This window comes from Microcaecilia unicolor, chromosome 3, assembly GCF_901765095.1.
Source record: "Microcaecilia unicolor chromosome 3, aMicUni1.1, whole genome shotgun sequence".
Classification (NCBI taxonomy): Eukaryota; Metazoa; Chordata; class Amphibia; order Gymnophiona; family Siphonopidae; genus Microcaecilia; species Microcaecilia unicolor.
In genome coordinates, this window is record NC_044033.1 from 274,034,022 (window position 1) to 274,610,737 (window position 576,716).

The window sequence follows — 576,716 nt, forward strand, 5'->3', positions numbered from 1 at the left end:
CCTTTTTAACTTGAATACCCATTTGCATCCTATAGCTTTCTTGCCAGGAGGTAATTTTGTAAGAATCCAAGTATTATTTTTATCCAATGCATCAATTTCTTCTTGTGCAGCTTTATGCCATTCAGCAGCTTCTTCTGCTGGCATTTTCTCAATCTCATCCCATGTTAAGGGCTCTTGAGCTTCTGCTGACTTTGTTAGGTAAGACAGTCTTGGGGGTGGAACACCTTTGTTTTCCCTGGATGAGCGTCTGACTACAGGTTGGTCTGACCTTTCCGCATCCTCTAAATCTGAGAGTTCTTCTCCAATTGATTCCCCTTCTCCAACTGTACTGTCTTCTTCAATGATCCTTTCTGTGTCTGTTTCCTCTGCCTGTTCCTCGTTAGATACAGATGAGTTGCTTTCAGACATCTGCCTTGGTATGGCATTTATATACACTGGCATGTCTATTATGGTTCTAGTTTCATATTCTGGATGATAAGGCTCATCTGGGATAATCCAGCCTTTATCAACCCTTTTGTTTTCATCAAAATATGTAACATGTCTTATGCCAACAATGCCAGTTTTCAGATTCAAAATTCTATATCCTTTGTGTCCTGGAGCATAGCCAACTAAAATGCCCCTTTCTGTTGTGGAATCCAGCTTATGCCTTCTTTGCTTTGGTATATGAGCATATGCTGTACTTCCAAATGTTCTTATGTGTGACAGGTTTGGCTTCCTACCATGCCATGTCTCATGTGGTGTGCGCTCAGCGCCTTTAGTTGGCATTCTGTTTTGTAGGTACACTGCTGTGAGAATTGCTTCCCCCCATAGTCTTTTAGGGAGATTGCTATCTGACAGCATACATCTGGTCATTTCCACAAGTGACCTAAATTTTCTCTCTGCAACAGAATTTTGCTCTGGTGTATAAGCTACTGTTGTGATATGTTGAATACCTTCTTGTTCTAGAAATGTGCGCATGCTTTGTGAAGTGAACTCACCACCATTGTCGGTCTGAAGAACCTTTGGTTTTCTTTCAAATTTATTGCTCACCATGGCTACGTATTTCTTCAGCATGTCTGTGACTTGACTTTTCTCTTTCAGCAAATAGGCCACACAATATCTAGAGAAATCATCCAAGAATATTAGCACAAATCTGTTATTTCCCAATGATGGGATATTAAACGGTCCACATAAGTCACTGTGTATTAAGTCCAGTACTTTATTACTCCTATTTCCTGTGTATGCAGGAAATGAGGGTCTCACACCTTTTTGAGTAACACAGTCTATGCATTTCTCCATTTTACCAGCATTCTTCCTTACTTGCGCCATATGTGAGGCTTCACCTGAAATGTTCAGCTTATAAACATCATTATGCATAAAAGCTTCAGCATACACTTCATCATTTTTAGAGATTGTGCACTTACTGTTTTCAAAATGAATCACAAATCCCTTCTTATCTAATGTAGATACACTAAGCATATTACAAACTGCTTGGGGAATATACAAGACATCACTTACAGGAATTTCTTTAACTTCATTAGACACTTTGCATTTTAAGAATCCAATACCTTTTGCTTGGATCTTAGCAGTCCCTGCGTTTGCAGTTTTAAGAATACCTTCCTCTGGACACATTTCCTGAAAGAAATTCTTACAATTGGTTTAAATGGCATGTGCTCCCCGAATCCAAAATCCAAGTACTTTCATTTGAATTATTATTTACCATAGTCAAAGATTTTTCTGCCATTAGAAAGCCCTTGTGTTTATCTTTGTCCTTCATACATTTCCTGGTTTGAAAATTCTTTAGTTCCATTGGCTTAGGTGAGCTAGAGGGAGTGTTTTGTGTTTCCTTACACCATTTAGATACATGTCCCTCCTTTCCACATGAGTAGCAAATCAGCTTGCCCTTGGGTGGAGTTTTCCCATAGCTCCGCCTTCCTCTGTTCTTTGCCCAGAAATTTGTTTCATTTCTCTCTGACTTGCTTTGAGAACACATCTCCTCAGAATCATTTATTATGCATTCCTGCCTTAGTTTTGATGTTGCCTGTTCAAAAGATTGCCCTTCAATGGCCTCATTTACAGACCTAAAAACATCAAACTTCTTTGATAGTGAGGTAAAAAGAAATGCTCTTTTCAATGCATCACACATGGGAATTCCAGAAAGTTCTAGCTTTTGAAATGAAGACATAAGATGCATAATGTGATCATTACATTTACTTTTATCCCTTAATTTGGTTTCATTCAACTCTGCTAACCAAATTGGTTGCTGCTTTGCATATGTAGTTGCATACATAGTTCTCAGTTTATATAAAATGTCCTTTGGTGTATCTTTTCCCTCCACTAATATGGCTTGTTTTTCTGAGAGAGCTTCCAAAAGCATGCACTTCACATAATAGTTTGCATTGTCCCATTCAGCCATATTTTCATCTGTTCTGTCTTGGTCTAAGCATATATTTAATCCTTTTGCTCGAAGGAGACATATGAATCTTAGTTCCCACTGCCGATAATTAAACTCAGTTAATCTAGGCACCTTGAGAGAGTAGAACAATGGTGAATTTCTTCCCTCAGCCATTTTCTTAGCCTTCTGTCTGCTGTGTGGGGGGAGAGAGAGACAGACTGAATCTTTCCTTTAGAACTTAAGAGAAAAATGTGGCCTTTTTTTCTGCCTGGTAATATTTCTCTTTTTTTTCAATTCCTGGCCCCTGGGCCCATAACCCTTTTGTTGGATTATTTGTAGTAAATAATTAGCAGATTTTAGTACACACAGCTTCAGCTTTAGAAATGTTAATTTCTTTCTTCATCTCTCTCTCATTCACCCCAGAATAATTCACTGCTGAGTCACTTTAAAGTTGAAGTAACAAAACATCTGTTTACTCACAGTTTGTAGTTAGATTATAATCAGACAGGCTTATATATACATATTACTATACATTTGTCTTATCAGCTCCTTCCATGTGCTTAGATGGTAATGGATGCTCACACCACCATAGATCCTCTCAGGTTAGGAGAGATCATGAGCTCCATGTGCTCCATGTGCTGCATGTGCTGCATCTATCCCCCACAGGAAGTTGCATAGCTGTGTGACCTCTCTAAGTAATTCACATCAGAGGTCACAGAGTAATCACAGAGAAATAATAGGTGACAGGCAATGCATGTAAAATACAATACATTCCAACAGGTGTGACCAGCAGAAGAAAGGGGGTGTTGATGCCCCTGTATAAGTCATTGGTGAGGCCCCACCTGTAGTACTGTGTTCAGTTTTGGAGGCCGTATCTTGCTAAGGATGTAAAAAGAGTTGAAGCAGTGCAAAGAAAAGCTACGAGAATGGTATGGGATTTGCGTTACAAGACGTATGAGGAGAGACTTGCTGAACTAAACATGTATACTCTGGAGGAAAGGAGAAACAAGGGCGATATGATACAGACGTTCAAATATTTGAAAGGTATTAATCCGCAAACGAACTTTTTCAGGAGATGCGAAGGCGGTAGAACGAGAGGACATGAAATGAGATTGAAGGAGGGCACACTCAAGAAAAATGTCAGGAAGTATTTTTTCACAGAGAGAGTAGTGGATGCTTGGAATGCCCTCCCACAGGAGGTGGTGAAAATGAAAACGGTAACGGAATTCAAACATGCGTGGGCTAAGCATAAAGGAATCCTGTGCAGAAGGAATGGATCCTCAGGAGCTTAGTCGAGATCGGGAGGCGGGGCTGGTGGTTGGGAAGCGGGGATAGTGCTGGGCAGACTTATACGGTCTGTGCCCTGAAGAGCACAGGTACAAATCAAAGTAGGGTATACACAAAAAAGTAGCACATATGAGTTGTCTTGTTGGGCAGACTGGATGGACCGTACAGGTCTTTTTCTGCCGTCATCTACTATGTTACTATGATAGTGGAGACCTTACACTATGCGATTGGAGATGCATGCAAATATTTACACCTATTTTTTCTTGGCGTACATCTCTGTGTCTTGCATTATGCCGCTTGTCTACCACTTAGACATATTCTACTTATAACTTTTTACAGTTACAGAATCTTTTAGCAAATAGAACCCACCTCTTTTGTGTACCTCTTTCCTTCAGCAGTTTTTACCGGCCATACTGACCTTTTGACCAAACAACCTTTTCCATGCCTCACAACTATCCCTGCAGAACAGAGTGTATACTCATCTTCACTATGCTTGATCATTCCAAACTGTCCCACCCTACTGGGAGGGAGGACTCATCATAGCTAACACAGTGACAAACTATCTCTGCAGTGTGATCTAATACCTAGTGCACTGCCCTCTGCTGCTTGTATGTGGGGTTCAACTCCCACTGTAGTGGCTGGGTAGCCATCACAAGTTAATTGTCTCAGCTGCCATGAGTTCTAGAGGCAGATATTTTGTTTGTGAAAACAGCCCCAACCAGAGGTAGACTGACATTGAGCTGGAGCCCTGTTCACATACCAAAAAAAGAGAATCTAGTTGATGGCAAATAGGGGAAAGTATGTCCCCCTACTGCTGTGGATTGTCAGCCACTGCCTGATAATCTTGACAGTAAGTCTTCTCATGGAGTAAGGTATGTTTGGAAATACCAGATTACTGTGTCTCCCCAGTGAGGGAGTCAGGGGCGTAGCTACGGGCGGGCCTGGACGGGCCCAGGCCCATCCAATTTCGGCCCAGGCCCACCCACCCAAGCGCATGCAAATTTTGCACACTGCAGTTGTGCAGCACCCGCTCACGCTCTGGCTCAGCTGCTCAGCTGATCTATCTCTCCAGCGGACCAGGTTTCTTCCCAATTTCGCCTCAGGCCCGCCCACCACGACCACAGCACCACCCAAGCGCACGCCACACGCACAATATACTTACTGAGTGACTGCAGCTGCGCAGCGGAGCAGCCTTAGCTCAGGCTCATCTGATGATCTCTCCAGGGCAGCGAGTTGTTTACCCATCCATAAGGCCTACGCGGGACGTGGCTGTGCGCAGCGGCGGGCGTGCTGCTCTCAGCCTCGCTCTCGTTCCGCATGCTTGTGGCATGATGGCATCTGAGGGAGGGAGGGCATAGCTAGCTGCAGTGCTGCACGTGCACGCACGGCATGCAGGGGGGGGATTAGTGCGATTGTGCTGCGAGCCTCAGCCTGAGTCTGGCCCTGCCCTGAAGAAACGTGGGAATAAATAAAGGTTCTTCTTCGATAATCGAGTCGAGATCATTCCAATGACAGTCTAATAATCCAGTCCAGTCCAGCCCAGCAGCAGGTAATAAAATTGTATTTTTGTAAATGCTTTTTTTACATCATGGGAGGTGCTGGGGGAGAGGTGGAGAACAGGGGGAGTAAGGGGGTGGGGCAGAGAGAAAATTTTGTGCCCACCCACTTCGGGCTCAGGCCCACCCAAAATTGGCTGTGTGTCTACACCACTGGAGGGAGTGCTCCTGTGAGTGGCTTCAAGAGAGCTATCTGTGGTCAGGTGTCCCATATGCAAGTCACAGTGTGAGGGTGAATGGGAGAGGGGTTTGCTGTTCTTTGCATGTGATAGATGACTCACAGTATTGTCTTGCCTATAAAACCCTGAGAGCTGAACATACAGGCTTCCCAAAACATCTTTTAAATACAGAGACAGTATATGAGGGAGTGGACAGGTAAGAATAGGTGGCATGTGATGCTTAAACAAAGAAAGATTATGTCCCTGGACTGCTGCCCTGTGTACCCTGTATCATGTGGTTACTATAACGGTAGTGCTGGGAGGCTCTGGGCCCCTGAGATACCACATTACCCAGTGGCAGGCTGACGAATTAGGTTTGGAACCTACATTCCAAGGCCTTGTGGGATTTGCAGTATCTGATCTTGCCAATTTAAAGCAGTGCTGCAAGTTCCATTAAATAAAAGTTCTGTATATCACACTAGTACAGGGTGTTCATTGTGGGACTTGAACGTGCAACCATTCCACCATCAGTCCAGAGCTAACCTTCACACTATCTCATCTGTTAGGATGGGTTGTATGTGTCACTTCATTTGTTCTTCACGGAAGCCAGAAGGGGGCAAAGTAAGGATCTTTGTGACTTTATGTCGCTCTCTGTTTTGGCTGTTCAGGATACCTATGCTGTAACCCTGTTCTGCATTTGTCATACCTTTTCACTGAGATGGCAAGTTTCCCAGTTACAGGATGGAGATTTGTGGTCAGTCCTGGAATTCTAAGCTCAAATCTCCATCCTGAAGTTAAAGTCCAACTCCAACTCCTCAGCTCTGATATACAGGATGCTGAATTACAGGTAAAAAGGAAAAAACAAGTTTATTACAGAAAAAGATCAACAGCAGCTATATATATATATATATATAACCAAAAGTTAATGTATTGCATTTCAGCCAACATAACCATGTTTCTGCTAATGCTTGCCTCAGTGGCAACTACACATATTAAATGACACACAATACTTATAGATGGCACTCAACACTTTCACAAAAGTACAGCCATGCTTTGAGATGTGATTTTATAACAAGAATCAAAATCACTGTTCCCTCCAAGCTGAGTGGGACCTTCAGCCCTGCCAGTGGGAGGTGCTGTTTCACTATCACATTTTCAATAGTAGGGACAGGCAAATGCTGCAGGACTCCAGGGAACCTGCCTGTCCCTAGTGATTGAAAATATAAGGGAACTTTTACCAAGCTGCGGTATAAGGGGACCTGCACTGGCATCAGCGCATGTGTCTGATGCACACTGAGGGCCTCTTTTACCGCAGCGGGTAAAAAGCTGTCTTTTTTTTTTTTTTTAAAGAAATGGTCATGTGGCAAGTGAACCACTTACTGCGTGGCCATTTTTGGGAGAGATCACTTACCACCATCCATTAAGGTGGTAGTAAGGGATCCCATGCTACTACTAATACTACTGCTACTTATCATTTCTAAAGCACTACTAGACGTACGCAGCGCTGTACACTTGAACATGAAGAGACAGTCCCTGCTCGACAGAGCTTACAATCTAATTAGGACAGACAAACAGGACAAACAAGAGATAAGGTAATATTAAGGTGAGGATGATAAAATAAGGGTTCTGAACAAGTGAATAAGGGTTAGGAGTTAAAAGCAGCATAAAAAAGATGTGCTTTTAGCTTAGATTTGAAGACGGTCAGAGATGGAGCTTGACGTACCGGCTCAGGAAGTCTAGTCCAGGCATATGGTGCAGCAAGATAAAAGGAATGGAGTCTGGAGTTAGCAGTGGAGGAGAAGGGTGCAGAAAAGAGAGATTTACCCAGTGAACGGAGTTCCTGGGGAGGAATGTAGGGAGAGATGAGAGTGGAGAGGTACTGAGGAGCTGCAGAGTGAATGCACTTATAGGTCAATAAGAGAAGTTTGAACTGTATGTGGAAATGGATAGGAAGTGACTTGAGGAGAGGGCTAATATGAGCATAACGACACTGGCAGAATATAAGTTGTGCAGCAGAATTTTGAACAGATTGAAGAGGAGAGAGATGGCTCAGTGGGAGACCTGTGAGAAGCAAGTCGCAGTAGTCTAAGCGGGAGGTGATAAGAATGTGGATGAGGGTTCTGGTAGTGTGCTCAGAAAGGAAAGGGCGAATTTTGCTGATATTATAGAGAAAGAAACGACAGGTTTTAGCAGTCTGCTGAATATGTGTAGCGAAGGAGAGGGAGGAGTCGAAGATGACCCCAACCAGGCAGTGATTACCGCTAGGTAAACACCAGCGCTACAAAAAAAAAATTGTATCACCGGATGTGGCACGCGCTGGGGGTGGGAACTACTGCTGGGCTGCTGCGGTAGACCGACGGTAGTTCCAAATTAGCGAGCGGTAAGCCCGCATTGAGCTTACTGCTGCTTAAAACAAGAAACATAATATTGAAACATCATCCCCCACTGGCAGCAATGTAGTTGGAGGACTCCCACTTAGTGGGAACAGTGTATCAAATCTTCATATTTGTCGGGCTGAAAGAGCACAGAGTAACAAAGGGGAGAGTTAACAGGGAAGGGGAAAAGGTAAAAAAAAAAAAGAATTACTATAGAAGATCAATCATTATTGAAAAGTTGTTTAATATTATTCATATTCCTAACCATTAACTGGTGCACCTTCACCCAAAAATTGAGATTTAAGCTCAAGTTCCTTTTACATTTGGGATGAGTCATAGGATCTGGGAATGTGCATTTAACTCACGTCAACTTACACTTAAAATGTTTTAATGTACATTATAGTTTTTTATTAAAAGTAATATGTGACTCAAATTAAAAAAAAAAATAGTAATTGAAAATTGGGGGGGAAAAAAGGTCAAACAAACCAAAAAACAAACTGAAAATGCTTGCCTTCTGCATACCCTTGACAGGAACAAATAAAAACTTGTAACTATATAAAATAAATTAAATAATATAAATAGGACTGAATCAAAAACAGTTTCTTTAAAATTGATGCATTAATGAAAGATTACAAGTACTTTTATTGCACAGCTTAAAAGATTTTCCACACTTTGCAGCAGCAGGAAAGTAGAAAATCTCTTGTTAGATTTACAACTGAAAAATAAACTGTAGGAAAACTGTTTTTAAAAATAAACAGGCTTTTTTTATTTCTTAAAAAAAGCTGATTTAAATCCTTTAAAATGGCAACAAACAATGCTGTCAACCTAAGGAGTACAACTCTTACAGACTTAATGTACTGTACCAGCAATAATCCAAAAAGCACCTTCTTCAATAGGCACAGTGCTGATGCTACAACGGGAGCTTTTAATTGTGGGAATCCCTCCATTTCCATGCTGATTGACAGCGAGTGAGCTATTCTCTAAAAAGTCCAATTATTTCAAAAGCCCACATTGAAATAAAACTTCTGTAACTGTGCTTTTACAAAAGGGTGAAGTGCTAATGATTTTACTAATACTACTTATCATGTAATAGTGTTACTATATGTAAGCGCTATTGTATAAAACACATAAGAGAGACAGTCCCTGCTCAATAGAGCTTAAAATCTATTCAAGCAAGACAAAAAGTACAAATAAGAGATTAGGGAGTTTCATTTATTGTGAGAATAAGTAAAGCACAGCAAACCCACCGCAGGCTTGCCGCATACAATCCAGAATTACTGCTGGGCTACCGCAGGAACTCGGTGTTAGTTCTCACCCTCAGCATGCACTATTTCTGGCACTACAGGAATTTTCCCGATTTTTGTAGTGCCTGAACTTAACCGGCGGTAATCTGGAAGCACTGTGCCAGTAACTGCCAGGTTAACGCAGAAGCCCTTACCGCCATCTCAATGAGTGGTGGTATGGGCTCCCCACCGAAATGTCAGGATAGGCTTTCCACCTAAGTGGATGAACACAAAATCCCACGAAGTTAAAACACAGGTAAAAGAAGTGGGAAGTGGACCAATGACTCCAGGAAGCTGAGACTAAGATGGTAAATAAAGGAACAAACTTTATTGTAGACTCGACACAGTACTATGTTTCGGCCACAGGCCTGCCTCAGGAGTCTTGAGTGATGTGAAAAAATGGTCTCAATACAGGTTGGTCTTGACAAAGACCTTCACAATTTAAAAGCTGAAGTATAGCGGAGCGTATCTACTTGTAACTTCAGAAGGAAAAAAAAGTTACGAGTTGATATGCTCCGCTATACTTCAGCTTTTAAATTGTGAAGGTCCACTTCCCACTTATTTTACCTCTCCCCACCGAAATGGCCATGCGGTAAGTGGTTCACTTAACACTTGGCCATTTCTTTTTGCCAAAAATGGGCAGTCTTTTGCTCACTGTGGTAAAAGAGGGTCTCCTTTTACGCAGCTTAGTAGAAGGGCCCCTAAAACAACATGGGCACTGAACAGATGAATAAGGGGCTAAGAGTCAGAAGCAGCCTTGAAAGGTGGGCTTTTAGTTTGAATTTGAATAGGGCCAGAGATGGAGCAAGACATACTAACTCAGGAAGCGTATTCCAGGTATAGGTGTAGCAGGAAGTAAGGAATAGAGGGCCCCTTTTACCAAGCTGCGGCAAAAGGGGGCCAGTGCTGGTGTCAACATGTATTTTACATGCATTCTGAGGCCCCCTTTTACTTCAGCTGATAAAAGGGTAGTCTTGACTTCCTGCAGAAAATAGCTTTGCAGCAAGTAAAGCACTTGCTGCGCAGCCAATTTGTGGAGAGGGGAGCCCTTACCGCTACCCATTGAGGTGGCGGTAAGGGCTCCCAAGTTAACCCGGCAGTAACTGGGCAGCGCGGCACTGCCCAATTACCACCGGGTACACTCCAGTGCTACAAAAATACATTTTTGTAGTGCCAGAAATGATGATGCACTAGGGGTGGGAAGTATTGCGGTGCTTCCTGTATAGCGAGCGATAAACCCACGTTGGGCTTACCTCCGCTTAGTAAAAGGAGCCCAGAGTCTGGAGTTGGTGGTGATTGAGAAGGGTGCAATTCCTGATGAATGGACTTTCTGGGGAGAGGTGTATGGAGAGATAAGAGTGGAGAGATACTGAGTACTTTACTCTGAGTGATATTCCATTTGTAGCTTGTCTAACAAATTGTGGGGTCCTTTTACAAAGTGGCAGTAGAGCTATCACACAGGTAGCATACGCAGAATCAGCACTACCACGGGGAATCCTGAGACGTCCCATGACATTTCTGAGCTCAGCGCATGCCTTTTCCCACCCTAGAAAATAATTTTTATTTTTTAGTGTAGGGGTGGGGAGTTGGTGTTCCCAGCGGTAATCGGGCAGCACAGGCACATTGCCGCGCACTGCCTGATTACTGCATGAGTAGCACACGAGCTCTTACCATCTCCTAAATAGGAGGCTGTAAGGACTCAGGCAGTAATGGTTGTGTGCTAATTTGGAAATTAGTGCATGGCCATTAATGGCAGAAATAAAAAATCGTACACTTCAGAGCCTCACTAAAAAGTGGCCAGCGCACACGGAAAACCCACGGACTAAAACTACCGCTAGCCACTTCTTAGTGTGGCATAGTAAAAGGACACTTCAATATATCTACAGTGAGAATCCTATATACTGAATATATTTGAAAGAGTTCCATCTTTCCACTGTTATTCTGGATCTTTCTCTTGGCAGCATGTGGCCTTTTTTTAGATGTCCACCTGCTGGGAAGCACAGGGAAGGGATATGTTTTCCACTAGAAAGCATTTAGAATGTTCTTAGTGAAACCAAGAGGAAAGGACATGTCCATGTAAGGCTGACTTTCTCAAACCTAAATGTGATTTCTGATCTCTGTTAAACAAATGCCAACCAAAGAATTAATGTTAGGCTTTTGTAAACAAAAATGCTACGAATTTAAAAATAAATTGATGAGTAAAGTTTGTACGTTCTTAAAATGTATTAATGATGGAGATCAATAAACAGTTTTTCTAGTTATTATGGGTCCCTTTTAGTAAGCTGGATAGGTGCCTACGCATGCCCAAAGCATGTCAATTTAGAATTACCGCCCAGCTACAGTGTGGCCCAGGCGGTAATTTCATTTTTTACATGCGTGCACTACACGCTTGTAGTCTAGAAAGCTTCAATAAATTGCCTCAAATTTCAAGACCCTTCTCTGCCGCTGTTGGACCTTTTCTCATACCAACCAGGATGTCACTTCTGTGGGGCAGCACTTTACAAAACCAGAATACTGTTTCAATGATTTTATGTTGAGAATACTAAAAGGAAACTTTAAGAAAATCCAGGAACGTAAGACCTTTGAAGTCAGAATGATTAAATATTTTGACACCTACCAGACAGGACTTAACAAAGATCTGGGTTTTCTAGCACATTATAAACCATACAATTCTACTGCTTTCTCACCCTCTTATCACCATGGGTATCTCCCTGCCTCTCATCCACCTATCTCTCTCTCTGTTTCTCACTTAACCTACCCCATTCTCTTCCTGTGAGGCTGTCATTAGAATACTTTGATGTTTCACTTATATATACTTATATTTATCAACATTTGCTTATTTCTGATCTGATGAAGAAGGGTTACCTTTGAAAGCTAATAAAAAAATGTATTGTTAGTCCAATAAAAAGGTATCATCTTATTTTCTTTTCTGTGTTTTCTGGTACCAATGACTCATAGTGGTAGCATCTTTGTACTATTGAGGCCATTGACTGGGGGGGGGGGGGGGATAGTTTGTATCAGAAGGTGTTTGGTTTGAACAAGGGGGATCCGAGGATGCAGGTTTTTGTGTGTGTGGCAGGGGCGTAGCCAGACTTCGGTGGGAGGGGGGTCCAGAGCTCGAGGTGAGGGGGCACATTTTAGCCCCCCGCCCCGGTGTCGCCGCTGCCCCCCACAACTTTTGACACCCCCAGCTCCGCCGCCCCTCCCCCATCCCTTTTGACCCCCCTGCCACCGCCACCAACCCTCCCCTGCCACCACCAGGTACCTTTGCTGGTGGGGGTCCTCAACCCCTGCCAGTCGAAGTCCCCAAGACTCACAGAAACAGAATCCAGATCAGCAATGCGCCGGACTCGGAGACCGGCGCTGAAGAGGACTTCGGCTGGCGGGGGTTGGGGACAACTGCCAGCAAAGATACCTGACGGCGGCGGCGGGAGGGGGGGGTCGAATGTGGCAGGGGAGAGTCGGCGGCGGGGGGGGGATGAAAGCAGGGGGCAGGGCTAAATCTGCGGGGGCCCATGCCCCCGTGGCCCCACCTAGCTACGCCCCTGGTGTGGGGGGATCATAGGGTGTGAAGTTTGTGTAGGAGGCATCAGAGGGTACAGGGTTTGTGCATGGGAGATCGCAAACCAACTGCACTGACCCAGCCAACTGTCAGGGCTGCATCACATGCCTGATCCAATAGCATGGAGGGCTTGCGGTGCCCCTGTGCGGTCTGCCCTGTGTGATAAATGCAGGGCACAATTTACTGCACAGCCTTTGCATTTACTGGATGGAAAGTTTAGTGTTAACTGTGTGCCAGGTGCCTAATGCCCCTTAGTACCTGAGGCATGTAGAGTTAAGTGACTTGTCCAAGGAGAAAAGCATCTGCACAGCTGTGCAGCTTGAAGAAGGCAAAAAGCAGACAGAAACTGCAAATGACATACTGATTTTCTGATGAAACAAACAAAAAAAGTGGCTGCATACACTTTTATAGAAAGCTGAAACAAACACCATAACTTAACCTATCAAAACAAAATATTTCTTTGCTGCTTTTATGAAATAATATACTGTATATAGTTATATACAAATAGTGTTTTCTCTAAAGGTCACGATCTAGAATTCAAATTACAAACAGAAATGAGGTATCATATCTTTTTGTGAACCTACAATACTGCTGAACAAAAAACTACCAATATCCAATATAAGAACAAAAACTAAGCAGTTCTTTTGATTATTCAAAAGAACTGCTCAAAATCAAAAATCAAATATCAAAACAGTTGAAATTGCTTTCATATCCACAATGCATCCATAAGTACTGTGCAAAAACTTGACACATCCCAAGGTAAAAACTGAAGCTCCCCAAAACACTCTTTTGCAACATTTCTACAGAAAATAACATACTAACCTGGGACAGGAGAAAGAGCCAGGAATCCTTGAAATCCTTCAGCTGTTGAGAAGTTAAACCAGCGGAACAGTGGAGACTCAAAATATTGCAATGCTGGATTTTTGGCAGCTCTCCTGCCTGTGTCAAGGGATACATTGAATAAGTTAGTTTATATTTCTTGGTTCCCTATTTTTTATTCAGGTTTTTCTGGCACGCATAATAAAATTCATTATATGAACTTGCTGGCCAATATTTAAAAGTATTTAACCCGCCAGGAATGGCTCCTACATAAGTACATAATAAGTAGTGCCATACTGGGAAAGACCAAAGGTCCATCTAGCCCAGCATCCTGTCACCGACAGTGGCCAATCCAGGTCAAGGGCACCTGGCACGCTCCCCAAACGTAAAAACATTCCAGACAAGTTATACCTAAAAATACGGAATTTTTCCAAGTCCATTTAATAGCGGTCTATGGACTTGTCCTTTAGGAATCTATCTAACCCCTTTTTAAACTCCGTCAAGCTAACCGCCCGTACCACGTTCTCCGGCAACGAATTCCAGAGTCTAATTACACGTTGGGTGAAGAAAAATTTTCTCCGATTCGTTTTAAATTTACCACACTGTAGCTTCAACTCATGCCCTCTAGTCCTAGTATTTTGGATAGCGTGAACAGTCGCTTCACATCCACCCGATCCATTCCACTCATTATTTTATACACTTCTATCATATCTCCCCTCAGCCGTCTCTTCTCCAAGCTGAAAAGCCCTAGCCTTCTCAGCCTCTCTTCATAGGAAAGTCGTCCCATCCCCACTATCATTTTCGTCGCCCTTCGCTGTACCTTTTCCAATTCTACTATATCTTTTTTGAGATACGGAGACCAGTACTGAACACAATACTCCAGGTGCGGTCGCACCATGGAGCGATACAACGGCATTATAACATCCGCACACCTGGACTCCATACCCTTCCTAATAACACCCAACATTCTATTCGCTTTCCTAGCCGCAGCAGCACACTGAGCAGAAGGTTTCAGCGTATCATCGACGACGACACCCAGATCCCTTTCTTGATCCGTAACTCCTAACGCGGAACCTTGCAAGACGTAGCTATAATTCGGGTTCCTCTTACCCACATGCATCACTTTGCACTTGTCAACATTGAACTTCATCTGCCACTTGCACGCCCATTCTCCCAGTCTCGCAAGGTCCTCCTGTAATTGTTCACATTCCTCCTGCGACTTGACGACCCTGAATAATTTTGTGTCATCGGCGAATTTAATTACCTCACTAGTTATTCCCATCTCTAGGTCATTTATAAATACATTAAAAAGCAACGGACCCAGCACAGACCCCTGCGGGACCCCACTAACTACCCTCCTCCACTGAGAATACTGGCCACGCAATCCTACTCTCTGCTTCCTATCTTTCAACCAGTTCTTAATCCATAATAATACCCTACCTCCGATTCCATGGCTCTGCAATTTCTTCAGGAGTCTTTCGTGCGGCACTTTGTCAAACGCCTTCTGAAAATCCAGATATACAATATCAACCGGCTCCCCATTGTCCACATGTTTGCTTACCCCCTCAAAAAAATGCATTAGATTGGTGAGGCAAGACTTCCCTTCACTAAATCCGTGCTGACTTTGTCTCATCAGTCCATGTTTTTGTATAAGCTCTGCAATTTTATTCTTAATAATAGCCTCCACCATCTTGCCCGGCACCGACGTCAGACTCACTGGTCTATAATTTCCCGGATCTCCTCTGGAACCCTTCTTAAAAATCGGAGTAACATTGGCTACCCTCCAGTCTTCCGGTACTACACTCGATTTTAGGGACAGATTGCATATTTCTAACAGTAGCTCCGCAAGTTCATTTTTTAGTTCTATTAATACTCTGGGATGAATACCATCAGGTCCCGGTGATTTACTACTCTTCAGCTTGCTGAACTGACCCATTACATCCTCCAAGGTTACAGAGAATTTGTTTAGTTTCTCCGACTCCCCCGCTTCAAATATTCTTTCCGGCACCGGTGTCCCCCCCAAATCCTCCTCGGTGAAGACCGAAGCAAAGAATTCATTTAATTTCTCCGCTACGGCTTTGTCCTCCTTGATCGCCCCTTTAACACCATTTTCGTCCAGCGGCCCAACCGACTCTTTGGCCGGTTTCCTGCTTTTAATGTATCTAAAAAAAATTTTATTATGTATTTTTGCTTCCAACGCTAATTTCTTCTCAAAGTCCTTTTTTGCCCTCCTTATCTCCGCTTTGCATTTGGCTTGGCATTCCTTATGATCTATCCTGTTACTTTCAGTTGGTTCTCTTCTCCACTTTCTGAAGGATTGTTTTTTGGCTCTAATGATTTCCTTTATCTTACTGTTTAGCAGTTAAATTGCATTTTAGTGCCTAACTGCAGATACTCAGTGGAAGATCAAGTTTCAAGTTTATTCAAAATTTACTATCCCACCCATCAAAAGCATATCTAGGTGGCTAACAATCTAAAAAGTTACGAAACAGAGAGATAAATAATGAAGCATAGAAGAGAGAGAGTAGGAAGGAAATGCAATTTTGATAGAATAGAAGAGAAAGGAGATAGTAAGGGGAGAGGTGTTCTCTAGTCTGACAGGTCTGATATATTCACCTCCAAGGACTGCAAAAGAAAGGTTAAGAATATGCATCAGAAAAGAGAAACATTTTAAGATGCGTTTTGAAGTTTTGCAGAGATGATTGATGTCAAAGGGATTGAGGTAGTTTGTTCCAGTGATGGATTATTTCTCAAAATGATGGCACTACTAAAAGGTTTTGGGATGATGATCGCATTGTTCTTGAATTGGCAAAGGGGATTAGCATACAAAAGAGGTATGGTGGTTCACCAGACAGGTTAACTTTAATGACTAAGAGTAGTAGTTTGTAGATGATATGATGGGATATGGGACGCCAATGGGCTGCTTTCAGAAGTGGATAAGATTGATAGTGGTGTTTTGTACTGTTTGTAGACATCAGATGTTGGTCGTTTTGAGTCCTAGGTTCAATGAGTTACAATAATCAACTTTTTTAATGACAAAGGAGTGAATGAGTGTATTTACTGCTGGTGGATAAATGAAAAAATGGATGCAGCATATTTGTTGAAGTCTATAGAAGCAAAGTTTGATTACATTACTGATTTGCAGTTGGAAGGAAAGAGATTCGTCTAAGATGACACCTAAGGTTTTTGAATTTGGTAACTGAGGAACAATGGATGCACCAAGGTGGATGGGCTGTGATAAATAAGCATTAAGACAATTTGAGAAGAGAACATAAGTACGTAAGTATTGCCATACTGGGACAGACAGAAGTACATCAAGCCCAGCATCCTCTTTACAACAGTTGCCAATTCAGGTCACAAGTACCTGGCAAGATCCCGAAAAGTACAATACATTTTATGCTGCTTGTCCTAGAAATAAGTAGTGGATTTTCCCCAAGTCCATTTTAATAATGGTCTATGGACTTTTCCTTTAGGAAGTAATCCAAATCTTTTTTAAACCATGCTAAGCTAACTGCTTTTACTACATTCTCTGACAACAAATTCCAGAGTTTAATTACATGTTGAGTGAAGAAATAAAATTTACTACTTTGTAGCTTCATTGCGTGACCCCTAGTCCTAGTATTTTTGGAAAGAGTAATAAGCGATTCACGTCTACCCGCTCCACTCCACTCATTATTTTATAGACCTCTATCATATCTCCACTGAGCCATCTTTTCTCTAAGCTGAAGATCCCTAGCCACATTAACCTTTCCTCATTGGGAAGTCATCCCATCATCATTTTCATCGTCCTTCTCTGTACCTTTTCTAATTCCACTATATCTTTTTTGAGGTGCGGTGACCAGAATTGAACACAATATTCAAGGTGTGGTTGCACCATGGAGCGATACAAAGGCATTTTAAAGTCCCCATTTCTGTTTCTCATTCCTTTCCTAATAATTCTTAACATTCTGTTTGCTTTCTTAGTCGGTGCTGCACATTGAGCAGAGGGTTTCAACATATCATCAACAATGATGCCTAGATCCCTTTCCTGGTTGGTGACTCCTAATGTGAAACCTTGCATTATGTAGCTATAATTCGGATGCATATTTCCCACATGCATCACTTTGCACTTGCGCGCTGTGGATGGGACCCACCAATGAACTGCTGCGGTAGCTCGGCGGTACTTCCTTTTTAGCGAGCAGTGAGCCCACGCTTTGTAAAAGGGGCCTTTAATGACATATGCATGTGCATATTTGTCTCAGCTCATTTGATTTGTCAAGAATGATGAGATTTCCATTTGAAACTGAAAGTTTGATACAGCTTGACACTGCATTCCAATAATGTACAAAAGTGAGGAAGTACAATTCAGGGGAAAAAATATTTTGTAAGTGAACTTTAGGTTTCTGTGACCTGTTAACTTTTGGTTGAAACCAATGTTTATAGTTTGAAGGCTGTGCAATTTCGTTTGGCTCTTAGATATACTTGATACAGTTCTTTCTACTGATGATTGATTACTGTTTACCTGTCATACGTGAAAGCTTCTAAAATGGGGGTCAACCACGTCACATAAGAATAGCAACTTAGAGGTTATTTTTTCACAAACTTCCATGAACTGTTTCAAAATGTGAAGGTGTTGAAATGTAAGACAGTAAACAAGTTGGAGGGAGTACTATTTTATTGAACTCCTTACCACATGTATGACTAGCATTTGAGATATATGCCCCTATGCAACATCAACATTAGATCAGTCAAAGAAGAGATTGCTTGAATATGCAAATTATTGAATGGATTATTACACCAATATTTATTTTAGAAATCATACTGAGGTAAATTGTCATTTGGGCACAGGAATCTAGATGACAATCAAAAAACACAAGGTACTTTTATACACCTTTTTATATATATATATATATATATATATATATATATATATATATATATATATATATAATTTTATGATATAGAACAGTGGTTTCCAAACCTGGTGCCGGAGGCACCGCAGACAGTCAGATTTTCAGTATACCTGCAATGAATATTCATGAGATAGATTTGCATGCAGTGGAGGCAGTCATAGGCGCCCCGTATAAGAGGCTTGGGGACAATCGTGGACTTCCGCTTGTGATGCAGCCCGCCCCCCCGCCCCGCGCATTTTGACCTTTTATTTCCGTGGCAGCGACGTCAATGAAGAAAAAGACTACAGGCTCGCCGCCAGTTTCTCCCTTCTCTCTACACACAGTGTCCCGCCTTCTGCGGTGATGCATTTCCTGTTTCCGTGAGGGCGGGACACTGTGTGCAGAGAGAAGGGAGAAGCTGGCGGCGAGCCTGTAGTGTCTTTTTCTTCATTGACGTCGCTGCCACGGAGCGTATGGAGGTAAGCTCCGCCCCCTTTAGCCTCCCCAAACAGTTGGGCTACCGACCGTCTATGGAGGCAGTGCATGCAAATCTCTCTCGTGAATATTCATTTGTGGGTATCCTGAAAACCTGACTGGCTGGGGTGCCTCCAGGACCAGCTTTGGGAACCACCGATATAGAACAAGGTAATCACGTACTCTCTTTGAAAATCATACTTTGCTGCATAAAGTGGGTATTTCTATAACGAAGGCACTAACATTTAGGCACCAAGAATGCATAAAAATGACCAGAATAATGGTATATATGTGCATACCTATACATATACATATGTAAATGGACAATATTTCAGTTATTCTGAATACTGGCACCTAAATGTAATGGTGCATAGTTTGAAGGGAAAATAAATAGGTGCAGAGTATGGGCAAAGCTATAATTTACCTGCATTGTTTAGTAATCTAGGTGCAGGCATTTGCACCACGCTGGTATATGCACCTACCTAAGAGGCCCTTTTACTAAAGGGTTTGCGTGCAGCAGCAGGCTTGCCGCATGCCAATCCGGAACTACTGCCGAGCTACTGTAGGAGCCCGGCAGTAATTCCCACCCCCAGTGCATGCAGTTTCTGGTTCTACAAAAATGTTTCTATTTTTGTAGTGCCAGTACTTACCCAGCGCTAATCGCTGCCCGATTACTGCCAGGTTTGCGCGGGACCCCTTACCACAACCTCAGTGGATGGCGTTAAGTGCTTCCCCCCCAAATGGCCACTCAGCAAATGGTTCACTGCCGCATGGCCATTTCTTTTCCAGAACAACAGACAGCCTTTTACCTGTTGTAGTATAAGGGGGCCTCAGCATGTGTCAAAAACATGCGCTGAAGCTAGCGCAGGCCCCCTTTTACCACAGCTTAGAAAAAGGACCCCTAAATTATACACATGCATTTTACCAGTTACTCTAGTATTCTATAATGTAAAGTTGTCTCTTATATTCTTTTATAGAATAGGCTTCAGGTAGGCACTGTCTAAATTCCACTTCATAGAATTGCCCTGAAATTGTACAAATAGGTTTACATCATCTAAAATGATAGGGCAAAATTATATACCTCTTCTCAGCTTTTTTTGTCATTGTTTAGATTTAGCTCACACATTTTCAGTCCTAGTTCATGGTACCTCACATTCAGGTACAGTAGATATTTCCCTATCCCCAGAAGACCTTTTAGTCTAAATTTGTTCTTGAGGCAATGGAGAATGAAGTAATTTGCCAGAGAAATAAGAAGCATCAGCAGGATTGAATCCCAGCCATATGTACCTCCCTAGGAACATCTCTTTTGTTATTAAAAGTACATGGATAGTAAAAAAAAAAACCCAAAATGTATTTTCAATAGGAGTGGGAGGTTGAATGAGTGTGGGGTGGGTGATAAGAGGAGAGGGAGGGATTATAGGTACTGTATATGGCACTATGAGGAGATTGAGAGGTTGGTGGTGTGCGGAAGGGAGGAAGCAGGGGTGAAGAAAATGATATGTGGTAAAGAATATGGGGGTATAAGGGAGGACATAGGGTGAGGTGCTGATTTCTACAGTACTACACAACCCTTCTTTTCCATTCCTGTTTAGTTAAACACTTTGACACGTTAATCCCTTTCCTACAGGCAATGATTACTAAAAGTCTTGAACATGGTATTTTCCCCTCGCTATGGAAATTGGCTTACATATATCCCAAACTCAAAAATCTTAAATTAGGCACCATCACTGCATCTAGTACCCGACTGACCAATTCCCCATCATATCTAAATTCATTAAATGCATAGTTCTTAATCAATGGAACGACTGTCTCGATAAAACAAAAACCCTCTATCCTAATCAAACAAGCCTCAGGAAATCTCAGAGCACAGAAACTGTCCTTCTTTAAATTGCTACTTTCATTCTTTAACACCTGGAACAAAATAAATCCATCATAGTTCTGTCCCTGGATCTTTCTTCAGCTTTCAATCTAGTTAATCATGACTCCTCACCAGACTATGCAATATATATATATATATATATATATATATATATATATATATATATATATAATTGGTAAAGCTTATGACTGAGTGCCTCTGTTCTGCAATGATCCTTTGAGTGTGGAACCTCAACAATGCCTGTGCAGAGATTATGTAGGGCATAGGCAGTCAGTTGCCCAACTGTGTGGGGAGGCTAAAGGGGGCAGGGTCAGGGTTGGGGCCAGGGGTGGGGCTTACATCCATAATTATCTGACAACAAAGAAAAAAAATAAGTAGACGTAAAATAGCCACAAGTAATACCTTTTTTTAAATTTAGATATGTCAAAGAATAAAGTGGTTGTTCAAACTGTCTGAGAGCTTGATGGCTGAACAGTATAGTTGGAAGGAAAGTACATTTGTACAGAATAGGCAGCCGGAATTTTTGGATGACACAAAAGCACCAGTGCCAAGGTCTAATTTCCAGAGTGCAGAGATACCAAGGGTGTCCCATCCCAAATGTGAAAAGTACCACTCTAATTTGTGAGATTCAAGGTTAGCAAGTGAAAGTTGAGCTACTACTGAGAATGCTATGAGCTAAATTAAGTCCAAATTCTAATATTAGGCATATTGAAATGATAAGTAGCAGTAGTAGTATATTGAAAAGTAATTCAAAACCTTAAAGTGACTCAGGACCTATAAAGCAAATTGACTGTACCATAAGAACATAAGAATAGCCATATTGAGTCAGACCAATGGTCAATCTAGCCCAGTACCCTGTTTCCAGTAGTAGCCAATCCAAGTCACAAGTACCTGGCAGAAACCCAAATAGCAGCAACAGTCCATGCTACCAAATCCCAGGGCAAGCAGTGGCTTCCCCCATGTCTATCTCAATAACAGACTATGTACTTTCCTCTATGAAGTTGTCTATAATCGCACTAACTTCCACAAGTCACACAGCAAGGGCATACCTATTAAAAGGGAGCACCATACACGTTGCAATAGAACATCAATACACCTATTGGGAAAACTGAACAAGTGAGATTAGTACGAATCCATCTTATTCAGACCTTCAGTGCTAACACTATACCTGGTTTTATTCACATACAAACATAAACAGACCCTCAACACGTAAAGAATAAGTAACTCCAAATTAAAATAGAAATATGTAGACAAAAATTTAACTAAAACACCAATATACCAGATTCTGCATACAGTGCAACAGAGAAATAAAAACTGTGATGCATGTCCTTCTGTACCTGAAAAATATAAAGATAACAGATTTAAATTTGAAAACCTGACACACTCCACTCATTAAATTAAAAATGAATATTTGAAACAAAAATGTATAATAAGGGGATACCTTTTTATTGAACTAATTTAATACATTTGTTTACTAGCTTTTTGGAGTTTACTAACCTGAGGATGGAGGTTTAGACCTCTGAAAGCAAGTCAAAAATGTATTTAGTTCAATAAAGGGTTGTCATCTTATTTTACATTTTTTGTTTTATTTTTATTTATTAACCTTTAAAGTGGACTAACATGGCTACTTCATTCTACATTAAAAATAACTTTATCTTTGCTATCTGGCATCTAATTTTTCTAATTGTGCAGGTCACAGTCTCTGGTTACTGCCTTTCTGTCTTCTTGTAACTCTTTCCGTTCTCCTGTCCATTTATCATGTTTCTCTCTTTCCTGTCTTCTTCACATCCACTACATCCATCTCTGACACTGATATTTTCTTTCCTGCTTTCCTCCATTTTTCCGCCTCTCTGACCACTCAGACGAATCCATGCTTCATTTTCCCCTGCATTCCATCTTTTTCCCTCACCCAGGGTGTGTGTATGTGTCTCAACTCCTCCTCAGCCATATCGGATCTGTTTCTCTCTCTCTCTCTCTCTCTCTCTCTCTCTCTTTCTTTCTCTCCTCCCCCCAACATCCACAATCTCCTCTTTTTTTCTCTCCCCCATCCCACCATCCAGGATTTTATGTGTGTGTGTCTCTCCTCCCGCCTGCTATAATCTCCTGTTTCTCTACCCCATCCAACTTTCTCCCCCCCTCCCTGCCATGCAGCATCTCTTCTCTCTGTTCCCTTGCCCCAGGCAACCAGGATCTCCTCTCTCTCTCCCACCTCATCCCACCTCACATACCATCCATGATCTCTTCTCTCTCCCCCCCTCCACCATCCAGCATTGCTCCTCCCTCTCTCTCTTCTTCACTCAACCGCTCTTCACCTTATCCTCTCTTCTTCCACCATGCAATATTACCTGTTTTTCTTTCCACTATCCAACTATGCTCTTCTATCTTCCCCCCCCCCCAATATCCATCTTTGCTCCTCTCTCTTCTCTGCCCCCCAATATCCAACTTTTCCCATCTGCCTCTTCTCCCCCAAAATATCTGGCCTGCTCCTCTGTCTGAGCCCCCCAAATATCCAGCATTGTGCCTTTGTCTCTTCCCTCCCCCATCATCCTTTCTCTTTCCTTCCATTTCCTACCTCCAGCATTACCATCTCTTTTTTTTTTCCCCCAACCACAAAAAGAAAAAGAAGCTGAAACTTCCCCTCCATGCTGCCTTTCTTCTGGACCCGCTGCCTCTCCAATTCAGTGGCCGTCAGTGGACAGACACTGTGTGTGGGGCCATGGAGCTGTGCACGTCACTGACAGCTGTTCTGGTCCCACCCCCTATGATGCAGCATCCTGTTCTGGCATGAAGCGGCAGAGCTGTCAGCGATGTGCGGAGCTTTAAAGCCAAGGAGATTGTTTATGGCCCCTCGCAGACTCTGTTGACAGCTGCTGAATCGGGCAACAGAAAGTCGGGCGGGGAGAGGAAGCTCCAGTTTATATATCATGCTGCTGCTAGATTGGGAAGCAGCGTCCCAAAAGAGGAGTGGAAGGTTGCATTTGGGCTGGGGAGGCTTAGCCTCCCCAAGCCTCTTATATGGGGCGCCTATGATGTAGGGTCCCGTGACACCATTTCCATGTTGGCATGGCTTTGGACACACTACTGGTGGTGCTGACTACTGCAGATCTCTCTACTGTACTGCCTCTGTCTAGCTTTACTCAACTTCTTCAAGCCAAGTATCTTCCTAAATTTTAACCTCTGAGCTGCATACTATTAAACAGTTAACAACTTTTAAACAGTTAATTAACTTGAGGCCCTTTTACTAAAGAGTTGTTGCTTGGCAACGGGCTTGCCGTGTGGCAACCCAGAACTGCCACTGGCATAATGTGGCCGCCGGTGGTAGTTCCGCGTTCAGTGCACGTCATTTCTGGCACTGATGGATTAGAAAAAATATATACCTTGCAGTAATCAGGCAGCGCGGGGTTACCGCCAGGGTAGCAAGGGAGCTCTTACTGTCACCTGAATGGGTGGCGGTAAGTGTTCTCCCTCCCCCCCCCCCCCCCCCCCCCCCCCACATGGCCACATGGTAAGTGCAAGCTTACTGCATGGACATGTGTTTTTTCAGGCTTTTCACTACACGGTAAAAAGGGCCCTGGCATGCGGCAAAAGCAGCCACTGCCGCTACCTCAGGGCCTTTTTTACTGCAGCTTGGTAAATGGACCCCTTGGCAACACAAATAACAAAAACAAGGCATTGCAACTGGTGTACAGGACAAAACAGGTGATATATAGTTCTTGGAAACTGAGTAAAAATGAACAATTAGATTTACGGATGGGGCCTATTTATAAAAACTGAAGAACAAATTCCCCAAAAGGTAGAAAACTTGTCCAATCAGATTTCTTGTTTTATTTTCCTAAATAATTTAAGATAAAACTTGATTGTTCACTATAGGCAACTCTCTACTTGACAAAACTAAGTTTTCTAACTTTTGTGTTTTTAGATAATTTACTTAGGTCTTTTTGACCATTGACCATTTTAGTAGCTACCCTCTGAACCGACTCCATCCTGTTTATATCTTTCAAAGATGTGGTCTCCAGAATTATACCCAGTACTCTAAATAAGATTTCAACAGAGATTTACACAGAGGCATCTTTACCTCCTTTTTTTCTGCTGGCTACTCCTCTCCCTATGCACCCAAGCAACCTTCTGGCTTTTGCATCATCTTTTCTTCCTGTTTAGCCAACTTAATATCAGATACAATCACACTGAGGCAGTGGCGTAGCCAGACAGCCAGTTTTGGGTGTGCCTGAGCCTAAAGTGGGTGGACACAAAATTTTCTCTGCCTTGCCCTACTCCAACCTCAAAATATAGATTAGCTAATGAGGATCCCCAAGCTCTGTCAGCTGAACACTTTCTCTGAAGGTGGCCAGAACTCTCTTTTGCCAAACTCGGCAGGCAGCAGCAATTACCCTAAGCCGCTGATACCGACACCCCACACAAGGATGCTGTTGCCAACTGCAGAGCTTGATAGAAGGGAGTTCTGGCCACCTTTGGAGGAGGTCCTTAGCTGGAGATCCTAGGGGATCCTCACCAGCTATACAGTAAGGGTCAGGACTGGTGTTAGACCTGCTTGGGCCCAGGACAGAAAATAAAGGAGGGCTTCCATCCCCGATTCCCTCTGCTCTCTGCCTCCCCTCCAATTTCCCACCTGTCATTACTATCACACCAACATACCCTCACCAAATACAGAACAAGGGATCACAAATCAGAAATAAAAATATTTAGACAAAAATTGAAAGTGAACCTCAAGAAGTTAAACATAACATTACTGCAACACTGGAGACATAAAACAGAGATGCATTTCCTTTTCTACAGAACACAATACAAAGACATTTGCTATGCACATTTCAGAAAGCTAACATATTCCATCTAAAGCATTCAAAATAAAATGCTTTGTTTCTACCTTTGTGGTCTGGACATTTTATTTTTCCATCTTGCCTGGTTCCAGTTTCTCTTTTCTGCTTTCCTCTCTGTCATCTGCTAATTCTTCCATTTGTCTTTTCTCCTCTCTCCTCTCTGTTCCCTCACTATTCCTGCCTCTGACATATTGATCATTCCTTTTTAGCTCTTTTCTGCCTCTCTTTCACCCTTCTTCTACTCCTTTTTTTCAACTACATATCAAATTCCCATCTTCTTCTTTCACCCACTAGCTCTCCCATTCCCCATCTTACTCCTCCCCAGCCCTACTTTCTCTTTCATCTTTAATCTACTCCCCATTACCATATTTCTACCCTCTGTAATCACTATCTCTTAATCATTTCCTTGCCACCCCCTCCTCCCCCTCTTGGCCTATTCTATAGGGTTCCACCATTCCCATCGTCTTTCTCCCTCCACCTTATTAACCAGCATCTGATCCCTCTTCTTCTCCTCCCCACCCCACCTCACCCTGGTAGTCTGACATTTTCCTTTTCCTTTCTTTCTTCCTTCCTTCCTGCCCTCTCTCCCATGGTCCAGCATTTTCCCTCTTTCTCCCCTCACTACCTACTGTTTACCTTTCCCTCCCATGTCCATTTCCCCCTCTCATTCCCACTATCCACCATCTCTCTCTCCCCCTCCCTTGTGTTCTGGGTCCAAAATCTCTCTCCTCTTCCCATGTAGCATCTCTCCCTTCCTCCCCTCTACCATAATGCCCAACATTTCTCCCTTCCCTCCACACCTATGTCCAACATTTCTCCCTCCTCTCCATCCCTATTTTCAACATTTCTCCCCCTCTTGCCACCTATCCCTTCTCTATGCAGCATGTCTACCTACCCTCCACCTCATATGCAGCCAAGACTTCTCCCTTCCTCACTCCTCCACCCCTTTGCTGCATCTCTCCCTTCTTCCCCGTGCAGCTTCTCCCCCCCACATGCAGCATATTTCCATCATCCCTCCTTCACTCCCCTGTGCAGCATCTTTCCCCATCTTCCCTCCCCCCATGCAGCATCTTTCCTTCCATCTTCCCTCCCCCCTGTGCAGCATCTGTCCCCCGTCTTCCCTCCCCCGTGCAACATCTTTTCCCCATCATCTCTCCCTCCGTGCAGCATCTTTCCCCCCCATCTTCCCTCACCCCTGTGTAGGATCTTTTGTCCCCTTCTCTTCTCTTCTCCTGGTCGCCAGCAGCGCCAGCAATTTCTACACACTGTCTGCCACTCAACAACCTCCTTGCAGCTGCTAAGTGCTAAGTCGGAAGCCTCTCCTCTGCTGCATCTTGACTGGGCAGAAACCGGAAGTTGTGGCAGAGGAGAGGCTTCAGGGTTAGCGCTTAGCAGCTGCAAGGAGATTGTTGAGTGGCAGGCAGTGTGTGGAAATCGCTCTGAGCCTCCGACCATCACCAGTGGAAGAAAGCTACTTGTGGGAACACTGCTGCTGGGCAGACCTGACCCCAAACTGTGCTAAAAAGTAGCCTTAGCATGTCCATATATGGGTCATTCCTGCGTGCTATTTTTATCACAGAGATAAAATGGCAGGTTTTTCTATTTTCTGTATCAATGGCCATGCACTGATTTTTCCCATTAGTGCATGAGCTCTTTCTGCCATCTATTTGTAGGCGATAAGGGCTCACGTGCTAACCATGCACTAATCGTTTAGTGCAGAGCATGCCCACTCTCTGCCCCAGACTTGCTCCCAGCGTGTGGGTAGTGCGCACTGATCCCAAAATTACCACTCAACACCTGAGCAGGCCCTTCAGTAATGTATTTTTAGCTGTGGCATTTTTAGCCCTTTTCATGGGTTGTCTGGTTCGGCGGTAAGTAGAAGTTTAAGGATTCTAATAAACGGAAAAGGTCTTTGACCGCAGGGTCGTTTAACATGTTCAGGTATAAGTTTATATCATCTAGCAGCAGGGTGCATGTTGCAATATTCACATTTTTTGATAGAAAATCAAAGAAGTCTATGTTGGCTTGGGTCCAGTAGAACAGAATACAAGTCAGTGGGTTATCTAAGGTGGTGTCCTCAATTTGACATACTATTATTTCTAGATCTGGGGAGTTTATTTATTTATTTATTTATTTTATTTATTTATTGCATTTGTATCCCACATTTTCTCACCTCTTTGCAGGCTCAATGTGGCTTACAATATATCATGAATGGTGGAAATAGGTTAGAAAATAGACATTTAGTGTTACAGAAGGATCTTGGTAGCATTATAGTGATAAAACATGATAGTTACAGTGGTGGAAATAAGTATTTGATCCCTTGCTGATTTTGTAAGTTTGCCCACTGACAAAGACATGAGCAGCCCATAATTGAAGGGTAGGTTATTAGTAACAGTGAGAGATAGCACATCACAAATTAAATCCGGAAAATCACATTGTGGAAAGTATATGAATTTATTTGCATTCTGCAGAGGGAAATAAGTATTTAATCCCTCTGGCAAACAAGACCTAATACTTGGTGGCAAAACCCTTGTTGGCAAGCACAGCGGTCAGACGTCTTCTGTAGTTGATGATGAGGTTTGCACACATGTCAGGAGGAATTTTGGTCCACTCCTCTTTGCAGATCATCTCTAAATCATTAAGAGTTCTGGGCTGTCGCTTGGCAACTCGCAGCTTCAGCTCCCTCCATAAGTTTTCAATGGGATTAAGGTCTGGTGACTGGCTAGGCCACTCCATGACCCTAATGTGCTTCTTCCTGAGCCACTCCTTTGTTGCCTTGGCTGTATGTTTTGGGTCATTGTCGTGCTGGAAGACCCAGCCACGACCCATTTTTAAGGCCCTGGCGGAGGGAAGGAGGTTGTCACTCAGAATTGTACGGTACATGGCCCCATCCATTCTCCCATTGATGCGGTGAAGTAGTCCTGTGCCCTTAGCAGAGAAACACCCCCAAAACATAACATTTCCACCTCCATGCTTGACAGTGGGGACGGTGTTCTTTGGGTCATAGGCAGCATTTCTCTTCCTCCAAACACGGCGAGTTGAGTTCATGCCAAAGAGCTCAATTTTTGTCTCATCTGACCACAGCACCTTCTCCCAATCACTCTCGGCATCATCCAGGTGTTCACTGGCAAACTTCAGACGGGCCGTCACATGTGCCTTCCGGAGCAGGGGGACCTTGCGGGCACTGCAGGATTGCAATCCGTTATGTCGTAATGTGTTACCAATGGTTTTCGTGGTGACAGTGGTCCCAGCTGCCTTGAGATCATTGACAAGTTCCCCCCTTGTAGTTGTAGGCTGATTTCTAACCTTCCTCATGATCAAGGATACCCCACGAGGTGAGATTTTGCGTGGAGCCCCAGATCTTTGTCGATTGACAGTCATTTTGTACTTCTTCCATTTTCTTACTGTGGCACCAACAGTTGTCTCCTTCTCGCCCAGCGTCTTACTGATGGTTTTGTAGCCCATTCCAGCCTTGTGCAGGTGTATGATCTTGTCCCTGACATCCTTAGACAGCTCCTTGCTCTTGGCCATTTTGTAGAGGTTAGAGTCTGACTGATTCACTGAGTCTGTGGACAGGTGTCTTTCATACAGGTGACCATTGCCGACAGCTGTCTGTCATGCAGGTAACGAGTTGATTTGGAGCATCTACCTGGTCTGTAGGGGCCAGATCTCTTACTGGTTGGTGGGGGATCAAATACTTATTTCCCTCTGCAGAATGCAAATAAATTCATATACTTTCCACAATGTGATTTTCCGGATTTAATTTGTGATGTGCTATCTCTCACTGTTACCAATAACCTACCCTTCAATTATGGGCTGCTCATGTCTTTGTCAGTGGGCAAACTTACAAAATCAGCGAGGGATCAAATACTTATTTCCACCACTGTATATAACGAGGATTCTGTTAGAGTAACTATGAATATCTCATTATACATGAGACCTAAGCCACTGTTTGAAACCTGTAGGGCAGATTTTAAACAGAAGTTGGTCACTGTCATTGCATTACCAGGTTTCGTGGCATAACCAGGTTTCTGTGATAAACACTAAACCCGGATTTGAGAGTACCGCCCATACCCTGAACATAGTGATTCAATATGAGCACTGCTGTGGTCCAGGAGCATTGGGCCACAAGGAAAGATCCCCCCCCCCCAGTTCTGCCTGCACCCCCTGACTAACTCCCCCCCCCCTCACACAAATCCCACCTACCCCCTAGGAACTACCTGTTAGAGCATGGGGGGTCCACAGAGGTAATCTGGGTGATTGGGAGGGAGAGTCAATGGGGTTCTTGAGGTTTCTTGGACAGGAGTGAGGCCCAGTTGCTCCTACCCAGCCTGGCACCTTCCTGAAAATGGTGCCTCTAGTGGTAGTCTTGCTTGACTACCGCGAGGGGTCATGTTTCCTTATAAGGATACTCCTTATAAGGAAACATGACCCCTAGCTGTAGTGATTTTATTTTCAGGAAGGTGGTAGACTAGATGGAAACAACTGGGAATCCCAGATCCCCCACAAGTAGCTCTTGGGAAAAGGTGGGTGGGATTTGTGCTCGGGAGGGGTTTTGTTGGGGCAGTGCAGGCAGGACTGGGGGAGCCCTCTTCTTGCAGCCCAGAAGCATTGGACCATGACTTTGTGGCTTGATGTCCTAGGCTGCAGGAATAACGTTGCTTGCAAGGTGGGTCGCAAACAGCATTATTATTGTAAGCCAGGATTCAGCAACATGTTTATATTTATTATGCTTATTAAAATTTATTATAACGCAGGTTGCTGAATCCCACAGAACATCAAGGTGCAGTAAAGGGCAATCTTTTACTGTACCTTGATGACCCCCCCCCCCCCCCTTAAGTGTTTAAGTGTACAGTTACCCTCAAAATTGCCAGCAGGGTACCTAAGCACTAATCTGTAAGTGCACATTACTTAGGAGTATGTCTACTAAAAGGTGTTAATACGTGCTAACAGAGGTACAACATGACAGCATTAAGGCGTTTTGCGTTAATATACATGTTAGTGTGCATGTTAGGGAATTTTTATGGGAGAAGGTGTGGCAAGGGAATAACATGGGTGTGGAAATGTTATCTTGCTACCATGTTCTAGGTAAGGTGTGCTAACTGGATAACAGCTAACGTTAAATCACTTTTCACCTCTTATATGGGAGTCAATAAGTGGTCCACCATTAAATCCTAGCAGTTACTGCTTACTAATGACTATATTAGCGCATAAAACATACCCTCAAAAAGAAAAGCATAGGATTTTCAGTTAACACATGCTAAAATCCATTTTAACTCTAAATCCTAATCCCCTTTAATAAACATACCTCTTAGCGCATAAATTAGAGGGGAAGTACGCATGAGCAGAGCATGGGCAGTGCTCCCAGTTATCCATAATTTTGAGTGCATCAATATAAGGCATGCTGACACCAGGTTAATTATATCAACATAGTTACTGGATCACTGAAAATGTACTCCTACAATTTTTATAAAATCTAAACAACCACTAATACTAATTCTAATTATAATGCAATAAGCAGAGCATGACCTAGACTTCATCTCACACTAAGGGCTAAACTTATAAAAATAAGCTGCAGCATTAGCAAACACTAATTGCTATTTATTACAAATCCTATTTTATGTAATAGGAGGAGCAGCCTGACTTTTCATTTGCCTCAGGCACAAACTTAGCGGTCCTTTTACTAAGTCGCATAAGCGTCTATGCACACCCAATGCATGCCAAAATGGAATTACCGCCCGACTACCGCGTGACTCTTGCAGTAATTTCATTTTTGGCGCGTCTGGAAAGTATTTTTTATTTTTGGGAGCACGTAACAGACGCGCACCGTGGCATTTGGCAAATGTAGGTCATTACCGCCCGGTTACCACGTGAGTCTTTACCGTTAGGTCAATGGCTGGCAGTAAGGTCTCAGACCCAAAATGGACGCGTGGCAATTTTCATTTTGCCGCATGTCCATTCTCAACAAAAATTTTTAAAAGGCCTTTTTCACAGGCGCGCTGAAAGATGGATCGGCACGCACCCAAAACCAATGCCTACACTACCGCAAGCCATTTTTCAGCACACCTTTGTAAAAGGACTGCTAGATTGCGAGCCCTCCAGGGAAAGGGAAATATCTAAAGGAAACTCATCTTGAGTTACTACTGAAAAAGGTGTCAGCTAAATCCAAGTCTGTTAGGAATAATTCAAGTTAATGGCATTAGCAATTACTAATACTTAGAGCATTTTAGTAACTCTAGCCCTGCATCAGTTTGGGAGCATTAAGAGAAAGTTCTAAAAATGTGCTGTGGAACAAAGAACCTGCTTGCATATTACCTGGTAAAGATGCTATTAAAATAATTGAAATTAATGGAGCTTATTGACCAACAATGTGAATTAATGCAAGATAATGAACATTGATGACTGTTAGCGTGATTTAATGACTATACTGTTGATTTATATTGCTTCCTGGATCTGAGGATATCTGCAGTAATTGGGGACAACCTTGCAGCAGATGGTAAGATAAAGAGGGTAGAACTGAGGTTGCATTCTTGTCTTACTCCATGCTTCTGCCCAGAACTGACTAAATGTTGTTTATTTTTAACTTTCAGCTTACAGTTTTGATGAAGGGAATATCAAACTAACTGCTTGTCTTGGGCTCCAAAATCCCATGTTACCATCTTGACCACATAACAAAAAATGATATTCAAAAAAGCAGGGACTATACATAGAAAGTAGGTATGAGGTATGAAAAATGTAACTTTAACTTGCCCACCTTCATTACCTAATTTGCCCCCCTTGTACCTCTAAATACTTCTGTCCAGATTTGCCACTGCTAGACAGAAGGAAGCATAGAAATTTATACAGATAGGGCCAGATTCTATATAAGGAGCCTAAAAAATCTATATGGTAAACATTTCCGCCTAAGCATATTCTATAAGACGTGTCTAGATTTAGGTGCGGAATATAGAATATGCTTAGTTGATATCCCACTGCCTAACATTATGTGCCTCCATTTACACCAATGAAAACATGGCGTACACTACATTTATGCAGCTTTTAAACTACAAGGAACAACGATGGATTTTTTTCACTCCGTACTTTGTATCCTGACGGTCTCAATTCGGAGATCGATTGGTGGTCTCTGGTTTAATTCTGATTGGTTGTTTAAGAAGTTTGAACACCAATCACAGCCATGTATTTTGTAGTCAGCTGTAGCTTATTTAAAGTTGGAGTCCGCGCTAAGACGCAGCAGCCATTTTTCTTCTCTTTAGACAGGAGGAACTATGCGATGCAATGGTATGTAACTTTATATTTTCGATAGTTAGTGGACCTGATAAGGGTTTATGGGTTTGAGAAATACTGAATATGATTCTTGCATTTTTTCAGAGAGCCTCTTCCCTGAGGAAGTTTTGCGAAACCTGGCCATGTCGTCGGAGGTTCTCCTGTGAATTGAAATTGCTGCCACTTTTGAAGATAAGCGCTGGGCTAATGTGCACATTAGTGATATTTACTAAATTATATCAGAGAACTATTTTTTGCTAAGGCTAAGACTAAAGTATTATGAGATATATGTTTCTAAAAAAAAAAGACTTTGAAGGGTGATCCAGTGAAGATCTGCACCACAACCATTTTCCTTGGTAAAACTGAGAAAGGAACTGAGAGTTCCCTATGGTGTGAGTTGCTACCATATCTGATGGTCCCCATAAAAAGTTTTAAAAAAATGTTTTTTTGCTGTTGCAATGAGTATGATAGCTGGATGAGGAATGATTGTTTGGGTCACTTAACATTATGTGCCTCCATTTACACCAATGAAAACATGGCGTACACTACATTTACGCAAACTGGGCCATATTCTATAACCATGTGTTAAATTTTGGAACACCAACGAAACACCCATTTCCCCGCCCATAACCATGCCCCTTTTCAACTGTGCGCATGAGAATTTAGGTACATTTCATTACAGAGTACGTTTAGAGTGTTGTGCATGTAAATTCAAATTATTGCCAATTAGCGCTCATTATTGCTTGTTAAGTGCTGTTGTCAACACTGATTGCCTTGTTAAGCCAATAAAGTTACGCGCATTGTTATAGAATATACCTGGATTTCCACACAGATCTGTAGGTGCGATTTATAAAATTCAGCAGTAAAAGGGTAATTTTTTTAAGGGCTGGCTATTTTTAGGTACAAAAAGGGCATCTATGTGGAGTCTATTCTATAGATGATATAGTAAATGCTACTACTACTATTACTTAACATTTCTAAAGCGCTACTAGGGTTACGCAGCGCTGTATAGTTTTTGCTGTACTTATTGAACACTCACATATCGTGGTAAATATGCACAAAGGACCCAATATTTATCCAGTACCAGTCAGCGTTTTGCTGATCACCACCAGCTTTATTCCTAGATATTCAATGCTAGGTCATGTCTGGGTACCAGCATTAAATATCCAGGCATATGCAGCCCGATAAAATCTAGCTGGTTAAGTGTGATATTCATCACTGACCTGGCTAAGATGAACAGCTTAAACAGGGCTTTATTTCAGCAGGTACGCGCCACCAGCACTTTTTTCCCCTGTCTTCCAAAAATGCCCTATCCAACCCATTACATTTCTCACTTAAAAGATAGAAAACAGAGAGTAGGGTTACATGGTCAGTATTCTCAATGAAGAAGGGTAAATAGTGGGGTTCCCTGGGGGTCTGTGCTGGAACCACTGCTTTTTAACATATGTATAAATGATCTAGAGATGGGAGTAACTAGTGAGGTAATTACATTTGCTGATGACACAAAGTTATTCAAAGCTGTTAAATCACAAGAGAATTGTGAAAAATGTTAAGAGGACCTTATGAGACTGGGAAACTGCATCCAAATGTCAGAAGATGTTTAATGTGAGCCAGTGCAAAGTGATGCATGTGGGAAATTGGAACCCAAACAATAGCTACGTGATGCAAGGTTGCACATTAAGAGTCCAGGAAAAGGATCTAGCAACAATCACTTTGTTTACATTAGCCGGCTACACAGGTTTTCGCTTATTTAGCGTATTCGCAAGACAGAGGACAACCAAGGATTTTACAACCAGGCCCTTGCTTTGGGATTCTCCTGTTGTTAAGTGATACATAACAACATCAGAGATCCATCAAGACCCCTGAGACAGGCCTTCGGGCCGAAACACAGCCGTCTCGGGTCGCATTTTAGGACAATCCCAATAAAGACTTTATTGTTATCCTCCCTGGATCCCATCTCACTGTTTTCCTTGTATTTCTCAAGGTTTCATGAGGTTTGTTCCTCCTTTTTTGTTTTGTTATCACTTTAGAGCTGTGAATTGATTGGATCCGAACTTCCTGGTGTCACCCTACAGAAGTGAGTGGGCGGGACATCCCAGGCTGACGCTGTCCAATTGGTTGAGCCCCTCTCTGTGGAGGGGGACACCAGGAAGTTCGGATCCAATCAGTTCACAGCTCTAAAGTGATATCATCAGGGAAGCCCTGCAGGGAGGAGGAGTTGGGACAGCAGCCAGCCAATGAGAGTCCATCTTCAGGGAGATGGGCGTTCTAGGATGTCAGCCGGCCAATAGAAGGAAGCAGCAGGAACAGCTGGTGGTGGAACCAAGCCCTGATGCTAATTCCTCACAGAAGAGCCTAGAGCAGCAGAGAGGTTTTTCTCACTTTTTCCCAGCAGTGGGAGGCAGGGAGCCCCAACACAGGTATGCCCATCCCCCCAAAAAAGCGCTTTTGTGACTGCAAAAAAAAAAAGAGGTAAATCTACTGCTTTCATACACGCAGCTTGTCTGCGTGTATGAGAGCCGTCTGTAGCATGCGCAGAGCAGCCACGCATAGCGATTGACTGTTCTGCGTATTCTCAGCTCACCGACTGGCTTCCCCCATATCGCATGCAAATAAGCTGGGTCGCAAAACGAATGAGCAGCTCATTTGCATGCGATTCTCTTTGTGAATCCCTCTGTGTTTCTAAATCAGTAAATTTTTACCGATTTGGAAATGCAGACGGATTCTTAATGGGTCCTTTGTGCATCTGGCTCTGGGTTAGTAAGAGGGGTCATCCCTTAATTCTTCCAGTGGTCATCTGGTCATTTAGGGCACTTTTTTGGGGCTTAGTCACTATTAAAACAGGTGTAGCTCAAAACAACTTAGTTTTAGGATGAGAATTTTAGACATTTTCAACAACAAGTCTATAGGTGGACTTGGACGTCATATCAAAAATGTCCCTGTGAGACATTTTTGAGAGCTCTTGTCTTTTTTTTTATTACTATTTTTTTTTTCAGTGCAGGAGCAATACCATTAGTTGTGCACAATTTTTGTGCACTCTTTCAGAATGAGTGCACACTTAGAGAACTTCCTGTTTCTGAATGAGGACACACTATTTTTTAACAGTTAAAAAAAACAGTTCTCACCATTGTAGGTGCATGAATTTTGTATGCATGCATGCAGGCAGGCACTATCAGGAAAGAGTGTGCTGTCTTCTGAAAGATGGTGCATTCTTTGTGAAAAGTGTTCACTCTTCCAAAAGAAGGTGCACTTTTTTGGAAGAATGCACATTATAAACTACACACACACACACACATACATATACACACAGAAAATGATGCTAACGCCTATGTTTACTAAGGTGCACTATGGGCACTTTAGTGTTTTCAACGCATATAAATGGTTTACACACATTAAACACTAATGCACCCATAGAAATGTATACTTATTAACAACTCCTGGGAAAATTCACAATAATTAGTCACACACATATATTATCTCTATTGCTTGACTAATGCACTATCTTTAAATATTTAAATATACTACAACCACATCAATGTGTGCAATAAATTTTGTTACAATTTTATTGTTAGATAAGTGGTGTTTTCATAATAAAATTGTAAAAACTTTATTGCACACATTGATGTGGTTGTAGTATATTTAAATATTTAAAGATAGTGCATTAGTCAAGTAATAGAGATCATAGAAATGTATAGGCGCATTTGTGTTTAACGCGCCTTAAATTTAAGGTCACGTTAGAAACGCTAACGCATCTTAGTAAACATACCCCTAAATGATATGAGAAAAATTGTTTTATCCTTTGCTCTTATAACTTGACAAAAGGTTCAACCAACATTCATCCATTGAGGCCACACCTTACATAGATCATGATGGCAGATTAAGACCATAAAAATGACATAGTTTGCCTATCTATTCTGGTCTACAATTTTCTTCTCCAGAAATGTGTGCTTGTCCAATGATTTCTTGAATTCAGATATTGTCTTTGACTTTAACACATCCATAAAGAGCCATTTCTATAATTACCCACCCTTTCTGTAACAAAATATTTCATTGGTAACCAGGCTAGGAAAGCGAATAGAGTGTTGGGTATTATTAGGAAAGGTATGGAAAACAGGTGTGAGGATGTTATAATGCCGTTGTATCGCTCCATGGTGCGACCGCACCTTGAGTATTGTGTTCAATTCTGGTCGCCGCATCTCAAGAAAGATATAGTAGAATTGGAAAAGGTGCAGAGAAGGGTGACTAAAATGATAGCGGGGATGGGACGACTTCCCTATGAAGAAAGATTAAGGAGGCTAGGGCTATTCAGCTTGGAGAAGAGACGGCTGAGGGGAGACATGATAGAGGTATATAAAATAATGAGTGGAGTGGAACAGGTGGATGTGAAGCGTCTGTTCACGCTTTCCAAAAATACTAGGACTAGGGGGCATGCGATGAAACTACAGTGTAGTAAATTTAAAACAAATCAGAAAAAATTTTTCTTCACCCAATGTATAATTAAACTCTGGAATTCGTTGCCGGAGAAAGTGGTGAAGGCGGTTAGCTTAGCAGAGTTTAAAAAGGGGTTGGACGGTTTCCTAAAGGACAAGTCCATAAACTGCTACTAAATGGACTTGGAAAAATCCACAATTCCAGGAATAACATGTATAGAATGTTTGTACGTTTGAGAAGCTTGCCAGGTGCCCTTGGCCTGGATTGGCCGCTGTCGTGGACAGGATGCTGGGCTCGATGGACCCTTGGTCTTTTCCCAGTGTGGCATTACTTATGTACTTATGTAATCTACCTCCTCTAGCCCGTTTTAACTTTTTTCATCCCAATGCCTCCTTTCTGTTGAAAGAAGTCTGCCTCTTGTGCAATTATACAGTGGAGATATTTAAATGACTTTCTCATATCTTCATTTTTCAAACTTTCTTCTACTGTATACATATTTAGATTTTGGAGACTGTCCCTATATTCTTTATGATCAATGCTTCTAATTCTAGGGTTTTATACATTCTAAATTTAGATGCTTTATTTCAAGAAAATTGGGGGCTTTGGGAAGGATTCCTAAATGTTTTGGATAACAGTATTTTCACATCACAAAATTACATTTCAGGAACATTTTAAGTGGATTCTATCTTTTATATGGTTTTATTATTAAAAATATAAAACTTCACTAAAGTTTATTGAACTAAAAAATAAATTAAATTGGTATCCTCACTGTCAATCATCTCTCCACTTCCAGCAGTCATGCTTTCCTCTCAGTCCCAGGAGTCACACTACCCACCTAGTCTCTCTTTCTCTCTCCCTCTCTCTTTCTCTCTCCCTCTCTCTTTCTCTCTCTCTCTCATGCCTCCTGCTTTGTCCTTTCCCAGTCCTCCTGTACCTGCCACCCCCCACCTATAACTATTTTACATTATACACATGGCATCTCTGTTCCTTTAGAGGCTCATTTTCAAAGCACATACACTTACAAAGTTACGTGGAGGGGCATAATCGAACACAAACGTCCATGTGTAAGAACGTCCATCTTCGAGAATGGGTCCGTGAAGGGATGGGCCGAATCGTATTTTCGAAAAAGATGGATGTTTATCTTTAGTTTCACAAATACGGTTTGTGCCAGGCAAATACATTGGATGTGGGCTTTTGTTTGAGCTGGGCGTTTTCGTTTTTTAGTGCTAATCGAAACCGAAGCGTCCCAGCTCAAAAACGACCAAATCTAAGGCTTTGGGTCGTGGGAGGGGCCAGAATTCATAGTGCACTGGTCCCCCTCACATGCCAGGACACCAACCGGGCACCCTAGGGGGCACTTTTAAAAAATAGGAAAAAAACATTAAATTACCTCCCAGGTGCATAGCTCCTTTACCTTGGGTGCTGAGATCCCCAAATCCCCCCCCCCAAACCCACTCCCCACATCTCTACACCATTACCATAGCACTTAATGGTGAAGGGGGGCACCTACATGTGGGTACAGTGGGTTTTGTGGGGGGGTTAGAGGGCTCCCATTTACCACCACAAGTGATAAAGGTAGGGGGGATGGGCCTGGGTCCGCCTGCCTGAAGTACACTGCATTACCCACTAAAAGTGCTCCAGGGACAGGACTTGTTGCTGCTGTATAACCTTGGCACAGCAGTTCACACCGTAAGACTAATCTCGCTGAAAACGTCCTTTATTTCAATAACCGCGTTTACTCACAGTTAACTGCAGATCAGAGGTTGTGCCCCACTGGGAACGAGTCTCCCTGGTACTAAGATTAGCAGTAGCTCAGAGCTGGCAGAATGGTGTACAATGCCCTCTTTCAGCAACATTCAAGTTCTGTAACATGGCTAACACACGAAAGGGATCTAAAACGGACTTACAAAAATGGCCACTACCTTGTGGACTACCGGAAACAAAACAGGGCACACTGTGACCCAGTAAGCAGAGGGAAAAGCACCATGGGAGAAGAGCCTACCAACTACCAACATCGTGAGACTGTAACACAAGCTAGTGAAATCACGGAGCCCAATACCCTATACCCACCACAATGCAATGCTGATGTGACCCTGCAGTGCACCCGAGAGCCACATCTGACCCAGGGAAAGGCTGTGAGAGGATCGAACACATTCTGCTGTCATGGAGGTGGGTACGGAATTTGAGGGTGGCATAGAGGCTGGGAAATAAGGTTTTTGCAAGTGGGGTTTTTTTTGGTGGGAGGGGGTTAGTGACCACTGGAGGAGTCAGGGGAGGTGATTCCCGATTCCCTCTGGTGGTCATCTGGTCATTTAGGGTACCTTTTTGGGACCTGTTCGTGAGAAAAAAGGGTCCAAAAAAGTGTCCTAAATTCTCGCTAACAACGCCTTTCTTTTTTCCATTATCGGCCGAGCGCGCCCATCTCTGCTCGGCCGATAACCACGCCCCAGTCCCGCCTTCACCACACCTCCGACAAGCCCCCATCAACTTTATTCGTTCCCGCGACAGAGTGCAGTTGAAGACGATTAAAATCGGCTTTCGATTATACCGATTTGGTGGCCCACGGGAAATGGACGCCCATCTCCCGAACATGGGCGTTTTTCTCCTTTCGAAAATAAGCAGGATAGGTTACTGATAAGTTTCAGAAGAGTGCACATTTTTGCAAAGAATACACACTCTTCTCAAAGAGTGTGCACTGTGCACTATTTGCAAATAGGGTACACTATTTAGGAAGGCATGCACACAGGGGTCCTTTTACCAAGCTGCGGTAAAAAGGGCCCTGCGGTAGAGGCGGGGACAATTTTTGCCACACGCCAGGGCCCTTTTTACTGAAGGGTAAAAAGCCCCTAATAAAGACATGGCTATGCGGTAAGATTATTCTTACAGTGTGGCCATGCGGAGCGAGAACTTACCGCCAACCATTGAGGTGGCAGTAAGGGCTCCCACAGTAACCCAGCGGTAACCAGGCAGCGATTACTGCCTTGTTAGTGCCACGTTAGAAATTACAGAATTATTATCTATAGTGCTGGATATGGCTCTCACTTGAGGTGGAACTACCGCCAGTGGCCGCATTGGGATGGCAGTAGTTGTGGGTTGCCCTGCGGCAAGTCCTTTGCTAAAAGAGCCTCACACTTTTTTGATAGTGCACACATGAATGAACCATCACACATGTGCAAATAATGTACCCTTATGAGCACTATCAAGAAAGAGTATGCATTCCTTCCTGAATAGTGCCCCCCTACCGTATGCAAATAGTGCCTGCTCTTTGTGAAGTCTGCACACTCTTTGCAAAAATATGCATGGTTTTCTCAAAGAGCATGCATTCTTAATGACATCACTCTTTTAATGAAAAAATGTTCCAATGGATGACAGAAAACAAAAATGCTTTGGCTACACACTCCTAATTTTTATACCTTCCTATTGATACCACTTCTTGTTAGCATGCAGTAAAATCAAATATCTTTGATATACTCATAACTTCAAGACAAGCCTAAATATTAATTGTGGATATCTAACTCATCCTAATACTAGCTTTTAATCTTTTGCACATGTAAATATTAGTCCCACAGTGGCTGGGTTTGCTGTTAGGAAAAAAAAGAGAGAGAGAGAGAGAGAGGAGGAAAAGACCCATATGGGGCTTCTCACTATCTTAATTACAGATTATTGAGACATTAAAGTTTATCATGCAGTCTCTCTTCTCTGTGTCTAAGCATATGGTTAACAATTTAGTAAAGTGGTGCTAAAAAAGAGAAGAAAAGGCAATTAGAGTTAGATTAATTGTATTAGCTTGGGGGCCAACTTTCAAATAGCCCACATAAGTACAAAGTACTTTTAAAATGCATACTCACAGTTAATTTTCAGTGAGAAAGTACCTGGGCAGCAGAGAGTATGTGCACTTAAGCATCCACAAACTTTGCACTTGCTAGCTGCGCAGGCAACTGGGGAGGGAGATTAAACAGCACTCATAGGGCTCCTTTTACAAACCAGTATGCACTGAATGTGAAGAAGCCCATGAGAATTGAATGGGTTTTCTCCCATTCAGCGCATGCTAATTAGTAGCTGTCCTTTGTAAAAGGAGTCCTTGTTTTACAAAAATGCACAAGTACTAATGCTGTTTATCATCCCCAAAAGTAAAAACGTCCATGAAAATACCTAGCTAAAAATATGCACTATGAAGCTCACAAGTTATGTTTGCTGGACAGAGGAAGTCACATGTTTGTAGGTATACTGGAGACAAAATAATTTTTTTCTTCTTTTTTTTCTTTTTACCTTTTTCTTTGTCAACAATTTGGTTGATTTAGTTTCTTACATGCATAAAATCACTTTTACAGTATAGTGTAAAAAAAATTGTACACACAATGAAATGAAAAAAATGTGATCAAACTCTCTCTTCCCCCCTACTCCATATATAAGGAGTCAACATGAAAGCCTCAGTCCCCTAACATTGGTATCACAGTAATAATCCTAGTGGTCAGCTTAGGTTGCCAAACGGGAAGGGGGGGATTTTCTTTGTGAATAGCACATACTATTTTTTTGAAAGATGAATTGTGGGAAGATACAGAGAGTTGTGTTGATGCAACTGCAGGCACTATGGAGGTCAGCTATCCCACTGGTGATTTCATAGCAAGGACTTTATTTTTCCTTTAAGTGTTTGACAAGTCCTTAGAAGAACTAGAGTCACAGAGTTGTGTCAGTGGAACTGCAGGCGCTATGGAGGTCAGCTACCCTGCTGGTGATATCTGATGAGGGCTTCATTTTTCCTTTAAATGACTGACCTGACTGTGGATCCCAAACTTTGGAGCCCATTCGGAACCAGGGCAGAAAACTCTGCCCTTGTAAATGGGGAAATGAAAAGCTGTCGAATCAAAAACTTTGAAGTCATCTAAAATACAGGACTGATTGATCAACATATATGCCACACTGGGATTTCCCCTATATCAGGAACTGTGAGTACAACGTTCTCTCAGGAGGCCTCATTATCACTGAGTGAACAAACCCTATCCCCAATCTCTTGTTATAAGGGAGCCATTGGGGCTCCCATAGGAACAAAAGGCCCCTACCCCACCCGTATTACAAATAATGGAAATAGAGTCTCCCATTTCTTCTATACTTATTTTGTTCCTCTACTGACCCCAGTGAAATTAACTTTACCAGATTTTTCAATACCCACAATCTCTTCCATTTCTACTAAAGATATTTCCCTCAAAGATGTGTAGTTTTGCTATCATTAAGGTGGGAAAGACTTTGCAAAGTAACTTGAATCAGTTTCCTAAGTTCAACTGAGCAAGTGGTAACTAAAATGAAAGATCATTAAAAGAGGATTAATTAGTTGGAACAACGGATGGAAAAATTTGAGTCTCAAATTACAACATTGCAATCAATAGCTACTTCTGCAACTAAGGATAGCTTATCTCTTCATCTACATCTGGAAGCTCTTGAAAATAATAATAGGGCTAAGAACATAAGATTGTTAAATTTTCCTGTTACTTACTATTTGCCTCCCTTGAACTATTTAAAATGTATCTTAGAGCAGTATTACAATTTCCATTAGATACATTGAATTTAGCTAAACTGTATTATCTGCTATGAGGTTCAAAGGAGGTGAAGCAAGAAGATGAAATGGATGTAATCAGCTCTACAGACACTTTAGATGTTTCTTATTTTCTTGAATCTTCTCAGGATGTTGTTATAAAAAGACACTCTTTGTTAGCTGTATTTCAAATTGAGGAGCAGAAGCTCTCTGTTTTAAAGGTGTATTTTCCATTTTGTGGGCAGGCAATAATGATGTTTCCTGTTGTGATTAAATTAACTTTGATGAGACAGAGGGCTTTCCTGCAGCTGAAACCTAAATCTTTAGCCTTAGGTGTGACCTTCTTTCTCAAATTTCCTTGTAAATATTTAGTCATGTAGGACTCAGTTTTATATATCATGCCTAAAAACACACACAAAACCAAGCCATTGGGCTGTAGGAGGAGCTAGCATTTTTAGTAGACTGATCCCCCAGGAAAGCAAAAGGACACCCTAGGGGGCACTACAGTGTACTTTATAAAATGCTTCCAGGTACACATTTCACCATTTCTCCCTTATCTTGTCTGATGAGCCCCCCCAAACATACTATCCCCAACTGTACACCAATACCATAGCCCTTACGGGTGTAGGGGGCACCTATATGTGGGTACAGTAGGTTTCTGGTGAGTTTTGATGGGCTCACAGTAGAGGGAGGTATGGGCTTGGGTCCATCTGTGTGCAGTGCACTGCAACCACAACTAGACTATTCCAGAGATCTGCATGTTGTTCTAATGGACCTGAGTATAACATCTGAGGCTGCCACAGAAACTGGCAAGCAATGTTTTTAATCACATTTCTTGGAGGGTGGGAGGGGGTTAGTGACCAATGGGAGAGTAAGGGGAGGTCATCCCTGATTCCCTCCAGTGGTCATTTGGTCATTTAGGGCACGTTTTGTGCCTTATTCATTATAAAAATAGCTCTAGCTCAAAACATTTTAGCTTTAGTCCTGGATGGTTTTGTTTTGTTCCATTATGGCTGAAAAATGTCCAAGTGTTAGGAACACCCAGATCCCACCATTAATATGCCCCTGACACTCTCCCTTGTGATTTGAACGCACTTCTGATGGACTTCATAGAAAAATATCTAAAAATTGGTTTTGAAAATACCAATTTGGATGTTTTTGTGAGAAAAAATGTTCAAGTACAGATTTATGCCACTTTTTGGATGTTTTTCTCTTTTGAAAATGAGCTCCATAGTAATATAGTAAGTGATGGCAGATAAAGACCTGAATGGTCCATCCAGTCTTCCTAACAATCATATTCATTATCAATTCAAGATTAAGTCAACCATGAACATGATAATATATACTTGATCAATGTCTTTCTTTGGTGTTTGGCTCTGTCCTTATGTTCCAACTACTGGAGTTGCCGTCAAAGCCCACTCCGGCCTATCCAAATCTGTCTTGTCATTTGCGGGACACAGACCGTAAAATTATGCCCGGCACTGACCTCATATTCCAAATTACTGGAGTTTCTATCAAAGCTCTCTCCAGCTCATCCTACAACCAGATTGTCTCTCTTATGAAAGACCCCTTGTGATGGTCTTGTGTGTGAAAACTTGATTTAGCATGTGTTAAACTATAAATTGATACTCAATATCTTTGGCACCCAGGTCATTTCTTAAAGGGGGGGGGGGGGGTAACATATATATCAATAGAAACACTCAGCATTTGGTTTGCTGACTAAGCCTGACCCGCGAACATGATTGGTGCTTCCTTGAACAGCTGATATTATTGAAGTATAAATAAAGAAAAACGCTGCAGCCATTTTAAAACTGCAATAAAGAGAACTTGTTTGGTGTGGATTGCTGCTATTAGATTGAAAGTATTAGTTATAAACAACAACATTTCTCTTGTTTAAGATTTCTAATAAATTTATTTGTTTCAGGAGACAGACCTTGACACAGCCTAAAGCGAAACATGGATTCATGTTGGCGTGAAATGTCTCCTTGATTATGGATTGTACCATTGGAAAACTGTTCTTGAAAATGAAAATTACATTAAGAACTTTTTTATACATTTATCTAGGGAACTGAGCATAATAATATAATGAATTGAAACAATTATACAAAAAAATATAATATGCAATATCGGATCGATGATGATTACATGCCCACCCTGATCAATGTTTTGGCTTAAGTGAATTGTCAATGTGGTGGTAGCATCTGCTTCTGACAGATCTGATAATAATTTTCTAATAGAGGTTTGTGAAAAGAAGAAATTTGTTAGGACTGGGTGTTTCTATTGATATAAACTATAAATTAAAACACATATTTGCATGTGTTAATACATTCTAAGGTGCATTACTTTTTTTGGGAACAAATATAAATTATATATATATATATATATATATAGCATACATTCCTTTCATGCTGTGTTTTCTTTCATTAATTCTCTTTTCCATTGTTAAGAGCACTTATTCATTTAAGAGGTAGTTTTCATATTTTTCAAATGTTTGCAATACACCTTGTCCAGTAGATGATATGGCCATTGTATTTATCACGTCTGCCAGAAAGCTGCATATAGAATTTTGCAAGACTGGGGGGGAGGGGTGAGAGAATAAGATACACATTAGCCATATACGGTATCAACATGAAGTAAAACAAAAAAAATAACAATACATAAAAAAAGGATATAGGCTAAATGTTCTCCCTGAAGTGCCTGCAGTACCTAACTGGTACAGTGTAATAATTACTTTCACCTGTAATTTTCTGGAATGGAAAATGGACTTCAGTTTGAATTTATTGTGTGGTTATTAACAAGAAAAGCAGGTTTGTTGTCCAATTATACTGTAGCAAGGTCTTTTATTGTTAAGACTTTTTTTCATGCCAAGCTGCAGCCCAAAACGGTAGAATGACTCACATTCATTAAAATGAAGTCTGATGAATTTGGCTGTTCCTATGAAAATATAAGCACATAATGAGAGACAATTAGAGGACTGGGAGTGCATTAATTCACTAAACTGGGAGGAGGTGACAGCAGCAGACGGAAACAAGCAAAAGCAGCAATGATGAAAAAGGTCATTGTTAGTGGGAGGTCTTCTATTTAGCAATGTGTGACTGTACAATTTTAGGCTTATGAGGAATAAATGTCAGCACTTAACTTACTAAATTGTAAGAGAGTTTTGTTGGAAATGCCCTGGAGTAAAAGACCAACAAGTTTAACCTTTGCAGCAAAAATGACTACTTTGACTCCCTAGTATGCCATAAAACAAAATGTTCTTTACTAATACATTTAGTATTAATGTTAAAAGATGTTTGGTTCAGGTTTTATTTCCCTCTTTACAGCAGATTGATATATATATATATATATATATATATATATATATATATATATATATATATATATATAATGTTTTCAAGACATACTCTTGTTATTCAGAAACTCAGCAGAAGAAACCAAAGACAGATAGAATGAACTATAATAAAGTCACATAAAATCAGCTTTCTTAGACCACAATCTCAGGAAGCGTGACAAAATTATAGGAGATTATTACATATATCAATTATATATGTATATATATAGTAATAGGTACAAGCATAAAGGCTACACGTGATTGCCTATCTTATTATTCCATTTCCAACATTATTATTATTATTATTTTATCTTTTTTAAATCAAGAAAAACTTTCAATTGCTCAGGAGAGTAAAAGGTATATTTCGTCTCTCCATAGTGGACCAAACAAGAAAAAATGTTCCTCCTAAATTCAATGTTTCCTGTCTCATTGCCAAAAACAATTTTCTCCGTTCTTGAGTTCACTTGAATTCATAACATCTGGATAAATCCAAATTTATTTCCCTCCAAAAAACACATTCAAATAACTAAAATAAAGTCTTAGAACGGCATTCAGATCTTGTTCAAACACAAAGGAAACAAGAAGTGTAGTTCTCTCAGTAGCATTTTCTGTTGATTGTTCCAAAATGGCAGAAATATTATTCATATCAATGTTTATATCTTCTCCACCTTCTCCTTCCTTATTTCTCCAGGAATTCTTAGGCAAATAGTAAATCTTATTAAGAGGAGGAATGGCATCCTGTGGTATTTTCAAATTTTCAACCAAATATCTTTTAAAAAGGTCCAAAGGCAAAATACCGGGAACTTTAGGAAAATTCAATAGACAAAGATTTAATTGCCTATTAAAATTCTCAATCTTTTTATGGAGAGCTAATTTATCTTTGACTGAAGCAAATTTAAAGTCTTGAAGCTGTTTCACATCATCTTGAATTTGTTTGACCTCAGTGGAGAGATCTTCTTTTCAGTGGCGTAGCCAGAAGTCAATTTTTGGGTGGGCCAACAGGTTAGATGGGTGGGCACTAGACAGTGGTGTGCTGGTAAATGTTTAACAACAGGCACTCTCCCCGGTCCACCTCTGCGCCCCCCCCCCCCCCCCCCCGTCCACCTCCCCTCAAAATTGCAGAGCTGGCTATAGCCGGGGAGAGAGCCTGGGGGAGGGGAGGCAATGCATTACTCTCTCCAGGAAACAAAAGCATAAAATGATCCCAGGTTCCAATCTAATTCATGTTTATTATGGGATAAAATGCCATAAATAAGTAAATAAATACAAACTTTTAATGTTGAGCACCTGATTCTCAAAGTGGACATATTCCAAACACTATAATGAAAATAAAATGATTTTTTTTCTACCTTTGTTGTCTGGTGACTTTGTTTTTCTGATCATGCTGGCCCAGTATCCGATTCTACAGCTATCTGTCCTCTTAACTCCATTTCCAGGGCTTCCTTTCCATTTATTTCATTACTTTCCGCCTTTCTTCTTCATTTCTTGCTCTATATCCGTAAATAAAAGCTGGGTCCTCCGCAGACTTGACTGTCCAGTGGATCCAGCTTCTGCCTATTTTCTTCATCCATGTGCAGTTTTTCTCCTCGCTTCCTTTTCCCTCATCTAATCTCCTTCCTCACTCTTCCATCCCCTCCATCCATGTCCAGCATTTCTTCTCTCTCCCTTCCCTCTCCTCCATCCATGTCCAGCAACCTTCCTCTCTCCTGCCCTTCCCTCCATCCGTGTCCAGCAACCCTCCTCTCTCCTGCCCTTCCCTCCATCCATGTCCAGCAACCCTCCTCTCTCCCGCCCTTCCCTCCATCCATGTCCAGCAACCCTCCTCTCCCCTGCCCTCCCCTCCATCCACCCATGTCCAGCAACCTTCCTCTCTCCTCTTCCCTCCGCTCCATCCACCCATGTCCAGCAACTCTCCTCTCCTCTCCATCCATACTCAGCAATTCTCTTCTCTCCCGTCCACTCCATCCATCCATACCCAGCAATTCTCTTCTCTCCCCTGTCCCCTTCATCCATCCATACCCAGCAATTCTCTTCTCTCCCCTGCCCCCCTCCATCCATCCATACCCAGCAATTCTCTTCTCTCCCCTGCCCCCCTCCATCCATCCATACCCAGCAATTCTCCTCTCTCCCCTGCCCTTCCCTCCATTCATCCATACTCAGCAATTCTCTTTCCCCTACCCTTCCCTCCATGTCCAGCAGTTTCTCCTCTCTCCCTGGGCCCTGCCCTCCCATCCATCTCCTGCTCCTTCCCTCTGCTGTGCCCCATTTCTCCCAGTCCTATCCACCCTCTACTCATCACCCCTCCCAGTCCCATCCTTCCCTCTGCTCACCACCCCACCCAGTCCCATCCATCGCCTGCTCCTTCCCTCCCTCTGCTGTGCCCCACTTCTCCCAGGTCAAGTTACGCCCCGCCCGCCCGCGAGGTCCAGGATCGCCGATTCCATGACCGTCTACCCCTCTCTTCCTCCCTCCGGCGCTTCTACCTGGGATCCCGGGCCGGCAGCATTAGCTATGTATCCACGCTGCCTTCGCACTGCCTCGGAAGCCATCTCTTTAAGAGAAGGCTTCCGGGGCAGTGCGAAGGCGCCCACCCGCGAGGTCCAGAATCACGCGATTCCGACTCTACCCCTCTCTTTCTCCCTCCCTCGGTGCTGCAGTAATGTACCTGGGATCCCGGCAGCACTAGCGATGTATCCACGCTGCCTTCACACTGCCCCAGAAGCTTTAAGGCTTCCGGGGCAGTGCGAAGGCAGCGTGGATACAACGCTAATGCTGCCGGGATCCCAGGTACATTACTGCAGCGCCGAGGGAGGGAGGAAGAGAGGGGTGGAGTCCGAATCGCGATTGGCGGTGGCAAACTGTTTGGGATCCGGGAGCTGACGGACTCTGCTTCTAGGTGGGGCGGGCCTGAGGCAAAACTGGGTGGGCCTGGGTGCTACGCCCCTGCTTCTTTTACTGACTCAACAGTCTTAACTAGGTCTTCAAACTTATGATTCAAAGCTATTACCTCACCTGAGGATTTCTGAAGTGTTGAGTTCATCTTCTGAAGCATTATCCAAATCCTTTCCAGATTTACCTCCAATGATATTCCAGGGACTCCAGATACTCCCCGAGTCCCACTTTCCAGGCTGTATCGCTGCAACACTGGGCCTCGCTATGGCATCCTCCCAGTGAGGCAGTCGAAGCCAGACATAGAGGAATGTTGGAATCAGAGGGAGGGGAAAGAGATGTCTCATGTCCCAGCAGAGGCTTCACTCCTCTGATTTCCTCCGCAGCAGGATTCACCTCCCTCATCTCTAATGGAGAGGCTCCGGTGAAGAAACAGTCCAATCTTTGCTGAATTGGAGACAATGTTGAGGTAGACAAGGGAACAAACCTCACAGTCCCTTTTCTCTTTGTATGAGGCATTATTTCAGGAAAAAATATCATGAAGAAAGCCAGCAAAAGATCAGTATCTCTCACAACGGTGGATTCACGCCACCATCTTGCCACCCTGAACTCTTACTCTTCCCCCACAGCGGATTGATATTTAAAGACATGTATCTGGCTAATAGGGGCTGCTAATTGAACAACTGTCAGTGAGAGGTATATCCTGTAGCATTAACTGGCTAGTGCAGCTGAATATTTCCTCCAACTACTTTGACACTATCCGTTTCAGGCGGTCTGTGGACAGAGCTTGGGCAAAGCCGGAGGTTATACGTTAGTAGCAATATCTATACCGCTAACCAGATATCTAACTTTATCTGGCTAGCTATCTGATTAGCGGTCTGAATATGGTGGTTAACTAGGTAGCACTTCCTGATCATCACCGAAACCAGATATTCAGCACTGGCCAGTATTCGGTACTGACACTGAATATCTGGTTTCAATTTAATGCAGCAGCTTGCATTTTGATTAAATACCAACTGCTGCATTTCAATATTGGCCTCGGTATTGAAAAAACTTTTGTAGATGAACTACTCTAAAGGAAATGAGAGGATTATTATTCAGTTCCGAAAGGATGGGCTCCACCTTAACCAGGGTGGGACCCAGGGCTTTTTTTGAGGGGGTACTTGGGGGTCCTGAGTACTGGCACCTTTTCCATTATCTGCTAAAATTGACCCATGGTCCCCAAGTTTTAATGAACAAGCTCAGGCTCTACACACCAATTCTGCCTTGTCATAGATTCTGTGACTGATTGCAAGGGGCCTGGCTATTGTGGGTTAGGTCCCTTGGTGATCATCCCACCCCTGAAGGGTGGCATGGCATTTGAGTACCGGCACTTTTTTCGCTAGAAAAAATGCACTAGTGGGACCACACTGCTGGCATTGGCATTTAAAAAGGAGATAGAGCAGCTTTTAAACTAGAAACTGGGGAAAGGCTGACAGTCACTCAAAAGTGCATGGTTTGGAATAAGAAATCTTTCAAAGATATCACCAAAACAGGAAAGATAGGGTATCCCGATAGTGAGGTTGCAAAAGAGACCATAGTCAATCAGGTGTCCTTAAATAAAATAAAAATCAGACAAAAGATTGCAAATTAATACTGTCAAGTACTGAGCATGATGATGTAATTAGGAACAACATAGTTTGAAATGTCTATATGCGAATGCCAGAAGCCTAAGAAATAAGATGGCAGAGTTAGAATATATTTCACTAAATGAAAAATTAGATATAATAGGCATCTCTGAGACCTGGTGGAAGGAGGATAACCAGTGGGACACTATCACACCGGGGTACAAATTATATCATACTGATAGGGTGAATCGAATTGGAGGAGGGGTAGCACTGTATTTTAAGGAGGGCCTTGAATCAAATAGACTGAAAATTCTACAGGAAACAAAACACATCTTAGAATCCCTATGGATTGAAATTCCATGTGTAACGGGGAAAAGGATAGTGATTGGAGTGTACTACCGTCTGCCTGGCCAGGATGAACAGACGGATGCAGAAATGTTAAAGGAAATTAGGGACTATAACAAACTGGGCAACGCGATAATAATGGGTGATTTCAATTACCTCGATATTGACTGGGTAAATGTAACATCAGGGCATGCTAGGGAGGTAAAATTCCTTGACGAAATCAAGGGCTGCTTTATGGAGCAGCTGGTACAGAAGCTGAGAAGAGAAAGAAAAATTCTAGACTTAGTTCTTAGTGGAGCACATGATCTGGTGCAGGAGGTAATGGTGCTGGGGCCACTTGATAACAGTGATCATAATATGATCAGATTTGATATTAGATTTGAGGTAAGTATACATAGGAAATCAAATATGTTAGTGTTTAACTTTAAAAAGGAGACTGATAAAATGAGAAAAACAATGAAAAAAAACTTAGAGGACCAGTTGCAAGGGTGAAAAATTTACATCAGGCATGGATGCTGTTCAAAAATACCATCCCGAAAGCCCAGGCCAAATATATTCCATGTATTAAAAAAGGAGGAAGGAAGACCAAACAACAGCCGGCGTGGTTAAAAAATGAGGTGAAGGAAGCTCTTAGAGCTAAAACAAAATCCTTCAGAAAATGGAAGAAGGAACCAACTGAAAATAATAAGAAACAGCATAAGGAATGTCAAGTCAAATGCACAGCACTGATGAGGAAGGCAAAGAGGGACTTTGAAAAAAAGATTGCGTTGGAGGCAAAAACACATAGTAAAATTTGTTTTAGGTATATTAAAAGCAGGAAGCCGGCAAAAGAGTCAGTTGGACTGCAAGATGACCGAGGGATAAAAGGGGCGATCATGGAAGACAAAGCCATAGCTGAGAGATTAAATAAATTCTTTGCTTCGGTCTTCACCGAGGAAGATTTAGGAGAGATACTGGTGCCAGAAATGGTATTGAAAGCTGACGAATCTGAAAAACTGAATGAAATCTCTATAAACTCGGAGGATGTAATGGGACAATTTAACAAATTGCGGAGTAGCAAATCTCCTGGACCGGATGGTATCCATCCCAGAGTACTGATAGAATTGAAAAATGAACTTGCGGAACTATTGTTAGTAATATGTAATTTATCTTTAAAATCGAGCATGGTACCGGAAGACTGGAGGGTGGCCAATATAACGCCGATTTTTAAAAAAGGTTCCAGAGGAGATCCGGGAAATTATAGACTGGTGAGCCGGACGTCGGTGCCGGGTAAAACGATAGAGACTATTATAAAGAGCAAAATTACAGAGCATATTACGAGACTGGTAGACTGGGTGTCTAAATGGCAGATGATGTTTAATGTGAGCAAGTGCAAAGTGATGCATGTGGGAAAGAGGAACCCGAATTATAGCTATATAATGCAATGTTCCACGTTAGGAGTCACCGACTAAGAAAGGGATCTAGGTGTAGTCATTGATGATATGTTGAAATCTTCTGACAGCGTGCTGCAGCAGCTAAGAAATCAAATAGAATGTTAGGTATTGTAAGGAAAGGAATAGAATTGAACACAACAATGAGGACATTATAATGCCTTTGCATTGCTCCATGGTGCTACCGCACCTCAAATATTGTGTTCAATTCTGGTCACCACATCTCAAAAAAGATGTGGAGGGGCATAATCGAAAGGGACACTCAAGTTTTGCTGAGGACATCCTTGCAAAACGTCCTGGTGGAGGGGTAGGGAAACCCGTATTATCGAAACAAGATGGACGTCCATCTTTTGTTTTGATAATACAGTCGGGGACGCCCAAATCTTGAAATTTAGGTCGTCCTTAGAGATGGTCATCCCTAGACTTGGTCATTTCTGATTTTCAGCGATAATGCAAACCAAAGACGCCCATCTCAGAAACGACCAAATACAAGCCCTTTGGTCATGGGAGGAGCCAGCATTCGTAGTGCACTGGTCCCCCTGACATGCCAGGACACCAACAGGGCACCCTAGGGGGCACTACAGTGGACTTCACAAATTGCTCCCAGGTACATAGCTCCCTTACGTTGTGTGCTGAGCCCCCCAACTCCCCCAACCCCACTACCCACCACTGTACACCACTACCACAGCCCTTACGGGTGAAGGGGGCACTTAGATGTGGGTACAGTGGGTTTCTGGTGGGTTTTGGAGGGCTCACATTTACTACCACAAGTGTAACAGGTAGGGGGGATGGGCCTGGGTCCGCCAGCCTGATGTGCACTGTACCCACTAAAACTGCTCCAGGGACCTGCATACTGCTATAATGGACCTGAGTATGACATTTGAGGCTGGCTTAGAGGCTGGCACAAAATATTTTTAAAGATGTTTTTTGAGGGTGGGAGATGGTTAGTGTCCATTGGGGGAGTAAGGGGAGGTGATCCCCATTTCTCTCCGGTGGTCATCTGGTCAGTTCGGGCACCTTTTTGTGGCTTGGTCGTAAGAAAAAAAGGACCAGGTAAAGTCATCTAAGTGTTCGTCAGGGTCGCCCTTTTTAATCCGTTATGGATTGAGGATGCCCATGTGTTAGGCACACCCAAGTTCCGCCTTTGCTACGCCTCTGACATGCCCCCATAAACTTGGTCGTCCCCATGAACTTTGGTTGTCCCCAAGATGGAAAGCAGATGGGGACGCCCAAAATCGGCTTTCGATTATGCTGATTTCTGCGATCCTGGGAGAAGGACGCCCATCTTCCAATTTGTGTCGAAAGATGGGCGTCCTTCTACTACTACTACTATTTAGCATTTCTATAGCGCTACAAGGCGTACGCAGCGCTGCACAAACATAGAAGAAAGACAGTCCCTGCTCAAAGAGCTTACAATCTAATAGACAAAAAATAAATAAAGTAAGCAAATCAAATCAATTAATGTGTACAGGAAGGAGGAGAGGAGGGTAGGTGGAGGCGAGTGGTTACAAGTGGTTACGAGTAAAAAGCAATGTCAAAGAGGTGGGCTTTCAGTCTAGATTTAAAGGTGGCCAAGGATGGGGCAAGACGTAGGGGCTCAGGAAGTTTATTCCAGGCGTAGGGTGCAGCGAGACAGAAGGCGCGAAGTCTGGAGTTGGCAGTAGTGGAGAAGGGAACAGATAAGAAGGATTTATCCATGGAGCGGAGTGCACGGGAAGGGGTGTAGGGAAGGACGAGTGTGGAGAGATACTGGGGAGCAGCAGAGTGAGTACATTTATAGGTTAGTAGAAGAAGTTTGAACAGGATGCGAAAACGGATAGGGAGCCAGTAAAGGGTCTTGAGGAGGGGGGTAGTATGAGTAAAGCGACCCTGGCGGAAGATGAGACGGGCAGCAGAGTTTTGAACCGACTGGAGAGGGGAGAGGTGACTAAGTGGGAACCCAGCAAGAAGCAGATTGCAGTAGTCTAAACGAGAGGTGACAAGGGTGTGGATGAGGGTTTTGGTAGAGTGCTCGGAAAGAAAGGGGCGGATTTTACGGATGTTGTAAAGAAAGAAACGACAGGTCTTGGCAATCTGCTGGATATGAGCAGAGAAGGAGAGAGAAGAGTCAAGGATGACCCCAAGGTTTCGAGCTGAGGAGACAGGGAGAATGAGAGAGCCATCAACAGAAATAGAAAATGGGGGGAGCGGGGAGGTGGGTTTGGGGGGAAAATGAGAAGCTCGGTTTTGGTCATGAGCCTGATAGTGGAATTAGAAAAGGTGCAGAGAAAGGTGACGAAAATGATAAAGGGGATGAGACGACTTCCCTATGAGGAAAGGCTAAAGCGGCTAGAGCTCTTCATCTTGGAGAAAAGACAGCTGAGGTGAGATATGATAGAGGTCTATAAAATAATGAGTGGAGTGAAAAGGGTAGACATGAAGCATCTGTTTACTCTTTCCAAAAATACTAGGACTAGGGGCATTTGATGAAGCTACAAAGTAGTAAATTTAAAATGAATCAAAGAAAATGTTTCTTCACTCAACATGTAATTAAACTTTGGAAGTCTTTTCCAGAGAATGTGGTAAAGGCGGTTAGTTTAGTGGGGTTTAAAAAATGTTTGGATGGCTTCCTGAAGGGAAAGTGCATAGACCTTTATTAAAATGGACTTGGGGAAACTGCACTGCTTATTTCTGGGATAAGTAGTATAAAATGTTTTGTACTTTTTGGGATCTTACCAGGTATTTGTGACCTGGATTGGCCACTGTTGGAAAACAGGATGCTGGGCTTGATTGACCTTTGGTCTGTCCCAGTATGGCAATACTTATGTAATTATGTAATTATGACCTGCTTTCTCGCAGTCTAGCACAGTGTTTCTCAATATCTTCATGTAATGTACCCCCTAAGTCAAGCATATTTCAATTGTGTATCCCTGAGCTCCAATCAGCAGAGATTTGAAAAGAACATTTCAAAAACAAATATATTCTAATCACAAAATAGAAAATAAAAAAATTACTTTTTCTATCTTTGTTGTCTGGTTATTTTTCTAATTATTTTGGTCTGGTTCCTGCTTTCCTCCATCTTTTTTCTAGTGTCATTTTTCTATCTCCATCTTTTCCTTTCAGCTTTTCTCAATTTATTTTTCTGCTGCTCTATCCAGATTTAATTTAGTTTTGCTATCCAGTCTTCAATTTCCCTCTTTTTACTACATCTACCTATAGCTTTCCATCTCTTTTCCTCACCCTGGCTCTCCCGTTCCCCTTCTTATTCCCCAGTCTTTCATTAACTCTATCCTCTTCTCCTTCATCCAACATTTCTGCTCTTTCTCAGCTTCCTTCCATCCAGTGTCTCCCGTTCTTCCCATTTTTCCATTCAGCATCTCTCCTCTTTCTCTTCTTTTTTCTATTCAGCATCTCCCCTCTTTCTCTCCTTTTTTCACCTAATATGTCCCCTTTCTCTTCCCTTTCCATTCAGTATTTCCCTTCTTTCTCTCTCCATCCTTCCGTAACCCTGGTCTCACCATACACATTCCAGGCACCAGCTAGCTCTTTGCGGGTCAGCACCTGAGACCAGGGCCACAAAACTAAAAGAGTGAGAGTTTCTCTTGGGGCCGGATACACAAAGTATGGATGGTGAAAGGGGACATCCTAGCGGTGAAATAATGGAACTGAATACTGCATGAATAAATAGCTGTTGAAGATAAGGTAGGGTTTAGCAGAATTTTGTTTTTCATTTCCTGGTGCTTTTGAATGAACTGTGTCCCTATGAGAAGAAACTGGGCAAGTGCAGTGGTGATCTTCTTATGGGAGTGGGTGCAGGAGTGGGAAAGAGCAACCGGAGTATTGAACTGGGACTCTCAAAGTTTATATTACAGATACCCCATTACAGTCACATTGAGATCCTCGGACACTATTACCCCAAGGTCCCTCTCCTGATCTGAGCTTACCAATCTCTCCCCTCCTATCTCGTACATCTTATTTGGATTTCTGTGCCCCAAGTGCATCACTCTGCACACAGTTTCTTTCACAGCGTGACTCCAATCTTCTCAGAACTACTGCTGAATCTTTAATCAGTAATTCTTTCCTTCAACTTCATGCTGCATCTCAGGAGCTATCATCTCATTTGCTCACTGAGGTAGTATAGTACAGACCCTACACGATCGTGTTTCGCAAAATGCGTCTTCAGGGGTCAGCAATCCAAATAAGCAACAATAATAACATCCACTTATTTTTCACAAACATTAACTCATCCATTTAAAAACCAATACTATAAACTCTTACCGGCTCTACAGGTGGCCAAACACTCAACAGTCATCGATGTGCCGGTGGCAGCAAGACGCCCACACATGCGCATATCGAGGTTTCAAAGAGACTGAGTTTAAATACCCTCTCACAAGTTTAACCACTCCACCTCCTTGTTTAACCTATTAGGGCTCACAGTATTCCAAAGGTAAATTAACCTTTGCTCTTTTTTTAATAGCATGCGAGGCAAGTTCCCACCCCTGTCAGGACTGATTTGACTTACAACTACAAAACGAAGATCCTGAACTTCATGTTTAGCATCTACCCAATGTGAAACAAGTGGGGGGTGATTGTGGGAGGACGGCGGTAGTGTGGGGGCAGCAGTAGTGTGTGGGGCGGCGGTGGGGGGGAGAGTGCAGTATTTCTCAAATGTTCTATTGGACTCAACATGCTTTGTAATAATGTTGCATTAAACAAACTCTTCAGTTTATGAACCAATAGCATATTGATAATACATACATTTACCACAACTAGCATGTCCTTGTATTGCAGATATATGAGCATTGGGATTGGACAGTATCTCCCCCAAATTTCTCCCCCTCCAACAGGAAAATCTTTCATTTCTTTTAAAGAGTGATGCACCCTCAACACATGCCAATATTTCTTAATCAAAGACTGAACAACATTCCCCCCTGAAGAGAAAGCCAATACACAAAGCAGTACATTATTTTTATTACTGTGTGGTGTCTGCATCAACCACTGTCTATCAGCATAAAGGGCCCTTTTATATGCTTTTTTAAGGATGGATAAAGGATAACCCCACTGTAAAAATCTATGGAACATACTAGCTGCTTGAAACTTAAATTGAGCAATAATGGAACACAATTGTTTCAACCGGAGAAATTGTCCAACTAGGATATTATCATGAAGATGTTTAGGATGAAAACTGGAGTAATGAAGCAGCATATTTCTATCTGTGTCCTTACAATGTACTGCAGTATTGACCCCCCCCCCCCCCCCCCCCCCCCAGATACTGACACCAATATGTCTAAAAAATGTATCTGCATGTCATTCCATTGCACAGTAAACTGAATATTCTCATCCCTCATATTGATATAATCTATAAATTCCATAAGAATCCCTTCTGTACCCTGCCAAACCATAATAACATCATCTGTATATTATTGCCAAGACATTATATAGGATTCAAATTTATAACCATAAACAAATCAGTTTTCAAAAACAGTCATGTACAAACAAGCAATGGACTGAGCTACAGTGGCTCCTATCGCTATTCCTTTAATTTGAAGAAAGAATCTTTCTTCAAACACAAAATAATAATGTTTAACTACCAACTCACTCATCTGAGTTAACAGGGATAATTTGTCCCCCAAAATCAATGCTTGAGACAGGTAAAACTCTATGACTTGTAAAGCCGCATCATGTGGGATGTTAGTGTATAATCCAGCATGAGGTAATGTAAACTCTTATACTAAGGGCATGGGTGGACTGAGAGTACTCTGGGCCCCTAGGCAGTGAGAGTACTCTGGGTCCCCCACACATATTGCCTGCATCACCTCCGCCCCACACGCTGCCCCCACACTACCGCCATCCTCCCACAATCACCCCCCTACCTTGAAGAGCCCTGGTGGTCTAGTGGCTTCTTAGGGGGCAGGAAAGAACCTGACTCTTTCCTGCCTGCCTGCTGCCATTACTCTGCCCAGCGTCATCTTTTCAAAATGGCTGCTGAGACTTCCTGCTGTAGTCTCGTAAGACTGCTGCAGGGTGTCTTGGCAGCCATTTTTAAAACACAGTGGCACTGGGGAGAAGAGCGGTAGTGGCCAGTAGACCAGGGCCCGGGGGGGGGGGGGGGGGGGGTTGTAGTGTACGGTGGTGGTGGGAAATGGAGCAGAACCTCTGGGCCCCATAGAGCCTCTGGGCTCTCAGGCACTGCCCGGTTGCCAGAATGGTCAGTCCACCCCTGACTAAGAGTCCCTTTTACTGAGGCGCAGTAGGCCTAATGCAGGCTTACCATGTGGTAAAAACGCACTACCCCAGGATACGCTGAGGCATCCCACATTAGTTTGGCTGACAGTGCGCACTACTCCCATGGTAAAAAATATTTGTATTTTTTACCATGGAAGGAGTGTCTGGGGGTGGAGCGTAAGGGAATCTTTTACTAAGGTATGCTAGCATTTGTAGCTCATGCTAAAAATCAGCTGATGCTAAATGCTGAGATGCCCATAGGAATGTAATAGGTTTCTCAGCGATTAGCGCCAGATGATGTTTAGCGCAAGCTAAAAACACTCCCTAAGTGTGCCTATGATAATCGGGTAGTGTGGGCACATTACCACAAGCTACCCAATTAGCACAGGTATAGATGGGAGTAGCACAGGTGATGGAAACGGTTCCTGGTAGTAATGGCTAGGCGCTAACGGGGAAATTTGTTGGAATGTAATTGTATTTTACATGCATTGCCTGTCACCTATTATTTCTCTGTGATTACTCTGTGACCTCTGATGTGAATTACTTAGAGAGGTCACACAGCTATGCAACTTCCTGTGGGGGTTAGATACAGCAGACACAGCACATGCAGCACATGGAGCACATGGAGCTCATGATCTCTCCTAACCTGAGAGGATCTATGGTGGTGTGAGCATCCATTACCATCTAAGCACATGGAAGGAGCTGATAATACAAATGTATAGTAATATGTATATATAAGCCTGTCTGATTATAATCTAACTACAAACTGTGAGTAAACAGATGTTTTGTTACTTCAACTTTAAAGTGACTCAGCAGTGAATTATTCAGGGGTGAATGAGAGAGAGATGAAGAAAGAAATTAACATTTCTAAAGCTGAAGCTGTGTGTACTCAAATCTGCTAATTATTTACTACAAATAATCCAACAAAAGGGTTATGGGCCCAGGGTCCAGGAATTGAAAAAGAAGAGAAATATTACCAGGCAGAAAAAAAGGCCACATTTTTCTCTTAAGTTTTAAAGGAAAGATTCAGTCTGTCTCTCTCTCCCCCCACACAGCAGACAGAAGGCTAAGAAAATGGCTGAGGGAAGAAATTCACCATTGTTCTATTCTCTCAAGGTGCCTAAATTAACTGAGTTTAATTATCGGCAGTGGGAATTAAGATTCATATGTCTCCTTCGAGCAAAAAGATTAGATATATGCTTAGACCAAGACAGAACAGCTGAAAATATGGCTGAATGGGACAATGCAAACTATTATGTGAAGTGCATGCTTTTGGAAGCTCTCTCAGAGAAACAAGCCATATTAGTGGAGGGAAAAGATACACCAAAGGACATTTTATATAAACTGAGAACTATGTATGCAACTACATATGCAAAGCAGCAACCAATTTGGCTGGCAGAGTTGAATGAAACCAAATTAAGGGATAAAAGTAAATGTAATGATCACATTATGCATCTTATGTCTTCATTTCAAAAGCTAGAACTTTCTGGAATTCCCATGTGTGATGCATTGAAAAGAGCATTTCTTTTTACCTCACTATCAAAGAAGTTTGATGTTTTTAGGTCTGTAAATGAGGCCATTGAAGGGCAATCTTTTGAACAGGCAACATCAAAACTAAGGCAGGAATGCATAATAAATGATTCTGAGGAGATGTGTTCTCAAAGCAAGTCAGAGAGAAATGAAACAAATTTCTTGGCAAAGAACAGAGGAAGGCGGAGCTATGGGAAAACTCCACCCAAGGGCAAGCTGATTTGCTACTCATGTGGAAAGGAGGGACATGTATCTAAATGGTGTAAGGAAACACAAAACACTCCCTCTAGCTCACCTAAGCCAATGGAACTAAAGAATTTTCAAACCAGGAAATGTATGAAGGACAAAGATAAACACAAGGGCTTTCTAATGGCAGAAAAATCTTTGACTATGGTAAATAATAATTCAAATGAAAGTACTTGGATTTTGGATTCAGGGAGCACATGCCATTTAACCAATTCTAAAGATTTCTTTCAGGAAATGTGTCCAGAGGAAGGTATTCTTAAAACTGCAAACGCAGGGACTGCTAAGATCCAAGCAAAAGGGATTGGATTCTTAAAATGCAAAGTGTCTAATGAAGTTAAAGAAATTCCTGTAAGTGATGTCTTGTATATTCCCCAAGCAGTTTGTAATATGCTTAGTGTATCTACATTAGATAAGAAGGGATTTGCGATTCATTTTGAAAACAGTAAGTGCACAATCTCTAAAAATGATGAAGTGTATGCTGAAGCTTTTATGCATAATGATGTTTATAAACTGAGCATTTCAGGTGAAGCCTCACATATGGCGCAAGTAAGGAAGAATGATGGTAAATGTAGTCTGGAAATCTGGCACCGCCGCCTGGGACATCGTGATTCTAAGGTGATCCAGGATCTTTACAGTAAGCAACTGGCCACCGGCATTCAGATAAGTGCAGATGCTGGTAATATGGAGAAATGCATAGACTGTGTTACTCAAAAAGGTGTGAGACCCTCATTTCCTGCATACACAGGAAATAGGAGTAATAAAGTGCTGGACTTAATACACAGTGACTTATGTGGACCGTTTAATATCCCATCATTGGGAAATAACAGATTTGTGCTAATATTCTTGGATGATTTCTCTAGATATTGTGTGGCCTATTTGCTGAAAGAGAAAAGTCAAGTCACAGACATGCTGAAGAAATACGTAGCCATGGTGAGCAATAAATTTGAAAGAAAACCAAAGGTTCTTCAGACCGACAATGGTGGTGAGTTCACTTCACAAAGCATGCGCACATTTCTAGAACAAGAAGGCATTCAACATATCACAACAGTAGCTTATACACCAGAGCAAAATTCTGTTGCAGAGAGAAAATTTAGGTCACTTGTGGAAATGACCAGATGTATGCTGTCAGATAGCAATCTCCCTAAAAGACTATGGGGGGAAGCCATTCTCACAGCAGTGTACCTACAAAACAGAATGCCAACTAAAGGCGCTGAGCGCACACCACATGAGACATGGCATGGTAGGAAGCCAAACCTGTCACACATAAGAACATTTGGAAGTACAGCATATGCTCATGTACCAAAGCAAAGAAGGCATAAGCTGGATTCCACAACAGAAAGGGGCATTTTAGTTGGCTATACTCCAGGACACAAAGGATATAGAATTTTGAATCTGAAAACTGGCATTGTTGGCATAAGACATGTTACATATTTTGATGAAAACAAGAGGGTTGATAAAGGCTGGACTATCCCAGATGAGCCTTATCATCCAGAATATGAAACTAGAACCATAATAGACATGCCAGTGTATATAAATGCCATACCAAGGCAGATGTCTGAAAGCAACTCACCTGTATCTAACGAGGAACAGGCAGAGGAAGCAGACACAGAAAGGATCATTGAAGAAGACAGTACAGTTGGAGAAGGGGAATCAATTGGAGAAGGACTCTCAGATTTAGAGGATGCGGAAAGGTCAGACCAACCTGTTGTCAGACGCTCATCCAGGGAAAACAAAGGTGTTCCACCCCCAAGACTGTCTTACCTAACAAAGTCAGCAGAAGCTCAAGAGCCCTTAACATGGGATGAGATTGAGAAAATGCCAGCAGAAGAAGCTGCTGAATGGCATAAAGCTGCACAAGAAGAAATTGATGCATTGGATAAAAATAATACTTGGATTCTTACAAAATTACCTCCTGGCAAGAAAGCTATAGGATGCAAATGGGTATTCAAGTTAAAAAGGAATGCACAAGGAAAAGTGGAAAGGTATAAAGCCAGATTAGTGGCAAAGGGATATCTTCAAAAATATGGAGAAGATTTTGATGAAGTGTTTGCACCTGTAGTGAAACACACGACAATCAGAACACTTCTGAGCATTGCAGTCTCAAAAGGCATGCAAGTCAACCACATTGATGTGAAAACAGCGTTTCTTCACGGAGATATAACTGAAGACTTGTACATGGAACAACCAACAGGTTTCATAAATACAAAACAAAGACAGCTAGTGTGTAAATTAAACAAAGGTCTTTATGGATTAAAGCAAAGTGCAAAATGTTGGAATGACAAATTGCATGAAATATTGACAAATTTAGGTTTTAAGCAAGGTGAAGCAGATAAATGTTTGTACACTAGGTGCACAAATGGACAATATGCATACATTTTAGCTTTTGTTGATGATCTGCTCATTGCAAGCAAAAGTGAGCAAGAGTACAAGGACATTGTAAAGTGTTTAAACCACAATGTTGAGATAAAAGAACTGGGTAATGTGTCATACTATCTTGGTATAGAAATTGAGAAACAAAATGATGGTTCTTATCTTCTAAGCCAGAAGCAGAAAATAAATGAGCTTATTGAAAGTTTAGGTATGCAAGATGCCCAAGTTGTAAGCACTCCCATGATCACTGATTTTCTGAAGGATGAAACAGTAAGAGAACCTTTACCAGATAACATCCAATATAGATCAGCCATAGGTAAGCTTTTATATCTAGCTACCACATACAGGGCTGATAATCCAAAACTAATATGTTACTGTGATTCAGATTGGGCAGGGGATCATTCTGATTATAAATCCACAAGTGGATATGTGTTTATGTATGGAAATGTACAAATTTCATGGGCCAGTCATAAACAAAGTATTGTGAGTTTGTCTTCTACAGAAGCTGAATACGTGGCCGTATCGGAAGCGTGCAGAGAACTGATGTGGATTGAAAAACTTTTGCTGGATTTCAGAATAGCTGAAAAGAGACCAATCCAGATAATGGAAGATAATCAGAGCTGCATCCGACTGTCACAGAATGACAAGGTTCAGTCACGCACCAAGCACATCGCAACGAAATACCACAACGTGCGAGAGTTGGCGAAAGAAGGGGTCATCAGTCTACACTATTGTCACACCAGTGAGATGACAGCTGACATCATGACCAAACCGTTACCCAGAGAACATTTTGTGAATCTGCGTATAAAGCTTGGACTTTGTATGAATAAATAATTGCATGACAGTTATGCATGAGAAGGGGTTTGTTGGAATGTAATTGTATTTTACATGCATTGCCTGTCACCTATTATTTCTCTGTGATTACTCTGTGACCTCTGATGTGAATTACTTAGAGAGGTCACACAGCTATGCAACTTCCTGTGGGGGTTAGATACAGCAGACACAGCACATGCAGCACATGGAGCACATGGAGCTCATGATCTCTCCTAACCTGAGAGGATCTATGGTGGTGTGAGCATCCATTACCATCTAAGCACATGGAAGGAGCTGATAATACAAATGTATAGTAATATGTATATATAAGCCTGTCTGATTATAATCTAACTACAAACTGTGAGTAAACAGATGTTTTGTTACTTCAACTTTAAAGTGACTCAGCAGTGAATTATTCAGGGGTGAATGAGAGAGAGATGAAGAAAGAAATTAACATTTCTAAAGCTGAAGCTGTGTGTACTCAAATCTGCTAATTATTTACTACAAATAATCCAACAAAATTAACGTGAGGCAATTAAAAAAAGTTGACCGTAGCCATTTTTCAGCTGCACTAGAAAGTGGCTGGAGTGAGCGGCAAACCCTCGAGCTAATCGCAGCGCTGGACACTTTCTAGCGTGCCTTATTAAACGGACTCCTTAATTTCTTCCATCCTTACAAATCAACATAAATTGAGGTTCTGTCATGCTGGTCCTTCCTCAGAACTCTACACAAGCATCAGACTAGTATATTTAGAGCAGGAAACAGCACATACAAAAGACAAGCAAACTCAGGAAGCACAGCTTTCAAGGTGTGAGGGTATAAATGATCCATACATATATTCCTCAAAGAACAAAATACAGTAAGATCAACAGCAGGGGCACCAAAATGGTAATCAATAGAGGCAACGAGCAAATCAATGTTATGTTTAATTATGTCGTGTGAAATTCTATTTTGTGGGCAATTATTGTGTTCTAAAGGCTTCTAACCCTGAAATTAGATGGTCTATAGATGTTTTTAGAAGATGTGCAAATAATTTGTCCTGCTTCCCTGTAACTAACCCAAAATTGTTACTGAATGTTATCAAAGGCAGTTTCTTGACCCTCAGTGCCCTGGTTGAACATTCACAACATACATTTCCAGTAAATCACTGGGTCATATCAGACATTATTATCTTCTTCTTTTAATACTGGATGTGCTAATATAATCCCATTTCCAGCTGTCAAGGCAGACTTAGCTGAAAGCGGTAGCCATTGCGATAGGCACTGATATAGAAAGCTAGAATAAATGTCAGTGGAAAGCTGTTTTCAGTGAAGTGACAGAGATGGGTGTGGATGATAGTAGGTTATGTGGAACTGACATGAGCAAACAAAAGCATTTGCTGAAACAACAGAGAGGCAGCATCCTCATTAATCATAGAGGCATTAATGATAGCTCCCTGTAGTGACTCCAGAAAAGGTGAGTGGCCTATAATGAAAGCTGGCCTGGAGAATGACAGATGGTGAATGAATTAAGGTGTCTGTGTTTAATATAATTGGATGAGAGTTTCAGGAGGGGGGGGGGGGGGAGGGAGAGTGCAGTATTTCTCAAATGTTCTATTGGACTCAACATGCTTTGTAATAATGTTGCATTAAACAAACTCTTCAGTTTATGAACCAATAGTTTCCTCTGTGTTCCTTAACAAAAGCCCTGCAAAATAAGCAAGTACTTTGGACATCAAGGGAAGGGGAGCACCACAGTTTTTTTTCCCCCTAGCTATCATGTCCTTAACTCTTTCACTGCCATCTGCCACAGCCATTAACCAACATGAATTTCAGTTTTTTCTAATCATTATAAATATGATATTTTGTTTGTACAATGATGATATTTGTCAGCACTTATTGAATCTTAACGTCAGTTAAGCAATGGAAGGGCTGTGCTTAGAGTGTCAGTTGGCCTTAATCCATCTCTGCTTAACTATGCATCTAGGGGTAAATTTTTAAAGTGATCTGGTCAGAAACAGATTCTGTATGAAATACACTGAATACATTCCAGGGAATTATGTGCCAAAAACATCCATATACTGTACCACAATAATACTAATTATTAAACAGAATAGTATTTATAGTATTCTGTAAATATATGCAGGTACTTTTAAAACTTGGCTCCCAGTCAGTCCTAGCTCTCTAGTCCAGCATCTTCCTGCTGGCCATGTGAACAGTGATGTTCAGCAGCACTGTAACAGAAATCCTGTGGTTACTGGCAACCATAAGATGATTTGGCTATCACATTTTTGATAAGTTGCCAAATGGCCACCAGGTTTACTGCAGAGTTACAAAACATGTTTGGAAAAGGCATTATCTATATTAGATGAATCTAATAGTTAGAGAAGTGAGTTGAGAACCAGAGAAGTCAGGGTTCAAATTCCACTCCTGCTCCATTACCTCCTGTACAAACTTAGAGTGAAAGCCTCCAGAGGCAAGAAATACCTGTTGTAGATAAATGTAACTCACCTACAGCTCTATACTACCCTGCCTAATACCTTCCTTCTCTCTTCCCTTACCTAATCTGTGTACATTATCTGATATCCCGGAATGACTATGTCATAACTAAACTCTGTAAGCCACTTTGAGCCTGCAAATAGGTGGGAAAATGTGGGATACAAATGCAATAAATAAATAAATAAACATACATGTAGAAAATCTACCATAGAACAGTAGCACTGATTCCTATGATTAAAACAACAAGAACCCTATGTAAGAACAGGCAGCACAACAAACAATACACAGGGCGCTAGAATACCAATACACCTACCAATGGTACAACAGAACAAGTGGGACTGCTACAGAATTCTACAAACTATTTGCCAACAGAATACTACACCTCGGTCACACACCAAATATAGAAGAAGGGATCACAAATTAGAAATATAAAGACAAAAACTGAACTGGGAAACAGAAGAAGTCAAACTCGGTATTTACCACAACACAGGAAAAATAAAAACAGAAATGCATTTCCTCTTGTACTGAAAAAAAAATACAAAGACATCCATACTACTACTACTACTACTACTATTAAACATTTCTATAGCGCTACTAGACTTACGCAGCGCTGTACAAATTAACATGAAAAGACAGTCCCTGCTCACCAGAGCTTACAATCTAAATTGGACAGACGAACAGACAGCTAGTGATGCACACTTCCCAAAGTTAACGTATTACATCAAATAAATGCGGATAAAACACTTTTTTCTACCTTTGTTGCCTGGGTACTTTATTTTTCCAAGCATATTGTTTCCAGTTTCTTCTTTTCTGTTTTCCTGTATGTCTTCTGCTCTATTTCCAGTAAGTGCAGTCCATTTGTCCTTTCTCCACGTTACTTTTATCGTTTCCTATTCCCTCACTATATCTCTCTGATATATTTCCCCTCTCTCTCTCTGTTTTCTGTCTCTCCCCTCAAATTTCACCTTCTTGCTCTTCATTCCTCCACCTATGTTTCACTTGCCAGTACCTATCAACTTTCCATGTCCTCCTCTCCACCCTACATCTCCTGTGACACTCCATCCCTGGCCTCATTCCCTTCGCTTTCACCTACTCCTCATTAGTACAATTCTTCCCTCTGTATTTACTATCCTCCTCTCACACTCCTCTCCTTGAGATCCCCCATGGTCTCTCCCACATGGTTCTACCATGCCAAGTATCTCCCCCTCCCTCTCCATTCTTACACCCTTGTAGCCCAGCATCTCTCTGTCCCTCCCCTGTCCTCAACCAATATGGTCCAGCATTTCCCTGTCCCCTCTCCCTTCTCTTCCATCCCTATGGTCGAGCAATTCCCTTTCTCCTCTCCCCTTCCTCCCTAAGGTCCAGCAACTCCCTATCCCTTCTTCCTTTCCCTCCACCCCTATGGTCCAGTAACTCCCTATCCCCTCTATACCTATGGTCAAGCAACTTTCTGTCCCCTCTGTGCCCCTCCACCTTTATGGTCCAGCAATTCTCTGTCCTCTCTTCCTTTCCCTCCACCCCTATGCTGCAGCAACTCCATGTCCTCTCTCTCTCTCTCTTTCTTCCCCCCCTTAAGGTCCAGCAGCTCCCTGTCCCCCCCCTCTCTCTTTCTCCCTTTCCCACACCTCAAAGCGAAGCTTCAGTGTTAAGCAGGGCAGCAGCTCGGAGAGGAGAGCCTACTCAGGAAATCCAGCCTGCTGCCAAGAGAAGTGGCTACAGATATTCCAGTGCCATGCACCTTCCCAGGTTGTGTAAGTGGAAAACTGCACAGTAAAAATAAAAGCCTGGAAAGTATGGTTTAGCCCCTACACAACCCAGGAAGGAGCACCACATCAAGGTCTGTGTACCTGCATCTCCTGTGAGTCCGCATCTCTTCCCTTCTCCCACTTACTCTCTCCATCCGCCTATGGCTTTCCATCTTCTTCTTCTCTCCCTGGTCCCCCTCACCTGTAGTCTGGCATCTCTCCTATCCCCCTACCCCTGCAGATCTAGCACCTGTCCCCTTCCCTCCCTCTTTCTTCCCCCACCCCCCACAGGTTCAGCACATCTCCCTTCTCCCCAATGAGTCCAGGACCTTTCCCTCTTCTTCCCTAAGTCCCCCTGGAGTCCAGAACCTCTCCTGCCTTCAGCCCCCCCCCCCATTTGTCCAGCAACTCTTTCTCTTGTTCTCTCAGCCCCCCATGAGTCCAGTAACTCTTCCTCTCATTCCCTCAGCCTCTCCTGAATCCAGCAACTTTCTCTTTATCCCTCAGCCCCCCCCCCCCCATGAGTCCAGCACCACACTTTTTTCCTAGCCCTCTCTTGAGACCAGCACTGCTCCCTTTTTCCCGCAATCCCTATCCTGAATCCAGCACCTTCTTCTTCCCTCAACCCATCCCCCCCACACACACACACTTCTCACCTTCCCAAGTCCAGCACCTCTTTGTGTACCTCAAATGTAACCTTCTACAAAGATGTGATTCCATGAGCCCCAATGTAAGGAGAGTTTAATTTTACTTCCATTTAATTTCAATATATTCCATCAATTTTATAACACCTGGCTTCCCAAGGCAGATTACAACAGTTAAGATGAACCTGTCAAGAAACAGGATATCCTCACTGAAATTTCATCTGTATTGTATAGAACAGTGTAAAAAAAATGAGCAAAAAAATACAGAGTTTTTAACTGCTGTTTCTACCAGCCACACTCATTTTTTAAAGCTGTTGTAATGATACTCAATTTTTATTTCATATAATGAGCTAGACAGGCTCACTCACCCTGGCTGTCTTCTATTTTTATCCAACTTCCTTGGCTGATGCAGTCTTCTGTTCTCAATCTAACCTTCTCCTCCCCTTCCATCCCTCAAACCTGCTTTCTGTAGCAGCCCCTCCCTGCTGCTGTTTTGCTGCAGCGATAACAGGCTGCCTGAGCCGGTGCCCAATGCTTCCCTCTGCCACGTCCCGCCGTCCCACCCTCGCGTACACAGTTGTGTCAGAGGGGCAGGGGCGGAGCAGAAGGAAGCATCAGACTTCGGCTCACTCAGGCAGCCTGTGATCGCTGCAGGGGAAACAGCAGCAGGGAGGGGCTGCTAGAGAAAGCAGGCCCGAGGAACCGAGGGGGAGGTGGAAGAGAAAAAAAAGCACTGGTGTTAGTCTGCTAGGCTCGGTCGGGGTTGGGGAGTGTTTGAGAAGAGGAAAGAAGAGGGACGGTCATTTTGGTACGATGAGAGAAAGGAGAGAAGAAGTGCAGCAAGGTTTAAAATAAAATCCATGTTGCTGTGTGGTGGCTCAGCAGCAGGCGAGGTAGGCGCCGTTTTCATTTGAAATCTGATTGGGAGAGTGGCTGCTCCCCATGCGCCCCACCTAGCTACGCCACTGCAGCAGGCCTAAATTCCACATTGGGCTCCTCACAAAGCTCTTCATCTGCTGCCACCTCAGTCACAGATGTTTTCCTGTGCCAGAGAAGAGGTTCTGGCTGGTAGGGGAAGCACCCAAACTACTCTTTCATGCTTTTTAAGTGGCATTGGGACCAGGAAACAAAACAAAATGGCACCACACAGAGCAACACTCACACAGTCCGCTCACACCACCATCTTGCTCCACCCCACAACTGTGCCAGGTAGCAGATAATATTCAATACACCTTGGATATTGTCCGGAGAGCCCGATGGACCCCCCCCCTCAAAATTGATGTTTCTAGCTATTGATACAGAGAAGCATTTGATAGGGTTCACTGGGATTTTCTTTGGCTGGTTTTGTGTAAAGTAGGCTTTCTTTTGGGCGCCCTCTTCTAGTGGTATGCATGGTGGTAAAGAACCTTAGTTCCATTACGGCCTTCGACGTCTTCATCACTATGTACAGAGTGCCGAGCGCCTTTGGCGCAAGGGTCACTCGTCTGGCCTCCTTTATTGCTTCTGGTCTATTAATAGATTACTGTATATCATGTTCAGCTCTCCAAAGCTAAGGCTGATCATATTTCTCACCTTATCTCTCAGTCTCACTTCCTCTCTAGGAACTCTTTCAACTTGTTTCACACCTTGCATCTCATCCTCTGTCAGCCTCATCTTTTTTCTGGCCTCCGGTTGAGGTGTTAGCTACTTATTTTTCAGACAAAGTGATCAATCTCCAGAACTCTCTACCCCTAACTCCTTCCTCACAGCCCCATTCAAACCTGTCCTCTTCTTTTCAGTCAGTTTCAAGAGCCTCTAGTTTGGATACTCATCAGCATTGCCCATTATCTCCACTCTTGTTTGCATTATCTATAAAGCCATTAGCACAAAAATGAGACCTAGTATAAACATTAAAGATTTTTGATCAGACACTCATCATCACAAAATAGCATTTTCTGTTGATGACATTTTACTTTATGTGGAGAATATCAGACTGTCCCTTCTGGTAGTACTTCAAGAGCTTAGAGAGTTTGGTGCTGTAACTGGCTTCAAAGTAAATTTTGATAAAACTGAATTAATGGGAGTCACTACTGATCCAGATGATACGGAATTATTACAATGCTTTCTCTTTAAACAGGCAAAAACTGGATTTCTGTATCTTGGGGTACAGATTATTAGGGAATTTAAAAATGTATAATCTCATGATTATGAAAAGCTCTTTCAGCAGATCCATGCAGACTTACCTAGGTGGAAAGGGGAATTGGTGCTCTTGGTGGGGGCAGATAGCCACTATTAAAATGAATATACTTTCGTATCTCTTGTTCCTCTTCCAAAAGTTACCTGTAAAGGTCCCTGGTTGAGTAATACTTAATATGCAATGGAATATTAATAGATTTATATGGGGTAGCAAGCTTCATCAATTACCAAAGTCCCTGATGTGGCAAAGTGCAAATCTGGGGAGAGAGGGGGCAAGCATTTCTGAATTTGTTTATGGTACTATTGGGCAGCTCAATTATGGCAATTAATGGAATGGTAAATTAGCCCAGAAAAAGCAGGAGTGTCTATACAGCAGGACCAGTTTTCTTTATTTGACCTATGACACTTATTATGGCTGGTCAAAGGCAATATTTACAGCAACTCTAAACTCTTTATGTCACATTTGTTATGGCTTTGGAGAGTAAGTGCAAAGTGATGCATGTGGGAAAGGGAACCCGAACTATAGTTACGTGATGCAAGGTTTCAAATTAGGAGTCACTGACCAGGAAAGGGATCTAGGTGTCATCATTGATGATACGTTGAAACCCTCTGCTCAGTGTGTGGCAGAGGCTAAGAAAGTAAATATAATATTAGGTATTATTAGGAAAGGAATGGAAAACAAAAATGAAGATGTTACAATGCCTTTGTTTCACTCCATGGTGCGACCGCATCTCGAATACTGTATGCAATTCTGGTCACAGCATCTCAAAAAAGATATAGTGGAATTAGAAAAGGTACAGAGAAGGGCAATGATAAAGGGAATGGGATGTCTTCCCTATGAGGAAAGGCTAAAGCAGCTTGGAGAAAAGATGGCTGAGGGGATATATGATAGAGGTCTATAAAATAATGAGTGGATGGAACAGGTAGACGTGAATCACTTGTTTACTCATTCCAAAAATACTAGGACTATGGGGGCACACAATGAAGCTACAAAGTAGTAAATTTAAAACAAATCAGATAAAATATTTCTTCATGCAACATGTAATTAAACTCTGGAATTCGTTGCCAGATAATATGGTAAAAGCAGTTAGCCTAGCTGGGTTTAAAAAAGGTTTGGATAACTTCCTAAAAGAAAACTCCATAAGCCATTATTAAAATGGCTTTGGGGAACATCCACTGTTTATTTCTAGAATAAGCAGCATAAAATGTATTGTACTATTTTGGGATCTTGCCAGTACTTGTAACCTGGATTGGCCACTGTTGGAAACAGGATGCTGGGCTCAATGGACCTTCAGTCTGTCCCAGTATGGCAACACTTATGTACTTATGGAAGATCTGAGTAAAGCTCAAGGCAAAAAAACATGTCTCCTTCCTAATCTCAGTCAGGTATGTGCGCACCTTTGTGGCAGGGCAGGAGAGTGGAGTCTTTGCAAGGTGGGAGAGCCAGTTTTTAGATGTGGGGGAATCTTTATGTTTGAAGAGCTCAGAAATAATTATTATATTCCAAGTGTTTTTGTTTTTGTTACATTTGTACCCCGCATTTTTCCCACTCATGGCAGGCTCAATGCGGCTTATATGGGGCAATGGAGGGTTAAGTGACTTGCCCAGAGTCACAAGGAGCTGCCTGTACCTGAAGTGGGAATCGAACTCAGTTCGACTTATTCCCTTATTTACAGGCTAAATATTTAATTAGTACCCAATGATGGTTGGGGGATGACCCAGAGGACAGAGAGCATCTTGAGAATTTATGGGTGGCCCCAGGAAATTGAAAGGCCCCATTTCAATTTTGTATACTTAAGTGGGCAGTAGAGAGTGATGCAGGGACAAAGAATCATCCCCATTCCCTCCCCAAATCAAAGATGTTTTTCCTATCCCCACCCCATCCCTGCAGTCAAACAGACTTTATAACTCCATACCCTCACGATTCCCACATTCTCCATCCCCGTCTCCTCACCATCTCCACAGTCTTAATTTTCTTCCCTCATTTTCCCGCTCAAAACAGAATGGAAGATTTTATGCAATTTTATGGGCCTAACAGGCACTGTAAATACAAAACTTAGACCTTTAGTTTAAAATACAAATAGCAATGTTTAATATTGAAAGTGAAACAATACTGACAATGAAATAACAACAACAACAACAATAATAATAAAATAGATCATTTTTTCAATCCATGAAGAAACAGTAAATCATCCACAGCCTCTGTGTTTAACTGAGTCTGCCGATCCTCAATTTTATGACCAGCTAATGAGAACACACATTCAGAAGATGTTTCTGTGGCTGCAATTGCCAAGATAATTTTGGCAACATGAAAGCTTTGGCAAAACATCAGATTTCAAATGCCAAAAGCTTAACAAGTCATCTGACAAATTTTTTGGAAGCCAAATACAAATCCAACTCATCAGATTCTGGCTTCACAGAAGAAACAAACAAGTCGTCAAGAAAATTATCAGTATTTAGCTTTGATTTTTTGGAAGGAGGTAGTTTGACTTCTTTATCAACAGTTGAGGAGTTGTCCATCAAATCAGTAAAAGGATGATCAGGAATGTCTGAGACCATCTTGCAGATGCCCTTAATGGCAGCCTATTGTTTCTGAAATACATTGAGTTTAGTATTACACTTTATGTGAGGATCTGTAAGGACAGCCATATAGTGGAGTTCATGCAAAGGAAAATGGCAGTCAAGAAAATGATGCAGTTTCAGTTTGATGTCAAATTTGTTCAACTTCACCACCAAAATTATTTCCCATTAACCAATTATTGCCACGATAGCTGTTACCATGTCACTCTCTAGTGGGCAGGAATTTAAGAAATATAAATTAATGGTTCAATGGGAAGAGGATTTAGGGACAGAATTGACAATAGAGGAATGGAAAAGAGTGTTTCAAGAAGTCAAAAAGGCCTCTATTTATACATTGATTAAGAAGAATTCCTATAAGATTGTTACGCGTTGATATTATACTCCAGTAAAGTTAAAACTTATGGGGATTATTTTCAAGAGAAAAACATATCAAAAATAGCATAAAGTAGCATTTGGACTTTTTTCCCAGGAAAATGTCCAAATAGCAATTTTTGAAATTTGGATTTGAGATGTTTTTCTCTGCAGTGCGTTCAAATCACAAGGTGGCATAACGAGGACCTGTTGGGGACGAGATTTGGGTGTTCCCAAAACTTGGATGTTTTTCTGCCATAATGGAACAAAGTGAAAATGCCCAGGGCTAAACATCAGATGTTTTGGTCTAGACCTGTTTCAATCATGCTTAAGTCAAATAAAGGTGCTATAAACGACAAGATGACCACTGGAGGGATTAAGGCAAGACCCCCTTACTCCTTCAGTGGTCACTGACCCCCTACCACCCCCAAATGTACAAAAGAAACAGTACATACCAGCCTATATGACAGCTTCAGATGTCACAACCAGTTCTATTAGACCAGCAAGCAGGTCCCTGAAGTAGCACAGTGGTTGGTGCAGTGGACTGTAGAGAAGGGGAAAAGGACCATATCCCACTCTAACTGGTACACTTGTGGTGGAATGTGTGAGCCCTCCAAAACCCACTAAAAATATAGTGTATCCACATATAGGTGACACCTGTAGGTATAAGGACTATTGTAGTGGTTTACAGTTGGGTATACCAGGTATTGGGGGGATTTTGGAGGGCTCACCATATAATATAAGGGATAACAGTGAGATGTGTACCTGGGATCTTTTATGTGAAGTCCACTGCAATGCCCCCTAGGATGCCTCACTGCTCAGCTGGGATATTTGTGTGGCTAGTCCACTAAGAATGCTGCCCTCCCCTCCACCCCATACATCCCAATGGCTTGTTTTTATGCATTTTTTCCTTGGACATTTTTTTCCAAAAATGATCCTAAAAGATAGATGCACTGAACACAAAATAGTCTAGCAAATGGCCATTTTTAAAACAAAATGTTGGACATTCTTCTGGTTTGAAAATAGCCATGTTTGCTACTGTATTTTTGCATGTTTTTTTGTAAAACATCCAAAATTACATTTAGAAGTCACATCGAAAATTCCCTTCCACATTTCCTTACAGTACCACTAATGTTTGCTGTTGGATGCTTGAAAGAAAAGGGACATTTTTTTCATATTTGGTGGTTCTGCAGAAAAATTCAATTTTGTCAGCAGTTGTTAAACTTAAGGAGGAGGTCTGGAAACTTGGTTTCCCCTTGCTCCTAAAACATGCTTATTGGGCTTGAATAATAAGAGAGGACTTAAATGGTATTCAAGATTTACACTATATGCTTGGCAATAGCCTAGAATGCAGCCATCGCTCGGTGGAAGCAGTCTATTGGGCCAACATTGGAATACTGGATATTGCATCTAAAAATAGTGCATGATTTGGATCAACTGACTGAGCATTGGATCTACCTAAAGAATTTGATTTGATTTGATTACTTGATATGCTTCTTAAGACTATAAAGAGGGGCATAATCGAAAGGGGCGCCCAAGTTTTCCTGAGGACGTCCTCGCAGGATGTCCCGGCGAAGGGGCGAGGAAACCCATATTATCAAAAAAAGATGGGCATCCATCTTTCATTTCGATAATACAGTCAGGGACGCCCAAATCATGAAACTTAGGCCGACCTTAGAGAAGGTCGTCCTTAGAGATGGTTGTTCCCGATTTTCGGCGATAATGGAAACCGAGGACGCCCATCTCAGAAACAACCAAATGCAAGCCCTTTGGTCATGGGAGGAGCCAGCATTCATAGTGCACTGGTCCCCCTGACATGCTAAGACACCAACTGGGCACCCTAGGGGGCACTGCAGTGGATTTCAGAAATTGCTCCCAGGTGCATAGCTCCCTTACCTTGTGTGCTGAGCCCCCCAAAACCCACTACCCACAACTGTACACCACTACCATAGCCCTTATGGGTGAAGGGGGGCACCTACATGTGGGTACAGTGGGTTTCTGGTGGGTTTTGAAGGGCTCACATTTACCACCACAAGTGTAACAGGTGTGGGGGTGGGACTGGGTCCGCCTGCCTGAAGTGCACTGCACCCACTAAAACTGCTCCAGGGACCTGCATACTGCTCTCATGGAGCTGGGTATGATATTTGAGGCTGCATAGAGGCTGGAAAAAATATTTTTAACATTTTTCTTTGAGGGTGGGAGGGGATTAGTGACCACTGGGGGAGTAAGGGGAGGTCATCCCCGATTCCCTCCAATGGTCATCTGGTCATTTAGGGCACCCTTTTGTGCCTTGGTCGTAAGAAAAAAAGGATCTGTTAAAGTCATCTAAGTGTTCGTCAGGGACGCCTTTCTTTTTTCCATTATCGTTTGAGGACGCCCATGTGTTAGGCTCGCCCAAGTCCAGCCTTCACTACGCCTCCGACTCGCCCCCGTGAACTTTGGTCGTCCCCACAATGGAAAGCAGTTGAGGATGTCCAAAATTGGCTTTCAATTATGCCGATTTGGGCGACCTTGTGAGAAGGACGCCCATCTTGCGATTTGTGTCGAAAGATGGGCGTCCTTCTCTTTCGAAAATAAGCCTGAATGTGTTATAGTGGTTTGCAATTCTATTAAACAAAACATAAACAATTTCAGAAAATCAATTAAAAGTCGATGAAAAGAGTGGAGTCAATCAGTGAAAATGGGAATCAGTTGATTCTTTAATATACTCAGTGACTGAATACAAAGGAAAACCCGACACAGTTATGTTTCAGCACAACATGTGCCTACTTCAGGGGTGTAAATACTTGTATGGAACCGCCATATGTTAAGAAATAAAATCAGTAACTGGTTCTGTATTCAATGATTCTCAATGTGCACCTTAAGTAAAGTTCAGTGAGTGAAAACGCAAGAATTACCACAATGCTATACTTGATAGCTTTCACTTTAGCTTTTGATATGAGCCCTCGATAGAATTTGCCATCAGTGCAATTGGAAACAATGACAGCATGCACTTTACTTTTCATCCATATGGTTCATATCACAATGAAATAAATTGCACTTCTCAGGCTTGCAGATCTTCTGTCCAGGAGCTCCGCACTAGACCAGAGTATGGAGCTCAAGGCCAGAAGACCTGCAAGCCTGGGAAGTGTAATTTACTTCATTGTTAGAGTGGGATATGCATGAATATGCATGAAAGAGTTTTGAATATAATGGAGGCAGTGTATGCAAATCAAGTTCATGAATATGCATGGCTTGTGCTTGAATTTCTTCAAGAGGGAATTTAACCTCTGTTGTTTTTTTAATAAAAATTAATTGAAACAACAAAATAAAAAATGTTATCTGTTCTCTGGAGAAAACTCTAGTTGAATAGGGTCAAAGAAAATGTATTTATTCCTCATAAGAACCTGAATGGTCAATATTCAAAGCAATCTAACTGGGCAGTAGCAATTTAACTGGGCAGGAGAGACTCTTGTCTAGTTAAATTGCTTGTGTGGGACTCTCCACTGATACTCAGTGGCACTTAACCACTAAAGCCATCGCTGTTGATTTTGTGTGTCGTTAAGGGGTGGAGTCAGCACTTATGCAGTTAAATGCCGATATTCAGCAGTTAACCACCTAATTAAGCAGAAAAATCAGACCACATAAAACTCAGTCCTATCTTTATCTGGTTTAAGTTAGATGGTTACGTGCTGAATAACTCAATTTAACCGTATAAGGTAGTAGTTCCCCAATTCCTGGAGGCACCCCAGTTAGGTTTTTAGGATATCCACAATGAATATTCATGAGAGAGATTTGCATGCAGTGGAGGCAGCACATGCAGATCTCTCTCATGAATATTTATTGTGTGAAAACCTGACTGACTGGGGTGCCTCCAAGACCAGGTTTGGGACCCACTGGTATAAGGTATAGACAACTGCACAAATCCAAATATTCAATGCCAGTGCCCAGACATGGCCCAGCACTGAACTTTTGGGCATAATGCCGACAGCAGCCATAAGAACGGTGACCACCACCGGCTGAATATTTACCCATAAATATTTACAATAGAACCTCAGAAAAAAATCTAGCAGCTGAAGACAAAAACTGAGGTTTCAAATAAAGGAAGCTCTTCCTTTATTTGCTCTGTTGTTCTTGATATATCTGGGAAAAATTACTCTCTGACCACAAGATATCCATTTTTCTTACCAAGATAAGATTTCAAAAATGAAAACTTATCTGCTTCCAAGGCAAAAAGGATTAAAAGTGGGTAACTGATGATTCAAGAAAAGCTGCTAAATCTAAACTTACAGCAGAAATAACCATAACTAGGCCATCTTCAGCATCATTCCTTAGCAATTTACTTCAGGAAATGTAATATAATCTGGAAAATGCTAATAGAATTAAACTTATAAATATTTTAAACTTCCTGGAAATGCTTTCTAAAAGAAACTCCCTAGGTGAGAATCATTTATTCACAGGAAAATTAGAAAAATGCAAATTATTGGTCCTTGAACTGTCTAGAATTTATAATCAGATGAATATTTAACTGGTCCATAAAATTGACTGTGCCAGTTATTTGTATAACTCCCAGCTGAGATTCAAATTTAGCAAGCCCAATTCAACATTGTCCACCCTTTTCTCATGTTCAAATTAGCCATAGTCTCTAGTGAAAACGCAGTCATTGAGACCCCATATCCTGAAGCCAAATACCTATTTAACAAATATCTAGCAAAGGTGTCTTCCTGGATGGAGAAACATCTCCAACCACTTGAGAGCTGTATTGGCATAGGAAGGGCAACTCTCTACAGGGCAACTTCTTCTCTCAGCACCTGATTCGAAGTCCCAGGAAGAGTTTTTAAAAAACCTCCCTACCGCATACCCCGGGTGGTAATTCAAATTTTGACGTGCGTCTAAAATGCACGGCAGAGAACAATTTCTATTTTCTACCACATGATGCTAACCAGGCGGTAATCTGCAGTGTACATGCAGTGACGATTACTGCCCAGTTAACGCATGAGACCTTACAGCTTAGTCAATGTATGGCGGTAAGGTCTCAGGCCCAAAGAGGATGCACACTGATTTTTATTTTGCCGCATGTCCAATTTTGGAAAAAAAGAAAAAAAGGCCTTTTTTCAGGCGCGCTGAAAAATGGATCTACGTGCATCCAATACACATGCCTACACCAGCGCAGACCATTTTTCGGCATGCCCTAGTAAAAGGGCCCCACAATTTGAGTTTTGGTTTAATGTGGCTTACATATAGCAATTATAAGAGATTGTGCCTTTGATTTGGGAGATAATGACTTCTTGTTACATATATTAAGTGAGATTGGAAAAGTAGGCACTATATTGAATTAGTTTAGGGGATTTCTTACCAATTGATCTTATAGGGTCAAAATAAAGAAATGTTTTCAGAAGTCTGGCAGTCTATGTGCTTTGAAAATAAGCATCATAGTATAACAGTTGGTCATTTATTCCATGAGCACCAATGTCAACCTAATTAGGAGGTCTTTAGAAAATCTATGAAAAACATTTTGTCTTATAGATATGTTTTGTATAGTTAACACTATATTTAATGATTGTAATTCCTAGGTAATGTCATAGCCTTCTTTTTCAGATCCACGGACTACAAGAAATATGATGTATTTTAAGGTTTTAATCTATTTATCGTATATGTTAAATTAGTTAGATTAAAAGATAACTATAAGCAGCCTTTTACTACTACTACTACTTGACATTTCTAAAGTGCTGCTAGGGTTACGCAGCGCTGTACATTTTAACATAGAAAGACAATCCCTGCTCAAAGAGCTTACAATCTAAAGGACAAATGAACAGTCATTCCGATAGGGGCCGTCAAATTGGGCAGTCTGGATTTCCTGAAAGGTAAGAGTTAGGTGCCGAAAGCAGCACTGAAGAGGTGGGCTTTCAGCAAAGACTTGAATATGGGTAGGGAGGGCTCAGGAAGGTTGTTCCAAGCATAGGGTGAGGCGAGGCAGAATGAGCAGAGCCTGGAGTTGGCGGTGGTGGAGAAGGGCACTGAGAGGAGGGATTTGTCTTGTGAGTGGAGGTTTCGGGTGGGAACATAAGGGGAGATGAGGGTAGAGAGGTAGCGAGGGGCAGCAGACTGAGTGCATTTGTAGGTAAGAAGGAGGAGCTTGAACTGAATGCGGTATCTGATTGGAAGCCAGTGAAGTGACCTGAGGAGGGGGGTGATATGAGTATAACGGTTCTGGCAGAATATAAGACGTGCGGCAGAGTTCTGAACAGATTGAAGGGGGGTAGATGGCTAAGTGGGAGGCCAGAGAGGAGTAAGTTGCAGTAGTCAAGGTGAGAGGTAATGAGATCGTGGACGAGAGTTGTGTTCAGAGAGGAGAAGGCGAATTTTGCTGATGTTAAAGAGGAAGAAGCGACAGGTCTTGGCTATCTGCTGGATATGCGCAGAGAAGGAGAGGGAGGAGTCGAAGATGACTCCGAGGTTGCAAGCAGATGAGACGGGGAGGATGAGGGTGTTATCATTGGTCTACTAGTATGTCTACTCTGTTAAAGATTTTGGTGTCATATGCAGTTATATTTTTCAAGTCCCTAGAGAGCATCACTACTAAATATATTTTGACTTACTTGCATGAATACATTTATTTAGGGCTCCTTTTACAAAGCGACACTACTGATTAGCAGTGCGCTGAATGTGGCAAAGCCCATTCAGTTTCCATGGTCTTCTTCACATACAGCACACACTAATTGTTAGTGCTGTAAAAGGAGCCCTTAAGTATTATATAAAACCGATTTGTAGAAAATGTGTGGAACAAAGGTTAGAACAAATTAATGTAATATACTGGTTTATGCTTTGCTACGGAGACTGGAAAATAAAAACATACATCAATCTGGGTTGAAGTTGAAGTTCAATTTATTTGATATACCACAAATGTTCAAAATGAAATCTAAGTGGTTTACAAAATGTAAACTAATTGGAGGAGAAAAAGGGGAGCAACATATTATAACGTGACACCACACAGATCACAAAAAGGCAGAAGGAAGAGGACAGATTATATAGCGAAAAGAGGAAAAAATAGGGGAAGGAAAGCACAGAAGAAGGCTTGGAGCTGTCTTATTTAGAAGCCAGAGATCAATTCTCAGGGAGAGAAGAGAGTCAAATATCAGGTGGGCAGAAAAGTCAAGGAGAAGTAGTAGGTCTTCAACTATGACTTAAATGTGTTGAAGGACCCCTCAAGACAGAGATATTGTGGAAGGACAATCCACAGAGTGGGGAAAACCACACTGAAACAGGAATGTCTAGAGACATCTGATAGACCTGATGAAAAGAAGGGATCATGAGTAGGCCCTGGTTAGCTGACCGAGAGGATCGAACGGGGCTATAAGGAACCGGAAGACAAGCCAAAAAGGAAAGCAAACCGGAGAATTGAATTCTTATGTGATAAAGTGTTAAGAATCCTATAAGGAACAGGAAGAATATGCTCAGTGATGAGAAGAGGAGTAACATGATCATATTTCTTTCGATTATAAAGGAGCTTTATTTTATTTATCTATTTATCTATTTTTACATTTGTATCCCGTCTAAACCCAAAGCGGGTAACAATACAACATACATAATCAATAAACAACTAGTCACAATGTATCTGATATGCAGGTAAACCTATGAGGATAGAATTACAATAGTCAAGGTTTGTCAATATAAGCAAGTGAAGGAAAATACAGGGAGAACTAGATTCTAAGAATGAGAGAATGGAGCGGAGGCATATGAGTGTGAGGAAAGAAGAGGAAATCATTCTCAAGATATGAGAATGAAAGGAGAGAGTGTTGTCCAAGGTAACTCCAAGGATTCTAGTTGATGAAGCATAAGCAAGAATACCTTGGATAGTAAAGCAGGGAGGACACATGACAAAAGAGTGAGAAGAAAAGTTCATGGCCACTGATTTGACTGAGTTAAGCTTCAAGAAGTTGTTGGTTAACCAATCTGCAAAAGAGTCTAATTTGCTAGAGACAGAGGTATAATTGGAAGTAGAGCTGGAGTTAAAAGGGAAAAGAAGTTACAGTATATGTTGAGCTAATGCCAGCCAGGAAAGATGTAATATTTTGCTGAATTGATCACAAGAAAAGCATCAGTACAATTATGTTGAATTTTCCTAGCAGTTTCAATTGCCCTAAACACAGTGCTTTGTAACAATCTCAACCTTTTACTTGTTAAAAAAAATAGACTAAAATGGTAGAAACATTCACCATCCTCTCAGTCATTATATAAAATATTCCTTTGTCAGAGAAAGTTTCCAAAGCAATCATATTAACCCCAAAAGTTGCAAAATCCTAAATAAAGCACCAGTCTTCATGATCTTTCTAATGAAAAAGGAGAAGGTAATTACTGAAACTTGTGAAGATTCACTTCAAGAAGAAACTCAAACTAAAACTTGAAATCTCAACACAGTGCTTCATAAAAGTCTTCACACTCTTGTACATTTTTCACATTCTGCTGTAAAAATGTAATTCAAAATGCATTCGAGCAGGAGTTTGTTTTACTGATCTACATAACATACACAACACATTCAATGTGAAAGAATTATACAGATATTCAAGAACTAATTAAGGGCCTCTTTTAGCAAACTGTGCTAGCAGTCCCTGATGTGGTAATACTGATAAAGCCCATGCACTTTGAATGGGTTTTGTCGGCATTGGAGTGTGGGAACCACTAGCGTCGCTTGATAAAAGAGGCCCTAAGAGTAAGAACCTAGAAATCTTGATTGCATAAGCTTTCACATTCTTGGTCATAGTAAACCCACATTTTCTCTTATCCCAGAAACCATGACATAATAAGTTAAATAGTTCCAACCAGTGTCTAGTTACAGTAGTTGGGTACTTGAGGTTTCAGGATTCTTCTGAAGGAAGAATAAAACTGTTTCTATTATGAATTAAATTAGAAGCAAGGTTCTAAACTTGCCATACATGGAGCTGCTGAAAGAACTTCAGGATAAAGCTATTCAAAAGTACCAATTAGAGAAAGATTATACGACAATTTCAAAATGATTGAATATTCCTTGGGGAACTTTCAGGTACTTGATTGTAGACAGCTTGGCACCACCAGGATATTGCCTCAGTCAGGACATACCTCCAGAATCAGTAGCCATAGGCTGAGGAAACTGCTCAGGAAGGTTACTGTGAGTCTTAAAAGAAAGAGAAAGGTCTCTACCTGAGACTGGGAGAAATGTTGACCAACAATTTTAAGATTACTCCACAAACATGACCTGTATGGGAGTGTAAATGTAGACTACAAGTAATCACGGAAGATGGGGGTAGGATGGGGGAATAGATAAATGGCATTCAGGCAGATCAGAGGGCTCTTGATGGGGTATGTGGCATAATCAGAGAGTACAGGTATAATGGATTGCCGACATGGCATTCTTTGTTTATTAAGGTCAAAATCTTGAATTAGATCCTGAGGAGGATCGGGAGCCAATGATAATGGATTAAAGAAGAGTGATATGATCAACCTCTGAGTATGAGACAGGATCCTGACCAATGTATTTTGGATTGACTGAAGCTATTTAATCAAGAAGGCAAATAGAATGTTAGGTATTATTAGGAAAGGAATGGAAAACAAAAATGAGGATGTTATAATGCCTTTGTATCGCTCCATGGTGCGACCGCACCTTGAATATTGTGTTCAATTCTGGTCGCCGTATCTCAAAAAAGATATAGTGGAATTAGAAAAGGTGCAGAGAAGGGAGACGAAAATGATAAAGGGGATGGGACAACTTTCCTATGAGGAAAGGCTAAAACAGCTAGGGCTCTACAGCTTGGAGAAAAGGCGGCTGAGGGAAGATATGATAGAGGTCTATAAAATAATGAGTGGAGTTGAATGGGTAGATGTGAAGTGTCTGTTCATGCTTTACAAAAATACTAGGACTAGGGGGCATGCGATGAAGCTACAATGTAGTAAATTTAAAATGAATCGGAGAAAATGTTTCTTTACTCAACATGTAATTAAACTCTGGAATTCCTTGCCAAAGAATGTGGTAAAGGCGGTTAGCTTAGTGGAGTTTAAAAAAGGTTTGGACAGCTCCCTAAAGGAAAAGTCCATAGACGGTTATTAAATGGACTTGGGGAAAATCGACTATTTCTGGGATAAGCAGTATAAAATGTTTTGTACATTTTTGGGATCTTGCTGGGTATTTGTGACCTGGATTGGCCACTGTTGGAAACAGGATGCTGGGCTCGATGGACCTTTGGTCTTTCCCAGTATGGCAATACGTATGTACTTAGGTAAGACGGAAGTGGGACTGGCATAGACCATGTGCAAAAAGGAAGGAGAGTCAGGCGGATTTGTCAAGGTAGTAACAAACCTGTTATGATTGGGGTCTGAACCCCTCTCAAACTTACCTCTTTCCTGGGAGTCAGCTTCTTAGCTGGCTTCTGTTTCTTTCTCTGTCCTTTCTGAGCTGGCTCTGTCTCTCAGTGCTGGCAGCTTCCATCAGCATGGGGTTAATTGTCACTTTACTGCAGCTGTGGGTGTGGTCTGAGTTGCTCTACCTCTCCCTGGGTGTACTGGCTTCAAGAGTTTCTCGGTGCTGCATTGATGTGGGTTGGGCCTCTCGGGGTTTGAAGGTGTTCTGCCTGGCTCTAGGGAGAGTGACATCATCTGGGAGGGCCTTGATAAGGAAGTGGGTTCTTTCCTTCAGGGCCTTCGCAACGTTTGCTTCTGGCTACTTGCTTTAGGTCCAGGTTAGTTTAGTGCAGTGTGCACTTGTGACTTGTGTGTTTGTCTTCCCTGTTTTTCCCTTTTGTTACGGTGGGTAGCACTGCTGTTAGTGCAGTGCTGGAGTTTGGTGCTGGGAGCTCCCTTGTGAGTAAGTGTTTAGGAAGCACCTTTTGTTGTTGGGGTATTTGGCTTTCCTGTTTGTTTCCTTGTGCTTGCCCCGCTTTTCCTCATGACCTGTGGTTAGCTGCTGTAGCTGGGTGCTTTGGAAGCACCAGGATGAGAATCCATGTTTAGCTGCTGCTGCTGCAGCTTGGTGCTTAGGAAGTACCAGTGTTAGGTCTGGCATTTGTCTTCCCTTCCTTTTCCCTTGTGGTTTCCCTGCACTTCTGTTAGTGTAGGGCGTAGGGGCATCCCTGTTAGTTTCTGTTAGGAGCACTGCTGTTAGTGGAGGGCTTAGGAGCTTTTCTGTTGGTGCTGGGTTTAGGAACACTTTTGGTCAATTTAGGAGTTAGGTGCACTTCAGTTACAGCTTGTTCTAGTCCTGGTCCCTGTGTTGTCCAGTAAGTCCTTCCGGCTACTCGAACCCATGAGCTCAACTCCTGGGGGGCTTAGTAGCTAAGTGCAGGTGAAGCTGTGTGGACCAGTCCAGTGTGCTCCAGTCCCGTATTCCGGTCCTGTGTCCTCCAGTCCGGGGGACCAGTCCAGTGTGCTCCAGTCCAGTGTGTTCCGGTCCGGTGTGTGTTCCAGTCTGGTGTGCTCCAGTCCAGTGTGTTCCGGTCCGGTGTGTGTTCCAGTCTGGTGTGCTCCAGTCCAGTGTGTTCCGGTCCGGTGTGTGTTCCAGTCCTGGGGATTGCAGTCCAGTGTTCCAGTCCTGTGTCCTCCAGTCCGGGGGATTCCAGTCCATGTGTTCCGGTTCGCTGGGCAGTGCCTGCAGTCCCTGCCGGTGTGCTTACCCAGTGTTGGTTGGTGGTTTTTGCCTGCTGCTGTCGCTCCTCGTCAGCAGCCCAAGGGCTCATGTTTGCTCCAGAGCCCAGCCCCGCGGGCTCTGAACCTGAGAACCTGACAAAACCACCCAGAAGTACCAAAAATCAGAACAATTGGATTTCACAATAGTGATGACAGTTGATAGTTAATGTGCTCACCCAGAAACTTCAACTAATGAAGTCACCAGAGGAACTGGCAAGCCGCAAAGTGTAGGGGTGAGTGAGACATGAGGGATGACCAGTGTTTCAGGAAGCAATGGTTTTGGCTGGGTTGAGAACAGGGCAGATTTAAAGATTACTCTGTGACAGAATCTAGACAGTGCTAGAATAGGGTTAGGTCAGGATTCCTGGGGTTGAGATAGGAGACTAAGGGGTCCTTTTACAAAGGTGTGTTAACAGATTTACCACATGCTAAAAGCTAAAAAGTCCATTTTATACCTATGGGCTTCTTAGCATTTAGCACGCACTAATCATTTGCACACCATCGTAAAAGGACCCCTAAGAGAATATCTTTAATGCAATAGTAGGCAGTGACAGCAAGATCTTCAATAAGAGTTGCCAAGGGGCTATGAAAAGTATTTAAGAGGAAGGATGCCAGGATTGAGACTTGTGGCACCCCACAATGAAAGGAAGGAGAAGAACAACTGGAAATGGGCAACACAACAATATAGGTCCATCATGTTAAAACAAAGCAAAAACAAAGGTGTGAATCATTGATGAATGGTCCATGTTATTCCTATGCTAGAGAGACTGGTCAGTAGTGTCATGACGATAGGTCATACTGCCAGGTCCAGTTTACCACTATCAGAGGCACTATGACGTTCACTTATGAAGGCCACTAGTATGATTTCTTTGTTGTGGCCTGGTCTAAAGACTGATTGACATGGGTATAATATATGAGAGTGCTGTAATTACCTTGATTATGTTTCATTGTTAGGAAAAGTGACTATTTCATAATGATGCAATTGTGGAGAATGGTTATGGAATTTCAATGGCTATGTTTGAAGTTAATAAAACAGCCGGTTATTTTATCACTTGCAAGTTGTTTGAGTTTTATTGATGGTATTGTTTATTAGGGGAATGAAGTGTGAATGCCTATGCTAAGTTTCACCACTGCACTCACACAAGGACCATTACATTTCACATTTTATTATTATTTGATATACCAGAAATAATTTAAAAAATATTTTGCTTTGTGACACCCCGAGCAGTTAGTGAATCCACTCCTCCTGGATTACTTTCTCCTGAGGTGGTATCTGTACTCTTAAGGTGACCCAGGCTAATTAAAGAGGGACTTTAGGGTGAGTGGCAATGTCCTATAAACCCCATCACAAGCTTATAAAGTCAATTGAGGGGAAAAAGTAGTTTATGGATGATGCATAAGGTTAACTAGGTTACAGCGAATTATGGCAAAATAGGCATAAAATTAATAGAGACAATTTTAGAAATTAAAATATAAGGGTACAATAGGAAGCAGGGGAGTAAAAAGGATACAAGCTTCAATTAATAAATCTGTGGCTTTCTCTGTTTGAAAATCTTATACCCTTCAGAAAGACACTTTGGCTGAAAATCTGTCATGTTTTCGATTGATAGGCGAACCACACAGTTCATATTACAATCCAAATACATTTGCATAAATGCATAAAACTCATTGCATTTGTTTCTTTTGACCAAACTAGCATTTTTACTTTGATCAAAGATTCAGTGCAAGGCAGATCAATGTAAATTTCAGCCTTACGTTTTGAGTCTTTTCTTATTCACTCCAGTGTATGTCCACTTTTGCCACGATCAGGCAATTAAAATTATTTTTTCTTTCACTATGGAACATGCCAATTATTTTATTCTGCTGCCTTTTGTACCTGATAATCATAGCTTTGCAGTGAAAAAAAGGGTTGTAAAAAAGAAGTGTCTTTCATTTTCTCTTCACTACTGGACTGGCTATTTATAGTGCCTCTCTGTCTCAACAATGGGTAAATTCACAATAAGTTTCACTAGTTAAAAAGACAAGTATTCTCATATAACAAGCAAGATAAGTATTTGAAATCGTTATTCGGGCTTTCTGCCTTGCAGGCTCTTACTTCTAGAAATCTTGCCTTAGGCAGTTTAAAGAGTGCCTGATATCAATTTTCAAGGTAAAGGTCAAGAAATCCATTCTTTTCTCAACCATTTGATATAATAGGGACAACTTTCAAAGTGTGTGTGTCTAAAGTCAATGGGTACCTGCAGTCATTATATCAATGTTCAAATGGAAAATTGACTCAGGAAAAATATATACACAATTCCACATCTACCATTTGTACATTTGTACAGCTGATACATACATGAAAACTGCTATATGTATGTGTACATGCATATTTAACTGATTCAATTGCGATGAAAGAGCAAGTACTTTTGCTAAATGATTTCAGTTTCCTGGATTTTGATTGGGACATCCCGGTTACCATCTTGTATTCTCTATAGGGAACTGTTCCAGCCACTTGAAGCCCTGCAGGAGGACGCAATAATGAATCTGGTGCTTAAGAATGGAGAGTGTTTCTGATGTCATAGTTAAGGCTGCCAGATGGATCCAGATTCACAGAGTTGATCCAGTTCTGGATTTACCCCAGTGCATGCTGAGACATGTAGTCTTGCTTACTTGCTTGGCAAATAGAGATGGTATATGAAAACCGATAAACAATAAATGAATGCAATTGGGAAATCAGAACTATAAATCCTTGCATACAGCAACCCCCCTCCCTACCCATCTTCAAATCCTTGCTCAAAGCCTACCTCTTCAATGTCGCTTTCGCCACCTAACCATTCTACCTCTATCCATGAAATCTAGACTGTCTCAATCTTGATTGACTGCACTTTTTGTCCTTTAGATTGTAAGCTCCTTTGAGCAGGGACTGTCCTTCTTTGTTAATTGTACAGCGCTGCACAACCCTGGTAGTGCTTTAGAAATGTTAAATAGTAGTAGTAGTAGCATGCAAACCAGAAGCTGGATCAACTTTGTCCTGTGAATCTGGATCTAGTTGGCAGCCTTAGTCATAGAGTATGATCATTTAGAATTACAAGGATAGAATGTACTTGCACTTCCATCACTGTAGGCAGCCAAATGTGACAGTAATCAATGTGCTTGTTTAGTCATTGGACAATGGGTATGGAATCAACTGCCAGAAGGATTCTCACTTTGATGGACTCGATATACTTCCATAAATGGATTAAAACACAATTATAAGACCTTATAATTACTGCTTGATGATGGGTATACTGGTACTGATTTTTATTAACTGAGGTTTCAAATTTAACTTTAAGTTTCTTGTATTGCGATCCAAGATGGCTGCCTAACTGACATGCTGTGAGGGAACTCTGTGTGTAGCTGAGGTAATTACCTCATTTCTTGATTGCTTCACTCATGGGATTATACTAAAGAGAAAGTGTAGAATGTGGAAGCCCCCTACGACATTGACCACAATGTCGGCTTTTCTACAATCATCAATATGGAGCTTGCTTAGCGCTAAATAGGTTCAGGGCACACCTGCTGGGAGAGTTGTTCTAGAGACTAGCTCCTGCTTGAATGGTGAGGTTTTACTGCATCCCAATATTCCCATGTCCCCATCAGCTATCCGTCTTTCTGGCTATTCAGATGTAAATTGTCCAGGAAGGGCCTGTTGTTACTACTGGGGGTAAGCAACCTCAAGACTTTGTGGGCAAAATTGGGGCATTGTTGATGTTTATGTGGCTCCCATAAATGGTGCCACCATTAATTCTGACAAGTGAAATAACTATGAAGGAAATATGGATGGAGGTGGGCATGATTCATAAGGTCTGTTCTTTGTTTGTTCAATTTTCAGCACAGTTGGTGGTTAAATTTCAAGCAGAGAAATGTTTTTGGCCTGAGCTGCAGTATCTAAGGTAAAGAGCATGGATCAGGAGCTGAATAATCTGAAAAAGGTTCAAGCTACATTAATTGTAGATAAAACTTCTATACATAGGAAAATGGAAAATATGGAATGTGATGTAAGGCATTTAAATATCCACTATGCTATCTCACACAAAGACCTATTTTATAGGTATTTGAAAGAGGTGATAGATTTTCCTGAATCTACCATGCCTTTCTATTTAATTACCTTTTGTTTACTAAATATAGTGGTGATTATTTAGGTATGACTGGGCTTCAGTAATCATCAGGAGAACTAGTCTCTAAGGGGCCCTCTTACTAAGCTGTGTTAGGCACTAATGCACATCTAGCACAGCTTAAAATGGTGTACCACGGGATGTGCTCAGGCTTCCTGTGATAACTGCCAATTATGCGCATGCTAACCGCGTGCTAACAAATATATAGTTTTTGAGGGATGTCTCAGGAGGTGACGCGAGGGTGTTCCTATGCTAATCAGTTACCACAGCTACCTTAGTGCATGCTAACTGGTTAGCACACAGATAACACGCGAGCCATTACTGCCTATAAAATGGGTGGTAGTAAATGCTCATGTGATACATTTTTTAATGGCCATGCTCTAATAGCTTTAAGCAAAAATATATGAGACTAGTTATAGTGTAAGCCTGAAAAACAGGAAGAAATTCTTCTGGGAGGAAAAAAGCCTCAAGAAGCACCTTTTCCACTATTTAGGTGGAATAAGGGGCTAGGACTGCTTCATTATCAGCTAAAAAACCTCCTAGTGTGAGTTACCAGTCTCTTGAAAGTAGTACGTCTCTTAATCGTAACAAATACAGCCGAGGAACAGTAATTACAAGCTCAGTAATGCTGCTCTTGGTACTTAGCTTTAAGAAATAGGTCTTCCTTCAATGCTGCTCCGTGTTTGACCGTGGTCAACGGTGGCCTCTAATAGCAACATTAGTGCATGGCTATAGTACCAAAAATGCAACAAGTCCATTTTTAGGGCTGCAGTACAAATGGCCTTAGCATGTGGGAAAGACCTGTGTATGGGCTCCCTAATGACACTTTTTACGGAAGGTTAGTAAAAGTGCCCATAAAGCACTAAGGGGCCCTTTTACTAAGTTGCAGTAAGCCCTAATGCATGTGTACCACAGCAAAAAGTGGCTTACTGTGAGGTGCATTGAGGCTTCCGCGGTAATTTTTGGATGTGTGCACGCTACCCATGAGCTAAAACATAACATTTATTTTTTGGCACTGGGGCCGGTCTTGGGGCAGAGAATGGGTATGCATGCTATGCAAAGTACACAGGTATTTACAGAATAGCACTAAGGTGGATATTTGCCACGTATGTACTGTATTTATGTGCACACATCTGTGTGTACATGCTAGTATTCTAAACATAAACACTTGTATGTGTAATGCAGGTGGAAACAGCATATCTGTGGGATAAGCAAATTATATTGTTTTAGACTTAGGGGCCTAGTTCACTAAAATGCATAACATTTGCAGTTTCTGTGGCTTACTGTAGGACTTTTCTGCGCAATAGCTGCAAAGTTTACTTGGCAACCAGTGTGGGCGGAGCCAACATTTTAACATGCATGTCAGTCAAAGTGCCAATTCATGTGCAGGACCTGGCCACAGTTAACACAAGAACACCTATTGCCTCCTATTTAGGAGGTGGTAAATGGTCCCATGTTAACTGTGCATTAGTCAGTTAGCACACAGTGAGTGCAGTGTATTATCTGGCTAATGCTTCCATGCCCATTCCTCACCCACACCACGCTCCCTAACACAAACAGCACTTAATGTACAGGTTACCACGCGATAACTCCTAAAGGTCCCTCATGAAAAACTACAGAGGAAATTAGAGGGACATGGGACCGGAGGTAGTGTTTTACTGTGGATTAAAAACTGGTTGAAAGATAGGAAACAGAGAATAGGACTAAAAGGTCAATATTCGCAATGGAGAAGGGTAGTTAGCGGGGTCCTTCAGGGATCGGTGCTGGGACCTCTGCTTTTTAACATATTCATAAATGACCTAGAGAGGGGGTAACTAGTGAGGTAATCAAATTTGCCGATGACACAAAGTTATTCAAAGTAGTCAAATCGCGGAAAGATTGTGAAAAATTACAAGAGTACCTTACGAGACTGGGAGACTGGGCGTCTAAATGGCAGATGACGTTTAATGTGAACAAGTGCAAAGTTATGCATGTGGGAATGAGGAATCCAAACTATAACTACGTCATGCAAGGTTCAGCGTTGGGAATCACGGACCGAGAAAGGGATCTAGGTGTTGTTGTTGATGATACGTTGAAAACTTCTGCTCAATGTGCTGCTGCGGCTAGGAAAGCAAATAGAATGTTGGGTATCATTAGGAAAGGGATGGAAAACAAATATAAGGATATTATTCTGCCATTGTATCGCTCCATGGTGTGACTGCACCTTGAGTATTGTGTTCAATTCTGGTCGCCGCACCTCAAAAAAGACATAGTGGAATTGGAAAAGGTGCAAAGGTGCAGAGAAGGGCAACAAAGATGATACAGGGGATGGGACGGCTTCCCTATCAGGATAGGCTGAAGAGGCTGGGGCTCTTCAGCTTGGAGAAAAGGCGGCTGAGGGAAGATATGATAGAGATCTATAAGATAATGAGTGGAATGGAACGGGTCGATGTGGAGCGTCTGCTTACGCTTTCAAAAAATATTAGGACAAGGGGGCATATGATGAAGCTGCAGTGTGGTAAATTTAAAATGAATCAGAGGAAATTTTTCTTCACTCAGCGCGTAGTTAAACTCTGGAATTCGCTACCGGAAAAGGTGGTTAAGGCGGTTAACTTAGCGGACTTCAAAAAAGGGTTGGACGGCTTCCTGGAGGAAAAAGCCATAGAATGTTATTGAATGGACGAGGGAATAATGCAGTATTTCTAGAATGGGAGGGACAAATTGCTTGTTCTTTTGGCTGCTGTTGGTGACAGGGTGCTGGGCTCGATGGACCCTTGGTCTGTCCCAGCATGGCGATGCTTATGTACTTATGTACCACAAAATCCTTCAATGTGTTTGTATGCTAGCAGTTACCACAAGGTAACCCATTCATGGGCTGGGGAATTCTAGAAATTGTGCTTAAAATCATGCACCCAAATTTGGGCATGCACCCAATTGGTGCATGCGTATTTTGAATAATGAGCAATCAAAGCTGGAAACTCTTTTCAGATGTTGTTCAAGATCTTTTCTCCCTTGACAAACTTGGAGCAGGCAATAGAAATTCCAAAAGTGTTTCAACCTTCAGCAGAGAAATTAGCTATATTTTTTCAAACTAAAGTTAATATTATAAGGGGACACTTTAAGGGTAGTTCCAGTCCCAGCGCACACCATTTCCCATGCCGGGAAAAATAGGGCTAACCCAGCAGTAATCGGGCAGTGCCATGCGCTACCCAGTTACTACCTCAGTCGGTGGCAATAAGTGCTCCCCTTGCATGGCCATGCAGTAAGAGCGATCTTACCACATGGTCATGGCTATTGTCAGCCTTTTTTAACTGCTGCGGCAAATAGGACCACAGCACATGGCAAAAATGGCTCCCACTTTTAGCGCAGGGGCCTTTTTACCACAGATTGGTAAAAGGACCGCTAGATGAATGTCCAGCATTAGTTGACAGACTTTGTTAATAAAAGACTGTTAGAAGGAAATTATTCAAAACAGATTGCTGGCATTGCTTTGACACCAATTCCTGAGAAAATAGGGGGAGATATGACCACAGTAGACCAGTTGTGAGTATACTGTGGATGACAAAACTCCTTGAATTTGTTGTAAATGTCCAGCTTTCTAAATTTTGTCAACATTTTCGTGTTTACATTACTCACAACGTGGGTTTTATCCATCGCAGAGTACTGAAATATTGTTGGTCACAGTTACTGAAATAAGAAAATACCTGGTTTCAGGAAAGAATATAGTATTGTTACAGTTTGATGTATCAGCAGAGTTTGACACTGTAGACCATGATTTACTGTACTACTGTTAAGACTGAGTGAGATGGGTATTACAGGAATGGTTCTAAATTGGTTTTCTAGATTTTTAAAATATAGATAAGACACAGGTCTTAAGAATGGGCAACAGTCTTCAGGTTGGCTGCCAAGTTTGGTGTTCCACATGGGTCACCTCTTTCACCACAATTATTCAATCTTTTCTTAAGCCCTTTAGGAAACTTTTTTGATTCACGAATCAAAGTATCTTTGCTCCAATTGAAGTGAGTGATTCAGCAGGTTTGATTCACAAATTAAAATATGAAGGGACTGTCTTTGCTCCAGTTATACTGAGAAATGTGGCATATTTAAGTCTGTACTGTGTGGGATAATTATTCAACTTGTCATCTTTTTTTTTTTTGTTACATTTGTACCCTGTGCTTTCCTACTCATGGCAGGCTCAATGCAGCTTACATATTGTATACAGGTACTTATTTGTACCTGGGGCAATGGAGGGTTAAGTGACTTGCCCAAAGTCAGAAGGAGCTGCATGTGCCTGAAGTGAGAATTGAACTCAGTTCCTCAGGACCAAAGTCCACCACCCTAACCACTAGGCCACTCCTCCACTCCAGCTTTAAAGGAGAAAGTCCCATTGCTGCACATTGAGCTTCTTAGATGTTACAACTCAGTTGACCCTGACTCAGGCGCTGTGCGCTGAAACATGGCGTGTGTCGGATCACTAAGGAGAGATTGATATTCAAGTTATAAGATTAAAGGAATTGAGTCCCGATTTTGAAGGCCCCTGGTGCTTCTTTTCATTATTTGGACTTTGTTCTGTACTTTGGACCCTCTCTGTGCTGTTTTGTGTACTCTGAAGGCCTCCTGCTCAGCTCAGTTCATACAATCACAAGTCCAGTATCCTGTTTCCAAGAGTGGTCAATCCAGGTCACAAGTACCTGGCAGAAACCCGGTACTTTTCAATAAATGACATCTAACTCAAAGTGTCGTTTAACAGCACTCAGTGCACATTTTTTCAGTGCCCAACTTTGGGTGTCATTTACTGCATTTAGGGGCACTTTTATGAAGTGGCGATAAGTCCAACACATGCTTGCTGCTCGCTAAAAGGGAAGTACTGCCAGGCTACTGCAGCAGCCAGGCAGTATTTCCCTCCCCCAGCATGTGCCGTTTCTGGGACTACAAAAATATTTCAATTTTTGTAGCGCCAGTGTGTACCAGGTGATAATCGGGTAGTGCCACGCATTGCCAGGCTATTGCTGGGTTAGCGCAGGAGCCCTTGCTGCCACCTCAGTGGTTGGTGGTAAGTGCTGCCCCCTGATATGGCCATGCAGCAAGTGGTTCACTTGCCGTATGGCCATTTTTTAAGAAAAGGGAAACCTGCCTTTTTTTCCCGCTGTGGTAAAAAGGGGGCCTCAACGTGTGTCAAAAGCACGCTCTAATGCCAGCGCAGGCCCCCTTTTGCCGCAGCTTTGTAAAGGACCCCTTAGTCCTTAGTGCTTAATTCACTTTAGTAAAAAGGCCTCAGAAATAATTAAATATTCTTTGCTCTCTAAAGGATATTTGCCTAAAAGTATCAAGTGAAAATTTACAGATATATTAGTAACATTCTCATATTTATAAAACCAAAACTGTGCTGGAACATCTAACTTACAACTTTCTATTGAATAATATTCTTGCAGCGAGAGAGGGGTGGGAGGTGGGAGAGGGAGAGTTACAGTGGCAACAGTTAAATTCAGGATCATACAAGCCCTTTACTAAGGTGTTGTGAAATCTGGGCTTCGCGTGTTCAAATGCAGAACTTTCCTGCACACTAAGCCCAGATTTACCACGGCACTAGAGTCAGGCTTTGGGTTTTTTTTGGCAGGTCATGTGCTAATGTACCCATTAATGCACAACACCTGCAGAAAAATAACATGAGAGCACTTACTACCTTCTATTTAGGAGGTGCTAAATTGGTGATTTTCAACCATTTTCAACTCTCATCACACTTACAAGGTGCAAAAATTGTCAAGGCACATCAGTGGAATCTAACCCCTACCCACCCATCCTCTCTAAGATCCATTCCATCCCCACCCCTACCTGTAACCTTCAGAAGTAGTTATTTCAATTAATTATGCTACTGAAATGCATTAGAGCACCAATATACCTGCTACTAGGAAACGAACAAGATGGACTGTTACAGATTCCTACACAGACACCACATGCCAGCAGAATCTTTCACCTCAGTTGCAGATGCTGAACACAACTCTCACCTGATCCAAAACAGGAAACCACAAAAAACATGCAGACAAAAACTGAAAGCAGAGATACCAGACTCTGCATGTCACGTAATACCAGAGAAATAGAAAGAAATGCATTTCCTCCTGTACAGTGCAAAATAAAGCCAACAGTCTTTGGTTTTGATTTGCTTTGTTTGTGTTCTTAATTCTGTTTCCAGAGTCATCTTCCATTTGCTATTTCTTTTCTCACCACCTGCTCTATGACTATTTGCTACTGATCTTTCATGTTCTGCTTTCTTCAATTTCTCTGCCTCATTCTCAAATTTATCATGTTTTCCCTCTCTCTTCCCTTCATGTGCAGCCTATCTTCCCTCTCCTCATTCCCTTCCCTTCATGTGCAGCCTGTCTCCCCTCTTTCCTTCCCTATACGTGCAACATTTCACTAATTTTCCTCTGTGATATTGTCTCTCCTCCTCAGCCCCATTCCTTCCCACAGATCCAATATGTTTTCCTATCTTCCTCCCCTCTCAGTTCTCTCTCCCCTCCCCAGTGCGATTCTACAAACTTTGCGGTTGCTGGCAGTTATTAGAACAGGCCTTCCTTTGGCCATCTGGACGCTTTACCTCTGCCACCTCCCTCATTCTCGGCAAAAGGAAACTGCATCAGAAGGAAGGACCTCCTATGCCACGTCCCTTTTGGGGGTTGCACACTATGGGATTTGGGTGCCACCTAATGGTTAGTGTTGTTGGAATGTAATTGTATTTTACATGCATTGCCTGTCACCTATTATTTCTCTGCTATTACTCTGTGACCTCTGATGTGAATTACTTAGAGAGGTCACACAGCTATGCAACTTCCTGTGGGGGTTAGATGCAGCACATGGAGCACATGGAGCTCATGATCTCTCCTAACCTGAGAGGATCTATGGTGGTGTGAGCATCCATTACCATCTAAGCACATGGAAGGAGCTGATAATACAAATGTATAGTAATATGTATATATAAGCCTGTCTGATTATAATCTAACTGCAAACTGTGAGTAAACAGATGTTTTGTTACTTCAACTTTAAAGTGACTCAGCAGTGAATTATTCAGGGGTGAATGAGAGAGAGATGAAGAAAGAAATTAACATTTCTAAAGCTGAAGCTGTGTGTACTAAAATCTGCTAATTATTTACTACAAATAATCCAACAAAAGGGTTATGGGCCCAGGGTCCAGGAATTGAAAAAGAAGAGAAATATTACCAGGCAGAAAAAAAGGCCACATTTTTCTCTTAAGTTTTAAAGGAAAGATTCAGTCTGTCTCTCTCTCCCCCCCACACAGCAGACAGAAGGCTAAGAAAATGGCTGAGGGAAGAAATTCACCATTGTTCTATTCTCTCAAGGTGCCTAGATTAACTGAGTTTAATTATCAGCAGTGGGAATTAAGATTCATATGTCTCCTTCGAGCAAAAAGATTAGATATGTGCTTAGACCAAGACAGAACAGCTGAAAATATGGCTGAATGGGACAATGCAAACTATTATGTGAAGTGCATGCTTTTGGAAGCTCTCTCAGAGAAACAAGCCATATTAGTGGAGGGAAAAGATACACCAAAGGACATTTTATATAAACTGAGAACTATGTATGCAACTACATATGCAAAGCAGCAACCAATTTGGTTGGCAGAGTTGAATGAAACCAAATTAAGGGATAAAAGTAAATGTAATGATCACATTATGCATCTTATGTCTTCATTTCAAAAGCTAGAACTTTCTGGAATTCCCATGTGTGATGCATTGAAAAGAGCATTTCTTTTACCTCACTATCAAAGAAGTTTGATGTTTTTAGGTCTGTAAATGAGGCCATTGAAGGGCAATCTTTTGAACAGGCAACATCAAAACTAAGGCAGGAATGCATAATAAATGATTCTGAGGAGATGTGTTCTCAAAACAAGTCAGAGAGAAATGAAACAAATTTCTTGGCAAAGAACAGAGGAAGGCGGAGCTATGGGAAAACTCCACCCAAGGGCAAGCTGATTTGCTACTCATGTGGAAAGGAGGGACATGTATCTAAATGGTGTAAGGAAACACAAAACACTCCCTCTAGCTCACCTAAGCCAATGGAACTAAAGAATTTTCAAACCAGGAAATGTATGAAGGACAAAGATAAACACAAGGGCTTTCTAATGGCAGAAAAATCTTTGACTATGGTAAATAATAATTCAAATGAAAGTACTTGGATTTTGGATTCGGGGAGCACATGCCATTTAACCAATTGTAAGGATTTCTTTCAGGAAATGTGTCCAGAGGAAGGTATTCTTAAAACTGCAAACGCAGGGACTGCTAAGATCCAAGCAAAAGGTATTGGATTCTTAAAATGCAAAGTGTCTAATGAAGTTAAAGAAATTCCTGTAAGTGATGTCTTGTATATTCCCCAAGCAGTTTGCAATATGCTTAGTGTATCTACATTAGATAAGAAGGGTTTTGTGATTCATTTTGAAAACAGTAAGTGCACAATCTCTAAAAATGATGAAGTGTATGCTGAAGCTTTTATGCATAATGATGTTTATAAGCTGAACATTTCAGGTGAAGCCTCACATATGGCGCAAGTAAGGAAGAATGATGGTAAATGTAGTCTGGAAATCTGGCATCGCCGCCTGGGACATCGTGATTCTAAGGTGATCCAGGATCTTTACAGTAAGCAACTGGCCACCGGCATTCAGATAAGTGCAGATGCTGGTAAAATGGAGAAATGCATAGACTGTGTTACTCAAAAAGGTGTGAGACCCTCATTTCCTGCATACACAGGAAATAGGAGTAATAAAGTACTGGACTTAATACACAGTGACTTATGTGGACCGTTTAATATCCCATCATTGGGAAATAACAGATTTGTGCTAATATTCTTGGATGATTTCTCTAGATATTGTGTGGCCTATTTGCTGAAAGAAAAAAGTCAAGTCACAGACATGCTGAAGAAATACGTAGCCATGGTGAGCAATAAATTTGAAAGAAAACCAAAGGTTCTTCAGACCGACAATGGTGGTGAGTTCACTTCACAAAGCATGCGCACATTTCTAGAACAAGAAGGCATTCAACATATCACAACAGTAGCTTATACACCAGAGCAAAATTCTGTTGCAGAGAGAAAATTTAGGTCAATTGTGGAAATGACCAGATGTATGCTGTCAGATAGCAATCTCCCTAAAAGACTATGGGGGGAAGCCATTCTCACAGCAGTGTACCTACAAAACAGAATGCCAACTAAAGGCGCTGAGCGCACACCACATGAGACATGGCATGGTAGGAAGCCAAACCTGTCACACATAAGAACATTTGGAAGTACAGCATATGCTCATATACCAAAGCAAAGAAGGCATAAGCTGGATTCCACAACAGAAAGGGGCATTTTAGTTGGCTATGCTCCAGGACACAAAGGATATAGAATTTTGAATCTGAAAACTGGCATTGTTGGCATAAGACATGTTACATATTTTGATGAAAACAAAAGGGTTGATAAAGGCTGGATTATCCCAGATGAGCCTTATCATCCAGAATATGAAACTAGAACCATAATAGACATGCCAGTGTATATAAATGCCATACCAAGGCAGATGTCTGAAAGCAACTCATCTGTTTCTAACGAGGAACAGGCAGAGGAAACAGACACAGAAAGGATCATTGAAGAAGACAGTACAGTTGGAGAAGGGGAATCAATTGGAGAAGAACTCTCAGATTTAGAGGATGCAGAAAGGTCGGACCAACCTGTTGTCAGACGCTCATCCAGGGAAAACAAAGGTGTTCCACCCCTAAGACTGTCTTACCTAACAAAGTCAGCAGAAGCTCAAGAGCCCTTAACATGGGATGAGATTGAGAAAATGTCAGCAGAAGAAGCTGCTGAATGGCATAAAGCTGCACAGGAAGAAATTGATGCATTGGATAAAAATAATACTTGGATTCTTACAAAATTACCTCCTGGCAAGAAAGCTATAGGATGCAAATGGGTATTCAAGTTAAAAAGGAATGCACAAGGAAAAGTGGAAAGGTATAAAGCCAGATTAGTGGCAAAGGGATATCTTCAAAAATATGGAGAAGATTTTGATGAAGTGTTTGCACCTGTAGTGAAACACACGACAATAAGAACACTTCTGAGCATTGCAGTCTCAAAAGGCATGCAAGTCAACCACATTGATGTGAAAACAGCATTTCTTCACGGAGATATAACTGAAGACTTGTACATGGAACAACCAACAGGTTTCATAAATACAAAACAAAGACAGCTAGTGTGTAAATTAAACAAAGGTCTTTATGGATTAAAGCAAAGTGCAAAATGTTGGAATGAAAAATTGCATGAAATATTGACAAATTTAGGATTTAAGCAAGGTGAAGCAGATAAATGCTTGTACACTAGGTGCAGAAATGGACAATATGCATACATTTTAGCTTTTGTTGATGATCTGCTCATTGCAAGCAAAAGTGAGCAAGAGTACAAGGACATTGTAAAGTGTTTAAACCTCAATGTTGAGATAAAAGAACTTGGTAATGTGTCATACTATCTTGGTATAGAAATTGAGAAACAAAATGATGGTTCTTATCTTCTAAGCCAGAAGCAGAAAATAAATGAGCTTATTGAAAGTTTAGGTATGCAAGATGCCCAAGTTGTAAGCACTCCCATGATCACTGATTTTCTGAAGGATGAAACAGTAAGAGAACCTTTACCAGATAACATCCAATATAGATCAGCCATAGGTAAGCTTTTATATCTAGCTACCACATACAGGGCTGATATAGCAAATGCAGTAGGAATTTTGAGCAGAAGGGTCAGCTCACCTACCAAATCAGATTGGACTGCAGTTAAAAGGATGGTAAGGTATTTAAAGGGTACCATTGATTGTAAATTAAAGATTTCAGCCAATAGTAATCCAAAACTAATATGTTACTGTGATTCAGATTGGGCAGGGGATCATTCTGATTATAAGTCCACAAGTGGATATGTGTTTATGTATGGAAATGTACAAATTTCATGGGCCAGTCATAAACAAAGTATTGTGAGTTTGTCTTCTACAGAAGCTGAATATGTGGCCGCATCGGAAGCGTGCAGAGAACTGATGTGGATTGAAAAACTTTTGCTGGATTTCGGAATAGCTGAAAAGAGACCAATCCAGATAATGGAAGATAATCAGAGCTGCATCCGACTGTCACAGAATGACAAGGTTCAGTCACGCACCAAGCACATCGCAACGAAATACCACAACGTGCGAGAGTTGGCAAAAGAAGGGGTCATCAGTCTACACTATTGTCACACCAGTGAGATGACAGCTGACATCATGACCAAACCGTTACCCAGAGAACATTTTGTGAATCTGCGTATAAAGCTTGGACTTTGTATGAATAAATAATTGCATGACAGTTATGCATGAGAAGGGGTTTGTTGGAATGTAATTGTATTTTACATGCATTGCCTGTCACCTATTATTTCTCTGCTATTACTCTGTGACCTCTGATGTGAATTACTTAGAGAGGTCACACAGCTATGCAACTTCCTGTGGGGGTTAGATGCAGCACATGGAGCACATGGAGCTCATGATCTCTCCTAACCTGAGAGGATCTATGGTGGTGTGAGCATCCATTACCATCTAAGCACATGAAAGGAGCTGATAATACAAATGTATAGTAATATGTATATATAAGCCTGTCTGATTATAATCTAACTGCAAACTGTGAGTAAACAGATGTTTTGTTACTTCAACTTTAAAGTGACTCAGCAGTGAATTATTCAGGGGTGAATGAGAGAGAGATGAAGAAAGAAATTAACATTTCTAAAGCTGAAGCTGTGTGTACTAAAATCTGCTAATTATTTACTACAAATAATCCAACAAGTGTAACAGGCTTTGATCCCAGAGTCATGGGTTTGATTCTCACTGCAGCTGCTTGTGACCTTGGGCAAGTCACTTAATCCTCCATTGCCCCAGGTACAAAAACTCAGGGGCCCTTTTACTAAGTGGCGGTAAGCCCAACGTAGGCTTTTCGCTCGCTGAAAGGGAGGTACCGCCAGGCTACCACAGCAGCCCAGTGATAGTTCCCTCCCTCAGTGCGTGCCGTTTCTGGCACTGCAAAAATATTTCAATTTTTGTAGCACCAGTGTGTAGCTGGCTGTAATCGGACAGTGCCGCATGTTGCCCGGTTATCACCAGGATAGCGCGGTAGCCCTTACTGCCACCCCAATGGGTGATGGTAAGTGCTCCCCTCGAAATGGCCACTCGGCAAGTGCTTCACTTTCAGCACAGCCATTTCCTGAAAAAAAAAATTGACCCGCATTTTACCTGCTGTGGTAAAACGGCGTCTCGGCGCACATCAAAAACACATGCTGATACCAGTGCAGGCCCCATTTTGCTGCAGCTTTATAAAAGAATCCCTTAGATTGTGAGGCCTCTAGAAAGTACCTGCATATAATGCTAGATTCTATATAGCGTGCCTAGAAATCTGCACCAAAATTCACTCATATTCTATAACAACACACATAACTTAATTAGCATAACAAGCCAATCAGCATATTTAACAGCGCTTAACAAGCAATAACGGGCAATAATTAGAATTAACACACATAACTTACTAATGTGTATTCTGTAATGAACTGCGCCTAAATTCTAAAGCACGCATTTCAAAAGGGGCGTGGCTATGGGTGTGGGAATGGGCGTTTCATGGACATTCTAAAATGTATGCACGTTGTTATAGAATATGGTCCAGTGTGCGTAAATCTTCATGCAGGGATTTACACCATGTTTTCAGTGGTGTAAATGGATGCACATAGTTTTAAGAGCTAAATCTAGGCATCGCTTATAGAATACGCTTAGGCAGAAATGTTCACTGCACTGGCTATTTTCATCTGCTGTGGTAAAAGGGCCCCGGTGCGTAGAAAAACACCTCTTACCACAGCTTAGTAAAAGGGCCCCTTAAACAATTATCTTCTATAGTATCTAATGTCATACATTCTTCCTTCATGCCTTCAATTAATTCTTTCACTTTATCACCAAACAGATCATCTCCAGTACAGGATGAGTTGGCCACTCTTTCAAATACAGCCTCTTTCGACACGAAAACTCTGTTTTCTTCTTTTAGAGGGCATTGGAGAAGGAGTTTGTCAGTTAGATGGTGGATGAGATGGAGATGAGGGTACTAATGAATGATCATCTCCATGTTGGCTATGAGAAGATACAGACCATGAACACTTGAGATCTGGAAGGCAGAGATTTGTCAGGAGCTGAATGCTGAGTCTGAAATGGAGCTGCTTGTATTTATATATGGTGCTGCCTTCAGTGTTTTAGTATACTTAAATTTGGGTAGCATTTTTTGCACAATGTTCGTATACTCTCCTTGTTATTGACACATTCAACATAAAATATTCAATCCATTATTTTACAGCTATATTGGGTGCTAAAATAGAATTTAATATCTTGTCCACAACATCTAAATGTTTTTCAGTTAGGGCCCTTTATATCTAAAAAAAAAAAAAAAAGCAGATAGTCTGCGGCTCTACAACAAAATATCCACATTCTTGAGTGATAATCTGCTCCCACCTTTTTCTGTGAAAGAGATTACACTAGTAAGAACAAGTCATGGAACCTCTGACATGCTAGAATGTTTATGAATTATGTCCTCCTCTCTTCCCCAAAAGCTAAACTAAACTGATGGGATTTCTTCATACTTTGATTCTCAGATAAGCTTCCTCAGTTAGTGGACAATGTGAATTGTCCAGTTGCTGAATTAGCCTGTGACTTATATTGATAATCATCTGCATGAGATGGACAAAATAACACTACTTTTTTCTGTACAACTTTTCAGAGGATCCCTTTGGGAAGGTTGAGGGTTATTTAGCCAGTTTTAAAAGTGAGTTTGTGTCACCTTTTTCTTGAGTGGAAATGCCATGGTATAAGCAAACCCATGATGAAACTTCCAGTGGTGTTGCTAGGTGGGGCGTAAGGGGAGTGGTCGCTTCCCCAAATGGATTTCTCAATAAACAGCGCCTATGCACATGCGCTGCAGTTGCTGCCTTCCCGTGTGGAGTCGCAGTGCTTTAACAAACATGCTCTGCCGCTGGATCGTTGTCGTCACCTGCCAGACCTAGAATGCCTGCTGCTGCTCTGCACCGGGAAGGGAACAGATTGCTGAGCTGCTGCTAAGCTGGACAACCCACTCGCTCAAGACATTCCTCTGACCTACTACTACTACTACTACAAATCATTTCTATAGCGCTACCTCCTGTCCTTCTCTTTTCTTTGACGCAACTCTCCAACTTAACCAGTGCAGCACTGTGGGGAAGGCAGAGGCAGAGCCAGAGCCAGGCCCACCCCAGGGGTCCTCCAGTGCCACGGTCGGTGCGTTAGGCACCAGTGCAGCCCAGCCCCATGAGTCCACCCAGCTGTGTGGTGCTCAGACTTGGAGCCTCTCAGCGTTGGTTTCAGCTTCAGCTGTGTGACTGTGAGGTGAGCTCTTCACTGACAGCTGGGGACCACGTGTGCTGTGCTGGCTGGCTGTGTGTGTGTGGTCTGGGGGGGGGGGGGGGGGATGGAACTTAGAAGGGTTCCTCCTCTGTGGCACTAGTTGTTCCAGCTAAAAATAAAACATTGTTTTCAGGGCCGGGGGGGGGGGGGGGGGGGGGGGGGGGGGGGGGTTGGGTTACAGAAGGCAATCAATGGACAACTTTTTAATTTATTTGAAAGCTTCCCATATCTAGATATAAACATCATGAAATAAAAATTGAACATCACTAAAACAGCTTAAAAATTATTATAGCTGGTAGAAATCACAGTTATAACCTCTGTATTTTGTGCTCATTTTTCTACACTGTTCTATGCTATACAGAGATGGCAAGATTTCGGTGAGAATATCCTGTTTCTTGATCTTAACTGTTGCTGTAATCTGCCTTTGGGAAGCCTGGTGTTATAATGATGGAATATGCTGAAATTAAACGAAAGTAAATTAAATTCTTGTTTCATTAGGACACATGGAATCACATCTGCATCTGATGTCTGTTTTGGTGACCCTTTACTAGGTTAAAACATCTCTGCAGGAATACAAGGGGGTGAGGGGGAGTCCCTATAGCCAGAGTATTTTGTAAGGGGGGGGGGTCACCATTTCAGTTTTTATGAATGTTTTTTATGGTCTCCCTATTTTGTACCAGGTGAGGATCTATCCTCTTTTCCTTATGAGCAACTAAGATGAAGGATTGTGCAAGCATGTTTGTGTAGGAATCTGTAACGGTACAGCCTGTTCTAGTTTCCCAGTAGTAGGTATATTGGTGAATATTTTTCTATGATGAGTTGTAAATGGGATACAAAGAACTGGAGGTGCAAGGTTTATATTGAGTTACTATCCCAGGGTGGGCAACCTGTGATCTACCATTGAATTTTGTGCAGCGTGTGAGACTATGGGAAGTATATACAGAAAAGGGCCCACACGAAAGTCATTAACCAGAGTTTTGGTGATTTTAGCCACTCGAGAAGTTTGTTTCCATCATTTTGGGTGTGTGTGTGTTTCTGCATGTGCCTAGACCAATGGTTCTTAACCAAGGAAGTGTGTTGTGGACCAGCAGCATGCACTGCTCTCAGCCTATTGTAAGAAATTCTACTTCCACAATACTGGTGAACAGCAAAAAATAAACCCAAAGGGTAAAATAATTTACAGTTCTTAGTCTATGGGTATAGCCCTCAGAGACCGAGGATTAACCAAGGTCTGACCTGCAAGACTCCAGTATCTAAACGAGATTATAGTGTCTGCGGTCCTATCTCTTTCATAGGGCTTAACTTATACCCATATTAATTTGCTTATATACAAAAAAACATTTCTATAGTTTGTATCAAAACACTCATTCTTTATGCTGAATATTGCAGACTGAGTAAACAACAGTGAAAACTTCAAGGCAACACTTAGCTTTCACTGAAGTGACGCAACAACCCCTCTGGTTAGATAAACAACAGGGCCCATATTGTTTCGCCTTCTTACAGGCTTCCTCAGGTTTTGCCCAATACAAATGTCAGACCGGGGTATCACTTAACCATGCAGCGGCGCAAATGCAGGGACCGATTCTTAACGGAAAGTTTAGGACATTTGTATTGTTTTCACTGTTGTTTACTCAGTCTGCAATATTCAGCATAAAGAATGAGTGTTTTGATACAAACTATAGAAATGATTTTTTGTATATAAGCAAATTAATATGGGTATAAGTTAAGCCCTATGAAAGAGATAGGACCGCAGACACTATAATCTCGTGTAGATACTGGAGTCTTGCAGGTCAGACCTTGGTTAATCCTCGGTTTCTGAGGGCTATACCCATAGACTAAGAACAGTAAATTATTTTACCCTTTGGGTTTATTTTTTGCTGTTCAACAGTATTGTGGTATTAGATTACGAAAGTAAAGGGGAACAGCTCATACTGTTCTGTCACACCTATTTTAAGAAATTCTACTTCACAGTACACAAATGCCAACATCTTGCCATGTTAATATAGGCTGCAAGTATAAAAAATATTTCTTCGGTCTCTGTTTGTATTTGTGTTTGCAGTTGGCTGCCACTTGGCAGTACATTGTAAAAAGGTCAGATAAGTTCCTATTTGGTTGTTACCTTTATAGGAGAGTCAGAGCCTAGGTACATTCCCTTGGAAAATGTGCTAATCCCAATGAGACTCTAAAGCAGCCACCAGTGTCCCCTAGGCTTGGGGCGCACTAGCAGTGCCTTGACGTTTCTAGGAATGTCTAGTTGCACCTTCTCTGCTGTGGGATGCTATGGCCGGCCTACCCTTCTGGCACCTATTTTACAAAAATCTGCTCCCCCAGACGTCAAAACCTAGCTACACCTCTGAAAACTTCCTATTTAAGGAGAGCTGTAAAACAATGAACAGATTTTACATTTATTTTTCCAGTTGCCATGATTGTTTTGTTTCACTTTACTATCCAGAGTACTGCTGAAGCCAAGCACAATTCATGCTGCCAAGACATATGCTATGAAATGAAGTTGAATATAGCAGACATTGAAAGAGTTATATGTTTGCAAATGATTACCTGTCAAACCACTTTTTTTCAGTACTCTTTTTTAGTATAGCAAACATGAGGATAGAAAGTGAAGCCAAGTGGCTTCCTGTCTTTCAAATCTTGATTGATAGCCTGGGCTTTGGAAGCGTTTCTTCATAGGACCAGGTCACAGAGGCCCTTTTACTAAAGGGGGTTAAACCCTAACACACACATACGACTGGATATATAGCACGCCTAGAGATCTGCACCAAAATCCAAGCATATTATATAACAACGCATGTAACTTAATTGACTTAACAAGCTAATCAGAATTGATAACAGCACTTACTGTAACAAGCAATAATGAGCACTACTTGGCAATTATTAGAACTTACACGGGCACTCGCTAAGCATATTCTGTAATGAACTGCACCTAAATTCTAATGTATGCAGTTCAAAAGGGCCATGGTTATGGGCACGGAAATGGGCATTCCAAAATTTATATGTGTAGTTATAGAATATGGACCAGTGCGTGTAAATCAACGCAAAGGGATTTATGCCACATTTTTGTTGGTGTAAATAGATGAGCGTAGTTTTAGGTGCAGGGATATCAACTAAGCATATTCCATATACTGCACCTAAATCTAGGTGCCACTTATAGATACGCTTAGGCGGAAATGTTTCTGCATAGATTTTTTAGGTGCCTTATATAGAATCTGACCCATAGCGTGTGGTAAATGCAGAATTACCACTAAGGAGGTGTTTTACTAAGATACGCTATTGTGTTTAGCTCAAGCTAAAAATCAGCTGGAGCTAAATGCTGAGATGGGCATCTTAGCGTTTAGCGCCAGCTGATTTTTAGTATGAGCTAAAAATGCTAGCTCACCTTAGTAAAGATCCCCTAACTGTGTTACAGCATTTTGCAGTAATTTAACATTTTTAATAATTTTAAACTTTCTTTTATTAGAATTTTAACAAATACACAAGCAATAACTTGCAACTATTTTTATCGTATTTGATATATAATCTCTGAAACACATCAAGCAAAACAGGTTACAATAATTGGTTCATCAAAAAGCAAAAACTATCCTACTGAAGTTAAATAAATCTAAAAGATGAGAAGTTAGTGTTCTATAGAGATGAGGAGGTTTAAAGGGGCATTTTTCATAGGATTTCTAAATCCAATTCTGGGAATTTTGCTTAAAACGTCCAAAACTCAAGTGGCGAACATGGCCATTTTCAAACCTGAAAAATGTCTCTTTTTGTTTTGAAAATGGCCATTTTCTAGACATTTTATGCTCAGTGCATTTTTCTTTTGCGACCATTTTCGAAAATAAAGCCCAAGGGAAAAATGTACAAAAGCAAACCATTGAGACATTTGGGGGGGGGGGGGGGGCAACATTCTTAGAAGATAGGCCACACAGACATTGCAGCAAAGCAGTGGGACACCCTAGGGGGCACTGCAGTGGACGTCACATAAAAGGTCCTTGGTGCACCTCTCACCATTACCTTCTTATATTGTACAGGGAGCCCTCCAAAACCCAACAAAACCTACTGTGCATCACTACAACATCATTTATGCCGGCAGGTGTTACCTATATGTGGGTACAGTAGGATTTTGGTAGGTTTTGGAGGGCTGACACTTTTCACCATCAGTGTACCAGTTAGAGTGTGATATGGGCCTGGGTCCTCTTCTCTATAGTGCACTGCACCGACAAGTAGGCTACTCTAGGTACCCACTTGCTTCTCTAATAGGACTGACCATAACATCTGAAGCTGTCATACAGGCTGGTATGTACTGTTTTTTTTCACATCTTCAAGGTTTAGGAGGAGGTCAGTGACCACTGGGGGAGTGAGGGGGTCATGTCTTAATCCTTCCAGTGGTCATCAATTTATTTAGGTCTCCTTTTTATGACTTAGGGGCCGATGCTCAAAATGTACCAGACCAGCAACGTGCTTTTTTGACTGGTTCCAGCTGGTTTAGCACACATTATTCAGCAGGAGATGCATAGGGGGGTTCTGTTGGATCTTTTACGTCCACAGTGGCAGCCAATGGGAATTGCATGCAAATCTATTCAAATGAGCTGATTAGTATTTAAATGTGCAGTCTGAGGGATGCACAGCCATTTATGAGTGATGCACAGAAAGGCCCACCTACCTTTACCAGGGGGAATTTTACATGAGGTCTGGAGCAGCCATAGCAGTCCTTTGCAGACTTAGTGGAATCAAAAGAGGTGATGCAGCTCTCCCTCCTCATCTCTCCTTGGTCTTTTCCCATCCTGGCAGAGCCCCAGCCTCATGTTCATGTCTCCTGCAGCTCTGGTGGTCGGCAAGGGAAGGAAAGCAACTCCCTCCCACTACTACTGCTTCTCGGACCATTACCAACATGTTGTTGCAGATGGAGCAGGAATTGTGGCTTGCCTGACAGTTGCAGGAGCAATATGACCAGGAACTTGCAATGGCGGAGGAGGAAGGGGGAGCTGGGGCTCAGGGAAGTGGTGGTTGCCTTCTCTTCCTGCTGGCACTGGGTTCTGGTGGACCCTGCTAGAACTGAGCCCTGATGTGCATGATCTCTTTTTGCAGTTGAACAATCACTTCTTCTGAGGAAGACTCGACAGCATGGAGGTGAAGTGGAGCCCCAGGAATGAGTGCTCTTCTCACACTGGTGCCTTATTCTCTAATTCTGTATGCAATATTTTGTAATGTCCCTGACACTCCCATGGTCATGTCCCCTTTTGAGTTACACACTAGTTGAGTTAGGCACCATGCCTTATAGAATAACGTTCAGTCAAAAGTGCATGCAAATTTTAATGACTTCCAATTAACATCAATAATTGGTTGTTAACACTCAATTATTGATTTTAACTAGCTCATTACTCAATTAAAACATAGAAAAATGTAGGCAGATAAAGACCATATGACCTACGTATCTAGTCTGCCCATCCATGGCATCTACTCTCCCTATTAGTCCCTTATAGATCCTATATACTTGTCCAAAGCTCTCTTGAATTCAGATACTGTTTTTGTCTCCAACACTTCCACTGGGTGTCCATTCCATGAATTCACAAATTTCTCCATCTCATGCCCAATTTTTCAAAAACTTAATGTCCTGCACTCTACATGGGTCCATGGGCATCTGGGAGTGTAGATTCAGGCATGCCATTTTGATTTATGCCAGGAGAAAATTCTCTTTGCAAGTGGCTCAGCAAAGTTTGAGAAATTCAGTTTTGTCCTGAGGACACTGGAGGGTGAAACACAGACCCATGTAGAGTGCATGCAGGACATTAATCCCCCCCCCCCCCCCCATTTACTAACCCATTCTAGCGACTGCCCTGTGGCAATGCCAACACAGTCCATTCAAAGTGAATGGGCTGTGTCAGCATTAGCACACAGCAGCTGCTAGCACAACTTAGTAAACAGGGTTGGTATGTTTTTGAAAAACCAGGCATGAGATGGATAAATTGGGCCAGTTTCTGTATACAAGGCATTTGATCTAGATAATGAGGTTCAGTTTTGGCACACAAGACTTTGGATTTTGAACTTGAGAAATAATTTAAAGAATTTAAGAAATCTGGGGATTATTTTTATTACACCAAGACAGAAGTTTGTTGTGGACCCTGCTGAAAAGTAGTGGAATTCTATAAAGAACTGTAGATTTAGAAAGAACCATCGGAGAACATCTTTCACCAGATAAGTACTTAACTTTGAGTTATTTTGTATCATTTTGAAGACAGTTATGGACACTATTGTAATTATGTCTGGTGCAATGATTGTAGTATATGAGTGGGTTCTAGTCACATACACTGAGCAACGTTTATTTAATAATAAAAACATTTTTTTTTAATTTGGGGAAATTTATTAGGCATAGTCTTTATGAGTATTAGTATTTCAAAGAATACATATTGAGATCTTTAAGTCTGTCCCCATACGCTTTATGATGAAGACCACTGACCGTTTTAGTAGCCAGCCTCTGGACCAACTCCATCCTGTTTATATCTTTTTAAAGGTGCATTCTCCAGAATTGTACACAATATTCTAAATGAGGTCACTAGAGTCTTATCCTTTGTCCTACTGGCCATTCTTCTCTCTATGCATCCAAATATCCTTCTAGCTTTTGCTGTCACCTTTTCTACCTGTTTGGCCACCTTAAAATCATCACATACAATCACACTCAAGTCCCGCTCCTCTTTTGTGCACCAGTGTTCTTCACTCCCTAAACTGTACTGGTCTCTCAGGTTTCTGCATTTTTTAGCATTAAATCTAAGCTTCCGAATGGATACAAGATGGTGCTATGAGAAGTGACATACCTATAGGCACTCTGTGCTTCTGTGAGAAGCAGGTTCTCTCGGGCTCCTCGAGGGCTGAAATGGGAAAGAGGAGAGTGACGGTTCGTGGGCTGCTTCCACAATGCATTCCTGGGTGGCTTACACCTCTAAAGGAAATGTGAAAGTTTTCCCACCAAAGTCTTATAAAAAGCATCTGTAATTGGTACCATGTTCAATATATAATTAATGTTTGGCACCAATACCATTTTAATCGCCTCCAACCTCCTCAACCAAGTCAAATACAGTGGAGACCATTTAACAAAAAGAGAATCCACTAGCACTAGCAACACTTTCCTGTTCAATTCTAATGAACTTTATGAGACTCTCAAATACTTTAACTGCTCAAGAGTCCACCACTCCAGTGGATAATAAATGCTGCTTATGAACATGCATCGTGAGGGGCATGACCACCGACTTCCCCAAATTCACCTTATAACCTGAAATCCCTGAACATTTTTCTATTAAAGCAAATAAGTCTAGCAAAGAGTGCACACACAAATAAAACAACAAATCATCAGCATAAGCCGACAATTTACAAATACCTGCACCACAGTGCACACCTGAAATGCCCCTATCCCATGAATGGGATGCAAACATACCAGGCTATAATCTATTTAGGAAGGATAGAGATGGTCGTAAAGGTGGAGGAGTAGCTCTGTATGTGAGAAATGATATCGCAGCGATTGAAATGACGGGGACCTGGGGAAATGAAGAAGCGATATGGGCTCCCCACCCCAGGAGAGACGCATCCGTTGTCAGCACTTTTTGTGACTGACGAATTTGAAAGGGATGTCCCAAGGTCAAATTGGATTGAATTGTCCACCAATGTAGGGATTGGAGAAACCCCGTGGACAGCTGGATTGCATCCTCTAGATCCCCGGTAGCTTGGAACCACTGGGAAGCTAGGGTCCATTGAGCCAATCTCATGTGAAGACGGGCCATGGGAGTCACATGAACTGTAGAGGCCATGTGGCCGAGCAATCTCAACATCTGCCGAGCTGTGATCTGCTGAGACGCTCGTACCCAGGAAACAAGAGACAGAAGATTGTTGCCTCGGGGAGGCAGCCTGGGAGTCCAGCAGAGCTCCTATGAATTCTAGTCTTTGAACTGGAAGAAGGTGGGACTTTGGATAATTTATCACAAACCCTAGTAGCTCCAGGAGTTGAATAGTCATCTGCATGGACTGTAGAGCTCCTGCCTCTGAGGTGTTCTTCACCAGTCAATCGTCGAGATAGAGGAACACATGCACTCCCAATCTGCACAGCAACAGCCAGGCATTTTGTAAACACTCTGGGCACAGAGGTGAGACCAAAGGGTAGCACACAATACTGAAAATGCCGTGTCCCCAGACAGAGTCGAAGATACTGCCTGTGAGCTGGCAGTATCGGGATGTGAGTATAAGCATCCTTTAAGTCCAGAGAGCAAAGACAATCATTTTCTGAATCATGGGAAGAAGGGTGCCCAGGGAAAGCATACTGAACTTTTCTCAGACCAGATATTTGTTCAGGGCCCTTAGATCTAGAATGAGACGCATCCCCCCTGTTTTCTTTTCCACAAGAAAGTATCTGGAATAGAATCCCAGCCCTTCCTGCCCTGGTGGCACGGGCTCGACTGCATTGGCGCTGAGAAGGGCGGAGGGTTCCTCTGCAAGTACCTGCCTGTGTTGGAAGCTGAAGGACTGAGCTCCCGGTGGGCAATTTGGAGGTGTTGAAATCAAATTGAGGGAGTATCCTAGCCGGACTATTTGAAGAACCCACCGATCAGAGGTTAAAAGAGGCCACCTTTGGTGAAAAACTTTAGGCTCCCCCCTACCGGTAGATCGTCCGGCATGGACACTGTTTTAGCGGCTATGCTCGCCTGGAGCCAGTCAAAAGCCCATCCCTTGCTTTTGCTGGGGAGCTGCAGGGGCCTGTTGAGGCGCACGCTGTTGACGTGAATGAGCGCGCTGGGGCTTAGCCTGAGCAGGCTGTTGGGAAGATGGATTGTACCTACGCCTATTAGAAGCATAGGGAGCATTCCTCCTTCCCCCATAAAAACGTCTACCTGATGAGGTAGATGCTGAAGGCGTCCGGTGGGAGAGTTTGTCGAAGGCAGTGTCCCACTGGTGGAGTTGCTGTACCACCTATTCGACCTTCTCACCAAAAATATTATCCCCCCCCCGGCAAGGAGCATCCGCAATCCGCTGCTGGACTCTATTCTCCAGGTCAGAAGCACGCAGCCATGAGAGTCTGCGCATCACTATACCCTGAGCAGCGGACCTGGACGCAACATCAAAAGTGTCGTAAGCACCCCTGGACAGGAATTTGCGACATGCCTTCAGCTGCCTGACCAGCTCCTGAAAAGGCTTGGCCTGCTCCGACAGGAGCTTATTGACCAAGTCCGTCAGCTGCCGCACATTGTTCCATAAGTGGATGCTCGTGTAAAGCTGGTATGACTGAATCTTGGACACGAGCATAGCGGAATGGTAGGCCTTCCTCCCAAAAGAGTCCAGAGTTCTGGACTCCTGTCCCGGGGGCGCCGAGGCGTAATCCTGAGAACTCTTGGCTCTCTTGAGAGCGGAATCCACAACGCCAGAGTCATGAGGCAACTCTCATCAACTCTGGGTCCCCGTGAATCCGATACTGAGACTCAATCTTTTTGGGGATGGAGGGATTAGTTAATGGCTTCGCCCAGTTCGCCAGCAATGTCTGTTTCAGGACATTATGCAGAGGAACAGTGGACGATTCCTTAGGTGGTGAAGGATAGTCAAGGACCTCGAACATCTCGGCCCTGGACTCATCCTCAGTAACCACAGGGAAGGGAATGGCCATAGACATTTCCCGGACAAAGGAAGAGAAAGACAGACTCTCAGGGGGGGGGAAACTTTCTCTCTGGCAAAGGAGTAGGGTCAGAAGGAAGACCACAAGACTCCTCATCAGAGAAATATCTTGGCTCTTCCTCTGTCTCCCACGAGGCCTCCCCCTCGGTATCGGACACAAGTTCTTTGACAGTCCGAAGCCGGGCCCGTCTCAACATCGAGGAACCATGTCCTCGATGGTGATGCTGAGAAGAAGACTCCCGCATCGCCGGCGATGAAGCTCCCTCCAGCGACGTCGGCAGGGAGTCAACTTGGGTGGCAGCCGAAGCCGATGCCGCAAGTGGTACCGGCGTCGCAGTCTGCACCACGGTGGGGAACCAACTGCCGCATCTCTCGACAGTGCCCACGGCGCAAGCACCACTGGTACCGGAACAGATGGTCACAGCAGCCCTTCCAGAATCCCTGGAAGTATGGCTCGGAGACGCTCGTCTAAAGTGTCTGTCGAGCAAGGCTGAGGGGTCGGTACAGGCGACAAAGTCAGAATCTGCCTGGGGCTTGGAGGCGGTACCAGGCTGTCTGGAGAAGAGCGCATCAACTCCTCCTGTATGGAGGGTAAGCGTTCCTCCTGGCGTCGACGCTTCATGGGTGCCGAATCCTTCGGCGTCCTGGAGCTCTCTGTACCGTGACCGGAAGGTGACCGATGACGATGCTTCTTTGCCTTCGCTCGAAGCACGTCACCGGTACCTCCCAGTACCAACGAGGAGGACGTGGAATCCACACACCTCCTCGGGACCGGGTCCGAAAGAGGTCCTGTACCACAGGAGTCCTCGAGGCAGGTGGAGACCCACTTGATGGCTCACTGCTGCCAGCATGAGAAGGTCTCTGGACAGCCATTACCTGTACTCCGGATGTCTATGCACTCTCCGGTGCCGACATCGATACCACCTCCCTTTTGATTATGCCCCTTCAGGTCTCTCTCAGCCAATCACAGACAGGGGTCTCTCTCAGCCAATCACAGCACATTTAGCTGTCTATGATTGGCTGAGAGAGACCCCTGTCTGTGATTGGCTGAGAGAGACCTGAAGGGGCATAATCAAAAAGGAGAGCCACCCAAGGAGCTGTAGCCAAGTGATTAGAGTACCACTCTGATAATCCAGAGGTGGCTGGTTCAAATCCCACTGATACTACTGAAAAAGCCATCCAAGCACTTGGACTTTGTTCCACTTTTTTTGAAGCCGGCCATCTGTAAACCCGGTGACCTCAACATTTGACCTGAATGTTGAGATTTAGCCAGCCCCAACCGTATTATCGAAAGAAAAGATGGCCGGCCAACATTTTCGATAATATGGTTGGCTCCGCCCCTTTTGCGGGGCTGGCCCCGAAGATGGCCGGCACCGTTCAATTATGCCCCTCTATGTAACTATATCTGCTCTAACCACAATGGCCAGAGGTTCCAGAACCAAATTAAACAACTATATAGATAGCGGCAGCGGACATTCCTGCTTTGTGCCACTGAAAAGAAGGAAGGCACCCAACAGAACCCCATTCACTAATACCTGAGCACACGGTGAGTTATACAACAGGCCAACCATTTTAATGAACTGTATACCCAATCCAGACCACTTCAATACCTTAAACATATAAGCCCACTCTATCCGATCAAAAGCCTTTTCTGCATCTAGTGAAAATTCAACCAGCTAGTCATGCAAACAAGAGTTAAGGAAATGAATATTCCGAAAGGTACACAAATTATCCATTGGATACCTCCCCCTAATAAAATCACTCTGATCCCCATGCACCAACAACAGCACATACCTGGAAACCTTCATAGAAAGAATCTTTGCACAAATTTTACAATCCACATTAATCAAAACAGTGGGTAGCAATATCAGCTCAAATTTGGAATAGGATGACTGCCTAAAGAACATTTTACTTATACCTACATGTCTATCTCTATATCCTGACATAATAGTCATGTTCTGCATCTTCACAAGGAAAGAAAATCAATTTACATCTTATTAAAATGAGAGGAGGCAGAGGAGAGGTGAAGAACACAACTAGTCTTTTAAGGATGCAGGATCTGGGATGGGGGATGAGATGACATAAGGATAGTAGGAGTGAAATATGTTTCTTTATTAATATGTGAAGTAAAACATGATCAAAAGAAAACAAACAGTAACAGAAATCCACATTAAAAAATCAAATTACCAAACTGTAGAATAGTAATGTGGTATGAAACATATAGAAATCATGGTGCTTACAGTGAGAGAAATGCTATTTGACTTCTGTAGTTTAACTCAGCTTGTCAATTCAATTGAGTTCTCAGGGATAATGAGATTTTTGATGCAGTTCAATTTGGGTTTAAGAAACATGACAGCATAGAAAGCTCGTTAGTGGTATTGCTTGAATTGCTCCACAGAAATTTTGGAAAAGGGGTCAGCTCTGCAGCTGTCTTAATCTTACCACAAAATTCAAAGCAGTTAGGGGCCCTTTTACAAAGCGGTGGGAGAGATACCGCCGCTTTGCCACATGGCGGATCCGGCACTACCACTGGCTCACCGCAGGAGCTGGCAGTAGTGCCGCCCCACCATATGCTATTTCTGGCACGCCAGAAATTATTTTTACCATTGGGTTAGCACAGGAGCCCCTACAGCATCCTAATTACAAAGGGTAAGGGCTCCTGCAGGAAATGATTGTGTGGCAAGTATATACTTACAATACAGCCATTTCCTTTATTCACAAAAACCCCGCTGCTATAAATGTGTCCTCAGCACGCGGCAAATCCATGCACAAAGGACACCGCAGGTCACCTTTTACTGCAGCATGATAAAAGGGCCCCTTAATCATCAGATCTTCGAAAACTAGTTGTTTGTTTGTTACATTTGTACCCCGTGCTTTCCCACTCATGGCAGGCTCAATGCAGCAGGCAATGGAGGGTTAAATGACTTGCCCAGAGTCACAAGGAGCTGTCTGTACTGGGAATTGAACTCAGTTCCTCAAGACCAAAGTCCACCACCCTAACCACTAGGCCACCCTAACCACTAGGCATCTCAGTATAGCTGATATGTATCTGAATTGGTTTCTCTCTCTCTCTCTCTCTCTCTCTCTCTCTCTCTCTCTCTCTCTCTCTCTCTCTCTCTCTCTCCCTTCCTTCCTTTTTCAATTTGTATTTATGGGTATAAATCAATGTATAATTAAGCAAACATTATATAAACATGAAAAAGTGTCTCTGTGTACACAGAATGATCATAACAGTAAGTGGAAGACAGATCTTGATAAATGATCATTTATATTATTTGTTGAGAAAGTTATAAATTCTACAGAATTTTATAGTGGATCCAGTACATTAAGCAGTGACCGCTTTATATTTATATATGTACAAACCATGTTTTACCACATATACATATTCAATTGTATATCATTGTTTCCAATAATTGTTTAAAATCAATTATGCTATTGAGAGAAGTAAATCAAACAGACAAGATTATTTAATTTCTATTGTTTTTTCTAATGCTAGATTTCCATAATACAATTTTGCATTACTCTCCAAGATGGTTAGTAAGCGTACGTGACAAAGAAAGACCTAAAATCAGTTAGTTTTTCTTCCACTAACTGGTAATAACGATTTTTTTGTCAGGATGGGAGAAAGGGATGTTTCTAGACCGGACAAGACAACAGATCAGGGGATAGGGTTGGGATGTCTATAGTATTTTACAATGGTGCAAATTAAGGGTCCCTTTTACAAATCTGCGCTAGTGTTTTAGTATATGCTAAAAATTAATATGCGCTAAATGCTAAGATGCCCTTTATCCCTGGATGCTATATATCACACCTAGAGTTCTACGCTGAAATCCAAGAATATCCTATATAATAATTTGCACCTCCAAAGTTCCATCACTGACTGGCTGCCTGGGTTCATAACATCTGATGACGTCAGCCAGCCTCCAGCATTCCATTCCCCCTCACTGCCCTGCCCTTGTGTCAAAACGTAATAATATCAGAGGCCGGAACAGTGAGAGGGAAGGGAACGCTGGAGGCGAGCTGACGTCAGGATGTTACCAATGGAAGGGAAGCCAGCCAGGCCAGCCAGAAAATGATGAGGTAGAAAGGAAGAGAGAATCAAGGCACAATGAGGGGAAGGCATGGCAGAGCAGAGCAGAATCGATGGACATGGATGGGATGGGATGGGAGGAGAGGACATGAGAGAAGAGAACTGCGGGACACGGATGGGAGGGCAGGGAAGAGGAGAATCACTGGACATGGAGGGGAGGGGATGGGATCGGATGGGGGGAGGGGAGGGAAGAATCGCTGGACATGGAGGGGAGGGCAGGGCAGGAGAGAAACAAAAAATCACTTACAAGATAGCCTTTCTAGGGCCCGTTTCATTGTTGAGGAAACGGACTGGGTTCCACTAGTTCTACAATAATGTGGGTAACTTAGGGCCCCTTTTACCAAGCTGTGGCAAAAGGGGGCCGGTGTTTACACACGTGCCAAGGCCCTCTTTTACTGCATCTGGTAGAAGGGAAGTCTCGCCTTCCTGCAGGAAATGACCATGTGACAAGTACAGCACATGCCATGCGGCCACTTCAGGAGGAGCCCTTACCGCCACTCATCGAGGAGGCGATAAGGGCTCCCATGTTAACCCGGCATTGCCCGATTACCACTGGGTACACTCCGGCACTACAAAAATAAATACATTTTTGTAGCGCAGGAAATGACAGCATGCTAGGGGTGGGAAGTTCCAACATTTATTTTACTACTGAATAAGCAAATTCTTAATTAAATCCACTAATATCCATGTTTGAGAGGAAGATCATACTCCTGCCATAATTCTACAAATAATTTCAGACAAAATCGACAGTTTTTTTTAAAGGAAGATAAGGCGATCAGAAATAATGATTCTAGTTTCATACACATTGAGGGGCATTTTCGAAAGGACGCTCAAGTCAGAATAGTGATGCCCAGGTCAGAACATCACAAATGGATGTCCATTTCACATGTATTTTTCATCAGGAAATATGTCAAGATTTCCTGTTAAAAATATGTGAGATGGACGTCCACACGCTGGAAACATGAACATCCATTTTAAAAACTGGAATGTCCAAAATTATGAACGGAGGAAAACAAGTGACGTAGAGGGGCATAATCGAAAGGCGCCGGCCAAATAGCTGGCTGGCCATCTCCGGGACCGGCGCTGCAAGCAGGCGGAGCCAACCGTATTTTCTAAAAAGATAGCCGGCCATCTTTTTCTTCGCTAATACGGTTGGGCCCGGCCAAATGTCAGAGTTCGCCGGGGTTGAGATGGCCGGGGTTTTCGGCCATAATGGAAAATAATGCCGGTGATCTCCAACCCGGCGAAATCCAAGGCATTTAGTCGTGGGAGGAGCCAGCATTTGTAGTGCACTGGCCCCCCTCATATGCCAGGACACCAACCGGGCACCCTAGGGGGCACTTCTAAAAATTAAAAAAATAAAAATAGCTCCCAGGTGCATAGCTCCCTCCCCTTGGTTGTTTAGCCCCCCCCCCCCCCAAAACCCACTCCCCACAACTCTACACCATTACCATAGCCCTAAGGGGTGAAGGGGGGCACCTAGATGTGGGTACAGTCGGATTCGGGTGGGTTTTGGAGGGCTCCCATTTACCGCCATAAGTGGAACGGGGGAGGGGGGGGGGAGGGCCTGGGTCCACCTGCCTGAAGTGCACTGCACCACTGAAAACTGCTCCAGGGACCTGCATACTGCTGTCATGGAGCTGGGTATGACATTTCAGGCTGGCATAGAGGCTAGAAAAAATGTTTTTCAATTTTTTATTTTTGATGGGAGGGGGTTGGTGACCACTGGGGGAGTAAGGGGAGGTCATCCCCGATTCCCTCTGGTGGTCATTTGGTCAGTTCGGGCCCCTTTTGAAGCTTGGTCGTGAAAAAAAAGGGTCCAAGTAAAGCCGGCGAAATGCTTGTCAAGCCTGGCTTTTTTTTTTCCATTATCAGGCGAAGCCGGCCATCTCATGAGCACACCCCCGTCCCGCCCTGCCCTGCCTTCACTATCCTACCGACATGTCCCCTTGATGTTTCGCCGGCTCCGCGATGGAAAGCAGTTGAACCCGGCCAAAATCGGCTTTCGATTATACCGATTTCACCAGGTTCAGGAGATTGCCGGCCATCTCCCGATTTGTGTCGGAAGATGGCTGGCGATCACTTTCGAAAATGAGCTGGATAAACACCTGCATGGAAGCATTCTTTGACAATGGCTACACTGATGTCCATGCAGAACCTAGTGTTAGTGCAATGGACTGTAAACTGAGGAACTCAGGTTCAAATCCCACTTTACTTTTTTGTTTTTTATTTTGTAATTGTGAGCCCTCCAGGAACAGCAACATACTTACTGTCCCTGAATGTACACTACTTCTGTAGCTTTTAGGCTTGCAGGTGGCATATATATTTAAGTACAATAGATATTTTTTCTGTTTCTAGAGGGCTCACAATCACAAAAAATAAAGAAATAAAACAGTTGATGGGGGATTTGAGTCTGGGTCCTTTGGTTTACAGTTCCATGTACTAACGAGTAAACCACTCAGACTTGCTTCTTGCTTTGTTAAGAATGCCCATAATACTGTAAGCTGTCATAAAACTTGGTGTCCCCTTTTGGTTTCATTTTAGGGGAGAGGGAAGGTGACAGCAACCACTGAGAAATTAAGGAGGTGTCATGTCTTAATCCCTCCAGTGTTCAGCTGCTCAATCAGGTCTAAATAAGGACACTCTTCTTTTTAGACTTGGGCATTTCTTTCCCTTCGGTAATTGCTTTTGGACATCCAGATTTCAGGCCCTCCCTAATTCCACCCAAAACATCCCGCTTACTATTTGGATATATTGCAGTGTTGGATGCCCCTTTGCAAAATCAGTACTTGGATGTTTCAAGCACATAGACATCCATTACAGCCTTTTGAGATGTCCATAAGCTTCGAAAATAAGTGCCATTGTTTATAAACATATATAATACAAAACAAACAGGAAGATAAGATGATACCTTTTTATTGTACTAACAACACATTTTAGCCCAATAAAAAAGGGTATTATCTTATCTACTTTGGTTTTTTTTTCTGTTTATTACCTTTAAAGTTGACTAACATGTCAACCAAACTATTTATCCATAAATACTGTTAAAACCTCGTATAAAACACTCATAGTTCTTTTCAGACTTAGTATTATATATACCTGGAAACACAGAAGTTTGTATAGAAGTTACTAGGGCTTTTTCTAACAGGATCCACCTCAGAATGAGGTTGGGCTCTTCAGCTTGGAAAAAAGATGGCTTAGAGGAGATATGATAGAGGTATATAAAATACTGAGTGTTGTGGAATGGGTAGACGTGAATCACTTGTTTACTCTTTCCAAAAATACTAGGACCAGGGGGCACGTAATGAAGCTACAAGGTAGTAAATTTAAAATGAACCAGAAAAAATATTTCATCACTCAATGTGTAATTAAACTCTGGAATTCATTGCCAGAGAATGTGGTAAAAGAATTTAGCTTAGCAGGTTTTAAAAAAGGTTTGGGTGGCTTCCTAAAAGAAAAGTCCACAAGCCATTATTAAAATGGATTTGGGAAAATCCACTGCTTATTTCTGGGATAAGTAGCATAAAATGTATTGTTTTGGAATCTTGCCAGGTACTGGATTGGCCACTGTTAGAAACAGGATACTGGGCTTGATGGACCTTTGGTCTGACCCACTATTGCAACACGTATATACTTCTTCAACCAACAACCAGTGACCTCACTTTTGTAATATAAATGCACAATGGTAATGATTAGGGGGATTTGAATTTTTTGCTCCCTCCATTTCACAAGTAGCTGAAGGTGAGTTGCATTCAGGTATAGTAGGATGGCATCAAACAAAACTTAGCAGTGTTTATATGGGAATTTCAGTAGTTGGGAAGTAAGGGTAGTGTTGGGCAGAGTTCTACTACAGCTACTACTACTTATCATTTCTATAGTACAGCATAGAGGGAACATTGTTAAAATGTAATAATGACAGTGTTACCAGCTATCTAGAATTTATATTTTACCACCATCCTATGGATGGGATCAGAAAAGCAAATTAACAGATTGTCTGTTTAAGCTAATTGATTGCTCAGCTACTAAGCTGAAGTAGACATGAATAGCTATGTTTTTTTGTTTTGTTTTCTAACAACTAATTAAAATTACTCAGTATTTTATTTTTTTTGTGCATGCTACATTTTGCTATGTGCTCAGGGTTCATGATCTGTGTGCACGAACACAGGCACTCTGCTTAGAGGGACCACTGATTCTAATTGTGCCCCCTCCCCAAGGACCTCGGGTATTAAAGTATGAAGTGACTTCATATAAGTAGTTTCACTCAAAAACATTAGCCCAAAGATTACTGGAAACTAACAAAACCACCAAATTTGAGATGTTTTTCACTATGCTCATGCAAAATGCATGCTTTGCAAGGTCATTTCACAGAAGAGCACTTCACAATACTAAACTTTCAAACAAAGTTTGCTTCACATGAAAGTTTATTTTAATTTCCCATTAATTATTTTGTGCTTACTGTTTTATCTGTTTTCTATCATTGCACATCTCTCTGGAGTTAATATTTAGCTCATGGCAATAAGTGGCTTGTAAGCCACTCACAGTTGCAGGCTGAGTTAAATCTGGATATGCCAATGCTATTGCTAATGGTTTCCTAGAAAGAAAATGCTAATATATAAGCCTCTTTTCCTAATGTGCCCACCCCTACTATAGCACCTCCAGTTTCAACTTCCTTTTCTCTCTCAAATTCTATTGTTCCACTTACTGTTTTCTCCCAATTTAGGTTCCCTACAGGTCTTGAGGTAAAAATAATAATTGTGGCTATGAGCTTTTTTCCCCTCTGCTCTCGATCCTTTTCTGAACTTTTTAAGTAGGTTCTCTCTTAGCTACTTTCCAACCTGCATCATATAGCTTCTACTAGTCTCAGAGAAGGCAATTTTCCTATGGCTAATTCGTTCTCTATTAGATTATAAATAGTTACGTCTTCTGCTACATTCTCTCATCCTACCTCATTTAGATTATTGCAATTTCTTATTACAAGGAATAAACCTTATTCAACTAGCTTAATAGTTTAAAATATTTGACATACTACTCTTCTAATACAAACCAGAGTGGTTTATAAAAGAAAATAATAATCACACAAAGAAAAACAACACAAATCATGATAGAAAAGTAAAATACACAAACACTCAATTGCATAAGCAATTCACACTTACTCACTCCTACAGGTTTCCAAATCATGCCCCCACTAGTCAGCTGTCAACACCAAATGCTTCTTGAAAAACATAGGTTTTTAGTTTTACTTTTAAGAGTCCTCCCCTCGCAACTCTTCCGCCAGGGTCGCTTTACTCATACTACCCCTCTCCTCAAGACCCTTCACTGGCTTTTCCTACCATCTCTATGCTGATGACTCCCAAATCTACCTTTCTACCCCTGATATCTCACCTTGCATCCAAACCAAAGTTTCAGCGTGCTTGTCTGACATTGCTGTCTGGATGTCTCAACGCCACCTGAAATTAAACATGACCAAAACCGAGCTTCTTATTTTTCCCCCCAAACCCACCTCCCCACTCCCCCCGTTTTCTATGTCTGTTGATGGCTCTCTCATTCTCCCTGTCTCCACAGCTCGAAACCTTGGGGTCATCTTTGACTCTTCTCTCTCCTTCTCTGCTCATATCCAGCAGATCGCCAAGACCTGTCATTTCTTTCTGTACAACATCCGTAAAATCCGCCCCTTTCTTTCCGAGCACTCTACCAAAACCCTCATCCATACCCTTGTCACCTCTCGTTTAGACTACTGCAATCTGCTTCTTGCTGGCCTCCCACTTAGTCACCTCTCCCCTCTCCAATCGGTTCAAAACTCTGCTGCCCATCTCGTCTTCTGCCAGGGTCGCTTTACTCATACTACCCCTCTCCTCAAGTCGCTTCACTGGCTCTCTATCCGTTTTCGCATCCTGTTCAAACTTCTTCTACTAACCTATAAATGTACTCACTCTGCTGCTCCCCAGTATCTCTCCACACTCGTCCTTCCCTACACCCCTTCCCGTGCACTCCGCTCCATGGATAAATCCTTCTTATCTGTTCCATTCTCCACTACTGCCAACTCCAGACTTCGCGCCTTCTGTCTCGCTGCACCATACGCCTGGAATAAACTTCCTGAGCCCCTACGTCTTACCCCATCCTTGGCCACCTTTAAATCTAGACTGAAAGCCCACCTCTTTAACATTGCTTTTGACTCGTAACCACTTGTAACCACTCGCCTCCACCTACCCTCCTCTCTTCCTTCCCATTAATTGATTTGATTTGCTTACTTTATTTATTTTTTTGTCTATTAGATTGTAAGCTTTTTGAGCAGGGACTGTCTTTCTTCTATGTTTGTGCAGCGCTGCGTATGCCTTGTAGTGCTATAGAAATGCTAAATAGTAGTAGTAGTAGTAACTCCAGGAGGAGTTGATTCCACAAAACTGGAGCACACCAAAAACAAATGCACTCTCCATAGTTATGGTCAACCTTTGAGCACAGCCAATAGTGAAGCAGCTGCTGATCTCAGAGCTCTTGCTGGCACATTTAGCCTGGTGTATCATAGAAGCCAACTATTAAGGGATCCCCCTATTTAATACTTTGTGTACCAAAGTCAAAATCTTATAAATTGCCCTTTATTCCATAGGCAACCAATGATTGTGTTTATTCAATGGTGTCACATGATCTCTCCAACCTACTTCCCCACCCATCAATTGAATCCCTGCATTCTGTAAAGTCCTCAACCTCTTCCACAAATAATGCACCATCCCCAAATAAACTACGTTACCATAATCCTATTTTGAAATAACCAAAGAATGCAAAAAAAAAATGTAATGTAGAATTATCAAAGTGAGATCTAACTCAATGCACAAAACCCTAAAAAGACCACTCAAGAAACCTGATATTTGAATTGTAATCGTGAGTCCAACACAATTATGTCCTCCTTTCACTTGGCTTCTTTGTTTTACAAACTACTTCATTTTGGAAGTTGAAAATATTGTTTAGATATGCAGAAGATCTGGGTTCAGAAGCTGGGAGTTACTCTCTCTGAACAACAGTGGTATCTTTTTGGCTATATGGAGCTCATCCATCCTTTTCAGCCTCATTAACTCAGTCATTATACTTTCTATTATCATTGCTCTTTATGGAGACATGTTAAATCCTGGATTTGCGGTATTGGGTATTGCAACAGATAATCTGTATTGGTCTTGTAAATCTACCAGTGTTTCCCTCTCTCATATGTTTCATAAATGTGCAAACTTACATGCTTTTTGATCAGAGGTCTGGAAGAAAATTGTGAAGCAGGGATACAAGCATTATTTCTTTCCATATCCAGGTCTGACACCAGATTAGCATGGTTCTAGCAAGTTTCTTTTTTGTTGCCAATCATTGAGTTGAATACTGATTGTCTGTTTTATAAGCTTTCCCAAAAAAGTTATATTTGAATTATTGAGTTGTTTTTTTTTTTGTTACATTTGTACCCCGCGCTTTCCCACTCATGGCAGGCTCAATGCGGCTTACATGGGGCAATGGAGGAATCATTGTGTTGAATACAGATTGTTCTATACGTTTTCCCAGAAAAGAAATATTTGATACTGCCAAGTAGTTTTCCAGCTTGGTCAAGGGAGCTCTTTTTTTTTAGTAGAGAACTTACCACTGTCCATTTCAGTTCTGTTGGCAGCTGCCCTTCCATAAGAGATGCATCAACAATTTTAGTGTAGTTGTCCTTTTAGTGAGGTCTCTACTTGCCAGCTGTACTATCCTTGCTGAACAAAGATCAAGGGGGGCAGGATGCCAGTCATAAACCTTCAAGATTTCTTGTGAGAGCCTTATCTTTCATTTGTTTCTGGAAGGATTTACATGGGGGGGGGGGGGGGGGGGAGGGATGAGAAAGTGTTCTCCTTTCTAGTTGGTGGAAGGCTCAGTGGAACTATATCTAATTCTCATGGAGACCTTTAATTGTGCTGGCAAAGCATGTGGCAAAATCATTTGTGCCTGGTTGTGATTGGAAAGATTGGTTCTGATGGGGAAGGGGATTTGCCATAGATCATTTGCTACTTTGAATAGCCTTTTATTTGAATTTACAGCTAAATTAGACCTAGATATTCAGTTCTGACCCTATCCAGGTACCTTGATTTGTATCTGCCATTTTCAGGGCACAGACCATAGAAGTCTGCCCAGCACTAGCCTCGCCTCCCATCACTGGCTCTGCCACCCAATCTCTGCTAAGTTTCTGAGGATCCATTCCTTCTGAACAGGATTCCTTTATGTTTATCCAGGTACCATCACTGAATATTGGCGGTGACTGGATAACTCCTGGCTCTGCCCTACTATACATTTGTCATGTGTTCCCTATGCTTGAGTCTGTTTTCATCTCAACAAGGTTTGCACTATTTCCTTTCCAATTTGCATCCTTGATGCTTGAGGGAGAGCCAAGGGCAGTAATTGTGCATAGTGCATAGAACTTTCTTTGCTGCGGCCAGTTTTTCTAAGGCCATAGCTACATGTACCTTCCAGATGCCAACCTGCTCAGACACTGTATTCATTCACATTGGGTGGCACAAGGTCTTCAGAAAACTCTCAGCAATCAGATTTGCCATGTCTCACGCCTTTCTATTTTAAATAGTCCTTTATAGAAACTTTTATGAGAAAATGATCTGCCTATGATAAGGGTTTTTTTCTCAACACCACCAGTCTTGTATTCAAACCTGTCTACTCCTTCACAGAACACAGAGTCTAGAATGTGTCCCTTTTCATGGGTTGGAGGTTTGATCACCAGTGTGAATCCTAGTGCTGCTATCATATCCAGGAAAACTATGATGGTGGTCACCCCTGGTGACATTGAACAGGAACGAAAGGATAAATCGCTTTGCATTGTGTAATCATTTAAAACTAACACTTTATATTTAGACCACTTTATCTTAGAACTGAAAATTGCTGCAAAATAATTAATGATATAAAATAACCCAGGGACAGATTAGAATAATGTATATGCCATGATATCATCTCCTTATATGGATCATTTACATTCAGTTCTATTATGACCTGTCCCCTGTAGGTCTGGCTCTTGATAAATTGCTAAAGATAATGGTTTAATAGCATTATGAAATAGATGTGGAGAGAGAACATCTTGGCCTTGTTCTTCTCTGCAAGTGAAAGGAATTAGTAAGTGGTAGATATTCAGAATGATTTAAAAGGGAGGAGAGGATCCGGCCTGATTACATTGCGGTGAGCAGGCCATCCCCAGATTTTTAATGACACTTAACTGCATACTGCAGTTACTAGGAGTGGCCTAGTGGTTAGAGTGGTGAACTTTGGTCCTGAGGAACTGAGTTCGATTCCCACTTCAGGCACAGGCAGCTCCTTATGACTCTGGGCAAGTCACTTAACCCTCCATTGCCCCATGTAAGCCGCATTGAGCCTGCCATGAGTGGGAAAGTGCGGGGTACAAATGTAACAAACAAAAAATCAGGTGCAACTTCTACAGCAGGAGTGAAGTCATGGAAGAGCTGGGCACTATACGGGCATATAGGACTGCACAAAAAAATTGGCCATGGCTGCATAATTTCTGGGCATCATCAAAGACCCGTTAGTCAGAGGAAATATTCAGCAGCACTATGTGGATAGCAGAACTTCTTAATACTGGGCTCACCAAGCCTTATCCACTTAGGAGCACCTCAAACCTCTGAATCCCTCAATCAGAAAAGCTACAACCCCAAAATGATATTCATGGAGATTGCCTCTTCACTTAAAACACCCAAGGAAACCTTACTGCAGTACAAAGAAAAGGAAACCTTAGAGAAAATACCTCTTGCCAGAGCTGGAAAAACAGAAAGATCATAAAAGACCTGCAACCACTACTCCAGGAGGATGAATTACTGAGATATTCCTAACTCCACTAATGCTGGCCTATCATATATGAAACAAAAATTGGTGAAAGCAAACTCCCAACAGAAGTTCAAAAAGAAAAATGTTGCACAAGTCCCTGCAATATATCAAGCTGCAAACTGTGCCAGCACATATTACAGAACCCCACACTTACCCATATGGGAAAAAACAGTCAACATAAAGAAATCCTACTCAAGCTGTTCCTCAAATGTATATATTATTCAATATTTAAAAAATTAACTTGCATAGGTATCATATCAGATACCATAAATCAAACCTAGATGATACCTCTATATGGGGCCCTTTTTCTAAGCTGCAGTAAAAAGTGGCCTGCCATAGTGTGGACGCGTGAAATTGGCACACGCTTGGCCATTTTTTAACGCAGCTGGGAAAAAAGGCTTTTTTCTAAGGGGTAGTAAATAGCTGTGGGGTAAAATTATAAGTAACCAAAAACAAAAGATCCCACGGAGACACCAACAACAAGTCCAGAAGTGGGAAATGAAGGAAGGTTGGGCAGACAAACTGGTTCAACCAATCCAATTTATTTCTTAAAACCAATATAAAGACTCAAAGTCTTGGTTAAACCAGTGGTCTGTCCAGCCTTCCTTCATTTCCCACTCCTGGACTTGTTGTAAAATAAAAAGTATCACATGGCTATTTACTGCCTGAGCCCTTACTGCCATCCATTGACCTAGCAGTAAGGCCTCATGTGCTACTCGCATGGTAATCATGCAGCATGCACCAAAGTGGCTGCGCTGCGAATTACTGTCGGGAACACCCCCGTAGTAGAAAATAGAAAATTATTTTCTACCACAGGAAACAGCGCACACCAACTTGGAATTACCGCTAGGTACTCGTGCTACCCCGGCGGTAGTACCGATTTGGCACATGCCACCCACATATTAGCCCTATCGCTGCTTAGTAAAAGGGCTCTAGGTGAGCATTTTTCAGGTCTGAATACTACAAGTACATTTATAAATAATCCAGGAATTTAAGACTTTTGAAGTTAAAATTATAAGATATTCTTTGCTTTCAATATTTATTAAATTTTACATAATGTCAATCACAATGTTCATGACAAAGAGAGAGATATCATAAAATGCAGTAGGAAATATCACATAAAAAGGAATTAAAGAATACATTTCTCACCACAATAACAAGGTAAATATGGGATCAAATAACAGGAAAACAAAACTTTTTTATTATTAGAAGGTAGAAGAAAAATACAGAAACAACTTGAGTCCAATAACACCCACCAAGCTAGCCCAGTGAAGATGTAATACATCATCATGTCAGGACCCTCAATTCCTCCTTGAAAATAATAAAGTCCATTAATTGTTTTGAATCAAAAAACCACCTAAAGTTTGCCCTCAAAATTTACCACACAAGTACAAGGAAATCGCAAAACAAACCCAAAACCCAGCTTCTGAGCTCTTACACGCAAAGCAAGAAACTCTTGCCGCCATTTTTGTGTTGCTCGTTACAAATAAGGAAAATTTTAATTTTTGATCCCAGAAACAATTGATCCATTAATCGAAAATAAAATCTTAAAACTGCATTCTGGTCATTCTCCAGGGCAAATGCCGCAACAAGGGTAATTCTGGATGTAATAAACATCTAATGATGACTCAAAAAATTCAGTTAAATTCATACTGGATACATCAGGCGGTTCAGATGGAGAGATATAGTCAAATACTGGGCATGAACCATAGGAGGAATAGCCTCTGGTGGCAACTTCAAAATTTCCCTCATATATTTCTGAACCATGTCCAGAGGTGCCACTAAATGTATGCTCCGAAGTTCTAACAATATCAAACAGCTACGCACCAAAAGTAGAAGACAAACGCTGAACAGATTTATTGAGAGTCTGCATTGTGTCCCATAAGATATCCATAGTTACCACCTTAGGCCTCTGCAGCATAGAAACCAAGGCACCCGGACTTTGTTCCACCTTCTTTTCTTCAAGGCCAGCTTCATCCCACAGACGCTGCTGTTCCAGACCTGGATTTACTCACTATTCCCCAGGATGAAACACCCCATCCTGGATTTCCTCCAGTAAAGGCTTTGGCAAACTCTCCTCATACTTGCAACCCCTACAACAAGGAACCACCTCCTAGCTGCCTAGGTCTCACAGCCTGATCGGGACTGAGCGAGGCACCGCTTGCATTGCTGAGAAGAAATCCGCCAAAACACGGAGAACTCAAACGCCCCACGGTAGATACAAGTGTGTAAAAAAAGTGGGAGAGCGACCAAGGATACCAGAAACGAACATCTTCCAGTTTCTGGTATCCTTGGTTGCTCTCCCACTTTTTTTACACACCGCTTGCATTGCTGCCAGAGAGTCTTTCTGGCATGGCTGAAGGTGGGAGAGGACTCAAACCAGCCAGCACGCAAAACCCTTGGATTAGGGTCTGCTTCATTACTGGGACCAGAGTGGATGCCAGAGGCTGCTGCCATACTCTACCTCTCCTCTTCCCCATGTGAAACTGGAGAAGGGTTTTACAAAGCGTCCAACAAAGCCAAAGGTGAGGAGCAAAGCAGCCAAGCATCTGTTCACATTTGTCCCTCTGAACATCTGTCTACAGCATCCCAGAGGTGCACCAAAGGACAACCATCAGATAAAAAGTGGAAAAGAAAACCCATATCTATGTTATATTTCAATACCTTATGGTTCAGATGCTGAAAAAACAAACAAAATATAGGTTTCAGGGATAAAAGATTTTCCTTTATGATGTATGCTACCAATAACAACTCTTGAACTAGAACATTATGAATAAGTAATAATGTAGTTTCACATTTTTCCTCCACTTACAGAGGTATAATAGTTAACACACAGTTTACATAACACAGGTAAACCCTTCTTATGCTAGGCTGCCCAGTCATATGGGAAGGAAGAATACATTGAGGCTGATGCACTAAAGGATTATTCTCACTGTAGGTTTTAGTTTTTCAGGGACTTGTATTCAAAAGATTTACAGGGTAATTTTAAAAGTCATTCCTGTACATAAAACACAGTTTTGTGAGCAGAATAGGCACTTTTAAAATTATGCTTTCAATATGTACATGTGGAGGGTAATTTTATATAGATCGTCCATATGTGTATATGCACCAAAAGAAGGGCTGGATAAGATGCATGCTGGTAGTTTATAAAGTGGTCTATATAGACTTGCGCTTTTTAAAAATGAGCATGGATGTACCCCTGCAAGTACTCACCAACATGTGAAAAGTATGCATGAACATCTACACTTACTTCTGCATCTGCCTGTACATGTAATGTGCATACAGATATGGTAGATGCAAGGACATTCACAAAATGGCCACCAAAGCCTGCAATCTGAATGTTGGACTACAGGACAATCTGATCCTTACCATGCTTTTTCTGGGGCAGGAGAACCACCTGTTTCCAGTACCTAAGAAGAGGAGGGACAGAACCAGAATGTGCAAGGCTTGAGAAAAGCTGGCCAGGGTGCTTTAATCATTAATACATAAGCATCGCCATGCTGGGACAGACCAAGGGTCCATCAAGCCCAGCACCCTGTCACCGACAGCGGTCAAAAGAACAAGCAATTTGTCCCGCCCATCCTAGAAATACTGCATTATTCTCTCGTCCATTCACTAATATTCTATGGCTTTATCCTCAAGTCTGCTAAGTTAACCGCCTTAACCACCTTTTCCAGCAGCGAATTCCAGAGTTTAACTACGCGTTGAGTGAAGAAACATTTCCTCCAATTCGTTTTAAATTTACCACACTGCAGCTTCATCACATGCCCCCTTGTCCTAGTATTTTTGGAAAGCGTAAACAGACACTCCACATCGACCCATTCCATTCCACTCATTATCTTATAGACCTCTATCATATCTCCCCTCAGCCACCTTTTGTCCAAGCTGAAGAGCCCCAGCCTCTTCAGCCTATCCTGATAGGGAAGTCGTCCCATCCCCTGTAGCATCTTTGTCGCCCTTCTCTGCACCTTTTCCAATTCCATTATGTCTTTTTTGAGGTGCGGCGACCAGAATTGAACACAATACTCGAGGTGCAGTCGCACCATGGAGAGATACAATGCCAGAATAATATCCTTATTTTTGTTTTCAATCCCTTTCCTAATGATACCCAACATTCTATTTGCTTTCCTAGCCGCAGCAGCACATTGAGCAGAAGTTTTCAACGTATCATCAACGATGACACCTAGATCCCTTTCTCGGTCCGTGACTCCCAACGCCGAACCTTGCATGACATAGTTATAGTTTGGGCTCCTCTTTCCCACATGCATCACTTTGCACTTGTTCACCAGGCATCCTACTCCAGCACTAATAGAGAGGTGAGTAGGGAAAGGTGAACTATCCCTATGAGTGAGAATTTGCATGCTAATTGTAAAGCGCTGCATTCGACTGGTAGCGCTACAGAAATGATTTATAGTGGTAGTAGTAGTAGTAAATTGTGAGATGTTTCAGACAGTGTCCCATGGTATAAAAATTACAGAATGAAAGTGATATTTAGCATCCTCATGGAAAAAAAATAGAACAGCATTAATTGTGAATAGGTCCTCTTTGGAGTTGATGGAGCAGAGACAATATGAGGAATAATATTAAAGGACTATGGTGCAACAGCTAAGGGGTTAGCAATGTCAAATCATCAGCATAGAAAACACCCTCCACACAGTAGCAACAAATATGTGCATAGGGATGACAGCATATGAACCTATCAGAGAAAGGAAAGACAAAGCACACAGGAAGGCATCTCTGACTTCATGCTTTGATTTTCTTAAGCTTTCATCTCTAGAAAAGAGTGATCGGAATCAGTGCACTGGTCCTGAGGATCTGAAGAGTAGAGGAAGAAACAAACTTAGTGGAAGTGTGAGATAAACCTCGAATGTGTAGGGCACACACCTAATGAGTGACACTTAGGATCTATGAGTGGAGCTGCAGGAGAGGTTACCTGAAGGGGAGAGCACATGGGCACCCTGAAAGACCACATGTGAAAGGGGTAATATAGATGATCTATGGGGCACAGCATCCAACCTATATCTTGAATTCCTAACACTCTGCCCTTCTCACCTTGTGGGAGCCTTAGCCAAGGCCCACATGACATAGCATCACACAGAAAGAGATGGAAAATGAAGTGCCAGTGTTAGCATGTAGTAGATCATGTTGATACTACACAAGGAAATCTCTGAGAGGGCAGGTTGAGGCTTCTAGAGCCAGCTTGTGTGCATTGCACACCCAGGAAGGCATCACTGTGGAACCCTTTTACTAAGCCGCAGTAGACTGTACACACATGCAGCACCTACTCAAATGAGACTACCGCCAGGCCATTGCACCTCCCCTGGTGGTAAGTTCAGATTTGGCGTGTGTCTAACGCCTGGACGAATTTATTTATTTCCACCCATGCGTGCCATTTCTGGCTGTAATCATCAGTTGACGCGTGCCAACCAATCACCGTGTGTGAGCCCTTACTGCTAGATCAATGGGTGGCATTAAAGGCTCAGGCCGGTTTTAGACGCTCGCTGGTATCAGTTTTACTACATGCCCTTTTCCCATCACTTAAAAAAAAAAGAACCCTTTTTTGCAGACGCGTAAAAACTGGCCCAGCACACGCCTAATACACGTGGCCTACACTGCTGCAGGTCACTTTTTACTGCAGCTTAGTAAAAGGGCCCCTATTGTATTCAACACCCACACATTCACTCAAGAGAAACCAAGCTATACATAAGTACATAAGTAATGACACACTGGGAAAAGACCAAGGGTCCATCGAGCCCAGCATCCTGTCCACGACAGCGGCCAATCCAGGCCAAGGGCACCTGGCAAGCTTCCCAAACGTACAAACATTCTATACATGTTATTCCTGGAATTGTGGATTTTTCCCAAGTCCATTTAGTAGTGATTTATGGACTTGTCCTTTAGGAAACCGTCTAACCCCTTTTTAAACTCTGCCATAAGTCAACGGTGGGCCCTACAAGATGGGAGAAAGGGTCTCTTAAATTTACCCATGTCTCTCATACTTTATCTTTTTCTCCCTCTGTATAGATTTTTAGGGTTTTTTTGCTACTTTATTTAGGTTTATTATATATATATCCTGCCTTTAGCCAAGGCGGGGCACAATAAAACATATGTAATTAAAAAATACAAAACAAAAGAATATATAGGAATTACAAATACACAACAACACAAACAGTGCAAATAAAACTCAAATGGTCCTAGTTACTCAAAATTAGTCCTATGCAAGTACAGTCCCATATGCTGCTCTAAATAAGTAACATTTCAAAACCCTCTAAGCATAGGCGCCCCGTATAAGAGGCTTGGGGAGGCTAAGCCTCCCTAGCCGAATCGTCGACTTCCGCTTGTGGTGCAGCCCACCCTCCCGCCCCGCGCATTTTCATCTTTTATTTCCGTGGCAGCGACGTCAATGAAGAAAAAGACTACAGGCTCGCCGCCAGCTTCTCCCTTCTCTCTGCTCTCGCGGAAACAGGAAATGCATCACGGGACACTGTGTGCAGAGAGAAGGGAGAAGCTGGCGGCGAGCCTGTAGTCTTTTTCTTCATTGACGTTGCTGCCACGGAGCGTATGGAGGTAAGCTCCGCCCCCTTTAGCCTCCCCAAACAGTTGGCTACCGACCGTCTATGCCTCTAAGGATCTAAAGAAGGGGGCCAGATATTTGTGCCTGCACTGAGCGGACTGACTGGAGGAGATCTAGGCTGACATGGAGCAGAAAGCAGTCACATTGTCACATAAATTAACCCTCTCATTCTATATAGCATGTCAAAAGTTAGACGCTAATATAATTCCCATGCTACAATGGCAGTTACGTGCCAAAAGAAGGGTGAAATAGCAGTTAAGTGCTCTTAGGTGATATTCTGATTCTGTAACTTGGCACCTAAGCTATGCATGGGGGCTTTCATCTGGGAGGGGCATAGGGTGTGCTGCCAAGAATTGCATAACTTATGGAATGTGTATTTATGCTTGCTATTGATATGGAATAAGTGGGTACGCCTAAATGTTGGCGGGTAACTGCCAATTTACACTAGTATTCTATAACGGATTTGGCACATCAATTTGATGTTTCATAGTATTAGCTTAGTGCTTGATTTTTGGTTCCTTTTAGCACCCTTTATAGCATTGTGCTCTCAGGGTTCAATTCCATAACCGGATGTCACAATTTAGATGCTTAAATACAGTGTCTGAATGCTAATTCTATAATTCTATAATGGCATCAGGTTACCGAGATTCCATTATGGATTACTAGCATAAGTTGGCATCAATGCGTCTACATTTAGGCACACACACTTATGCCATGTCAACTGCAGGCATACATGTGTATGCCTAAATGCAGAACTTTAGGGTGTAACTTACAGTATTCTATAAGTTAAACGTGCAAATGTTGGTCCACCCATGCCTTACCCATACTCCTCTCTTCTGAACTCCGCCCCCCCTTGCATTTATGCACTAAAAAGGGCCCGATTCTGTAAATGGCTTCTGAAATATAGATGTGGTTTATAGAATAGAGCATAGGGCTGGGGAACACGCCTACATTTAGGCGTGGCCATTTATGCCACTGATAACCTGGTATAAATACCCACACCTAAATGTAGGCGCGTTCCTCCAAATTCTATAACCATGCACGTAAATTTGATGAATGCCTCTGAATCGCCCACAATCCTCCCATGGCCACTCCCCCTTTTCAGCTACAGTGTCAGAATTTACACACTCCTCTTTTTAGAATATGCCTAAAAAGATGCATACATAAACTCAAATTATTGCCAATTAGTGCTGATAGTTGGTTGTTATCAGCCAATTATCAATGCTGATTGGTTCGTTACACAATTTAGTTGTGTATGAAAATTGGGCATGCGCCCAATTTAATGCCCACAACTCACTGTGTTATACAGAATTTGGGGGTGAGTTAAACGTATCACTTATAGAATAACACTGATTGCTGACCTAGCACTTACACACACACAAGAGTGGACTGAGAGTACTCTGGGCCCCCGGGCACTGACTCTGGGCCCACCCCACCATCGCTGCCCCTGTCACCCCACACACTACTGCCACCCCCTCCACACACACGCTACCACCGTCCCCACAGCCCTTACCTTCCTCTATGTCCAGCAGCATGTCCTCCGAGCTCCCCTTTCCCACCTTCTTCCTTCCCTGCTGCTGCTGAGTGCGTCACTGCTGAGCCTGCAGTGGCTCCACAGTTTAAAATGGCATCTGTGACCTCTCATAGTAGTCTCACCATTTTAAACCGTAGAGTCAGTACAGGACACAGGCAGTGGTAGTGTGTGGAAGCAACAGCAACAGCAGGCCAGGGCACCTGGAAAGAGCCTCTGCCCCCCCCCCCCCAGAGCCTCTGGGCCCTCAGGCACTGCCCAGTTGCTTGAGTGGTCAGTCTGCCCCTGCAGACACAATTGAAAATTTAACTGAATTCTATAAATTTAAGAGAGCAAATGGCACTTAAATTTTGACAGTAAGTTACAAAATGATGGAGAAACCACCGTAGTCCTTACCTAAGTCTCTGCATCTAGCAGCATGTCTAGCATCAAACAGTCTGAGTATAAGCACGATTCCTTCATAGGCTGGCCTATAGCCTATAGGATAATACTCATACCAGCCACAGCTGCTACAGGTTCCAGTCACCAAATTCAAAATGTTTTACACTCAGTATTCATTGCACTAGTTGGTCTCCCCTCTTTTTCCACACACTACAACTTCTTCCACACTTACCTTTCAAGAAACCTAACCAAATCACCCTATGTAACAACACCCCTTGTCTGTAAGGCAAGCCTCACAGCATCTAAATCCATGGCCTAGTGACTATCCCTTATACCTATGCAATCCTCACAGTGTCTGACCCGCCTCCCCTCCAAGCACCCTCTGCAACCTTGGGAAATCTCTCCTCTTAGAAATGGTAAATTGCGGATCTTATGTCTTAGAGCAGGTCCAGCAGCTTCCTGCTAGGCTTTGGGAAAAGAATAAGCAGTTGATTCCATGATTATGCTATCTAATGATAGGAAGAAGGCCTGTGCTGCTTTAAGCATAATCACAATCAATCATGTGATTAAACATTTTGATTGCACGGTTGTTCTTAATAACTGCAAGCATTTGGGGCACCAAAACTCTTTTTTAAATGTTGACCTAAACATCCTTTTAAACAAATGCTCAGTGTGGCTAATTATCTTGCACATGTTTTTCAATTTTTTATTAATGTTTAACATTGATCTGGATCATCATAGGGTCTCCGGTAGCGATTCCCACATGCTACTTACAGCTGACGCCGATGCCTTCCATCTGCTATGTTATGCCAAGGTGAAATAGGATAGGCAGGGGAGAGAAAGCAATGCTGGACAACAGAAGGAAGTTAAAATTTTTGATCAGGATTAAAAACTTTAATCATAGTTAAAAGTTTGAAAACAAAATTCAATTTAGTAGTGCACTAAATGTCCACTCCTACCTTTAATTGCTTTAAATACTCTTTCCAATTTACAAAATGTATTACATCATCATCCATTTAGCCAGCTGAGCTTTTAAAAGGTCACCTGGGGGATTTTTACTTGGCATAAGCCTTTGGGAGTAATGAAGTCTGTCTTTTTCTTTGGATGACTTCTTTAGCAGAATATGCCAATATCCAAAATCTAGGGTGGAAATATGATTAGCTCCAACCAGCTGTTCAAATATCTTTTCTATGTGAGGCCAGAGGCAGACAACACATTGTGAGACTACATTAACCTGTGTAAAGATGATGCACAATAGCATAGAAATTTCTGATTTTGGAATTAAGACTGTAGAACTCGACATTCATATTCCTCTATTATCCCTCCCCCCCTCAACTATTTATTTCTTCTTTCTTTTTTACTTTAGGCAGCCTATAATTTTCTCTGTAACCACTTTACCTGACGTGGACAGAATTCTATGTTGGCCAACAGAGAAGAAAATATATTTTTAATCAAATAAGTTTATGAAATATTGCAATATCTTTCTGTTCTGCTGTCAAGTCTTCACCAATAACAACTGGCTCCTCTCACTGCTTTTACACTATTTCTAGCCCAAAGTTTATATTTATCTCCTTGGGTATATAAGAATATAAGATAAGAATTGTCAGGCTATGTTAGGCCAAAGGGCCATCTATCCTAGCATTTTATTTCCAACAGTGGTCAATCTAGGTCATCAGTATCTGTCAGATTCCCCCAAATGTAGTAAGATTCTATACAACTATTCAGTCACAGTTTTACTTATAGACAATCGCATATACCACACCTTAACTTGCATACAATAATATGTTCTTTGTTATCTTTTTTATCGTTCACCCTTATACAGTCACGTGAGTCCCTTGCCAGTGTGCAACTTATCAATATTCATTTCCAATGTCATTTCTGGTTCTTTTGTTTCAATATCACTCAACCTAACTTTTCTTACATATTTTTATGTTCAACACTTTCCCACGATTGTTTTTAAATACATGATCCATTGAGTTTTATAAAACTCAATTTCTAAACAGACATGACATCATCAAGCACCGTTAAAATTGGTGCCCTTTAAATAAGAGTGACAAACGATTGTTCTGTTTACAATTTTCGATCTGGGTCTACACTCGAGATTAGAAAGCCGACAACAGGTAAGGTTTACGTTCCCTCTTTATGCTGTTCAAGATAAGATCCAATGTAACTTGTGCAGAGTTCGCTTCTCTCTCAACAGAAAGCTGAGAGATATTTCTGCTGAAGCACTAACCTTGACAAGTGCAAGGCAACCCAGATAGATAGCGTCTTTCATTAAAATAATTCCGATGTGGATTCTGAATACTTTAAACATCATATAAAAGTAGAAAGCAACTTGTGTACAATGTAGCCATTTTATCTGAAGCGTTATTTCTGTTTACTTAGGCGCCATCCAAAATAATTCATGCATTTATACACATTTCATCTCACAGTACTTTTCATTCTGACGCAAGAGACGTTTCAGCTCCATTACAAGATCAACAATTGTATGAGGAGTAAGTTCATCTCCATCTTCTCTTCTATCCCACGATCATTAACCGCTTCCTGTCTAGATTTTGGGTACTATCCAGGTTTAAACACCACACAATTTAAGATTGGTTAATAGGATAGACGTAAACTCACAGAACCCCTCTTTTTTCTCATATCTTTTTTTGTCGTTACACCACATTTTGAAGTATTAATTGTTTTTGTATCACTCATTTGCTTGGATGTCAAGTTATTCTCATATTAACTAATACAAGCACATATGTTTTTGATTAGATACAAGGATTGATTGTTCTGATCGCAAAAGGTAATAGTGCATTTAATTATATTTTCCATATCAAGTAAGTTTTGATGATAGCAGTGCACACATATACATTTATATCCAGTCTATAGCTCCTGATAACAGTAGTATTTACATATAGAAGCGATTTGCATAAATCTAAAAGATGCGATTTGTGTAAATACATCGAAGTATTTTGTACCAACATTTAAAAACTGTCATATATGTCCTTTCTTTGAAAGCATTTCAATCTATTCAAGCATTTCATTAATTATGACTTTTTATTGTAGTATTATTTAATTTAAAATTTTATATTTATAATGTTTTGATCTCTTATATTTGTATTTTTATGTCACTTATTATCTTTATATGTTGTTTTGAGAATAGACTCCTGATGCTGGCACTCTAGACCGAAACACAGCTGTGTCGAGTCTTGTTCATCGATCAATAAATAGTGGATTTTTATCTGAAATGTCATCTATTTACTTTGAGTCATCTTTGCTATTTTGTTTGTTATTTATATTTTTGCAAAGACTATTTCTTCTGTTTTTGCATCGCAAGATTCTATGCTAAATACTCCAGGGATGAGCATTGGCTTTCTCCAGGTCTACCTTCATAGTTTATGGACTTACCAGTAGGAATTTATCCAAAGCTTTTATAAACACAGCTACATTAACTGTTTTTTTACAACATCCTCTGGCAAGGAGTTCTAGAGCTTAACTCTATGTTGAGTGATTTAAAAAAAAATTCTCCTATGTATTTTAATCATTTTGGTCATCTCTCTCAGTACCTTTTCTGATTCTGAGATGTCTTTTTTGAGATGCTGTGACCAGAGTTGCTCACAATATTGAAAGTGTAATTGCACCATGGCACTATAAAGGAAGATTATGAATTTTTCTGTTTTATTCTCTATTCCTTTCCTAATAATTCCTAGCATTCTGTTTTCATTTTGGCTACAGCTGTACACTGAGCAGAAGATTTCAGCTGTCATACCAGTGCTGATATATACACCGCAGAAGCAGGGCACTGCAAAGATCTGGCTTTATTCCTGTGTTCTGTACTTCAATGGTCCCTAACCCACTTCAGCTGAAGAGTTTGGCTTGGCCTAGTTCCCGGGTTTGCCTATCAAAATTCAAAGTTCTGGAGCCAGCACAAATCTCTTGAAAACTCAAAGGATTATTAATTTCATTTCATTTCATTTGCGATTTTATATTCTGCCTTAACTTCCAAGCTCAAAGTAGATTACAATATTAGTCATAACTGTCATATCGTGTATTTCAAAAATTTAAAAACAGAAATATATTGATCCACATTAACAATTTTCTCTCCTATGCAACATTAAACCATCTTTCCTATTCTATCTTAAAAGTCACTTGTTTACATCCCCATTAAGTACAACTATTTGATTAAACAGAATGAAATATTTAGTTATCTGCTTCTTCCTTATAACAGGTGCTTTTGTCCCACTTTTATCCACCTTCAAGCACTCTTTAACCAGGGGTTCTGTTTCCTCGTAGGGACAGCCCAGAGTATGAGTTCTTGCCCCCAAGGGGGGCTCTAGCCTTCCAACAAGTGTATATCAGTTCAGAGTTATGTCCACAATGTAGTTGATAAAAGTCTGAACAAACTATAGAATCTGATTTATTTTCTTGCTTAGCAAACCTTATATCAAACCTAAAAGTATTACCCTGTGTTTCAATTCTGGCTGCCTTCTTCAGTATAAGGACAGATGGTTTAGGCAATGGCCCTTCCACTTGTAGCTGAAGTTGCTTTCTTGGCTATCCCTTCTCCGTTACTGTTGTCAAGCACAGTTTAAGGGCTGTCTTCCCATTGTTTGAGGAACTCCATAATGCCGGCCTCTTCTTTTTTAAAATTAGGGCAATCCTCTTGCAGATCTAAGGGCTCTGTTTCTGTTTCTACTCCTCACGGCTGTTCTGGCATCTCTGCCAGTAAAAGTCAAACCCTCTCCTCTTTCTTGGGCTCTAAAAAATAGGCTTTATCCTGCCATCAGAATTAGGTTTCCTTCTCCTAGGTGGGAGGTAGCAGCATTTGATTAGCCCAACATCACAAGTGTAGTTCAGGCCTTCCTGTCTGTCTGACATATATCTGAGCTGCCTTCCCCCCCGTCTTTAAAACAGCATTTTCAAACAGGTATGTCTTGGCACATTGGTGTGCCATGGCTGCTCTGCAGGTATACCGCAGGAGTTTGGGGTCATTTTAGTAGCAGGGCTTAATAATTTGTGCCGGAACGCCATGGACTTCTCTCCCTCCTGTCCCCTCCCCAGTCAGTGACCTGGCATCTCTCTTTATCTCCCTTCCCTTCCCCCCCGTACCTTTTAATTTTTTTCTGTAGTGGGCAGTGGCAGTGGGCAGAGATTCAGACAGCTTGCTAGTAAGAACCCCATGGGTCCTTTTACTAAGCTGCGGCAAAAAGTGGCTTGCGGTAGGGTAAGCGCAGTATTGGGAGCACGCCGGGCCAGTTTTTACTGCATCTACAAAAAATGTTTATTTTTTTAATGGGACAGGAAAAGGGCCTGCGGTAAAAATGAAACAAGTGTGCACCCAAAACCAGCCTGAGCCCTTAATACCAGGCGAGGGGCAATCAGGAGGGGGGGAAGGAACTTTGGCCTTGGCACCTGATTATTACTGCCTGCACTTTATAAAAGCATCTTTAAACGTTTTTATAGCACATCAGGCAGTGTTACAGTACTTAATACACTAGCCAGGATCCTCTTGTCACACATTTTCACATGCAGACTATGGGAAGAGGAAAAGAATGGGAGAGAGAGGGAGAGATGTTGATGGGGGGAGGATATGCTTACTATGAAGGGAAGAAGAAGAAAATGATAGGAGTAGGGAGGAAAGGGGACGGGAAGATGCTAGGCTACAATTGTGGTGCGGGAGAGAAGATATTTGACTACAAGAGTGGGGGTGGAGAGAAAGAGAGAGAAGAAGAGAGATGTGGGAGCAAAACAAGCACTATGAAGCATTATATGTGTTCCTATATAGCAAAGATATATGGGATTATAATACATGACACTATCCAGCATTAGCAGCCTGATCTTATGATGCAGACTCAAAGTTATTCCAACTTTTGTTGCTAAAGCCTGTTATTTGCTGAAGCTGTGACCTTCCATACAGACAAAGACTGTTGATAAGGGTCACAATGTGCTAGAATAACCAAGTTGTTATCAGTCCTGACATCATGGCCAGAACAGCCATAGACTTTTGTAGTCTCCCATGCAGCTGAAGAGACATTGTGGCTAGCAAATTGTACATTATTTATGAAACCATGGCTTCTTGTCAAGGCGATCCCATCAGTTTGGAGCCAGTGTGAAAATATTGGAAACCCTGAAGTCATAATGAAGATAACAGTGTTATGTGTGCATCACCCCCAAGGCCAGAACGTACATCATTAGCACAGCAACAGCCCATGATTTCTGTATAAAAATGGGCTCCTATCTGAGGCCAAAGGCTGCTGTGTTGACATTGCATCCAAGGAATAGACCTGCACTGAAGCTGATTGAACATCTGAGGAACACACTGCCATCGGCAAGAAGTCTGCATCAGGTTGTATGTGTGCCATTTACTTTTGCATAAGTGCTGTGGGTTCAGTGTTCTTCTTTTACTTAGGAGTCTAGTTAGGGATTTATGTGTATTTACTCTGAGCTGCTTCTATGATAAGACTTCCTATGTCTTTATTCTTGCCTTCTTTGCACATTATCTTTGCTGCTATTGTAAATAAATGCACACTCTATTTTGTTTATAATACTTGGTTGTGGAGTTAGCTCTTTCTATTATTTAGGGTGTAGTGAGCTTCAATCTAAGGATAAGAGGGAACACATTTGCTTCTGACACTTCACTCAGGCTGATATTACTTCACTCAGGCTGATATAACCCCTTGTCAGTGTGCCATGAGATGAAAAGTTGAAAATCACTGTCATAAAGGTGTATTGCTTCTGAACTAATTTTTGTCTTCTTAAAGGTGCAGGGAACATCCTCTGGATTCCTTACTATGGCTTTCTTAGCTTGCCCTTTAGGGATTGAGGGAGTTATATCCTACTCCTTTGCACATAACATATTGTCTATAATGACACCTAGCTCATTTTTCTTGGATAGTGACTCCTGGATAATGACATTGAATGTGACTGAGATGAGCATGTCATGTGAAACAGCTGAATGTTAAATCTGTTAAGTACTTGCCACTCAATCTCCCTCTCCCTTATCACCCCACCCCACCCCTTGCCTCCATACAGATGGAGGACTTCTGCAAGAGGGGGGCATTACCTGTAGCAGAATGAGTGGCAGTTCCTCCAGGAGATGCAAGATTAGGTGACTGCTGAGGCAGGTGAGTTACCTTGTAGTTTTCAGTGGCCCTCATTACCTCCTGCTCATCTCAATGGCAGCCACTCAGTGCCAATGTGTCATCAATAGGCAAAGCATGTCTTTAACCCCCATGCTGAACTCCCAAACTTCAATGGCTACTAACTCTGCAAGGGATGGAGAGCATGATTATAACAAGTCTCTGTTTCCCCACCTCTGTAGCTCAAATACCAGCTGTCCCATCTCCTGGTCCTGCTACTGCTTCAGGGCCCCCTCACCAGTTTTGATGGAGGAGGAGGAAGAACCAGAGGAATTGGAGGAAGAGGAAGTGAAGGATGCTGCTGCTGGTGCTGAAGAAGATGAGGAAGATGGTGAAGGAAGCCCTCCTTTCCCCACCTCCTCCACCACCCCAGGCCATTGCTGTCCCCTAGTGAGTCTGTTTCCACCCCCTCAACTTCACCACCTCAGGCAGTAGCTTCTCCTCTGCCCTACATCCCACTGCCCCCACAACTCCACCACCCCAGGCAATAGCTTCCCCTCTGCCCTACATAACTCCCCCCAGACTCCATCCCCCCCCAAAACAACCTGACCTCCTTCAGGAGTGGAACATCTTCCCAAGAGGGGGCAATAGCCTCCTACATGTGTCCCCACCTTTCCCCAGTTAGCATGCTGAGGCTCAGCCTGATCCAGGGGCAGGTGATGGTGCTAGTGCAGCCCCAGGAAAAACCTCTACAATGAATCCAAACAGCACAACAGGAGTAAAGGCTGACTACAGACAAAACCAACTTGGGAGATGGTCCTGAGAAACACTATATAGATTGCACAAAGGACCCGACACTGTCCATGTTTCGGCGCAACGAAGCGCCTGCATCAGGGGTCACAAATATTATTCGCAGAGTACACTGGCTAGATAAGATTGCAACCAAGTATGCACTCTATGAATTTGAAAACAAAGTTTCCACCAAGTATAAACTCGAAGAACATGAACAAAACAGCGTGAAGGCAAGAATTCACTGGCTGTAAGAAGCTTTTCCTAGCACCATCTCCAAAGTTGGTTTGGTCTGTGGTCAGCCTTTACTCCTGTTATGTTGGTGCAGCCCCACCTCCATCCACACCTGCCTCTGGATCACTATCAGGGAGGAGATGATATCCAGGTGGGATGATATTGACCGGTGGCTAAGGGCCCTGGAAGCTGGTCAAGTCAGGCTGGAGGATGCCCTAGACCAGATAATGACCAAGCCCTCCTTATGTCTGCTGAAGGGCATCCTGCTATTTTTATTTATTTATTTATTTGTTGCATTTGTATCCCACATTTTCCCACCTATTTGCAGGCTCAATGTGGCTTACAATTTTCCGTCATGCCTTACGCCATTCCAGAGTACAGATACAATTGGCATGGATGACATAATAAGCAATCAGGTAAAAAGAGAAAACATTCAATTGGTATTACATATAAAACATGGATGGCATAATAAGATTAAACAATCCGGTATAGGGAGAAAATATTCCGAATATTAAGTAAGTGATAATGCATTCCAATTCCTATTATGAGTTATTATGGTATGTCATGCTATCCCTGGACCCTCTAACTCTCAGCACCCTTAGTCTGCCCCACCTCCTGAGGCAGCTTCTGCTGCTTTTGGGGTCTCCCCTCCCTCCCTTCCTCCCCTTTTCCCCTCTCCCCTAAGTGACCCTTTCCCCTACCTACTCCCCTTTTATTTGGATTGCTTATTAGCCCTGACTTTTTAGTTGTCTTTCATTTTTTTCACTCCCTTTCTCCCTTGTTGTAAATACTTTTTTGTATAATAAGGAAAAAAATGTATATTATATTTTTGTTATTTTTATTATGACTCTTCAAAATAATTTGTTACAAAATATATCACATTTTATGTTTATATGGGTGTCCTGTCTTTTCATCTCAATGCCTATGGCTGCACTATCTGATATGAAGGTTTGAGGCCTACTACAGATTTCATAAGCACTTTGAAGAGCAGAGGGAGAGAGGGATAACAAGTGCTGGCATGATGTCCTTTCATATGCATATGTCATCTGCAAGACTAGCAATGGGAGTTGTCATGTGGAAGGCATATATATGTACTCTACTGCTGAAGGCTATGTTCTTGTTGGGGGTGGGGGGGGGGTTCTAATCTTTTTCTGGAAGACAGCAGAAAACAAGCAGAAAGGCTGCAATATGAAAGCAGACATTCTCATATTGAAACACCCCAACAATGAGTATATCAGGAAAAGGTGAACCAGAGACAAAGAGATACAAATCCCAGAACTTCCTGTTAACCAGGGAGAGAAGTGTAATCTCAATGTATAAAGTTCCCAAGTGTTTGAGCCATTTATATTTAGCATATAGGGAAAGGGTGTGAATAATAAATGCAATGCTATGGTTTTAACTCAGTAGGCAATTGTGTTCTAAGAACAAATCACTTACAAATAATTTGAGACTGTATTTTGCCCATCACATTGAAGTGAATTACAATGCAATAGTTAATGGTGTGCAGTAGCTCACAGAAATCAGACACAAAGAGTAAGAGAGAACAAACAAAGCAATTTGAATACATTTGCCAAGTCTTGGTATTCCTATTTTGAACTGAATTTGCATTTCCTAACAGCAAGAAAATACACTCAGAGAACCAAAGTCCCTGGCCTTTATTAACTTTTCTAGAATCTCATTTGTATTGAACAGTACTGATTCATGGTTTTAGTGCTTGAACCGGACACATTGGGCAAGTAAACCATATGTTACAACCACTAGGCTACCTCCTCCAAAGTATAGAGATGATTCTTCAAATGGTGAAGTTTACCTCCCTGGACAGAGGAAGGGAAGTACAAAATGCTGCATTATACTGACTAGTGTCTGGCTGGTGACAAGCCATCCTTGAATGATAAGTAATATGTTTTAACCCCTAGCCAGGACTATAGTGGGAGAAGGAGGAAGGGGAAAATGAAGAGGATAACACCTTTCCTATCCTGATGTCCTCAATTTGGCCCACCCCCACCAACCCATTCTTAACCCAGCTCCTTCCTCAGAAGTTGCCAGTCTAGCCTCAAAAGGGGTTTGGAGGCCCTACTGGGGGGGATGGTCTCCTGCATCCTCCTTCCCCCTCTCTAATACAGAGAGCTGAGGCTCTGGTACTTCCAGGGGCAGGCACAGATGCACCTTGCCCTGTACCTGCCCCTGGAAGTCAGACTGCAGAATTAGAGAGGTTGGAGGATGAGGTCCTTCACCGGCAACTAGGTGTCCTGGAAACTGGTATGGCCAGGATGGAGCATGCTCAAGGGTGCATCTTATACGCTCTTAAGCATGGTGGCCTCCTGAGCCCAGACTCCTCACTGGATCTTTAGTCTGCCCCACCTCCTGATACAGTCCCAGAGGCTCTTGGGTGGGGTCTTCCCTGCCCACAATAACCCTATCCCCATCCCTCACCCTTTGGGTTTTTGTTCTTATTTACTGTTTTGCTTTCCCTTTTGTTGCTCTTGCAGGGATTGCATTTGGGCCTCTTTCTTCATCCTAGGTTTATAGTGATATGCTGTGTTGTGTAATCTCAAACTCCTTTATGGTTATGATGTTTTAGAGCTGAAGTGTGCATGAACATCCTGTATTTTCATTCTGATGTCTCCGGCTGCCCAATCTGATATCAAGGTTTAGTGGCCAATATGCAGTTTCTAGAGCACTGTGCATAACAGAACAAGGAATGCTGATACAATGTCTGGTCAGGGATGGTATATAACCATGTGCCATCTCTGAGCATCCAAATCTTATCTCCATGGGCCCAGGCCCTCCTGTAGTATATCATAGAATGAGGCAAAGGTTATGAGGCCTTTATTGGCCTCACACAATCACAGCAAACAAAACAGGCATTCAAAGCAGACTACAGAGTCAGTGCAGCTCAGCAACTGGTAGGAGACAGAGAACATTAACACAGAATCCTGCATCAGAACAGAGACATGATGCAACCAGGCCACTTCTGTGTGTACTCTCTATCGCTCATTTAATGTCACAGCACTCTTGGGTGGGTGAGGGCCCATACCTACACACACTCTCCCTCACAATTATAAGCCTGTTTCCAACCTAGGAACCTCTGTGCCACCAATTATGGGGACACATGGTAGAGTAAAGCAAATCTAGTACTCACCCCCCTGCTGAAGATGAGACACAGCAGAAAACCACTGAATGAAGACAACAGTAGGAAGGGTAACAGTCTCTGTTTAGGGTCTCCCCATTGTAGAGGTTTGGGAGGCTCCAACCTATACTGTAACCCGAGGGGTTAATAAAATAAATAAAATTACCCAAGTTGTCCCAGAGTTCCATTGTGGCCAGCAGCGCAGCGCAGGTCTTTAGAATTAGCTGAGAGCTGAGCTTCTGTTGGCTTAGCAACAGCTTTGCTGACTGTTGCAGAGAGGCTCTCTGGCTGGCAGTTGGAAGAGGAAGCTGGAGCACTGGAAGAGAGAGGTTGTGTGTCTGAGAGCTCTGTGAATGAGAGAGTGTAAATAAGAGTAAAGTCTTTTAGAAAGAGTTTGGGGTGAAAGGGAATAACTGGGCTTAAATTTAGAGTGGTTTGGGAGAGCGAGTGCTGGCTGACTGTGGAAGAGAGAGGAAGCGTGAAACTGTGTGGCAGAGACTGGGAAGTGAGAAACTGATTTTAGTGAGTGGTGAGTGATTGGAATAGCTGGAAAGGGATGTGCAGTGTTAAGGGAGTGTGATAGGATAGAAAGAAAGTGTGAGTTGGGAATATTTGGAAGGAATACTGGATATTTGGAATCAGATCTGGGTGGCTTGAAGAGAGGTGGTTTGGAACAGTGTGAATAGCTGTGCTATGAGTGGAAAGGTGGTAATGTGGGATTAATTGGGGAATTAGAGGAAGAGAGTTACATGGGTGTGTATGTGACCATAGGAGCCAACTTTTCAAAATGATTGGGGGTGCTGAATGAACGCAACCAAATATTCTCTTTCTCCCTCCACTTGCCACCACCAAAAATAGTCTTAGACTACATTCACCTTTTGTTTTGTTTTTTTTTTAAATATATTTTATTGCAACATTCAGATAAAACAATTAACAATGGAGCAATACCAAATTGAAAATGAATGGTGTGCAAAATTAGTCTACTGTCTAAGTAGTTGCATGGTACAAGTGTAAACATTTGTGCCATAGCATTTCTTATCATCAGCTGTGGGAGACAGTGAGACTGCCAGCTGTGCTGGTAGGTCCTAAGTTCAAAACAGGTCATTTCCCTCATATTGACTAACCATAGCTGCAGATAGTGGTGGTGGTGAATCTTCTGCCACCCAATAGAACAGAATTAATTTCTTTATGAGCAAAAGAGCATTATTAAGGAAGTGGCACGGCGAGGCCAAGAGGCCCTGCTCCACCAAGTGTTACCTGAATGCAGTGAGCAGTAGAACATCAAACATCTATTGTAAAACTAAACCAGCCAGAATAGTACAGATCGTCGATCCTGCATAGTCAATGCCAACAGAAAACCACGTTTTCACAGACACAGATACACCCTAATCCACTATAGAATAAGTAACCACAAACTGGTTTTAATCATTGTGAACACTGAGACCTGCTAGTGAGCATTAGCAGTATAGCAAACTTTAAATAAAATATAAACAATAGAAATATTCAGATAAAATTAAACTGAACCCCCAAGAAGCCAGAGTCTGAATACAATGCAACACCACAGAAACAGTGATAGTGATGTATGTCCCCTACTACTGTGCAAAATATAAAGATAGCAGATGTAAATGTGAAAAAACTAGCAAATACCAATCCCCACTTTACAAATTAACAAATAGAAACAAAACAAATAAGGAAAACAAGACAATACCATTTTATTGGACTAATACATTTAGCTTTCAGAGGCCAAAACATCCTTCCTCAGGTCAATACAGTATACTGCTATTACAGTATGCTGTCTAGACCTGAGGAAGGGGGTTTTGGTCTCTGAACATTAGTCAAAATGTATTAAAATTAGTCCAATAAAAATGACCTTATTTCCATTTGCTATTTATAAGCACGTATTAACACAGCTACAATAGTACTTTAACCTAAAAATAAAAAAATATATTTTATCTACCTTTGCTGTCACTGGTTTCTGCTTTCCTCATCTTCTATTCACTCTCTGCCTTATATCCACCATCTGCCCCTTCCATCCAGTGTCTGCCTTCTCTCTCTCCCTGCCCCTGCAATCCAGTGTCTGCCCTTTCTCTTTCTGCCCCCTCCACCCAGCGTCTGCACCTCTTTCCCTTCCAACTACTATCTGCCACCTCTTTCCCTTCCAACCACTATCTGCCGCCTCTTTCCCTTCCATCCAGTGTCTGCTCTCTCTGCCCATTCCATCCACCGTATGCCCCTGTCTGTCCTCTATCTCCCCCTTCCAACCACTGTATGCCCTCTCTCGCTTCCATCCTGGATCTGCCCTCTTTGTCTCTGCCCTTCCATCCTCTGCCATTTCTCTCCCTTCCATCCAGGGTCTGCCCTTTCTCTCTCTGCCGCAATCCATCCACTATCTGCCCTTTCTCTCTCTGCCCCAATCCATCCACTGTCTGCCCTTTCTCTCTCGGCCCCAATCCATCCACTATCTGCCCTTTCTCTCTCTGATCCATCCATGGTCTGCCATCCCGCCCTCTCCCTTCCATCCAGGATCTGTCCTGTCTCTGCCCCTTCCATCCACCATCTGCCCTTCCTCTCCCTTCCATCCAGGATGTGCCCTTTCTATCTCTTCCCCTTCCATCTACCATGTGCCCTTTCTCTCCCATCCATCCAGGGTTTGCTCTCCCTCTTCTTCCTTCCATCCAGGATATGTCCTCTCTCTCTTCCCCTTCCATTCATCGACCATCTGTCCTTTCTCTCCCTTCCATCCAGGGTCTTCCCTCTCTACCTCTCTTTCTCTGCTCCTGGGCCCCCTTCCATCCACCATCTTCCCTCCCTCTCTCTGCCCTGTCTTCAATCCACTGTCTGCCCTCTCTATCCTTTCCAGATCCATTCACCCCCCCCCCCCCCCCCACCAAATGCTGCTGCTGCTGCTTCTACTCCCGCTTCAAAATATCAGAAGAAAAAACAATAACCAAATCGCGGGGCCTTACCTACTCATGGCTGCCGACTCTGCTCCAGAACTGGAAGTGACATCAAAGGGGCGGGATCGGCAGCCACGGGTAGTTTAGAGACCGTGCAATCTTCCAGCGCTTGCTTACCGCTGTCCGCTGCTAGTCTGCTGGATGAGAAGCAGTAGCGGTGGTGGTGACAGCTTGACTGGGCTGGAGGCTGCTGGAGGAAGACGCGGGACCGTCTGGCCAGAGAGGCAATAGCATCTCCGGAAGCTCCTCTGGCTCTGACTGTTGCAGGCAGCATGATCATCATCCCGCCTATGCGGGACAGGAAACTGTCTGTAACAGAGCGAGCCAGTCAGAGGGAAAGCTTCCGACCATCGAGGAAGGCAGTGCGCTGTGCTTACTGGCTGCTGCACTGACATGGAGAGTCACTGACGGCATCGGCGGTCCCGGTCCGGAACTTGATTGAAGGAGCGGAAGTAGGAGCGGACGGACGTCGGACAGCACAGCGACAGTCAGACAGCGGTGCAGGGCAGGGAGTCGGGAGTCTCGGCTCGGGACGGTGCAGGGAGCAGGACCGAGAGGGACTTTATGCCCACGTGCCACTGCCAAATTATTGGGGGTGCTTGAGCACCCACAGCACCCACGGAGTCGGCGCCTATGTATGTGACTGAATTGATGGTAACAGTGTATACAGTTGAGTGGGTTCATTAGAATAGGGAAACAAAGTACAGAATAGGTTTTAGAAGTAAAGGATTATTTGGTTACTTTTATTTCCTACAAAGTTAATGTGGCCCAGTATTTTTTGCAAATAATTAAAGACACCTAGTGCGGTGATTATTAAGGCTAAGGAGTTAGGGTATTGCTTCCATTTTATTTGGTTGAAGTTGAGGGTAAGGAAGAAGAAGTGGAACGGGAGCACAAAAAAACTGGCACACAGGGCCCCCCACGCAAGAAAGACGACCGAAGAAACAACTACAAAATCAATTACAGCTAAGTGGCAACAGGGTTAAAGGACAAAGAAAAGACAGATACTTACCTGAGTTGGGACGCTGGGGTTTTCACTGTAGTCTTGTGAGAAAACAAAAAGAGAGCACAAAGTATCAATTTCTTACAACCAAATTAAACTTAAAAGTTGAAAGGGAAGTTGAGCATTTGTAATGTTTGAGAAAGAATACTTATCTGACGGTAATCCGGGTAGTGGGTACTGAGAGAAGATCCTGTACAGGAAAGAAAATCACATAGAGACTATAGTGTTAACTTTAGAACTGAAACAAAGTAGAAATGTTGTGTTTATATTGAAACAGTGAGGGACTGGAAAATTGGAAAAACAGAAACATTGAGGATATAAATGTTATATTTGAATTAAAAATTGATTCTAAATGTTGGACGAAAATATACTAATCTCACTTTGAATTGAATAAAAATATTGTTATTTATTAACCATTATTCAGTTTGGTTCTTCCAAAAGCAGGACAAATCCTGATATTAGTTTCTTTTCCTCTTCCATTTTCAGAAAGTGGGAGACATGGTTAGTGTATTTGTTCCCTCAGCACTCCTGGGTACTGGGCTTCTGGAAGCCACGACTACTAACAACAGGCGAACCAGGGCCCAGTGCTTACCATACACCATACCCCGGAGCGGGGGAGGGGTAACAATATCTCTAAGGAAGCTCCTCTCAACCTAGAACCTTCCATCTGCTGTTCTGATATGGTGTACCACTGCTGAAGAAGCTTCGAGGCCACATATCCTATCCAACAAATACAGAAATCCCAAGGACTACACCTGCCAGTTTCTGAACCATGCCCATTGAGATATGCATTGATTGATCGCCTTGATTGGTACTCGGTGCCAATTGCTTAGAGCCAACTGTCATGTAGGAGTGGTTAATATAGTGCTTTTCTATAAAAAGCATCTTACCCTCAAGTAGATGAGGTGCGGTCAGCATGGCTGAGCAGCTCAGGCTACTACTACTAATACTACTATTTAATATTTCTAAAGTGCTACTAGGGTTATGCAGCGCTGGAAGGCTAACTTTGTAACTGCTGAGGAAGGTTAACTGTAACTGCTGAATGCGCTTCCTTGTTAGGGAGGTCATCACAAACTTCATTGTCTTATATGGGGCTGCAGCCACTACTTCAAGTGCCAATGCCAACTGGAAATCTGGTGCTGCATCTCAACTCCATTTATCACAACAATCAGGAAGCAGAAGATAAGTGGCCGAGACATCGTCCGTAGGTGCAGAGGTAATACTGTGTACCCCCTTACATCCCAGCTTGCAGAGCTTGTACAGAGGTCTGCCAACATCATGGATAATCTTCAGCCAGTAACCACCAGTGAGCCCCCCACCACCTTATCTCTAGTCTCTAAAACATCTCTTTGGCTAATCTTGTATGGGTCTGTAAGCAAAGATACAATAATAAACTATTTGCTAGCAATGTGCTTTTGTCTTTGTGGGCTAGCAAGACTTGAACAAGGATTTTTCAGACATAAGGGCAGCCACTTTCCAAGTGCAGCTAAGCTAGGTCAGATGGTACTTTTGGCTCCACTTGAGTCTCAGCATGTAAAGGTTTACAAATAAACTGTGCCCCACACCCTTATGCCACTCTTGCACTGTACCATCAAACTTTGTTGTGATTTGAAACCATGTTCCTCTCTATTTGGTGACAGCTGTTTTGTATTGCTCTTCAAGTATTGCCCTTTCCCAACTCTGATGTGTACTCGCTCTCTTCTCAAGCATTACAGTCATCTCTGACCTCTATCAGCAAAAGGAAGCAAGTGACATCTAAGGAAATGTGGGGCTGTCCCACATCTGACTATGGGGAATCTATGAGACACATCTGTGAGTGCTTGGCCACCTCCAGTTTTGCAAGAAGTCATGGACTATGAACAAGGAGAGGGGATATGGGGTAGGTCTGCCCTCCACCAATCTTCTTGAACAATTGGCTATTAGGATGGCAAACCATGTCCTAGACAAGTGATTACCACTCAAGAAATTACGTCCTGGAGCTGGTTCTGTTTTGTGCTGCATAACTGTCAACCCAACTCAAGTACTGTACTTGCTAATTTATGTGTCCAGGTGTTTTCCAAAGGTGTCTTTGGTCACCTGCTTCCTTTACCCTTCAGAGGCTACAGTGCTCATGTTTTGTCCCTGTTTGCTGTACCACTATTTTTGATTGTTTCAAGTCTGGTCAAGCTGTATCCTTTGCTCCTTCCTAGTAGAGGCAGAGGCTGCAGCTACCCCAGGCGAGGTAAGGAGGCTGCCCAGAGTTGGGTGATGCTGCTGCTGCTTGCCCTGCTGAACAGCAGGGTCCAGAAGATAAGGCTGCAGCAGAATGATGACATGCTACCTCTGGAGGGAAAGGAGGATATTGAGGACACAGGTGTCCAGGCAGGGGGGAGGAGGAGGAGGAGAAAGAGGGGGAGCCTGCAGAGATGTCCCAACAGCCAAATGCCCCTGCACATCAGCAGGAACACCTGGCCCACCTTGAGCAGGAGCCAGCCAATGATCCACTACAGGTAGTCTCTAAGCAATCGGCTCTGTCTTGGGACCTCTTCTGGGCTCTGTCTTGTGACCTCTTCCTTTCTCCATCTATACTTTTTCCCTTGGTGATCTGATCAAATGTCCAAGTGGCTGCACACCTGGGAAACAGTGACCATCAAACGGTTTGTTTTGATGTAACGGCTCATGTGGATAGCAGCCACTCTAAACTCAAAGTCCTGGATTTCAAGCGAGCTGACTTTAACAAAATGGGAGAATACCTGAGGAAGGAGCTGATGGGCTGGGAGGACATACGAAAAGTGGAAGGACAGTGGTCCAGGCTAAAAGAAGTAATAAACAGGGCCACAGACCTTTATGTAAGGAGAGTAAATAAAAGCAAGAGAAAAAGGAAACCGATATGGTTCTCAAAGCAAGTGGCTGAGAAAATAAAGATTAAAGAGTTAGCGTTCCAGAAATATAGAAAATCTCAAGAGGAGGAACACGGGGAGGAATACCGGATGAAACTGGCGAAGGCGCAAGCGGAAGAACAAATGGCTAGAAATGTAAGGAGGGGAGACAAAATCTTCTTCAGGTATATTAGTGAAAGGAGAAAGACTATAAAGGGAATTGTGAGACTAAAAGATACAACAAAACGCTATGTAGAAAATGATGAAGAAAAAGCCAATTTGCTAAATAGATACTTTTGTTCTGTTTTCACTGAAGAAAACCTTGGGGAAGGACCGAGAGGGACTGGCAAAAGTACACCTGAGAATGAGGTGGATAAAGCGCCGTTCACGGAAGAGAGTGTGTATCAACAACTTGGAAAGCTAAAGGTGGACAAAGCCATGGGGCCGGACGGGATCCACCCCAGAATACTGAGGGAGCTCAGAGAGGTTCTGGCGGGTCCTCTTAAAGACTTGTTTAATAAATCCTTGGAGACGGGAGAGGTTCTGAGGGATTGGAGAATGGCGGAGGTGGTCCCTCTTCACAAAAGTGGGGATAGGGAAGAAGCTGGAAACTACAGGCCGGTAAGCCTCACTTCGGTTATTGGAAAAGTAATGGAAGTGATGCTGAAGGAAAGGATAGTGAATTTCCTGGAAGCCAATAAGTTGCAAGATCCGAGACAACATGGTTTCACCAAAGGGAAATCGTGCCAAACGAATCTCATTGAATTCTTTGACTGGGTGACAGGAGAATTAAATCAAGGACATGCTATGGACGTCATCTACTTAGATTTCAGCAAGGCTTTTGACACGGTTCCCCACAGGAGGCTCTTGAATAAACTAGTCGGCCTGAAGATAGGACTCGAAGTGGTGAACTGGATTAGGAACTGGTTGACGGACAGACGCCAGAGGGTGGTGGTGAATGGAGTTCGCTCGGAGGAGGGAAAGGTGAGTAGCAGAGTGCCTCAGGGATCGGTGCTGGGGCCGATTCTGTTCAATATATTTGTGAGTGACATTGCCGAAGAATTAGAAGTTAAAGTTTGCCTTTTTGCAGATGATACTAATATTTGCAACAGAGTGGACACCCAGGAGGGAGTGGAAAACATGAAAAAGGATCTGCAGAAGCTAGAAGAATGGTCTAACGTTTGGCAATTAAAATTCAATGCGAAGAAATGCAAAGTGATGCACTTAGGGAGTAGAAATCCAAGGGAGACGTATGTGTTAGGCGGGGAGAGTCTGATAGGCACGGACGGGGAGAGGGATCTTGGGGTGATAGTATCTGAGGACCTGAAGGCGACGAAACAGTGTGGCCGTAGCTAGAAGATTGCTAGGCTGTATAGAGAGAGGAGTGACCAGCAGAAAAAAGGAGGTTTTAATGCCCCTGTATAAGACGTTGGTGAGGCCCCACCTGGAGTACTGTGTTCAGTTTTGGAAGCCGTACCTTGCGAAGGATGTTAAAAAAATGGAAGCGGTGCAAAGAAAAGCTACGAGGATGGTATGGGATTTACGTTCCAAGACGTATGAAGAGAGGCTTGCTGACCTGAACATGTACACCCTGGAGGAAAGGAGGAACAGGGGTGATATGATACAGACGTTCAAATATTTGAAAGGTATTAATCCGCAAACGAATCTTTTCCGGAGATGGGAAGGCAGTAGAACGAGAGGACATGAAATGAGATTGAAGGGGGGCAGACTCAGGAAAGATGTCAGGAAGTATTTTTTCACAGAGAGGGTGGTGGACGCTTTGAATGCCCTCCTGCGGGAGGTGGTGGAGATGAAAACGGTAACGGAGTTCAAACATGCGTGGGATATGCATAGAGGAATCCTGTGCAGAAGGAATGGATCCTCAGAAGGTTAGCTGAAATTGGGTGGTGGAGCAGGTGGGGGGAAGAGGGGGTGGTGATTGGGAGGAGAGGATAGGGGAGGGCAGACTTGTACGGTCTGTACCAGAGCCGGTGATGGGAGTCGGGACTGGTGGTTGGGAGGCGGGAAATACTGCTGGGCAGACTTATATGGTCTGTGCCCTGAAAAGGACAGGTACAAATTCAAGGTAAGGTATACACATATGAGTTTGTCTTGGGCAGACTGGATGGACCATGCAGGTCTTTTTCTGCCATCATCTACTATGTTACTATCTCATCCCATGATTTTCAGTATCATCTTTACACTGATGACCCCAAGATCTACCTCTCCATGCCAGAAATTTCAGCAGAAATCCAGAACCAAGTATCAGCCTGCCTGCCTGACACTGACGCCTGGATGTCTCACCGTCATCTGAAACTAAACATGACCAAGACTGAGCTTCTTATCTTTCCCCCTAAGCCAACCTCTCCTCTTCCCCTATTCTCTGTCTCTGTGGATAACATTTTCATCCTCCCTGTCTCATTAGCTTGTAACCTTGGGGTCATCTTTAACTCCTCTTTCTCTTTCTCTGCACATATTTGTCCTTTCCAATCTGAGCACACTACCGAAAACCTTATCCACACTCTTATCACGTCTCGCTTACACTATTGCAACTTTCTTCTCACAGGACTCCCACTAAGCCATCTCTCTCCCCTTCAATCCATTCAAAATTCTGCTGCATGACTTATATTCTGCCAGTGTTGCTATGCTCATATTAGCTCTCTCCTCAAGTCACTTCATTGGCTCCCTATCCATTTCTGCATTCAGTTCAAATGCCTCTTTTTGACTTACACATACATTCACTCTGCAGCGCCTCAGTACCTCTCCACTCTTATCTCTCCCTACACTCCTCCACAGGAACTCCGTTCATTGGGTAAATCTCTCTTATCTGTACCCTTATCCTCCACTGCTAACTCCAAACACGGTTCCTTTTATTTTGCTGCACCTTATGCCTGGAATAGACTTTCTGAGCCAGTACATCAAGCTCCATCTCTGGCCGTCTTCAAATCTAGGCTAAAAGCCCACCTTTTGATGCTGCTTTTAACATCTAACCCCTATTCAATGTCTGTTTTATCATTCCCATCTTAGTAAATCTCTTATCCCTTATTTGTCCTGTTTGTCCTGATTAGATTGTAAGTTCTGTTGAGCAGGGACTGTCTCTTCATGGTCAAGTTTACAGTGCTGTGTACCTCTAGTAGCACTATAAAATAATAAGCAATAGTAGTGGTAGATAGTGAGGAGGCAAGTAATAGATCAACAGGCCCTGCTCAGGGAAGAAGTTACTGGCGTGCAACAGGAGCTAGCTGCTGTGTGACAGGAGCTGGTAGGCATCCAGCAGGCACTGGCTGTTGTGCAGCAAGAACTGACAGCTGCGACAGAGGCCTAGGCAGCCAGGAGGCAATTTGAGCAAGAGCTGTTGCAGCTCCTGGCCTTCACCCTCCCCCAGCTGCTACCAAGCTGCCAATTGGCACACAGACCCTCCCAGATTTCTGGGCCCTTTGTCCAAAGCAATTTCATGTTTGAGTTCTTTCAGTATCCTGGGGTGTATACCATTCAGTCCTGGTGATTTATCATTCTTTAACTTGTCGATTTGGCTCAGTATGTCTTCTTTCATTTCCTCTGTATTGTCACCCTTGAAAACCATTTCCAGTACAGGACGATCTCTTACATATTCTTCTGTAATGACTGGAGCAAAGAATTAATTCAATCTCTCCATTATGGTCTTGTCCTCCCTGGTTGTTCCTTTTGCTTCTTCATGATCTAACAGTCCCACATATTTCCTCGCAGGCTTTCTGCTTCTGATGTACCTGAAAAAGGTGTTTTTCTTCATATTCTCTTTTAGCCTTCTTTATCAATGCATTACATCAAGCTTGACAGTGCTTATGTTGCTTCTTATTTTCTTTATTCAGATCATTTTCCATTCTTTGTAGGATGCTCTTTTGGCTCTAATAGCCTCTTTCACTTCACATTTCAACAATGCTGGCTGTCGTTTGCTCTTCTTTCCACCTTTGATAATATGTGGAATTAATCTGTTCTGGGCTTCTATTATTTTATTTTTAAACTATGTCCATGCCTGATTTGAAGTCCTAACTTTTGCAGATGACCCTTTTAGCTTCTTTTTAACCATTTTCATTTTTCATAGTCACCCTTTCGAAAATTAAATGCTGCTACAGTACATTTCCTTGGTGACTTCACTCTAGATATCAGTTCAAATTTGATCATGTTATGATCGCTGTTTCCCAGATGATCCAACACCTTTACCTCTCGTACTATGCCCTGTATTCCACTAAGAACTAGATCTAAAATATCTCCCCCTCTTGTTGTATTCTTTGTTTGCTTTTTATTGTTATTTTCTATTTTACATAATAGTTTCAAACATTTAGAAAAACAAGTCATCCTACATTATGTAATACTAACAAAACTGAAGATCTATACTGTAATCTGTAACATTTTTAATGTGTATTTTATTGTACTATTTTGAGTTGTTGTGACCCCTGAAACAAGCGGTACTCCAGTGAAACATGACCCCATGTTGGGTCTATTGACAACTGCGATGCTCAATAAAGACTGTCTTTTTACCCTACTAGCTGTAGAGTGCTTGTGGTTCACCCTTACTTCCTTATTTTGATACATTTGAAGTATCACATCATACCTTATTTCAGTAGTAACCTGTTCCGGGGCAGAGGGAGCATGGTTTAGAGCTAGTTGCTTTTAAAGCAGGTCTAATTCACGACATTTTTCTTTCTGGCATAAGGAAATTGTTCTGCCATCTGTTATCGCAAAAAAATGTATATCATGTAAGACCGCCCATCTTATGCTCCCAAAACTCCCACCCTCAAAACGTGTTTTTTTTTGGTGAACATTGGACTTAAACATTTTGTTTTGTTGTTGTTGTTGATTATATGGTTTAAATGTTTTCCTGTGAGAAACGTGTCCATCTGCCCCTTGTGCCACTTTTTGCACATTCTTTTCTTTTGAAAATGAGCCCCTTTGTATACCAGTAGTTAATCATAATGAAGTGGAACCTGTGCAGAGTGTCAGATTCAACTCTGGCCAACTTGTTAGGCAGACTGGATTACAGTTACAGCTTTTGAGGCCCACTATAGTCAGATAATAGTTCAAAGTGGGTAATACATTAAGAATTAAACTAGACCAAACATCTAGGAAATGAGCCATTCAAAGAATATGTGAGAAAGGTCAATTTAGCAGCTTATCTGAGACACATTTGTAAATAGGCTTGTTTTTAAAATCTTCTTAAAAACTCCAAGACTCTGTAAAACTTGTATTCATGACACCAGTTAAGAACAGGCACTCACTGCCTGATTAGCAAATAAAGATCTAAAAACATTTTTTATGTAATCCCTTTAGGTAATCCCTGTATATGACCGATTTATAAGGTGACTGATGTATTGAGGTACTAAGCCATTTAAGAGCTTAAAGACCAAGCAACACAATTTAAACAATATTCTTCATGGATAGACCATGCAGGTTTTTATCTGATGGCATTTACCATGTTACTATGTTAAATTCTTGCATGTCATAAGTTCATAAGTATTGCCGTAATGTATAGCCATTAATAAATAGAATGCTAACATTTGCTATTTTTATGTCATCTGTGAACATATCTATATTGGTGAACACAGATTCATTTTGAATTTTGAAAGCCTACCCAATGAAACCCAACACATGACCTGAAAGGGCTTCTGATTATTCTGATGTGATTTTTGCACATAGATAATTTTAGTGAAGTGCACTTTCTACATTTGGCAATTACCATCTGAAAGTGCAGAACTGCATCTCTATTTTCTTCCATGTAAACAGTATACTGTATTTACTGTTACTGTCAAATGGCCATCTACAATTTCATTTTGAACTGGTAATTAATAATCTGCCAAGTTGGAAATAGCATTTTTTGACACTACATCTGCGCTGTTGTAAATTAATTCTGTCAGCACATGGATAGGTCCGAATATGTAGAATTGGTTCATCAATGGATGCCCATTTGACATGTGCCTGTGGATAATGATCATTTTTCAGGAGAATCATCCGTGCCTTCTGGACCTTGGACTCATATTTGTAGCTGTATCATTTCTCATATACTCCATGCATTCAGAGTTGCTTATTATTATTTTCTGTGTAGACGTTTCTAAGGAAAGCTGGAATTACTGAAATGGGGAATTGGGATGAAACGTTCTGGTACTCGGGTTAAAAGATAATGGATTGCCTCTTGAGAAATGTATCATTTCTAATTATTAATCCCTTTTGGGGCTGCAAGTGAACATTTTCAATAAAGTATATGAATTTGAACTCGTTTAGCCATTTTGGAATAGTGAGTGATGTTTTGGGCTCTTCCTGGTTAATTGTATTTTAGTTAAAGCAAAGGCTAAAACAGTAAACTATGATTGATGCCATAACCCGTTGATGTTCCATAGGTTACAAAAGCTGCTCTGTCATTTTATGATGTACTGCATGCTTGTGTTCACATGAATGATTTAATATTGAACTTTCTGTGCTAGGATGTAATAAATCAATATTTTAATCTAAGACATTGGCTTGCCTCCTTGGCAGATTACTTTCTGTTTATTAAACTGAGCAGATGCATTTCTTACCATCCAGTGGTTTAATAAAAGTACAGTACTGATATGGGGAAATTTTCATCTTTTTATGAGATTACATTTTAGAAAAGTTGAGTTTTAATAATGTTGAAAATTGTTTTGTTCAGAGCTCATGTCACATGGGCACATTTGAACAAAGTATCTACTAATTTGAATTGTACAGAAAATGTTGAGACTGTACACCATTTATGCACGTGCACTGTTTCTTCCCTGGTAAATTGATGTATTTCAAAGTGGGATAGTTTTTCAAATTCATTCAAAGTACTTACTGTAAGTCAATGGTAAGAGTACAGGGGCCTGTGCAGTGAGCTAGGCTTATGGTTTACTTTAGGGACCTAATTACATGGGAAAATGCATAATTCAATTAATATACTTGCTTTACGCTTGATCTTTGGCAAACACAAATGATCTAACCTAATTTATGCAAATGCCAGTGTCTTTTATAAAGTATGCGCATAAATGCAAACTGTTGCCCATCCACCCAGTCCAGGCAGTATGCAAATAAAATGGAGCTCATTTTCAAAAGAAAAAAAAATGTTTAAAAGTGGCATAAAGCAGCATTTGGATGTTTTACTTGCCAAAACTTTCAAATCATTATTTTCAAAACCTATGTTGCAGATGTTTATCTATGCAGTTCATCTGCAATGCGTCCAGATCACAAGGTGGCATGTTGGGGGTGGGATTAGGGTGTTTCTAACATTTGGCCGTTTTTCTGCCATAATGGAACAAAACCAAAACGTCCAGGACGAAAACTGAGACACTTTTGAGCTAGACCTATTTTAATAATGACTAGGCCACAAAAAAGTGCCCTAAATGACCAGATGACCACTGGAGGAATAAAGGAATGACCCTCCTCCCCCCCTTTACTCCCCCAGTGGTCACTGACCCCCCTCCCCCCCCCCCAAAGATGTGAAAGAAACAGTACATACAAGCCTCTATGACAGCTTCAGACATTATGGCCAGTCCTATTAGAGTAGCAAGCAGGTCCCTGGAGTAGTCTAGTGGTCGGTGCAGTGCACTGTGAAGAAGGGGACCCAGGCCCATAATCCACTCTAACTTGCGGTAGAAACTGTCAGCCCCCCAAAACCCACAAAAAGCCTACTGTATCCACATATTGGTGACACCTGAAGACATAAGGGCTATTGTAGTGGTGTATAATTGGATACAGTAGGCTTTTCGTGGGTTTTGGAGGGCTCACCATACAATGTAAGGGGGTAACAGTGAGATGTGTACCTGGGGACTTTTATGTAAAGTCCACTGCAGTGACCCTAGGGTGCCCCACAGTTCTGCTAGGATGTCTGGGTAGCCAGTCTACTAAGAATGCTGGCTCCTCCTACTTCCCAATGACTTGATTATATGCATTTTTCACTTGGATTTTTTTTTTTCAAAAATGGACCAAAACGATAAATGCACAGAGCCCAAAAACGTCAAGCAAGTGGCCATTTTCAGAAAAAAAAGATAGACGCTTTGCTGTTTCAAAATCACTATATTCGGTGCTTGGATTCTGGATATTTTGAGAAAAACGTCCAAAGTCAGACTTAGATGTCATCTTGAAAATGCCCCTCCATATGACTATTTATATATTGGGAGGGCAATCTTTGAAAAATACTATTTTTGCATGCCAACACTTTTACCTGTGAAATGTCTTTAGAAATTGCTCTCTGCATGCCTTTAGATTAGTTCCTGTGATAAAAATAGCACACTGGCACTCATCGCCTAATTTTGAAAATTATAGCGATTTCCTTCCTTGTTCCACTAAACTATACTTTGCTTATTTCTCCAAATTTGGGGCCTATGCAATAAATGTTGTTACGCAAGTTAAGGCCCTCACGCAGGGCCGCCGAGAGACTGGGCCGGGCCTGGGGCAAGGCCACCCCTGGGGCCCCGCCCATGTCGCTCCCCCCCCCCCCCGAGGCTGCCACACCGCCACCCCCGTCTGTCCGCCACCGGGCCGGGCCCCCTACATTGAAATCACAGCGCCTCTCACCTCCGTGTGAAAGCGCTGCAGGCAGCAGGGCAGCAGTTCTCCTCCCTTTGGGTCTCCTTCCCTCCCTGTGTCCTGCCCTCTCGAAAGTTACGTCAGATGAGGGTGGGACACAGGGAGGGAAGGAGGAGGCCCGAAGGGAGGTGGTCTGCTGCTGCCTGCAGTGCTTTCACATGGAGGTGAGAGGCGCTGTGATTTCAATGCAGGGGGCCCGCTCGGTGACAGACGGTCAACAACAGAGAGCGGGTGGGACTGCGGTGCCGGGCCTCCCTTGGAGACCTGGGGAATTTTGTCCCCCCTGCCCCCTCCTCTCGGCGGCCCTGCCCTCATGTGCACACTTTTCAAGAGTAATTTTCCAAAATTGTGAAACCCTCTTGGCACATAGTGTGCTCTCTTTCAGCAGAATGCACACTCAACAAAAAAAAATGGCCAAATGAAAATGAGCATTCCCAGAAATGGCAAGGGAAATGATACAAAATGAAAATGGTTATTTTTGAAGCTATATTCATGTTTTAATGCATCTACATTGGCTACCGATAGAATATAGTTTAAATTCAAAATTGTAATATTAACACATAAGGCTTTTCATACTGTAAGCCTAGCTACCGGTGGAAAGCCCAACGCGGGCTTACTGCTTGCAAAACATAGTTCCCAAAAATATTTTTATTTTTGTAGCGCTGGTGTTTACCCAGGAGGAATTGGGCAGTGCCATCTGCATCCTGGTTACCGCTGGGTTAGCGCGGGAGCCCTTACCGCCACCTCAATGGGCCCCCCCCTCCAAATGGCCATGTGCACGCCCATTTCTTTAAAAAGAAACAGCCTTTTACCCACTGTGGTAAAAGGGGGCCTCAGCACAAGTCAAAAATATGCACTGACACTAGCGCAGGCCCCCTTTTGCTGCAGCTTAGTAAAAGGACCCCTCAGTATTTTAATTCTTGACCCCTGCTCTGTGGAACAATTTACCTCTCACTTTACAGTTTAAGATTTCACTGAGATGTTTTTGGACAGCTATCAAGACCCATTTCTTACAGATGACTTTTGGAAGAGATTCAGAGAACTATCCTGTTTGGTGCTAGGAGTAAATGAATGGGGGAGAGATATAGTTAAATGAAGCAGCCATTAGCAAATTAAAATATGTTGTGTGATTGCAATAAGAATGAATGTTTATATAATGTAGTTCTTATTTTAATCTATGTTATAATTCTATTACTGTTAACCACCTAGACATGCATTGCGAATAAGGCAGTATAGAAATTCTAATAATCATTCAAATCCCAATTTTATAAAGCCAGGATGTGGACATCTAAAACTGCAGTAAATTCATGGGCACAGTCTGGGCATGTTTTGGGCAGAACTAGGGAGGGGCCAAAATTCTAATCTCAGAAAAGGAAGGGACATCCATGCCCCAAAAGATGGGCATTATTCTTTAGACCTGGTACTTGGCACATCTAGGCTACATAAAGGTGCTCTGATTGAGTAGCTGTCCACTAAAGAGATAAAGACAAGTCACCTCCTTAATCCTCCAGTGGTTGCTATTCCCCTCCATCCTCCAAATTTGAAACTGGCAAGAAATACCAGACTCTATGACCACTTCATGAACTACAGATATTCTTAGTAGATTTCCATGCAGATCAATGGAGTAGCCTAATGGTAAGTGCAATAGATGGACAGCCAAGGCACAAGGTTCAGATCCCACTTCAGCTATTTCTCACCAACATTCAAAACTATCCTAGAATGGTTAATGGCTAGTTAAATAGTATTTAAGTGCCTAATCACGGTACTAGTTATCTCCCGCTGAATATCCCTGGTAATGGCTAGTTGCTAACTGGCTATATCATGTGACGTGGCTAGTTAAGCGTGGATATTCAGAACCAAACTGGTTATGCTGAGTGGTCAAAATAGACAGCTTAAATAGCAGGCCTATGTTTGACCACTAAAATGTTAACCAGTTAGCGCTGAATATTGACATAGACGGTTAACATTATAGTGGCCAGCATTCAATATTGGTCAATGGAAAGAGCCTGGCATTGAATATCTGGGTTTATTGCTGGGGGCGGACAGCAAATGCGATACCCATCACTGACTGAATATTATGCGCTTTGTGTTTTGTTTTATTTTTTAACTGTGAGTCCTTCCAGGGAAAGAAAAATACCTAGGGTACCTCAATGTATAAGAAACCTGCAAATCTAAAGGCTATTGAAGTGGTGTACAATACATTGAGATACAGTAGGTATTTTCTGTACCTGGAGGATTCACATTTGAAAAAAAACCCAGCTGAAGTGGGTACAGAGAAGGGCAACAAAAATGATAAAGGAGATGGGATGGCCTCCCTATGAGGAAAGGTTAAAGCAGCTAGGGCTCTACAGCTTGGAGAAAAGATGGCTGGGGGGAGATATGATAGAGGTCTATAAAATAATGAGTGGAGTGGAATGGGTAGACATGAGTCACTTGTTTACTCTTTCCAAAAATACTAGAACCAGGGGGCACACAATGAAGCTACTAAGTAGTAAATTTAAAACAAACCGTAGAAAATATTTCTTCACTCAACATATAATTAAACTCTGGAATTTGTTGCTAGAGAATGTGCTAAAAGCAGTTAACTTAGCAGGGTTTAGAAAAGCTTTGCATAACTTTCTAAAAGAAAAGTCCATAAGCCATTAAGATGGACTTGAGAAAAATCCACTGCTTATTTCTAGGACAGTCCAAACAAATATATAATAGCAGAGAATTTTAGACGAGTCAGCTTGGTGAATTGACTATGCGGGGTGGAGTCTCATATGACTAACGCGGCTGTTTTTATTTCACTCTCTGGTGAATCTTTGCTCATGTATGTGTTTTAATCATAGACTCGTCCCCCATCTACCTATATCTTTTTTCTTTTTTTATTCTTTTAAATAGTTTTTAAATGTATATCTAATTACAACTTCTTAGTTCCTTTCATAACAATTTACTAAGCACACAGCACTTATCTGTACTCATTGGTGAGCTCATGCACCCCGACAGGTGCCTGTTTCGCTATGCTTTGTCAAGGGGGAGTATCACCAAATCTGTTAAAGAAGAAAAGAAAGGAGTCAACTTCTGTGTCACAACTACGCTTCCTCATTCATCTTATTTCAAAAAATGCTCCTGGCTTACCAGCTTGCTAGCCACAGTGTCTGTGTGTGCCTTCTCTCTTACCTAGCAAAATGGCGATGACGTTCTTTCAAACTCCTACATAACCGGAAACAGCTGACCAGTATTTCCCCTCTAACCCGCCTGTCAGAAGAAACAGCCCCAATGAACGTACGTATTCAGCCCTTTGGGCTCAGTTGTATCCAATTGAAAGATCCAAAAGGTTTCACGTTGTAATATTCTTCTATTGAAATCGCCTCCTTTGGTGGAAGGTATTTCTATGATAAGCAGCATAAAATGTATTGTACTCTTTTGGGATCTTGCCTGGCACTTGCAACCTGGATTGGCCACTGTTAGAAACAGGATGCTTGGCTTGATGGACCTTCGGTCTGTCCCAGTTTGGCAACACTTATGTTCTTATGTTGCCTGTTGTCATCCCACTGCTCTAAATTAAGCTAGCCTCTACTCTGCATGGATGTCTATGTGGTCAGTTTATAACATGGATGCTCCTATTCTGCTACAAACCTGACTGTGTACCTTCTTTTTCCCTGTTCATAATTTTGATGTTTCATTTTGTAAAGTGGACTTCACCAGCACATGGACATCTATTTCTCATATTTTAAAACAGGCTGTATGTCAGCAGATCCTTTTCTACAATACATGAGAAAAGTATGTCCATATGTGATGTACTGACATGGTTGTCCATATTCTGAGTTGGACGTCCTTTCTAAAATGACACTCTTAGTAAAATACAATCCAATTTCAGATAGTAGATGCAGACTCATGCAGGGGCTAAATATAAATCCAATACAGCATGCCCAATGCTCAGCTAAGTTTTTAATGTCTTTATTAGCAAGCAATTCTCATAATGTCCAATAGACCAACCAATGTCTATTGGACATTATGAGAATTGCTTGTTAATAAAGACATTAAAATCTTAGCTGAGCATTGGGCATGTTGCATTGAACTCTTAGTAAAAGGGCACCAAATGGCTATTTAATGTGTACATTAGGAGGTTCATTTTTATTAGCTTTGAAGTAAGTATACATAGGAAATCAAATATGTTAGCGTTTATCTTTAAAAAAGGAGACTATGAAATTTTTTTATTTTTATTACATTTGTACCCTGTGCTTTCCCACTCATGGCAGGCTCAATGCGGCTTACATATTCTATACAGGTACTTATTTGTACCTGGGGCAATGGAGGGTTAGGTGACTTGCCCAGAGTCACAATGAGCTGCCTTTGCCTGAAGTGGGAATTGAACTCAGTTCCTTAGTTCCCCAGGACCAAAGTCCACCACCCTAACCACTAGGTGAAAAAAAGCTTAGAGGAGCGACTGCAAGGGTCAAAAATTTACATGAGGCGTGGATGCTGTTCAAAAAAAATTATCCTGGAAGACCAGGCCAAATATATTCCACATATTAAAAAAGGAGGATGGAAGACCAAATGACAGCCAGCATGGTTAAAAAGTGAAGTGAAGTTAAAAGAAAATCCTTCAGAAAATGGAAGAAGGAACCGACTGAAAATAATAAGAAACAGCATACGGAATGTCAAGTCAAATGCAATGCGCTGGTAAGGAAGGCTAAGAGGGACTTTGAAAAAAGATTGCGTTGGAGGGAAAAACACATAGTAAAAACTTTTTTAGGTATATTAAAAGCAGTAAGCCAGCCAAAGAATCGGCTAGACCGCTAGATGACCGAGGGGTAAAAGGGGCGATCAGGGAAGACAAAGCCATAGCGGAGAGATTAAATGAATTCTTTGCTTCGGTCTTCACTGAGGAATATTTGAGAGAGATCCCGGTGCCAGAAATGGTATTCGAAGTTGACAAGTCAGAGAAACTGAATGAATTCTCTATAAACCTGGAGGATGTAATGGGGCAGTTCTACAAACTGAAAAGTAGCAAATCTCCTGGACCGAATGGTATTCATCCCAGAGTACTGATAGAACTGAAAAATGAACTTGCGGAGCTATTGTTAGTGATATGTAAAATTATAGACCGGTGAGTCTGACATCGGTGCCGGGCAAAATGGTAGAGATTATTATAAAGAACAAAATTACAGAGCATATTCAAAAGCATGGATTAATGAGACAAAGTAGAGTGGAGGAGTGGCCTAGTGGTTAGGGTGGTGGACTTTGGTCCTGAGGAACTGAGTTCAATTCCCACTTCAGGCACAGGCAGCTCCTTGTGACTCTGGGCAAGTCACTTAACCCTCCATTGCCCCATGTAAGCCGCATTGAGCCTGCCATGAGTGGGAAAGCATGGGGTACAAATGTAACAAAAAAAAAAAGTCAAGATGGATTTAGTGAAGAGAAATCTTGCCTCACCAATCTATTACATTTCTTTGAAGGGGTGAACAAACATGTGGCTAAAGGTGAGCTGGTTGATAATGTGTATCTGGATTTTCAGAAGGCATTTGACAAAGTACCTCATGAAAGACTCCAGAGGAAATTGGAGAGTCATGGGATAGGAGGTACTGTCCTATTGTGGATTAAAAACAGAGAGTAGGGTTAAATGGTCAGTATTCTCAATAGAGAATGGTAGTTAGTGGGGTTCAACCACATACAATAATGAAGGAGATAGGTACAAACTCAACTGGCATTTAATCTGAGCATACATTAAATTTATAGAATAAAGAGGTGATGCCTCAAGAAGCCCCCGGCTAAATAAAAAAGCTCACAGGGGCTGGGCTGCTTCATCATCAGCAAACACCCCTAAACAATTCAATGGTCTTCTACAAAAAAAAATTTTCTTATTGCTTACTTTTTCTTTACTTAAAGATTTAAATATACAAATCACTTAGCTTTTGTTCCATCTAAGCTCTTGAGACGCTGAATACGACCATGACCAATGGTGGCCAACGTTTCGTCACCTGCCTCAGGGTCAAATGGTCTGCGTCAATCTGTAAAGAAAAAATAATATTTGAGAACATCGAACTAAATACTATAGCACTAGTCTCATCATAGACATTTTTCGGAGATCTTAGCTTAGAGAATACTCAGCTTCAACGGGCCAGCAAAGAAAAAATGGCCCCTCCGGTTTAAATACTGAGTTACGTCAGACGCCAGGATTCAACCTGACCAATCAGCTTGTAGACAATCTGGTTCAACATTTAAACAGAACCCCTGATCTCTTTTATTAAAATGTCTCAACCTCCCAAGCTAGAAAAAATGACCCCATTCGATTTTACCGTTCAAACCCACTGGAGCCAGTGAGTTCAAGCGGTGTATCCATTTCTGTTCACACTGAAACAAGATCCGCTTCCTGTTGTCTCCTATCTTTACTGGAGAGACCTCAATCTGCTGTAAAACAAAGCATTTTAATTCAGCAAAGGAGTGTTGTACTACATCACAGTGGTGAGCAAAAGGGGTGGCAACCTTCTTCGTGTTCAACACACTACGATGTTCAATCAAACGAACATTTAGCGTGTGTGAAGTCTGTCCCACATAAAGCATCTTACAGGGACAGACCAGACAGTACACTACATAGTCTGATTTACAGTTGGTATTCACTTTTAGAACAAACTTTTGTGAAGAAACCGGGTGTACAAACACCGTTATTTCTACTGTAATGTCACACATACAGCAACCCCCACAACGTTTATGTCCTTCAAAAGTGGGGGATATATCCCTGTGCACAGGTAGTAAAGAGGGACATAATAATTCCTTCAAATTTTTAGATCTGCTGTAGGCAAAACGTATCTTTCGATTTGCGAATACTGGTAAAGTCTGTAATATACTCCAATAGTCTCTAAGGATCTTGGCTACCCTATGTGCATCACTGTCGTAACGCAAAACACAGGTAATCGGTTCCTCCTCCTCACAGGGCATTTGATTCCTTCCATTAGACTGTAGCAATAGCTCACTATGATTATATTTCGCCCTGCATCATATTTTATAATTATATTTCACATCAGTTAGTGGGGTTCCCCAGGGCTCTGAGCTGGGACCGCTGCTTTTTAAGATATTTATAAATGACCTAGAGATGGATGCAACTAGTGAGGTAATTAAATTTGCTGATGACACAAAGTTATTCAAAGTCATTAAATCGCGGGAGGATTGTGAAAAATTACAAGAGGACCTTATGAGACTGGGAGACTGGGCATCTAAATGGCAGATGATGTTTAATGTGAGCGAGTGCAAAGTGATGCATGTGGGAAAGAGGAACCCGAATTATAGCTACGTCATGCAAGGTTCAATGTTAGGAGTCACCGACCAAGAAATTGATTTAGGTGTCGTCGTTGATGATACGTTGAAACCTTCTGTTCAGTGTGCTGCTGTGGCTAAGAATGCAAATAAAATGTTAGGTATTATTAGGAAAGGAATGGAAAACAAAAATGAGGACATTATAATGCATTTGTATCACTCCATGGTGCAACCGCACCTCAAATATTGTGTTCAGTTCTGGTCGCCGCTTCTCAAAAAAGATATAGTGGATTAGAAAAGGTGCAGAGAAGAGCGACGAAAATGATAAAGGGGATGGGATGACTTCCCTATGAGGAAAGGCTAAAGCGGCTAGGGCTCTTCAGCTTGGAGAAAAGGTGGCTGAGGGGAGATATGATAGAGGTCTATAAAATAATGAGTGGAGTTGAACGGGTAGATGTGAAGCGTCTGTTTACGCTTTCCAAAAATACTAGGTCTAGGAGGCATGCGATGAAGCTACAAAGTAGTAAATTTATAACGAATTGGAGAAAATATTTCTTCACTCAACGTGTAATTTAACTCTGGAATTCGTTGCCAGAGAATGTGGTAAAGGCGGTTAGCTTAGCAGAGTTTGAAAAAGGTTTGGACGGCTTCCTAAAGGAAAAGTCCATAGACCATTATTAAATTGGACTTGGGGAAAATCCACTATTCTGGGATAAGCAGTATAGAATGTTTTGTACTTTTTTGGGATCTTGCCAGGTATTTGTGACCTGGATTGGCCACTGTTGGACACAGGATGCTGGGCTTGATGGCAGCGGCGTACCAAGGGCGGAGGCAGAGCGGCAGAGGGAGCAGGGAGCCAGCGGAGCCGAGAGATGCATGGCTGCTCCCAGCAGCTAAGAATGCACCCGGAGGGGGGGGTTAGATGCGCCGGGGGGGGGGGGTTGTTGTGCTGCACCCGGAGGGGGGTGCGCACTGGCGATCCGCCCCGGGTGGCAGCCGACCTAGGATCGTCACTGCTTGATGGACTTTCGGTCTGTCCCATTATGGCAATACTTATGCACTTATGTAAAGGTAATGTATGAAATAGTCTATTATAAAAATTTCGACCTAATATGCAGATATTTATCTGCAAACACGTGTACAGCCTGTATGCACATTAGTTTATGACCTGTTTGAAGAGGTATTTCCAAGGATGGGGTTGTGGAGGGATTTATACTTGTGCATGTTTTAGAATTTTTAAAATTATGCTCATGACTTACCCCTTAAAATGTATAGGTCCAATATTCAAAAAGTCTTAATAGGCAGGAAAGGCTCCTGCCCAGTTAAACTCAGCTGATTTGGCCTTCTGGTAATATTCAGCAACAGTTAAGTGGTTACTTCCTTTGAATATTGCCTGTGACCTCCCAGAGACTATCCAGTTAGTACCAAGCCAGACTGGGGGGGAGGGGGGCAGAGCTTGGGTGAACCTGAACTTAAGTAAGCAGATAATGTTAGGACAGCAAAAAGGCTGTCCTAACTTTGAGGCTCTTTTACTAAGCCGTGTTAAGTGCTAACGCATGTTTAATATAGAAAAAATGGACTTACAGTCTGTGTTAAAGTGTTTTGAATTAGTTTTGTCATTTACTCACATGCATTAATTTTACCAGTCAGTTTATAGGATTGCCTTTTTTGGGGGAATTTTATATATGGTGACTAAAGTTGCGTGTGGAAATTTGGCAGTGCGTGACAAATTGTGCATGCAACTTAATTGATGAACACGCCAATTGGATCTGATAAGAGGGTGATAATGAGAAATTATACACACTAATTGGCACTAATTAGTATGTACATATGCACCGAAGTGTATTCTGTACAGTGGTGTGCATAAATTCTAAAGTGTACATAAGTACATAAGTAGTGCCATACTGGGAAAGACCAAAGGTCCATCTAGCCCAGCATCCTGTCACCGACAGTGGCCAATCCAGGTCAAGGGCACCTGGCACGCTCCCCAAACGTAAAAACATTCCAGACAAGTTATACCTAAAAATGCGGAATTTTTCCAAGTCCATTTAATAGCGGTCTATGGACTTGTCCTTTAGGAATCTATCTAACCCCTTTTTAAACTCCGTCAAGCTAACCGCCCGTACCACGTTCTCCGGCAACGAATTCCAGAGTCTAATTACACGTTGGGTGAAGAAAAATTTTCTCCGATTCGTTTTAAATTTACCACACTGTAGCTTCAACTCATGCCCTCTAGTCCTAGTATTTTTGGATAGCGTGAACAGTCGCTTCACATCCACCCGATCCATTCCACTCATTATTTTATACACTTCTATCATATCTCCCCTCAGCCGTCTCTTCTCCAAGCTGAAAAGCCCTAGCCTTCTCAGCCTCTCTTCATAGGAAAGTCGTCCCATCCCCACTATCATTTTCGTCGCCCTTCGCTGTACCTTTTCCAATTCTACTATATATTTTTTGAGATACGGAGACCAGTACTGAACACAATACTCCAGGTGCGGTCGCACCATGGAGCGATACAACGGCATTATAACATCCGCACACCTGGACTCCATACCCTTCCTAATAACACCCAACATTCTATTCGCTTTCCTAGCCGCAGCAGCACACTGAGCAGAAGGTTTCAGCGTATCATCGACGACGACACCCAGATCCCTTTCTTGATCCGTAACTCCTAACGCGGAACCTTGCAAGACGTAGCTATAATTCGGGTTCCTCTTACCCACATGCATCACTTTGCACTTGTCAACATTGAACTTCATCTGCCACTTGCACGCCCATTCTCCCAGTCTCGCAAGGTCCTCCTGTAATTGTTCACATTCCTCCTGCGACTTGACGACCCTGAATAATTTTGTGTCATCGGCGAATTTAATTACCTCACTAGTTATTCCCATCTCTAGGTCATTTATAAATACATTAAAAAGCAACGGACCCAGCACAGACCCCTGCGGGACCCCACTAACTACCCTCCTCCACTGAGAATACTGGCCACGCAATCCTACTCTCTGCTTCCTATCTCAAAAGGGGGTGTGGCCATGGGAGGGGCTTGGGTGGGCTGTAGGCATTCCTTAAAATTACACGCAGTGTTATGGAATATGCCCAATCTGCGCCTAAGCCAGGCATGGACATTTACACTAGATTTTAGTTGGTGTAAATAGCTGCACCTAAATTTTAGTTGTGGGGTTAAGTGTACGCGCATTCTATAAACAGCACCTAAATCTAGGAGAGGTTTATAGAATAGGTCTAAACATGTTTTTATATAGAATTCCCCCCTACATGTATAATACCAATAGATTTTTGTAAAGTTCTTAGATGTTAGCACAACACCAAACATCTAAATTCTTTTTTTAAATATTGACCTGTGCTCCTAAAAGCCTCCATCAGAATGGTGAAATATTATGAGATGTTATTTTTGTGACGCTGGTCCATTTGCAAAATATTCAAGTGGCTCAAATGCAAGCTTTCATTTGTAAAAGTTAGGAAAACTTGCTAATTTTTCTTAAAAGGATAAATTATTCCTTCTTGGGGTATAGCTAACTTTTGTAGGATTTGTTTTTTCAAAATTTAAGTACTTCTGGATTCTACTAAGCTGAGTTGTACGATTTCTCCACTCATTAGCAATTCTGATTTAGTTTTTCAAATGAATTCAGAAGCAAAATAGAAAGCACACATTTGCAAATATAGAAGCATGTACTATTTAGCATTTTTTCTTATTTATTCAGTTTTTATGGCATCTGCTCAAAATTATGCTCCAGGAGACTTAACCAGAGATCCCATTTACAAACCCATTATTTCTTTAGTATATCATCTCCTTTGTCACTTACACCTAAAGTTATCAATATGTGCTCCCATGTTAGCATGAGATAATGCAATTAATGTACATTATTAGTAACTATGAAGCTCATTTTTGAAACAGAAGAAACAACCCAAAAACAGCACAAAGCGGCAGATGGAAATTTTTAGCAAAAACGTCCAAATTGCTATTTTCAAAACTAATTTTTAAGATGTTTTTCCATGCAGTTCATCTAAATCTCAAGGGGGCATGTTCGAGGAGTGTTTTAGGCAGGACTAGGGTGGGCTTACAATTTGCACGTTTTTCTACGATAATGAAACATTGTAAAAACATCCAGAACAAAAAATAGTACATTTTTGGCTAGACTTGTTTCAGTAATGACTAAGTGCTAAAAAGGTGCCCAAACTGACCAGGTGACTACTGAAGGTATAAAGGCATGACTGCCCTTAATCCCCCAGTGGTCACTGACCCCCTCCCACTCCCACCCCTAAGAGGTGAAAGTGACAGCGCATACCAGGCTCTATGACAGCTGTAGATATCATGACCATTCCTCTTACAGCAACAAGCAGGTCCCTGGAGTAGCCTACTGGTTGATGCAGTAGACTGTTGAGAAGAGGAATCAGGTCCATATCCCACTCTGGTACATTTGTGGTGAAAAGTGTGAGTGCCCTAAAAAACACAAAATATCTACTGAACCCACAAATAAGTGACAACTGCAGGCATAAGGGCTATTGTAATGGTATAGAGCAGGGGCGTAGCCAGACTTCGGCGGGAGGGGGGTCCAGAGCCCGAGGTGAGGGGGCACATTTTAGCACCGCTGACCCCCCCACACCATTCCCCCCCCCTACCGCCACCGCCAACACCACCACCTTTGACCCACCCCCGGCGCCAACCCTTTTGACCCCCCCTTCTCGCCACTGCCATTGGCAGGGGAGGGTTAGCGGCAGGAGGGGGGGTCAAAAGGGTTGGCAGCAGGGGGGCCAGGGCCAAATCTACAGGGGCCCATGCCCCCTTGGCCCCACATAACTACGCCCCTGGTATACAGTTGGGTACAGTACATATTTCCTATTCCTGGAGGGCTCACCCTACAATATAAGGGGGTTATGATGTGATGTGTACCTGGGACCTTATATGTGAAGTTCACTGCAGTATCACCCAGGCTGCCCCACTGCTTTGCTGGGATGTCTGTGTGGCCAGTTCGGTAAGACTGTTGGCCCCAAAAAATCCTAATGGCTTGTTTTTGAGTGTTTCTTTTTTGTTTGAAAATGACCCTTGAAGAAAGGCACACAGATAAAAATGTCTAAAATAGGGCGATTTTCAAACCAAAATGATAGATGTTTTTCTGGTTCAAAAATGATCATTTTTGGCACTTGAATTTTGGACATTTTTTTTGCAAAACATCTAAAATCAGATTTGGACATCATATCGAAAATGCCTCCCCATGCCTCATTGTATAAAATAGGACCTGTGGAAAAATAATGCATATTTATAGGATTAATGTGTGTTAATTAGTAACTAGTAACTCTAGCTGAAAATCTGTAAAATAAAAGACAGTTGAAGCCAATCATAAATAATCTCCTGATAGTGAATATATAATTGATAAATCTAACATTGGGTGCCATGAAGTCTGAAAACAACGCATATTGTTAATGCTTGGGGACAGCAATAGTCAAAGCATTTCCCATACATAAATAGCTGTTAATCCATGAAAAAAGCCACTCAGAAAATTGCCCTTTTACTGTGAATACGAATATGTATTTTTACCTGCATCCAAAAACTAGTGAAGAAATGGTGGCAAGAAGTCAGGGAAGGGAAAGGTCACAGAAGCATCGAAGCGATTTTCAGAGGATTCATTTTCACCTTCTGTCCTCCCATCTGATGAATTTTCAAAGGAAACCCCCCTGCAGGGTTTCCCATTGAAAATGTGCTTGCTGGTTCATGAATACAATGGACCTGTGGGACTTTAAGAACCATAGTCTGTATAAAAACTGCCCTGTAAAGACTTAGGGCCAGATTCTATAAATGACACCTACATTTGTATGCCGAAATCCAGGTGAATTCTAAAAGTATGCAAGTAACTTAATTCGCTCAACAAGCAAATCAGCATTTTTAACAGCACTTAACAAGCAATAATGAGCACTAATTGACAATAATTGCAAGTTACACGTACAACTCGCTAAGCTCATTGTATAATAAACCGCCCAAATGGTGAAGCGTGCAGTTCAAAATCAATGCACACAGTTCAAAAGGTGCATGTTTATGGGTATTTCATGGGCATTCCAAAATTTACATGTGTAGTTAGAGAATATGGCGCAGCCTGCCTAAATCAACATGCAGGGATTTACGCCAGGTTTTCATTGGTGTGAATGGGCACGTGCAGATTTAGGCGTGATGATATCAACTCAGCGTATTCCAAATACCATGAGTAAATCTTATAGAATACGCTTAGGTGAAACTGAGTTCCGCGCGCATTTTTTAGGCACCATATATAGAATCTGGCCCTTTGGGGCTGGTTTACTAAGCTCTAAAGTGTACCTCATGCTGCTTAAAATGGCATATAGCAGGATGTGTTCAGGTATCCTGTGGTAACTACCAAATGTGCACGCTGATCATGTGCTAAAAAATATTTTAATGGTTTTTTTAGGGGCTGTTTCAGAGAGTTGGTATTCCTGTGCTAAACTCTTAGCACATCTACATTAGCACACACTAACTGGTTAGTGAAGGATCACTTCGTGAGCCCTTTCCACCTACAAAATGGTTGACAGTGGTCATGTTCTATTGGCAACATTGGCACTTGGCCATTAACACAAAAAAATAGAAAAAATCAGCCATTTTATGGCCAGGGTCAGTTTAACCATTGGACCAAGTGAGGCACTGGCTAAGGGCACCGGCAATTAAAGGAACCAAAATATGCAGCCTCTGACCTCATATTTCTCACTCCCCCATGGTCCTGAAAAGTTTATGTCAGATGCCAGCAGCAGCAGCAGCATTGCAGGCTGCCTTCGACCTGCCCCTGGGTCTTCCCTCTACCGTGTCATGCCCACAGGAAATTGCTTCAGAAGAGGCAGGGCACGGCAGAGGGAAGGCCCAGGGGCTGGCCAAAGGCAGCCTTGCATACTGCTGCTGCCAGCATTTGATGTAAACCTTTCAGGACATTATAGCAAAAGAGATGTTATCGTCTAATGAAAAATAATCCATGAATCATTCATAAATAACTTGATAATAATTTACACTCCACTGCATTTTATTGTGTTGAACATCATGTAATAAAGCTCGATGACCTTTAAATACTTTTAAGTCGGGTATCTATTAAATATTATCCTTATTTTACATGGTCTGTGTAAATTTCATTTCACGTTGAGTTTTCAAATAAAAAGCTATCTAGAGTTGTAAGCCTTAATCAAGCTGGGGACTGTGCAATAAAATTCATACTAAATTTTCTTAATGTTCACATGATTAAAATGCTACCTATTTTATTTGTAAAAATTTATAACCTGTCATTCCAGCTCCAGAAAGGCTTCCCTGAATGGCATGCATAATAGAAACTGCACAACTGATTAAGATCATAAAGCCAAAAAAATTTTAAAAAACCACGGAAGAAACAAAAGGAGGCAGTGTGAAGAAACAAAAGGAGGCAGTGTGAAGAGACAAAAGGAGGCAGTGTGAAGAGACATAAAAAGGGAACTATCCATGATTTTGCCATTTTATGTAAATATAAATAGCAAGACCATTGCCTAATTTCATCTGGCAGGCTGTTCCACAAAATACAGACCCATGACTCTGAAAATACTGGTTCTAATGCAAGAGCTCTTTACTGTACGAGAAGTGGGAATAACTTAAAAATGGGAACCTCTACTAAAATACTGGACTTGTAGTAAAATAACCCAACATAACAGTAGCATATGTTAATAACCCCTGCAGCTTTAGCGGTAAAATAGTATGTCTTAACAGTAGTCCACATTGCTAACTATTAATGATTTTTTTTGTTAGATTTGTACCCCGTGCTTTCCCACTCATGGCAGGCTCAATGCGGCTTACATGGGGCAATGGAGGGTTAAGTGACTTGCCCAGAGTCACAAGGAGCTGCCTGTACCTGAAATGGGAATTGAACTCAGTTCCTCAGGACCAAAGTCCACCACCCTAACCACTAGGCCACTCATGTATGTTTCATATTGTAATCTGCCTAAATGTTTTAGATAACTCCAAAAGATGTTGGGTATCAGGATTCCAAAGGGGACCTTCTCAGAGAGATATGCTACCTCAAAGACTGAAGCCACAATGATATTTCTCAGGCAGTTTGTCCAGCGTATAAATCTAGAAAGATTTAAGTTTGTTTTGTTTTGCAAATGAAAAAAAAGCAACATAAAACGATTGATGTCTTTCCTTGGGGTCTGAAAGTATATAGACAGAACAGAGGCAATAGGAAGTCAGTTTTAAAGGAAATTGCCTGGGTAACTAATTATGCAGTTATACACTCAGTATCTAACACTGAGCTCTGTATCTAAAATTGCATGGATAGGTTTCACAGTGGTAAAGATAAGCATTCATAGTGCACACCTGATTATTTCATGCACCTTAAAAATTTATGGGCTGATCCTCAATGTGAGTTATGTAATTGCTGGCAGGTGGCTAATGCACAAACAGGGTAGGAGGCACCTTGGCACTCTCCTTTCATCACCACACATCCTATATATACCACACTTGACACATTATCCGAGAAGAAAAGTGGAATTTATTATGGCCACAGCATTCTATTACTTACATATGTGAAGACAGTTACAATATCGTGCAAATATATAGAGCATAACTATTCTTTGAGTGAAAAAATATTTCCATGTAATTTAATTGAGTGTCCACTGGTCTTTGTACTTTTTGAAAGAGTGAAAAATTGATTCTCTTTTACCCATTCAATTCCACTAAGGATTTTGTAAACTTCAATCATATCCCCCCCTTCTGTCTTTTTCCAAGCCTTTCCTCAAATGGGAGGAGTTCCATTCCCTTTCTCACTTAGGTCATTCTTCTTTGAACCTTTTCTAATTAACAATATCCAGCAATAAATTATATGTACAGAACTTTTATCTAGAGCATTTTGGGCATGGTGTCTAACCTTCTGAGTCACACAGCTCCACCAATTTTGGCCTGACTGATGAGGCACCTTTCCTACTCCACCTGTGACATATACCGTTGATATTCCGAGGCGCTACCATTGATAAGGGGTTGCTGTAAAAGCACATCCCCTTTTAAGCATTGACTCTCTTTCTTGATGCCTTCAGCCTCCCCATCCCGTAAAAGTCTGAGGTAGGCACCATTCACTCTGTTAAGCTGGCACTGTTCCCCTTCCGTAAAAGAGAGAGACCACCCTTGGAAATTGATGTCACATATTCCACTGCTAGCATGTGACCCAACTACTCACATTTGACAACTGTCGCAGCTTGAACTGGTCTGAAACATAGTGCTGTGTACTTGATTAGGTTGGGACCCACCACCACAGACCAAAACAGCAACACCTCGCTTGCCGCGGTCTCCCCATCCCCCATTGTATGCAAATCTCTTTCATGCATATTCATTGCAGATATCCTGAAAACCTGACTGGCAAGTGGATATTCCAGGACCGACTTGGGAAACACTGGTATATAGAATACACTGAGAGGCACTCTACGTGACCAAATTTAGTCACATTTATTTAGGCCACGTTTTACATGGTGTAAATCCCGACGCCTAAATTAGGTGTAGATCAGGTGTATTATATAACAATGCTCATAGATTTTAGAAACGCCCATGCACCGCACTTGGCCCCGTCCCCTTTTCAACTATGCAACTTAAAGAATTTAGTTGCACTACGTTATAGAATACACTTAGCAAGTTGTGCGTGTAAATCTCAATTAATGCCAATTACTGCTCATAATTGCTTGCTAACATCCAATTAACAGTGCTGAATCAATTAAGTTATGCGCATTATTATAGAATATGTTTTGATTTCCTTGCGGAAATACAAGTACCATATATAGAATCCAAGGTAAAAGTGTTAAACTGTCTCATGCCCTTCATCCCATTTTAAGAGGAGTTTTACAGTTTAGTAATCTTTCTATTTTTGATGGATTCTCAAGCTTTTTGTTGGCTTTAACAATAAAGTTATTTAACTACGTTTTTGAACAAGCAATTAAAAAAAATCTTTCAGCAATCATTAAAGTCATGTTCTTTTACACTTAAGTTGTCAGTTACCAGTATATGCCCTAAAGCTTTACTAGAACTAGGATGGTCCTTGATATTGCAAAACAGTGACCTGTGAGACTGTGATAACAGGAATTTCTCCTTCAGCTTACTGGATGCTTTCAATTCCTGAAAAACATGCCAGCAGTGAACAGCGACCCTGTAAAAAATATATATTTCTGTCTCAGTGAGGATTGGAGATTAACTTATTTCAGAAAGCAGGATCCTTGTAGCTGTTATGACTGAAAGCAAACTAGTCAGCCTCCATTGCATGCAAATCTCTCTCATGAATATTCATTGTGGATAGCCTGAAAACCTAACTGACTGGGGTGCCTTCAGGACCAGGTTTGGAAACTACTGTACTAAGGTATAGATAGTGAGCAATTGCTAGTTAGCTTTTCTCTTCAGGTGTTCCCTATAGAATTCATTGAATAGGCGCTAGTTGCAGAGAACATGCCTTGAATGTAGGTGTGATCACTTATACCTGCTCGACAGCTAGTATAAATGGAGGCAGTAATAAATAAATGAATAAGTACATATACTTTATGCATGTATGCTGACAATCTATGCATGTATGTTCTAACTGTGCCCATGCGGTACACACACTGTTCCTGTGCATGCCCATCAGCAAAGTATACGCAGTCATGTCATGGTAATTACTTCACATCAGTCAGTATTCTCTAAAAAGTCATTTACATATATATATATATGTGGCCATGTACATGCAGGAACAACTTTATAAAATGAGTTTCTAAATGCTTATTGAATAAGGCCTATGGGTTGTCTCTCCCATGTTGAAGGTTGCATCTGAGTCCACTTAATTTTCATGCACAATGCCTCTAGGAAAAACAAGGGAGAGGTTTGATTTTGTAACTGAGTGTAAAACTAGCAAGGGAAATTATTTCAAATTTGGGAATCTTTCTTTCAGCAGTCAGGGGAAATTGCTAGCAGTGAAAGTATAATTGTCTAATTCATTGTTTGTGGTGAAAACATAACATATAAGGTCACAAAATGTAATAGTTTATCTGTCACACAAGAAAATAACTTATTCTAAAGAACCACTGAAGTAAAAAGACAGGCAGAGTGACAGATGCATGTTCACCACTTGCTATAACCGATGAAACTTTCTCCGGAAATTTAAAAAAAAAACCTTTTATTACCAACACTTTGCTAACTTGCTAATGATTTCTAAATATAAACATTTCCTACATGCTGCCAAAGAAGTGCTGCTGAATATTAGCAGTTGGGCCGGACAGCTCAATGTAACTAGGCAGGAGAACTTATTTTGGATATCAGTTCCTCAGTGCCAGCCCCTATCCAGGTAATAGCACTGAATATCCAGGTACTTGGCACCTGCCAGGAGTTACCTGAGTATCGCCAATATTTAGAGACAATACCCAAATAGATACCTAGTTAATATAGGCCAACCTTATTACTGTTTCAAGTTAACCAGATAGTTATCCAGGTTCTGCCACTGAATATCAGCAATGCCTAAATAATTCCAGCTCTGCCCCGACTCCACCCCTGACCACACCTGCACTAACCGGATAGTGCTACAGCAGTCTGCCTGCATATTCACCAGCACTGTCTGGGTATGTGTCACTGAATATTCATGTTTGGTGGTGTCACTGGCCTGTTAAATCATTTCGAATATTGACTCCCCATAAAAATAAAAATCCCCCAAAGGCTCTCCTTATCCGGTCCCATTTTTCACTAGTCCCTTCTCTCCCAGAGGACGCTTACACTATACAACTCTATGACCCAGCTAAGGTACACTCCACACTGTTTCCTGACATAGACCTAAGACAGTGAATGGTCTGGCACTATTCCAATAAACTTTCATATAGCTGTTTAGATGAACATAAGAACAGATATACTGGGTCAGACCAATGGTCAATCTAACCCAGTATCCTGCTTCCAACAGTGGCCAATCCAGGTCACAAGTACCTGGCAGAAACCCAATTAGTAGAAACATTTCATGTTACTAATCTCAGGGCAAGCAGTGGCTTCCCCCATGTCCATCTCAACAGGTTATGGACTTTTCCTCCAGGAACTTGTTCAAACATTTTTAAACCTAGATATGCTAACGCTAATACCACATTGTATGGCAGTGAGTTCCAGAGCTTAACTATTCTTTGAGTGAAAAAATATTTCCTCCTATTTGTTTTAAAAGCATTTCCATGCAGGAGCTTAGTCGAGATCGGGTGGCAGAGCCGGTGATGGGAGGCAGGGCTGGTGGTTGGAAGGCAGGGATAGTGCTGGGCAGACTTATACGGTCTGTGCCAGAGCCGGTGGTGGGAGATGGGACTGGTGGTTGGGAGGTGGGGATAGTGCTGGGCAGACTTATACAGTCTGTGCCAGAGCCGGTGGTTGGGAGGCGGGGCTGGTGGTTGAGAGGCAGGGATAGTGCTGGGCAGACTTATACAGTCTGTGCCCTGAAGAGCACAGGTACCAATCAAAGTAGGGTATACACAAAAAGTAGCACATGTGAGTTATCTTGTTGGGCAGACTGGATGGACCATGCAGGTCTTTTTCTGCCGTCATCTACTATGTTACTATCCAGCTCATTTTCGAAAGTGATCGTTGGCCATTTTCCGACATAAATCGGAAGATGGCCAGCGATCTCGGAAAAGCAGCCAAATCGGTATAATCAAAAGCCGCTTTTTTGCCAACATCGCCGCTTTCCTCCCGTCACGTCGCCGGCTAAAGTTCAAAGGGGCGTGTTGGCGGCGAAGGCGGGACATGGGCGGGCATGGCCGTGGCTACCAGATGGCCGGCTTTTGGCAATAATGGAAAGAAAAACGGCGATAAGCAGTATATCGCCGGGTTTACTTGGTCCTTTTACGTTCATGACCAAGCCTCAAAAAGGTGCCCCAAATGACCAGATGACCACTGGAGGGAATGGGAGATGACCTCCCCATACTCCCCCAGTGGTCACCAACCCCCTCCCATACTAAAAAAAATAAAACTAAAAACCTTTTTTGCCAGCCTGTATGCCAGCCTCAAATGACGTACCCACCTCCATGACAGCAGAATGTGTCGTATCCGCCGACAGCCCTTCCCTGGTTGCGATGTGGCTCTTGGGTGAGTGTGACATCTTTTCTGTTAGGTGCCCTGCAGAGTCAAATCAGCAATGCATTGTGGTGGGTGTAGGGTACTGGGCTCTACTCCCATGGTGCTTTTTCCCCTCTGCTAACTGGGTTCAGAGTGTGCCCTGTTTTGTTTCCGGTAGTCCATGAGGTAGTGGCCATTTTTGTAAGCCAGTTTTGGATCCCTTTCATGTGTCACCCACGTTAGAGAATGTTAGTACCTTGAGTGTGGCTGAAAGAGGGCATTGTACACCATTCTGCCAGCTCTGACCTACTGCTAATCTCAGAACCAGGGAGACTCTTTGCCAGTGGGGCACAACATCTGATCTGCAGTTAACTGTGAGTAAACGTGCTTATTCAAATAAAGGACTTTTTCAAAGAGATTAGTCTTCAGGTGTCAACTGGTGTGCCAAGGTTATACAGCAGCAACAAGTCCTAGAGGCCTGCATGTATGCAGGTCCCTGGAGCACGTTTAGTGGGTACCGCAGTGCACTTAAGGCAGGTGGACCCAGGCCCATCCCCCCTACCTGTAACACTTGTGCTGGTAATGGAAGCCCTCCAAAACCCACTGTGTACCCACATGTAGTTGCCCCCTTCACCCCTAAGAGCTTTGGTAGTGTTGTACATTTGTGGGTAGTGGGTTTGGGGGGGGGGTTGGGGGGCTCAGCACCCAAAGTAAGGGAGCTATGCATGTGGGAGGATTTTCTGAAGTCCACTGCACTGACCCCTAGGGTGCCCAGCTGGTGTCCTGGCATGTCAGGGGGGACCAGTGCGCTACAAATGTTGGCTCCTCCCACAACCAAATGCCGGCATTTTTTCCATTATCGCTGAAAAACAAACCCGGCCATCTCAAACCCGGTGAACTCCAAGGCATTTGGCTGGGCTAAACCGTATTATTGAAAAAAAAAGATGGCCGGCCATCTTTTTCGATAATACAGTTCTGGCCAGCTGTAGCGCCGCCGCCAACATAGATCACCGGTGATCTATTTGGCTGGCGACGTTCGATTATGCCCCTCCACGTAATTTAATTGAGCGTCCACTGGTTTTTGTATGTTTTGAAAGAGTAAAAAATTGATTCACTTTTACCCATTCAATTCCACTCAGGATTTTGTAAACCTCAATCATATCCCCCCTCTGCTGTCTTTTTCCAAGCCTTTCCTCAACTGGGAGGAGTTCCATTCCCTATCTCACTTCGGTCATTCTTCTTTGAACCTTTTCTAATTCCACAATACCTTTTTTGAGATACAGTGACCAGAATTGAATGCAGTACTGAAGGTGAGGCTGCACTATGGAGCAATACAAAGGTATTATAATATTCTTGGTCTTATTTTACATCCCTTGCCTAATAATTCCTAGCATCATGTTTGCTTTTTTGACTACCGCCGCACACTGGCCAGAGGTTTTCAGCAAATTGTCTACAATTACACCTAGATCTTTTTCTTGAATGCTGACTCCTAAGGTGGACCCCAGCATCAGGTAACTATGATTCAGATTATTCTTCCCAATGTGCATTTGCCCATATTAAATTTCATCTACCATTTGAAAGCCCAGTCTTCAATTTTCCTAAGGTCTTCCTGAAATTTTTCACAGTCCACATGTATTTTGACAACTTTGAATAGTTGTGTGCATCTGCAAATTTAATCACTTTACTTGTTGTTCCCATTTCCAGATCATTTATAAATATGTTAAATAGCACCGGTCCCAATACAGATCTCTGTGGCACTCCACTATTCACCCTCCTCCATTGAGAAATATAGCCATTTAACCCTATCCTCTGTTTTCAGTCCAATAACCAATTCCTAATCCACAACAGAACATTGCCTCCTATCCCATGACTCTTTAATTTTTTTCAGGAGTCTTTGTTACTGTCCAGGTCAGTGCCCAGTGCTACTGTCCAGTTCAAACAGTGTCCAGTGTTACTGACCAGTAAGATCTCACAGTCAGTTAAACTTCCTCCTCCTCCCCAAGTATAAAACTTTACTACTGGACTCTCAATTCTTAGGCAAATCTTCTATCTCAGCACTGCTGAGAGGCAAAGCTATAAACTCAAAAAAGAGAAACAAAGGGAAAATGTCTATTACAGCAACCTAAGGGAGAAGCAACTAAAAGTCTTGGGAAGGGAGTTGCTCTAAGGAAAGAGGGAAAGAGAGCTCTGTGAGAGAGCTAGGAAAACTTTGGGGAAAAGATCTTCGGGGAAGCAAGTACCCAGGGGAGAGAGCGAGGTAAAAAAAAACCTTGATGGAACCACAGTGGAACCAAGAAAGTTCAGCTCTCAGTTTGGCGTACCTAGGGTAGTGGACACCTGGGGCTGGTCATTTTTTAACACCCCCCCCCTCCAAAATCCAGTGCTAGGCATACCGAGAATACAAAACACTCAGGACCTATAGAGTAATTCTAGCATACCATAAGCAGTAATTTCTACAAGTCACACAAGGAAAAGGAAAGCATCTTAAACACTACAGTGAGCACTAGAACATCAATTCACCTATTGTAAAACAAAACCAGACAGAATAGTACAGATCGTCGATCCTGCACAGTCCATGCCAACTGAAAGCCATGTCTTTTTCACAAACACAGATACACCCTAATCCACTATAGAATAAGTAATCATAAACTTTCTACTTAGACAAAAATTAAACTGAACCCCCAAGATGCCAGACTCTGCATATAATGCAACACCACGGAAACAGAAAATGTCCCCTAGTACTGTGCAAAATATAAAGACAGCAGATGTAAATTTGAAAAAAAAACTAACAAATACCAATCACCACTTTACAAATTAACAAATAGAAATAAAACAAATATAGAAAATAAAATAATACAATTTTATTGGACTAATACATTTAACTTTCAGAGGCCAAAACCTCCTTCCTCATGTCAATACAGTATAGTGCTGTTACAGTATTCTATCCTGACCTGAGGAAGGGGGTTTTGTTCTCCGAAAGTTAGTCAAAATGTATTAAAATTAGTCCAATAAAAAGATTACCTTATTTACATGTTCTATTTATAAACATTTATTAACACATTTTTAACACATCTACAATACTACTTTATCCTGTCTTCCTTCCATCCAGCATCTGTCTTCGCTCTCTCTCTGCCATCCAGTGTCTGCCCTCTCTGCCGTCCCCTCCATCCAATGTCTGCCCTCTCTCCCTGCCCCTTCCATTCACTGCCTGCCCTCTCTCTCCCTTCTATCCAAATCTGCCCTCTATCTCTGCCCCTTCCATCTACCATCTGCCCGTCTGCCCTCTCTCTCTCCCCCTTCCATCCACTGTCTGCCCTTTCTCTCTGCCCCTTCAATGCACCATTTGCCCTCCCTCTCCCATCCATCCAGGGTCTGCCCTTCCTCTCGTTCCCCCTTCCATCCAGGATCTGTCCCCTCTCTCTCTTGTCCCCCTCTTTTTGGCCTCCAGTTCCAGCCCCATTATCCCACCTGCCCCTAGTTCCAGCCCCAGCCCACATGTCCCACATGCCCCCCTTTTCAACTCCAGTTTCAGCCCCACTATCCCACCAGTCCCCAGTTTCAGCCCCAGCCCTTTTCTCCCACCAGTCACGAGCTTCAGCCCCCAGCCACTTCTCCTTGTCCCCTTTTCAGCCCCCAGTCCCCAGTTTCAACCCCAGCCCTTTTCTCAGCAAGCAGGTCTTTCTCCGGAGCTGAATTTCACCCCCTCCTCCCAGCCAACAGGTCTTTCTCCCTCACACTCACACACAAAGTCAAATTTGACCCTGTCTTCAGCAAATAGACCTTTTCCCCTCCCTCCCTCCCTCCCTCTCTCTCTCTCTCACCCACACACACACAATTTTCTCCCTGCCTCACTGACACCCCGCCACACAGATCCAGCATCCAGCATGCCCTTTCTAATGCACTCCTCAGATCTCAGCATGCTCTCTCTCCTTCCCCCACAGACCTCAGCTTGCCCTTTCTGCTGTCCCCTCCACAGACCCCAGCATGCCCTCTATGCTGTCCCCCCACCTTCACCGTTTATCTTTAATCTCAACTCTCTTGCACACAACACGGGCACTGCAGCAGAACACTGTCTGAGAGTTGTTCCAGATCATGCCTTCTGACTTATCTCCTCCCTTCTGACTCAACTTCCTGTTGCTTCATGGGTGGGACAGGTCAGAGGGCATGCTCTGGAGCAGACCTCAAGCTTGTACCACTGCAGTGTCAGTGTTGTGGGCAAGAGAGTTTATTTATTTTTTGGATTTTGCTCACACCTTTTTCAGTACTAGCTCAAGGTGAGTCATATTCAGGTACAGTAAATGTTTGAAATTGAAAGGTACTTGGTGGGTCAGCGGTGGGGTTCGTGATGCTGCTCGTGCTGCCAGCAGGGGTACATGGGGGGAGGGGTGGATTTTTTATTTTTTGCCTTCTATGGGTATTACCCAAGACAACCCACATTTTTAAAGGGTTTTTTGTTCAAACTTTCTCAACTTATAGTCAAGTATATACGGTACTTCACCACTGTCGTCCCCCTTCCCCGTACACACACTGCATTTCACCTCTCCAGAAATAGCAGGGAAAAGTGTAGAGCCTTGCTGTTGGTATAATAGCAGTAATAGTTTGTGAGTGAGCTGGAGAACTACCAAGTTTCCCAGTTCCAAGAGGGAAATTCTGAGCCAGTCCTGGGTTTCTGACAACCATATCCTAGTACATTATGGGACCTGAAATGCTGATTTCAATTGGTGGTATCAGGGACTACAAATAGAACATTGAATTGGGGATAAAAGTTCATAAACAGTACTGGTAAAATGTCTCCATCCTGGAACTGGGTACCTTTAAGCATTGGTTGATGAGCAACAGTGTTACTGTTTTGGCAAGATGATTTACTGTGTTGATGTGGTTATTTAACTCTTATTAAAGAATCTGATGACCTCTGATACAGGCAGCTGCCGAAACATGACCAAGTTGGGTCCTTAACTTGTTTGTGAACAGTATCGATGCATGCAACACGGTAGTTCATAACTACTTTGACCTGCTGCAAGCTCTCTATGAATTTGTGTCTTCTTCCATCTATCATTGGAACAGGGTGTTTGCAAATGACGATTTACCTATCACTCATGTTAAAATCTCTGTCAACCATGATGAAGCATGCGGGCAAATTCTGCCAAAGTCCTTTGGAATAATTATAGCAATATAGAGTCAGCATTGCAGGCTGTTTCAGAAGATGTACTGTAGCTGAAAAACGTGACACACAGAGAGAAGCTGATGGATTCTGTGGACAGCTAGTCACACTAGAAATGGCTTTCATCGCAAATTTCTGGAACACCATTCTTACTCGATTCAATGCAATATCTGTTGTACTGAAGAAAAGAGATGTTGATCTTGTCACAGGTGTTGGAACCCTGAAATAGCTGCTGACTTTCCTGGGTGAGCAAAGTAATGTGTTCAACAGCTATGGATGCAAAGCTTTAGATGTGCTGATCCTATTGTAACCACCTGCTTAAGGTGGTCTAGGCAGCTGCCTAGACTATTTCTGGGATATTTGGACTTTTTGATGCTGCTTTTAACTCCAAACCCTTACTCACTTGTTCAGTACCCTTATTTTATCATCCCCACCTTGGTAATTCCCTTATCTCGTATTTGTCCTGTTTGTCCTAATTAGATTGTAGGCTCTGTCGAGCAGGGACTGTCTCTTCACGTTCAAGTGTACAGCGCTACGTACATCTAGTAGCACTATAGAAATTATAAGTAGTAGTAGAACAAGAGGGGTGCACACTATTATTTATTGGTTGTGGGACCAGGATTTCAGATTTCACACAGTGATGGAGACCACACCAGTTCTTTTGCTGAAACCAGAACCTTTACTGTCCTTTAGTTGATGAGGGTACAGCTTGAATCAAGGACGTGCTATGGAAGTAATCTACTTAGATTTCAGCAAAGCTTTTGACACGGTTCTCCACAGGAGGCTCTTGAATAAACTGGACAGGCTGAAGATAGGACCTGAAGTGGTGAACTGGATTGGGAACTGGTTGATGGGCAGACGCCAGAGGGTGGTGGTAAATGGAGTTCACTCGGAGGAGAGAAAGGTGAGTAGTGGAGTGCCTTAGGGATCGGTGCTGGGGCCGATTCTATTCAATATATTTGTGAGTGATATTGCCGAAAGCTTACAAGGTAAAGTTTGCCTTTTTGCGGATGACACTAAAATTTGCAACAGAGTGGACAGCCCGGAGGGGATGGAAAGCATGAAAAAAGATCTGCCGAAGCTAGAAGAATGGTCTAACATTTGGCAATTAAAATTCAATGCGAAGAAATGCAAAGTGATGCACTTAGGGAGTAGAAATCCATGGGAGACGTATGTGTTAGGCGGGGAGAGTCTGATAGGTACAGATGGGGAGAGGGATCTTGGGGTGATAGTATCTGAGGACCTGAAGGCGACGAAACAGTGTGACAAGGCAGTGGTCGTAGCTAGAAGATTGCTAGGCTGTATAGAGAGAGGTGTGACCAGCAGAAGAAAAGAGGTTTTAATACCCATGTATAAGACGTTGGTGAGACCCCATCTGGAGTATTGTGTTCAGTTTTGGAGGTCGTATCTTGTGAAGGATGTGAAAAAAATGGAAGGGGTGCAAAGAAAAGTCATCTTTGACTCCTCCCTCTCCTTCTCTGCGCATATCCAGCAGATAGCCAAGACCTGCCGCTTCTTCCTCTTTAACATCAGCAAAATTCGCCCTTTCCTCTCTGAACACACTACCCGAACTCTCGTCCACGCTCTCATTACCTCTCGCCTTGACTACTGCAACTTACTCCTCACCGGCCTCCCTCTTAGCCATCTATCCCTCCTTCAATCTGTTCAGAACTCTGCTGCACGTCTCATATTCCACCAGAACCGATATACTCATATCACCCCTCTCCTCAGGTCACTTCACTGGCTTCCAATCAGATACCGCATTCAATTCAAGCTTCTCCTTCTTACCTACAAATGCACTCAGTCTGCTGCCCCTCACTACCTTTCTACCCTCATCTCCCATTACGTTCCCGCCCGTAACCTCCCTTCACAGGACAAATCCCTCCTCTCTGTACCCTTCTCCACCACCGCCAACTCCAGGCTCCGCTCATTCTGCCTCGCCTCACCCTATGCTTGGAACAACCTTCCTGAGCCCTTACGCCAAGCCCCCTCCCTGCCCATCTTCAAGTCTTTGCTTAAGACCCACCTCTTTAATGCTGCATTCGGCACCTAACTCTTACCGTTCAGTAAATCCAGACTGCCCCAATTTGACCACCCCTATCGGACTGACCGTTCACTTGTCTCTTAGATTGTAAGCTCTTTGAGCAGGGACCGTCCCTCTATGTTAAATTGTACAGCGCTGCGTAACCCTAGTAGTGTTTTAGAAATGTTGAGTAGTAGTAGTAGTAGTAGTAGAAAAGCTACAAGAATGGTATGGGATTTGCGTTACAAGACGTATGAGGAGAGACTTGCGGACCTGAACATGTATACCCTGGAGGAAAGGAGAAACAGGGGTGACGTTCAAATATTTGAAAGGTATTAATCCGCAAACGAACCTTTTCCGGAGATGGGAGAGTGGTAGAACGAGAGGACATGATATGAGAGTGAAGGGGAGCAGACTCAAGAAAAATGTCAGGAAGTATTTCTTCACGGAAAGAGTGGTAGATACTTGGAATGCCCTCCTGCGGGAGGTGGTGGAGATGAAAACGGTAGCGAAATTCAAGCATGCGTGGGATAAACAGAAAGGAATCCTGTGCAGAAGGAATGGATCCTCAGAAGCTTAGCCGAGATTGGGAGGCCGGGCAGGTGTTTGGATGGTGGGGCTAGTTCTGGGCAAGACTTCTACGGTCTGTGTCCTGAAAATGGCAGATACAAATCAAGGTAAGGTAAACACAAGAAGTAGCACATATGAGTTTATCTTGTTGGGCAGACTAGATGGACCGTGCAGGTCTTTTTCTGCCGTCATCTACTATGTTACTATTATGTTCAACCATTTCAAACAGATGTCTAACTATATACAATAGCTTTTCTCCTCTCTGGCCGTCTTCAAATCTAGGCTAAAAGCCCACCTTTTTGATGCTGCTTTTAACTCCTAACCCTTACTCACTTGTTCAGAACCCATATTTTATCATCCCCACCTTAGTAATTCCCTTATCTCTTATTTGTCCTGTTTGTCTGTCCTAATTAGATTGTAAGCTCTGTTGAGCAGGGATTGTCTCTTCATATTCAAGTGTACAGCGCTGCGTACATCTAGGAGCGCTATAGAAAAAAATGATAAGTAGGATCCCCTGTTGATTTCTACCGTAAATTAAAAACGCTATCGTGGCTTAGTAAAAGACCCCCTTATGGAAGCAAATAAAAGGCATGTTCTTATACAAGTAAATTGACTTTTGTGTGGGTGGGTGGAAGCAAAGTGGAGCCCCACAACCGAGAGCATAGATTGAAGTCTGCCTCTTACTGCAGATATTGAACTTTGGAGCCATATGAATATTTTTTTCTGAGTTTGAAAAAATAGCAAAGGCAACTGGAAGTTATTTATGAAAGTTGTTAGGAAAACTGAAAATTTGGCTGTTAATCATCTCATGGATGTAAAGTGGTAGAAATGAGTCAACCCCATAGAAAATAACCTTTCAGGTTATTTTAAAAAGTACAACTAGAAGGTTGATTAAATCATTTGAAAAAATGCCTATAAGGCCAGCAATTTCGCAGGAAGTGTACAACCAATGATGCCTGCAGTAGGAAGGGGAACATGTGAAGCTAATAATTTGATGGCATTTCTACCTTTCACAGCACAAAGGTATTAGTGAAAGTGACAGGAGCGAGTTCGTAGACATTTTCGTGGGCTATTTGAGGGAATTTAATCTCATTTGGGTCATGGAGTTGGTATTCTTTAGATATTGGTGCTAGAGTGATAGGTCATATCTGAAGGCCTGGAGACTAGAGATAAGAATTTAAGTTAAGTTGGAATTAGAAGCAATAGAATTAGTTGGACTGTGGTGCTGTAAACCATTTGGTTCACATTTCAAAAATGCCTGTGGATAGCTGTTTCATAATTCTTACAGGACGTTTTGCTCTGACTTTCAGTCACAAGACAAACACTAATAATGCCAAGGAATTTTCTGGAGTGTGCACAATAATATCTATCATATGTGATTTGATTTGAAATGCTTTCAAAATTGATTTCCTTTATTCTTTTTTATACATCTTTTTCTTCAAAGGGTCAAATTCTTGTTGCACTATCTATGCTTATTTGTTAAAAGAAAATGTTGAAAAGGTTAACGATTTTATAATAAATGAAACCAGGCAGAATTAGATTGATATACTACTATCATTTTTTAATAACTGAGATTACTTTCATGAACAAAAAAAAACCCATAACAGAAGCCAATACTCTATTTCCATATGGTTTTAACCCAGTTACTTATTCAGGAAAGTGGCATTAAAAAGTATATAATACAAGTGAAACATATTCCTGTGCTCAAGAATATTTCCCATATTTCATCATCATCATTTTTCAATACATAATTTCCCAGATTAGATCTAAACTCATGTGAGGATTGTGCAGTTAATCCTATATAATAATTCTCACCTCCAACATTCTATGCGTCTGCCTGCCTGTGTCTGTAACTTACTTCATAGATGGGCTCCGAAGCCCTAGCTGATGTCACTAGACCCATTATGATGCATCCTATATAATAATTCTCACCTCCAATGTTCTGACTTGCCTGGGACCGTGGCTTATTCCGAGTTGATCTGCTAGGCTCCGTAGATCAGGCTGACATCACTGTAGCCATTATGATGTCAACTTCAGAACCTGGGGGGAAAAAACATGCCTCACGGCTGATCCATGTCCAGAGGAGGGTCGCTGGACATGGGTGGCTGGAGAGGGGGCAGAGGAGAGAGGAAGGTCACTGGACATGGGTGGCTGCAGGGGGGCAGGGGGTCACTGGACATGGGTGGCTGCAGAGGGGCAGGGGAGAGAAGAGGGTCACTGGACATGGGTGGCAGGAGGGGGGCAGGGGAGAGATGAGGTTCGCTGGACATGGGTGGCTGCAGTGGGCACAGGGGGAGAGGAGGGTCGCTGGACATGGTAGCTGCAGGGGGAGAGGAGGGTCGCTGGACATAGGTGGCTGCAGGGGAGCCGAGGAAAATCTTGATAGCGCCCGTTTCATTTGTGTCAGAAACGGGCCTTTTTTACTAGTGATAACAGAATTCAATAGACTTAGAGGGGACGTTAGCAAAGTAGGTTACTGTTAAAAAGTGCTCTTTTACTACTAACCCCAGTTATTGGTAACTAGGTCTAATTACATATAATGGGATTACATAAAATAGAATGAATTAATAGCGCTGTTTTCAAAATGGACTACTGTTAAGATGTTTCATAGTACCACAAACCCGTGCTATTTTAGCACAGGTCCAATTTTATGCAGTGAGACCTAGGGGCCCTTTTACTAAGTTGTGTAAGCATCTACGTGCGTCCAACGTGCGCCAAAATGGAGTTACCATCCAGCTACCGTGTCGCACTTTTGGTAATTTCATTTCGTGCATCCAATACACGCATCTGAAAAATAATTTTTATTTTCAGATGTTTCGGACGTGCACCAAGTGGCATTTGATGCGCATAGGTCATTACTGCCCAGTTACCCTGCGAGTCTTTACCGCTGGCGGTAAGGTCTCAGACCCAAAATGGACGCGTGCCAATTTTGATTTTGCCACACATCCATTTTCATCAAAAATTTAAAAAAGGTATTTTTTGCAGGTGCGCTGAAAATGGATCTGTATGTGCCTGAAACACGTGCCTAGACTACCGCAGGCCATTTTTCATCACACCTTAGTAAAAGGACCCCCTAGTTACTAATAACTGGAGTTAACAGTAAAATAATGAACTAAACGATAACCCATTTGATAATTTATCTCCTCATTAGTAAAATAACACATCTTAACAGTAGCCCACGTTGATAACTTTCCCCTTAAACGTTTGTTTGCACTTTGTGTTGTCTGTATATTTTCCAAATATATCATCACTTAAACAATAAAGATAATAAAAAAATATCACACATGGTGGAAAAAGTTATGAACCCTATATTCAGCCAGCTGCAATCAATGTTTTGCTGACCACTGCTGGTGTTAAACCTGTAAATTCAATGCCAATGCCAGGCCATGTCCAGGCACTGGCACTGAGTTTACAAGTTTCCGGAGACAGCCAATGCATAGCTGTTTAAATGTGATATTCAGCACTTAACCAGCTATGGGTTACTGTAGAAAGATAAAACTGACTTTTATGTGGTCCTATTTATGTGGTTAACCCGGTCGGTTAAATGCTGAACATCAGCACTTAGGGGGCCTTTTACTGAGGTGCGCTGAAAAATGGCCTGAGCTGGTGTAGACACGTGTATTGGATGCATGCAGGTCCATCTTTCAGTGCACCTGCAAAAATAAGCCTTTTTTTTGGCCGAAAATGGATGAGTGGCAAAATAAAAATTAGCACATGTCTATTTTGAGTCTGAGACCTTACCGTCAGCCATTAACTTAGCGGTAAGGTCTCTCGTGTTAACCATGCGGTAGTCGCCTACACCCGTCAAGTTGGAGTTACCACTCGATTTTCACTGGCCGCCAGAAAATAAAATATATTTTCTGGCATGCATGTGTGTCAAAAATAAAATTACTGCACGGGCCACGCGGTAGCCGGGCAGTAACTCCAAATTGATGCACGTTGGGCATGCGTAGATGCCTACACATCTTAGTAAAAGAGCCTCTTAACTGGTCAAGTGCAGACTCCATCCCTGAATACCCCCAACTTAGCCAGGTTTCAGTTTGGCACTAACTGGTTATTTTCAACAGCACCAACTGGTTAAGTGCCACTGAAAATGAACAGTTAGCCCTTAACAGGTGATTTAACCAGCCAGGGGCCATTTCTGGCTGGTTAAATCAGTTTGAATATTGACCCCTAAATTCTCAAGTTGAAACTCTTCTTTACAATAAGCTTTACATTGTCCAACAAAGTGACAACTCTGGCAGCATGTGCATTGCTGTAAAAATTATCCATAGACTTATTGCCATGACGATTAGCATGACCATGTTAACTAAATTGGTTGTTGCCACCTAAATTGTTGTGACTACAGTAACTACAATGTAAAGATGAGGCTAATTATTTTCATGATGTTAAATAGAGCGTGACCGCTTCAGTTCCTCATGTGGGTCCCTTTTGCAAAAGTATTAAAATCAGCCTAGATTGTTATTTTTGCTGTTGGCAGAGAAACAGCAGATCGCCTGGAACCCAGAGGAGGAGGTGAATTACAAACACAGATTAATTAAACAGTAGAATAAAACAAAGTGGAATCCTGCCAAACGAGAGGGAGTAGCTGGAGGTTCTGCAATGGCAAGCAGTAAAAGTGAAAAGCAGTGAGGACAATGAAGAAGAATCAATATTGCAGAGTGCTGAAAGTGCTACAGAAGTGGCTGTAAAACCGTACAAATGAATGTTGTGCTTCACACAAACTGAGAATCAGTGGCGTAGCTAGGTGGGGCGCAGGAGGAGCGGTCGCTCCCCTAAATCGATTTCTCAAAAAACCAGCGCCAATGCGCATGCAAGCGCCCCACCTTCCCGCTTGCACGCGGTGACGCTCTGATGCTGCCGCGCCGCCTATTTGCAAGAAAGAGTAGTTACTTACCTGTAACAGGTGTTCTCCGAAGACAGCAGGCTGCATATTCTCACAAGTGGGTGACGCCACGTCGGCCCCGGAGGATTTTAAAGCAAAATCTCAAAATCTCTTTACGGCGTTCCGTCGCGCGAGCGATCGTACTGCGCATGTGCGCACACCTCTTCCCGCTCGCTGTGCGGACACGCCCCTCAGTTATATCCAAAAGATAGAGGAGACAACTCCAAAAGGGGAGGTGGGAGGGTTTGTGAGAATATGCAGCCTGCTGTCTTCGGAGAACACCTGTTACTGGTAAGTAACTACTCTTTCTCCAAAGACAAGCAGGCTGATATTCTCACAAGTGGGGTATCCCTAGCTTCCAGGCTTACACAACAAACAGTGGTCAATTGAGTCTCGCAACGGCGAGGCCAGAATAAAAATTGACCTGAAAAGAAGAAACATCTAAATGAGTGTAGCCTGGAACAGAACAAACATGGGCTTAGGAGGGTTGGAGTTGGATTCTAAACCCCAAAGAAGTTCTGCAGCCCCGACTGCCCAAAACCGACTGACGCGTCGGCTATCCTGCTGAAGGCAGTAGTAAGATGTGAATGTGTGGACTAATGACCACGCCGCAGCTTTGCAGATTTCTTCAATAGTGACTGATCTTAGATTAGCCACCGACTCAGCCATGGCTCTAATTTTGTGAGCCGTGACATGGCTCTCTAGAGTCAGTCCAGCTTGGACAAAAATGAAGGAGATGCAATCTGCTAGCTAAGAAGAAATGATGCGGTTTCCGACAGCAACCGGCATTAAAGAAATAAACAACTGGGCGGACCGTCCGAGGGAGCTCGTCTGCTCCACGCAAAAAGTGCGCAGCTTGCTTTCGCCAGGGCTTGCAAGATGAGGGAGAAAGAATGTTGGCAAGAGAATTGACTGGATCAGCTGGTACTCTGATAGCAGCGCCAGTAAGAACTTTGTCTGCATGCGGAGAACTACTCTGTAAAGATGAGGAGTAAGGTAAGGCGCTTGAGCTACTAGAGTCTGAAGCTCACCGACCTTACGAGTTGAAGGAACAGCCACTAAGAAAAAACGACCTTCCAGGTCCAATACTTCAGATGACAGGAATCCAGTGGCCCGAATTGAGCTTGCAGCAGCTGGATGAAAACGACATTGAAACCCCAAGATACTGAATAAGGAGTGATAAGGGCTCTGACCGAAGCATAAGAGCCAACTGTGAAAATTATTGTGCTAAGCTCAACAGAAATAATCCCCCCTAGACACATAGAAGGAATTTTCTCAACACTGGGGGAGAAATAAACCTCTCATGAAGTGGACAGCTAAAGGCTGACCTTTTACACATTGATGATAAGCTCTCATTGCACGAAGATGAATACTGACAGAGTTGGTCTTGAGACCAGACTCAGACAGGTGTAGAAAGAACTCAAGCAAGGTCTGTATAAGACAAGAGGCAGGATCTAGGGCCTTGCTGTCACACCAGACGGCAAACCTCTTCCATGAAAAGAATAACATCTCTTTGTGAAATCTTTTCTGGAAGCAGGCAAGAGTCGGGAGACACTCTTCTGGAAAACTCAACAAAAACTACACATTCAACATCCAGACCGTGTGAGGCAGAGATTGGAGGTTGGGATGTAGAAGTGCCCCCTCGTTCTGTGTAATGAGAGCTGGAAACATTCCAACTCCAGAAGAAGAGGGAATCGTATCTGACGTAGCTAGAAAGGAGCAATCAGAATCATGGCTCCACAATCTTGCTTGAGAATCAGCAAAGTCTTTTCCACCAGATGTATGGGAGGATACGCATACAGAAAACCTGTCCCCCAAAGAAGGAGAAAGGCATTCGATGATAGACTGCCGTGAACCTGCAGCCTGGAACAGAACTGAGGGACTTTGTGATTGGATTAAGTAGGAAAAAGATCCACTGAGGGGGTATCTCACTCCTGGAAGATCTTTCGAGCTACAGCCATGCTCAACAACCATGACTGTAGCATTATCCTGCTCAGTCTGTCGGCCAGACTGCTGTTTTCGCCAATTAGATAAATGGCTTGGAGAAAACATGCCGCGTTGGCGGGCCCACCGCTACATCTGCATGGCATCCTGACTCAGAGGACAAGATCCAGTACTCCTTGTTATCGATTACATCACAACCCGATTGTTTGGTTGAATTAAAATAATTTGGTTGGATAGCCAGGAGGGATGCAACCCTCGCGAGCAGCTTTTGACTGAATAAGGTGGACGGGAAGCCTCAGAATCAAAATGGAGAGAATTAAACACCTCTGAGGGGAATTCCGAAGACTGGCAAACAGTTGGGTCACATCCTCTAGATACCCTAAAGTTGATACCACTGGGAAGCTAGGATGCACTGAGCGGATGTCATGTGCAAAAGTGCCATGGGTGATAAGGGAACACATGCACTCCCAGTCCATGAAGATACGCTGCAGAACAGCCAGGCACTAGGAAAAACATACTCTGGACGCAAAGTGAGTATAAGTATCCTGTAAGTCCAGAGAGCATAACCAATCGTTTTCCTGAAGTATGGGAAGAAGAATGCCCAGGGAAATCATCCTGAACGAAATCTGTTTAGGCCTCCTACAGTATGTCTATGATGGGACGCAACCCACAAGGAAGGACCTGGAATAGAAACTCAACCCTTCTTGTTCTGGTGGCTCGACTGCATTGCACTGAGAAAGACAGAGAGTTCCTCTGCAAGTACTCACTGATGATGGAAGCTAAAGGATTAAGCTCCCAATGAACAATGTGGAGGGTTTGATTCCAGATTGAGAATGCAGATTGGCCGGTACGGACGTTTTTTTTTTTGTTTGTTTGTTTGTTTTTTTATAGTGGCTATGCTGAATTGGAGCCAGTCAAAAACCCCTCTCCGGTTCCTGCGGAACAGCTGCAGGAGTCTGATTAGGTGCACGCCGCTAACTAGAACGAGCGTGCTGAGGCATAGCCTAAACCGGCTGTCGAGAAGTAAGAGTATACGTACGACCCCTTAAGGCACAAGGAAAACTACTCTTCTCTTCAAAGAACTTCCGAGATGAGGAAGTGTAAGCACAGCATATCTACAATTTTCTGCTGAGTCTCCTCCCCCAGGTGAGAGGCACACAGTCATGAGAGTCTGCGCATCACTGTAGCTAGAGCAGAAATCTAGGTGTTACATTACAAGTGTCGAAATGCCATTGGACAGGAACTTGCAACACACCGTGTGCCACCTGACCACTTGGTGAAAAGGTGTAGCCTACTCCGGTGGGAATGCTCGTATAGATCTGGCAGGACTTGGTTTTGTACGCGATCATGCCAGCCTGGTATGCCATTCCCCAAAGGAGGCTAAGGATGTATGCTCTGGCCCCGGGGGCGCCGAAGCAAGTTCTTAGAACTCCTATCTGTTCTGAGTGGCAGAAGACTCAGATGAAGATGGTAGTCCAGGACCTCGAGCATCTGCATTGGGTTGATTCACAATCTCGACTGTAATGTCAAGACAGATAGAAGATCTAGAGGATTCTCAGCAGAGAAAACCCCATGACCTTCATGTTCATCAGATGAACCATCATTGAACTGAGCTAACTACTCAAACAGAGCAGCTCAGATCCAAACATTGACCAGTATAGAGCAACTGTCATACATACAATTATACCAGAACAGCTATGGAAAATTATGTTCTCCTGTAGGCAAACTGGCTGTTCTTAACATGCATTTCTGGGCCTGGAAGCCAAGGTATGGAGGCGCGGTAAGTTCTACGACGGGGTCAAGAAGTTGCCCCAGTAGGCTGCGAACACCCATACCAGAGGCAGCATCGGTGAAGGAGACCAGGTGAAAAGCTAGATGCCGCAGGAGGCGGTAGCACCCATGGCATCCAATGGTACCCATGGTCCCAAAGCCAAGGACAAAATCTGGAAATGCAAGGGAATCGAAACCAGACTGCCAGGTGACTTCCATAACAGAGATGCGACCGATGGTACCGATAGTACCCATGGCACCGACGGTACCGATGATACACATGGTACCGATGACCCCCGGTACCAATGGAATCCATGGTACTTGGCACCGATGATAGTCATGATATCTGGTATCGATAGTACCCACGATACTCTGGTATCGATGGTACCCTTGACATGTGGTACCGATGGTACCCATGATATCCGGCACCAACAGCACCGACGGTACCGATGTACACATGGTACCGACGGTGCTCAAGACACCTGGTACCAATGGCACTCATGGTACCGATGGTACCTGGTCATGATATCTGGTATCGATGGTACTCATGTACCGACGGTATCCATGATACCTGTCCATGGTACCGATGATGCCCGATACCGATGGTACTCATGATATTCGGTACCGATGGGCGATGATACCTGGTACCAATGGTCGATGGTGCCCATGATACCTGGTGCCGATGGTGCCCATGACACCTGGTACCGACGGCACCCATGCACCGAAGACACTCGGCACCAACGGTACCCATGGTACCGATGATACCCGGTGCCGATGGGACCCACAGCACCGATGACACCCGGTACCGACGGGACCCATGTACCAATGTTCCTGGCACCGATACTCCTCGGTACCGACGCACCGACGGCACCAATGGCACCGATGATACTCGGTACCGACGGCACCCATGGTACCGATGATACTCGGTACCGACGGTACCCATGACACCCGGTACCGATGATATCCACGGAACCGATGATATCCGGTACCGATGGCACCGTTGATACCTGGTACCGGTATCGACGTCCAATGCCAGGATACCTCCATAACAGAGGGAGCAACGCTCTCGGCACCGACTGATGTGAAGCCCCGATACCTCCATAACAGAGGGAGCAAAGCTCTGGGCACCGATGGTACTGACACCCGCTGATGCGCCCGAATGACCTGCCAAGCAGGAGGCGCCGAGGCAGGTGGAGACCTATTCGATGCATAACTATACCCAGCGTGCATCGGTCTCTGTCGGACTCCAGAATGATCTCCTTTGGGTATCCCTGGCAGAGTAGAATACGTCTCATCTTTGAGACACTACTAGCGCTTCACAGGGAGATGATCCGGCCCAAGACACATCCGCCGATGCGCCCAAATCTCCTTTGGGCATCCCTGACAAGTAGCATAAGTCTCGTCTTTGAGACACTACTTGCGCTTCACAGGGAGATGATCCGCCAGAATCTCCTTTGGGCATCCCTGACAAGTAGCATAAGTCTCGTCTTTGAGACACTACTTGCGCTTCACAGGGAGATGATCCGGCCCAAGACACGTCCGCCGATGCGCCCGAATAACCTGCAGAGCAGGAGACGCCGAGGCGGGTGGAGACTCGCTTCAAAGGTGACACCACTGATTTTGTGTCACCAGGTTGCCCATTCAGTGGCTGAGCAGGGATGCACCTGCTTAACATACACCTTCACCACTTGTGTTGAAGCAGGCTCTCACAGCTCTCGAGAGCCATTTGTTTAAGTTTTAATAAATGGATCTAAAAATGTGGGCTTCTTTTATTTGCTGGCGAGAGAGAGCCCACAGATAACAATATACCAGCACTTTTATAAGAAAAAAGAAAAGAGAAGCTTATAAGCTTTGTTTTCATTTCAGGCACAGCCCCTTGTGACTCTGGCAATTAGTTAACTTTTTCTTGCCCCAGGTACAAAAAGAACCTGTATAAATATAAGCCACAATGAGCCTGCCATGAAAAGTACAAATGAAAAATAAAGAACACCCAAAAGGGTAAAATAAAAAAAGAGATTTTACTCCGAGGACCTGATGAAAACACGAAGCCCTAACGAACTCCGTGTCTCCTCAGACGCGGAAAAAGAAAAACTGAGGGGCGTGTCCGCACAGCGAGCGGGAAGAGGTGTGCGCACATGCGCAGTACGATCGCTCGCGCGACGGAACGCCGTAAAGAGATTTTGAGATTTTGCTTTAAAATCCTCCGGGGCCGACGTGGCGTCACCCACTTGTGAGAATATCAGCCTGCTTGTCTTTGGAGAACTGTTTATCATCTTCCACATACACGCAATCGCGATGCCACCTATGCGCATGTGCTGCATATGCGCATGTGCGCCAACTTCCCGCTTGCACGTGGTGCCAGTGTGCCACTATCAGTTCCAGAACAGGATCATCGTGGTTGCCTGCCTGCCAGTGCATCAAAAATGAAGAACAACAGACAGCTGCTGTGAGCACTCTCTCTCCCTGTCTCCCGTCCCCACACTGTGCAACCTGCAGAAGTGCTGCCTTGAAGCCAGGAGAAAGAGATCATCATCCAGGGAGCTGCTCAGCCGGAGCTGCAGCGGCCGTTGTGAGCTGTCTCGACAACATTCTTCTCCTCCTTCTCCTGGCTTCAAGCAGTACAGGCAGGCAGGCAGCAATGTGGGGTGCGCGGGGCCCAGGCCAGGGTCCTCTTCAGCGAACGGTCCGCATCGCCCATTGTGTGGTCGATGCAGGGCAGGCTGCAACCCAACTGTTTGGCGATGACGCTTGACCTTGGCGTGTGAGACTGATGGATGTGAGCTGTTCTTCTTTGATGGCTGGCTTAGCTGTTGGGGTAAGGTAAGAAAGGTCCAGGGACCATTCCGCAGCACGTGCTGTGTGTGCTAAAGCAATAGCAAAAGATTATTAAAAATAAATGTGTGGTCCATCTGTAAAAAGTCTAAGGCTATTCCAGTTGGATAAGCATTAAGCAGTGCCTTCAAAGGTGGAGGACAAAAGATTTTGTTTTCTTTTTTACTTATTTGACAGCTTTTTAATTTATTTGAAAGCTTCCCATATCTAGATTTAAATACCATGAAATAAAAATTGAACATCACTAAAACAGCTTTTAGGTTTGCTTGTTTTGTTTTAAATGTACTAGATGATGGCTGCGTGGGGAAGGGGAAGACATAGACTAACTTAATTGTCTTCAACTTTTTGATGTCATCATCCCATCTCCTGTTTTCTTCAACCTTCTTGATGTCAGACTTCATGGGATTGGAGGAGGCAAGGGAAACAAAGAGGAGATACCAGACCTTTGGGGGGGGGGGGCAAGGGGAAGAATGAGGAGATGCTGGATCCGGGAAGAGGGAAGGAGCAGAAGATGGATAGGACTGGGAAGGGTGGTGAACAGAGGGAAGGAGCAGTAGATGGATGAGACTGGGAGAGGTGGGGCAGAGGGAAGGAGAAGGAGATGGATGGGACTGGGGGGTGGGAGAGGGGAAGAAGCAGGATGTGAAAATAGGGATATGAGAAGAAGGGAAGGAAAAGGGGATGGTGTAGGGAAAGGTTGAGAAATAATGTGAATGACCTGGAAGACAGGAAAGGGGATAAGAGTCATTGAAAATGGATTGGGGTACTGGCGAGGGGTATAGGAGAAGGGGATGAGTTTCTGAAGGGAGTTGAGTTAGGGTAGAAAGAGGTTAAAAAGATGGTGAAAGATAAGCTATTGGGCATGGGGTATAGGGTAACAGACAGAAGAGTGGCCTTGAAGGCAAGGGAGGGAAGGAGACATGGATGGAGCTGGGACTGATAGGGTGATGAGATGCAGTGGAGGGTAGATGAGGGCAAAGAGAGTGAGTACAGAGGATGGGAATTGGGGACTATTGAAGTGGGCGAAAGATGGGAGAGGAATTTGGGAGACTAGCCACCTTATAATTGAAAGAGAAAAACGCCTAGATTTTGACCCAAATCGGGAGATAGACGTTTATCTCACAAAAACGAATAAATCAGTATAATGGAAAGCCAATTTTGGACGTTTTCAACTGCACTCCATCGCGGAAGCGTACAAAGTTGACGGGGGCATGTCAGAGGCGTGGTGAAGGTGGAACTGGGGCGTGGTTATCGGCCGAGGAGAGATGGGCGCCTTTCGCCGATAATGGGAAAAAAGTATGCGTTTGTAGCTAGAATTTAGGGCACTTTTCCTGGACCCTGTTTTTTCACGAATAAGGCCCCAAAAAGTGCCCTAAATGACCAGATTACCACCAGAGGGAATCGGGGATGACCTCCCCTGACTCCCCCAGTGGTCACTAACCCCCTCCCACCACAAAAAAATGATGTTTCACAACTTTTTATTTTCACCCTCAAATGTCATACCCACCTCCCTGGCAGCAGTATGCAGGTCCCTGGAGCAGTTGTTAGGGGGTGCAGTGGACTTCAGGCAGGTGGACCCAGGCCCATCCCCCTCTACCTGTTACAATTGTGCTGCTTAATGCTTAGTCGTCCAACCCCCCCAAACCCACTGTACCCACATAGCCCCTTCACCCCTTAGGGCTATAGTAATGGTGTAGACTTGTGGGCAGTGGGTTTTGAGGGGGATTTGGGGGGCTCAACACACAAGGGAAGGGTGCTATGCACCTGGGAGCTCTTTTACCTTTTTTTTTGTTTTTGTAAAAGTGCCCCCTAGGGTGCCCGGTTGGTGTCCTGGCATGTGAGGGGGACCAGTGCACTACGAATCCTGGCCCCTCCCACGAACAAATGCCTTTTGAGCTGGGCGCTTTCATTTTCCATTATCACTGAAAAACAAAAATGCCCAGCTCACAAATTGTCGAATAAAACATGGACGTCTATTTTTTACGAAAATATGGTTCGGTCCGCCCCTTCACGGACCCGTTCTCGGAGATAAACGCCCATGGAGATAGACGTTTTCATTCAATTATGCCCCTGCACGTAAGGGAGAGATAGAGGGGGGAATGGGAGTGCTGGAAAAGGAATGAGAGGGAGATGGTCAAAGCCAGTAGGTAGACGGATACTAAGGACTAAAGAGTGAGAGAAAAGTGGGCAAAAAAACATAAAATGAAAGATCAGTGCCAGACAGATGCAGAGAAGGACAGGAAGACGACAAGAGAAGAGCAAGGAAATAGAAAAGTCAACCTGGAAAAGAATTTAAGAGAAGACTGACACATGAAAAGTGGAAAAGAGACTGGGACTAGCCCAACTAGAAAAATAGAATGCTCAGACAACAGAGGTAGAAAACAAAACATTATTTTTATTTAATGCTTTTTAAGGACTAAGAGGTGCCTGCTTTGTGAAATGTACATGTTTTTCGTATTGTATTTTGCAGAGTACAGGAGAAAATATATTTCTGTTTCTCTTTTACCAGTTTTTGCACTGCTTACAGAGTCTGGCTTTCTTGAAGAGATCTATATTTCAGTTTTTGTGGGCATGTTTTTTGTATCACATAAGGGTCTGACCGTGTGTGACTGAGGTGATAGATTCTGCTAGCGTGTAGTGTTTTGTGTAGGAATGTTTCATTTTCCAGTAACAGGTATATTGGTGCTCTAGGGTCCAGTGTCTTTTCATAGGTGAGTTATTGCTCTTGTGTGTTAAGTTTTCTGTATAGATTTTGAGTGTCTTTTTGTAGGGTTTTGTGTTATTTCATAAAGTGTCTGGCCCTATTGTTTTTGATATGCTGGCTTCATATTCAGCATTTTAGTCTGGTGCCTGTGTGTGTTTGTTGTTGTCGTTTTTTTTTAATAGCCTTAATGTATGAGATGTACATATGCAAATGTGCCAAGCCACACCCTTTGCCCCCCCCCCAAATGAAACAGTCAAACTATGCCCATATCTGGCGCCTATTTTACAAAAGTCTGCTCCCCCAGACATCAAAACCTAGCTACGCCTCTGCTGAGAATATGATTTTGCAGCTGACTGCACAACCCCCAGTGAAGTGCCTGCAGACGATTAAACTAGAAAAGACCAGACTGCCAAGTTCTATCTAAAATTGCCCCTGTTATATGCTACTTTCTTTTGAGGGTATCAGCCTCCTAATTCCACTTTCTCTCAACCCTGCACCCATGATGATAGCAACTAGTACATTTGTAGTATTACAACTCGATGGAAATTTAAGAATCAATTTCCCATAATACTACCAACACAAATTGATTCCTTATTGAAATGCCTGTTAAATCTCATAAAAATAATTCCCAAATTATTATATTTGAAAGGAAAAGACTTCATTTGCTCTCATTTTTTCCAAAATAAGGAGTCCATCTCACATTCAAACCACCATCATTGGTCAAAAACCCTCTCTGTTTTTATATATACTTCAATTTGTGTTTACCAATATGTGACACTTTATATCTTGTTCTCACTCATCTGTGTACATATCTGTGTACAATATAAATCCCAGTTGCACTTCAATTCGACTTAATTCAGCTTAATTTAAGACATTAATATATCACTTATCTTATAAACCTACTGCTCTCAAGCTCAATGGAGAAGTCCGTTTCACCTCTAATGGCTTCCTCAGGAGCGAACCCATCCACACTTTACAAGTGGACTAGAGCGCTGAATCACACTGTAAAACAGCATAATTTCTGTATCGTAGTTTAACTACCTAAAAGAGAAAAGACAAACTTAAAACAAGGTGTCAGTTGAGGCTTTTCCTCCCATGTTTTAAAGAAGTTGAGAAAATGGAGAAAAATTGAAAAATTGAAAAATTGATAGAAAAACTGATAGTCAATTTAAACCGATTAAATAGGTGATGTATGCATATTTGGAGAGGATTATTATAAATTGTATTATACTTAAAACAAGGACATTGTTCTTCGAACAACAGATATAGCTGTAATCACATTGACTTACATAAGGTTCAGTGATAGCATCTCATCCCTGTATTCAAAGAGGGTGCTCTTAACAATGAAGAATGCTAATTCATGAAACCAAAAATATTTAAAACAAAACTTAACCTGGAACTTCAAAAGAATGCCTGCCATTCAATATCCTTTAGCTTAAACTTTAGCCTTTAGCTGAAACTATTGTGGGAGACTACCTTGAAACAGCATATAGGGAAGCATGGATCTATGTCGGTGATTACCAGTCTCCACCGCGTATCATGGAAAATAGCTGATAAGCTGTGTTGCTTTGTGAATACTTATGACTTATGCATAACAGAAGCATTTGACCTGTGCATAACAGAAGGAAAATTAAGAATAAGAATAAGAATGATTGTGAAAGTTTGAAAATAATTGAAAAATATATATATTTTATATATATATAAAAATATGAAAAAATGTTTGCGGAAGGGCGGCACCAGAGGCACAGCTGAAACAAAAGCGAAGGCAGTCTGACGCGCCGTTCCGTGCCTGCTCGACTTCACTGTTGCTGGCGGACCACGAGGTAAAAAGTTTTAAAGAATGGCCGGCACTTACAAATGGGAGGGGCAGCCGCACACGTCCTGCTTACACTTGGAGGCCACAGAGAGAAAGGAAGGGAGGCACAGGGTTGTGCAACTCGGATGACAGTGGGTGCATGGAACTCGAGGGGCATGGGATGAGAGAGGGGGGAGGGGGTCCTGGAACTCCACCGGAAGGGGAGGTCCAGTCCTGGAAGGGGAGGGGCGGGTACTTGAACTCGAAGGGGAGTGGGGAAGGGAAGGGGAGGGGGAAGTGGGAGGAGGGGGAGGGGCGGGTCCTGGAACTCGCAGGAGAGGGAGGGAGGCAGGTAGGGGGGGCATGGAACTCTGAGGGAGGAAGGGAGGCAGGGAGGTAGGGGAGCATGGAACTCAGAGGGGAGGGGGGCTGGAACTCAGAGGAAGGAGGGAGGGAGGGAGGGAGGGGGCCCTGGAACCTTGCTAGCACCCGTTTCCTTTCTGTTTGAAACGGGCCTCTTTTACTAGTAATAAAATAATATACACATATACTGTATTTGTGCTCAGGATTGATTTATTTTTTTTGCATTTTGATTGATTTATCTCTCCCTTTGGTGTTTATAATGTGAAGCTATTGAATGGAAAGCATTCTTTTGAAGTTCCAGGTTGTTTTCTTCTAAATATTTCGGGTTTCATGGGTCAGCGTGCCATCTTTGAATACAGGGATGAGACGATTATCACTGGATCTTATATGTCAGTGTGATTATAGCTAAATCTGCAGTTTTAAGAACAATGTTTTTGTTTTAAGTTTGTCTTTTCTCTTTTGGGTAACTAAACTATGATAAAGAAATTATGCTGTTCTACAGTGTGATTCAGCTTGTAAAGTATGGATGGGTTCGCTTCCGAAGCCATTAGAGGCGAAATGGACAGCTCCATTGATCTTCAGAGCAGTAGCCTTATAAGATAAGTGAATATATTAATAAGGTTACATGGGGCAATGGAGGTTTAAGTGACATATCTCTCTCTCTCTCTCTCTCTCTCTCTCTCCTCCCCCCCCCCCCCCCTAGTGGTTAGGGTGGTGGAATGTGGTCCTGAGGAAATGAGTTTGATTCCCACTTCAGGCATACATATATATATATATATATATATATATATATATATATATATATACTACAAGCTATGCATAATAATCAAAACAGCAATACATTAATTAAAGAGGGGAAAAAGTGAGCCCACAACATTCACTGTCCTTTTAAACATTGACTGCTGTGGGATGTTTTAGCCCTGGATATTCAGCAATGGTGCTGAATATTCAGCTTTAGATGGCTGGCGCTACTTATCCATATACTGGAAGTCATTTACACCGGTACCCAGATAAGTAATCGGATAAAGTTAGGACAGCCTTTTTTCTGTTTGTAGCAGTGTAACTGAGGGCAGGCTTGGAGCCCTGATAAATACAGCCACACAGTGGATTTAAATGTGAAGCAAAACAATTTATTAATGCGCATAAAAAGATGTGACCTGTTCCTTTCACAGGTGGGGAAAAATAAATGCAGAAAAAGTCCATCCTTGCTCTAAAGAACTCTCTCCCGTGACCTGCACCTGCAGGGCCAAGGCGCGTAGTAGTCTGTCTCTCAAAAGGTAGCACAAACAGCTTGTCTCTAGCCTGGTGTCCCAGAATTAAAGTTCTGTCTTCAGAATTCAGCACAATCAAATCAGATTTGGCTCTGAGTTCCAAAGTTACAATTTCAGCAGGGTTCCAAGATAAACTTGGCCTACCTGGGTAGAGTTTTTATAGCTTACATCTACATAGTGGAAGTGTATGTTGAAGGGCTTCTCTTCTGTCCTCTGGGCCTCCCTTACTGAGCTATGCTGAAGGTTTTTATCCTTTCTTGACCTTGACCAAGCCCTCCCTGCTCTGTAGCCTGACTTTTAAAGTGGTGCTGTGCCTGTGGGGGAGTGCTGTTAAGGGGGAGCAGTAATTTCTTATAGTGTCCCTCACTCTGTCCTAACTTTATCCGAGTTGTTACCCATTTGGCTGACAGAATATCAGACAGAATTGGGTAACTCCTAGTTCTACCCATGCTCTGCCACTAGACCTCCCCATTACGACCCAAATAGTGACAAAATGTTCTGACCGAATATTTAGCGACATTATCCAGAAAATGCTGCTGAAAATGAGAGTAAGAACCCGATATGGCTAGGATTTGTTCCTACCCAGATAAGTCCCACTGAATATCAACCCAACAGTTTTTAAGTTTAATATGTTTTTCTGAAGCTCCAAATATTTTCTCATTAAAGGTATTCATTTTAGTTAATGTCCTCCATTTCCTTTGGAAGGCCTCCATTGTGATGTGATGTTTGCAAGCTCTTTTTTTCTGAAAATGTAACTTCATAGTAACCATATCTATCACTTTGTTTTCTAAAAGAGCTTTTATACAATTTTTAATGCTATTATCAGTTCTTCAACTGCTATTTTTTTCATTAAATACAAGCTAAATTAGGTGCTGAGGAAAAATCTTTGAATAAAATGCACTCAGACATAGTTCTGTAACTGAAATGAATGTGCATTAACTGTTGCGATTAGGAATAATGCTAGCATTGTTTTATCTCTGATTATTTGCAGATAGTGTCTATAAAAATCTAAAAGGTGGAGGGGATTCTCTATGCTGGTGCTTTGCTTCTGAAATTAATTCTTTACTAGCAGTGATTCATTAACATAATGGATCAGAGAAAAAGTGAGTCAATCTCATATCTGCATTAGCACTTGGAGAATTGACAACAAAGTATCAGAAGATCACCTACCTAAGGAACTATGTACCTCCTGAGACATATTAAAGAAAGGGCAATGTTTTATGAGTAGGGTCCACGCCTTCTGATGGCAGGAATAGTGTTGGGAGTACACTTTGCTGTTGCCAATTGCTCTGAGAATAAAAGAGTACAAGACTCATGTGACTCCCAGCTAAAGCTATAGAGCAGCTATCTTGGTGAAGGGGACGCAATCAAATTAATGAGTTGGCTTCAGTGAGAAAGCATCCTTACAATTGACATAACAATAGTCAATGAGAGGTGTTGAGAGGTATGACATGGGAGGTATGAATAAGTGAACAGGCATTCAGGGAGCAGCTAGAATGAGCCACAGTAATGGGTGGTGTCCAGCCAATCTAGTTCCCATTGCAGTATAAGGTAAAGGAGTATGAAGAAAAGTAATGTGGAGATGTGAAGGTAACCTTGTTGTATTTTCTCCATTTATCCATCCGTCTGCTTGTCTTTCTTCATCTTGGAAAGGAGTGAGACAAGAGAGGTACTGTGGAAGGGAAAAGTAGGGAAAGATTCAGAGAAAGGGAGTGGTGGAAGCAGATACTGAGTAAAGGAGAAGGCAGGAGAAAGATGTTGGGCAATGTGGATGGGAAGGAGCAGATACTGAGGAAAGAGAGAGAGATATGGGATTGCCAAGTTCTGTGAAATATTATTGTAAAACTGTCAGTAAATAAAATAATGAAATTGTTGTGGGGGCAGGAGGAGAGTTTTAGAGAGATTACAGAGTGGTGAGGGGGGGGGGGCAGAAGAGCAGAAAGACACTGTCTTGTCCTCTCGTTGATGTGAAATATTCAAGGTGTCTTTTCTCTACAAAAGTTTGGGGACCCTTGATCTAAGAGGTAAAGAGTGCAATGATCTATAAGACCATGAGTCTTTGCCAGAATATTTGTGTCTTTAAACAGCATACTAAGGGCCCTATTTACTAAGGCACGTTAGCGTTTTTAATGCACCTACAATTAGCACGTTCATTAAACGTGTAGGTGCCTATAGGGATATTGTAGGCTCATACATGGTTAACGCGCGTATATGGTTAACGTGCAATAAAGACACTAACGCTTAGTAAACACGGCCCCAAGGGTATTTGAGTTGGACAGCAAATGTGGATTCAAAAGGAAGGATAAAACTCAGGAGGAATGACACACAGTAATGTAGTAATACAAAAAAAATATGCATGTGTCAAAAATGTATCCTGTTGCATAAGATGAGGGGCCATCCTTGCTTGGGTTTTAGATTTGGATTGTATGCACATCACTCTGCTTAACAGAAAATAGATTCATTTATAGTCATCAAAGAAAAGAAAAATTGGAAAACTATTACAATATTATCATTAAAAAGGAAAAGAGGATGAGAGAGGGAGGAAAGGAAAAGCCCAATCCAGAGAAATTCAGAGGGCAAAGAAAGGAAAAATAATAAGAAAAAGAAAAATAATATCAAACAGGAGAATCAAAAATTAGGAGGCAGAATTTCCAAATACAGCAGTTTCATAAGGGAGAGGTAGCAGCAGCCACAAGATTCAATGGAAATTTCTTGTCATCAATAAAACATTTCAATTATTGAGAGTCAAAGAAAATGAAATTACTACCTTCAAATTTCATATATTTACAAGGAAATTGGAGGAAAACAGTAGCCCCCAGATCTACAACCTGTGGACTCAAGGCCAAAAAAGCCTTATGTCTCATTTGCATGAGTCTAGACAAATCAGGAAATGTACACTGACCCAGAAACAAAGCATTTTTATGATGAAAATAACATCTCAAAACCCAATTGTGATTGGGTTCAAGGGAAAATGTTCTAATGAATATGTAGATCATTGTGTTTGCAATATTATTTTCTTTTCAAGTTTTACTTGAATCTTTGTTTATAACAATTATATTAAACAAATACAGAAATTATAAAAGAGAACTCCATAAAACAATAGAACTGGATCATTCTTACTAAAAGAATAGAGGAGAGAATCATTCACACTGATTGAACCCACTGTATTCTAAAGCTGGGTCCTCCAACTAAGGAAAAAATTCTTCATTAAGATGTTTGCAAAATGTCAATTCAAACAAATGTTTTTTCAATAAAGAGTGAAATGTACTATAAGACTTTTGGGGCCTATGGTAATTTGGCAGAGAATTCCAAAGTGCTGGGGCAAGAACATAGAATGCACTATTCCTAGCCAATGTTCTGGTGTGGAATAGGAATTGATTATTGGACAGAAAACAGAGGGTAAGGTTAAATAGCCATTTTTCTCAATGGAGGAAGATGATTAGTGGAGCTGCAAGGATCTTTACTGGGCCCTGTGCTATTTAACATATTTATAAAAGATCTGGAAATTGGAGTGATGAGTGAGGTGATTAAATTTACAGATGACACAAAACTATTCAAAATAGAACACATGCGGATTGTGAAAAATTGCAGGAAGACCACAGGAAACTGGAAGAATGTGTATCCAAGTGATGCACATTGGGAAGAGTAATCCAAATCATAGTTACCTGATACTAGGTTCCATCATAGGAGTCAGCACTCAAGAAAAGGATCTAAGTGTCATTGTATACAATATGGTGAAATCTTCTGCCCAGTGTGTGACGGCAGCCAAAAAACTGAACAGGAAAACCAAGAATATTATAATACCTCTGTATCGCTGCATGTTGCAACCTCAACTTGAATATTGCATTCAATTCTGGACACTGTATCTCAAAAGAAATAGTGGAATTAGGGGCCCTTTTACTAAGCTGTGATAAAAAGTGGCCTGTGGTAGTGTAGGCGCGTGTGCTGGGCATGTGCCGTGCCAGTTTTTACTGCATCTAGAAAAAATGGCTTTTTTTAATGGACAGAAAAAGGGCCTGTGGTAAAAATGAAACCAGTGTGCGCCCATAACCGGCCTGAGCCCTTAACACCACCCATTGATCTAGCAGTAAAGGCTCACGTGCTACATGCATACTTCATAAAAACACTAGCCATGTCTCAAATTCCCTGAGAAATCGAGAGGAAAACGAATTATAAAGTTAAATGATTCTCTCAACGAGAAAAGATGTTAATATATATTTGTAAAGATTTCAGATATAGTCGCTTCCTTAGTGCATATTTAATGAAAGATGACCAAGATAAGTTTTTAAAAATTTCTTTATTCTAATTAAAACGTTGTAATTATTTAAAGTCTCCTTTTACCAAGCTGCAGTAAAAGGGGCCCTGTGGTAGCACTGGTGCATGGATTTACTGTGCGCCGAAGGCCTTTTACCACAGAGGGTAAAAAGGAAAAAAGGGAAATGGCTGTGCAGTAAGTGCACATTTGCCACACATAAATTTCTGGGTGCTAAAATATATATATATTTTTTCTGTCATGTCAGAAATGGTGCATGCTGGGGGCGGTACTACCACCGGCTTCTGTGGTAAGCCAACAGTAATGCCGGATTAGAGTGTGATAATGCCACAGTAGCTCTACTGAGGTGTTATAAAAGAGCCCCTACACTAGTTAAAAATATGTAAAATCATAAAATCAGTGTTAAAATTGTGCATATATAAATCTATCTATTTAAAATTGTTAAATATAATTTTAAATCACTATAAGATTTTAAATTCAGCTAAATTTTTTCATTTAAATTTTGTCTCCTTCTCACTTAACAGTTTACTATGGGAATAATCATTTACACTGCAGAGTTATTCTCTGTTTACAGAATCCAGGATCAATGACTTCTTACTACCATATCAGATAAACACTGTTCAAATTAATTATTTTACTCTTTATGACTATTCAATTTTCTTCTTTGTAATGTGTTACACCTAAAAATTGATTCTCTTCTCTATTTTGTTTTTATAACGTTCAGGCTGAACTTCAGTCAGACCTATAGAACATTAAGGTAAATATATTTCTTTTCTCTATCCTTTCTTTTTATTCTTTGGCTCCGTATATTTCTTCTCTTTCACACTATTAGTACCAGAAATTCTTTTTTATGTGTGAAAATGCAGGTGAAATTAATTTCAGTCTCTATGTGTTTTATATGCAGTTGCTAAGGACTTATCTGCAGATTAATCAAGCTCTCTTGAGTCTTCAATCTTCTCCTTTCTTGAAAGGTGGGGCCCTGTTTCTTTTCTTCCAGATGTGAATGTTGAAGAACAGCAGCAATTGTGCTTACTGCCTATTATTATAACCAAAAATAAAATGGAGAGAAACTGCCCCCTTATCAATATGGTGTGTGCACCCTGTTTCTCAGAGTTTTCCTAAAAATTCTTTAAAAAAAAATCTAAATATACTGTAATTTATTTCACTATCAAAAAATTCTTCACTTTCGCAAAATCTCAATATTTTATGTCACAAAGTTTCCAGAATCTGTTCCAATCTGTTCGAAAAGGCATACCACTATGATCCATCCTAAAAACCAGACAACGAAACTCTTCCATAACTAGACAAAACCGAATTCCCTATACCTGACTGCTTCAACCACCCTGTCACTAACGAACGTTAACGCACTACCACCTTATTTCTCATGCCAGAAATGAACTGATTATCTAATTTACTCTATAATTTACTCTACCATTTATGACCTTAATGCAATACCACTTTGTATTTCTCAATCCGGAAATGGCAATTGCCACTACAGCATACTTTAAGCCACATTGAGCCTGCAAAAAGGTGGGAAAATGTGAGATACAAATGCAACAAATAAATAAATAAAAGCTATTAACCACAATCCCAGTTTAACTCACACCTTTACTCATCAAAATTCATTATTATTTACTCAAATAAAATTTTCTTTGCATTCACTTCACACGTCACTTTCACAGACTCTCAAGCATACATCCTGACTCTTCAGAGTCCAATCATTTTCTCCCCAACAGACTTCTGTGCTGTCCCCAGAAACAGGTTCCCACAGAGACCTGTGCAGTCAATCAGATTCTTGCATTGGAATTCTATGGGAACAACTTGATCAGATAAAACCCTGCACAGCCCCAAACTTTTATTATACTATAAAACCTTCTTGTTTTTGCTTTAAAACATCATATTACACCTTACAGCCATACTATAAAATAATTTAAGTAAAAATCTGAATTTGTAAGACCCCTTTTAACCTAAAACAGATGTGTAATGTTTTTAGCATTTCACAAATAAAAGTTCACATAAGGTCACAGCACCTCTTTACACCTCTATTGTTTAACTTTTAATACTGCCCAAGCTTTTTAAATAGTTTAAATGCTTTAATTCATGAGAAGGTGTCAGTGCCAGTCTCTTTTATAAATACTGGGCATATGTGCAAATTTGTGCCATTTTGGGGGTCTACTGGGTTCTCCTGTGCCCACCCTATTCTCCCAGCACACCTGCAGTTGCGCAATCACATGGATCATGGCAGGATTGTGGCCACTCAAAACCTCCTTTTTCTAGGTTCCTCCTGTCTACAATGGCCATTTGATTTAATTATAAATTTCCCCTCCAATGTCTCAAACCCCCATTTTCCAGGCTCTCAGATTCGGCCTGAGGCTCAGGCAGAGCACTGACCTTTCCTGTTGCTCCTGCCCAGCACATAATGAGCCTCCAGCAGCTCAGGAATAGGTTCTCCAGACCTGGATTGTCAGCACCTGTGGCCAGACCAAGATCACTTGACCCCCACCTGCAGGTGCCATCAGATGCCTCCCTCTATTTCTGGGATCCTCCCCAGGTAAATAAATAAAATTAATATATTTTTGGTAACCATTGGTTACACTAACTTTAGGTGACCTTCTATAGAAAGAAGGGCAAATTTGCTACCACCTGGCTAATCACAAAAGCAAGTTGCTTCCTCCTAAAGCAACTCTCTCAGGAGCTACTGACTAGCCTGTGAGCTCTCCTGATCCCCCCCCCCCCCACCCACCCAAGATGAATATAAACCTGAAAATGCCTGTTTGGTGATCAATCGGCTACTCTGGGGGGGCTCTGGGGGCGGAGTCAGCACTTAACTGGTTGAGGTGATAGCCACATAAGCAGGACTACATAAAACGCAGTCCTAACTTTGGGGGAGGGGGGTTCTAAGCTGCGGTAGCATTTTTAGCTCACAGTAGAAATCAGCTGGTGGTAAATGCCGAGACGCCCATTATATTCCTATGGGTGTCTTCACGTTTACCGCCAGCTGATTTCTACTATGAGCTAAATATGCTACCGATGCTTGGTAAAAGACCACCTTTATGCGGTTCTTCATAGCCGGTTAAGTGCTGAATATCACACTTAACCAGCTATATTTTAGCCAGCTCCCAATACCTGGAAATTCAATGCCGGAGCCCGGACATGGTCAAGCATTGAAGTTCCAGGTTTAATGCCGGAGGCAGTCAGCAAAACGCTGGTCGCTGCTGGCTGAACATCAGGCCCTAAGTTTTCATAGGATATCCAGGACAGTAGAGAAATGAAGAAAAAAGAGAAAATGAAAGATATATAAAAGAAGAATGTAACTGTAGAGCCCCAACAATGAATACTTTCAGCACTTCAAAAATAAATGTGCCTTTATCTACAGAAGACAAATGTATTGCAAGGCAATAGGTTACCAGAGGACAAGGTCTTTGCTGTCACTGATGCACCTTAAAAATGCAGAGCATGCAAAATCAATTTTACACACATTAACCTATGAATTAATGTACATTAAGTTGATTTGCATGTATTAAGAGGTTCTAATGTGTATTAAATTTTTTAAATGAAAACAAATGTGTGAAACAAACTGAAAAGATGTTCTAAAATCAGGGAAAAAAGCCAAAATCAGCTAACGATGAAATGATAGGTGTGTGTATACCAAACATGTTAGTTTTGTTTAGTTTCCCATGTCATTGGCAGGATTTTTATTTTAATTTGTTCAGGTTTCAAAATGTTTTCATTTCAAGGTGATGTCATTAATACTGTACACTGTTGTGCGATAGTGCCCTTTTGCTCAGTGTGCACTATTTCTCAATAGTGCACACAATTGATGACAGGATACAATGACATTTTGTATTTTTCTTTCTTTCATTTCAGGTTCAAAATGACATGAAATAACACTGGAAATGTCATTTCAAATACATATTCCTATGAATTGAAAATGTTGGATGTGGATATTGAGCACATCAAGAATATTCATATTTCAGATACTGCCAATAAGACTCTTGAAATTCATGGTGACCCAGCTACTGCAGTCTATTTACTTTTTCAAGGACTGTGAATCTATACACTATGATGGCAATTCTATAAAGGTTTGGTGCCAAATGAACAACGCGGGCACGTGGCACATGCTCAATCATACTTCTTGTGTCGACTATTAAATACACTGGAGTCTACTTCGGATATAATTTGGAGTTTATTTGGCCGCAGCCAGGTGCACTTACATTTACATTCCTAATCTTAACACACATATATTCTAAAACTGGACATCATAACTAATAACATTACATATGTATGTATGAGTACACAGCTTATTTTGTTCCACAGGTCGTGCCGTTGAAGCAGCCTGTTCTCCCACTGTGGTGCCTCTTGCAGCACCAATTGTCTCTCCGGTGTATCCCATTAAAGGACACACCTACGATCATCTCTCTCTGGTGTATCCCGTTGAAGGATGCACCCCGCTCTTCCTTATCCGATGATCTGGGCCTCCTGGCCGTCAAAGCCAGGAGACAAGCTGTGACTCAGCTACCATGCGGCATATGACTCGGTTACATTTTAACTTTACACTAAGCTGTTTCACTTAACGCTTTTCACATTTCTTATCAGTTTGTCTGTTTGTCGGCTGTGTACCCGTTGCTGTGACCATATCACTGCTGTAACCTTACGCCTAGCTGCAACAGCTGCTCAGTCCTGGGTGGGTGGGTTGGGTCAGCACTGCTTCCTCGTGCTGGCTAGCTCAAAGGACTGCCTGACCCCTCACCTGTACCTTTTATTGTCTATCACGCCCCTCCTCGTCTTTCTTGCCCTTTGCCTTTCTTAACCCTTTCCTTACTTTTTCCCTGGACCTATTCTATGACCCTAGCTCCTTCTAGCCCCCCTTTCACTGCCCCTCCCTTCCTTCCCCTTTGTTCCAGCTGGCCTTCCCACCCATTTATGGGCGGCATTCCCCTAGTGGGGTCTGCCTTTTTCTCAACAGGCACTCTCAGTGGTATTCTATACCAAAAAAGAAGTGCACCTCTGCAGCATGAAATATATATGTTTGTCCCCTGAAGGGGACATGCTCGGGGCAGAGAGTGGATGTGTACTAGGTGGGACCAGCAGGGTCAGATCAAGGGATCATGGTGCTCTGAGTCAGATTGCATCGGTGTGCCCCCTTCCCTGCATTGCTTCTGCCCCCCACCCCCGCCTGTAAACTGTGCACAAGTTGCTGACAGCAGCATGAAGACAGGTTTTGGGTCTTCCCTCTGCAGTGTCCTGCCTCCTCTGATGCAATTTCCAGTGGGTGAGACATAGCAGAGGGAAGACCCAGGGCCTAGCCAAAGGCAACGTGTCTTCATGCCAATGCTGCTAGCAACTCACACACAGTTTACTGGACCACAGTGGAGGGGGGGGGGGGGAGAGAAAGAGTAGAGAAGGAGCAATGCTGGACCCATGGGGAGGAAGGTTTGGAGTGGGGAGGGAAAGACCAGGCTTGGGGGGGGGGGGGAGAGTAGGAAAGAGACACTGGACCAAAGGAGGAAGGGAGAGATGCCAGAACCCAACAGGAAGGAGGGGGTCGAGAAGGTTTAATCATTAGATCAGGTGATATCAGAGGCTGGGGATTTTGACGCCCTTTATCGCCGGTACCCTGAGCCAGTGCCTTACCTGGTCCAATGGTTAAGCCAGTGCTGGGGACCAACAATAAAGCATGCAGGATGAATTCTATAGGGTGAGGCAAAAAAAAGTAAACCCCTGCAGTTTTTTTGCAGTTTTCTTAGCAACCACTTTGAATTTCAATGAAAAATTTACGTATTTATTTAGTAATCATACTTACGTATTACTGTTAAACAACATTTAATTATCTTGAGCTATATTGATGTTACTGACATTTTAAGTGTTACTACCTAGTGATTTTTGTGGGTTAAAAATGTTTGAGCTAAAACACAGTAAAATAATATCATTCAAATGCAGCCACATCAACAAATTTTCTTCACAGTGCTGAGCTTCCAGTTCTTGAGATGATATGCAGCCACTATCGCCTTTGCTACTGATACCTTGTCCATAATTGCCATTTTGATCCAAAATGCTTTTAAAAGAAATTATCTATAAATTATCTTATTATCAACAAAGTCTATGTCACTGTGAAATCATTAGTAGTAAGCTGGTACCTCTTTTCTTTTTCAAATAATGGTAGTTTTAAGGTGCAAACATTTTTAAACGTGCAAAAATCGATGGGTAGTCATGCTAAAACGTCTGTAATTATGCCGTGTTTAAAGATAATCTCATTGCACTTAGTACATCAATGTAGATAGTAACAACAAATTTAAAATTTCACATTGAAATCCCAAGCAGTTGCTGAGAAAACAGCAGAAAACTCTTAAGGGATTGCTTCTTTTTTTTTTTTGCCTCACCATGACACATGGATGTCAACTAAAAGATGCACCCAAATATACACCTCTTATAAACAGCAACTAAATAACAAAGAAGATGTCTCATTTGACCTGGAGCATTGGTTGGTGTGTTATGCTGCTGATTGGCATCTAAGTGCATAGTCAGGCCTCACTCACTACCTACCTCTCTGTCCTCAACCAACCCTCTATAGCCCTATTAACTCTCATTCTACTCTATGTTGCCTCTTTCTACCAAACAACTTCTCCAACTCGTTAAACGCTTGTCCACATTCTCTCCTCCTCAGCCCCTTCACCCCATGTCTCTGTGCAACAGATAGTATGCTCTGGATTCTATATATGGCAACTAAAGTTGCGTACACAAATCAGCGTACCTTGCTGATTTGTGCACATAACTGATTAATGAGCTGATCAGTGCCAATAATTAGCTGTTAACAACCAATTATTGGTGTTAATTGGCTTTAATTGGGAGACACATGCACATCATATTCTATAACCCTGTGCACAGACCTCCTATAGTACGTAATTTCAAAAGGATGTGAACAGGGGCGTTCCCAGAATTTACACGTATTGTAGTCGATATTCAGACCACAGGAGAAAGGCCAGACAGCTCCTGAGCCTGAATACTCAATGTCGGGCCATTTACGGTGACCGGCATTGAATATTCGGGTTTGCTTAAATTTAACCAGCAGTGAGCCTGAATACTCAATGTTGGGCCATTTACGGTGACCGGCATTGAATATTCGGGTTTGCTTAAATTTAACCAGACAAGTCAATATTCAGTGCTGGCTGGTTAAGTTTATAGTGGCCAAAAATAGGCTTGTTATTTGGGCAGCCTGATTTGGCCGCCAAACTTAGCCGGTGATACACTGAATATTTGCGGCTAGCCAGCTAAACTGAGTGATATAGCTGGTTATGCACTGACCGCTAATATTCAGCAGGACATAGCCATAAGTACATAAGTATATAAGTATTGACATACTGGGACAGACCGAAGGTCCATCAAGCACAGCATCCTGTTTCCAACAGTGGCCAATCCAGGTCACAAGTACCTGGCAAGATCCCAAAAAAGTACAATACATTTTATGCTGCTTATCCTAAAAATAAGCTGTGGATTTCCCCCAAGTCCATTTTAATAATAGTCTATGGACTTTTCCTTTAGGAAACTAACTGCTTTTACTACATTGTCTGGCAATGAATTCCACAGTTTAATTACACATTGAGTGAAGAAACTTTTTCTCCGATTCGTTTTAAATTTACTGCTTTGTAGCTTCATTGCGTGCCCCTTAGTCCAAGTATTTTTGGAAACAGTAAACAAGTGATTCATGTCTACCCCTTCCACTCCACTCATTATTTTATAGACCTCTATCATATCTCCCCTCAGTCGTCTTTTCTCCAAGCTGAAGAGCCCTAGACACTTTAGCCTTTCCCATCCCCTTTATCATTTTCATCACTTTCTCTGTACCTTTTCTAATTCCCCTATATCTTTTTTGAGATGCTGTGACCAGAATTGAACACAATATTCGAGGTGTGGTCACATCGTGGAGCGATACACCCCCAATGACTATTCGTGGATAGCTGGTTAAATGTTATTTAACTGGCCAGGAACCAGTTGTTTAATAGTAATATGTAAGTATGATGACTAAATAAGTATGGTTAAATAGTACTGAATATCAGGTGGATTGTTACAGAATACACTCGATTGGCGCCTAAAGTTAAACGCCATTTATGCACTTAGTGTTATTCTACAAAGGATGTGGATCCTTTATAGAATAGCGCTCAGTGCTGAAAATTTTCAGAGTCAATTTTTTGGCGCCATTTATAGGATCTAGTCCTATTGTGTTTTTGGGGTGTGTCCATCTACCACTGGCAGGGCCGCCGAGAGACTGGGCCGGGCCCGGCAGCAGGGCAGCAGATCACCTCCCTCTGGCCCTCCTTCCCTCCTTGTGTCCCTCCCTCGCGGAAGTTACGTCAGACGAGGGCGGGACACAGGGAGGGAAGGAAGCCCGAAGGGAGGTGATCTGCTGCCGTGCTCCCTACAGTGCTTTCACACGGAGGTGAGAGGCGCTGTGATTTCAATGGAGGCGGCCCGGCCCGGTGGCAGATGGTTGATGACGGAGGGTGGGTGGGACTGTGGCACCGGGCCCCCCTTGGAAGCCCGGGAAATTTTGTCCCCCCTGCCCCCCCTCTCGGCGGCTATGACCACTGGCAGTCTGTGTGTCTATAACTGACTTTATCTGTTTAACCCTGTATGTGTATGTGTGTCTATGTGTAGTAATATACCATAATTAATGGTGGCTACTGGGTGTTAATGGTAGTGGGTATAAGCATGAGTGGAAGCTGGGAATTGGTCCTGTGAGCCCTTTCTTGCAGGCGAAAGGGCCAAGAGAGAAGAAGGAGGGTTCCTTTGAACAGGGTATATAGGCCCAGAATGCAGTTCATAGGCATGATAGAAGAGCAGTGCATGCACAGGTACAGGTTTGATAAGGAGACAATGATATACCCGTGCAATCAGCTAGAGGACCTAGAAGCCAATGCACAGAGGGGATGATCCCTGCCAGTGCACCTGAAGGTCAGCACTACACAGCCCTAGCATTTTTGGTCATTGGACTATATGTTAAAGAGGGAATTGAGTCAAACAAAATAAATATTTTACATGAAACAGATAGCAGTATGGAATCCTTGTGGATAGAAATTCCATGTGTGATGGGAAAGAGTATACTGGTAGGGCTGTACTACCATCCACCAGGACAGAACGAACAGACAGATAAATAAATGTTTATAAAAATAAAGAAAGCTGGCAAATTGGGCAGCAGTATAATAATGGGTGATTTCAATATTGACTGGATAAATGTTACACCTTATATTTCATAGCTCAGTTTCTATAGGCCTTTCTCAGGAGAGACACTCAATATATTCCTTTTCCTGAACATGACAACATAAGCATAAAACTATGACATAATTCTTTGAGTTGACACACTTTCCTTCATTGCCAATGGCCATTAGTTGTACACACATTGTCATTAGACTATCTGCTGGGAAAGAAGCCATAGATAGGAACCAAAAGTATTACCATTCCTCTAACATCATAACTGATGGGTGTGTTTGCTAAACAGACTCCTTCATTATGCCTACATTCTGTCACAATCTGGCATACATGGCTTCTTTGAAAGTAAGAAGATTACTGGACAAAAGCTGTTAGGTGAGCATATGGTCATTAACCTACTCTTTTTCTCCCAACAGATGATTCTCTCTACATGCAACAACCAGCCCTGCAAGCCTCTGGGATCATCAAGTCTGTGATGTACCAACGTCCATTATTCTAGATACATTGGCACTCATGTAGCCTCTTCTCTCCTCCTTGCAAGTGATAGAGGCTATCCTCTCAGAACATGGCTATCAACCCCCAGAGTCCACCCCCAGGGCTCTGCTGCAGAGAGATATAATGAAGCATACAGGAAGACAAGGGCTTTGATTACTCTGTAGCAGGGGTTTTCAATCCAGCCCTTGGGACACACCTAATCAATCAGGTTTTAAGGATACCCATAATGAATAAGCATGAGATAAATATGAATACAATGGAGGCAGAGCATAAACATTTATCTCATGCATATTCATTATGGGTATCCTGAAAATCTGACTGGCTGTGTGTGTCCTGAGGACTGGGTTGAGAACAACTACTCTAAAGGATTAGGTCCAGGGATGGCCCAATCATTAGACCACCTGAGGTGAGGGCCTCAGCCGGCACTCTTTCTTCCTCCACCCTGTTCCAGCGTTTACTTTCTTTTCTTCATGTTCCAAAAGCTGGCAGTGGTAGGCGCAATTCCCACATGCTGCCCTGCCACCAGCACCTGCCTCTTCTCTACTGCAGCCGCCTCTCTGAAGTAACTTCCTGTTTCCTCAGAGGCGGCCACAGTAGAGAAGAGGCTGGTGCCAGTGGCAGGGCAGCATATGGGAATTGAGCCTGCTGCCGTCGGCTTTTGAAACATGAAGAAAAGAAGATAAATTATGTAACGAGAAAGAGGAATGGGGTGCAGCATCTCTGCCCTGCCTCAGGCGGTATCTTGCCTTTGGGCTGCCGCTGATTAGGTCTATGTTGTTTGGTGAGGATTTTCATACAGTTGTGTAATGTTTGATTTGAACAAAGATTGACTTTTTTTTTTGTTACATTTGTACCCCACGCTTTCCCACTCATGGCAGGCTCAATGCGGTAGGCAATGGAGGGTTAAGTGACTTGCCCAGAATCACAAGGAGCTGCCTGTGCCGGGAATCAAACTTAGTTCCTCAGGACCAAAGTCCACCACCCTAACCACTAGGCCACTCCTCCGCTCCATACTATTGTAATTCCTTCTAGTTAGGTTTGCCATTACTGAGTCTTAGACCTTTGCTGAACACAGCTTCACATGTGCTTGTTGGTGTTTCTTGGTTTGCACATATTGGGCCAGATTCAGTAAATGACACCAAAAAATAGGTATTAGAAAAAGTCAGTGCTCAGCACTATTCTATAAAGGATGCTATGGGATGAGCGCCCTTTATAGAGTACCTGGCAAGATCCCAATGTGGCCTTGGTGCATGGCAATGTCACGTGCCCACATTACTGTGGCTTAGTAAAAGTACCCCTTAATCATTTACACCTGCACTAAATATGTGCACTGAGTTTTTAGCACATTTTTGTGTGCTATTTAGATATGATCTCCAATAACTACCTATGTGGAAAGCTAAAGTGGCTAGGGCTGTTCAGCTTGCAAAAGAGACAGCTGAGGGGAGATCTGATAAAAGTCTATAAATTCCTGAGTGGAGTGGAATGGGTAGACATGAATTGCTTGTTTACTCTTTCCAAAAATACAAGGATAGGGGGAATGCAATGAAGCTACTAAGTAATAAATTTAAAACAAACAGGAGAAAATATTTCTTCACTCAACATGTAATTAAACTCTGGAATTCGTTGCCAGAGAATGTGGTAAAAGCATTTAGTTTAGAGGGGTTTAAAAAAAGACTTGGACGAGTTCCTACAAGAAAAGTTTATAAGACATTATTAAGATGGACTTGGGAAAATCTGCTGCTTAGAAAAGCAGCATAAAATCTGTTTTTACTCTTTTGGAATCTTGCCAGTACTTGTGACCTGGATAGGCCACTTTCGGAAACAGGATAGTGGGCTTCATGGAGCTTTGGTCTGACCCAGAATGGCAACGCTTATGGTCTTATGCTTAAAGGGCAGTGTGATTCTCAGATATCAGCTTGCTTTCCTAGGGTAATGCAAGGTAGAGCAGTTTAGTTCTGGTCCCGCCCTTGCGGAAACAGGAAATGAGGGCGGGACCAGAGGCAGAGCTGAGAGAGAAGGGAAGGCAGGCTGAAGCGCCGTGCCTGCTCGCCTTTCACTGCTGCCGCCGGACCCCGAGGTAAGAACTTTTAAATTCTGGGTGGCACGCAGGAAGGCGAGGAGCAGGCAAAGGACTGGGAGAAGAGGGCGGGCAGCGCAGGTCGGGCTAGCACTCGGAGGAGAGGGAGGAGGGCCTGGAACTCAGATGAGAGGGAGGGAGGGGGCCAGGCTGGAACTCAGAGGGAGAGGAGGGAGGGGGCCAGGCTGGAACTCGGAGGGAGGGAGAGGGGAGGGAGGGGGCCTGGAACTCAGAGGAGAGGGGAGCCTGGAACTTGGAGGAGAGAGAGGGGGGCCTGGAAATCGGAGGAGAGAGAGGGAGGGAGGGAGGCCTGGAACTTAGAGGACAGGGGGGCCTGGAACTCAGAGGAGAGGGAGGGAGGCCTGGAACTCGGATGAGAGGGGGGGAGGGAGGGGTCCAGACTAGAACTCGGAGGATAACCTTGCTAGCGCCCATTTCATTTGTGTGAGAAACGGACCTTTTTTTACAAGTAACTTAATAAAGACTGCATTTTCTTCATCAATGTCTGTTCTTTGTCTTTTGTTCCATGGTGGATATTGTGGACCGATTACCTTATTGTTTTCTTACCTCAATTAGCTTACATATTTTCCATGAGAAAGGAAGGAAATATTGTCAGAATCTACATAGAAGTAACGAATGAATGGTTACAACTTTTAACATTCACTTCACAAACCCATTGTTCGTTATAGGTACTAGTCGTAGTAGCTTTGCAACTTGGAGCATAACTGAAAGAAAGGTTTGTTTATGTTTTATTTAAGGAATACTACTAAGTGTAAGCCATAGATAATGCCAATTGCTGCATTTAACTGATTAAAATTAACCTCATAAGGGGTCATTTTATAACTGTATGCATGGGTTATAAAAAAAAAGTATGTTCATACTCTGTTTTTCGCTGGATTTTCAAGTGAAAGTTTGTATTTACTGCTGCTTTAAAAATGACCCTGGGAGGTTACCTACCCCAGGGAGCATGAGAATCCCGTCTATACATACACAATAGACGAAATACAGTGGGGTCAGTATTCAAAGTGATTTAATTGGGCTGGAGAGGCTCCTGCCCGGTTAAATCACTTGTGTTGGGTCACTGAATATCAGCACTGACTAGTCAAAGCAAAACCAGCTATTTTGTGGGCAGTCTGGGGGGTATAGTCAGCACATAACCACATAAGTTAACCTGACAAATTGGACCGTATAAAACACAGTCCTATATTTGTCCCGTTTAACTTATGCAGTTAAGTGCTGAATATTGTACTTAACAGCGAACTGGACAACGGGTGGCAGAAGATTCTTTATTCAAAATTGGAATGACCCGACATGCACCATGTTTATTCTTGATTGTATTTTAGATGTATATAAACCCCTGACGCAGGCCTCTGATCCAAAACACGGTCCATGTCGGGTCGTTCTGATTTTGAATAAAGAATCATCTGCTACCCATCATCCACTTCACTGTTTTGTTTTGTTTTTTTGCTTGTGTCACAGTGTTTGCGAAGTGAGTCCTCCTTGGTTTTGTTCTATGAATATTGCATTTAACCAGATAAATGATAGCTGGCAGCACATAACTGGTTATTCAATACTGGTGCCCATACATTGCCAGGCATTCAATATCCTGGCATAATGCTGGTGATAACCTAAAAATCACTGACCTGATTATTCATGCCTACTAAATATTTCCTTAATGCATATATATTGGATTTTCATTAGTATGCATGTAAGTGAGAATCTTACCCTAACCTTGCCCCAGGACTGCCTCTGCTTGATGTGAGTAAAAGTATATCATACCATACCATATCAAGAGTCTTATATTCCGCATATTTCACAAAATTCTATGTGGATTACAAAACAATAAGTCTTAACAATAGAGAGAAGTTACAACATAAAACAATATATAATTTAAAAGCACACAGAACATCAATTAGAGAAAAGGTATGTTTTAAGAGATTTCCAAAATAAAAGACAGGTGTGTACACTTAAATATGTGTCAGCAAAGAGACTTAGGAGGGAAGTTATCAACTGTGCTAAAATAACCCAACTTGTGGTAGGTAAGTAATAACATAAGAATAGCCATACTGGGTCAGACTGATGTTCCATCTAGCTCAGGATCCTGTTTCCAACAGTGGTCAATCCAGGTCACAAGTACCTGGCAGAAACCCAATTAGTATCACTATTCCATGCTACTAATCCCAGAGCAAGCAGTGGCTTCCCAATGTCTGTCTCAAAAGCAGACTAGTACTTTTCCTCCAGAAACTTGTCCAAACCTTTTTTAAACCTAGATATACTAATCGCTGTTACCTCATCCTCCTGCAATGAGTTCCAGAACTTTACTATTCCTTGAGTGAAAAAATATTTCTCCGAGGACAAGCAGGCTGCTTGTTCTCACGACTGGGTGACGTCCACGGCAGCCCCCACCAACCGGAAAGAAGCTTCGCGGGACGGTCGGCACGCAGGGCACGCCCACCGCGCATGCGCGGCCGTCTTCCCGCCCGTGCGTGACCGCTCCCGCCAGTTCCTTTTTTTCCGCGCCTGGAGAGAGTCGCGCCTTGCCGCTCTCTCTACTTCAGCCGCCGGATTTTGCGATCGCGTTTACGCGGATCGTGCTTTTTCTACTGTTTTTCGGTTTTCGTAACCGCCCGGTTTCCTTTTAAAAAAAAAAAAAAAAAAGAAACCCTGCGCGTGTGGGACACGCGCTCCCTTTTTTCCCTCGCTTCCAGCGGGGACGCCACATTGCGGCCTAGTGGCCGCTCGGCCGTTTGTTTTTCGTGGTGTGATTTTAGCCACCATTGACGACTTTGACTTCGCCGACGCGATTTTTCCGTCGATGTCCTCGAAGGTCCCGAGTGGATTTAAAAAGTGTGGTCGCTGCGGCCGGCCGATCTCGCAGACCGACACCCACGCTTGGTGCCTCCAGTGCCTCGGGCCGGAGCACAATCTCAAGTCGTGTTCTTTGTGTCTCGGTCTCCGGAAATGGACTCAGGTTGCGAGGCAAGTTCTGCGGGACCGTCTTTTTGGAACTTGCGCCGGCCCCTCGACGTCGACCTCGAAGGCATCGGTATCGACGTCCGGCCCTTCGGTACCGGTATCGATGCCCGAGACAGGTCCCGTCGGCCCGCCGGTCCTCCGGTGAGAGTGGGGGTGAGAGGCCGCGTGGGCAGTCGGCCCCGGTCACGCCCTCAGCTCGTGGCCCACGGGACCGAACCCTGTCTGACCCGGTACCTCGAGACCGAGGGGGATCGACCTCCTCCTCCTCCATGCCCTCCGGCGCCGGTGACGTGCATCGGAAGAAAGACAAGAAGCGTCGTCACCGGTCGCCTTCGGTGCATCCCGATGTCGGAGAGGAGGCGACGCCGAAGCGTCATTGTCTTGAGGAGAGGTCTCCGTCGGTTGTAGAGGTACCGACGCGTCGGGGTTCCAGCACCGAGGTGCCGTCTCCTGGCCCCCAGCAGCTTCCGGCACCGACACCCTTACCGGCCCCACCGCCTTTCCCGGCAGCGGGCCTGGACGAGTGCCTCAGAGCCATCCTTCCGGGGATCCTGGAAGGGCTGATGCGCCAGGCTGTGCCGGCGCTGGGGGTGCTTGCGCCCTCGGCGCCGATGACTGTGGCGCCGGCGAGCTCTAGCCCGGCGCCGGGGCTGTCGACACCGCCGCCGCTTGCGGTGCCGGTCTCGACCGCCACGCAGGTGGAGTCCCCGTCGACGTCGATGGAGGGAGCTCCGTCCCCGCCGGCGCGGGAGTCCACCGCTCGACGACACCGAGACCTCGGTGCCTCGACGTCGAGCCGGGCCCGGTACAGGACTCAGCTACATGAGCTAATGTCCGATACCGAGGATGAGGACTCGTGGGGGGAAGAGGAGGACCCTAGATATTTCTCCTCAGAGGAGTCTACGGGCCTTCCCTCGGACCCCACGCCTTCACCGGAGAGGAAGCTCTCACCTCCTGAGAGTCTCTCCTTTGCCTCCTTTGTGCGGGATATGTCTATCAGCATTCCCTTCCCCGTGGTCTCTGTGGAAGAGCCGAGGGCCGAGATGCTCGAGGTCCTCGACTATCCATCACCACCTAGAGAGTCCTCCACGGTGCCGCTGCACAATGTCCTGAAGGAGACGCTGCTCCGGAACTGGGTGCGACCACTAACTAACCCCACCATTCCCAAGAAAGCAGAGTCCCAGTACAGGATCCACTCTGACCCAGAGCTCATGCGGCCCCAATTGCCCCATGACTCAGCGGTCGTGGATTCTGCTCTCAAGAGGGCACGGAGTTCGAGGGATACCGCCTCGGCGCCCCCGGGGCGGGAGTCTCGCACTCTGGACTCGTTTGGGAGGAAGGCCTACCAATCCTCCATGCTCGTGACCCGCATCCAGTCATACCTGCTCTATATGAGCATCCACATGCGGACCAATGTGCAACAGCTGGCGGACCTGGTCGAGAAGCTCCCGCCGGAGCAGTCCAGGCCTTATCAGGAGGTGGTCAGGCAGCTGAAGGCGTGCAGAAAGTTCCTGTCCAGGGGTATTTTTGACACCTGTGACGTGGCATCTCGTGCTGCGGCCCAAGGTATAGTGATGCGCAGGCTCTCATGGCTGCGTGCCTCTGACCTGGACAACCGCACCCAGCAGAGACTGGCTGACGTCCCTTGCCGGGGGGATAACATTTTCGGTGAGAAGGTCGAGCAGATGGTGGACCAACTGCATCAGCGGGAAACCGCTCTCGACAACCTCTCCCACCGGGCGCCTTCAGCATCCACCTCCACAGGTGGACGTTTTTCCCGGGCCCGGCAGGCTGCACCCTATTCTTTTGCGAAGCGTAGGTACAACCAGCCGGCCCGAAGGCCTCGTCAGGCACAGGGACAGCCCCAGCGCGCTCGTTCTCGTCAACAGCGTGCGCCTAAGCAGCCCCCTGCGCCTCCACAGCAAAAGCCAGGGACGGGCTTTTGACTGGATCCACGGGAACATAGCCGCCCTACAAGTGTCCGTACCGGACGATCTGCCGGTCGGAGGGAGGTTAAAATTTTTTCACCAAAGGTGGCCTCTCATAACCTCCGACCAGTGGGTTCTCCAAATAGTGCGGTGCGGATACGCCCTGAATTTGGCCTCCCTGCCTCCAAATTGTCCCCCGGGAGCTCAGTCTTTCAGCTCCCATCACAAGCAGGTACTTGCAGAGGAACTCTCCGCCCTTCTCAGCGCCAATGCGGTCGAGCCCGTACCACCCGGGCAGGAAGGGCAGGGATTCTATTCCAGGTACTTCCTTGTGGAAAAGAAAACAGGGGGGATGCGTCCCATCCTAGACCTGAGAGGCCTGAACAAATTCCTGGTCAAAGAAAAGTTCAGGATGCTTTCCTTGGGCACCCTTCTGCCAATGATTCAGAAAAACGATTGGCTATGTTCCCTGGATTTAAAGGACGCATATACTCACATACCGATACTGCCAGCTCACAGACAGTATCTCAGATTCCGCCTGGGCGCACGGCACTTTCAGTATTGTGTGCTGCCCTTTGGGCTCGCCTCTGCCCCACGAGTGTTTACCAAGTGCCTCGTGGTGGTAGCGGCCTACCTACGCAAGCTGGGAGTGCACGTGTTCCCATATCTCGACGATTGGCTGGTCAAGAACACCTCGGAGGCAGGAGCCCTCCGGTCCATGCAGTGCACTATTCAACTTCTGGAGCTGCTGGGGTTTGTGATAAATTACCCAAAGTCCCATCTCCAGCCAACTCAGTCTCTGGAATTCATAGGAGCGCTGCTGAATTCCCAGACGGCTCAGGCCTACCTTCCCGAAGCGAGGGCCACCAACCTCTGGGCCCTGGCTTCGCAGACCAGAGCGTCTCAGCAGATCACAGCTCGGCAGATGTTGAGACTTCTGGGTCATATGGCCTCCACAGTTCATGTGACTCCCATGGCTCGTCTTCACATGAGATCTGCTCAATGGACCCTAGCTTCCCAGTGGTTCCAAGCCACCGGGAATCTAGAGGATGTCATCCGCCTCTCCACCAGTTGCCGCACTTCACTGCTCTGGTGGACCATCCGGACCAATTTGACCCTGGGACGTCCATTCCAAATTCCGCAGCCCACGAAAGTGCTGACGACGGATGCATCTCGCCTGGGGTGGGGAGCCCATGTCGATGGGCTTCACACCCAGGGTCTGTGGTCCCTCCAGGAAAAGGATCTGCAGATCAACCTCCTGGAGCTCCGAGCGATCTGGAACGCACTGAAGGCTTTCAGAGATCGGCTGTCCTGCCAAATTATCCAAATTCGGACAGACAATCAGGTTGCAATGTATTACGTCAACAAGCAGGGGGGCACCGGATCTCGCCCCCTGTGTCAGGAGGCCGTCGGGATGTGGCGTTGGGCGTGTCGGTTCGGCATGCTCCTCCAAGCCACGCACCTGGCAGGCGTAAACAACAGTCTGGCCGACAGACTGAGCAGAGTCATGCAACCGCACGAGTGGTCGCTCCATGCCAGAGTGGTACGCAAGATCTTCCGAGCGTGGGGCACCCCCTCGGTGGACCTTTTCGCCTCTCAGACCAACCACAAGCTGCCTCTGTTCTGTTCCAGACTTCAGGCACACGGCAGGCTAGCGTCGGATGCCTTTCTCCTCCATTGGGGGACCGGCCTCCTGTATGCTTATCCTCCCATACCTTTGGTGGGGAAGACCTTACTGAAGCTCAAGCAAGACCGCGGCACCATGATTCTGATAGCGCCCTTTTGGCCCCGTCAGATCTGGTTCCCTCTTCTTCTGGAGTTGTCTTCAGAAGAACCGTGGAGATTGGAGTGTTTTCCGACTCTCATTTCGCAGAACGACGGAGCGTTGCTGCACCCCAACCTTCAGTCTCTGGCTCTCACGGCCTGGATGTTGAGGGCGTAGACTTCACTGCGTTGGGTCTGTCTGAGGGCGTCTCCCGGGTCTTACTTGCCTCTAGGAAGGATTCCACTAAAAAGAGTTACTTTTTCAAGTGGAGGAGGTTTGTCGTGTGGTGTGAGAGCAAGGCCCTAGAACCTCGTTCTTGCCCTGCACAGAACCTGCTTGAATACCTTCTGCACTTGTCAGAGTCTGGCCTCAAGACCAACTCAGTAAGGAATCACCTTAGTGCGATTAGTGCTTACCATTTTCGTGTGGAAGGTAAAGCCATCTCTGGAGAGCCTTTAGTCGTTCGATTCATGAGAGGTTTGCTTTTGTCAAAGCCCCCTATCAAGCCTCCTACTGTGTCATGGGATCTCAACGTCGTCCTCACTCAGCTGATGAAACCTCCTTTTGAGCCACTGAATACCTGCCATCTGAAGTACTTGACCTGGAAGGTCATTTTCTTGGTGGCAGTTACTTCAGCTCGTAGAGTCAGTGAGCTTCAAGCCCTAGTAGCTCATGCTCCATATACCAAATTTCATCACAACAGAGTAGTGCTCCGCACCCACCCAAAGTTCCTGCCGAAGGTGGTGTCAGAGTTCCATCTTAACCAGTCAATTGTCTTGCCAACATTCTTCCCCAGGCCGCATACCCGCCCTGCTGAACGTCAGTTGCACACATTGGACTGCAAGAGAGCATTGGCCTTCTACTTGGAGCGGACACAGCCCAACAGACAGTCCGCCCAATTGTTTATTTCTTTCGACCCTAACAGGCTAGGGGTCGCTGTCGGGAAACGCACCATCTCTAATTGGCTAGCAGATTGCATTTCCTTCACTTACGCCCAGGCTGGGCTGACTCTTGAGGGTCATGTCACGGCTCATAGTGTTAGAGCCATGGCAGCGTCAGTGGCCCACTTGAAGTCATCCACTATTGAAGAGATTTGCAAGGCTGCGACGTGGTCATCTGTCCACACATTCACATCTCATTACTGCCTCCAGCAGGATACCCGACGCGACAGTCGGTTCGGGCAGTCGGTGCTGCAGAATCTGTTTGGGGTGTAAATCCAACTCCACCCTCCAGGACCCGAATTTATTCTGGTCAGGCTGCACTCTCAGTTAGTTGTTCTTCGTAGGTCAATTTCTGTTGTTCCCTCGCCGTTGCGAGGTTCAATTGACCTGGGTTCTTGTTTTGAGTGAGCCTGAGAGCTAGGGATACCCCAGTCGTGAGAACAAGCAGCCTGCTTGTCCTCGGAGAAAGGGTATGATACATACCTGTAGCAGTTGTTCTCCGAGGACAGCAGGCTGATTGTTCTCACCTACCCTCCCTCCTCCCCTTTGGAGTTGTGTGTTTCATCTTTTGCTAGTCATTCAACTGGCGGGAGCGGTCGCGCACGGGCGGGAAGACGGCCGCGCATGCGCGGTGGGCGTGCCCTGCGTGCCGACCGTCCCGCGAAGCTTCTTTCCGGTTGGTGGGGGCTGCCGCGGACGTCACCCAGTCGTGAGAACAATCAGCCTGCTGTCCTCGGAGAACAACTGCTACAGGTATGTATCATACCCTTTTCTCCTAATTTGTTTTTTAATAGCCTGATATAACAGTAGTCCATGTTGATAACATTCCCCCTACATGATCAGTTTCCCAAAAAGAAAAAAAGTCAGTTAGTGGAATGTTGCAAGGTTCTGTACTGGCAGCTGTGCTGTTTAACATAATCATAAAGTATTTGAAGAAAGGAGCAATAAATGAGATGTCATGATTACATTTGTAAATGACACACAAATATTCAATGCTGTTAAAATAGTAACCTGGTAACATAGTAGATGACGGCAAAAAAAGACCTGCACGGGCCATCCAGTCTGCCCAACAAAATAAACTCATATGTGCTACTTTATGTGTATACCTGACTTTGATTTGTATCTGCCATTTTCAGGGCACAGACCTTAGAAGTCTGCCCAGCACTAGCCCCGCCTCCCACCCCCCAGCCTCACCTCCCACCATCGGCTCTGCCACCCAATCTCCGCTAAGATTCTGAGGATCCATTCCTTCTGAACAGGATTCCTTTATGTTTATCCCACGCATGTTTGAATTCCATTACCGTTTTCATCTCCACCACCTCCCGCGGGTCCAAGCATCCACTACTCTCGCCATGAAAAAATACTTCCTGACATTTTTCTTGAGTTTGCCCCCCTTCAATCTCCTTAATAGTGAATTCACTGCCTGAAAAAGCTGCCTATTTTCTTTTTTTTAATAAAATATAGCAAAATCAGTGATTTGAAAACTCCTCTTTTGCCTGTGGTTGATGCTGGCTCCTCCCATGACCAAATGGCTTGCATTTGGTCGTTTCTGAGATGGACGTCCTTGGTTTCCATTATCGCCGAAAATCAGGAACGACAAATCTAGGGATGACCAAATTTAAGGATTTGGACGTCTATGACCGTATTATCGAAACAAAAGATGGACGTCCATCTTCTTTCGAAAATACGGGTTTCCCCACCACTGGATCGGGACATTCTGCGAGGATGTCCAAATCAAAATGAGGACATCCCTTTCGATTATGCCCCTCTTTATCAGTTTAACTGTCTATTTCTATGGACGGAAGACAATGGAAACCATTGAACTTATTTGGCTGAAATTCAGCTCAATTGATCAAAACTAAAACTTGTTTCAGAATTGTGATTGTGGCTCAAATTGATGCAAAATTATAATTGTCTCCCAACTTCTACTGCCATTCCCCCATGCCTAGCTTCATTTGTTCTGAAGAACGGAAATGTGCCTTTGTGATGGTCTTCTAGCATGTGACTTTCAGCTATATTTGTCTGGAAAAAAGTTTTTAGGTAGGGCATCAGATTTCCAAATGCTCTGTTCTTTTTGATCATGTCATCATCTGACTCACATGTTCTCTTGCTTGAAGTAAAGTCTCAGTGTTACTTTGTCAGAAGCAGCTGAACCTCAGCCAAAAGGCAAAAAGGCATCTGTTGCCTTTCATAGTTTTTTTTTTTCATACTTACCAAGTGCAATGATGTGACACAACTAATTCATGTGAACATCTAATTCTGACATGGCTGTAGAGGAACTTGTGAAGGACCTACTTTTATTCTATTATCCACGCATTCAGCACATGTCATAAGTGCATTTTAGATTAAACTGGTTGACACTCCCCTCCCTCAAAAACAAATAAAAATCAAAGTTCACTTACACATTAGATTGGAAAAAAAGAAAAACTGTAGAAATGGAATGTTTTGCTAGGTGCTGATGTTCTAAACAAATGTAGAAATTAATATATTCTAACTACAATTGGCACATGAAAGATGATGTTAGACATCATTAGCAAGTGAAAGATGGTGTTAGACCTGCTAGGGCCCCTCTCAATCCCCTCTCCTCCCTGCCTCCCTTCCAATCTCCCCATCTGCCATACTATCACACCAACAGATCCTCACCAAATACAGAACAAAGGATCAGAAAAGTTGAAGTGGATGACACATACTGCAACACTGGAGAAATATTTATTTATTTATTTTCAGCACTTGATAAAAACAGAAATGCATTTCCTGTTCTACTGAACACAATACAAAGACCTCTGCTATGCACATTTCCCAAAATTATTTGAGATGAAATAATGATGAAAGTTAGATGAAGGCAAGAAGCAAATATTTAGGAGCAGCTAGACAAGCAAAAAAAAAAAAAAAAACTCACTAGTTGCCCAATAATATAGCAAGAGCTGTGAAAAAAACCAGAAGAGATGTTTAGCATTGTTAAGGATCTAATAGAGGTGAATAAAGGTTGTGTTATTACTAAGGAGGATGCGGATAAAGTGGCAAGATTTCTCCTGGATAAGGTTGAGATTATTAAATCAGGGACAAGGAGGGTATATGACAATATTGATGGTGATTTGGAAGTTAATGATAATGATGATGAGCCCAAGTTGGGTGGGCACAACATTTTCTCTGCTCTCACCCTACCCTGGCATCACACAACTCAATATAAATACTTTAGCTAATTAGGATACCCAAGCTCTGTTAGCTGAAGACTTCCTCCAAAAGCGGCTAAAATTCCCTTTTCAGAAGTCAGAAGCAGCAAGGCAGTCGGTCCACCAAATCCAAAATGGACAATAAAACAATAAGGCAGACCTTGTACAAAAACAATGACTTTATTTGTAAATTAAAAGCTCCAAGGTATTCAACATAAAATGTCCGACATGGCCATGTTTAGCCAGTATAAAAATGGATGTGGTCACCAGCTGATATAAAACTTCAAAATGAACCACGCTGGTGTGATTGTAAAAACATAGAAAGCTAGAACCCCACTGTGGTTGCAGTGGAATTCCCTTTTGGCAGGCAGCAGCAGTGTCCCTGAGTCACTGATGCTGGCATGCCATGCATGCTTAGTTGTTGGTGAATTAAGGATGCTGCCACCGACTGCAGAGTTTGGTAGAAGGGAATTCTGGCCACCTTTGAAGAAGACCCTCAGTTGACAATGCTTGGAGATCCCTACCAACTACAGCAAGGATCAGGGCTGGTGTTAGATATGCAGGGTCCACTCCCGATCCTCTCTCCTTCCATCTCCCCGTCTGCCATTACTATCATTATGAGAGATCCTCACCAAATACAGAACAAAGGATCACAAAACTTGAACTGGGTGGCATGTACTGCAACACTGGGGAAATATTTATTTATTTATTTATCAGCACTTGATAAAATAAAAACAGAAATGCATTTCCTGTTCTACTGAACACAGTACAAAGACATCTGCTATGCACACTTCCCAAAACTAACATATTATTTGAGAAAGCTTATGACTTAGAACTTTACGGGTCTATCCCTCCCGGGATTCACTGATCTTTCCAAGTCTCTCTGTCTAGTGTATTAGCTATCTGTTACTTGTTGACATTGCCAGTATCACATTTTATATTCTAATAACTACACTCTGTTTGTATTTTTCTGTTATTAAATGTCATTCCTTAGATATGATTTTACTGGTTTTGATTTTATATTGTGAACCACTTTGATATTAGTTTAAGGAAGTGTGGTATATCAAGGATAATAATAAACCATATTCCATTTAATACCTTTAAAATAAAATGCCTTTTTCTACCTTTCTTATCTGGACATTTTCATTTTTTAACTATAAATCCCACTTCACTAAACTCGTGTTCAGTAATTTTAAATAGGCAAAAAATTGCCTTTGTGCTAGGAAGGAAAAAAGTCTTTAAAATATACAAGTATATATTTTTTAAAAACTGTTTTCATCATTCACTGATTTAAAAAATCTTCCCTATTTTAATAAATCTATCTAAATATCAAACAAAACTTATCATAGCATTCAAATCTCTTATCACTGGTTTTCAAAAAACATCCTGTCCCTTGCCCCTGGGGAGGGGAAAACACTTCAGTCATAGGGGCTGGAAATAAGAGAGACAATCAGACTTAGATATAGGCGCAACCAGTAAAATATTTATTGGTATCTCACTAAGCCAATACAAAATAATTGTTCTCTCTGGAGCGAGTAGCCAGACACACAGACTGAATAACAAAACTGCTCAGCAAAAACTTTCTTAGCCATCACATATATACTGTTGTAAGTTTCGTTTCTCCTAAACTATGATTTCTCCTAAACTAATTTATGGTCATATATGGATTTTCCTGTAATATTCTGTTATTTTTTATATGTATACATATATGGCATTTTCCTACATTGTATCATCCTCTCCCCTTGTGTGCACATGCACACTGTGGCAATTGGCAAATTCCTTATCAGTAACGTGTGCTCACAGCGTGCCAAACCCATGTAGCATGCAAGTAGTAAAAAAACACCTGGTGTCCTTCTTCTCAGAACACATATTTCCATTGGAACATCTTGGGCTCACAGGGTCCTAAGTCTCTCATCACCACCAAGGTTATATCCAATTGTATCTGCCATATATGGGCCGCATAGCCTCTTTTCCTCTCAAGTGTCACCTTGACATGTAACATGTACTTTCCATTTACTGAGAAAGCACTTTAACTTACATGCAGCTGCAGGGAGAAACTAAAAATATGCTGATGACAGCAAACCAAGGAGTACTGAGGGGTAGCAGGGCCATATTACAGGCCTAGTACTATATTACAGGTCTAGTATAAGAAGGAATATACATAATGCTATTTAGCTTCAAAAGAATTTTGCATAGGTCTCCCTCCTATGCATCTCTTCCTCCCTCTCCTCCAAACCTACTTTACAAAATTTCTTCCTCTCCCCCACCATGCAGCATCTCTTTCCTTCCCTTCCCTCTCCCCATGTCCAGCAATTTTCCATTTATCTTCCCTCCTTCCCTCCTGTTGTCAGTTTCTTAGTCCAAATCTTTACTCCCAATCCCATCTACCTTCACAAGTCTCTCAAAGGGCTGCCAGCAGTGATAGCAGCAACTCTTGCACGGCCTCAGCCGCATTCTGCCCAAGAAGTTGCATCAGAGGGGGCGAGATGCGGCAGAAGGGAGGTTTCTGGGCCAGCCAAAGGCAGCATTTGAAAGCCGATGTTGCCACCTCTGCCAACAACCCTTTGAGAGAGAGGCTTATTAAGGGAAGTAGGGGAGGGAGGTGCAGGGCTGCGGAGCCCAGCTTGCTCCACCATGCCGATCCTGTCAAGGGTGTACAGCTGCTGGATGGATGTGAGCCTAAAGTGGGTGGGCTTGGGCCCACCTATGGCTACACCCCTGTTGGCTTCCTGACACAAACCCAGCCTTCAGGATGGTAGGCCCTAGTTCAGTGGTTCCCAAACCTGATCCTGGAGGCACCCCAGCCAACCAGGCCCTCAGGATATCCACAATGAATATTCATGAGATAGATTTGCATATTTATTGTGGATATCCTGAAAATCTGACCGGCTGGGGTACCTCCAGGACCAGGCTTGGGAACCACTGCTCTAGTTGTTGGAAAAAATTGCCTACGGAATTGTGGTAGTGCAATTTGAACTTCCTTTAGGAAAATTGTGAAACCATCTCTCTTCAATCTGTATTGTTCAATCTGTATTACTGTTACCTTTTATGGTTTATTAAGGGGTGGGATGAAATTAAGTCTCTGTGTGGCATTATCCTTTATTTTATCTTTTATTGCATTGTTATGTAAACCACTTTGAATCGCTTGTCCATAAAGGTGGTATAAACTCTTTATGATCATGATTATTAAATAACATTCTTTGTATCCCCATTCTAGGAAAAAATGTGCTTGTTCATCTAATATGCTGAAGCATTAAATTTATAACATGCCAGCATATGCTTAATTGGTACATAACATGCTAATATTCTTATTAGTGCACGATGTATACAAAGGGCTCTAGAATACAAGCTACGTTTAAATTTAATTTTTAACAAAATTGGTTTGTCATGAATGAGTAATAAGCTAACAGTTTGATGGTAGCGATTTCATTAGCCGAAGATTGTGAAGAATTGCAGAAGGATTTTCTGAAACTAGGAGGCCACGTATCCAAACAGCAGCTTTCCTAATTTCTATAAACATTTCTTCATCTGTCTGTTCATTCTGTCCCAGAGGATGGTAGTACAGTCCTACAAGAATACTCCTTCCCTGAAGTTCTTGGAGATATATCCTCAGTGCGAGAGGATAGTACATCCCCTGGTAGGCATGTCTTGGCTACAAGAATACTTCCTACTTCACTAGGGTGATGCTGTCCTAGGACACCGCCCTCCTCCAAGGCAGCACAGGGGCTACCAGGCTGGAGAAGGACTTCTCTACAATGTCACTGTAGGTCTCCTCTATGTATCTCTCTGTCTCCCTCAGCTCTTCTAAGTCTGCTACTGTAGCCTCAAGAGAATGGACCCATTCTCTGAGATCTAGGAGCTCTTTGCATCAGGCACACACATATAACCTCTCACCAATTGATAATCATACATGTGGCACTCAGTGCAAAAGACTGGATAGCACCCTCTCACTGCTGGATTGCTTTCTCCATCTTTGTATTTTTGAGTTTTTCAATAATTTAAAACTTGCTAAGGTACTAGCAATATAATATAATTGTCTTTTTAATATAAAAAGTATTTAGCTTAAATGGTATATTGTGTGATTTATGTTAGTGTTTTCTTCTTAGAAGTTCATGGAATGTAATTAATACTCTGTAAGAAGACTCCTCCCTTGTTATCCTAATTAGAATAACTGACTATAAATAAAGAGTTGTGCTTAGGGTGGGCGGGAGTTAGGGGAGGGTGGGTGGAATTGAAGATTAAACTAGTCCATGCAGTGCCTTCTAGAGGCTATCTGTTAATGTTGTAGGCTGTGGCAGAAGGTTAAAGTTTTAAAACAATAGGTAACTTTCTTTTAACAAATAACTATAAAATAGAGACACACAAGTAAGACTCTACCTTGTTTCCTGATATGTATCTTTTTCTCTTTTTTTTGTTTTCTTTTTATTTTAAATGGTCTAGCTGTGTTGCAACAAAAGTTAAAACTCTAAACTAGGGTTTCCTATCACTATCAGTTCTGTATGCCTTATCTGAACTGGCTAAGCTGTGCTGCAAAATTAAAGTTAAAACTCTAAACTGTGATTTTCTGTGACTATCAGCTCTGCACTCCTTATTTGAACTGGTTAAGCTGTAATGCAAAACTTAACATAAAGTACATAGTAAACTAGTAAAAGATGCCCATTTCAAAAGGGAAGGAAATGGGCGCTAGCAAGGCCATCCCCCACCCTCCCTCTCTGTTCCGGACTCTACCCTCCCTCCGTTTTCACCCCTCCCCCTTCCTCAACCCTGTCGACCCCCTTTCTCGGCGAAAACCGTCCCCCGCCGCCGTCCAGTACCTGTGCTGACGGGGGACCCCAACCCTCGTCAGCCAAAGTCCTGTGCTGGCCTTCGCGACATTGCTTCTTCAATGATTTTGTGTTCAAGTTCCTCTGCGTGCGTCTGACGTCAGATGCATGCAGAGGAACTTGAACACAAAATCATTGAAGAAGCAACGCCGCGAAGGCCAGCATAGGACTTCGGCTGACGAGGGTTGGGGTCCCCCGTCAGCACAGGTACTGGACGGCGGCGGGGGACAGTTTTCGCCGAGAAGGGGGGTCGACAGGGTCGCAGAAGGGGGGTCCCGTGGCTGTAATGCGGGGGGGGGGGGGGTGTTGTAATTGGAGGGAGGGCGGAGTGTGGAACTCGGTGGGCGAGGGGGGGGTTTGTGTTGCCCCGCTCCCTGCCACTTGCTCCGAAGTGGCAGGGAGCGGCGCAATGACAGCTGATTCCCAGGCAGGGGGAGGAGTAGTTCCTCCCCTTGCTTTGGTATCAGCTGTCACTGACGTCACTGATGTCAGTGCATGCCTGCCTAGCAGACCACCTCCGAGGGAGTCACGGTCCCAGGCACATTTGAACGTTGGAGCTGAGAATTATTATATAGGATGACGACAGATAAAGACCTGTCTGTCCAACAAGATAAACTCAGTTTACATGATATGTGATACTTTATATGTATACCCAAGTTTAATTTGTCCTTGCAATTCTCAGGGCACAGACCGTAGAAGTCTGCCCAGTACTGTTCTTGTACTAAGTTCTAAAGCTAACATCGAAGCCCATTAAAATTTACACTCCATCCCATCCCTCTATTCAGTCACGATCAGAGCGTACACCATAGAAGTCTGCCCAGCTCCCGTTTTGTTTCCAATTACCAGCGTCGCCACGGAACCATTCCTTCTAAACAGGATTCCTTTGTGCTTATCCCACACATGTTTGAATTCCATTACCGTTTTCATCTCCACCACCTCCCGCGGGAGGGCATTCCACATATACACCACCCTCTCCGGGAAAAAATACTTCCTGATATTAGTCCTGAGTCTGCCTCCCTTCAACCTCAATTCATGTCCTCTAGTTCTACCACCTTCCCATCTCCGGAAAAGGTTCATTTGTGGATTAATACCTGAACGTCTGTATCATATCACCCCTGTTTCTCTTTTCCTCCAAGGTATACATGTTCAGGTCAGCAAGTCTCTCCTCATACGGTTTGCAACGCAAATCCTGTACCATTTTGTAGCTCTTCTTTGCACCGCTTCCAGTCTTTTTACATCTTTAGCAAGATACAGCCTCCAAAACTGAACACAATACTCCAAATGGGCCTCACCAATGACTTGTAGAGGGGATCAACACCGCCTTTCTTCTGCTGGTTATGCCCCTCTCTATGCAGTGTAGCATCCTTCTGGCCTTGGCCGTCGCCTTGTTGCATTGTTTCTTCACCTTCAGATCCTCCAACACCAACACCCCAAGGTCGCTCTCCTGAATCGAGCTTACTAATCTCTTCCCTCCTATCCGGTATCTCTCTTTTGGGTTTCCGCACCCCAAGTGCATCACTCTACACTTCTTGGCATTCAATTTTAGCTGAGGCACTATGGCAGCTTCAACAAGAGGATTATTATACTGAGATAGATCATGATCCAACTGAGCATTTGAAACAACAAATAATTGAGTATGTTGATAGAGCAGTCATGGATGGCATATTATCCATTAAAGAACAAAAATTCTTGTGCCACCCTAACCCGAAGACGCTTTACATTTATTTTGTCCCGAAAATCCATAAATCCACAGTGGACCCTCTCGGTCACCCAATTGTTTCCACTCGAGACTCGGTGTTAGAGCCTCTTTCTAAAATGGTGGATAACAAGCTCAGACCATTTGTTAGTTGGGCTGTGTCATATGTTCGAGATTCTTCCAATTTTATAGGGATGTTAGAATGAGTCAAGATACACAGTACTGATACTGAGAACTTCTATATGGTGGGTCTAGATGTTGTGGCCCTATACACTAATTTACCCCAGGATAAAGTTATCCAGGTGGCTGGCAATTATTTGGATCAAGCTTCAATTTCTAGATCTAAAAGTCTGGTTTTGCGTCAGCTGTTAACCTGGGTCATTTGTAACAATTACTTTGAATTCCAGGATAAGTTCTATGTGCAGAAACGTGGGGTGGCAATGGGGGCTACCGTCGTGCCCTCCTTGGCATTCCTCTATTTGACTCTTTTTGAGTCAAACCATGTATATGCCTCTTCCCAGTACAGTAAGGTGGTGCTGTGGAAGAGATATATAGATGATGTCATAATGTTTTGGCAGGGATCAGAGAAAGTATTGTGTACATTCATAGATACCTTCAATGCTGCTGACCCGCATGTCAAGTTTACTTCTCATATAGCAAAGCATGAGATTGAATTTCTGGATATAAGAATTACTAAAACAGAACCTGGTGATTTTTTTTTACCTCTATCGGAAGCCCACTGACAGGAACAACCTGTTACATTATACAAGCCACCATCATAAAGTATTACGGAAGGGTGTTCCTGTCGGTCAGTTTTTGAGGTTGAGGCGGTTATGTACATCTATTGTTGACTTCAAGATCCAGGCTACTGACATGATGGAAAGATTTAGACAATGGGGGTATCCTATGCAGGTCCTTAAAAAAGCATATAAAAGAGCGTGGTATGCGCAAAGACTTTGGTTATTTTCTCCTAAACAAATGTCTATGGACATCCCTTTGGCATGTGTGCTCCCGTTCTCCCATTACGCTCCACAAATTGGACAGCTGGTACATAAATATTGGCATGTGCTGTCAGTGCATCCAGAGTTCAGTGAGCACCCTAAGGCTGCTTATCGCAATAAATCTAATTTGGGTGAATTATTGAAGAGACCTATCCCAGATACATTTGATGGTCAACACTCCCCTTGCGGTAGATGTGTTTACTGCAAGTATGCTATGGATACAAATTGGGTCACCATCCCAGGGTCTGATAGGCGCTTCTACTTGAAAGCCAAAACTACATGTAATAGCGAAAGGGTGGTATATTGCATTATGTGTCCATGCTCGCTTTATTACATAGGACATACTAAAAGGAAACTTAAAAACAGACTATCGGAGAACATAAGCAATTTGAGAAACCTAAAAAAGAAGCCACGTTAGTCAATCATTGGCTAAGTAGAAATCATAATATAGATGACCTAAAATGTGTTGTTCTAGTACAAATAGCCTCTCCTATCAGAGGCGGTGATGTTAGCGCACACCTGTTCAACATAGAACAATGCTACATTTTTGAGTGGAATACGGTGTCCCCCAGGGGCCTCAATCTTGAGGTAGAGTGGCTATGATGGTGGGTACGTCATCTTCAAGAGCGGTGCTTAATGAGGTATTTAAACCCCAGAATTGCAGGGTGTGGCATATTGCATGAGGGCGCTGCTTTGCAACCCTGACTTGGAATGAAGTCCCAGTGGTAAGCAGCCAACAGTTTAGTTTAATTATATTGAAAGTATTATAGTTATATGATGTATAAGCGATGTGCCTATGTTCGTTTTTGTTGTTGTATTCGTTATTATAGATTCCGGTACATGGCTCCTCCTGATGAAGAAAGTTACGAAATGCAGTCTTGCATTGAGGACCAGGATGAATTAAGGGCAATCAGTTGAATTGAACTGATGTGAACAAGTTCCTTTGGTAGCCTTCTCATGGTCAAGCATTGCCTCTCCCCAGACAAACACCCATATAACCCGTGAGGGGGATTTCTAATGACATATTAATTAGAACTGAAAAACAGCATTTGGGACATTTGAAACATCAGAAATAGTACCATTACAGAAGCCTCGGTAATGGTGAAGAACAGACTAAAATCTTTTTGAGATATTTTATCTCATGTTTGTATCAAACGAGAATATTGGACTGTTTTTTGAATATATTTACTAATCATGTTTGTTATCATATGAATATATGGGGGATGAAAGGGTACGAGTGATGACTGGCAAGTGAAAGTGAGTTCCAATGAATTCATTATGGTATGGGCACATGTTGACTAATAAACGTTATTAACTCATATTAGCAATATTTTGGAATACTTTAAATGAACGCAATTGTTGAGGTCATACTCTGATCATACACTTTAAACCCTATGTTAGCATAATTAAATTTTAACTACCAGACACTCGACCATTCTTCTAACGTTCGGAGATTCCTTCTCATCGTTTCTACTCCCGCCAGGGTATCCACTCTATTGGCTATTTTCGTGTCATCCACAAAAAGGCACACCTTTCCTTCCAACCCTTCAGCAATATCTCCCACAAATATATTAAACAGAATAGACCCAAGTACCGACCCCTGAGGAACTCCACTGCTCACCTTCCTTTCCTCCAAGCGGATTCCTTTTACCACCACCCTCTGCCATCTGTTGGTCAACCGGCTTCTTATCCAGTTCACCACTTTTGGTCCTAAGTTCAACCCTTTCAGCTTATTCACAAGTCTTCTGTGGGGGACCCTATCAAAGGCTTTGCTGAAGTTCAAGTAGATTACATCTAGTGCATGTCCCTCATCCATTTCTTTGGTCACCCAGTCAAAAAAGTCAATAAGTTTCTTTGGCAGGATTTTCCTTTGGTAAAGCCATGTTGCCTCGGGTCCTGTAACCCGTTGGTTTCTAGAAAGTTAACTATCCTTTCTTTCAGCAGCGACTCCATTATTTTTCCTACCACCGATGTGAAACTTACCGGTCTGTAGTTTCCCACTTCTTCCCTGTCTCCATTTTTGTGAAGATGGACCACTTCTGCTCGTCTCCAATCTTGCGGAACCTCTTCCATCCCCAAAAATCTATTAAATAAATCTTTAAGAGGTCCCGCCAGGACCTCTCTGAGCTCCTTCAGTATCCTGGGATGTATCCCATCCGGCCCCATAGCTTTGTTAACCTTCAGATTCTCCAGCTGTTTATAAACTCTTTCTTCCGTAAACGGCACAGTGTCCACTACATTTCCAGATGTTCCCTCGGCAGCCAACCGCGGTCCTTCTCCAGGATTTTCCTCCATGAACACTGAAGGGAAATAATTGTTTAGCACGTTCGCTTTATCTTCATCACTCTCCACATAGCCATTTTCATTATCTTTCAGTCTCGCAATTCCATTCCTATCTCTTCTCCTTTCTCCAATATATCTGAAAAACGTCTTGTCACCTCTCTTTACATCTTTAGCCATTTTTTCTTCCACTCGAGCTTTCACTAGCCATATTTCCCTCTTCACTTCTTTCAGTTTAATCCGATAATCTTTTCCGTGATCCTCTCGTTGCATTCTTTTGTATTTCTTGAACAAAGCCTCTTTTGCTCTTATTTTTTCAGCTACTTGTTTGGAGAACCATATAGGCTTCCTGCTTCTCTTGTTTTTGTTTACTTTCCTCACAAAAAGATCAGTCGCCATATTTATAGCAGCCTTTAGCTTGGACCACTGTTTTTTCACTTCTTCTACACCTTTCCACGCCAACAGCTCTTTCTTCAGGTATTCCCACATTTTATCAAAATCAGTATGTCTGAAATCCAGTACTTTGAGTTTTGTGTGTCCGCACTCCGCCTTCGCCCTTATATAAGTACATAAGTACATAAGTACATAAGTAGTGCCATACTGGGAAAGACCAAAGGTCCATCTAGCCCAGCATCCTGTCACCGACAGTGGCCAATCCAGGTCAAGGGCACCTGGCACGCTCCCCAAACGTAAAAACATTCCAGACAAGTTATACCTAAAAATGCGGAATTTTTCCAAGTCCATTTAATAGCGGTCTATGGACTTGTCCTTTAGGAATCTATCTAACCCCTTTTTAAACTCCGTCAAGCTAACCGCCCGTACCACGTTCTCCGGCAACGAATTCCAGAGTCTAATTACACGTTGGGTGAAAAAAAATTTTCTCCGATTCGTTTTAAATTTACCACACTGTAGCTTCAACTCATGCCCTCTAGTCCTAGTATTTTTGGATAGCGTGAACAGTCGCTTCACATCCACCCGATCCATTCCACTCATTATTTTATACACTTCTATCATATCTCCCCTCAGCCGTCTCTTCTCCAAGCTGAAAAGCCCTAGCCTTCTCAGCCTCTCTTCATAGGAAAGTCGTCCCATCCCCACTATCATTTTCGTCGCCCTTCGCTGTACCTTTTCCAATTCTACTATATCTACAGTGTGATGATCACTATTACATAGGTGGGCACCCACCCAGATATCGGAAACACTACCTACATTAGTGAGCACTAGATCCAACATCGACCTGTCCCTCGTGGGTTCCCTCACCATTTGTCTGAGCAAGGCACTTTGACAGGCATCCACAATCTCCATACTTCTTTCCGATTCTGCAGACGGGACGTTCCAATCCATGTCAGACAAATTGAAATCTCCCAACAGTAGCACCTCCCCTTGCATACCAATCTTTTGAATATTTTCTATCAGATCCTTGTCTAACTTCTCCATTTGCGCAGGAGGTCTGTAGATAACTCCCGTGTGGATACAGGTTCCGTCTTTTCTTTCCAGGACGATCTATAAAGCTTCTTCTTTTCCCCAGGTTCCCTGCATTTCAGCACCTCTTCGGCCCTCTCTATCCTTCCTAAAAAGATTATAGCCCTGTACAGTCACATCCCATTCATGAGAATCGTTGAACCACGTCTCCGTAATAGCAACAATATCCAAGTTTTCTTCAAACATCAGGGCTTACAAGTCTTGAACCTTTTTACTTAGACTATGAGCATTTATGCACATAGCTTTCCATGTGCTTAGTGAGTTTGGGTATTTTTTTTATATTTACATGACCTTTCCCTCTGCCATCATGTTTATTCTGGGGGTGACTTTCCGAAATCCCCTGTTTCCTTTTGTCACCCCCACCCTCTAGTTTAAATGTCTAGAAACATGCTGTCTGAATTTCTCCCCAAGGATCCTTTTTCCCATCACAGAAAGATGTAGCCCATCATTACAGTACAACCTGTTATTTTTCCACATATTACCCCATTCTCCTATGTATCTAAAACCTTCTTCTTTACACCAAGACTCAAGCCACTTATTGAGTTCCTCTGTTTTGCATAGTCTTTCCTCTCCCCTCCCCAACGTAGGAATTACTTCAGAAAAAGCCACAGTCCGAACCAAAGATTTCAGTCCCTCCCCAAACTTCTAGAATGCTCTTTGTGCTGTAAACTTGCTATTGTTGGCCAGGTCATTTGTCCCTAGGTGAGTTACAACATCAGCATTAGAAGCCTTGCTCTCTTCTCGGATCACTTTCAGTATTTGGTCTGTACATCTTGTAGCTGAAGATCCTGGAAGACATTTCACTACATTGGAAATCCTGAACTGTGCTCCTAAGTTAATGCCTCTGATAATGGAGTCTCCGAGCAGTAATAATTTTCTGCTTTTCACAATTCTGTCATGTTTCTGGGGTTGTGCTATTTTCATTGCCTCTGGTTGTACCATAGTACTTCTTTTTTTGCCATCATAATGATGCAACGCTGCAAAAGAATTTGACAGGGGCAAAGCTTGGAAGGGCTAGTGTTTCTGTGTCACAGATCTTAGTCTACCAGAGCCTACTGTAACCTATCTATTCCTCTGATGTTTCATTCTCTGAGGCAGTGGTGGTGGTAAATTAGCTTGGAAATGAGTAATCCTGGACGCTTCTTTAATTGTAGTTAATTCCTTCTTGAGTTGGTTGATCTCTTCTTTCAAGGCTGATATTTGGAGACAGATAGGACAAGCTCTAAGGTTCAAGATAGTTTGCCTTGGGATTAAAGCAAAACATATATTGCACTGAATGAAGGTCATAATGATGTGATTCACAAGTGTGAATAGGTGAACTATGAGAGGGAATAACAAGAATTAAGATTGACCAATTAAGTGTAATGAAGATACTTGTCCCTTGATTGCCCTATATAAAGGGAGTTTACCTAGGGGTGGGTGGGAGTGGGCTGGGTGCGTAGGACTAGGACACAGGTAACCTCAGTTACCAATCAAACCAAGTCTAAAAATGCCCAGCTCCCAGCTCACAAGGTAAACTTAGGTTCTACTACCCAGCTCAAAACAAAATTGCCCCTCCTCCAGAGCTATGAGTCACCAGATGCTATATAACCAAAACTGATTGAATTAAGTCTCTGGCAGTGTAGATTCAACACACAATTCTAATGAAAACAGACATCCGGATTCAATGTCACCAGATTAAGCCACAGGTTTAAAACATTTGGCACAGGTTAAAACACAGTTCCAATGAAAACTCCTTTAAGACAATTCTAGCATAAAAAGATGAAATCACTAGCACAGATATTCAAAACACAATTCTCTAAAATCCCTTTAAGACAATACCAGCATAAAAATACAAAATCACAGTGCAATATAGGCAATAGGATAGAGACAGATAAGGAATTTATAGAGGTCAGACCCTCTGCAAGTGAAAGGACAGGGTTTTTTTTGTGTGTGTTAATAGGATAGAATAAAAAGGGGGTGAAATACAATAAAGGAGTCAACTCTATACTGGGGTTTCCTGTGACTATCATTTCTGCTCTTCACTAATGCTATGGTAAACTTTAGAATAGTCCCTTAACTGCTAGCTTATAAAACTTCATTTAGCATCTTTATGGTTCTTGTACTTGAAGGATTATTCTATATCTAAGGATTACAAGAGCCATTGAGAGCCTTTCTTGTAATCCTTAGATATAGAATAGCCTATAAAACTGTAATATAGACTTTAAATGCTAAATAAAGAAAACCCTAAATGCCTTAAACTGCCTTTGCTAAATAAGTAGAGTAACTTAAAAATAAAGACACTGAAATAACCTATTTAACTCTAAATCTACCTTTTCCAAGTTTAAAAGCAATTTCCCAGCAAATAAGCTACCAATGAAGATTTGTCGTGCTTTGGAAGTAATCAGCAAAATTTTCTCTAAATGGAATAGAATTTGAGTTTGAATCACTCATTACATATACTGGGGATTACCTTAGACTCAAATTTAATAATGAAAGCCCAATTTAATTTAAACACTGCTTCTCACATGATCAGCTTATTCTTCTCATTTAAGCTGTTGTCCTCTACTTGATTATTGCAACCTTCTATATATTGGCAGTACTGGAAGTTTTTTTAATCATTTTCAAAATTTACAAAATTCAGCTGTTTGCTTTTTGGTGCACAATGCCAGGAAAAGGTCACTCTTCTCTATATAGAGCTTCACTGGCTCCCAGTCTGTACAAGTTTGTTTAAATAGTGTACTATTACTTTTAGGCTATTACACAGTTCAGCCCTAACTTATCTACCATATCCATCCCTACCTAAATGTTCTCACACAAGAAGTAATCTTTTGCTGCTTTTCCCTTCTATGAGTCAAATACATTATACTTGATTTTTTACGGCATTTTTCCTCTATCAGGCAGTCAAATCTTGGAATTCTTTGCCTCTGATAGTAAGACTAGGACCGTCGTATTTAAGATTTCGTAAACTGCTAAAGCCCTATTGAATTATGAAGATCCTAAAGGGTTAGTTTATTTTTATACACTTTTTTATGTTAATAATTACTATTGTATTATCAGGGATGTATGTTCCCTTTTTTTCACTAAAAGTTTTATAATCCGCATTTGGAGGATTTTTACTAAGTTGTGGTAGGCCTCATGCGGGCCTACTGCATGCAAAAATGGAACTACTGTGAGATGTGCTCAGATGTCCCCTGGTAGTTTTCCACTTAGCATGTGTTAATCCTGCGCTGGAAAACATTTTTTTATTTTCCAGCATGGGAGGCATACCCATTGGCGGAAAGTAGGCATGCCCAAGTTAATTGGGTAGTGTGGAGGGGCATAATCGAACGGCGCTGGCCATCTATATGGCCAGTGCTGCAAAGAGCAGTCCCATACAGTATTATCGAAAAAGATGGCCGGTCATCTTTCGTTTCGATAATATGGTTGGGGCAGGCCAAATGTCAGAGATGGCCGGGTTTGAGATGGCCGGCATCGGTTTTCGCTGATAATGGAAACCGAGGCCGGCCATCTCAACCCCAGCCAAATCCAAGGCATTTGGTCATGGGAGGGGCTAGCATTTGTAGTGCACTGGTCCCCCTAACATGCCAGGACACCAACCAGGCACCCTAGGGGGTACTGCAGTGGACTTCAAAAATTGCTCCCAGATGCATACCTCCCTTACCTTGGGTGCTGAAACCCCCAAATTCCCTCCAAAACCCACCCACCTGGCTGAAGTGCACTGCACCCACTAAAACTGCTCCAGGGACCTGCATACTGCTGTCATGGAGCTGGGTATGACATTTGAGGCTGGCATAGAGGCTGGCAAAAAAAATGTTTTTAATTTATTTTTTTAGGGTGGGAGGGGGTTGGGACACTGGGGGAGTACAGGGATGTCATCCCCGATTCCCTCCGGTGGTCATCTAGTCAGTTTGGACCAAGTGAAGCTGGCGGTGCTCATCAGAGCCGGCCTTCTTTTTTCCATTATCAGCCGAATCCGGCTATCTCGTAACCACGCCCCGTCCCGCCTTCCGTACCCTGCCAAAATGCCCCCTTGAAGTTTGGCCGGCCCTGTGACAGAAAGCAGTTGAAGCCGGCGAAAATCAGCTTTCGATTATACCAATTTCGCCGGCTTCAGGAGATGGCCGGCCATCTCCTGATTTGTGTCAGAAGATGGCCAGCCTTCTCGTTCGAAAATAAGCAGGATAGGCACATTATCACATGCTACTCATTAGCATGGGGATAGTGTGTGAGCCCTTACCACCTCCTAAATAGGTGGTGGTAACAGCTCCTGTGGCAATGGCCATGCGCTAATGGGGAAATTAGTGCATGGCCATTACAAAGAATATGGGAAGGTGGCCATTTTACTGCTGTGCTAAAAGTTGCTGCAGCATGCAGAAAAATTACAAGCAGGCACCAGTGCTGGATACTTTTTAGTATGGCTTGGTAAATGGAACCCTAAGCCTTGATAACAGCTTTTTCCATGACTGAGGAACAGTACCTATTGTTAAACTTAAAGTTACCAAATAAAGAACTAATGGTAGTAATCCATACCATGGGATCTTTAACCAACTAGATGGGACAGGATCTAATTGGAGGGTTGTAAGATAAACATTACTGACTATTCTTTCAAAAGACGTAAGAGAAGGAACATTGAAGTCACTCCAGTGTTCAGAACAACTAATAGAATTTAAAGCCTCTGTAGTAGAGGGAAAATAAGAAATGGTACAGGGAATTAATGACAACTGTAATTTAGAGATTTTTGATTGAAAATAATTGGCCAATACATCTGATGGAGGAAAATTACAGCCGTTACTTGGTACATTAAAGTGAATAAGGTCAGAAACTATTTTATATAACACCTTAGCTGTATTAGAAAAATTACTAATAGTTTTAACAAAGAAGTTCTTTTTAGCAAGTTTAAGTTCAGAATTATAGCAGAGCAAAAGATCCTTAAATAATTGTTTCACTGAACAATTTTCACAATCTTTCTGCCAGAAGGCGTTCTGCTCTATGCAATTGATGCTTCAGTATTAATAGACCATTATGAAACCAAGGAGATTTCCTAGAATGAGAGTGATTTATAATAGTGCCAATATGAATAGTTTTTGGAGGTCTAAAAATGTTGGTTTTAATGTTGACTCCAGCATGTAGCAGCCTCTTCTAAAGAAATATCTAAAAAAAATCAGGAAAAAAGGAAATTAACGATTAACTGACGCTTGGATCCTGATATACAAATTGAGAAGAATATGAAGAGTGCTTTTGATACACTGACTGAGGAGGACTGTTAAGCTGAATAGCGGAGAGTAACAAAAAATGATCTGTCCAAGGTAAAGACCCATAAAATCATCCATGGAGAAGTCCATCATACATGTCAGACCTAACTGACTTACCTGCATGAAACATCAAAAGTTCATCACGTACCTTCTTAAACCTCCACTACCCCAATTGTAGAGGACTCAAATACAAATCACTACAAGCATCTACCTTCACATACCTCTGCACAAAATCATGGAATAAACTACCGAATGCTATAAAAACAACGCATGACTTGACAACCTTCCGGAAGTTATTGAAGACGCACCTGTTCGAAGAGACTTACAATAAAAATCCTCCTTAATGACTTGATTCCATTCTATATCTAAACCAACTAATACTGATCCCTTCTAATTTGATTATGTTAATCACATTATCACTATTGGTCATTATATATTACCTGTTTTATTTTGTGTTATGTACATAATTCTACTGACCTATCTACCTAATTTCTTATACAGTAATATGTTAAATTAGACCATACCTCTTACTCTGTTTATGATTATACCTTTTGCAACATAATGTAAGCCACATTGAGCCTGCAAATAGGTGGGAAAATGTGGGGTACAAATGCAGCAAATAAATAAATAAAATAAATAAATAAAGACAACATATGTAAAGACTTAAAAACTAAGGTGTGAAAAGAATCATCTTGCAATAAGATAAGATCTACTGTATGACCCACTATGTGAGGCTACTGTTGAAATCTGTTCTTTTATGGTTAACCCCATTTATTAGTAACTAGTAAAAAGGCCCGTTTCTGTAGGCAAGGAAACGGGCCTTAGGCAAGCAAATTCCCCCCCCTGCACTATGACCCCCTCAAACCCCCCCTTCCGCGAACCTGTCGATCCCCCCCCCCCCGTGCCGGCGAAAACCGCCCCCCCTGCCGCTGCTGTTGTTGTGCTACCTGTGCTTACAGCCGAAGTGTTGTTCTGCCCTTCGCATAGTTTCCTCAATCATCTTGTCTGGAAGTTCCTCTGCGTGCGTCCGACGTCAGATGCACGCAGATAAACTTTCAGTGAAGATGATTGAGTAACCTACGCGAATGGCAGAACAACACTTCAGCTGTCAGCACAGGTAGTGCACAACGGCGGTGGGGGGGGGGCGTTTTTCGGCAGTCGGGGGGGATCGACAAGTTCGCAGAAGGGGGGGGTTTGAGGGGGCCGTACATGGGGGGGTGACAGATGATTCTGAGACAGTAGGAGGAGTAGGGAAACATGCTGCGCATGTTTCCCTACTCCTCCCCTTGCCTTGGATCCGCCCCTTTCCCCGTAAAATCCGCCCCTTTCTTTCCGAGCACTCTACCAAAACCCTCATCCACACCCTTGTCACCTCTCGTTTAGACTACTGCAATCTGCTTCTTGCTGGCCTCCCACTTAGTCACCTCTCCCCTCTCCAGTCGGTTCAAAACTCTGCTGCCCATCTCATCTTCTGCCAGGGTCACTTTACTCATACTACCCCTCTCCTCAAGACCCTTCACTGGCTCCCTATCCGTTTTCGCATCCTGTTCAAACTTCTTCTACTAACCTATAAATGTATTCACTCTGCTGCTCCCCAGTATCTCTCCACACTCGTCCTTCCCTACACCCCTTCCCGTGCACTCCGCTCCATGGATAAATCCTTATCTGTTCCCTTCTCCACTACTGCCAACTCCAGACTTCGCGCCTTCTGTCTCGCTGCACCCTACGCCTGGAATAAACTTCCTGAGCCCCTACATCTTGCCCCATCCTTGGCCACCTTTAAATCTAGACTGAAAGCCCACCTCTTTAACATTGCTTTTGACTCGTAACCACTTGTAACCACTCGCCTCCACCTACCCTCCTCTCTTCCTTCCCGTTCACATTAATTGATTTGATTTGCTTACTTTATTTATCTTTTGTCTATTAGATTGTAAGCTCTTTGAGCAGGGACTGTCTTTCTTCTATGTTTGTGCAGCGCTGCGTATGCCTTGTAGCGCTATAGAAATGCTAAATAGTAGTAGTAGTAGTAGGATCAGCTGTCTTGATGTCAGTGATGTCCGTGCGTGTCTGCCTCACAGACCACCTCCAGCCAGGGAGCCACGGTCCCAAGCACAGAACGTTGGAGGTGAGAATTATTATATAGGACTAGGTGTCATTGTATAAAATGGGAACTGTAATAAAATAATGCAAGTTAATGGTAAAATAATGGTAGCATACTAATAACTACACCCTAAATCATGTTCAATTTATTTTGACTGCACTAAGGGCCTCTTTTATCAAACCATGCTAGTGGTCTCCAGTGCAGCAATGCCAACAAAGCCCATTCGCTTTGAATGGGCTTTGTCGGTATTGCCACGTGAGAACCACTAGCGCTGCTCGATAAAAGAAGCCCTAAAATTTTAAGGACGATTAATGATCTTAATCCATGCTAAAAATGCACATCTCTACTATAAAATCAAGAGTAGGGGGAACAGTTAAAGAGGGGACGTTGTTTAACCTTTCAGACAAGAATAGAACAAGAGGGCATGAAACTTACAACCAGAAAACTGAAAACAAATTGTAGAATGTGCTCACAATTAAGCTGTATAATCTGTTGCTGGAGGATCCAGTCAAGGTAGATAACATAAAGGTTTCAACAAGTTCCTTGAAAAAAAAAAATCCATAAATAATTATTAGCAAGGTAGATTTGAGAAAGCCATCAATTATCACTGTAAATGTGCTATGTTTGAATTTATTGACTTTATGCATCTGATGGGTACTTGTCACCCACACTTCAACTGTGAAGTTGAAGCGTCAGCAAATCTAGTATTGTAGATCACCTTATAGTCACATGCTGTGAGTGAGGGTGCTGTGCAGCTCAGGAGGGAGGGGAATACATTTTAACTGGTAAGTTGAATACTGTTAGCAATACTTGGGGATGATATATGGTTATAACCAAGACTCCATCATATTTAACTGCCTATTTGGTTGGTATAGTGGAGACTTGACAAACAGTGTTTAAGCATGGGTGGCTGGAGCCCACACAGAGTGGTGGGCACAGCTCCTGCCACTTTGTTGGGCAGACTGGATGGACCATGCAGGTCTTTATCTGCCATCATTTACTGTGTAACTGTGTTGCTGTGAGTGTGCAATCTTTCAAAAGAATGTGCACTATTTGCAAAGAGTGCACTCTTTCAGAAAAAGTATGGACTCTTTCTGAATAGTGCATGTTTGTGTACTATCCACACATGTGCTGTGGTTTGTGCATGTGCAATGATTCAGAAAAAGAATGCACACTCTTTTGCGAATATCAGTCAAAAGTGCAGAATACACATATCAGTGTTCTAAAATGTTTATTCAGCAATGGCAGTTTCACAAAGAATTGCCCAATGTGGACCAAAGGGATGCATTAGGGACAGCTAAAAACAATATAATATAAATAATTAATAACACGTACAAAACTTCAAATCATAAGAATCAAATCAATAAACATACAGTTAATGAATTACAATGACATGGGTTATGTCATTGTTGCAAATGAAAGCCAATTCCAAATGTTATGTTTTGATCTTCTAGTAAGAGTTTCTTGTCTCTCACCACAAAAGATTCCATGGTTGCCATTGCTTCTTCTGACGCTCCATAGTCTCCAAAATGAACACTAGAGCAACCTGCATACTGACTATAGGATCTCTGACCCTTAAGATCCTTGCATTCCAAAAATATGAATTTGTCACTTGCATGTTGAAATTGAGTACAGTGGTTCCTCAAAGAGCTTCAAAACATCATTTGGACAAGCTACTGAGATGCCTTGACTGAAACTCCTCATCTGATGGGTTTCAGCAGAGGGAAAGACTCAGCCATATCTTCTTTTATTTCCCTATCCTTCAAAATGGAAACTGCTCCTCCAAAGGGGGAGTGGATCAGCAAATTCCAAGGCCTGGAATTTTGATGCTCCAACAGAACTGAAGATCATAAGCTTTGCTCTCCCCTCCTTGGTTTTATGGGAGTCTTGAGAGAAAAGTCAGTTCATGCTATTCAGACTTGATTCCAGGAAGATTCAAACTGAGTGAAGCAATGAGGGCAGGGCCCAAGACCACCAATTCTTATGTCCTTGACTTACTGGTGAAGAATAGCTGGTGAAGTCTCAGTCCCTGATTGGGGTTAATAATGGAATCCCCCCTTCTCAGAGTCTGTTATATCAAAATGCTGCTAGTAGTGCGTGACTTTTAAACTATCCATGAAATTTCCCAGCTTGCAATGGAAACTCCTGCTGGGATGAAAGATCCTTTCAGAAATCCAGGAGGTAGAGTGGTCAGTGAAGTTTACCCTTTCCATCTTCCAAAAATGTTATCCAACCTCAGAGGGGTTAAGGATTAATATTAGCATTCATCTTCACTTGGAGCACTGACCATTCCTGAAAAGATAGTATAATGATGGGGGCCTGACCCTTGTAGTTTAGCCAGGGAAACAACTGAACTAAATAAAGTTGGTCCTCAGGCTGTGACTACCAATCTTATATCATTTGTAGGCATCAAGATAAATAAGCTGCATACTCAGACATCCACCCCATGTAGAAATAGGGAGAGTCAGAAGATGCTGTCAGTCATACTATCCCGGGTACACCCATTAACCTTACAATCTCACGGATGCCATTCTAAGATCCAGGGGTGCTCCGTGAAATGAACTCATCTGCCAGCATCTATATATAGTGGTCAGCCTCTTCCAACTCACTAATTAAATCCTGAGATATGTCCTGAACCTGTACCAGGTGGTCTTCAAGGGGTTCTGTCTCTTCCCCTGGCTGAGACACCATGGTAGACAACTCATCCAGGTTGTTAGTCACCTCTAGACTACAGTGGTTTCTTTCTTCCACCTCTTGGACTACACATGAGACAGGCATTTAACCTCTACCTGTTGTTCATGACAGGCCCCCTTTCCCTTCTTGGGACTTCTAGGTTGTAACTCACTCCCTCACTCAGGCATCACTTTCACTTGCTGTCCAACCACTTGTCTGGCTTCAGGCTTCCTGCTTTTGTCAGGGCCCTTAACCTCCCGAAGCCTTTTTACTTCTGATAGGCCACTTAATTTGCTCTCTTTTGGAGACTCCATTATGTTCCTTCCTCCTGATGCCTCTTTGGGTACTCCAACAGGTTCTTTGCCAGTCACTCTTTGTAACTGGTTCATGGCCTTTCCCTGTTCCTCTGCCATGCCCCACTCCCATGGTCAGTAATCCTCTGAATTTACAGAGCATTGCTGTAGGGATAACCAGGTTTCTTGTCATTCCCGGTCTCAAATGCCCATCCTGGAGTCTTACTTCTTCAATCCTTAAGTCACACTCACTGGTTCCCCACCAGTATATGCTGGAGTACTGACTTGGAACAACTACTCCACTCCAAGATTTCCAACTACTGCAGTTGCACCTTACAATGCATCAGCTTCTAGCTTCAGCCCCCTTCTAGTCTACTGTGTCTTGTTTCAGGACACCTAGCTCCAGCTCTAGCTCTAACTTCCATACCAAATCAAGTTCTGCAGCTTCTCTGGCAGCAGCTCAGCCTTTAATACTTTTCTCTGTGCTCAGCTTTTTTTTTTTTTTTTACAGTTTTATTGAAGTCTTGCAAATATACATTCAAAATATTCCAATAATACAGCCATCAAACCAACAGAACTTCAACCCTCCCCCTCCCTCCCCTCTAATACAGCAGTCTGTGCCTATCCATTCCAAAATATATCGTGCTAATCATGTTACTTTCCATCAGTTGGGTGGGGTATCTGGTCCCAACTTCCACTGTTCATAAACCCTCCAAATGTCATAAAATTTGGCCAGCCGTCCGTGTCGTAGCTCTGTAAGCTTGGAGAGTTGGAAAATTCCATCTAGCTTTTGCAGGATACGAGACAGGGGAGGCAAAGAAGCCTGCTTCCAGGCCTGTGCTATAACCAATTTACTGGCAGTAAACAACAATATAGCAAATTTATGCTGAGATATATTAATTGAAGTGGGTTTGTGATGTAACAGATAGCATTCCGCCTGTCGTGTATACTTCTTCCCCAGTATATCTTGTAGGGTATCAAGTATCAAGACCCACTGATTCTGTACAACTGGACAAGTCTACCACATGTGGAAAAAGGTTCCCTGTTCTCCACAGCCTCTCCAACACACATCCAGTGTTGCTGGAAAAATCTTCTTCAATTTCACTGGTGAGTAATTCCAGTGATAGAAAATCTTAAAGCCATTCTCGATCAGGTTACTAGCCACAGATACTTTAAACAAATATTTGAATGAGCTTTCCCATTGTTCCCCTGTGAATGATGTATCCAGCTCTATTTCCCATTTATTGATGTACCAGTGCAGCGGGGATTTAGCTAACAGTAAGGCCAGGTATATCTGAGAAATACTTCCCTTAGCTCCTCCTGCTTGTTCTATTAGAGTTTCTTGCAGGCCCAGATCTCCTTTTGCTTTATGATGGATTAGGTCCATAACGTGTCTGTATTGAAATTCTTCTCTTGCGAGTAGGCCATATTCTTCCCTCAGGTCCCTGAAAGGGTCAAATTTCCCCTCAACCCATATCTGGCCCAGGAACCGCAAGCCTCCCTCCACCCACCTTTTATAAACCCGATCTTGAGGCCCTGGCTCAAAAGAGGGAGCATGTTGTATGGCTGTGGACAAATAGTACTGTCTATCTGAAAAGAACATCTTCCGAACCTTATGCCAAGTCTGTAGTGGAAAACCCACTAAAGGGGATGACACCTGGGACAGATGAAGCACATCTCTTCCTGGGAGACATGGAGCCGCCCAAACCGGAGTAGTACCCAATCCCTTCTGATCCCAGTCTAGCCATTTTTTTTGTCATTCCTTCACTCATCCATTCAGCTAGTATACACAACTGGGCTGCTTTGAAATAAAGCTCAAAGTGGGGTACTCCCATGCCTCCCTTGAGCTTAGGCTGATATAGCATAAACCTCCGTACTCTGGGTGGGCACTTTTTCCAGATGTAGCCAAAAACTCTCCTGTTCAGTCGTCTAAAAAAAACCCTGTGGTATGGGAAGAGGAAGTGCCATGAACAAATATAAAAGCTTAGGCAACACCATCATCTTAACTGCCTGAATTCTACCCATCCAGGTAAGTGTTAGGCCCTCCCAGCAGTCCAGCTCATCCAGGAGTTGATTAAGATTAGTTGGGAAGTTAGCTTGATATAGTCCCTTTATCTGAGCTGTCACTTGGATACCTAAGTATTTGATAGACTTTTGTGCCCACTGAAAAGGAAATTGTTGCTGAAGCTGCAGATTTAGAATTTCAGATTTAGTCATATTTACTTTAAAGCTCGAGGCTTTTCCGTAACCGGTTAGTATCTCAGAGATCCATTTCATCGATTCCATAGGGTCAGTCAGTGTCATCAAGACATCATCAGCGAAGAGCATAATCTTGTGCTCCACCCCCTCTCTTGAGATTCCCCTAATGCTAGATGTATCACGTACTAATTGCTCCAAAGGCTCAATAGAGAGAGCAAAGAGAAGGGGGGGGGGGGGGGAACTGCACAATCCTGTCGCGTACTGCGATGCAACTCAAAAGGGTCCATGTTAAGCTTGCCAGAGGGGCCGTATATAGTAGACGGAGCCATGAGTGAAGTGCCCCCTGGAATCCCATTTTCTGGAGCACCGAGAACAAAAAGGGCCAATAGACTCCGTCAAAAGCTTTTTCCGCATCAATAGACAGTAGACATGACGGAATATTATATTCATGGACCCACTGAATAATATGCAACAAAGACTGTATGTTATCAAAGGTCTGTCTGCCAGTTATAAAGCCCGTCTGATCAATGTGTACTAATCAAGGCAACACCCGCTGAAGCCGATGGGCCATTATTTTTGTCAGGATTTTATAGTCGGTGTCCAGAAGAGATATTGGTCTATAAGACCCACAGGTTATTGAATCCTTACTCGATTTCAGTAGCACTGTAATGGCCGCCAGGCGCCATGTATATGGGAGTTCCTGCACGCTGTCAAATGCATGAAAGACCCTTAGTAAGACAGGGGCCAAATGAGAGCTATAAAGTTTGTAGAATTTATTGGAAAATCCATCCAATCCTAGGGCCTTATTAGATGGCAGGTCCTTGATTGCCCATAGCACTTCTTCCAACTCTAAAGGTTTAGACTGTTGTTCGGTCTCTCCTCAGACAGGACCTTGCAGAGGTATATGAGCCAAAAAGGTTTCTATCTCATGCTCAGCAGGAGTTTGTTTAGGTGTGTACAGGGCTTCATAAAATTGCAAAAAGCATGCATGTATATCTTCTGTGCTGGTTAGTACTGCCAAACACAATCCAAAGGGTTGTGTGGAATGAATGTATAGAAATGAGGAAAGTGGGAAATACCCTCAGAAACCAAGGCTTCTGCCAAGGTCTAATCAACAAGACACTATTATCTATAAAAGACTTTGTGCCTGTGATCAAGTTTCTTTCATGGGGTAAATATTCCCTACAAAACAGCAAAAGTAGAGGCTGACAAATGCGCAAACCAATAGGGAGATAATCTCAAAAAACAGTTTATTCGGAAGATTATCTCCCTATTGGTTTGCGCATTTGTCAGCCTCTACTTTTGCTGTTTTGCTTTGACTTTCCGTGGAGGCTCCTCCTGTCTTCTTGGATTTGTAAATATTCCCTACTCCACTCATTCAAAAATGCCCATAATAGAGCACAAATGTTTTATACAAAAAAGCCCATAACAGAGCACAAATATTAAAGATAACTGAGTTACAAAAACTGTTCAAGCTGCATCAACTTAGCTTAATAAATGCTGGCTTGACAACCCCACAGTTCAACTGTTGATTTTCAATGGGGCCCGATCATAGACGGTCGGTAGTCCAACTGTTTTGGGAGGCTAAAGGGGGCGGAGCTTACCTCCATACGCTCCGTGGCAGTGACGTCAATGAAGAAAAAGACTACAGGCTTGCCGCCAGCTTCTCCCTTCTCTCTGCACACAGTGTCCCGCCTTCTGTGGTGATGCATTTCCTGTTTCCGCGAGAGCGGGACACTGTGTGCAGAGAGAAGGGAGAAGCTGGCGGCGAGCCTGTAGTCTTTTTCCTCATTGACGTTGCTGCCACGGAAATAAAAGATGAAAATGCGCGGGGCGGGAGGGCGGGCTGCACCACAAGCGGAAGTTGACGATTGGGCTGGGGAGGCATAGCCTCCCCAAGCCTCTTATACGGGGCGCCTATGGGCCCGATGTTTCACCCATAACAGGGCTTCATCAGAAACCACTCAGCTGGATCATACTGACAGGGGTATCAGTCTCAAGCTGAGAAGTTTAGTCAGTTTGAAACCGATACCAGCATTTATTGAGCTAAGTTGATGCTTGCCATGCTGTAGCTTGAACAGTTTTTGTAACTCAGTTATCTTTAATATTTGTGCTCTGTTATGGGCTTTTTTGTATAAAAAAAATGTGTGCTCTATTATGGGCAATTTTGCATGAAGCTCCTATATGGGAGTTTTTGAATGAGTGGAGTAGGGAATATTTACCCCATGAAAGGATCACGGGCACAAAGTCTTTTATAGATAATAGTGTCTTGTTGATTAGACCTTGGCAGAAGCATAGGCGTAGACTGGGGGGGGTGAGGGAGGGCAATGCCCCCCCAAACGACGACGAGGCGCCGCGGCGCCATTAGTTAAAAAAAAAACACATGCAGGCACGCGCTCCTCTCCATCCGCTTGGCTTCCCTGCCCTCTCTGTCTGCGTCCCGCCTTCCTCTGAGGAAGGCGGGACGCAGACAGAGAGGGCAGGGAAGCCAAGCAGACGGAGAGGAGCGTGTCTGTCTACCCCTCTCTCTTCCTCCCTCCCTCCGGCGCAGGCAGCAGTCTTTTTCAGCGTTCCTGGCAGCGGTAGCGATGTACACGCTGCCTTCGGCTCTGCCCCAAAGCCTTCTCTTCAAGTTCCTGTTCCCGCATAGGTGGGATCAGGAACTTGAAGAGAAGGCTTCCGGGGCAGACCGAAGGCAGCGTGTACATCGCTACCGCTGCCAGGAATGCTGAAAAAGCTGGACTGTTGCCTGCGCCGGAGGGAGGGAGGAAGAGAGGGGGTAAACGGAGTCACGATCTTGGACCTCACGGGGGGGGGGCAGTAGAAGGAAGATGGATGGAACTGGGAGGGGTGGGGAGCAGAGGGAAGATGGATGGTACTGGGAGGGGTGGGGAGCAGAGGGAAGGAGCAAGAGATGGATGGGACTGGGAGGGGTGGGGAGCAGAGGGATGGACCAGGAGATGGATGGGATTGGGAGAGGTCAGGCACAGCAGAGGGAAGGAGCAGAAGATGGATGGGACGGAGGGATGGTGAGCATAAGGAAGGAACAGAAGATGGATGGGACTGGGAGGGGTGGGGAGCAGAGGGAAGATGGATGGTACTGGGAGGGGTGGGGAGCAGAGGGAAGGAGCAAGAGATGGATGGGACTGGGAGGGGTGGGGAGCAGAGGGATGGACCAGGAGATGGATGGGATTGGGAGAGGTCAGGCACAGCAGAGGGAAGGAGCAGAAGATGGATGGGATGGGGGGATGGTGAGCAGAGGGAAGGAACAGAAGATGGATGGGACTGGGAGAGGTGGGGAGCAGAGGGAAGGAGCAAGAGATGGATGGGACTGGGAGGGTGGGGAGCAGAGGGAAGGAGCAAGAGATGGATGGGACTGGAAGGGGTGGGGAGCAGAGGGAAGGAGCAGAAGATGGATGGGATGGGGGGATGGTGAGCAGAGGGAAGGAACAGAAGATGGATGGGACTGGGAGAGGTGGGGAGCAGAGGGAAGGAGCAAGAGATGGATGGGACTGGGAGGGTGGGGAGCAGAGGGAAGGAGCAAGAGATGGATGAGACTGGAAGGGGTGGGGAGCAGAGGGAAGGAGCAAGAGATGGATGGGACTGGGAGGGTGGGGAGCAGAGGGAAGGAGCAAGAGATGGATGGGACTGGGAGGGTGGGGAGCAGAGGGAAGCCTACTGGAAAGAAGACACTGCATAAAACAGAAGACACTGGGACCAAAGCGAATAGAAAAACTAAATGATCAGACAACAAAGGTAGATAAAAGTATTTTATTCATAATTTATTAATTGAAATGTGTCAGCTTTTTGAAATGTGCATCTGTGATATTTTGCCTGTAAATTTCAATTCCTTCCTCCATATTAGCATATTCATTTGCATATGTATATATGCAAATGATATGCTAATATGCTCCGCCCATTCTTGCCCCCCCCCCCCCCCCAAATGAAACAGTCAAACTACGCCTATGGGCAGAAGCCTTGGTTTCTGAGGGTATTTCCCACTTTCCTCATTTCTTTACATTCATTCCACACAACCCTTTGGATTGTGTTTGGCTGTTTTTCATTTCTCTGGAGTATTAGATTACCTGTTTAGGATTAATAGCCCATACTGTTTTTTCATCATAAGACTGGTTAGTACTACCCCATCACTCCCCTGAATAGAAAAAATATAATTACGCTGGGCCTGCTGTTTGATTTAATGCGCCAGCAACCTGCTATAGCGGTTATCAAATTCAAAATATTCCTGACGGGTTTTCTCTAGCTGGTCAGCTATATCAGCCAATTGTAGCTCCTGCAGGGACATGCGTAACTCATGGGCTCTATCCGCTTGAGACTGATTGTGTGGGCTGTGCTCAGCTTTTATCTTTATACTTCTTTGCTTTGTGGTTTCCTAGAGCAAGGTTCTTAATAGTAGCTCCAGTTCCAGCTCCAGTCCTGGAGTCCGGACCAGCTTTACCTGGCTGCTCCAGCAACAGCAGCAATCTTACTTTCACTTTTGCAGGGAAGCTTTCTCTGCTTCTGATTACTCTCAGGTGCAGACTGCAGCTCAATAAAGCTTCCAGCTTTCAGCACTCTGCTGTTTGTTGCTCAGTCTGAAGCCCCAACACACTTTCTCTCACTCTGTGTTTCCAACAGGGAACAGCTTCCAAGGAACTTGCTTTCACACTTTTAAACCCTTACCCCCCTCCCTTCCACCTTCTAACTCTCCTGGCTAGGTGTGGCTTGTATAATAGCCCCAAGAACACTCTGCTGCACTTCTCTGGCCCCTCCTGGCCAGTCATTTAATTGAGAATGCCCCACATTGACTACCCCTACTTGACTGACTGTACATTTGTCCATTAGATTGTAAGCTCTTTGAGCAGGGATTGTCCTTCTGTGTTAAAATTGTACAGCGCTGCGTAACCCTGGTAGCGCTTTAGAAATGTTAAATAGTAGTAGTAGTAGTCTTACTGTACAATCCAAGCCAGAGTTTACTTGCTGCTCTATAGCACTGCACACTTTTCCAAAACCTCCACAGAGAAAATAAAACCTGCTTATCCAGCACTTAATAATTCTTTTATTTCTCTGTCTTTCTAAACTCATTCTTCCCAAACTGTACTGAGCACCCCAGCCCTGGAGATAAGTAGGCTGTCTCTTCTGCAGAGACACAAAAAAAACAGGCTGCCACCAGATGTGATTGTGTGAACTGAGTTGGGCAGGAGGCCTTCATAAATGTAAAGCCAGACTAAGAGGAAGTAAAACAAAACTCATTTATTAAACAATTATTGCAGTCTGTTATCCCATTGGTACCGTGAACAACAAGTATAGGCTCTTTTACTCCAGAGTCAACTGTGCAGGCTTGTAAACTACTGGCTTTAACCCCACAGTGCATACTCAAATACACCTTTACTTGCCAGATTTTACCACATAAGTCTGCATCCCACCAGACCTTAACAATATCCTTATGTAGCTTAAAGTCAAGCTTAGCTTACATTGTATCAGGTTCTGGCAGCTTAATTACAAACTGTGGAGACCCATGCTTCGGGTCAGCTTCTCTCCTCCTATGGCCTCCCTGGTGGAAACCTCTGTATTTGGGTCTCCCTGAACTGTTCTAGCTCAGGAAATGTAATGCCCTCCTGGCCTAAGCCCCGCACCTCTGACTCAGACTCAGGCTCAGGCTCGGCAGACTAATGCTACCTACTGCAAGGTGGCTGAGCTGTAGAATGTAGAAGTGGAAGAAGACTAGATACCAGGATGGGTAAAACAAAAACAGTTTATTCTTCCAAAGTAAACACCTTGTTTACTACTATCTTCATTTTACCCATCCTGGTATCTGGTCTTCTTCCACTTCTACGTTCTCCTGTTGGTTTTCCTTGTGAAAGTCTCTGGTTTTCCTTTTTTTTTTGGAACAGATTGCTGAACTGTATCATCAGTGAGGGAGTGCCTCACAGACCACTTGACTTGTTAAAATGCCTCACACCGTCTTGAATTCTCCAAATCTAAAATCTTTAAAATAATAATTAAAAAAGAGTAAACTCAATCCATTTGATAATCAAAAGCTTTTAACCGGCCAGGATCGGCAACCTGGCCAGTTAAATGCATCATAACAAGCTATCCGCAAATTTTCAGCAGGACATAGCTGGCTATGACCCGCTGAAAATTTGCGATTTAGCTGGTTATATTGCATGTTATAACTGACCATCCACCTATTTTCAGTGCAGGTTTGGTGGCCATATGTGGCCGCATGAATACCAGGCCTAGCTTTGGCTGGTTCAAACTTAACTGGCCAGTGCTGAATATCAGCTTTGCCGGTTAAGTTTGAACCAGCCAAAAATAAGCCAGATATTCAACGCCAGTCACCGGAAATGGACTGGAATTGAATATCTGGGATCAGTGCCGACTGTGGGAGTTAGCCAGGCTAACTCCCACAGTCTGCATATTGGGCCAATGTGCCTTTTTAAAAGATGGATACACAAATAGTTCAGGTCTATTGTAATCATTTTCTCAAGTTAGTATATTTTACAGTTTGTTATGGAAATTTCAAAAAAATAATAGTTCAACATTTTTCATGCTTCATTGTTTCCAGCTGCTTATGGCTATATTCACAACTTCTCATTTCTTTGTTGTTTTGTTAATATTAATCTGCAAGGAGATGAAATAAATAACACATTGAAAATGGAATACAGTTTGTCTGTTCATATAATCAGAAATATCTTTCCAGGGACACAGCTTTATACAAAAGTAAACATTTCTGATTCATTTTGGAGCATTTAAATGATTAAAGCTGATTTAAAACTAGATGCTTGGATTTGCACAGTTAATTACACTCACTATGCAATAATTAGTTGTCAGCAATCATTTGCTCAGATTTGCTCAGGTAATTTCAAACATGGAGTAAACAAATGTTGCAGCTGCCAATTCAAACTTGGTTGGAAGTGGTATCATTTCTTAACCTGTTCAAATGATCTTTGGAGACACAATGTTATTTATCCTGGTGAGTGTACTGGAATTAATTTAGTTAGCATGAATAAATCCAGGCATTGAACCAGTTTAATGTTTTGTGGAAAATTGAATGTCATGTAAATTGCACTGAGTTGGGCAATTTAATCATTTTGATTATTATTATTGCATTTGCATTTTTATCCAAAATGTTAAGTATTTAATAAGGGGGACATAACAAAGAGGCAGAGATTACTCTCAGCCTAATTAGATTTTTTTCCTAAAAAGGCAATTTTGACAGGTCAGATTCTACAGCCTATCTTAGAATAATAATTATGACACCAGAATTGGCAACCCTGCTCTTGCAAAATGGTTATAAAATCCTCAAGGACAGATATATATGCGTTTTCCCCTTAAGACACAAAATAGGGTAAAAATGTTCAGCATGACTGGTCTTTAAATCATAATTTTCAATCTGTCAGTCTAGGTGTATGTCACCCAGGTATTTTCCTTGCATACACTTTCCATTTCAAAACTTCAAGATGTGCAAAGCATCTAAAATGTTTTGCATCTTCTTTTAGGGTGGATAAAATTTCTATGGGAAACAGTGTTCACGTTTGAAAAGTACAGTCTAAGGGCCCTGTTTACTAAAGTGTGCTAGTATTTTTAGCGTGATGAATGCTAGGCGCCCATATGTTTCTATGTTTAGTGCACACTAAAAACACTAGCGTTCCCTTAGTGCTGCTTAGTAAACAGGGCCCTAAGGCTCCTATTTACTTACTAGTGATAAAATAGTGTTCCTGTGCACTATTTTACCACAGGAAAATTTCCAGCAGGATTCTCTAACTCGTGGTAAAGGGGATGGGCCGACTTTCCTATGAAGAAAGGCTGAAGCGGATAGGGATCTTCAGTGTAGAGAAAAGATGGCTTAGGGAAGATATGATAGAGGTCTATAAAATAATGAGTAGAGTGGAACAGGTAGATGTGAATCACTTGTTTACTCTTTCCAAAAATACTAGGAGTAGGGGTACGCAATGAAGCTACAAAGTAGTAAATTTAAAACAAAATGGAAAAAATATTTCTTCACTCAACGTGTAATTAAACTCTGGAATTCGTAGCCAGAGAATGTAGTAAAAGCAGTTAGCTTAGCAGGGTTTAAAAAAGGTTTAGATACGTTCCTAAAGGTAAGGTCCATAGACCATTATTGAAATGGACTTGGGGGCAATATCCACTGCTTATTTCTAGGATAAGCAACATAAGATGTATTATACTTTTTTGGGATCTTACCAGGTACTTTTGACCTGGATTGGCCACTTAGGATGCTGGGCTTGATGGTCCTTCAGTCTGGATGGTCCTTCAGTCTGTTCCGGTATGGCAATACTTATGTACTTTTGTACTAAGTACCTTTGGTTTTCATTGCTGTAGCAGTAAATATTACATGTCCTCAACTGTAGCAATGTAAAGATAATAGGGTCCAAGTCAGGTTCATTATGTTATAAATGGGCTGGTCCTTGATAGCAAAAAACTTGCCCTCTCCAACTTCTGAAGCATAATAATCAAGTGAACCCTACTGGACCCATGACTCACTTCAATGTCCTTAAAAATTAAAAGTAGGGATGGGCTTGAAATGTCAATGGAATGCCCAAGAAATGCCCATTTCCTCGCCCATAGCCATGCCCCTTTTGAACTGCACAAATTAGAATGTAGGTGCAGTTCATTACAGAATACGCTTAACGAGTTGTGCGTGTACATTCTAATTATTGCCATTTATTGCTCATTATTTCTTGTTAAGTGCTGTTATCAATGTTGATTAGCTTGTTAGGCCAATTAAGTTATGCGCATTGTTAGGCACGATGTATAGAATCTGGGGGATAAGTGCTAATATTCTATGGACCTGATATTTAGACCATGGGAGACAACCTGCATAAGAGCCATGATCAGCGCTGACCCTGGATGCTGGGCCATTTCCCGTGACCAGCATTGCATATCCGTTTTGGTTTTGGGGGGGGGGGGGTTTGGCTGGCTCAAACTTAACCAGCTAAGTGAATATTCAGTGCTGGCCAGTTAAGTTTATAGTGACCAAAGATAGGACTGCTAAACTTAGCCAGTCAGCATTCAGCAGGGATTATTGGCTATCTCCTGCTGAATATTAGTGGTTAGCTGGCTAAATGCTATTTAACCAGCCAGGAGCCATTCCTAATCAGTTAAATGTTATATTATACCAGTTGTTGTATTCCGCCTATACCCAGAGCTGCCGAGAGGGGGTGGGGGGGGGGGCAAGGGGGCATAATTCCCTAGGGCCTGGCCTCCAAGGGGGGCACAGTGCTGGCATAGCTCTCCTGCTCCTGTGTACTGCAGAGCTGAGTTATCATGTTGTCGATAACTCTGGTCTGCCAGCCACAGGTACCTGTTGTATCCCACCTTCTGTGTAAAGTACTTCCTGTTTGGACATGGCAGGAGGAAGGACCTGTGCAGCAGAGTGGAGCTAGCAGGAAAGGACATTCAAGTGAGCAGGACTGGGGGGGTGGGTGCGGGCCCGGTGGGGAGGGGTGCAGGTGTAGGCACAGGCCCGGGGGCAGCATGCGGGCCTGGGGGTGTTTGCCCTTGGCCCTGCTTTGTTTTTCGGTGGCCCTGCCTATACCTATTCAGTTCAAGAGTGGAGGAGTGGCCTAGTGGTTAGAGTGGTGGACTTTGGTCCTGGGGAACTGGGTTCAATTCCCACTGCAGGCACAGGCAGCTCCTTTTGATTCTGGGCAAGTCACTTAACCCTCCATTGCCCCAGGTACAAATAAGTACCTAAGCCGCATTGAGCCTGCCATGAGTGGGAAAGCATGGGGTACAAATAAAAAAAATTACAGTAATCATGAGCTGGACCAGTCAATCCAGGAGCTACAAATAATTAAAACAAACTAATAACATATATTAAATAAACGTAGCTTAGCAAACCATAAGCTAAACATTAGATAGACTTGCCTTACAAAATAAAAACATTTTAAAATTATTTTATGAATTGCGGAAGACTGCAAAGACACTGGAAGTTGGTTTCAAAGGTTAGCTAACTTATACTGGATAGACAAATTAAGATGTTTGACTGATTTTAAATACTTATAGATTGGAAATCTAACTTGTAAAAGATTATGAGTATTATATCTAGTGGCCCATGCACCTGTCTCAGGAGTCTATATATAGATGACAAGCCCACACATAGCTTCACAAATAAATAATGAATACAGTTTTTAAAAAGACTAGAAATTTAAGGATCAGTCAAAGCAGTGTACTGCCATGATTGATCCTTAGATTTCTAGTCTTTTTGTCATGACTGTGATTGTGACTCTACTTTTGGATTCACCTTGTCTTCCGGTGGTCAGCTTCAGAGGTGGCTCCAGTCTGTTTTTTCCTTGCATTGTTGCTTCTGCTACCACTTATGTGTTTCGAGCCTCACTCTGGTATTCTGTGGTGTTCAGTGTGTTTCAAGCCTCTTTCCTGTATTCATGACATCATCACTGAAGTCCTTCATAAGGAAGGTGAAGACATTCATTCAGGGCCTTTGCATAGCCAACGGTCTCCAGGTTTGTTGGTGTTGTTGAGAATTGGGGGGTCCCGAGCCCCCCCAGGAAGGCTAGAGTGACCTTAATCTGACTCCATCTCTAAATAACACTAGTACTGGGGTAATCAGGGAGTTATTGCCTCTAAGGGAGAAGTTAGGTCTAAGGAAAAGATACCAGCCTTATGACAAACTGGATTTAGATTACAAGTTATACAATGCATTTATACTTACAGCCTTTGATCATTAAGTGAAGCCCACAAATCATCATTTGGAATGAGGAGTTTATTTGCCAAGGTATAAGTCAAATCAGTGATTGACAACAGGCATGTACAATCAATTAATTATAGGAATATAATAAGCTGCAAACAGGTGTTAATTATTTGCTAATCTTTTATAATTTCTTTTTACCAATTAGGGGTTTTACAAGGGAAAGCAATTAGGTAATTTGTTAATTCTGCTGGACACATTGGTTTCCCTTGGAGAGAGAGTGCCAACCCTTGTCTCTCTAACTCAAACCAGGAACTACCCTGAATTTTATAGGTGCCCTCAGGATATGGATAATATGACAGTAGATATACCTGATTGGATCTATGCTAATGTCATGGTTGTCACTGATTGGCTCATGCTAATGAGTAGCTTCTATCTTGCTACGCCTTTCCTTTCTCACACCAGCTGACCACAATCCTGCTCACAGGAAAGTCTCCCTCCTCTCTTGGAACAGCTAGTTCCCTATTTTCTTTGCACCTGCTATGACTCACTTATTTCTCAACTTGTTTTTCTAACTTACATTAGAGAAAATTCCACTTTGTAACAGATAAGGGCTTCCATTTTGTGCTGAAATCCTCCATTTAGTTTCCATATCTATTAACTTAACTTTTAGGCCTCAATCTGGGCTACAAACTAGGTCATACTTTTCCAGTAAGCTCCCAGTTATGTCAGCCATCAGATTTCTGACTCAGCCAAGGTCTGTAATGGCCTGAGCTCTATGACTGGGCCCTCCACCATTCCAGTGGGGGGGTCTCTGGCTGTACCATAATTATACAGTGTGCTTGTGTAGCACTTCTGCCCTGTTTCCTAGTCGGTGTGCTTATGTAGCACTTCTGTCTTGTTTTCTAGCCAGTGTGCCTGTGTGGCACTTCTGCCTTGATCCTTATCTGTTTGTCTGTGTGCTAGGGTTAGCACTTCTGTATTTGTTATTGCCTTTTTGGTCTGTTGTTTGAATCTGAGTGGCTGTGTGCACAGCCTTGCTCCTCTGTGTGGCTTCCCTCTTCCCTTTGAGTGGCCGTGTGGCCCAGCCTAGTATTCTGCCTAGTCTGCCTTGCCTAGTGTTCTGTCTGCCTGGTCTGCCTTGCCTAGGGTTACCATATGGCTCCAGAAAAAGGAGGACGGATTGAGCCAGCCGGGTTTTACTTCCATTGCTTTCAATGGAAGTAATTGAGCCAGCCGGGTTTTACTTCCTTTGCTTTCAATGGAAAGCAATGGAAGTAAAACCCGGCTGGCTCAATCCGTCCTCCTTTTTCTGGAGCCATATGGTAACCCCTTGCCTAGCGTTCTGTCTGCCTAGACCACTTCTGCCTGTGTGTATGTGCCTTCTCTTTTGCCGTCTGCCTTTGTGCTTGGATTCCAGTTTAGCCTTATGCCCCGTATGAGAGGGCTTTGGTGTGCACGGGTTCCAGTTCGGCCTTGTGACCTGTTTTAGGCCCTTCCTTCTAGCTTTACTTGGCTCTGCTCCTGTGTGCTCATTGCTCTTCTAGTCTATTCCAGTCCTGCCTAGTCAAGCTCAGTTCCTGTGTACTCCATTCCTGCCTGTGTGCTTCTTGCACTTCTAGTCTATTCCAGTCCTGCCTAGTCAAGTTCAATTCTTGTGTACCCCATTCCTGCCTGTGCACTTCTTGCACTTCTAGTCTGTTCCATTCCTGCCTAGTCAAGCTCAATTCCTGCGTACCCCGTTCCTGCCTGTGTGCTTCTTGCACTTCTAGTCTGTTCCAGTCCTGGTTGGAAGGTTCGCCTGCTGAGCTCACGTTTCCCTGAATCCATGACAGTTTGCAAAGGCCCTGAGGCTGTGACACTTTTTAAAGACAGTATTCACCTTTAGTTTGCAAAGCATTTTTGCTATGTTTGGGCTTTTCATCTATATAGACTTTTGAGGCAGGCACTTGGACCGAAACACGCTACCGTGATGAGTCAACATATTTGTATATCAACTATTTAATGGAATAAACTGTATATAACTACTAACGTCTTCCTGATGTGATTGGAAGAATCCTGTTGACCACATTACTTTTTTGTTTGACTTGAATATTAGTTCATGGCCATTAATACAAAAAAATAGAAAATTGCCCATTTTACTAGTTTACATTTGGGCTATGTTGCTACTAGCTGCTGTATTACATTGATCCTGACACTCATGGTTCAGATTTACTGATGTCAAACCTTACTATTTTGCATATTATAAATCAAGCAGTATATCAAACTGAAAAAAAAAAAGATTGGCTTCAATGAAGCAAATTTTCATTCAGTCAGATGGTACGTGGTTTTATGTTGACTGCCAACAGTTTAAATAAAGGAAAAACCTGACCCCTGGATCTTACACACCAGTAATATCTGGCAGTGTGATTGTGGTTTATGGATCAAATGATTAAGCAGATGGTTAGCAAGAAGTTTATTTGTCCTGTGATGGAGTGTGTGGAAGAAACCAGGTTTCATTTAAGTATACCTCTTCAGAAGGCCACCTAAAGAGAATGGCCTTCTAGCACTAGACTGCTTTGCCAGGAGGGTGTGGTCCAGCCAGAAAAGCCCAGAGCAGGAAGAAGAACAGAGAGTTCCAGACAGACAAGGAAGGAGCAGCCCTTCAGGGAGGCCTTCAAAAATTATGAACAAGAAACTAAAAGAGTGGCCAATTAAGGAAAGTTCTTAGCTGAACACTCATTGGTGCCCCATGTAAGAGGCTTGGGGAAGCCAAGCCTCCCCAGTCCTAGCCACTACCTTCCCCTCCCATCTGGCTGCGTGCTGTCCTGGAAAGGGAACAATAAATCACAACCTTCCCCTACATATGGTCTACCTGCTCCCTCACTTGCTTGCTCTGTCTGCCAGCCGCCGACTCTCCAACTTCATAGCTGCAAATAATGTGAAACCGTGGGACCATAGCCCTCTAAGCACCAGTGGCAGCAGCTCTGTTGATCCCACCCTCCAAAACAGGAAGTTACATCATAGGGGGTGTGACCTGCAGAGCTGCTAGTGGCGCACAGAGATCTATGGTCCCGTGGTTTCTTATTGTTTGGAACTACGAAGTCAGAGAGTTGGCGGTTGGCAGGCAAAGTGAGCAAGTGAAGGAACCGGTGGGATACATGGAGGGGAATTTATTTCTTGTTGAGTAGCAGTCCAGCAGAGGTGCGGATGAAGAAGTGAATATCAGGAGCGGGTGTAATGGTGCTGGTTGATATTGGAGTGGGGGACACAGAGAAAGAGATGAGGTGATGCTGGATGGTGGGGTAAAGATGGTGACAGTAGAGAATTGGAGGAGAGACCGGATGATGGTGGGAGGGAGGAGAGACAGGGGTGATGCTGAATTTTGAGGGGAGGAGAGAGATGGGGCAATATTTGTTTGGCAGATAATTCTCTTGACTGTGTTTAGCTTGCATGTTACAACTATTAACAGTGATGGGGGTGGCAAGGGCAGAGGAACATGTATTTATTTAGTTAGTTATTTAGTTATTAGGATTTATTTACTGCCTTTTTGAAGGAATTTGCTCAAGGTGGTATACAGTAAGAATAGATCAAACATGAGCAAAAAGCAATTACAGCAGTAAAAATATTCAAATAACAATACAAAGTTTGGCAAAGTATACTACTTACAATGTCAACACAATACGTAATAGAACATTTTAATTGATAGTGAAGGGTAAAGCAAAGATGTAACATATAGGTAGGTAAGAGAGAAAGAAGAGTTAGAAAGTAAGGTGACTGATTTAAAGAAAGTTGCACATGAAGTCAGAGAGATTGTTAAATATTGTCTCTGCTAGGGTACGAATGGATAAACATGTCCTGTTGCAGTAATGAAGGGGGTCCTTTCTTGCTATGTTCAAAAGTGCTGACACAAGTGTTGCCACCCCAAGGATTGAAACTTGCTATGCCACTTTCTATCCCACCCTGCCCTAGCCACTCCCCACCCCACTCCTCCCTAGTCTCCCCAAACATGAGTCACCCACCGCCTATGTGAACACTGTACACTACTAAACTCGTGACTTGAGAGAAGGCAGGCCTTTCCTTATCTATTAAATGCTGTTGATATTTCTGCGTATGCAGTGACTAACTGTAGCCTGGCAGGAACCATGCCTTTTGTGTATTGGAACTCAGCTATAAGAGGATTGTGCTTACTCCTGAGTTACCAGGCTTGTGACAGAAACAAATATGGGTATGTACTTATTGAACAGCTTAATAAAACAATTATCTGGTAGCTTGGCTGTATCTGTTGAGGGTCTGTGCCTAATACCCACTTACTCAATCACACCCTCCCTTTGGCAGCTATTTATAGAATACTAGCCGTTGAGCCCCTAAAAATGGGCTAGTATAGTTAAGGGGGGTTGAAAGCCCCTTCCCGTCGCCGCTGCAAGCCCCCCCCCCTTGAGTCGCCGCCACCCCTCCACCCGGCCGGGCCCTCACTCCGCTATTGAAACAGCGAGGGAACGCAGCACACAGCTGTGCTCTGCTGAGCTGCCGTCGGCCTTCCTTCTTCTTCTCTGCCTGTGTCCCGCCCCCAATGTGATGTAACTTCATCGAGGGCGGGACATAGGCAGAGAAGAAGAAGGAAGGACGGCAGCTCAGCAGAGCTGTGTGCTGCGTTCCCTCACTGTTTCAATAGTGGAGCGAGGGCCCGGCTGGGTGGAGGGTGGGTGGCGGCGGCGACTCCGGGTGGGGGGAGCGTTAGTGACGGCGATTTCATCCCTCGCAAATGCGCAGTAGAGACCCTCTCTGTTCCGCCCCCGTCATCACGTATTGACGCGGGGGCGGGGCAGAGAGGGTCTCTACTGCGCATTTGCGAGTGAGTACGACACTTGCCATTTATATGTTTGATATGCAGAGGGTAAGAAAATTTTGACTTGTTTGGTCTTTTATCCCCAATTTCTGATGAGGTTTTTTTTTAGTTCCTTTCATAGATTCATTAAAAAAAAAAAAAAAAAAAGAAAGTTAACTTGTAGTAGAATATTTTAAAGCATGTTAAATTGATGTCACATGTACTAATTGTTTAAGCTATGCTAATGAATTAAAATGCATACTAATGAATGTACATCCCTAATATTTATGCAAAAAGTCACTAAACTTAAATAAATTTCTAGGATTTAGGATAGAACAGGAAGGTACAGTACAAGCCAGGTTAATATGTTATATAAATATGCAAAATTATTATGACTATCATCAATTCTTGACAGTATGTCTGCTTGTTCCAGAACTGTAAGGATTATTCCTGCTGAGGACATCACAACTTAAAAAAAATGCAACCATGCTTATATTACATTTTATTTGTCAGAAATAAATGTAATGCTACAGAGATGTGGTACAACTACAGATGAGTGATAAGCTAGTGGTTAGACCACAACATTGATTTCAAACCTACTTCTGTCAAGGCTGGTCCTGTAACTAACCTGGTAATAGTGGGAGTCATTTTATAAAGGCTTTATCACATGAATGTGACCACCTGCACATAAAAGGCCTTTTATAAAATATCAGCTGGTTTAAATGTACAGTATATGCCTTGTCAAGAAGGCATGTACTTTGCCAGTAGGCATAAACAGAGAGCACGGGCAATTTGCAAGTACACTTGTAGATTATCCCAGCGATAGTGTGGGTGCGTCTTTTAGGTGTGTGCTGTTCCATTGATTTACTGTGGCTGGGAAATGAGCCTGCACTAATATTAAAACTAGCATGTGCCAATTATTACTGTTAATTGGTCCATTAACCAAGTCAGTTGTTCATACATTTGAGGATTACGCCCTTATTTAAGCGTGCAAATTTGGGTGACCTTTATAAAATCTGGGGGATAAGGCACATGTTTGCAGATGCAAAGTGAGAAGTTAAATACAGTGATACCTCGGTTTTCGTCGATAATCCGTCCAAAAACAATCGGCGAAATCCGAAACCAATGAAAACCGAGGCAATTATTTCTATATGAATCTGTGTAAATCCAATGAACATTTAACATGGAATTGTTTGGCTAGACGAGTGGGGTGATGCTCACACAATAAGAAACAACGCCACACTGAGCAGGAGAACACGTGGGTCGCCCTTTGTTTTCACAAAATTAGCAGCGAGGTCACGTGTGGGCATGCCAATGAAATCCGAGGCAACCGATGAAATCCAAGACAATTTTTTTGCGGAAAAAATCGATGAAAACCGAAACCGACGATAACCAAAGTCAACGAAAACAGAGGTATTACTGTACTCAATGTCCCCCTTTTTAAATATACAAAACTTATGTAGCAAGTGTTGTGGACTATTACCTAGAAATATAGAAAAATGAAGGCAGACAAAGACAATATGGTCTATCCAATATGTGGGGATGGGGACAGAGCCTGTGGGGATGGAGACAAATGTTGTCCCTGTGTCATTTTGTACTTTGAAATCTTTTAATGAACTGGACTGTTATTTATGTTTGAGAGATGCAGATGATGATATTTTGATTTTTTTGGAAAAACAAGCAAACATGCTGGCCACAACTAGCAAAATTTGCATTGGGGATCCTGTACATTCCTTCTACCAGCACATCTTCTAAGTAGACATCTTCTATTGCAGAAAGGACTGTGGAAGACAGGAGAGCTAGCCTGAATCCTGAGATTGTTGTGACTTATTCATCCACAGATTAAAAAATCATAACAGTGCTTCATAGGGCATATTTCTCCCCTGTGGGCATACAGAGCAGGTTGTATTTTGTACCCCTGGACAGTTTAACAGGGTGGATTAGGATTGCTTGGTGTAGTAGAATTCAGTTGGGGTTGGAATAGTAGAGGATGGTGATGGTGGGTTCTTATAGTTGCTTGTTGTTATTGTTTTTTTTATTTGTGATTTATAAACAACAGTTGCACAGCATATTGTTCTGTTTTATACTTTAATAAAAAGATTTAAATATAAAATCATAAGTGTGCGAGGCTTCTGCAGATAAGGACAGAGCCCACGGAGATGGGGACAGGGACAGAACCTACGAGGACAGGGTGAGGACGGAGATAGGGCCTGCGGGGATGGGATGGGGGCGGAGACAGAGCCTGCAGGGATGGGATAGGGATGGAGACCGATCCCACGGTGAAGGGGCAGGGACCGGGATAAACTTTGTCCCTGTGTCATTCTCTAGTACCTAGTTCTAATAGAACATAACATAACATAACATAACTGATAAGGGAGTGTGGCCATAGGAGGGGCATGGATGTGTCAAAGGTGTTCTAAAAAGTTACACACCTAACTTGGCCAGGTTTCAGCAATCTGGTACCAAAGTTAGGTGCAGAAATCTATACTAAGTGCAATTCTATAAATTGCCCATTTAAGTGCTTCAGCTTATGTTATGTCCATGGCAGACAAAATTGCACATGCCTAAATGCTGCATTTTGATGCATAAATGAACTATTCTTTAACACATGCACGTAATTGTGGGAAATGCCCATGTGAATGTCTCCTTTGCATTTGCACACTAAGCAAGTTGTACAATAACTTCTTGATATTCAGCCAGATATTCAATGCCAGGCCATGTCCGGCGACTGACATTGAAAATCTGGGTCTAATAGTTTAGGTGCTGGCCACTGGGTTTTATGCAGGTCCCAGTCACTATTCATCTTTTACCCACATAGGATTATCTTCCCATGTCCTGACCCCACTCCCCTGTTTGATTCTTCCTCTTACCTCTGAACTTTTAAAAGCCCCCTTAAGATCCCTCATTGTACCCCTGGGCCGTTATAATCCCCCCTTTCTGATCTATCCATCCCACCCACCCCTTGAACAAAATATAAGAAGGCCCAAGCCCTGTAACCCCCATAGACACCCCCTGTAACCCCCATAGACACCCCCTCCACAGCCTAACTTTGCTGGTTCCTGGTAGTCTAGGGGGGGAAATGGGTAGGAGTGATGCCCACTTGCTCCTGCCTGGCACAGTCTGCTCTTGAAAATGGCTGCTACAAACTCTAGCAGCTGCCTTGTGGTACTTGTTTCTGAAGGAATCACGGTATTTGAAGTACCTTGAGGCTGCTGCTAGAGGTCATAGCAGTCACCTTCAAGAGCACACTGCACTGGGCAGGAGGAAATGGGAGGAGTGAGTGGGCATCCTGCCTGTTTTCCCCCTACACTACCAAGTACCAGTAAAGATAGGCTCGGGGAAGCTTACAGGGTCGTGGGCCTTGGTTATCCTTATATTTCCTTTGGGGCTGGGTGGGAGGGAGGATCAGAAGGGGCCACAGTAACATATTTTCACTACCTGGAGGTTAACTGGGCACTGGCCAATATTCAGCCTTTTTACTGTCCTAACTTTATGTGGTTAGCGGACTGAATATTGCTGCTAACTGTCTAGGTTCACCCCTCTGCCCTAACTCCGCCCCTGGCCCAACCCTACCCTTGCTGGATAGGGAAAGACCATTTAGAGGGGATATTCAGCATCACTGACCAAGTAAAGTGCCACTGAATATCTCCATTTAGCCATGGACAAATGATTTAAATGGCCAGCAGGAGCCTCTTCTAGCTGTTTAAATCATTTTGAATATTGACTGGTAAATTTATAGAATACCATTTAATGCCCAACTAGCAATTATGTGTGAATGTGTAACATTCATGTGCACACAGATCATAACAAAGTGACATAATAAATGTTGGCAGATACTATACAGTCCGTTCAGAGTTGAATCTAGTACTCTGTGCAGGTTTAATTTCTCCAAGATTAAACACTGGCATTATTTGGGGCTCATTTTCAAAGCATACTTACATCTCAAAATGGAAAAAAAAAATCCATTTACCCAAAACGGTTTTGGAACGGCAGAATATATATGTCCTACACTGCAGTTCGCAAAGAAGCATGTTGTGGCAGTGTATTGGTCAGAACTAGGAGGGCCCAAATTTAGGACATTCAACAGCAATAATTAAATGGGAAGAAACATCCAAATCTAAAATGGACATTTTTATTTAGACCTGTTTCAGTAATGTTCAAGTACATAATGGTGCTTTAATTGAGCAGATGACAACTGGAGGGATTAAGGCATGACCCCTCATGAACTTCCCAGTGATTTCTGTCCCCCCCCCCCCCCCCCTCTCTCTCCTGAAAGTGAAACCAGAAAGGAATATCAGGCTTTAAGACAGCAGCCCTCCAGAAATAGATATATACCTACCGTACCCAGGGCCAGTCTTAAGGCGAGGCGACCGAGGCAGCCGCATAGGGCCTCGCGCTCAGGGGGGCCCCGCGCAGCACGCCTCAGGTCGCCCCGCCCACCACTCTCCCTCCCTCCCTCCCAAGTTCAACAACGCGCGACGGCGATGTGGTGGGGGCGATCCGCCCCAGATGTCAGCAGGTGGTGGTGGGGGGGGGGGTGCTCCGAGTCCGCTCCCGGCGCTGCTCGTCCTGTCCTGCCTTTAAAAACCCAATTTGAAGTGCTGGAGTAACAGGCAGCAGCGCCTCGCGTCTGCCCTTCTACTAAAAATCTCTTCGACGATGTCATTGGGCCTTCCCACATTGAGTCCCGCCCTCCTCTGAGGTAACTTCCAATTACCGCGAGGGCGGGCGGGACTCAATGTGGGAAGGCCCAATGACATCGTCGAAGAGATTTTTAGTAGCAGGGCAGACGCAGGCGCTGCTGCCTGTTACTCCAGCACTTCAAATTGGTTTTTTTTTTAAAGGCAGTGAGGGTGGTGGGCCTGGGCGGCAGGAGAATGGAGCTGGTAGGTGGGGAGGGACTCAGATGGGAGAAGGGTGTGGGGCTCTCAGGTGGGGGAAGGGTGGGGTGGGGAGGGGGTTCTCAACTGGGAAGGAGACTGAGGTGGGGAGGGGGTTCATGGATGGGAGAAGCAGAAGGGGGTGGGGAGGGGGTTCTTGGAAAGTTGAAGGGGACGGGTGGGGAGGGGACGGGTTCTTGGATGGGAGAGACTGGGGAGGGGTTTCTCGGATGGGAGAAGGGGACGGGTGGGGAGAGGACTGGGGTTCTTGAATGGAAGAAGGGGACTGAGGTGGGGAGGGGGTTCAAGGATGGGAGAAGGGGATCAGGAGGGGGTTCTTGGATGCTTGAAGGGGACGGGTGGGGAGGGGACTTGGGTTCTTGGATGGGAGAGACTGGGGAGGGGGTTCTCGGATGGGAGAAGGGGACGGGTGGGGAGAGGACTGGTTTTCTAGAATGGGAGAAGGGGACTGAGGTGGGGAGGGGGTTCAAGGATGGGAGAAGGGGATGGGGAGGGGGTTCTTGGATGCTTGAAGGGACGGGTGGGGAGGGGACTGGGGTTCTTGAATGGGAGAAGGGGACTGAGGTGGGGAGGGGGTTCAAGGATGGGAGAAGGGGATGAGGAGGGGGTTCTTGGATGCTTGAAGGGGACGGGTGGGGAGGGGACTGGGGTTCTTGGATGGGAGAGACTGGGGAGGGGGTTCTCGGATGGGAGAAGGGGACGGGTGGGGAGAGGACTGGGGTTCTTAAATGGGAGAAGGGGACTGAGGTGGGGAGGGGGTTCAAGGATGGGAGAAGGGGATGGGGAGGGGGTTCTTGGATGCTTGAAGGGGACGGGTGGGAGGGGACTGGGGTTCTTGGAATGGAGAGACTGGGGAGGGGGTTCTCGGATGGGAGAAGGGGACGGGTGGGGAGGGGACTGGGGTTCTTGGATGGGAGAAGGGGACTGGGTCTGAGAAGGGGCAATATGGAATGGGAAAATGGGGGCCATGCCTCGGGCTGGTGGGGAAAATGGGGTATGCGTGGGTCAGGTGGGAGAATGGTTCTGAAAAGGGGGGCCCTACTACAAGGCATGTGGATGAAGGGGGCTGGAACTGGGGGCTGAAAAGGAGGTTAGGTGGGATAAGAGGCTGGAGACTGACAAGGGGCAGGGGCTGAAACTGGGGACTGGGGGCTGAAAAGGGGACAGGGAGAAGTGGCTGGGGGGCTGAAGCTCGGGACTGGTGGGAGAAAAGGGCTGGGGCTGAAATGGGGGACTGGTGGGATAGTGGGGCTGGAACTGGGGGCTGAAAAAAAGGGGCAGAGAGAGGGGCAGATCCTGGATGGAGGAGCAAGAGGGAGGGCAAACCCTGGATGGATGGGAGAGGGAGGGCAAATTGTGGATTGAAGGAGCAGAGAGAAAGGGCAGACAGTGAATGGATGGGGGAGAGAGAGAGGGGGCAGACAGGGGCAGATGGTGGATGGAAGGGGCAGAGATAGAGGGCAGATGTGGATGGAAGGGGCAGGAAGAGAGGGCAGACATTGGATGGAGGAGACAGCAGAGAGGGCAGACACTGGATGGCAGAGAGAGACCGAAGACAGATGCTGGATGGAAGGAAGACAGTGAAAAGAAGATGAGGAAAGCAGAAACCAGAGACAACAAACTGTAAATAAAATATACAGTGGGGGAAATAAGTATTTGATCCCTTGCTGATTTTGTAAGTTTGCCCACTGACAAAGACATGAGCAGCCCATAATTGAAGGGTAGGTTATTGGTAACAGTGAGAGATAGCACATCACAAATTAAATCCGGAAAATCACATTGTGGAAAGTATATGAATTTATTTGCATTCTGCAGAGGGAAATAAGTATTTGATCCCCCACCAACCAGTAAGAGATCTGGCCCCTACAGACCAGGTAGATGCTCCAAATCAACTCGTTACCTGCATGACAGACAGCTGTCGGCAATGGTCACCTGTATGAAAGACACCTGTCCACAGACTCAGTGAATCAGTCAGACTCTAACCTCTACAAAATGGCCAAGAGCAAGGAGCTGTCTAAGGATGTCAGGGACAAGATCATACACCTGCACAAGGCTGGAATGGGCTACAAAAATGCTGCCTATGACCCAAAGAACACCGTCCCCACTGTCAAGCATGGAGGTGGAAATGTTATGTTTTGGGGGTGTTTCTCTGCTAAGGGCACAGGACTACTTCACCGCATCAATGGGAGAATGGATGGGGCCATGTACCGTACAATTCTGAGTGACAACCTCCTTCCCTCCGCCAGGGCCTTAAAAATGGGTCGTGGCTGGGTCTTCCAGCACGACAATGACCCAAAACATACAGCCAAGGCAACAAAGGAGTGGCTCAGGAAGAAGCACATTAGGGTCATGGAGTGGCCTAGCCAGTCACCAGACCTTAATCCCATTGAAAACTTATGGAGGGAGCTGAAGCTGCGAGTTGCCAAGCGACAGCCCAGAACTCTTAATGATTTAGAGATGATCTGCAAAGAGGAGTGGACCAAAATTCCTCCTGACATGTGTGCAAACCTCATCATCAACTACAGAAGACGTCTGACCGCTGTGCTTGCCAACAAGGGTTTTGCCACCAAGTATTAGGTCTTGTTTGCCAGAGGGATTAAATACTTATTTAATCTGGGGATTAAACTGGGGACTGGGGGCTGAAAAGGGGACAGGGAGAAGTGGCTGGGGGGCTGAAGCTCGGGACTGGTGGGAGAAAAGGGCTGGGGCTGAAATGGGGGACTGGTGGGATAGTGGGGCTGGAACTGGGGGCTGAAAAAAAGGGGCAGAGAGAGGGGCAGATCCTGGATGGAGGAGCAAGAGGGAGGGCAAACCCTGGATGGATGGGAGAGGGAGGGCAAATTGTGGATTGAAGGAGCAGAGAGAAAGGGCAGACAGTGAATGGATGGGGGAGAGAGAGAGGGGGCAGACAGGGGCAGATGGTGGATGGAAGGGGCAGAGATAGAGGGCAGATGTGGATGGAAGGGGCAGGAAGAGAGGGCAGACATTGGATGGAGGAGACAGCAGAGAGGGCAGACACTGGATGGCAGAGAGAGACCGAAGACAGATGCTGGATGGAAGGAAGACAGTGAAAAGAAGATGAGGAAAGCAGAAACCAGAGACAACAAACTGTAAATAAAATATACAGTATATTTAAATTTTTTTGCTTTAGGATAAAGTAGTATTGTAGATATGTTAATAAATGTTTATAATAGAACATGCAAACAAGGTAATCTTTTTATTGGACTAATTTTAATACATTTTGGCTAACTTTCGGAGAACAAAACCCCCTTCCTCAGGTCAGGATAGGATACTGTAACAGCACTATACTGTATTGACCTGAGGAAGGATGTTTTGGCCTCTGAAAGTTAAATATATTAGTTCAATAAAATGGTATTTTATTTTCTATATTTGTTTTATTTCTATTTGTTAATTTGTAAAGTGGTGATTGGTATTTGTTAGTTTTTTTCAAATTTACATCTGCTTTCTTTATATTTTGCACAGTACTAGAGGACATTTTCTGTTTCTGTGGTGTTGCATTGTATGCAGAGTCTGGCATCTTGGGGGTTCAGTTTAATTTTTGTCTAAATAGAAAGTTTATGATTACTTATTCTATAGTGGATTAGGGTGTATCTATTTGTGAAAAAGACATGGCTTTCAGTTGGCACTGACTGCAGGATCGACAAGCCCTGGAGCTGGGGGCCTTGGAGCTCGGAGGGAGGGGTGGCGGGCCCTGGAGCTAGGGTGGGGGCGGAGAGGGTGGGGGCAGGGCTAGGGTGGGGCCCCATCAAATTGGTCTGCATAGGGCCCCGCACTTGCTAAGACCGGCCCTGACCGTACCTAAATATTTATGGCACCTGCAAGAATGGAGACTACTGAGGTGGTATACATTTAGGTACAATAGGTATTTCCCTTACATTTAGGTACAATAGGTATTTCCCTTTTCCTGGATGCCTTGGTTCATAGTCCACTGCACTGACCACTAGGCTACTCCTCTGTGTAGCCATTTCTGTTAAAATACTAGTACCCTGAGCTGCCGCAAGAGGTTGTGGAAGCCATTTTCAGAGACCAGCCACAGTGGGCAGTAGTGAAGAGGCCTCATTCCTGCCCTCAATGCCCCCACTAGGACCACCAGAGATACAGGTATACCTGGGAGACCTACCTAAATCTCGGGTGTGGGGGGGGGCTCATTCTTGTGGGAGAGAACTTTGATTCTCACGGGCTGGTGGAGGGGTAGAAGGGATGGGGCTTTTTTGGAGGCTGGGAGGGTGATTGGGGCTTCATTAAAATTAAAGAATAGTTATACAGGTGCTGACTGATATTCAGTGCCGGCACTTGCATAGCTAAGCAGGCAGAACTAGGACAGCTTTTCAGCTATCCTAAATTCACACACTTAGCTATGCAGGTTCTGGCACTGTATGCTGCCAACACCTGCATAACTGTCAGCTTCTCAAAAACACTGCCTCCCTCCCAAACACTGACCCCTGTACTGCCTCTGACTTGCCCATGTTTTATGGACGATCAAAGGCGATATTTAGTGGCACTGCCTGGTTTAGTGCAGCTGAATATCAGGGGGTAGGTGGCCACGACTGATATAAGTGGGCAGGTGTCTATCTTGCCAGTTTAAATCTCTTTGAATATCGGTAGGTTCATGTATAATGCCTTCTAAACTTACTGTCTTTAAGCTATTTCTAGATTCACATGCAGCTTTACTATTACTTGATAAATGCCTGCAATTTGACAGATGGAATTCAATCCATATGCCACTTTGGTATAACCCTAAATTTAAAATTCTTCATTCCACTATATTCTGGCAACTTTGATTATATTGAAGATTTGGTCCCTGGAACATCTTCATCGTAATCAAAAATTCTACACATTTGGAGAATTGTCACAGAACTATAAATTACTATCTACTCAATATTTTAATTGGATGTATATTATTCAATCAAAAAGAGCTCAGTGCACTTAAAAGATCTACAAGAGACATCTTGTCTAAGGGCCCTGTTTACTAAGGCATGTTAGCATTTTTAACACACCTACAATTAGCGTGCGCTCTAACTATGTAGGCACCTATAGGGATATTGTAAGCGTGTGCACTGTTAACGCGCGTTAAAAATGTTAACGCGCCTATAACATGGCTTAGCAAACAGGGCCCTAAATGCTTTTAGCAAAAAATTAACATTTTTATTTATTTTATTTATTTATTTATTGCATTTGTACCCCACATTTTCCCACCTATTTGCAGGCTCAATGTGGCTTACATAGTACCGTCAAAGGTGTTTGCCTAGTCGGTGGATAACAAATGCAAAGTTGTATAGTGATCATATGAGGTATAAGTGGAGGGTCGGAATGGATGAAGATTGCGTGTTGTCCTGTTCGATCATAGTCATGCTGTGTTGGTAGGTGAGGAGGGTTACGTGGGGTCGTTGGGGTAGGCCTTTTTGAAGAGGTTGTTTTTTATGAGGACAATGAGGACATATGAGGACAAAATATGAGGACAATGAGGACATATGAGGACAAAATAGTTTCTTCTATTTATAAAATTCTTCATAAATTAATGTTCCAATTAAATGGAAGAAATATAAAACTCCGGATAGAAGACTTAGAATTATCTAACCAAACAATAAACTGGGAGGATTTCTGAATTAAGGTATCTTGAGCAACTCAGTCAGCTAGTCTCCATCAATCCTTATATTTTATGTCTCACAAAGCTCTATGGAATCTAATTTAAAAAATAGAGAGCGAATATGACTAATGATAAACTCTTGTAAGATAATAATAGAACATTGATTAATATGATTTATGATTTTCCTCTTATCAAACATTTTTGATATAATATCTGGGAAATTAACCAGAAAAATTTGAATATTAATGAACATATCTCTTTATTCATCATTATACTGCTCTCTGTGCATTCAGCTTTAAAATTAGAAGATACACAACGGTCTCTGCTTAATATTTTAATTGCTATTATAGTTCAAATAAGTTTTGGTTCTGGGAAGAATGGAACCCTTTTAAACAATACATTTTGGTTGCACACAGTTTTTACTATATATAATTTTATTTATTTATTTGTAGCATTTGTATCCCACATTTTCCCACCAATTTGCAGGCTCAATGTGGCTTACATTATGTCGTGATGGCGATCACCATTACCGGGTACAGAATTACAAATGGTATTGCATGAAGGTGCATACATACATGATAAAGAAGAATACATTATGGTATTGCATAGAGGTTTCTGAGTGATAGAGTGAAATGTAACATAAATTAGGTCATTGACTATAGAGAGATCATTTTCAACATAAGAAATAGAGTGGTAGTGCGTATTGTGTAGCTTTCATTAATAGCAGTGAGGTTAACCAGTCAGGTGACAAGAGTTCGGTTTTGTCTAGTTCATGTAAAGTCTAATTATTTTGTATTTAGGATGGGTCAGTTTTCAGTAGTCTACGGAAGATTGTTAGGTCATGCATTGTTTTTATGGCCTTCGGTATTGCGTTCCATAGTTGCGTGCATATGTAGGAGAAGCTGGATACATATGTGGATTTATATTTTAGTTCTTTACAGCTGGGGTAGTGGAGGTTGAGGAATGTGCGTGCTGATCTTTTTGCGTTCCTAGTAGGCAAGTCTATGAGGTCTGCCATATAGGTCGGAGCTTCCCCGTGAACGATTTTGTGGACCAGAGTGCAAACTTTGAACGCAATTCTTTCTCTTAATGGGAGCCAGTGTAGTTTTTCTCTTAGGGGCCTGGCGCTTTCGTATTTCATTTTCCCAAATATGAGTCTGGCTGCTGTGTTTTGAACAGTTTGAAGCTTCTTAATGACTTGTTCTTTGCATTCGGCATAAATGGCATTGCAGTAATCTAGATGGCTTAGCACCATCGATTGTACCAGGCTACGGAATATTTCCCTTGGGAAGAATGGTTTGAGTGGAACATTTTCTTTGCAGTATTTTTCACATTGTCTTCGAGTGTGAGATTTTGGTCAATTGTGACTCCCAGAATTTTCAGACTGTCTGAGACTGGAAGGGTGTAGTCTGGGGTGTTTATTGTGCTGGGTTTGTTTGTGCTATATTGTGAGGACAGAATGAGACATTGTGTCTTTTCTGCGTTTAGCTTTAGTTGGAATGCATCCGCCCATGAATTCATTATTTGGAGGCTGTGTTTGATTTCATTTGTGATTTCGGTTAGGTCGTGTTTGAACGGGATGTATATCGTGACATCGTCTGCATAGATGTACGGGTTGAGTCCTTGGTTGGATAGCGATTTGGCTAAAGGTGTCATCATTAAGTAAAAAAGAGTTGGTGAGAGCGGTGATCCTTGTGGTACTTCGCATTCAGGTTTCCATGGTGTTGATGTTTTTGAGTTTGATATCACTTGATAGGTTCTTGCTGTTAAAAAGCCTTCAAACCATCTAAGTACGTTTCCTCCAATCCCAAAGTAGTCTAGGATATTCGAAAGTATTTGGTGGCTGACCATGTCGAACGTGCTGGACATGTCAAATTGTAGGAGAAGCACATTGTTTCCGGTTGCAATTAATTGTTTAAATTTGGTTATGAGAGTGGTTAGAACTGTTTCAGTGCTATGGTTGGATCGAAATCCTGACTGTGATTCATGTAGTATATTGAATTTGTTTAGGTAGTTGGTAAGTTGTTTGGTTACCATACTTTCCATTAGTTTGACTACCAGGGGGATTGATGCTACTGGTCGATGGTTGTGTCGTTTAATTTTTTCTTTAAGTCTTTGGGTATAGGGGTAAGTAGTATATATCATTTGTCCTTGGGGAACAGTCCATGTTGTAACATGTAGTTCATATGTGACGTAAGGTCTGTTATGAAGCATTGGGGGGCGTGCCTTGTTAGGCTGCTGGGACAGATATCCAGTTTGGAGTGGGTTTTGGAGAATTTATTGATTGCTTGGGTGATGGTTTCTTCGGCTAACAGATCGAAGTTAATCCAGGTTTGATCTGCTGGGTGTTCACAGGGAGTTGGGTCCAGGCAGTCCATGAATTTTTCATGATCAGTAGTATTGAGTGGTAACATGGATCATAGTTTTATAATTTTCTCATTGAAGTATTTGGCAAGGTTGTCTGCTGATGGGGTGTCTGTATTAGTTGTGGTCACTGGTGTGGTATCTATTAGTTTATTCACGAGTTGGTAGAGTTTATGTGCGTCTTTGTAATCTGGCCCTATTTTGGTTTTGTAGTATGCTCTTTTGTTTTGTCTTATTGAGTATTTGTATTTTCTTTGCAGTTGTTTCCATGCATTAAGTGTATACTCGTCTTTCATTTTATTCCATGCTCGTTCAAGTCTCCTAACATGTGTTTTTAGTAATTTCAGTTCTTCGTTGAACCAAAGTATTGAGTTTTGTCTTCTTGTAGTTCTTTTTTGTAATGGTGCAATTATGTCTAGTGTGTTTCTACATCTGTCATCCCAGTTTAGTAGATAATGTTTGGAATCTGTTTGTGCTGTCCAATCATTATTGTAGATCTGTTGCCAGAATGTTACAGGGTCAATATGGCCTCTTGTGGTGTAAGTTGTGGGTTCTTGCTTGGGGTGCTTACCTTTTTTCCTCCACTGTAGGGTGGAGTTTAGTTTATAGTGATCTGACCATGGTATGTCTGACCATTTTGTATCTGTTAGTATAAGGTTTAGGTCTGAGGATAGTTTTTGTGTGGTGAGCTCAAAGCTTCTGAAAAAACCAATAGAGTCTGTAAAACACAAATTATTAGGAAACGTTTAGAAATATATCTCACACAACACTGATTCACATTTCTCTCACTGGGATTCTTCTCTTTAGTTATTTATTTATTTATTTAGTTATGACATTTATATCCCACATTATCCCAAAGATTCTTGAGTTCAATGCGGCTAACAAATGAGTACAGATACAATTGATAAGGAATAGTACAATTCAATATAAATGTATTTCAGTGTAGCAGAAGTTCAGTTAAAATTAATGCACATTAAATAGTAAGATATAGATCAATAACATCTTGAATACACCTCTTTTAATTCTTATTTTCACTTGATTAATTTAACTCTTATTAATAGGCTATACATTATCAATCCAATGTTTATTTATGTTTTATTTTTTGGGCAATTATGGGATGAACGTTTCTTCTCCAGATTGTATCATAAAGCTTTTGCTAATGTTATTCTGTTCTTATAGTTTATCTTGTTATATTTGTATTTGAAAAAATAATAAAATATTTGAACTAGAAAAAAGCCATTTTCAAAGCAATTTCTGCAGGTAAAACATTACAGGTGAAACTACTTGTTTAGTGCACTTTCTCATGAATGTTTACCTGCTGTGGGGAGTGGCATTCTAGGGAGTGTAATTTGGGCTAGTTTGGAACTATGTACATGCTTTCGAATCTTCAAAATTATGTGCATATTTTAATTCATAAAACATATTTGCAAAATTTAGCAGGTGTAATGATGTGCTGTTACTTTTCCTGGGCTAATTTTCAAAGTGAAAGTATACATTACCTTAGATACTAGATGGATTGTGCTTTGAAAGCTGGTAAAACACAACATTGCATACCCTAAGGTGAAGTATTGGTGAAAAATGTTTGTACAGAATCCTCAATCAGGTCCCTTGGAAACAGCAACTGTGTTTTCAAAGTTGAGAGAAAGGTTGGAGCTACGTTAGTGAATGCATTTCTGCCTAGGATTATGCAGGTATAGTGAAATAGTCAACTTTTGCTGGAGTCTATACAACAACTTTCCATTGTCTATCGAGTCAAGATTGTAGTATATTTATATAATAATTTGTGTGGGGTGTCTGGACACCGGCATTCAATATCCAGGCATATACAGGTAAATAAAACCTAGCATGCTAAATGTGATATTTAGTACTTAACTGGTTAAGATGAACCACATAAATATAGGACTGTGTTTTATATGTCCTATTGATGTGGTTATCCTATTATCGATATTTAATGAACTAGTACTAACTCTGACCCTGGAAATCCACAAAATAAATGGTTTTGCCTTAGGCGCTAACAGGCATTGTTAGCATCACTATCCAGTTAAGTGTCACTGAATAGGCTTGGTTAGACCCAGATAAATGATCTAAATGGCCAGGAGCTTTGACTATGGACCACTAAGATTATAGAATTAGAGTTAACTGGATAGTGTGGATGAATATTTGTTCTTACCACCTTAGCACTATCTGGGCTTTGCCAGGGCGCTCGATGGGCAGACCTTGAGTGGAGCTGGAGGTTATTCAGTTAGTTGCCCTAAACTTTATTCAGGTTATTCTTGTCATCCTAACTTTATCGAGGTAGCTATCTGGTTATTAATCTGAATATTACTGCTAACTGGATTGGTGCTGAATAATTGTTTTCTTTTTAAACTTGTGGCAGCCAGTATTTAAAAACCTCTGACAACCACAGGCTTAATATTACCCCCTATCTATCCCAGATTATTTGAATAAGCTGTCCAGTAACTGACTGTATATTGTCACTATCCTCCAGATTTTATAAAGGTCACCCAAATTTGGGCATGATGCTGAGTTGCAGGTGCAACCAAATTAATTAATGAGCCAATAACACTCAACAATTGGCTGCTAACAATCAATTATTGGTGTTAATTGGCACTAATTTGGAGTTGTGTATGCAAATGCCTGTGCATGATTTTATAACCACGCCTAAATCTCAATTGCAACCCAAATGAGAGTATGGCCTTGAGAAGGGCATGGGCGAGTCAGTGGTGTTTCAAAAAGTTATGCGTAGTATTACTGAATTTGGAGGATGCATGCACTTGTGCATCAGGATTTTCATCAGGTTTCAATTGGTGTAAGTCCTTGAACCCAAAATTGGGTGCAGGAATCTATGCTAAATGCTGTTTTATAAAGAGCTCTCAGCCCTGAGCACTCTTTATAGAATACCACGGAGCAAAACGTTTTCCCAGCACCTATCTTTTTGGTGCCATTTACTGAATCTGGCCCTATCTGGATAAGTTCCAGCATTGCCCTGGCTCCATCTACACTCTGTCTTGGCACTATCCTCACAGTGTAGAGGTAGTCTGTAAGGATGCTCAAAGGCATGTGTCCAAAGAGTTTCTCTAAACCGGCCAAAATTAATCACTGGAAATGGCCCGGCATTGAATATCCAGTCTCACTGCCGACCATGGGTGTTAAATAGGCTGCCTCTCGCGGTCTGAATATCGGCTCCCCTGGTCTTTATATATAAATGTATTCTGCTCTGATTCACTATCCCTTTTTTGAACCATTCAGCAAAACAAATCATGTCCTAATTTCAAACCTGCTTTTTTTAACATCTTTTCTTAGTAATAATCTTCTTTCTTTCTTAGAATGTATTTACTGCCTTTTTGAAGGAATTCACTCAAGGCAGTCTACAGCAAGAATAACTCAAACTTAAGCTATAGACAATTACAGCAGTAAAAATATTCAAACAACAATACAAAGTATGGCATAGTATGCTACATTACAATGTCAAAACAGTATGCAATAAACTTTTTAATAGACAGCATAGGGTGTAGGCAAAGATGGAATATATAGATAGATAAGATAGAGTAACAGGAAAAAGAAAAGGGACTAATTTAAAGAAAGTTGCCACATGAGGTCAGAAAGGTGCTTGAAAATTATTTTGGCTAGGGTGGGAGTGAATAAACTTGTCTTGCTATGTGCAGCCGGTATGATTGTTTGTGTGTGAGACTCGCAATTTTACTTCTTCCATTAAAGGCCTGGGTGAAAAGCCAAGCTTATACCTGTTTCCTAAAGTAGAGATAGTCTTGAGTTAAGTGAAGTATTTCAGGAAGTGAATTCCAGAGTGTGGGGGCTACTCCATAGAAGGCTTGCTGGTGGGTGTGTCATCACGAGATATCTGAAAGGTTTTATCATTTATCCTCTTTTAGTCCATTCTGTTAAAAATACCTTTCATTTCAGGCTTGCCGAGCCTCATGCTTCATTTCCTCAATATTGTTCTGCACTGTTCCCATATTCTTTTCTACTCTTTTCTTAACTTTGTCTTACTGTCAGGGACCCTGGGTAAGTTGCTATATAATAGGATGCTATATAAAACTGAAAATACATAGATGAATAATACTTATCAGACCTAAGCAAATTAAAAGCTTCAGATGCATCTGTGAAACCTGCTTTAAAATCAGCCAGAAAGGGTAGCAGGATATTTTCATCAAAATTAGGGGTCATTTTACAAGAACACATGCATGCTAAGCCCATATTTAAGGTACCATATTTTAAAGATTTTTCCATTGACCAAGATTTGTGTACTAGGCTGCGTTTGATTGCTATTCTTATAAAAAAAACTCAGGCTAAATTAGAAAACCAAAAGGAATCTTTATTTCTCACTAGCAACAGCACAAGAAATACTATTGGCTCTTGGCATTAGTAGTTGTATTTATTTTATTTATTTGTTCCATTTGTATCCCACATTTTCCCACCAATTTGCAGGCTCAATATGGCTTACATTATACCGTAATGGCGATCGCCATTTCCGGATAAAGAAATACAAGTGGTATTGCATTAAGGTGCATAAATGATAAAGTGAATTATAGAATAAGTTAGACAATCAACTATAGAAAGTTCATTTCCAGTATGTGAAATAAAGTGGTAGTGCGTATTGCGTTACTTTCAGTAGTAGCAACGTAGGTTATCAGTCTAGTGTGGAGATTTTGGTTTTGTCTAGTTCATGTAGAGTTTAGTTGTCTAGTATTTAGGATGGATCATTATGGTATGCCTTTTTGAACAGGTTGGTTTTCAGTAGTTTTTGGAAGATTGCTAGGTTGTGCATTGTTTTTATGGCCTTTGGTAGTGCGTTCCACAGTTGCGCGCTTATGTAGGAGAAGCTAGATGCATATGTGGATTTATATTTAAGTCCTTTCTGTTGTCTGAAGTTCAAAAATAGGTTGTAAACTCTCCAAGAACACGGAACTACCAGTGGAAAAGGTTTGAGCAAAATCTAAATTAGATTGGTAGTTCAAGGTGAGTTCCCTGTTCTTGGAGAGCTTACAACCTATTTTGAACTTCAGACAACAGAAAGTTACATAACTTGCACAATGTCACATGGAGCAGGAATGAGATTTGAACTAGGCTCCTCTGAATGTCAGCCTAATGCTCTAACCACTAGGCTACTCCTCCTCGTAGTTTGTTTGGTCTTTCCACAACTAACAGTACACAGTGTAATAGCATATCTTGACGCAAAAGCCATCCCACCCTACAAGTTCTACTGAGCTATCTAACTCATCCTTCCAAATTTCTTATCCCAGCCATCCAGATACAGTAACATAGTAACATAGTAGATGACGGCAGAAAAAGACCTGCACGGTCCATCCAGTCTGCCCAACAAGATAAACTCACAAGTGCTACTTTTTGTGTATACCTTACCTTGATTTGTACCTGTCCTTTTCAGGGCACAGACCGTATAACTCTGCCCAGCACTATCCCCGCCTCCCAACCACTATTCCCGCCTCCCACCACCGGTTCTGGCACAGACTGTATAAGTCTGCCCAGCACTATCCCCGCCTCCCAACCACCAGTCCCGCCTCCCACCACCAGCTCTGGCACAGATATATTATTGAAAACCACATAAGTGTAGCTATCTGAATGACAAAAAAAAAGTCTCACATCTTTATTTTCCTTCTAAAAGATAATTCAGTTCTAATGTAATATCACCAAGAAGATTGTAACACTGTTGTTGATCCAATGCATACCCAGTTTAAGGGTGTGCATTGGATTAAGGGGATCAATGTCTGAAAATAATATGTTACTGTGCTGAAATTTAGGTAATAATCTGAATATGATGTAAATGTGGCACTTCAGATATACTCCAAGGTATATAGATTACCAGCAAATGACATTTCCCCATGAAAGCGAACTAGTGCTAATTCAAAATGGAATTGTGTCTGCTGTAAGGCAGGGCCTTTCATAGACCACAAAAGAGCAAGCTTTAGTAGCTGGCCTGAAAGTGAATAGTGGTTTTATTCATTCATTCACCATTATTATATGGAGCAGTCTTATAAATGATATACATGACTTATGTAGAATGAAAATGGAGGATGATGTAATTTACTTTTTCTATTAAACTAATTTAGGGAAATAGTTCTTTGCTGGGAATTAGTTCCATCTTTTACCACTCCTGCAGATCATTACCCTGTAACATAAAAGCTGCCTTCCCATAAAACACTAGTAAATTTAAAATGCCAGGTGCAGATCTTTTACTTGTCAGATTTGAACTCTCCTGCTTAATTTTAGAGCCTAACAGTCAGTTGGGAACATTTGTCTTGTCATTTCCAATGTCAAGGCCTTAAGTTTTGAAACTGTGAGCAATCTCCAGACCTGTAGCCAACCACTTAACAGAATAAAAAAGTGTTTCAAGCCAGTGCTTTTAGAAAACCTTGCTGCACAGTGCAGATAAGACAAATTATTATGGATCTGTATGTCTTTCTTTAATTGTTAGTAATACTGAATAACTAGCAGAGACCATCAACATATTTAAGGGTGAATTAATATCCTATTCCCCCATCACTTTCCCCTCATCCCTCCAGATCCCATCATTCTGCTATCAGCACCACTGTATATGACCCCGTACCCCCATCAATCCATCCCCCTCACTATCCCCCACCAAGGTTGCACCCACTAATCTCTCTCTCTGCTAGCCCATTTCTCTCTATATATATTTCTAGCTTTGAAAGTCCATTTTCAGTTCTTTCTTTTTTACTTTTCCTCTGTTTCTTCCCCAGTCTATCCATGGAGCTCCCTCCCTTTCCAACTTTATATTCTCCTGAGATCAGGAAGTACCTCACACTACAATCACCTCATCCTGCTGGCATGATCAATCATTAGAAGTTGGCTCAGGCTTCACTTACCCCTCCCAAGAAGTGACAAGAGGTGACTTCCTGTTCCAGGACAGAGAGAGCAGTGAACCAGCGCGGAGCCGACACACCCCAGCAACGTGCAGTCGGGGCGGATCGCCCTCCCGCCCGTCCCTCACCGCAGGTATGCGCTCCGGGGGGGGGGAGGTATGCGCTCCGGGGGGGGGGGGGTGCGCTCCAGCGGGAGGAGGGTGCGTCGTGCTGCACCCGGGGGGGGGGTGCGCAGCGGCGACCCGCCAAGGGTGTCATCTCCCCTCACTACGGCTCTGGTTATGTGTACACATTTATCTACCTAACGTAATGTGGAGGGGCATAATCGAATGGCACCGGCGAAATAGATGTCCGGCCATCTTCGGGGCCGGCTCTGCAAGGGGGCGGAGCCAACCATATTTTCGAAATACGGTTGGGGCCGGCTAAATCAATCGCCGGGTGTAAAGGAGATGGCTGGCTTCATTTTTCAGCCATAATGGAAACTGGGCCCGGCCATCTCAAACCCAGCGAAATGCAAAGCATTTGGTCATGGGAGGAGCCAGCATTTGTAATGCACTGGCCCCCTCACATGCCAGGACACCAACCGGGCACCCTAGGGGGTACTTCTAGAAATTAAAAAAAAAAAAAAAGTAGCTCTCAGGTGCATAGCTCCCTTACCTTGGGTACTGAGCCCCCCAAATCCCCACTTCCCACAACTCTACACCACTACCATAGGCACCTACATGTGGGTACAGTGGGTTTTGGGGGGGTTTGGAGGGCTCCCATTTACCACCACAAGTGGAACAGATGGGGGGGATGGGCCTGGGTCCACCTGCCAGAAGTGCACTGCACCCACTAAAAACTTCTCCAGGGACCTGCATACTGCTGTCAGGGAGCTGGGTATGACATTTCAGGCTGGCATAGAGGCTGGCAAAAAAGGTTTTTTTGGTTTTTTTTTGGGTGGGAGGGGGTTGGTGACCACTGGGGGAGTAAGGGGAGACAGTAGAAGTTGGGACAGTAGAATATAGTTGGAAATTAAAAGAAGAGGTTAAAGCCAAGGGACTTTGAGGAACAAGAGAGGTCATCAGAATGGAATTTTAAAAACCCCAAGAATGAAGAGAGGGAAAAGTGGTTCAAATCAGAAGGAAAACTGGGAATCAAAGTCAGTGAGAAAGAAAGAGAAGGACATCAGGAGGTTGATAAATGGTGGTAACTAATGAGGCAAATAAGATGATTGATTGGAGCTTAAAGGAAGAATAAGGGATCGAAACTTGCAGGATTGCCAAATAGCAATCAGATATCACCGCTGCAACCAACCAACTTGGTCCTGTAGTACCCCTTGCCAGTCAGGTTTTCAGGACAACCACAATGAATATGCATGAACTTGATTTGCATACACTGCCTCCATTATATACAAATCTCTTTCATGCATATTAATTGTGGATATTTTTTTTTTTTTGTTACATTTGTACCCCGCGCTTTCCCACTCATGGCAGGCTCAATGCAGCAGGCAATGGAGGGTTAAGTGACTTGCCCAGAGTCACAAGGAGTTGCCTGTGCCAGGAATTGAGCTGTTCCTCAGGACCAAAGTCCACCACCCTAACCACTAGGCCACTCCTCCACTAAAAGCCTAACTGGCAAGAGGGTATTCCAGGACTGACTTGGGAAACATTGGTGCAAGCCTCAGGGAAAAGGTAACCCCAGTTAAGGTAGGAAGATATAGATTATGAGAAAAAAAGAGATCATGAATATAGGCAAGATTGATAAAACTGGAGTTCTCATTTCACAGGGAGAACGAGGGAGGAGAAGAAGGAGTAATATTGGAGGTGTTATGATTTGATGTGCATATGATATGCATCTGATATGATTTGATATGATTTGATTTGCCCCAAAAGGGCCAGGATTTGGAAGAAGAGAATGGCAGGCCTAAATTTAGGAGCATAAATTTTAAGTGCCTATATTTAGGTGAATTTTCAGCAGAAAACTTAAGCATAAATAAGTACATAAATACATAAGTACATAAGCATCACCATGCTGGGACAGACCAAGGGTCCATCGAGCCCAGCATCCTGTCACCGACAGCGGCCAAAAGAACAAGCAATTTGTCCCGCCCATCCTAGAAATACTGTATTATTCCCTCGTCCATTCAATAACATTCTATGGCTTTTTCTTCTAGGAAGCCATCCAGCCCTTTTTTGATGTCCGCTAAGTTAACCGCCTTAACCACCTTTTCCGGCAGCGAATTCCAGAGTTTAACTACGTGTTGAGTGAAGAAACATTTTCTCCGATTCGTTTTAAATTTACCACACTGCAGCTTCATCGTATGCCCCCTCGTCCTAGTATTTTTGGAAAGCGTAAACAGACACTCCACATTGACCTGTTCCATTCCACTCATTATCTTATAGGCCTCTATCATATCTCCCCTCAGCCACCTTTCTCCAAGCTGAAGAGTCCCAGCCTCTTCAGCCTATCCTGATAGGGAAGTCGTCCCATCTCGTTTGACTGAAAATAGGGACAAACTTAGGAACATAACTTATGAGTCTAAATTCAGGCATTCAGCTTTTGTTGTTGTTGTTCTTTTTGTTTTAATAATGGGCCCATGGGTTTTCTATTTTTGATAACACTGTGTATCATTTTTGTTGTGAACTTAGGTCACCAGTTGAATTTTAATGTGCTTATATGTGGCAGTGGATTATAGAGGTAATTATGTTCTATCGTTTCTCGGTGCCTCAACAGATTCTATCATACTTTTTCCTTGTGCTATAACTAACCTCTATGGGATATAAAAAAGAGTTTAAGGCTGAAGACTTTAAAAACATCAGGACTGATTGAGATTGCTTTTTTATTATTATTGCTGCCTGGTAACCTTCTACTCCAGCCTTTGAGGAACTCAGGTGATACAGTTGCTATCTTTATAAACATTCAAGATTTTTGTCTTTTTGACAATATGTTTTTGACAGTGTGGATGAATCACTCACCATCCGTTTCACTTAACCCTTCATCCTAGAGCCTCTTTCTTGAGGTCTGCAATCTTTTTTCTGCCTTAAACTCCTCTATCCCTTCCCAGCTACTGTTCTGCACATCTTTTCGAAGGTATCTACTATACCTTTACATAAATTAGCTTGAAACTCAAAGTTTTAGCTGAATCACCTACAGTCAACTACTTTTGTTTCTTTCAATGTTATGTCATCCTTTCTCTATGTGTCACATCAACCTTTTTGTCCCCAGAGAAGCAAGGTTCTCTCTTTTTGCCAGCATATCCAGCTTTCTTTCTCTCTAGAGTGTGTGTTACCTTCTGGCACAGGGGGATAGTTATTCTGTTCATTTGCTTTGTGCCATGTTGTTCTGCACATGGTGTACTGTTCTCTACCCTTGAGACGTGACTGCTGCCCATATTTATTTTTCCTACGCCAGAACATTTTGGATTTGGAATTAGCTCATGCCTTTTCAGATGGTTTCAGAAAACATAAAAGAAAACACAACCAAGCCACATGTGAATATATTAAGCAAACAATGAAAAAGTATTTTTCTTAATTTTCATAAAGCAGCATGATTTTAAATCTGGACTTTTCTGTTCTTATATTTTGAAAAGGCAGTGGTTCTTTATCCTTCCCTGCTCAGTAAAGATCTGTTTTCCAGACTAAGCAAAAATGCAAATTAGATTCATTAGTTCAAACTGATGGAAATGTTTTTCTCAAATATTCTTGATAGATTTCTAGGAATCCTGAAACCAGTGCATCTAGTATTTGAAAACAAATAATGAAAAAAAAAGCAGGTTGGTTGGAGGTATCATGAAGAGGAATCACTGTGATTAAAAAATAACCTATACATAGGAAGAAAACAATATGGATGTGTGTCTGATGGTTGATAATTGCAGGGGAACAGAGCTTCTCAACCCAGTCCTGAGGTAACATCCAGCCAGTCATGTTTTCAGGATATCCATATCGAATATGCATGAGTTAGAGCTACATGCACTGCCACTTTGGTATACAGATCTCTCTCATGCATATTCCTTGTGGATATCCTGAAAATACGTCTGGCTGGCTAAGCCTCAAGGCCCGGGTTGAGAACTACTGCAGCAGATTAAACATGCCAACAAATCCTGTCCTCTAGATTCATAGTCATCTTCCTTGTTAAAACAATTTTTTTTGTTACATTTGTACCCTATGCTTTCCCACTCATAGCAGGTTCAATGCAGCTTACATATTATATACAAGTACTTATTTGTACCTGGGGCAATGGAGGGTTAAGTGACTTGCCCAGAGTCACAAGAAGCTGCCTGTACCTACAGTGGGAATTGAACCCAGTTCCCCAGGACCAAAGTCCACCATGCTAACCACTAGGCCACTCCTCCACTCCAACAATATAGTGTTGTGGATTACAAGCTTTGGGCCCCTTTTACCAAGCTGCAGCAAAAGGGGGCTGGTGCTGGTGTCGGTGCGTCTTCTACACTCGTGCCGAGGCACCTTTTTACCGCAGCTGTTAAAAGGGAAGTCTTGCCTTCCTGCAGGAAATGGCCGTATGGCAAGTAAAGTACTTGCCAAGTGGCCATTTAGGGGGGGGGGAGCCTTTACTGCCACCCATTGAGGTGGCGGTAAGGGCTCCCACGTTAACCTGGTGGTACCCGGGCAGCATGCAGCACTGCGCAGTTACCACTGGGTACACTTCGGCACTACAAAAATAAATACATTTTTGTAGCAGCGGAAATGAAAGAGCGCTACAGTTGGGAAGTACCGTCGGGCTGCTGCGGTAGCCCAGCAGTACTTCCTGTATAGTGAGCAGCAAGCTCATGTTGGGCTTACCGCTGCTTAGTAAAAGGAGCCCTTTGTGAATAAAACCTTTGAAGAAGGCTCCAATCCTGTTGCCCTAGCTCATTGTATCCCAAGTACAGTCCTGGAGTACCCTTTGCCAGACAGGTTTTCAGGATAAATATGCATGAACTTGATTTGCACACATTGTCTCCATTATATGCAAATCTGTATATGGAGGGAAATTTTTATTTCATCCTCATGGGAGTCCAACTGTGGGGTACCCCAGGGCTCAGCAGAAATAGAGGAGTGGGAAATAGAGTAGGCAATCCATAGACAAACGAGGAGACTTCAGTTGATATGGAATAATTTATTGGTGAAGACTCGAAACAGTACCATGTTTCGGCTGGTAGCCTGTATCAGGAGTCTTTAAATAAAATGCAACACCATCAAACGGTCAATAACCATAGATTCAAGAAAAAGGAACAATGTGATGTTTAAAAAGACCTTTGGAAAAATGCGTAGGTGTGTTCACTCAATTAAGCACCCACACGTTTCCTTTGAAAATTAGCCTTCATTCCTGTGGTTATAAACTACTGACAGACCAGCAAGCTGCCAGTGGCTGCCCAGAACTGACTATGTTTAACTACTGTGTTACATTGTTAAGATATTCCCCAGTGTTTTCTAGCACTAGAACTAGTTACTGTGGGCAGGATGTTCAAAGCAATTTATGCATTTACTGACAGGTGGCAAACACATAACCTACTAATGCGTGTACTTTCAGCACCTGACTCACAAAATGGCCACATTTTATCCACAGAAGAGGCCAGAACTGGGAAGGGGAAAAAGCGCAAGTTAGCACTTATACATTTAGTGTCAATATTTATCAGCTAAATGGATAAGGGAGATGCACTGGTATGGTCAGTAGTGCTTGTTCAATGGATACTACCGCTGAGTATATAAATAAAATTAAGTACTGGTGCTGGTGCTTAATACACTGGGCCAAGCAAGCTGAAATCTGGGTGTATTAAAGGCCATTGTTATTTTTACAGAATGACTAATATGTTTCTACAATTTTACTTTAATTAAGATTTGGGCCTTTTGATGGTATCAGCTCAGTATGTTCTTTGAGACTTGAATGTGCAATTCCATAGAAAAGGGGAAATTCCTTTTTGAATAAGGTTGTAAGACTTTACAGTTCTGTTCCTTTCTTTGATGTCTGCATTACAGCAACTTTCAATCTGACTTTAAACTCCCAAAAGGAAGGGGTTGTGCCAAGTCTGTGTCTATGGAAGTGCAGAGAAATCAAATAACAATCAATACAGAAACATCACCTGAACACAAAAGACGGCATGTAACAAAATAACGAGAAACATTCTTTAAAAAAAAATATATATATATATATATATATTGTAGAAAAGATCCAGCTGGCCCTCAGCTCAGAGCCCTTTTCCTCTGTTGTCCCAATTCCTTAGGGATCTTTCAACTCAAAACCCGGCTCCCTGGGGAGACAGGCTGTTTCCAGCACCTTTCAATTTACAGCAAGGCTTTTAAACACAGTTCCACCTGCAGCAGGGCCTTTCCAAACACAGCCCTAAATGTAGCCTGGCTTTTCAAACACAGTATCACAAAGTAGCAAGGCTTTTAAACACAGTTCCACTTGCAGCAGGGCCTTTCCAAACACAGCCCTAAATGTAGCCCGGCTTTTCAAACACAGTCTCACAAAGTAGCCAGGCTTTTAAACACAGTTCCACTTGCAGCAGGGCTTTTCCAAACACAGCCCTAAATGTAGCCAGGCTTTTCAAACACAGTATCACAAAGTAGCCAGGCTTTTAAACACAGTTCCACTTGCAGCAGGGCTTTTCCAAACACAGCCCTAAATGTAGCCAGGCTTTTCAAACACAGTATCACAAAGTAGCAAGGCTTTTAAACACAGTTCCACTTGCAGCACGGCCTGTCCAAACACAGCCCTATAGCCCGGCTTTCCAAACACAGTATCACAAAGTAGCAAGGCTTTTAAACACAGTTCCACTTGCAGCAGGGCCTGTCCAAACACAGCCCTAAATGTAGCCCGGCTTTCCAAACACAGTATCACAAAGTAGCAAGGCTTTTAAACACAGTTCCACTTGCAGCAGGGCCTTTCCAAACACAGCCCTAAATGTAGCCCGGCTTTTCAAACACAGTCTCACAAAGTAGCAAGACTTTTAAACACAGTTCCACTTGCAGCAGGGCTTTTCCAAACACAGCCCTAAATGTAGCCAGGCTTTGCGCGGGCTCAAAGCCTCCGGGTCCCACCCTCTTGGTCAGCCTTTTCTCCTGACCTCCTCCCGCTTGACCCGGACAGCCCCCTATACCTCCTGCTCTGACTGAGTCAGAGCCAACAGCTCCATCGGTTCCTCAGGGACCTCCTCTGGCTCTCCTTGTTCCATTGCCTCTGGCTCCTCCTCTCCTCTCTCCTCTGGAGCCCAGTCCATTTTCTCCTCTCCCCTCCCCCCCTCCAGCTGATTCCCTTTTCCCTCATTAACCGGGTTCTGGGGTTGTTCTTTCTCCGCCCCTTTTTTCCACCACCACCTTTTCCACCAGGGTAGAGCTTCAGCTTTCTCCCTTTTTGGTTGGCCCCCTTTTGGAGCCTCTGGGAGGTGCACCCTATTTCTCCCCCTTACCAGGTGCTCTCCTGGGGCTTTCTGGGACTTGTAGTGTTCTACTCTTATGTCCCTTTTGGGCAGGATCGGAACCCCCACCGTGTCTTCTTTCCCTTTCTGGTAGCTGGGGTTCCTCCCCACCCCCTTTCTTTCTCCAGACTCCTTACCATACTCCTTACATACCCCCCCCCCCTTAAGCTTTCACTCCCCCCCCCCCGTTTTCCCTTTTCCTCTGTATCGTCCCCTACCCGGGATAGGGTGTCCACATTCGCCAGACACTTCCCCGGACGATGCTCCACTGTGTACTGGAAGGGTTGCAAGGCTAAATACCAGCGCATCAGCCTTCCATTGTTGTTTTTCATTAAGTTAAGCCACTTCAGTGGAGCATGATCCGTCACCAACTTGAAGGGTCGCCCTTCCAGATAGACTGTACATTCCTGCACCGCCCATCTTATGGCTAGACACTCCTTCTCTATGGTGGAATAATGGGTCTCATGTGGTAGGAGTTTTCGGCTCAGATACAGAACAGGGTGCTCTGCCTCTTCATGTTCTTGAGACAGCACCGCCCCTAGCCCCCTACCCGAAGCATCGGTTTGCAGGATAAAAGGTTTTCTGAAATCTACTGCCTTCAACACCGGTTCCTGGCACAGGGCCTTCTGCATCTGCTCTAGGGCCCGCAACTCCTCCTCCCCCCATCTCAGCTGATCGGGGTTCTTACCCTTCAACATATCTGTTAAGGGGGTAGCGATTTCGGAAAAGTGAGGGATGAATCGTCTGTAATAGCCCACCATACCTAGGAATCGCCGCAACTGTTTTTTCCGGCTGGGCCGGGGAAATTCTTGGATGCTTTGAACTTTGTTCAATAAAGGCCGCACCTCCCCTCGGCCTACGTTATACCCTAAGTACTTGACCCTATATTAAGCAAAGCAGCACTTTTTAGGGTTAAGGGTAAGACCCGCCTCCCGTAAAGCTTGCAGCACTGCCCCTACCTGCTTTAAATGGGTGTCCCAGTCCTCACTGTGGATTACCACATCATCCATATACGCTGCAGCATAGGTCTGATGTGGTCTGAGGACTTGGTCAAGCAAGCGTTGGCAGCTGGCCGCAGCTGAATTGAGGCCAAAAGGCAGCCTTTTAAATTGGTATAAGCCCATGGGGGTACTAAAAGCGGTCTTCGCTTGGGCCTCGTGAGACAGGGGGATTTGCCAGTACCCTTTTGTTAAATCTAGAGTAGTCAAATACTGGGCAGCTCCCAACCGGTCCACTAGCTCTTCTATATACGGCATAGGATAAGCATCCGTTTGGGAGATCGTATTAAGCTGCCTGAAATCAATACAAAATCTCCATTCGCCTTCAGGCTTAGGTACTAACACTACCGGGCTGGACCAAGGACTATGGGACTCCTCAATTACCCCAAAGTCTAACATTTCTTGTACTTGGGTAATGACTTCCCTCCTCTTCATCAGGGAGAGTCTATAGGGCCTTTGCCTTACGATCTTCCCCGGCTCGGTGATTATCTCGTGCTCTACTAAGTGGGTACTCCCCGGACAGGCCGTCAACACATCCTTAAAGCGCTCTAAGAGCCTTCCTATTTCCTTCCTTTTCTCCTGGGGTAACTGGGGATTAACTCCGGGCTCGCCGTGCTTAAAAATCTCCCTTATTTGAGGCCCTAACTCCTCGCCCCCCCTTTCTTCCTCACAGGTTTGATACCCTACCCTAGCTACCCAGGGCATCATTAGATTAACGTGAAATGTTTGTACTCTACCCCTCTCATTCGCCACCTCATAGGTGAGGGGACCGAGTCTCCTCCTTACCACCCAAGGTCCTTTCCACCGGGAGGAGAACCTATGTGGATCTTCCGAAATTAATATCAGTACCCTATCCCCTGGGGAAAACTCCCTTCCCCGGGTCCCTTTGTCATAATACCCCTTCTGTTGTTCTTGGCTATGTTCTAGTTGGTCTTGGGCATATTCTTGTATCCTGTCTAACCGGCCCCTTAGATCCTGTAAATACTCCACCACGGTTTTATCGGTTGTTTCGGGGGGCACCCAGTGCTCCTGCACTATATCTAACATACCCCTGGGGCGCCTCCCAAACATTAATTCAAAAGGAGAAACCCCTAAGGAGGCTTGCACCTTTTCCCGGTAGGCGTACAACACGAATGGTAAAAGCTGGTCCCACCCGGTCCTGTCCGCCCCCAAGGCTTTTTTTAGCATACCCTTTAAGGTCCGGTTAAAGCGTTCCACCATCCCATTGGTTTGGGGATGGTAAGCCGCCGTGCGTATATGTTTTATTCCAAAGGCCTCCCATACCTGCCTCAATGTCTGCGACATAAAATTGGACCCCCGGTCGGTCAATACTTCTTGGGGAAACCCTACCTCGCAAAAAATTTTTATAAGCTCCCTAGCGATATTCCTCGCCGAAATATTCCTTAAGGGCAGGGCCCATGGATATCGGGTGGCCATGTCCATCACCACTAACACGTAGAGGAACCCTCTCTGTGACCTTGTCACCGGCCCCACGATATCCATGGCCATTCTCCTCCCAGGTTGGTCTACCCTAGGCAGCGGCATTAAAGGGGCTTTTGGAGGGAATCTGTCTGATACCTTTTGACAGTTGGGACAGGATTTACAGTATCTTTCCACCTCCTTTTAAATCCCTGGCCAATAAAATCGGGCCAATATTTGGTTTAGAGTAGCTTGGGAGCCCTTATGCCCCCCCAGGGGATGATCATGGGCCAGCCTTACCACCAGAGAACGGAACGCCCGGGGTACCACTAGCTGTTTCCCTCCCCCCCGAGTTTTCCCAGCTAGGCACCTTCCTATACAATATATTCCCTTCCATCATGAACCCTGAGGCTGCCGGGCCTTCCCCCTGGTGGGCCCGCTCCCACGCATACTCCAGAGTAGGGTCTGTGGCCTGCTCTCGGTGAAATTGTGGAAACTGTTCCCTCAATTCCTCCGGGGCCACCGGCAGGTAACTTTCCCTCTGTACCCTCTGAAGAGCCTCCCTTCTATCCTTCTGTTCCTTTCTTTTCACGGATTTTCCTTTCCTTTCTCGGCCTGGATCCCCTAGGACCTCGCCTTGAAAAGGGAAAACACCCCCGAGGTCCTCCCCGCCCCCATCTGCCTCACGGCTAGACTGAGCCCGGGTGGTAACCAACACTTTTTTTTCTCCCATACATTCCATAAACTGGGGCCAATCCCTTCCTAAGATCATCTCTTGGGGTAATCTGGGCACAATAGCCACCGCAAGCTTTATGTCCCCTAGGGGTCCCTGTACGTTGACCCTGTGGAGGGCATAAGGCGTCTTAGCCCCATGAATACATTGTATGGCCACTTTTCCTTCATAGAACTCCCTCCCCGGGGGTCTCCTCCTCCGTATCTGCTCCCAGAGCCCTCTAGAGATCATGGATTGATCTGCGCCTGAGTCTAACATTGCCGTAATGGGTACCCCCTCTACCTTAACCTGAGTCAGGTACCGGGGCATACCCCCTTTTTCCAGACGCGAGATCCATCCCTCCCGCCACTGGCAATCCTTTTTTAAATGTCCAGCTCTACCACACTTAAAACACACCTTGTTCCCAAAAGGGGCAGCCTTCTTACTCGGGCCTGCAACTACCTCGGGCTTCCTACCCCAAGTCGGGGTCTCCGGCTTGATGAGGGAAACTTTGGGGGGCCCCTCTTTCTCTACCACCCGGGCTTTTCCTCCTTCCAGCCCTGGGGTACCCCACTGCTGGGCCTCGAGGTAGCACTCCAACCCAGCCGTCACCCCCTCCACCGTCTTACATCCCCTCTTTATTAATTCAGCCCTAATTCCTTCGGGAAGACCCTGAAGGAATTGCTCCACCACCAACTCCTGCAATACCTCTTGCAGGCTATGTTGCTCGGGCTCCAGCCATTTTTTCACTAAATCCATAAGTTTATGTGCTACGGCTCTAGGGGGGTTCCCCTTTTCCCATTTTGTGGCTCTAAACTTGCGTCTGTAAGCTTGGGTTCTGAGGCCATATCTGTCTTTAATAGCCTCTTTCAGTCTTGCATAATTGGCAGCATCTACAGGAGATAAATCCCTAAAGGCTGCCAATGCCTCCCCTGACAAAGAAGGCACTAACCTCATAGCCCATTGCTCTCCTGGCCACCCCGCCGCCTCAGCCACCCTCTCAAATGCCGTCAAAAAATCGTCCACATTATCTTGTTCTGACAATTTTCCCCAGTTAAGTGAATGTAGGGATACAGGTCCTACCGCTCCTCCTGCTCCGCTCCCTTGTCCATTAGCTCCAGCTCCCTCCTCACGGGGAGTAGTAGCCCCTCTCTGAAAAAAATCCTGCAGCATGTGCAGTACGGGTTGCTGTTGATCGCGAGCGGCGGTCAGGGAGTCTTCGACTATTTTGGCGGTCAGCTCCTGTTGTTTTTGAAATTGCAGAGTCATCCATCCGAAGATCTCCTTGGGGTCCATCTCGAGGCCGGCACCACCACCTGGGAAAAAAAACAGAGAAACCCCTCCAAGGGCGATTACCCCTTTTTAGGTTGGACTCTTTTCCTGACCCCTTTTTTATCTCCCCTCCCCCGTCCGGCCCGCTTACCGGAACCCCAGATGGGTCTGCGCCTTTCTCCGCGTTGGCCCTCCCGAGGGGCTTCTCCCTCCGTCTGATCCCAGTCTCCTCTCTAGCGACAGGTCCTGCAGAAAGATCCCACCACTGCCACCATTTGTAGAAAAGATCCAGCTGGCCCTCAGCTCAGAGCCCTTTTCCTCTGTTGTCCCAATTCCTTAGGGATCTTTCAACTCAAAACCCGGCTCCCTGGGGAGACAGGCTGTTTCCAGCACCTTTCAATTTACAGCAAGGCTTTTAAACACAGTTCCACCTGCAGCAGGGCCTTTCCAAACACAGCCCTAAATGTAGCCCGGCTTTTCAAACACAGTATCACAAAGTAGCAAGGCTTTTAAACACAGTTCCACTTGCAGCAGGGCCTGTCCAAACACAGCCCTAAATGTAGCCCGGCTTTCCAAACACAGTATCACAAAGTAGCAAGGCTTTTAAACACAGTTCCACTTGCAGCAGGGCCTTTCCAAACACAGCCCTAAATGTAGCCCGGCTTTTCAAACACAGTCTCACAAAGTAGCAAGGCTTTTAAACACAGTTCCACTTGCAGCAGGGCTTTTCCAAACACAGCCCTAAATGTAGCCAGGCTTTGCGCGGGCTCAAAGCCTCCGGGTCCCACCCTCTTGGTCAGCCTTTTCTCCTGACCTCCTCCCGCTTGACCCGGACAGCCCCCTATACCTCCTGCTCTGACTGAGTCAGAGCCAACAGCTCCATCGGTTCCTCAGGGACCTCCTCTGGCTCTCCTTGTTCCATTGCCTCTGGCTCCTCCTCTCCTCTCTCCTCTGGAGCCCAGTCCATTTTCTCCTCTCCCCTCCCCCCCTCCAGCTGATTCCCTTTTCCCTCATTAACCGGGTTCTGGGGTTGTTCTTTCTCCGCCCCTTTTTTCCACCACCACCTTTTCCACCAGGGTAGAGCTTCAGCTTTCTCCCTTTTTGGTTGGCCCCCTTTTGGAGCCTCTGGGAGGTGCACCCTATTTCTCCCCCTTACCAGGTGCTCTCCTGGGGCTTTCTGGGACTTGTAGTGTTCTACTCTTATGTCCCTTTTGGGCAGGATCGGAACCCCCACCGTGTCTTCTTTCCCTTTCTGGTAGCTGGGGTTCCTCCCCATCCCCTTTCTTTCTCCAGACTCCTTACCATACTCCTTACAATATATATATATTTATTTTACTGCAATTGTCAAATGTAGAAAAAAACATTGAAAGTCATAACACAAACCATGTCAACAGTCAAGAACAAAGCAGTTAGCACTGGGGCCAGAACAAGAATTATAAAGGAGCACAATAGCAATAACAAAGTCCCCTATGTCTCACCCCTACTGACAGAAACAGCAATAAAAACTGTAAGGGGATCCCACATCCCACCACTGAACTTTTTTTATGATTTATAAAACCAGACACATCTGCTAAATCCCACAAACAAACTCACCATCCCTATACCCCAAACTTACTCACAACACCATCAGCCCCCCTTACCTCAACAATATCTGTTCTAACCACCAACCCCCCCCCCCCCCCCCCCCCACGGATGCCTATATAGCTAGGAGCTGTGCGAATCTGCAGAAACCTATGTCACAAAGCCATATACCGACGCGTATCTCCAGGGAACATGTGACAACAAGCCCGGATCTCAAAAAAGGGCAAATTCTCTCATATTTGTCAGCCATTCTGGTAGCGATGGTGACTCCTCAGATACCCAGTAGGACAGTATCAATTTTTTAATTAGCAGATTCACATTAAATAAAAATCATCTTTGTGACACAAATAAACACTGCGCCTCCAGAAACTCTTGGGAGCCCAAAATCAGAGAAACAATCCCATTGAAATGTACAATGCATCACCTGTGCCAACACTGGGAGTGCTTGATTCCAAATAACAAGGGCATCACACTCCAGAAAAGAATGTATTTGGGTCCCCGACAAATGTTTGCACTTAAGGCATGTCTCGTCCTCCCAGAGTCTCAGACCCACCCCCTTCTCCCTAGTTAAATATGCTCTATGGTGAATTATATATTGGATTTCTTGCAGTTTCACTGATTTATTCAATGCACTCAGGTGACAAAAAAGTCTGAGACTTGCCGTTCAGTATAAGCCTGTCCTAGGTCACCTCCCCCAGAGGTTCTGTAGTTTATGAATTGCTTCCAAGGGGTGGTCCTGCCATTTTTTCAAAGCTTACTAATAGCATGCAAGTTACGTTGTACATTAGTACTGTAAAAACTCCAGGATTCACACTCAAATAAACATCTAAGTACCGCATGGGTGCGGTAGTGGGATGAATAGTTAAAGTCTTTTGCCAAGGGGCGTGGGAGTCCCCTACCAATGCCAATAACTCTGATTTACTGCAGCTAACCTGCAACCCTGAGATGATCCTGCATTCTTTAACAATAACCAGGGCTAAATCCAGATCCTTATTCACTTGTTCCAAATAAAGTAAGATATCATTAGCAAATAAACTAATTTTACATTCCCTCCCCCTGAGATGATACCTCAAATAGCTGCTGTAGATCAGATCTTAATGGCCAATGGTTCTATAGGTAAATGAAACAAAAGAGGGGAAAGCGGACAGCCCTGGCGTGTACTTCTCTGCAGTGCAAATTAGTACATACTGTAAGTACATAAGTATTGCCATACTGGGAAAGACCAAAGGTCCATCAAAGGCCAGCATCCTGTTTCCAACAGTGGCCATTCCAGGTCACAAATACCTGGCAAGATCCCAAAAAAGTACAAAACATTTTATACTGCTTATCCCAGAAACAGTGGATTTTCTCCAAGTCCATTAAATAATGGTATGTGGACTTTTCCTTTAGGAAGCAGTCCAAACCTTTTTTAAACTCCAGTAAGCTAACCCCCTTTACCACATTCTCTGGCAACAAATTCCAGAGTTTAATCACATGTTGAGTGAAGAAATATTTTCTCCGATTCATTTTAAATTTACTACATTGTAGCTTCATCGCATGCCCCTAGTCCTAGTATTTTTGGAAAGCGTAAACAGATGCTTCACATCTACCTGTTCAACTCCACTCATTATTTTATAGACCTCTATCATATCATCCCTCAGCCGCCTTTTCTCCAAGCTGAAGAGCCCTAGCTGCTTTAGCCTTTCCTCATGGGGAAGTCATCCCATCCCGTTTACCATTTTCGTCACCCTTCTCTGCACCTTTTCTAATTCCACAATATCTTTTTTGAGATGCAGCGTCCAGAATTGAACACAATATTCGAGGTGCGGTCACATCATGGAGCGATACAAAGGCATTATAACATCCTCATTTTTGTTTTCCATTCCTTTCCTAATAATACCTAACATTCTATTTGCTTTCTTAACTGCAGCAGCACACTGAACAGAAAGTTTCAACGTATCATCAACAACGACACCTACATCCCTTTCTTGGTCCATGATTCCTAGCGTGAAACCTTGCATGACGTAGCTATAATTCGGGTTCCTCTTTCCCACATGCATCACTTTGCACTTGCTCACATTAAACGTCATCTGACATTTAGACGCCCAGTCTCCCAGTCTCGTAAGGTCCTCTTGTAATTTTTCACAATCCTCCCACGATTTAACAACTTTGAATAACTTTGTGTCATCAGCAAATTTAATTAACTCACTAGTTATTCCCATCTCTAGGTCATTAATAAATATGTTAAAAAGCAGCAGTCCCAGCACAGACCCCTGAGGAACCCCACTACCTACCTTTCTCCATTAAGAATACTGACCCTTTCACTCTACTCTCTATTTTCTATCTTTTAACCAGTTTTTAATCCACAATAGAACACTATCTCCTATCCCATGCCTCTCCAATTTCCTCTGGAGTCTTTCATGAGGTACTTTGTCAAACGCCTTCTGAAAATCCAGATACACAATATCAACCGGCTCACCTTTATCCACATGTTTGTTCACCCCTTCAAAGAAATGTAGTACATTAGTCAGGCAAGATTTCCCTTCACTAAATCCATGTTGACTTTGTCTCATTAATCCATGCTTTTGAATATGCTCTGTAATTTTGTTCTTAATAATAGTCTCTACCATTTTGCCCGGCACCGACGTCAGATTCACCAGTCTATAAATTTCTGTATCTCCTCTGGAACCTTTTTAAAAAAATCGGCGTTACATTGGCCACCCTCCAATCTTCTGGTACCCCGCTTGATTTTAAGGATAAATTACATATTAATAACAATAGTTCCGTGAGCTCATTTTTCAGTTCTATCAGTACTCTGGGATGAATACCATCCGGTCCAGGAGATTTGCTACTCTTCAGTTTGTAGAACTGCTCCATTACATCCTCCAGGTTTACAGAGAATTCATAAATTTTCTCCGACTCATCAGCTTTGAATACAATTTCCGGCATCGGTATCCCACCCAAATCTTCCTCGGTGAAGACCGAAGCAAAGAATTCATTTAATCTTTCCGCTACGGCTTTGTCTTCCCTGATCGCCTCTTTTACTCCTCGGTTATCTAGCGGTCCAACCGATTCTTTTGCCGCCTTCCTGCTTTTAATATATCTAAAAAGAATTTTTACTATGTGTTTTTGCCTCCAACGCAATCTTTTTTTCGAAGTCCCTCTTAGCCTTCCTTATCAGCGCTTTGCATTTGACTTGATGTTCCTTATGCTGTTTCTTATTATTTTCAGTTGGTTCCTTCTTCCATTTTCTGAAGGATTTTCTTTTAGCTCTAATAGCTTCCTTTACCTCACTTTTTAACCACGTCGGCTGTCGTTTGGTCTTCCATCCTCCTTTTTTAATATGTGGAATATATTTGGTCTGAGCTTCCAGGATGTTGTTTTTGAACAGCATCCACGCCTGATGTAAATTTTTGACCCTTATAGTCACTCCTCTAAGTTTTTTTTTCACCGTTCTTCTCATTTTATCATAGTCTCCTTTTTTAAAGTTAAACGCTAATGTATTTGATTTCCTATGTATACTTACTTCAAAGCTAATATCAAATCCGATCATATTATAATAACTGTTATCAAGCAGCCCCAGCACCATTACCTCCCGCACCAGATCATATGCTCCACTAAGGACTAGGTCTAGAATTTTTCCTTCTCTCGTCAGCTCCTGTACCAGCTGCTCCATAAAGCTGTCCTTGATTTCATCAAGGACTTTTACCTCCCTAGCATGCCCCAATGTTACATTTAGCCAGTCAATATCGGGGTAATTAAAATCACCCATTATTATTGTGTTGCCCAGTTTGTTTGCATCTCTAATTTCCTTTAACATTTCTGCATCCGTCTGTTCATCCTGGCCAGGCGGATGGTAGTACACTCCTATCACTATCCTTTTCCCATTTATACATGGAGTTTCTGATATCTTATGAGTCCTTGTATGACAAATGGGACCTAAATAAGGATGTTCTTGCACAGCTTTTCAAACCCTGGCCTTACCTCAACTAGGGAAGGACTAGCTCCAGTCTCTTTTGCAACCTCACTATCAGGATACCCTATCTTCCCTATTTTGGTGATATCTTTGAAAGATACCTTATCCCAAACAATGCGCTTTTGAGCGATTGTCGGCCTTCCCCCTGTTTCTAGTTTAAAAGCTGCTCTGTCTCCTTTTTAAATGCTGATGCCATCAGCCTGGTCCCAGCCTGGGTAAGGTGGAGCCCATCCTTTCGGAATAGGCTCCCCTTCCCCAGAATGTTGCCCAGTTCCTAACAAATCTAAAACCCTCCTCCCTGCACCATTGTCTTATCAATGCAGGATCTGGATTTGAGCTTTCTACCTAAGAGCCTAAATTTGGCTTCCAGAACCACTCTCCCACATTTTCCTATGTCATTGGTACCCACATGTACCAAGACAGCCGACTCCTCCCCAGCACTATCTAAAATCCTATCTAGGTGAAGAAATTGTGAAGATAGGCTCCCGTTCACCATCAAGCGGGCAAAGGGCCTGGTATATAAAGCCTGCAACCAGCCCACAAATCATCCTTGAAACCCATAACAGCTCAACACCCAAAATAGATATTCCCAAGAGATGCTATCAAAAATCTTCTCCATATCAAGCTCCACAATTGCTAAATTTCCCCCCATTCCCTCTGTGATCATGAATTGCCACCACAATCTTTATAAGGCTCAAAGATGCGTAGTGACCGGATACAAATCCTACCTGATCAGAATGTATTAGATGAGGTAAATACTCATTTAAATGTCTTACTAAAGTGGCCACTAAAATCTTAATGTCCTGATTCCAAAGTGAAAGAGGCCTATAAGAGCCCACTTGCATCCAATCCTTGATTTTGGTATCAACAGCACGTTAGCCACATTGTCCTTAACCTGATCCACATCTAGTGCCGGGGTGTTACACATAGCACTCAGTGGGCCAGCCACCAAGTCCTGTAAAATGCGGTAGTATTCTGGGCCAAGCCCGTCGGGGCCAGGATCCTTAGTAAGGTGTAGCTTTTTAATAGTTAGCGTGATCTCCTCTTTGGACATTGGGGTATTCAGAGCCTGGAGCTAGTCCTCCCCTAGTTGAGGTAAGGCCAGGGTTTGAAAAGCTGTGCAAGAACATCCTTATTTAGGTCCCATTTGTCATACAAGGACTCATAAGATATCAGAAATTGTTCAACGATCTGGTGTTCCTGAGAGTATTCCTTTCCTCCAGTATCTTTTATAGTCTTAATCACCTGTTTCTTTTTTGGGGGCCCACACCAAATTAGCTAAGAGATTTCCAATATGACCCCCTCCCCCGATGTAATTTATAGCATGGATAATAAAAAGATTGTTCAGTTTTTTGATGTAGAATAGCATCTATCTGGAGTCTTAAAAACAGCCAAATCCAAGGCATTTGGTCGTGGGAAGAGCCAGCATTCATAGTGCACTGGTCCCCCTCACATGCCAGGACACCAACCGGGCACCCTAGGGGCACTGCAGTGGACTTCACAAATTATTCCCAGGTGCATAGCTCCCATACCTTGTGTGCTGAGCCCCGCAACCCCCCCCCCCCCAATAAAAAAAAACCCACTACCCACAACTGTACACCACTACCATATCCCTTAGGGATGAAGGGGGGCACCTACATGTGGGTACAGTGGGTTTCGGGTGGGTTTTTGAGGACTTACATTTACCACCACAAGTGTAACAGGTAGGGGGGTATGGGCCTGGGTCTGCCTGTCTGAAGTGCACTGCACCCACTAAAAACTGCTCCAGGGACCTGCATACTGCTGTGATGGAGCTGGGTATGACATTTGAGGTTGGCATAGAGGCTGGCAAAAATGTTTTATAATTTTTATTTTTTGGGTGGGAGGGGGTTGGTGATCACTGGGGGAGTAAGGGGAGGTCATCCCCGATTCCCTCCGGTGGTCGTCTGGTCAGTTCGGGCATCTTTTCGAAGCTTGGTCGTGAAAAAAAAGGGACCAAGTAAAGTCGGCCAAATACTCATGAGGGACGCCCTTCTTTTTTCCATTATCGGCCGAGGACGCCCATCTGTTAACCACGCCCCCGTCCCACCTTCGGTGCACTTTGTTCGTCCCTGTGACGGAGAGCAGTTGAGGATGCCCAAAATCGGCTTTCGATTATGCCGATTTGGGCGACCCTGAGAGAAGGACGCCCACCTCCCGATTTGTGTCGGAAGATGGCCGCCCTTCTCTTTCGAAAATGAGCTGGATAGTGACCCTCTTTGTCTTGTATTCATTTATGTATCTGAAAGGGTATCTGCTTGTGAATAAGGATAGCCATCATAGGTGGTCAGTGGCCCAACTGTTTCGGGAGGCTAAAGGGGGCGTGGTTAGGGGCGGGGTTGGTTGGGGCCAGGGGCGGAGCTTACATCCATAATTGTCTGACAACACAGAAAAAAAATAAGTAAAAATTAAATAGTCACAATTAATACCTTTTATTAAATTTAGATATTAGATATCTATCATATGTCAAAGAATAAAGTGGTTGCTCAAAGTATATACTAACCACAATCGCTCAACTGCAAAACACTATGCACAGCTTTGTGCAAAAACACACTCAGAACCTTACTGTACCATAAATATTACACTGGGCAGACCCTAATACACCAATATACCACCCATACGGAAAATGCAGACTGTCAACAATATGAAACAAGGGATCATAATATCACAATTCTCATGTAGAGTCACAAAACACCATTTTAGGGTGGATAGTGTTCACAATGAGTTCCTTTTATTAACGACCATATGTAGATCCTTCAAGAGGTAGTGTGTCATGATTTAGGCTCAACACCCTTTCTGATGTTTTGGTGCCACCTCAGTAAGGCCAACATACAATCTCTCCACTGCAAAACACTATACACAAACTTGTGCAAAAACACACTCATAACCTTACCAAACCATAACAGCACTAATTCCAAGGACAGGATGAGCTACAACCTAATGTGTGGAAAGGCAGCGCTATAATTACACCGGGCTCTAAAACACCAGTACACAACCTAGTGAAACAAAAAAACAAAAAACAAAAAGGGCTGCAAATATTACACGCTAGCAGAATACTGCATCTTGATCACACATGAAAAACACATGACACAACAGATATGAAGGCAAAATACTGAACTGGAAAGTTACCTCAAGACGTCAGACTCAGCAAGCAGCAATACTAGAAAAATTGAAACTTACATGCAAAATATCACAGATGCACATTTCCAAAAGCTGACATATTCCAATTAATAAATTCTGAATAAAAAAATGTTTTCTACCTTTTCTGTCTGAGCAATTAGTTTTTCTATTAGCTTTGGTCCCAGTGTCTTCTGTTTTATGCAGTGTCTTCTTTCCATTTGATATTTTTTCTCTCACCATATCCACCATCCTCCTGTGTCCTTATGTGTCCTGTCTACCATCTGTAGCCCTGTCCCTATCCTTTCTCCAGTTTCAACATCTGCCCTCAAAGTGTTCCAATCCAGTCCTTAAATTCAGCAATTTTCCCTCCATCCATATCCAGCATTTCTCCTCACTCCCTTCCACTCCATCCGTGTGCATCTACTTCCTCTGTCTTCCCTCCCCTCCATCCATGACCAGCATTTCTCCTCTCTCCCTTCCACTCCATCCGTGTGCATCTCCTTCCTTTGTCTTTCCTTCTCTCCACCCTTGTCCAACATTTCTCCTCCCTTCCCTCCCCTCCATCCATGTGCATCTCCTTCCTGACTTTCCCCCCCTCCATCCATCCATGTCCAACAACTTTCCATTCTCCCCTGTCCTCTCCTCAATCCATCCATATCCATCAAATTTCCTCTCTCCCCTGCCCCCTCCATCCATCCATGTCCACCAATTCTCCTTTCTCCCCTGCCCTCCCCTCCCCTCCCCTCCATCCATATCCAGGAACTCTCCATTCTCCCCAGGCCTCTCCTCCATCTACCCATATCCTGCAAATTTCCTCTCTCCCCTGCCCCCATTCATTCGAACAAGAGGGCCGGCCATCTTCCGACACAAATCGGGAGATGGCCGGCCATCTCCTGAAACCGGCCGGGTCTGTGTGGTCGAGGGCTGATTTTGGCCGACTTCTGCTGCTTTCCGTTGCGGAGCCGGCGGAGGTTCAAGGGGACGTGTCGGCAGTGTACCGAAGGCGGGACGGAGGTGTGGTTGTGAGGTGGCCAGCTTCGGCCGATGGTGGATGAGTGAGGGCCAGCTATGACGAGCACTTGGCTTGCTTTACTTGGTCCATTTGTTTTTGGGACCAGGCCTCAGGGGGGTGCCCCGGCTGGGCAGGTGTCCGCTGGGGGGAATTGGGGATCACCTCCTCTTGCTCCCCCGGTGGTCGCCGGCCCCCTCCCACCAAAAAAAAAAATTAAAAATATTTTTGTGCCGGCCCCTATGCCAGCCTCAAGTGTCATGCCCAGCTCCGTGGCAGCACTGTGCGGGTCCCTGGAGCAGTTTTTGGTGGGTACTGCAGTGCACTTCGGGCAGGCGGACCCAGGCCCATCACCCCACCTGTTACACTTGTGGTGATATACATGAGCCCTCCAAAACCCACCCGAAACCCACTGTACCCACATGTAGGTACCCCCCCTTCACCCATAAGGGCTATGGTAGTGTTGTACAGCTGTGGGGAGTGGGTTTGGGGGGGCTCAACACACAAGGTGGGGGAGCTATGCACCTGGGAGCAATTTCTGAAGTCCATTGCAGTGCCCCCTGGGATGCCCGGTTGGTGTCCTGGTGTGTGGGGGGGGGCACTGCGCTATAGGTGCTGGCTCCTCCCACAACCAAGTGGCTTGGAATGCGCCGGGTTTGAGATGGCTGCCATTGGTTTCCATTATCGGCGGGAGGACAATGGCGGCAGTCTCTAACGCCGGCCATCTCTAACGCCGGCCCAAATGTTGAGATTGGGCCGGCCCCAACCCTATTATCGAAACGAAAGATGGCCGGCCATCTTGTTTCGATGATACGGTCGGGTATGCCAATTTGCGGGGCCGGCCTTAGAGATGGCCACCCATATAAATGGCTGGCCCCGTTCGATTATGCCCCTCTATGTTACTTAACCTCAGCGCTTCATAATAGACCTAACGTCGGCGGGGATAGTGCTGGGCAGACTTATACGGTCTGTGCTAGAGCCGGTGGTGGGAGGCGGGACTGGTGGTTGGGAAGCGGGGATAGTGCTGGGCAGACTTATACGGTCTGTCCCAGAGCCAGTGGTTGGGAGGCAGGGATAGTGCTGGGCAGACTTACACGGTCTGTGCCCTGAAAAGGACAGGTACAAATCAAGATAAGGTATACAGAAAAAGTAGCACATACGAGTTTATCTTGTTGGGCAGACTGGATAGACCATGCAGGTCTTTTTCTGCCGTCATCTACTATGTATCTACTATTCATCCATGTCCAGCAACTCTCCATTCTCCCCTGCGCTCTCCTTCATCCATCTCCAGCAAATTTCCTCTCTCCCCTGCCCCCTCCATCCATCCATGTCCAGCAATTCTCCTCTCTCCGTCCTGCTCTCCCCTCCTCCCCAGCAATCTGTTCTCACCCCCTGCCCTCCCCTCCTGCCCTCCCCTCCTCTCCATGTCCAGCGATCTGTTCTTTCCCCCTGCCCTCCTCTCCCATCCATGTCCAGTGATTCTCCCTGCCCTCCCACAGCTCCCTGACAGCCTTCCTCGCTGTTCCTTCCTGCCCTCCCCCCCACGCATTTAACCCTTGTACTTTCTGTGGCAGCGACATCAGTGAAGAAAAAGGCACTGCAGGCTTGCCTCCAGCTTCACTCTTCCCTCTTCTCACAGCGTCCCACCCTCACGGAAACAGGAAATGCATCATTGCAGAAGGCGGGACACTGTGTAAAAAGGGAAGGGAGAAGCTGGAGCCCGCAGTGCCTTCTTTGTCACTGACATCGCTACCATGGAAAGTAAAAGGGTTAAAACACACACACGCGTGGGAGGGGAGGAGGGAGGAACAGAGAAGAGGAGGGCTGCCAGTCAGGGAGCTGAGAGTGGGAAGGAAGGAGGAACCGTCGGAGAGCTGCCTGGCTGCAGCACTGCACCAGCCCTGTGCTTGTGGGGGCAGCAGCCAGGGGAAGAAGGTCACGGTTGGGCTGGGGAGGCTTAGCCTCCCCAAGCCTCCTATACGGGGTGCCTATGATAGCCATCCCACGCTGAATAGTACACCCCCCTTTCCTCAGCTTTTCATGTTCCATGCTAGTAAAGTGAGTCACCTGTAAGAAAGCAATCTCGGTATGCAACTTTTTCAAATAGCTGAGTACTTTGGTACGCTTAGAGGGGCATAATCGAACGGGGACAACCATCTCTAAGGGCGCTCATTACTAAGGACGTCCTGTGAAAGGGCAGGGAAACCCGTATTATAGAAACAAGATGGGCGTCCATCTTTCGTTTCTATAATACGGTCGGAGACACCCAAATCTCAACATTTAGGTCGACCTTAGAGATGGTCATCCCCGGTTTTCGTCGATAATGGAAACCGAGGATGCCCATCTCAAAATGATCAAATCCAAGTCATTTGGTCATGGGAGGAGCCAGCATTCATAGTGCACTGGTCCCCCTGACATGCCAGGACACCACCCTAGGGGGCACTACAGTGGACTAACTGATGCACTCACTGAATGGAAAAAGGCATGCAGTGGTCACTAACCATCTCCCACCCCGAAAAAAACAACTTTAAAAACTTTTGGTTTTTTTTTTAGAGTATGGGTGAAGGATGTCCTTCGCTATGCACTCCACGACGGCAGTTGAGGACGTCCTTAGCTATTTATTTATTTATTTAGATTTTGCTCACACCTTTTTCAGTAGTAGCTCAAGGTGAGTTACATTCAGGTACACTGGATATTTCTATGCCTCCATCCCTGCAATGGCAGTTGAGGATGTCCTTTGATATGCCTCTGTCCCTGCGACAGCAGTTGAAGACGTCCTTTGCTATGGCAGTTGAGGAAGGTCCTTTGCTATGGCAGTTGAGGAAGTCCAAAATGTGGATGTTTGTGAGAAGGATGTCAATGCCTGCTACGCCTCTGACACCCCCTTTATTTATTTGGATTTTGGATCACAAGTAGGATTTGAACCAACCACCTCTGGATTGCAAGACCAGTGCTCTAACCACTAGGCCACTCCTCCACTCCACACCTTTGAAATTTGACCATCCCTGAGGGAGGGGGGGTGCAGTTGAGGACGTCCAACATGTTTGAAAGAAGGACATTCATGCCCTTGTTATGCCTCCGCTGACACACACATACCTCCCCCCCAGGGATCTGCATACTGCCCCCCCCACAAGAATGGCCAAATTTCAAGGGTGAGGAGTGGAGGAGTGGCCTAGTGGTTAGAGCACACATTAGCAAACCCAATCCCCACCTCCACCCTCTTACCCAAGCTCCCCAACATCTCCTCCCTCTTCCCCATTCCCTGCAGCCAATGCACTTCCTTCCTCTCTCAGAGTGCCCTTCTTATGGGGCACGTGGAGGGACATAATCGAAAGGGCTGCCCAAGTTTTCCTGAGGACTTACTTACAGGACATCCCAGCGAAGGGGCGGGGAAACCCGTATTATCGAAACAAGATGGGCGGCCATCTTTCGTTTTGATAATACAGTCAGGGACGCCCAAATCTCAACATTTAGGTCGACCTTAGAGATGGTTGTCCCCAATTTTAGCCGATAATGGAAACCAAGGACGCCCATCTCAGAAATGACCAAATCTAAGCCATTTGGTCGTGGGAGGAGTCAGCATTCGTAGTGCACTGGTCCTCCTCATATGCCAGGACACCAACCGGGCACCCTAGGGGGCACTACAGTGGACTTCAGAAATTGCTCCCAGGTGCATAGCTACTACTACTACTACTACTTAACATTTCTAGAACGCTACTAGGGTTATGCAGCGCTGTACAAAATAAACAAAAAGGTCCCTGCTCAAAGGAGCATGCTGAGCCCCCCCCCCCAAACCCACTCCCCACAACTGTATACCACTACCATAGCCCTACGGGGTGAAGGAGGCACCTACATGTGGGTACAGTGGGTTTCTGGTGGGTTTTGAAGGGCTCACATTTACCACCACAAGTGTAACAGGTAGGGGGGATGGGCCTGGGTCCACCTGCCTGACGTGCACTGCACCCACTAAAACTGCTCCAAGGACTTGTATACTGCTGTCATGGAGCTGGGTATGACATTTGAGGCTGGCATACAGGCTGGCAGAAAATATTGAAAAAAATTTTTTTCGTATAGGGGGGGGGGGGGGGGTTGGTGACCACTGGGGGAGTACGGGGAGGGTGGTCATCTGGTCAGTTCGGGCACCTTTTTGAGGCTTGGTCGTAAGATAAAAATGGACAAAGTAAAGTCACCCAAGTGTTCGTCAGGGATGCCCTTCTTTTTTCCATTATCGTTTGAGGACGCCCATGTGTTAGGCATGCCCCAGTCCCGCCTTCGCTATGCTTCTGACATGCCCCCCCCCCCCCCCCGTGAACTTTGGTCATCCCCGTGACGGAAAGCAGTTGAGGACGCCCAAAATCGGCTTTCGATTATGCTGATTTGGGCGACCCTGTGAGAAGGACGCCCATCTCCCGATTTGTGTCGAAAGATGGGCACCCTTCTCTTTTGAAAATAAGCCTGATCGTTTCATAACTTGATTTTTAAATATACAATAAAACCAAAACACTCATCTGTTGATAATTCCAAAACATCCCCTGCATGTCACAGGATTATTTTCTTGTTTTAATTGTTAAATCTTATATTGGATTTAACAATCCTATGAATCTAAAAATCTGACAGTTACACTCTTTATCATCCTCTGCTAATCCATCTAGTTTACTTATCTACATTTGTCAGAAAATGAAGTGCTTACAATTGTATTTTATGAATGAAAAATGAATATTAATATAAGTTACACCTTCAGTCCACTGAATTAATTATTAGTATAACTGGTACATCTGGATAAACTGCGGGATAAAACAGAAATGTATACATTCAGTAGAAATTGAGAGTGATTCTATGGATATGCCAAGAACAATGCCTACTAAACCAAATGTTTTCTGTTATCTCATAATAAATCAGAGTGATCTGATCTAAATTATGAAAAGATAACATGTATCATGAGCTATACAGATGGATGGGCCTCCTGTTGAATCTCTTTGATAAAGCTGATTATATAAAAATGATTGTATTGCTCAGTTTCTATACATATATTATGGCCTTATTCAGCTTTCTGAAGTCTTCTTCATTACATTAAGGGCTCCTTTTACTAAACTGCAGTAGAAGTGGTCTTAGCATGCCCTTATGCAGGTCTTTCCCACTTGCTAAGGCCATTTTTACCGCAGCTGGAAAAAGACTGATTTGGCTATTTTCTGAATTAATGACCATGCGCTAATTTTGCCATTAGCATGAACCCTTGCCAAGACCTATTTTGTAGGTGGTAAGGGTTCACAAACGAATGCTGTGCTAATTAGTTAGCATGTGTTAATGTAGATGCAGTAATTGATTAGCGCAGAAACATCCACTCTCCATCCCCAAACCATGCCCCCTCCCAGAAAAAAATAACAAAATATTTTTTTAGTTCATGGTTTGCTTTCATAGATCCAAAACTTATCACAGGCTGCCTGATCACATCCTGTGGTATGCCATTTTAACCTTGTAAAAGGACCCCTAAGTATAGCAATCTCCAAATATGTATAGCAAAATAAACTACTCAAAAAATAATGTTCATAGATTACAGCTGTCTTTCTTTCTTGACAGTTTATCCCTATTAGATGGCAACTAATATTTCAGCACTGTCAGTGGTATTATGGTCTTAGAAAAATGTCCAAAAAAATAAGGGCGTTCCAGAAATACAGAACACAGCAAGAGGATCATGGAAAAGATTACCAGATTAAAATCAAAGAAGCAAAGAGGGAAATGTGGCTAGCGAAAGCACAGGTGGAAGAAAAAAATGGCTAAAGATGTAAAGAGAGGTAACAAGACCTTTTTCAGATATATTGGGGAAAAGAGAAAAGCTATAAATGGAATTGTAAAAGACCGAAAGGTGCTTAGAATAGTTATGTGGAGAGTGATAAGGATAAAGTGAAATGTTCTAAAGAAATCATTCTCTTCAGTATTCATGGAAGAAAATCCTGGAGAAGGACCACAATCAGCTGCCGGAGGTATATCTGGGAATGGAGTGGACATTGCATCGTTCATGGAAGAAAGCATTTATAAAGAAATTGAAAATCTGAAAGTGGACAACGCAATGTTGCCACATGAGACACATCCCAGGATATTGAAGGAACTCAGAGAAATCCTGGCAGAACCTCTTAAGGATTTATTAAATAGATATTTAGAGACGGGAGAAGTTCCGCAGGATTCACAAATCAGGGGCAGGGAAGAAGTGGGAAACTAGAGGCCAGTAACCCTCATGTTGGCGGTAGGAAAAATAATGGAGTCACTGCTGAAGGAAAAGATTGTTAACTTTCTAGAATCCAATGGGCTTACCAAAGGAAAATCCTGCCAGTTGAATCTGATTGATTTCTTTCACTGGGTGACCAAAGAACTGGATAAAGGACATGAACTAGATGTAATGTTGGATTTCAGCAAAACCTTTAATATGGTTCCTCGCAGAAGACTAGTTGACTGACAGGAGACAGAAGGTGGTAGTAAATGGAATTTGCTTGAAGGAAATGAAGGAGAGTAGTGGAGTACCTCATGGGTTGGTACTGGGGCCGATTCTGTTTAATATACTTGTGAGAGAGACATTGCTGAAGAGTTAGAAGGAAAAGTTTGTCTTTTTATGGATGAAAAGAGATCTCCAAAAATTAGAAAAATAGTCAAAGATCTGGCAGTTAAAATTTAATCACTATCTCAGAATTAAACAAGTTTACTGAGGTTCTTGCATAAATATATTGTATTAGTTAAAATTTAATGTCAAGGCACAGCATCACAGTAGCTAAAAGAAGGCACCCACATAGAACTGTCACCTTAGAGGTAAATATTCAATCAGGTGGATGACTTATGCATTTAAAGTTATATAGATTTTCAGTGGAGCTAGCCATCCAAGTGACACAACTGAGAATTAACCAGTTGTGATAGAGAAGAATAGAAAGAGATTTTTTGTGTAGTGTACAATGGTCATTGTGCTTTTGTATTTTAATTCCAATAAAAATTTAAAATAAAAAAAGGAGAGCTGTAATAGTCTTTGTTGCAAGTAACTCTGAATTTAATTGAAGTCTATAAAGTGAGAAAGAAAATACCTAACAGTGGTTAATTAGATAACGTTCATTCTTATTAATGCTAAGGAAACAATGATGAGACACATCAGTGAACACAACATGACCTCATTCTCTCATCAGAAAATTCTAGACACCAAACTGATTACTTCCTGCTAATGTATGCATGAAAACTTTCAGCTTCTTGTTGAAGGAGATTGGAATGATGGGAGGAATGTTCCAGCAGGCCATGTTCGTGTAGCAGGAACCTTACTTAGAGTTCAGCAACATAAAAATTCACAGCATTGTTTTATAAATATTAATGAGCATAGGGGCCCTTTTACAAAGTGGCTGTAAGCCCAATGTGGGCTTACCGCACGCTAAAAGGGAAATACTGCTGGGCTACCAGTAGTTCCCATCCCCTGTGTGCACCATTTCCAGCACTACAAAAATATTTTTATTTTTGTAGCGCCGGTGTGCACCCGGTGGTAATCGGGCAGTGCTATGCGCTGCCCGGTTACCTCCGGGGTAGCACGGGAGCCCTTACTGCCACCTCAGTTGGTGATGGTAAGTGCTCCAACCCGAAATGGGTGTGCGGCAAGTGCTTCACTTGCTGCATGTCCATTTCTTTTTTTTTTTTTAAATCCCTCTCTTTTACACACTGCAGTAAAAGGGGGACTCAGCGTGCGTCAAAAACATGCACCAATGCCAGCACAGGCCTCCTTTTGCTACAGATTCATAAAAGGACCCCACAGATAGCTATGGCTAAGCACTGCTCTGTCATAGTAACATAGTAGATGACGGCAGAAAAAGACCTGCACGGTCCATCTAGTCTGCCCACGATAAACTCATATGTGTATACCTTACCTTGATTTGTACCTGTCTTTTTCAGGGCACAGACCGTATAAGTCTGTCCAGCAGTATTTCCCGCCTCCCAACCACCAGTCCCGCCTCCCATCACCGGCTCCGGCACAGACCCCGTATAAGTCTGCCCTCCCCCATCCTAGCCTCTCAACCACCAACCCCTCTTCCCCCCGCCACCCAATTTCAGCTAAGCTTCTGTGGATCCATTCCTTCTGCACAGGATTCCTTTATGCCTGTCCCACGCATGTTTGAATTCTGTTACCGTTTTCATCTCCACCACCTCCCGCGGGAGGGCATTCTAAGCGTTCACCACCCTCTCCGTGAAGAAATACTTCCTGACATCTTTCCTGAGTCTGCCCCCCTTCAATCTCATTTCATGTCCTCTCGTTCTACCACCTTCCCATCTCTGGAAAAGATTCGTTTGCGAATTAATACCTTTCAAATATTTGAACGTCTGTATCATATCACCCCTGTTCCTCCTTTCCTCCAGAGTATACATGTTCAGGTCAGCAAGTCTCTCTTCATACGTCTTGGAACGCAACTCCCATACCATCCTCGTAGCTTTTCTTTGCACCACTTCCATTTTTTTAACATCCTTCGCAAGGTACGGCCTCCAAAACTGAACACAATACTCCAGGTGGGGCCTCACCAACGTCTTATACAGGGGCATTAAATCCTCCTTTCTTCTGCTGGTCACACCTCTCTCTATACAGCCTAGCAACCTTCTCGCTACGGCCACCGCCTTGTCGCACTGTTTCATCGCCTTCAAGTCCTCAGATACTATCACCCCAAGATCCCTCTCCCCGTCCGTGTCTATCAGGCTCTCCCCACCTAACACATACGCCTCCCTTGGATTTCTACTCCCTAAGTGCATCACTTTGCATTTCTTCGCATTGAATTTTAATTGCCAAACGTTAGACCATTTTTCCAGCTTCCTCAGATCTTTTTTCATGTTTTCCACTCCCTCCGGGGTGTCCACTCTGTTGCAAATCTTGGTGTCATCCGCAAAAAGGCAAACTTGACCTTGTAACCCTTCGGCAATGTCACTCACAAATATATTGAACAGAATGGGCCCCAGCACCGATCCCTGAGGCACTCCACCACTCACCTTTCCCTCCTCCGAGTGAACTCCATTCACTACCACCCTCTGGCGTCTGCCCGTCAACCAGTTCCTAATCCAGTTCACCACTTCAGGTCCTATCTTCAGCCCTTCTAGTTTATTCAAGAGCCTCCTGTGGGGAACCATGTCAAAAGCCTTGCTGAAATCTAAGTAGATGACGTCCATAGCACGTCCTTGATTTAATTCTCCTGTCACCCAGTCAAAGAATTCAATGAGATTCGTGAATGTTGTAACCTAGGGGCCCTTTTACAAAGCAGTGGGTGACAGTAAGTGCTCCCACCCAAAATGTGCTTGCGACAAGTGCATCACTTGCCGCATGTCCATTTCTTTTTTTAAAAAACCATGCCTTTTACTCGTGGTGGTAAAAGGGGGTCTTGGCGTGTGTCAAAAACACGCACCAACATCAGCACAGGCCCCCTTTTGTCACAGACTTGTAAAAGGATCCCTTGTGCCTAAAGGCCACATTCGATGATTGGCCAGATGGTGGGTCAGTGAAGTTGTAAACCTCAGAGGTCCAAGAATAGCAGGTAGGGGCTTGCCCATAGGTCACAGAGAGGGGCATTTTTCAAACGGGGATGACCATCTCTAAGGACGTCCAACTCTAAGGATGGTGCTGCAAAGGGGCAGGGCAACGCGTATTATCAAAACAAGATGGACATCCATCTTTCGTTTCGATAATACAGTCGGGGACGCCCAAATCTTGACATTTAGGTCGACCTTAGAGATGGTCGTCCTCAGTTTTCGGCGATAATGGAAACCAAAGACGTCTATCTCAAAAATGTCCAAATCCAAGCCCTTTGGTCGTGGGAGGAGCCAGCATTTGTAGTGCACTCGTCCCCCTCACTTGCCAGGACACCAACCGGGCACACTAGGGGGCACTGTAGTGGACTTCAGAAATTGCTCCCAGGTGCATAGCTCCCTTACTTTGGGTGCTGAGCCTCCCAAACCGCCCCCCCACCAAGTCTGCCTACCTGAAGTACACTGCACCCACTACAACTGCTCCAGGGACCTGTATACTGCTGCGATGGACCTGAGTATGGCATTTGAGGCTGGCATAGAGGCTGGCAAAAAAGTATTTTTAAACTTGTTTTTTATGGTGGGAGGGGGTTAGTGACCACTGGGGGAGTAAGGGGAGGTCATCCCCAATTCCCTCTGGTGGTCATCTGGTCAGTTCGGGCACCTTTTTGAGGCTTGGTTGTGAAAACAAATGGACCAAGTAAAGTCTTCCAAATGCTCGTCAGGGACGCCCTTCTTTTTTCTATTATTGGCTGAGGATGACCATCTCCTAATCACGCCTCAGTCCCGCCTTCGCTACCCTGCCGCCACGCCCCCGTGAACTTTGGTCATCCCCGCGACGGAAAGCAGTCAAGGGTGTCAAAAAATTGGCTTTCGATTATGCTGATTTGGACGACCTTGCGAGAAGGACGTCCATCTCCCGATTTGTGTCGAAAGATGGGCGTCCTTCTCTTTCGAAAATAAGCATGAGAGTTTTACAGGCAGCGGCAAGTCCCCAGAGGTCCAATGTCTACAAGTAATGTAAACGTGACTTTTGGATTTTTCGTCTTTTTCCTAATTTTGGATTTTTTTTCAGTCTGTGTCAAATTTTATGTTAACAATAATTTTTTTAACAAGAACTAAGAACTTTAAAAAGTATATTTAAAGTGCACTAACAAATCAGATCGCAGTCAATGTCACTTTCAGGTAAAAGTAACATGCTGTCACCAAAACAGGCTACAGTACTGGGATCAGCTTTTTCTGCTCTAAAGGTAGACATTCAGAATTATGCCCTTTCCTTTGAATAAATAGCTCTAGGTACAGTGATCTCTCCTTTGCAAAGAACTGCACTCGGGTGCAAACTCTTTCCTGATGGTTTGTGCATATATGCACTACAGGGAGAGAATATGCATTTTCCTGAAACAGTGCACCCTCTTTGGAAATAATGTGCACTATAGGCAAAAAAACCACACACACACACACACCAACAAAAAAACACAGAGGTTGATATTCAAAGCAATTTAACCAGCCAGAAATGGCTCCTGGCTACTTCAATCACTTGTCCAGGACTAACCATTGGCACTTAGGGGTCATTTTACTAAGGTACATTAACAATTACAGGCTTATTTTCGAAAGAAAAGGGCGCCCATCTTTTGACACAAATCGGGAGATGGGCGTCCTTCTCACAGGGGCGCCCAAATTGGCATAATCAAAAGCTGATTTTGGGTGTCCTAAACTGCTTTCTGTCATGGGGATGACCAAAGTTCACGGGGGCGTGTTAGAAGCATAGCGAAGGCAGGACTGGGGCATGCTTAACAAATGGGCATCCTCGACTGATAATGGAAAAAAGAAGGGTGTCCCTGACGAACACTTGGCCAACTTTACTTGGTCCTTTTTTTATGACCAAGCCACAAAAATGTGCCCTAAATTACCAGATGACCACCAGAGGGAATCAGAGATGACCTCCCCCTACTTCCCCAGTGGTTACTAATCTCCTCCCACCCTAAAAAAAATTAATATATTTTCCAGCCTCTATGCCAGCCTAGGGTGCCCGGTTGGTGTCATGGCATGTGAGAGGGACCAGTGCACTACAAATGCTGGCTCCTCCCACGACCAAATGGCTTGGATTTGGTCGTTTCTGAGATGGGCATCCTCGGAGGTGGTAACAGCAGTTAGTGTATCTGGGTTTTAAAAAGGTTTGGACAAATTCCTGGAGGAAAAGTCCATAGTCTGCTATTGAGACAGACATGGGAAGCAAGTGCTTGCCCTGGGATTTGTAGTATGGAGTGTTGTCACGATTATCTTCTTATGCTCTTATGCTCTAAGGGGCCACATGGAAGCTTTTTGCACTGATTGTTTTTTCTTATTGAGGAGGTTTCACTAATATTTCCTTATAGACCTCGTAGCTGAAAGGAACTGTTTGGGAACTTCTTTATTGTTTTTCTTTAAGATTGAGCATTGAACTGACATTTAGAGGAACAGTCCTTAATAGAGAAACATTATACTTAACTGCAGTGGCGTTCCTGGACTCGATGGCACCCGGGGCGGAGCGCCGATGCCCCCCCCCCCGGATGCAGTGCACCCCCCCCCCCCCCCCGCTAGATGGCAGAGGGAGCTGCAGCGAACGAACGAAGTTTAGTGAACTCGGAGGAGCAGGCGCGCACTGCGGCACCCCCCAGCGGCGTGCACCCGGGGCGGACCGCCCCCCTCTTGGTACGCCACTGCTTAACTGCATTAAGGTAAGCTTGCTTGAACTGACTGCTCCAGAGATTTTGTTTGGAAGCCACCCTTACTTTGTGTTACCCATTTCGCTCCTGTTGCTGTGTCACAAAATCTGGGGAAACATACAGATTCCCAAACAACCATTATTCTATATAGCATCAATCTTTATTGAATTACTTTTTACCTTTATGGTTTTGACAAAATCAAGTGGAAGAGTGGCCTAGTGGTTAGGATGGTGGACTTTGGTCCTGGGGAACTGAGTTCAATTCCCACTTCAGGTACAGGCAGCTCCTTGTGACTCTGGGCAAGTCACTCCATTGCAGCATTGAGCCTGCCATGAGTGGGAAAGTGCAGGGTACAAATGTAACAAAAAAAAAAATACTCACTTTGCTGTTCAAATATTTTAAAACCTTTAACACATACCAACATACACATCAAGCTCTATCATACATCCACTCACACAACAAATTTTTAAGAATTACTTAATTCATGGTAAAGAGAACGGTCCATGTTATTTAAAAGTCTCTTCCAGTGGTTGAATGTACTTTTGCCTCACTTCAAAAGTCAAACTCCAAACTATGAAATTTAGTCGAATCTTCACCGCTCAAGATCCCAGAGCTAGCACAGCTGTTCTTTTCCAAAAGTCTAAGTTTTGTATCCAATCACTTGAGAACTTCTTTTCAGTCAAAAAAAAGAAACCTGCACTCATTTTTCAACGTATTCCTTTTGTGTATCTCATGCCGTCTACTAGTTCATGCTGGCTTCTTCTTGTTCTAACAATATTGCACTTACATGCATTGTGACCCAACACGTACATGTTTCACTGTTAGAGCATCTTCAGGGGTCAGTAGTTATAAATAAAACAGCAATAGTGTTTTCAATATTACTATATATTTTTTACATGATTTTATCATTTTAACTTAAACAAGCTTGTAACACTTATCGGCTTATCATAAGCCGTTGAGCACACGAACACGACACCATACCCTCGTGGAAACACCTGAATAGACATCCACACATGCGCATGGTGTATGACAGGAAGTCAGTGTTTAAATACCATCACTCATATGCTAAGTCCAATCAATTTCCTTATTGAGGCCATGGTGAATTACCATATTCCATAGGAAGATCAAACGTTGCTCCTTCCTTAATAACAAAAGGGGAATGTTGACCCCTCTCTCTGTAGTTCCTGCACAGTGTGGTGCTTCTGTTCTCAATGGGACACTAAAGGGACTTCCATTTGAACAGCAAAGTGAGTATGATTTTTTCAAAACCATAAAGGTAAAAAGTAATTTAATAAAGATTGATGATGTATAGAATAATGGTTGTTTGGGAATCTGTATAGTATACTAATTACAACCAGTAAGTGAAAGTGTACCCATAGAATAACTGTGGTTAGTAAAATCTGGGGAAAGAGACAGAGAGTTGCATGCCTTGCAAACTTTTGAATGTTTAACACAGAGGGTTTTTTTTCAAGTTTATCCTAAGAACTGTTGATTGGACTTTAACTTAGAAGTTCACTGTGAGTTGACGAGGCACATAAAATAAAGAACCTGGGAAGGGGAGAAAAACTTTTTTTTTGTGGAATCCTCTGCTTTGTTATTGAATGTAGGAGTCTTTTTCTGCCTTTCATGGACCTCCAGGGGGAAGTCATCACCAGACAGGATAAATTCTGATCATATTATCCAGGTATTCAGTGCCCACCATTTTCTGGATAGTGGCGCTGAATGTGCAGATTTTTTTTACCACTGAAGCCAGCATTTAGAAAAAAAATCTGACTATAGCAGCTGAATATTGAGTCATAAATTAATATAAATATATTATCCTCGGTTAAGAATAGGGGTTCTTTTATCAAGCGGCGGTAAAAGGACCCATGAAGTGATGTCAGCATGCCGGTTTGCTGCATGCTGATGCCCCCTTTTACCATCACTGGTAAAAGGATTTTTTTGTTTTAAAGAAGGAAATGACTGTGCAGTAAGTTTAACACTTACTATTTCCTAAGGGAGCCCTTACTGCCTCCTATTTAGTTCAAATACAGGCTTGAATTTGCCAACAGTCAAACAAGAGACAGCATCAACAGCACAACTAGGTAGTTTGAAATCCCCCATTTATTTGCCTTCCTAGGGACAGAACAAGTGTGATTTTTGCTCTCCACTAAGGATGACAAATACTGTATATGGGAGATATTTAGGGGCTCATATGTCCAAAAAGTGACATGTCTGCATTTGGACGTTTATCTCACAAAAACGTCCAAATCAGTATTTTCAAAACCTCTTTTTAGACATTTTTTTTTTAAGTCCATCAGAAGTACATCTAAATCTCAAGGGTGCATGCCAGGGGCGTATTCAAGGTGGGACTTGGGCGTTCCTTAGACTTAGATGTTTTTCAGCCATAATGGAACAAAACAAACATGTCCAGGACTAAAATTTGGACCTTTTGAACTAGACCTGTTTTTATAACGAATAAGGCACAAAAAGGTACCCCAAATGACCAGATGACCACTGGAGGGAATCAGGGATGACCTCCACTTACTCCCCCAGTGGTCACTAACCCCCTTCCACCCCCAAAAATTGTGATTAAGAACATTACTTGACAGCCTCTATGCCAGCCTCAGATACCATACTCAGGTCCATTACAGCAGTATGCAGGTCCCTAGAGTAGTTTAGTAGTAGGTGCAGTTCACTTCAGACAGGTGGACCCAGGCTCCTACCTCCCCCTACCTGTTACATTTGTGGAGGAAACTGTGAGCCCTCCAAAACTCATCAGAAACCCACTATACCCACATATAGGTGCTCCCTTCACCTGTAAATGCTATGATAGTGGTGTACAGTTGGAAGTTAATTGGTTTGGGGTGGGTTTTGGGGGGCTCAGCACACAAGGTAAGGGAGCAATGGTCATATGTGTACCTGGGAGCATTTTATGAAGTCCACTGCATTGCCCCCTAAGGTGCCCTACTGCTGTCCTGGGATGTCAGGGGGACCAGTCTATTAAAAATGCTGGCTCCTCCTACGTCCCAATGGCTTGATTTTGGACGTTTTGCACTTGGACGTTTTTTTTTTTTTTTTCGAACATGGCCCCCACAAAAAAACATCCAAATCACAAAACATCCAAAAACTGAAACATCCATAGTACTTTTGAAAACAAAAGGTAGATGTTGTTCTTTTTTGAAAATGACCTTCTTTCCTGTTCAGAATTTGGATGTTTTCTGTAAAAAGTCCAAATTCAGATTTAGACGTTCTATCGAAAATGCCCCCCCCCCCCCCCCCACATCAACTAATTGTGTGCCTGTTCTCTGGTGGTGCTACAATAAAACAGAATATGATCCCTCACAGTCTCACAAACAAACCAAACATAACAAAGGTGACCAAAAATAAAAATTAAAACAGCAAACGATGTCCAATGTAAGGAAGCTTTATTTAAAACATCCAGGACTCGACATGTGTTTTGGCCCAAAGTGGCCTGCCTCAGGAGTCTTTTGTTGAATGTATAAACTTGTTTGCTAACCTTGTACTACTCGGTAAAAAATGTATACAATTATAGAAGACTACACATTGAAAAGACTGTGGTATTAAGCGGCCTATTTTTGATTCCTCGCAAACTAACACTAATGTTGGAACGATCAAGAGAACAAGCTACTACTACGTGGCCCATGCATACCAGAGTCTGCACAGCCATCACACCTTTCCTCTCCAAGCATAATGCAGCCATAGTGTGGGCAGAGGGGAAAAAAATCCCCCAAATCCTTGGTATAAACCTTTATCCCACCCTCAACAAAGTAAAGAATTTTTCCTCACTGTTGCAGATAAAATTGTCACATTCCTGGCCTAAGCACCCCCCCCCCCCCCCAAAAAGATGAATGTAGCACATGTACTGACTCTTTCTTCTTCTTACCCTGTCCTTTGCAATTTTGCTAGTCCCGTTATATTCTTGAGATGTGGAAAACAGAACTGTACACAACATTCAAGCTGTGGTCATATCATAAATCAATACAAAAGCAGCATTACATTACATTTTTTCCATTCCTTTCCATACATTTCTAATATTTTATATTTATTTTGAGTGCTGTTGCACACTGAGCTGAGGTTTTCAATGCTTTAGTCATAATGACTCCAAGATCTTTTTACTGTGTTAATTTCTAATGTGAAACTCAGCATCATGTACATATTGATTAGCATTTTAATGTGAAAAATTTGCATTAATAGCAAAGAACCCCCAGAGAAAAAAATGGACTACACATTGATTAATGCAATTTTTTCTATGTTAAAATACTAACACAGCTCAGTGAATCATCTTTATAATTAGGATTATTTTTTCTTTGCCTTATCTGTATTAAATCTGCCATTTAGATGTCCAGTTCCCCAGTCTGATGAGGGTCCTCCAGCAATTCCTTACAGTTTGTGTTTTTAACTGTTTTTAATAATATGAAGGGGCATTTTCTAAAGAATGTCCAAGTCAGAGAATAGAGATGTCCAGTTCATAATGTCCAAAATGGACGTCCATCTCACATGTATTTTCAACAGGAAATACATCAGGATCTCCTGTTCAAAAATAAGTGAGATGGATATCTGTGTGCTGAGGACGTCCAGCATGAGCAAACATTTTACAAACTACTACTACTTAACATTTCTAGAGCGCTACTAGGGTTACGCAGCGCTGTACAATTTAACAAAGAGAGACATTCCCTGCTCAAAGAGCTTACAATCTAATAGACAAGTGAACGGTCGGTCCGATAGGGGCAGTCAAATTGGGGCAGTCTGGATTCACTGAACGAACTGAAACATTCAACATATGAACTGCAGAAAAACAGGGACAAGGTTGCCTGTCTGGTAGCATTCTTATTAGAACTGCCCCACAGATATCCCTGCAGAGTAGAGAGGTAGCCCACTAGCTAGTGAGGTGGACTTTAAACTAAGAGGCCCAGATTCAAATCCCACTTTAACTCTTTTATTTTGTAATAGGTCATCTTCAAACCTATGCTAAAAGTCCACCTTTTTGAGGCTGTTTTTAACTCCTAACTTTCTGAGAAGTTCTGAGAAAAAGGACATTTCTGTGGGTAAGTGACATTATTTTATTCTGTGCTTGATAACTTAAAGATTGAGTTTAAAAGAGGAATTGTAGGATATTGATAAACACAGAATTTAAAAAAAAGGCAAACTTTATTAGCTAGTGTCCATACCCTTTTCTCTACAGTTTTAAAACTTGATTTTTCTGCCACAGCATTAACAGTCTCTAGAAGGCACAGGTCAGTCCTCATTCCCACCCACCCCTAGGTCAACTCTTCATTTATAGTCAATTATTCTAATTAGGACAACAAAAGGGAGTTTTCATTAGAGTTTTAATTACATTTAATTAGTTTTTGAGAAGCAAACACTAAATAAATTACAAATTACACAAGTCTTAATGCTCTTTATATTTATCTGATATCCCTAGTACCTTAAGAACTCTATAATACTAAGATTCAGACAGAAGTCCAGCAGCAAGAGGGGAGCTATCTAGTCTTTTGCATTGTGTCACATGTATGATTATCTCTCAGTTGGTGAGAGGTCATATGTGTGTGCTCGATGCAAAGAGTTCCTACCTCTCAGAGAAAAATCTGTTCTCCTGAGGCTAGAGTAGAAGACTTGGAGGAGCTGAGGGAGACAGAAAGGCAGCCAGAGGAGGCTTATGAGGACGTTGTAGAGAAGCTCCACCTCCAATCTGACAGCCAATGTGCTGCCTTGGAGAAGGGAGGTCTTCTAAAAGGAGAGCATCACCCTGGTGCAGCTGGAAGTAAAAAACAACAAGAACGGAAGATGTACAGAAAGACCAAACTAAAATCACAGGTGTAAAAAAGCCAAATTCCTTTATTAAGACCCAGGAATTTGGCTTTTTTACACCTGTGATTTTAGTTTGGTCTTTCTGTACATCTTCCGTTCTTGTTGTTTTTTGGTGTTTTTTACGGAAGATTTGGACTCTCTTTGTCGCAGCTGGAAGTAATCCTGTAGCTAGGACCAGCACACCAGGGAATGTAATATCCTCTCGCCCCGAGGATATGTCTCCAAGAGCTATTGCCCAGGAGGGAAGGAATAGGATGGCTGTTGTAGTTGGTGATTCGATTATTAGGAATGTAGATAGCTGGGTGGCTTATGGTTGTTAGGATCGTCTGGTCACTTGCCTACCTGGTGTGAAGGTGGCGGACTTCACACGTCACCTAGATAGGATTTTAGATAGTGCTGAGGAGGAGCCGGCTGTCTTGGTACATGTGGGTATCAGTGACATAGGAAAATGTAGGAGACAGGTTCTGGAAGCCAAATTTAGGCTCTTAGGTAGAAAGCTCAAATCCAGAACCTCCAGGCTAGCATTTTCTGAAGTGTTAATATTCTATAACAACATTCTGGCACACAGATGCCGTTATAGAATTGGCGCTCTGTGTGCGGCATTGGCATGCCTAACTGGAGGTGCCAAATTACATCATCAGTTCCACAATTTGCTTTGAATATCAGCTCAAATGTGTGTAGGATTTGATTAAAACATGTAAAATAGTTAACATATGTGAATTAGCTTTACGTTCTCTAATTCTATGCTCTATTGCACAGTAAAAACAGAATATAAGATTATATTTTTATGTTTTATGTTTAACTGAAGAAGCTGTTTTAAATTAATTTGGAGATTTTTATGTGCCTAAAGTTGATTGAGGGATATGTTTACTAAAGTGCGCCATGTAGTTAGTATGTGAATTAGTGCGCATTAATTATTATCGTAACTGTGCTGATATCATAGCACGAGCTAATTCTTGTGCTAACTGCATATCCTGTTATGGGCAGGAAACAGGGACATGGCATGGACTGTGTGTTGCACTTAGCGCATGGCACTTTTCACTTATGCGGTTGGCATAGATGTACATACCACTTTTCATTTAAGAGGTGGAAAATGCATCTGTGCTAACAGTCAATACGCCGTGTGCTAAAGTACTTTTCTATGCAATAACCCCCAGATTTTATACATGGCATCCAAATGTGCATGCCCAAGTTTGTGTGTGCACCCTTAACTATCAATAATTGGGTACTAACAACCATTTATTGAAGTTAATTGGCATTCATTAAAATTTGCGTGCAAAAGCTCTGTCTCTGAGAAGAAAGATCTACACTGTGGTGTTCCCCAAGGTTCCATACTTTCTCCTCTTCAATTTGTTTTTGAGTCCCCTTGTTTATGTTATTCAGACTTCTGTTATTTTTGCTTATTTTTATGTGGATGACATCCTAATTTTATACCCAACTAATATCCCACCCCCCTCTTGCTTCGCTTCTATCGTGCATTGATGCCATTTCCAAATGGCTATCTGACTGTAAATTAGTACTTAATAGAGATAAAATGTTTGCCTGTTGGCTGTCTGGATCTAAAACTCCACCTTCCTCTCCTCTCACACTTTTTGGAACACTGATTACCAAGTTTTCATTATTTAGGTATTATTCTGGACTTTTCACTTTCTTTTCTGCCTCAGATTTCCCATTTATTGAAAATTAGTTTCTTTGTCTTTTTCAAATACGCAGTATTCGTCACCTTTTTGACCCTGACATATTTCATGCACTCCTCCTTTCATTCTTTACATCATGCCTGGACTATTGCAATGTAATTTATGTAGGATTACTGCGTTCCTCCTTAAAGAAGTTGAAGACTCTTCAAAATGTGTCTATTAGGTTGCTTTACCGCACTCATCGCAGTGAACATACTACACTATTATTGAAACAGTACCATTGGTTGCATATGGAGTGACGGATCATTTACAAAATAGCGGTATTGACTTTTAAGGCTCATTGAATTGGCTATCCAGAATATTTAGCTAGCCTTACAATTCATTATGCACCAGCCTTTGTGTCGCATTCTTTGAATGATCATTGCCTCGTCCTCCCTGGACCTAGGCTCGCTCATTATGAGTCGACTAGGTGAAGCACTTTCTTCTTTCTTGTGCCGCACATTTAGAATAGCTTACCACTCCCTGTTCATAGTATTCTTGAGTTTAAAAGTTTTAAGGTAGCATTAAAAATTTGGCTATTCAAGAAGACTTATAAGTGTCCAGACTAATTAGGTTGCTATGTTTTAAAACCTTTCCCCTGTCTTCCCTAATCTTTCCTTAGGGCTTGCCTTCTCTCCCCCCCTCTTTGTCATTGCGTATCTGTGTTTCATTCCTGTCGATTAATAGCGTTCCTTTCCATTTCTTGATAAATCGTAGTCCATACACTGCTTTTCTCTATCCGTCAGTAACAGCAGTTTAACAAATATTAATAAACTACAACTATAAACTATCTGGCTACATGCTATTCTATAAGGAAGGGCACCTAACTCCATTAGCATGTAACTCAAAAGGGGGCATGGCCATGGGCATATCAGAGGCGCTACAACAAGTCATGCGCATAGTTATAGAATACGGCCTCAGCGTTCCTAACTTGCACACCAGCATTTACACCAGGTTTCAGCAGGAGTTAGTCTGGTACCTAAACTTAGGCACATGAATTGATGCTAAGCAAAATTCTATCAAATAAATTCTATAAAATTCTCGAGAATTGTACTTAGCATCAATTTTTTCAGTACTAAATTGTGAGCACTATTTATACACAGTCCTCCAAATTATATATATGGCACCTTAAGTTGTATGCGCTAATTTGGCCACATGGCTAAATTACAAAATAGCAGCTTAAACTCCTCTGAAAATCTACTTCAAAGTATATGTATTCCCTATGGGTAACCTATGCAGGAACTTGGCTCAAATCTAGGGCCCCTTTTACCAAGCTGTGGGAAAAGGGGGTCAGTGCACATGTCGGCACATGTTTTACACGTGTGCCAAGGCCCCCTTTTACCACAGCTGGTAATGACAGGAAATGACCAGGCAGCCATTTCAGAGGGAGTCCTTACTGCCACCCATTGAGGTGGCAGTAAGGGCTCCTGCGTTAACCCAGCGGTAACCAGGCAGCGCGTGGCACTGCCCAATTACTGCCAGGTACACTCCGGCGCTACAAAAATAAATATATTTTTGTAGCACTGGAAATGATGGCGCGCTAGGGATGGGAAGTACCACCGGGCTGCTGCGGTAGCCCGGTGATACTTCCTGTATAATGAGCAATAAGCCCGTGTTGGGCTTACTGCCACTTAGTAAAAGGAGCCCTTAATGTATGATAATGAATAAATAATTATTTTCCACTCCCAACTTCTTATAACTTTGAGGAATCCTGGGCAGGAGCAGCAGAAGAGAGAAATCCACAGCTGCCTATGGTATTGCTGCAGTCTATTTATTCTTGTACTGGAATTTTGTTGTTTTTTTTTTTTTCCAATGATCACATGGCATGTTTTATTTTCTGGAACCAGGGACCAATGCTCTAGTTAGAACTTTGTGAAATGAGTGCTTTTGCCTTCTGCCAAGTTTTGCAAAATACAGCACACAGTAGAGAGCTCCTACACAGAATTCTTTCTAGTTCTTTCCTAATGAATGTTGTTCCTTGCTTCTGGTGGCTCTGATTTATCTGCAGTCTCAGACATGACATAGACCAAGATTAATTGAGGACATGAGCTGCAGATGTGTAATCTTTTCTTTATCTCTTAATCCAACATGGCAGAAGGTTTACTTAAAATGTGGAGCACACTCGACCTCTGACAGTGACACATCAGCACCTTTGAACCTCATTACTATATAACAAACAGTTGCAAAACCTTTTGTATGAAATAGAAAGACACAAGGTATATAGGACAAAACTAGATCTCAAATGCTATACACTTGTTTCTACAAAAGGTTTGCACCATGGTGTTTTGCTCAAGCTTATCATAACCTTATTTACTTTCCAATTTCAGAAAGTCAACAAATTTAATACAAAGCATAATGCATATCATGTTGTTTAAGACTGTAATTTGCAGGAAAGATGCTTGTGGCATCTGTTAATCATGGAGGGAAATCTTTACTAATTTGAATTTGTTGCTAGGCTCCCTAAGAAGGAATAATATCTAATAAACTACAGAACTAGCATTCTTTCTTATTACAATATATTCTCAATTGAAATATTTCTGGCAGTTAGGTAAACAAGATTACCTTAACAAGCATGTTACACTATAGGATAAGGAGTTTTATTAATCCTTGGTTACACTATGTGCAGTGTATAGTTTGGCTATAGAACCTTTAACTTGCAGGTTGATTCTGGAATACTTAACCCTGTGATCTTTGTATTGTAATTGCTGAAACAATACATTCCTGTTATTATCCTCCATTCTAGTCTACAGTTCATTCAAATTGCACAAATGAAAAACTTTTCTTAACCGGAGTAGTTAAAGAAACAGGCTGTGAATCAGAGAAAGCCAGGGTTCAAATTCTACTTTTCCTTGTAATCCCAGGCAAGTGATTTCTCCCTTCTTTGCCTCAAGAACCACTTAGTTTGTAAATCCACTTAACCGGCCAGTGCTGAATATCGGCTTGGCTTGTTAAGTTGAAACCGGCCAAAAATAAACAGGATATTCAATGCCGATCACTGGAAACGGTCCAGCATTGAATATCCAGGCTGACCGCTGACCATGGGACAGACGGGCTCCTTCCTATGGTCTGCATATTGACCCCTATATTTTTAATAACAAAAATTATAAACCTAAGTCTTTTCATCTATATATGGTTGCTTAACATGATATATTTCACCTGTCCTCTTTATGTAAAACTTTAAAAATCAGCAAGAGTTATATAAATGAATTTATTATGAAAGAAAAGACAAAAATCTGTTAGTCCTCATTCAGTGTCTACTTGATGCTTCTTGGCTTGTTTCTTGTATTCATGAAATGCAACACCTTTTGTCGATATCCAGCAATAGGCAGCAAGCATTCATGGGCTCCATTTGCCCTGATAGCATTGCTGCTTTTCTGCAATGCCCTGGTAAAATTGCTTACAATGCTCATTGCTCACTGGAAGAGGAGAGGGAATTTGGATCATGTGACACTGATGGTTCAGGAGCAGAAGTTTTATCCTCTTCCTTTTCCTTGTCAGAGTGAAGTGAGAACAATCCAGATGCATCAAGAACTGGAAGTCCTTCTCTGTGGGGTACTGGGTGTACATCTGAGGGAATGTTTGGACACTGCTCAAACTTCCAACCTATCTCCAAGTTCCTATTTGCATCTTAATTTCTAGTTCATTTCAAGCTCTGCTACTTCTTTGAACAGACAAATGCCTTGTATCCTATGCAAAGTAATATACAGTGTCCCAAATAAACGTTTTTCAAGAAGATCCTTAATTTTCAAGGGCATACATACTATTTAGCATTGCAGAGTTTTCTTCATCACAATAGCCATGGATACAACCCAATGTTATTAATTTTTAAGAAGGGGATCTTCAGAATCTACTGCAGCACACAGCATATGAACATTACGTTCTTTTGATGCAATGGTTGTGGTAACCTTTACACAGAGGGCTGTACAAATGTCAGTACTATCCCTAGCGGGCCACAGCATTATATAATGTCAGTACCAGAAATGCACATAGCTCCACAGACCTCCTGTGATATATCAATAATAAAGTAAAAATGTAATTAAAAATTATAGAAACAATTGCTAGAGTGAATATTCTGAAAATATTTGTGAAATACAGATATTTAAAATTGCCAATAGTATGTTAATGACATTTTCAGTGTATACTCTTGTGGGCCACATTAAATTCAATGACGGGCTACAGGTTGACCACCCTTGGACTAGATCTAAAGTACTTTCCCCTTTCATCATTTCCAGAGCCAACTGCTTAATGGAGAAAGAACCTTAACTTCCTAGCATGTCCCAATGATACATTTAACTAATCAATACTGGAATAATTGATAATATTCTATTATTATTGTTTTACCAAATGTGTTAGCCTAACTTCTGTTAGAATTTTAGGGGGCATTTTACAAAGGCGCATAAGAGCCTACACACATGCAGCACATGTTAAATTAGCATTACCGCCCAGCTAGTGCATGCACCTGGCAGGAATTCCAAGTTTGATGCATGCCAAAAACATGCAGTAGATAATAATTTTCTATTTTCTACTGTGGAGGTGTTCCCGGCGGTAATCAGCAGTTGGTGTGTGCTGGACAGTTACTTCATGGGTAACACATGATCCAATACTGTAGGTGGCGTTAAGGGCTTAAGCCATAAATAGACGCACGCTGGTTTTAATTTTGCCGCAAGTCCATTTCAGTGGCTTCCCCATGTCTATCCCAATAGCAGACTATGGGCTTTTCTTCCAGGAACTTGTCCAAACCTTTTTTAAACCTAGATATGTTAACTGCTGTTAACACATCCTCTGGCAATGAGTTACAGAGCTCAACTATTTATTGGGTGAAAAAATATTTCCTCCTATTTGTTTTAAAATTATTACCATGTAGCTTCCTTGAGTGTTCCCTAGTCTTTATACTTTTTGAAAGGATTTTGTAGACCTCAATCATATCTCCCCTCAGCTGTCTCTTTTTCAAGCTGAAGAGCTCTAACCTCTTTTGTGTTTCTTCATATGAGAGGAGTTCCATCCCCTTTATCATTTTGGTTGCTCTCCTTTGAACTTTTTCTAATTCCACTACATCTTTTTTGAGATATCAACCAGAATTGAACGTAATGCTCATTATTGAAAGTCATTAAAACAGCAGAGGATTGCAAGAATTTGCAGAAAAATCTTGTAAGATTAGGAAGCTGGACATCTAAATGGCAAATGAAACTTAGGGCCCTGTTTACTAAGGTGTGTTGGCGTTTTTAGCGTCTGCTAAAAATTAGCACACACTAACCGTATAGATGCCCATAGAAATATTGTGGGCATCTATACAGTTAGCGTGCTCTAATGCTTAGAGCATGCTAAAAACAGTAATGCGCATCTAGCGTGGCTTAGTAAACAGGGACCTTAGGGATCCTTTTACTAAGGTGCTCTGAAAAATGGCCTGCGGTAGTGTAGGCGCGTATTTTGGGCACACACAGATCCATTTTTCAGCGCGCTTGCAAAAAATGCCTTTTTAAAATGTTTGCCGAAAATGGACTTGCGGCAAAATCAAAATTGACGCACGTCCATTTTGAGGCTGAGACCTTACCGCCAGCCATTGACCTAGCAGTAAAGTTTCACTTGGTAACCAGGTGGTAATGACCTACGCGCATCAAATTCCACTTGGCGTGCATCCGATACGCGCGTCTGAAAATAAAAATTATTTTTCAGATGCGTGTATCAGATGTGCACCAAAAATGAAATTACCGCAAAAGCCACACGGTAGCTGGGCGGTAACTCTATTCTGGTACGCGTTGGGCACACGTAGATGCTTACATGGCTTAGTAAAAAGGCCCCTTAATGTAGATAAGTGCAAAATCTTGTAGTTGTGTGTGAACAGTATATTGAAATGTTCAGACCAGTGTTCCTCACGTGATCAAAAAAGCAAGTAGAATACTGGGAATTTTTTGAAAAAGAATAAAGAGCAAAATGGAGAATATCATTAGGCCTCTAGATAGGTACATGGTGTGACCAAGCCTTGAGTATTGTGTGCAGTTCTGGAATCCTACCTCAAAAGAATATAACAGCACTAGACAAGGTTCATAGAAAAATGTAAAAAATGCTAAAGGTAATATAACTCCCTTATGAACAAGTTAGGGATTTTTAGCTTGGAGAAAAGACAACAGAGGGGAAATGACAGAAGTTTATAAAACATCATGAGTGTGATGGAACAGTTAATAGGAAAATGTATTTATCCTTTCAAACACTACACCAAGAGGAGTGGCCTAGTTGTTAGGTTGATGGACTTTGGTCCTGAGGAACTGAGTTTGATTCCCACTTTAGGCACAGGCAGCTCCTTGTGACTCTGGCCAAATCACTTAACCCCCCATTGCCCCATGTAAGCCACATTGAGCCTGCCATGAGTGGGAAAGCGTGGAGTACAAATGTAACAAAAAAAATCTTTGACACTAATGATCAGCATACTGAAAACAAATCATATAGTAGATTATTTTTTTTATACTGTGCATAATTAAGCTTCAGAATCTATTGCTGGAGGATGTTGGCAGGGCAACTAATAAAGCAGGGATTTAAAAAGCTTTGATCAAGTTCCTGGAGAAAAAATCCATCAAAAATTATTAAACTTGGGAGAGCAATTGGTTACCCCTGGAAATGAATGATGAGAAAATGGATCCACATTTTGGGATTTACCAGGTAATTGTAACTCAGACTGGCCATGGTCAGACATAGGATGCTGAGCTCAGTGGATCTAATTTTACTCAGAATGACTTTTCTTACATTTCATTTGTTCTTATATTCTTAATCCACACTCCTTTGTCAGCCATGCTGGGACTAGATCTAATAGACAACCTGTAGATTTAGAGGCTTTTATCAAGAAATGGATTGTCTTTAAACTCATAGGATCAAACTTCTAAAATAACTTGAGTACACTAGTTTTTTCCATTCTCCCCTTTTCCATTTCTAGGGGTCCTTTATCAAGTGACAGTAAGCACTAACATGTACTTCCTCTGCACCATAATGCACTATTATGAGGTACGCTCAGGCACCCTGTGGTACTTCAGGCATCTGCGCATGCTGCTCTGGTGCTAAAAATACTTAGTGCTGTGGGCGTGTTTGAGTGCCCAGTGCTAATCAGCTCAGCTACATTGCCACATGACACCTGATTAGTACATAGGGACCCTTTTACAAAGGCATGCCAAAAAACTGACCTGTGGCAGTGTGGGCACGTGTTTTTGGTGAGCGCCTGACCCTTGTCTGGAAAAAAGGGATTATTTTAATGGGCCGGAAAATGGACGTGCGGCAAAATGAAAATCAGTGTGTGTCCATTTTTTGACTGGGACCTTACCGTCACCCATTGACTTAGCGGTAATGTCTTATGTGCTACCCGGGCGGTAAGCATGCAGCACATGCCAACTGCCGTTTGCTGCCAGGTAGGTGCCCCATGGTAGAAAATAGAAAATATTTTCTACCACGTGTTTTTGGCACGCTCTAAATTTTGAATTACCTCCTGGGGCACACAGTAGCTGGGTGGTAATACTGATTTGGTGCACACTGGATGTGCATAGGCCCTTATAGGCCTTTGTAAAAGAGCCCCTTAACACGTGAGCCTTTTTCTGCTTATACTAAATAGGTGTCAGTAATAGCTCATGCACTAATGGTCACTTGCTAATTTGGAAATTAGCACCTGGCCATTAATGGGTAAAATTGAAAATTTGCCCACTGTATAGCTGTGCTAAAAATTGGTTTCAGCACGTGGGGAAATCCATGCATTTAATCATAGCGCATGGCCCCATTTAGCACAGCTTAGTAAAAGGGCATCCTAGTTTACAAATTCTATCTTAAACAATCCTGATGTTCCATTTTTACCAAATCTTCATTTTTTTTCTCTCTTTAATGTAATTAGATTCAAAAATGAATGCAAACTATGAAGCTGAATGTATGCTCTCTGTTACTCTTGTAGACTTTGCACTAGGATCCCATGATCCTGGAGGGCCTGTACCACTCAAAAAAAAAAAAAAGGCTTAGGTCACTGTCCTCCTATGAAGTTTTGCTGAAAGAAAAATGCTTTTTATATCCCCTTAGGGAACATATTATTCAATCTAATATGATGGTGATGCATGAATTGGGTTTGATCTTGATCTATAGACCGCCAAATAGATGGCAGCTTGTAGAACAACAGTTATTTCAGAAGATTACTTATTATGCCATGCAATTCTCAGAAGCAATTATATTGGGGGGATATAAATTTACACTTAGAGGGACCTTCTGATCCAAATGCAATTATTTTTATGCATTTTCTGGAACCTTTAAGTTTGGTCATAGATCAATCTTTATCTACACACCAGAAAGGTCATAAATTGGATTTTATAGCATATTCTATTCAGCACATCTTTGCTTAGATCATATACAATGGGATCAGTTAATATGGTCTGCTCATTTCTTTCTTTTTATTTAAAGTTTTTTAATGTTCAAACCAAACAAGTAAGTGATAATCCTAAAAAGTTACAGAGGAGGAGGGTTGAACCTACTAAATTTTGGACTGAGATCTCATCTACAATTTGCAATGAGGAAACAAATTTCAATCTTAATGCTTGGGAAGATTCGATAAATAGTACATTAGAGACAAGTGTACCATTGAAGGAAAAAGGCATAGGATAATGACAAATCCATGGTACAATGAGTCCCTTGATTGATGAAACGTAACTGTAGATGATTGGGATAATTATGGGAAGAAAAGGGTGATAATTTATCTCATGCATTATGGAGGAAGGAGGTAACTAATTATAAACAACAAATTAATGAAGCAAAAAATGTTTATTATGGTCAAGAAATTAGGAAAGCAAATTTTTGAGACATTAACTAACACTGATTCTGTACTTATGGTTTCCAAATCTTCACAATCCAGTGCACGGGACTTAGCAGAATGTTTCCAGGTTAAAGTAATAAAAATCAGGCAATCCTTTACACAGACTAATATGAATCAATTGGCAAATTTTAATCTCTCTATAGGAAATGATGATTGGCATCAAATAAACAAAATACCTGCAGATCGATATTGGGAATATTTTGAAAGAGTAACATCTGCTTCTGTTCATAAACTGCTTATTAGACTATCAAAGAAGGGATGTATTTTAGATATATGTCCAGCTTATTTGTTACGTGAAGTTCCAATACAAATTCTCCAGTGGTTGAAAGAATTTGTTAATGGGGTATTGATAGAAGGATACTATCCACAGTCATTATCCAAAATTATTCAACTCCCTTGCCAAAATCATCTAGTGGGGATTTGACTAGAGGCAAGCATCCCTTGGATGGCTAAACAATTGCAGAGATTTTGGGAGACTTTTGATATATATCACAAAATACAACATGGTTTTAGATCTTATCAAAGTACAGAGATGTTACTTTTGGTTCTCACTACAAAAATAAGGCATATTTTGGATGTGGGAAAACAGGCTTTTTTGATACAGTTTGATATATCAGCAGCATTTTATGCTGAGGATCATTTTATTCTTCTATTTAAACTGAATGAATTAAGTATTTCTGGAAGAGTGCTTGATTGGTTTGAACAATTTTTAAAGAAAAGAAATAGTGTTAAGGGAAGGGATAGAATATCTTCTGGCGGGAATCCTGGTCATGGAGTTCTGTAGGATTCTCTGCTTTCTCCTTCACTATTTAATGTGTACTTGAGTTCCTTGGCAATTATCTAGTGGGTGACGAAATTTCTATACTATCTTATGCAGATGACATCTTTTTACTGAGTACTACCTTGTCCAGTTGGGATAGTACCTCCAGCTATGCTCCACTGCCTCGACTCACCGAGACGGCCATTGTCTTGACCTCATCCTCTCCTCCTCCGGCTCCCCCTCCAATTTCCACACTTCAGCTCTTCCTATCTCGGATCATCACCTGATCACCTTCACACTTCTTCACCTCCCACCTCAGCCCCGTCCACCTCTAACCACTACCTCCAGGATTCTCCAGGCTATTGACCCTCCCACCTTATCCTCTTGTATCTCCAATCTCCTCCCCTCCATCTTGTCCTCCGAGTCTGTCGACAAGGCTGTCTCCGCATACAATGCCACTCTCTCCTCTGCTCTGGACACCCTCGCTCCATCCACCTCCCGTCCCACAAAGCATACTAATCCCCAGCCTTGGCTGACCCCTTGCATCCGCTACCTTCATTCTTGCACCCGATCTGCCGAATGCCTCTGGAGGGAATCTCGCACCCATTCAGATTTCCTTCACTACAAATTCATGCTATCCTCCCTCCACTCCTCCCTATTCCTTGCCAAACAGGACTATTACACCCAACTGACCAATTCTCTCAGCTCCAACCCCCATCGTCTCTTCGCCACCCTTAACTCCCTCCTCAAAGTGCCCTCCGCTCCTACCCCCCCCCCACTCTCCCCTCAATCACTGGCCGATTACTTCCGCGACAAGGTGCAAAAGATCAACCTTGAGTTCACTACCAAACCATCTCCTCCTTTTCACCCTTCAACCCTCGACCAACCAACCCAGGCCTCTTTCTCCTACTTTCCGGACATCACCGAGGAGGAAACCGCTCGCCTTCTTTCCTGCTCGAAAAGTACCACCTGTTCCTCTGATCCCATCCCCACCAACTTACTTAACACCATCTCTCATACTGTCACCCCCTCCATCTGTCATATCCTCAACCTCTCTCTCTCCACTGCAACTGTCCCTGACACCTTCAAGCACGCCGTAGTCACACCTCTCCTCAAAAAACCATCACTTGACCCTACCTGTCCCTCCAACTACCGCCCCATTTCCCTCCTACCCTTCCTCTCCAAAATACTTGAGCATGCCGTTCACAGCCGCTGCCTTGATTTTCTCTCCTCTCATGCCATCCTCGATCCACTTCAATCCGGTTTTCGCCCTCTACACTTGACAGAAACAGCACTCTCTAAAGTCTGTAATGACCTGTTCCTTGCCAAATCCAGAGGCCACTATTCCATCCTCATCCTCCTCGATCTATCCGCCGCTTTTGACACTGTCAATCATGATCTACTCCTTGCCACACTGTCCTCATTCGGGTTCCAGGGCTCTGTCCTCTCCTGGTTCTCCACCTATCTCTCCCACCGCACCTTCAGAGTTCACTCCCATGGATCTTCCTCCACCCCCATCCCGCTATCTGTTGGTGTTCCCCAGGGATCTGTCCTTGGACCCCTTCTCTTCTCAATCTACACCTCTTCCCTGGGCTCCCTCATCTCATCTCATGGCTTCCAGTATCATCTCTATGCGGACGACACCCAGCTGTATCTCTCCATACCGGACATCACCGCGGAGACCCAGGCAAAGGTATCGGCCTGCTTATCTGACATTGCTGCCTGGATGTCCAATCGCCACCTGAAACTGAACATGTCCAAGACTGAGCTCATCGTCTTTCCAACAAAACCCACTTCTCCTCTTCCTCCACTTTCTATCTCAGTGGATAACACCCTCATCCTCCCCGTCTCATCCGCCCGCAACCTCAGAGTCATCTTCGACTCCTCCCTCTCCTTCTCGGCACATATCCAGCAGATAGCCAAAACCTGTCGCTTCTTCCTCTTCAACATCAGCAAAATGCGCCCTTTCCTCTCTGAACACACCACCCGAACTCTTGTCCACGCTCTCATTACCTCCCAACTTGACTACTGCAACTTACTTCTCACCGGACTCCCACTTAGCCATCTATCCCCCCTTCAATCTGTTCAGAACTCTGCTGCACGTCTTATATTCCGCCAAAACCGATATACTCATATCACCCCTCTTCTCAGGTCACTTCACTGGCTTCCAATCCGATACCGCATTCAGTTCAAGCTCCTCCTTCTTACCTACAAATGTACTCAATCTGCTGCCCCTCACTACCTCTCTACCCTCATTTCCCCTTATGTTCCCACCCGAAACCTCCGTTCACAGGACAGATCCCTCCTCTCAGTACCCTTCTCCACCACTGCCAACTCCAGGCTCCGCCCATTCTGCCTCGCCTCACCCTATGCTTGGAACAACCTTCCTGAGCCCGTACGTCAAGCCGCCTCCCTGCCCATCTTCAAGTCTCTGCTTAAAGCCCACCTCTTCAATGCTGCCTTCGGCACCTAACTCTTACCTTCAGGATATCCGGACTGCCCCAAATTGACTGCCCCCCATCGTATCGTCTACTCACTTGTACAGCGCTGCGTAACCCTAGTAGCGCTTTAGAAATGTTAAGTAGTAGTAGTAGTACTTTGTATTCTATCAAATATTATATATCTTTGATGGACAATTGGGCTACAGGTCACTTCTTGAAGGTGAATAGAGAGAAGATAAAGATTCTTTAGTTTAATAGAAGATAATTAGATGGTTTGGGTGTTCATGGGATTATTATCCATAATATCTTCCTTGGGTTTTGATTGCCTTTATGATTTGACATTCCCCCTTATTGTGAGCATCAAAAGTTAGCTCACTTGGTTTATTCTAGTTTGGTTTAATGAATTTCATTGTGAGATATAGAGGCATAGCTCCTTTTCTGTCATTATACATATATCAATAGACTTGTTTGTTTTTAAATATGTTAAATCTATTTCATATTTAATAAAATATACATGTAAAAAATTATGTAGCCCCAATCAATAGGGTGTCTTCAAGTGCACTTTAAAAATATATTGCATGATGAGATATATCTCAAGTAAAATAGGTGATCATTGATATCATTATATATCTAATAATAAAAAACGCTGTGCCCTTCAACTGATGAATAAGTATTTTCACAGTTAGAGCTAGGTATGACAATCAGTACACCACCCTCTTTATGTACTAACTGTAGCTGAGAGAAAATTACACATCACGCTGGACACTTTACTAAGTTAATAGCACTTTGTCATTTTCAGACATCCAACTCACTCATCCAAATTTTTAGCTGTAATCACATAGAATAACCAGCCAGGCATATATCAAACTTACTTTCAAAATTGTCTGATATGATCCCCACTCCAACTTGCAATTGCTTAGAGGGACCTATAGCAAGTTCCTCTGAGAAGGTGTATATACTTCCACACCTAGCACCTGTGATAATATGGTAAGAATATAAGAACATAAGTATTGCTATACTTGGACAGACCGAAGGTCCATCAAGCCCCAAATCCTGTTTCCAAAAGTGGTCAGTCCAGGTTACAAGTACCTGGTAACATCCCAAAACAGTACAACACATTTTATGCTGCTTATCCTAGAAATAAGCAGTTGATTTTTCCCAAGTCCATCTTAATAATAGCATATGGACTTTCCTTTTAGGAAGCTATCCAAACCTTTTTTAAACCCCGCTAACCTAACTGTTTTTACTACATTCCCTGGCAATGAATTCCAGAGTTTAATTACACATTCAATGAAGAAATATTTTCTCCGATTTGCTTTAAATTTACTGCTTTGTAGCTTCATTGTGTGCCTCCTAGTCCTAGTATTTTAAGAAAGAGTAAACAAACAATTCACATCTACCCATTCCATTCCACTTATTATTTTATAGACTTCTATCATATCTCCCATCAGATGTCTTTTCTCCAAGCTGAAGAGCCCTAGCTGCTTTAGCCTTTCCTCATAGGGAAGTTGTCCTATCCCCTTTATCATTTTTGTCTCCCTTCTCTGTACCTTTTCTAATTCCACTATATCTTTTTTGAGATACAGTGACCAGAATTGAACACAATATTTGAGGTGTGGTTGCAGCATGGAGCAATATAAAGGCAATATAACGTCCTCATTTTTGTTTTCCATTCCTTTCCTAATAATACCTAACATTCTATTTGCTTTCTTAGCCACCACCATACACTAAGAAGAGGGTTTCAACGTATCATCAACGATGACAGCTAGATCCCTTTCCTGGTCGGTGACTCCTAATGTGGAACTTGCATCACATAGCTATAGTTTGTGTTCCTCTTTCCCACATGCATCACTTTGCATTTGCTCACATTAAATATCATCTGCCATTTGAATGCCTTGTCTCCTAGTCTTGAGGTACTCTTGTAAGTTTTCACAATCCTCTTACTATTTAACAAATTTGAATAACTTTGTGTAGTCAGGAAATTGAATTACCTCACTAGTTACTCCCATCTCTAGATCATTCATAAATATGTTAAAAAACAGCGGTTCCAGCACAGAACCCTCGGGAATCCCACTATGTACCCTTCTCCATCGATAATACTGACCATTTAACCCTACTCTCTGTTTTCTATCTTCTAACCAGTTTTTAATCCACAATAGGGCACTACCTCTTATCCCATGACTCTACAATTTCCTCTGAAGTCTATCATGAGGTACTTTGTCAAATGCCTTTTGAAAATCCAGATATACAATATCGACTGCCTCACCTTTATCCACATGTTTGTTCACCCCTTCAAAGAAATGTAATAGAATGGTGAGGCAAGATTTCCCTTCACTAAATCCATGTTGGATTTGTCTCGTTAATCCATGCTTTTGAATATGCTCTGTAATTTTGTTCTTTATAATAGTCTACCATTTTGCATGGCACTGACATCATGCTTACTGTTCTATAATTTCTCGGATCACCTCTGGAACATTTTTTTTAAAAATGGTATTACATTGGCCATCCTCTAATCATCCGGTACCATGCTTGATTTTAAAAATAAATTACATATTACTAACAATAGTTCTGCAAGTTCATTTTTCAGTTCTATCAGTACTCTGGGATGAATACCATCTGGACCAGGTGATTTGATACTCTTCAACTTGACAAATTGTGCTATTACATCTTCCAGTTTTATAGAGATTTCATTCAGTTTCTCTGACTTGTCAGCTTTGAATACCATTTCTGGCATCGGTATCTCTCCCAAATGTTCCTTGGTGAGAACCGAAGCAAATAATTCATTTAATCTCTCTGTTATGGCTTTGTCTTCCCTGAGTGCCTCTTTTACCCCTTGGACATCTAGCAGAGCAACTGATTCCTTTTCTGGCTTCTTGCTTTTAATATAAAAATTTTACAATCCGCCTCATTTTCAAAAGAGAAAGATGTCCAAAAAGTGGCACAAGTCTGCATTTGGACATTTTTCTCATAAAAACATCCAAATCAGAATTTTCAAAACCTATTTTTAGATGTTTTTCTTTGAAGTCCATCAGAAGTCCAAATCTTAAAGGGGGTGTGCCAGGGGCATTTTCAGGGCAGAACTTGAGCATTCCTAGGACTTAGACGTTTTTCAGACATAATGGAACAAAACAAAAATGTCCAGGACTAAAACTTAGACGTTTTGAGCTAGAACTGCTTTTTTATAAAAAAAAAAATAGCTGTAGTGGGAACTGAACCCACTTTCCCAGGACCAAAGTCTGCTACATTAACCACTAGACTACTCTTCCACTGCGCACAAACATTAACCACTAGGCTACTCTTCCACTGCGCACAAAGTGTGCCTCAAATGACCAGATGACCTGCCCTTACTCCCCCAGTGGTTACTATCCCCCTCCCACCCCCAAAAATGTGATTAAAAATATTACTTGACAGCCTCAGATGTTATACTCAGGTCCATTAGAATAGCATGCAGGTCGCTTGAGTAGTCTAGTAGTGATGCAGTGCACTAGAGACTGGTGGACCCAGGCTTCTACCTCCCCCTACTTGTTACATTTGTGGAGGAAACTGTGAGCCCTCCAAAACCCACCAGAAACCCACTGTACCCACATATTGGTTCTCCCTTCACCTGTAAGGGCTATGGTAGTGGTATACAGTTGGGGGTAGTGGGTTTTGGGGGGCTCAGCAGACAAGAGAGCATTTTATGAAGTCCACTGCAGTGCCCCCAAGGATGCCCTATTCCTTTCCTGGGATGTCACTTTTCCACTGTTCTACCTGATGCCAACATTTTTTTTATATTTTTTATAACATCTGAGACGTGTCAATTGTTAATTAGTAGATATGAGCTTTGAATTCAGATCTATAGATAAAAAAGAGGTCTCATTACATATATCTAAATACCAGAGTACTATTTTTCCATACTTCATAGCAAGAGTGTACATTCCCTAATTATCTGTCTCAATGCAATTGAAGCTTTTACCTCCTCAGTGCATGTAAATGGTTTCTTCCCTGTGTGGATTCTCTGATGCCGTGTGAGGTTTTCTTTCCAACCAAAGCTTTTACCAAACTCAGGATATGTAAATGGTTTCACTCCTGTTTGTTTTCTCTGGTGCGTTGTGAGGCTTACCTTCTGACCAAAGCTTTTACCAGACTCTATACATGCAAAAGGTTTCTCTCCTGTTTGGACTTTCTGATGCACTTTGAGATTTACATTACAACCAAAGCTTTTACCACACTATTGAGGATTTTATTATGTATTGTCAGCGCTTTGCATTTGACTTGCTATTCCTTATACTGTTTCTTATTATTTTCAGTCGGATCCTTCTTCTGTTTTATGAAAGATTTCCTTTTAGTTATAATAGTTTCCTTCACCTCACTTTTTAACAATTCCGGCTGTCATGTGGTCTTCCTTCCTCATTGTTTAATACATGGAATATATTTGGCCTGAGCTTCCAGGATGGTATTTTTGAACAGCATCCACACCTGATGTAAATTTTTGACCTTCTCAGCTGTTCCTTTAAGTTTTTATGTCACCATTCTTCTATCATAGTCTCCTTTTTGAAAGGAGAGTGCTAACATATTGGATTTCCTGTGTGTACTTACTCCAAATCTGATCATATTATAATCACTGTTATCAAGTGGCCCCAGCACCATTAACTCCCACACTAGATCATGTGGTCCACTAGGTCTAGAATTTTTCCTCCTTGGCTCCTGTACCAGCTGCTCTATAAAGCAGTCCTTGATTTTGTCAAGGAACTTAACCTCCCTGGCATGCCCTGTTGTTACATTTACCCAGTCAATATCGGGGTAATTAAAATCACCCATTATTATTGTGTTCTCAAGTTTGCTAACCTCCCTAAATTCTGATAGTATTTCTACATCTGTCTGTTCATCCTGGCCAGGTGGATGGTAGTATACTCCTATCACTATCCTTTTGCCCTTTACATATAGAATTTCAATCCATTTGATTCAAGGCCCTCCTTAATATACAATGCTACCCCTCCACCAATTTGATCCACCCTATCGCTATGATATAATGTGTGTACCTTGGTGTGACAGTGTCCCACTGGTTATCCTACTTCCACCAGGTCTCAGAGATGGCTATTATATCTAGTTTTTTATTTAGTGTAATTTTTTCTAACTCTCCCTTCTTATTTCTTAGGCTTCTGGCATTCGCATATAAACATTTCAAACTATGTTTGTTGTTCCTATTTACATCTTGCTCAGCAGTTGACAGTGTTAATTTGCACTCTTTTGTCTGCTTTTTATTTAAAGACACCTGTTCTACTATGGTCTCTTTTGCAACTCGCTATCGGGATACCCTATCTTCCCTGTTTTGGTGATATCTTTGAAAGATACCTTGTTCTGAACCATGTACTTTTAACAACTATTGGTCTTCTCCCAGGTTCTGGCAGTGGGAAGTTAACCCTCCAGCATTTGGATTATGGCAATGTGGTTCCCTGAAGAAGCAGAGCGAAACGGGACCGTTGGGACTGCATGACAGTGTTTCTGGAAGCAAGGAAGTACCACCCTTCATTTGAACTGGACAGCAGATTAAGGTAAGTGATTTGAATTCTTGCTGTCAGTTTGGGCGTTCAAAAGTGAAGAATTGAATTACAAATATTTTATACACTTTTTTGCATATTTACAAAACAAAAAAAAAGTATCTAAGGGGTTTTTTATGTCTATGATTACTTTTTGCGCCGTGTGCACCTGAAAAGTGAGAGTGTTGCCACAGGAGTGTATGAGACATTGTCCCCATTTTTTGAGAAGTCACATATTTTGGTCTTCACTGGCGGACATTGTGTTTTTTTTTTACTTCCAGACACATCTTCACTATAAGAAAAACAACATGAAATAAAAACTGCCTGTACAGGCAATAATATATAAATTAAATCTTCTTTTTCACATTTCCTATTGAAATGGACCCTTTAGTTATCTGTCTAGATGCCTTTGAAAGTCCTATTCAATAGCTTTATAAGGAGATGCTGATCAGTAAGCTGTCTTCTTCAATCAATGCATTTTATGATATTTTTGCCACAGAAAAGAAGAACAAGTCTGAGACAGTAATGACATACATAAAATCTATATAATGCATAACAGTAATCTTATTTACTGACCTATGTCCAATAACCATCCTACAGAGTACATTCAATTAAACAAAAGAGACTAGCAGATATATACAGGAGTTTGAATGACATAAGAGACGTTATTGATGTTCTTGGAATAACCAGGTCTGCTTAAGAAAAAATGATGAACTGAATGTTCTCTGTATTTTACTTTTCTCTACTTTACTTCTGTTAAAGATTGAAAGGTTATTTGTTTTCCAACTACAACAGAATGTTGTGCATCTGACATTCATGCACACTCTATAGTATGAGGACAAATCTATATCAGTGCATCTATGTGGTGCTTATTCTATAAAGAAAAGTAAAACATACCTATAGGTAAATACACTTATGCCAGCCCTAGAGCTGGTGTCAGCCACTCTTTAGTTGCTGAAACACATGTGTAAATGATAGTATTCTATAATTTACTACTACTACTACTTATCATTTCTATAGCGCTACTAGACGTACGCAGCGCTGTACACTTGAACATGAAAAGACAGTCCCTGCTCCACAGAGCTTACAATCTAATTAGGACAAACAGGGCAAACAAGAGATAAGGGAATATTAAAAGTGAGGATGATAAAATAAGGGTTCTGAACAAGTGAATAAGGGTTAGGAGTTAAAAACAGCATCAAAAAGCTGGGCTTTTAGCTTAGATTTGAAGACATATAGCTGAGCATCCCACTCCTGCTCTGCCCAAACTTTGCTCATATGTGTCCCCACCTTCTAATTACAAGCTATTGTAGTTACAGAAACAGTAACAGTGGGAAGTGGACCAGTTGCTCCGGGGACAACACAAGGACACTTCAAGATCTCTCTATTAAACAAAATGTATTGATAGAAGACTTGACACAGCACTGTGTTTCGGCCAAAGGCTTGCCTCAGGAGTCTATTTCTATGGTTTTATCGTGGGATTTCAGCATTCCTTCACTTAGGTGGTCTTTTTCTGTAAGCTACTGTAGTTAGACATGTGTTTATAGAATAGCACTTAGACAAAATTTTGATGTTTATACATATATGTGTCTTGTTCCCATAGATTTTTGGTATGTGAAACTCTGTGATCCCTATGCCGAGTATAGCCACTTAAAACAGTGGTTTCCAAACCTAGTCCTGGAGGCATCCCAGCCAGTCAGGTTTTCAGGATATCCACAATGAATATTCATGAGAGAGATTTGCATGCAGTGGAAACAGTGCATACAAATTACTCTCGCATGAATATACATTGTGGATATCCGACTGTCTGGGGTGCCTCCAGGACAAGGTTTAGGAACCTCTGACTTAAAGAATTTAACTTTAATGTGTACTATATTTGTACCAGTCTTCATTTTTACATTTGTGTTTACGTGGTCAATAAGATTAGGCTCCTGATGAAGGCATGTTTGCTGAAACACGGCCGTGTTGCACCTTCTGACAATTGGCTTCCATTACTCTTGAGGCAATAAAGACCTGTTTTATTGGATTGCCTTTGGTTTCCTCTTTTTTTGTTTTCTCACTCCTGACTGTAGGCTTTTTACACATATATGTGCACACATACCCGTATATATGTTTATGTTTATTTGAATTTAACATACTACCTGTCATGTAGGAGCAGAGCAAGACAGTTTAAAATAAAAATATAAAAGAGGAAGAAAGCAGAACTCCATAAATCTTCAGAGCATTCTTAGTAGTAAAAGGGGAAAAGAGTGAGAGTAAGGAAAAGCAAGTGTGCTATCCCAGTGCTGATGCAACCCACTGTTCACCAAAAACTCAGGGAAAAAAGTGGGTCTTTAAGGCAGTCCTAAAGCTGATGTGAGATGGTTCAAGTTGGAAAGCTAGAGGAAGCATATTATAAAGCACTATTGCTAGGAAGAAGAAGATTCAGCATTTAGTAGAGTCTAGGTGAGAGAAAGCAATGGAGGGGATGACTAATTAGAACCCAGTGGATGAGGATATGGGGGATGATAAGAGAGGCTAGGTGTAATAGACAACCTGAGTAGATAGCTATATGTGGGAGAAGCAGAATTTTAAACTGTACTCAATATTATAGGAAGCCAATGGTGTTGAATGAGGAGGGGAGTAGGATGATCAAATTTTTGAGTGTAACACAGAATCTGAATAGCAGACTTTTGGACCAATTGGAGATGTATTCTTAGGATGTTGGTAATACATCACCTTCTTCCCTGCCTTGCTTGTATGCTCTGTGGAAGGCCCGCTCTGTCTGTAACAAACTTTCCTACATCCATGACCTCTTTATCTCTCGTACCCTCCATCTGCGTGCCCTAATTGAAACTTGGCTTTGCCCTGAAGACTCTGCTTCAGTCGTGGCCCTATGCCATAGAGGTTATCTTTTCTCCCCTAATTCTCGCTCAGTTGGCCACAGAGGTGGTATCAGGCTTCCACTTTCACCCTCTTGTAGATTTCAACCTCTTCTTCCACCTCAGTCTCACTGCTTTTCTTCCTTTGAAGTCAACTCCATATGTCTATTCGCTCCTCTGCCTCTCCGAGTAGCAGTCATTTATTGACCCCCTGATAAAAGTCCCTTTCTTCCTTTCTCACTGACTTTGACAGCTGGCTTTCCTCATTTCTTGAACCTTTGTCGCCTTCCCTCATTCTTGGGGATTTTAACATTCATGGTAATGATCTCTCTGACTCTTATGCTTCTCAGTTTCTCGCTTTAACATCCTCTTTCAGTCTTCAACTGTGCTCCACTACCTCCACTCACCAGAATGGCTACTGTCTTGATCTTATCCTCTTCTCAAACTGCTCAATCTCCAGTTTCTGTGCCTCAGCTCTTCCCCTCTCTGACCATCATTTGATAACTTTCACACTTAAACACCCTCCTCCCCAGTCCTGTCCAATCTTAACCAATACATTTAGGAATCTTCAGGCTATTGACCCTTCTACTCTATCCTCCAGTGTTTCAAATCTCTTCTCTACCACTATGTTATCCAAGCCTGTCAATGAGGTTGTCTCTTCCTATAATACTATTCTCTCTGCTCTGGATACTCTCGCTCCTCCCATTCCCGTTCTGTAAAGTGTACCAAACCCCAGCCTTGGCTGACCTCTAGAATCCGCTACCTATGTTCCTGTGCCCGCTCTGCTGAAAGACTTTGGCTGAAATCCCGTGCCCATGCTGACTTCACACATTTCAAATTCTTGCTGACCTCCTTCTAGTCTGCTCTTTTACTTGCCAAAAAGGACTATTATATCCAGTTGACAAATTCTCTTAGCTCAAACCCACGACGTCTCTTTGCCACACTGAATTCTCTCCTCAAAGTGCCTTCGCCTCCAACTCCCCCTTCACTTTCTCCCCAGACTCTGGCTGAGTACTTTTATGATAAGGTTCACCAGATTATACTTGAATTCGCAATCAGGTCACATCCACCTCTCCTTCCCTTAGTCCATTCTCTCAACTCTCCTTCAACCTCTGCCTCCTTTTCTTCCTTTTCTGAAATCACTGAAGAGGAAACTACACATTTTCTTTCCTCCTTGAAACTAACTACCTGTTCCTCTGATCCTATTCCCACCCATCTACTTAACACTATCTCTCCTACTGTCATCCCTTTTACCTGTCCTGTCCTCAATCTATCACTTTCCACTGTGACTGTGGCTGATGCCTTCAAACATGCCATAGTCACACCACTCCTTAAAAAAACCTTCATTGGACTCTACCTGTCCTTCCAACTATTGTCCCATCTCCCTCCTCCTTTTCCTATCCAAGGTACTTGAATGTGCTGTTCACTGCCGTTGCCTTGACTTTCTTTCATCTCAAGCTATTCTTGATCCAGTTCAATCTGGCTTTCGCCCCTTCAATCAAATGAAACAGCTCTTGCTAAAATCTCTAATGACCTGTTCCTGGTCAGATGCAAAGGTGTCTATTCTATTCTCATCCTTCTCAATCTATCTGCTGCTTTTGACACTGTTGATCACAGCCTACTCCTTGATATGCTATCCTCACTTGGATTTCAGGGCTCTGTTCTTTCCTGGTTTTCTTCTTATCTCTCCCATCATTCTTTTAGTGTATACTCTGGTGGCTCCGCCTCCACTTCTATCCCACTCTCAGTTGGTGTACCTCAGGGATCTGTCCTGAAACATTTTCTTTTGTCCATCTACACTTCTTCTCTTGGTACTCTGATCTCATCCCATGGTTTTCAGCATCATCTTTATGACTCCCAGATCTACCTCTCCACACCAGAAATCTCAGCAAGAATCCAGACCAAAGTATCAGCATGCCTTTCTGACATTGCTGCCTGGATGTCTCACCTCCATCTGAAACTAAACATGACCAAGACTAAGCTTCTTATCTTTCCCCTAAACCACCCCCCTCCTCTTCCCCCATTCTCTTGTTCAGTGGATAACACTCTCATCCTCCCTGTCTCATCTGCTCAAAACCTTGGGGTCATCTTCGACTCCTCTCTCTCCTTCTCTGCACATATTCAGCAAACTGTTAAAACCTGCTGTTTCTTTCTCTATAATATCACCAAAATTCACTCTTTCCTTTCTGAGCATACTACCTGTTCTGCTCTAGTTTTACAGCCTGCCTCACTGACACAGACTACTCAGCAATTAATGTGGATTCTTTTGGATTTGTATTAGGTAAATGAGACTTTTATTAGAGGTTCTAAGATACACATTACTTAGTTACATTAAACTACACAATTTGCAAGAACAAAAGAGGTCAATGCACAAGGCAGTATTTGAAATTATTAATCAAGTTTTGGAAGGAACCCACCGATGAAATTCACCTCCACAAGTGTTCAGAGTTAGTCATCTTGAACCTTATTCCTTTGTGTAAGGGCAAATAAATATTACAACATGCAAGTAGTAAATTATGCTATATTAATGTCTACTTGTAAACTATCTGAGTATAATCAACTGAGTATAATAATAAAAAAACTTTATCATATTGCAAAGTAATAAGCTGATTAATGTCAGTTCTAATACATTTTGCTTAGGCTAAAGTTTCACCATCAATAGCATTTATTATCTCTACACTTGTACCAAAAGCTCCTTACAATGTATCATACCAAGCTCATTTTACTCTACAATTAAGGGTACTACATTATTTACACAGGTCTTCATAGGTTTAGTGTTCACACAACAAGAATAGAAACATGTGCTAATAACACATTGGTGGTGTAAATGTCAACAATGCCTGCACTTTTGGGTCAACATTGCTGAATTGTCTGTCTCTGACTTGTGCAAGTCATATTAAACTTATTCGTGTGGCATGACTCCTTTCCATATTTGATAGTTGCCACAGGACACATCTAGTGCGCTGAACATGTATAATTATCTTGTTGTCAGATTTCACTATGATTCTTCCATCTCCCAATCAGCTTGCCCTGACTCTCGGCGGTGAGTCATAAATGTCCACCGGGGGTATTAGCCATACCCAAAGAAACCATAAGAGGGAGGATTATACTGATTCTTACAAGGATCTATGAATAAAGCATATAAACAGATCAGTTATTTTCTAAGATAATTATTTGCTGGGACATAAGTCCATTCTTCTTGTTCAGATCGGAGGATCAAGACAAGGTTACATTATGACTTAAGGCATATTGTTATACTAATTAGCCTTCAAAATGGGAACCATTATCAATTCTAAGGTTTTAATAGTGCTAGCTTGAACAGCTTGCCTGCAAGGATATGCAATTAAATATCTACTGATGTGCACACATATTGACATCCTTGCAAATTAGGTAAAGTTCCTATATAATCCATCTACCAAATTTGTTCAGGTAATTTTCCCCTTTATAATTTCCCCTTAGACATGTGGGGGAATAGATTTCCTAGTCTGGTATTAACAGACCAGACATTCAACAATAACAGTTCTAATAACATAAACTATCTCGATCTGTTGCCCACCTCTAAGTGGTCTTTCTTCTCAGATGTTCATATTTTTGGTGCACCCATTTTGCCAAACCTGAGCAATTATCTGGCTCTTCCACAGTTTCTACCTCAAGGGGTGTGATTTTGCTTTATTCATCAGCTACTGCATGTACAGACGTTCTAAAGTATCACCCTTGCAATGGGCATCTACATAAAAAACAATAACATTAGTATTTTACATAATTCCAAATATCTTGCCACAATTCTCTACCCACAAATCCTTGGCACATTTTTCCAATTATTTTTGTACCAAGTAGGTAGCCAAGTGGATAATCTATTTGCCACAGACCATAAGTTAGTGAATACATGACATTATCCTAAATTCTCAGTTTTCAAAACCACATAAACAACATATAACTCTATATTAACTACTTCCTCCTTCTCCACTGTATTCTAATGAAACTGCATGTCTTATAGTCAGCTGCACAATATCTACTAAAGAAAAATAATATGGTAGCAGCTGCGTCACAAAAAAAGGTGTACTTTCTTTTCTACTTCTAAAAACTTACAGCTCTAAAACCCTAGTGTTACTTGATTCCTTTGTTTTTGCCAAAAGCTCTAATTAGCATAGTTTTCATTCACAAAGACACTTAATTCTAGTTCTTCTTCATTTTAACTGTAAATCACACACTTATCATTCCAATTCTGTACTTTTCCTATGCTGTTTATCCTGGCTCTAACAGGTTTTCCGATAAGCACTACTGTTCCTTCTCCCTTTCTATTTTAATTTTTTGCATACAAAGGCTCTGATTCCTTTAAACTGGAATCCTACTCCTAATACCATATGGTACCTCATTCCAGCCTTGGAATTCAACACTCTCCTCTGCATTCCTCTTAAAAATTGCCATTCCTTCTACAAATCCTACACCCTCTTCGTCAATTTAAATTGACTCAGAGAGGTTTCCGTCCATAAATCTTGTCGAATTGAAAAAGGTGCAGCGAAGGGTGACTAAAATGATAGCAGGGATGGGACAACTTCCCTATGACTAAGGAGGCCAGGGCTTTTCAGCTTGGAGAAGAGACGGATGAGGGGAGACATGATAGAGGTATATAAAATAATGAGTGGAGTGGAACAGGTGGATGTGAAGCATCTGTTCATGCTTTCCAAAAACACTAGGACCAGGGGGCATGTGAGGAAACTACGCATAATTAAACTCTGGAATTCGTTGCCGGAGAACATGGTGAAGGCGGTTAGCTTAGCAGAGTTTAAGAAGGGTTTAGATGGTTTCCTAAAGAACAAGTCCATAAACCACTACTAATTGCTTGGGAAAAATCCACAATTCCAGGAATAACATGTATAGAATGTTTCTACGTTTGGGAAGCTCGCCAAGTGCCCTTGGCCTGGATTGGCCGCTGTCGTGGACAGGATGCTGGGCTCGATGGACCCTTGGTCTTTTCCCAGTGTGGCATTACTTATGTACTTATGTACAAATAACACCTTATGGGTCAAGCTCAAAATCTTATACTGATGTCTATACCAGGGGTTCCCAAACTTTTTTGGCTCATGGCACCCTTGGTGTCTGAGCAATTTTTTGCAGCACCCCCCTGGCCACATAGGTCTCTGCAATCCCCCCGGTCACATGGGTCTCTGCACTCCTCCTGGCCACATGGGTCTCCGCACCCCCCCCCCCCCCGACCACATGGGTATCCACACCCTCCACCGGCCACATAGTTCTCCCTTTCTCTGCAGCCCCTCTCCTCCCATAAATCCAGCACACCTCTGCCTTCCCCAAATTCAGCATTGCTAGCTACCTTCCTTCCTGCAGGTCCAGGATCACTGCTGCTCCCTTCTCTTTCCCCCGCCACCGCCGCTGAAGTGCTTGCAGCTTACATTTTTGGGCCATCCACAATTCACACAGGCAGGCACTCTGGGGCCTTCCCAGCCTGCCGCATCTGGCCTTCTCCGATGCAACTTCCTGTTGTGAGGGCTGGACGCGGCAGAGGGAAGTCCTCACAGTGCCTGTGTGAATCATGGATGGCCTGAAAATGTAAGCTGCAAGCACTGCAGTGACAGTGGGGGAAGAAATATAAAGCAGCAGATTCCAGACATACGAGAGGGGAAAGTAGGGAGCAATGCTCGATTGTGGGTGGCGGGAGGGAGGTCAAGATGTGCCACAGCACCCCTGAGAGTTTGGTACGGTGCACCAGGGTGTTGCGGCACACAGTTTGGGAAATGCTGGTCTATACTGGAAGCCAATGGTAGTGAACATATAAAGGTATAACATGCTCTCTCCGCCATACCCCTCCCAGTAACCTAATGGCCGCTTTTTGCAATATGCTTAATCTTTTAAAGGGATAGCATGGACTACATTACCATAGTCTAATTTCAAGATTACCAAAGAATATATTAACACATATAGAGCGGCATTATCAAAATATGACTGAACCAGCTGAAGCCTAAGCAAAGCGTAAAAACCCAATCACACCACTTGAGATACCTGCTGCTCAGATCTTAACTGGGTATCCAAAACCACCCCCAAATAACAAAATGGGTCACACAAGGTCATGTGACCTTCTAAAAAATGAGGCATCACCTTCGGCCTGGTCAAACGTCCTGTTACCCAACAGGCCCTTGTTTTCTCCACATTCAATATTAACCTATTCCTGTCCAACCAACCTGCAATAGCGACAAGTCATCCACAGAAGTCAAATCCAGCTCAGAAGGATCACAATAGCTAGCTAACAGAATATCATCTGCATATACATAAACTTAAATTGGATATGACTGTGTCAACTGAACTAACAGTGCCAAAAACAAATTAAACAAGACAGGTGACAAATACGACCCCTGGGGAACACCACAAAAAGCTTGTACAAAATATGTTCACCCTGCCACAAAAGATATAAACCATCCCAGCACCCGATCCTTAAGTCCCAAAACAGATAACCTACTCAAATAAGAGCTGATGGTCCAACACATCAAAAGCCAACGTCAAATCTAAAGATATATAGCCAGAGCCACCTTACCTCCATCCACTTATGCTCTAACATTCAAAAGTAAAAGAGTCAAGAGCGTTTAAATAGTGAGGAACAGGCAAGCTCTGTCAGACTCCAGGAAACCTGCCTGTCCCTTGAAATTGAAAACACACTACTGAAGTACCACCACCCACTGGCTGCAATGCATTTGGAGGATTCCTGCTCAGCTTAGAGGGAACAGTGCTAGGTAGCATAGAAGACCATTCATATTACATTGTTATAATACTCATAATGTTCTCACAATACAAATGAAACATCTTAATAGGCACACATTACATACTACAAATAGTAGTCGACGGGACAAGTGCAGTTCAGATATATAGACAAGAAAAGATGGGTAGCAGAAAGTCATTGGGATAAATATTTTTAAAACTAACCTTTTGTGCCTCAGTTTATATTGAGATCTAATGTCACTAAGCAGTTTAGATCTGGATTTTAGATTTAATTACTTTTGCTTTCCAAAACCAAGAAAGTTACAAACAGGTACACACATTCTTTTTCTGCCCAATTGGGATCACAATTAAGTAGGACCCAAGGCAATAAAAAGTGAAGCTCAAAGAACTGTGGTGCCATGAATCAACTTTTGAATTGGCACCCCCCCCCCCCCCTACTCATGATCTAGTATCTCCCCCTCTGTCTCAAGTCATCCTGCCAGAATCCCAAATCTCGGTCCAGCATCTTTCCCTCCATTTCTCTCCCCCTGCCCTGCCTACAGGCAGAGGGAAACAAGCCAGACCAGGATTCTGGTGCCCTTTTTCACCAGCACCCTTAGCCAGTGCCTCACCTGGTCTATAGGTTGAGATGACCTTGTATTCAAGGTCTATCCATGAGAAAAGTAGGATATTGAACCCAGTCTTCACTGGTTTTCATAGTGCTGCTGTAACTGAAAGGATACTCTACCACAGCTTTAAGAAAGATTAATGGGTTAATACTAAAGTTTAGCAAATCTGTATTGAAGAAAAATATTTGCTACCCATTTATCAATGTCAATACTACTTTGCTCTTTTGGAACTGCCATTCTCCTTAATTTTCCTAATGCTGTAGAGGCCTATTACACTGATTGCCCCGTCATCTGTAAATGTATTTCTGAACAGATGTATACCTTTTTGTGCCATTAATTCAAAAGGCTTACCACTATCTATACAGAATTGCCATAAATTTGCCATTAGGGTAGCTTTAAATTAAAAGGTTTAGTTAATTTTCTTCTGGTGTTTACGTTAAAAGGGTTATACAAACACAATCTACTCAGCACTCAGCAAATACATTCCTGTAATTGATATTGATTTAGGAATACATTACTTATTTTATATATTCCTGCTCCTGGCTTACATTCTATCAAGCCATCAGCAACCAAATGAATGTTGTTTAAGGCTGTACAAGATCTTTTTGTTTAATTCAAATGAAGCCACATTGTTTCTTTTTGTGGCTATAACGGACATTTTTAGCAGTCTGTTTTTCAAAGTGCGTGGTTATTTTTGTTCTCACAAACCTTGTAGCCAGTTTCCCTTTGAAAATTACTTATAGTTATAGTTTAGTTTATTTGGGTTTGCTATACTGCCATTAAGTAACTCGCAGATCAGTGGTACAATTCTAAAAACAAAGAAAACAGAAAAGAACTAAAAAAAATTGACAGGATAGAGTTCCGTGATACCAATCATTCAAGATCAATCACACATACAGTAGAAGGCAGGGGAAAGAAGGGGATATTGCAGAAATCAGGTAGGAAATGGTAAAGCCTTGTGTGGAATTAAATGTTTGCTGAAACAGCAAAGCTTTGAGCTTTTTTTTTTTTTAATTTTAACTGACAGTTCAGAATGGACTGAGAGAGGAATAGAGTTCCAGAGGAAAGGGTCAGCAACGAAGAAAGCTAGATGCTGAGTAGACTCCAGTTGTGCAGAAAGGGGACTGGGGAGATATAATCAGTGGTTGTTTCTAGAACAACGATGTGCTGGGGAATAAGGAATAGTAAGGTCAGAGAGATATGGGGGGGGGGGGGGGGGGTCCTAACCGATAATCTTTAAAGACAATGTGATTTGAGAACGAGAGGAGAGACGTGATCATATTTTTGGGAGTGGTTAAGCAACTTCAGCGCAGTATTTTGGAGAGTCTAGAGTTTCTTGAGAAGTGAACGAGAGCAGCCAAGGTAGATAATCTAGCCTGGTGATGAGGAGAGAGAGGATCAAAGCATGAAAAGTGTCATAATCAATGAATCTACAAACCGAGCAAAGTTGTCAAAGGATACAAAACCCCAAATCGCGGTAAAAACGCCTTTTTTTTCGATTATCAGCTAAAGACGCCCATCTCTCCTCGGCTGATAACCACGCCCAGTTCTGCCTCCACCACGCCTCCGACACGCCCCCGTCAACTTTATTCGTTTCCGCGACGGAGTGCAGTTGGAAACGCCCAAAATTGGCTTTCGATTATACCGATTTGGGCGTCTTTGCGAGACAAACGTCTATCTCCCGATTTAGGTCGCACTATAGGCGTTTTTCTCTTTCGAAAATAAGCTGGATAGTATGCCTAATGTGGGCCTAACACACACTAAAATGGCACTACCACCCTGGAAAATATTTTTATTTTCCAATGCGGCAGTGAGCCCATGGGTGGAGAGTAGGCACATTACCGCTCATTACCCGATTAGCATGGGAGTAGTGTGGGAGCCCTTACCATCTCCTAAATAGGTGGCGGTAAGGATCTCTGCAGCAGTGGTCATGTATTAATGGGGAAATTAGAGCGTGGCCATTACAAAAAATTATGGCAAGATAAACATTTTACTGCCACGCTAAAAGTGGCTGCAGCACATGGAAATCCCACAACTGACACCAGCGCTGGCCACCTTTTACACGGCTTTGTAAAAGGGCCCCTTTGTCTTTGTTGCATATTATTGTGTTATTATGTTCTGGTCAACACTCATGTTATAGTCTTACCATTACTCCGCATCATCAACCTGGAATCCAGCAGTGATGTCCTCCCGCTACCATGCTTACCCTCTTTTCAGGGCACACAACCGTACCATAGCTCAGCAAATCATGGCTGGTGGCAGGATGTCAGAGTAGGGGCGCACCTGGGTGTCACCAGGGCTGAGCACTCTTAAGCAGTGGCATAGCTAGGGTAGTTGACACCCGGGGTCGATTATTTTTTAACACCCCCCTCCAAAATCCAGTACTAGGCATGCCGAGAATACAAAACACTCAGGACCTATAGAGCAATTCTACCACACCATAAGCATACCTATGAATCACACAAGGAAAAGGAAAGCATCTTAAAACACTACAGTGAGCACTAGAACATCAATTCACCTATTGTAAAATGAAACCAGACAGAATAGTACATAGTAACGTGGAGGGGCATAATTGAACAAAAACGTCTATCTCCATGGGCGTTTATCTCCGAGAACGGGTCCGTGAAGGGGCGGACCGAACCGTATTTTTGAAAAAAATAGACGTCCATGTTTTAGTCGACAATTTGTGAGCTGGGCGTTTTTGCTTTTCAGTGATAATGGAAAATGAAAGCGCCCAGCTCAAAAACGAATAAATCCAAGGCATTTGTTCGTGGGAGGGGCCAGGAGTCGTAGTGCACTGGTCCCCCTCACATGCCAGGACATCAACCGGGCACCCTAGGGGGCACTTTTACAAAAACAAAAAAAAAAGGTAAAAGAGCTCCCAGGTGCATAGCACCCTTGCCTTGGGTGTTGAGCCCCCCAAATCCCCCTCAAAACCCACCGTTCACAAGTCTACACCATTACTATAGCCCTAAGGGGTGAAGGGGGGCACCTACATGTGGGTACAGTGGGTTTGGGGGGCGGTTTGGAGGGCTCCCATTTACCAGCACAAGTGTAACAGGTGGGGGGGATGGGCCTGGGTCCACCTGCCTGAAGTCCACTGCACCCCCTAATAACTGCTCCAGTGACCTGCATACTGCTGCCAGGGAGGTGGGTATGACATTTGAGGGTGAACATAAAAAGTTGTGAAACGGCATATTTTTGTGGTGGGAGGGGGTTTGTGACCACTGGGGGAGTCAGGGGAGGTCATCCCCGACTCCCTCCAGTGGTCATCTGGTCATTTAGGGCACTTTTTGGGGCCCTATTCGTGGAAATACAGGGTCCAGGAAAAGTGCCCTAAATTCTCGCTAAAAACGCATATTTGTTTTCCATTATCGGCGAAAGGCGCCTATCTCTGATCGGCCGATAACCACGCCCCAGTTCCGCCTTCACCATGCCTTCGACACGCCCCCATCAACTTTGTCCGCATCCGCGACGGAGTGCAGTTGAAAACGTCCAAATTCGGCTTTCGATTAAACCGCTTTATTCGTTTTTGTGAGATAAACGTCTATCTCCCGATTTGGGTCACAATATAGGCGTTTTACTATTTCGATTATAAACTGGATAGTAACATAGTAGATGACGGCAGAAAAAGACCTGCACGGTCCATCCAGTCTGCCCAAGAAGATAAATTCATATGTGCTACTTTTTTATTTGTACTGTCCTCTTCAGTGCACAGACCGTATAAGTCTGGCCAGCCCTATCCCCGCCTCCCAACCACCAACCCCGCCTCCCAACCACCAGCTCTGGCACAGACCGTATAAGTCTGGCCAGCATTAGTCCCGCCTCCCAACCACCAGCCCCAGCACAGACCATATATGTCTGCCCAGCACTAGCCCCGCCTCCCAACCACCAGCTCTGCCACCCATTCTAGGCTAAGCTCCTGAGGATCCCTTCCTTCTGCACAGGATTCCTTTATGTTTATCCCACGCATGTTTGAATTCCGTTACCGTTTTCATCTCCACCACCTCCCGCGGGAGGGCATTCCAAGCATCCACCACCCTCTCCGTGAAAAAATACTTCCTGACATTCTTCTTGAGTCTGCCCCCCTTCAATCTCATTTCATGCCCTCTCGTTCTACCGCCTTCCCATCTCCGGAAAAGGTTAGTTTGCGGATTAATACCTTTCAAATATTTGAACGTCTGTGTCATATCACCCCTGTTCCTCCTTTCCTCCAGGGTATACATGTTCAGGTCCGCAAGTCTCTCCTCATACATCTTGTAACGCAAATCCCATACCATCCTCGTAGCTTTTCTTTGCACCGCTTCAGTTCTTTTTACATCCTTAGCAAGATACGGCCTCCAAAACTGAACACTCCAGGTGGGGCCTCACCAATGACATGTACAGGGGCATCAACACCTCTTTTCTTCTGCTGGTCACACCTCTCTCTATACAGCCTAGTAACCTTCTAGCTACGGCCACCGCCTTGTCACACTGTTTCATCGCCTTCAGATCCTCAGATACTATCACCCCAAGATCCCTCTCCCCATCCATACCTAGCAAACTCTCACCGCCTAACACATACGCCTCTCTTGGATTTCTACTCCCTAAGTGCATCACTTTGCATTTCTTAGCATTGAATTTTAATTGCCAAACCTTAGACCATTCTTCTAGCTTTTTCAGATCCTTTTTCATGCTTTCCACTCCCTCCGGGGGTGTCCACTGTGTTACAAATCTTAGTATCATCCGCAAATAGGCAAACATTACCTTCTAACCCTTCGGCAATGTCACTCACAAATATATTAAACAGAATCGGCCCCAGCATCGATCCCTGAGGCACTCCACTACTCACCTTTCCCTCCTCCGAGCGAACTCCATTCACCACCACCCCCTGGCGCCTGTCCGTCAACCAGTTCCTAATCCAGTTCACCACTTTGGGTCCTTTCTTCAGCCCATGCAGTTTATTTAAGAGCCTCCTGTGGGGAATCGTGTCAAAAGCCTTGTTGAAATCTAAGTAGATTACGTCTATAGCACGTCCACGGTTCAATTCTCCGGTCACCCAATCAAAGAATTCAATGAGATTCGTTTGGCACGATTTCCCTTTGGTAAAACCATGTTGTCTCAGATCTTGCAACTCATTTTCTTCCAGGAAATTCACTATCCTTTCCTTCAGCATCGCTTCCATTACTTTTCCAATAATCGAAGTGCGGCTTACCGGCCTGTAGTTTCCAGCTTCTTCCCTATCACCACTTTTGTGAAGAGGGACCACCTCCGCCGTTTTCCAATCCCTCGGAACCTCTCCCATTTCTAAGGATTTATTAAACAAATCTTTAAGAGGACCCATCCGGTCCCATGGCTTTGTCCACCTTTAGTTTTTCTAGTTGTTGATACACACTCTCTTCCGTGAACGGTGCTATATCTACTCCATTCTCAAATGAACTTTTGCCAGATCGTCGATCCTGCACAGTCAATGCCAACTGAAAGCCATGTCTTTTTCGCAAACACAGATACACTTTAATCCACTATAGAATAAGTAGTAATATTTAAACTTTCTATTTAGACAAAAATTAAACTGAACCCCCAAGATGCCAGACTCTGCATACAATGCAACACCACAGAAACAGAAAATGTCTCTTAGTACTGTGCAAAATATAAAGACAGCAGATGTAAATTTGAAAAAAAACTAACAAATACCAATCACCACTTTACAAATCAACAAATAGAAATAAAACAAATATAGAAAATAAAATAATACCATTTTATTGGACTAATACATTTAGCTTTCAGAGGCCAAAACATCCTTTCTCAGGTCAATACAGTATAGTACTGTTACAGTATCCTATCCTGACCTGAGGAAGGGGGTTTTGTTCTCCGAACGTTAGCCAAAATGTATCAAAATTTATTAACACAGCTACAATATTACTTTATCCTAAAGCAAAAAAATAAAAATATATATTTTATTTACAGTTTGTTGTCTCTGGTTTCTGCTTTCCTCATCTTCTTTTCACTGTCTTCCTTCCATCCAGCATTTGTCTTCGGTTTGCCATCCAGTGTCTGCCCTCTCTCCCTGCTTCTTCCATCCACATCTGCCCTCTCTCCCTGCACCTTCCATCCACATCTGCCCTTTCTATCCCTTCCATCCACTGGCTGCCCCTTCTTTCTGCCCCTTCAATCCACCATTTGCCCTCCCTCTCCCATCCATCCATGGTCTGCCCTCCCTCTCGCTCCCCCTTCCATCCAGGATCTGCCCCTTTTTTCAGCCCCCAGTTCTAGCCCCACTATCCCACCAATCCCCCGTTTCAGCCCCAGCCCTTTTCTCCCACCAGTCCCGAGCTTCAGCCCCAGCCACTTCTCCCTGTCCCCTTTTCAGCCCTCAGTTTCAACCCCAGCCCTTTTCTCTCACCAGTCCCAAGCTTCAGCCCCAGCCACTTCCCCGTCTCCTTTTCAGCCCCCCAGTCCCCCCAGTTTCAGCCCCTGCCCCTTTTCAGCCTCCAGTCCCAGTACTAGCCCCCTTATCCCACCTACCCTCCTTTTCAGCCCCCAGTTCCAGCCCCCTTCATCCACATGCCTTATATTAGGCCCCCCCCCCCCTTTTCAGGCCCAGAACCAGTCTCCCACCTGACCCACGCATGCCCCATTTTCCAACCAGTCCCAGGTATGGCCCCGATTTTCCCATATGGCTCCTTCTCAGACCCCAGTTCCAGCCCCCTTCTCCCATCTGAGAGCCCCCTCCCCTCCTTCTCCAATTCGAGAACCCCCTCGCCTCCGCACCCCAGTCCCCTTCTCCCATCCAAGAACTCCCTCCCCACCCCACCCCACCCCTTCTCCCATCTGAGAACCTCCTCCCGTCCCCAGTCCCCTTCAACCATCCGAGAACACCCTCCCCACCCCTTTTCCCATCCAAGAGCCCCCTCCCCACCCCAGTCCCCTTCTCCCATCCGAGAACCCCTCCCCTCCCCAACCCCAGTCCGCTTCAACCATCCAAGAACCCCCTCCCCACCCCCTTCTCCCAATCCGAGAACCCCCACCTCACACCCTTCTCCCATCTGAGTCCCCGACCCGACCCACATACTAGCTCGGTTCTCCTGCCACCACCCTCACTGCCTTTAAAAAAAAATTTGCGAAGCACCGGAGTGGCAGGCAGCGCCTCGCGTCTGCCCTGCTAGTAAAAATCTCCTCGACATCATCGGGCATTCCCACACTGAGTCCCGCCCTAAGGTAACTTCCTATTACTGCGAGGGCGGGCGGGACTCAGTGTGGGAAGGCCCGACGACGTCGAGGAGATTTTTACTAGCAGGGCAGATGCGAGGCACTGCCTGCCACTCCGGCGCTTGACAAATTTTTTTTTAAGGCAGGACAGGGTGGGAACAGAGGGAGCGGAGCACCCCCCCCCCCACCCGCTGACACCCGGGGCGGATCGTCCCCACCGCCCCGCCCTTGCTACGCCACTGCTCTTAAGCAAGCTAAGCCCCGCTTATCGCGCCTTTGCATCAAGCTAGCCTTGTTCCTGAAAGCCTTGTTCCTGGTTTCTGCCAAGCTACACTTCTGATTCCTGCCAAGCCTTAGCCCTGGTTCCTGTCAAGCTTCACTCTTGGTTCCTGTCAAGCCATGTTCATGGTTCCTGCTAAAGCCGAGCCTTGTTCATGGCTCCTGCTTAAGCCAAGCCCCATTCCTGGTTCCTGCTGAGCCTTGTTCCTGGCTCCTGCTCAAACCAAGCCCTGTTCCTGGTTCCTGACAGAGCTGTGTTCCTGGTTCCAGCCTGGCCTTATTCCTGGTTCCTACCTAAGCCTTGCTCCTGGTTCTTGCTGAAGTCCCACTCTTGAGTTCCTGCCTGACCTAGCCCCATAGTTCCAAACAGGGGCGTATCTGGAATCCGGCGATAGGGGGGGGGGCAGAGCCAGAGAGAGGGGGCACATTTTTGCCTGCCTCCCTCCCCCCCTCCGCCACCACTCTCCCCCCCCCCCCCGCTGTCAACCCTCCCCCGCTGCTTACCTTTGCTGGCGGGGGGCCCCAACCCCCGCCAGCCGAGGTCCGACCCGCAGTCTTCATATTTCGTCTTCCTCCGACTCCTCCGTGGCCATGCTGTAAGTAACGCTGCTGATTCATTGAATCCAGTTCGGAGTCTGATGTCGCAGCACATTGTACGAGCGTACAACGTGCTGCAACATCAGACTCCGAACTGGATTCAATGAATCAGCAGCGTTACTTACAGCATGGCCACGGAGGAGTCGGAGGAAGACGAAATATGAAGACTGCGGGTTGGACCTCGGCTGGCGGGGGTTGGGGCCCCCCGCCAGCAAAAGTAAGCAGCGGGGGAGGGTTGATGGCGGGGAGGGGGGCCAGGGCGAAATCTGCAGGGGCCCAGGCCCCTGTGGCCCCACGTAGATACGCCCCTGGTTCCAAACATACCAGCTTCCTGCCTTTGTCTCTCTGCGTAGGCTTTGATGGTGATCTGTCTAACATAGTAAACAGCAGTTCTCCAGAGTCTTACAATCTTTGACCCATCGGATGGACAATCTCCAAAGACTAATTGTAGCTCCAGCGGCAGCCGTGCCTCAGGTTGCTGAGACTGGAGCGACCGCTTCCCCTGGAGGCATGAGGATTCAGGCCACACCCCCTCCTTGCTTTGATGAAAGTTCCAAGACATGCTGGGGGGTTTTGAATCTGTGCCAAATTGTATTTGAGATACAGACTACAGACTTTGTGTCTGACAGGGCCAGAGCAGCCTATATCATTTCCCTCCTTACTGGTCTGGCGTTGGCTGGGGCTTCTCCTATCTGGGAGAGAAATGACCCCATAACCTGGCAGAGTTTCTCACTCATTTTCATAGGATTTTCAAGGAGCCTGGTAAGGCCACATTGGCAGACACAGAACTGCTGAACCTACAGCAAGGTTCCCAGACCACTGGAGACTATGCTATTTGGTTCTGTACCCTGGCAGCATAAGTAGAGTGGAATGATGAAAGCCTATTCACTGTGTTTTGGCAAGGGGTGCCTGACGCGTCTCTCGCACTTGCCGCGCTCTCGAGGACCTTGGCATACCTTCAGGCTTCTTCCCCGGGAGCGCGGGGTTTGTGAGTCCATAGGCCACTACCGTGGAGCGGCAGTGGCAGGCAAAAATCACCTTCCAGGTAGAGAGGAAACAAGACTGGACCGGAACTCCGGACTGGAGTGCTACACCGGAACCCTCGGAACTGGAACGCACCGGACGGGTGCGCACTGGAGTGGGGCCCGCTGGACTGGACACACTGGAGTGGCCCCACTGGACTGGAACATACAGGAGTGAAACCCGCTGGACTGGAACACACTGGAGCGGAACCCGCGGAACTGGAACACCCTGGACCTAGGCTTCACCTACACTTGACTGCCTTTCCCCGAGGGTTGAGCCCTAAGGTTCTGGCAGCCGGTAGGACTTACAGGAACAGCAGGAATGAAGATCCAGGAGTGCCCCCTGGCACCTAGGCGAAGGCAAGGCAGACAAGCAGGGACTGTCCGGGTTCTGGCAGTCGGCAGGATTCAACACAATGACTAGTAAACTGTACCCAGGCTAATAGGAACGCTATACCCAGGCAAACCAGTCATACACAGGAACATAACACAGAGCAAACTCAGGAGATTTGGAAGGCTATACACCAGCTAACAACTAAGCTGTGCCCAAGCTAACAAGTCATGCCCTGGAAACAAACGCAGAACACTAGCAAAGCTTTACACAGGCTGCGAGCCACACGGTGCCTAAGCTGGCTAGTCAAGTAATAGGAACAAACCCAGAGAACTAGCAAAGCTATACACAGGCTACAAGCCAGACGGTACCTGAGCTGGCTAGTCTATCACTAGGAACCAACACAAAGAACTAGCAGAGCTATGCACAGGCTACAAGCCAGACGGTGCCTAAGCTGGCTAGTCTACACCAGGAACCAGCACAGAGAACTAGCAGAGCTATGCACAGGCAACAAGCCAGACGGTGCCTAAGCTGGCTAGTCTGCACTAGGAACAATCACAGAGAACTAGCAGAGCTATGCACAGGCTACAAGCCAGACGGTGCCTAAGCTGGCTAGTCTACACTAGGAACAATCACAGTCTTGGGATAGTGGCTAGCAAGGGCGGCTAGTCTAACACTAGGAACAAACACAGAGAACTAGCAGAGCTATGCACAGGCAACAAGCCAGACGGTGCCTAAGCTGGCTAGTCTGCACTAGGAACAATCACAGAGAACTAGCAGAGCTATGCACAGGCTACAAGCCAGACGGTGCCTAAGCTGGCTAGTCTACACTAGGAACAATCACAGTCTTGGGATAGTGGCTAGCAAGGGCGGCTAGTCTAACACTAGGAACAAACCCAGAGAACTAGCAAAGCTATACACAGGCTACAAGCCAGACGGTACCTGAGCTGGCTAGTCTATCACTAGGAACCAACACAAAGAACTAGCAGAGCTATGCACAGGCTACAAGCCAGACGGTGCCTAAGCTGGCTAGTCTACACCAGGAACCAGCACAGAGAACTAGCAGAGCTATGCACAGGCAACAAGCCAGACGGTGCCTAAGCTGGCTAGTCTGCACTAGGAACAATCACAGAGAACTAGCAGAGCTATGCACAGGCTACAAGCCAGATGGTGCCTAAGCTGGCTAGTATACACTAGGAACAATCACAGTCTTGGGATAGTGACTAGCAAGGGCGGCTAGTCTAACACTAGGAACAAACACAGAGAACTAGCAGAGCTATGCACAGGCTACAAGCCAGACGGTGCCTAAGCTGGCTAGTCTACACTAGGAACAATCACAGTCTTGGGATAGTGGCTAGCAAGGGCGGCTAGTCTAACACTAGGAACAAACACAGTCTTGGGATAGTGGTTAGCAAGGGCGGCTAGTCTACACTAGGAACAAACGCAGAGAACTAGCAGAGCTATGCACAGGCTACAAGCCAGACGGTGCCTAAGCTAACTAGTCATGCTCTGGAAACAAACACAGAGAACTAGCAGAGCTATGCACAGGCTACAAGCCACACGGTGCCTAAGCTAGCTAGTCATGCACTGGAAACAAACACAGAGAACTAGCAGAGCTATGCACAGGCTACAAGCCACACGGTGCCTAAGCTAGCTAGTCTAAACAAACATAGAACACTAGCAAAGCTATACACAGGCTACACGCCAGACGGTGCCTAAGCTAGCTAGTTTAAACAAACATAGAAACTCACACAGAGCACACACAGAAACTGTGTACAGAGCACTCTATACACCAGGACCTTTAGATGAGATGCAAAGGCCAGGACTGTAGTCTCCAAGTGACTAATAAAGCCCCTCAACACCAGAGCCACAGCTGCAGCAATTACCTTGCAACCAAACAGAGGCTTGACACACAGAGCAGTCATCCCATAGGAAGGAACAGCGGGAGCCATCTTGGATACTGGCAGAGAGGAAGAGGCGGCAGCCATCTTGGAAGAGGCATAGCCCACACAGGTGAGGTTCAGTAGGGCAATCAGCACACAGAGCCAGAGAGAACCTAAGACAGACACAGACACAGAGACAAGCAGAGGCCAGCACAGACACTGACTCCCAGAAACAGGGTAAGTCTGAGGGTTGTCATGGCCACGGACGGGACAGTGCCCTCCTCGATTAAAAATGAATTGGCCAGAAGTGAGCTCCCCATGAACCTCTTATGTACATGAGTGAATATTCATTTCCATGAATGAGCCCTGGAGCGTCAGGCCAGCCGCAGATCTTTCCGGTTGGCTCCCACATTTCTACACTACCCTCCTCACAATCTTCTTCCTCTAGGAATAATGAGGAACCCATGCAAGTGGATTGGATGGGGCCATTGGACCACAAAAGGAAATGGAGGAGGGCACAGAATCTATGCTTATATTGCAGCGAAAAAGGACACTATCCAGCTTATTTTCGAAAGAGAAAAACGCCTATAGTGCGACCTAAATCGGGAGATAGACGTTTGTCTCGCAAAGGCGCCCAAATCAGTATAATCGAAAGCCAATTTTGGGCGTTTCCAACTGCACTCCGTCGCGGAAACGAATAAAGTTGACGGGGGCGTGTCGGAGGCGTGATGGAGGCGGAACTGGAGCATGATTATCAGCCGAGGAGAGATGGGCGTCTTTAGCTGATAATCGAAAAAAAAAAAAGGCGGTTTGACCGCGATTTTGGGTCACTTTTTTTGGACCCTTTTTTTTCACGAACAAGTCCGAAAAAAGTGCTCCAACTTCCCAGATGACCACTGGAGGGAATCGGGGATGACCTCCCTGGACTCCCCCAGTGGTCACTAACCCCCTCCCACCAAAAAACCCCCACTTTAAAAACTTTTTTTCCAGCCTGTATGCCAGCCTCAAATGCCGTACCCACCTCCATGACAGCAGAACGTGTTCGATCCTGTCACAGCCTTTCCCTGGGTCAGATGTGGCTCTTGGGTGCAGTACAGGGTCACATCAGCATTGCATTGTGGTGGGTGTAGGGTATTGGGCTCCGTGATTTCATTAGCTTGTGTTACAGTCTCATGATGTTGGTAGTTGGTAGGCTCTTCTCCCATGGTGCTTTTCCCCCTGCCTACTGGGTCAGAGTGTGCCCTGTTGTGTTTCCTGTTGTAGTCCATGCGGTAGTGGCCATTTTTGTAAGCCAGTTTTAGTTCCCTTTCCTGTGGTAGCCACGTTAGACAACTCAGTTCTTACCTTGAATGTGGCTGAATGAGGGCATTGTACAGCATTCTGCCAGCTCTGACCTACTGCTCATCTCAGTACCAGGGAGACTCGTTGCCAGTGGGGCACAACCTCTGCTCTGCAGTTAACTGTGAGTAAAGGCGGTTATTCCAATAAAGGACGTTTTCGGAGAGATTAGTCTTCAGGTGTCAACTGGTGTGCCAATGTTATATAGCAGCAACCAGTCCTAGAGGCCTGTGTGTACGCAGGTCCCTGGAGCACTTTTAGTGGGTACCGCAGTACATTTCAGGCAGGTGGACCCAGGCCCATCCCCCCCCCCCCACCTGCAACACTTGTGCTGGTAAATGGGAGGCCTCCAAAACCCACTGTACCCACATGTAGGTGCCCCCTTCACCCCTAAGAGTTATGGTAGTGTTGTACATTTGTGGGTAGTGGGTTTTGGGGGAGGGGGTTGGGAGCTCAGCACCCATGGTAAGGGAGCTATGCATGTGGGAGCTTTTTCTGAAGTCCACCGCACTGACCTAGGGTGCCCAGTTGGTGTCCTGGCATATCAGGGGGGCAAGTGTACTACGAATCGTGGCCCCTCCCATGACCAAATGGCTCAGATTAGGACGTTTTTGAGCTGGGCATTTTTAGTTTCCATTATCGCTAAAAAAACCAAACGCCCAGCTCAAAAACGTCAATTTTTTCGAAAATTCGGTTCGGCCCACCCCTTCACGGACCTGTTCTCGGAGATAAACGCCCATGGAGATAGGCGTTTCCGTTCGATTATGCCCCTCCACGTCTGCCAATGCATAAAAAAGCTAGGAAACTCGCAGATCCAGTTGCTATTGATATGGAATCCAAGTTTTTAACTGAGGCATTTATAGACTCCAGAGTGGGAGGCAACTTTATTGATGAGGCCTTGGTTCAGCATTGCTACATTCCCACACAGAAGTTACCCTGGCCTATTCCAATATCCACGGTCTATGGGCGCATTCAGGGGGTGCTCAAGGCCAAAGCTCTTCTGCTCTGCTTCCAGATTGTGTACTATATTGAGCAGCTATAACCTTGTATGTTATACAATCTGCTGTAAACCCCATCATTCTGGGTCTCCCCGTTTGCAAAGGCACAGTCCTCAGATTGATTGGACACAAGGCCAGTTAACCGCTTGGGACATATCCTTTAAGAGACACTGTTTGGACTCTATCTCACCTCCCAAAACCAGTGGCCCTTCATGCACTGGAGATCAAGCATACCATACCCTGGGTCTACTAGGAATTTGAAGATGTTTTCTCTAAGCAACGGGTGGAGACTCTTCCACCTCATCAAATTTATGACTGCCCCATTGAACTGTTGCCTACATCAAAGAATCTACAACAGGGGTTCATACTTCCCTCCAAGTCTCCGGCTGGAGCTGGCTTTTTTCTGTGTGGGCAAAAAGGATGGGGGCTGCACCCATGTATCAACTACCAGAGCCTAAATGCTATTACTGTAAAGAACAAGTACCCTCTTCCGCTCATCTCCAAATTATTCAATTGACATCAGAGAGCCTGTAGCTTCACTAAGTTAGTAGGCAGGAAGATTAGTGGAAAACTGCCTTTAATACCAGGGATAGGCACTATTAGTATCTGGTCATGCCCTTCAGCCTTGTAAATGCTCCTGCAGTGTTCCAGAATTTCATTAATGACATCTTTGGGATCTGCTGTACCAATGTGCCTCATTTACCTGGATGACATCCTGGTTTTTTCCCAATCCCTGGAACAGCATAGATGGCGTATCAAATTGGTGCTTCATTGTCTATGGTAAAATCAACTATATGCCAAATTAGAAAAATGTGTTTTTGAGCATGCCAAATTGCCATTCCTAGGTTACATCATGTCAGACCAGAGGCTACAAATGGACCAAGCCAAACTATTCAAAATTCTCAAATGGCCCCAGAAGGTGGTCTGCTGCACCCTCCAGAGGTTCTTGGGCTTTTCCAATTACTATTGACAATTCATCTTGAACTACACTACCATTGCAGCAACCTTGACTGCCCTTTCCTGGAAGGAGGTGAACTCCTGGAATTGGCCACCAGAAGCCATAGATGCACTTAACCACCTTAAGCGGGTCTTTACAACTGCCCTGATCCTTCAGCATCCAGATCCCGAGAACAGGTTCTACGTTGAGGTGGATGCTTCTACAACTTGGACTGACACCATCCTCTCCCAGTCGCATTCCAGTGGGAAACTACTTCCTTGTGCCTTTTTCTCGAGGAAATTCTCCCCAACTGAGATAAATCATAGTATCGGTGACAAAGAACTGTTTATTTATTAGGATTTATTTACCGCCTTTTTGAAGGAATTCACTCAAGGCGGTGTACAGTAAGAATAGATCAAACATGAACAGGAGGCAATTAGAGCAGTAAAAATATTTGAATAACAATACAAAGTATGGCATGGTATGCTACTTGCAATGACAAGTCCATTCAGAACTCTGCTGCATGTCTTATCTTCCGCCTGGACAGATATACTCACATCACTCCTCTCCTCAAGTCACTTCACTGGCTTCCGATCAGGTACCACATACAGTTCAAGCTTCTCCTACTAACCTACAAATGCACTCGATCCACAGCCCCTCCTTACCTCTCTACCCTCATCTCCCCTTACGTTCCTACCCATAACCTCCGCTCTCAAGACAAATCCCTCCTTTCAGTACCCTTCTCCACCACCGCCAACTCCAGGTTCCGCCCTTTCTGCCTCGCCTCACCCCATGCGTGGAACAAACTCCCTGAGCCCATACGCCAGGCCCCCTCCCTGCCCATCTTCAAATCATTGCTCAAAGCCCATCTCTTCAATGTCGCCATCGGCACCTAACCACCACACCTCTACTCAAGAAATCTAGACTGCATCAACTTGACATTTCGTCCTTTAGATTGTAAGCTCCTCTGAGCAGGGACCATCCTTCTTTGTTGATTTGTACAGTGCTGCGTAACCCTAGTAGCGCTCTAGAAATGTTAAGTAGTAATAGTAGTAATGACAACACAATTGTATGTTGGCCACAAAACTGGCACTGGAGGAATGGCGCCACTTACTTGAGGGGGCCAAGTTTCCTTTCATCATGCTGACTGACCACAAAAACCTGTTATATCTCCAAGAGGCCCACAAGCTTAATCCCCGACAAACCCAGTGGTCCCTATTCTTTTCATGTTTTGACTTCCAACTACATTTCTGTCCAGCAGAGAATACTAAAGCTGATGCTTTGTCATGAGCTATGGAAACAGACGAGGAACAGCCAAAATCTCAACATGTCATTGATCCAGCATGCATCTTAACTGTTACCATCATATCAGTACCACCAGAGAAGACAATTATCCCCAAACAACAGTGGGAAAAGGTCCTCAAGGGGGGCACCCTTCTAAGGGTCACACTAACATTTAGGTGGTAGTGGACCTATTCTCTATAATGGCCCACTTCATGCCCCTTGCTAGGTTATCCACCATAACTATGTTGGCTCAACTCTTTCTCAAAGAGATTTTTATGCTGCATGGCTTACTTGAGTCCATCATGTCAGACCGAGGGGTACAATTCACCTCCAAATGTTGGTGAAATTTTAACTGCTGTCTTCAAGTGAAACTATACTTCTCTTGGGGCTATCATCCGTAGTCCAATGGGCAAACTGAAAGCACATAAGCACCGCCATACTGGGAAAGACCAAGGGTCCATCAAGCCCAGCATCCTGTCTCCGACAGCGGCCAATCCAGGCTTCAAAAACCCGGCAACCCCCCCCCCCAAAAAAAAATTAATAATGTTCAATGGACTTTTCCCTCAGGAATCTGACCAAACCCCCTTTAAATTCCGTAAGGCCAGCTGCTGTCACTACATTCTCCAGCAACGAGTTCCAGAGTCTAACTACACGCTGAGTAAAGAAAAACTTTCTCCTATTTGTTTTAAATCTACCATATTCTAGCTTCATCTTGTGTCCCCTGGTTTTGTTGTTGTCTGGAAGTGTAAACAAACGCTTCACATCTGTCCGCTCTAATCTGCTCATTATCTTGTAGACTTCTATCATATCACCCCTCAGCCGCCTTTTCTCCAAGCTGAAGAGCCCTAACCTTCTCAGACTTTCCTCATAGGGAAGTCGTTCCATTCCCTTTATCATTTTCATTGCCCTTCTCTGCACCTTTTCTAATTCCTTTATATCTTTTTTGAGATGCGGTTACCAGAATTGGACACAATACTCGAGGTGTGGTCGCACCATGGAGCGATACAACGGCATTATAACATCCTCATGTTTGTTTTCCATCCCTTTCCTAATAATACTCAACATTCTGTGCGCTTTCTTAGCCGCCGCAGCACACTGGGCAGATGTTTTTAACGTCTTATCAACGATTACTCCCAGATCCCTTTCTAGGTCCGTAACTCCTAACGCGGAACCTTGCATGACATAGCTGTAATTCGGTTTTCTCTTACCCCCATGCATCACTTTGCACTTGTCAACATTGAACTTCATCTGCCGCTTGCATGCCCAATCCTTCAGTCTCGCGAGGCCCTCCTGTAATCTTTCACACTCCTCCTGCGACTTGACGACCCTGAATAATTTTATGTCATCTGCGAATTTAATTACCTCACTAGTTACTCCCATCTCTAGGTCATTTATAGATATGTTAAAAAGCAGCGGTCCCAACACAGACCCCTGCGGGACCCCACTAACTACCCTTCTCCACTGAGAATACTGACCATTGAACCCTACTCTTTGCTTCCTATCTTCAGAACCAACCAAAGTCTGAAGGCCTTCCTGCAAGCCTATGTTTCTATTCATCAAGATGACTGGGCACACCTGTTCTTAAGCAGAGTTTTTCCATAATAACCATACAAGCAAACCCAACGGTGCTTCCACCGTCTGAGTCGTCTACACCCTCAGGTACCCATTCCTGTGCCATGAGATCCAGAGGTTCCTGCCATTGAAGAAGCTATCACTTCATTTTCCCAAATATGGAAGACCACCTGGGAGCTTTTGCTCTAGACAAACCAGCAAACCAAGAAAGAAGCCGATAGGAAAAGATGCCCGGCACCCCATTTCTGTTGGAATGTAATTGTATTTTACATGCATTGCCTGTCACCTATTATTTCTCTGTGATTACTCTGTGACCTCTGATGTGAATTACTTAGAGAGGTCACACAGCTATGCAACTTCCTGTGGGGGTTAGACACAGCACATGCAGCACATGGAGCACATGGAGCTCATGATCTCTCCTAACCTGAGAGGATCTATGGTGGTGTGAGCATCCATTACCATCTAAGCACATGGAAGGAGCTGATAATACAAATGTATAGTAATATGTATATATAAGCCTGTCTGATTATAATCTAACTGCAAACTGTGAGTAAACAGATGTTTTGTTACTTCAACTTTAAAGTGACTCAGCAGTGAATTATTCAGGGGTGAATGAGAGAGAGATGAAGAAAGAAATTAACATTTCTAAAGCTGAAGCTGTGTGTACTCAAATCTGCTAATTATTTACTACAAATAATCCAACAAAAGGGTTATGGGCCCAGGGGCCAGGAATTGAAAAAGAAGAGAAATATTACCAGGCAGAAAAAAAGGCCACATTTTTCTCTTAAGTTTTAAAGGAAAGATTCAGTCTGTCTCTCTCTCCCCCACACAGCAGACAGAAGGCTAAGAAAATGGCTGAGGGAGGAAATTCACCATTTTTCTATTCTCTCAAGGTGCCTAAATTAACTGAGTTTAATTATCAGCAGTGGGAACTAAGATTCATATGTCTCCTTCGAGCAAAAGGATTACATATATGCTTAGACCAAGACAGAACAGCTGAAAATATGGCTGAATGGGACAATGCAAACTATTATGTGAAGTGCATGCTTTTGGAAGCTCTCTCAGAGAAACAAGCCATATTAGTGGAGGGAAAAGATACACCAAAGGACATTTTATATAAACTGAGAACTATGTATGCAACTACATATGCAAAGCAGCAACCAATTTGGCTGGCAGAGTTGAATGAAACCAAATTAAGGGATAAAAGTAAATGTAATGATCACATTATGCATCTTATGTCTTCATTTCAAAAACTAGAACCATAATAGACATGCCAGTGTATATAAATGCCATACCAAGGCAGATGTCTGAAAGCAACTCACCTGTATCTAACAAGGAACAGGCAGAGGAAGCAGACACAGAAAGGATCATTGAAGAAGACAGTACAGTTGGAGAAGGGGAATCAATTGGAGAAGGACTCTCAGATTTAGAGGATGCGGAAAGGTCAGACCAACCTGTTGTCAGACGCTCATCCAGGGAAAACAAAGGTGTTCCACCCCCAAGACTGTCTTACCTAACAAAGTCAGCAGAAGCTCAAGAGCCCTTAACATGGGATGAGATTGAGAAAATGCCAGCAGAAGAAGCTGCTGAATGGCATAAAGCTGCACAAGAAGAAATTGATGCATTGGATAAAATAATACTTGGATTCTTACAAAATTACCTCCTGGCAAGAAAGCTATAGGATGCAAATGGGTATTCAAGTTAAAAAGGAATGCACAAGGAAAAGTGGAAAGGTATAAAGCCAGATTAGTGGCAAAGGGATATCTTCAAAAATATGGAGAAGATTTTGATGAAGTGTTTGCACCTGTAGTGAAACACACGACAATCAGAACACTTCTGAGCATTGCAGTCTCAAAAGGCATGCAAGTCAACCACATTGATGTGAAAACAGCGTTTCTTCACGGAGATATAACTGAAGACTTGTACATGGAACAGCCAACAGGTTTCATAAATACAAAACAAAGACAGCTAGTGTGTAAATTAAACAAAGGTCTTTATGGATTAAAGCAAAGTGCAAAATGTTGGAATGAAAAATTGCATGAAATATTGACAAATTTAGGATTTAAGCAAGGTGAAGCAGATAAATGTTTGTACACTAGGTGCAGAAATGGACAATATGCATACATTTTAGCTTTTGTTGATGATCTGCTCATTGCAAGCAAAAGTGAGCAAGAGTACAAGGACATTGTAAAGTGTTTAAACCTCAATGTTGAGATAAAAGAACTTGGTAATGTGTCATACTATCTTGGTATAGAAATTGAGAAACAAAATGATGGTTCTTATCTTCTAAGCCAGAAGCAGAAAATAAATGAGCTTATTGAAAGTTTAGGTATGCAAGATGCCCAAGTTGTAAGCACTCCCATGATCACTGATTTTCTGAAGGATGAAACAGTAAGAGAACCTTTACCAGATAACATCCAATATAGATCAGCCATAGGTAAGCTTTTATATCTAGCTACCACATACAGGGCTGATATAGCAAATGCAGTAGGAATTTTGAGCAGAAGGGTCAGCTCACCTACCAAATCAGATTGGACTGCAGTTAAAAGGATGGTAAGGTATTTAAAGGGTACCATTGATTGTAAATTAAAGATTTCAGCCAATAGTAATCCAAAACTAATATGTTACTGTGATTCAGATTGGGCAGGGGATCATTCTGATTATAAATCCACAAGTGGATATGTGTTTATGTATGGAAATGTACACATTTCATGGGCCAGTCATAAACAAAGTATTGTGAGTCTGTCTTCTACAGAAGCTGAATACGTGGCTGTATCGGAAGCGTGCAGAGAACTGATGTGGATTGAAAAACTTTTGCTGGATTTCGGAATAGCTGAAAAGAGGCCAATCCAGATAATGGAAGATAATCAGAGCTGCATCCGACTGTCACAGAATGACAAGGTTCAGTCACGCACCAAGCACATCGCAACGAAATACCACAACGTGCGAGAGTTGGCGAAAGAAGGGGTCATCAGTCTACACTATTGTCACACCAGTGAGATGACAGCTGACATCATGACCAAACCGTTACCCAGAGAACATTTTGTGAATCTGCGTATAAAGCTTGGACTTTGTATGAATAAATAATTGCATGACAGTTATGCATGAGAAGGGGTTTGTTGGAATGTAATTGTATTTTACATGCATTGCCTGTCACCTATTATTTCTCTGTGATTACTCTGTGACCTCTGATGTGAATTACTTAGAGAGGTCACACAGCTATGCAACTTCCTGTGGGGGTTAGACACAGCACATGCAGCACATGGAGCACATGGAGCTCATGATCTCTCCTAACCTGAGAGGATCTATGGTGGTGTGAGCATCCATTACCATCTAAGCACATGGAAGGAGCTGATAATACAAATGTATAGTAATATGTATATATAAGCCTGTCTGATTATAATCTAACTGCAAACTGTGAGTAAACAGATGTTTTGTTACTTCAACTTTAAAGTGACTCAGCAGTGAATTATTCAGGGGTGAATGAGAGAGAGATGAAGAAAGAAATTAACATTTCTAAAGCTGAAGCTGTGTGTACTCAAATCTGCTAATTATTTACTACAAATAATCCAACAATTTCCAGATAAGGGACCTAGTATGCCTCTCCACGTAAAATCTGCATCTTAAGACACCCTCAACTCAGTTGCTCCTCGCTTCATCAGGCCATACCCAGTAATACACCAGATTGGTCCTGTTAGTTATCAATTAAAACTTCCAGTCAACTTGCGGATCCACAACACCTTCCAAATAAAGCAACTCTTGTAAATGCCCCATTCCTGCTCCAAAGACTCCATCGTCTGTTTCCTCAGAAACCCAAACCCAGGTATGGTCACAGGGGGGCCATAGAAGAGGGGGTATTGTCATGGTCTTACCGTGATTCCGCCTCAACAACCCAGATTCCTGCTGTGATATCATCCTGCTACCATGCTCTCCCTCTGCCTGGGAGCACACACGCACCATAGCTCAGCAAATAAGGGCTGGTGACAGAACATTAGAGGAGGGGTGCACCTGGGCGTCGCCGGGACTAACACTCTTAAGCAAGGTCAGCCCCGTTTACCATGCCATCGCAACACGCTAGCCTTGTTCCTGAAAGCCTTGTTCTTGGTTCCTACCAAGCTACGCTCCTGGTTCTTGCCAAGCCTTGTTCCTGGTTTCTGCTAAACTGTACTGGAAATTAAAAAAAACTTTATCCCAAGTTTACAGTATAGCGTATTTAGACAATGGACAGATGAGGAACTACAGTTTGTATTTCAGGCAGGTAATACGGAAGGTAAGATAAATATTTACTTGGATCTACAGTAGGAATTTTTGTTACAGGCCAAAGATCAATTTGCATATTTACAGCTTGGTCACTAGGAGGATCTTTTACTAAAGTATATTAAATTTTGCACTTACCTCACCTTAGTGGCAAAAACTTAAGGCTCAATAAGTGCAATTAGCATGGATATGCTTAGAGACTCCTACTGAGGAGCTGCTAAATGAACCCATGCTAACTACACAAATAACAGCACATATTATGGATCCCACACTAGCATAAAATAGATGTAGTTAAGTGTTCACATTTATTCCCAGCCCATGCCTCACCTTGTTCCTGCCCCTAACACAAAAGGCATTTAAAGTGTGAATTAACACATGCTAACTGCTAAACCATGTGCTTGTGCTGTAGCAGTTTATGTGCTTTGTTTTGTGAATTAACTGCTTAATGCCCTTTAGTAAAAAAGATCACATGAACTATATCAAAACCTACTGCTCTTCATTGCAGAATTGCTCACTCCACCCTCAGATCTCTGGTCCTTCCCAGTAGCGTAGCCAGGTTGAGGGCGCAGGGGGAGTGGAGAGCAGACTGCTGACGGTGCTGGCATGTATTTTAAACACGACAGATCATGTGAAAAATAGGCACAGTCGCCGTTGGAAGTCCGTTTGGGGGAGTGGCTACTTCCCTGGTGACCCACCTAGCTACGTCTCTGGTCCTTCCACCTCCATGGGATGGCGGCCTTCCTCAGTGTGGGGTACTGAGGCTTCTGTCTCTATGGGCTGTGGCGCATCCTCTATATTCAGTTTTCTCCACCCCTCCCCTTCTCTTTCTCTCAGTGACTGTGGCTTCACTTCCCACTCCAGGTGCAAGTCCTTCCTCCGACCTTCTGATTTGGAATGAGGGAATCTGAAAGCCCCAGTCCTCAAATTGGTTCCCTGTTTCCCCCTGTCCCAGTAGAGAGGTGTGGTAGCTGTGTTAGTCCACTTTTAAAGGTAATCAATAGAAATAAAACATGGAAAAGAAAATAAGATGATACCTTTTTTATTGGACATAACTTAATATATTTCTTGATTAGCTTTTGAAGGTAGCCCTTCTTCGTCAGATCGGAAATAAGCAAATGTTGGTAGATGACAGTATATATGAGTTAAACATCAAAGCATTTCAGTGACAATGTTTCACTTATATATACTTATACTACGAGAAATGTAGTCTACATAATTCAATGTCCGTGTGATATGATATATGTTGGAAGAAGCAGCCGACCTATTAGAATTAGATTAAATGAACATAAGTCAAAAATTAATACACAAACAATTGAGGCTCCCATTGTCCATCATTGGATGGAAAAACAACATACCTATAATGATTTGAGATGGAGAATTATTGACATCGTTATCCCTAATGAACTAGGGGGCAACATTGAGTCCATATTAAACTTTAAGGAACAAAATTGGATATATAAATTAAAATCAGTTGAACCCTATGGATTGAATAGGGAAATTGAATGGAATACATTGTTATGATGATATTATCATGGGAAGTAGCTGTGATTGGTTGGTTGAGTCATCTGATTTTGTTTGAATGAAAATAAAAAGCCGCGGCCATTTTGGTGGCCTGTGATGACGGAGATTCTACTCGGATACGAGAGAGTAAGAGACCAGACCCGATGTTGAATGGTTTGGATATATAAAAGATATCGAATTAAGTTATGTTTATTTCCCTAGAGGCACACTACGGAGATTCTACCCGGGTATGAGAGAGGGCATATAGTCTTGAAACAGCTGGATGGCGAAACACGTGTCGATTTAAGCCCTGATGTAAGCCTTTGGAGCGAGAGACAATTCGTTAGTTGAATGATGATTCTTTGGAGTGAAATAATTTCAACTTTGGAGCGATAGCAAAGTCCAATGAATCGGATTTGGAGTGATAACAACTCTATCGGATGGAAGCTTTTTTGAAAAAAAGCTAAGTATAAAGACATTTTTATACAAATAGTTTATATACTATAACAAGTGAATTTTAGTAAGGAGATACTGATAGTTAGGTAGAGTCACATTAGAAAAGGTAGAGTCACATTAGAAAATTGATAAACAATATATTTAATTTAATAAAAAAATAAAAAAAAGATAACTCATTTAGTGGTGACCAATGACGAGAGGCATATACGATTGATTTTTTGGTGTGTTAACATCAAAGTGGAAATCTATTCCAACAACACCTCTGAGGTCTGTTAGAAAAAATCTTATAATAATTTAAAAAAACACAGTGATATTATTTGTTAGTGATTAAGGAATCACTTATATATACTGTCATCTACCAACATTTACTTATTTCCGATTTGACAAAGATGGGCAACCTTCGAAAGCTAATCAAGAAATGTATTAAGTTATATCCAATAAGAAAGGTATCATCTCATTTTCTTTTCCATGTTTTATTTTTTGTTTTATTTCTATTGATTACCCCTGTCCCAGGGAAGTGTGGCCAGGTTTTGATATAAGGAAGGAGCAAACCTTTTGTAAAACAGGCACCAGTGTGAGGCTGAAGGGCTGAGCCACATAGGTGCCATTTCATTCAAAATCCATTTGGGGGAGCGGCCGCTCCCGTTGCACCCCACCTACGTCTCTGTATCCCTATCCTTTCTTTCTGTTCGGGGTGGATTCTTGAACTTTCTCCCACTCACTACATACAGTAGATAGACAGATATGGGTGTTGGATAACTTTATTCCTTAATTAAATAATATAATAATGTAAAAACTGTTATGTGTTTACTCAGGTCCCCTTTGTCTAATATGACATTTTCTTTAAAAGATCAGAAACCATTCACCATGACATTTATGCAATAGTAGGGGTATGAATGGGATTTTCTTTAAATTGAAAAAAATATCCGCACTGAAATGAAGTAGAAGCTTGCAAGTCTATTGTTCCTTGGCAATTTTAATGTAAAAGGACATGTATTTGCAAATTAGTGCAAAATATGTGGATAAAAAAAAAAGTACCTGCACATACATGCATGAGTTTAAAAATTGCTCCAAAGTATTTTCCAGTTGCCAAAGTCAGAGCCAGGATTTAGTTTCATGCAGGGATTTTTTTGAGGGGGTACTTTTCCATTGTGTGCTGAAATTGGCCCATGGTCCCCAAGTTTTAATGAAATAGCTTAGGTTCTAAACACCAATTCTGCCTTGTCATAGATTCTGTGACTGGTTGCAGGGGTCCTGGCTATTGTGGGGTGAGTCTCTCAGTGATCACCTCATCCCTGAAGGGTGGCCTGACATTTGAGTACCCGCACCTTTTTTGCTAGAAGAAACATACTGGTTTCATGCAATTCTATTCTTTCCTCAAACAATTAGATGTTTTCCAGCCTAGCCACATTGTGAAGTTTTCTGTGATTTATGGATATTTGCTGTCTTTCACTAGCAGCAAATACAACATGGCAAAAACTAGGCGGCACAAGCTATATTTCCAAGAAGGGATAAGATTAAAGGAAAGCAAGGGAAATATCTAAGAAAGAGGACTCCAGATTAAAAAGAAGAAACTAACAACATAAATGCATATACACTCTTTACATGTTGGCAGGGTTAGATTTGTCTTTGATGTCTTCTATGATTAGAAGAAAATCTTTCACTGCTATTATCCATGTTGACAGTTAAAGCCTTTTAAAGGTAGAAAGCCTTCACTAACAAATTGATGACATAGGCATGCTTAGTTTATCCTCCCTGCACCTTTATAGGCCACAATAACAAATTCACAGACTTTAAGAGAATGGTGTATGGAATTAAATAGGCTGCAGCTTTGTTAAACAAAGCAAATCACACTGTAAGATAGTAGCAAGTTAGTAACTATTTTCTGTCCCTCTTCACAACATCTTGTCCACCCACCATAGGACCAACATGACTGTATGAACTCTCCATTGAATTGTCTGCTATTGGACCTATAAGACTATCAGTAGCATAATCGAAAGAGAATGACGCCCATCTTCCGACACAAGTCGGGAGGTGGGCGTCCTTCTCTCAGGGTCACCAAAATTGGCATAAAGGAAAGCCGATTTTGGGCGTCCACAACTGCTTTCCGTCGCGGGGATGACCAAAGTTCACGGGGGCGTGTTGGCAGTGTACCGAAGGCTGAACATGGGCGTGGTTAAGAGATGGGCATCCTTGGCTGATAATGAAAAAAAGAATGGCGTCCCTGATGAGCATTTGGCCGACTTTACTTGGTCCAATTTTTTTCACGAACAAGCCTCAAAAAGGTGCCTGAACTGACCAGATGACCACCGGAGGGAATCGGGGATGACCTCCCCTTACTCCCCCGATGGTCACCAACCCCCTCCCACCTTTAAAAAAAAAATTAAAAAACATTTTTCCAGCCTCTATGCCAGTCTCAAATGTTATACCCAGCTCCATCACAGCAGTATGCAGGTCCCTGGAGCAGTTTTTAGTGGGTGCAGTGCACTTCAGGCAGATGGACCCAGTCCCATCCCCCCTACCTGTTACACTAGTGGTGGTAAAAGTGAGCCCTCCAAAACCCACCCGAAACCCACTGTACCCACATCTAGGTGCCCCCCTTCACCCCTTAGGGCTATGGTAGTGTTGTACAGTTGTGGGTAGTGGGTTTTGGGGGGGGGGGGCTCAGCACCAAAGGTATGGGATCTATGCACCTGGGAGCAATTTGTGAAGTCCACTGCAGTGCCCCCTAGGGTGTCCGGTTTGTGTCATGGCATGTGAGGAGGATCAGAGCACTATGAATGCTGGCTCCTCCCATGACCAAAGGTCTTGCATTTGGTCATTTTTGAGATGGGTGTCCTTGGTTTCCATTAATGGCGAAAACCGAGATCGTCCATCTCTAAGGTTGACCATCTCTTAGGTCGACCTAAATGTTGAGATTTGGGCATCCCCGACCGTATTATTGAAATGAAAGATGGACGCCCATCTTTTTTCGATAATACGGGATGCCCCGCCCCTTCATGGGGACGTCATCAGAGATGGGCGCCCTTAGAGATGGGCGTCCCCATTCAAAAATGCCCCTCCACATCATCTTAGTCAAAGTACAAGACTCTACCAACTGAAATATTACTGCTAGAGATCTCAGAGATCATTTTGAGAGCTGAGATTAACATGGCTGGAGCAAGTGAGCATCACTGTTGCCCTACTAGACCCCTCTTAAGACCGGGGTGGGGATCAGGATATGGTCTGCTATGGAGCATGTTTTACAATATAGATGTGTATTCCCTATGTGAAATGAGGAATCCACATCTTGTAGGCCTGGCCAGAACACTCCATCTTTTAGCCCTATCCACTTCCCCTTGACATCCAGATGTAATAGGCTTTCCCATATATAAATAGTAAAATCAGGACCAATGTGTTCTGTCACGGAACCCGTAGCTTTCTTTCCAGGCCTCATGCATTCTTAGATCAACCCAATGCAATCAACTCATTATATCACATAAAGGTCAGATTGGAAACTCTCCATCACCCTTATTTTTTGAGTTGTGGCCCCCAACCCTCCAGAACAATCTGACTCCTGGTCTGAGATATGAGACCTCTTAAGCTCATTTTTTTTTTAATTTGTAAAAGGTCTTTATTAAAATTAAGAGAATTCCTGTACAAAAGAAACTACTACACAAAGAGCAGCATACAAATGTTCAAACATAGTTATGCCATCATATCTCTCATACATAGTCTTCGCAGTAGTACAACAACCACCACAGAAATTCCAACTACTGTTACATCTCAAACTATGACCCCATATTTTAAAGTTTTGTAAAATTGATTAGAACCAATTAACCCTCATCCTCCTTCCCTACTGTACCTAATACTCCCTCCTCCCCCCCTCTGTCCCATTCCCCCTCCCTCCCCCCTAATATTGACAATGTTTCAAGAAGGGCTCCCAGATTGCCTTCCACTTAGCCTCTGTATGACCTTGCACTGCCCGAGGTCTCTCCATTTCACATAAATACCATAGTTTGTTTAACTAGCTCATCAAAGGTGGAGTTTTAGGCGATTTCCAACAAACAGCAAGCACTACTCTCGCCACCACCATTGCTTGCCGGCTAACAAAGCCTGAGACTTAGTAAGGCCTTGTGGTTTTTTAGCAAAAAGAAAAAACTCAGGAGACCACTTAACAGGTTTCCGAAACCAGTGTTGCAATCTATTTTGTATTGCTTTCCAATATGCCCGAACTTTAAAACAAGTCCACCAGATATGGCCCATCATACCCCTCTGTCCGCAGCCACGCCAGCACAGTGGAGATGCTCCAGGAAACATATGGTGTAACCGAACTGGAGTCAAGTACCACTGGCAAAGTACTTTACTTATATTCTCCTGATATGGAACGGAGATTGAAATCTTAGACCAATTATTCACAAAGAAGGACCAATCACCCTCATCAATAGTCACCCCCAATTCCTGTTGCCACCGCTCCCTATGAACATAGTGTGGTTCCAACTTTCTGCGTAAAAATGAATATAAACAAGAAATAAGACCTCTGGTAGTTTTAGAATCTTTACAAACATCTTCGATAAATGAATCTTTCCGCGTTATGAAGGCCTGAATCTCCCTCGAACTAAGAAAATGTCTCAATTGACCATAAGCAAACAACTCATTGGGTAAAATAGCGCATTTCTCCTTCAAAGATTCAAAGGACAGCAGACTGCGATAGTTTAGATAACACCGCATCCAGCCTAGCAAACAGTCCATCACAATAAAAGAAGGTTGAAAGTATCAAGGGGCACAAATCGGAATGCAACACCCTATGTTTACGGGGGATCCACATCATAGCTCGGAGCGGAGAAGAGCCCACCTCAGCCTGTTCCAGCTTTACCCACAACTTATGAGGATGATCCTGATACCACTCAAATGCCGCCCGTGCTTGGGCCGCCTTATAATACCACATAACATTGGGGACCCCCAGACCCCCCCTCTTCCTAGCCTTATAGAGTAGTGACCTAGGCAATCGAGGACGCTTATTGGCCCAAACAAAATGAACCAGTTTGTCCTGCACACCCGCCAAGAAACCCCTAGAGACCCGAATTGGAAGCACTTGGAATAGATATATCAAGTGCGGTAACACATTCATCTTTAAAGCCGCAATTCTACCCAGCCAGGACAAATCCTTAATATCCCACCGCTGTAAATCTCTGTAGATGGTCTTTAAAAGGGGTGGATAATTAGCCGAAAACAACTCCGTGGGGTGAGGAATGATAGTAACCCCCACGTAGGCTATTCCCCCCATTACCCATTTGAAAGAAAAGGACTGTTGGAGCGAGTCCAAAACCTGTCTAGGTATTCCAATAGCAAGAGCCTCTGACTTACTGACATTCAATTTGAAGCCTGACACTGCTGAATACAACGATATACCTCTCATCAGATTTGGCAATGAAATCAAAGGTTTAGTTAAAGAGAGAAGCACATCATCAGCAAACAGGGCCAATTTATAGTCCCTATTTCCCACCTGAATACCTGATATGTTAGGGTCTGACCGAATGTACATGGCCATCAAACGCAGAGGCACAGAAAACTTGGGGATATTGAGGATGGTATAGAAACTTTTCATGGTCTACCAACCTTCCCTGCCCATTTTATTTATTTATTTATTTTATTTGTACCCCGTGCTTTCCCACTCATGGCAGGCTCAATGTGGCAGGCAATGGAGGGTTAAGTGACTTGCCCAGAGTCACAAGGAGCTGCCTGTACCGGGAATTGAACTCAGTTCCCCAGGACCAAAGTCCACCACCCTAACCAGTAGGCCACTCCTCTACCCTCTCAACCTTATCATCCCTCATACCCCCACCAGACAGTACCCTTAGGCCCTGAATGGGAAACACAGGAAGATCCCCCTTAAGCTAAACAGACCCCCCTCTCCTCTCACATACAGCCCATCCACACACCCCCTCACATGCATAATGTAACAATAAGTATGGCATCTTACCTCACATCCAGCCACACACGCCGCATCTCTTCCCACTGAAGCAATTAATCCTAAAGGATTCATAAATTACTGCACAAGAACCATAGGTCCTTAATAACTAGCACAAATAAATGTTAATAAGAATGAGAACAAAATCAGACTTGATCCCGCTGTATCTTGGCCTTTTGAGGAATCCTCTTCCACTTCTGCAACTGTGCCCTCATCGTAGGAGCCAAACCACCCAGCAGGGCCGCCGCTGTAGTTAGTCCCGCCTCGTGTAAAAACATTCATGCCTCCGTGGGTAAGCGAGATCGGATCTGCTTACCGCTAAGGACGAAACACAAAGCAAATGGAAACAACCATCTGTACGAGATTTTTTTCTTTCTGCAGGATCTCTATTACTGGCTTAATTGCTCACCTCTGGGCCAGGGTAAATAGTGACAGGTCTTGAAAAACTGTGACCTTAGCATCATTATAAACCAAGGGTGGTAGTTGGCACGCTTTCATCCACAACTGCTCTTTAAAAGCATATGAAGTGAATCGCACTACAATGTCTCGTGGTCTATTATCTCGCGCTTTCCCAAGGGCCCTGTGCGCATGATCCATCTCCACCGCCACCACATCCAGGGAATCCCCCATGATTTTCGCACACAGTGTTCGGACCACTGCTGAGACGTCCTCCATATTGCTGTTTTCCGGCACCCCGCAGAACCTTAGGTTGTATTGTGTATTTTCAAAGCACTTAGACTTACAAAATTCCATAGTAACCTATGGAACTTTGTAAGTCTAAGTGCTTTGAAAATGAGCCCCAGTGTCTCCTACCGTGGTTTTCCAAATCATCAATCTTGTATTGCATCTCCTCTGCCTGATCTGAAAGTTGCTGAAAGTGGGTATCCATCACAGTAAATCTTTCAGGCTGCTCATCTGCACGTTCCTCTAATGTCTCAACCCGACCACCTAGCTCTCGTAGATCAGAGCTTATGGCGTCCATATGCTCTAATATCTCAAGTTTCGATGCTTTGATATCAGCTCTGATTTCCTCCAAATACTTCGCTAGGTCTTTCGGGAGACTTTTTTTAGGTGTCGGGCGCCTTATATTGATCTGTGAGGAGGCCGATTCCGAACCTGACGAGCGATCTGGATTGGGAGACACGTGGCGCGCCGGGCCCTTCGCTAACTTCCTTGCCGAGCAGCATTCTGCCTCCCGCGGCTGCGAGCTCAGGTTTTACTCATTTCGAACTCGAGTGCCTCATAAACCTCTCTATGCAGGCTGAAGATAAAACTGGGGCCGATGTCAGCAGATATTGTAATTTAAAAGCAGGGAATTGTAGGAGCTAAGAGCTCAGGCATCCATTCAGCCTCGTCATGTCACTTCCTCTCCCTCTTAAGCTCATTTTAAATCTGCCCTAGTTCTTCAGACTTGCCTTCAAGCCACATTCCCTTTGGGGTCCTTTTACTAAGCTGCAGTAAGCACTAATGCATGCTTACCGCAGCAAAGAAGTGCTGACCGTGGGGTGCGCTGAGGCATGCCACCATAATTTGTGCATGCTTCCCACGGGATGTAGAGCAGGCATGTTCTGTGCTAATCGGTTAGCATAGCTACATTGCCACATGCTAACCAGTTAGCACATTGTTAGCATGTAAGCCCTTTCCACCTACAAAATAGATGTTAGTTTAAGTGCTCACGTACTAATGGCCACGTGCTAATGGAGAAATTAGCATGTGACCATTAATGATGAAAATAGAAAAACTGGCCATTTGACCCATGTGGTGAAAATGGCCTTAGCGCATGGGAATGACATGTGTAAGCACGTGTTAAGGCCACTTTTTACCACTGCTTAGTAAAAGGGCCCCTTAGTTCATAATTTTACTGACAGCTAGTTTCAGCCTGAGAGCTGCAGAAACTTCCTCCTTCCTATGCTGTTGTCTACCTTACTCTAATTTTGTATAGACACTGCTGTTTTATCTGTAAACTGCTTGTTTATGTAAATTATTAAATCGTATATCTTAAATAGACTATAAACCATGACTTTGCAAGCAAAGAAAAAGCTTCAACCGTCAGCGCTGTTTCTTTCAATGCTGATATTCCCGATATTGACAAACTCATTTAAGTGCTGATTTATCTGGGTTTCTTTGTCATGTCTATGAACCTCAGATTTTAAGAAATATAGATTGCATGTGACAAATGGTTCCTGAAATATTGGACTTTAAATCTGGCTTGTACCTTAAGAAACTACCCCAAGGTAAAAGTTTCTATCAGAGGGAAATTCAGAGGTTTCTCCTGCCTTTACTCAAATGCATTGATCCTACCAAGAAACAGAAAAATGAAGAAAACAGCTAGAGAAATTGTAGGAATGAGAAAATGAATTGTTGTTGTCATTGTTTTTTTTTTTTACTCCACAGGCAGTTGAGTTTACAGAATATTATGACAAACCTTTGTCCCTTATTTACTGAAGTGTATTTAGAAAAAGTAGATTGCATGTGTTTTTGACATGCATAAATATGCTTACTTTAACACAGTATTTTACCATTGCTATTTTAGCACAGTTCTGATTTTATCCAATGAGACCTAATTACTAATAGCCCAGGTAAGCAGTAAAAAAATGTGCAGTCCACACCCAGTCTCCTTCCATACCCTGCCCACTTCCCACCCAATCATATGCTAAACAGTTAGCACTATACTTTCACCACACAGCTTGTTTTAATGCACACTAGGTATTACTGGGCTACAGGGGCAGATTGACAGGGATCTGGGCTCCTGGGCAATAAGAGGGTCCTGGGCTCCTTGTCCTTGGGTGCCTCCCCCACCCCCGCAATGGTTTCCACATCTCTCACATCTCTGACACCCCTCCATCCCTGGGTCCAGCACTCCAACTCTCTCACCCTACATCCCCGGGTCTGGTACACCCCCTCTCTCACTACCACCTCCTGGCACCCCCCCCCCCCCATTTACCTCAAAAGTTCCTTTCTCTGTACAGAGCCCTGACTGTCTGCCTCTCACCAGAACCTCTCTGCCTTAGCTCACCCTTGTAGAAGAAAGAAGTTATGTCAGAAAGGGGCAAGCCATGGCTGAGAGAAGGTTCCAGTCAACAACAAACCGCCGAGGCCCTGTACAGAGAAAGGACATTTGAGGTAAATGGGGGCTGGGGGGCAAGAGATGGGGCATGCGGGACCCAGAGGGGTGATAGAGGAGGAATGCTGGTCCTGGGGATGGAGGAGAGAGATGTCGGCAGTGCTTTTTTTGTGCCGGTACGCGCCGGTACGGCGTACCGGTACCTTTTTTTGTAGGTCCGATGTTGTGCTGGAGCCAGCTCTCCTCCCTCCCTCCCCCGAGCTTGCCTACAGGGTCCCTCCGCGTATTCCGTGCCGCCAGACGACCCTTCTGCCATCCGACCCAGCTGGCACCTGACCCAGCATTAAAAAAAAATCTATGAAGCGGCGGTGCGGTGCCTCGCACCTGAGAGTAAAAGAAGAAAAATCGCTTCGTCGGCTGGCCTTCCCTCACTGTGTCCCGCCCTCTGATGTAACTTCCACAAGGGCGGGACACAGTGAGGGAAGGCCGGCCGACGAAGCGATTTTCCTTCTTTTACTCTCAAACGCGAGGCACCGCGCCACCGCTTCGTAGATTTTTTTAAAATGTTGGGTCAGGTGCTGGCTGGGTCGGGTGGCAGAAGAGGGTCGTTTGGCGGCACGGAGATGGTAGGTAGGTGAGGACTGGGTCGGGGAGGGGGGCTCAGATGGATATGGGTGGCTGGAGGGAGGGGGAGCAGGGGAACGAGGAGAGTCACTGGACATGGGTGGAGGGCAGGGGGGATGGGGGTTGCTGGACATAGGTGGATGGCAGGGGAGGGCAGGGGGGACAGGAGGGTCGCTGGACATGGGTGGATGGAGGGAAGGGGGGTTTCTGGACATGGGTGGATGGCAGGGGAGGGCAGGGAGGACAGGAGGGTTGCTGGGCATGGGTGTATGGAGGGGAGGGGGGTTTCTGGACAGGTGGATGGCAGGGGAGGGCAGAGGGGACAGGAGGGTCACTGGACATGGGTGGATGGAGGGGAGGGGGGTTTGTGGACATGGGTGGATGGCAGGGGAGGGCAGGGGGACAGGAGAGTCGCTGGACATGGGTGGATGGAGGGGGGGTTTCTGGACATGGGTGGATGGCAGGGGAGGGCAGGGGGGACAGGAGGGTCGCTGGACATGGGTGGATGGAGGGGAGGGGGGTTTCTGGACATGGGTGGATGGCAGGGGAGGGCAGGGGGACAGGAGGGTCACTGGACATGGGTGGATTGTCGCGTGCACGAGGACCTTGGCACACTGTCAGGCTTCTTCCCCGGGAGCACTGGTTTCGTGAGTCCTTGGGCCACTACCGTGGAGCGGCAGTGGCAGGCAAGATCACCTACAAGGTAGAGATGAGACAAGACTGGACCGGAAACACCGGACTGGAGTTCTACACCGGAACACTCGGAACTGGAACGCACCGGACGGGTGCGCACTGGAGTGGGGCCCGCTGGACTGGACACCCTGGAGTGGCCCCACTGGACAGGAACATACAGGAGTGAAACCCGCTGGATTGGAACACACTGGAGCTAGGCTTCACCTACACTTGACTGCCTTTCCCCTCGGGTTGAGCCCTCAGGTTCTGGCAGCCGGTAGGACTTACAGGAACCGCCGGAATGAAGGTCCAGGAGTGCCCCCTGGCCCCTAGGCGATGGCAAGGCAGACAGGCAGGGAATGTCCGGGTTCTGGCAGTAGGCAGGTTCAAAGCAATGGTCACAGAAGGGCTGGAAACCCACAGAGCAGAAGGGCTGGAAACCCACAAAGCAATAAACACAGAAGGGCAGAAAACCCACAGAGCAATAAACACAGATGGGCAGAAAACCCACAGAGCAATAACCACAGAAGGGCTGGAGACCCACAAAGCAATAAACACAGAAGGGCAGAAAACCCACAGAGCAATAAACACAGAAGGGCTGGAAACCCACAGAGCAATAAACACAGAAGGGCTGGAGACCCACAAAGCAATAAACACAGAAGGGCAGAAACCCCACAGAGCAATAAACACAGAAGGGCAGAAAACCCACAGAGCAAAAACACAGAAGGGCTGGAAACCCACAAAGCAATAAACACAGAAGGGCAGAAAGCCCACAGAACAATAAACACAGAAGGGCTGAAAACCCACAGAGCACAAGACAAGAAAAGCAAACAGTGCTAACAGCACACTAACCTCGGGACCTAAGGCACTGCGGAGGAAATGGCAATGCAAAGGCCAGGACTGTAGTCTCCAAGTCACTAATAAAGCTCATCAACACCAGAGCCACAGCTGCAGCAATCACCTTGCAACCAAACAGAGGCTTGACACACAAAGCAGTCATCCCATAGGAAGGAACAGCGGGAGCCATCTTGGATACTGGCAAGGAGGAGGAAGCGGCAGCCATCTTGGAAGAGGCAAAGCCCACACAGGTGAGATTCAGTAGGGCAATCAGCACACAGAGCCAGAGAGAAACTAAGACAGAGACAGACACAGAGACAAGCAGAAGCCAGCACAGCCACTGACTCCCAGAAACAGGGTAAGTATGAGGGTGGTCACGGCCACAGACGTGACAGTACCCCCTCCTCAAGACCCCCCTCTCGGTCTCCCTGAGGAGGTCAGGTGTCCAGGGGTAACTGTGGTGAAACCTTCTGATCGGTGTCAACCCCCAGACATGGATCACTGGACTGGAAGTCACAAAGAAGTTCAAAACTGGCAGACAAAAGTAGAACTTGTGACCAGGAAGCTCCTTCGAGTCTCCACGGGGCAACCTCAGGAACATGGATGCATCAAGAGGAACACAATTCAAAAGTAACCCTCCCCTGAGGGAACCCACAATGTCCTGAACCTCTTGGCAAATCCATGAAATGACAGGAACAGGGCTGGAGTCACTACCCCAGCTGACATCAGAAGCTGGGCTGAGGCTCGAAGTGGCATTCCCATCTTGACAGGAGCTAGAAGTCTGAACAGAAATGGATCTGGAACTAGCCCCCGGGTTGGCATCCAACACGGAGCCGGGATAGGGACCCGGACTGGCCTCAACCCCTTGACTGGAACTGGATTCAGGAGCCTGACTGGCACGGGCACTCAGCAGAAGGTCAGCCTCCTGACGAACACTGGAACTTAGGACGACCTCAACATCTTGGTCGGACCTGGAACTGGGAAGAGATTCAGCTGCAAGGCTGGACGCACCCCTCTGACCGGACTGGGACGTCTCTCTAGCCTTAGCTTCAGGAATATTGCCCAGGGCAGGATCAGAACAAAGTTTATCACGGTGCCCTTGGAGCGTCATCCCATCATGAAAGGCAGTAGCAGCAGCAAAGTCTATGGGCCGGGCGCCCATACTGGTATCAGGAACAGAACCGGGGCTAGGACCCGGGTTGGCATCTAAGTCTGAAGTGGAACTGGAACAGGAACTCTGAACAGGAGTTGAACCGGGACTGGAACCCGGACTGGAATCAGAAGCTTGACTGGCAGGGCCCCTCAAACTGGACTCAGGAGCTTGGCTGGGAGCGCCCCGCGAACTGGACTTTAACTGAGGCTCGGTCTGAAGCACCACTCGAACTGGCCTTAGGAGCTTGATAGGAGGTGCCCTCTGGACTGGAAGCGGAGGTGCCACCTGAACCACCCTGTGGACTGGCATTGGAGGCTTGGTTAGAAGCCCCCCTCGAACTGGACTCAGTGGCTTGACTGGACGGGTCACTTGAACAAGAACCGGAGACTTGACCCGAAGCGCCACTTGCACAGGAATCTGAGGCTCCATCGAAGGCTTCCCTCGGACTGGACTCGGAGACTTCAAAGGGCGTGCCACTTGAACGAGGACTGGAGGCTCGACCTGGAGCGCCACTTGCATAGGAATCTGAGGCTCCGTCAGAAGCACCCCACGGACTGGACTCAGAGGTTTCAGAGGGCGTGCCAGTTGAACGAGGACTGGAGGCTCGACCTGGAGCACCACTCGAACAGGAATCCGAGGCTCCATCGAAAGCCTCCCTCGGACTGAACTCGGAGCCTTAAGTGGCATCGTTACTTGGACTTGAATTGGAGGTTCAGTATGAAGCATCCCCTGGACTGGACTCAGGCTCTTAAGCGGCCACGCTACTTGAACTGGGGTCAGGGGCTTGGTAGGAAGTACCCCTTGGACCGGCTTAGGAGATTGGCTGGACTTGACATCCCGAACAGGAGCTGAACTGCGAGGGGCACCCCGATTGTTCTGTACCACCCGCTGGGAAGCCCCGAGCGTGGGCCTTCCACAGCGTATTCGTTCAGCCTCCGCTTCTGGAGTATCCTGCAGGGCTGGCTCCTCGAGAAGTCTGTAGCGGTATTCATAAAGCTGAGTCAACGGATCAATATCCGAAACTGGGCTATGGCGGACCCTACACCTCTGGAGACGCTTTCGCTCAGCTGCCGCTTCCAAAGTATCTCTCAGGGTTGGATCAGACAAAAGTTTCTTCCGGTAGTCGCGGAGGGTCAAAAAACGATTCACAGAAAAAATTGGGTTGATATAGGGATCGGACCACAAATTAAGGACTACCTCCGGATGGTTCGTGAGGAACTCGGACATGGACGGTAGTCCCCGCTGGGCGGATGATCTTGCCGGACTCATTCTGTCGCGTGCACGAGGACCTTGGCACACTGTCAGGCTTCTTCCCCGGGAGCACTGGTTTCGTGAGTCCTTGGGCCACTACCGTGGAGCGGCAGTGGCAGGCAAGATCACCTACAAGGTAGAGATGAGACAAGACTGGACCGGAACACCGGACTGGAGTTCTACACCGGAACACTCGGAACTGGAACGCACCGGGCGGGTGCGCACTGGAGTGGGGCCCGCTGGACTGGACACCCTGGAGTGGCCCCACTGGACAGGAACATACAGGAGTGAAACCCGCTGGATTGGAACACACTGGAGCTAGGCTTCACCTACACTTGACTGCCTTCCCCCTCGGGTTGAGCCCTCAGGTTCTGGCAGCCGGTAGGACTTACAGGAACCGCCGGAATGAAGGTCCAGGAGTGCCCCCTGGCCCCTAGGCGATGGCAAGGCAGACAGGCAGGGAATGTCCGGGTTCTGGCAGTAGGCAGGTTCAAAGCAATGGTCACAGAAGGGCTGGAAACCCACAGAGCAGAAGGGCTGGAAACCCACAAAGCAATAAACACAGAAGGGCAGAAAACCCACAGAGCAATAAACACAGATGGGCAGAAAACCCACAGAGCAATAACCACAGAAGGGCTGGAGACCCACAAAGCAATAAACACAGAAGGGCAGAAAACCCACAGAGCAATAAACACAGAAGGGCTGGAAACCCACAGAGCAATAAACACAGAAGGGCAGAAAGCCCACAGAACAATAAACACAGAAGGGCTGAAAACCCACAGAGCACAAGACAAGAAAAGCAAACAGTGCTAACAGCACACTAACCTCGGGACCTAAGGCACTGCGGAGGAAATGGCAATGCAAAGGCCAGGACTGTAGTCTCCAAGTCACTAATAAAGCTCATCAACACCAGAGCCTCAGCTGCAGCAATCACCTTGCAACCAAACAGAGGCTTGACACACAAAGCAGTCATCCCATAGGAAGGAACAGCGGGAGCCATCTTGGATACTGGCAAGGAGGAGGAAGCGGCAGCCATCTTGGAAGAGGCAAAGCCCACACAGGTGAGATTCAGTAGGGCAATCAGCACACAGAGCCAGAGAGAAACTAAGACAGAGACAGACACAGAGACAAGCAGAAGCCAGCACAGCCACTGACTCCCAGAAACAGGGTAAGTATGAGGGTGGTCACGGCCACAGACGTGACATGGATGGAGGGGGGTTTCTGGACATGGGTGGATGGCAGGGGAGGGCAGGGGAGACAGGAGGGTCGCTGGACATGGGTGGATGGAGGGGAGGGGAGTTGCTGGACATGGGTGGATGGAGGAGAGAGAAGAAATGCTGGACATGGATGGAGGCGAGGGAAGAGTGAGGAAGGAGATGAGGTGAGGGAAAAGGAAGAGAGGAGAAAAACTGCACATGGATATAGAAAATAGGCAGAAGCTGGATCCACTGGATAGTCAAGTTTGAAGAGGACCTAGCTTTTACTTACGGATGTAGGGCAAGAAATGAAGAAGAAAGGCGGAAAGTAAAGAAATAAATGGAAAGGAAGCCCTGGAAACGGAGTTAAGAGGACAGATAGCAGCATAATCAGATACTGAGCCAACATGATCAGAAAAACAAAGTCACCAGACAACAAAGGTAGAAAAAATCCTTTTATTTTCATTTTAGTGTCTGCAATATGTCCAATTTGAGAATTTACATCTGCTATCTTATTTTGCACTGGGTATACTGGAGCTGTAACAGCTTACAGAAATTATTTATAATGAAAAAAAAATCACATAATTTTTTTCTCCTATACTAGTATAATATTTTCAATGATGTCTGTTTATATGTGCTATGGCTGATATAAGGGGTGTGGCTATAATAGAGGTGGGGTCATATGTGGTGACTCCGCCCACATTGAGTACCGGCACCTTTTTTTCTACAAAAAAAGCACTGGATGTCGGACATGCGAGGAGGAGGTACTGGCCCTCCACCCCAACTGCACTGGGCCTTCGTGCACCCTGCCCCTGCCAGGCTAGCACTTTGGTTAGCACACATTAAACGTTTTGTATATTCTATACACATGCATTACCTGTAAGTGGTCCCATGTTAGGCTCTGTTCTTAATGAGCTCCAGACCAACCGGTCTATAGAGCTGAAGGCGATCAATATGATATGTTCCGCATCACTGACTAAAAAAACTTTCCCTAATGTTTAACAAAAAATCGTTGTGGAACAAAATCTTCAGTAGTAAAGATTGCGCTTCAAAACATATAAAATGTGCAAAACCCAGATACACACTTACTTAGGGTGTCAAATGCTGTCAAAACATATTATTCATCTATAATTTAGTCAAAAACACACTCAGCTCAAAAATTCCAAGATTAAGTACTTAGCTTGAATAAAGCCTTTTGTCCTGAAGTCATATTTTCAACTCCAAACAATCCCCCAGACCTTCAGCTCTATAGACCGGTTGGTCTGGAGCTCTTTGAGATTTTTTCCTTCCCTTTAATAAAATGTGCTTTACCTGCACATATTTTTTTGCCATTGCAGTGGGTCAAATTTGGTTATTTGTATTCAAGATTTTTGATTTGATTGATTCCACATCCCCCTGAGTTGTTTTGTAGTAGGTTCTGTGCTTAATGCTGTTTAGTAAAAGGGTCCCTATGTGTAAAGAGTGTGCACTTTTCTTAAAAAGCGTGTACTATGTGAAAAATAGCACATTCTTAAAGAATGTGCAGTCTTTTTCTGTGCAAATCATCACACATGTGTGCACTATTAAAAAAGGGGGTACACACTAAGAAGAATGCACCCTCTTTACACATAACCCCAGATTCTATATACAGTGCCCAGATTTACATGCTCAAACTTGCAGATACTGCCGAGGTGCACACACAAATTAATTGACTACCAAGCTCTTAGCTATCAATAATTAGACTCTAACAGTCAGTTATTGATGTTAATGGACACCCAATAAAATTTATGGCAGGGAGCATTTCCTTTATAGAAATGAGCTTAGTGCTGATCTTTTCCAGCACCCATTTTTTAGTATGATTTGTACATTACATTACAAATTACATTTATAATCTGCCATTATTACAAATTTCAAGGCGGCTGACAAAAAGAAAAACTGAGCATTCTCAAGAATATAACAGATCATAAACCATCATGTTCAACAATCCAAGCATATATCACTTTACTAGTACAAATTTCCAAAATAAAACAGCTTTTAAAGATTTACAAAACATCTCAAAGGTAAAGCATTCCATTTTTTCACAGTCAAAAATGTAAAAGATGTAGAAAATACTTTTTTAGATCTAACTTTGTTATGCTAGGATACTGAAGCAACACAGTATTTAGAAGAAGCCACACAGTTTTTTGCTAAAATGTTGAATAAGCTCAATATATATCCTGGAGTTTGTCCATGCAAAATAAAATACGGACAGCCAATGTAATTTAACTAGTAAGGGCAATGGGCCAGATTCTATATAAGGCACCTAAAAAATCTGTGTGGTAAACATTTCCGTTTACGCATATTCTATAAGCGGCGCCTAGATTTAGGCGCGGTATATAAAATACGCATAGTTGATATCCAAGCACCTAAAACTACATGCCTCCATTTACACCAACAAAAATGTGGCATAAATGTCTGTACATAGATTTACATGCACTGGGCCATATTATATAAGTGTATAAATTTGGGAACGCCCATGGAACACCCAATTCCCCATCCATAGCCATGCTCCTTTTGAACTGCATGTATTATAATTTAGGAGCAATTCATTACAGAATATGCTTAACAAGTTGCGCATGTAAATTCTAATTATTGCTCATTATTGCTTGTTAATTGCTGTTATCCATGCTGATTAGCTTGTTAAGCCAATTAAGTTACATGCATTATTATAGAGTATGCCTGGATTTTGGTACAGATCTCTAGGCATGCTATATAGAATCTGTCAGAATGTGTTTACTAGTGCATACTCTTTAAGAAGACTGCGCACTATCAGGGCCAGAATAACCTATGGTCGCTGGTCCGCCAAATGCCAGGACCAGTGACCTCACTGGCCCTATAGATTAAGTCATAGGCTAAGCCGCCCCAGCCCCAACAATTACCTGTCCCCACAGCTGCCTTCTGGCATCCAGAGCTGAAACAAGAACTAGAACCAGGAGCTTCCCTTCCCTTCACTCATGGATTCACGCTGCTGCCTCCCCGACTCAGCCGGAAATAAATTGAAACCGCACACAGGGCCATAGCCATGTTGCCAATCTCCCCTCCTTTTCCTTCTCAATACAGGAAGTTACATTATGGATTCAGAGAATGAGGTAGAGTGGCAGTATGGCTATGGCCCCATGCATGGGTTAATTCTGTTTCCAACTGAGTTAGGGAGGCAGCAGGGTGAATCGGTTACTGAAGAGAAGGGAAGCTCATGGACTCCAGAAAACAGCAGTCTGATCAAGCCAGTGAATCAGTGACCAGGAGGAGGAGGAAGGGGAAGGGCGGGGAGAAAGAGAGAGAGGTACACAAGGTATTTTCCTGGTTGGCTTACCTGAGGCAATGGAGGGTTAAGTGACATGTCTAAGATCTCAAGGTGCAGCAGTTGCATTTGAACCCTGGCTTCCCTGGTTCTCAGCCCGCTGCTCTAACCATTATGTACAGCTAAGACAGATAATACATAATCCAAACCTGGTGGCCATTGATAGGCAATGGTTACCAGTAACCACAGGACTTCTGTTACAGTGCTGATGAACATCACTGTTCACATGGCCAACAGGAAGATGCTGGACTGGGGAGCTAGGGCTGACTGGGAACCAAGGTTAAAGTACCTGTGTACATTTTCAGAAAACTGGAAATATTGTTCTGTTTAATATGTTGTATTATCTTGGTGCATTATTTTGATTTTGTTTTTGACACATAATTTTCTGGGATGTGTTCAGTATGTATAATACCATCAGTAACAGAGGTACTAGGTGGAGCAGGCAGCTGTGTTCAAAAGTGTCCCCATTGTCCCTTTACTGCTGACACATGTGTCACCACCACAAGGATTTTAATGTGGCTCACCATGTCCCAACCTACCTATTCTGCCCTAGCCCCACCCCCTTTAGCTTCCCCACACATCTGAGTCACTGACTTTGGGACACTGACCTATACAGTTTTCTGGATATCCACAGTTAATACATAGTTAATGAGAGGTTTGCATGCATTGCCTTTGTTATATGTAAACCCTTACATACATTCATGATGGATATCCTGAGAACCAGACTATCAAGTATGTCCTTGGGACTGGGTCACATGTTTAAATTCTTGAATTGTATTTGACCCCAAGGCAGGGGGTGGGGCAGGTGGGAAGTGGGTGGGACAGGTGGCGTAAAAACAGAAATTGGTTCAGGGTGCCACAACCTGACACTATTATCAGTGAATGACATTTTGTCACAAACAACAACCCATGCCTATGAAATACCTTCACTAAATGAGTTAAATTTGCATGTGTTATACTACTACTACTTATCATTTCTGTAGGGCTACTAGAGATACGCAGCGCTGTACACTTGAACATGAAGAGACAGTGCCTGTTTGACAGAGCTTACAATCTAATCAGGACAGACAAATGGGACAAATAAGGGATGAGAATTACTTAAGGTGGGAATGATAAAAACAGACATGGGTACTGAACAAATGAATAGGAGTTAGGAGTTAAAAGCAACATCAAAAAGTGGGCTTTCAGCCTAGATTTAAAGACAGCCAGAGATGGAGCTTGACATACTGACTCAGGAAGTCTATTCCTGGGATATGTTGCAACAAGATAAAAGGAAAGGAGTCTGGAGTTGGCAGTGGAGGAGAAGGGTACAGATAAGAGAACAATGTTTAGACAATGTATCTTCATAAAAGACTATTTACCTATGGTAATGGCTTTGAAAATTGTAATTGTCCTCTGAAAACAAATTCACACAGTACTTTAAAATAGGATACCAATGCACCATTGAAAGTCCATGTAAAAATATGTGAAAAAAACTGCAAAACTGCAAGGAGCACTGTAAAACCCAGTGATATTGTTCCAGTACATAAGGCACAGCATGTTGCCTGATCCAAAAATTAAGTATGAGGTAATTCAAATAAGTGCAGCATGATTAAACAGCCCTATTCATGTAGATAAATTAAACATCTCTTCCTCCTTCCACTAATTAAGAATTTTCCATCCTCTTTCACCTCTAAAAATTGCATACTCTGTGCAATGAGTGAAGGAACAACTCTTGATTGGCAATTAATCAGTGCATCAAGATGTGTCCACCAGGATAGGATTAGCTAAAGCGATGCTCATTTCTTTAAAGCAAGCAAAGGAAATTTTTGTGCAATTGGCCGAGCCATGCTCTTTTCTCAACCAAATGTGCAAGCCTTTTCTGCATAATGCAATCATTTAAATTTGAAAAGGTCAAAAGTAGAATGTGCAATCAAGAGTTCCATGCTCACATTTTTGCCTAAATTTGCCCATCAGAAATATAAAAGCAGTGCCAATGGACAGGTGACAGACATTTCTAAGACCTCTGCTCTCACAAAAAAGGGGAATAACAAAAGAAAAAAATGAATGTTAATATCTATCCTCAATAACAGTTTAGTTGAATGGAAAAGGGAGGCAAAGTGAAAAACTAAAAACAGTACTATGTTTTATTCCAAGAGGCCCTTTATGGATTTACCCCCGCATTCTATAGAGCGCATAAATCTAATCATATTTTATAACTATGCGTGCATATTAATTGTTTTGATAAGCTTTTAAGCATTGCTAACAACTCTTAACAAGCAATAATGAGCACTAACTGGCAAAAATTAGAATTTATGTGTGGACATTACTATGCGTATTCTATAATGTACTGCACCTAAATTCTAACAAGCACAGGCAAAAAGGGGTGTGATTATAGGCGTGGAAATGGGTATTTCATGGGTGTTCCAAAATTTATGCATGTTGTTATAAAATATGGGCCAGTGTGTGTAAATCTACACACAGGGATTTATACCAGCTTTTCATTTGTGTAAGTGAATGCACGTAGAATCAGTTGCATTAACTATGCCTAAGCGTATTCTAAAATATGCATGGTATTTACAATATGTTTAGGCATGATTTCCTAGCGCACATTAATTTTAGGCGCCATATATAGAATCGGGTCCTTAGTGCATGCGCTAACCCCCTAATTCTATAAAAGTTGCCAAAAATTATGCTCACAGATTTGGACATAGGTCCAATTTGCGTGAGCAGTTTAATTAAATAACAAACTAATTGGTGCCAATAATTGGCTTTTTAACATGCAATTATTGGCACTAATTAGATTTAATTTGAATTTAAAAGTGTAAATGTAGGCGCGAGATCCGTTCCCAAATTTCACATGAATAAAAAAAGTGGCATTGAAATGAGAAGGTCATGGGCGGAATGGGGATGTTCCAAGCATTTATATTTATTGTCATAGAATAAAGGGGGATACACGCCTAATATAGGCATGTAAATTTGCAGCACATTTCAGTTGGAGCACTTAGCTGCACCTAAAGTTATTCACGATTCCCGTGCATAAACGCTATTCTATAAATCATGCCTAACTTTAAGCGCAGCTTATAGAATTAGTGCTTTTTTTAGCACCATATATATAGCGCACATTATTAAAAGGACCCCTAAATTATTTCTTTCTAGATCAATTGATGCCAACCAGTGATGATTCCTGCAGTGCAAAATACTCATTTTTTTCCTTTAAAGCACAAAAAAATGAAGATTTTTGAAAACAGAACTCCTGTTACAATATATTTGAGCAAATAAGATTTTTGCTTTAAAATCTGTTTGCTCAGAGCATCACAAATATGTCAGATTTATACTAACCCAGGTAAATCTTCATAGTAGATCATGTCAGTAATGTGGATTCTGCAGGTCAGCTAATGCAAACAAACAAACAATGAAAAAATGAATAAAAGTATAGGGTCATGCATTTGGCCATAAAAATTTAAGGAAGTAGTATGTGTAAAAAATAAAAGGTGACTTCAAAAGGCAGAAGGATGCTTGGATGCATAGGGAAAGGAATGGCCAGTAGGAAAAAAGGGGATGATAGTGCCTGTGACAAAATGGTGGGGGGTCCTTTTACTAAGGTGCGCCAAAAAATGGCCTGCGCTAGTGTAGGTGCGTGTTTTGGACGCGTGCAGGTCCATTTTTCAGCGCGTTTGCAAACAAGGCAATATTTTGCCAAAAATGGACGTGCAGCAAAATAAAAATTGGCACGCGTCCATTTTGGGTCTGAGACCTTACCGCCACCCATTGACTTAGTGATAAGGTCTCATGCGTTAACTGGGCGGTAATCATCAGTGCGCGTACACTGCTGATTACTGCCCGGTTAGCGCTGCGTGGCAGAAAATAAAAAATATTTTCCGACATGCATATTGGTTGCACATAAAAATTAGAATTACTGCCCAGGGCACGTGGTAGCCGGGCGGTAGATGTAATTTTATGCTTGATGTACGCACTTAGGCCTTAGTAAAAGGGCTCCTGGGTTTGTAAGCCTGTAAACTGTATTATTTCTTGAAGTGTATTTCTCTAGTTTGGCCAGCAGGTGCTGCATGTTTATGTTTAAAGCAATTATAGTCTTTAGTTTAACACAGATAGGAAATGAAGGGGCCCTTTTATAAAGGTGCACTGAAAAATGGCTTCGGTAGTATAGACATGTGTTTTGGGTGCACAGATCCATTTTTCAGTGCACCTGTAAAAAATGCCTTTTTAAAATTTTTGCCGAAAATGGACGTGTGGCAAAATGAAAATTGCTGCACGTCCAATTTGGGTCTGAGACCTTACCACAAGTCATTGACCTAGCGGTAAGGTCTCACGTGGTAACCAGTCAGTAGTTGTCTACACGTGTAGAATGACAATTACAGCCCGATTGCTGCCCACGCATCAGAAAATAAAAATGTTTTCCAGCACGCCTAGCGGATGCATGTCAAAAATGAAATTACCACAAGGGACATGCGGAAGCTGGATGGTAACTCAAAATTGACACATGTTGGGCATCCGTAAAAGGGCCCCGAGATGCAGTATACTTTCGAAAACTTGTTCTGGGCTCTGATTGGATCGGGATGTACTGGATTTTTCCTGTAGTCTTAGCTAGGGAGAACAGAGAGAAATATATCTTTGCTTAGGCCCTGTGGACAGTTATATTTGATAACCTGTGAGCAGCTATACGTCCTGATCTCCCCAGGTATTATTTAGATAGTATACAAATGTTTAGATAGTGTTATAATTCAGTTACCTATTATTGTTTTGCTGATTGTGCCTTTTCTGTTCATTGTTTGTTATAATTTTTCATAACAAACATTTTTAGTTTATTGCCTCTGCTTTTCTGGACTGACTAAGAATCCTGGTGGTTAGTCTGTTGGGTCTGTAGGTGCTTTCTAGGAACTGTGGGACCACTTGGAGTGTGGCCCCAGTAACTTAGGAATCACTGGGGATAATTTGAGGGAGACTCACCCAGATGCGCTTGGGACCCAGTTAATGGGAGGAGTACAAGCGGCAGGTGCAGGCAGACCTGAGCTGTGCTGGGGATAGACCTTCTAAGTGGCCATGTGGTAGCCCCAGGAGGGTGGCTGGACATTTCATTACAGTGCCTCTGTGTAAGTCTATGATGAGATTTCATTTGAAAACCACACCTTCAAAATAATATAATCAGAACGGAATCAATCCAAATATTTACCTCCTAAAACATATGGAGACAGATTTAAAGATTTCAATCTGTATACTGTTGAAGAAGGGCAAAAAATGGGAGTTATGATAGAGACAGGCCTATTTCAATTGAAAAGCTCTGGTTATAGAATGAGAATGAAAGGTTGGTAGACTCAGAATTGATCTAAGAAAATATTTCTTTATGGAGAGAGTGGTGGATGCTTAGAACTGCCTCCCACTGGAAGTGGTGATGAGGAGAGTGCCTAAATTCAAGAAAGGATGGGACAAGCAGAGAGGATTTCAGAAAGGAATGGATTGTAGAACTCAGTTGTTGGTGTATATGGGCAGACTAGATAGGTTGTATGGTCTTTATCTGCTGTCATTTTTAGTTTTAGATTGGCAAAGGAAGTCATATTCTGACACTACTGTGTTAATTTCATTTGGATGCTGTGATTCATGTGGGGAATCATTTACAAAATGGCTTATGAAACCTATGTGCTAAATATAAACTCACTTAGGAAGAGATGTAAAAATAATTTTAAATGTTCAAATACATTCCTTCAAAAAAATCTCTTTATATTTACTCATGATGGGCCCTTTTACCATGGTGCATTAAGCAGTTAGGACTAGATTCTGTAAATCCAAACAAAAGAGAAAACTATCACTTCCACAATCAGTCAACAATCAAGCAAACAATCAGTCAAAAACCAGGATGATCCAAGGTGGTTAAAACGCCTTTAATTGATAGCTGTAACCAGGGGCGTATCTGAAAGTCGGTGGTAGCGGGGGCTGGAGCCAGATTGAGGGGGCACATTATAGCCCCCCCGCCGCCGCCGCCATTTCTGACCCCCCCTGCCGCCGTCACCTACCTTTGCTGGTGGGGGACCCCAACCCCCGCCAGCCGAGGTCCGCTTCCCCCTGCCGCTTTTAAGTTCTTCTTTGTCCTAGGCTCTGTCACTCCGTGCTGTTCAAAGAAGCTGGTGCTGCTACCTCAATCCACTTTCGGAGTCTGACGTCGCTGCACGTTGTACGTGCAGGACGTCAGACTCACAGAAACAGAGTCTGACGTCCTGCACGTACAACGTGCAGCGACGTCAGACTTCGAAAGTGGATTGAGGTAGCAGCGCCAGCTTCTTTGAACAGCATGGAGTGATGGAGCCTAGGACGAAGAAGAACTTAAAAGCGGCAGGAGGAAGCAGACCTCGACTGGCGGGGGTTGGGGTCCCCCGCCAGCAAAGGTACCCACAGCAACAGCGGGGGGAGGGTTGGCGGCGGTAGGGGTGTCCAGGGCAAAATCTGGGGGGGGGGCCCAGGCCCCTGTGGCCCCACATAGATACGCCCCTGGCTGTAACAAATACAGTCTCCGATGAATCTGGGTACAAATGTATAGATGGACCAGGACTTAACAACGGCTGTGTTTCAGCTTTCAAGCCTTCCTCAGGACAAGAGTCCTTATAGCTTGATACTCAACAAGGTAAGTGAGTCAAATAAATCCTGATCTGTGAATTTCATATGACAATGCCTATGATGATATTTGAAACTGGCATTTAAGATCCAGAAAGAAAAAAAAAACAGTTGCATTTTGTGCTCAGTGCCTTTTATTTTGTGACCATTATTGAAAAAAAAAAGTGCAAGGGGAAAACACAGAAAAACAAGCCATTGGGATGTATTGGGGGGGGGGGGGGGCAGCATTCTTAGTTGACTGGCAACACAGACATCCCAGCAGAGCAGTGGGGCACTCTAGGGGGACTGCAGTGGACTTCACATACAAGATCCCAGGTACAAATTTCACCATTACCCCCATATATTGTACGGGGAGCCCTCCAAAACCCATCAAAAGCCTAGTGTACCCAACTGTAAAACACTACAATAGCCCTTATAGTAACATAGTAGATGACGGCAGAAAAAGACCTGCATGGTCCATCCAGTCTGCCCAACAAGACAACTCATATGTGCTACTTTTGTGTATACCCTACTTTGATTTGTACCTGTGCTCTTCAGGGCACAGACCGTATAAGTCTGCCCAGCACTAGCCCCGCCTCCCAACCACCGGCTCTGGCATAGACCGTATAAGTCTGCCCAGCACTATCCCCGCCTCCCACCACCGGCTCTGGCACAGACCGTATAAGTCTGCCCAGCGCTATCCCTGCCTCCCAACCTCCAGTCCCGCCTCCCACCACTGGCTCTGGCACAGACCGTATAAGTCTGCCCCGCACTATCCCTGCCTCCCAACCTCCAGCCCCGCCTCCCACTACCGGCTCTGCTATCCAATCTCGGTTAAGCTCCTGAGGATCCTTTCCTTCTGAACAGGATTCCTTTATGTTTATCCCACGCATGTTTGAATTCCGTTACCGTTTTCCTCTCCACCACCTCCCACGGGTGGTGACAGGTGTCACTTGCCTACAGGTGTCACCTATATTTGGGTACAGTAGGTTTTTGGTGGGGTTTGGATGGGTCACATTTCCACCATAAGATTACCGTTAGAGTGAGATATTGTCCTTGGCCTTTCTCCAAAGTGCATTGCACTGACCACTGGGCTCCTCCAGGGACCTGCTTGCTGCTGTAATCGGACTGACTATAACTTTCTCCAATTTGTTTTAAACCTACCACATTCTAATTTCATCTTGTGTCCCCTAGTTCTATTATTGTTAGAAAGCGTAAACAAACGCCTGTCATAGATGCTGTTATGTACTGTTTCTTTTACATCTTTGTGGGGTAGGAGGGGGTCAGTGACCACTGGAGGAATAAGGGACGGGCTATGCCTTATTCCCTCCAGTGGTCATCTGGTCATTTAAGGAATCTTTTTGTGACTTAGTTATAATTGAAACAGGTCTAGACCAAAACGTCTTTTAGCCCTGGATGTTTATGCTTTGATCCAGTATGGCAGAAAAATGTCCAAGGTTTGGTAATGCCCAAATCCCGCCTCCAACATGCCCCCAACACGCCCCCATGTGATGAGGACACACTGCATACTTACTGCATAGAAAAATGTTGTAAAATAGGTTTTGAAAATAGTGATTTGAACGTTTTGGCCAAAAAAATAAAAATCCATCTGCCACTTAGTGCTTCTTTTTGGATATTTTTCCTGTTTCAAAAATGAGCCCCTTCATAAGTTTTAAAATTGCTCTCTCCATTGTCATAAAGCTACTTGTATATAGATTGATTATCTGCAAAATAAAAAAAAGGAGTTTAGCAGCAAACCTCTCTGTCATTATGCTGTTCAGTATCACCATGTTCATAATAAGGTAAAGCGTGCATATAGGGAAATTGTATAAATGGTGCCAAGGTTAGGCACCAAGGTGATCTGTACTAAACTAGTATTTTGCAAAGGGTGCTCTACAAGTAGCACCCTTTACCGAATTCTAGTTTAGCGCAGCTCTCGCACCTAACTTTGGACATGGCACTTATGCCTACTGAAACCTAGTATAAATGCTGGCTTGCAATTAATATAATAATGACTGTTCCAGCAACTACTTACTGAAACAAAATGCAGTAGCAAGATCAATAACATTTCCAAATACTTTCATACATTTTTCAAATTTTTTTCAAAATATTTTCAAACATTTTCATATTGTTGATATGAGGATCATCAGAGTTCACAGCATCAACGTCACTACCTAAACCTTCAAAAGCAATGATGTACAAATCTTCATTGATCCATCATTTAGTCTTTTCATTTTTTGCTAAATTTTCCTAAAAGCAGTCCAAGACTATTCAAAAGCTTTTTTAGTATGATTAACATCACTTAACTTGCAGCTGTTTTCAACACCGTGCAAACCTCCACCAATTGGGCTTGCAATTAATGGCAGTTGAGTGTGTAAGTGACCCTATTCTATAACATCACACCTAATTTCTGGGAACCCCTTGATCTACCCATGCATCTCCCATAGCCACGCCCCTTTTTATAAAACTTAGACATGCATTTTATTGAATAAGGTGCAGGGCAGATCCACACGTAAAGCCAAATGAGTGCCAATTAACATTGATTATTGATAACAGATCTTATTGATAACAGATCATTAACTAATTAATTTGTGTGCTGATCTGTGATCCACCCCGAAATTTCTGCACCCAACTTTGGGCAACCTATATAGAATCCAGGACACAGTGGCACAGGCTGTGCTGACTCTGATGGAAATTGTGAACTATGGACTGATCCTTCTACTGGCTGGCTGTGAGGGTTCAAATCTAGGGGGTAAATCACTTAGCCTTCTATTTCCTCAGATACAAACATAGGGGGAAATTCTATAATTTTTTGTTACATTTGTACCCCGCGCTTTCCCACTCATGGCAGGCTCAATGCAGCTTACATGGGGCAATGGAGGGTTAAGTGACTTGCCCAGAGTCACAAGGAGCTGCCTGTGCCTGAAGTGGGAATTGAACTCAGTTCCTCAGAACCAAAGTCCACCACTCTAACCACTAGGCCACTCCTCCACTGTTGCTACTGTTTGAGATTCTACATGGAATGTTGCTATTCCACTAGCAACATTCCATGTAGAGGTCGGCCCTTGCAGATCACCAATGTGGCCGCACAGGCTTCTGCTTCTGTGAGTCTGACGTCCTGCACGTACGTGCAGGACGTCAGACTCACAGAAACAGAAGCCTGCGCAGCCTTCTACATGGAATGTTGCTAGTGGAATAGCAACATTCCATGTAGAATCTCCAATATTCCATGTAGAATCTCCAATAGTAGCAATGTTCCAAGTAGAATCTCCAATAGTAGCAACATTCCATGTAGAATCTCCAATAGTATCTATTTTATTTTTGTTACATTTGTACCCTGCGCTTTCCCACTCATGGCAGGCTCAATGCAGCTTACATGGGGCAATGGAGGGTTAAGTGACTTGCCCAGAGTCACAAGGAGCTGCCTGTGCCTAAAGTGAGAATCGAACTCAGTTCCTCAGGACCAAAGTCCACCACCCTAACCACTAGGCCACTCCTCCACTCACTACTATTAAGACACACCTAACCCATTATAGAATTTATTTATTTACTTTATTTGTATCCCACTTTTATCCAAGGTGGGTAACAAAAGAATCAACATACATAACCAGTGAAAACATAAAACATAATTATCAATAAAAAGAACAACTAATAAAATTTCTCAAAAAAGAAAGGAACAATTATTATAACATTCTTCATTCTTCCAAGAAGGTGTTTGTATAACACAAAGCCATTTAGGTGCAACAGCTTACACCAGGTCAATGGCAAGCATAAGTGCACTTCTGATACTATTCTTTTTTTTTTTTACTTTATTAGTTAAAGGACACCTGAAGGTGTGCATGTTGCACCTTGAACCTTGCCATGTGGAATGCCCACACTTTGCCCACCAGTACAGCCCATTTGCTGTTATAAGACTACATGGAGGGGCATAATTGAAAGGGACGCCGAAGTTTTGCTGAGGACGTCCTCGCAAAAAGTCCCGATGGAGGGCCGGGGTCCATCTTTTGTTTCGATAATACGGTCGGGGACGCCCAAATCCTGAAATTTAGGTCGTCCTTAGAGATGGTCACCCCTAGACTTGGTCGTTTCTGATTTTTGGTGATAATGAAAACCAAGGACGCCCATCTCCTGCTCCAGGGACGTGCATACTACTGTGATGGACCTGAGTTTGACATTTGAGGGTGGCACAAAAGATTTTTAAAGATATTTTTTGAGGGTGGGAGGGGGTTAGTGACCCCTGGGGGAATAAGGGGAGGTCATCCCCGATTCCCTCCGGTGGTCATCTGGTCAGTTCGGGCACCTTTTTTTCCATTATAGGTCGAAGACGTCCATGTGTTAGGCACGCTGATGTCCTGCCTTCACAGCAGTTGGGGATGTCCAAAATATGCTTTCGATTATACCAATTTGGGCGACCCTGTGAGAAGGATGCCCATCCTCCAATTTGTGTCGAAAAATGAACCTGATAGTAACATAGTAAGTGATGACAGATAAAGACCTGAATGGTCCATCCAGTCTGCCCAATAGTCACATTCATTATCAATTCAAGATTAAATCAACAATGAATGTGAATTTATATACTTGATCATGGTCTTTCTTTGGTGTTTCTGGGACATAGACTGTAGACGTCCACCCGGCTCTTTCCTTGTGTCCCGACTACTGGAGTTGCCGTCAAAGCCCACTCCAGCCTATCCAAATCTGTCATGTTATTTGCAGGCTACAGACCGTAAAAGTCTGCCCAGCACTGGTCTTGCGTTCCAAATTACTGCAGTCTTTAGAACATCACATGCACACATAATTGTAAATTAAGGGCACCAGTCCCATATGTATGTGTTTGTACTCTATAAACCTTAGCATGCAATTAGCACCTAACTGTAGGCCCGATATATAGAATTGATTTTTTAGACTATAAGTCCTCCAGAGGCAGGAAAATGTCTACTATGCCTGAATGAAAATCAGCTTGAGCTACTGAGAAAGGTAGGACTAGGGGGCATGCAATGAAGCTACTAAGTAGTAAATTTAAAACAAACTTCACCAGTAATTAAACTGTGGAATTTGTTGCCAGATAATGTGGTAAAAGCAGCTAGCTTAGCAGGGTTTTAAAAAGGTTTGGATAATTGGATAATTGTGTTTCTGCCAGGTACTTGTGACCTGGAATGGGCAAAGCTGGAAGCAGGATACTGGGTTAGATGGTCCATTGGTCTGACCCAATATGGCTATTTTTACGTTCTTATGTTATAATTTCCTAAAAGAAAAGTTCATAAGCCAATATTAAGATGGACTTAGGAAAATTCACTGTTTATTTATAGGATAAGTACGTAAGTACATCACTACATAAGCATTGCCATACTGGGAAAGACCAAAGGTCTATCAAGCCCAGCATCCTGTTTCCAACAGACCAATCCAGGTCACAAATACCTGGTAAGATCCCAAAAAATACAAAACATTTTATACTGCTTATCCCTGAAATAGTGGATTTTCCTCAAGTCCATTTAATAATAGTCTATGGACTTTTTCTTTAGGAAGCCGTCCAAACCGTTTTTAAACTCCTCTAAGCTAACTGCCTTTACCACATTCTCTGACAACGAATTCCTGAGTTCAACTACATGTTGAGTGAAGAAAAACTTTCTCTGATTCATTTTAAATTTACTACATTGTAGCTTCATCGCATGCCCCCTAGTCCTAGTATTTTTGGAAAGCGTAAACAGATGCTTCACATCTAAACGTTCCACTCCACTCATTATTTTATAGACCTCTATCATATCTCCCCTCAGCCGCCTTTTCTGCAAGCTGAAGAGCCCTAGCCGCTTTAGCCTTTCCTCATAGGGAAGTCGCCCATCCCCTTTATCATTTTTGTAGCCCTTCTCTGCACCTTTTCTAATTCCACTATATATTTTTTGAGATATGGTGACCAGAATTGAACACAATATTTGAGGTGTGGTCGCAGCATAGAATCTGTTTTACTGTTTGTATATCTATTGAAAGAAAAAAAATGAATTCTTCTTTTAATCACAGCTGGTCTGCTAAATAAGCTGCCGTCATGGTGAAAGGAGAAGCAGTGCATTCTTAGAGAAACTCTTACAAATTTAACACCGTTTTATCCTCTGTATCACATATGTTGTACATAATAATGTCTAACAACTTACAGATAGATGTGTCCCACTCACAAACTCTACCATTAATAATCCAGTACAATATGCCACAGGTGGCATTAATCAAAACACAAGAGTTTGCTAGCAGCTTGATCTTAACCAGTTCAGCAGTAACAAATTTCATACAAAATGCAGGAAGTTCTAAAATTATAGTGCCAGCTCATGACTGACAATCATTGCTGTATGCTGAGGCAGAGAGACATGCAGAAGCAAAAGCAGATAATGAAGTTGTTTTCCTTGGCAATTATTTACAGTTTACAACACCCACTCTGAAGAGAGGAGATGAAAAGAAGAACTGAGGTGAAATAAACTACTGAAAAGTTTCCTGAATAAACAAACCATGGCCATTGATTGCTAGAACTGTGTACTGATAACAAAGCTATGAAACAAATACCAATTGTGGTAATGACAAGATAGCCTATATTGACAATAGCAATGCAGCTTCAGTTACACATTTTGGCAGAATCAAATTCTGGAGGTGACTGGGAGTCTGAGTCATTTCAGCTCTTACTGCAGGCTTGATGTTGGAAGCTATGCTTCAATATAGATTAAAAAAAAATTATGGACCATATTTTCCATGGACATGCAAGCAAGAACCCCTGATGTGTTCAATGATGCCTTCGAGTATATCTAGTTAAGATAAAGGGGCCCGATATTCAAAGCAATTTAAGCAGGCAGGAGAGGCTCCTGCCTACTTAAATCTCCAGTCCCTGATATTCAGTGTCATTAAACCTGGCAGTGGGCCAGCAGTTATAACGGTGCCAGCAATATTCAGTGCCAGCACTCGCATAGCTAAGTGGATGAATTTAGAACAGTTCAAAGTACCGCTGGCTGCCACAAGTGGTTGCGGCAGCCATTTTCTTAGGGAAGCCTCAAGGGGCAGGAGCAAGGAGGCCTCACTCCTGTCCCCAATGACACAACGAACCACCAGGGACATCAGGTAGGCCCAAGGGGCCTACCTAGACCATGGGAGGGTTGGGGTTTGTTCACGGAGGGGGGGGATGGAGCAGTGGAGTATCTACAGGGGGCCACATGGGCCTGGGGCCCCCAATTTGGCTGACGGGGTCCCCAACCACCACCAGCTAAAGCGTTTGTCCTGCGCTGGTCTCACATTGCCTGGCACCCAGTCCTGTTTTCAGTCACTGTGCGCGCTTATTTTAATGACTGAAAGCAGAACAGGGCACCAGGCAATGTGAGACCAGCGCAGGACAAACGCTTTAGCTAGTGGTGGTTGGGGACCCCCACCAGCCAAGGTACCTTCGCAGTGGCGGTGGGGGGGAGCAGCATTGGGATGGTGGAAGAGACAGCAGGAGGGTGGTGAAGGGGAGGCGGTAGCGGCTGCGGGGTGGTGGGGTGGAAATGGCGGCAGGAGGGCGGTGAAGAGGAGGCAGGCTAAAATGTGCCCCCCCCCACATTGGCTCTGGCCCCCCTCCCATCGAGGTCTGGCTATGCCACAGGGATGGCTAGGGCAGTGACATAGCTACGGGTGAGCCCCAGCTCACCCAACTTAGGCTCAAGCCCACCCAAAATCTCATCTCCCTTAACGTAGCTGGCAGGGATCCCTAAGCCCCGCCGGCTGAAAACCTCCTTCTTGCCAAACGAGCTTACTTCTTGGGCGGCCACCAGCATTGTCCCCAAGCTACTGCTGCCAGATGCAGGCCCCTCCACCGTGTGCATGTTCAGTTTTCATGCATGTGCAAAACTCAGCATATGTGAAGACTGGCGGCTAGCAGCCGCGGATTAGCTACAGTGTCAGCGGCCGCCCAAGAAGTAAGCTCATTTGGTGGGGAGGAGGTCTTCAGCTTGCGGGGCTTGGGGATCCCTGCCAGCACAGGCATTTCATTTCCTTTGAAGGGGGAGATAGAAATTAGTTGGGGGGCACAGACATGAAATTTTTGGTCTACCCAATTTGATTGTGGACACGCCCTCAATCGCCTGTCTGGCTGCACTACTATGGGAACCTCTTTATTCCTTTTAAAGCCTTCTGATCCCCACCCCCCCATCCGCCAAGAGGGAGATCAGGGGGCTTTAAAAGGACGGTTATTGCGGTCCTGGCCAGTGTTCAACCGGGATCCACATAACTGTCTTATACAGGCCCCAGCTGAATATTGGCTGGGTCCTGCATAAGCTCCAGTTGTCAGCTCTAAATATCAGTGTCCTGGCCCATTCATGGCCCAGCACTAAATATCCAGGGTTAATTTATCCGGCCACGGTCATCATTTTTAAAAAAGTTGATTGTCCCTGTCTGAATATCGGAAGGCAGTGGGGGGGGGGGGGGGGGGGAGAATGTATTCCAAGCTAAAGGGTCCTTTTACTAAGCTGTGACAAAAAGTGACCATAGTGTACCTTTACATGGGTTTTTCCCGTTTGCTAAGCCCATTTTCACCACAGCAGTAAAAATGGCCTTTTTCTATTATTTGTATTAATCGTCATGTGCTAATGTTGCGATTAGTGTGCAGCCATTCAAAAATGTTAGGTGTGATCACTTACCACCACCCATTTTGTATGTGTTTCTGCACAAATCAGTTAGCATGCGGTAATGTAGCTAACTGATTATCACAGAAACACACACTGTCCACCTCCTGACATACCCCCTCAAAAAGTATTTTTTGGCCTGTGTTTAGATTGTACTGATTTGAAAACATCTCATGGTATGCCATTTTAAGCTGTATTAGATATGCATTCATGTATTAGTGAAAGGGCCTCTAAGCTCAGCAGGAGCCCTCCAACTGTATTGCTGCCAGTGGGGGGCAATGATTCAATACTGTGTTTTCAATCACTAGGGACAAACACATTCCCTGGAATGCTGCAGAGCTTGCCTGTCCCTCACTTTTGGAAATGTGATAGTGAAACAGCATCCCCTTCTGGCTGGAATGTAGGTGGAGGACTCCTGCTCAGCTTAGAGGGGACAGTGCTTCCATATTGTGTCACTCTGCAGGTTTATTTGTGCTTTTATATATATATATATCTCCATTGGAATTTAGGATTGCGCAGGCCATAATTTTCTATTTTATTATGTTTCCCTTATATTTTAAGGATTTTTCATTTCATTTTTTTTACCATTTTGGGGTCAATGTCATCAAGGGCTGGATTCGGTACATGGTTCTCAAAATTCAGCACCCTTCATAGAATCACGCTTAGTGCCGATTTCCATGCCAGACTTACGCTTGCTGAAACCTGGCATAAATGCTGGCACCCAAGTTAGGTGTGCTGAGACTGTATTCTATAATTCCATGTGCAACTTTTCGGAATCCCCCACCACCATCACCACCACCACCACCACCACCACCACCTTTAGACTTACATGCTAGTAGAGTTAAGCACCCTGCCTTATAGCTTGCAGCACAAATTTTCATGAGTGTCAATTAACATCAATAATTGGTTGTTAGCACCCAATTATGGAAGTTAATTGGCTCATAAGAACATAAGCCTTGCCACACTGGGACAGATCAAAGGTCCATCAAACCCAGTATCCTTTTTCCAACTGTGGCCTGTCCAGTTAACAAGTACCTGGCAAGATCCCAAAACAGTAAAACAGATTTTATGCTGCTTATCCTAGAAATAAGCAGTGGATTTTCCAAAGAACTCCAAAGAAAATCACAGAGTAATTTTATAACAGGCCACCTAGGTGTGAAGTGCAAGTGCCTATTTGTAGCCTATATGTCTATATAAAATACTTAAACAGCTGAAATTGCAGCTAGATTGAAGCCAGATACATTTATGCCTGTTCAACAGCAGGTGTAAAGGTTAGCATATAAAGTGCATAATATTTTATAAAGAAAACATGTAAATTGTAAATCTGCCTGTGTTCCATTCAAACTCCACCAAAGCACATGACTACATGTGCATCATGTCAGGTGCATGCCTTTTACTTGTGTGGCTCCTGGAGCAATTTTATAAAAAACATTTTGGAGTCACGTGATGGAACCAACCAGCCCATACCGATGATTATTTTGGTTCCGTAATTCTGACACAGAATGAGCTCACTAGAATCTACACTGGCTTTTTTGTGTGGCCTCTGGTCTTATACATCACCTTGTGTTTCATTTGCTCTATGCTTTGGACTCCTGATAAAGGCATAGGCTGAAACACGGCTGTGTTACGCTCACACTCCACTGCAGCCTATTCCCTTTGTTTGATGTGCTATCTTCAAGCAACCATTACTGTGTCACACAATAAAGACTTATTTTATTTCATCCAGCTAATTGCATTGCTCATTCCCACTCCTGAACTTGGTTTGTACCTGATCTCTATGGGTTTAAATGGCTTTTTTTTTTTTGTGTTGGACCAACCAGCCCAGACACATTATGAACCTTGGCATGTATGATCATGGCAATTCTCTTATCGGAATCCTCAATATTACTTCTCCTTGGTTCAATGGGCAGATTTGTTGTCTAGATTGCTGGCTCTGCAGGTGGATTGCAGTCAGATGAAGAGGATTCCTACCTTGAGCTTGGAGCTTGGTTATGCCTACTGAAGCCACGTCTTGTGAGTGTTTGCAAAGACCCCGAGGTGAGGCTGAAGGGAGTTACTCAGCCCTCTCTAGGAGATAGAGGAATCTTGCTATGCAGGAGTTTAGAAAAAACAATTATGCCTGGAATTCCTGAGAGATGATCTGGAAAACTGTGGAGGAGGTGTTGCTAAGTTACCCAAGTTAAGTGATCTAACAACACTGGTGGTGTACATTGGTAAATAGGAAACTTTGCAGAAACAGGTTGAAGATGTGTTTTTAATCAGGCCTTAGTGAAGGAAAATTTGCAACTGAAAATAAGATAGAGAATCTGGAAAATTCTCAAATGAAATACAGTCTTCAGAAGTGTTTAGGGCTACCACAAGAGCAGAGGAGGATGCTGCCTGCTTGACACATTAGACCACCAGAAAAGCTCCTGGATAAGTCTCAGGGTACTGGGATAGGAGGAGAGGGTCAGGGTATGCTGTTGGAGGGTACCTATTGGGGGGGGGGTCTCATCTGGAGGATAACCTATTGGAGGAGGGGGGCTTGTTCTGAGGGTTCAGATATATGGTAGTCATAGGCCATGTCTATGATACAGTAGTGCTGCTGCACTACTGGCAGTTGTGATACCTACCTGCAAGCTAGTTGTCAGTGTCAGTCATAGTAACGTATAGTAACACAGTAGATGACGGCAGAAAAAGACCTGCACGGTCCATCCAGTCTGCCCAACAAGATAAACTCATATGTGCTACTTTTTGTGTATACCTTACCTTGATTTGTATCTGCCATTTTCAGGGCACAGACCGTAGAAGTCTGCCCAGCACTAGTCCCGCCTCCCAACCACCAGCCCCGCCTCCCACCACCAGCTCTGCCACCCAATCTCGGCTAAGCTCCTGAGGATCCATTCCTCCTGAACAGGATTCCTTTATGTTTAACCCACGCATGTTTGAATTCCGTTACCGTTTTCATCTCCACCACCTCCCGCGGGAGGGCATTCCAAGCATCCACCACTCTCTCCGTGAAAAAATACTTCCTGACATTTTTCTTGAGTCTGCCCCTCTTCAGTGTCCTCTAGTTCTACCGCCTTCCCATCTCCGGAAAAGGTTCGTTTGCGGATTAATACCTTTCAAATATTTGAACGTCTGTATCATATCACCCCTGTTTCTCCTTTCCTCCAGGGTATACATGTTCAGGTCAGCAAGTCTCTCCTCATACGTCTTGTAACGCAAATCCCATACCATTCTCGTAGCTTTTCTTTGCACCGCTTCAATTCTTTTTACATCCTTAGCAAGATACGGCCTCCAAAACTGAACATAATACTCCAGGTGGGGCCTCACCAATGACTTATATAGGGGCATCAACACCCCCTTTCTTCTGCAGGTCACACCTCTCTCTATACAGCCCAGCAACCGTCTAGCTAAGGCCACCGCCTTGTCACACTGTTTCGTCGCCTTCATGTCCTTTTGGTGCCAGTGTTCCACACATATCTCACCTCTACCTGCACTAAGCAGCTAGCATGTGATTTTTAGCATGCTGGCTGGTATTAACATGTAGTAGCCGTTAGAGCTTATCCACGCTAATGGATATCAGAAGTTAACACCTGTGCTAACTGCTTAGCAAAACTTAGTAAACAGTCCCCTTAGTGAATGTTAAATTGATTTAACACATTAACCTATGAATTCACATGCAGTCATTTGATTAACATACTTTAAAAAGTCTCAATCAGTATTGAAACATTTTTATTAAAACTAATGTGTGAAACAAAGCAAACAACAAAAGGTGTGTGGGGGAGGTGGGGAGGAAGTACGAACTACCAACAGTTCAATCATCTTTGCCCTGTGCATATCTCTGTTACCTATCTACTGCCCTACTGTAACAAGCAGAACTTCCCACAATGGTTTTTTGATTGTCTGTATTTTTAAAAGTGCAATCAAGCATGGGGTGAAGAAGCAGATGGATTAGATCCCGTTTGGCACACCGCTGTGTCTGGGACCCCGGGGGGAAGGGGACAGTGCAGGACCAATGACAACTCTCCCTTCACTTAGTGTGCTATAGTTGATATTTTTTTATATTACTTTAAAATGTTAGTTCCTATTTTTTTTGTTTGTTTTTAACTTTACTAAGGGCTCCTTTTACTAAGCTGTGGTAGAAAGTGGCCTTAGCGCAATCTTTTTCCCCACGTGCTAAGTTCATTCTTACCACAGCTGTAAAATGGCCGATTATCCATTAAAAAATATATATTAATGGTCATGCACTAATGTTGCCATTAGCGCGTGGCTATTAAAATAATTAGTGCAGGAGCCCTTATCAACACTTATTGTAAGGGCTGACATGCTAGTCCCACACTAATCAATTAGCATGAAATATTGCTGCTGCGCTAACAATCAGCATAGAAACACCCACTCTCTGCTCTCCTGACATGCCTCCTCTGTGGAGAATGTTTTTAAATTGTTAGCACACGGTCTGCATGCATAGATCTCAGACTTACCACAGGGCGCCTGAGCGTATCCCATGGTAAGTCCTTTTAAGCTGTGAAAAGCACAAGCTAGTGCTTAATGTAGCTTGGTAAAAGGAGCCTTAATTATTTATTTTAGTTGTTGATTTTTCACATGTAAACTGCTAAGACAAACTTATTGATAGGCATTATATTGAACAAAGTGAAATTGAACTTGAACTCAGACTGTGCTGCTGTGTCATTGCTGTTCCTCCCTATCTGTGATGGATCTGCAAATTCATTACACAGTCATGAACTAGCATGAGATGCAGAAGGTAAGGAGTCAAAAGAGAAAGATAGGAGACACCTTAAAGTGCTCAGTCCTTGATTTCTTCTGTATGAATTGTCCTAGACAATCAGAATGCCCTTCTACAACGTGAACTATTGCTTGTGTGAAGCATATCTACAACTGACATATCAATCAGATTTATGTGGGTGTTTTTTCTTCTTAATGGTGACCCAGACATTGCTGATTTTTTTAAGCTTAAGCTTTGCACTTGCTTTTTAAGAGCCTGTGGCTTGAGTTCTGTATTCCTACATTCATAGGCTGAGTTTCACAAAATCAGTTGTGTTCTCGGACAATTTTCTCATCGTCATCATTATTATTGAACAATGTACCCCAAATGCAGGTATTTGTTAAAAGGTGGCCATGTTGGCTTGTCTGTTAAATTTCTTGTGTTGCCATATTGGTGTCTTCAGTTTTCTTGACACCTTTGTGCCTTTCCTGGTTTCTTCAGACCAGGCTTTTGTGTGATTACTGATTGTGCAATTTGGCTTCAGGTTTCTTTATTCTTGATATACCGCTAAAGGGCTAATACCATCAAAGCAGTTCACAAAACTAAATATACATAACATTATAAAAGAAAATGGAAAAGAACTGGAATGGTCAAAGGAAAGAAACAGAAAAGAAGGGGAAGACAAAAGAGCAAGAAGAGAAGAAAGGAAATTAGGAGAGCCATGTGAGACACAATGGACAGGAGAAGTCAGAAGAAACTAAAAGCTAACAGGCATGGCGTCATAGTGACATTCCACAGTCCCAATGGCTGCTAAAAGAAAAGGAGAGTGAATCAGGGATCCAACCCATACATCAGTCTAAAAAGGTACGTCTTGAGAGCTGCCTTGAACTCTGAGACAGATTGCAAGTGGTACATCTCATTTGGGAGGGAAGTCCAAAGAGTCAGATCAGTAATGGGGAACACTGTTTTCCTTAGGGTCACCAATAGAAATCAAACAAAATAAAACATGGAAAAGAAAATAAGATGATACCTTTTTTATTGGACATAACTTAATACATTTCTTGATTAGCTTTCGAAGGTTGCCCTTCTTCGTCAGATCGGAAATAAGCAAATGTGCTAGCTGTCAGTGCATATACTGTAAGTGAAAACCTGTCAGCTAGCACATTTGCTTATTTCCGATCTGATGAAGAAGGGCAACCTTCAAAAGCTAATCAAGAAATGTATTAAGTTATGTCCAATAAAAAAGGTATCATCTTATTTTCTTTTCCATGTTTTATTTTGTTTGATTTCTATTGATAACCTTAAGAGTGGACTAACACGGCTACCACACTCCTCTACCTTAGGGTCACTAATGAGACTGTATGAGGCCCAGAAAGCACCAAACGTTGCTGGTCCCCTGAACGTAAATTACAGGTTGAAGTGCAGGGCAGCAAATATTGGGATAGGATGGGGGATTGACCTGATATGAGAGTCGTATTTATTTATTTATTTATTTCATTTGCATCCCACATTTCCCCACCTCTTTGCAGGCTCAATGTGGCTTACAATTCATCATGAATAGTGGAAATATTAGAAAGTAGACATTTAGTGTTACAGAAGGATCTTAAGCAACATGATAGTGATGAAACATGATAGTAGTATAACAAGCTGATATTGTAAGTCAGTTCTTAATATATGTGGAGGAATTGTGTGTGTTCACGTTGATTGATCTTTTTGGTAGGCTTATGGATGAGCATCAAAACTTTAAATTGCACATGAGCTTGTACCAGAAGCCAATGCTCTTGTCTCAAAAGGTGGGGTAATGTGATCATATTTCTGTCCATCAACTATTAGTTTTATTGTGATGTTTTGTATTGTTTGCAGTTGTCTCAACTCTCTTTGGTTTATACCAGTAAACAATGCATATTAGAAAAAAACAAAGCATGTGTCATGATACGAATGTCAGGACTCACTGGGACACCAATACCTTCCTTAGCTGTAATAAAATCAATCAATTGTTTAGGTTAAAAAAAAAAAGAAAACATTTTGAGTGGTATATAATACAACATGTAAAAGGAAATTTCAACATAAAAATGGCACCTAAAGCCATAACTCTAGGCCTAAGGGCCTAGAATTCTTTCCTATGCTTCTGGATCAGCTGTGACAAATCATGAAATATGCATATGATAGAACTTAAAAATTGATCATTAAGATAGCAGAGACAGTGTATATGAGTCTATTTTGGATTCAAATATCTGGACCATTTGTTCCTGTATATTTTCTTTCTTTAGGCTATCAGTTTACTTCCTGACAAAGTTTTTATAAGGATCAGCAGAGCAGTACCAACGTAGATTTAGAAAGGTGGCAATGGCTAGATGCAAGTTGCTTTCAAAATCTTAAGACACCATAAAGAAAGACAAGGGAGGATCTAATGATTTTCTGTATTTAAACTATTGAAAAAAAAGTTTTGCTTTTACTGCTGCTTTTATATCCTAGTCAATAATGTTTACTTTTTAAAGATTAGATCTTTTTATACCATTTTCTCCCTTCTTCCACATTATCTTCTTTCCTCTGTCTGCCCTCTGCTCTTTCCCTTTATCTATGTTTCATGTTGTATTATATAAAAATGATAAGAAAAAATGAAAGATTTCTTCTATGTATCAAAGACTTTTTGGGAGCCTAATAGGCTACAGAGAAAAGCTGAAGACAAATCTTACAGTCCTTTGAAGTCCATTTTTGTCCATCTTTATTTCTGAGCTAGTTAGATGAACATAGGCAGAGAGGTTTTTTGAGACCTCGGGGCCAGAGAGAAGGGGAGGGGAAGAAAAACATAGGACACATAAATTAATTCAACTAAATTCAGTACCAGAAAGAAAGTAAAAGTATGTTCTTTAAAAAACAATATGGATTCATATTTCTTATATAACTCTAGTACAGTATTGATCTTGAAAAGTTATAGAAAAGAGAATATTATTTTACTTTGTGGCATCAATTAATTGTTTTTCTAAATTACTTGGGGGTATTACTCACCAAGGGCTTTGTGATAGGGTGATTTATTAAGGGCGTAGTTTGGGGGCAAGGTGGGACATTGACCCCCCAAGTGAGCTGCCCCTGCTTGGGCAGGAATAAGGACATAGGTACCCAACACTATCTTCTCCTCCTTGTTGTTGCTGCTGCCTAGAGGAACCGTGAGCTTCCCTGATCTGCCTCTTGCTCACTCTGTACAGTATGCCTCCTCTCCATGGCTGCAAAACAAAATGAAACTGAGTGTGGGGCTGTAGTCCTGCATGCACCGCTGCCATCCTCCCTCTTCATTATGTAACTTCCTGTTTCAGGGAGGGTGGAGGGGGTTTGCTGGCAGTGGCGCATGGTTTCATTTTGTTTTGCAACTGTGAAGGGTGGAGGGGTGGAAAGAGTAAGCAGGAAACCGGCAAAAGAATCGGTTGGGCCATCTGGGATTCTCATATCATCTCCAGGCAACATACCCTGATTTAAGAGTGAGGTTCATTCCAACTATGAAATGCACAAAACTAACCCATCTGAAAATGTTAGTCTGGAAAATAAGAACTATTTGCTGTCACGATGGTGACTGTTTCCTTGTCTGTGCTCACCTCACCCTCTGGTGGCCTGAACTGGTGGCTGCTATGAACTGTCACACGTTCCAGACTTCAGCCCAATCCGGTCTGGATCTTCCAGGCTGCCAGACTTGCTTTTCTTGTTTGTGCCTGAACAGCACCCGTAGCTGCCTTGTGATTCCTGCAGTGAACTTCAGCTGCTGATGGGCTTTATTAGCCACCTGGAAACTTCTGTGTTTGCCTTTGCATCATCTAAGGTCCCTGGTTTGTTGGTGCTTTGTTGCACTTCTGCCTAGTCTGGTTCTAGTTAGTCTGTGTGTAGTTTAGCTTAGGTTTGCTTATTCCCTAGTATTGTTCCTGGTGAAGTTTATGTTTGTCTATGTTCTTGCTTAGTGGCTGCTCGGCAGCTTTCAGTCCTGACTCTGTTGTGTGTTTCCTGTTGGTATCCAGTTCCTGCCCTGTCCTGGAAGTCCTGCTGGCCGCCTGCACCCAGGGGCTCAACTCCTGGGGAACGGCAGTCAAGCGCAGGTGAAGTCTAGCTGTTCCTGCTCTGCCTGTCCCAGCTTGTTTGCCTCTGCTGCAACTCCAGTCCGGGGTTCCAGTCCTGTTCTGCCTTGCATCTGGTTTGGGGGAGGTTTTGCCTGCCACTGCTGCTCCACGGCAGTGGTCCAAGAGCTCACAAACCCTGTGCTTCCGTGAGAAGCCTGACACTTGCTGTCACTGTCAGCCATTTTGCCAACCCAAACACAGCATTTCTACATCTAGAGCCTATGTATTTTTTAAGGTTCATACTGGCAATATACGGGGAAATTTTGGAGTACTGGGGAAGAAGTAGTGCTGGCTAAAGCAGGAGGGAGGGAGAAAGAGAGGAGAGCAAGGCTTTAGAGAGGGATAAAGAGAGAACAGTCCATAGTAGTGAGGGGAAGGGGAGCGTGACAGTGTGCACTGCCCTTGATAATTCATGGGGATGTGTGTGGGGCTCACTCCATTGAAAAGAAAAATCTTCACTGACCAATAAACTGGGTTCCTATCTGGTCTATTTTTTGAAATAACCATAATGAATAAGTATGAAATGTATATATGCATAGTCGCCGAGAGGGGGGGCAGGGGGGATAAAATTCCCCGGGCTCGGTGCCGCAGTCCCACCCGCCCTCCATCGTCGACCATCTGCCCCTCGTCTGATGTAACTTCCACGAGGGCGGGACACAAGGAGGGAAGGAGGGCCGAAGGGAGGCATTTTGCTGCCTGCGATTTCAATGCAGGGGGCCTGGCCCCGTAGTGGACAGAGGGGGGAGCGGCGACCTCGGGGGGGGGGGGGGTGGAGAGGGAGCAGTGGCAATCTCAGGGAGGTGGAGGGGCGGTGGTGACCTCTGGGGGGCGGGGCGGCGAGGGCGGCAGGGGCGGCCTTGCCCGGGCCCAGTCTCTCGGCAGCCCTGTATATATGCAAATGAATATGCTAAAGTGTCACAGATCACACTCTGTCACCCCCCAATGGAACAGTCAAGCTATGCCTATGGATTTATGCAGTCAAAAAATTCAAACTGAAATTAAGGGGACCAATGTCACTTGTGAAAATGAAAATCACTTTTTAAGATCAGTTAATGATGATATACTAGATGACAGAATTTGGAACGATTTGTTCCTTTTCACTGGTTTGAATTGAACAAATTAATAAAGAAGTTTATAATTCTCACTCTTTATTAGATATGTCTCACTAAATTTATGAAAATTGCTCCAATGAGTTTTAAGATCATACTTATGGATTGATTAAAAACATAGAGAGGCTCCCAGCTGCTTAAATCGCCTGTCCAGGGTTAAATGGGGATATTCAGTGGCACTTAATCGGACAGTGCCACTGCATATCCCCTCTGACTGCCCATGCTGAAACTGAGCTAGTTTGTGGACAGTGCAGAGGCGGAGTTAGTGCGAAGACAGGGCAGTGCAGAAAGTTAGCTGGTTATCAGAGATTTTCTCCGATTTGTTTTAAATTTACTATTTTGTAGCTTCATTGTGTGCCCCCTAGTCCTAGTATTTGCTCCCTGATGTACAGGATACGCTTTGGACTAATGAAAAATATGTGTTTCAGAAGGTTTCAGCTTTGTGTGCCCAGTGATCCCCACTACAGCTAAGCTGGTGGGGTTGATTCGATACAATCAAAATATGTCTATCTCACCAATCATTATGTATACTATGTCCATGCTTCCAATCTATTTTTCTGATGCCCTTTACACCTCCTTGAATAAGGTTCTTTCCTCCTTCCTATTGTGTAATAAATGGCCACACATAGCTTTGCATACCTTACAGCTTCATAAGGAGAAGGGAGAAGTTTATTTCCCCACATTTTTATAATTATCACAGTGCCTTTATCCTTCGACAATGTGCGTCATGACTCAACTGTGACTCCATACTATCAATGTCTGAATGGCTCCACCTAGAAAAACACCTTCTCTTCCCCATTCACCTCCAACACCTGATGGGAACGAAACTTCCACAATTATATAAATCTGACTGTCTATTGACATCATCCATCTCTGCACTGAATTTGCTGGATAGTTCCTTCCCTCACTGGATTACAGAATCCTGTCTTAACCCATTATGGTGGAACCCACTCTTTAAAGTAGAAGAGAAGATCATGCTATCACCTGGCAAGAGTGGATAACTAGAGGTATATGGACTGTCGGTCAGGTTACAGATAAAGGAAAATTGTTATTTCTAGAATTAAGACAGAAATTCCTCTTACCTTTATTCTCTCAATGCTTTAAGTGGATACAACTATCTTCTATCATCAAAAAAAGCAAAATCACATTGGATTCACTTCAGTCTTCGTCAGACTCAGTACTTTTCTTGCAACATGGTTATCAAGTTCCTTCAGAATACTCCTTCTATCAACAACTTCAGTGCATGCCTCCTAATAAAGGTACCTCCACTCTAAGATCTCTATGGGAGCTTGAGATGGAAATCTCCATTGACTCAGACTCTTTGACATCTACCTGGTCTTCTGTTATACGATGCTCTACTTTAGCATCCCTCAAATATCCCTATTCTTTCTGCTGCATAGAGCGACTTGGACTCCTGTTCATATGTTTCAGATGATGCTTTTACCCTCGCCTAACTGTTGATCTTGTCACCAGACACCCGGCACCTTGGACCATCTTCTTTTTTACTGTCCTTTTACTCACCAATTTTGGTTAGATGAGTAGATTAAAATTCAACAGATACTACATATTACTGAAGCACTGTCATATGCGAACGGTTTTCTTTGGCCTGATGATTCTAGTCATATATATGCTTAGGAGAATAAACAACTTTATTGTGTAGTGATAGCGGTGGCTTTACAAGAAGATAGCCTGAATGTACATATGCGGCGGTCCTCTCTCTGTCTAATCTCTGAGACGGCTCTAGCAGAAAAGGCTGGTTCTGTACAGAAATTCAAGTCTATCTGGTCTTCAATCTTAGATTTTCTGAATTCCTGAGCTATCTGTATTGACATACCTAATACTGGTTATATATTGAATTTGGGACAGTCTGTAATGCTTTATGTTTGCATGTATGATACATTATCTCTATGATTGCTATTTAGGTAATTCTATCTCTTGTAATACCACCTAGACAATTTCATCCTGTGATTCTGTATGTGTATGTTACTTGTTTCAATTTTGATCTTATCATACCTCTTTGTACACCCCCAAATTCTCTTCAATAAACATTTTTGAAGTAAAAAAAAAAAGTGAAAATGTGAGATAGAAATGCAACAAATAAATTACATAAATAAATAAATAAATAAATAAGAGGTCAGATTTATAGTGGTGTCCTAATCCTGTATCCTTCTAAATCATGAAGGTAATTCCACAACAGGGTGCCTATCATAAAAGGATAAGCAGATGCCTATTTTTTTTTTGTTACATTTGTACCCCGTGCTTTCCCACTCATGGCAGGCTCAATGCGGCAATGGAGGGTTAAATGACTTGCCCAGAGTCACAAGGAGCTGCCTGTGCCTGAAGTAGGAATCAAACTCAGTTCCTCAGTACCAAAGCCCACCACCCTAACCACTAGGCCACTCCTCCACACAAGCTTACTCTATAAAGAAGGCACAAGTGGCAGAAAATACACCTACATTTAAGGCACAGCCACTTAGACCAACCCTATGGCCTGGTATAAATGCTTATGCTTAAATGTTAGCCATAACATGTGTAAATCATAGAATACTATAGTTTATGGGGCTGATATTTAGACCATAGGAGGTAGCCGGGATAATTCCAATAGTCAGTGGTGAGCCTGGATATTCATTGCTTGTCTGTTTTCAGTGATGGGCATTGAATATCCGGTTTATTTTTGGCTGCTATAAACTTACCCGGTTAAGTCAATATTCAGCACTGGCTGGCTAAGTTTATGGCGTCCGATGATAGACCTGCCATTTCAGTGGCCTAATTTGGCCACTTAACTTGGCCGGAGAAGTGCTAAATATTCGCAGATAGCTGGTTATATCACGCAATATAACCAGTTAGCTGCTGAGCACTGACTGCGAATATTCAGCAGGAGATAACCAGCTATCTCTCGCTGGATATTTGCAGATAGTCAGTTAAATGCTATTTATCCAGACAGGAGCTGTTCCTGGCTAGTTAAATAGTGCTGAAGTTTAGGAAGTATGTGCATATTTGCATGCTTCACCCATGCACATACCTACTGGGAAAGTACATGCTATCAAAGCACGATATATACTTTTCTGCTAGTTGGTATTCTGTAAGAGAGAAATGCCACCTAAAACCAGGTGGTTTCTAATAGAATGTGAACTCAGTTGAGCATCCCTAATCATTTTGAAAAGTTGTCTCCTATGGTGGTACTGGGGTGAGGGGTGAAGATGGGAACCTCTGTCAACTTCTCCATTCCCTCCACCATGGACTCTGACTTCACTACTACCTCATGTCTAACTGAGCAGTTCCTTGCTTCTGGTTTTCTTAGTATTTATCTATTTGTGCATGCAGACAGACAGATAGATGGGGTCACACTCTACAGCAGGCTTAAATTCTAAACATGCCTGCAAAAAAAGAAAAAAACCCATACAGACCCATAACTTGAATTGAAATGCACCCCACAAAACAAAAAATCCTGCACCACTCTTTTTCCGACATAGCCCTTTTTTTTTAACACAAAAGTTCATTTGTTACCATTATTTTAAAATATCCTTATGATTATTATACTTGGAGATGTCTAGCACTGAGAAATTAAGCTTTTTATGTTTATATAACAGGTAACAGCTGGCAAATCAGGGCATTACCAGTCTCACACTGCATGCCAATAAACTGCTATCCTGCCTTCCAGGCACTGCTGTATTCCCAAAGAATGGGTGATTTATTTTTGACTTGGCTATTTCCATCTTAACCCTTGTATGAAAATTGATTGCCTATTTCTGCCATCCCGTTCACATGGGAATATTTTGCTGGCAACAGGAGACAAACAAGTGTGGCTTGATTCAGAACTCATTTGTTTTTTTTCCCATCCTCTTATTCACTTGCATGAACTCTCAATATGAAATGCACAAATGTAATATAGGTCGTGTTTACTGTTGTGTTCTGCACAGTTTAATGGCTAATAAATTAGCATATCACATGAACAACATCTGGAAGACAGTTCAGTTTCACACAGGGTAGAAAAGGTGGGCCAGACATAGTTTCTTTCATGCAAACATTATTATTTTTTTCATTGATGTGGATATATCTCTATCTGAATATACTTTATACCATAGTACACATCCTAATAATGAATTCTGATGCTCCTCTAGATCCATCACTTAGTGTTAATTATGATTGAAACAATGATGCTTTAATAAAACCTAAATAACTCTGATTAATCAGCTGCTTTGCAGGCAGGCACTTCTCAGAATCCCTGGGGTCTCTAGCAGCAAATTGTACTAATGATGTTGATTTGCGTAGAGCTATTCTTTCAGCTGTAAATACCTGAATTAGTCAGGAGCCTCAGTCTCAATGTGAGATTGTTTTGCTTTGTTTTGTACTATGTTAGGTATCCTGCATGGAAGGCAGAAGGGGGTAGACTGTATCCACAAGAGTGTCACCTTGGGACTCTCAAGTGTGGTAACTTTGAATGAATTCTTTGTTGCTGTAAATTACAAACAGAACAACAGTGGACTGTTCCCGGGTCTATAAATATGCATGCTTTACCCCGCTGGTGATGGTACTGTGAGAGATGGATCAAAGCAAATTAACACCTGTCAAGAAAATTTGATAGGTCATTTCATATCTAAATTTTATCCTTGTCTCTTTTGTGTTGTGATACAGTTACCCAATTCACACGTTCACTTCTCGTACAGATAAAGCAATTGATGATACAGAATGTGCTGACAGGTTTTCTGGGTTAGGAGTGAAAAGCACTGCTCCCCAGATTGCTTCATCCATCTACCTGCCAGTGTTATAAGAATGTACGTATATGAGGAAACTGGCATGGTTTTTTTTAGCAACAAGATTGCTGAACTGTGCAAACCTGATTGCAGTCCACCTGCTAGTGTCTCTCTAGACTGACAAAAAGGTCTTCATCCTTGAAGTTAGAGTGGCATGTCGCTCCATTTTATTATGGACTGATATTCTGAGAGTGGGTGGCATCCTTTTCTGTACTAAGAAAAATGGATTGCAAAATTGAAGAAACGTTTGCAATGGAAATATTACTACTACAGTAATAATAATAATAGTAATATTAAAAATAAAAATAAAAATAATGGGGGGGCACAATAAACCACTGCATAGACATACTGAAGGAAAAGTCAACTAATCCAAAATGTGGCAGCAGCTCAAGAAAGGAACCCTGAAGAAAGAAAATACACCAAATCACAATGCAAACTAGACATTTGCCCTACCAGTCTAATAAGATCTGCACCCAAACAATTCAAAACAGACCTCACGAACCACATAAACCACATGCTTCAAAATGGGCTCTTTCCCACGGATAAAGGAAACATCTTACTTACACCGCTGTCAAAGGATGCTAAGAAAAGCACATTGGACCTAACCAATTACCGCCCAGTAGCATCCATTCCGCTCATAACCAAACTCATAGAAGGCGTAGTGACGAAACAACTTAATGAATACCTAAACAAATACTCAATTCTGCATGATTCTCAATCAGGATTTCGATCAAATCACAGTACTGAAACTGTTCTAGTGTCCGCAATGAACTCATTCAGACAAGCAATTACAACGGGTGACAACATACTCCTCCTATAATTTGACATGCCCAGTGCCTTTGACATGGTTAATCATAGAATACTATTACATATACTAGAATACTTCGGAGTAGGAGGCACAGTTCTTAAATGGTTCAAAGGATTCCTGACCACAAGTTCATACCAAATAATAGCGTACGCAGACAGATCATCCACATGGACAACTGAATGTGGAGTCCCCCAAGGATCCCCCCTCTCACCAACCTTATTCAACCTAATGATGATACCTTTAGCCAAACTTCTAGCCAATCAAAACCTCAATCCAGGGGTGTGCTGGTAAATTGTTAACAGGGGGCTCTCTCTCGCCAACAAAGTAAAAGAGAATTCAGGAGGGGCCCAAGCCCACATTTTGGGAGCCATTTGTTAAAGTAGCCATGGAGAACCGGCTCCCAAAATTCTTAAAAACTTAACAAACGGCTCTCGAGAGCCTGCTCCAGAACACCACTGCCTCAATCCCTACATATATGCAGACGATGTCACAATTTACATCCCGTTCAAACATGATCTAAATGAAATCACCAACGAGATCAACCAAAGCCTCCAAATCATGCACACCTGGGCAGATGCATTCCAACTAAAGCTTAACGCAGAAAAAAACACAATGTCTTGTACTCACCTCTCAACATAACACAAAACACTTCTCCACCATAATCACACCATACTGTTCTCTTCCTGCCTCACAAAACTTGAAAGTTCTTGGGGTTACTATTGACCGAAACCTCACTCTCGATACCCACGTGAAGAACACAATGAAAAAGATGTTCCACCATGTGGAAACTCAAAAGAGTAAAACCTTTCTTCCCGAGATACATCTTCCGTACCCTGGTACAGTCAATGGTAATAAGCCATCTGGACTACTGCAACGCACTGTATGCTGGCTGCAAAGAACAGACTATCAAAAAACTCCAAACAGCCCAGAATACTGCCGCCAGACTCATATTTGGACCTACCTCCCAGAAATGCCACAAGAACATCCCGCAGGTTTCTTAATTTGCACTTCTCCAGCTGTAAAGGACTAAAATACAAGCTGATGCATGCCACCACCTTCTCTTACACGAGCACGCAGCTATGGAATACATTACCCACAGACCTTAAATCAATTGTCGAAACAAATAACTTTCGCAAATCTCTGAAGACACATTTTTTTCAACAAGGCCTACAAAGAGAACCAATAGCTTCACTAATCCACTTTACCAACCCACCCAGCTACGAAAGTCCACCTCTATACTCACCCGCCTAATCACTTCCTCTTTCTTCCCTTACTCAATCTCTGCACACTACTAATTGTATCTGATACCCTGGAATGATAATGTCATAACAAAACTATGTAAGCCACATTGAGCCTGCAAATAGGTGGGAAAATGTGGGATACAAATGCAATAAATAAATAAATAAACTAACAGGGCCTTTTACTAAGATGTGGTAGCATTTTTGACACGCACATGCTAAATGCTAGAGATGTCCATATATTTCTATGCCCAGTTCTTTTACAGGCAGTATTATAAATATCTCTTGCTGGGTACCACACATCAAAATCACATCCACTTTATCAGTCCCAGATTTTCTCCACCACTTCAATCATCAAAATTTTCCCAAAACTTCACATTTGTCAAAAATAATCATTAAACAAGATCTTGCCTCAGTAGTGCATAATTGTCCCACAATAATTTTTGGCCAATACTAACAGCACTAACTTCTTCATCGGCATAAATGCTTGTATATTAATATGTTCAAAGTACTTATCTTCAATATTTTCAGACTGGGGGCATTACGTTGTCCGACATGCATGTTTCGCCATTAGGCTTTATAAAGGACTTCCCCCATACGCTGTTCCAGCGCCAGCTCGACCGATTTATCAAAGGCAAGAGTTTAATAATTATTTTTGACAATTGTGAAGTTTTTGGAAAATTTTGATGATTAAAGTGGTGGAGAAAATCTGGGACTGATAAAGTGGATGGCATATATTTCTATGGATATCTCTAGCATTTAGCATTTAGCATGTGCTAACCACTAGCGACTGCAAAAAATGCTACAGCAGCTTAGTAAAAGAACCCCTAAAGGACATGGCAGAACAGGAACAAATGCTTCTAACAAATGCAATAAAGGCTAAAGTTGAAAAAAATGTCCAATGACAGCAAGTACCACCTTGCAAAGAACCAAAGAGACTGTGTACCAGCTAGTAACTGACTACAAAAGATTGCCCAGAGTGAATACAATGAAAAAAACAACACTGTCGCAGCTATGATACACTAGAATATCTGCTGAAAGTATAATTTTCTTGTAACCATATACTGGAGGGACCACAAAATTAAAACCATGGTAGAAAATAAACAAGCCAACATTTTCTGGGTCTTCAAGATACAGACTGATAACACTTGCTACACAGTACAACTAATAAAATCGTGCTTGGAAAAAGTCGGCTGTGGGATGTGGCAAAATCAAGAGACAGCTGTATTCACAACAAACAATTGGAGAATATCATGAAATATCAAGACTTGAAGATCAACGTTGAGGGACTCTGGCAAAAACATGCACTTGTGGTACCTGTTGTAACTGATACCCTTGGAATAAGATCGAAAGACCTAGAACAAAATCTGAGCACACAGGCCACTTTCAAAATCACCATCTGTCAACTCCAGAAGGCTTCGCTGCTTGGAACTGCCCATATTCTGCTCCAATACCTCTGAATCCTAGGTTCATGGACTTAATATTAAGAGTGCCAAAGTCAACCGTGAACATGTGGCAGGCTATGCAAAGCCATTATAATCATAATCAACATAATAACAATGACTAGAGATTGGACTTTAGCGATGTTAGTAACCCATATATTCTGTTGGATGAGTGTAGAATAATGCAAATGTTTTGACTAGGGCAGCACAAGCAAAGAATGGGTCTCTCAGGCATTTTTGCCCAATTTTGTTTGATATTTTGGAAGATGAAAGACTCTTTTGAATTATAAATTATGTGTTATGATTGTTATAATTTTATGGGCTGCTATTCAAAGGTTTATTCTTTTAACTTTGAGAGTTATGTTCATAAATTGAGCTCTTTGAAAATAATCTAGAGCTGAGTGGTCAATATTACACTCAAAATTGCACTAAACTTCTAAAGTTAGGCGTATAAACAACAACAGGAATGGATTTAGGGCAGGGAAAAAAGTTAGGAGATTAGCACTGATTTTCAGCACTAGGCTCATAAATCTAGACAAATTAATAGCAGGCTAAAATTTACAAGCAGAACATTTAAGCACCCTTTTACAAAGGTGTATAAGGGTCTACGTGTGTCCAGCGCATGCCAAATCAGCATTACAACCCGGCTACCGCATGCCCCGGGCGGTAATTCTGAATTTGGCATGTGCCAAAAACACTCGGTAGAAAATATTTTCTATTTTCTACCGCATGGTGCTTACCCAGCAATAAATGGCAGTGGGCACATGCTGCATGCCTACTGTCCGGGTAGCGCGTGAGACCTTACCGCTACGTCAGTGGGTGACGGTAAGGTCTCAGGACAAAATGGGCATGCTCTGGTTTTTATTTTGCCGCACATCCATTTTCTAGTCCCTTAAAAAAAAGGCCCATTTTCCAGGACATGGTAAAAACTGTCCCAGTGCGTGCCCAAAAGACGTGCTCACAGTGCCGCAGGCCACTTTTTGCCGCGGCTTAGTAAAAGGGCCCCTTAAGGTCCTAAATTAAGATGAATTTTCAGCTGAAAACTTATGCTCATATGTTTGGCTGAAAATAGGACACAAATTTAGGACCCTAACTTAGTAGCATAAATTTAGGAGCTCAAGGACCCATATTTAATCTGTGGCATTTTGCTGACTGGCGCTAGCATTGATCCTGGAAAGTCAATGTCTGGGCTCTAGCACTGAATTTTCAGATATAGAGAGGCAGCTAAAACAAAGCCAGTTAAGAGCCCCTTTTACCAAGCTACGGCAAAAGGGGGCCTGCGCTGGCATCGGCATGTGCTTTTGACGTGCGCCTAGGCCCCCTTTTATTACAGTGAGTAAAAGGTAGGTCTTTCTTTTTTTTAAGAAATGGCAGTGTGGCAAGTGAAGCACTTGCCGTGCAGGCATTTCGTGGGGGGGGGGGGGGGGGGGAGCTCTTACCGCCACCCACTGAGGTGGTGGTCAGAACTCCCGTGCTAACCAGACGGTAACCAGGCAGAACGCGGCATTGCCCGATTACTGCCAGCTACACACCGGCAATACAAAAATGAATATATTTTTGTAGCATCAGATATGATGGCGTGCTGGGGGTGGGAAGTACCGCCAGGCTGCTGCAGTAGCCCGGAGGTACTTTCTTTTTAGCGAGCAGTAAGCCCTCATTGGACTTATCGCGGCTTTGTAAAAGGGGCCCTAAGTGCGATATTCCTTACTACTACTACTACTACTTAACATTTCTAAAGCGCTACTAGGGTTACACAGCGCTGTACAGTTTAACATAGAAGGACAGTCCCTGCTCAAGGAGCTTACAATCTAAAGGACAAATGTACAGTCAGTCAAATAGGGGCAGTCAAATTGGGGCAGTCTAGATTTCATGAATAGGTATAAAGGTTAGGTGCCGAAGGCAACATTGAAGAGGTGGGCTTTGAGCAAGGATTTGAAGATGGGTAGGGAGGGGGCTTGGCGCAAGGGCTCAGAAAGTTTATTCCAAGCATAGGGTGAGGCGAGGCAGAAAGGGCGGAGCCTGGAGTTGGCGGTGGTGGAGAAGGGTACTGAGAGGAGGGATTTGTCCTGTGAGCGGAGGTTTCGGGTGGGAACGTAAGGGGAGATGAGGGTAGAGAAGTAATGAGGGGCTGCAGACTGAGTGCATTTGTAGGTAAGAAGGAAAAGCTTGAACTGTGTGCGTTATCTGATCGGAAGCCAGTGAAGTGACTTGAGGAGAGGGGTGATATGAGCATATCAGTCTAGGCGGTTAAGTGGGAGGCCAGTGAGGAGTAGGTTGCAGTAGTCAAGGCGAGAGGTAATGAAAGAGTGGATGAGAGTTCGGGTGGTGTGCTCAGAGAGGAAAGGGTGAATTTTGCTAATGTTAAAGAGAAAGAAGCGACAGGTCTTGGCTATCTGCTGGATATGCGCAGAGAAGGAGAGGGAGGAGTCGAAGATGACACCGAGGTTGCGGGCAGATGAGACAGGGAGGATGAGGGTGTTATCGACTGAGATAGAGAGTGGGGGAAGAGGAGAAGTGGGTTTAGGTGGAAAGACAATAAGCTCGGTCTTGGCCATGTTCAGTTTCAGGTGGCGGTTGGACATCCAGGCAGCAATGTCAGATAAGCAGGCCGATACTTTGACTTGGGTTTCCGCAGTGATGTCTGGTGTGGAGAGATAAAGCTGGGTGTCGTCAGCATAAAGATAATATTGGAAACCATGAGATGAGATCAGTGAGCCCAGGAAGAGGTGGTTCAGTGAGGGAGGAATGAGAGAGAAGGGAAGATACTGGATCACAGGTGGGGGGTGGGGAGAGGGGAGGGGAGAGAGGAGGAAGGAATATCAGATTGCTGGCAAGGGGGTGCCAATGCAAAAATTGGCTCAGGGTGCAATGGTCCCTTGAGCTGGTCCTGAATGATGCCCACAGAAAACTAATCATCTAATTAAAACCTCACCATTGAATCTGCCTGAGAGTCAACTTCTCAGCTACCAATGCCCCATCAATGGATTCAAACTATGAGGCCGTTATACTAAAGTGTGATAAAATTTGGGCTTTGCACATTTTAACACGGCACTTTCCTGCTCACAAAGCCCAGAATTAGCATGGCACTTTTAGGGTTTTTTTTATTTGCAGGCCATGTGCTAATGTTGTCAGTGTGCGAGACCTGGAACAAATCAATGCTGGAGCACTTATCATCTCCTGTTTAGAGGGCAGTAATGCGTGAAGGTTCTCAGTGTCCCGCGATAAGTCTGCTTTATCTGGTTAGTGTGTGCTAATGAGAACACCTAGCTGGATAGTGCAGAAACGCCCTACTCCCTGCCCATGACATGCTTTCTCTACAAAAACATTTTTTTAATATTTAATTCGCTCTTAGGGATATGTTCTATAAGTAGTGCCTAAAAATTAGCACCAAAAACTTAATGCACTTAGAACGATTCTATAAAGAGTATGTGTGCGTTGTAGAATGACGCTTAGGCATAAAGGGGGAGATTTATATATGGCGCCTAAATAATCAGCGCAGAAATCAGTGCTGACTAAGTGTATTCTATAAGCAGCGCCTAGGTTTAGGAGCAGTATATAGAATATGCTTAGTTGATATTTCAGCGCCTAAAACCACGCTCCTCCATATACACCAATGAAAATGTAAATCACTGCGCATAAATTTAGGAACACTAGGCCATATTCTATAACTACATGTGTAAATGTTGGAATGTATCTTATGATGAAAAAAACAGTATGGGCTGTTAATCCTAAACAGGTAATCTAATAGTTCAGAGAACTGAAAAACAGTCAAACACAATCCAAAGGGTTGTGTGGAATGAATGTAAAGAAATGAGGAAAGTGGGAAATACCCTCAGAAACCAAGGCTTCTGCCAAGGTCTAATCAACAAGACACTATCTATGTCAGGGGCGTAGCTACGGGTGATCCAGTTTTGCCTCAGGCCCGCCCCACCCAGAAGCAGAGTCCGTCAGCTCCTGGACTTCAAACAGTTTGCCACCGCCGATCGCGATTCCGACTCCACCCCTCTCTTCCTCCCTCTCTCGGCGCTGCAGTAATGTACCTGGGATCCCGGCAGCATTAGCGATGTATCCACGCTGCCTTCGCACTGCCCCGGAAGCCTTCTCTTAAAGTGAGGGCTTCCGAGGCAGTGCGAAGGCAGCGTGGAAACATAGCCAATGCTGCCGGGCCCGGGATCCCAGGTAGAAGCGCCGGAGGGAGGAAGAGAGGGGTAGACGGTCACGGAATGGGCGATCCTGGACCTCACGGGTGGGCGGGGCCTAACTTGATCTGGGAGAGGTGGGGCACAGCAGAGGGAGGGGTGGTGAGCAGAGTGAGGGAAGGAGCAGGAGATGGATGGGACTGGGAGGGGTGGTGAGCAGAGGGAAGGATGGGACTGGGAGGGGTGATGAGTAGAGGGTGGATAGGACTGGGAGAAATGGGGCACAGCAGAGGGAAGGAGCAGGAGATGGATGGGAGGGCAGGGCCCAGGGAGAGAGGAGAAATTGCTGGACATGGAGGGAAGGGTAGGGGAGAGAGAATTGCTGGGTATGGATGAATGGAGGGAAGGGCAGGGGAGAGAGGAGAATTGCTGGGTATGGATGGATGGAGGGGGGGCAGGGGAGAGAAGAGAATTGCTGGGTATGGATGGATGTAGATTGTAAGCTCTTCCGAGCAGGGACCGTCCTTAATTGTTAATTTGTACAGCGCTGCGTAACCCTAGTAGCGCTCTAGAAATGTTAAGTAGTAGTAGTAGTAGGATGGAGGGGATGGGAGAGAAGAGAATTGCTGGGTATGGATAGAGGGGAGAGGAGGGTTGCTGGACATGGATGGAGAGAAGGGCGGGAGAGAGGAGGGTTGCTGGACATGGATGGAGGAGAGGGAAGGGAGAGAGAAGAAATGCTGGACATGGATGGAGGGGATGGAAGAGTGAGGAAGGAGATTTGATGAGGGAAAAGGAAGAGAGGAGAAAAACTGCACATGGATGAAGAAAATAGGCAGAAGCTGGATCCACTGGACAGTCAAGTCTGCGGAGGACCCAGCTTTTACTTACGGATATAGAGCAAGAAATGAAGAAGAAAGGCGGAAAGTAAAGAAATAAATGGAAAGGAAGCCCTGGAAACGGAGTTAAGAGGACAGATAGCAGCAGAATCGGATACTGGGCCAGCATGATCAGAAAAACAAAGTCACCAGAAAATCATTTTATTTTCATTATAGTGTTTGGAATATGTCCACTTTGAGAATCAGGTGCTCAACATTAAAAGTTTATATTTATTTACTTATTTATGGCATTTTATCCCACATTAAACATGAATTAGATTGGAACCTGGGATCATTTAATGTTTTTTTTTTCCTGGAGAGAGTAATGCATTGCCTCTCCTCCCCCAGGCTCTCTCCCCGGCTATAGCCAGCTCTGCAATTTTGAGGGGAGGTGGACAGGGGGGGAGGGGCGCAGAGGTGGACCCGGGGAGAGAGCCTGTTGTTAAACATTTACCAGCACACCACTGTCTAGTGCCCACCCATCCAACCTGTTGGCCCACCCAAAAATTGACTTCTGGCTACGCCACTGATCTATATAAATAATTCTCACCTTGAACATTCTGAAGCTCACTCTGTGCCAGGGAAACACTGAAGCCCTGTAGGGTAGGCTGTCAGAACCACTCACTGCCACTCATGCACCACTTACTCTCACTCATAGACCTGCCCTCAGCCACGCCCCTTCCGCACATAATTCGCAACTCCAATGTTCTAAATGAAGCTGCCACTTCCGTTTTTGAGGTGGCAGAGATCGGAATTTTTCCCCATGAGTGTCTGCCCCGCCTTCGCGTCACAACTTGATGACATCCAGGGCGGGGCTATAACACTCACCCTCCGTCCGACGTCAGCTGTGTTCAGGGGCTATAACACTCACCCACAACCCACCTCACCAACACCAGGAGCGGATGCACAGCTCACAGATTGCCGCTCCCCACCACAAAACAAAACAAAATCCACACCGATTATGAATGCCAACATCCGCTCCACAGCTGTGGCTTCAAGACTGAAGGAATGGACGTCACACGCACGCTCACTGCCGTCTGAAACAACAATGCCCTCGAGGCCTGAGCTTCTGTCCCTGCGTGCACAAAAAAAAAAAAAACATCTTCTAGAACAACAAAGCTCTGCTCTTTCTCTGGAAACAGGTACAGTTTTCAAAATCTTACAGGGACATCTTTTTCCCCTCAGATATCAAAGGGTTTGTTTTGGTTTCTTTTGATGTGTTCATTTTCTGCCCTTCCTAACCTTTTCACCTCTTTGAGCTTTCCCTGTCAGTTTTCACAACAGGGAACTACAATAAACTGCCAGAGGTGTGAATATTTCTACATATGGGGAAAGGGGGGGTCCTGACACCTGACTGCACAGAGAAAGAGGGACCACAAGGGGGGGGGGGGGTCCTCAGACCTGACAGCATGGAGAAAGGGCGACCACAAGGGGGGTGGGAATATTTCTACATAGGGGGAAAGGGGGGGGGGGTCCTGAGACCTGACAGCACAGGAGAAACAGGGACCACAAGGGGAGAGGGGTCCTGCAACCACACAGAGGGATGGGGGGAGGTATCTCTGCCACACACACACTCTCTCTCTCACTCTCACACACTGTACACCACAGACTCTATGTCTCTCACTGTATCACATTCACACACACTCTCATTCTCAGACACACACTCTCTCACAGACACACTGGCACCCACACTCTCTCTCTCACACCCACACATTCACTCTCACTATCTCACACAATCACTCTCACACACACTCTCTCAAACATACACACAACCATGAAAACCTTGCTAGCGCCCGTTTCATTTCTCTCTGAAACGGGCCTTTTTACTAGTTATCTATAAAAGACTTTGTGTCCGTGATCAAGTTTCTTTCATGGGGTAAATATTCCCTATTCCACTCATTCAAAAATGCCCATATAGGAGCATCATGCAAAATTGCCCATAATAGAGCACAGGTTTTTTTTTATACAAAAAAGCCCATAATAGAGCACAAATATTAAAGATAACTGAGTAACAAAAATTGTTCAAGCTACAGCATGGCATGCATCAACTTAGCTTAATAAATGCTGGCTTGACAACCCCACAATTCAACTGTTGTTTTTCAATGGGGCCTGATTCGTTAACGGGGCCCGATTCATTTCACCCATAACAGGGCTTCATCAGGAACCACTCAGTTGGATCATACTGACAGGGGTATCGGTCTCAAGCTGACTAAACTTCTCTTACAACCGACAGGAAAACTCATAAATCTAGGAACACTAGGCCATATTCTATAACTACATGTGTAAATGTTGGAATGCCCATGAAACACCTATTTCCCCACCCAAAACCACGCCCCTTTTGCCTGCATGCGTTAGAAGTTAAGCACACTGCGTTACAGAATATGCTTAGTGAGTTGTGCATGTAAAATATAATTATTATCAATTAGTGCTCATTATTGCTTGTTAAGAGCTATTATCAACACTGATTAACTTATTGAGCCAATTAAGTTGTGTGCATTGTTATAGAATAGGCTTGGATTTTGGCACGGATCTCTAGGTGTGCTATATAGAATCTGGGGGAAACTGTGCCTAACATAGGTACTTGCAATTAGGCCTGCTATGAGCAAGCTTAAATGTAGGCGCCTACAGTTAGGCCATATCAACGTGAATAACATTTGGGAATGCCCCCAGAAAAGCCCCCAAATATATGTGCGCATTAGGATTTACACATACGTCGTTATAGAATACGATATATGCACATAAATCCTAATTGGTCACCGGACTGTGGTGTCCTTCAGGGCTGTCCACTATCACCCGTTCTGTTTAATGTAATGATGTCACCACTAGGTAACAGACTAGAAACAGCAGGATTCAAAACATTCATATATGCTGACGATGTTACCATATACATAACCTTCAAAAAGAACATTAAAGACATCTTACAGAAGGCAAAACTTGGCTTAAATTTGATGGCAACCTGGGCCTCAGAATCCAAACTAAAGTTAAAGAAAAAATTAAATTCATGGTCATTTCCAACCTGCTTGACCAAAATGACTACAACAGTTTCACAACTGACAACACTTCATTCCCCATTGATAATAATCTGAAAATTCTAGGTTTAATTATGGACAAACATTTAACATTTAATACTCAATTTTCCTCAGTAATCACAAAATCTTTCAGGTCTCTTTGGAAACTAACAAGGATCAGACCCTATTTTTCATCAGAAACATTCAGAATATTGGTACAATCATTAACATTATTCCAATTTGATTATTTTAATGTCATATATACTGGCTGTAAGGAATACCTGTTGAAAAAACTCCAAACAGTTCAAAACACTGCTGCTAGGTTCATACACAAAATCTCTCATTTTGAAAGTGCCTACCCTTTATTAATCAAATTACACTGGCTTCCCATCAAAGCAAGAATCACCTTCAAATTATGTACCTTTATCTTTAAAATCCTAAACGGCACAGCTCCAGACTATATGGTACCATTAATAAACTTACCTCAAAGAAACGCTGAATATGAGGCAAGAAACTATCTCAGACTACACCTCCCAAATTGCAAAAAAGTGATCTACAAAACTCTCCACTCTGCAGAACCAAATGGTGGAACTCCTTACCACCCAAAATAAGAAATATACAGGAATATACTAGATTCCGCAAAATCCTCAAATCGTTCCTATTCAAACAAACCCTCACAAAGAACAACCATATCTCAAACATTTAATTATTACCTGAATTGGTTATTACTCTATTTACCATTAACTTTCTCTTTGCTTCATGTACAATTTCTCATTCATAATAGATTTTCGAAATGTTAAACATCCATAGTTATCCCAGTATGTTTATGATACTGTATTATAAAATTGGATTCTTACAACAAATTACTTTCTTATGCATTATTCTTTGTTATGTACCCTACACTGTTTATTGTAAGCCACACTGACTCAAACTGATTTGGGATAATGTGGATATAAATGTCACAAATAAATAAATAATTGCCAATAAGTGCTGATAATTGGTTGTTATCACCAATTATCAATGCCGATTGGATTGTTAGTAAATTAAGTTACGTGCATTGAATTGGGCATGTGCCCAATTTTACTTGCATAACTCAGCACCATATATATAGAATCTGGGCGTTCGAGTGCAATGACAGGCAAAGTACCACAAAATACTTTCATGCATTTTGCATTTTGTTTTCTCATGCTAACACTATAAAAGCTTTAGTAAAAGGGCCCCTATGAACCTTATCTATAGGTAATCAAAATTGTATCAGAACTGAATTCAACTCCACACCCAAGAAAGAAAGCGCAGTGCATGGGCCTTCCGTTTTTTGTCTTGTTAAGGGAATACCGAACCCCATCATCACTTTTTCAAACAAATCCACCAGCTATTCACAAACTCCACCCTCTGCAAGACTCACAAAAGGAAAATCATTCAGATAGTGAATGATGTTGGTAACCCCAACAACCTGTTCCACCACCCAAGGAACAAATGCTGAAAAATCCTCCAAAACTATTCTTTATAGTCCTTCACTGAACTACTCCCATTCAATAAATTCTTCTATTTTTCAACAAAATATGTCAGACAAAAATGGGCAATAAGAGGAAAGAAAAATATTCAGAGATGAAATCTTGTATGACCTTGCTGCATGCACTGATTCATCAGCTAATGTGTCAGGTTAGGCCTGGCTGCCTAGCCCATTAGTGGGGTTACGCCTGCCTTGCTTCCTTCCATGAGACTGCGTTTTGCACTAGTCTGGCAAAGAAAAACTATTTCTCAACAGCCCTTTTAGCAAAACATTGGCAAAATTAGAACCATAAGATCTCTTTCTTAATCAGGCCTGCAGGACTGATAAAGATTTGATATAATTTGGTATTTCTGAATTAAAAAAATAATTTTTAAAAAGTATGTTGAAAGTATCCATTCACTATAATGTAGAAAAGAGGATCGTAGCTAGTATATGAAGAAATGCACATTTCATTGTAATCATCTTAAAAATTCAAACAAGCTATGCATGGTTTTGCAGAAATAGCAGTGACCTGCTGCTATAACTCTGGTATTAGAGTATCTCATTATTGCAGCAGGATTCTTAAGAGAGGAATTAAAAATCATTGTCAATCCCGTTTTACATGTATTTTAAAATCTTTGTATTGTTCAGTTTCTCAGCTTTCAATTTGTTTCGGTCTTATTTGTTGAAGAAAGACATCTGAAGACTGTTGAAACTTTCACCAGTTGGGATAGTACCTACACTTTGACTGCCTTTTGTGTTTTTGCAGTTGTAACTCTTAACCTGTCAAGCTCAAATTAAGGTTTGTTTGCCCTTATAAATGTAAGGGAGAAACAAATCCTCTCACTGGGACTTATTTTATAACAGGACCCTTATTTGAGGAGCCCCAAAAGATGCCTATTTTTAAAGACTCAGTATTTAATTTTATATTTTTTAATTTCTTTTCCCCCCCAAAATGTTATTAGTAAACAATATAGTAGTAATTTTAGAAGCTCTATTCATCTGTTAGATGTCTGAAAACTGGCATTTGGATGTCTGTATGTCATGAACGTCCAAATTCTTATTTTATAAAGCTAGGATACAGATGTTTAAAACTGCAGTATGTCCATATGGCAAGGATATGTGTTGTGGTAAGATCTTGCTGACATTTTCAGTTAAGTATTTTAAGTTGTATTTTCGAGCAGCAGAGATGTTTTCTGTCTCTCTGTTCCAGGACATTTTTCTTTTAGACATTTATTCAGGATATTTTCGATTCTCTATAAACGTTTATATACTTGTTTGATAACACCCCTTTTAATTTGGGCATTTTCCGATAAATGTCTCTGATGAGATTTGGATGTTATATCAAAAATGCCCCTCTAAGTTACCAAACTGAATGATTGCTTCTTCTATCTTATCAATCAAATTGTAGTTCTTTTCTTGTAAACTCCTTTGTTTTTTAGATTGTAAAGCGCCTTATTTAGCTTATCAGTGTTGGGTGGTATAGCAAATAAAATAAACCATAAATGACCACTGGAAGGATTAAGGCAAAACCTTCTCATTACTCCCCCAGTGGTCACTGACTCTCTCCAAGCCCCCTAAGATGTGACAGTGTCAGTACATACTAGGATCTAGGACAGCTTCACATAGGATCACCATTCCTATAAAAGCAGCAAGCACGTCCCAGGAGTAGCATAATGGTCAGTGCAGTGGACTGTAGAGAAAGGGACCAAGGCCCATTTCCTACTCTAAATAGTACACTTGTGGTGGAACATGTGAGCCCTCCAAAATATACTAAATATCTACTGTACCTACATATAGGTGATATCTACATAGTAACACAGTAGATGACAGCAGATAAAGACCTGTATGGTCCTTCTAGTCCGCCGAAGCTCACAATATAAGGTACGATGAGATACTATATATATGGCATGCTCTGTTTAACTGCATGCCGTACTTCGGTCCTGTTTTTGGTGCCATCAATTTCTATGTAGACAAACTTCGGTTTAGCGCACCACTGATAAGTGCAAGATTCGCTTACATGCATGGTTTAAGACCGCTCCTCTGCAGGGAAGACTCCGCATAAGCACGCCCACATGGAATATGGAAGCCGATTGGCGTGTGACAACCAACGAGATTTCAAATTTACCGCCCCTTTAGCTGCCACAGGCAGAATAAGCAAAAGAATGTTATTAGAGTGTACACTGGGGTCGTTGTCGCGGCAGAACTGTAACACTTTAACACTGGCTGAATGAATAGAAGTTCTTTAAAAATTAGACAACAAAGTCAAGCATCTATTGCTAAAGAATATGGTGTCAATCCCAGTCAAATATCACGTGTCTTGAAGCAGAAAGACCAGCTCCTGGAAGACTGGCAAAACAATAGAAATCCACAATGGAAACGAAAATGGGCGGGAAAAGCTGAGGAGCTAGATGTTCTTCTTCGGTGGTTTTCTCAAGTCAGGAGCAGACAGTTTCCTGTCAGTGGTCCACTGCTTATGGAGAAAGCTAACCAGCTAGCTGAAAGTCTTGGACTAACTGAATTCAAAGCCACTATTGGATGGTTGGAAAGATGGAAGGAGAGGAATAACATAAAATTCAAGAAACAGCATGGTGAGAAACAAGACGCTGATGACTTTGGTGCTGAAAATTGGGTTGTTTCAGTTCTTCCTACCATCTTGAATGAGTTTGCACCTCGTGACATTTTCAACGCTGATGAAAATGGTGTCTACTGGCGAGCGATTCCTGATGGAACACTTGCATTCAAACATACCGAAACTACTGGAGGTAAAACGTCGAAGGACCGACTAACAATCCTCCTTTGCTCCAATATGGATGCGAATGAGAAGTTGGAACCCCTCGTCATTGGAAAGAGGAAACAGCCCCGTTGCTTCAAGAAAGTTAAGCGACTTCTGTGTCATACGAGGCTAACACAAATTCATGGATGACTGGGGAAATTTGGAAGCAGTGGCTAAAGAAGTTAGATACTAGAATGCGGGCACAAAAGCGTCAGATTTTGTGGCTTTGTGATAACTGTGCTGCACACAGGGATGATGTCAGGCTGTCTAACGTCAAGGTGGTCTTCCTGCCACCAAACACTACCTCTCTGATCCAACCTATGGATCAGGGCATAATAGCCAATTTATTTATTTATTTTATTTATTTGTTACATTTATATCCCAAATTTTCCCACCTATTTGCAGGCTCAATGTGGCTTACATAGTTACCGTAAAGGTGCTCGCCCATTCCAGTATGAATAAATACAAAGTGATATTGTGGTAGAATAAGGTTCATGTGTAACAAATATATTAGGGAATTGTGGAGAGGAATAGATATTTTATGTCCATTACGATCTTTGGTTTCGTTGTGTTGCAGGGTTCAGGCATTTAAGTTGGGTCAGTAGGGTATGCCTTTTTGAACAGGTTAAATTTTAGTGATTTCCAGAAGTTTAGGTGGTCACACGTTGTTTTCATGGCTTTTGGTAGTGCATTCCATAGTTGTGTGCTTATGAATGAAAAGCTAGATGCATAAGTTGATTTGTATTTGAGTCCTTTGCAGCTTGGGTAGTGGAGATTTAGGTATGTTCGTGTTGATCCTGTTGTGTTTCTTGTTGGTAGGTCTATGAGGTCTGTCATGTATCCTGGGGCTTCACTGTAGATAATTTTATGAACCATGGTGCAGATATTGAAAGCAATACGTTCTTTGATTGGGAACCAATGCAGTTTTTCTCGGAGGGGTTTGGCGCTTTCGAATCGCGGTTTTCCAAATATGAGCCTGGCCGCCTTGTTTTGAGCAGTCTGAAGTTCCTTTATGATTTGTTGTTTGCAACCCACATAAATTCCATTGCAGTAGTCAGCATGGCTTAGTACCATTGATTGTATCAAGTTGCAAAATGTTTCCCTCGGGAAGAATGGTTTCACACGTTTGAGTTTCCAACAACATTATCGGGCTCTTGTGCCACGTCATCTGATGAGCGTTATGGATGACCAGACTGGCAAGGATAAACGTGCTGTTGAACTGGCTCGTAATCTATCACTGTTGGATTCCCTACATATGCAGAAAGAAGCCTGGAATCATGTTACACAGGCAACCATTGTGAACTGCTACAAGCGGAAAAGCTTTGTTAAGGAAGTGGAGAGGGACGAAACAGATGCACCTGTTGCAAACGCATCAGATGAGCAAGTTATTGACATCCCAGCTGGTGTTACTGAAGAGGAGTTCAATCGCTACGTAGCTATTGATTACAATCTACAAACAGCTGAAGACAGCACTGATGTCGAGATATGCGCCTACAGGCAGGCAACAACGGCTGATGATGGAACAGATGATGAAATGAGCAGCGAGGAACATGCTGACGAAATTCAACAACCTCCTCCTGTCACTTTTGCAAGAGCGCTGGAGAGTCTCAACACCGTGCGGGCCTATCTGGAGGCCACTGGATGTCAGTGCTATGACAGTTTTTACCGTCTGGCAGACGTAGTCTATGGAACTCACAGACCCAATAGTGTACAGAGGACTATAACTGATTACTTCAAGTAAGCCTAACATCAGTTAACGGAGACTGTATACTGTATGTATAATAATAAACAGTACTGTACATATGTTTATCAGATGTCAAGCTTCTTTGGGACACAATGGTTAAGTGCACGATCCGGTTAACTACATGCGTTTCTTTGGTCCCAGAACCTTGCACTTAATCGGATTGTACTGTATACACTTGATTTGTCCTTGCCATTTTCGAGGCATAGACCATAGAAGTCTGTCCATTACTGGCCTTGTTCTCTCATTACTGAAGCTGAACCTATCCAGCCATGATCAGGGCACAGAGCGCAGAAGCTTGCCCATAAGAACATAACAGAGCCATACTGGGTGAGACCAATGGTCCATCTAGCCCAGTATCCTGTTTTCCAAACAGTAGCCAAGCCAAGTACCTGGCAGAAACTCAAATCATGGCAACATTCCATACTACAAATCCCAGAGCAGGCAGTTGCTTCCCATGTCTGTCTTAATAGAAGACTATGGACTTTTCTTCCAGGAATTTGACCAAACCTTTTTTAAACCCAGATACGCTAACTGCTGTTACCACATCCTCCAGCAAAGGGTTCCAGAGCTTAACTATTCGTTGAGTGAAAAACTATTTCCTCCTATTTGTTTTAAAAGTATTTCCATGTAACTTCTTTGCGTGTCCCCTAGTCTTTGTACTTTTGGAACAAGCACCGGCTTTGCTTCCCAATTACTGGTGTTGCTATCTACAAGCTTGAGAACTATTGTAGTGATGTACATTGAGGTACGGTAGATATTTTTCTGCTCATGGAGGGCTAAACATATAATATAACAGGGTAATAGTGAGATGTGTACCTGAGACCTTTTATGTGAAGTTAAGTACCGTGCCCCCTAGGGATGTGTATATGGCAAGTCTACTAAGAATGCTGCCCCCCCCCCCCCCCCCCCCCGACATACGAATGGCTTGTTTTTATGCATTTTTCCCTTGGACTTTTATTTTTTTCAAAAATGGTCCAAAAATATAGACACAGTGAGCACAAAAACATCTAGCAAATGTCCATTTTCAAAACAAAAAGTTGGACTTTTTTTCTGGTTTGAAAATGGCCATGTTCACTACTGGATTTTTGGATGTTTTCCTCAAAATGTGCAAAATCAGATTTAGATGTCATATTGAAAATGCCCCTCCATATACACCAATTTATAGGAGTGTGCATATCCTGCTTATTTTCGAAGGAGATCGCCGGCCATCTTCCGACACAAATCGGGAGATGGCCGTCCATCTCCTGAAACCGGCAAAATCAGTATAATTGAAAGCCAATTTTGGCCGGCTCCAACTGCTTTCCGTCCCAGAGCCAGCCAAAGTTTAAGGGGGCGTTTCTGCAGGGTATGGAAGGTGGGACGGAGGCGGGACTGGGACATTGTTAAGACATGGCCGGCTTCAGCCCGATAATGGAAAAAAGAAAGCCAGCTCGGACGAGCATTTGGCCGGCTTCACTTGGTCCATTTATTTGTAGGACCAAGCCTCAAAAAAGTGCCCCAATTGATCAGATGACCACCGGAGGGAATCGGGGAATCCCCTTACTCCCCCAGTGGTCACCAACCCCCTCCTACCCAAAAAAAATTAAAAAAAAACCTTTTTTGCCAGCCTCTATGCCAGCCTGAAATGTCATACCCAGCTCCCTGACAGCAGTATGCAGGTGCCTGGAACAGGTTTTTGTGGGTGCAGTGCACTTCAGACAGGTGGACCCAGACCCATCCTCCCCCCCCCCCCCACCTGTTACACTTGTAGTGCTAAATGGGAGCCCTCCAAATCCCCCTGTACCCATATGTAGGTGCCCCCCTTCACCCATAAGAGCTATGGTAATGGTGTAGAGTTGTGGGGAGTTGGTTTTGGAGGGCTCAGCACACAAGGTAAGGGAGGTATGCACCTGGGAGCAATTATTGAAGTCCACTGCAGTGCCCCCTAGGGTGCCTGGTTGGTGTCCTGGCATGTGAGGGGGACCAGTGCACTACAAATACTGGCCCCTCCCATGACCAAATACCTTGGATTTGGCCAGGTTTGAGATGGCCGGCATCGGTTTCCATTATCGCCAAAAAACGATGCCGGCCATCTCAAACCCGGCCATCTCTGACATTTGGCCGGCCCCAACCATATTATCGAAATGAAAGATGGCCAGCCATCTTTTTCGATAATACAGTTCGGGACTGCTCTTTGCGGCGCTGGCCATTTAGATGGCCGCCCATATAGATGGCCGGCGCCGTTCGATTATGCCCCTCTTTGTGAATATGCATTTGGTTTGTTTGGGTATCTATATATTTTAAGTGTGTTCAACTTATTTGTACAAACACCTACAACTTAATGCATGCACAATTATTTGTATACACCAGGAGTTCTCAACCCAGTCCTTGGGACACACCTAGCCAGTCAGGTTTTCAGGATACCTCCAATGAATATGCATCAGATAGATTTGCATCCAGTGAAGGCAGTGCATGCAAACTTATGCCATGCATATTCAATACGGGTATCTTGAAACGCCTTAGCACACCGACGCATGACAATAAGGAACAATTTTGGAAATTCTCGAATGAGACTTCGTTTTGGCAGTGCAAACCTCTACAAATTTTATGATTTATTTATTTTTAAAAAACGTTATAGAACCTTTTCTTCACAAAAGCCATTCAAGATGGCTTACCATTTGGCACTGGGAGTTTGTTTCTTCCTTTATTTATCTTCTTGGTGGTTTAATATTTTAATTATTGCTATTCTTTGTGGTTGGAGATAGGGCACTTGTGAGGTAACTATGCCTTTATGAAATGGCATAGATTAGATGGATTTTACTTTTTAATTTCTGTGAAAAATGGCTCTTACTGGTTTTGATAGCAAAACAAAAACAACACTAGTGTTACCATATAAATTGATATGGGGTCCTTTTACCAAGCTGTGGTAAAAAGGACCCTGAACTAGCGGCATTTTTGCCGTGCACTGCAACCTCTTTTACAGCAGTGGGTAATAAAGGTTGAAAATAGCCATAGCCATGTGGTAAGATTGTTCTCACTGATGTGGCGGTAAGGGCTCCCACACTAACCCGGCGGCAATCGGGTGGCGCATGGTGCCGCCCGATTACTGCCAGGATGGCGCTACGCTAAAAAATATGGGCTGATTTTCCGAAGGAAATGGTGCATGCTGGGGCTGGAACTATCAGTGGTGCCCTCATTGGGCCGGCGGTAGCTCTAGTTTAGCATACAGTAAGCCCGCATTGGGCTTACCGCTGCTTTGTAAAATGGCCCCTAAATACTGAACATCTTGTTTTATACCTATGGGCCAGATAGCATAAGTACATAAGTAGTGCCATACTGGGAAAGACCAAAGGTCCATCTAGCCCAGCATCCTGTCACCGACAGTGGCCAATCCAGGTCAAGGGCACCTGGCACGCTCCCCAAACGTAAAAACATTCCAGACAAGTTATACCTAAAAATGCGAAATTATTCCAAGTCCATTTAATAGCGGTCTATGGACTTGTCCTTTAGGAATCTATCTAACCCCTTTTTAAACTCCGTCAAGCTAACCGCCCGTACCACGTTCTCCGGCAACGAATTCCAGAGTCTAATTACACGTTGGGTGAAGAAAAATTTTCTCCGATTCGTTTTAAATTTACCACACTGTAGCTTCAACTCATGCCCTCTAGTCCTAGTATTTTGGATAGCGTGAACAGTCGCTTCACATCCACCCGATCCATTCCACTCATTATTTATACACTTCTATCATATCTCCCCTCAGCCGTCTCTTCTCCAAGCTGAAAAGCCCTAGCCTTCTCAGCCTCTCTTCGTAGGAAAGTCGTCCCATCCCCACTATCATTTTCGTCGCCCTTCGCTGTACCTTTTCCAATTCTACTATATCTTTTTTGAGATACGGAGACCAGTACTGAACACAATACTCCAGGTGCGGTCGCACCATGGAGCGATACAACGGCATTATAACATCCGCACACCTGGACTCCATACCCTTCCTAATAACACCCAACATTCTATTCGCTTTCCTAGCCGCAGCAGCACACTGAGCAGAAGGTTTCAGCGTATCATCGACGACGACACCCAGATCCCTTTCTTGATCCGTAACTCCTAACGCGGAACCTTGCAAGACGTAGCTATAATTCGGGTTCCTCTTACCCACATGCATCACTTTGCACTTGTCAACATTGAACTTCATCTGCCACTTGCACGCCCATTCTCCCAGTCTCGCAAGGTCCTCCTGTAATCGTTCACATTCCTCCTGCGACTTGACGACCCTGAATAATTTTGTGTCATCGGCGAATTTAATTACCTCACTAGTTATTCCCATCTCTAGGTCATTTATAAATACATTAAAAAGCAACGGACCCAGCACAGACCCCTGCGGGACCCCACTAACTACCCTCCTCCACTGAGAATACTGGCCACGCAATCCTACTCTCTGCTTCCTATCTTTCAACCAGTTCTTAATCCATAATAATACCCTACCTCCGATTCCATGACTCTGCAATTTCTTCAGGAGTCTTTCGTGCGGCACTTTGTCAAACGCCTTCTGAAAATCCAGATATACAATATCAACCGGCTCCCCATTGTCCACATGTTTGCTTACCCCCTCAAAAAAATGCATTAGATTGGTGAGGCAAGACTTCCCTTCACTAAATCCGTGCTGACTTTGTCTCATCAGTCCATGTTTTTGTATATGCTCTGCAATTTTATTCTTAATAATAGCCTCCACCATCTTGCCCGGCACCGACGTCAGACTCACCGGTCTATAATTTCCCGGATCTCCTCTGGAACCCTTCTTAAAAATCGGAGTAACATTGGCTACCCTCCAGTCTTCTGGTACTACACTCGATTTTAGGGACAGATTGCATATTTCTAACAGTAGCTCCGCAAGTTCATTTTTTAGTTCTATTAATACTCTGGGATGAATACCATCAGGTCCCAGTGATTTACTACTCTTCAGCTTGCTGAACTGACCCACTTAACACATACTAATATCTGTTAGCATGCGCTAAGCTTTACTAAAAGGACCCCTTTATCAACCCTACTTGGCCAAATTTCACTCTCAGACAGCATTCTAGGAAGAGTTTTATTTTTTTATTAATGTTGAATAAGATGCTTTTGAGTGAAGAGTACCTCACCATAATTTCAAACCACTCACCCCCAACCATAATCATCTTCATCATCCCTACACCTTCACCTTGATTGCTGGTATGAACTGACATGAAGCTCTTCTTACCTTCTTACCTTAGCCATCCTTTCTTTTAAACTACAGAGGAAAGCTGATGAGGAGGCAACAAGTAAGAATCCCCACTTACTGATCTCTGCTGTCCATTGGAGGACAATGCACAAGTAGTATGCAAGATACATTGAAAGACCACAATGGCCAGAATTTATTGTGACCCACTTCCTCTCCTCTCTATTGGCGTTGACTTACTGGGAACAAATATGTCTTGGGGACCACTGAATTAGCATATCAGACATTTGGGTCTAAGGTATGTGCCTAGTTTGTACCTTTTTCCTGCCCACCTTAACCCTATGAAGCCACAAATGTACTCTTTCTTCATGTAGAGTTGCAAACTAGGGAAGCAATGGTTCAAATCCTGCTTCTTCCACTCAAACTCTTGATGACCTTGAACAAGACACTTCACCCTCAAGTTAGATAGTGAACCCATTTGGGAAGGGAAATAATTCATGTTCCCTGAATGTAACTTGTCTTGAGCTTGGATTTGGAAAACAATATATATACCCCTCAATATTCAAAACTATTTAAACATCCAGGAACAGCTTCTGGCTGGTTAAATAGGGTTTCTAACCACAGATATTAGGTGGGTGATAACAGGTTATCTCCTGGTGGATATCCTGTCTAGCGGCTATCCAGTGGTGTAGCAAGGGGGGGGCAGGAGGGGCGGTTCGCCCCGGGTCTCAGCTCAGGGGGGGTGCTCCCTGCCAGCTCCCCCCCAGGTGCAGCACGATGACACCCCCCCCCCCGACCCAGTGCCTACCCTCCTCCGTCCAACCAGCTCCCTACCTTTAAAAAATATCGGAATCCGAGGCGAGGCGCAGCGCCTCGCGCCTGCACGTAAAAGAAATGTGGACCGTCTCATCGGGTCTTCCCTCGCTCTATCTGTCCTGCCCTCCGCTGACGCAACTTCCTATTTCCGCAAGGGCGGGACAGACAGAGCGAGAGAAGGTCCGATGAGACGGTCCACATTTCTTTTACATGCAGGCGCGAGGCGCTGCGCCTCGCCTCAGCTTCCGATATTTTTTTAAAGGTAGGGAGCTGGTTGCACGGAGGAGGGTAGGCACTGGGTCGGGAGTGGGGGTGTCGATGCACCGAGGGGGGGTGTCATCGTGCTGCACCCGGGGGGGGGGTGCAACAGCGAACCGCCCCGGGTGGCAGCCCCCCTTGCTACGCCACTGCGGCTATCCATTAACCGGCTATATTGTGCAACATAGCCAATTAGGTGTGGATATTCAGTGTCAAACCGGCTATGTTGAGCAGTCAAAATAGGCATCTTAAATAGCAGGCATATGTTTGACTGCTATAATGTTAACTGGTTAGCGCTGAATATTGGCATTGCCAGTTAACTTATTAGCAGCCCAAATAAACCTGAATATTCAATCCTGGTGGCCAGAAATGGTCCGGCATTGAATAACTGAGTTTAACACCGGTGGTGGACAGCAAACACACTACCCACTGTCGGCTCGATATCGGGCCCTAATATTCTTTAAAGCAGTTAATCCAAAGAAAATGAAACAGTCACTTACTATTGAGATGTATTGGAACTAGAAGTTACTGCCTCTGCAGGTCAGAATCTGTTCAGTCTCCAGCCCCTCAAACAGGCAGGAGAGGCTAGAGAAATCAGCTACAGGCTGGCTGGTAAAGTTGCATATACTTGTATGGTAAAAATACAATAAGGTCACAGAGGCACAAACAGTAAGGTGTTTCTCTAAGTGAACATGCTGTGTCACAAGATAGATGGGTGGGAGGAAAGGCATCTCACCCAACACACTTGGAGACAAGGCAAGCCAATCAGGAAAGCCCCATAAGAAACTGGGAGAAGAGTGCACATGCTCACAAAGGGCCAATTACAAAAGAACTACAAAAATATAGGAACTTGTAGTCCACAACACAACAGTTCTTATATACACAAATAATATAATGTACTTACATTCTAATGGGGGCAGAATAGTTGGCATGTTTGTTTTATGGGTTCCTAGCAAAAGATGATTGAGATGGATATCAGAGTCCTCCAAATATTAATGTTGGTTCTGTCTTGGTTGGTCTTGTAAGTGACTGGTTGCCTAGTCATAGCATGTGAAATAGACTAGTGATGCACATTATAATTCTGAAGATTTAGACAATTATGACACATTTAAAGTGATCAAAGAACCACAAATTTGGACTATATTATTTTGCAGTATTTCGTCTAAGAGAATCATGTAATGCTACTTTTTGTCTGGTACAAATGGTAGTGGATAGACTACATTGTACTCTAGAAGCCAAGGTGTAGCCTAGTGGTTAGTGTAGCAGACTTTGAACCTGGAGAATTGGGTTTAATTCCCACTGCAGCTCCTTGTGACTGTGGGCAAGTCACTTAACCCTCCAATGTCCCAGGTACAAAATACCTACCTGTACATATGTAAACCACTTTGAATGTAGTTGCAAAGTACCACAGAAAGGCAGTATATCATTTCCCTTTCCCTTTTCTTTTGGCTCAGCTGATGTACATATGTTTTGCTCTAAGAATGTAATTTCCCTGAAAGATGGTTATTGCTTTAAAACACTGGAGCGTTTGAGTTGAATAAAAATAGAAACAACTATAAAATAACATTGTATTAATGTTTGCATGAATATTGTTCTAAAATGTATTAAGAATAATGATTATATCAGATTTGTTTACTCAGATCACATATGAGCTCTTTCTTGACATGGGGAATATTGATCACAAGGAGTATCTTAACAGGCTAGTTGTTGGTAGGCAAATATGTCTCATATAGCAGTTAATATTCTTTCTTTAATGTTCAAAGCATTTCATCCTTTGTACAAAACAAAAGAGGATTATTTCAATTTCTCAAAAAACAAAATGCATATATTGCTATGCTATAGAAATGCAATTGAGTAAACCAGAACACAGAAACCAAAATAAAGGTTTTCTCAAATTGTATAATTTAATCAGCAGGTTGATATGCATCCTCAAGCACAAATCACTTTATTTCCTGTTACTGTGAGCAGATAAAAAGATATTCCATAAATGTTGATTAACTGTTATGTCTTGTTATTTGGACTGGTACATTATTACATTTTGTTATTTTTGGCTTATTCATTTATTATAGTATTGCCATTATTTTAACACTGACGTTCCTTGCTTGGAGCAATAATTGAACAAGCAATCTATAAATTAAATTAAGGCATATGCAGAGAGTAGACATCTTTTTCTTGAATGCACTCTGTATTCTACACATTTTCTTGTTTGAAGAGGGAAATTTACACACTGACTCTCCCTCTCCTTTACAAAGCCACACTAGCAGCTGCTGCAAAGCAATGCCAACACAGGCCATTCACTTTGAATGGGCTCTGTCTGCATTACTGTACTGGGCAGCCGCCAGCGCGGCTTTGTAAAAGGAGGGAAGGTGTATTGTTATAAAGTCTCTGGTTGTGTTTTCTCTACAGATTTTGTATCAGTTTTCAAAGTGCATATTTTCACTTTGAAAATTATCTAAGGGAAATACAGCCATAGACATTCACACCTACTTTTTCTGCAAGAATTTCTCTGACAAAAAAATAACCAGGGTAGTTTTGGAAATACAAAGCCAATAGGCTGCAGTTACTAAAAACTATTAAGGGAATAATGGAGTTTTCTTTGTAAAATAATTTGTTATGAGGGCAATTCTATAACAAGGCACTTATATATGCAGCCTAATTTATAAGGGAATGGTGGTACCTACATACTTTTATAGAATACTAGCATAACAGGTTAGCTACATACATATAATTAGGTGCATCATGGAGCTGGTGTTCTGTAAAGCTTGCACCTTAACACCAGAGATATAGCTTAACACATGTAAATGTGAGTCCCACACATGCTCTGGCCATACTCTGCCATGTGTATGTCTACCTTGGAAGGCATGAATAAACATATGGATAAAGGTTAGCCAGTTTATATATTTTATCTAGATTTTCAGAAAGCATTTGACAATGTTCCTCATGAGAGACTCTTGAGAATAAAGTCATAGATGGCAATGTTTTGTTGTAGATTAAGAATTGGTTATTGGACTAAAGCAGAGAGTAGGGTTAAATGGTTATTTCTCTCAGTGGAGGAAGGTAAATTGTGGAGTGGAGCAGGGATCTGTACTGGGACTGGTGCTGATCAACATATTTATAAATGATCTGGAAATCTGGAAATAAGAATGATGAGTGAGGTGATTAAATTTGCACATGACACAAAACTATTCAAGTTTGTTAAAACACATGTGGATTGTGAAAAATTGCAGGAAGACCTTAGGAAATTGGAAGACTGGGCATCCAAATTGCAGATAAAGTTTAATGTGGACAAATGCAAAGTGATGCACATTGGGAAGAATAATGCAAATCATAGTTACCTGATGCTAGGGTCCACCTTGGGGGTCAGCATCCAAGAAAAAGATCTAGGTGTCGTTGTAGACAATATGCTGAAATCTTCTGCCCAGTGTGCAGCAGTGGCCAAAAAAGCAAACAGGATGCTAGGAATTCTTAGGAAAAGGATGGTAAATAAGACCAAGAGCATCATAATGCCTCTGTCTACCTCATGGTGCTACCTCACCTTGAGTATTGCATTCTGTTCTGGTCGTCGTATCTCAAAGAAATTATAGTAGAATTAGAAAAGCTTCAAAGAAGATCAACCAAAATGATAAAGCGTATGGAACCCCTCTCATATGAGGAAAGGCTAAAGAGGTTAGGGCTCCTTTGCTTGGAAAAGAACAGCTGAGAGGAGAGATGATCAAGGCCTATAAAATCCTGAGTGGTGTAGAATGAATAGAAGTGAATCAATTTTTTTACTCTTTCAAAAAGTATAAAAACTAAGGGACACTCGATAAAGTTATATTGAAATACTTTTAAAACAAATAGGAGGAATATTTTTTGTTCAATGGGTAGTTAATGTCTGGAACTCACTGATGAAGGATGTGGTAACAGTGGTTAGTGTATCTGTGTTTAAAAAAGGTTTGGACAAGTTTCTGGAGGAAAACTCCGTAATTTAGATGGACATGGGAGTAGCCATTGCTTGCCCCGAGATTGGTAGCATGGAATGTTGCTACTAATTGGATTTCTGCCAAGTACTTGTGACCTGGATTGGCCACTATTGGAAACAGGATACTGGGCTGGATGGACCATTGGTCTGGCCCAGTATTGCTATTCTTATGTTCTAAATATGCACTTTGTAAAATAGGTGCGCATTTACAGAACAGCGCATAGGCAGAATTTTAACAATCATTCACATATGTGCACACAAACATACATATATGCTGAAGTTTTAATTGTTTACACTTACAACTATCATAGAGATATTATTATCACTTAGTTGATAGAATTAACCCCTAAATAGCAAAATCATGTGTTATTTGTGTGATTTTTTTAAGCACTACACAGGTTAAGTATTAAGGTGCAAAGCATGCAAATGCATGCAAAGCAGATTATTATAATAAAAAATGAATAATGCAGGTTGCATGAAACCTTAGAAACTGTGCTATTCATTGATAAAATAATACCCTCTCTGAGGTAGTGTTATCGTTCTTCTGTAGGCCGGAGTACACCCCTCCTCCTGGTGTGTCACCCCCCCCCCCCCCTCAAGCTGCCTCCTGCCCTCCTCATCCCTTCAAGCAGTCATGCAGCTTTTGGTTCTGCCAGTCTCCTGTCCTAGAAGAGGAAGTTGACATAACAGGGGGCAGGAGACTGGAAGAGGTGACAGTGCACTCCCTTACTTCCTGCACCCAGGGTAGACCATACCCATTGCCCTCCCTTGCTACACCACTGGAATTAGCCAATAATGAGCAGCCACCTACTGTGTGGAAGATTCTTAAAGGGGCTGGTGACATAAAAACCTACCAGCCCACTCCTGATCACACCAACAGAAAAAATCTGCCCCCCCCCCCTCCCCTCAGAGTACCACCTTACTCATATCTTCTCGCTCCTTCCCAAGGTTTTCTTCATAGTTATTGGGGGGGGGGGGGAGAAGAAATGACTCCCAGACTGTCACATAAAATGGTCTCTTTCTCTCTAATATCAGGAATAAAACAAAATTGTCTTCATACACTGAAATACTCAAACATTCTGACAAATTTTGCATATTTGAAGTCTCTCATGAAAAAAATATGTATTTATATTTAGCTTGTGCCTTTTCAGTAGCAGTTCAAGGAAAAATTGCTTTAATTCCATATTGATGACTGCTTTGACTGTCACCCCCCCCCCCCCTCCAAGCTCCTTATGAAACTTCATCATTTGATCTCCAGCTAGTACTAAACACCAATATGACTACTCTTTTGAACTAGACTTAATTTTCCTATTACTATCTCTGACCATCATCTGATAATTTCACACTCAACCATCCTCATGCATAATTTCATCCAGTCATCCAAGGAGTCAATTGAACTATTAGATAACTGAAAGGTAAAGGGATATTGAAGAAAGACAAGGTTATGGCAGAAAAAAAATAAAGGAATCCTTTGCTTCACTCTTTACTGTGGAGAGTAATGGGGAGATACCTACACTGGGAACATTTTGAGGTCATGATTCAGAGAACTGAAGAAAGTTTTGGTGAACCAGTTAGAATAATTGACAAGTTAAAGAGTAAGTAATCACCAGGACTGAATGGTGTATACCCCAGAAATTTGAAAGAACTAAAAAATAAAGGGGCCCTTTTAAAGCCGTGTTGGCGCCTACGTGTGCACAATGCATGCCAATTCGGAGTTACCACCCGGCTACAGTATGACCTGGGTGGTAGTTTCATTTTTTTACACGCGTCCATTATGCACGTCGGAAAATATATCTTATTTTCCAGCGCGCAGCGAAAACCGGGCAGTAAATGGAATTTTATGCGCGTTGATGATTACCGCCCGGTTAACACTTGAGACGTTACTGCTAAGTGAATGGGTAGTGGTAAGGTCTCAAACCCAAAATGGACATGCACCAATTTTGATTTTGCCACACATCCATTTTCGGCAAAAAAAGGCATTTTTTACAGGCATGCTGAAGAATGAATCTGCGTGCGTCCAAAACACACGCCTACACTAACGCAGCCTATTTTTCAGTGCACCCTAGTAAAAGGACCCCAAAATTTCTTTCCTATAACAAGTAATCTCTAGCTTCTCCTTTAAATTAGCTACAGTGCCTGAGGACCGCCAATTAATGCATGCATTTTTGTTTTTTTTGTTTGCTTGGTTTTTTATTAAGGGGATCCAGGATGATTCAGGAAACTAGATCAGTGAGCATTACAGTAGTGCTGGGCAAGATGGAAGAAGCTATTCTGGAAAACAAAACAATTGGTCATCTATATAGACACAGAGGGGCATTTTCAAAAGGACATCCTAGTTAGGATTGCTCATACCATCCAAAAAAATATCTATCTCAGAGCCATTTTCGGAACAGGAAATACATTGAGGATTCCCGTTCAAAAATATGCAAGAATGTCCAAAATTAACAGCCATTTTACAAACTGAAACGCCCAAATTATGAACGCCAGAGATGTCCTTGCAGAGTAGAGAGCCAACCTAGTGATCAGTGCAGTGGACTGTAAACCAGAGCACCCAGGTTCATATCCCCCTACAACTCTTTTATTTTAAATGCTGAGCCCTCCAGGAACAGAGAAATACCTACACCTGAATGTACACCACCTCAATATCTTTCAGGTTTGCAGGTGTCATAAATATTTAGGAACATTAGGCATATGTCTGTTTCTGGAGGGCTCACAATTTAAAGAAACAAAAAAAAAAAGAGTTGAAGTGGGAATTAAACCTGGGTCTCATGGTTTACAGTTCACTGCATTGGCCACAAAGTTACTCCTCTGATCTGCTTTCTGTTTTGCTCAGAATGAATGCCTATAATACCTGATGTTGTCATACAGTCTGGTATTCCTTTCCTGTTTCACTTTCAGGGGAGAGGAAGGGGGACAGCAACCACTGAGGGATTCATGAGGGGTCATGACTGAATCTAGGGTCACATCTCTCCAGTGGTCAGCTGCTCAATAAGATAACCTTTTTATACCCTGGACATTACAAACAGGTCTAAATAGAACTATCCTTCTTTTTAGACTTGGACATTTCTTCCCGTTCGATTATGATTGTTGGAATCCTAATTTTGGGTTCTCCTTAGTCCCGCCCAAAACACACCCACAACATGCCTCCTTGCTATTTGAATGAACTGAAGTGTAGGATGTCTAAATTCTGCCATTCTAAAATCACAATTTGGACATTTTTGGCAGATGGACCTTTTTTTGTTGTTGTTGTTCTGAGATGTCCATGTGCTTTGAAAATCAGTCCCACAGTGTCCACATCAATCTTGGATTAAAAATCTCCTAGAATATTTTGGACTAACAAACATGTAGAGAATGTTGAATCAGTTGATTATAGGAGGTCATTTTATAAGACTTGCACAGTGTTTTCACATATGTATAGCAGTGTTTCCAATATGTGTAATTGCCAAGTTTGCAATGTTGCTGTTTACAAATTCAGAAGCCACGGGATACATAGATTTGAAGAAAGCGCATTTTGAATATGGTTTTGGAGGTTCAAAAAACAAGTGTATTTCCCTTTTTGCCATGGGAATACATACGTACTTTCTCAGATCACTTCCAATTCCAAGATATGTTTATCACCGCATCCGTTTTTTAAAAAAAGTCTTTTGCTGTTTTTTTTATTCAGGCACACCCAGAGACTAGGAAAACCAAAAAGAACACAAGACTAGACACTAAACAATTTTTTTTTGTACAAAATCCACACTTACTGGTAAACAAATATGAAAAATTTGTAAAGGAAGTTCAGATATTGTTTATAGAACTGAATATCAAATTGCTACTGGTTTTGTTTTCTGTATGGCAAATTGGAAGGAGGAAGCTCTTCACCACAGAAAGTAGATGTTTTTAGCACTAGACGCATGATGCATTCATGAAATGAAACACAGAGCCCTGTCCTGTCCATCGATTGTCTGGCAGGGAAATGCTTTTAAATGTAAAAAATAAAAAGAAACACTTTTTTGTTTTGATCGACTATGGGCTAGATATGGCGCCTGAAAATTCCACGTGGAAAAAAATATGCCTAGGTGTATTCTCTAAAGTACGCCTACATTTTATAAAATAGGCTTTAATTTCCACACAGTATATAGAATTACGTTGAGCGCTTTTCCATGCGGCCAAATGTAGTTACAGCCATTTAATTCCAATTAGTGCTGATAATTGCTTGTTATCATCCAATTAACAGTGCTGATTAGCTAGTTAAACAATTAAGTTATGCACATTGTTATAGAATATGCTTCGATTTCCACCCAGAAATTAAGGAGCAATATATAGAATTCCGGGGTAAATGTATAGAAAAATACATTGGAACTAATAATTAAAATGTGCACAACAGAAATTAGATACTCTGCACTATAAGTAATATCTAGGCTTCTTTAAAGATTTTTTCACATTTGTTTCCTGAAAAGTATGAATTTTGAGGAAAAAATGTTTGGGGTTCAGACTTCTATACGGAAGAATCCAACCTGTCATTTTGTACCTTCATCACAGTACTAGCAGTATTTGTCCCAGTAAATAAATACATCTCTTGTCAACACCTCCGAACTCCTATTCACTTGTTCAGTACTCATGTCTATTGTATTATTCCCATCTTAAGTAATTCCCTTATCCCTTCAAATGTTTTTGTCTTGATTAGATTGTAAGCTCTGTTGAGCAGGGACTATCTCTTACATGTTCATTGTACAGTACTGCGTATGTTTAGTAGCGCTATAGAAATGATAAGTAGTAGTAAATGCTGCATGAATTTAATCAATAAAAAAAAAACATTGAATAGCTGTTGTAACAGGGTTGTAGCATAGGAAATGTCTTAATTTCACCAAAATCTCTGAGGATTTGAAACATTCTTTTCTGGCCTATTAGATGCTGTCTAATTGTCTAGAGATCATGTTCCTTTTTGCCTTCTTAAGTGTTTTCTGTAAACTGTCCTATGTAATCTAAATTTTAATCTAATCTAATCTGATCTGTCTTTTTTCCATTTTCATTCAAGCTGCTGATCTTGCTGTTTTAATAGCCTTAATACCTCTTGGAACCGTGGTGCTTTCTTTCCTCTAAATCAATCTTATCTATTTTCTAGGATCAAGAAAGTCTGTGGCATTGGGCAAAATTGAGTTACATACATTTACTTGCTCATCTAGGGAACTCAGATGAGTATTCACTAATTTCTCTCCTAGTTGTAGAATCATATCTTTATTATTGGTACCTTTGCAGTTTCAATAAACTTTATTACATTCCCACATAGATTTTTTTACTGATCAGCCATATACTTAGTAGGCTTCTAATTAAGAGGCCCTTTTACTAAACCACAGCAAAATTTGTAGTATCAAACACTGGGGTCCTTTTACAAAGGTGCTTAAAGGCCTACGCGTATCCAGTATGCGCCAAGTTTACTGCCTGGCTACTGCGTGTCCTGGGTGGTAATTCTGAATTTGGCACATGCCAAAAACACACAGTAGAAAATATTTTCTATTTTCTACCACGTGGAGCTTACCCAGCGGTAAATGGCAGTGGGCATGCGCTGCATGCCTACCGCTTGGGTAATGCATGAGACCTTACCATTAAGTCAATGGGTGGCGATAAGGTCTCATGCCAAAAATGGACGCATGCTGGATTTTAATTTACTTCATGTCCATTTTCTGGCCCCTTAAAAAAGGCCCTTTTTCCAGGATGCGGTAAAAACTGGCCCAGCGTGGCCCCAGAAGATGTGCTCACACTGCTGCAGGCCACTTTTTGCTGTGACTTAGTACAAGGGCTCCGCTGTTCCCTGGAAAATGAGCGGGCATCATGTATCTACAGTCCTGCCAGTGGGTGGTGCTGTTTTACTATCACATTTTCAATATTGGGGGACAGGAAAGTTCTGTAGACTCCAGGGACCGTGCCTGTCCCTAGAGATCGAAAACACAATATTGAGTATCACCCCTACTGATAGCAATGCAGTTGGAGGACAACTGCTCAGTTTACAGGGAATAGTGGCTACGAAGGCTTAACATAGAAATACACTGCACAGTACCAGCAAATTTTACCTGGCAACCAGTGGAGGTAGAATCAGGATTTTCTACTTCTGGTTCTATGTTAAAATGCCATTTAGCGCATTGTACCTGGCTGTAGTTAAATTGGGAGACAATAAAGAGAGGGTTCAAAGCACAGAACAAAGTCAAAGAAACAAAAAAGTACTAGAAGGAGCCTTCACAAGCGGTACAAATCCTTTAATTGCACAGCATGGGTCAATGGTACAAGTTTGATGTACAAGACACAAGTTTCACTACAGTTTTATTTACTTAATACTTGCCTTTTCTTTGAATATTTTCCTTTTTCCATGGTGAATGGCAAGGAAAAGCCCTTCCCAACTGTTGAAAACTTCCATTCTGTGGTATATGCAGTGTGCCATGGATTTCCCTATAGGAGCCAGCACTAGTATTTACTGGAGGCTGAGACATTGCTGAGTCCTGGGGATCGGCTATCTGCCACAGTTCCAGGCATGCAAAGGATACTTGGACAATCATAAGAACATAAGAATCGCCTTAGTGGACCAATGATCCATCTACCCAGTATCCTACTTCCAGGTCACAAGTACCTGGCAGAAACCCAAATAGTACCAACATTCCACGCTACCAATCCCAGAGCAAGCAGTGGCTTCCCCCTTGTCTTTCTCAGTAGCAGACTATGGACTTTTCCTCCAGGAACCTGTCCAAACCTTTTTTAAACCCAGATATATTAACTGCTGTTATCACATCCTTTGGCAACGAGTTCCAGAACTTAACTATTATTTGAGTGAAAAAATATTTCTTCCTATTTGTTTTAAAAATATTTCCATATAATTTCATTGAGTGTCTCCTGGTCTTTGTAAGTTTTGAAAGAGTGAAAAATTGATTCACTTTTACCCATTCTACACCACCCAGGATTTTGTAGACCTCAATCATATCCCCCCTCAGCTGTTTATTTTCCAAGCTGAAGAGCCCTAACCTCTTTAGCCTTTCCTCATATGAGAGGAGTTCCATCCCTTTTATCATTTTGGCAGCTCTTCTTTGAACCTTTTCTAATTCTGCAATATCTTTTTTGACATACGGCAACCAAAATTGAGCACAGTACTTACACAGTACTGTGAGGAGCATTAAGAACCTGATTTTACTACTACTACTACTTATTATTATTATTATTATTATTATTATTATTATTATTATTATTATTTATTGCATTTGTATCCCACCTTTTCCCCACCTATTTGCAGGCTCAAAGTGGCTTACATAGTTTTGTTAACACAATTGTTCTTGGATGTCAGGTACAATTATTGTTGTACAGAGATTAGTTAAGGGAAGAAGTAGAGAGTAGAAGGGAGGCATTTATTAGGTATAGTGAACGTTAGGTTCTCAGCAGTGGATTAGTAAGGTTCTAAGTTTTCATTGTATGATTTGTTGAAGAGATATGTCTTGAGGGATTTATGAAAGATAGTTGTTTCGTTGATTGTTTTCAGGTTTCTAGGTAATGCGTTCCACAACTTTGTGCCCATGTACGAGAAGGTGGTATCATGCATCAGCTTGTATTTTAGTCCTTTGCAGCTGGGGAAGTGCAGGTCGAGAAATTTTCGGGATGATTTTGTGGCGTTTCTGGGAGGTAGGTCCACAAGGTTTGACATGTAAGTTGGGGCATCTGCGAGGATGATTTTGTGTACCAGTGTGCAGATCTTAAATGTAATACGTTCCTTAAGTGGGAGCCAGTGGAGTTTCTCTCTTAAGGGTTTTGCACTTTCATATTTAGGTTTTCCAAAGATGAGTTTGGCTGCAGTATTCTGGGCAGTTTGGAGTTTCTTGATGTTCTCCTCTTTGCAGCCTATGTACAGTGCATTGCAGTAATCAATATGACTTATTACCATTGACTGTACCAGGGTACGGAATACGTATCTCGGGAAGAAAGGTTTTACTCATTTGAGTTTCCACATGGAGTAGAACATTTTTTTCGTTGTGTTTTTCACGTGGTCATCGAGAGTAAAGTTTCGATCAATGGTGACTCCTAGAATCTTCAAGTTTTAGGAGACAGGCAGAGAACAGTATGGTGTGGTTATGGTGGAGAAGTTTTTTGTGTTATGTTTTGAGGTGAGAACAAGACATTGTGTTTTTTCTGCATTTAGTTTCAGCTGGAATGCATCTGCCCAGGAGTGCATTATTTGGAGGCTTTGGTTTATTTATTTATTTATTACATTTGTATCCCACATTTTCCCACCTTTTTGCGGGCTCAGTGTGGCTTACAATAGGATATGAATAATAGAAATACATTTGTTACAATTTGGTTATGGATTACATTGTGCAAAGATATACTATTTATTTTTATTTATTTATTTATTTATTTATTACTTATATCCCACATTTTCCCACTCATGCAGGCGCAATGTGGCTCACAGAGAATTAAATAAGAGTACAAACTTAATAGCTTAGTCAAGCATAAAGAAGTAGGTTGGAGGGAAGAAACTAACAACGTGAACTAGGTAGGGTAAGGGACAAGGGATACTTTAATCAACATGGCAAGTTGAGTGGTAAGTCTTAGCAAAGAGGAATGTCTTTAACAACTTCTTAAAAAAATACTAGACATTCAAATATCAAATTAGGAATATGACAATGGGACATCAACATAGAAATAATTGGAAGGGGACAATGGGAAGCTAAAGGGTAGTGTTAGACAAAGACATATGGTGTCCATAGTTCCGTGGATAAGTGTATGATAGACTGGGGTGCGGGATGAGGGATCAAAGTGGATGTAAATTGCATTGATGAATAGTGAGTATGGACTTACGGGGCTCTTTCCGTAAGTTTGTTCAAACAGGTGAGTCTTTAGTAGTTTACGGAAGGAAGCTTGATCGTCAATCATTCTCAGGTTGCGCGGTAGTGTATTCCAAGCCTGCGTGCTCTTGTGGGAAAAGGTTGACGCGTGCAGCGTCTTGTATTTCATGCCTTTGCAAGTGGGGAAGTGGAGGTTTAGGTGTGTTCGGGATGATCTTTTAGCGTTTCTGGGTGGTAGGTCTATTAGATCAGACATGTACGCTGGGGCTTCGCCGTAGATGATCTTATGGACTAGTGTACAAACTTTAAAAGTAACGCGTTCCTTAAGTGGAAGCCAATGTAGTTTCTCTCGTAGTGGTTTTACCCTTTCATATCTTGGTTTTCCGAAGATGAGCCTGGCTGCTGTGTTTTGGGCTGTTTGAAGTTTCCTCAGTATTTGCTCTTTGCAGCCCACGTATAGTGAGTTGCAGTAGTCCAGGTGGCTAAGGACGAGGGATTGCACTAGGCTGCGGAAGACGTATCTTGGGAAGAATGGTCTTATCCTTTTCAATTTCCACATGCAGTAGAACATCTTCTTGGTTGTGTTGTTTGCGTGGGTTTCGAGTGTTAAGTGGCGGTCGATGGTGACTCCAAGGATTTTTAGCATTTCTGAGACTGGGAGGTTTAGGGTTGGTGTGTTTATTGCGTTGAATTCATTTGTGTTGTATTGGGAGGTGAGTATCAGGCATTGGGTTTTTTCTGCGTTTAGTTTCAGGCGGAATGCATCTGCCCATGTGTTCATGATGTGTAGACTTTGATTGATTTCGTTGGAGATTTCTTTGGTATCTTGTTTGAATGGGATGTATATTGTCACATCGTCGGCGTATATGTATGGGTTGAGGTTGTGGTTTGATAGGAGTTTTGCTAAAGGGATCATCATTAGGTTGAATATAGTTGGTGAGAGAGGCGATCCTTGTGGGACTCCACATTCAGGTGTCCATGCTTTGGACGTGGTTGAATTTGATGTGACTTAATACGAACGCATGGTTAAGAACCCCTTGAACCAGTTCAGGACATTTCCTCCTATGCCAAAGTATTCAAGTATGTGTAGTAGGATTCCATGATCAACCATGTCGAAGGCGCTTGACATGTCGAATTGTAGGAGGAGTATATTGTTGCCAGTTGCAATTATTTGTTTGAATTTGGTCATGAGGGTGACTAATACTGTTTCTGTGCTGTGATTCGAACGGAATCCTGATTGGGCATCATGGAGTATTGAATGTTTGTCTAGATAGTTTGTGAGTTGTTTTGTTACCATACCTTCAGTTATCTTGGTTATTAGTGGTATGGATGCTATTGGCCTGTAGTTGGTTATTTCGCTCGTGTTTTTCTTTGTATCTTTAGGAATTGGGGTGAGTAAGATTTTTCCTTTTTCTTTTGGGAAGAGTCCATTTTGTAGCATGTGGTTTATATGGTTTGTTAGGTCTATTATGAATTGTTGAGGAGCAGATTTCATGAGGCTATTTGGGCATATGTCTAGTTTGCAGTTGGATTTGGCATATCTTTTGAGAGTTATCGAGATGAGGTCTTCTGACAGTAGTTCAAATTCGGTCCAGGTTCTGTCTGCTGGGTGTGTTCCTTCTTCTGGATCTAGACAATCTAGAAGAGTGGTGTATTCTGTAGGGCTGGCGGGTATTTTGTGTCGTAGTAGTATAATTTTCTCCTTGAAGTATGTCGCAAGGTTGTCAACACTTGATGTATCTTTGCCGTTGGTTGTAACTGGTGTGGTGTCTAACAGTTTGTTCACGAGGTTGAAGAGTTTATGTGTGTCTTTGTAGTTTGGTCCTATTAATGTTTTGTAGTGTAGTCTTTTTGTCTGTTTTATGGTATATTTGTATTTTCTTCGGAGTAGTTTCCAGTCGTTTCGTGTTTGTTCGTCTCTTTTTTTGTTCCAAGCTCGTTCTAGTCTCCTGACTTGTGTTTTTAGTTTTTTCAGCTCTTCGGTTGATCTCGTTGGTGATTTCCTTTAAGTCATGTCTGAACGGGATAGAAATCGTGACGTCATCTGCATATATGTAGGGGTTGAGGTTTTGATTTGCTAGTAGTTTAGCCAAAGGTATCATCATCAAGTTGAATAAAGTTGGTGAGAGGGGGGATCCTTGGGGTACTCCGCATTCCGGTGTCCATGGAGGTGATCTGTCCGCGTTCATTATTACTTGGTACGATCTTGTGGTCAGGAATCCTTTGAACCATTTGAGAACTGTGCCTCCTATTCCGAAGTATTCTAGTATATGTAATAGTATTTCATCGTCTACCATGTCAAAGGCGCTGGACATATCAAATTGTAAGAGGAGTACGTTGTTGCCCGTTGCAATTGCTTGTTTAAATGAGTTCATTGCAGACACTAGAACAGTTTCGGTGCTGTGATTTGATCGAAATCCTGATTAAGATTCGTGGAGAACTGAGTGTTTATTTAGGTATTCAGTAAGTTGTTTTGTTACTATGCCTTCCATGAGTTTGGTTATGAGTGGGATAGATGCTACTGGTCGATAGTTGGTTAAGTCCATTGTGCTTTTTTTTAGCATCTTTCGGTAACGGAGTAAGTAGGATGTTTCCTCTGTCCGTGGGAAAGAGTCCATTTTGAAGTCTGTGATTTACGTGATTCGTAATGTCTTTTTTGAATTGCTTGGGTGCTGATCTTATTAAGCTGCTAGGGCAGATGTCTAATTTACATTTCGATTTGGCGTATTTTCCAAGCCAATGTGAGATTTCATTTGATGAGAGTGTGTCGAAGTCGGTCCATGATCGATCTGCTGGGTATTCCCCTGGTTTTGGGTCTAGACATTCAAGGATATTTGTGTAGTTTGTTTTATTGGTGGATATCATGAGTCGAAGCTTTATGATTTTTTCCTTGAAGTAGTTTGCAAGGTTAGTTGCTGATGGGATGCCTGTGTTGTTAGAGGTGACCGTAGTAGTGTTTAGGAGGTGGTTTACGAGTGTAAATAGTTTGTGTGTGTTCTTATAGTTGGGCCCTATTTTGGTTTTGTAATACATCCTTTTGGTTTGTCTGATAGTATATTTGTATTTCCTTTGTAGTTGTTTCCAGTCTTTGAGTGCGTTTTCGTCTTTTTTCTTGTTCCATGCTCTTTTTAATCTTCTGACCTGTGTTTTTAATTCTTTTAGTTCTTCGTTGAACCATGGAATTATCATTTCTATAGTGCTACTAGACGTACGCAGCACTATACACTCGAACACGAAGAGACAGTCCCTGCTCGACAGAGCTTACAATCTAATTAGGACAGACAAACAGGACAAACAAGTGAAGGAGTGGCCTAGTGGTTAGGGTGGTGGACTTTGGTTCTGGGGAACTGAGGAACTGAGTTTGATTCCCACTTCAGGCACAGGCAGCTCCTTGTGACCTTGGGCAAGTCACTTAACCCTCCATTGTCCCATGTAAGCCGCATTGAGCCTGCCATGAGTGGGAAAGTGCAGGGTACAAATGTAACAAAAAAAAATAAGGGAATGCTAAAGTGAGGATGATAAAATAAGGGTTCTGAACAAGTGAATAAGGGTTAGGAGTTAAAAGCAGCATCAAAAAGGTGGGCTTTTAGCTTAGATTTGAAGACGGACAGAGATGGAGCTTGATGTACCAGCTCAGGAAGTCTATTCCAGGCATATGGTTCAGCAAGATAAAAGGAACAGAGTCTGAAGTTAGCAGTGGAGGAGAAGGGTGCAGATAAGAGAGATTTACCCAGTGAACGGAGTTCCCGGGGAGGAATGTAGGAGTTCCCGGGGAGTAATGTAGGAGGGATGATTTTAATGCGCAAATTCAGATATATTTTCTCTCTAAAGACTGTAAGATATTGTGGAGACATCCATTCTCACAGAAGAATAGCAACTCTTGTTTACTGGACAGACGCTGCTGACACAGGACAGTATTATCAGCACTGACGTCAATGCAGGACGCTTGGAGCTACTTGTTTATGTGTTTCAAGGAAAACATACATTAGTGAGAGAGATAAAGCTCCTGATTTCTCCATAAAAGGCAGCTCTTGCCAAGGTTAGTTGCCTTGTGCCAACATCACATCCGAGGGGCAAGACTCTGCATTGGACCAGACTGACATCTGATGAATCTGCTGACATATGAAGGACTATATATCTCCTTGCATAGTGCTCCTGGGGTTACAGTGACTCAAGAGTCTAGCTAGGGATTTAAATACCTTTACTCTGAGCTATCACAGCAATAGGATTGCCTTTGTCTTTATTCCTTTTTACTCTATGTTATTTGCTGCTACTGTAAATAAATAAGACCCTATTTTTATAATATCTGGGTGTGGAGTTAGTTTCTTTTATTATTTTTGGCGCAGTGGGCTTGGATCTAAGGATAATGAGTGATACATTTACTTCTGACACTTCCCTAACCATGGTTAGTCTGGTTGGGACCCATTTTTGTTATAATTTACACTAACGTGTCAGGTATACCTATAAGACCCCAATAAGAGTGTTATCTATTTTGCGCCCACACCACCATGGAGCGATACAGAGGTATTAAAAATAGTCTTGGTCTTATTTATCATCCATTTCCTTATAATTTCTAGAATCATATTTGTTTTCTTCGCCATCGCTGCACACTGAGCAAAAGATTCAGCATATTTTCTACAAGTCACCTGGATCTTTTTCTTGGGTGTTGACTCCTAAGGTGGACTCTAGCATGATTTGGATTATTCTTCCTAATATGCATTACTTTGCATTTCTCCACAGTAAATTTAATCTGCCATTTGGATGCCCAGTGTTCCAGTTTCCTAATATATAAATTCCTGGAGATCAGCCGGGTAGTGACTCGAGTGGAGGACCTCCTGCTCTGTATGCAGGGCAAGGCACTGTTAGGGGTGATTTGAATATCAGAGGATTCTAGACCATTTGTCATTTGGGCATTCAGACACTGGTTTGAGATTGCTCCAGGAGCCTGGAGTGAGTGAGGCTGATTATTCTGACCCCTACTGTTTTCCTCTTATTTGGGATATCTTCAGTGGTTTCTATAGCCCTCTTTACTAAAGTTGTTTGGGTGACACTTGGAATCAATCTGAAATATTTATTTATTTATTTATTTATTTGGATTTTGCTCACACCTTTTTCAGTAGTAGCTCAAGGTGAGTTACTGTACATTTAGGTACACTGGGTATTTCCCTGTCCCTGGAGGCCTCACAATCTAAGTTTGTACCTGAGGCAATGGAGGGTTAAGTGACTTGCCAAAGAGCACCTGTGGGATTTGAACCGGGCACCTCTGGATGTCAACAAATACTATTACAAGATTGGAGAAACTAATATTGATAATACTTTCCAAGAGTATAAGTCCTGAATCTAGTCTCAGGAAAACAGCAAAAGTAGAGGCTGACAAATGCGCAAACCAATAGGGAGATAATATCAAAAACCAGTTTATTCAGAATATTCATATCAAGGACCCGACATGGTCCGTGTTTTGGCGCCAAAGCGCCTGCCTCAGGGGTCACAAACAACTTTCTCTGAGAAGAAGCAGATTGACTTGAATAATTCCTTTATGTACTGTATGCACGTGGTTATAAAAATAAGTTAATCCACAGAGAGAACAAAAGACCAGCCAACCGATCAGCAAACACCATGTGACAGGAAGAATATATAAGGAAGATCACACTTGTGGATTTAAATGGAAAAAACATACCTCTAGAATAGTAACAAGCTGAAAACAGTATATCTAGAGGTACACTATTCTAGAGGTATTTCTGGTGTACAAAGCAAACTGGACTTGGCTTTACTATGAACTGGTGGAAGGGAAGGAGAAACAAGTAAATTGAATGGGTTAAGCAGAGCTTTGGCTGTACTGTGCACTGGTGAGACAGGAAAAAACTCAGAATTCTTACTGAGCATAACGGCTAGCTGCACTGTAAACTAAAATAAGTAAAATGTTGTGTAGAATCAATGTAACCACCTACCTTAAGAGAAAAACTCATCCTTGAAAAGTACAGAAACAAAGTTAGAATGTGGAGGGGCATAATCGAATGTCACGCCCAAGTTTTCCTGAGGAAGTCCTCACAGGACGTCACGGCGAAGGGGCGGAGAAATCCATATTATCGAAACAAGATGAGCGTACATCTTTCGTTTCGATAATACGGTCGGGGACGCCCAATTCTCCACATTTAGGTCGACCTTAGAGATGGTCGTCCTTAGAGATGGTCGTCCCTGGTTTTCAGCGATAATGGAAACCGAGGACGCCCATCTCAGAAACGGCCAAATCCAAGCACTTTGGTCATGGGAGGAGCCAGCATTTGTAGTGCACTGGCCCCCTGACATGCCAGGACCCCAACTGGGCACCCTAGGGGGCACTGCAGTGGACTTCAGAAATTGCTCCCAGGTGCATAGTTCCCTTACCTTGGGTGCTGAGCCCCCCGCCCCCCAAACACCACTACCCACAACTGTACAACACTACCATAGCCCTAAGGGGTGAAGGGGGGCACCTACATGTGGGTACAGTGGGTTTCTGGTGGGTTTTGAAGGGCTCACATTTACTACCAAAAGTGTAACAGGTAGGGGGGATGGGCCTGGGTCTGCCTGCCTGAAGTGCATTGCACCCACTAAAACTGCTCCAAGGACCTGCATACTGCTGTCAGGGAGCTGGGTATAACACTTGAGGCTGGCATAGAGGCTGTCAAAAATATTTTTAAAGGTTTTTTTGAGGGTGGGAGGGGGTTAGTGACCACTGGGGGAGTAAGGGGAGGTCATTCCCGATTCCCTCCTGTGGTCATCTGGTCAGTTCGGGCACTTTTTTGAGCCTTGGTCGCAAGAAAAAATGGACCAAGTAAAGTCGGTCAAGTGTTTATCAGGGACGCCCTTCTTTTTTCATTATCAGCCGAGGACGCCCATGTGTTAAGCACGTCCCAGTCCCTCCTTCGCTATGCTTCTGACACGCCCCCGGGAACTTTGGTCGTCCACGCGATGGAAAGCAGTTGAGGGCGCCCAAAATCGGCTTTCGATTATGATGATTTGGGCGACCCTGTGAGAAGGATGCCCATCTCCCGATTTGTGTCGAAAGATGGGCTCCCTTCTCTTTCGAAAATGAGCCCATTAGCTGGTTAAAACTGAAATCCTGGCATGCATGTTGAGTGCACAACCCTGAAATTCAGTAGCATTGATCCTAAATTATGGAAACGCCCCTAACCTACCCGTGCCCCTCCCATGGCCATGCCCCTTTTTGGTTCTGCTTGAGACAATTTCAGCCTGCTATTTTTATAGAATAGCATACAGGCAAAAGTGCATAGAAATCCAAATAATTATCAATGAATGCCAATAATACTTGTTAATTGTCTCGTTTAGGAGTCTTCTTACTAAGCCATGCTAAAAAGTGGCCGGTGCTAGTGTCATCGCGTTGGTTTTCCAAGCACTGCATCCACTTTTATTGCAGCAGTAAAATGGCCATCTTCAATATTTTTTGGTTATGACCATTACCACACGAGCCCTTACTGCCACCTATTTAAGAAGTGTTAAGGGCTCCCATGCTCCTCCTGCACTAATCGGGTAGCATGCGGTAATTTGTCCACGCTACCCGATTAGCACTACTACTACTTATTATTTCTATAGTGCTAATAGACGTGCGCAGCACTGTACACTGAACTTGTAAGAGACAGTCCCTGCTTGACAGAGCTTACAATCTAATCAAGACAGACAAACAGGACAAATAAGTGATATGGGAATTAATTAAGGAGGGAATTTTAAAATAGACATGGGTATTGAAGTGAATAGGAGTCTGGAGTTAAAAGCAGCCTCAAATTAGCACATGCTAAGCGGAAAACTACTGTGGGACTCCTCATCACATTCTACCATAGTGCTCTTTTAGCCCGTGTTAGGCCTACCATGCCTTAGTAAATGGGCCCCTAAGTGATTATTTTGCACGTGTATCTCTGGATTGCACCTAAAATTTGTTTAAAAATGTATGCTTTTCCCAAATATGGACAAAACATGAATTAAAATAAAAATTAAAAATGAATGATATTGACCCAACGGCTTCCACATGGAGAAGTTAGCACTTTCATGTGGAATTAGTAACTTCACAAATTGTAGCTGCATTGTACAAACCTGTGCACGTAAGTGCCACCATTTAAAGTTGTGAGACCACAATTTAACATGTTTTCATTTTGGAGACAGAACATCATTTTCAATAACATAAGAGAAGCCATACAGGGTCAGACCAATGGTCCATCTAGCCCAGTATTCTGTTTTCCAGTGGCCAAGCCAGGTCAAAAGTACCTGGCAGAAACCCAGTTAGCAGCAACATTCTATGCTATCAATCCTGGGGCAAGCAGTTTCTTCCCCATGTCTGTCTCAATAGCAGATTATAGACTTTTCCTCCAGAAATTTGTCCAAATCTTTTTTAAACCCAGATTCGCTAACCACTGTTACCACATCCTCTGGCCAAGAGTTCCAGAGCTTAACTATTTGCTGAGTGAAAAAATATTTCCTCCTATTTATTTTAAAAGTAATTCCATGTAACTTCCTCGAGTGTCCCCTAGTCTTTGTAAAAATAGTGATTTACTTCTACTTGTTCTACACCACTCAGGATTGTGTAGACCTCAATCATATCTCCCCTCATCCGTCTCTTTTTCAAGCTGAAAAGCCCTAACTTCTTTAGCATTTCCTCATATGAGAGGAGTTCCATCCCCTTTATTATTTTGGTTATTGTTCTTTGAACCTTTTCTAACTCCGCTATATCTTTTTTTTTTGTTACATTTGTACCCCGCACTTTCCCACTCATGGCAGGCTCAATGCGGCGGGCAATGGAGGGTTAAGTGATTTGCCCAGAGTCACAAGGAGCTGCCTGTGCCAGGAATTGAACTCAGTTCCTCAGTTCCCCAGGACCAAAGTCCACCACCCTAACCACTAGGCCACTCCTCCACGACAACCAGAACTTAACGCAATACTCAAGGTGCGGTCGCACCATGTGTAAAATATGATAATAATATAGTATTCTATTCCCCACCAATTAAATATAAAGTAATATGATAAGAATAAGAATATGTAAGAAAAGGGGGAAATAAATAATATATTTGTTGAATTACATTAACCTGCACTGTAAGGTTTAAGGACATGTGCTCAGAACATAAAGACACAATGTAACCAAAGACCGAAATGGACATTACCTGACTCTTCCTCCCCTCTCCCTAAGTTCCCCCCAACTGTACCTACCATATATGTACCTCATTCTACCACAATATCACTTTGAATTACTCCAAACCATATATTTGTTCAGACCAGAATCGGCTAACGCTGTTAACTGTAATATGTAAGCCACATTGAGCCTGGAAAAAAGTGGGAAAATATAGGATACAAATGCAAAACATAAAAAAATAAATAATAAATAAATAAATAAAGTCTAGCAAGGCTCAGTGAAGGTCCAGATCAGGAAGTGGACAAAGAGAGCAGGACTAGAGCGCAAGAAGCCTAGAGAGCAAGAGAGAAGAGCAAGAGAGCGAACTGAAAATGTTCCAGGCTTTTTATAATCTCTTTTTGGACCATAGGCTGAAGTCAGGTGGTGTGTACTCAATCCAAGGAAAACTCAGTGATAGCTGAAAACTGGTTTCATCTAGTTTTGAGATGGATCATGGTAACTGGTCACATCGTAAGACTTTCTGTCTGGCCATCTGCTGATAGATACACATCCATATTTGACAGGATTAAAAGAGTCTGGCATAGATGGGTTTTTCAGTCTCTGAGTAATTGTCTGTGAGTTTCATCCAGTCTTTTTGATTGCTCTCAATATTGCAGACTTTTGTTCTTTGGATCTGTGTTGATTAACTGTAAGTATCCACCCAGCCAGCCTTTGTTAAGGGAGGGTGATGGTCAGACCAATTTATCTGATACTGTTCCAATAAGTCTTTGCAGCTGTATATTTTACATTTGGCCTAGTGGTTAAGGTGGTGGACTTTGGTCCTGAGGAACTGAGCTCGATTCCCGGCACAGGCAGCTCCTTGTGACTCTGGGCAAGTCACTTAACCCTCCATTGCCTGCCGCATTGAGCCTGCCATGAGTGGGAAAAGTGCGGGGTACAAATGTAACAAAAAAAAAATAACTCTGACAATTAAACTCATATCATCTCTCCCTACATTCCTCCCCGTTAACTCCGCTCACTGGACAAATCTCTCTTGTCGTCCCCCTTCTCCTCCACTGCTAGCTCCAGGCTTTGCTCCTTTTCTCTCGCGGCACCTTATGCCTGGACTAGACTTTCTGGACCTATACGTCTAGATCCATCTCTACCTGTTTTCAAATCTATGCTGAAAACCCACCTTTTCACTGCTGCTTTTTAGCTCCCATTACTTCCCTCACCCGTAACTGTCTTGTCTGTATTATTTAGATTGTAAGCTCTTTTGAGCAGGGACTGTCTCTTTGTATCAGGTGTTCAGCGCTGTGTGCATCTGGTAACGCTATACAAATGCTAATAATAATAATAATATCATGCTACACATGGAGTGATACAAAGGCATATGACTGCAAAAACAATAATGTATTATCCTTTGCTTAGTCTTGCTGATGTTGTGTTAACTTTTATTTTTTTCTTAATTATTTTTAATGGAAATTATAAACATACATTTTGCAGCACAATTTAAATATGTCTGGCCAAAATATTTGCCAGTAAATATTTCTCTATTATAACTCTTAGAATTTTTTTGTTTTTTATTATGCAGTGCTCAGGCTTTACAAACGTGCCATATACCATATATTGTGGTGTCGGCCCACAGCATTCACCATCATAGCACCAGTCCTGCCTCCCTCCTAACGTTCAAGGCCATTATATTAAGTCACTGGTATTAAAATACTGATTATATGTAGATAAGATCACTTATCTGTGGATGGCCACAAGATACCAATGGTTGGACCGATGTCGATGCTGCTGGACCTTCAGTTAGAAGTTGTGGGCTGAAGGGGGGGGGGGATGTGAGAAAAAAATGCAGCTGCACAGAACTCTGGTAGCCCTTCCCTTCCAATGCCCATGCTCTCCACAGGTTGGCACAAAAGGTAAGCATGGCAGCTTTGGTGCCTCCCCCAAACATTGGCACCCCCTTGCTGTGCTTACCACACTTATCATGTTGAACCAGCCCTGTTGGAGGCTAAGGTGTACATTCTTGGATCAGGAATTGAGGGGGACTTCTGATATATGATTAGTATTTAGACATACAGAGACATGTGATCGAGACCTCAAGGCAAGAAAGGGAGCTTCAGAAACACCCTGAAAATTATTGGAGTTACCATTGATCGTCATCTTACACTTGAAAGTCAAGTGAAAAATACAACCAAGAAGATGTTTCACTCAATGTGGAAATTAAAAAGAGTAAGACCTTTCTTCCCAAGGACCATCTTTTGCAAATTGGTACAGGCAATAGTGCTGTACCTAGCAATGCACTCTACGCTGGATATAAAGAGCAAATCATCAAGAAACTTCAAACCGCTCAAAACACCGCAGCCAGACTCATATTCGGAAAAACAAAATATGAAAGTGCTAAACCCCTAAGGGAAAAGTTACACTGGCTTCCACTTAAAGAACGTATCGCGTTCAAGGTATGTTCTATAGTTCATAAAATCTTTCACGGAGATGCCCCAGTATACATGTCAGACCTGGTAGACCTGCCACCCAGGAACGCTAAAAGGGCATCCTGCACATTCCTTAATCTTCACTTCCCCAGCTCAAAGGTCTAAAATACAAACTAACGCATGCGTCAAACTTTTCTTACCTGAGCACACGGTTACGGAACGCATTGGCGCGCAACTTAAAAACTATTTATGAACTAACTTACTTTCGCAAATCTCTGAAAACCCACCTCTTCAACAAAGCATACCACAAAGATCAACAATTGAAAATGTAACACATCTCCACCTTACCTATAATAAGAATTGTCTTTTTCCTATAGCTGCTTGCTTAAATTCCTATTATGTAATTCATGGTCTTTATGTAACACTAATTGTTGTCTACCTATTCTATTATACACCAATAACGATACATTGTAAGCCACATTGAGCCTGCAAAAAGCTGGGAAAATGTGGGATACAAATGCAATAAATAAATAAACAAACAAACATGTTCATAGGTTGGAGTTTGGGATAGATGCTAGCCACTGTAAACATAGTGGTCAATGTTATAGTTGGTTACATTCTGGATAATTTTCTGTTTCAAATTAGCTGTATAGGTTGTGACTCATAATTGGCCCAGACCTAACTGCCTAGCTGGCACTAATATTACCAGCTTAGTTGGGGGGGGGGGGGGGGGGGCTGTACAGTCTGCTGAAAATTCCTTAATACATGAAACATGAAAACATAAATAAAACTTCAAAGAAAATGGCTAAAGAATTACCTTGAAAAATGCAGTTCAACTTGATAAATTACTAATCACACATAGTCCAAATATGTTCCCTATTGTACATGCAGAATAACAGTGAAAGCACTCCGCAATAACACTGTTAGTGCTGAAAAACTGTACGGTCATTTAATCCAGTTTGTAGCTGAAAAGGTTTTTAACAACCAGTGCTGACCCATTATTACTGCTCAATTGTTGCTCTGTTATGGAACCATCATCCCCTATGAATGTAGTCAAACCTGCTAAGGATGACACATGGGATAATCACAGAAGAGCAGAACAGCAGAAGGCCAGGGAGCGAGAAGAGTCTAAATGTAGCACAGAGCTTGATGGGACTAAGTTGTCCAGATAGTGATCTGGATAGTAGTGCTGAATATACATGCTATACAGCTAATTTCCTGCCCTGCCCTCACTCTGCCCCTCTCCCTGTCTAATGATTTTCAGAGGCACGGTGCATGAACAGAGGAAGAAGTTATTCAAGAGTGGCAGTATTAAATCTACTATCCGGATAACTGGTTGTGATTTTATACTGCCTGTGGTTGTCTCCACTCCTTGTTTGCTGCTTCTTGATCTGCAGAGCTTCTAGTGAATAAGATCTTTTGAGGAAAGAAGAAATGTCCAAACTATCAGCCACTATCTTCCTCACTATTCTTCATACATTTTATCAGAGGAAAATATAACACATGATCTCACCATCTCAAATGTTCAAGATATCTTTGATATTTTTCTTCCAAGATTCTTAAGATGACAAAATCTAGTCCTTGAGATGCACAGAAAGTGGAATCAGCCAATGTAGATAGGAACTAGATGATCTTTATTCAACAACTAGAGAAAACCCGACATAGCTATGTTACAGCATAGCATGTGCCTGCTTCAGCAGGGGTAAATATTCTTTAGTTGAGATGACAGTTGGGTTAAAATAAAGCATCAAAAGCTGGTTCTATGAATAGTCAATCTTAGTAAGTAACCTGAAAAGGTTTCAGCGAGTTTAAATGAGATAAAAACTATGAAGTGTAGATTGTCTCACTGAAAAACGTTTGAACTCATCTCAACTAAAGAATATTTACCCCTGAAGCAGGCACACACTATGCTAAAGCATAGCTATGTCGGGATTTCTCTAGTTGTTGAATAAAGTATCATCTGGTTCCTATCTACATTGACTGACTTCACTTTCTGTGCATCTTGTGGATTTTCTCCTTATGTGGAGTTTTTTTTCTTCTTTGTTCTTTGAAAATCTAGTCCTTGGGAATTTAACTAGCCTCAATTTCTTGCTTCTAAGTCAATTGTGCTTAATTTCCATCTTATTTTAGGGAGCTAAAGTGTCCTTAATATGGGTGCTCCCAACTGCGTGTAAAGAGGCAATCTGAGACCCCAGGCTAGCCCAACTGCTCTTTAAAATGGACCAGCCTTCTATCATGCTCCACCATCTTGGTTACAGTTGCTTTAGAAAATTCAGTCATCTGGGAAATAGAGTAAAAAAGAACCTTTCCCATCTGGTCCACTACCTTTCAGATATCTTCTATGGACACTTTCTTGTGATTCACCCACCCTGTACTGATGATGGCTAAGCCACTGGCATGGGAACCATTATCAAAGACAGAACAGATTTGCTGACCTAAATAATGACAGCAGTATTCTCTTATCCTTGCTCTAAGAAGCTTCAAGGCAATCTTTGTGTGCATTGCTTTGCAGAATAATCCTCCACACACACTCCAAACCTGCTTTTCTGCCAGTGCCTGGCCTTTGCCTGCTCCTGGTGCCTCATTGCAAACACCCTCAAAATGCTATTCAATTACCAGGATGTTGACATTGCACATCATCAGAAGAAAGAGAGGTAAACCAACACAGGAACTCAGTGTAATGTTTGGCTCATCCCAGAAGAATTCTTGCTCTGATCAGCTGCTTAAGGATGTGGGAGATATACTACTGCACGGGTATCTATCAGCTCCTGCACCACCAGGATATTTTTTCAAGGATGGGTCTTAAAAGTTTCTTTACTTTTATGTATAACAATAAAAATCATAAAACAGGATAAAGCAAGGAAATAATGCCAGAAGTGGAAGCTTCCAACACACATCGGTTCATAGCATGATCTTGACATGCCCTCCCCCTAAAAATCAGTTCTTGATTTCTTGTTTTCTAGTTGGTCTGCCTCTCCTTTTTATTGAATAGATCCATCAAAATCAATAATGCTGTCTGATTTAAGTGCTTTCTTTCCAAATCTTGGGCTGTATCTACTCTGTTAAAGGAATTAATAAACAAATTACATTATAGCAGGAATTATGAAACAATGAATTGCATGAATAGTCATGAACACATTTAACTATCCATACTTTTCATGCATCTAAATTTTGCATTACAGCCTCTAAAACCATCATTGGCACAGACCTTTTTCACTCTACCTGTTAATAATAGCACTTAGCAGATCTAGGAGGCAATTAAAATCACCTCTTACTGTAAGGTATTCTTTAGGGGTAAACTGAGCTATCTGAAAAGTTAAATTGCTATAGAATTGCTCATTATCCATATATAATAGACGAGAATGTAGCGGAGGGTAATATGTGCAAAGAATCTCCATAAATATTCATTCAGGTGGGATTTTTTAACATAGAAGAAAAACAGACAGTATAAACAATATATGAGTCGAGAAAAGAACACAAAAACATAAATGCTAGCTCTGTTTGAGCTCTAACCATTCATGTATGAGCAGTTACCACAATGCCTAGGCCCATGTTCTTTAAAATCTGTCATCTAACCTGTTTCCTCAGACTCATCAAACTTTCTATTCTTCTTCAGAAAATGTGTTGTTACCAGTCACCACTTACATAAGTACATAAGTATTGTCATACTGGGAAAGACCAAAGGTCCAACAAGCCCAGCATCCTGTTTCCAACAGTGGCCAATCCAGGTCACAAATACATGGCAAGATCCCAAAAAAGAACAAAACATTTTATACTGCTTATCCCCAGAAATAATGGATTTTCCCCAAGTCCAATTTAATAATGGTCTATGAACTTTTCCATTAGGAAGCCGTCCAAACCTTTTAAAACTCTGCTAAGCTAACCGCCTTTAACACATTCTCTGGCAACGAATTCCAGAGTTTAATTACACGTTGAGTGAAGAAATATTTTTCCACGATTCGTTTTAAATGTACTACTTTGTAGTTTCATTGCATGCCCTCTAGTCCTAGTATTTTTGGAAAGTGTAAACAGAGGCTTCATGTCTACCCGTTCAACTCCACTCATTATTTTATAGACCTCTATCATATCTCCCCTCAGCTGCCTTTTCTCCAAGCTGAAGAGCCCTAGCCGCTTTTCCTCATGGGGAAGTTGTCCCATCTTGTGATGAAAAAAAGAGTATGGGCTGCTAATCCTAATCAGGTAATCTAATACAGAACTGAAAAACAGCCAAACACAATCCAAAGGGTTGTGTGAAATGAATGTAAAGAAATGAGTAAAGTGGGAAATACCCTCAGAAACCAAGGCTCCCGCCAAGGTCTGGTCAACGAGACACTATTATCTATAAAAGACTTTGTGCCCATGATCTAGTTTCTTTCATGGGGTAAATGTTCCCTACTTCACTCATTCAAAATTGCCCATATAAGAGCACAAATTTTAAGAGTGACTGAGTAACAAAAAACTGTTCAAGCTACAGCATAGCATGCATCAACTTAGCTTAATAAATGCTGGCTTGACAACCCCACATTTCAACTGCTGATTTTCAATGGGGCCTGATTTGTTTCACACATAACAGGGCTTCTTCCGGAACCACTCAGTTGGATCATACTGTCAGGGGTAATGGTCTCAAGCTGACTAAACTTCTCTTATGACCGACTATATCTTTTTTGAGATACGGCGACCAGAATTGAACACAATATTCGAGGTGCAGTCGCACCTTGGAGCGACACAAAGGCATTATAATGTCATCATTTTTGTTTTCCATTCCTTTTCTAATAATACCTAACATTCTATTTGCTTTATTAGCCACAGCAGCACACAGAGCATAAGGTTTCAACGTCAATGATGACACCTAGATCCGTTTCCTGGTCGATGACTCCTAATGTGGAACCTTGCATCACATAACTATAGTTCAGGTTCCTCTTTCCCACATGCATCACTTTGCACTTTCTCACATGAAATGTAATCTGCCATTTGGTTGCCCAGTCTCCCAGTCTCATAAGGTCCTCTTGTAATTTTTCACAATCCTCTTGCAATTTATCAACTTTGAATAACTTTGTATTGCCAGCAAATTTAATTACCTCACTAGTTACTCCCATCTAGATCATTGTTAAAAACCCCACTATCAACCCATCATCATTGAGAATACTGACCATTTAACCCTACTCTCTGTTTTCTATCTTTTAACCAGTTTTTTAATCCACAATAGGACAGTACCTCCTATCCCATGACTCTCCAATTTCCTCTGGATTCTTTTATGAGGTACTTTGTCAAACGCCTTCTGAAAATCCAGATACACAATATCAACCGACTCATCTTTATCCACATGTTTGTTCACCCCTTCAAAGAAGTGTAATAGATTGGTGAGGCACGATTTCCCTTCACTAAATCCATGTTGGCTTGGTCTCATTAATCCATGCTTTTGAATATGCTCTGTAATTTTGTTCTTTATTATAGTCTCTACCATTTTGCCTGGCACCAATATCAGACACAACAGTCTATAATTTCCCGGGTCTCCTCTGGAACCTTTTTAAAAAATCGGTGCTACATCGGCCACCCTCCAAGCTTCTGGTATCATGCTTGATTTTAAGGGCAAACTACATATTACTAATAATAGCACTGCCAATTCATTTTTAAGTTCTATCAGTATTCTAGGATGAATACCATCCAGTCCAGGAGATTTGCTACTCTTCAGTATGTAGAACTGCCCCATTACATCTTCCAGGCTTATAGAGAATTCATTCAGTTTCTCTGACTCCTCAGCTTTGAATACAATTTCTAGCACCGGTATCTCTCCCAAATCTTCCTCGGTGAAGACCAAAGAATTCATTTAATCTCTCAGCTATGGCTTTGTCTTCCCTGATCGCCCCTCTTACCCCTCGGTCATCTAGCGGTCCAACCAATTCTTTTGCCGGCTTCCTGCTTTTAACATACCTAAAAAAATATTTATTATCAGCCTTATTTTCGAAAGAGAAGGATGCCCATCTTTTGACACAAATCTGAAGATGGGCGTCCTTCTCACAGGGTTGCCCAAATCGGCATAATCGAAAGCCAACTGCTTTCTGTCGCGGGGACGACCAAAGTTCACGGGGGCGTGTCAGAGATGTAGAGAAGGTGGAACTTGGGCGTGCCTACCACATGGACTTCCTTGACCCATAATGGAAAAAAAAGGGCGTCCCTGACGAGCACTTGTACGACTTTACCTGGTCCTGTTTTTCTTATGACCAAGGCACAAAAAGGTGCCCGAACTGACCAGATGACCACCGGAGAGAATCAGGGATGACCTCCCCTTAATCCCCCAGTGGTCACTAACCCCCTCCCACCCTCAAAAAAATCTTTAAAAATATTTGTTGCCAGCCTCTATGCCAGCCTCAAATGTCATATTCAGGTCCATCACAGCAGTATGCAGGTCCCTGGAGCAGTTTTAGTGGGTACAGTGCACTTCAGGCAGGCAGACCCAGGCCCATACCTGTTACACTTGTGGTGGTAAATGTGAGCCCTCCAAAACCCACCACAAACCCACTGTACCCACATCTAGGTGCACCCTTTCACCCATAAGGGCTATGGTAATGGTGTACAGTTGTGGGTAGTGGGTTTTGGGGGGGGGGTTGGGGGGGATTTGGGGGAGGAGAGCTATGTACCTGGGAGCAATTTCTGAAGTCCATTGCAGTGCCCCCTAGGGTGCTCGGTTGTTGTCCTGGCATGTCAGGAGGACAATGCTGGCTTCTCCCATGACCAAAGGACTTGCATTTGGTCGTTTCTGAGATGGGCGTCCTTGGTTTCCATTATCGCCGAAAATCAGAAACGACCAAGTATAGGGACAACCATCTCTAAGAGCGACCTAAATTTCAGGATTTTGGCATCCCCGACCGTATTATCGAAACGAAAGATAGACGTCCATCTTGTTTCGATAATATGGGTTTCCCAGCCCCTTTGCTGGGACGTTTTGCGAGGATGTCTTCAGCAAAACCCCTGGGCATCCCTTTCTATTATGCCCCTCTATGTGTTTTTGCCTACAACGCGATCTTTTTTTCAAAGTCCCTCTTGGCCTTCCTTATCAGCACTTTGCATTTGACTTTACATTTCTTATGCTGTTTCTTATTACATCCATGCATGATGTAAATTTTTGACTCTTGCAGCCACTCCTCTAAGTTTTTTTTTTCACCATTCTTCTCATTTTATCATAGTCTCCTTTTTTAAAGTTAAACGCTAACGTATTTGATTTCCTATGTATACTTCAAAGCTAATATCAAATCCGATCATATTATGATCACTGTTATCAAGGGGCCCCAGCACCATTACCTCCTGCACCAGATCATGTGCTCCACTACGGACTAGGTCTAGAATTTTTCCTTCTCTTGTCGGCTCCTTACCAGCTGTACACTCCAATCACTATGGAATTTCAATCCATAGGGATTCCAAGATGTGTTTTGTTTCCTGCAGAATTTTCAATCTATTTGATTCAAGGATCTCCTTAATATACAATGCTACCGCTCCACCATTTCTATCCATCCTATCACTACGATATAATTTGTACCCCGGTATGACAGTGTCCCACTGGCTATCCTCCTTCCACCAGGTCTCAGTGATGCCTATTATATCTAATTTTTCATTTAGTGCAATATATTCTAACTCACCCATCTTATTTCTTAGGCTCCTGGCATTCGCATATAGACATTTCAAACTATGTTTGTTGTTCCTATTTACATCATGCTTAGTACTTGCCAGTATTAATTTGCAATCTTTTGTCTGATTTTTAATTAAGGACACCTGATCTACTATGGTCTCTTTTGCAACCTCACTATCAGGATACCCTATCTTCACTGTTTTGGTGATATATTTGAAAGATACCTTATTCCGAACCATGCGCTTTTGAGCGGCTGTCGGCCTCCCCCCAGTTTCTAGTTTAATAGCTGCTCTATCTCCTTTTTAAATGCTGATGCCAGCAGCCTGGTCTCACCCTGGCAAAGGTAGAGCCCATCCTTTCGGAATAGGGCCCCCTTCCCCAGAATGTTGCCCAGTTCCTAACAAATCTAAAACCCTCCTCCCTGCACCATCATCTCATCCACGCATTGAGACTCTGGAACTCTGTTTGTCTCTTGGGCAGCACTTCAGAAAATGCTACCCTAGGGGTTCTAGGTTTGAGCTTTCTACCTAAGAGCCTAAATTTGGCTTCCAGAACCTCTCTCCCACATTTTCCTATGTCATTGGTACCCACATGTACCAAGAGAGCCGGCTCCTCCCCAGCACTATCTAAAATCCTATCTAGGTGATACATGAGATCTGCCACCTTCGCACCAAGCAGGCAAGTCACCAGGCAATCCTCACGTCCACCAGCCAACCAGCTATCTATATGCCTAATGATCAAATCACCAACTGCAACAGCTGTCCTAACCGTTCCCTCCTGGACAGCACTTGGAGACATATCCTCGGTGGTTGGTTGGTTACCATAGTCAGTAACCAAATTCTTCTTCTGAGTACATATATTCCCTCCAAAAATATTTGAACAATAACCGGCCGATATTCAGTGCTATTTCACCAGCCAGGAATGGCTCCTGGGTAGTTAAATAGCACTTAGGCTAAATGCTAATAATTAGCGCAAGATACAGTGGTGGAAATAAGTATTTGATCCCTTGCTGATTTTGTAAGTTTGCCCACTGACAAAGACATGAGCAGCCCATAATTGAAGGGTAGGTTATTGGTAACAGTGAGAGATAGCACATCACAAATTAAATCCGGAAAATCACATTGTGGAAAGTATATGAATTTATTTGCATTCTGCAGAGGGAAATAAGTATTTGATCCCCCACCAACCAGTAAGAGATCTGGCCCCTACAGACCAGGTAGATGCTCCAAATCAACTCGTTACCTGCATGACAGACAGCTGTCGGCAATGGTCACCTGTATGAAAGACACCTGTCCACAGACTCAGTGAATCAGTCAGACTCTAACCTCTACAAAATGGCCAAGAGCAAGGAGCTGTCTAAGGATGTCAGGGACAAGATCATACACCTGCACAAGGCTGGAATGGGCTACAAAACCATCAGTAAGACGCTGGGCGAGAAGGAGACAACTGTTGGTGCCATAGTAAGAAAATGGAAGAAGTACAAAATGACTGTCAATCGACAAAGATCTGGGGCTCCACGCAAAATCTCACCTCGTGGGGTATCCTTGATCATGAGGAAGGTTAGAAATCAGCCTACAACTACAAGGGGGGAACTTGTCAATGATCTCAAGGCAGCTGGGACCACTGTCACCACGAAAACCATTGGTAACACATTACGACATAACGGATTGCAATCCTGCAGTGCCCGCAAGGTCCCCCTGCTCCGGAAGGCACATGTGACGGCCCGTCTGAAGTTTGCCAGTGAACACCTGGATGATGCCGAGAGTGATTGGGAGAAGGTGCTGTGGTCAGATGAGACAAAAATTGAGCTCTTTGGCATGAACTCAACTCGCCGTGTTTGGAGGAAGAGAAATGCTGCCTATGACCCAAAGAACACCGTCCCCACTGTCAAGCATGGAGGTGGAAATGTTATGTTTTGGGGGTGTTTCTCTGCTAAGGGCACAGGACTACTTCACCGCATCAATGGGAGAATGGATGGGGCCATGTACCGTACAATTCTGAGTGACAACCTCCTTCCCTCCGCCAGGGCCTTAAAAATGGGTCGTGGCTGGGTCTTCCAGCACGACAATGACCCAAAACATACAGCCAAGGCAACAAAGGAGTGGCTCAGGAAGAAGCACATTAGGGTCATGGAGTGGCCTAGCCAGTCACCAGACCTTAATCCCATTGAAAACTTATGGAGGGAGCTGAAGCTGCGAGTTGCCAAGCGACAGCCCAGAACTCTTAATGATTTAGAGATGATCTGCAAAGAGGAGTGGACCAAAATTCCTCCTGACATGTGTGCAAACCTCATCATCAACTACAGAAGACGTCTGACCGCTGTGCTTGCCAACAAGGGTTTTGCCACCAAGTATTAGGTCTTGTTTGCCAGAGGGATTAAATACTTATTTCCCTCTGCAGAATGCAAATAAATTCATATACTTTCCACAATGTGATTTTCCGGATTTAATTTGTGATGTGCTATCTCTCACTGTTACCAATAACCTACCCTTCAATTATGGGCTGCTCATGTCTTTGTCAGTGGGCAAACTTACAAAATCAGCAAGGGATCAAATACTTATTTCCACCACTGTAGCTGGTTATCTCCACTGAATATTACAGCTTAGTGCATAGGAAGAGATTCTATATATGGTGCCTAAAAAAAAATTGGTGCTGAAATCAGTACCAACTAAGCGTATTCTATTTTCAGCACCTAGATTTAGGCGCCGATGATAGAATATGCTTAGTTGATATTTCAGCGCCGATATCTGTGCACATCCATTTACATCAGTGAAAACCTGGTGTAAATCTCAGCATGTAGATTAAGGCACACTGTGCCACATTCTATAACTAGGTACCTAAATTTTGGAATGCCCAATTCCCCACCCAAAACCATGCCTCTTTTTGCTTGCATGTGTTAGAAATTTGGTACACATTGTTACAGAATAAGCTTAGCGAGTTGTACGCCTAAATTCTAATCAGTACCAATTAGTGCTCATTATTGCTTATTAAGTGCTGTAATGAGTGCTCATTAGCTTGTTAATAGGGATGTCCAACTCCAGTTTCAGATGGGGAAGGGACTTTTATGGTCAAAAAGATGGATGTTTTTACTTAGGCTTGGTACTTGGCACATGCAGATTCCAGAAATATGCTTCCATCAAACAAAAGTCCACTGGAGGGATTAAGACAAGTTCTCCCCTTTCCCACAGAGCAAGTAATAATCAACCCCATCCATCCCCTTTCCCCTCTCTCCAAAATCAGACTCATAAATATGCACATGAACAAACATTAAAATACTGCAGAATATAACATTTATTTTAACCCTTCAAAAATATATCACTTAGAACTGTTTGAAAAGAATTCACTCCAATAATATTATATTCACTTCAATAATATTATATTAACCTAAAATGAGATTAAATCAATGTGTACCAAGATGCTACTTTTAAAACTCTGTAGTGAGAACAATTTTATTCTGTGCAGGGAAAGGGCACCAGAGGCAAAGACTTGGAAAAACAAATGTTCTAACCTAGTAGGTTCCCTCTTAAATCTTCTCTCTTCAAGAAGGAGAGAGATGGCTGGCCAGAATGATAGAGTATGCATAATAGACAGTATATAAATCAAATAATTTTAAAAGGTATGAGACCTGAAGAGAGGATGCTTCTGGGCGTAAAAGGATTCTCAGGGGTGCATTGTGCTATACTGCAGATTTATACTGGCTGTAGCATGAACAGATGCAGATTTCAGTTTACCTACATTTGCCATCAAGAAGTGCGAGCAGGAAACATATAACAGCTATTTTATGCTGAACTCTTAACTTGGCTCATTAGCAGCTCATAAGTGAAGCAGGTGCTCAACTCCACAGCTGTCTAGTGATGCTTCTTGTATCTCTCTCTAATAGCACATCAGAACTGGATCCGAGTAATACACAGTAAATTGAGCAGAAGAAATACCTATGGCCTGACTTTTTTTTTTTTAAGGTAAGCATTTCAAGCAATGTATTGTTAAAGTAGTTTCCATGTTATTCCACTTGAAAATGCAGAAATAAAGGACAACAAAGAATTTATGAACCATTACATTTGGATTGGACTAACAGTACATTTGTGACTAGTTTCAGGCAAGTATAACAGTTAAGGGATATACTCCTAAGATTATCATGCCGTCGAGGAGGTGCCGATGTTGGGGTCTCCATGCAGCTGGGGTCTGGTACCTGTGTCGACACCGGCAGTTCAGCAGTCTGTCTCTGAACCAATACACCCACCTTTCCCAATGTTGGCACTTTATCATTTTCGTTGTCCTTCTCTGTACCTTTTCTAATTCTACTATATATTTTTAGAGATGCCCAGAGAGAAAGAGAAAATATTTGGAGGCAGGTCCGAATCGTCAACATCAGCATGAATATCGGCATCAGCGTGTGCACCGGCATTGGATGAATCAGTCCCTATGGTTGCTAGAGCCAAGTCTGATACTGAGAGTGGATATGCATTGAGACTTCCGCTGAGCAGGGCCCCCAGGACCAGTGAGCATCAGACCCAACACTGAGAAGGCATGAGGACTCAACGTCATCCTCGTTAGCACCAAGGGAAACATAGTAACATAGTAGATGACGGCAGAAAAAGACCTGCACGGTCCATCTAGTCTGCCCACGATAAACTCATACAGTGGTGGAAATAAGTATTTGATCCCTTGCTGATTTTGTAAGTTTGCCCACTGACAAAGACATGAGCAGCCCATAATTGAAGGGTAGGTTATTGGTAACAGTGAGAGATAGCACATCACAAATTAAATCCGGAAAATCACATTGTGGAAAGTATATGAATTTATTTGCATTCTGCAGAGGGAAATAAATATTTAATCCCTCTGGCAAACAAGACCTAATACTTGGTGGCAAAACCCTTGTTGGCAAGCACAGCGGTCAGACGTCTTCTGTAGTTGATGATGAGGTTTGCACACATGTCAGGAGGAATTTTGGTCCACTCCTCTTTGCAGATCATCTCTAAATCATTAAGAGTTCTGGGCTGTCGCTTGGCAACTCGCAGCTTCAGCTCCCTCCATAAGTTTTCAATGGGATTAAGGTCTGGTGACTGGCTAGGCCACTCCATGACCCTAATGTGCTTCTTCCTGAGCCACTCCTTTGTTGCCTTGGCTGTATGTTTTGGGTCATTGTCGTGCTGGAAGACCCAGCCACGACCCATTTTTAAGGCCCTGGCGGAGGGAAGGAGGTTGTCACTCAGAATTGTACGGTACATGGCCCCATCCATTCTCCCATTGATGCGGTGAAGTAGTCCTGTGCCCTTAGCAGAGAAACACCCCCAAAACATAACATTTCCACCTCCATGCTTGACAGTGGGGACGGTGTTCTTTGGGTCATAGGCAGCATTTCTCTTCCTCCAAACACGGCGAGTTGAGTTCATGCCAAAGAGCTCAATTTTTGTCTCATCTGACCACAGCAACTTCTCCCAATCACTCTCGGCATCATCCAGGTGTTCACTGGCAAACTTCAGACGCGCCGTCACATGTGCCTTCCGGAGCAGGGGGACCTTGCGGGCACTGCAGGATTGCAATCCGTTATGTCGTAATGTGTTACCAATGGTTTTCGTGGTGACAGTGGTCCCAGCTGCCTTGAGATCATTGACAAGTTCCCCCCTTGTAGTTGTAGGCTGATTTCTAACCTTCCTCATGATCAAGGATACCCCACGAGGTGAGATTTTGCGTGGAGCCCCAGATCTTTGTCGATTGACAGTCATTTTGTACTTCTTCCATTTTCTTACTATGGCACCAACAGTTGTCTCCTTCTCGCCCAGCGTCTTACTGATGGTTTTGTAGCCCATTCCAGCCTTGTGCAGGTGTATGATCTTGTCCCTGACATCCTTAGACAGCTCCTTGCTCTTGGCCATTTTGTAGAGGTTAGAGTCTGACTGATTCACTGAGTCTGTGGACAGGTGTCTTTCATACAGGTGACCATTGCCGACAGCTGTCTGTCATGCAGGTAACGAGTTGATTTGGAGCATCTACCTGGTCTGTAGGGGCCAGATCTCTTACTGGTTGGTGGGGGATCAAATACTTATTTCCCTCTGCAGAATGCAAATAAATTCATATACTTTCCACAATGTGATTTTCCGGATTTAATTTGTGATGTGCTATCTCTCACTGTTACCAATAACCTACCCTTCAATTATGGGCTGCTCATGTCTTTGTCAGTGGGCAAACTTACAAAATCAGCAAGGGATCAAATACTTATTTCCACCACTGTATGTGTATACCTTACCTTGATTTGTACCTGTCTTTTTCAGGGCACAGACCGTATAAGTCTGTCCAGCAGTATTTCCCGCCTCCCAACCACCAGTCCCACCTCCCATCACCGGCTCTGGCACAGACCCCGTATAAGTCTGCCCTCCCCTATCCTAGCCTCTCAACCACCAACCCCTCTTCCCCCCGCCACCCAATTTCAGCTAAGCTTCTGTGGATCCATTCCTTCTGCACAGGATTCCTTTATGCCTATCCCACGCATGTTTGAATTCCGTTACCGTTTTCATGTCCACCACCTCCCGCGGGAGGGCATTCCAAGCGTTCACCACCCTCTCCGTGAAGAAATACTTCCTGACATCTTTCCTGAGTCTGCCCCCCTTCAATCTCATTTCATGTCCTCTCGTTCCATTGCCTTCCCATCTCCGGAAAAGATTCGTTTGCGGATTAATACCTTTCAAATATTTGAACGTCTGTATCATATCACCCCTGTTCCTCCTTTCCTCCAGGGTGTACATGTTCAGGTCAGCAAGCCTCTCTTCATACGTCTTGGAACGTAAATCCCATTCCATCCTCGTAGCTTTTCTTTGTACCGCTTCCATTTTTTTAACATCCTTCGCAAGGTACGGCCTCCAAAACTGAACACAATACTCCAGGTGGGGCCTCACCAACGTCTTATACAGGGGCATTAAAACCTCCTTTCTTCTGCTGGTCACACCTCTCTCTATACAGCCTAGCAACCTTCTCGCTACGGCCACTGCCTTGTCGCACTGTTTCATCGCCTTCAGGTCCTCAGATACTATCACCCCAAGATCCCTCTCCCCGTCCGTGTCTATCAGGCTCTCCCCACCTAACACATACGCCTCCCTTGGATTTCTACTCCCTAAGTGCATCACTTTGAATTTCTTCGCATTGAATTTTAATTGCCAAATGTTAGACCATTCTTCCAGCTTCTTCAGATCTTTTTTCATGTTTTCCACTCCCTCCGGGGTGTCCACTCTGTTGCAAATCTTGGTGTCATCCGCAAAAAGGCAAACTTTACCTTGTAACCCTTCGGCAATGTCACTCACAAATATATTGAACAGAATGGGCCCCAGCACCGATCCCTGAGGCACTCCACTACTCACCTTTCCCTCCTCCGAGTGAACTCCATTTACCACCACCCTCTGGCGTCTGCCCGTCAACCAGATCCTAATCCAGTTCACCACTTCGGGTCCTATTTTCAGCCCTTCTAGTTTATTCAAGAGCCTCCTGTGGGGAACCGTGTCAAAAGCCTTGCTGAAATCTAAGTAGATGACATCCATAGCACGTCCTTGATTTAATTCTCCTGTCACCCAGTCAAAGAATTCAATGAGATTCGTTTGGCACGATTTCCCTTTGGTGAAACCATGTTGTCTCGGATCTTGCAACTTATTGGCTTCCAGGAAATTCCAATCCCTCGGAACCTCTCTCGTCTCCAAGGATTTATTAAACAAATCTTTAAGAGGACCCGCCAGAACCTCTCTGAGCTCCCTCAGTATTCTGGGGTGGATCCCGTCCGGCCCTGGCACAGCATCAGACGAAGACCAAGAAGCACAAGCATTGATCCACCTTAATGCATGGTGCTGAGAGCACTGGGACACTGAGGAATCTTCAAAGCAGCCTATAGATGCAAGGAAAAAACACAATTTGAAGTGTATACAAATGCTAGAAGCCTAAAAAATAAGATGGGAGAGTTGGAGTATATAGCACTAAACGAAGAGGTAGATATAAAGATATCTCAGAGATTTGGTGGAAGGAGGACAATCAATGGGACACTATCAGGCTCATTTTTGAAAGAGAAGGATGCCTATCTTTCGATAGAAATCGGAAGATGGGCGTCCTTCTCACAGGGTCGCCCAAATCGGTATAATCGAAAGCCGATTTTGGGCATCCCCAATGCTTTCCATCACAGGGACGACCAAAGTTCATGGGGGCGTGTTGTAGGCGTAGCGAAGGCAGGACTTGGGCGTGCCTAACACATGGACGTCCTCAACCCATAATGGAACAAAAAGGGCGTCCCTGACGAGCACTTAGACGATTTTACCTGGTCCTGTTTTTCTTATGACCAAGGCACAAAAGGTGCCCGAACTGACCAGATGACCACCGGAGAGAATTGGAGATGACCTCCCCTTACTCCCCCAGTGGTCACTAACCCCCTCCCACCCTCAAAAATAATCTTTAAAAATATTTTTTGCCAGCCTCTATGCCAGCCTCAAATGTCATACTCAGGTCCATCACAGCAGTATGCAGGTCCCTGGAGCAGTTTTAGTGGGTGCAGTGCACTTCAGGCAGGGGGACCCAGGCCCATCCCCCCTACCTGTTACACTTGTGGTGGTAAATGTGAGCCCTCCAAAACCCACCACAAACCCACTGTACCCACATCTAGATGCCCCCCTTCACCTGTAAGGGCTATGGTAGTGGTGTACAGTTGTGGGTAGTGGGGTTTAGGGGGATTTGGGGGGCTAAGCACACAAGGTAAAGGAGCTATGTACCTGGGAGCAATTTCTGAAGTCCACTGCAGTGCCCCCTAGGGTGTCCAGTTGGTGTCCTGGCATGTCAGGAGGACCAGTGCACTACGAATGCTGGCTCCTCCCATGACCAAAGGGCTTGCAATTGGTCATTTTTGAGATGGGCGTTCTTGGTTTCCATTATTGCCAAAAATTAGAAACGACCAAGTCTAGGCACGACCATCTCTAAGGATGACCTAAATTTCAGGATTTGGGCATCTCCGACTGTATTATCGAAACGAAAGATGGACGTCCACCATGTTTTGATAATACGAGTTTCTCCACCCCTCCATCGGGATCCTTTTGCGAGGACATCCTCAGAAAAACTTGGGTGTCCCTTTTGATTATGCTCCTCCACATTATCAGAGTACAAATTATATCAAAATGATAGAGGAGATCAAATTAGAGGGAGGCTATGCTTTATGTTAACGAGGGAATTGAGTCAAACAAAATAAACATTCTACATGAAGCATCAGTGTATAATCCTTGTGGATAGAAATTCCATGTGAGAAGAGAAAGAGTATACTGGAAGGACTGTACCACTGTCTACCGGGACAGAACAAACAGACAGATGAAGAAATGTTTACAGAATTAGGAAAGCTGGAAAATTGGGCAAAATTAATGGGTGATTTCAATTACCCCAATAATGACTGGATAAGTGTTACATCAGGGAGCACTAGGGAGGTAAAATTTAACTGCTTCTTGGAGAAACTGGTCCAAGAACCAACAACAAAGGAAGCTATTTTAGATCTATTTCTTAATGGAATACAGGGCATGCTACGAGAGGTTAAGGTGTTGGATCCTCTTGAAAACAGTGATCAAATTTGAGCTGATATCTAGAGTGAAGTCACTAAGGAAATCTACTGTAGTAGCATTTAATTTTCAAAAGGTCAACTATGAGAAAATGAGGGAATTGGTTAAAAAGAAGCTAAAAGGGTCAGCTGCACAGATTATTACTTTAAATCAGGCATGGACGTTGTTGACAAATACCATTGTGGAAGCACAGACCAGATGTATTCCATGTATTAACAAATGTGAAAAGAAGGTCAAATGACAGTCAGCATGGTTAAAGGAGCATCCTTCAAACAATAGAGAAAGGACCCGAATGAAGAAAATAAGAAGCAATTTAAACACTATCAAGCTAGATGCAAACAGGGGCGTAGCTACGGGTGGGCCTGGCTGGGCCCAGGCCCACCCAATTTCAGCCCAGGCCCGTCCAGCGCGAGCCCCAGCTCCCATTGCCGGCCACTGCTGCTTTTCCTGTTGAGCAGCAGGGCCGGCGCTACAAAAAGAAGACGCGCTAATGGCGCTAAGGACGAAAAATGTAAAAAAAAAAAAAAAGTGCGGCACCGGCAGGCACTGTCTTGGCAGCCTTGAGGCATTGGCTGCTGGCTCGCAGGCTCCTCTCGTCTCCTACGTCACTGCCCCTGGAGCGACGCAGGGGCAGTAACGTAAGAGACGGGAGGAGCCTGCGAGCCAGCAGCCAATGCCTCAAGGCTGCCTAGACAGTGCCTGCCGGTGCCACGCTTTTTTTTTTTTAACATTTTTCTTCCTTAGCGCCGTTAGCGCTTCTTCTTTTTGTAGCGCCAGCCCTGCTGCTCAACAGGAAAAGCAGCAGTGGCCGGCAATGGGGGCTGGTGCTGGCATGCAGGGCGGGCCTCGTCGAGGAAAAGAGGGAAAACATGGAAGGATGGGGAGAAAAAGAGGGAGAACAGATGGAAGGATGGGGAGAAAAAGAGGGAAAACAGATGGAAGGATGGCAGAGAAAGGGAAAACAGATGGAAGGATGGCAGAGAATGAGGGAAAACATGGAAGGATGGGGAGAAAGAGGGAAAACATGGAAGGATGAGGAGAAAAGAGGGAAAACAGATGGAAGGATGGCAGAGAATGAGGGAAAACATGGAAGGATGGGGAGAAAGAGGGAAAACATGGAAGGATGGGGAGAAAGAGGGAAAACAGATGGAAGGATGGGGAGAAAAGATAGAAAACAGATGGAAGGATGGCAGAGAAAGAGGGAAAACAGATGGAAGGATGGTGAGAGAAAGGGAAAACGGATGGATGGGGAGAGAGACTCTGGATGGAAGGATGGGGAGAGAAAGGGGAGAGACTGGAAGGATGCAGAGAGAAAGGGGAGAGACTGGAAGGATGTGGAGAGAGAAGGGACACTGAACAGAAAAGGGTAGAGTGATACAGAGACACTGGTTAGAAAGAGGGAGAGAGAGACATTAGATGGAAGGATCAGGAGAGAGGGTAGATGGATGGAAGGATGGGGATAGAAAGAGGGAGAGAGAGACATTAGATGGAAGGATCAGGAGAGAGGGTAGATGGATGGAAGGATGGGGATAGAAAGAGGGAAGACGATGGATGGAAGGGTAGGGAGAAAGAGGTGACACTGGACGGAAGGATGCAGAAAGAAAGAGGGGAGACTACTGGAAGGATGGGGAGAGAGAGGGGAGACTGGAAGGATGGGGAGAGAAAGAAGAGAGCTGCTGGATGGAAAAGGAGAGTAGTGAAAGACTGGAGAATAAGAGGAAGGGGCATGGGGAGAATAAGGGTGAGAAAAAGATGAAAAGCCATAAGTAGATGAAGGAAATTAAAGAATGGATAGTAAGAATGAATTAAATCAGGACAGAGAGAGAGAGGCAGAAAAATATTGAAGAAAGCAAAGAAAAAGGAGAGAAAAAGGAGAAATGGCCAGGAAACCGTGGCAGAAGAGTTAAGCGAAAACGAAGGAAAGCAGAATCTAGAGACTGGGAGCGACACAATGAGAAAAAGTAAATGGCCATACAAGAAAGGTAAAGAAAATAATTTTATTTTTAATTTAGGATAAAGTAATATGGTACCTGTGTTAATGAAGTTTCAGAGACCAATACTTCCTTCCTTAGGTCAGGCGAGGATACCGTAACAGCATTATACTGACCTGAGGCAGGAGGTTTTGGCCTCTGAAAGCTCACTGAAAAGGGTGTTAGGCTATTAAATAAATTTTCTGAAATCTGATGCACTGAAAAGCAGCACTTTACCCTGTGTGACAAATGCATCTGATTAGCGTGACTAAATTTTGCTGGGGGAGGGGGGTAGAGAGAAAATTTTGTGCCCACCCACTTTGGGTTCAGGCCCATCCAAAATTGGCAGTCTGGCTACGCCACTGGATGCAAAGCATTGATAAAGAAGCTAAAAGAGAATATGAAGGAAAAAGATCAGGATCAAGGCTGAATTGGGCTTAGATGACAACTCCAGAAATTGAGGAGTAGAACCTGAGCCAGGAAAACTGTTATAGTCTGTGCCCCAAAACTGGCAGGGAGAGACCAAAAACTCATAGTAACAACTTTTTCACAGTCAAATATTCCATGTTTGGTTGGTTTCAACACTAAATGCCTTACATTAGGCTCTATGAAACAGGCTATTTTTCAGTACTATAATAGTTCCTTTATTAGTTTCAATATATTCAAAATAGTACATTACCACATCATTCTTGGGTAAAAATACATAACTGTACAGAGATGCATGAAACTAGGCATTTTAATTACAGACTATCTTTGCAAAGCTGTTTGGATCTTGAAATACAGTACAACCATATTATTTCTGACAAATACATTCAAAAGTCATATTTTTATCAGCAACTAAAGACCTCGTTTATGAAGAAATCCAAAACATTGTATATATGTATGTATGTATGTATTTATTTTATTAATTTTCTTATTTATTAGGATTTATTTACCAACTTTTTGAAGGAATACACTCAAGGAAGTGTATAGCAAGAATAGCTCAAACATAAGCAATTGACAATTACAGCAGTAAAAAAATGTTCAAACAATAATACAAAGTATGGCATAGTATGCTACATTACAATGTCAACACAATGCACAATAAAGAATTTTAATAGACAGCATAGGGTATAAGCAAAGATGGAACATATAAATAGATAAGATAGAGTAATAGCAGTAAAAAAATAAGAGACTAGTTAAAGAATGTTGCAAATGAAGTCAGAAAGGAGCTTAAACATTATCTTGACTAGAGTAGGAAGGAGTGGATAAACATGTCCTGCTATATTATGTGCAGCCTGTGTCATGTACTTCTTCCATTAAAGACCTGGTTGAAGAGCCAAGCTTTCACCTGCTTTCTGAATTAGAGATAGTCTTGAGTTAAGCGAAGCCTTTCAGGGAGTGCATTCCAGACCATGGGGACTACTCTGGAGAAGACTCACTTGGGGGTATCACATTGTGTGATGTCCTGTTGAAAGGGTGTGGTTAGGGAAACTCCTGGGAGGATTTTAGTGACCTTGAAGATGTGTAGAGGGAGATCCTGTTCTTCAAGTACTCTGGGCCATTTCCTTTAAAGACCTTGACGGTCAAACAGAGAGTTTCAAATTTGGCTTTGTATTGTACTGGTAGCCAGTGAGGTTTATGCAAAAATGGTACAACTTTCTATTAGTCTTGCTGCAGCATTCTGAATCAATTGGAGCTGGTGCAAACCTTTTGTAGTCAGTCCAGTGTAGAGTGCATTACAATAATCCAGTTTTGATGTTATTATGGCATGCACAACTGAGACAAGGCTTGCCTTCTCAATGTAAGGAGACAGGCAGTGTATGATCATCCTGACTAAATACCATGCTACCTGCAATACATGTTTGAGAAAAAGAAACTAGATAGTTCTACAAAAGAAATTATTAAAATTTAAAGAAATTCTTACTTACTAAGGTTTTTTTCTCCTATAAATATAACATGGGGAAAAGTAAAGCAGGCCCTAGGTGATTGATAGTGACAGGGAATATCACACAGCCACTTTGTTCACCTGTCAATCACAATTAGCCCCTTATGGAAATCAGAACAGGCTTCTAACATGAAGAATAGACAGAGAGGTCTGTTTCAGTGAGAGGAAACAGCTGCAGTGTAAGGAACCACACATGGCTTATGTAGAAACATCAAAGACAAAAAGACTGAGCTGTTGTTTGTTTGCTGCTATAAGATCTACACAACAGAAGAACAATGTAAACAAAGCTATCTAAAAACACCTTAGATTAGATGCACTAAAGGCTTTTTTAAGCTTTGTGACTTGAATTCTTTGCTTTTGGTGAGATTTTTAAGTACACTCAAAAGAAGCAGTCCTTATTTCTGGTGTTATAAATATGCAATTAATTCCCCATATTATTGTGTACATAATTGGCTCAGTTATAACAAACAAAAAAATTGTTCAGAAAATTTAGGAGACTGTGGTGCTCATTTTCAAAGCAGATGAATGTCTCAAAATGGTCAAAAAAAGTCAATCTACCAAGCTATTTCTGGCCAGTTAAATTGCTTTGAATATTTACCCCACACTGTGTCCTCTCATTCTGCTGTTTTTGGTCACATGACAACAAGTTGTAAACCTGTTACAGGCATTATTATACACAGCAATCAGACTTCATGCCTAAAATTTAGTGTGTGATTAAGGCATACATGCACACTGGAAATTCACAAATACACTAGTACCCTTCTAACAGAATTAAAAGATTGGCTAAATCTTTCCCATTAAGCACATTTATATTTGGTCTACTATTCTGTTGTTACGTAGATACATAGTAATGATACTCTTCCTTCACCCCTATAGAGCTGAAGGATACTGAACATATCTAGACAGCTGCTAATGGTGAATTAATTGAATGCCCATTGTGGTCATTGAGCAGATTAACTATTACAAGGAAAGGAATGTTTAGTGCTGAATGTTAGTTAATAGATTCCAAATGTTTGGCAAAAGCACCATCTTCCTATTCACTGAATATGCTTCAACTCCATTTGTCACATCTTGTCGGTCAGGATTATTCATCAATTATATATAACTAGTGAAACCCAGTCCGTTTCCTCAAGAATGAAAGAGGCCCTAGGAAGGCTCTCTTGTAAGCGATTTTTTGTCTCTCCACTGCCCTGCCGTCCCCTCCCCTCCCCTCCATGTCCAGTGATTCTCTTCTCTCCTGTCCTCTCCTCCCAACCCATCCCATCCATGTCCATCGATTCTGCTCTGCCCTGCCTTCCCCTCGATGTGCCTTGATTCACTCTTTCTTTGTACCTCATCGTTTTCTGGCTTGCCTGGCTGGCTTCCCTTCCGTTGATAACATCCTGACGTCAGCTCGCCTCCAGCGTTCCCTTCCCTCTCACTGTTTCACCCTCTGGCATCATTACGTTTTGATGCAAGGACGGGGCAGTGAGGGGGAATGGAATGCTGGAGGCTGGCTGATGTCATGAGATGTTACGAACCCAGGCAGCCAGACAGCAATGGAACGTTGGAGGTGCAAATTATTATATAGGATGTGCATTGTATCCACAAATCATCAAACAGATAACCAGTGAAAAAGATAGAGGCAACTTAAGATGTATCTTTCATGCTATTCTCTGTATCCTGTGATACCTATCTCCATAATGAGTTTTAAAAGGCTTGTGTGAAGTTTTGGTACAAGCACCAATCTGTTGGGTTATTGGGATAAGTTCATCATGTAGAAGAATGAACTGAGAACTAATTATATGGAAGAATCAATTTAGGTGGTCAGAGTTGTTTCTCCCATTCAGGAGCATTGTTCTACCCCCATTGCATGGGGCAGCTTGTGCTGTATTCGTGTGACAGGAACAGTCTCAGATTTAAACCTTTGGATACACAGGGCCAAAATTAATACATTCTAGAGTCCAAAATAAGCTTAAAAAGCCAGAAACACACCCTCTATGACACACCCCAAATGCTTCCACCCTGCTCATTAGCAAAGTGCCTGCAAAGGAAGCCAATGGAAGGGGCGCAAGTTTAGCAACCGAACTTCCCTAGCCTTCTGTGCAACCACAACAGCCACACATAACTAGCTATAGGCCTTGCTCCCATGTCTATATCTTTGGATATTTATAAGAAACTAGTTAAAAAAGGCCCGTTTCTTAACGCAATGAAACGGGCGCTAGCAATGTAATGAGTTCCTGCCATTAATGTTTCAACAGTTGTATTTTGAATATAATTGTTGTTTACATGTGTAAGATTTCTTTATATACAATATTTTTTGTGTAAACTTTGTTACAATGTGGTAAATGTTTTCCTTGTTCAAGCCCTTCAATCAGTTTATGAGATAGACAGAGTATGTCCGAGACTGAGATTGACAGTGGGTGTGTTTTACAGACAGTGTAAGAGAGAGATACACAGAGTGATTGAGTGTGTGTGTGTGTGTGTGTGTGTGTGATGTTAAGGCACTGCAGCAAGCAACAGCTGTTCATTTCCCTTCCTTTGCTCTCTCCTTTCCTTTCTTGTTGTTGTTTTTTTTTTTCTTAAATTATGGGAGTGCAGGACACAGGGAGGGAGGGAGAGATGCCGGAAGGGAAACGATCAGCTGTTGCTTGCCGCTGCTTGGTTTGTGTGTGTGTGTGTGAATGTGTGTGTGGGGGGGGTTGTTGGCAGGGGTTTTGCGCACTGTGAGGGAAATTATGCGAGTGCGGGACACAGGGAGGGAGGGAGGGATGCCGGAAGGGTAACGATCAGCTGTTGCTTACCGCTGCTTGGTTTGTGTGTGTGCGTGTGTGAATGTGTGTGTGTGTGGGGGGGGGGTGTTGGCATGGGTTTTGCGCACTGTGAGGGAAATTATGCGAGTGCGGGACACATGGAGGGAGGAAGGGAGGGATGCCGGAAGGGTAACGATCAGCTGTTGCTTGCCGCTTTTTGGTTTGTGTGGGGGGAGGGGTTGTTGGCAGGGGTTTTACACACTGTGAGGTAAATTATGCGAGTGCGGGACACAGGGAGGGAGGGAGGGAGGGATGCTGGAAGGGTAACGAACAGCTGTTGCTTGCCGCTGCTTGCTTTGTGTGTGTGTGAGTGAATGTGTGTGTGTGTGTGTGTGTGTGTGTGTGCTTCACGCTGTCCTCCTCTTGTTTCCCTCCACCAACCTCTGTTTTCTCAACTTGTCTATGTGAGACAGATATGCTATGTTTTTTTCCTTGACCGTCCCTTTCACTGCCTTACGCCTGTGCTGTTGCTCCACTTTCGTCCTGTAATCTCTGTACCTGGCAGTTGAGAGAGAACGGGGTAACTTTTTTGACAGTCAGGCTGCTGTCACCAGTGTCGCGTGCTTCCCGCCACCATGTGTTTCTGTTGTCTGGCAATGAAGGACTGGACAGGTAGGTTGGGCATTTTTTTCAGACAGCTGATTGGTTCTTTGTCCCTGTGACGTCGCATTTGTTTGCTTGTCAACTATGCAGCATTTCATTCCCTCAACGTGAGGGCAGGGACAGTAAGAGCCAATCAAATGCTGAACTACAGACTTACGAACCCTACACTGCCACAGTGCCACGGAGTCAGCTTCAGAACGTTGGAGGTGCTTTTTATTATAGTAGATAATAATGTGGTTCCTCTGCTCATAAGCTCATAGAATTAATTGCTGAGCAGGACTACTTGAAATGGAATCCAAATGAGAGACTTGTGCCCATGTATTATGTCTTCAGTTACTTGGCTGTGACTGGAATTTTGTATGCTACTGAGACAGTTCTATAACAAGGTGCCACCAGACTTCCTGAGCCCATACGCCATGCGCCCTCCCTGCCCATTTTCAAGTCCTTACTCAAGGCCCATCTCTTCTCCCTTGCTTTTGGTGCCTAACCACCTTCCCATTCCTGATACCTACACTGACTACATAGTTTTTACCTTTAGATTGTAAGCTCTCTTGAGCAGGGACTGTCCTTCCCCATGTTTAAACTTGTACAGCGCTGCGTAACCCTGGCAGCGCTATAGAAATGCTAAGTAGTAGTAGTAGTAGTATTTAGGCAACCTAATCACATGGGTAGCAAGTCTATTCTATAAGGACACTTGCATGTACAGGTGTCCTTATAGAATACTAGAGTAACCCAGCAACAGCACACTGAAATGTAGGGCTCAGGTTAAGGCATATAAAAGGCTATATAAGAGACAGAAATATTGGCAAGTTTATTCCCCAAGTAATACTTCCTATTAATGATGATGAGTATGATCTCAATACATTGAGTCATTTTCCTTATGGAAGATGCAGACTATGGGGTCCTTTTACTAAGCTGTGATAAGTGTCCACTAGTGCTCAGGCGTCCTGTCATAAGTTACTAATCTGTGCTTGCTACCTGCGTGCTAAAAAATATTTTTTATTTTTACATTCAGGGGACATGTCTGGGGCAGAGAGTGGGCATTTCTGCATAGCTACATTACTGTGCACTAACTGATTAGCGCAGGATTATTGTGTGACCACTTAGCACCTACAAAATAAGCGACAGTAAGTGCTAAAGCGGTAGGTTTTTTTTTAATGGCCGCATGCTAATGGTGACATTAGCACATGGCCATTAATGCAAAAAAAGGAAAATTTCCCACTTTCTGGCTGTGATGGCAAAAACCTACAAAAGTTTGCACTAAAGTCTCTTTATATCACAATTTAGTAAAAAGACCCTTATGTTAGCAGACCTTGCTGGGACCTGACTGGACTCTTCCTAATGACGGCCTTACATTTGTTGTTTTTGTATTAATTTTCCCATGTCTTTTTTATACGTTGGACAAATGAAGCAGCCTGAGATTTAATGAGCATTAGAGTTAGATTAATACAATAACTGTGACAACTATAATGGAGCATTGTTTACAGCTTACCCATTTGAAGATTTGAAGTGAAGACCAGTTAAGCATAACCACACGGAGGTGATTGACAGAAACAACTTTAGGGAATACTCTTGGATGTTTTTAACCTCCCTTGAGGTTAAACTCTGAAAAGGAAATCAATTTCTGCTCTTTAAAATTCAAAATCCTCTCTGCAGGTGAAAGTTAGACTTACAGAACACAAATCTAGAATAATAACTCATAATCAACAAGCACCTTTAGCACAACATTGGGAAGACAAAGCCCGTTTAGTTTCAGATTTTAAATGGTGAATTATTGATAATGTAACAGTAGGGTGGGAGGGTGGCTCTGCAGAGAGGATTTTGAATTTTAAAGAGCAAAAATGAATTTTTCAGCTTCAGACAGTGGTTCCTACAGGATTAAATCAGGAGGTAGGGAGCATGACATTAGCCTAGTGGGTGGTTCTGAGGGAGGAGGAAAAGAGATCATGTGAATTGTTAGTGGGTTTAAAAGTGAAAGTAAAAAATACTGTCGCCATCTTGAATGAGTCAGAAGAATGTATACCAGACAGCTAGTGTCTAAATATAAGTTTAGATGAGGCTTAATGAATTTAAAAGGAATAGATATTACTTCATTTGAGTATATGGAAGAAAATATTAACGGCATATTTTCTTCTTGTTTTTCAGGGGACGTATCTTTGATACAGCTTAGGTGAAACATGAATCATGTCTGATTAGTAGTCCCCGACCTGACATCATTCTAAAAACCTCTCTCAAGTCTCTCAAGTGACTACCTTATTTCTTTATTAAAGTATATTAAGCTCAAGAAGTAAAGTGGGCAATGAGATTTTAAGAAAATTGAGTAGAGAGGTGTGGTAGCCGTGTTAGTCCACTTTTAAAGGTAATCAATAGAAATAAAACAAAATAAAACATGGAAAAGAAAATAAGGTGATACCTTTTTTTGGGGACATAACTTAATACATTTCTTGATTAGCTTTCGAAGGTCGCCCTTCTTCGTCAGATCGGAAATAAGCAAATGTTGGTAGATGACAGTATATATAAGAGAAATATCAAAGCATTTCAGTGACAGTCTAACAGGATGGGGGTGGATAGGTGAGATATGCATGGAGACAGGAGAGTGACAAACAGAGCAATACAACTTTTTGGCTTATAATGGGCTAGAAAACCCAGATCTTTGTTAAGTCCTTTCTGGTGGGTGTCAAAATATTTAATCATTCTGACTTCAAAGGTCTTATATTCCTGTATTGTTTTAAAGTTACCTTTCAGGATTCTTACTATGACATTACTGGTATAGTGTTCTGGTTTTGTAAAGTACTGCCACACAGGCGTGGCATCCTGGCTGGCACTGGCATTTTTCATGTGATGTCTATGTAAATTAAATCTTGTCTTTAGCATCTGGCTTGTTTCTCCAATATAGCATCCTTCATCACATTTTTTACACTGAATGATGTATACCACATTGGAAGACGAGCATGTAAAGGATTCCTTTATGTTGAATATTTTTCCTTTGTGAATGACTGTGGGGTCCTGTGAAATGTTTTGGCATAGCTTGCAGCTGGATATATTGCAAAGATGTGTGGCATTCTCTTCTTTTTAAGTCTGTGTTGGGAGCTTACTTCTGATTAGCTTATGTTTTAAGTTGGGTGGCTGTCGGAAAGCCAGCACTGGTGGGGATGCGAATATCTCTTTCAGTAATTCATCCACCTGGAGTAGAGGCTGAATATCTTTTATGATTTTTCTTAATTTTTCCAGCTCTGGGTTGTATGTCACTATAAGGAGGATTCTGTCTGTGGCTTTTTTTCTTTGTACTGTAGCAGATTTTCCCTGGGTGTTTTGAGGGAGGAGGCAATATTCTTGGAGATTATTTTGGGGTTGTAGCCTTTCTGTTCGAAGGATGCAGTCAGGATTTCAAGGTGTCTGTCTCTGTCCCCTGGGTCTGAGCAGATACGGTGGTATCTTGTGGCTTGGCTATAAATAATGGATCTTTTTTGTATGTAAAGGGTGGAAGCTGGAGTTGTGGAGGTAGCTGCATCTGTCTGCGGTTTTCTTGTATATAGGTGTTTGTATATAGCCATCGCTGATTGAGACTGTGGTGTCCAAAAAATTGACTTTTTCTGGGGAGTAGTCAATTTTGAATCTGATTGTAGGATGGTATGTATTGAAGGAATTGTTTCAGAGTTTCTTCCCCCTCAGTCCAAATCATAAAAATGTCATCGATGTACTGGTAGTATATTAGGGGTTTGGTCTGGTATGTATTCAGAAATGTCTCTTCCAGCTTAGCCATAAAGAGGTTGGCATATTGGGGTGCTGTTCTGGTGCCCATCACAGTGCCCATTATTTGTAGATAGATATCATTGTTAAAGTGGAAGTAGTTGTGAGTTAAAATAAATTTGATTAATTTTGTAATAGTTTCTGGTGAGAATTGATGTTCCAGTGTGGATGTTTTTAGGAACCTCCCACATGCAGCTATGCCATCTGCATGGGAAATGTTGCTGTATAGTGATTCTACATCCATGGTGACCAAAAGGGTGCTTGGTGGTAATTGCTTGATATTTTATTCAGAAAGTCTGTGGTGTCTTGTATAAAGCTGTTTGTTTTGTGCACCAGAGCATGGGCGTAGCCAAGGCCCACCCAGGAATGGTGCACTCAATGTCCCCAACCAATACTGCATCCCTAGCTGGCTTGCTCCCTTCCCTCTGCTCCCACTCCCGTCCGGCGAGTCCTTCAGTTCTGTTTTTTTTGTCCTTCTGCCGTGGTGCTTCCGGCTTAAGAGTATTGGTCTGCGCTACCTGACAGCGATTCACACACGTGCGCCGGCTTCGGGGTTCAGTCTTCCGCATCCCACCCTCTCCGATGCAACTTCCTGTTAGGGTGGGACACTGACGCACGCAGCAGAGGGAACCCCGGAGCTGGGCCCGTGTTTGTGAGTTGCTGCACATGCTGGTACTGAGTTGGAAGCACCGCGGCAGAGGCAGGGAGGAAGAGAGCTGAAGTGCCGGACTCGCGGGATGGGGTGGGAGCACAGGGAAAGGAGCAACAAGCATGGAGGAAAAAGACAGAGATGACCTTACGGGCGGGGGGGGGGGGGGTTCTGGAGGGAAGGGAGAGAAATGCTGCCCTATGGGAGGGGCAGGCTGGGGGGCTGGCTGGGTGCTGGACATATGAGGGGGCTGTAGGGAGAGAGAGGCTGGAGCTGTGGGGGGAGGGGCTGGAGGGAAAGAGATGCTGGAGCTGTTGGGGGAGGGGCTGGAGGGAAGGGAGAGAAGTGCTGGACCCGTGGGGGTAGGCTGGAGAGAAGGGAGAGGAGTATTGGACTTGTGGGGGGGGGGGGCGCTGGAGGGAAGGGAGAAAAGTGTTGGACCCTTTGGGGGGCTGGGGGGAAGGAAGAGAGGTGTTGTACTCATGGGAGGTGGCGGCTGACTGGCTGGAAGGAAGAGAGGTGCTGAACCTGGGGGAGGGGAGAGGGAGAAGGGAAGGGAAAGGAAAAAGAGGTTGTCACGATTGTGACTATGTCCATGCCTGTGCTCACCTCGCCCCCCGGTGGCCAGACCCGGTGGCTGCTATGGACTGCCTTCCTTCTGTTCCAGAAGTCATTCTAGTCCGGTCTGGATCTTCCAGTCTGCCAGACTTGCTTGGGTGGTTTGTAACTAAGCAGCACCCTTACCTGTGACTTCATCAGTGATTGTCTTTATTAGGCCCCTGTTAGCCCTTCAGCTTTGCCTTTGCAACGAGGTCTTCAGATGAGTTTTTGTCTGTGTGTGTTTGTTGCTTGTTCCAGTGTCTCTGCTTGTGGCTGCTTTGAGTGCAGCCTTCTGCCTTGTTTGTGGCTGCTTTAAGTGCAACCTTCTGCCTTGTTTGTGGCTGCCTATCCTTAGCTTTCCCTTACCTTTGCTTGTTCCTGTGTCTCTGCTTGTGGCTGCTTTGTGTGCAGCCTTCTGTCTTGCTCTGTTATTTGTCTGTACAGTCTAACTTATTTAGAATCCTGTATCCTGTGTGTAAATTCTCAGTCCTACCCTGTTTCAGTCAAGCTTGCTTGTATCCTGTGTGAGAATCCTGAGTCCTAACCCTGTTTCAGTCAAACTTGTTTAGAACCCTTTTCCCTGTGTATGTAAATCCTGAATCCTGTTGTTCTAGTCTATCTGTTCCAGGATTACTTGTGCCCCTGCTCTATCCTATAAGTCCTGCCGGCTGCCCGCACCTAGGGGCTCAACCCCTAGGGAACGGCGGTCAAGCGCAGGTGAAGTCAGGTCATTCCAGTCCTGTGTATTCCAGCTTGTTCACCTACCACTTCATTTCCAGTCCGGCTACTCCAGTCCTGCTTATACCAGTCTGTCGGTGTTAAGTCTTGCTCCCTGCTGGGGGTGGTTCGCCTGCTGCTGCTGCCGGTTATCGACAGCAGCCCAAGGGCTCACTATTCCTGACGGTTGTGACAGAGGTACTGAACCCAAGGAATGAAAGAACAGGGAGTCAAATACTAAACACACAGAACAAGTGAGAAAATGAGGGAGGGCAGGCAAGCCAAATGCGGGTGGGTGGGGGGAAAGAGGGAGGGGAGAGAAGCTGGATGGGGAAAGATAGGGGCACAAAGATGGATGGTGAGCATGAAGAGAGAAGAAATGTCAAATGGACAGAAGACCCTAACGAGAGAGTTAAGAGAAGGCAGTGGGAAGCAGAAACCAGAGCCTGGGATGAACATTATTTGGAAAAAAAACATGACCAAACAACAAAAAGTAGAAAAAATAATTTTATTTTCTATTTTGTGATTATAATACGTCAGATTTGAAATGTACATCCTGCCAGGTGTGGTGTGTTAGATATGGCTAGGGCCCAGGGCAGAAATCTAGGAGGAACCCCAAAGCACATTATCAGGCTGCACCTTCTTCAAGTTCTGGCAGGCTTGGGGCTCTCTCTGGCCAGGAGGCCAAGGGCAGTTGCCCTAGCTGCACTCCTCTATCACCATCCCTGGCATATGTCATCTTTCTTTTTTGCACAGTATAGGAGGAAATGCATCTCTTTCTATTTCTCTGGTATTGTACTACGTGAAAAGGCTGGCTTCTTGGGATTTCGGTTTAATTCATGTTTATATTTGTGGTCACTTATTCTGTATTTGGCATTTGTGTTCTGTGTGTGACCAAGGTATTCTTTTAGTATGAATTTTCTATGCAGCATTCTGTAGTAATTTGGCTTGTTCAGTTTTCCTAATAGATGTATGGATATTTTAGGGCATCACTGTAATATTTAGGGCCCTAAAATATCGTAGGTAGAATCCTTGTTTTGGGAGCTAGTGCTGGAATGATAGATTTGATCTAGGTTCTGAGTAGCTTGAATTACTTTACACATCTGTTATTGAGATTACACAAGAGGCAAATATGTATTTGGTGAGTTTTATGGGGAAGTGTTCTAGCCCTGCTCTGCATCCACTGTTGGGGAAGGGCCAGGGGGTTTTGTGGATGCAGAATATATTTGGCTTTAATACCATATAAGACAGAGCTTCCCAAACTGTGGGTTGGGATACCAAATGGGGTCACAAAACCCACATTTGGGGTCACAACTTGAGTGGGCTCTCTATAGGTACATAATTGTTCTGCACCTCTAGGGGAGGTCACATAATTTTATTTGGCCACTATTATGGGGTTGTGGCCACAAAAGAATTGACAGACCCTGATACAGGAGAAGCATATATGTGTTGGGGGACCATGGCGCAATGGGGACTGAAGAGTGCAGTCTTTTGGACTTCCCTCAAGCTTCAGTGTGGCCTGCACTGCTACCTTCATTGATTTTATTGGGAGCGGAGTAGGGGTGGAGCATGGGGTGAGGCAGGGCATGGGTGCATCACGTGGTGGATTTTCTCTTTCAGAAAGTTGGCAACCCTAGTGCCCACCCATCCAACCTGTTGGCCCACCCAAAAATTGCCTTCTGGCTACACCACTGCACCAGAGGTTTCAGAATTCCCTCTATGAGCCCAGATATTTCCTCCGTGAGTGTGCCAATATCCGATATGATTGGTCTGCCCGGGTTTCCAGGTTTGTGGATTTTGGGTAGCTGGTTTGGTATGAGTTTCTTCAGATGTGGCTGTACTTGTTTAGGAAATGTTCTGATAAGGTCTTTTAGCTGCTTTGTATAATCCTGTGTTGGATCCTCAGTTAGTTTCCTGTAGTATGTATTGTCTGAGAGCTGTCTGTGCCCTTCTTCAATGTATTTTTGTGTGTCCATAATTACCATTGCGCCTCCTTTGTCTGCGAGTTTGATGATAATGCATTCGTTAGTTTGTAGAGTTCTTATGGCCGCTCTTTCTGGTGGGGTAAGTTTTATTTTGTTTTATTTCTATTGATTACCTTTAAGAAAATTGAGAGAATAAAATAATAAAAGTTTTTATCTACTGGTCAGTGATGAGGTAGGTGTTGTAAATCTTGCAGTGAAAAACAGAGATACTGGCAATTTTCACCACTGAGACCAATAGATTTAAATCATTGTGACTGTGGAAGAGTGAGTTTTATAAAACCAGCATAAATTCTGTTTCTTTATTCACTTTTATTTTGTTTCATAAGCGTCCATAAAATTTTATGTATCATAAAAATAAAGATTGCAGGATAGGAGCCAGTGTTAGAGGTCTATTAACCTTAGATCTAAAGAAATGAATCTGCTATCGTGTTTTGAGGAACGTGTTTCCCTATTAGCAATTTATAAAATCTAGGGGTTAGGTGCTGAGCAATGTTTCCTCCAAGGAGTGGCCTGGTGTGTGCAAATCTTTTTCCATGTGAGCAACAAGTTTTAAAAACCAACAATTTTTGTGCACCAGTATTAGCAATGCATTTCTGTATATAGCACAAAAAAAACATTTTTGTGAGCAACCATGTAAAATATGTCAGCGATGCTCCTAAGATATATAAGCAATTGCTTATGTGCTCCGCTTAGAGGGGACATTGGTGCTAGGGAGGTCTTGCAGCTCATCCTCCCAGCATTCTTTGGGGTGATTATCAGATCCTCCCTAATCTACTCATAGCTGCCGAAGGGATCCCTCTGGCTGTCCACCAGATGCTGAGGAGGTCTTGCAGTCCACCTGCATACTCCTTCCAGGTCCACCCCAATCCACTCAGGGCCTCTGTTCCTGCTGCCCAGTGCTCCTACTGGCCACCTACCAGGTGGCGTGTGCCTGATGGCACATGAAACAGTCTATCTCTGCAGGTTTTATTTTCTTTTTCTTCTACTATCAATAGCTTCAGCTCTCTTTCTCCTACTGATACTGACTTTTCCCAATCTCTTTCCCCATCTGAAACCACTGCATAGCTCAGGACCTCATTGTCCACTTTCTGCTTTCATCACCTCACCATCTCTTTTGTCTTCTACCTTCTTCTCAGCTCTCAAGTTTCAACATTTTCTTCCTTTCATTCAACCATATCCATTCTGTCTGAGTGCAGCTCATCACACGTTGAAGCAGGAAGAATGCTAACCACAATGGGGAGAAGGGAAGGCTTGAGTACCCTAGAAAAGCACAGAAAAAAAGGGAAACCACCCCAAAGTTGAGTGAGCTTCACAAAAAAAAATCAATCAGGGCAGAGTGTGAGAGAGTCAGCAGCAAGAATCAGTGCCTCTTGCTTGAACTTTCATGGGCTCCCTCCAAATGGATCCATGGGTGAGTCACAGTCCGCTTCCCTCCCCCCATTGACCGGTTTGGTAGGACATCTGTGCCCCTGTAGAGATGAGTTAGAAGAGAGAGGGTGGCCATGATGTGTCTCGTGTCCAGAAACTACTTGAGAAGAGCATGAGGTAGTGTCAGAAACATTTTGGCGGGGCTCTCAAGGAGAGCCGCTTTTCTTTTCTGTGGCACAGTGAAATGAAGTGGTTGCCCTGGATATATCTGATGCCATGGGTAGCGGGATGATGAACCTGTTATTGAATACAATTCCACCATGGAAGCATCTAGGATCATCAGATCAGGGACCTGCACAGAATGACGACTGAAGCTATGCACCGAATTTCATACATGCAGTTTCTTTAGTTTGTAGTTTCCTGTGATTGACTGCTTCGAAGAGTGTATCCTTGCTCTCTGTATTGTGAGCTTTCCCTATTGGCTCTTAGTCAGGGCCAGAGCCAGCCCTCACTTCAATCTCCGCCCTCACTTCAGTCTCCTGGGGGCTGAGAGAGTCCCAGTCCTGCAAGCATACCTTTGTGATTAGCAGCTGTTCAAGGGGCTGACCCCTCCTTAATCTACTGTGATTCCATCAAGATTTTTCACTATCCCCCCAAGTCATTCCCCATTCATTTACCCCTAGTTACTCCTCCTTATTCCCCTTTGAGTGTTACAGCTTTTCCTCTCAGTGTGGCTGAGGTTCTGGCCATCTGCTTACCTCTGGGGTGGCTAGATGCGGACTCTATTTGCAGAAGGCAAGCAACTGAACTGTAAGTTGTCTTTTTATTGTCAATTATGATTTCTACAGAAAAGAAGAGTTGGATTAAGAATTGAGAGTCTATTTGTAAAGTTTCTACTTTGGGATGATTTAGCTGGCTGTTGAAGCTACATTTTACTTTGCCTAGAACAGCACATTCCCCTTCAATCCATTCAAAATTCTGCTGTATGACTTTTATTCTACCAGTGTCACTATGCTCACATTATCCCTCTCCTCAAGTCACTTCATTAGCTCCCTATCCATTTCTACATACAGTTCAGACTCCTCAATGACTTACAAGTGCATTCACTCTGTAGTTCCTTTCCTCTCCCTACACTCCTACCTAGGAATTCTGTTCATTGGGTAAGTCTCTCTTATCTGTAGTCTTGTCCTCCACAGCCAACTCCAGACTCCATTCCTGTTATCTTGTCACATCGTATGCCTGGAATAGACTCCATGAGCTCCATCTCTGGGAATATTCAAATCTAGGCTAAAAGCCCTCTATTTTTAGGGGTCCTTTTACTAAGGTGTGCTGAAAAATGACCTGTGTAATTGTAGGCACGTTTTGGGCACGCTCAGAATCATTTTTCAGTGCACCTGCAAAAAATGCCTTTTTAACATTTTTGCCAAAAATGGACTTGCGGCAAAATGAAAATTGCTGCGCATCCATGTTGGGTCTGAGACCTTACTGCTGGTCATTGACCTAGTGGTAAAGTCTCACGCGGTAACTGGGCATTAATGACCTATGCGCGTCAAATGCCACTTGGCGCACGTCTGATACACGCATCCAAAAATAAAAATTATTAAATTACCGCAAGATCAACACGGTAGCCGGGTGATAACTCCATTTTGGCATGCATAGACTCTTACGTGGCTTAATAAAAGGGCCCCTTAGGCTGCTTTTAATTCCTAACTCCTATTCAGTTGTTCAGTTCCCATGTCTGCTTCAATCATTCCCACCATACTTAGGGGCCCTTTTACTAAACTGTGTAAGAGTTTACGTCCACCAAAATGGAGTTACCACCTGGCTACCATGTGGCTCTTGTGGTAATTTCATTTGTTGCACGCATCCGACGCGTGCGTCTGATACACATGTCCAAAATATTACTTTTCGGATGCGTTCGTCGGGTGCGTGTAATTGCAATGAATATCTGCAGCTACTAAATAGGAATGCAATCGTATGTAATTGAAAAAGCCTTAAGGAAGATAATATTTTACTTGTAAGTCATGTAAAGGGGTCCACCTCTTCTGCCCGGGGTTGTCTGCGGAAATCATATTCTGCTCACAGGGTTCTGGTGCAGTTCAACAAGCTTAATGAAGACTCAGTTCAAAACACAATCAAAATTCAGTTCCAAAAACTCAGGCTCAATTCAGTTCAACTGCTCCCTCAAAAGGCAAAAAGGCTCCGTTTCTAAGGGACTTCATTTATAAAATATCCTTCATACTACAGTATGTATTTCATAGTGAATCCAAAATAGCCAACAAATCAGTTTTGATATATAAGAATAAAGAGGTTTCCCCATAAAGGAAAATAGACAAAACAGAAGAATAAAAAGTTCAATCTAGAGCCTTAATCGTCAGTAAGATATATTGTAAAATACGTACATCCCTGTTTTGCAGTGTCATAGTACCAAATTTCTTCATTAATGTGCTAGCTAGTCTGCAATAAAAAAAAGCCTGATTGTGAATATCAAAAGCAGAGAAACCTATTACCCCCCCCCCCCCCCCCCCCCCCTGCATCCTTTGGATATTTCAACTTATGGAAAGCAATAAGAAGTGTTCTGTTTTGCCATTAAAAAACATTGAATCATCCTATCAATTTTTTTTAATCTTCTAGGAAATTGTATAGGGATCATACTCAGCAAATAGATTAATCTAAGGTAGTATCACCATTTTAATAGACTCTAGTCTATCCTATCATGTTAGATGCAGTGGGGACTATTCACCACAAGCATCTTTTACCTGTTCACTCAATGCGCTTATAAGCCACAGAGCCTCATTTTCAAAATGACCCACTGCTTTGTAGAAAAACATAATAGAAACTAATAGTGTGGTGAAATAAAAATAAGAAAAAGTATATGTATATGTGTATAAATGTAACTAAAGAAATACTAACGGGCAGAAAAAACACTATGGTATATAAAGGAAAATATCCAAGGAAGATGAAAGAGGTTCTACCCTGAATGCTCATAAAGGTTAAAAATATGCTGGACAAATTGGCTGCAGAGTGTTGGCATCTCCCTGCTCTAATTGATTTGATTTATAAGCCTTCGATTTTGGATATCTCCTTGTATCTTGTCTCACTATTGTGGACTAAGTTAGAGGTTAATCTTCCTAACCTTGTTTAAGGAAATAAGTATTTCTTTTTATGTTATGTTCCAGTTATTTCATTGCATTTATGGTAAATGAATGTAATATTGAAAATTTATTTTTTTTAAAAAAGGAAAAACAAATGGTATAGAAAAAAGTCTCATCTACAAAACTCATGCTTCAAACCACATGTAAAATTACAAACCTAAAATATAAAAGGGAAAAAAGAGGGGGAAGGGAATAGAGAAAAGGGGAAGGGGGAAAGGAGGGAAAAGGGAGGGGGAAGGAGGCTCTGTGTCTTATAAGTGCATTCAGTGTGTAGACTTACATTACAAGGTTTGTAATTTGTTATTCTTTCTTTTTATTGAGCTTTCCACATTTGATTAATACAAATGCTGTAAGTGTCCTGTGCTGATTGTGCTCCTATGGACTTTATATTTAATGCATTTTTTGCACTGTATATGTTTCATTTTGTGTTAGACTGTGTTTTGGCAGCTTGCCGCTTGCTGCTTTCATTTTAGTTTACCTAAAGAATACACAGAGTTTTTGTAGGTGCCACTACATGTTTCTTAACAGATATTTGAGCGCCCATAGGCACGTGGCTGATATAGGCTTATTTATGTTATGTACATCATGGGGCCCTTTTACTAAGCCATGTAAGTGTCTATTCACGACCAACGCATGCCAAAATGGAGTCACTGCCCGGTACCGCGTGGCTCTTGTGGTAATTTCATTTTTGGCGTGTATGTGATATGAATGTCAGAACTTTTTTTTCTTGCGCACATTTCCTATGCACGCCCAGTGGCATTTGACGGCGTACGTCATTACCTCCCGGTTACCGCGTGAGACTTTACTGCTAGGTCAATGGCTGGTGGTAAGATCTCAAACCCAAAATGGATGCATGCCAATTTTGATTTTGCTGCACGTCCATTTTTGGCAAAAATGTAAAAAAAAGGCATTTTTTGCAGGCACATTGAAAAATGGATCTGCATGTGCCCAAAACACGCGCCTACACTACTGCAGGCCATTTTCAGCGCACCTTAGTAAAAGGACCCTTATAATTTTAATATGGTTCTTCTCAATCCCATTGCATTTTATCTTATATATTTTAAAATATGTGAAGGGACATTTTCAAAAAAACATCTAAGTCAAAAAAAACCCCCAAAACATCCTGCTCAAAATATCCAAAACAAACAAACAAGCAAACCTCCATCTCACAGCCATAATCAAACAGGAAAAATGTCTAGAATTCCTGTTCGATTATGGCTATGAGATGGATGATTTTGCACTGAAAACATCAAAAATGAAAAGCCATTTTCCAAAGTAAACCATTCAGATTTTGAATGACAAAAAAAAAAAGGAACACGAATGTCTTCAAAAATATGACCACACAGATATCTTTGCAGGATAGAGGAGTAGCCTAGTAGTTAGTGCAGTGGATTGTAAACCAAGGGGTACAGGTTCAAACCCCATTATAACTTTTTTTTTTATTTAAATGTGATCCCTCCAGAACCTGAAAAATACCTACTGTACCTGGAATGTACGCCACTTCAATATCTTATATATTTAGGTATAGTAGGTATTTTTCTGTTTCTGGAAGGCTCAGAATTGTAAAAAAAAAAAAAAAAAAGTTGATGTGGGACGTCTCTCAGTTCACAGTCGACTGCCCACTGTATTAAACACTAGGCTACTCCTTTGATTTGCTGCTTTGTTCAGAATGCCCATGATGCCTGCAGCTGACATAAAGCTAGGTTTTCCTTTTCAGTTTCACTTTCAGGGGAGAGGGAGGGGGACAGCAACCAGTGGGGGATTAAGGAAGGGTCATACCATAATCCCTCTAGTGGTGAGCTGCTCAATTAGAGCAACTTTTGTAACTTGGACGTAACTGAAACAGATCTAGATACAAAATGTTCTTCTTTTTAGGGTTGCCATAATTTGTCCCCCCAAAAGGAGGACACATACCCCGCCCCCTTTCATGCCCCACCCCCTTTCACACCCTTCCCTCTTTCACGGCTTGCACCGCCCCTTCCACGCCCTCACTCTGCCCCTGTCACATTTCCCCTCCCCCCTGTCACACACCCCGTCACTCCCCCTCCCCATCACCCCCTCCCCTTACCTTACTACTGCTCTGGTGGTCTAGTGACCTTTTTGGGGCAGGAAAGAGCCCCCTCTTTCCTGCCAGGAGCGCTGCCCTGCATGCATCCTTCCTGTTCATGATGTGGCGCCGAATCAAAATGGCCACCGAGAGTTGAAGTCTCGCAAGGTCACTTCAACTCTGGGTGGCCATTTTGAATCAGCACCGAGATCACGAACAGGAGGAATGCATGCAGGGCAGCGCTCCGGGCAAGCAAGAGGGGGCTCTTTCCTGCCCCGAAGGTGGAAGAGGTCACTAGACCGCCCAGGGCAGTTGTAAGTAAGGGGAGGGGAGGCTAGCAATCTGACCATTTGTCCGGATTCCTGGACAAACGGGCAGATTGGCGGGCGGGCCATCCTATAGGATGACCCACCCACCTGTCCATTTGTCCAGAAATCCGGACAGATTGGCAAAACCCGCCCGGTTGCCCGGACATGTCCTCAAAAAGAGGCAAATGTCTAAATCCAGTCTGAATTTGGATATTTCACACCGCAGTTCGCCCAAATAGCAAGGGGGCGTGTTGTGGGTGTGTTGTGGGCGGAACTAGGGAGGACCTCCAACAGGGACTTTTGAATGGGAAGAAATGTCTATAATTAAAAAGAAGTAGGGTTACCATAACCTTACTTTTTAATTCAAAAGTCCCTGTTGGAGGTCCCTCCTAGTCTCGCCCACAACAAACACACAACACGCCCCCTTGCTATTTGGGCGAATTGCGGTGTGAAATATCCAAATTCAGACTGGATTTAGACATTTTTAGCAGATGGGTGTTTTTAAAGGCATTTCATTGACCTCTAACTGCTTTGAAAATGAGCACCTTAACATTATTTGCCGGTGCTTCATTTCATAAGCTTTTCGCATTACATTTTATTATAATTTTTGCTTCTGTACTGCAGTCTGCTATTTGTTAAAGGTTTCTTTATTTTGGTTTATCAATATGTACTTGTTTCTATGACATTCTGTCATTGCGACAGTTGCTGGTTCCATATGTGAACCTCAATCATCTACTAATAGGGAAATATTCAGCAAGTTTTCATTATATTTCTCTACAAAGCGGTGGGTTATTTTGTATTCAGAGCACAGGGGCTTCTGTTTCCCACACTAATCTGACTAGACATAGGTGTAATGTGTTAGACCCACACAATGAAAAGTTTGTAATTCAGTCTTTTCCTTTTATTATTATTTTTTCTGTTGATTGTGCTTTTCGTCATTGATTAACACAGAAGCTACAAGTGTCCTATACCATTTGTGTTTAATGTATGCTTTCTCACGTTGACAGTGTGTCTCCCCTTTTACATTGGATTGCGTTTTGGAAGCTTGCCGTTCAGTGGTTTAACTCTACTTATCTTATAGGATACGTGTCTACAGGTAGCATTACACATTTTTAACAGACAATTTAGTGGCCCTTTTACAAAGGCATGCTGAAAAATGGCCTGCGGTAGTGTAGATGCATGTTTTGGGCATGCGCAGAATCATTTTTCAGCTCACCTGTAAAAAATGCCTTTTAAAAATGTTTTCCGAAAATGGATGTGTGGCAAAATGAAAATTGCCACGCATCCATTTTGGGTCCGAGACCTTACCGCCAGCCAATGACCTAGTGGTAAAGCATCACACGGTAACCAGGTGGTAATGACCTACGCACGTCAAATGCCACTTGGTGCACACCCAATATGTGCGTCTGAAAATACAAATTATTTTTCGGACACGCGTATCAGACGAATGCTAAAAATGAAATTACCACAAGAGCCACGAGGTAGCCAGGCGGTAACTCCATTTTGGTGAACGTTGGGTGCGCTTAGACGCTTACATGGCTTAGTAAAAGGGCCCCTTTGTGTATTAACTTAGGCTCTGGAATGTGTCCATAGGCATGCGGCTGATATATGCTGATTTATACTCTACGCACTATGGGGGTCATCTACTAAGCCACAATAGCATTTTTAGCTCACAGTAGAAATCAGATGGCAGTAAATGCCAAGACGCCCATTATATTCCTATGAGTGTATCAGTGTTTACCTCCAGCTGATTTGTACCATGAGGTAAAAACGCTACTGCAGCTTAGAAAAAGACCCCCTATAATTTTAAAACTATTCCGCCCTCCTAATTTTATTTGAGTTTAAATTTACAAATTCTTAATATTCAGTACTGCCTGCTGGATCACTTTCATAAGCTATTAGTATCAATCAGTAACATTGGTTTACATTTTTTATCATAATTTTCATTTTTATAATGCATTCTGCTATTTGTTGAAGGTTTCATCAATTGGGTTTATCACCATGTGTTTGTCTGTATGACGTTTTGTCATTGTGACAATTGCTTTTTCCATATATAAACTTTTAACATCTACTTATAAAGAAGGCTTCAATAAGGTTAGTCTTTTATTGTTGAACACTGAACCCAAGATGTGGTTTTTTTTGTTACATTTGTACCCCATGCTTTCCCACTCATGGCAGGCTCAATGCGGCTTACATATACAGGTACCTGGGGCAATGGAGGGTTAAGTGACTTGCCCAGAGACACAAGGAGCTGCCTGTGCCTAAAGTGGGAATCGAATTCAGTTCCTCAGGACCAAAGTCCACCACCCTAACCACTAGGCCACTAAAGATAATTGATAAATTGTGTTATCCTTGATGTTTTTCTGTGTTGCATTTTTTGCATATATTTTTTTTATTTAATGTTTACCATATATATGTGGATTATCCAATAGACATTTTTATTGTATGGTGTGTTCTCCTTTTTAATGATTGTTAAGAATATTTGAATTATGTAATATGCATGCTACCATATTCCACATTTTATTTGATTATAATGTTTATTGTTTACATCAGATGTTTTGACACATGTTGAAATATTTTAATTGTTTTATTTTATTTTCTATATGTTTATATGCAGATTGCACAAATCCTGAGGCAGGCGTCTCTGCGCCAAAACACGGCTCTGTGTCAAGCCTTATGATTGTGCAATACACATTGAGTTCTTATAGGTGGTGCTTCAATAAACACATATATATACCTATCTCTGAAAGCCTCATCTTGGACAGTATTAGAATGCTCATTGTCCATCCCTACTTCTTTTTTTGCTTTTGACTTTAGAAGTAGGGTTGTTATTTCTCATTTTGGTGCCCTTTAAGCTCTGGCCAGGAGCATCAGGCTGCAGCTCTGAGGCCAATATTGCAGCTAAGGTAAAATAACCCCAGCCATAACATGAATTGCAATATGCACCTGGTGCACACTGCAAGTCACAATGGGGTGAATTCTATAAATTGCGCCCAAGCAATCAGTGCTGAACCCCCCCCCCCCCCCCCACCTCCGCTTAAGTGGTATTCTATAAGCCATGCTTACATTAGATGTGGTTTATAGAATAGCGTCCAAGTGCAGGAATCATGCGTAAATGTAGGACCATCCATCTGCACCAACGAAAACATGGTGCGAATGACTGTGCCTACATTTTCATGCAGAGCCCCCTTACTCTATAATTGGAATCCACGCCCATGCTCTGCCCCAAAATACCCATGACCCTCCCATTTCTGTTCCGCCTTTTCCAGGATGTGCGTAAAAATTAGGTCTGTGTTTTTTCCTCTTCATATAATCCTTCTTATGATGGATCTCTCCTCTTAAAGTGGACTTGAGTGTTTAATTATAGTAATTTATGACTATAATTATTTTCTTTTTTAATTGATGTGGGATTATAACACTTTCTAAATCAAGTGGGTCTCCTTGTAAAAAATTCTTATATTGTAAACGGGACCGCTGCGCCAGTAGGGGGAGGAAGGAAGTCTCCTCCCCAGGATTAATCCAAGCCCCACAAATTGCCACCAGCGGATACTTTCAAATATTCTTTTCTTTTTATTTTTGTTTCCAAGATACGAACAAAAGCTTCAGTCCAGCCCTGGGTTAGGGCTGCCCCAGGCAGGGTAGTGCTGCCCCTCACCCAGCAATCCAAAGTCTCTGACCTTTCTTGAGGGCTGCAATAGTCCCCTTTGGAAATACTTCCTTTTCACAGTACGTATCACAAGCAGTGCTGGCCTTTCAACAGGATTGTTCCCTCCTGTCCAACCAGGGTTTCCAGCTCCCACAGTCCTTACCCAACAAACAGGAGCAGCTGGGGAACCAGGCCTATAACTCTTCCAGCCCTCTGCACCCCCACAGCAAACAGTTCTAATCCAAAACAGGCTTCTTCCTTACAACAGGTTTTAAATCAAAAAACGTTTAAACACATAGCTTTCCACCTTCAGGTGCTACTTGCCTCAGGGCTCTCCAGCTCCCATTCCATCCATTCTTTCTGCTTCTTGCTCAGCCTCCTTAACCCCCTCCTCCACCTGCTTCTCACCCCACCCTTCCCTCTACAGGTGGGAGGCATCATGTATTGATTACAGAGCCATGGAACTGGGCTTCTTCCTTCTCCCTCCCTCTTGTGGTCAGAGTGGGTATATAATCATCTTGTCTATCCCTGGGGCTCCCCTTGCTGGGACGGGCAATGCATTCTGGGAGACGTAGTTCAGGATTTTGTTGTTTCATTTTGTACCTCTGGGCTGTAGCCTTGTCACAATATGAATGAAAAAAAATTAGGTGTGTTAATTTCAATTAGTGCAAATAATTGCTTGTTAAAAGGCCAATTATTGGCATTAATTGGCTTGTTATTCAATTAAATTGCACATGCAAATTGGGCGCACACTCAAAATTTGCATGCATAATTTTTAGCAACTTTTATAAAATTCACCCCATTATGGTTTTTTCCATAGCAATGAGCTGCTGCTGTACATGCATTTGTATGTTTTGCTTCTCATTACTTTATAAAGGGGCCCTTTTACAAAGCAGCTTGCTAAAAAAGAAAGTATCTCTGGGCTACTGCAGCTGCCTGACAGTAGTTCCCACCCCAGCGCTCCATCTTATCTGGCGCTACAAAAATATTTTTATTTTTGTAGCGCTAGTGTGTACGCCGTGGTAATCAGGCAGTGCCGTGCACAGGCATCCTTACCACCACCTCAATAGGTAGCAGTAAGGGATCCCCCGAAATGGCCGCACGGCTATTTCCTGAAGAAAAGAAAGATCGACCTTTTGCCGGCTATGGTAAAAGGGGGCCTCTGTGCATATCAAAAAAACACACCGACACCAGCGCAGGCCCCCTTTTGCTGCAGCTTGGTAAAAGGAGCCCAATGTGCAGCAAGTTAAATATCACTGCAGTAAAATAAGTCAAGCTGCGTTATGACCATTTAAGTTGCGTTAAGGGTTAAATAATGCAACTTAAAGCCCTAACACAACTTGAAAATTCCCCTCCCCCACCAAAAAAAAATTAAGATAACAATTATGCATGACCATGCATGGATATGAATAATTTGGGGGTTACAAATACTTAGAATAGGCTATTTTAAAAACAAAGCCAAAGTTAGTGGCACTTTCAAAATTGAGAGACTTTTTGACAGCTTTTGAATCACAAGCAAGTGTCAAGGTTATTGGATCTTGCACTGACAGGTGTTGATAGCTTATACCTTAAACTGTAAGATGCAAAAATACGTCTGCCTCAACACTAGTAAAGTTCAACAGAGAAACAAAGAACCAGCAGATGCCAGATACCTGCTATTAAACAAATGGTGCTTTTATTTCCCGTATTAGATTTCTAATCTTTTTTTTTAATGCTCCAAGTGAGGAACAGTGTGCAGTACAAAATACATGAAGAGACATTTATATGGCGAAAAATTACAGATGTTTATTACATATACATTCAATAGCACCTTAAGAAAAACATAAAACAAATAGTGATAAAGGTAGACGCAGCTTTTTTGTTTTTGTCAAGATGAAATTAAACAGGGCTGATATACAGTTAGAGTTAGTAACGTGGAGGGGCATTTTCAATATGATATCCAATTGTAGACGTTTTGGTGAAAAATGGCTAAAATCCTCATCCTAAACATAACAATTTTTGAACCGAAAAAACCCGATCTTTTTTTTTGTTGTTGTTTTGAAAATCTCTAACTTACAGATGTTTTTGTGCTTAGTACGTATTTCTATAGGTACTATTTTAAAAATATAGTCCTAGAAAAAAAAACGCACAAAAAGAATCCATGGGGATGGCTGTGTGGTACCATTCCTACTAAACTGGCCACACAGAGGGGCATAATCGAACGAAAACGCCTATCTCCATGGGCGTTTATCTCCGAGAACGGGTCCGTGAAGGGGCGGAGCCAACCGTATTTTCGAAAAAAATAGACGCCCATATGTTATTCGCTACTTTGTGAGCTGGGCGTTTTTGTTATTCAGTGATAATGGAAAATGAAAGCGCCCAGCTCAAAAACGAATACATCCAAGGCATTTGTTCGTGGGAGGGGCCATGATTCGTAGTGCACTAGTCCCCCTCACATGCCAGAACACCAACCGGGCACCCTAGGGGGCACTTTTACAAAACAAAACAAAAAGGTAAAAGAGCTCCCAGGTGCATAGCACCCTTCCCTTGTGTGTTGAGCCTCCCAAATCCCCCTCAAAACCCACTGCCCACAAGTCTACACCATTACTATAGCCCTAAGGGGTGAAGGGGGGGCACCTACATGTGGGTACAGTGGGTTTGGGGGGGTTGGACGACTAACGCATTAAGCAGCACAATTGTAACAGGTAGGGGGGGATGGGCCTGGGTCCACCTGCCTGAAGTCCACTGCACCCACTAATAAGTGCTCCAGTAACCTGCATACTGCTGCCAGGGAGGTGGGTATGACATTTGAGGGTGAAAATAAAAAGTTGTGAAACGTCATATTTTGTGCTGGGAGGGGGTTTGTGACCACTGGGGAAGTCAGGGGAGGTCATCCCCGATTCCCTCCAGTGGTCATCTGGTCATTTAGGGCACTTTTTGGGGCCTTATTCGTGGAAAAACAGGGTCCAGGAAAAGTGCCCTAAAGTCTCGCTAAAATCGCATATTTTTCTTCCATTATCGGCGAAAGGGCGCCCATCTCTGTTCGCCCGATAACCACGCCCCAGTTCCGCCTTCGACACGCCTTCGACACGCCCCCGTCAACTTTGTCCGCATCCGCGATGGAGTGCAGTTGAAAGCGTCCCAAATTCGGCTTTTGATTATACCGCGTTATTCGTTTTTGTGAGATAAACGCCCATCTCCCGATTTAGGTCGGAACTTGGGCGTTTTTCTCGTTCGATTATAAGCTGGACAGCCATCCCAGCAATGCAGAGGGGTGGCCTAGTGGTTAGTGCAGTGGACTTCACATAAAGGGATCCAGGTTACAAATCCCACCTTAGCATCCCTATTTTGTATTGTGAGCCCTCCAGGAACACCTACAAACCTACTGTACCAAATTGTACACCACTGCAAAAGCCCTCAAGTCTGCAGATGTCTCCTATCTATAGGTACAGTTGGTATTTTGTGGGTTTGGTGGGCTCACAATGTCCACCACAAGTGTACTTTAATAAGTGGGATATGGACCTGGGTCTCTTTCTCCACCATCCACAGCACAGACCACTATACTCCTAGGACCAGCTTGCTGCTCTAATAGAAATGGCCATAATATCTGAAGCTGTAACAGAGCCTGGTATGGACTATCAATGTCACATCTTTGGGGGGTGGGAGAGGGTCAGTGACCACAGGGAGATTAATGGAGAAGTTCATACCTTAATCCCTCCAGTGGTCAGCTGGTCGGTTAAGGCATCTTTTTGTGTTTGAAACAGGTCCAGACAGTGGCGTAGGAAGGGGGGGCGGTGGGGCGGTCCGCCCCGGGTGCACGCCGCTGGGGGGGGTGTCGGCTCCGCTGGTTCCCTGCTCCCTCTGCCCCAGAACAGGTTACTTCCTGTTCTGGGGCAGAGAGAGCAGGGAACCAGTGGAGCCGAAGCAGCTCCCAGCGATGTGCAATCCGGGTGGAATGGCCCTCCCGCCCACCTGCCCCATTTTCTATGGTAGTGGTAAGCGCTCCGGGGGGGGGGGGGGGTGCGTGCCAAGGGGGGGGGTGCACCGTGCTGCACCCAGGGGGTATCAAATAATCATTTGTGAATTTGATGGTTTTAGGTAAGGAGTTTCACATTTTAATGCCTTGATATGAAAACTTTGCAGTTTTGTAGATTACTTTTTATGATTTTGGAAATTTAGGATAAAATATTCTCTAGATGATTTAGAGGCATTACGTGAGGATAATTCAGTGAAGTTGTTCATGTATATTGAGGCTGAACCATACAACATTTTATGAATGAATGCACATAGCTTGAATGATATTGTATCTTTTATTGTCAGCCAATGCAAATCGTACAGAAGGAGGGTTGCTTTGGCGAAGCATGGTAGTCTGAATATGAGATGTGTGGCAGTGTTTTGAGCGGTTTGTAGTTTTTTGAGGCGATCCCCTTTAAGTCCTAGGTAAATAGAGTTGCAATAATCAAATTTTGTTAGGACTAGGGATTAAACTAGGGTATGGAAGACTGATTTTGTAAAAAATAGTCTTAGAGGGGCATAATCGAACGAAAACGTTTATCTCCATGGGCGTTTAACTCCAAGAACGGGTCCGTGAAGGAGCGGACCGAACCGTATTTTGGGGAAAAATAGACATCCATGTTTTATTCGACAATTTGTGAGCTGGGCGTTTTTGTTTTTCAGTGATAATGGAAAATGAAAGCGCCCAGCTCAAAAATGAATAAATCCAAGGCATTTGTTCGTGGGAGGGGCCAGGAGTCGTAGTGCACTGGTCCCCCTCACATGCCAGGACACCAACCGGGCACCCTAGGGGGCACTTTTACAAAAAAAAAAAAAAAAAAGGTAAAAGAGCTCCCAGGTGCATAGCACCCTTCCCTTGTGTGTTGAGCCCCCCAAATCCCCCTCAAAACCCACCACCCACAAGTCTACACCATTACTATAGCCCTAAGGGGTGAAGGGGGGCACCTACATGTGGGTACAGTGGGTTTGGGGGGCGGTGTGGAGGGCTCCCATTTACCAGCACAAGTGTAACAGGTGGGGGGGGATGGGCCTGGGTCTACCTGCCTGACGTCCACTGCACCCCCTAATAACTGCTCCAGTGACCTGCATACTGCTGCCAGGGAGGTGGGTATGACATTTGAGGGTGAACATAAAAAGTTGTGAAACGGCATATTTTTGTGGTGGGAGGGGGTTTGTGACCACTGGGGGAGTCAGGGGAGGTCATCCCCGACTCCCTCCAGTGGTCATCTGGTCGGTTAGTGCACTTTTTGGGGCTCTATTCGTGGAAAAACAGGGTCCAGGAAAAGTGTCCTAAATTCTCGCTAAAAACGCATATTTTTTTCCATTATCGGCGAAAGGCGCTTATCTCTGATCGGCCGATAACCACGCCCCAGTTCCGCCTTCACCACGCCTTTGACACGCCCCCATCAACTTTGTCCGCATCCGCGATGGAGTGCAGTTGAAAACGTCCAAATTCGGCTTTCGATTATACCGCTTTATTCGTTTTTGTGAGATAAACGTCTGTCTCCCGATTTGGGTCGAAATATAGGCGTTTTTCTTTTTCAATTATAAGCTGGTTAGTCTCCTCAATTTCAATAATGAATTGAAGAAACTTGAGACAGCTTGGGAAATTTGGTTATCTAGAGTGAGGAATTGGTCAATTGTGACTCCTAAGATTTTCATAGTTGAGTCAAGGGGGTATGTAATGTTCTCAATGGCAAATGATTTAAGATTTATAGCATGATGTGGATTAGTAGTATTACAAATGAAGGTGCCCTTTTACTATGCCGCGCCAAAAAGTGGCCTGCGGCAGTTTGAGCGTGTCTTTTGGGTGTGTACTGGGCCAGTTCTTGCCACATACTGGAAAAAGGACCTTTTTAAAAGGGTCCGGAAAATGGACGTGTGGCAAAATAAAAACCAGCACGCGTCCATTTTCATCCGGAGACCTTACCGCCACCCCATTGACTTAACAGTAAGGTCTCATGTGCTACCCAGGCAGTAGGCATGCAGCACATGTCCACTGCTGTTTACCGCCAGGTAGGTGCCATGTGGTAGAAAATATTTTCTACTGCGTGTCTCCAGCGCACGCCAAATTCAGAATTACCACCCGAGGCACGCAGTAGCCGGGTGGTAATTCTGAATTTTGTAAAAGAGCCCCTTAGTTTTATCGGTGTTCAGCTTTAATTTGAAATTGGATGCCAAAGATTCTATTAGAGAGATACCTAATTGGATGATATGAGTAATTTCATTTAGTTCTTTAGTGAATGGAATATAGATAGATGGTAACATTGTCTGTATAAATGAATGTTGGGAGACCATTTTTCTACAGTAAATTGCCTAATGGAATCAACATGATGTTAAATAGGATGGGGGACAATAGAGAGCCCTGGGGCACTCTACAAACAGGGGCCATGCTGATGAAATTGTACGTGATTGTTTTACTTGGTGTGATCTAGACCTTAGGAATTCTGAGAACCATTTTAACACAGCTCCACAAATTAAGGTTCACCTTAATTGGTTAAATGCTAAATAAAGCACAACCAAATAAGCTCTATCCAGCTGTGTATGTCCAGATATTCAGTTCTGGTGCCTGGCTATAGCCCAACATTGACTATCCAGGGATAAAACTGGCGATAGTCAGCAAAGTGCTGACCATCATCAGCTGAATATTGAACCCTATAAGGCTGGCTATATCTGACTTAGAAAAAACTCCTCCTCTTCCACTATCAATGACTTAAAACTTTGAGCAAAGTCTTTGGAAAATAATGTTGTCCTCTTGAACAAACTGTCTCTTGGATTTAGACTTGTCAATTTTGCATACAAAAGCACACAGTTTTGGAATGCGTTACCCAAGGCCCTGAAAACCATGAACAATCTAACCAGCTTCCGCAAAGCTCTGAAAACACACCTCTTTAACAAAGCTTACAAAGTTACCCTCAATGATACAAATCATCCCCCAAACCACCCAAGCACACCTAAAACACTTCTCACACAACCTACCCAACATCCACCCATCTAAATCCTCTTTTACCTCAGCTTATGATCAACTGTATTTAAACCATATACTGACTTTATCATAACCTTACTGTGTAAGCCACATTGAGCCTGCAAAAAGGTGGGATAATGTGGGGTACAAATGCAATAAAATAAATAAAATAAATAAATATTGTAACAGATGAAACAGCTATTCGATTTAAACTGGAAAATGCTATCTAGAGCACCCATTTGAGATTTTTGAAAAATTCCCCTAGATCTGAACTCTTCACGTAGAGAAATGTTAGAAAAATACTTTCTGAATATGTTACAAGTTTCTCAAGATTTGATGCCTGCAATATCTTCTATCTACTATCCTCCGATGAAGAGACATGGAACAAGTTTGGTGGATTGGGATATGACAGCTGATTAATTGGAATCTAATAGAGAATAGATGGGAATTCAGGACAGGTCCTCTGAGACAATGGTTGTGACACTGGCCTCATGTGTTGGTAAGTATTGAATGCTTAAAACAATATTTAAAAAAAATAGAGAGAAGCAGTTTATGCATAGAAAAATATTGTTTTTTTCCTGATATTTCATGCAAGACCAAGAAACAATGGCAACAGTTTTTATTGTTCCACCCTGTATTTTTCGGTTAGGAGCTTTGTATGTAAGATTCAAAATAGTAATAAACCTCTAGTACTGGATGCCTGTGGTTCTAAGTTACATTCTTTAGGCGTTTATGTATCTACCTGCATGTTAAGTAGCACCATGGGTCTTTTTACTAAGGTGCACTAATGGATTTAGCGTGTGCTAAATCATAAGACACCCATTATATTCATTTGAGTGTCTTATCATTTAGCACGCACTAAGGAGCCCTTTTATTAAGTCACATAGGCACCTATGCGTGCCCAACGCATTTCAATTTTGAGTTACCGTCTGGCTACCGCATGGCCCATGCGGTGATTTCATTTTTGATGTGCGTCCGCTACCTGTGCCGGGAAATAATTTTTATTTTCTGGTGTGCGGACAGAAATCAGGCAGTAATCGTCATTCTCCATGCGTAGACTATTACCGCATGGGTAACGCACGAGACCTTACCACTAAGTCAATGGCTGGTGGTAAGGTCTCAGATTCAAAATGGATATGCACCATTTTTTTTTTGCCGCACGTCCATGTTCGGCAAAATTTTTTTAAAAGGCCTTTTTTACAGGCGCACTGAAGAATGGAGCTGCATGCTCCCAAAACATGCGCCTACACTAGTGCAGCCCATTTTTCGGCGCGCCTTAATAAAAAAGCCAATCAATCTGTTAGGGGCCCTTTTACGAAGCAGCGGTATGCCCAATGCGGGCTTACCATTCGCTAAAAGGGAAGTACCTCAGGGCACGCCATTTCCGGCGCTGCAAAAATATATCAATTTTTGTATTGTCGGTATGTACCCGGTGGTAATCGGACAGTGCCGATTGCTGCCTGGTTATCGCCGGGTTAGTGCAGGAGAATTACTGCCACCTCAATGCCACTTCATTTGCCGCATGGCCATTTCTTAAAAAAAAAAAAACAAAAGGCTTGCCTTTTACTCACTGCAGTAAAAGGGGACCTCTGCGCACATCAAAAACACACGTTGACACCAGCGCAGGCCTCCTTTACAGCTTCGTAAAATGACCTCTTAGTGCACCTTAGTAAAAGGAACCCTGTATGTACAAAAAGGCCAAGGCTTCCAGTAAACCTACAGATTTTAAAGTAAGTTAGCATATGCTATAGTCCCTTCATTGAGAAAATTTGTTTAGGTTTGCTTTTGACCTTTGCTTAAGTTGGTTGCAGTATGTATGAATTATATTCAAATGGATCTGGTTTGTAATTTGTGCTAGATTTCTGTGGTTGAACCTGAATGGAAACAGATAATGAAACAAGGAGTCTGGCAGGTACTTCCTGTTTCACAATTACTTTCTCATTGTCCCTATTCTCACCTCTCTCCCTTTTAATGTATGCTTCCATACCTTTCAATGAAATCACATTCCACACCCTTCATATTATATTGCTACCATGAAAATTGCAAATCTTTTCTGGATAAATGTGTCAACACAAAAGCACCTCACTAAAATGAATGGAATAATTGCAAGCAAGCCATTTTCAGCTGGTGTTTTCTAGGCTGTTTATTCTGATTGATGTTACAGTCACTTTGGAAATCTATCCTGATAATGTAATCTTGAAAACAGCTTGCTTCAGTGCTGACCTTTACATTCAGAAGCATTTGTTAAAGTGGGGTTTTTACATTTATTTCCCTTGTGCTAAACTCACTGAAATTCTAATCAGAGAGAGCCATGCATTGATACAGTATGTATATGCACAATGAGAGGCTCTCTGGCTGAGCATGCCTACATAATTCCTGAAAAGAAGCTGATGGATAGCTGCCCAGAATAAGCAGGTTAGCACAGGCATGTCCTGCATATCATGAATTGTTCAAATAGACAAGGAAATTATATTAGCATTTATTAAAACATGGCAAATTGCTCTATTGCCAGACGGGGAACAGTTCATGAAAGTTCACAATACAATATTAAAAAACAAGTATAATAAGAAGAAAATAACTCCATCAACAAGATAGGAAAGAAACATGAAACTTGCTGGATGAGTTTCTTATTTCATGTTTAAAAATGTGTCTGTTTCTATTTTTAACCTGTTTATTCTTCTGATTAACTGCCCTTTGTCTTGTCTCTTTCCTTTAAATAATGGCATTCCTTGCTTTTTCCCAAAATTAGTTTGTACTCCGCTTGGACCTACCCAGAAAGCACAGGATAGAAAGTCTTAATAAACTATTAACTATTAATAATAAACTACAAGATGCTCATACAAAGTCATACAATGTGATAGTGAAAACAAAAGAACAGGCTACTAATTGGGTTTCTGCCAGATACTTGTGTCCTGTCTTAGCCACTGTTGGAAGCAGGATACTGGTCTAGATGGACCATTGGTCTGAACCAGTATGACTATTATATTTTTATCTCTTTTACTCCTCTAGACTTCAAGTACCCAGGGATCCTTTTACAAAGCTCTGGTAAAAAGTGGCCTGCAGTAGCGTTGGCTCATCTTTTGGGCACACGCTGGGTCATTTTTTACCGCAGCTGGGAAAAAGGCAATTTTTTAATGGGCCGGAAAATGGGTGTGTGCTAATATTAAAACTAGCGTGCATCTATTTACAGCTTGAGCCCTTACTGCCACCCATTGACCTAGTGGTAAAAGCTCCCACGCTAGCCATGTGGTAGCCGTGCAGCACACTCCAACATGGACCCACTGCCAATTACCACCAGGAACGCTCCCTGCGGTAGAAAATACATAGTAACAGAGGGGCATAATCGAACTGGGCGCCCATCTTTCAGGGCACCCATCTCTAAGGACGTCCTGGCAAAGGGGCAGGGCATCCCGTATTATCAAAACAAGATGGACGTCCAAATCTCAACATTTAGGTCGACCATCTTAACATTTAGGTCGACCTTAGAGATGGGCGCCCAGTTCGATTAAAAACTGCTCCAGGGACCTGCATACTGCTGACAGGGAGCTGGGTATGACATTTGAGGCTAAGTGCTCCTGTGTTAACTCAACGTTAACCAGTTAACTTGCACTAATATAAATGCACTAGCTAGTTAATGCTTCCACGCCTATTCTCTGCCCATGATACACCTTCTCCAAATTTTTTTTTAAAATAGCTAATACATGATTTAGCACGTGCTAACAAGCATAACAGTATTTGGCAGTAGCCTGTTTTTTTAATATAAGAGATACATTTCATAAATGATGTCTAAACATTTGGCACTGAGAAAAATGCTTAAGTGGTATTCTATAAGCCACACCTAAAGTTTGGCATGGTTTATAGAATACATGCTTAAGTGAAGAGTAACACATACATTTAGGCATGGCCATTTGCACCAACAAAAACATGGTGCAAATGCCCATGCTTAAATTTACGCATGAATTACCATTATTCTCTAATTACATGCTTAATTTGAAGCCATGTCCCATTCTACCCCAAAAAGCTCATGACCTTCCTATTTCTACACCCCTTTTTTGGGGAACACACAGAAATTTTATAACTTTACGTACATTGGTCTCAATTAAATCTACTTAGTGCCAATAATTTATTAATGCATTCTTTTATCCCACTATTTTCCAAAAACAAGTTTTGGTTCAAAGTGGTATACAATTAGCAGTTAGGTGTAGTTACAGTAGTGTTTCTCAGGTTAGGATGTGTTGTAGAACATTGTGTGGCTAATTATAGAACTTTTTATATAGGTAGGTTTTCAGCTCTTTTTTTGAACTGGGGATAGTGATGCTGTCATTGCTTGTTAAAAAGCCAATTATTGGCACTAATTGCTTTGTTATTCAATTAAATTGTACAGGCAAATTGGGAATGTGCCTAAATTTGTGCATGTCATTTTTGGCAGCCTTTACAAAATCTGGGAGTAAGTGGGCAATAGGGCTTTACATCCTTTAGTAAAAGGGCTCCAATATTCTGTAAACTAGATACTACATCAAGCCAGGTCTCTGCACTAGAAGAATATCATCTGCATATAGATATGTGCTAACTCCGCAATTCTGTATATTGATGGATAACGGGCTCAAAAAATGTTAAATAAAATTGGAGACAAGGCAGAGCCTTTTGGTACCCCACCATCCCAAAGAGTAAGTTTGAGACATAGAAAATCCATTTGAAACAGCAAAATAGTCTCTACCATTTTGCCCTGCACCAATATCAGGCTCACTGATCTATCATTTTCTGGATCACCTGTGGATCCCTTTTTAAAAATTGGCATTACATTGGCCACCCTCCAATCTTCCAATACCATGCTTGATTTTAAAGATAAATTACATATTACTAACAATAGCACTGTAAGTTCCCTTTTCAATTCTATCTCTGAGTACTCTGAGATGTATATCATCTGGTCCAGGCAATTTGTAAATAGAGAACCACCACTGAAAACAGCCATCCACCAATTTTCCACTGTTTTCAGTGGTGGTTCTCTATTTACAGATTTCAGCACAAGCGCGAGGGCAGTTTCCTTGAAAAAGCCGAATACGGCGAAACGGGACCCCGTCGGAACGTTGGAACATTAAGATAAGTGCTTGTTACCTTAAGATAAAAAGATATATAAATTTAAAAATTCAAAGTTATAATTCATGTCACTATGGAGGTTTTTAGCCTATGAAGATCCCACCCCGTTGACCAGAATGAAATAAACTCAGGTCCGGGGATACAGAGGCCTTTTCCTCCACCATAAAGAAATCACTGCCATGTTGTTATGACCACTATTTGAATGTGAAGTAGTGCTTGTATCTAATTTAGTGGTTAAGTCCTATTGATTGGTTGAAAGTTGCCTTATAATACATCAACAACCATTAGGTCATTTATTTATTTTATTTTATTTTAAAAATGTATAATGTTCTGTATCTAAGCAATTCTATGCAGCTTACAAAATAACAAACAGGTTGAATTGAATAGCAAATCATCATAAACTATTTATGGTAAATAATACAACTCAAACAAAACCACAAAAGTCCATGCAAACCCCACTCAAAGTCTGCATGAAGGACACTGTCCAAAGACCCAATGGAAAGGGTAGGTATTCCTTAGGCGCTAAGCTGGCTGTCAGTTGTGACAAATTGCAATTCTCTTAAACTTCAGAATTACAGACATTAGCATACATTCAATTTGAAAATTGGTCCTGAGAGTATAAAGTTCACAATGTTGCTTCTCAAGGGGCTCACTAAGGGAGCCTCTTTGTTTATCCAACGTATTTTTGAATTCCATCACTGTTTGTTGTCTCCACCACCTCCACTGGGAGGTGACTACCATCATCTCTGTGAAAAAGTATGTTCTTATGTTACTCCTAAACCTACCACCCTGCAACCTCAATTCATGTACTCTACTACATCCCAGTCTCCGGAAAAGGTTTTGTTTAGTGTTTTCGTACCTTTCAAGTATATCTCCCTTTTACCTAGGGTATACATATTCAGGTTTTCAAGTGTCTTATATGTTTTTTGGCACAAAACCCATGACATTTTTGTCACCTTCTTCTGAACTATAACAAATCTACAAGATATACTTCAATTTATTGCCTGTGTTAATCCAAATAAGATTGTATATACTTCATAAGTCTAAGTATGGGTGAATTAGATTCTGTGCAGTAGTTTTGGTATCAAATGCAGTGGTTCCAGATACGTGCCTTTAAGAGGACCATCAATGGTTTCTTCCAGCTTAAGGGTTCATCCAATTCTGTGGGAGAGCTAAAAGCTGCATGCTATTAAAATGTCCATAATCTTCAAACTTGTCTTTAAATATTTTATCCCAAATATTTTACCACTAGGCTGTGTAGATCTTCTTAGGAGCTGGAAAATGAAGACCAATCTGTATTCTTACATGGGATTGACAGGTGGTTGGATAATTGAAAAGTCAGATAATACAGAAAAAGTGGATGAGAGATAAAAGAGAGACATACTGAATGTGTATTTCAAAAGAGGAAGCAGTAACAAGAGTTTACAAACTTATGATGCCCCAAAATCTTACCTAGCACTGCTGCCTTTGAAATAAATGTGACACCAGGAAAGAGGGAGAGAAACCAATGTGCCTCTAAATGATGATGCTGTGCAATCACCTACATAAATTGGATAATCCAGATATTGGAAAAACAAAGGTCAGATAAATGGCACTCTATTCTACATTCTTTGGGATACATACTTAGCCAGTGGCGAACAGTGATTTTTTTTTTTTTTTTTTACAGCCACCCGCTTTATGCTCAGATATTCAATGTCAGGCCATGTCTTGTGCGGATAAAATGAGGAGGGATCTAGCGAAGCTTGAAGAATGGTCCAGAAATTGGCAACAAAGATATGAAAATGGACTGTGGATACCATGAACAAAGTACCAATGGACTTGTAATCCAAGCAAGTAGATTAAAAACAACCCTCTTAAAATGTTTATGTTTATATTTATTAAAGTTTGATATACCACCTTTTCTGGACAAACAGGTCAGGGCAGTTTACAATAAGCTAAAAGATTTTTTTTTTTTTTTAAAAACCTGTAAAAAACAGTAAGAAAAGGAATTCCATTATGAAGAACAACACACAAATCAAGATAATTCATGACTTACAATTAAATAAAAATGGTTAAAACCCAAGTCAGAAAAAAAAGAAAAAAAATCAGCACTGAGATAATCGAAAGCAATAGAAAAATAATGGAATTTAAGTAAAGTTTTGAATTTCTTAAATGATGGCTCTGAACAAATAGAAGCTGGCAAGTCATTCCGTAGCTTTGGACCTAAAAAATAAAAAGTGGTGTGTCTGTTGGATTCAAGGTGAGCTAGTTTGGGTGCTGGAAGAACTAGGCAATGAGAGTCCAAAGAACATAAAGATCTGTGGACTGATATTTTTTACTTAACGGACGCTAAATGACACTTATATCACACCCATACTCTGTACACCTCCTTAACTCTCAGATGTTCCTGCTGTCAGAATTCTGATTTGGCTTGCCCTAAAACGGATAATGGATGTCTTACTAAGGAGTAGAGGAGTAGCCTAGTGGTTAGTGCAGTGGACTTTGATCCTGGGGAACTGAGTTCAATTCCCACTGCAGCTCCTTGTGACCCTGGGCAAGTCATTTAACCCCCTGTTGCCCCTGGTACAAGATAAGTACCTGAATATATGTAAAGCACTTTGAATGTAGTTGCAAAAACCTCAGAAAGGCAGTATATCAAGTCTCATTTCCCTTTCCCCCTTACTTAAGTGAAGCTCAAAATGTAGGGGACACTCAGGATTATAAAGCTGCATGGAGCCTCTTAACTTCTTTTTTTCTGAATATAGGATGCATTTATATATTTTTATTCTCAATGGCAAATACATTTTTATTGGGAAATATTTGAAGTTCCAAGGTGAATTAACCACTTAAAGTAAAACAAACAAGTTATCAAAAAAAACCTAAAAGAAATAGAATGGTTTACATCAGATGTTTCTGTGGCCTAGAATAAAATATAATGCTACCAGCTATGATATAGCACCAGGGGGAAAAAAACATGGCACAAAGCACTATGATAAATGTTCAATGTTAAAACAGTTATCAAGGAAACAACCCTATGATATAATTTCTCAGAAGATAATACATCTCATGCCTGTATCTTCTAGCTTAAGGCCAATTCTAAACTTAGACTTTAAAAAAAAAGTCCCCAATACTTGTAAATCTCTGGGTATAATTTAATGCAATTTTAAATGGAAAAATACAGGTTGTTGTCTATTTTTATTATCATCCATCCTTTGCAGGTGTCAGTAGGTAGAAAGTGCATGTAAGGAATCATTTATCTTGCTGAAAATATCATTCACTTTGCTCTTGTCTGGCTGGTGTGCTTTTAAGGATTGACCTTTAATATGAGTGAAAGGAAAAGCTAGTAATTTCCTATGTTCATAGAGCATAAAGCACACTAGCACTTCCTAAGTAAGAAACTTCTTCTTACTTTTCCTTCAAATACTTATCATAGTTTTCTGCCTCGGCATTAGCCATTACCTGGGATCTCCTTGTGTAATCTCCATTTTTGCCAAAACGAAGATCTCTAGATAGTTGTCAGATTTTACTGTAGGAATGAGTAAAATCCTCCTTTTTATGTAATATTCTAATTCCTGTGGCTCTGCAGGTGCAGCCAGGCACTGTATATGGCATGCTAGGTCAATATTCAAAAATACATACATGTTCAGCAGAAGCTGTTAAACATATTAATGTCCTATCCGTGAATTTTCAGCAGCACTATATACTGCCCCAGTAATATCTAGATAGTACCAGGGCAGAGCACAGCACAGATATTCCATCCAACTATAAAGATAGCCAGCAATATTAAGTCTCTATTGACAAACAATTTAGGCTACGGAAAAGAGTGACCTAAATTAAACTGCTTAGCTATGCAGGTGGAGAGTAGTTCTACAAAGGGTCACCTACTTTTATGCACCAAGAATGTACCTTTTGGGGGTCTATCATATAAGAAAAAATAGGCAACTACTTTTATTTATAGAATACTAGCACAGTAGGTCAAAACCATATCTATATTTTAGCGTGATCACTTGCACCAGCCATAGAGCTCGTGTAAATGCTCACACCTAGGTTGCTACAAAATGCACATGTATTATAATATTTTATAATTATAGTAAATATGCACACTACTCATGCTCCTCCTAAACCTTGCCTATGTGAATGCCCAACTACAATGTATGCAGTATTGGATATCGATGCATACTTAACAGAATAGCATATAATTGGTCTACTGTGCCTGCCAATTCCCTGGGAACATAGTGGGTTGGAGGAAAAGGGCAGGAATGATCACCAGTTGCTCTTGCCACCTCCAGTGTCAGGTTAAAAAGGCACTGGTGACCCCTAGCAATAATCTCACAGTACTACCAGTAGGGGTCAAGCTGTCAAATAAAGGGGAAAGGATCCACCTAAATTTAGATGGCAAGGATGCACATAAATGACACAAGCCAATTTCTATGTCTCCTTCCTGCTTACTATAAAGAACTATTGATTTTAGCAGCCTTGGCCTTGGCTTGGACTCGGAGAGTTGCTGCACTGGCTGCATACTGGAATGGCTTGTTCTGTGTGATTTTAGGAACCTGGAACCTCTGGAATTTCTAGAACTGTGTCTGGAGCTCCCAGAGTGTTGAGATTCTTTGTCCCTTATAGGGACTGTATGTGGTTCTTTCATTACATCTGCCACCATGGCCTGGCCTAAGAGATCTGTGGCATGTTGTCTATCTCTTTGGGCTAGACTATATGCTATATCTTTCCTGCTTTGAAGTTGACAGTACCTTTCTGATTTTTGTTGATATTGCTTATAGACTTCTTACAGCTAGTCAGTATTTAAGCTTTCAGCCTTACTCCCCTTTGGAACCTCAAACATTTCTTGCTCTGAGCCAGAGCTTTTCCAAAATAGAGAGACATATTTTTCTACTTCTGCTTCATACATCTCTTTGGCTTTATATGTAAACACATATGTCCTTCTGGATCTTTCAGACCCTTTCTCACTGCACATACTGGCTTGTGCTGTGTCCCCTGTGTCAGTCTGGCTCAAGAAACTCTTCCATGGTGTGCACAGGTAAAATAAATCCTTTTTTCTAATTGTTTTTTCTTAGAAATGTGAATGCAAACCAATGCCTTATAAGAAAATTCATTTCTTTTCCTTTTTATCTTGCAGGCAGGTTTTTTTTGTTTTTTTTTGGGGGGGGGGGGGGGGGAGAGTATTAAGCTCAGAAAGACTCTTTTGCTTGAGACTGAAGGCAGCTGGAAGTCATATAAGTCCTTATATGGCAAGCATAGGCGGTCGGTGGCCCAACTGTTTGGGGAGGCTAAAGGGGGTAGGGTTAGGGGTGGGCCCAGGGGTGGAGCTTAAATCCATAATTGTCTGATAACACACAGAAAAAATAAATAAAAATAAAAGTCACAATTAATACCTTTTATTAAATTTAGATATTAGATATGTATCATATGTCAAAGATTAAAGTGGTTGCTCAAAGCATATTCTAAGCACAATTGCTCAACTGCAAAACACTATGCACAACTTTGTGCAAAAACACACTCAGAACCTTACTGTACCATAAATATTACATTGGGCAGAACCTAATACACCAATATATCACCCTTACGAAAAATGCAGACCGTCAACAATATGAAACAAGGGATCATATCATCACAGTTCTCATGTAGAGCCACAAAACACCCTAATTCATGTTTAATGTGAGATAAAATGCCATAAATAAGTAAATATAAACTTTTAATGTTGAGCACCTGATTCTCAAAGTGGACATATTCCAAACACTATAATGAAAATAAAATGATCTTTTTCTACCTTTGTTGTCTGGTGACTTTTTCTGATCATGCTGGCCCAGTATCTGATTCTGCTGCTATCTGTCCTCAGTGCAGGTCAGGAAGTCATCCTCGTTAAATATCTCCCTGGCAACCCAGGACACCTCCAGCCAACCCCCTCCCCCTCCTCTCCCAGCAGTAAAGTAAACAAATTAAACCATAAACCAATTTCTACAACTGGTTACACAAGGCTAGAGGGCTTTCACTGCAGCTCCTGCTGTGAGGATGGAGGTAAATCAACAATATAAACCCCTCAGAGCACAGCAGGGGAGTCTTAGCCTCTCCAAGTCTCTTATACCGGGCGCCTATGATGGCAAGCCTCTTTTTTTTCTTGTAACTTTGAATATTGAAGTAAAGATGGGGGAAGGGGCACATCTTGCTCTGTGCACAGCACCTGACTTTAGTTAACTAATTATGCAGGTTTGCTTTGTAGCTTTGAAGGGAGCTATAGCTCCAGGCTGTATACTTCTGTTTGCACAGATGACTAGCACCAGTCCCACTTAATTTCACATAGTAATGTCCTAAGCCATGCAACTTTTTACAGAGATAGTGCTTCCTTGAATGCACCAGAAATGCCTTCTATATAGCTCTCCAGCAGCAAACAGGCTTTTTACTTAACAATCAAGATGTCCATTCAAAATGATACCACCAGTACTTTCAAGCAATGCAATTTTAACTCTGTCACAGTGAAGAATGATTATAATTACTCTGTATGCACACAAAACATGTACTGGAGCTTGCCCTGTTATCCACACATGAGATACTTTGAGAATTTCCACTAAAATCTTTGTCAGTGTAATCCACTGAGTCATTGCAAGATTCTTCACTCCTCCTGAGATGTTTACTGTAATTCCATCAAGATTTTCCACTGTATTGTTCTAGGCAAAATATGGTATAGCTTAAACAGCCAGCTAAACCATTCCCAAGTAGAAGCTTTAGTAGTAGACTTTCAATAAACAAAGAAAATCCAACTTACAATACAGGTGCTTGGACAGAATTATTACCTTCCGCACATAGAGTCTGCATCTAGCCACCTCAGAGGCAAGGAGCTAGCCAGAATCTCAGCTCAGCTAAAAGCTGTAACACTCAAATCGGAATAAGAGGCAGTAACTTGGGGTAGATGAATGGGGAATAACTTGGGGAGATGGAATCACAGTAAATTAAGGTGGAACAGATGCTGATCACAAAGGCATGCTAAGAAGACTGGAACTCTCTCGCACAGCCCCCAGGGACAGAGAGGGAGTTCTGGTCCTACCTCAGAGCTAATAGGGAAAGCTCACAATATACACAGGGAGCAAGGATATACTCTCAGAAGGAGTCAGTCAATCACAGGAAACTGCAACTAGGAGGGGGAGCCCCAGTACACAGTGCTGTTACACAGACAATTGAATGCAAATAATACTTATAATAAATATACATAACAATACACTCAAATCCCACCCCCAACATGCCCCCTTGGATTTGGATGCATCTTAAAATGGAAATTCAAAAATAGCGATTTGGATGCTATCGGGGAAAAAAACATCCAAATGCCGCTTTGTGCTCCTTTTTAGACGTTTTTCTGTTTCAAAAATTAGCTCCTTATTATCCTAACTTAATAGGAATAGAGAATCCTGATTTGAAAATGTTTTCCAGCTTATAAAATGTTTGACTGTTTTTACTACCACAATACTTCAACTCAACCTTCTTCAGATGAACTAGCTAAATATTTTCCAGTAAGATAAAATCAATTTATTGTTCTTTTGTGAATAAATCTGTTACATCTTTATATAGAGAAACTGATTGCATTGCTCTGATAGGTGTGCCTATGGATAGGCTTTGGCTGTCATTCAAACCTGTTACATGTAATGAAATATTACCTATAATAAAATGGCTTTCTACTACAGATGCCCCTCTTATCTTTTTTTTTGTTATTCCCCTATGAAAATCATTAATTGGTTTGTCTATTTTATTAATCTTATTCTGTCTTTGGGGTACAAAAGAACATAAGAATAGCCATACTGGGTCAGACCAATGGTCCATCTAGCTCAGTATCCTGCTTCCAACAGTGGCCAATCCAGGTCACAAGTACCTAGCAGAAACCCAAATAGTAGCAACATTCCATTCTACCGATCACAGGATAAGCAGTGGCTTCCCCCATGTCCATCTCAATAACAGACTATGGACTTTACCTCTAGTAATTTGTCCAAACCTTTTTTTTTTTAGGGTTGGACAACACAGACTGCCAGCTTTAAGCCTATTACCAATATTCCATTTTTGACAAAATTAATTGAATTTCTGGTTGATTTTCAATTATCAGAATACATTGAGCGATTTAATTTGCTTCCATAGTACAGAGACACTCTTTAGTTGCTTTAACGTCAACTGTTAGGAATGTGCTAAGCAAAGGAGGTGAAATGGTTCTGTTTCAGTTTGCTATCTGCAGCATTTGATACAGTAGACCATAATCTCCTTTTAGCTAAACTATCTATGTGTGGTTTTGATGGTCCTGTTCTTGCATGATTTCATGTTTTTTTTAAAGCATAGACAATATCAGGTGCTTAAAGATGGATTAACTTCTAAGTTCTGGAGTCCTTTATGTGGAGTTCCACAGGGGTTGCCTATCTCCCCATTATTGTATAATCTTGTTATGATCTCATTGTCCGATGTTTCTTTAGAGATGGGGGAATTATTGTATTCATATGCCAATGATATATATATTTTTTACTAATACCTGTTGATTTGTTGTCAACTCATTTTGTCCCTTCAGTTATCAATGGGATTAATAAAATTAAGAATTGGGCATCAGCACAATATTTAAAATTAAATAGAGATAAAAGCAAACTTTTACAGTTTGGTTTAACCCATTAGTGCCCAATGTTCCCATAATAAGCCAATTTGTTCCCATATGGGAACATTGAGCACTAATGGGTTAAAGGCTGTTCTGATTCCTGAATTTTTATCTTTTGATGCTGGTTTCTCATTAAGGGGTCTTTTTACTAAGGTGCACTAACAGATTTAACATGCGCTAGCGATTACCGTGTACTAAATGATAAGACACCCATAGTAATATAATGGGCATCTTATCATTTAGCATGCACTAATCATTAGCGTGTATTAAATCCATTAGCATACCCTAGTAAAAGGACTCCTAAAGGTGGATAGGTCCTCAAGCGTATTGCGCATAATCTCAGGCTCATCTTTATGTATGGATCCAGAAATTAACTCATTAACAAAGAAATTTTTTTTTAAGTAGATTGCATTTTAATTATAATTTTTGGTGTTGTAATCATTTTGTTTTGATACTGTAACCTGCTTCAAACCTGTAAGTATGGATTAGGGGGGCTGCAGCGATACATATAACATTTAACATAATGTGACATAACGTTTATTACACCTTAACAATTACCCTCTGGTATAAGATGAAAACTGAATTTTGTGATATTTAAGGACCATATACTATACGGTAAATATTATACAGTAAAAATAAATGTGCAGAATGCATTGTTAAGAAAACAGTGAGCAATATCAAAGATTAGTTAATATTTGTAAATATGTAAATATCTACTGATTTTAAAGATTTGTGTTTGTGTGTATTTTATAGAATTCACAAGCCTTATAGAGAGAATATAAGAGAGACGGAAACTGAATATTTATTTATTTATTTATTTTATTTATGTTCAGTGCTTGATATATTGGCAACTATCCAGCTCATTTTCGAAAGTGATCGCTGGTCATCTTTCAACACAAATCGGAAGATGGCCGGCAATCTCCTGAAACCGGCTAAATTGGTATAATCGAAAGCCGATTTCGGCCTGCTTCAACTGCTTTCCATCGCGGAGCCAGCGAAATTTCAAGGGGGTGTGTCAGTAGGGTAGTGAAGGCGGGACGGGGGCATGCTCACGAGATGGCCGGCTTCGCCCGATAATGGAAAAAAAAGCCAGGCTTGACGAGCATTTCGCCGGCTTTACTTGGTCCCTTTTTTTTCACGACCAAACTTCAAAAAGGAGCCCCAACTGACCAAATGACCATCGGAGGGAATCGGGGATGACCTCCCCTTACTCCCCCAGTGGTCACCAATCCCCTCCCTCCCAAAAAAAAATCCAAGTGCTCGGCTTTTTCATTAGTACCATTGAGATTTGAACCAGCCACCTCTGGCGGTACTCTAACCACTTGGCCACAACTTGGATGTCCCTCCCTTTTGATTATGCCCCTTCAGGAATCTCTCAGCCAATCACAGACAGGGGTCTCTCTCAGTCAATCACAGCGCATTTAGCTGTCTGTGATTGGCTGAGAGAGACCTGAAGGGGCATAATCAAAAGGGAGGGACATTCAAGTAAGTGTAGCTGTGGCCAAGTGGTTAGAGCAGTGGTTTTGTAATCCAGAGGTGGCCGTCAAAAAAAGTGCACGTTAGGGATGTCCTTTCACTCAAAAAAAAAAGGACGTCCCTGACGAGCACTTGGATTTTTTTTCCACTTTTTTGAAGCCGGTCATCTGTAAACCCGGCGATCTCAACATTTGACCTAAATGTTGAGATTTAGCTGGCCCCAACTATATTATCGAAAGAAAAGATGGCCGGCCATCTTTTTCGATAATACGGTTGGCACCGCCCCTTTGCGGGGCCAGCCCTGAAGATGGCCAGCCATATAGATGGCCAGTGCCATTCGATTATGCCCCTCTGTTTGACCTAAATGTGGAGATTTAGCCGGCCCCAACCGTATTATCGAAAGAAAAGATGGCCGGCCATCTTTTTCGATAATACGGTTGGCACCGCGTCTTTGCGGAGCCGGCCCCGAAGATGGCCAGCCATATATATGGCTGGTGCCATTCAATTATGCCCCTCTATGTGGTTTACAATATATAAAAACAGTAGGGGAAGGGAACAAAAGGAAGGTGAGACAGGGCTAAGAGGATGAGCCAAAAGATTCAGTAAACAGGTATGCCTTGAATTATGTTTTAAACTTAGGGTAAGAGGCTTCTAAATCATATATTTTCAACCTAGTCCTCAGGGCACACCCAGCCAGTCAAGGTTTTCAGGATATCCCCATTAAATTCAGTGAATGTTAATATATACACACACAAAGGAGAAACATTAATTCCAATATAGTTGTAACATACAAACATGTACAATATATTCACAACGATGTATAATCTTCAAACATTTATTCTGTATTAGAAAAATCTATTAAAATCTTTTACTATTAGGAAAAATTATAGTGATAATTCTTCAAAATTACTTTACACAGACACACACACACACACTCACACACACACACACTCACAAATGGGCTCATTTTCGAAAGAGAAGGATGTCCATCTTTTGACATAAAACGGAAGATGGACGTCCTTCTTCCAGAGACCTCCAAATCGGTATAATCGAAACCTGATTTTGGATGTCTCCAAGTGCAGTCCATCGCAAGGATGGCCAAATTTCAAGGGGGCGTGTCAGCGGTGTAGCAAAGGTGGGACTTGGGCGAGCCTAACACTTGGACGTCTTTGACCCATAATCAAAAAAAACAAGGACGTCTCTGATGAACACTTGGATGTTTTCACCCGGACGTGTTTTTATTATGAATAAGGCACAAAAAGGTGCCCGAAATGACCAGATGACCACCAGAGAAAATCGGGGATGACCTCCCATTACAGTGGTCACTAACCCCCTCACACCCTCAAAAAACATCTTTCAAAATATGTCGTGCCAGCCTCTATGCCAGCCTCAGATGTCATACTCAGGTCCACAACAGCGCATACAGGTCCCTGGAGCAGTTTTAGTGGGTGCAGTGCACTTCAGACATGCGTATCCAGGCCCATACCCCACCTACCTGTTTAGTTTGTGAAGGAAACAGTGAGCCCTCCCAAACCCACCACAAACCCACTGTACCCACATCTAGGTGCCCCCCTTCACCAGTAAGGGCTATGGTAGTGGTGTACAGTTGGGGGTAGTGAGTTTTGGGTGGGGGGGTTAGGGGACTCAGCACACAAGGTAAGGGAGCTATGTACCTGGGAGCAATTTATGAAGTCCACTGCAGTGCCCCCTAGGGTGCCCAGTTGTTGTCCTGGCATGTCAGGGGGACCAGTGCACTACAAATGCTGGCTCCTCCCACGACCAAATGACTTGCATTTGGCTGTTTTTGACATGGACGTCTTTGGTTTCGAAAATTGATGAATGTCAGAAATGTCCATGTCTTGGGACGTCCAAATCTAGGGACATCCAAATTTAAGTATTTGGACGTCTCTGACAGTATTTTCGAAATGAAAGATGGACGTCCATCTTTTTTCGAAAATACAAGTTTCCCCGGCCCTAGATTTGGACGTTATGCAAGGACATCCAAATCGCAACTTGGACATCCCTTTTGAAAATGCCCCTCAAAGTATTTTTCATAACATATAGCACGCTCACACCATACAACTTGGAAATACGCCATACAACTCAGAAATAAACCCGCTTCTAACACACTGTAATCTCCATAAATCACATCGCTGAATCCAGATGTAGTTGATCCAATATTCGAACATTGTTCATAAGTGTCATGGCCTTAAATAGTCCAGCCACTAGTTAACATGTTGTAAATCCAATATGTCAAGTTAATATATCCCAGTGTTTCCACACTTCCAAGATGTATGTGTGATCCACCGCAAACTGTATAGTTTAAATTCATGAAGCTGTAGCTTACAGTCCCAAATCAACAGAGCCTGTTTCACTGTCCGTGTTTCGCTCCATGATGCGTAATCAGGGGTCGGACCTCTAAAACATAACAACAACCAATATAGCATACCCCCCACATTCTATGTCAAAACAAGCCATATCTTCTTCTATAATATACAACCAAAAACATACCTTATTATTCTATGATGGCTCATGGGCAGGAGGAAACTTTCTTCAAGTCCACATGTGGCATGGTGGGACTACCAAAGATGCCTGCACATGCGCATGGGGCCTGTCGGAAGTTCAGCTTACTAAGAGACTGCCCTGGGACACTCCTCCTACACATTTAACCAATCCACTTCTTTGTTCAGCCCGTGCGGTACTACCGTCTTCCATGAGAAATAAAACGCTGTTCTTTTCTAGAAAGTTGCAAAGGAACATTTCCTCCCCGAATCCCTCTCAACTGACACAAAACCATAAATTTCAATTGATCAGCTGTGGGAAACCAAAGGAGCTTCCAATTGCGACAATCTCAAATTGCTTAAATGATGGGCAATTCAAAATTTGATTTTACGGGTGGTCTGTCCTATATATCACAAATTACAAGGACAACAGATTGCGTACACACACACCAAACTGAATTACAGTCAGTGCGTGTATGCAATCTATAAAGCTGACCCCCAGAATGGGGGACATATATTTCCTTAACCTGTAACACATATTGGCAATAGGTACATTGCTGACATGGAAAATGACCCGCATTTAAGTCACTGCACTGAAGCGGATTGCACTGTATTTATTTTTTTATTTTGTGCACTACAGGAGGAAATGCATTTCTGTTTCTTCAGTGCTCGACAGTTCATGAGTTTCCTCTTTTATTTTCATCTGCATATATGGTTCTGAATTGTAGTCTTGTATTCTTCATGAGGTGATGGTCTGTTTTTTACCTGTGAAACAGGGGTGAGGGATTCTGTTAACATGTAGGGTCTGTGTAGGAATCTGTAGCAGTCCAGTTTGTTCTTGGGGATGTACTGGTGTTCTAGAATATTAACAGTATTCTTCATAAGCAGGATCGGTTCAATATCAATTCTTGGACTTGGTGCTGGTATAGCATAAAAAATGAGTGTGCATATGCAACGTTATGTGCTGCTTTACATATTGTCTGGCAGTGGAGGGAGTTTGTATTGCTGTTACTGGTGTGACATCAGAATTTGAATAGCATCTTTTTCATATGTTGACTTGAAAGAGTGAAAACATTCTAGCTCTGCTCTGCACCTGTTGTTGGGAGAGCTTTATTGGTTGGTCTGGGGGTGTCCCATATGAATGAATAATTATACTCTCTTGGAATGATATCTAGGTGTTTCAATTATTAAATGGCTATATATTATCTGTATATTTGTGGGCTGGTTTAGGGGAAGAGTGAAGATAGTTCGGCTGCCCGAATGGCAGGCCAAAACTAACCAGATAGTGCTGGCATCTGTATATTCAGTGCTGTTATCTATAAAGATAGCGGCACTGAATATAAGGATTAAGGGCACTGTTTACAATGTGTGCTAATGCTAGATACACCTATAGGGTCTCTTTTACTAAGCCGCGGCAAAAAGTGACCTGTGGCAGTACGAACGCAGTTTTTACTTTGTCCTGGAAAAAGGGCTCTTTTATTAAGGGTCCGGAAATGGATGCATGGCAAAATAAAAACCAGCTCGAGTCCATTTTTGACCTGAGGATTTACTGCCACCCATGTGGCAGTAGGCATGCAGTGCGTGCCCACTGCCGTTTACCGCAGGGTAAGTGCCATACTGTAGAAAATAGAAAATATTTTCTACTACATGTTTTCGGTGTGTGCTAAATTCATAATTACCGCCCGGGACATGTGGTAACTGGGCGGTAATGCCAGTTTGCACATGCTGGACACGTGTAGACCCTTATTCGCCTTTGTGAAATGGCCCCGTGTATTCTTATGGGTGTCTCTAGCATTAGAGTGCTAAATTTTAGCGCATGCTAAAAAGTTAGCACGCCTAGGGCATGGCTTAGTAAACAGGGCCCTAAGTGAAATACTGGCACCAGCATGTAATTTAAACCAGCATCAATGTGGGTTGATTTATCCCTATCTGTGTACCTCATTTTGTAAGATTTGCCCCAAAATGGGGGTACAAAATCAAAAACTGGCTCAGGGCACCACAACTCCTTGAGCTGGCCCTGCATCTGCTTTACACAACGTGTCTGACAGTAGAAAAAGTGTGAGCTGTTCCTGAGGTGATAATCACAATTAGAATATTTCTGTATGGCAAGTTGTAAGGGGGATAGCTCCACTACAGCACTGGAGGCTCCTGGCTTATATTGAGATTATGATTGATCCTGTATAGAAGACAAACTCATCCCTACAAAGAAAAATGGTGCCATCAATTATTATTATGGGTTTTACAGGGTAGCTGAAACTGGCTGGAGGGGGTTTTCTTTAGGCGTAGAAGGCTGTGGTATCATAAATTGCTAATTTAAGTGGGGGAAAGAAGGGTATGATGTGCAGAAATGTTGCAAAGGCTCGCTTGCTCCAATGCTTAGTTTACTTCCCTGTTGCCACCCCAAATATTTATGTCTGGAGACCCCACTTGTGATCAGAGAGAGAGAGAGACAGAGAGATTCTCAAGTGTCAAGCAATGCAGTCAGAGACCAAGAAAATGTGGCAGAAAGATACAGAAATTGTGTTGGGTGCCACAGGCAGCAGTTCCCAAGAACATCTTCATAGGTTGCTTATACATATTACATCCTATGAACACCTAAAGGAATCACTCTTTGGCACAAATGAAAGCACTATGGTAGATGTTTACAGTAAATCTGACTGAGATTACAACCCATGCACCCTGGCTTTGGAGTGTGGTTTCTTACTGTTAGGGTAAATGCAAGACTAACCCATTTGGAGATATTACCCCTTCCTGAGAACAATTAGAATTGCTTTGATAATTAGAATATGAGCAGAGAGGAGGAAGAGGAGGAGGAGGAAGAAGAAGAGGAAAGCCTGAAAAGGTTGTGAAAAGACCCCAGTTGTGGCTTGAACTGTGGTCAGAGCAGGAGTTCCAGATAAGATTTCTGACTAACTAGTAACCTGGATCTAGCTGTCCATAGAGATGAAGACTGTAACCGATTGCCATCAAAAATCACACCCCTAGGGATTATGCATTGGCTGGGCTCAGCTGTTTACTGCTAGGTGCAATTTCATACAAGATTATAGTGTCACTAACATTCTTGATAAAGAAACCAGCCAAATTCCACTGGACCCTGAAACATAACAGGTCTTTGATCAATTAAAGATACCTCTATTTTTGCTTTATTGCTGCACCACAATGACCCTAATGACCCCACACTCTTATTCATGGTGGAAGTAGAACATCTATTATGGCTCTGAGAATAGTGCTGTTGCAATGTCATGGCCCTGTTAAGGTCTGCACCTCTTTGTTTTTCTCTATCATAAGCAGTCACCTGTGGAGTATACCTATATCACTATAAATAGGGAACTATGCACTACAAAGGTTGCCTTTGGGAACTGAGGCAGCACCTGAAGTTAGCCACTCATTATGTTTAAATGAACAACTTGGAGTACCTCCAAAGAGCCGTGGCTCTGCACCCCTGACATTTACTGTTCTTTGACCATTTTGACTTTCAAATCATGAACCACCCAGAAACCTAAAGTGGGAACGCTGGTGCCCTGTTTTGAAAAGGGAAATATAACCAGGATATGTGGATATGGAATATCACTGACCCACAGAACTACTCTAGCCCTAGGCCTAGTACATAACAATATAAGAACATTAGCCATACTGGGTCAGACTAATGGTCCATCTAGCCCAGTATCCTGTTTTCCAAACAGTGGCCAAGCCAGGCCACAAGTACCTGGCAGAAACTCAAATCGTGGCAACATTCCATACTACAAATCCCATGGCAAGCTTCCCATGTTTGTCTCAATAGCAGACTATGAACTTTTCCTCCAGGAATTTGTCCAAAACGTTTTTAAACCCAGATACACTAACCACTGTTACCACATCCTCTGACAAAGAGTTCCAGAGCTTAACTATTAGTTGAGTGAAAAACTATTTCCTCCTATTTGTTTTAAAAGTATTTCCATGTAACATCCTCGAGCGTCTCCTAGTCTTTGTACTTCTGGAACAAGTAAACAATCGATTTCCAGATTCACGCAACAAGATACCAAGACCCCACAGTACAGCCAGAATTAAGATCCCAAATCATCTCATGGCCCATTGCAGTGATAAGAATAAGATGTCTTGTTTTACTGCTCTCATGAGCTATGCTTGCTATCAGATTTGTCATTTTAGTGTTGCTTCAGGACCTCTATGATTCTCAACTGACTTGGTACTTAATGCAAATCAAAACTGTTTTCCAGTCATTTTTGGTGGTCCAGAATGAACTCTATCCAGTCGATATTTAGCCAGCAGTGGTTAGCGTTTTTATGTCTACCGTTAGCTGTATTCCCAGATATTCAATGCCCAGCAGTGTCCGAGAACCAGCTTTGAATATCCGGTTATATGCTGGCCACTAAAACATACACGGTTAAGTGCAATATTCTGTTCTTAACTGAATAAGATGAACCGCATAAGATAAGACTGCTTTTTATACAACCCAGTTTCTGCGATTTAGGGCTGAACATTGGCATTTAATCTCATAAGTGCAATCTCCATCCCTGGAATGCCCAAAAGTTAACTGGTTTTGGCTTAAGCATTAACCACAAATATTCAGCGGCACTAACCAGTTATGTGCTGCTGAATATTTCTAGTTAGCCATGGACAAATGATTTAAATGGCCAGGAACCTCTCCAGGCCTTTAAAAACACTTTGAGTATCGGGTGGTATGTGACCCAGTATATTTATGCATTGTATAATTATACTACAGCAAGATGCCCACCGGAAGGGTGGAAGGCCAGATTTTAGGACTCAGGCTGTAAAAATACCAGCTAGGTTTAAAAATCTATGACTGGCTGAGCAAGGACTTGCTTTTCCTGTAAGTTAATATGTGTCCCCGCTTGGGATCCATCCACTGGAATAGTGGTGGGTCAATTTACATACCTTAAACAGCCTAAACTGCTAAAAAGTACTGAAGTGATGTAATATTTGAGAATCTGCAAAAAGCAGGTCTGAACAATGAGTCCTGATACAAACTTGGTACAACTTTTAAATCCAATATAGCACCTGTAATGAAAGATCAGATGAATAAAATGGAGCTTATTAGTTTTGGTATACAATGATACAGAGGTAATACAGAGTTCATGAGATGGTATGAAAAGTATTGCAGCCGGAAGATGTGAAACTGTTATCTCAACGCTTCCCAAAACATGTTGATAATTAGCAGTAGCTGAGAACGGAAGGAGTTGGGTACATCAGATAGCAGATCGCATGGGAAAGTATGATCTCAGAAAGTGAGAAAGATTAGGAGCAAGGTATCTCACCATTCACTTCTATGGAGAAGATAGGGTATAAAAGAGGAGAGATTTTGGCTCAGTTTGAGAGTCCTCTCCAAAGCTTCTGTCAGACGGCGAAGCCCTGTGCGGCTGAAACCAGAATCTGATGTCTGTATTTGTATCAACTTGAAGACTTGTCTTTGGGTAAGAAATAAAATGTATCTATCTATCTAAACCTATCTCTGTCTTTATTTTTATTGATTCTATCTTCTCTTTACCTAACATTTAGTCTACAAGGTAGATCACATACAAGTGACACTCAGTCTTTGCAGAAACTTAGACAGATGTTTAATAAGATTTAGGTGGGAACATAAATGGTCCAGAATATACCTAGATCTAGAAAAACAGAAAGCTGTAGTTATGGGAATTAGTTTTCAATTACGGCTCCTAATGCCACCCCAGAACAGACCCCCTTATGATTGGGTGACAATGGAGGTTAGAGAAACTATACAGAACCTGATATATGAACTAAGTACCTTTAGTCCCCCGTGTGACGGAGTCAGAAAGAGGTCTATAAGAAGAGGTAAATAAAAACAGCATGTAAAGCCTGTGGCCAGACAGGTTCCAAGAACAAAGTGTTAGGGTTCTGTGTGTCTGTCCCAATAGTGAACCCTTGGGCTGTCATTGGCTCCAAACCCTGGAGGTAGGAGAACTCCAAGGATGGCAGACAGAGTTACCTCCAGACCAGATCGGCAACTGGATGTCTGGCAGAAGAACCACCGAGATGAAGGCTGGAAAAAAGGAGACTAGAACTCAGGAACAGAGCTGTGGACTGAAACTCAGGCACAGCCGAAGACTGGAACTCAGGAACAGAGCTGCGCACTGGAACTCAGGAACAGAGCTTCACTCTGGAACATAGGAACAGCTGAAGACTGGAACTCAGGAATAGCGCTGGGGCCAAGCAACTCACAGCAGAAGAGCAAATGTTGCAAAGGCAATGAATGAGTGTCCTATGGTTCCTTATAAGGGCTGTCACTGATGATGTCACAGTCTCTAGTACCTGAGAGGTTTGGACTACACTTAAGGAGGCAACAGGTCACCAGGAAGAGGCTAGACTGCTGAAACACCAGAGTGAGCCTTGAATATTTCCTGGAATGAGGCTAGAATGCTGAGGCATCAGAGTGAGGCTTGGAACACAGGGGAACTGGCAGCAGAGGCATCAGTGCAGGGAGGAGGCAGTCCAGAGTAGCCATGGAGCCGGGCCACCAGAAGGAAAGGTAAGTCTTGAAGTGGGGGCACAGCTACGGCCATGTCACAAAGCCAGTTAATCTACTTTAATTAGAAGAAACTCCTTTCCAATCATGATTAGAAATAAGACTCAAAAATATGCCCAATCTCCTACTTTCAGAAGGTAACAGTTTACCAAGATGGCCTGCGAGGAGAGAACTATGACCCCTTCTCCCCCCACGCACACACCAGGGGATGGTACCTTAACTATATTAATGATGACATTAAATCTAGGGAAATTGTGTAGTCCCGCCCCTTGCCCCTGAGGAGGGGAAAACACTTCAGCCCTAGTGGCTAGCATAAGAGAGACAATCAGACTTAGGTGTAGGCGCAACCAGTAAAAATCTTTATTGGTATTTCACTAAGCCAATACAAAATAATTGTTCTCTCTGGAGCAGGTTGTCACACAGAAAAGCCAGACACAAAGACTGAATAACAAAATCTGCTCAGCAAAACTTTTCAGTTTTCATATATAGATACGGTTGTAAGTTTTGTTTCTCCTAAATCACGTGATTTCCCCTAAACTAACTTGTGATCTTATATGGATTTTCCTGTTTCTTTCCATTACACATATATGATTATATTCCGTTATTTTTATATGTATACAAACATGGCAATTTCCTCTATTGTATCATCCTCTCCTGCTTGTGTTCACATATACACTTTGTGGCCATTGGCTAATCCTTTATCAGTAAAGCATGATCACAGCGTGCACAAACCATGTAGCATACAAGTAGTATGAAACACCTGGTGTCCTCCTTCTCTGAACACATATTTCCATTGGAACATCTTGGTCTCTGCAGGGTCCTCAGTCTCTCATCATCATCATCAAGTTTATATCCATGTGTATCTGCCATATATGGGCTGCATAACCTCATTTCCTCCTAAGTGTCACCTTGACATGTAACATGTACTGATCAAGCACTCTGGTTACATGCTGCTGCAGGGAGAAACAAAACTTATGCTTATGACAGCAAAGCTAGGAAATCTGAGGGCTAGCAGAGCCATCTTACGGGCCTAATATGGGGAGGAATATACATTTCCCTCTTGAAAGGCCAAAGGCCTTAGAGCTGGTGGCCTTTCACACACAAGATGGTGAGAGACTGGATTCTTCAGGAAGTGTCATACGAAGTGCTTAGAGACAAAGGACACAAAGGTTCACAAAAAAAGATACAAGTAAAATTAATTTTAAAAAATATGAGTAATGGGACAAAAATGAGGTGTAGGAGAGGTTGATATTACAAAGGAGCAGCATTAATTAAAGTAAGCTTGGCATGAAGAATGGATAGACCATTAACAATTTGAACCTTAGTATCATATCATTTGAAACATGATACAATACTGAAGAAACCATAAAAAAAATAAGAACAATACAGAGAAAACCAAATACTAAGTACAGGCAGAAGAAAATTAGAAAACGTCCGTAATTGTAAAAGTTACACAGCTAGAAAGCTGTCCAGGAAGTGTCACTTAAAAAGTTCATTGCAGTGATAAGCAGACAATCCTGATGACAGAGGAGTATGTAGTGATCAGGTTTGGTTCTGAAATAGTGAAGCAGCAGTCCTAACACAAATGCAGCGAAGACTAGCGCTGGCATTGGTCACACAGTCAGGGTTCAAAAGATTTGATGTCCTGCTTCCACTGGAAGGTGCCAACTAATGTGAAATGACAGTTCTGCGAACCTGAAAAATGACTCCAAACAATAAATCAATTAAACAGAGCAGGGCAATGAGGGCCTCTGTTTAGGCCTCAGGTCATAAAGGATAACAATTCACTTAATGTATTCCCAAATCCTTAACAAAATGTCATTAGCTCAATGCTGTGCTCAGAAGCTTTATACAGTTCTAGTTATATTTAATCCAGAATAAAATCAATTGCTATTCTGGCCTATCCCAAAAAAGAGTATATCATAATTCATATGCATATTCCTGTTCAATCAATTCCACATATATTCACTTACACATACCTTCTGGCCTACTTACAGTGTACTGTCTAGACATGCTGCTTAGTATACTAGCATGCACTCCTGCCATGTAACTATTCACAATAGGTACTGTTAGCGCACACAACTTGCATATTGACAGCTAGCAACTTTTACAATGTCTCATTACAAATCATTGACTGGAACATCTTTGTAACCTTTCACATACAATTACCCAAGAATGACTGAGAAATTTCTTCCATCTTCTTCACAATTTGACTCCCTACAATTCAAAAATAAATTTAAATCTTTATCATGGTAGTTTTCTCTTCTCTTGGTGACTAGGTTTGCTACAAGCAAGCCTCTGCTTAAAATCTTTAGATAGGCACATTTCATTTATGGAAAAACAAATTAGGAAAAAATAAAATCACATCAGCATCATATTTTTAACAATGCAAATTAGTGGAAATAAAGTTCTACATGTAGCCCAAGAAAAGGAATTAGTATGTTGAAGAACAAATAAGAATAGGACATCAAGTAATCATTTAGGTGCACAGTGTCCCCATGTATACAAAATAAAGCTCACAAAGGACAAGGAGAGAGGATGAAATGTTAACATTCTGTCTGTTTACAATTAGCATGATATGGTATTTATAAGCATCCATTTTGTTTTTGATATAGGGGAAAGAACAAGTATAAAACAATAAATACAGGAAGCATACCACTCAGAGAACAGGCCCAAATAGGAAATCGAAAAACCCGTCTCCTATATTGTGAGAGAAAGGACAAGATAAACAAAGTGGGGCAAACTAGGCATTTGCCTAGAAAGTCCCTTTCCTTTTTCCTAGAGCAACAGAAAATAGTTTCAGGAAAGGCACATAAAAGAACTTAGCAACTTCATAATGTAAAAGCTCATCTAGCTATAATCCTCCTGGGAGTTATTTCTCTGAAATCTCAGTTACCTGGGGTACATAACACACATATATATACTTCGATCATGAGATCTAATAATCAAACACATTTAATACTTCCCTAGACAAACATTTCTTGTAACTAAATTTGCAGGTAGAATCAGTTGTGTCCAGTCTTATTAGGGCAAGAGTCCAGCAGGACTTCATGAAATCCTGTTTTTTTTTTGTTAATGAACCTCACAGTCAAGTTATATCTGATAATATGATCCTTCTTGTTTATCAGGGAGGAATGCAATCATCTAGATGTCAGGTTCTCAGGTTCAGAGCCCATGGGGCCGGGCTCTGGAGCAAACGTGAGCCCTTGGGCTGCTGCCGAGGAGCGACAGCAGCAGGCAAAACCCACCAACCAACGCTGGGCAAGCACACCGGCACTGGCAGGGACTGCAGGCACTGCCCAGAGAGCCGGAACACACAGACTGGAATCCCCCGGACTGGAGGACACAGAACTGGAACACTGAACTGCAATCCCCAGGACTGGAGGACACAGGGCTGGAACACATACCGGACCGGAACACACTGGACTGGAGCACACTGGACTGGTCCGTACAGCTTCACCTGCACTTGGCCACTACCCCCCCCCCCCCCCTTCCAAGGGTTGAGCCCTTGGGTTTGAGTGGCCGGCAGGACTTATCGGAAACCGGATGACACAGGGACCAGGACTGGAAACAGAAGAGACAGCAGTGCTCCAAGGAACTGGACTAACCAGGGCACTCCTAGGCCTACACTAACAAAAGGACTTCCTAAGCCCTATACTAACAAGCTAAACACAAAACTAACAAGCTTCCTAAGCACTACTCTAGCAAGCTAGATACAAAACTAACAAGGTGCTTCCTAAGCACTACCCTAGCAAGCTAGACACAAAACTATCAAGGTGCTTCCTAAGCACTACTCTGGCAAGCTAGATACAAAACTAACAACTAACTCGTAACCACTCGCCTCCACCTACCCTCCTCTCTTCCTTCCCGATCACATTAATTGATTTGATTTGCTTACTTTATTTATTTTTTGTCTATTAGATTGTAAGCTCTTTGAGCAGGGACTGTCTTTCTTCTATGTTTGTGCAGCGCTGCGTATGCCTTGTAGCGCTATAGAAATGCTAAATAGTAGTAGTAGTAGTAGTAGTAGTAACAAGGTGCTTCCTAAGCCCTACTCTAGCAAGCTAGACACAAACTATCAAGGTGCTTCCAAAACCAAGAGGGAAAAGCAGGGGAACCATAAGGGAAAAGCAGGAAAGCTAAACACACAGACACCAGTACACACTGCACTAACACTAACCTGGACCTTAGCAAAAGCAAGCAGGAAAAGTAGACACAAAGTCAGAAGTGCACACTGCACCACCCTACCTAAAGCAAACACAACCGTTGCAAAGGCCCTGAAGGAAAGAACACCACTTCCTTATCAAGGCCCTCCCAGATGATGTCACACTCCCTAGACCCAGGCAACAGCACGCTGACCCAGAGAGCATACTGAAACCCATAGAGGCCCAACCCACACCAATGTAGCACCATGAAGCACTTGAAGCCAGTACACCCAAAGAGAGTTAGAGCTAACTCAGTCCACACACACAGCTGTAATAAAGTGAAACAATTAGCCCCATGCTGCTGGAAGCTGCCAGCACAGAGAGAGAGAGAGAGAGAGAGAGAGAGAGAGAGAGAGAGACAGCTGCTCAGAAAGGACAGACAAAAGAAACAGAAGCCAGCTAAGCTGACCACCAGGAAAAAGGTAAGTTTGAGAGGGGTTCTGACCACGATCATAACACTAGAAATAAAACTACGTCACAAAAATTAATGTTCCATCAGAAATACAAGAGTGTAAAAGTTTGCAACATGCAGACAAAACAGGAAAAAATGCTGGCATGAGCCTGTCAGGAAATCTCACAGTTAATGTAAAAGCTATCGAGCTATGAAACATACTACATAGAATCAGAAGAATTAATGACAAGCTTTGAACCCAATCTAATAAAAGTGAGCTGTAAAAAAAAAGTACATGTGCTGTTCAGATATGGACTATAAAAATATCTTAGAGACTCCTATTCAATGGAGTCATCTGCAGATGCGCTTGAGGTTTGTTCCCATGTAAAACCTTCTAGGAAATCGCTGAAAAGGACTCCTTAGCTCAAGTTGGCCTAGAATGAAGCCGAGCTTGGTGATGTATATTTAATCTGCTAATAAATGTCTGTATTACTTTTATAGGTACTGTGTGTCTGTCATTTGTGTTTCTGTGAGTTTTCTTGTTCTTATATATTTGGAATCCAATCAGACCTAGTACTTAGCGGTATATACAATAGAATAGAATAGAATAGAAAAGAAGACAATAATAATAATAACAAAGCTTTGCTAGAGGTTATGTAAAGACTGACCTGTGGCCTAAACAAATATAACGCCCACATTATAAACAATGGTGAGGATAGTGGATGATATTGTTGGAACGTAATTGTATTTTACATGCATTGCCTGTCACCTATTATTTCTCTGTGATTACTCTGTGACCTCTGATGTGAATTACTTAGAGAGGTCACACAGCTATGTAACTTCCTGTGGGGGTTAGATGCAGCACATGGAGCACATGGAGCTCATGATCTCTCCTAACCTGAGAGGATCTATGGTGGTGTGAGCATCCATTACCATCTAAGCACATGGAAGGAGCTGATAATACAAATGTATAGTAATATGTATATATATAAGCCTGTCTGATTATAATCTAACTACAAACTGTGAGTAAACAGATGTTTTGTTACTTCAACTTTAAAGTGACTCAGCAGTGAATTATTCAGGGGTGAATGAGAGAGAGATGAAGAAAGAAATTAACATTTCTAAAGCTGAAGCTGTGTGTACCAAAATCTGCTAATTATTTACTACAAATAATCCAACAAAAGGGTTATGGGCCCGGGGCCAGGAATTGAAAAAGAAGAGAAATATTACCAGGCAGAAAAAAAGGCCACATTTTTCTCTTAAGTTTTAAAGGAAAGATTCAGTCTGTCTCTCTCTCCCCCACACAGCAGACAGAAGGCTAAGAAAATGGCTGAGGGAAGAAATTCACCATTGTTCTATTCTCTCAAGGTGCCTAAATTAACTGAGTTTAATTATCGGCAGTGGGAATTAAGATTCATATGTCTCCTTCGAGCAAAAAGATTAAATATATGCTTAGACCAAGACAGAACAGCTGAAAATATGGCTGAATGGGACAATGCAAACTATTATGTGAAGTGCATGCTTTTGGAAGCTCTCTCAGAGAAACAAGCCATATTAGTGGAGGGAAAAGATACACCAAAGGACATTTTATATAAACTGAGAACTATGTATGCAACTACATATGCAAAGCAGCAACCAATTTGGTTGGCAGAGTTGAATGAAACCAAATTAAGGGATAAAAGTAAATGTAATGATCACATTATGCATCTTATGTCTTCATTTCAAAAGTTAGAACTTTCTGGAATTCCCATGTGTGATGCATTGAAAAGAGCATTTCTTTTTACCTCACTATCAAAGAAGTTTGATGTTTTTAGGTCTGTAAATGAGGCCATTGAAGGGCAATCTTTTGAACAGGCAACATCAAAACTAAGGCAGGAATGCATAATAAATGATTCTGAGGAGATCTGTTCTCAAAGCAAGTCAGAGAGAAATGAAACAAATTTCTTGGCAAAGAACAGAGGAAGGCGGAGCTATGGGAAAACTCCACCCAAGGGCAAGCTGATTTGCTACTCATGTGGAAAGGAGGGACATGTATCTAAATGGTGTAAGGAAACACAAAACACTCCCTCTAGCTCACCTAAGCCAATGGAACTAAAGAATTTTCAAACCAGGAAATGTATGAAGGACAAAGATAAACACAAGGGCTTTCTAATGGCAGAAAAATCTTTGACTATGGTAAATAATAATTCAAATGAAAGTACTTGGATTTTGGATTCAGGGAGTACATGCCATTTAACCAATTGTAAGGATTTCTTTCAGGAAATGTGTCCAGAGGAAGGTATTCTTAAAACTGCAAACGCAGGGACTGCTAAGATCCAAGCAAAAGGTATTGGATTCTTAAAATGCAAAGTGTCTAATGAAGTTAAAGAAATTCCTGTAAGTGATGTCTTGTATATTCCCCAAGCAGTTTGCAATATGCTTAGTGTATCTACATTAGATAAGAAGGGATTTGCGATTCATTTTGAAAACAGTAAGTGCACAATCTCTAAAAATGATGAAGTGTATGCTGAAGCTTTTATGCATAATGATGTTTATAAGCTGAACATTTCAGGTGAAGCCTCACATATGGCGCAAGTAAGGAAGAATGATGGTAAATGTAGTCTGGAAATCTGGCACCGCCGCCTGGGACATCGTGATTCTAAGGTGATCCAGGATCTTCGCAGTGGGCAACTAGCCACAGGCATTCAGATAAGTGCAAATACTGGTAAAATGGAGAAATGCATAGACTGTGTTACTCAAAAAGGTGTGAGACCCTCATTTCCTGCATACACAGGAAATAGGAGTAATAAAGTGCTGGACTTAATACACAGTGACTTATGTGGACCGTTTAATATCCCATCATTGGGAAATAACAGATTTGTGCTAATATTCTTGGATGATTTCTCTAGATATTGTGTGGCCTATTTGCTGAAAGAAAAAAGTCAAGTCACAGACATGCTGAAGAAATACGTAGCCATGGTGAGCAATAAATTTGAAAGAAAACCAAAGGTTCTTCAGACCGACAATGGTGGTGAGTTCATTTCACAAAGCATGCGCACATTTCTAGAACAAGAAGGCATTCAACATATCACAACAGTAGCTTATACACCAGAGCAAAATTCTGTTGCAGAGAGAAAATTTAGGTCACTTGTGGAAATGACCAGATGTATGCTGTCAGATAGCAATCTCCCTAAAAGACTATGGGGGGAAGCCATTCTCACAGCAGTGTACCTACAAAACAGAATGCCAACTAAAGGCGCTGAGCGCACACCACATGAGACATGGCATGGTAGGAAGCCAAACCTGTCACACATAAGAACATTTGGAAGTACAGCATATGCTCATATACCAAAGCAAAGAAGGCATAAGCTGGATTCCACAACAGAAAGGGGCATTTTAGTTGGCTATGCTCCAGGACACAAAGGATATAGAATTTTGAATCTGAAAACTGGCATTGTTGGCATAAGACATGTTACATATTTTGATGAAAACAAAAGGGTTGATAAAGGCTGGATTATCCCAGATGAGCCTTATCATCCAGAATATGAAACAAGAACCATAATAGACATGCCAGTGTATATAAATGCCATACCAAGGCAGATGTCTGAAAGCAACTCATCTGTATCTAACGAGGAACAGGCAGAGGAAGCAGACACAGAAAGGATCATTGAAGAAGACAGTACAGTTGGAGAAGGGGAATCAATTGGAGAAGGACTCTCAGATTTAGAGGATGCGGAAAGGTCAGACCAACCTGTAGTCAGACGCTCATCCAGGGAAAACAAAGGTGTTCCACCCCCAAGACTGTCTTACCTAACAAAGTCAGCAGAAGCTCAAGAGCCCTTAACATGGGATGAGATTGAGAAAATGCCAGCAGAAGAAGCTGCTGAATGGCATAAAGCTGCACAAGAAGAAATTGATGCATTGGATAAAAATAATACTTGGATTCTTACAAAATTACCTCCTGGCAAGAAAGCTATAGGATGCAAATGGGTATTCAAGTTAAAAAGGAATGCACAAGGAAAAGTGGAAAGGTATAAAGCCAGATTAGTGGCAAAGGGATATCTTCAAAAATATGGAGAAGATTTTGATGAAGTGTTTGCACCTGTAGTGAAACACACGACAATTAGAACACTTCTGAGCATTGCAGTCTCAAAAGGCATGCAAGTCAACCACATTGATGTGAAAACAGCGTTTCTTCATGGAGATATAACTGAAGACTTGTACATGGAACAACCAACAGGTTTCATAAATACAAAACAAAGACAGCTAGTGTGTAAATTAAACAAAGGTCTTTGTGGATTAAAGCAAAGTGCAGAATGTTGGAATGACAAATTGGATGAAATATTGACAAATTTAGGATTTAAGCAAGGTGAAGCAGATAAATGTTTGTACACTAGGTGCACAAATGGACAATATGCATACATTTTAGCTTTTGTTGATGATCTGCTCATTGCAAGCAAAAATGAGCAAGAGTACAAGGACATTGTAAAGTGTTTAAACCTCAATGTTGAGATAAAAGAACTTGGTAATGTGTCATACTATCTTGGTATAGAAATTGAGAAACAAAATGATGGTTCTTATCTTCTAAGCCAGAAGCAGAAAATAAATGAGCTTATTGAAAGTTTAGGTATGCAAGATGCCCAAGTTGTAAGCACTCCCATGATCACTGATTTTCTGAAGGATGAAACAGTAAGAGAACCTTTACCAGATAACATCCAATATAGATCAGCCATAGGTAAGCTTTTATATCTAGCTACCACATACAGGGCTGATATAGCAAATGCAGTAGGAATTTTGAGCAGAAGGGTCAGCTCACCTACCAAATCAGATTGGACTGCAGTTAAAAGGATGGTAAGGTATTTAAAGGGTACCATTGATTGTAAATTAAAGATTTCAGCCAATAGTAATCCAAAACTAATATGTTACTGTGATTCAGATTGGGCAGGGGATCATTCTGATTATAAATCCACAAGTGGATATGTGTTTATGTATGGAAATGTACACATTTCATGGGCCAGTCATAAACAAAGTATTGTGAGTTTGTCTTCTACAGAAGCTGAATATGTGGCCGTATCGGAAGCGTGCAGAGAACTGATGTGGATTGAAAAACTTATGCTGGATTTCGGAATAGCTGAAAAGAGACCAATCCAGATAATGGAAGATAATCAGAGCTGCATCCGACTGTCACAGAATGACAAGGTTCAGTCACGCACCAAGCACATCGCAACGAAATACCACAACGTGCGAGAGTTGGCGAAAGAAGGGGTCATCAGTCTACACTATTGTCACACCAGTGAGATGACAGCTGACATCATGACCAAACCGTTACCCAGAGAACATTTTGTGAATCTTCGTATAAAGCTTGGACTTTGTATGAATAAATAATTGCATGACAGTTATGCATGAGAAGGGGTTTGTTGGAACGTAATTGTATTTTACATGCATTGCCTGTCACCTATTATTTCTCTGTGATTACTCTGTGACCTCTGATGTGAATTACTTAGAGAGGTCACACAGCTATGTAACTTCCTGTGGGGGTTAGATGCAGCACATGGAGCACATGGAGCTCATGATCTCTCCTAACCTGAGAGGATCTATGGTGGTGTGAGCATCCATTACCATCTAAGCACATGGAAGGAGCTGATAATACAAATGTATAGTAATATGTATATATATAAGCCTGTCTGATTATAATCTAACTACAAACTGTGAGTAAACAGATGTTTTGTTACTTCAACTTTAAAGTGACTCAGCAGTGAATTATTCAGGGATGAATGAGAGAGAGATGAAGAAAGAAATTAACATTTCTAAAGCTGAAGCTGTGTGTACCAAAATCTGCTAATTATTTACTACAAATAATCCAACAGATATGTTAACTGATCATATTGTTTTTAACCAGTGCAGACCCTTCTTTTATCATTTGTTGAAGCTCCAGCTTGGAGAAAAGGTGGATGAGGGGAGATATGATAGAGGTCTATAAAATAACGAATGGAGTGGAATGGGTAGAAGTGAAATGACTGTTTATACTTTCCAAAAATACTAGGACTAGGGGGCATGCGATGAAGCTACAATGTGGTAAATTTAAAACGAATCAGAGAAAATGTTTCTTCACTCAACTTTTTAAAAATTATTTGTAGCATTTATACCCCGCTCTTTCCCACTAATAGCAGGTTCAGTGCGGCTTACAGAGTATGGAACAAGGTATCAGAGAGACAATACAAAGTATGTAGCAATGTATCGCAGAGATAATACAAAGTATGATATAATGTGTCACGGAGATAACACAGCTGTATAGAGTGGGACAATAGTGAAAGATGTGGGGAAAGGGTTGGGATGTGGGCAGTCTTGGTGTTATGGACTGGATACTAGAATTAAGTAGGGTCGTTTGGGTAGGCTTGTTTAAAGAGGTAAGTCTTCAGCAGCTTGCAGAAGGGCAGATGTTCATTGGTTTTCCGGATATGTCTAGGTAAGGCGTTCCAAAGTTGGCTGCCTATAATGGAGAAGTTGGATGCATAATAGGTTTTGTATTTGAGCCCTTTGCAGTTGGGGAGATGAAGATTGAGATATGTTCGAGAAGATTTGTACCAGTTCCTGGCTGGAAGATCGATCAAATTGGACATGTAGCTTGGGGATTCACCATTGAGGATCTTGTGGATCATTGTGTGGGTTTTGAAGTTGATTCTTTCCTTGATAGGGAGCCAGTGAAGTTTTTCTCAAAGTGGTGTTGCGCTTTCGAATCGTGGTTTACCAAAAATGAGTCTGGCTGCTGTGTTTTGGACGGTTTGGAGTTTTTTCATGATTTGGGCTTTACAACCGATGAAGATGCTATTGCAATAGTCGGCATGAGTAAGTACTGTGGATTGGATTAGGTTGCGGAAAGTTTTCTGTGGGAGGAATGGTTTCACTCTTTTTCAGAACCCACATCATATTGAACATCTTCTTCGTCTTGGCTTTTGCATGAGTTTCTAAAGTTAGGTGTTTGTCTACTGTTACTCCTAGGATTTTTAGATTTCAGATATTGGGATTGTAACGTCGGGGGCATTCAGGGTGGTTGGGAGCAGAGTAGAGTGTTGTGATGAAAGGATTAGGCATTGAGTTTTTTCTTTGTTCAGTTTCATCTTGAAAGCGTTGGCCCAGGATGTTAGGGTGTTCATGACATTATTTATTTTCTCTGAGATTTCTGTAAGGTTGTGTTGGAATGGGAGAAAGATTGTGACGCCGTCAGCGTAGATGACGGCATTTAGGCCAGATCTGGATAGGGATTTGGCCAGTGGGATCATCATGAGGTTGAAGAGGATCGGGGATAGGGGTGAGCCTTGGGAGACTCCGCATTTTGATGGCCATGCAGGCAATATTGACGAGGTTGATTTGACCTGGTAAGATCTGGAGGTGATAAAACTTTTTATCCACTTAATGATGTTTCCTCCGATCCCAAGTTTGTCCTGTAATTAAACTCTGGAATTCATTGCCAGAGAATGTGGTAAAGGTGGTTAGCTTAGCGGAGTTTAAAAAAGGTTTGGCTGGCTTCCTAAAGGAAAAGTCCATAGACCATTATTAAATGGACTTTGGGAAAATCCACTATTCCTGGGATAACCAGTATAAAATGTTTTGTACTTTTTTGGGATCTTGCAAGGTATTTGTGACCTGGATTGGCCACTGTTGGAAACAGGATGCTGGGTTTGATGGTCTGTCCCAGTATGGCAACACTTATGTATTTATGTAAGCCTTCCATTCACAGTTTTTCCGAAGGAGACCAGTTACATGAAAGGTGTCACAGCTCAAGTCTTCACTGAAACCAAATAGCCAAATATTACTGTCCAACATGGATCCATATAATTTCAACATCAGGACCTTCTCCTTATCAGCTACCTCAGAGAACCAAATAACTGCTGCACTGCAGACTTATTTACCACCAGGATCACTGGCCTACAATTGCAGCAAAATTTTATAAAACTGAACCTTAAAGCTTTACAATCGTTTTTGTTTTCTTTGCAACTAAGGACTTATGTCCATTTGTTGTTTTTAGGACCTTATTCTTTTCTTTTACACTAATAAGTATTGTTCTGTGTGTATTATTGGAATCACTACTAATCATTTCTAAGTCTGTGGAAAATTGAAGAAAGAATGATAGGCCATATGTATATTTATCCTGTCTTGAATCTTATATCTGTTCCACATTTTTATGCTCATTTCAAGAGACTCTCTCCCTGTTTTCCTTGCTTCCCAGCTGAAGTGAGACCTTGCACAAGTGCAGTAAAGAAAATGAAGACCAGGGTCGGTCTTAGGGTGAGGCGACCGAGGCGACCACATAGGGCCTTGCGCTCAAAGGGGCCCCGCGTGGCGCACCTCTGCCCCGCCCCCGACCGCCCGAGTTCCAGTCCCCCTCCCTCTAAATTTTAAAAGTTACCTCGTCGGGTTACAGGCAGCGGCAGGAGTGAAAAGCTTGCGAGGCTGCAAGCTGCTCAGCACTTCAGGAGCCTTCCTTTCCCTATCTCAGGTCTGGTCCCGCCCTCATTTCTTGGTTCCATGAGGGCGGGACCATTGCTGAGAGAAGGAAAGCAAGACTCCTGAAGCGCCGAGCAGCTCGCAGCCTTGCAGCCTCGCACACTTTTCACTCCTGCCGCTGCCTGTAACCAGACAAAGTAACTTTTAAAATTCAGAGGGAGGGGGACTGGAGCTCGGAAGGAGGCCTCGGGAGGGGAGTCTTGGAGCTGGGAGGGGGATCTGGAGCTTGGAGGGAGGGAGTAGTTGGAGCTTTGAGCTGGGAGGGAGGCCTTGGAGCTTGGAGGGAGGGGGGCCTTGGAGCTGGGAGGGCCTTGGAGCTAGGAGCTGGGAGAGAGGGGGGCCTTGGAGCTGGGAGGGGGGCCAGGCCCTGGAGCTCAGAGGGAAGGGGGAGGGGGGTCCTGGAGCTCGGAGGGAGGGGGGATGGTCCTGGAACTCAGAGGGGATGGCCCGGGAGCTCGGAGGGAGGGGTGGCCGGCCCTGGAGCTAGGGTGGGGGCAGGGCTAGGGTGGGGCTGGGTTAGGATGGGGCCCCATCAAATTGGTCTGCACAGGGCCCCGCACTTGCTAAGACCAGCCCTGGACAAGAGGGTCGCTGGACATGGGTGGATGGCAGGGGAGGGGTGTTGCTGGACATAGATGGATGGCAGGGGGGACAGGAGGGTCGCTGGACATGGGTGGATGAAAGAGAGAGAAGAAATGTTGGACATGGATGGAGGCGAGGGAAGAGTGAGGAAGGAGATGAGGTGAGGGAAAAGGAAGAGAGGAGAAAAAGTGCACATGGATATAGAAAATAGGCAGAAGCTGGATCCACTGGACAGTCAAGTCTGCGGAGGACCCAGCTTTTACTTACGGATGTAGGGCAAGAAATAAAGAAGAAAGGCGGAAAGTAAAGAAATAAATGGAAAGGAAGCCCTGGAAACGGAGTTAAGAGGACAGATAGCAGCACAATCGAATACTGAGCCAGCATGATCAGAAAAACAAAGTCACCAGACAACAAAGGTAGAAAAAACTATTTTATTCAGGATTTATTAATTGGAATATGTCCGTTTTTGGAAATGTGCATCTGTGATATTTTTCATGTAAGTTTCAATTTTTGTAGTATTGTTGCATGCTGAGTCTGACTTCTTGAGGTAAGTTTCCAGTTCAGTATTTTGCCTTCATGTGTTTTTCAGGTGTGATCAAGGAAGGTGCAGTATTCTGCTAGCGTATAGTTTGCAGCCCTTTTCGGGGTTTTTTTTTTCACTAGGTTGTGCACTGTTGTTTTAGAGCCCGGTGTAATTACAGTTGCCTTTCCACGCCACGCATAAGGTTGTAGCTCGTCCTGTCCTTGGAATTAGTGCTGTTTATGGTTTGTTAAGGTTATGAGTGTGTTTTTGCACAAGTTTGTGTATAGTGTTTTGCAGTGGAGAGATTGTATGTTGGCCTTACTAAGGTGGCACCAAACATCAGAAAGGGTGTAGAGCCTAAATCATGACACACTACCTCTAAAAGGGTGTTTTGTGGCTCTACATGAGAATTGTGATATTATGATCCCTTGCTAGCTTCATATTGTTGATGGTCTGCATTTTCCGTATGGCTGGTATATTGGTGTATAAGGTATTAATTGTGCCTATTTTATTTGTACTTATTTTTTTCTGTGTGTTGTCAAACAATTATGGATGACAGACAGAGTCCGGAGTCTTCTTGAGTCAGAGAGTTGTGGTATATATTTTAAAACAATTTTAATACCTTGGTGGTCTATATGTTTTTATATTGTACATTATATTTTACACATCACTTTATTTTATTGTATATCTTTTCATTTCATTTTTATTTTATTGCATATATGGGTTACAGAGTAATAGGGGAATTTGAAAGTACTGAATCTTTTCTTAATATTTTTCCTTTATTCTCCTTTGTTATGAGAATTGGAACTACTAATTGTAGTGGACTTGAACTGAATAATTTCTGGGGAGGAGAGGTTTCATGATAGCATTGTGCTTATTATTTCAATCAGTTTTTTTGTACAAGTTTAGCTTCATTTGTCTTTATTTGAAATTTCATAAATAAAAAAGTGTTCTAAAATGGAATAATCTTATCAATGGGGTGGAGCTAGGGTGGGGCGGAGCTAGGGTGGGGCGGGGCTAGGATGGGGCCCCACCAAATTGGTCTGCATAGGGCCCCGCACTTGCTAAGACCGGCCCTGTTCATCACATAACTTCACCCATGTCACACCCACAAAATGTCGCCTCTGGGAATGTCTTCTTTTCGGTAGATAGTAGACTTGGGCAGGTTTTTTATTTGTTTGATTACACGCTTTAGATGTTTTTTTCTGTGAGAAATGCATGTATCTGCCTGTTATGCCATTTTTTTAAACATTTGTTTCTTTGAAAAATGAGCCCCTACACCAGCGTTAGAATGCTTCAATATGCTACACCTATCCCATTGGCTGATTTATTTTACATAAATTTAAAGAACCTTAAATTCATGCATTTTTCTCCAATTAAAGACAACCATATCACAACATATGATCCCCTGCTTTTTTATTCCTGCCTACTTTGCTTAGTTCTTCCAAATGATGGCCTCTCTGTTTTAACACAAAATGTTCTATTTAGTTTTTGTTTATAAGCCTTGGTGCATGGAACATATGCCTGAGATGGAAAATCTAGTTAGCCTTTAACAATTTGCCCTTTTGCTGTTTTCCTTTAGCAGTATTCTGTTATTTCTGTTCAGTTTCCAAAAGTGTCTGTTTAGTTACTCATTTATTTATTTATTTATTTATTTACTCAGAAGATAAGGTCTGGACACCTGTATTGCTGCTAGGCATCTAGTTAATTAAAGAGCTTTATTTTCTGGACAGATTGATTCTTTTTATTTTTTCAGGTTTCTCTGTAGGTTATCCTGCAGAATTGCTTCAATTTCTAGTTGCTGAATTATTAGGTAGTTTTTAAACAACTCTATAACTGGTAGTGTTTACCCAAGAACCTTGCACTTAATAAAGAAAATTGCCAAATTAAAACTTGTACCTAAGTTTTGCCTTTTTCACTATAACATTACACACCATCTAGTCTACACATTTCCCCTTTTTGTTGCAATACAAAGGTTTTTATATGGTTTCTGATTGTACTTGCACTGTCCTACGTGCTTATCTGTACCAAATGTATTGGGTGCTGCTGTGGATAGAAAAATGTACATTTGAGAATAAGATAGACCAAATTAATAGCATCTTGATACTTTTACTACCCAAGGTTTCCAGAGTTTTAAGGTCATATTACTAGTAAGCAGATCTATAGCTATAAATGTAGTAATTAAAAAAGATTTATTGGGATATGAGGTATATCAAATAAATGTGAAATATAAAAAGTAAGGAAGTTTTTCAGATCCCAAAGGACTGAGTTTTGGTCTAAGAAAGGTGGTATAAGTACAAGTAGGAAAATTAGGCAAAAACACAGTCGGACTGTTAAGTGGAAGGGAGAAAATGGGCCAGGATTGATGTGAACTGTGTGAAGGGGCAGATTCAAGGCTGGGACTGGGTATGAACTCTCACACTCCCAAGTGCTTGCCCATGCCACTGTGTGAACCTTTTCTTCTGGAATGAACCATTCCAGTTCTCCCCCTTCATGAGCATGAAGTTTTAGACTCACAAACATAAACATTTATGAAATGAAAACTTTATGCGTATGAACAGACAGACAGACAGACAGACCCTCAACAACAAATTCTATCGCAGCAGAAATGCATATGTGCCTAGAGCTTTTTTAAATGTTTTTTTAAACACATAGATATGTGTTGTCTGATCCGTTTTTTCACTGATGTAGCATTTTTCCCTAAGCAGTACCTCCTGGTTATGTATGTGGCACCCCATATAAAATGTATAACTTCCCCCTTTTTTCCAGGATAGGGTCCCTAGCTGCTCTCATTTATTTTTGTATATATACATTTTATATATATATATATATATATATATATATATATATATATATATATATATATATATATATATATATATATATATATATATATATATATATATATATAGGACTCAATCACATTCCACTCAAGCCCTGCTCATATGCACTCCCCTTGCATTAAACTGTTAAGCGAATTGCATCTGTGTTATAGAATATCACTGAGTTTGCGGCTAGCACTTACGCAAGTAACTGTAACAATCACATGCTGAAGTGCTCGTATTCTATAACTTATACATGCAATTAGGGCTAGATTCTATATATGGCGTCTGAAAATTCCGCATAGAAAAAAAATTTGCGTAGGCGTATTCTGTACAGTACACCTAAATTTTTATTGCATTTCCACACAGTATATAGAATTACACTGAGCACTTCTCCACATGACCAACTTCAGTTGTGTCATTTTGCAATTCTTACAAGCCCTGCCTTTATAATGGCAAATGAGAATGTCCGCTTTTTTCTTTTTTAACTCTAAGTAACTGTGAAGTATTCCATATCTCCTTAAGATTGTGAGCCCACATTGGGGAAAGCTAAAAAAATAAAAAAAATAAATTCATGGTCATTACCAAACTATTTGACCAAAATGACTACAACAGTTTTATAATTGACAACACTTCATTTGCCATTGTCAATCTGAAAATTCTAGGTATATTTATGAACATTTAACTTTTGATACTCAAGTTTCCTCAGTAATCACAAAATCTTTCAGGTCTCTTCAGAAACTAAAAAGAATCAGACCCTATTTCTTATCAGAAACATTCAGACGATTGGTATAATCATTAACATCCCAGTTTGAATACTGTAATGCCATATATGCTGGCTGTACCTGTTGAAAAAACTCCAAGCAGCTCAAAACACTGCAGCCAGATTCATATACAAAATCTCTCGTTTTGAAAGTTCCTCCCCTTTATTAATCAAATTACACTGGCTTCCCATCAAAGCAAGAACCACCTTCAAATTATGTACCTTTATCTATATGGTACCATTAATAAACTTACCTCAAAGAAATACTAAATATGAAGCAAGAAACTTTTCAGACTACACCGCCCAAATTGCAAAAAGATGATCTACAAAACTGTCCACTGTGCAGACTTCACTTACCTAGGAACCAAATGGTGGAACTCCTTACCACCCAAAATAAGAAATATACAGGAATATACTAGATTCCGCAAAATCTTCAAATCATTCCTATTCAAACAAACCCTCACAAAGAACAACTATATCCCAAACTACTAATTATTGCTTGAATTGGTTATTACTCTATTTACCATTAACTTTCTCTTTGCTTCATGTACAATTTCTCATTCATAATAGATTTTCTAAATGTTAAACTTCCATAGTTATCCCAGTTTGTTTGATACTTTATTGTAAAATTGAATTCATACAACAAATTGCGTTATTATGTATTATTCTTTATACTATACTGTTTATTGTAAGCCACATTGAACTCAAACTTGTTTGGGATAATGTGGGATATAAATGTCACAGATAAATGTATATATATATATATATATATATATATATATATATATATATATATATATATATATATATATATATATATATAATACACACATATTTTCCCCATTTTTTCTTTGGGCAGTTTTATTTATTCAAGACTAACTTGGTAAGCATTGCTGGCTAGTCATGCAATGGTTCTTTTTCACACTTCTGATAATACAGCACTTCTTTTTAGTTTCAACTTTTTAAATATATTTTCTCTGGCTTTCAACAGTTTCTCTACTGCTATTCATTAGATATGGTACCTGGCATCTCCTTCACACTTTCTTAACAGTAATTTGGCTTTTTTTACAAATCTATTTTATTTATCCACCTGGTTCTTATGCTTCTACATATCATCTCTAATTTGGCTCTGCTGTACATTCACATTGGTAATTCTTCAATTGTTCTGTAGGCTGGTTTATACTCTGTGTGTCAATGCTTTCTCTTTATGGTAACATTTATAGCATTACATGCATGTAGTATAGATGGTACATGAATGTTTGTCTATCTAGGTTTGATAGTCCATTTATATTTCAGTCCAATGGATTGTATTTCATGTTTTTATAGAGCATGTTCACTTTTTATTTATTTTATTGTTGTTTTTTCTAATTTTGGTTATGCAACCTATTGTTTACATTTTATATCTGTTTTTTATACACAGCTTATTTTTTGATAATTATTATTATATGTAATGTGTACCTTTTATATATGTGTATGATATTGATGCATAATACATATGAATATGTTTTTTAGAACATTATTGTGACCCCTGAAGCAGGCGTTTGATTGCGCCAAAACACGGACCATAAAAGCAGCAAATAAAGCATCCTTTAAACACCACTTCCTCTGTTGGAGCATCTGTTGTCCAGCCTCTACTTTTGTTTGGTAGTTTCCATAATCAGGACCAAGACCACAGAAGTTTGCCCTGATTTGCCATATTTGAAACACAGACCTCCAAATCTGAACACAGAACTCCAAGTGGGGTCTCACTGACTTGTACAGAGACATTAATACCTCCTTTCTTCTGCTGGTTATACCTCCTTCTATGGAGCCTAGAATCCTTCTGGCTGTGGCCACTGCCTTGTCACATTGTTTCACTACCTTGAGATCCTCAGACACCATCTCTCTCTTGAACTGTGTTTATCAGTCTCTCAGCCCTATCTCCTTTGGATTTCTACACCACAAGTGTATAGATCCCTTCTCATGTTGTCTAATCTACTCCCTCTGTGGTTTTCACTCTGTTGGATATCTTTGTGTCATCTGAAAAAAGACAAACCTTTCCTTCTAACCCAGGGGTGGGCAACCACAGTCCATGAGGGCCACAATCCAGTTGGGTTTTCATGATTTCCACAATGAACACAGATGAGATTGATCTGTTTGTACTGCTTCCATTATATGTAAATAGATCTCATGCATATTGTTTGTGGAAATCTTGAAAACCTGACTGAACTGTGGCCCTCATGGACTGTGATTGTACACCCTACTCTAACCCTTTGGCAATGCTGTTTACAAATACATTAAATAGAATTGGTCCCTGTACCAATCCCTGAGGCACTCCACTACTCACCTTCCTTTCCTCTGAGCAAAACCCCATTCACCACAACAATGGCGTAGCTACTGGGGGCCATGGGGGCCTGAGCCCCCCAAAATGGATCCAGGGCCCCTGGTTTGGTTAGCGGAGGTCCACAACCTCCATCAGCTGGAGCGTTTCTCCAGCGCTGATCTCCTTACATTGCCTGCCCTACTTCTTTCTCATTGCATGCATAGTAACATAGTAGATGACGGCAGAAAAAGACCTACACGGTCCATCCAGTCTGCCCAACAAGATAACTCATATTTGCTGCTTTTTGTGTATACCCTACTTTGATTTGTACCTGTGCTCTTCAGGGCACAGACCGTATAAGTCTGCCCAGCACTATCCCCGCCTCCCAACCACCAGCCCCTCCTCCCAACCACCGGCTCTGGCACAGACCGTATAAGTCTGCCCAGCACTATCCTCACCTCCCAACCACCAGCCC